Below are 518,015 nucleotides of genomic sequence, written 5' to 3' on the forward strand. Positions count from 1 at the left end.
AGGGTCTTCGAAGTCCCTCCACCCACATCTGCTTCCTCCCCCACTCCTTGTATTTATCCAGATGAAATCGAGTTCAAAGTCACACGGAACTGGAGAGGTTAAGAAAGGCCTGCACCTTGCAACCCAGGTGGGATGAAGCAGAGTCCCCGTTTCCCCGGGAAGGTGGAGGTGAGCTGGGCCGATGGCAGGTGATGGGAGCCACCGGCCTCGGGAGCCCCCCACCCCCCCAGCTGCTACGCCCATCGCCCGTCCTGGTTGGCCAGAGTGGAGGACAGGGGCCGCCCCCGGTTCAGGAGCAGCGGCTTCTTCGTGACAGCTTTGGCCTCGGACTGCCACCCTCCTGGACCTGTGGGCTTATTCAAACCCATGTGTTTTCAGGCTAGATCCTGTCAGGCCTGCGCTCACTCGGGTCACCATACTGGGTGGCCTCCCCCCTCTAGAATTTGTTCGGGAACCAGCCCCGCTGATGAGTGTATTGGTATTAACGACCTGACTTGGCCAAAGCTTCCGGCCCCGCACGCTGACAGTTAGCCAGTTATTCTGAGAACATTCTTTTCAAAACAGTTGACATGACAAACAGGCTGAGAGGTTCCTTTGTCCACAGCCACCTCTGGAACTGAGCCAATGCTCAAAGGGCCGAGCAGAACTCCAGGGAAGGGGTCGGCAGTGCAGGCGGCGGAAACGTTTGAGAACGGGGCTGGGGAAGGTGGTCAGTGACCGCTTGTTCTGCTGCGAACGTGGATCATTTGTGCTCTTAGCAAAGCGGAGCTTTTCATTCCTAAAATATAACTGCCCTGTGCAGGAGCTCGAAGAAAAGGCAGCCTCTCCAGCAGAACTTTGCTGCGAAGCGCCCTGCCGCGGAATGAAAGCTTTGGATCAGGGTAGGTCTGGCGACTTCCGACACCACCTTTCTTTTCATCTCCGGCTTCCTGTGGCTGCGGGCTGCCCGCTGGGGTAGGGGCTGAGGCTGCCCTTGGCCCCCTTGGGGCTGCGCTTGCCACTGGGTGGGAGAGCTTGCTTTATTCTGCAGACACCTTTCTGGATCATGGAAACCGACCGAATATTGGCACTCTGCTTCCTCTTTTGGCGATTCCCACTCTCTTTGTTATGGAAGAGCTGCTGGGTCTTTGCTGCTTTCCTCTCCGAGGCCGTTTCTCATGAAGAGGAAAGGGAAGGTCATTGGAGTCGGGTCACTGAAGCTTTCCGGTCCTGCTCTGCCACTGGCTGCTGTGTGGCCTTGGGCTAGTGGCCACACCTCTCTGGGCCCTGGTGAAATGGGGAAGGAAGCACCTGCCTCATCGTGGGGCTGTTGCACAGATTCAAGAAGCCCAGGCAAGGCACTGACAGGAGGCTTCCAAGAGCTAAGGTTTCCTCAGCACTTCGTGAGCGTCAGTCTCCATCCTGAATGCCTAACGCATACTAACGCACCTGATTTTCTCCAGAACTCCTTGAGATAGGTACTATGATTGGTCTCATCTAACCGAGGAGGTAATGAAGGCTCAGAGAAGTTGAGTCCTTCTCCCAGGGTTGTGCAGGAGGGAGCCTGATTCTGCACCTCGGCAGTCAGCTTCCAGAAGCCACACTTATAATTTTGACTTTACTAAGTAAGTGGTATCATTCTGTCCCCATAGGAACCTATGACTGTGGAGCTTCTGGGTGACAAAGACATTATTAAAATCGTTGCCGTCCTTTGCGAAAACCCTCTTCGAGATCTTGCTGTGGCCAGAGAGCTGGGCCGGTGGCACACAGTGGGGTAGGGAACAGCCCTGGGGCATGTCACTCAGTGCTCCTCCGGTACCACCTCCTTGTAGGGCTGCTGTCAGACTGGAAGGAGATGATCTCTGAGAAGTGTGGTCCCAGCTGACCCCAACCACACCCCTCACCCATCTCCTTCAAATCTGATGTCACTGCTAGATGCACATAACATGAACTGAGAAGTCACGTTTATTGTGCAGATAAACAAGGCAGCCGAGACTCTGGGGCCCTCTTGAAGCGGTCCGAAAAATCACTGGTGTCTTCCTGGGCGTGTCTGCCACAGTACCTGTTTCCCGGCACAAGGGCCGTGCCACTCTCAGGCCTCCTCCACCCACCCTGGCACAAGGCAGCACCAGGCAGAGTGAATTTGCAGATGCTTGCATCTGGCTCCATACTCGGCTGGATCTGATAACAGACCGTTTCCACATAAACAGAGGATGGATAATGAATTGACTTCCTAGAGGAGCTATTTCAAATGCTCTAGATCTTTTAAAAATTCAAGGAGAAGGCTTCTCTGGGCTGGTGCGGTATCTGTAGAGAGTGCTGTCGCCTGTGGGATGGCACTGCCAGGGGGCTGAATTGCCTGCCCTCAGCCTCCACCCAGAGACAGTTCTGCAGGGAATGGTCCTGTGCATCTCAGCTCCCTGACCTGCGTCCTTGCTGGGCTCCTCTGCGTGTCCAGCTTCAACAACCTCTGTCCCACAAGATGGGTTCATGATGGGATATGATTAACAGAAGCTCTAATTTACTGAGCAGTTAATATGCCAGGCACTTTATAACAAGAAAGATGTTGTCATCCCCATTTTATAGATCATAAAACTGAGGCTCCAAGAAACTTATTCAAGGTCAAAGCTAGTAGATAGAAGAGCTCGTGTTCCAGTCTAGAACTGGCTGTCTCCATGGAACATATTCTTCCCACAGTGCAATAGTTTTCAACACTGGATACCCTTGACAATGGCCTACCCTAGAAATGTACGCCCCACTCCCAGAGATTCTGACCACTCTGGACACACTCAGGGCATCAGTAATTTTTAAAGCTACCAAGGGATTCCTAATGTACAGCCTGGGAAAGAATCAGGGCACAGGGCCAGCATGGCTTTGGACCCAAGTTCTCCTGGAAAGTGTTTGATTCTCAGCTGAATTCATTGCTGGCACCTGCAGCCTGGCTCAGTCTCTGTGCTAACTAACAGGGAATGGCGGGAGGGTGTGTGTGTGGTGGTCCTGGCATCAGCTGGGCTGGCTATGCCCTCGGATCAGTGGGGAAGGCAGCTATTAATCGGGTGTGATCTGGGAGATTCTATGAGGCTCTCCCTCCGCCCTGGGGTGGGTCACGCTGTCTGGCCCTTTGTCTGCCTTTCCGTCCAGCAGGTGGGAAATGCTCCTTGGTGAGGACAAGGGGGCTGTGGCTCTACCTCCAGGCCACCTCCTGGGATGGGATAGCCTGGGGAGAGAGCCAGCCCCTCCCTTCCAGCACCCTGCGCCACAGGTAACGAGGGAGCCAGTTCCCACCCGCGTGGCTTACCTGGGAGAGTGGAGGAACTCTGGCATCAGATCAGAGGGCTTGAAGGATGAGAAGCAGGTGGGGTTGCTCTGAGGGTCCTGTGCCTGGGCTCCCACGGGGGCTCGGGGCTGTGGGACACCAAACGGCGGATGCACCCTGCCCTCTCGCGATGCCCGGACCCCATGCGCCAGGGCATCCCAGAGCTGGGTGCCCAGGCTGGGAGCTGCGGGGCTGCCCACCCTGGGCTCCTCTTCCCTCTGCCTCGGCCGATTCCCAGCAAGCTGCCCGCTGCACTTGCCAATGGAGCCAGATGCTGCTTTGGGGAAAATACCTTCTGGAGTTTGTTGTCTGAGCCCTCCCAGCTGACACCCACGGTGGAGAAGATGTGTCAGGATAAATGGAAAATCTCTTCATAAATATTTGGAAAAAAGCAAAAAGGAAGAGAAAAAAGGAACTAACCTTTTGGGATGCGTTTGGAAGCATCTTAGTGATGGCCTTAACAGATGGGGGAAGCAGGTCGTTAACATTCGTCACTTTGCAGGACGGTCCCTGCAAGAGCAGCCAGGGGCCGTGTCTGGCTCAGGCTGCCCGCACCGAGGGGCCCGTGGCTCGCCCGCGGCTCCGGGGGGAGGCCGGGCCTGCCTGGGTCACCAGCAGACGCCGAGCACACTCAGGTGCCGGCTGCCCTTTTTTCATAATGCACAACTGTGTCTCTAAACCCAGCTGCCTTGGGACTTTCTTACAAGTGCAGCACGGGCTGAAGAGGCTTTTAGGGGAGCCCCTGGAGAAGAGTAAAAAGGCCCTGGGGGCTGAGGCGCTAACAGGGTAGAGCTGGCACCCGTGCCAGGAGGAGAGAACCGCACACCTGAGCTGGGAGGCCCCTGAGCTGGGGCCTCCACCTCCCCGGGGACTCGGCTGAGGAGAGACAGGGCGTTTTAAGGCCGGTCAGTGTCGTCAGCAGTCCCAGGCCCTCCCAGGCCTGGAGACCACCTTCGCCTCACCCCTGCCACTCCCAGTTCCGGACACACCAGCCCGTGCGTCCCTAGAAAGAGAAGCCGCCGCTCCCAGCTCCACGAGGCCTTCAGGCTCCTAGCATGCTCTCCTGCCTGCCCTCCTGCAGGGTCACCTGCCCGACTCAGGGGCCCGATGCCCGTCCGTCCTGGGTCACAGGAGGCGGACCCATCATACCGGAGGAGAGGATGGTCCGCCGGGCAGCCACTGGGATGGGCAGGGTCTCCAGAAGACAAACCCTGGGGAGAACTTCCTTGGGAGGAGTGGGGTCCCTAAATCTAAGCGTCGGTGCCTGTGGTTAACTTGCGAAGGCAGACGTGCTCCGGGCACCTTTGCCCGGGGGGTGGGTGCACATACTGCCCTCCCAATCTGTAGTGACTGCCGTTCTTTAGTCTCCATGGTTGGCGCCATCGCACCGGGAGAGGGCCTTCCGCGCATCTGCAGTCGGGGCCGGGGGCTGGCGGAGGAGGCTGCGGAGGAGTGATGGGGCGTGAGGAGATGTCTGTCCCCCAGCATGGAGTGGAGGCCCCGGGGACCTTGACCGAGACATTCGGAGGAGCATTTCCTGTTACCAGTGTATCAGTCAGGGTCCTGCAGAGGAGCACATCAATAGAACACATACCTGTATGTGTGTAAGAGGAGATTTACTGTGGGAACTGACGCACAAATATAGAGTCTGAGAAGTCCCACGATAAGCCATCTGCAAGCTGGAGAACCAGGGAAGCTGGTGGTGAAAACCAGTCTGAGTCCCAAGGCACAAGAACCAGGAGCTGTGCTGTCTGAGGGCAGGAGAGGACTGATGTCCCAGCTCAGCAAGAGAAAGAGAATTCGCCCTTCCTCCACCTTTTTGTTCTATTCGGACCCTCACAGATTGGATGATGCCCAGCTGCGTTGATGGGGGTGGCTCTTCTTGGTCTCCTGACAAGTGCTTTGCTTTTTTTTTAGAATTTATCTATTTAATTTATTTTTGGCTGCGTTGGGTCTTTGTTGCTGTGCGCGGGCTTTCTCTAGTTGCAGCGAGCGGGGGCTACTCTTCGTTGCGGAGCGCGGGCTTCTCATTGCGGTGGCTTCCCTTGTTGTGGAGCAGGGGCTCTAGGCGCACAGGCTTCAGTAGTTGTGGCACGTGGGCTCTAGAGCACAGGTTCAGTAGTTGTGGCTCACGGGCTCAGTTGCTCCGCGGCATGTGGGATCTTCCCAGACCAGGGCTCGAACCCGTGTCCCCTGCATTGGCAGGCGGATTCTTAACCACTTTGCCACCAGGGGAGTCCCGACAAGTGCTTTTCTCTTCAGGAAACACCCTCACAGACACACCCAGAAACCATCATTAACCAGCTGACTGGGCATCCTTCAGCCCAGCTAAGATGATGCAGAGAATTAACCATCACAGCCTGTCTCTTCCTCAAAGTGCAGATGTTGGAACTATTAACTGCTTCCGGAAGGGTTTAGAACCTTCGAGCTGGCACTCGTTTCTCTGTCCGTCTCGGCAGGAAGAGGGCTTCAACCACAGGCTGGGTCTGTGTCCACCGGTGGGACGTGAAGTCTGCCTTTCTGCGTCAAGTTCTGTCCGTGTATTGACAGTGAGTCAGTTCTACCAGACAGAAATTCTGGGCTCCGGACACAATTCTAAAAGATGGACTTAGAGAAACTGATGATGTATTAAAAACACCCTGAAAATAGGGCTGGTTGAGAAGCAAAGGATTTGCTTTCTTTCTTTTTTTTCTTTGTAGTAATACATCATTTATATATATTTTTTATTGAAATATAGTTGATTTACAATGTTGTGTGAATTTCTGCTGTACAGCAAAGTGATTCAGTAATACATATATATATATATATACATTCTTTTTAAAAAGATATTCTTTTCCATTACGGTTTATCACAGGGTATTTGATACACAGTAGGACCTAGTTGTTTATCAGGATCAGCTCTCTGAGGGAGCACCTGACTTACACTTGGCTCTTCATTCAGCCGACCTCGTCCCACAGGTTCCTCCTGTTGTCTGGCCCTGGGCTGGTCGCATTCTCTCTGATGAGTGATTAAGCAGAGCGAATGTGATGTACTTATTTATTGACCCAGGTGACACATGTTGTGGGTTGCGTGGTGGCCCCCCCAAAAGATACGTCCGTGTCCTCACCCCCAGAACCTGTGAAGGTGACCTTATGAGGAAAAAGGATCTTTGTAGGTGTCGTCAAGGACCTTGAGACGAGACCATCCCAGATGAGGGGCAGGCCCTAGGTCCAGGGACAAGTGTCCCTACAAGAGAACGGGGGGAGACAGAGGGGCAGAGGACGGCAGGGGGCCACTGCGAATCCAGGACGGCCAAGGTTTCCAGCAGCTACAAAAGCTGGAGGAGAGGCATGGGACGGGCTCTCCCTCAGAGCGTCCAGAAGGAACCAGCCCCGCCAACACCCTGACTTTGGACTTCTAGCCCCCAGAATGCAAGAAAATACACATGCGACGTTTAAGCCACCCAGCTGGTGGCAACTTGCAGCCCAGGAAACTAACGCCGCGCACCTGTGAGGCCCAGAGGCAGGAGGCACTGGGCTGCCCAGTCGGAACCGCAGGGCCCAGCCCTCGCAGACCTTCTGCTCTGGAGCAGGGACAGACCTGCAGGGGACACTGTGCCCAGGGCGCTGGCACCACGGAGTCTGTCTTCTTCCAGAGCTGCTTCTTCACCTGAACGGCATTGCCCGCTCTGGCTGACTCACCTCCCCCGGACACCCTCGACCTGCGTCCTCTGCAGTCACTCACCCTCGGCAGCCAGAGGGCTCTGGACAAATGCTAGTGACTTCGCTCCTGCTGGACGCCAGGTCCCAGATCTCCCAGCCCGGAGAGTCAAACACTAAGGCCCGACCTGGCCCTCCCGCCCCTGCTGCCCTCTCCCTGCACGGCTGGCCGAAGCTCACCTTCCCTTCTCAGCCTGCAAGCTCTTTCCCAGCTCAAGGCCGTCACACACCTGGCTTGCTCTCTATCTAGCAAGTTCTCTCTTCTCCTTGCAGGTCTCAACTCTTGGTCTCAACTTCAGTGTCACCTTCTCAGAGAGGCCTTTCCAGACCGGCCGGCCGGGGTTGAGCACCTCTTTCTTCTTCCTCATGTACTTTTCTTCTCGGCTGTGATCGCCACCATCACTTAGTGATTGAGAGGGGAGACGTTTCATGCCTGTCTTTTCCACACACAGCAAACCCCAGGAGGGCAGCGGCCGTCTCTGTTTTATTCAGTTCTGATTCTCCACCACCGAACGTAGGACCTGGCAGAGAGAAATGCTCCATAAATATTTGCTGAGTGAAAAGGTAAATGAATAGCTTCCTTGAACCATATGGGGGAGGGGAGGAGAAAAAAGAGCCCCCACTTAGGTGGCAAACTTCTCCCGAGATCCTACAAGCTTATTGTCTCATGACAGCAGGCTTGGAAATGTAATTACTTTGTTTTTCTCTCTCCTCCAAAAGCCTTTTTTTTAAAGTTTGTTTTTTTCCCTGGGGAGTAAATATGTGCATTAACCCTTAAGGCAGCAGCAGGAGAAGGGTTTGCGGGTTTAGAGCCAGCTTGCGGAAGTCAGTCCCCCAGAAGGAGAAACTTCCCGTCCAACAGAACATTGGATGAAAGTTAAAATGCACTTGCAGAAATAAATTGGTTGCTATAGCAACTGGTCCTGGTTCTCCCTCACAAGGAAAACATAGAAAGACGAAAGGGGAAAAAAAAAAAAAAAAAAAAGAGTTACCTAACTTTGGTCTAGGCTTGAGAGAAGGAGCTGTCCAAATAGAATCAGCGACAACATTGTGAAATGTTTCACATCACCAGCATAAAATGACGTTTGCGTGCTTGCATCGGTCTGGCTGCTGGGCTGTCTTCCCCAGCCTGATCTGTCATTTCCATTGCTTCCCTGGCTCCTACGGGTGGCAGAATGTTTGATGCCCGCCTGACAAGGCTTCCCGACCCTCTCAAAGTGGTACAGTTTAATACAGCTCTTGTATTAAAACGCTCCTCTGTGCCAGGTCCTTTGGTAATGAGTAATCAACTTCCAGAAGACTCTCCTGGTAAATTCAGATTTTTATCGATATATGGTTTCCCAGGGTGGCATCCACCCACCTGCACTGGGAGAGTTCACCGAAAGTATCAGACGGGGGAGTGAAGTCTCAGAGGTGATTCTCAACGGTGCGTTTGGGATTCGTGGGGAACAGTGACCTGCTTACAGGGGGAGGGCAGCGATGGGAGGGTGCGGGCAGGCACCCTGACCCGGCCACGTTGTTGGTGAAATGCAGGGGTCCTCGTGAGGGGACAGCCCAGCCTCGGCTGGTTTTCTCCGAGCAGATTATCTGTAGAGCGTGTGGTTCTACAGAAGCACTTTTAAGTGACAAAGAGGCACAAAGAATGTTCGTGATGAAGGCAGTTGGGGGGGGTGGTCCGTGACGTTTGTAGGTTCATTTCACCCTTCGTCTTTGTTCAGTGTGCGTTTATCGAACCCCCTCTGTGGGAAGCAGAATCACGGCTCCACGAAGAAGCCCACGTCCTAATCTCTGGAACCTGTGAATATATGTATATGTTACGAGATAAGGGGGTCAAGGCTGCAGATGGAATTAAGGCTGCTAATCAGATGACCTGCCCGCAGGGGGTGATCCTGGATTAGCAGGGTGAGCCCAGTGTAATCACACGGGTCCTTGAAAGCAGAAGAGGGTCAGAGTGACGTGATGTTGAAAGAGCTGAACCCGCCGCTAACTCTTAAGATGAAGGAAGGGCTGAGCCACGGAAGGCAGGCGGCCCCTGGAAGCTGGAACGGACAGAAACAATGCTCCCCCAGAGCCTCCGGAAAGGAGCACGGCCCGGCCGACACCTTGACCTCAGCCCAGGGAGACCCGCACAGCTGTAGGATAATAAACCCGTGCTGTTCTCAGCCATGAAATGTGTGGTGATTTGTTACAGCAGCCCCAGGACACTCCGAGTGCCAGGGAGGCGTGCTACCCACATCCCCACCCCGGCGTTACAGTCCAGAGAAGGGGCAGCCGGGCCTCTTGGGGGCGGAAGGAAGGACTGGCCAGTGGGAGAGGGGCAGGGGGAGGACAGCCCGGACCAGGGAGCCGGCAGGGGTCGGGGGCTGGGAAGGCCGCAGAGACGCGTAGCCCTGAGCCTGCAGCAGGGCTGGTGAGCTCACCTAAGCGGCTTGAATTCCCTCTGAGAGCTGCAGGGGGACCTCGAAGGTTCTGAGCAGGAAACTGACATGTTTTGATGAACCCGACCAGAGGAATCAGGCAGACGCAAAGCAAGTCCAAAACAGAGCCAAGTGGATGGAAATCAAAGCTCGTCGGGGCCCTGGGCCGAGCCGGGGCGCCCTCCCCTCCGCTCGTCCCAGCTGAGTCTGGACACCTAGGGTTGCCTGACCTGCTGCAAATAAGTCCTACAGCTCCGGGGACCGGCCTGCACCCCAGCACACGCTTTCCTCTCCTCAAGGGGCCCCGAGGCAAAAAGGCAGTGGGCAAGGAGCCGTTGTCACAGGCCGAGCGCTGGGCCTGCCGGCCCTTCATAAATTAAACGTGAACTGTAAAAATTGAGTATTTAAGGCATAATTGCCATGATTTTCTAATATTAAAAAAGCAGGAAATGGATCACCAGCCAGAATGAAGACAGGCATTTAATGCATTTCTCGAGCCTGCTGACAAAGCAGTCCCCGGGGAGGGGGCGGCCTCGGGCCACTCGGGGCTGCAGCTGGCTCTCCCAGGCGGACGGACACCCCCAGGCCTGGGGGCTGCTCGGGCGGAGCCTGTCCTTGGCGGGCTGAGGCCTGGGTGGCCCGAGCCGGGGAAGGAGCAGCAGGTTGCTGCCCTGGTGAAGCTCGGGGCCCTGGGCTGGGCTCGGGCTCGGGCTTCGTGTCCGGGTTTGCGTGGCGGCCAGAAGGGCTCTGGGCAAGTGGGAGGTCGGTGGAGAACCGCAGTCTGGGCTCTGGAAGGTTGAGGTCAAGTGCAGACGCTCAGCTGAGCTTCTTGCCCTCAGCCGAAGCCACGGGGCCCACAGGTGGGCCTTGAGGAGGAGCCCGAATTCACTTCTCCTGTGACTGAGCTCAGGGACCCTCAGTCCTCCTGAGCAAGTTCCCACTGTCCTCTGCAGCTCTACTAGTTGGGTCCTGCCTTGTCACTCCTTCTCCAGTGTGTCCAGGTCCCTGGGTCACCGTGGTGACACCACCATGTGATTCAAACCCCACCACGACCCCCAGGTACTATGATAGCAAGTGCTCTGTACACACCCTCGAAGGGTTCGGCAGTTTTCCACGTACACGCTGTCAGGGGCACGGTGAGGATTCAGACCCAGGTCCCTGCCACCTCCTGAGCCAGCCTCTCCCCTCTGTCCCAGCCACCGTCCCAGCCTCCTCCCCACAGTCCCCAAGGGTCCTTCTTAGACCCGTCCTGGGGTGGGCTTGCTCTACCGAGAGGGGAGATTTCTGGGGTTTGGGGCGGCCACTTTCGGAAGCAGCCGCTTTCAGGAGCGGCGTTTTGCGGCCGCCTTCAGAGCTGGGTTGTCTCCCAGCCAGACCTGCTTCCCGAGTCATCGCGTGCTTGCCAGACTGAACAGCAAAATGCAGGTGAGAGGCCTGGCCTTGCTCCTGGTTTGGGGGGCCCTCTCTTTCCCTGTCTTCCTCTCCTGTTTCCATCTGGCTCACACCATCTCTCACCAGCACCCTCCAGCACCAGGCCCAGAAGACACACATTTTCCTTCGCCAGAAGCCCCATCCCTTCACAGACAGCGATTAAACTGAGCTACAGGTACCAGTCAAAGGCTGGAGTCTGCCTTCAGAAAGCTCCCAGCCAGGAGGGGAGGCAGACAGGTGACAACAAATTCTACATCCAGGGGCTTCCCTGGTGGTGCAGTGGTTGAGAGCCTGCCTGCCAATGCAGGGGACACGGGTTCGATCCCTGGTCTGGGAGGATCCCACATGCCGTGGAGTGGCCAGGCCCTTGAGCCACAACTACTGAGCCTGCGCGTCTGGAGCCTGTGCTCCGCAACCGGAGAGGCCGTGACAGTGAGAGGCCCGCGCACCGCGATGAAGAGTGGCCCCCGCTCGCCGCAACTGGAGAAAGCCCTCACACAGAAACGAAGACCCAACACAGCCAAGAATAAATAAATAAATTTATAAAAAAAAAAATTCTACATCCAAGTGCTGTGACGGGCAAGGCAGGGGCTGAGGGAGTCCAGCCCGGGCGGAGGTGTGGGGAGGGAGGGGACAGTTATGCAACCCCCCACGATGAGCGGAGCACAGGGGAGATTTCCAGGCCAGGCGCTCAGCACAGGTCTGCTCGAGGGAGGGAGGAGCGTTTGGGGAGTCGGGGGTGGTGGGGACAGGCTGGCAGGAGGGGAGAGGGCTGGGGCTGGCACGGACTCAAGAGTTGGGTCGCAAAGGATTTTGCATCTTTTCTTGAAAGGGTGGGATGTCATCGAAGGAACTTAGGAGCAAGAAACTGAGCGACATGGGCAAACCTTTTGGAGAGCTGAAACTAGCATCAGCGTGGAGCAGAGAGCAGAGGGTTCTAGAAGGAGACCCTGAGCTGGGAGGCTGTGGGCCTCTGGGCAGGAGAAGGTGCTGGCTTGGGCTGGGCAGGGGCAGCGGGATGGAGAGGGGGAGAGACTTGAGCTTGGACCGGGTGGGGGGCGGCACTGGGACTTTGTCTCGGACAGAGGTTTCCATAAAACCGAACCGAGAAGGAAACAGCAGAGGGACAGCAGCCACTTACATCCCAGACCGTTTCCCGATCCCTTCTGGTCCCGGGACACACACCGTGTTTATTTTCATGCCCAGCTCCAGCTCTCAGGACGCGTCACTCAGAATTGAGTGAACAACGCCACCCTGACACTGTGTGATTCATGGTCCCTGTGACGGGCGCTTGGGAAGCTGGCGTGGCCTCTGTGGCCACTGGCGTCTAATTGATTGAATACATCAGCTAAGGAACTGCCGTTTCCTCAATGAAACCTAAAATCGCATTGACACTGCAGCTGCAGCTGAGAAGGGCTTCAACCATCCAAATGCTTCAACAGAGGTGGGTTTGCTGGGACTGTCGCTGGAGTTTATCACCGCGCCCTTGAGCTGGTGTCGCCTGCACTTCCCCAAGGGGAGGAACAGACACAGGGGAAGCAGTGAGCTGTGTGGGAGACTCTTTAGAGGGTGACAATGGTCACTTTTCAGAAAACAGGCCCCCCGCCCCCAAAGCACACACGCACGTGCACACGCATGCACGCACACACACGTGCACACACACGCACACACACACACGTGTGTGGCGGGGCTAAGACAACGAATGTTCTATGAGCAGCTCTCATCTGAAGGGAACTAACTGATCCCACTTTTCGTTTTACCAGTCCATTAATTCTTTATTAAGCCTTCTTTTACGACTTGGGAGGCTTTGGGGCCGTGTGGTTGCATCACAGGAGAGCTGTGTAATCCACACGATAATCATTTATTCACCGGCAGGACAAAGGGCGCTTTGTATCGTTAAGAGTATCCCCAGCTCTCACCCCGTCACTCCTGTCTCACGGGAGACAGGTGTGCCAATCTCAGAGCTCCCTGAGTCATCTTCCCCTCTGAGAAGAAAGAAAGGGAACAGGATGCCTCAAAGGAATCTCAGAGATGGATCCCAACTCGCCATCACCTCCCCTCAAGCATTCCAAGACAAATGGTAACATTTCTGGGAAAATCGCGCTTCAAGATGGTTCCCTGATGGCAGGTGGCTTGAGACAGAATTTATTCCAGGAGAAGGGATTCAGCTCTGTCTGCACGTGGGCAGGGCGTTCTGCTCCCCGGAGCTGCTGGGCAAAAAGTTCCAGGAAGCCAGGTTGTTAAGCAGGTTTTCAGAGGCTGAGGTCACTGCCGTTCTCTCCTCTGCAAAAGCACAAGACGTCAGCTCCCCCCAGCAGCTGACTTCCTAGCTCCTGAACGCACGGCCCCGTTCATTCACTCACTCATTCACTCCCTACTCCACACAGTTTATCACGTCCCTGCAGTGTGTCAGGCACTGGGGTACAGAGATGGATAACGCACGCGGTCCGCTTGTCAAGGAACTGGCTTTCTGGTAAAGGAGGAAGGAAAAAGCAGGCCAGTAAAAGAGCGATAGAGCGTGGCGTGAACAGTGAAAGAAGCGGGTCCAGATCCCACCTGGATCTGGGCCGGCCTCTGCGCGGGGGCCGGGGGGGACAGAGTATGCCAAGGCTTGGGGTGCGTGGCCAGATGGCGACTTCAGGGAACCGTTAGCAGAAGTTCAAGGAGAGGAATGGCTGAGGTTCGCGAGCCAGGTCTTGAGGGCTGTGTCCGCTTTGCTAAGCAGTTTAGGTTTTATTCTGGAGGCAGTGGAGAGCCTGTACAAGTTTTGAAGCCAAAAAGGGACACTCCTCAATGTGCAATGTATGCATTTTAGAACGATCCCTCTGGCTGCAGTGGGGTGAGGCTTAGGAGAGGGAGACGGGCAGCATGAGAACCTGACCTTTGATGTGGGCAGTGAGCGTAGCCAGGAGAGAGGAGGTGAGATCTCCAGGTGACTTATGAGACATGGAGGGTGAGGAAGGAGGGGGTGGATTTTATTCCTGGGATCCCGGCTTGGGGAGCTGTATAGGTAAGATTGCCCCTATCTGTTTCAGGAACGCTTTTGGTAGCAAGACATAGAAACCTAACAGTGACTTAAGCAATAAAAGCATTTAATTATCCCATACACCGAGAAGTCTGGTGGTGAGCCATCTAGGGCTGGTTTAACATCTTGATAGTGTCATTAAAGATCTAGGGTCTTTCTTTCTGCTCCCGCATCCTCAATGTATTGGCTCTTTAACCTCATGGTTGCAAGATGGCTGCTGTAGCTCCAGACGTTTTCATGGCACTCAAGACCAGAAGAAGGGGAAAGAGGTGGTCACAGCCATGTCTGTTCCCTTTAATCAAGAAAAACAAAGTTTCCAGAAGATTCTGCCTATAGGTCAATGGCCATCCTTAGCTGCAAGAAGGCTGGGAAAGTGAGTTTTTAAATTTCCAGCACCAATAGTGAAGGCAAGTAAGGAAGAAAGGGATTGGGAATGGGTATTGAGTCAGCAGTGTCACCAACTAAGATGGAAAGGTTCAGAGGAAAAAGCGGCAGAGCCCCATGCCCTGGGGTGAGTGGGTTGCAGAGAAAGAGCAGCCTCTACCCAAGAAGGTTATGCGGACGTGGGTGCTGGATGGGGGGTGTGTTGATTTACGGCCTCAGTGTCTCCTACCCACGGCTTGCCCTTCCCCTGTCTCTGAGGCTGTGTTTCCTAACTCATTCCACCAACGGGACGCACCGGAGGGGCCTGGAGGGCAGGGGGAAGGGAGAAGTAGGGGTCTTCCCCTTCTTCTCTGTCTCCAGGGCCTGCATCTCCTTGCTCCGGTCCCAGGTTTCCCCACTTGACCCCAGGCCCTGTTCTCCGTCCCTTCTGCCCAGCGGTGAGGGCGGCTCCCTGCTCTGCTGGCCTCGGGCACCCTGACTATCACAGTTGACTTCCCAGTGACTCTACCTCCTATGGAACCAATTCCCTGGATTCAATTCTCTCTATTTAAACTATTCAGAATGGCTTACGTTTTCCAGGTTGGACCCCATCTGAGCCGCCTGTCTTTGAACAGGCAGGGGATCAGTGGTGGTGGGAGGAGGGTTGTGTGTAGGAGTTTCTTTCCTGAAATAATGGCCCCAGTAAATAGAGATAGAAAGAGAGCAGCGGATAGGGCTGGGTCAGGGGAAAGAGGAAGAGGGAAGATGTCCTGGGGGTGACAGGATGAGAGGCCTCTCGGGAGGGACCCACGGTTGGAGACATGGCTGGGCTGGGGGCAGGGGGTGGGTACCGGGTGCAGGTCCAGCCGCTTCCAGGCTGTGCTGGAATCTGCAGTCTTTCGACCCTCCTGGAGCCGGTGCTCATGGAGCTGCAGCCACTGTTTACACCCAGAGTGAATCCGAGACATGGCAGCCGTCCAGCCTGCTTGGATGGACAGAGCAAGGGAGCAAGGCAGGAGTTCTGCGTTGGCGTTCTCTGCCTAGGGACCTACTTTCTTAAGTTTCTGCTTCCTGTGGACCTGCTAAGACGCAGCTACAGAGAGGAGACCATGGGAGTCTCTGCAGTGCCCCAGCGGCGGGGGGGTGGGGGGCATTTATCCATCAGTGCAGCTCGGTCACACTGCCATCATAGGCAACCCTCAAGTCCCAGATTAAACCAGTGGTTTAATGCCACAGAAAACCTATGTCTCTCTCACGCTACCAGCCCACTTGAAAGGCCAGCAGGGAGGGCAGCTGAGAAGTCCCCACAGGGGCACTGCTCCTCTCTGTCACCAGGGGCCTGCCTGGTCACAGCATCCGTGAGACCCAGCACTGTGCACTGGTTCATAAAGCTTCCACCCAGGACCCCATCACTTCTTCTTTCTTTTTTAAAAACTTTTTAAAATATTTATTTATTTATTTATTTATGGCTACATTGGGTTTAATATTTACTTTTTTATTCATGTATGTATGTCTGTCTGTCCGTATTTATTAAGACCCCGTTACTTCTGCTCGTGTTGCTTTGGTCAAAGCAAGTCCTGTGTGCCCAGAAAAAGAGGTGGAATCTTTGTGAACAGTCGTGATGAATACATACCAACAGAGGTGCCCTGGAGCTGCCAGCCAACCGTGCTGAAAGTCACTCACACTTTAGTAAGAAGTAGAGCACCTACCTGGTGGTCATGGCTCTGTTTGTATCCACTAAAGTGTAAGCTGCATGAGCGCAGGTGTCTCTGTCTATTTTGATCACTGATGTATCTCAAGCACCCAGAACTGTGACCAACACATATGAGATGCTCAACAAATATTTGTGGAATGAACGATTAACTCATCAAACCTCACAACAGCCCTGATGAAGGAGGTGTTATCATCATTTCCATTTTCCAGGTGAAGAAGCTGAGGGTCAGAAAAGCGAGTCAATCACCAGAGCTGAACACCCGGGCTCAGAAATCAGCACAGAAATCATCAGGGAAGTGAGCCCCATCGGTCTGGAGACCCCATCACCCGTCCCTCACGGACGCTGCACTCCTCTGAGGCAGAATGCTGCTGCCCCCCTTTGTCAGTCTGGAAATTTCATCTGCGCGGGGATTGCTTGACCGTCTCCATCGGTTGGCTTCTATCAAGGACCTGTGTGTGCTGGACACTGTGCCAGAGCTGACCGCCAGGAATTCCCAGCGAGTGGGATCCTCCAAGACAGAGCTTTTTAGCGATGAGGGAAAACCCACGCACGGAAAGTGACCACGGGGAGACACAGCCTCTCAAAGCCTCAGCAGCAACCGGCCTAGTTTTCCCAGGTTGTTCATCATCTTGGGTAGAACCAGAAGTCAGAGCTTCCAGACCTCAGTCTCACCAGCCAGGGGGGTGGGTGTCTGCTTGTTCTGCCCCCAGGGCTCTCGTTCCCCTCTCTGTGGGCCACAGCACCCCACCTCCCCTGGAGGACCTGGTCTCCCCTGAGTGCAGCCTTGGGGTCCGGTTGATCTGGGTACCCTGCTCTCTGCTGGCCAAGGAGTGGGGCCTCCTGAGGGTGAGGCAAGGACCTGGACCCCCTGCTGGTGCTGGTTCCCTGGAGAGGGTGTCAGTGGGGTCCACCGCCCTGATTTCAGACCCTCTCTGGTTCTTGCCCCCCAGTTCTGTGAGCACCCCCTTCCCCCATCCCCTTCTGCAGAGCTCAGCCAGAGTTGCAAGTCTGCTGCATATAACCAGAAAAACCTAACTGATGTACGCAGGGTTACTGGAGGGCGACTCAGAGAGCATCTGATCCAACCGTTTTATCCTACAGCTGAACAAATTGATGGACGTAATGGCCAGCAGCCTGAGTGCTCTCTCTGAGTCAGCGCTTTTCCTAAGCATCCCGACAACCCAATAACCCAATACGGGGCGAGCCTTTGTATCCTAGGGACAGGAGCCATAGCACAAAGGTGTCAGCAACTCTCCCCACCGCTGTGAAGTGGCAGAGCCAGCGTCTGCCTCTGGGGTCTCTGCTGTCTTCCTGTCGTGGCTTCCCAGGGCTCCTGGGTCCTGCACAGGGTCCCATCACAGGTCTTCATCGAATCCATGGTCAACAGGCTGATGGCAGACTTGTCTGTTCCTTCCCTCCCGCCCTCCTTCCCTTCCTGCTCCTCTGGGTCCCGTGCGGTCCCCACTTTTCTGTTTTGAAGGCCGTTTCTTGAAAGCCTGCTGAGCAGTCAGGGAACGTGGGTGTCCACTGCCCTCCACGCGGGTCCCCTGCCACCACGGTGGAGAGATCATGCCCGTCCCCTGAGGGGCCAGGTCTCCCAGGCCCCAAAAGATGACCGGGGAGCAGCCGTGACCTTCCCTCGGGGGCCCCTGCATCATGCCCGACTCTGTAGAGTGTGCCACTGGGTAGGACGCACAGGGCAGTTCCCAGGAGGAGGCTCACTGACCACGTGGTCCCGACCACATCCCGCGAGAGGAGGGCTCACCCCACCACGGAGCCTTTCCGGGCTCTTGCTGAGCCCCCTCCTGTCTGCCCCAAGAAGCACGTGCCCCTCCCCAGCAGCTGTGCTCTTCCTCAGGGGCGGCTGGTGCCACCTTGCTCGGGGAGGGGCTGTCCCTCTGTTAGCAGGGCTTCGACGGTGCCCCTTGTGAAGGAAGCACGGACCCCAGGATTTTCTATCCGGGCACAGGGCACTGTATAGCTGTCTATCTACGTGGCTCTTTCAGTGCTTTCCAAGAGAGGGGAGCAGAGCTGAGGGGGGTCGTGCTCTGTTCTCTGGGGGGTGGGTGGCTTTCTGTTACCTCTGCCATCACCATCCACTTGTCGGGTCCTCAGGGAGAGAGGACGGGGTGTGTGACAGTCCACGAGGCAGGTCTCACCTCCGTCAGCACCGAGCAGGGCAGACAGGCAGAAAACACACAGTGACAGGTAGAGGCCATGAGCATCACGTGACACACCGCGGGCAGCTGGGCCGACCTAGCCGCTGGGAGGCCTCCCTGGGGAGGGCACATTTAAAGTGACATCTGGGGAGATGAGGGCAGTTTAGCAGGACCTGACAGGCGGGGTAGAGAGAGAACAGGCCAGGCAGAGAATGGGTCCCCTGATGAATAGTAAATTAACATACCCTTCTGCCCTTTGCTTTTTTTCACATAACACTAAATCCTAGAAATCCTTCTATTTCAACACACAGAGAGCTTCCTGGTTATTTTTAAACACGCATATCATTCCATGGTATGCGTGCACTATAACTGATTTAACTAGTCCCCTTTAGATGGACGTCTAGACTGTTTTGCTGTTTCAAACAGCACTGCAATGAATAGCCTTGTACAGATGCCATTTCTTACTTCTGCCTTCCCGGAATGGTAACAGCTATGTCCTTTGCTCTCTCATCTCATGATGGAGGAGTAACCGAGGGGCAGTACTTGGGAAGGCTGCCTGCTGCCCTCTGCAGCCCTCTGCCGCCCGATGTCACAGGCAGGATCTGAGACCCAGGGCCGTTTCAGAGGACATCCTGCATCTCTGTAAAGCTGGAGGGTAGCTCAGTGTGAGATCATGAGGATTGGACTAGGCAGACCTAGAGACGCACCCCAGCTCCCCGACAGTGTGACCTTGGGCAGGTCACTTCACCCCGAGAGCTTCGGGGTCTTTTACCGTGAGACAGAGGTCACACTACCCGGCACCCTGGGGCTTCCCGTGCATCGCCTCACTGAATCCTCACCACAGCCCTGAGAGACTGGCATCCTCAGCAACTCCATTTCGTAGAGGAGAACACTGAGGCTAAGAAAGCCCCCTGACTAGTAAATAGCAGATGCCGAAATCCAACCAGGCCTGTCTGACTCCAGAATGTGGGTTCCATCCCATCACAGTCTTTTCCACCAACTGAAGCTTTTATTCATCGTGAAGGCAGAGTCCGCTTGGCCAGCAGGTGGACGGTTGGCCAGAGGCTGGAGAGGAGTCCGGGGCCGGTGGGCTGGAGGGCCTGCCGTTTCTGACGGCGCCGCCTCCAAACAGCCCAAGCCCCTCGGCACCCTCGGGCAGCTGGCAGCGAGCTGGGGAGAGATACAGTCGGCAAGACACGCTACCATCTTCCTCTCTGCTAATCAGTTTTGTTAAAAATTATTTGTCTATTAATTTTCACCAGAGAGCAACTGGGGCTGCGGAAATGTGGTGACACGTTTTACATGAAAAGGAAAGGAAGATGCCACTCAGCCAGAGCTCGAAATCAACTCCCACGTGGGTAACAAGCAGGGGTCTGGGAGGCCCACGTGCAGGGGAGTGTCGAGGAAACGGAACCATCCCCAGGTGAGAATAAGGGGGGCGCCCACACCGCAGGGGCTGGAAAAACAGGCCCACAGCCCTGGACAATGTCTGCCCAAGCGTCACACGACAGGTGTGGAATTGAAGGCCGTCCCCCACCCGCTGTCCTGTGAGTGCTGTCCCCTCTGCCTGGACCACTTTTCCTCACCTGTCTGCCTGGAAAACGCCTCTCCATCTCCCAAGTGCCAGCTCAAGCAGCATCTCCTCCGGGGAAAGATTTCAGACCCTCAGGAGTAGAATACAGTCTTCCCTTCAGGTCCTTTTCTGAGTCCCTCTGGGCCGTCCTGGCACCTGGAAACACGTTAAGCATCTCAGTGGTTTCCGGGGTTGTCTCATGACGGAGCATGCGTGGTGCTCGGTAAATGCTGGTTGGAGAAGGGGCAACTGGGTTGAGGCCGTGCCTGCAGGCTGAGCGGGTGAAGGAGGGCTTCCCAGAGTAGGAGGCTGGGAGCTGGGCGTTCCGGGATCGAGGGACGAGGCCGGGTGGCCTGCACACGGCACCGGCTGGCTCACGAACCCAGGGGCCCTCCCCACGGCACGTCGGCTTCCTGAGGGCAGCAGCGAGGTTTGACCCTGGGCCCCGCCTCAGCACTGGCCTTGCTAGCGGAGCCGTGTGTCTGAGAGGCCCCACTACCGTGGGCGTTCACTCAGCACTTGCTGAACGAATGAACAGAGACACTGATGGAACCAGAAGACACTGCCCAGGAGTCAGCGCGGGGGAAGATGCTGGTCGCGACCTCTCACCCTCCGTGTGATGCTGGACCAGTCCTTTCCCCACTCTGGCTCTCAGGTTCCTCGCCTGCTGATGGAAGGCGTCAGGCTCCGTGCGGTCTCTAGGGTTCCGTTTGTCTTGGTGAGGACCGCCCTTCCCATGTTTGGAGAGCTTCCCGCACTATGAGTTCTCCTCCCCGCCCCGGGTAGAAAGCAGAACTCACTTTCCCAGCCTGCCTTGCAGCGCCAGTGCTGTCACGTGACCTGGACCCCGCGGTCTGACGCACCTGCGCGGCCCTTCCACTGGCGAGCAGCGTCAGGCAACGGAGAGGCGCTGCTTGCAGCTGCCGTTCGCCGGGGAGAGGTGGCGCTCTCGGGGCAGAGCAGAGGCGCAGGTCCTGGCGGGGGCGCCCACGCAGGGAGGGCGCGCTTGTGGTGTGAGCCAAGGTGCCTGTGTTGGCGGCAAGAGCATCTCTACCCGGAGCCTCTGAAGGAACGTGGCGCCTCCTCCAAGTCTGATTCCCTGGCCTCCTGCAGAATTTGTGATTTGCGTAATAGTCCGTAACAAATTCCTCTTCAGCTGAAAACAGCTAGACTGGGTCCTGGTGCTTGCACCTGAGAACTGTGGTGGATGCACCGACTGACTTGCAGATTCCATGCCTCCCAACAGGACCTGGCGGTCTAAGACGAGGTCTTGTAAGAGAGACACGGAGTAGCTGCTCCACGGTATTGATTTACAGCAGGCCTGCTATCCAGCTCTCATTACCCGTTAGCACAGACTTCCTGGTCATCGTCAAAAGTTTGGGTAGCTGTGTTTCTGAGAGACCACACCGCCACTTCAAATCAGCAATTTTGAGAAAATGTCTGAGGCCATGATTTTGACCTTTACATCTCACAGAGGGCCAAGTCCAGTGCCATGTAGTTTTCTGACAAATGCATTCAGTTTCACGCAAGACCAGAGAAGGACATGCATCCCCTCTCTTGGAAACCTCATTTCTTTACACATACAGGCGTCAAAGCTGTGGGTGCTGAGCAGTGAGCCTGAAACAAAAGCCTTTGGAATTTGACAGCCCTGAGTTCAAATCCCAGCTCGACCCTGGCCACGCAACTTAAACTCTCTGAACCTCAATTTCCCTATTTACAAATCAGAACAGTAATCCCTACATCAGTGGTTGTTATGAGGAGGCTGAGTGCTGCATGTATCCTTCAGAGCTAGTCTCTAAAAACAAGCAAATATATTTTTCTCTTCCTTTTTTTAAAGAAAAATAACAACACACTATAAACGATATTCTGTATCTTACTTTTAAAAACCTTATCAATATATCTTGTAAATGATCCGACTTCTGTATATAAGACCTTTCTTATTCCTTTTTACTGGCTGCATATTTTTCCATTATATAGCTGTATCCTCGTTTATTTAAGTCCCTATTGATTCGATGTTCCTAATCTTTAGCCAACACAAATAATGCCATAAAATCCTGTACTTATGTCGTTTCACACACGTGCAATTCTGTGGTGCTGATAGTGGGCAAGTGCATTTATAATCTTGATCAGTGTCGCCACGTTGATCTAGACAAGGTTGTACCGTTTTACGTCAACGTACAAGAGCGTCTCCAAAAGTGTAATCAAACTTTTACTTCTTTGCCCATCCTCTAGGTAAAACATGGTGTATCAGGATAAATTTCCTCGTATTATGAGAGCAGGTTCATAAGAACTTTCAGTGCCTTTTCCAGTGAACGCTCTGATCAAAGCCTTTGCCTAGTTGTCTACTGGCGTGTGGGCTATTTTCTTGTTGATAGGACAGAGTTATGCCTTCAGTGGGGAGCTTGCAGCCCTGCCTGTTGGTCCTCTCTGACTTCCTGGCACGGACTCTGGAATCACACAGTGCTTTGAGTCTCACTGCCAGTGTTGTCCTCCCTGATATTTATTTTCTTGGAACCTCTCAGTGTTGTGATGTGTGATCGGCGTTTATGTATGTAGACCACCACTAGACAGACCCCCCTTAAGGCGGGAGCAGGTGAGGGGCGTGGGGGAACGGGAACCCACACTTAGTCTCTATTTCCCTCGGTCTAACACGGAGCCTTGTGTGAAGTGGATACTCCACAAATGTTTCTGAAATAAATCAATGAGAGAACAGATAGACGGTGTTCTTGAGGCGTTTCACATTTGTACATCTCGCCCACTTTTGTGAGCAGAGATGGTGTCATCTAATTCTTCTGGGTCCCCGACAGCACCCCTGCAATGGACAGTAATAACTTCTTAAAATCTATGGGGACCGGAACTGAACCAACAAAACCTCCTTCACGGGGTGGTTACTGAGCGATCTGAATGAGTTGGAGAATAGTAAATGCTTGTAGCAGGAACTCAATAAATAGTTGACTGTTACAAATAGTGACAATAACAATAACAGTGCCACTTACTGATTTAGTTGTCTTGACTGTACAGAAGCTATTTATTTCATGTCTTATTCAGTGCTTTTATTTCACTGTCAATATTAATACATAATTTATACCAGTTAGCTTTGGCTGTGTAACAAACAACCCTGGAATTTAGTGGTTTAAAACAATAATGATTTATAGACTTCAAATGGGTACTTTACAGTATGTAATGTATATCTCAATAAAGGTTTAAAAATACCAATAAAGAGATCCTACTTTTTTGCTTAACAAATTAGGTTTTTTTCTTTCTTTAAAGATAATGTCCCATGGACTGCCCCACCCCCACCCCAGGGCTCCCAGGGCTGAGCTGTCATGGGGTGCAGCCCAATCCAGTACAAGGAAAGTGCTGCCTGCTCCACTTTAAGAGGAGAGAAAAAGGCGAAGATCTATTCATTTAGGAGAAAATCATTATTCTGGCTTGAGACACAGGCAGACAAGCATATGAAAAGAATACATTTCTTCGGTGTTGCCACTGGTACCAAGCCTAGACACCCCGGAAGACAGCCTTGCTAGGCTGAGTATCACAGACAAGCTTCAGAGGGGGGGAGGCTGGGGAACGTGTGTGTGAGAGAGAAGGAGAGAGGAGAGAAGTGGGAAGCTTCAAATCTTTTCACTTCTGAGAACAGCATACAGAATGCCTCTGAAGATGCTGGTTTACTTTGGGTTTTCTATTTTTAAAAACTGATGACTTCTTCTCCAGGGAGAAGGTGCTCGGCGCAGCTGCTCCTGAGTCTGCCGTCTGCGTCTACCTCTCTGCCTGCGCCTTCCGAGGCGGCCGCTTGTGGTGGCCGCAGTCTGTACCCCAGAAAGCAGACTCTCCCTCCCTCGGAACAGCCCACGGTGTCTCCTGGAATAGAGAGACGCTCAGCTATGACCCGTTCTGTCCTGGTCCTCTTGTAGCCCATGAATGCAGAACACGCCGCGTTTCTTGCAAGGCAGAGAGGAGGAGGCTGGTTGGGAGGAGTGGAGGGGTCTCAGGCTGACGAGGTACCCAGGCAGGACCGCGGGTCGTGGTCAAGAGTATGGACTTGGGACCCTGGCAGCTCTGCCCCTTACTGACTGGGTAAACTTCGGGCAAGTTACTGCACCTTGCCAGCCTCCGTTTCCTCACCCATCAAAGGAAGCAGTAATTGTACCTATTGAGCGTATAGTAATTGTCTACTAGCATATAATAATTATTAGACTGTTAGCACATACTAAGTGCTCAATAAACAGCCGTGCTATGGTCTGCATCTTTGTGTCCCCTCAAAATTCGTATGTTGAAGCCTTAACCCCCATTGGATGGTACGTGGAGGTAAGGCCTTTGGGAGGTGATTTGATTTGGGTGAGGGGTGCGGGTGAGCCGCTGTGGCGGGACTGATGCCCTTAAAAGGGCTTGCAGAGAACTGTGCCCTCTCTCTCCACCGCGCACGGAATCCAGGAAGAGAGCGACCCCAGGACCGACCAGGCTGGCGTCATGCACTCAGACTCCCCAGAGAGTGAAAAGTGAATGTTTGATGTCTGTCACCCAGTCTAAGGTGCTCCTGTTATAGCAGCTCAAACTGAGACAAGCAGTCCCAGTGCCATAGGACACAGCACGCGGTAGGGTGCAGGGAGGGACCCCAACATTCAGGTCTTTAAGACCCACCTTGGCTTTGGGTTCTGCACCCTAGACGTGCATCCTCCCCCCTTTTCCCCCATCCCCAGGGACTGGCGGGTTCCAACTCCAAGGGCAGAATGAGATTAGGAAACTTGGTACATGTGTTTATGTTACCTTTCAGCCATGCGGGGCTCTCCAGAGCACAAAGGTATTTCCCTGTGTGGTAGTGAGTCTCCCATCCCTGGGGATATTCAAACAGAAGCTGGGTGACCAGTCGGCAAGAGTGTGTAAGGGCGATTCGAGATGGTGGGTGGAGAGCCGCTGCCTTTCCCTCTCTAGATCCCTAACTAGGTGAGCAGTGCCCAGCGTTGAGCTAAATGTTTAATAACTGATTCACGTCCGTTTTACTGATTCATGAGTTTAACTCGTGCCCCCTGTGCTCCATGTGAGTCCCCGTGAGTTCCCCAAGCCTGTCCCTCCCACGTGAGCTGGCGATGAGGTCCTGGAGATGTCCGCGTTCGTGATGGGCTTGGAGAAGAAGCAACACCCCTTGTTTCTTTGTTTGCTTGGTTTTTAAATCACAATTTGCACTGTGTTTTCCTTTGTGGGAAATAATATGTTAAATTTAAGTTAGGATCTCGAGTCCTATTAGCTCCACGTCCAGACACACTGGAAGTTCACGCTGGTCTTGGGGGCTGGACACAGCCCACAATTTCAGGGAACCTAAGAATCTTGCACGGGGCCATTTCTACTGGAAAGTGTCTTCTAAGCTCTGAACCTGCCTCGGAGGCAAGAACTGTCTGTAGACAGAGGTAGGTATGGACTTCAGGTCAAGGTCATGGGTTCAGCACTTGAATCGCCCAGTTAACTTTTCTCTTCCCTCAAACCACAGGAAGCTCCTCCAACCTACACCAGCGTCTTCCTCTACTTGGACACTTGGTCCCAAAAGCACCAGGCGTATGAGTCCTGGTGGCTTATCCCACCTCGTGTGCACCATCCTGCCCCACGCCAGCCCAGCTCATCCAACCTCCCCTCATCCTTCTCCTGGAGAACTAATTTTGAGCACCTGCTCTCTTGAGAGACACCCAGTCCCACTGACGACCAGATATCACCTGGGCTCACGCTGCCCCTTAAAATTAAGACGAGACCTGCTTGAATCCCCGTCTCACTTCCCTGAGCCTTTTGCAGGTCTCATCCGGCTCCTGGTCTGCGCCTGTTGTCTGGCAGGATGGCCTCTAGCTCCATCCTGAGCTTGACCCCACCATGGAGAATCACCTTTTCACCTAGAGTCCTTCTCAAACTTCCACTGACGTAGACTTTTGCAGGGTATTGAGGGTGTGGCAAAAGGAAGGCACATCTCAGCACCACCAGAAAGATCACTGCAAGTTGACTTTGCTGTTTTAAATGGTCCCTTGGTTGTTTCCACTAACCTGGGCTACACTGTCCTGCCTCTGTCCTGCGTGCGGTCCTCCACACCCTGTTCTCCATGCATACCCACCACTAGACTTCTGCTCCTCTTTGGCTTTTGTTCTCTCTCTCTAATCCTCCCCCGGGCTTCCCCTCCCCCCTCAAAGTGGTCGATCCTGGTGTTTTCCTAATCAAAGGCTGCTCTTCCTTCCCTCAGAGCAGCTCTGGTGCAAACAAGTGGAAAACGTTCCTTCCCTCTCTACACTACCATCTTTACCTGTAAATAACAGTATTTATTAATCAGATATTTACTGGTTCCACTGTGGCTTCTGGGACAGTAAGTAAAATTGGATCTCTGCCCCAGACAGACTGGTCAAGTAGCCTTTGGAAACACGGCTCACATTCTGTGCCGGCGACCACCAAGAAACCAAAGGACGACCAGTAGTCCACGGGGCAGTTTCATCAGGCGGGCCAAGAACCAACACCCTGAATGAGGGATGAGAACAGAAAATCCATTCCCTTGGGGTCGTGGCTGCAATTTCCTAAGTCTTCATTCCAGACACACAAATACCCAATTAAGATGCCAGAGTAAAGGATGTGGGGACTGAACGGGTCACGTGATTTCCTTTCTTAGTACTCTAACAAGCTATTAGCTTCACCCCAATTAAGGAGCCCAAGTATGCAGGTCCCAGCTGACTCCCCAGTGATGGGCTGGGTTCTCTCTCCACTATATCACCTGTCAGGACCAAGGTTCCGTGGGTCACCCATGTGGCTTCCCTTTCTCCCCAATCACACCAGCACTCACCTTACATCTTCATTCCCCCTGACCAGCCCCCAGGCTCTGTGCCCAGCCATGCCATCTTCACCAATATCTCTTTTAAATGTCATAGCAGGGCATCAGGCAAGGAGGAGGAATTAAACTGGTTTTCTCCAAGCCAAGACCACGAGTGGTCAAGCAGTTTATTTCGTATCCTATGGGCAAAGGAGAGCCATTGGAAGTCATCAGATTTGCGTTGTGAAGGGGTCACACTGATGGAGACAGGAAGGAGGGACTGAGTGGGAACACAACTAGAGACAGAAAGGCCCAGAGGCACCCATGGATATACCATAGGATCAGATCTGGCTGCAAGGAACAAAGAAAAAAAGCCAAAATAATAGTTTAACAAGGTAGAATTATACTTCTCTTTCATAGTCAAGAAATCTGGAGGTATGGCTAGTGTGTTTTTCTTGGTGTCAGGGCCCCAGACTCCTTCTATCTTGTTGTTCCTCCATAAATGGTTTCCACTCACACAGTCATCTTGTGACCCAAGACGGCTGCTTGAGCGCCAGGCTTCACATCTACATTCCAGTTAGGAGGAAGAAGGGAAGGCGAAAAGGAAACAGGTGCCATCGCTGCAAAGAGAGGCTAGGAAATGTCATCTTTATTCATGGCAGCCACGTGTCCAGCCAAACATCAGGGGCTCTGTGACTAGGGAGGAAGGAAAGAGCAACAGACAGGCTTTAGCTGGGAGTGGCATCCGTTACCTTGACCACGTGAACGTATTCCCCTCCCTCCCTCTCCACACAAATCAGGCTGTGGAACCCATCTTACTCCTCGCACTGGTCATCTCAGGGGATGGAGAAAGGCAGAAGGCACTCCTGGTGTCTCATCTTGTTGTTCACAACTGTATGTCCTACGGACAGGGGTAGTCGGTGGGCAAGAGATGTTTTGTTTTTAAAGACTTTATTTTTTTTAGAGAGAGTTTTAAGTTCACAGTTGAAAGGAAGATACTTTGGGGGAGAAGACAACAAAAATCACTCTGGCCCACTTAATTGAAGAAAACCGGTTGGAAGGATACAAGGAACACAGGATATTTGGGTGAGGTCTGGGAACCGGGTTTCAGCACAAGCCGCCCCCCCCTGCCCCGGGGTTCCACCTGGGTCTCTGTCCTTCCTCTGCCCCCTGGATGTCTTAGCCTCTTTGCCTGCCTGGCCAAGGGGCTGCCCATTCTCTTCGGTCCAGCCCAAGCATCCACTCCTCTGTGACCCGCCCAGGTACCTCTGACAGCCCACTTGTGGGCGCCCATGGTGCCCAGTAACTGTGTTAGAGCCTCTACCCCCCGGGGCTGCTCCCCACCCCCACCCCCCCCATCCCCAGTGGACGCTGAGCCCTTGAGGGCAGGGCCTGCAGCTCCCTACTTCTGGCCGCCCTGGGTGCAGCACAGCGCCTGGCACACCACAAGTGCTGCCGCCTGCTAGCGGGACACCGATTCTCAAGCACTAGCAGAAATGATTCCGATTAATCCTAGAAGGCCACCCCTAACTGCTCCGGGACCATGTCCTGAAGGCTGGTCTTTGTTCTCCGTGTTGGGCCCGAGGGCCTTAGGAGTGGGCGTGGGCAGCGTGCAGGGCTTCTACCCCTGAGGAAGTCTCCTTGTGACCTGTGTCTCCAAGAGGTCAGAGCAAGTCGGGGGCGACAACTCCTAGAGAGGACGGGGAGAGGTGTGCGCGGGGCAGGTGCGTCTTTCTAGACAGGGAGGAGCCGCAGGGGTCTGCGGGGTGAAGGGGTTGGGAGAGACCCTTCCTGTTCTGTGCAGACACACATGTGTGTGCTGGTGGGGAAGGATCAAGGGCGTGAGACGCCAGGGTTTGTGCTCGTGCATTTACTTCTGTGCGGAGGGAGGAGGGGTGTGTGCCCTTTGTGTGTGCGAGGGAGAGGGGTGGGGACGGATGACTGTGGAGGGAGGGGGAGGGGAGAAGCAGCAGCACAGGAAGAGGGGGAGGGGATGAGGGGGAGGGGAAGGAGAGGGAGGGAGGAGGGGGAGGGGAGGAGGGGAGGGGAAGGATGAGGGGGAGGGGAAGGATGGGGGGAGGGGAAGGATGGGGGGGAGGGGAAGGATGAGGGGGAGAGGAAGGAGAGGGAGGGGAAGGAGAGGGAGGGGATGACTGTGGAGGGGGAGGGGAGGGAGGGAGGAAGGGGAGGGGAAGGAAGAGGGAGGGGAGGAGGGGGAGGAGAGGGAGGGGAGGAGGGGAGATGAGAAAGGAGCAGGGAGAACGCACGTGAGATGCAGAGCCTGTGAGATGCGCCGGCCGTGTAGGACCTCTATGACCTTTCTTAACGCGAGAACGAGAACCGCTGGGCTTTGCGGGTCATGTGTGGGTGGTGGGTGGGCGTCTCCTTATTTGGGAGGTGAATTCACCAGTCACCGGGGTCGCGCTGTTTGTGCACAAAGGGCACTTTTCCTGCCCTGTGTCCCGGCCGGGAAGCCGCGCGGTGACCTGGAGCAGGGCCCGACCATCCATCCCTCCCTCCGGCCGCCCTCCCCGCCCACGTCCCGCTCCTCCCGCCTCCCCCGGGCTTAGCGCTGGCGAGGGGCTCCCTCTCCTGGGCCCGCGAGGCTGCGAGGGGCTTCTGCTCCAGCCTCCCTCCCCTGCCCCCCTCCCCGGGGTCTCTCCCCAGGTCACGATGCCCCGGGGAACGCTCTTCCAGGCATGCTCTCTTCGACCCCTCCCCGTCCACCCCGGCCGGCGCTGAGAGGTGGTGAAATATCGGACCAGCCGCGCCTGGGGGCTTCCTAGGAGTGCGGAGACTGCCCTCCTCCCGGACCTCCTGAATCCCAGTCTCTGGGCTGGGGGCCAGCAGTCTGTCCAGCCGGCCCTCTGGGTGATTCTGACTCTTGCTAAGGTTTGTGAAGCACTGTTCTGGGCGGCCTACGGGAAGCACGGTGGGGCGAGGTCACCTGCCCCTGGTTCTACTCACTCATTCATTCACTGAGGATTTATGGAGCACCTGATACCTGCCCGGCACTGGGGATGCCTCAGTGAGCAGAGCAGACTGAAACCCCCAGCCTGTGGCTTATCTTCTAGTGAGGGAGACACTCAACATAGAAAGTTAGGAAGCAGAGTGTGTAGTTTGCTAGAAGACGGAGGGAATTCCACCAGGGAGGAGAGCATCGGGGCTGGAATGGACCAGAAGAGAAGCTGGCCGAGTTGGTGAGGAAAGACTTAAGGAGGTGAGAGGAGAGGGGTAAGCCTGGCAGACACTGGTGGGAAGTGTTTCCGGAGAGGAAGCAGCTGGAGCAAAGGCCCTGGGGCAGGAAGTCTGAGGGCCAGCGTGGCTGGGAGGACTCACAGGAGGAGGGAAGGGGAGGGCATGAGGTCAAGGAAATCACCGAGGCGCAGGTGCAGACTTAGGACTGGCTCCTCTCTCTGCCTCTGTGTCCATCCAGACCCTGGACTTGTGTGCTTGGGGACAGCCCGGGAACCAAGCCCGGATGTCATAAGACCACCAGGACCCAGAGTGAGATGGGAGGGCTGGCGTGACCCGGCTTCACCCAGATGCCCTGGCTGCTGGGTGGATTCGGGTCTGAAAGGAGGCCGGGTGCAGCAGGAGGCCCCGGCAACAATTCAGGCAAGAGATGTTGGTGGCTGGGACCAGGGTGGTAGCTGTGAAATGGGTAAGAAGTGCTCGGATTCTGGGTGTTGTTTTTTAAAATTTTAACTGTGGTAAAATACACGTAACATAAAATTTACCATCTCCACCGTTTCTAAGTATACAGTTCAGTAGGATTAAGTCCATCTGTTGGGCAGCTATCACCACCATCCATCCACAGGACTCTTTTCATCTTGCAAAACTGAAACTCTACCCACTAAACCCGAACTCCCCATTCCCCTCCCCCCACCCCCTACTTTCTGTCTCTATGGATATGACGGCTCTCGGGACCTTATATAAGTGGAATCAACGCAGTGTGATGTCCTCAAGTTTCGTCCACATGGTGGCATGTGTCACGTTTCCTTCTTTTTTTAAGTCTGAATAATATTCCAGTGCGTGGATAAACCACATCTTGTTCAGTGTCCGTCAGCTGGTGGACAGCTTCTGGATGTATTTTGAAGATAGAGCGAAGAAGACTGGATTGGGGGAGGCTGGGGGGAGAGAGAAGAGCTAAAAATGACTCCAAGGATGGTGCTGACATCACCAAGATGGGGAAGACCAGGAGGAGGAGCCTTGGGGGAGCCAGAAGCTCAGGTTGGGACAGTTACCTGAGTGCTGTCTACTCGCACTCCCAGTGGAAGTGTCACCAGGCACTCGGGGTTCAGAGCTCACGAGGGAGGTCCTGGGGGAGATACTCATTTGGCAGGTGCCAGTGCACGTATGTACATGGCATGGAAATCCATGAGACCGGATGGGGTCCCCAAGGAGCTAGTACAAAGAGCAAAGGTCTAAGAACTGAGCCCTGGGACACCCTTGGCATTTAGAGTTCTGGAGAGGAGAAGGAAGCAACAGAGGAGCTGGACACTGAGTGACCAGGAGAGGGCGGTGTCCTAGAGGCCACGTGAAGGACACGCTTTGAGGAGGGGCGCTCCTTAATCCCGTGAATCCAAAGCAGTTGCTGGGTCTGAAAATCTGGAACCACAAACCCTGAGTTTAAAAAAGAGACTATTCAGAAAGAGAAAGACAAATACCATATGATACCACTTGTATGTGGAATCTAAAATATGACACGAATGAACTTATCTATGAAACAGAAACGGACTCACAGGCGTAGAAAACAGACTTGTGGTTGCCAAGCGGGAGGGGGTGGGGGAGGGAAGGACTGGGAGGGTGAGATTAGCAGATGCAAACTATTATATACAGGATGGAGAAACAACAAGGACCTACTGTACAGCACAGGGAGCTATACTCAATACCCTGTGATAAACCAGAATGGAAAAGAACATGAAGAAGAATATATAGATGTATAACTGAGTCACTTTGCTGTACGGCAAAAATTAACACAACATTGTGAACCAACTATACTTCAATAAAATTTTAAAAAAGAGAGACTATCACACTAAAAAATAAACAAGTCCTGAAGGTAGGGTGGGGACCCCCTGTCCCCAGGCCCCCTTGGAATGTGGGTACTATTTTCATGAATGGTTGAAAGCAGAGGTTCCCAAATGAGGGGCCACAGACCCCGAAGGGACAGTGACTGATTGTCAGGGTCTCAAAGTCGACTTGGAGAAGCAGCTCTGCCCACAGACAGAGTAAATGTCGTGTCTCGCGTGCATAGGCAGAGCTCAGAGAGACTGCGGGTTCAGTTCCAGACCAGCGAGATAAAGCGAGTATCACAATAAAGCAAGTCACACAAAGTTTTTGGTTTCCCAATACATATAAAAGTTATGTTTACATTATACTGCAGTCTATTGAGTGTGCAATAGCTTTATGTCTAAAAAAAGATGTGCATAATTTGAAAATACTTAATACTTAATTTGAAAATACTTTATCGCTAAAAAATGCTACGCATCATCTGAGCCTTCAGTGAGCTGTAAGCTTTTTGCAGTGGTAACATCAAAGATCACCGATCACTGATCACCATGACAAGTATAGTAGTAATAACGAAAATTTTGAAATATGACGAGAACTACCAAAATGTGACACAGAGACGTGAAGTGAGCAAATGCTGGTGGGAAAAGGGTTGCCACAAACCTTCAGTTTGTAAAAAAAAATGCAATATCTGTGAAGCACAATAAAGTGAAGTGCAATAAAACAAGGTCTGTGTGGGTACAGATTACTGTTTTTTGAAATTGTGTAGATGCCGTTGTGATGAATCAACCACATGTATGTTCCAAAGCACTACGGAATTCGTAGTCACTTTCGGTGGACTCTGTACGTTCTCAGTCAGCGTGTACTAAGTGGCAACCACCAGGATGTGTGCTCTGAAAAAACAAGGCACCTTCCAAATCCGAGAGGCTTCTCATCCAAAAGCTGTAGAAATGTGAGGTCTTCACAGGCCTCTCCTGCCCTCTTCCTCCACCGGGAAATCAAGGCCGTTGTCCTTTTAGATTCTGTGTTTTCAGAGCAGAGTTGGGCAGACAGAGGAGCAGATAGAGCCAGGTGATGTGGAAATCTCATTTTCTGGCTGCCAGATCGCGGAGTTCTACTCTCTCCCTTGGAGAACACCCAGAGATGGGGGGAAAGAGCCAGTCTTGGTCTGGATGGCACCCCCTGCTCAGAAAAGTAACCCTGTGGCAGACGTACAACCTGATCTCCTTCAGTCTTCAGAATCTCATCTTTAGCTTCCTGACCTTGTAGGCTGGGTCGGCTTTTTCTGTTCTTATTCCCAATCAGATTTTTATAAGCAGATCCTTTGCTTCTGGAGATTTATTTATTTTATTTATTTATTCATTTATTCGTTTATTCATTCATTCATTCATTTATTGGCTTGTTTGTTTGTTTACTTACTTACTTGTTTCGGGGTTGAGAATACGCACCGTACGGTCTCTGAATTGCAGGGGGCTTATAAAGGGTTGGGTTTCTCTTGCGCGTGTGGATGTTAAATGCGCCAAGCCTGCAGGCGCCATCCATGCAGTTGCGGGATCCGGCCGCTAGATAGCGCGCTCCCCTTGTGTCCAAGCAGGTAGCCTAGACAACGGCTCCGCACTGAGTTATGCCACCATTTTCTGAACTTAATCCAAACCTTTACTTCTAACAGGTTCCACAAATGTCCCCTACCGTACAGGGCTCAACCCAAATGTCACCCCCTCAGAGAGGCCGCCCCCACTCTCTTAGCCCTGATCCTGTTTTATGGGCCTCATCGCACCAGCACCTACCTCAGGTGTGTGTTACCGGGTCCCATCCCCAGCCCCGCCCACTGGAAGGTCCGTTCCTGGGGCGCGGGGGCTCTCGCCGGAACGGCCTCTGGCGAGCAGTGGGCGCTCAACAGGTACCTTTCGATTAGGTTAAAGCTTAGTTGAGGGTGGCAGGCGATCCTGGGAGCGTGAGAGCAGGCAGGCTTCTCCACCTGCAGGCTGGGTGGTTTGGGGCAAGTTATTTGTTTTCTCCAAAACTCCAACTTCTCGTGAATGCAGTGGAAAAAAGAGTCACTATTCCATCGGGCCATTCTGAAGAGAAGGTTGGAGACCATAGACCTGAAGTGGCCCCTCCAGCACCTGGCAGGTGGCCGACACCTAACACGTGTGAGTGACTCTCCACCTTTTCCTGGGGCAATAATTCAGAATAAACACAAAATTTACACTAAAAACGTGACATCATTGTTCTCTGCTGAGTTCTCTTGCAGAGTGTTCAGAAATAGACAATTAACTCAGAACACCCGGTAGAGAAGTACTGAAACAGGCCCTTGTGAACTAGTGTGTCTGGTCTGGGCAGTTTCGACTTGACCATTTTTACGGAAAGTGGTTCTGTAAAGTGCTTTTTTTTTCCTCTCCAAAAAATACCAAGTAGTGTGTCCAATAGTTATAATCTGCACCCTTACCCTGTCCCTAACGCCATCTCTTAGCCCCTCCGCCCTCCTGCTCGCTGACCTGGGCTTCCTTCAAGTTCTCAAACACACCTCAGAGCCTTTGCACGGGCCGGTGCCAGCCTGGAAGCATCTGCCTGAGGCCTTTCCCCAGGAACTCTTACTTGTCGGGGCTGGGTTTCAAATGCCACTTCCTTGGGAAAGACTTCCCTCGGAAAGACTTCCCTCATCACGGGCCCCACTAGCTCAGCTGCCCCTTTAGGCTCAGTCCTTTAAATTTGTATTTACATCCTCCATGTCTAGCTCTCCCATCCCCTGTGGACCCTCACTTGCTAGTGGACAGTATCTGAAAGTTGAAGCGGTTGGTTCTCACCCACAGTCAGAGTGTCCACAGCACCAAGATGGCTGCATCAGAAGAGCAGGGCACTTATGTTCCATCCCAGAATACACCAGAACCTACATCTGTGCGCTGGGCGTTTCCATGGCAACCAGCTGGGCCCTGCTGCGGAGCATTTGTTTCTCTAAACGGACCCCCGAGTTAATTACAGATGTGCCTCTTTAAGGCAGGGAACTTCCTGGGAAGTCATGGTTTGTGAATTCATAGAGCTGGGTCTCTGCTGTTGAGAAGTTCATTCTCAAAGACAGAAAGACTGCAGGGGGGGACGGGTGCATGCCCGCATCTGAGGTTGTGAGCCCCAAATGGGAGAGGCTGCAGCACTGCCCCCCTCCGCCCCCAGCCTCCTCTCCTGCTGCCTCAGACACCGGCTCAGACCTGGTGCCCAGGGCCTGTCCTCTCCCCGCCTTTCCCTCCGCCCATCACTGGGTACGCTTTCGGAGGTAATTGCTAGATTCTCCACATTTTCCTCTTTCTAGCTAGAGATGATGGGATTTCAGAGCAATCTGCAATGTTCTCTGGCCAAAGAACTGTCTCCATACATATCTGCAGCTTAATTATGAGCCTCCTGATTGCACCGTTCTCCCAGCGGGACACACCTGCTCTGCCTTTGGAAGCTTGGCATGTGTGTGTGTGTGTGTGTGTGTGTGTGTGTGTGTGTGTGTGTGTGGCAGCTATCTTTTTTCTTCCTGCTATAAATGTTCTGTCTGTTCAGGTAAATGCGTTTGAACTATGGTGGGCTTTTGGTGCTTCTTTGAAAGAAATGAATTTAATCCTCTTTGGACTGCTGTCCCAAAGGAAAGCCCTTCCTCCTATAAGGAGCGTGTGCCAATGACTGCAACCAGGAAACGCTGGAGGCACGGCTTCCTTTCTGCCTAGCTTCCCCTCTGTGTCGGAGCGCACCAGCAGACTCCCTGGGAGCTGAGATCGCGCTGGGGCTGTTTTCTCCTCTCCCCAGGTTCCCGGGGTGGGTCCACCCTGAGCCTGAACCCCAGGCTTGAGTCCTGAGGACCCCGGGGATCAACGGGAAGGTCTTCTGTGCTCGGAGTGAATGAGAGACACATGACTCTGTCTCACGCTGTCCCTTCCTCCCCCGCTTCATGCCTGCCAGCCTCTCCCGACTCTGCCCACACCATCCGTCTGGTCTGCTACATCCTGGTCCACCCATGGCCTCTCCTTAGTCTCTGCCCCTCAGCCCACCTCCTCGAGTCAAAGCATCTGTTGACCACTCTGCTGGCTTCTGGATGCCAGCCTCCCTTCTGGAATCTTTCCGCCCCTTAGCTCCCCATCCTGCCCCTTCCCCGTCTCCGTCCAAGCTCCTGGAGCCCAGCCCAACATCCTATTTCTTAAGAATTTACTGATTAAACAAATTGTTGGTCCTTATATTGCCTCTGATGAAAGTGACCCCTTCATCAGGACACAGATCTTTCAAGAGGTGCGACATTAGCTAACATTTATTTTACTATTACTCTGTGCCAGGTGCTGGCTAAGAACCCTACACCAGTGTCTTCATTTAATCCCCATGACAACCCAGAGAGTGATTCTTTTGGTGGGTGAGGAAGGGAGAGCATGATGGAGCCTGGAAACAAACACAAGCCGTCTGACTTCAGAGCTTCCAGAATTAACAGTGGTGTTATGCATCCTGAGAGCTGACCTCTTCGCTGCTGCTTCGTCTAGGTTCTCAGATCTGCATTTGGACAGGTCTGCTTGGAGACCATCAAGTGCATGTGTGTGGCGCATCTCCTGCCGTGAGGTGAGCCGTGCAGTTCGTGAGATGAAGCAGAGGACTGGCCTCCATCCTCATGGGCCCGGGTGGGGCAAGACGTCACCAGGACACGGCTCTTTGAGGGGCCATCACCCCTCCATCCCCGTTGGGCCTCCAGTTGGCTCCACCTGGGCAGGTGAACAGCCTCCCACTTGTCTCATAGCCCAGCCTCTCTCCCTGTTCCTCCCCCAATCTGGGCTGTGGCCTGGGGGACCACTGTCAAAAATGTCATACAACTTATAGCAAAAAAAAAAAAAAAAAAAAAAATTAAAAAAAATAGGCAAAGGATCTGAATAGACATTTTTCCAAAGAAGACATACAGATGGCCAAGTACATGAAAAGATGCTCAACATCACTAATCATCAGAAAAAGGCAAATCAAAACCACAGTGAGATATCATCTCACGCCTGTCAGAATGGCTATTATCAAAAAAACAAAAAATAACAAGTGTTGGCAATGATGTGGAGAAAAGGGAACCCTAGTACACATTTGTGGGAATGTAAATTGGTGCAGCCACTATGGAACACAGTATGGAAGTTCCTCAAAAAATTAAAAATAGAACTACCATAAAATTCAGCAATTCAACTTTAGTTCTGGGTATTTATCAGAAGAAAATGAAAACACTAACTTGAAAAGATATATATATATATCCCCACGTTTATTGCAGCATTATTTACAATAGCCAAGACATTGAAACAACCTAGATGTCCATTGACGGATGAATGAATAAAGAAAATGTGGTATATATATATATATATACATACAATGGAATATTACTCAGCCATAGCAAACAATGAAATCTTGCCATTTGTGACAGTATGGATGGACCTTGAGGGCATTATGCTAAGTGAAATAAGTCAGACAGAAAAAGATAAACGCTGTATGATTTCACTTACATATGAAATCTAAAACAACAATAACAAAACAAAAACCAAAAAAAGACAACAAACAAACAAAAACCTGAGTTCATGGATATAGAGAACAGATTGGGGGTTGACTGAGGTGGATAAAATGAATACAGAGGGTCAAGAGGTACAAGTTTCCAGGTATAAAATGAATACGTCCTGGGGATGTAACGTGCAGCATGGCGACTCTAGTTAACAACACTGTACTGCACATTTGAACGTAGCTAGGAGAGTGGACCTTGAATGTTCTCAGTATAAGAAAAAGAAACGTATAACTGTGGGTGGTGCTGGATGTTAACTGGATTTACCGTGGCGATCATTTTGCAGTGTATACAAATATCGGATCGTTACAGTGCACACCTGAAGCTATTATAATGTTATGTCAATTACCCCTCAATGAAAAAAAAAATGAGTCCAGCCTGAAGCCTCTTTGGCTCCCCACTGCCTCCAAAAGGACATCCAAAATCCTTAGTCTGGAGTTCAAAGTTCTTTGGTTTCTGGCCCCAACCTATGTCTCTAGTCTCTGTGCCCCAGTGAACTCACAATTCCCAAATGCACAAAGCTCCCCACTCCACATGGTGTGGCTAGAAAGCCCCTCCTACTAGGACACTCCCACTCACCCTTCACCTAAACGAAGAGTCCCACTAGCCCTCCTTGTCACTCCTCCTTTAGTCCACTGTGGTCCTTTATCCTGCCCTCCATGGTGGCACTTGGACGGTAGTGATGTGTCACTGTGAACTCTCTACGGTGGTGATTGCACTGGGCTGTGTAGGGCAATGTCCACTTCTGTAGGAAATGCACAATAAGAGTTCAAGGGTGATGGGGCATCAAATCACCAATTTACTGCCCTGGGACCACAGTTCCCAAGCTGTGTACTGTGGTGCCCCAGAGCACTGCAGTGAACTCCCAGGGATGCCACAGGATATTTTAAAATCTAAGGGAAACACGGCAGCATCTATCAGACTACTGCTATTATGCCTCCCTGGAAATGGCCTGCCAGCTTTGCTCTGGGCCTCTCCAAAGCTGGCAAAGAAGTGACCATTCTTGAGCCATTTAGCCAGGGAAGGCTTCTTAGAGGAAGCTTGTGATATGTCTGTTTAATGTCCTTGGAGCTGAGGGAAAGCACAGGGACCAGAAAGCGTAACAACATTGATATTCGCTGCTCGGAGACAGGTCTTGAAACTGAAGGTAAGATCAAAGATAAGAAAATGAAAATAGGGGAGGCTTGGCAAAGTGTTACTAGGAGATGTTTTTGTTGGAATCAGCCCAAATGTTCACAGGTTCCTCTGCACTTCCGCAAGCCAACGTATGTTATTCGGAAGCAAATACACGTGAGGCAATGTCAAAGTCACAAAGGGAATAAGCTTGGTCCTTTCTATCCCAAGGCAATGTATTAAAGAGAAGAAAATCAATAAATTGGCCATAAGAGGGCAGAGTTGTTAGCTTTTTTTCCTTATAAAATTGGAGAAGCATTCGAAATTTGAAAAAAAAAAATGCTTCTTTGTAGGTGCAAGTTCTAGGTTGAATGGACAAGTGAATAATTTGATAAAGGCAGGCGGTAAATGTCAAGTACAGACTTTCAACTCCCAAAACCAATACTCCAGGTACAGGCTGCTAAAGATAGGCTTAAGGCCGGGAAATCACCTTAGGTTACAGGTTTATGTCATCTTCTTGACAAACCAAACAGACAAGTGCACAAGGCCCACGTGGAGGGCAATGACGGTCTCCAGCAATCGGTGCTGGAGTTTTGAATCAATTCTTTAAGAAGCCCTTTCCCTTGGTGTACCATAGGTGTAAAGCTTTTAAAAGTGAATGTCAATAAAATTTTCCACACTTTCACCTTCATCTATCAAAAATGCAGTTTAACCACTTGCACCTTTAAAGCCTATGGAATCCTCCCCTAAGAACACATGGTTTAGTGGTTCCCTTGTAGGGCCCTCAAGGAAGATCTTAGAGTAGGATGGTCTATAGCTACCTAGACAAACTTTGACTTGTAGATTTGGTTTAACCGGTATTCCTTATATTTATTTGACTGCGGGCCCCCTTCCCTTTTCCCTGTCATGTAATGCCTGTTAATACAGCACATTCTTCAAGGAAAAAAAGACATTGCAATCTTACAGGGTCTACAGAGGGCAGTTACCAGGATGATGAAATAGCCCAGAGTCACAGCGCCTACAGATTGGGAAGGGGACGGGGACATAGTTCACCCGGAGAAGAGGTGACCAGTCAATGGGGAGCGACGACTGTTCTCAGCGGCCGCGCTGCGAAGCAGGGCTTCTTTGGCGCGGTCCCCTAAGGGCGGAGCAGAGCCGGCGGACCGCAGAGACCCGAGGCTTAGAGCTGCGTGCAGCAACGGGCATCGGCTGCTCAAGAGGCGACTCCAGAGCCACCTCTGCGGGGGTCGGGGGCGTCATCATGACGCCGGGGGCATCCTGAGATGCCGGCCCAGGGAGGTGTCCGCCCGGCGCGGCAAATCGGTACAGGTTGCGCTGCCCTCCTGGGGGCGGCAGGGGGCGCCCCACCTTAGCCCGTCCGGTGTGAGGGACCATAATGGACCCAGCTTGGGCCCCTGACCCACTCCGAAGGCATGTTCCCGCCGCTGCCTGAGAATCCGGTCGGCCAGGCTCACCGGAAGGCACCGCCCGGGAGGTTTTAGCAGCAGTTGTGTAATTACAGCGATGCGCCCTGCAGGTGGGATTCCCGGGGAAGCACAGGGGTTCGGGGTGTATCCGTGGGCCCAGGGCTGGGCTTTGGGGCCCGACCGCCAGGGGGCGCTGGAGGCAGGCAGACACGCCCCCCCCGCCCCCCAACAAGGGAGCCTGAGCCGCCCCGCAGAGCCAAGCCTTTATATCCCCCCAAAATGAGCTGTCAGGGATGCGGGCTGCCCGGGAAGGGTGTGACAGCGGGTGAGGCAATTCCCAAAGGAGGGGGGGGGGCGTGGAGTGTCTGGTCACGGGCCTCCCAGTGGCAGGGAAGGTCCTTCATTGAAGGGGGCCCTGGCGCTGCTCACAGGGTCCACCACTTGGTAATAATAGCCGCCACGTGGTCTGCATCGTGGTCAAGCGCTCTGCACAGCTGTGAGCGTCTTGAGAACAAAGGGACCAGATCTGGGCTTCACCGCCGCTGTCCTCAGCCCCAGCTCCAGCCCAGAGCTTGCTCTTGGGACGGCCCTCAGTTGCTCTGCCCACCAGACCCATGACCACCTCATATACACACATCCTTGGCAGAATCCTTGTCACGTTTCTAACATGTAACCTAGAGGCGGGCGTCTGACCTCCATCTGATGGGTGAGGTGGAGGCTGAGAGAGGTGAAGGCACCTGCTGGTCAGAGGGAGGACAGTGCACCAGCTCCGGCCGTCACGGGCCACCGTCCCCAGACAGGCCAGCCTGGTGACCAGGCAGATCTGTGCTTGGGCCACCCCTTCCTGAGCCTCTGTCCCCCTGCCAGGACCTGGTGTCCTCTAGCCAACTTGCCAGGAGGCCAGCCTCTGCTGGAGCCCCCTCCTCCCTCCATCCCCCTGGTCTGTCTCCTTGGAGAGATCTTGGCCTTGGGGCTGAGCTGAAGCAGTGGACAGGCCATGAGCAGAGAGACACAGAGCCTGCTTGGGACAGAGCCAACTCTGAAAGCCATCGCCCTAGGCAGGTACCTTGATGTGAGGTGTCTGTAGAGAGGGGGAGGGGAGGCTGGGGAGATATTGTTCCAGGAACATTTGGAGCAGCAGAGCAAAGGGCAAAGGGCAAAGGGCATGGGTTTGGGGGTTGGTCAAAGCCAGGCTTTCATATCTACAAGTCCAGTGAGTGGAAGGCAAGTTCCATGACCTCTCCTAGACTCAGTTTGCTAATCTGTCCAATGGGAATAACAACGCTTCCTTCATTACAGTATTCTGAGGATTCAGTGGAGTTCCATGTGTAAAGGGCCTGGCACATAGTAGGTGCTGAACAAATCTTAGTTCCCATCCTTTTCTTCTTTCCCGAGGAAACAAAGAGGTTCTGGGAGCTTGCTTGGGGCCTCCTTCCGGAAGGACCAGAGGAGCAGGAGCAGAGACAGCCCTGTGTTTAGGACACAAAACGGTGCTGAAAGCTCCAGACTGAGCTACTGTCTGGGAGTAATGACGGCTGCTGTTTTTGCACATTTGTTTAATAACGTCAATTTGGCGGCAGCCTTATAACACCTTCTCCCACACAGAGGTGGCTTTAGCTCCCTATTCACCATAATCCATTTGCATGGTTCCTGGGCCTCAGGAGCTGACGACTCACAGCTAGAGGGGGCCCCCAGGAAAGGCCCCTTCTCCACGTGGGGGCAGGGGCAGCGGGCGCGCGGGCCCCTGGCAGCGTTGCCCTGTGACATGAACTTGACACCCGCCCCCGGTAATGATGTAGCCTTGCCCTGGGCATCTCCAAAAGCTGAGCCATGTAATCAGGGCAGGCTTCTTAGAGGAAGCTAGTAGTGATGTGGTTTAATGCCCTTGGAGCAGAGGGAAAGCACAGGGGCCAGAAAGAATACCAATGTTAATATTCACGGCTGGGAGATTTGTCTCCAAGATGAAGATAAGGTCAAAGGGCGGCTTCTGGGGGAGGGCTGGCAAAATATTGGTAGTGGATGTTATTGCTGGAAATAACCCAAATGTCCCCCCACTGGGGACTGGGCACATGTCTACAACAGGCACGTGCAGCTACAGGGCGATGACCGAGGGACCAAAACCACAGAGCAGAGGAGGGGAAGTTTCTCTGGGCCTCCGGCTTCCACCTCGTCCATGACGAAAGGGTGATACTAGAACATCAGCATTCTGCAGCCATCACAGTAAAATAATGGACTTGGGCCATGACGATCATTGGTCACTAACTTCCCAAAGGAAAAACAGCCGGGTTTTCAAGCCTCCTGAAGGAGTGTTATTGCCAGTGGATCAGACCTGCATCCAATCAAACCTCAGCATCCACCTACCGATTTACAGGAAGTGGAAGGAACAGAAGAAAACATCCACCGTTGTGTCTGTAGGGACCCACCGAGGGAGAAGGTGGAATGTCTTCCCAAGGGGGCAGGTTGGAAGGAAGCCCTCCACTGTGGGACAGTCCCAGGCCAGGGAGGAAATGGGCCAGGAAGAGCAACTGGTGGCTTCCAGGAGTCGTGCAGAGCAGACCCCTTGCGGCCCGGGGGGCGGGGAGCCGTGTCTCTGAGGACCGCGGACGCTGCCTCTCCCTCGCCTCCCCTGTGGGGCTGTGATTTCCAGCTACCTGGCAGCCTCTGCGTCCCCTCCCCGCTGGCTTTCTGAGCTGCCCTCGGGGACTTTGAATTTCTCACCAGCCAGCTGAGTCGGGGCTCAAAGTTAGATTTAATTTGATTTAGAAAAACAAGGTGGCACTTGTCGCGTTTAAGTGTGGGGAAGGGGAATTCATCTACACGCCACACTTTTTCTTCGCACCTCATGGACAAGAGCTCACACATACGGCGCTTCCAGAAATGTTGCGCTGAGCAAACGAAAATGTCCTCCCTCCTTCCCAGCCAGACAGCGGGGTCTCACTGCCCACGGCCATTGCCCCAGGTGTCCTGGGAGAATGAGGTCTGGGGGCCAGAGCCGGCCGTGAGCTCATCGCCAGGATCTGAGCCCGACACTTGGATCAGCTTGTGAGGATGCGACAGACGAGCCCTGGTCACGTGCTCGCTGGACAGTCCACACGTGGGCTGTGAGCCCTCCTCCACGTGCTAACAAGCAAAAAGAGTGCGGTGAGGGTCCACCCCTGACTGCACCACAGCCAAGAAAATCGGGACTTGTTCTGCGGCCACTTCCAACACTGGTTGTGTGACATAGCGGGAAATACATATACTGGTCTCCGCCCCCCGTTCCTGGCCCAGAACTCCTAAATCCCTTGTAATTTCCTGTCCTAAGGACACTAGGAGCATCCTGTGTACCTAATATTTGGTCTTTGACCCCAGTTCCTGGCACAGAGCTCCTAAAACCCTGGTAATTTCCTGGGTGACCGGAGTGTCTTTTGTTCTAATGAGGCGGCTCTGGGTGGGCTCCTGGGCAGCTCCAGGATGGGGGCTGGTCCCCTGAAAGACCAAGCCATGATCAGAAGCCGGGAACTTCCAGCCGCTCCACCCTCCACCCTCTGAGAAGGGGAGGGGGCTGGAGACTGACTTAATGATCCGTCGTGCCTAAGTGATGCAGCCTCTGTAAAAACCCGGAAGTACGGGCTGTGGAGGGCTTCCAGGTTGGTGAACATGCCCGCGTGCTGGGAGGGTGGCGCACGCCAGCTCCGCAGGCACAGCACTCCCTGTGCTCAGGACCCTTCCAGATCTCACCCCTTGTATCTCCTCATCTGCTGTTCATCTAAATCCTTTTTCATATCCGTTATTATGTAATAAACTGGTAAGTGTAAGTTAGTGTTTCCTTGAGTTCTAGCAAGTGATCAGATCCAAGGAAGAGAGTCATGGGAACTTCTAATCTGTAGCCAAGTCAGACAGAAGTTGTGGGTCACCTGGGGACCTATGTCTCGTGATTGGCGTCTGAAGTGGTGAGGGCAGTCTTGTGGGACTGAGCCCTCAGTCTGTGGGGTCTGTGCTGACTCTGGAGAGTGTCAGGAATGAGTTGAATTGTAGGACACTCAGCTGGTGTCACTGAGAGTTGTTTGGTGTCAGGAAAACCGCACAGAGTTGGTGTCAGAAGTATTGTGTATGGGTAAAGGAAGAAACAGTGAGCTTTTCCTACACAGGCTGGCATCATGAGTAGAGAGGGGAGACAAAGACTCAGGATTAATAAGCAGCTTTCAGGGGAACAAACCTCGCTTTTCTTTCCCACTTAATGAGAGCTTTCCTTCTCTGTCTATCTTTGGATGGAACCTGGACTCTTTCTCTGATTATGGAAGTCGGTGCTTTGGCCATGGTGGGCGCTTAGCACTGCAGACACCAACCATTTGAAACAGGACTTGCAGAGAACTGCAAATGTTATACTATCTGTGTGATCGTGAGCAAGTCCCTACCCCTCTCTAGGTCTCAGTGTCCTTCTATGTGCAGAATTGAGAGTGTTAAATGAGATAATGCTTGCGAAGTACCTACTATGTGCCTAGCACTCTAAAAAGGGCTTTACATGCCTGTTGATAAGGCCGACATCTGGTGATGCCCATTTGCTGGAGTTGAAGCTGAAGTCACAGTGTTTAAACTGACAAGAAGACGAAACTTTGCAAAAAAGCGTGCTGGATTCACGATGGCGAATCCATTTTCCCCAAACCTATGACTGACCTTGTAGGACAGCCGTCTATCCATCCTTAATCACTTAGGGCACCGAGAATTGCTTTGGATTTAATTTGTGGTACTCACCTGGAGCCTCTTGTGGGGTTTAGACTTTAATTTAGTCTTTGTACCATTTTGTTATAAAAATAACTTAATCCAAGGAGGACTTTACCATTTACATTAAAAAAAAATAGACTTCATAGCATTTTCATGCAGATTCTCTTGTATCTGAAATGGAGTAGGGGGCTGATGTGTGAATGTGAGTGCATTTAAGATAAAAAGTGACCCAAGTGCAATCTGCTGAGAAGACTGTGACACCTGGCCTCCTTGTTGCCTGACCAGAAACCTCCAAAGCCCTCAATCCTTGTTCTTACAAGTGCTGAGCATGGAATGAATTATTCAAAGATCAGTGGTGAAGATCAGTTTAAACTCTGCACTCTGAGCCCGGAGACTGCAAGGTCATTTCTGAGCCTCCATTAGATGTCCTCGGGGCCAGAGGCCCACCCTGGGCCCTGACAGGGGTGTGGAGAGCACATTGCTCCAGAATGCTGGGCGCTGCCGTCCTCCCTCTCAAGGGCAGGCTCCTGCTGCGGCCCGGCGGACACCAGCTCCTGAGGGAAGGGGCCCAGGAACGGAGACGCTGGGCCTGAGCCCATGGACTTAACATCTCGCCCGAAGCACAGCCTTGTGTAAGGAGGCGGAGCCTGGGGGGGCCGGGAGGGAGCAAGGAGAAAGCCTTGTACCATTTCCCCTTCCTTTCCTGCGTTTCGTTTGGGGAGCCACTACTCCCTGCCTAGACTCAGGAGAAAGGGCTTTACTCCCGCGTCCAAGGCAGATCTAAGCCAGTGGCTCTCAACACTGTTTCGTGTTATTACTACCTTGGGAGCTTTAAAAAGTTCAGCTCTCTGGAGCACAGCCCCTGGAGCCTGGAGCACTGCACAGCCTGACCTTTCCTGGAAGCTTGTCAGAGAAACAGATTCTCAGGTTGCACCTCAGAACAAAGTCAGAATCTCGGGGCCAGGAGAACAAAGCCAACCATGGTGTAGCAGATCCTGTTTTCCAAGGATGGCTACCATGACAGGTCCCATCTCTCCTTCTTTCCTCCCAGTGGGAATCCTCCTCACATTGTGAACCAGCAGGACCTACGTTCCCTCCCCTTAAGTCTGGGTGGTCTGGTGATTACGATGGAAATGACACCAGGTAGCTTCCCAGGTAAATTTAAAGAAAGGCAATACAGCTTCTGTCTGTCTCTTGGGAAGCTCCTTCTTAAGACCCAGCTGCCATGTTCTGAAGGAGCCCAGGCCTTCTGAAGAGACTGTGCATGGGTCTCTAGCCACTGACCGTAGCTGAGGTCCCAGTGGGGCCTTGCTCCGTGTCCAACTGCTGGACAAATGAGCAAGGAAGCCTTGGAGATGACGGTCACTGCCACGGCCTGAGATACCCTGAGTGAAAACCACCGTGCTGAGCCCAGCCAACCCCTAAAACCGTCAGAAATAACCCTGATGCAGTTGTGACTGTCTTGAGCGCCTGCATTTTGGGATAATGTGTTATGTGTCAGTAGGTAGCCAGGGCACACTCACCCTTCCCCTTGCCAGACAGTGGTTTGAAAATGGGCATGTGACCCAGTTTTGGTCAATGAGACATGAGGTAGAGCCTTATGGTTGGGTTGCTTCTGGGAAAGTTGCCTTTGCTTCTAGAAGGACGTAGAAGACGACACAGCCTGTCTCTTCCTCCTGATGCTGTGGCATCTTGATGTGACCTTGGAGTTGCTGCTGCCATCTTGCTGCCACCCTGAGGATACAGCCACCCCAAGGATAGCACAACCAAGGGATGGGAAGAACTTGGGTCTTTGACGGCATCCCTGAGCCACTGAGTCAGCCAGCCCTTAAATCCACACCGACTCCTGCCTTCCTCACGTGAAGGAAATCAATGCTTTTATTGTCTAACACAGTTTGAGTCAACTGCTACTCGCTGTTGAGATGTCCTATCTGCTGCAGTGCCTAAGCCAGAGGCCAGTCGCCACCAGCTTTGAAAAGGGCAGAGCTCAAGGTCAGGTTCAATGGGCAATGGGGTTTCAGATATCCTGCCCCAAACCACCCCTCCTGCAGGTGAGGAGAGAGGAGAGGGGTGGGGAGAAAGCCAGGATGAGGGCAGGTCTCAGGCAGCATGATGAGCCAGCGAAGCTTGGGTCACAGAGGTGGTGACTCCAGGCCAGCGCTCAGCCCGCACCAGCACATACCCTTTCTAGGCTGAACTTTTACAGGGAACCACCGATTCCCTCCCTTCACCCAGCTCCCACCTGGACGTTTTCAGCTCCTGACAGACACAGCCACGACCTGGGTACCTTCTCGCTGGGAAGCGTCTTTCTGCCCCTCCTGTAGCATGAAAGTGGTGCCGCTTGACCTTGAACCCGCCCCTGAGCCTCTGCAGTTGGCTGAACGAGGGCGGCACGCGCCATCACGCTGTCGGGGCAGCAGCCGCCGGGTGGAGAAGCCCCTCCCCCTTCCCCGTGGCTCAGAGGAAGGGATCGGGTGGCCGCTGCCCCCACGGCCTCCGTCCCGCCCGCTGCTCTGGGGCTGTCACGTGCACTCCATACCCATCTCGCTCTTCCTTGGGCTCCCCAAGGATCTGACCTTTTATGCAAATTCCACAGTCTTCCGGGTGTTGCCTGCTTGTTCCTGGCAGGAGGTGGGGTGGGGGTCCCTCGTTTGGGCTTGGCTGGGTTCTGCCTCTAACACCTGCAGTCTTTAGAGCTGGAGACGAAGCATGGGGGCAGAGCACGGGGACGATTTTATCCAATGCCTGCCTTCATCCTATGAATGAAAACACTGGCGTCCCCCGGCTGCTGGCAACACACAGAGGGTGGAACGGCGCCCTGAGGGTAACTCAGGCCCCTGACCACTGGGTCTATTGCTGCCCTGGAAGGAGCAGGGCAGAGGGCTCCTCGTGTGCAAATACCCCAGGGCAGGGTCACCCAGGCAGAAAATCTTCACTCCAGAACAGACGGGGAGCTCAGGCTTTACACAGACAAGAGAAAGCCTAGGTGGACCCTGGGAGGGTGTGACCTGTCCAAGGTCACAGAGCAGAGGTCTAGGATCCCAGTGCAGGGGTGTGTGGGAATCCAGGGACCTTAGTTCTGCCAGGAGGGGAGGGGCTCTGGCCAGCTACAGCTCACCACCCTCTACCCAGCAGGGAGTGCGGGGGCTGCAGGTGGTGGCCACTGGGCCCCCCCCACCATGGCTGAGCTCACGTTCCCTGGGCCCTGGCCTGCCTGCACCTGAGCGCAAGTACATTCAGCAGAATCCACTCATTCACCCACTTCTGCATCTGCTCTCGACATGGAGAGTTTGTCCCAAAGGCTAATTAACTTCCCAAGCATCATATTAGCATGTGAGGGTGCATTCGATGCATGTGGGATAAAAGCCAAGGCTGGGGGAACTGCAAACGGGTTCCACGCACGCATCAGGCAAATGGCCTCAGCTAGAGGGGCAGCCTGTGAAGGAGCAGTGCCCCCGGCGTGGCCGTGCCTGGCTGTGCGTGGCCGTGCTGACTCCCTCATGCACGCACCTGCCACCCACCCTGCAATTCTTAAGGCGGAAGGCTATTTCCCCTGCCCTTTATCCACTTGTGTGGGTTAATTACATGTGTCACTTTGGCTGGGCCATGCTGCCCAGATATTATTCCGGCTGTTTCTGTGAAGGTGTTTTTTAGACGTGATGAACATTTAAATCAGTGCACTCTGAGTAAAACAGATTGCCCTCCATAATGTGGTGGGCCTCATCCAATCAGTTGAAGGCCTAAATAGAACAAAGACTGACCTCCCACAAGCAAGAGGGAAATCTGCCAGTAGACAGCCTTCCCACTCAAACTGCAACTCTTCCCTGCGTCTCCAGCCTGCTGGCCTCCCCCATCAGATTTTGGACTTGCCGAGTCTCCACCATCATGGGAGCCAATTCTTTAAAATAAATCTATGTATGTATCTTCCTGGTTCTATTTCTCTGGAGAACCCCAATACACCACTTTTATTTAGGGAGGAAGGAGTTACCCAAACATTAAGGAGGGGGCTCCCTGACATGTGCTCCTTGGGTACATCACTGATAAGCTGGTGTGGACTTGCCCCCAGCTGCTCCCCTCAACTCCGTGCAGCCCTGAGGATGACCATTTCCTTGAAGGTCATCTCCGGGGGTGAGGCGACAGCACTGACCAACCCCTGGAGGAAGAAGGAGGCTGGCGAGTTCCAGGTGAGAGGGAACAAAAGTCAGAATTGTCCCCCACCCTTGGCTGGTAACCCCGAGTAGTTTTATTCCATAATGCATCAGACTTTGGTGTATTAGTCTCTCTAGCCCATATTTTGAGGATGAAAAAATAAAAACTCATGTTTTTTTTTTTTTTTAAGTGCCTGAGGAAACAAAAGGTCAGAAAGTGTATTGGGGAAGTGGACCCTAATTTATGGTTTATGAGTTGAGTTTATACACTTTAATGTTTGAGAAAAATCTTTTGATTGTGGAGAGGCTGCAAAGGTCCCAGTTCTGAGATGAATTTATAGACAGAAAAGAAACTATCACGGTTGCACAGTAATTCATACATTCACCCGTCACCCAGGAGGGGAGACACGGACCCAGAACCTGTCCCGAAGATAGGTGTAAATTGCACATTCCCAGGGTAAGAGCTGCCTGACTTAGCAGCCAAGCATCTAGGCCGATAAAGGCCCATCCTAATGATGTCACTCACAGTCAACCATCAGCTTGTGTTCAGGAGTGGATTCTATTTTTTCCATGTGCACGAAAACAAGCCTGGCACATGGACAGAGGGAGAGTACTTCAGGGAGAGAAAAGTGCATCCGAGGACCTAATTACATTGACAACGATTGGAGTAAAGCACATCTAAACAACTGTCCAGTTTGGAAATGCTACCTAACGGTCTCCAAGTACGCTAAACGAGTCCTTTGCTGCGGGGAGCACCGGTTTCCTTGTGAAGCTGTAAGCGGTTACCAAGGATACAAGTCACGGCAGGTGCCTGTGGAGTGGAAGGCGGGCTTTCCGGCTGCCATCAGTGTACAGGCGAGGGGTGAACAGCCACACAGGAAGGCTGTCTGGAGCTTTCTGCACGAGGCTGGATCATTAGAGTTGGGGGTGGGGGTGGGAGGAGGGCTTGGAAATAGTTTAGGAGCAGAAGAGGGTTTCCCCAGGACCCACGCGGGGACAGTGGCAGGACAGGGACCACAGTCGCCTTCCCTCGTTTCTCCTCTATTATCCGTGGAACAAGGGGACAATCCAGCTACGAGGCAATCTGCCTCTTATGGGCGGAACTGTCCCCCTCCCCCTCCCCAAAGCCCCATATCCGTATATTCAAGCCCTCCCCTCCACGACTTAGAATATGGCTGTATTTGGAGACAGGGCCTTTAACGAGGTGATTTAAGTTAAAATGAGGCTGTTAGGATGGGCTCTTATCCAGTCTGACACCAGGGGGCATGCAGGCGTGCAGGAAAAAGACCCTGTGAGGACACATGGAGAAGATGGTCATCTGCAAGCCAAGGAAAACAGCCTCGAGAGAATCCAAATCTGCTGACACCTGGATCTTGGACTTCTGGCCTCCAGAACTGTGAGAACATAATTGTCTGTTGTTTAAGCCACGCAGCCCGTGGCAGCCCCAGCAAACGAACGCGTTCCCCTTCTGAAGGCCACCCCGGCCACAAGTGTGGTTTTCTGTATTTCCTTCCGGAGCCCACGTGTTGCCCACGGTGGCTTTTTGCACCCAGAACTGAATGCTATCTTAAAAAAAGAGCAAGAGAAAGAGTGAACAGCTGGTGCGGCAAAAATACACAGCAGGGAGCCTGGCGTTGTTCTGCTACTCAAAACCTCAAATCTCAAAGTGGGCATGCGAGAAGACGCGTGGAGACCCGAGGGGGTCCCGTCCAGCACTGGGCCTTTCCCGTTTCCCTCTGTGAACTTCACGGAAGGGGCTTCAGGTTTCCTACCCGGAAAACGGGCATCACGCCACCTCATCTTCTGGAGGCATCTATCTGCCTACATACGCCCCATACCCAGGAAGCAGATGCTGCCCTGTATTATGACTAAATTGCCAACCCCCGATGTTGGCAGGCGTCCTCAGGAGAGCAGCACGATCATTCTGAGTCTGGCTTGTTTAGACTCAGGCGTCAGCAAATCCAGCTCCAAATCCCAGGCAGCCCCTTTGAAAGCTGCCTTCTTTCTACTTTGGTGGTATAGACGTCCGTCTACATGAGTAGATTTTAGGGACCTGGACCAGGGATATTGCCCATGTGAGCGGGGACGCTATCCCCCGGGCCTGAAACAGTGCTTGGCAGTATGAACCCGGACCAGCCACCTTCTGCAGTTCTCATTGTCAGAGCCACTGCTTTGGGTTAAGGCATTAAAGGCCCTTGTTAAATATGTTATTACGGGCCATGCATATGAAGACATCATCAGCCATTAACACCTCTTTGTGACTTCATCAGAGTGGCCTCAGACCCCTCTCAGCCCCTCGGGGACCAAAGCTGGGGCAGCTGAGTTCTGGCGGGAGAAGAGGAAGAAGACCCACAGGCCGTGGGGCAGGGGCGAGGTGGACAGGGCATGGGGGGGTGGTGACAACAAACGGTGGAGGACTTCACAAGGACAGCGCGGGACGACTCTGAACCAGCCAGAGCTCCGTATCAGAGCCACCTCTTGGCCCCATAGCCCAGATCACGACGCGAGGGCCAGGCCAGTTGGCAAGCACACAAGTCCACCTGGGTCTCTGGAAGGAACCTGGCATCGCAGAGCTGGCCTTGGCCTGGGTCCATGACGTAGCGTAGGGTGCGGGGGCGGGGGAGACAGAGCTGGAAGGCCCACCTCTCCCAGGGAAGGAGAGCGCCCAGTGATTGGCACTCAAGAGGTGGGGTGACCCCCCAGCTCTCAACCAGTCATCCCGCTCGCTGGCTCCAGACTCCTGACACCCACCCTGGGCTGCAGGAGCTCCTCTGGGCGAGCAGGGAGGGGGCACGGGTCAGGTGGAAACAGCTAAGCACGGGGACAGCCGGGGCCGCAGACCAGGGGCAGCGGGGGCAGGGAAGGCTGTCTGGGCAGGCGGTCCGGGCGGGGACTCAGCAGGGGGAGGAAGACAGCTGGCGGTAGTCGGGGCGCCTGAGCGGGGCGGGGTGGGTGCCGCTCATCTGCAGGGAGACGTCGCTGGAGATGTCGGAGGGGCTGCGGCCTCGCGCCCAGGCGTCCGGGTGCAGGAACTGGCCCGAGTGATCGGAGCAGTTGCTCAGACGCGGGCGGTAGAAGCCGGGGTGAGGCCGGTACACGTCCTCGGCGGTGCACCGCTTCATGAACAGGTGCAGGGCCATCACCCCCGCACTCTGCGGGCAGGGGGAGCTCGTGCTGGGGCCTGGCCTTGGACGCGGCCGCGGGAGCTCGAGCGCGAGGCGGGGACAAGGCGGGCGCGGGGCGGGGCCGGGGATGGAAGGGCGGGAGAGCGGCGGGTCCAGGGGGAGCGTGGCCTCCCCCCAACCCTCCCGGGGCAGCGCCCCGCCCCGCCCCGCCCGCGGGGAGGCGTTTACCTCCGTTAAGAGGAAGGAGATGGCAGCGAAGGCAAACGACCATCCGTACTTGTAGGTGAAGTAGGTCTCCGCATCCTTGGTCCTGTTGAGCATCTCATCGTTGACGCTGGAGATGTACAGCACCAGGCCCACCACCAGCGAGAGGCCTGCAGGGGGGCAAGGGCGCTCGGCAAGGAAGCCGGGGAGCCGCCGCTGGGGCACCGCCTCCCCTCGGGGTTCAGGGAGAAGGCCTCGGCCTTGGGTGACCATGACCCCACTCTGGAGTTCAAGGAGGGCAGGAGCCCTCCTCCTGAAGGCCCTGTTTAGACCATTACGTTCTAGAAAGCCGACGGCTGCAGGTAAGAAAGCTCCTGTCCAGCTACCTCCCGAGCCACGGTGAGCCCGAGGGTTCTCACCGCCCCCCCACCACCAGAACCACCTGTTAGATGTGCGTCCCATGAGCCCCATCCCCGGACCTTCTGAGTCACGTGGCCTGGACTGGCACCTGGCACCGTGTTGTCCTAAGTGCTCCCCAGGCAAGGCTCATGTGAACTCAGGGTGTGAACCACTGACTTAGCAAGTGGCTTCCGCTGAACTGAGGGATAATACAGGCTCCGCTGGCAGAGATAGCCAGGGCCTCCAGAGCCTGGACAGATGGTCATGTAACTGTGGATCTGTGCAGCCCACCTGCCCCTGGGCGCGGCCAGTTACTGAGGTCGTTAGGCAGCAGAGGCAAAGAGAGATCGTCCAGGCTCTGGCAAGCGTTACACCAGGAGGCCAGCGCTGCCCGAACTCCTCCCGCCATTGTGCAAACGACCGACTGATCATCGGTCAGTCAGTGACTGTAACTGAAACAGGACACAATTAATTACTCTGTTCTGAGCTGCTCAGGTTTAATTCCATTCACATGATTAAGCTGGGGCACCTTGAAGGACGAATGCTACGGGAAAACAAGCATGATTCAGGCCTTCCTTGGCACTTAACTCACACTGGAATGAAGCTGGCCCAAGGGAACCCTGTCTACTGCTGTCATTAAAACACTTCATGCAGCCAAGCTCAGTCTGAGATCTCTGGTCCTGCTGCCCGCCGCTGAGAAACCTCAGGTGCTTTGAAGCTGCTGTGTGGCCTTGACTGTTGTGAAGTTTATAGATAAAGAGCGAGCTTAACCTGGGTCTGTATCTCTTGGACTAGGTGCAAACATCATGGTGCAGAGGGTGGGCTGAGGACACTGCAGGTGCTCAATGAACATTTGTTAGATGGATGGATGGATGGATGGATGGATGGATGGATGGATGGATGGATGGATGGATGGATGGAAGAATTGATGGATGGATGGATGGATGGAAGGATGGATGGATGGATGGATGGATGGAAGGAGGGATGGATGGATGGAACGATGGAAGGAGGGATGGATGGATGGAAGGATGGATGGATGGATGGATGGATGGATGGATGGATGGATGGATGGAAAGATGGATGGATGAAGGGATTAATAGATGGAAGAATGGATGGCAGATAGGTGGGTGGATTGAAAAAAAGATGGACAGACGAATGGGAGAAAGGATGGATGGAAGGATGGATGGATGGAAGGATGGATGGAAGGAAGGAGAAAGAAAGAAAAGCTCTTGGGCATCTAGTGTTCTGACTGCCACCTGGCTCCCAAGCTATATTGACAAGACAATGTTGGGAAAAGGAACCTAAAGTGGCTTGGAAGTTGGGTGGCAACCAGAATGCCTGGTGCTGGCAGCTGTTTCTCTTTTCTTTCCATCTGTCCATCTGTCCATCCATCCATCCGTCCATTATTCAAGCCATCCACCTACCCATCTTCCATCTGTATCCCCTCTCTTATCAACAAATCCAGGGCTCCAGGGCATCTACAATCCATGCCCTAAGAGCCATGCGTTTGGCTCGATGCATTAAGAAAAGGTGCTCATGAAAACGCAGAGGACATCCTGAAGGGGAGAAACAGCCGACCTTCATTTACCACCTTTTCTTCCCAGCTCACTCTCCACACCCCCTGCAGTAATCTCCTCCACGTCTGATTCCCTCCCCTAGTCCCTAGGCCAACAGCTCCGTCTCCACCTTTGGTGTCTCTACTCCCAGGAGCCCCAAACCCTGACCCCTAGCAGCCTTCTGGGCACTGCTTCCAGCTGTCACATCGGCACCTCAAACTTTGCATTTCCCACTCTACGTTCATGATCTTGACTCCAAATCTGCTGCTTCTCCTGTGATCCCTGGATGAGGGATGCAGTGCACCGCCCACCCAGGGCCTGACTCCGTGCTAGCCCTTGGCTCCTCCCTTGAAGCCCAGCCCTCGTCCGACTGAGCTTACCTCCCAGGTGTCCATGAGCCTCTCCCTTCTCTCTTCCCCGCTGTCAGCCCCTCCCCATCCCCTCCCTCCTGCACAACTGAAGTAGCCTCTCGCCTGCTCTCCCTGCCCCGTGTCTTGCTTCCTTCCTCCCCTCACTCTCCAGAAGGATTATTCTAAAATCCAAATCTGGTAATGTCCTTCCTCGGCTTAAAATCCTCCCGAGGCTTCTCACAAAGTCCCCAACAAGGCGACCTCAGCTGCCACCCCCCACCTCTCGCCACATCCTCCTGACGTTCCCGCCACCACGAGTCACGATTGAGCTTAGTCTCCCCTGGCCTTCATCCTCTCTCTTCCCTCCAGGCTCCCTTCCGCCCACCCCAACCTCACACTCTTTACCTAATTCCTACCCACCCTCCATCTCGCCTGCTCCTGGTGGCCGTCCCTGACCAGCTCCCGGTCTGAGTTTCCGCCGCTGCCCTTGGCCCCCATAACAGTCCTTGCTGACGCTGTCAGAGCCCTTGTCAGGCAGGGTCCACATTTCCTGCCCACTTGTTTATGTCCCCTAATACACTGCCCTTTCTGTAGGTAGAGATCCCAGATCCCAGTGATAAGGCCTGGGAGATACATGAATGGATGAGTCAGCACATGAATAAACGAAAGAAAGAGTGAATGATCGAGTACAGTCTGGGGTCGGTCCAGGAGGACAGATCCACACTGAAGGGGCCTGGGTAGCCCAGGGTAGGGGGTAGGGGGTCTCTGGAGGATAGCTGAGGGATGGGAGATGAAGAGGCCATCATTCCAAAGGCAGATTGTATTTCTTTCATGTAAAAACACAAAGACATAGCCCTCAAGAAAACCAGGGATACTCATTAGCAGTGGGAACGAGAGGAAAGCGGCAGTGATGGTATGGCATGAGGAGGACCCTGGGTTCTCATCCCAGCTCTGCCCAGGGGGAGCTGTCAGGTCACTGCTCCTCCAGAGGTGATGGATGGGCCCGGGTCCTTGGAACCCTCCTCCAGCTCGGACTCAGTTGTGCTTGAGCCACTGATGCGGCGGGTCCTGTGCAGGGGCTGACCCGCAGCTGGGACCAGGGCTTCCCAGAGCAGAGTGGTTTAGGAATCAAATGTCAGAAGTGCAGAGTGCACGAGCGAAAACGGCACCACTTACCGGAGAGGATAAAGAAGATGCCGGAGACAAAGGCCAGGATTGTCCTGTGGGGACGGATGTGTCCAATGTTGCTCAGGATGAAGCCAATGAACATGAAGAAGAGGCTGACCAGGGGGAACGGCGTGGCCGAGCGAATCATTTCTGACCGAGGGGATGGAAGGATGCCGTCAGCCTCCAGCAGCCTCACTCAGTGCTCGCCCTCTCGAGTCAAGTGTTCCTGGCAGAGTCCACCAGCTGGTCCCCAAGCCCCCGCCCTGCACGAGCGGCCCAGGCTCCATCCCCTCCTCGGTGGGGCTTTTGTCCCTTGGCCCTTAGCCTGCAGGGCCTATGCTAACTCAGAACTGTACTGCAGGTTCACATGGGTCTGAACCAACTCTGGTGAGGCCAAGGCCATGACGTCAGTCTCGCTGGGGGCCGGAGAGCTTGGTTCAGTTCCCTGGGTACTATGGTGTGAACGTCTGTGTCCACCCCCCACCCCCCAACAAAATTCACTTGCTAAACCTAACGCCCAAGGTGATGGTATAGGAGGTGGGGCCTTTGGGAGGTGCTTAGGTCACGAGGGTGGGGCCCTCATGAAAGGGATTAGTGCCCTTATGAAAGAGACCCCCGCCCCAGAGCTCCCTCGCCCCTGCTACCGTGTGAGGACACAGTGAGAAGGCAGGAGGAGGGCCCTCCCCAGAACGTGACCATGCTGGCGCCTTGATCTTGGACTTCTAATCTCCAGAGCTGAGAGAAATAAATTTCTGTGGCTTCTAAGTTGCCTTGTCTGTGCTATTTTGTTAGAGCATCCCAAACAGAGGAAGTCACTGGGTATGGGTGCCCTCTCACTTGCCAGGGTCACAGCACTGGGAGACTCCAGCAACCTGTCACCACCCCGGATAAATAACTGGCAGAGCGAGCTCTGTGAGCTCGGCCAGCACAAGCATCTGAGTGTCAGGGCATCGGCTCTTGAGAAACAAGCAGTCACCCTGCCTCTTCCCTCTGCCCTGCTCTGCCCTGTCCAGCCCGTGGCCCAGGTTGGAAAGTCGGAGGCACCTACTTAGCACGTTGACCGTGGACTCGGAGGTGAGCTGGGGGCTCACAGGCATCACATACTCTATGGTGAAGCAGCGTCCCCGCTCCTCACCTAGGGAGACAAGAGCCACTTACACTCTGGGTCCTTCTGAACACGGATTTGAAGTTAACACATTCAAGTGGTATTCCCAGGTGCTTCTGGGATGTTTGACCCTCTGTGTATTTACACCTGGGCTGGATCCAAACCCTAGGGGGCCCCGTCCCCAGATGGTGGTCCACAGCGGAGGTGGACACCCGTCCTGACATCACATCTTTCCCAGAGAAGCACCGAGAGCTGCATGAAAAGCAATCACCGCAGACTCAAGGTAGAGTCAGATGTCTGGTGGCCGTCTTGTGGCTTTGGGACAGACTCCACCAAGGATGGCGTGTGGCTGGCTTAGGTGCCCCAGTGTGGGTGTCGTGGAGCAGAACCCCCAAAGCCTTGTCGACCACTTTGGCAACCAGACCCTGGTGACTTCAAACTCTGCTTCAGATTTAAGCAGAGCTGCCACACAGATGGATGCCACACAGTCTAGGCACTGGGAGGCGAGGTCAGTGTTGGATGCCATTCCCAAAGTAGACTCAACACGTCACCGGGAGGCCAGGCCTCCAGGGTCCTCCCTGCTAAATACGGGTGGGCGCCAACCACCAAAGCCCTACCATGAGGCTGGAAGGACCAAGTGTTCCCTGTGCCCCGTGCACACATGGGTTACAGAGCCCTTCAAGAAAGGCTCCGTGACCCCACTGTGGTGTTTCCGACCAGCCTCGCAGGGCACAGAGAGGCTCTTCTCGTGCAGCCTGGTTCCGGGTCATGATGAAGGGATAAAGGACAGAGCCCTTGGAGTAGCAACTCCAAGGGTTCCAGAGAAGCCCTAGCAAGTGGGCAGGAGGCCCTGATGGGCAGGATCAAAGCCTGCACCATCTTGCAGAGTTGCAAAGACCTGCACCTGCGTTTTCTCCCTGCCATTTCACGGACATAGGAACAGAGAAAGTGCTAAGAATTTCCCATCCTCGTGCTCAGGTCACAAGGGTGGAGCCCTCATGAACGGGATTAGTGCCCTTCTAAAAGACACCCCGCAGAGCTCCCTCTCCCCCTGCCGCCCTATGAGGACACAGGGAGGAGGCGGGAAGAGGGCCCTCACCAGAACGTGACTGTGCCGGCGCTTCACCTCCCTGCATCTTCCTGCCCTCACTTGTGAGGTGGACGTGATAACAGGGCCTGCCTTGCAGAGTCAAGGGGGAGGCACTGAGACGGAGGACTCAGGGAGCTGAGGCCGCCTCTCTCAGCCGGGGGTGGGTGGTGTGGCGACGGCGGGGCCACGGGCATCTTCCAGGTGGGAAGACCCAGGTCCCGGGGGTGAGAGAACTTGCCCAAGTGGACAGGGAGACTCAGGCCTTGAGTCTGGAGTGGGTCCTGGCCACTGGAGGGAGCGGGCCCAGAGCTCGTGAGCGTCGTCCACGGTGACCAGCCTCCTTCCAGCAGGCACATCGCTTCCCCGGGGGGGGTGAGGTGGCGGCTGCTCCTCTCTGGGGGCAGGGCTGTCCCCGGCCCTGGGCGCCCTTACCTGCGAGGAAGCAGACCCTCCACAGGCCTGAGTGCAGGGACATCTTGGTCTCGGTGCTCTGGTTCTGGGGCAGGACGACGCCCTCCTCCAGGTACAGCCAGTGGTCCGTGCTGACCGCGACGCCCAGCAGGCCCAGGCCGCACACGGCAAAGACGCTGCTCAGCAGGGTCAGGGCCTTTCTCCTGCAGGCGTCCATCTTCCCGGACAGCCCAGCGGGGCCTGCGGCCGCGACGCCACCAGCAGGGAGTGGACTCTGGCGGCAGGACAGCGGCTGAGCCGGCAGTAGTGGCCACGGCTCCGAGGAGGGGCCCTGGGCGGCAACTGACGTCAACCCAGCCGGGCCGAATGGATGAATGAAGACCAGCGGGCCGGCTCCCTGGAAGTCAGGCCATGGGTGACAGACACGCCACCTCCCTCTCCCCATCAGGAGCGCACAGCTTTCTTGACAGGCCACCGCGAGGGGCCCCCTTGTCCTCTCTGGGAGTCCCCCTTGCTGGATAACGCCATTCATTCATTCATTCATTCATTCAGCAACCCACTGTACCCAACGTGGAGACAAAAGGATGAATGTGACCCCATCCTTGCCCTTGAAGAGTTCCCTTCTGGAAGACAAAGCGCCCCCACCCCCAAAGCAATGAAAATGCAGCTTGATGGGTCTGTGGGAGAGACCTGCCCAAGGATGTGGGAGCAGGGAGGAGGGATGGAGGCCTGAAGTCTGCCTGGTGGGCTTCTCCAGGTCGAGAAGGACTCTGAGGCACAAGGACACCTGGCAGGTAGCAGCGGGACCCAGAGGGGACCCAGAGGGGACGCGGCAGGGGGCAGAGAGGCTTCCTGGGAAGGTGTCTTCCGCAAGGATTCCAATCAGCTGTAGATCTGGGTCCACCCCGGTAAAGAAGCCACGCCACAGTCCAAGCTCAACGGGCCTCCTGAGCCCACCTCATCAGAAGCCGTCTGACTCTTGTCTGCCCAGCACATGGTATTGGCCGGAGCTGGCTCTGAACCAGCCAGAGTGAGGCTAAGCGTCTACACAAGGTGAGCCATGAGCACACCTACCACACCTGCCCAGCCAGCTCCAGGCTCGGAGCCGGAGCTGGGAATAAGTGAGGGGTAAGATGCCGCCCCAAGGAGCCCACAGCCCGGCTCAGGGCTTCTGAACTCTGCCTGGAACCTAGAGCCACCCAGGGAGCATCTAAAAGTCCCGCGTGCCCAGGTGCCACGCTGAGAGATCTTGGGTGCAGCTGGGCTCCTATAGGGGCCGTGGTACCGCTGTGCTCCCTGCGAGGCTAATCGCGGCCCAAGTTGAGAACGACGGCTCTTTGCTACTCAAAGTGTCATCCGTGGACCAGCAGCCTTGGCATCACCTGGGAACTCGTTAGCAATGCAGAGTCTCAGGCCCCTCCAACTTTCTAAATCAGAATCTGCATTTTAACAAGATTCAAGTGAGCTGTATACCTGCTAAAGTCTGCCAAGCAAACAGGTGACTACAGTCCAACGTAGTAACGGCTGTGGCGGGGAAAGCCCAGGATGTGATGAGAGCCCAGAAGAGGGTCACCCAGTGGGGCTGCTGGAGGTGGGCAGAGCTATTTCTGGAAGAGGGTGGCATCAGGGGCAACTGAACTGTGTGTGTCTCATCTAAGCCAGTCATGTTTGCCACGTTGCCAGGCCGCCGGCATCTTTCACGGGCCCCTCGCGATGATGCAAAGTCAGAAATTTTGAAACAGGAGATTAATGTTCAGGGAAGAGTCAGCTGCCCCCCGAAGCTCAGGGCCCCCGTGGTGGCCTGGAAGGCTTCCCCAAGGCCTGGTGTCACATCTCAGCCGAGGCACTGGGGGATCCTGGCTCAGCTGCTGAAAGGGGACAGAAGCCACACTCAAGCCTGGAGGCTTGATTCCTCTGTGGAGTCTGAGCTTGCTGTAGGAGGGGAGGGGGGAAGGGGAGGAAAACGGGTGCTCTTTGCAAGAAGGAGGGACATCCTGGCCCGGATTCCACAGCAGGAACCCCGCTCTGACCCCGGGAGGGTTGACTGATCTGCAGACTGAGCCCTACGCTGGCTTCCTGGAGGCCTGGGAACACTTGGAGGCAAACGCTCCCATCCGCCAGGCTGGAGAGCACAGGGGCTTCCTGCACGCCAGTCCCTCCTGCACTGGCTTTGACGGAGAAGGAAAAAGTGAAACGCAGAACAGTCAGCCCTACCCCCACCCCCTCCCCGCAAACCCGGCCGTTCCCCAGGCAGTGGGCTGGGAGGTGGAGCGGGCAGCTCAGCCCCGATTTGGTTACAAGTATCTCCCAAAGCACCTCCCGCGTGTGGGCCCCCGTGCTCGCTGCCGCAGCAGAAGCCAAGGAATCAGAGGCTCTGTCGGAGTTCACAAGCCGGAAAAATAGGAAACGACAGCAAAACAACTGCGACACGAGGGTGGGCAGGGTCCTAACTGGTGGAACCCGGGGTCCCGAGGAGGACATGAGGGGTGGCAGGGCAGGCTGCCTGCAGGCACCTTGGGAACGCCTGCACGGGTTGGTGGATGCGTTGCAGTCACGAAGATTTTTACAGCAGTTTAATAAGTACTTTCACTTACACTTGAGGCTCATAAAACCCCAATATCTGCCAGAGGGGACGGAATTGGAACCCCAAGGATGGTGAGTGGGGGTAAGCGGAGGAGAGAGGAATGAGTGAGGAAGCCAGCCCTGTGTGACGCGAAGAGCCTTGGGCTGAGAGGCAGGAGCCTGGGCTTCACGCTCAGCCTGTCTCGGAGTAGCCGCGGAAAGTTGGGAAATTAACCTTCCTGAGGCCCCTTCCTCTCCCAGGGAACATAGAGGGAGAGGATAACAATAAAAGCTGAAGTATATTGAGTATTTATCATTGTTAGGCATTCTGCTGAGCACGTTATTTTAATCTTTACAACCATATTACCATCCCCATTTTATAGGTAAGCAACCTGAGAATCAGAGAGGTTAAGAAACTTGCCCAAGGTCACTCAGCTAGCGAGTGATGTGCCTACATTTGAATTTATCCTGCCTCATTCTCAAGACCTTTCTAAGTTGAGTTCCATGGAGCAAAACTTCCATGGAATATTCTAGCAAAAAACGCTCTGGTGAAGAAACACTTGGGAGTCCCTGCATCTAGGTCTTGAAGAGTCACACTGCACATTCACAGGTTAAAAGCCTGAAAAGTCCGCTTAGCTCCGCTCATCCCACTCTTTTCCAGACTGTTTTGGCCACACAATGGCGTTTTGTTCTGTGAAATCCACTTTGGGGACAGTGCTGTCCCCCACGTTTAGAATAACACGACAGAACTGCTGGGGGATTCAGCACCACGGCAGGTGTGACAGTGCTTCGAACAAGCTAATGCAGGATGCTGGTGTAAGGTGTTCTTATCAAGCACCAATGGGCAAAGCCCCTGCTTCTGCAGGGCAGACGATCAGGGCTTTCTAAATACAGCAGCTAGTGACCACTCGGAGCGTAACAGCCAATTTTAATGCTAAGCTTGGCAGACAGAAAAGATTCAGGTCCTGGAGATTTGGAAAGATGAAAATGGAGAGAAGACTGGATCTGAATCTATAAAAGCAAGAAATGAAAGAAGAGGCCCAAGGTGACCCAAACTGCCAATCTCTACAAGAGCAGAGCTTGAGGCCTGGGGCGAGCTTGGGAAAACAAGAAAGTCCCCTTTTCAGAGTAGGTAACACGTTTACCTATTCTGCACGGAGTGAAAAATAACAATCTCGTTCATTGCACAGTTGAACGGATGCTTCTATTGTGAAATCACCTTTATTTACCAATAAATGATCTCACTGACTTGAGAACTGAACAGCCCTTTATCATACAGTTTCTCATTAGGACCTCAAGACAAACCCATCAGTGGTACTGGCCCCATTTCATGGCCGGGGAAGCTGAGGGTTAGACATGCTAAGTAGCCCCCAGGACGTCACAGGCATGTGGCCGACTCTGGATTTAAGCCCAGGTCTCACTCCAAAGTCTCCACTGCAGCAATACTGCCTCCTACTGAAGAAATAAACAGGTTCAAGAAGTGCTGGGGGAGAGGGACATGCAAAGTAGCCACTAGGGAATCTGGAAATGGGTGGCACACAATTTTGGGCGACTGTCTTTGTACACAACCAAGGGCTACGTCAGGGCCGTCTCTTGATCCTATTGGGTTTACTACTGGGAGTCACCTGAGCGTATCTTTTCATGGAGATGCACTAACTCAGCATTTCGGAGTCTGAAAACCACCCTGTAGGGCCGGAAGACTAATATTTCCCTCAAAGCACAGATAAGGAAGTCAAGGTCCAGCGGGGAGAGTTACCTGAGGTCACCAGGCAGTGCCGTGGAGGGGCAAGGCTGTGAAGTGAAGATCTTTATGCGGAAGCACAGCGTCTTCCTCTGTGCTGCATGGGAAATTGTAAAGCAGACGATGAAAACCGCTGGTCCCCACTCTGAAAACAACACCATTACTAACACCTGAGTTCACTGCCTTCCAGCCTTCCTTCCTGTGTAACCGCGCACATGTGTGCACATGTTTTTCTACCCAATCTTCGGTTGGTGAGGGCGGGAACAGGAGTCCCCTTGAAGACACTCCGGCCTAGGATGAATTCCCAGCTCCCACCTAATCGGGCCCTGGGCCAAGTCTTTGCTTTCGCACTGTTTCTCCTTCTCCCATGGATCCCATCTGCCCTCTACAACATTCCTTTGATTTTTCTGCAGGAGGGTAGGGAGACCTTTTTTAATAAGTTGCCACCACAAGGGAAGAAAAAAAAGAAGAAAGTTGGATGTGAAAGCACGTGTTTAACATGAACCCAACTGTGAAAAGAAATTCATAGACTGGGAAGAAATAAACCAAAATGTTGACAGTGGATGTTTCCAAGTAATAAGGTTATGTATATTTGATTTTCTCTCTACTTTTCTGGGCTTGACAAAGCTTCTAAAAGAACATGTATTATTCCTACATCTAGAGAAGAAAACTAGGTTAAAGACCAGACTCGACAATTCTCCAATCACTGCCCTTGTAAAGAATATGCAGGGGCCCTCGAACTCCCAGGCGAGAGATGTTGAGATGCAGGTCGTCCTTCGGAGCCTGGGGCTTAGAAAGCACGGAAGCTTTGAGTCTTTTAAGATGATTACCCGGGGACCATTACCTTTAAGCATTAGCTTGTTAATTATCAGGAATTAACAGTCGCTAACTATCCTCCACGACCAGCAATTAGGGAGAAACGTCTCGTGCAGGTTAAAGCACTAACGGCACATTTCCCTGCCCAAGCCAGTGATAAAAGTACACGCAGGGCTTCCCTGGTGGCGCAGTGGTTGAGAATCTGCCTGCCAGTGCAAGGGACACGGGTTCCAGCCCTGGTCTGGGAAGATCCCACATGCCGTGGAGCAACTAGGCCCGTGAGCCACAACTACTGAGCCTGCACTCTAGAGCCCACGAGCCACAACTCCTGAGCCCACACACCACAACTACCGAAGCCCACGCGCCTAGAGCCCGTGTTCCGTAACAAGAGAAACCACCGCAATGAGAAGCCCACACACCGCAACGAAGAGCAGCCCTCGCTCGCTGCAACTAGAGAGAGCCCGCGCGCAGCAACGAAGACCCAACGCAGCCAAACATAAATAAAAGAAAAGTGACCCCAATTCTTTGGCGCTCCTTCCACTGAGAGATGGGGTCTACTCACGTCTCCTCCTCTGAGTCTAGGCAGGTTTGAGACTACTTCCACCAACACATATGCTATGTGTCTTCTGGGTCATAAAACGAGATGCAGTTGCCACTTAGTTCTCCTGGGAGCTCACTGAGGGGAAAGCCAGCCCCCACGTAAGTCGGACACCCCAGAGAACCCCCTGCTTTAGAGCAGGGTTTCTCAACCCCGGCCCTGTGGATATTTGGGTTGGACAATTCTTTGCTGCAGGGAGGCCTTTCAGCAGCTTCCCTGCCTCCGTCCACCAGATGCCAGTAGCACCGCAGCTGTCATCAACCATGTCCCCGGGAGGACAACTGTCCCTGGTTGAGAGAGCTGCTTTGGAGGCCATGCCCAGGTGGTTGGCTGATAGCCCAGCTGGGCTCCTAGCTGACAGCCAGCATCGGCTGCCAGCCACGGGACTGAGCCATCCATCCTGGACGTCCAGCCAGGTGAGCCTTGGGATGCCTGCGTCCCCAGACAACACCTGACGGCGTCTGCATGAGAAGCTCCAAGCGGGACCTGCCCAACTTCCTGACCCAAGTTATCATGAATGAAATAAGGTAGTTGTTGTTTTATACCATTATGTTTGAGGTGATCTGACAGGCAGCAGAAGTTATCAAAACAACTTCATTACTGATTTATTAGCGTCTTCTCACTGCTTAAGTACGACGTGAATCCCAGGTGTGACTGACCAGAATGTGACTTAGCAATGGGGCCCGAGCATCACAGCTGAATCCCCGGGATCTTTAGCCGTGTCAGGGAGCGAACGGCACGTGGCTTTGCGACCAGGCGGCTCTGAGTTGGATGCTGGTTCTCCCTTGTCCCGTCCTGGGCACGTCACACGGTCACACTGAACCTCAGTCTCCTCATCTGTAACGCAGGGGTGGCTTTGTAAGCGCTACTGCGAGGATTTATGAACGTGCAATCGAATAAGGCTGGACCCCCTCATGCTACCTGAGTACAGTCAGAAGGTGACACCGGTTGACACCCAAGGAGCGGCGAACAACAGGGCGGATTTAATAGGGTAAATCTGTCCCTGAAAAGGGGCGAAATGGTCCAGACTTTCTCATCTCCACCCAGCTCTCCAACCTCGCTCTCATCATGGCCTTTGGTCCCTGCAGAATTTTCCTCACTCCACCCCCCACCCCCCGCCAAATTTCAGCCCCTCCGTCTCCTTTCTTATCTCCATATCAACTAAGGCTTTGGGATTGGAGAGGTTGTAGTTTTCTCTCATTTGGAGAGCAACGCCGTTCTGCATAATGATGTAAAAGGGTGTCTTGGCGGTGGGCACAGTGCCATCTCTGTAGACACAGATAATAAATATAATATCAAACATGTACCAAGTGCTTATTAAGTGTCGCACACAACAGAGGCTCAGCATCAGAAGGGAGCGTGGCACCTGAAGCCTGGAGACCCCTAGGTGTCATTATGTCCCAATGTGGGGGACACCCCCCGCCTCCGCCGACCCTTCAGTTAGAGACACTGCCCTCCGCCAAGTGTGAGGGAGCTGCTGGCCGGAGCTGACGAGGGACCTGTTTTCCATGCTGGCCCCACTGAGCTCTCCCTGCCGCACTGCTGATGCCCTCTGGAGCACGTGAGCAGCGCCAGGCAAAGATTCATGGTCCTTTGACAAAGCAAGGCCCAAGGAGTCTTGCATTTCAAGCTCTGCCTGCCCCAAGACTAAGCTCAAAGCCACAGCAAACCCGTCTGCCGGGAGTCCAGGCTACACAGATGAGGGTGCAGACCTGGGTCCAAACCTCCTGGAGGGAAGGTCGGTGTGTAATCAAACTCCTCTCACCCTCGGTTTGGCAGGAGGTTACCGACAGACAGTTTCCATAGGGGACCCAGAGGCGTCATGACCACCCACCAAAGGTCACTGCTCTTGCAGAAAAAGAAGCTCAGCTGGAGAGACTGTGGCCAACACTTTATTGCGGGTCCAGCAAAATGCTCTCTACAGGATCCACAGTGTTTCCCCAACGGCGTGGCCGCAGACACCAAGTCAAGCGGGAACACACCTAACGACGGAGTGCTAATCAGGCAGTTATAATGGTATCTATATCTTTGATATTATGTTCTTTGCAGAACTTTTCTATGCAAATTAGAATTTGTCCATGCATTACAAATGTGACCATACTGCACACACCATAGTATAGCCTGATTTTATTTTACTTAAAAGTCGTCAGTATTTCCTACATTATTTTTAGTAGCTACAGAATATATATCCTCTGACTTGGATGTACCAAAACTGATTTAACCACTTCCCTACTGTAGAACAGCTAGGTTGTTTCCAAAATTTTCCCTGTTGTAAACAATGACGGATAAACATCCTTAGAGCTAAGTATCTGCGGACATCTGCAAGTATTTTCTCCGAATAAATTCCTACAAGTGGAATTTCTGGGTTTAAGGATATGGAATATTTTAGCATTCTGAGAAGTATTGTCAAGATTTGTTTGAAAGATTTCAAAGGCATTTTACCCCTGCTACCTAAGGTACAACGTAGGTTTGCCTGTATGGACACAGAGAACTCCAAACTGTTCCAGGTCGAAAGAGTCCCTCCCCATCTCTGCTGAGAATAAAGGAAGCTTTGGAACCTGGGCTCTGCTCAGCCCTGAGGGCTATGCTTGCTGCATCAACAGGGTTTTCAAGACAAAGGCTTCTATACTATGAATGATGGTTCAGGAAATGCAGGACCTCCTAAGTAAAGCAAAACATCTTACATCAGTGTCTTGAGACTTTTTGAGGTGACCCATCGTCATCACCTGTGAAAGACTATAGACACACGCATGCCCAGATCAAGATCAGCTGAAAAACCCGTTAGGGAAAACGCAAATGTTGAGATAAATGGCCGAACACAAAAATGACCTATAAAAAAATCAACAGCTATAATACAGTGGCCAGTTGGAAAATATACTGCTCAGGGGGAAAAAAATCTATGTAGCAACAAAACAGCAAACTCTTGGGGAATAAACTTAACAAATTATGTGCTAGTGCTATATAAAGAAAACCTTAAAACTACTGATGAACATAAAACAAGACTGATAAATAAAATAATACATCCTGTTTTTTGGATAGGAAGACAATGCCATAAAAATGTCAACTCTCCCTAAATTAACTGATGAATTCAATGCAATGAGTTCTCCCTAGAAGATGATTCTGGGGTCAGTTTACAGGAAGCAACATTTGAGGAGAGCGAGGAAAATTCCTTTAAAAATAAAGATGGATAAGTGGGAACTACCAAATATTTATGCATGTTACAGAGTGACAATGATTAAAACAGTTTGATGCAGATGAAAAAAATAAGCCAGTCCATGGAACTGAAAAGGGAGGGTGGACTTCTATTTCTGGCTACAATGCACAAGCTTGTGTGATTCCAACCCTCCTACTGAAAATAATTAGAACAGCTGAATAAAATGTAAAGTATCGGTTTGAAGACATTGCAGAGAAATCAAGGAAACCAAGGTTTCAGGGGTCAAGACCTGAAGACAAAGGAAGTGCATGGATATAAGCTTGACATTTTGTACAACTTTTCCATCTATATTCCAAAACTGTAAGCAGAGCCGCCGTAAGACCTGGAGTAATTAGGTGATGGGAGAGCTGGATTCACGACTCCTAAGGAGCTCACCGCGCTGATGGTGAAACCGTTCCGTGAGCAGAAGATCGGGAGAGATTTGTGAAGAGGAATGTGAGAAGGGGCTACTGAACGCCCCTAGTTGTCAAACACACCTTGTCCCACAGAAGGCGGGAAACCCCTCCCCTAAACCTCCAGTTTGGTGAGAGAGGGTCCAGTGCACGCTGGGAGCCCAGTGGCCTGGAGTGTGACTCTGGCCCGGAAAGTCTAAAAGAAGAGAGATGTTGGCTTCTTGCTCGGGTGATGGAGAGTTGGCAGCTCTTTGCCAACCTGAACTGCCCAAGTTTGCGGGGCTGGGATGTAGGAGCCCTGCCAGCGACCGGGGGCGGGCCGGAGGGTGCTGGCACGGAGGGACGTAGGTCCTTCAGGATACCTGCCGGGGTGGGGTGGGGGGTGAAGGAGGCTCGGCGGAGAGAAGCTGGGGGAGAACCGTCGGATCCCCATGAGTGTGAGAAAGGAACCACGGAAGAGCGCAAAACCCATCCGAAGGGAGCTACAAGTTAGAAGGCGTTAGGGGCGGAGGGGTCTATGAAGAGCCCAAGGAAAGGGCCATGGGAGAAAGACCAGCCTTGAAGACCCCCGAGCCCAGAAAGCCCAGGCCATCTCACGACCACCCCGGCCAAGCAGGGGCGCGTCTACCTCTCCCACCTCCCCCTCCTGCTCCCTCTCTCCAAAGCTGCAGCCTGAGGCGGGAGGGCAGCGGCGGACACCAGCCGCACCCCTTGGAGGCGCCGCCGGGCTTCCCGCCACAGCAGAGCTGAGCTAGCGGTGGGCAATTGCTGCCATCTTGCATCACGTCGGAAGGCTGGGCTGTCGTTTGGGACTGGACAGTCCAGTCACTGCCGGGGAGCTTGGTGTCACTGAGAGACCCGAAGAGCCACGGAGGCTGCCCAAGGGCCCGTCTCAGGCCAAGGGAAGGACCAGCCCCACTGACGCAGCACAGAGGGGACGGACGGCAGCTGCACGATCACATGCCGCAGGTATATGCGTTCAGGGGGCTTGAGGTTAAAAACCAGGAACTCCCATTTTCGGGCAATGCTTTGAGGAGGAAAGAATAAGGGATAAATGCCCCATTCTGCCCACTCCTTGAGAGCCTGTTTCTCCGTCCTGAGCCAGCACCTGCCGTGGCGGAGATGAGAACAAGATAAGGCCCTCCGTGTGCGGGGACTTTGCAGGCTGAGGTCCGGCCTTCCAAGCAGCGGGAAGAGAAGAGGACCTGGCTGGGTGGTCCGGAGGGAGCGTCGAGCCTGCGCTGGCGCGGGGACCAGCAGAGGTGGGGGCTTGGGGGCCGCTGTCCTCCTTGAAGGCCCGGCTATGGGTCAGGGCGTCTCCGGCCCCCGTGGCTCTTCCCCTTGGCCCATCCGCTGGATCCCACCCCCAACCCCAGGGCCTGGGGCGGGACCAGGGCTCCATTTCCTCTCTTCGTTTTTCCTAGCCACCCCCTCTCCCGCGGCTCCATGAATCAAACGATTTGAGATTCAACTCCCGGCTGGAGAGACACCCACTTTGGCGAGCTCTCTGAGGGTTTCATTAGATGATTCACCACGGAGTTCCCCGAGTGGTTCCCTCATCCGGAGAATGGGATCGCAGCAACGCTCCCTCATGGGCTGGCTCTGGGGACTAGGGAGCTGACACGGGTAAAGACTGGAGGCGCTGGATAAGGGAGCTGGGCCCGGCTTAGTGGCTGGCAGATGACGGGGACCATCATTTCTATCTCACGTGCCTGCCTGACGAACGCGTGCCGGGCACGAACAGGCGTGCGAAGCTCAGAGACCGTAAGCGTCAGAGCAGGACAAACGGCGACCACGACAGTCAGAACAGCTGCCGTCCACTGCGCACCCACACCTCCTCTGACACCTTCCTCGCCAAGTCGCGCTATTAGTCTCAGGCTGCAGCCGCGGTGATCGCCCAGCTCCTGAGTGACAGAGGCGAGATTCAAACCTAGGTGTGTCCAAGCGCAGACCCCGCTTCTCCCCCGTCAGCGACGGACACCAGCCTCTCGTCCATTTAAAAAGTTCTGCACCCTCCTTCAACCACGCGGAGGTGGGTTCCCAAGCAACCTTGTCTGAGCCTGGGAGCCTCTGTCCTTCTGGCCTGTGACTTCCTCACTCGCAGCCCCGCCACCAGCCACGAGCCACAGACACACCCTTCCCTCGGCCCCAAGTCACACACCGGCTGTGTGGCACGTCAGGGACCTTGGGAGCAGAGGAGACGCACCAGCCCACTAGCAGACGTCTGGCCAGCCCCAAGCCCCGACTTCCACCCCGACAGAAACAGATTTTTATCTCACAGCGTCTGTGGAAACCAAAATCGCCTTTAGAAAAGGCAGGGAGACTTGCATACTTCCTTCTTCCGTTAGATCCCGCTGAAACAGAGTGGCAACGGGGGTTGCAGACTACATAATTCAGTGGCACGATGTCTTCATTGATGGCAATCAGAAGCCCGCCCGCGTGGCCGTCTCTACCTGCTCACGCAGCTACCGGTGCCATAAAAGCCAGCGAGAAATGAAAAACAATTTTGTACCCTGTGTCTTAATATGTGTAGACAGGAAAAATGTTCAGACTTGATCTAATTCTGGTGACACTGGCCATCCATCAGATTCAGACGGAAAGAGCCTGCAGGGAGAGCTGACCCAGGGTTTTCTCCTTCCTCAGCGTCACCTAACGGACACTCTGCCTCCCCAGTTCCCGCAGGCTGATGGTTACTGGGCCAGGACTCTGTACCAGACACTGTTCATAGCAGCTACATGTAATTCACAACCACCCTCGTGCTGGGCACTGTTATTAAAACGGGGATGTTTAATACGAGTAACTTGTGCGTACGGTTATGAGGAGTCAATGAGGCAACACACGTGACCAGGTTAAAACGGGGACTCCGCCTGGCGCAGCGCGAGCGCACAGAGTTCACCCTAACCGGGGTCGTCATCCCCGCTTCACAGATGAGGGGGGTGGCGGCCAAGCCATTCGCCCAAGTTCACCCAGCTAGGGACGGAGGGAGCCGGGATCTGAGCCCCCAGCCTGGCCCCGTTCTCTGCCAGCCCAAACCACCCCTCCCTCGTCTCTCAGCCTGGTTCTCGTGAGCTGCAGAGGGGCGTCTCTAGACCGCTGAGCTCACCACCTGGGAAACTCTCTCTGCCGGGCAGTGCAGATTCCTCGCTGTCAACGTGCCTAGGCTCTTGCCTAAGATAAGAGGGCTGAGCGTTTCAGGTCCTTTTCTCCTTGGCCTTTGTATCACTCAGGTGGACGGACAAACCAGATATTTTCTGTATAAAACAGTGATTATGGAGGAGGGGAAGGAGGGGAAGGAGGCAGCTGAGTGTCCCTGCTGGACACTGCAGGTTATTCTTGGCTACACCCAGCCCCCTCCATGCTTAGAACCAGTGTCTAGCGAGACACTGCTTTTTCTGCTGATGCTTCCTTCTGGGAGAAGGGAGAAAGGAGGGGGTGGGCGGAGAGGGGGGAGGAAAAGCAGTCTGGCTTTGGAGAAGCTACCCGGCCGCACTCGGCGGCCAGCTCGGAGCCCCCCGGCAGGCACGCCTCTCCGGAGAGCAGTGCTGCGGCGGGAGGACCCTGGCGGGACAGTCGACGTGGTCCGGCTGGGCGACACAGCACCGGGGTGCGCCTCTGGCAACACCCCCTGCTGGTACGGCTTCCCTGTCCCCAGCACAATGTACGATACCTCAGGGCGCTAGTGAGGATGCCAGTGGTCCAAGCCGCCCCGCCCTCCTTCCCCCCGCGGCCCTGCCCTCCCCCCACGCAGCCCAGCCTGGCCGCCGTGAGCCCCGGGCACGGGGTCATGCAAAGAGCCGGACGGGTTGCTGCAGGTCCAGGAGGGGCCCCCACGAGCCCAGCGTCCCAGGCCCCCCAGTGTTAGCGCGGAAGGAAAGCGCAGCCACTTGGGGGCGAGCGCCTTGGACCAGACGGGCTAGGAGAGAAAAGCGCAGAAGAGGCTGACGTGTTTCTCTGAGGAGCTCGTTCTCAGCACGAGGCTTCCTGTTTCCCTCTCCACCCCCGTGACTTAAGGCGAAACACTGTCTGGGACGCCCCAAGGCCCCAGCGGCCTGCCCCGGAGCACCCCTCCCGTGAGCGGGAGGCCCAGGCACACACAGGCGGCCAGGGCCAAGGCCCGCTGGCTTTCTCGGTCCCGGAAGGTGGCCCGGTGGTCCCTGCAGGATCAGCGCTGAGCCCACAAGTCTGGGCTCCAGAGACACCTCGTGACTCTCTAGAGAGGAACTCGAGGTGCCGACTGTGCTTCTGAAGAGACTTAAGTATTTCCTGACTGCATGACGGAACCGAAGGCCTGGGGAGGGACCTCAGGGCCCCCAGGAGAGGGCTGGTGACACGGTGGAGAGGCGAGGTTTGCTGCTCTGCACGCTTCCCGGCCGGCAACCCCACCTCACGGGCCCCAGGGCCGCGGGGCCCGGAGGAGCCTGGAAAACGAGCACAAAGCAGGCCAAGCGCGCCCCGCGGCCTGATGCCTCATTTCGTCACCCACTGAGGCCGCCTGGACACCCAGCAGGGCCCTGGGCCGGGTGGTCTGGCTTCCGGCCCCTGGCCACTGGCTCAGCCCCTGAGAGTCCCACCGACGACGCAGGAAGGGGTTTCTTTCCCGAGTGGCTGTGAGGGCTCCATAACACAGAGTAGGTCACGGGCTCTTGGCAAACGCTCATCTCCATTCCTTGACCCAGAAAGGAGGCAAGACTGGCCCCCGAGGCGGCTGACCCCAGGGCGGGAGCACCAAGGGAGGGAGCTTGTGTGCATCTCACTTTAAAATCAGCCTCACAACTGAACAAGGCAGAGACCGGGGTGGGACTCTGCAGGGTCGGAAGCACAGAAACCTCCAGAACTGCTAAGAAAGGAAAGTGCCTGCTCTCCAAGAGGTCAGGGCAGGACCTGAGATGGCGATGGGGAAGGGGTCCCCAGGGCCTCTCCCAGATTCCCAGGGCACGTCAGGACCCGACGGGACACAGCCCCAGGCCTCCATGCCAGCAGGCCTACCCGTCAGTGTCACCCGGGGAGTTTTAGAGAAATCCCAATGATGCTGGTTTGCTTCCAAGACCAATGACTGCCAGCCCTCTGTTGGGGCTGAAGGAGTGGGGGGCAATGAAGCATCAGTATACTTTAAAAATCCCAAGTGATTCTAATGTGTAACCAAGGTTGAGAGCCACTCGCTAACTGGGGGACCCTCCCGAGCCTGGAGATGCACAGAGCCCACGCTCACGGTTTGATTCATTCACTCTGGACCAGGGCCGAGCCATCCAACGTGGCAGCCGCTAGCCACATGTGTGTCTCGGGCACCTGAAACGTGCGTGGCAGGTCCAAGTCGAGATGTTAGTACAAATACACACTGGATTCCTAAGACTTAGCATGAGGAAAGAACGCAAAATATCTCATTAATGATTTGTAAAAACACTGGTTCCATGGCGAAATGGTATATTGTGCTAAAAAATACATTAGTTTTACCTATGTCTTTATACTTTTTTAATGTTTCCTTAGAGAATTTTAAATTACATTATGTGGCTCACATTATATTTCTATTGGACAGTGCGTGTCTACAGACTACCTAATTCAAACTGTACTTTCTATAGTTCTGTTTGTAACTTTGTTACCTCTGCTTTTTTCATAATAATTTTCCTTAAACTGCACCTCGTGGTTCCATTTATATAACATTCTTGAAATGACAAAAATAAAGAAATGGAAAAGCAACACGCGGGAACCTTGCGGGGTGGAACGTCCTGCATCTCGACTGCATTCCTGTCAATACCCTGGCTGTGCTACAATTCTGCAACATGTTACTATCGGGGGAAACTGGGTGAAGGGTACATGGGCATTCTCTGTATGATCTCTTACAACTGCATGTGAATCTACAACTTATCTAAAAACTACAAGTTTAATTAGAAAAAAACAGTCTCACCTCTGAAACAGTATCTTTCATACTCTGCGCGAGAGTACTAACTGGTTTATCCTTCTGGAAAGCAATCTGGCAACATGCACTGAGCATTAAGCATTTCACTTCTCTTGGTCCCAACAAGTCTACTTCTGGGAACTGCCGCTAAGGAAACAGACAAAAATACACAAATATGTTGTCTGTACTAGCAAAATGCTAAAAACCACCAAAATGGTTTCCTGAAAGGAAGGCGTTATTTATATGAACTATGGTTTATCCACTCAATCTACCACTACGTAGTCATTGTTGTGAAATGTTAAATGAAAAAAAAGTGAGACACAAAATATCAGTGGTTTGCTGATTTGTTAAAAAAAAAAAAATCTGTTAACGTGGGATGATGAAAGCAAAAATATATGTAGTGGCTGTTTTGATCACAAGATTATGGGTGAATTTGTCTTTTAAAAAAATTTTATTTATTTTTATTTTTGGCTGCGTTGGGTCTTTGTTGCTGCGCACGGGCTTTCTCTCGTTGTGGCGAGCAGGGCTACTCTTCGTGGTGGTGGGTGGGCTTCTCATTGCGGTGGCTTCTCTTGTTGCAAAGCATGAGCTCTAGGCGCGCGGGCTTCAGTAGTTGTGGCACACGGGCTCAGTAGTTGTGGCTCGTGGGCTCTAGAGTGCAGGCTCAATAGTTGTGGCACACAGGCTTAGCTGCTCTGAGGCGTGTGGGACTTTCCCGGACCAGGGCTCGAACCCATGTCCCCTGCATTGGCAGGCGGATTCTTAACCACTGTGCCACCAGGGAAGCCCAAATTTGTCTTTCTACTTTATTGTCCCTTTTCCCTGATTTTGTTGAATAAATGGCACCACATTTTCCCTTAAATGACATAATGATCTTTTCCCTTTTTAAATTAGCTGTCTTCCTGCCACTAAGGGACAATGCCCCACCAGGGAAGGAGGCGCGCGGCTGACCTGCCCCCTGCTGGCTGACCGTGCGCTGCATCCTGCAGCACTGAGAAGTGGAAACACAGCTGGGACAGACGACCAATTATGGGCAGATTCAGGGCCCCACTCCTGCCTCAAAGCCTCTCAGAGAATCATGGCCTGTTAAGAGGATAGAAAGAAGAGTCTGAAACTTCATAGCTTCTGCGAACTCCGGCAAGATACTTAAGCTTTCTCAGCCTCGTTCAGTAAAGATATAAAATGGTGACAACAATATAATGCCTGTAAGTGGGGTGACTGAGAAATGAAATGGTGCAGGAGCACAGTGACCTAGGCGATGGGTTTTATTTGACTACCTAATGCCGAATTCTTTTCCAAAGCAGTTGTACCAAGTTACACTCCCACCTGCAGTGTGTAAGAGCTCTCATAGCTTCGTATTCTCAGCAACATTTGGTATTGTCAGATTTCTTAATTTTTATCAGTCCCAGTGGGAATAAAATGGTATCTCATTGTCAAATTAACTCACATTTCCATGATGACTAATGATATGCAGTATCTTTTCATGTCTAGTCACAGTCTTGTTCCCATTTCTATGAAATGTCTGTTCGTGTCTTTTTCCCATTTATTTTTCTATTGAGTTCTTCATCTTTTTCCTTATTAATTTACAGGAGCTCTTGAAAGAGTCTGGATATTGATCCTTTGTCATATTTATATGCTAAGACATTTTCTCACAGTCTGAAGCTTTTCTTTTCATTTTCTTTATGGTATCTTCTGAGAGGTCCTTAAATATATTCAAACATACTATTATTCATTTTTGTATGATGATCTTGCATTTAGCAGCTGTGCTGAACAAAAATTCTCCTGGATTTTCTATAAAATGAATGATCATATAGTTTGTGAATATTAACAGTTTTGTAGTTTTTCATTCCAATTCTTATAGTTCCCACTTCTTTTTCTTATCTTGGTGTACTGTCAAGTAACTCTAGGACATAGAAGGGATGGTAGAGACCTACTCAACTGATTTGAAAGAGAATGATTCTAACATTCTACCATCAAGTCAGATATTGTTGACAGTATAGCTTAGGATAAAGAAGTCCTCTTCTGTTGCTAGTTTTCTACAAGGTTGTTTTTTTTTTTTTTTTTACAATCATACTGACTTTTATTATCTTTTCTACATTTTTGACGTTTATTTTCCTCCTTTAATCTGTTGAGATAAATTACATGAATAGATTTCCTAATGTTAAACTATTCTTGCATTATTAGTATAAATCTTGCTTTTGTTGTGATATATATGTATGTATATATATACGTGTGTGTATAACACATTTATATATAATATAGTTTAACATTATATTTATAACATTTGTATGTATATTCATAAATGAAATTGACCTATACTTTTCCCCCAAAGTCCTGTTTAGTTTTGTCATCAAGGTTATATTAGAAACACAATGAGAAACCATTACACAGATGCTAGAATGGCTAAAATCAAAAAGAGAGACAATACTAAGTGTTGACAAAGATCTGGAGCAACTGGAGCTCTCATGCATTGCTGGTGGGAATGCAAAATGGCGCCATTACTTTAGAAGTTCTTATAAAGTTAAACATGTCTTTGCCACACAACCCGGCAATTCCACTCCTAGGTGGGACTACTAGAGAAATGAAAACTATGGTCATGTAAAGGCTTTCATTTGAATATTCATAGAAGACTTATTCATAATAGCCCCAAACTAGAACCAACCCACTGTCCATAACTGGTGAATGGATGAACAAACCATGGTATATCCATATAATAGCAATAAAAAGGAATAAATTACAGATACATATGACACGGATGAATCTCAAAATGCATTATAAGCTAAAGAGTCCCGACACTAAAAACTACGTATTGTATGATTCCCTTTACATGAAATTGTAGAAAAGGTAAAACTATAGGAACAAAAAGCAGATTGGTGATGGTAGCTCCTTGGTTATTTTAAACACATTGGACTTGCTTTACAGACTTTTTTGCATGGTTCTATGATCAAGCTCAGGTTCTACAGTTGACATGCTGATGTCTCCATTTGCTGTCTGTGCTAACTCGCCTCAAGGTAACCCACATCCTCGAGTGGTTTGTAGTTTCTATTGTGAGCTCATCTTCGGTGGGGCTTTTTTCCCTGTGGGAATCCTATGCACTCTGGGTCCTGGACAAGCCCTGGAAAGCAGTTTTGAATTTGATTCCGCTGGGTGAGTCAGGGGTTCTATCAGCCCAGGACCTATTTTTACATTAAATTTTAGTTCAGGATTTCTCCCCTTTGGGGGTGTTGTAAATTTAGACTTTGTACCTATGGGTAGCTCAGTCTTTGCCCTTAGGTTTCTTGAAGGAAACATTTCCCCCCACCTAGAGCATCTGAACAGAGTTAATGTCCTGGCAGCTTTCTTGCACTGGAGGTTAGCAGCCTGCCCATGGAGAGGTCCCAGGGACAACCTCTGGCCTTGTCAGCGCCCAATGTCACATCTCCCTGTCCCTGGGTGGGCGTTAAGATTCTAGACTTGAGTTCCTATGACCATATCTGGGTCCAATATCCCCAGTCCTCCTCGGTGTCAGTTTACATGCTCAAGACTCTGAGTGTGAGTTCCTTGAAGACTTCTTTCTTATGAGTCAACTATGTATTTAAAAATCTGCCTAAGTGCTGGTCATTGGATGGGTATATGTTAGCTGGGCTAGCTCTGTTGCCAAAACTGGAAGTCTCTAATTCGGTACCTGCTTTTCATCCCTCTCGCTCTCCTAGGGTTGGGGTGGGGGGGCGGTTACCAAAAGTTCTAACATGCCCACCCAGCATTATGGAGCCAGGGAGAGGAGGAAAGACTGTTTCTTTCTACTTTTCTGAATTTCCCAACGTGCTGTAACAAGCACAAATTATTTTTCCAATTGGAATGTGTATGTGTGCGTGTAAACTTTCATTGAAAAGTTAGCAAAGGATGACCTATATATAAAGAAAAAATACATTTTAAACCAGAGCAACTTCCTGGCAGAGGGGGGCTGGCAGTGACTCCCCACCCCCGTCCCCAAAGACAGCCTTCCCTGCTCCTTCCTGGGGCATAATCCAGCCTGCCTCAGGCTTTTGCAATGTTCTATTTTCGTTTTCATTATTTAACTGTGTCCCAAATACAGGCCTAAGTGGAGTGCTTGGTTCCATAGCTTAATGGTCAGCTGACCTCCATCTGCAAACGCCCAAGTCATACTGAGCGCAGCAGGCCATCAACGGGGCCCTCGGGCATCTTCCCGAGGTCAATTTCAGTCCAAGGCTGAAGACCATGGAGGGGCTGGGGCTGCCCAGGGGAGACCCAGGAGGGGGTGAAGCAGGTGGCACATGCCAGGAAGGGGACGGTGCTGGGGACAGAGCACGCAGACACGTGGGCAGTGTCCGCCTGCAGCTTGCCTTCGGGAGCTACGTGGCTTGTAGGGCTGGAGGCCGGCTGTCCATCACCTTGTTCTCGCACCCCTCCGGGCTTGCTTAGGATTCGCAGCTCAGCTCCTGGCCCGACTGGCCAGGAGCCGCACTGAGAACCACCTTTTGGAGGACTAAGGGGTTTGAATTCTTCTTCCTCATCTCCTTTCTTAATTATTTAATTGCTAGACCTTTCTGGTGATCTCAACGGTATCTTCCAACCGTCCAACCCCACAAAGGTTACACACTCGGGAGCCTGGAACACAACGGGGTGTGACGTTGACCCCCCAGCATTAAAGATGTTCACTAAATGCTTTCATACGAGGCTGGGACCTCATGAGCTCCCTCCGTCAAGCGGAGGAAGACGCCGTTACGGATGGCGTGATCCATTCTGCAAGTGAGAAAACAGGCTGCGAGAGGTGTCCTGCCCAGGGAGGCTGCGTCAGGACATGAACTTGCGTCTTCTGGGGCACAGGCCTCTGTCTGTGTTCACCCTGTTCTCCCCACAGAGACACAGGATGCTCTTCCCAGGCAGACCCAGAACAGAGCCCCAGACTCCCCAGTGCGAGCCCCAGGAGGCGGGGTCAGGGGGCACGCTGAGCTGATCCAGGCTGGGTCAGCCCCTCCCTGGGGTAGGCGTGGCCCTGAGGCTGCTCTCCCGCTCCCCCCCGCCCTGGACCGGCCTCAGCCCCCTCCGCGGCCCTGCCCGCATTTAGTGCGCTGCCCTGGGGCCCTCAGATGATGAGTGGTCCTCGCCCTCCCCACAACAGCACATTCATCAGGAGGCAGACAGACGTTCCAATCTGGAGGGGAGGGAGAGGAAGGGGAGGAAATCAATAACCAGGAATGATGTCTCTATATTGTGCCTCCCATGCTTTATTTCCCTCGGCAAAGGCAGGACGCGAAAAAAATGCTGGCGGCAGTTTGATACTAATTGATCTTGACGTCGGGTGAACCCAGGGGTGCTCCCTTAATGGCCAGCCATCGCCGGCTGGCACTTGGGTTGAAATGGGCTCTCAGTCAACACGCACGGGCCACCCGCATATCTGAGTTGGACATCCTGGCTTCTCTCTGCTCACAGCGCTGGGGCTGCTCAGCAGGGTCTGAACGCAAGTCGCCAGCTGGCTGGGCTCATCGGGAAAAGGGCCGAGAAAACAGAAGCAGGGTCTCCCAAACCCATCTTTCCTGCAGACATGAAAATGCCTGCCTTGGGCTCAAACACCTTCACAGCTGAGCTGAAATCCAAGTGGTACGAACAGCATTGTCAGCCAGTAACACTTTAGTCTGAATCGGTACAGCCTTGTCCTCAATGGGGACAGTCACAGGGTCTAAGGAGCGCAGGAGGTGATCCAGGCAGAGGGCCCAGCCCACACCTGGCCCTGTCGTGAGCTGCTCTTAAAGCCAAGCTCTGGCCTTGGCCCTCTGGCGCCCAACTTGTCTGGCAACAACTGTTTTGCCAACTGTGTGCTCTCACCTGGACCTTTCAGCTGACCCCGCAGGCCTTCCACCTTCTCATCTGGGGATCTGAGAGAATACTTCTTGGTACAGGTCCTAAGATGATGAAATACAGTAGTGTAGATAGGGCTGGGACGGCTCCTAGCACATGCCAGCTGCCCCCCTGAAGCCTCTGGAAGTTTCCTGTGGGGGGCTGGCTGAGGAGAGGGCATTGGAGTGCTTGGAGGTCCGGAGCAATGTGCCATAGGAAGGTTTCAGGGAGGCAGCTGAAGGTGCAGAAGGCAGAGTGGGTCCCATGTGCCTACGATGGCTCTCAGAGCGGGGGCTCAGAGGGGTGTGCCAGGCCCAGCCTCTACCCTCACCGAACCGAGTCCAGTGCTACTAAGTCCACAGCCTGGGGCCCTTTTCTTTGCATCCTCGGGGGCAATCACTGCCCCCAGAGCAAAGGAAGCAGGAGAGGTGGAAGGACCTTCCTGCTGCAAGTTCACAGCCCGGGCTTTGTCCCAAGAAGTTACAAAAGCCAAGCATTCCTCACTCACATTTGCTCTGGGTCCAAATCCTAGCTCTATCACTAACAGCGGTGTGACCTTGGGCAAGTCACTTCACCTCTCTGGACCTTAGTTTCTGCATCTCTAAAGGGAGGATAAAAATGGAACCCTCTTCACGGAGCCGTGTGAAGATTGCGGAAGGTGTAGTCACTCACCTAGCACTGTGCCCAGCACCCAGGAGCCCCTCCAGCTGGGTTTGCTCCCATTATAATTACATCCTGGTTCATTTTTTTTTTTTTTCATTTTTATTGGAGTATAGTTGATTTACAATGTTGTGTTCATTTCAAGTGTACAGAAAAGTGAATCAGTTACACATACACATATAGCCTCTCTTTTTTATATTCTTTTCCCATATCGGCCATTACAGAGTACTGAGTAGAGTTCCCTGTGCTGTACAACAGGTTCTTACTAGTTATTTATTTTATATACAGTAGTGTGTATATGTCAATCCCAATCTTCCAACTTATCCCTCCCCCGCTTACCCCCTGGTAACCGTAAGTTTGTTTTCTAGATCTGTAACTAATTCTGTTTTGTAGATAAGTTCATTTGTACCCTTTTTTTAGAGTCCACATATAAGCGATATCATAGGATATTTGTCTTTCTCTGTCTGATTTACTTCACTCAGTATGACAATCTCTAGCTCCATCCATGGATGGAGCTAGAGCAAGCGGCATGATTTTGTTCTTTTTTTATGACTGAGTAGTATTCCACTGTATATATGTATGTACCACATCTTCTTTATCCATTCCTCTGTTGATGGACATTCAGGTTGCTTCCACGTCTTGGCTATCGTAAACAGTGCTGCCATGAACATTGGGGTGCATGTATCTGTTCGAATTATGGTTTTCTCTGGATATATGCCCAGGAGTGAGATTGCTGGATTATACGGTAGCTCTATTTTTAGTTTTTTAAGGAACCTCCATTACATCGTGGTTCTACCAACACACACCTGTGTGGGGCTGGGGGGGATTGGGGGGGTGGCACAAGAATTCCTTCTGCAGATTTTTGCATCTGAAGGTGAGTAGGATTCCTGCCACAAATGCTCTAGACTGTTGAAGCCCAAAAAGGGGCTCCAGCCGCCCCCTTAACTCCTATGGCTGCAAGGGCTTCGCTTGAAACAAGGGCCCCAGATCTTGACCTGGGGTTAGACAACCAGCAGACCTGGCAGGTGAGGAAGGAAGGAGAGTGGGGTTGGGTGCCAGGATCCCTCCTGCCCCAAATCAGCAGGTCCCCTCGATCAGCCAGAACAGGTGACCAAGGCAAGGAGGGATGGCGGGAAAGAAGCTGGTGTTTGTGGATTTCTGCCTTGACCAGCAGTGTCCCAGGTGTTTCTCTACACAACAACCCTCGTCCCCCAGTGATTCTGTGAGCACCGCCCTGATGTCCCCCACTCACAGGTGTGGGAACCAAGGCTCAGAGAGGACACAGAGCTGGCCTGAGGTCACACAGACAGTGACCAGTGGGGGTGGCCTCTGGGCCCAGCTTCTGAGATCACAAAGCTGCTGGTGGCCCCAAATTACCACCCAGACAGGAGTCGTGTCCAGGGGGCTCAGGCCGTGGGGTCCAGGTTGCCAGGGTTAAGATCTAGGAGAGGGACTTCCCTGGTGGCCCAGTGGTTAAGACTCCGTGCTTCCACCGCAGGCATAGGTTCGATCCCCGGTCGGGGAACGAAGATCCTGCCAAAAAAAGATCTAGAAGAAAGGTCAAGATCACTGCTACAGGGCACTTCAAGGCCAGAGGTGGTCTCAGAGTGGAGCTGGAGTTCAAGGTGGGTGGGGAGAGCGATTAGGTTGTCCTGATGCAGAAGGTTAAAAAAAAAAAGACCTTGTCCATGCACAGAGCAATCCCACCCACCTTCTCCAGGAGACAACATCCCCTCCAGGAAATAGGTGGGGGCCCTCCTGACCACATCACTCACAGCCCATCCCCTGAGCTCCATCAAAAACACGCCTCGTGCCCTGGAAGGATGAAGCTGGCCTCGGTGCTGTGCATCCACCAGCCCCAGAGCACGTGCCACTCTCCTGCAGAGCAAGGTGAGGCTGGCCGAGGCATCTTGGGCCTCTGGGATGAAGAGGTGAAGTGAAGGTCACCCATCAGGGAGCAACCACCTATTTTGAGACCAAGTGAGATTTACACCAGAAGTCACCTGCCTCCCAGGGCAATGGCTGGGGGTGGGTGGGCGGGGGTGTCTGGATATATCACCCCCAGGGAAGGCACTGCCGGAAAGCATGCCAACACGTACTGCCCATGAGTACCAGGACGGTGCTCCCAGCACCATGCTCAGTGGGGCCTCTGTTTGGAAGGCAAGCCGTGCTGAGCCGGGTACAGAGTCAGGACCCAGAAACAGTGACGCTCCTGTGATCCTGAAGCCCCTGACCTTGGCTCCACACGAGCACTGGAAGAGAAGAGGCTGGCGGTCAGGAGTGCAGAGTCCCTGAGCTCAAGCTCTGGTTCTGTCACCAAGCAGCTGTGTGGCCTTGGGAAAGCTGCTTCGCTGTCTGAGCCCCTGTGTGATCATAAAATATGGGTAGCCAGAGTTCGAAAGGTTTTTGAGAAAATAAGTTTTGGAGAAAATGTGGGGAAATCGGAACCCTCATACATTGCCGGTGGGAATGTAAAATGGTGCAGCCGCTGTGGAAAACAGTTTGGTAATACCTCAATAAGTGAGACATAGAATTACCACATGTCCCAGCAATTCTATTCCTAGGGATACACCTCAAAGAATTGAAAACATATACTTGTACATGAATGTTCATAGCAGCATTATTCATAATAGCCAAAAGGTGGAAATGACACAAATGTCCATCAACTGATGAATGGATAAACAAAATGCAGTATATCCACACGATGGAATATTATTCAACCATAGAAAGGAAACAAGCCCTGATCCATGCTATGACATGGATAAACCTTAAAAATATAATGCTAAGTGAAAGAAGCCAGACACAAAAGGCTACATATTGTGGGAATCCATTTATATGAAATGTCCCAAATAGGTAAACACACAGAAACAGAAAGCAGGTAAGTGGTTGCCAGGGCCTTAGGGAGGAGAGAGTGGGAGTGACTTACTGGGTGGGTTTCCTTTTGGGGGGATGGAAACGTTCTGGAACTAGACAGTGGTGATGGTTGCTCAACATTTGAATGTACTAAACGCCACTGAATTCTGTATTTTAAGATGGTTAAAACGGTAGATTTTTTTGTTATGTGTATTTTACCACAATAAAATCCCCTACAGATTGCATCTATTTATATCAAAGACAATGATTCACCACAATGTAAGGAGCGTATACCAAAAGTGTGTGCATATGAGCAATTATGGGGGGGATGTTGCCGGGGGGGATTAGAGGAGACCCCAGGGACACAACTCCAGGACTTGCCTTTATGTCTGGTAACTGACCCCGAGAGGGGCCGTGATCAGCACCAGCAAAACAGGCTCCGTGGGGCAAGGCAGACCTGTGAAGGGCAGAGGAAACACTGGACACTGATTGCAGAGACCAGTGGGAGCGAATGCCGTTCAAAAGCAGGTAGGACGCACCCTGGGGAGCCCCTGGTTTACGGGGCAGGTGAAAAGCAGAAGATGCTGGCGGTGCCGGGGGCAAGTCAGCTGACGGAGGAGATGCTGCAGAAGCACAAACTTGGCCTGTAACTGGGGGACGTCTGGGGGGAGCGGACACCCGAGCTGAGCCCATTACATCACCTGGTTCCCGTCCAGAGAAGAGTTTTGGTTTTAAACGAAGGGAAGAAGGGAATTTTGGAAGAGTCAGACCCCGAGCCCAGCGACTTGTTTACATTTTCCCTGTACAAATTCCAAGGGTCTCAAAAAGCATGTCGGGTTCCTCGGGCTCAAACCCTGCTCCACCATTTATGCACTCTGTGACTTTGGGCAAGTTACCTGACCTCTCTGTGCCTCAGCTCTTCACCTATAAAATGTGGTTAACGACAATAACCTCACTGCGTTGCCTGGCAGATAAGGCGGGTGGCGCACGCAGCCCGGGAGACCCAGGCTCGGACACACCGTAAGAGCTACTGTCACGTATCCACTCCCTTTACGCTTGACCGTGGCTTTGGGGCCAGGGTCACCGACAAGGTCGCCTATAAGGTCCCACTGGCTTCCTTCTTTCCCAGCCCCAGACTTCAGCAGAATCTCTTTCAGGCGTCACCGAGAGGGTGGTGGGCTCCGAGTCCACAGGGCCAGGCAGACAAAGCAAGCGACCCCCACATGTGGAGCACCGTGGGCTGCTGCCCGACGTCGGCACGATGTCTGTCGTCTCCATTTAATTTTATCACCGCGCCACCTGATGTGGAACCGCTCTCCCCTTCGTGTTAGAATTAAGGAAGCTGGGCTCCAAGAAGTAAGATAACTGGCCCAAGGTTACACGGGGCGGTCGAGCTCCCAGCCCCCACTGCCCACTCTGGGGGATGAGGTGGTGAAGAGCCTAGAGTCGCAGCTCCCGCCGGCGCTGACCCGCCGAGCCCGACGCCCGGTCTGCAAAACAGACGTGACCGTAAGGTGCATCTCCTACGGATCAAGAGGCGCGAGGCTCATGCAAGACCTCGCGCTGATAAGCGCCCAGGCGACATCAATTCCATTGTTACCTGTACTACCATCGAGGGGGCGGCTCCTCGTAGCGGGAAGACGGCCCAGGGACCTGCGTCCCCCAGGGGCCTGTCCCCGCTGCCTGGCTCATCCTCTCAGGACCCCAGAGGGTGCGGGTGCCCCCTCCCAGGCCTCGGCTCTCTCACCGGGTCAGGATCTCCCCTCCCGCCCAGCGGGCCCCGCCCCCGCCAAGCTGCAGAGAGGAGAGCGCCTGCAGCTCTGCTGGAAACCCTGCTGGGTCCCGGCTTCCCCACTACTCAGGGCCAGGCTGGCTGCGGCCTCCTGTCCCGGCGAGAGCGGCCCCTCCCGGTGACCTCTGCCCCCGGGGCCTCGGTGTCCACCCTCGGGCACCCGTCGGGGCCCTGGCGCACTGTCTCCCTCCGAGAAGGGCTCACGGAAGCCCCGACTCTGGAGCAGGAAGGCCTTCTGCAGCATCCCGGCTGGGCTGGGGTCCAGGCAGCCTGGGCTTGGACTCTGGGGACATGGGGACGCCCCCAACATCAGGCGACAACTCCAACGGGGGCAAGTTTGCCCAAGACAACACCAGGGCTGCTCCTGCCAACTCAGATTCTGCCCCCTGAAATTACACACGATGGGTCTCATTTCCCAAATGTTCTGCCGTAAAAAGGAACTACTACAGTAGCGAGAAATTAAAACAATAAACAACGAGGGTCATCACAACCGAAGCGCCCCTCCTTCTAAATGCAGCTCTTGAAACGTCCTGTCCCCCCGCCCCTCCAAGCCTTTCCTCTCCCTGCTCAACGCCTGCCCGTGCTTGGGTGCTGGCTTGGGGGGGGGTTGTGGTAGCTGGCCCCCTCGGGCACTGGAGAGACCTAGCTTCCACCCCTGCTTTGCCACCATCAGCCACGTGGTTTTAGGCGAGTTACTTTACGTGTCCGAGCCTCTGTTTCCTCATCTGTAAAATGGGGATAATAAAGCCCATTGCCCAAGACTGCTGGAGGGGGGTGGATTTAATTAAATGGTGTGACAAGCAGCAGGTACAAATCAGATGCCACAGAAGTGGTGGAAACGACCGTTAGCCACTGTCTTCTGGAAATGTCCAACCTCGGCCTCTTTCCATTTGCCTGACATGTGGGTCTGAGAGAAACTTACCCTCCCTGCTCCTGGGCCCTGGCCTGGCTGCCCACAGCCGCTGCCCTCTCTCCCAGCCCCTCTCCCTCTGCCCCAGGAGTGGCCCAAGAGCCACACACAGCTGACTGGATGCGCTTGCTCTCTTTAAGGTCAAACCAGTGTCCTGGGTTTCCCGTGGCCCGGTGTGTGCAGCGGACACGCCCAGGGGGGACACGCCTGAGGATGGAAGGGCTATGAGAGCCCGGGTTCTCTGATGAGGAAATCAGAGGACAAGGCCCACTCGGGCTCCAGGACACGCCTGAGGCCTCCCTGATCAACTCCCGCTTCTGCGCGGGCTGCTTTAGCAGAAGGAGCTCCTAGGCTTTGGGCCCTGAGAGACCTGGGTTCAAATCTCTGTCTGCCACCTATTAACCGCGTGACCGTGGGTGGAGGCTCAGCCTCTCCGAGCCTCGGGCTTCTCAGCTGTTAAGTTTGTTTGCAACCAAAAAAAATTTAGAAAAAACCCCCACTCACCCCTAAAACGCTCCCAACAATGTTGTCATTATCACCCTCATCTCACCAGCGAGGAAACCTGAGAGACCAAGTCGCTTGGTCAAGGCTGCTGGGCAGCGAGCAGTGGAGGGCAGGTGGGAACCCGCCAAGGCCACACTCAGCCCCCTCACTCCCCGCCGGGCTCCGGGGGCAAGCCACCCCCCACCCCATCATTTTGATATTTTAAGGCTGCCCTCTGTAGACCACCCGCTAAACCCATGTGGATGCGGCAGGCGGCTGGGGGGTCGGGAGGGCCAGAGGAGTTGGGGCGCCCCTAAGGCTCACCAGGGAAGCGGCGCCCTCTTCTGGCCGTTGTTTCTCGTGCAACGAGGCGGCCTTCGCTTCCCCCCCCACACCTCCTTCCCCTCACCGGAGCCCTGGGTCCAGACTTCTTCTCGGACTCAAGGCCCCACTGAGCTCTAGAGCTGGGAGGCCTTCGGAGGTGGTGGCAGGAAGCTCTGCAAGGGAGGGGCTGTGATCTTCCCCCAAGCATCCCTGCCCCTCCGTACGCAGCAGGGGTTCCAGAACGTGCGTGGAGAAAGTGGCTCCTCCCTGCCACCTTTAGCAGATGAGAAAGAGTGACCCAGAGAGGAGCGGGGCCTTGCCTAAGGCCACCCAGTAAGAGGAAGTGGGCTCGACCCATCCCCAGGCCAGGGCAATCCTGCCACAGGCGCCCCGCCCAGAAGACTTGCGGTCGGGCAGCAGAGGCACAGCTGGGCAGGATGTGTCTCTGGGTGGAGGAAGAAAGGGCCATCCACCCACCGGGCACCTTCTCCAAGTGAACCAAAGATTCCATCAGTGAGCGCTGGGGCCTGCCTGGAAAGTCGGAGGGCCCAGGACATCCCATCCACCCCAGAAACCGCGGCCCGTGGGGACCACAGAGCCACCTCTGATGGCCACCTGCCCAGGAACCGACGGGGAAAACTCACAAAGACGCAGCACGCCCGACGGGGCACATACACTCACCTCCCGAGAGAGGCCTCACTCCCTCCCGAGCACACGCCGACACCCCCGTGTGCCCGACGGTCCAGAAACGTCCTTCCTGGGGCCTGCCATCACCGCAATCCCCCCCCCCAGGGAAGACACCCCTGCGCGTCGGCGGGCAAAGGGGACTGAGGGCGGCACTACCAGGGAGGTCGCCTGCCCATCCCATCAGGGCTCCTCTTTTCTCAACTCTCTGCGGTAAGTTTTTTTTTTTTTTTTAGAAATTCACGTTCTATTTATTTATTTATTTATTTATTTATTTATTTATTTATTTATTTATTTATTTATGACTGTGTTGAGTCTTCGTTTCCGTGCGAGGGCTTTCTCCAGTTGCGGCAAGCGGGGGGCCACTCTTCATCACGGTGCGCGGGCCTCTCACTGTCGCGGCCTCTCTTGTTGCAGAGCACAGGCTCCAGATGCGCAGGCTCAGTAGTTGTGGCTCACGGGCCCAGTTGCTCCGTGGCATGTGGGATCTTCCCAGACCAGGGCTCGAACCCGCGTCCCCTGCATTGGCAGGCAGACTCTCAACCACTGCGCCACCAGGGAAGCCCTCTGGGGTAAGTTTTAAACCCACCTTTCCAGGTAGCAACCTATTTCTGACATGAGTCACTTGAAAAGCGATTGATTGAGATTCTCTCATGTAGAGTTTTGGGGGCTTAGCGGTCATAGAGTCTCAGTGAACGCGGCCTGCGGGGACAGCCCCAGGCCCTGCCCCGCCAGAGGGTGGGTCTGGAGCTTCAGGCCCACTTAGCTCCCACGGAGAGCCAGGCCGGCATCCTTGCAGGAACACGGCAGAGCCTGGCCCCCCCAGGGAGGTGGTGACTCAGAGGGGTGGTCCCTCTCTCTCAGTTCTTGGGGAGGCGGAGGGAGTGGGAGCGTTTAGCTTCCCTCGACCTCCCTCCGGAGATTTGGGCTTTGACCTCACCAGATGGCATTGCTGCAGCTCAGTGAACGGATGCACGAATCCAGAACAAGAGCCTGTGGCTGGGAGAGATGGGAGGCTGCTGCCCGCCGCCTGGCTTCCTGGGGGCACGCGTGCTCGGACAGGGAGGGGGCACGCGTGCTCGGACAGGGAGGGGGCACGAGGGGACAAAGGATGACACACCCCTCCCGACAGCACCCCTCCCCTGAGAAACCGAGGCTCAGCGAGGTTCCGGGACTAGTCCAAGGCCACACACAGCTAGTAAGGGACTGAGCTGGGATTTGAACCCACTTCTGTGTGGCTCCAAAGTCCCCGTTTTAGTGTCAGACAGCAGAGCGCGGACCACTCAAGTTCATGTCCCCGGGCTAACCCCACACTGCCTAACCCTTCTGGGCTTTGAAACGTGAGGTACGGAAACAATGCTCACCTTAGAGGATGGCTGGGAAGACACGTGGAAAAATGCTTGGGCTGGTGTTTGCACCCAGCGGGCAGTGGGCAGTCTCTGGGGCTCCTGTACACCCAGAGACACAGCTGCCGGCCTTGCGGCAGCCTCGTGGCCCAGGGGGGCCTATCTGACTGTTCCCCACCTCTCCACACCACCTCCTGTCCCTGCGCTTTCTCTTCCTGCTGCTTCCACCCCTTCCAGCCTCTGCCCCGGGGCCCCCTCACCAGCGAGGCCCTGTCCGAGAGCACCCCTGGAAGATGGCACGGCCTGCCCACCCCCCCTTGCCTTTCTCTCTAGCGTCTGCACCACGCAGCCTGCTGGATGCGTTCCTTAGTTAGCACACACGGTGTTCATCTCCCTCTTCAGAACGTTTGCTTCCAAGGGAACAGGATGGGATTCCGTCCATTTTGTCTGTAGCTGTAGCCCCAGCGGTTGTCAGCAGCAAGTGATGCTGGCTCCCGGGGGACAGTTTTGGATGTCACCAAGGGAGAAGGGTGCCCGTGGTATTTAGTGGGTAGAGGCCGGGCATGCTTCCAAACACCCTGCGGTGCACAGGAACCCTCATCCCCCCAAAAGAATACTCTGGCCCCAGATGCCAATAGTGCCACAGTTGTATGCCCATTACTGACAACAGTGGCCAGCCCGTACACAGTAGGTGCTCAATGAATAACTGATGAAGAATGAAGAGGTACTATCACCCTTGTCGCCACCATTGTTATTATTTAAGAACAGAAACGGTTGAGAATAATCTTTAAGAATGGCCATCAGGGGACTTCCCTGGTGGCGCAGTGGTTAAGAATCCGCCTACCAATGCAGAGGACACGGGTTCGAGCCCTGGTCCGGGAAGATCCCACATGCCACAGAGCAGCTAAGCCCATGAGCCACAACTACTGAGCCTGTGCTCTAGAGCCCGTGAGCCACAACTACTGAAGCCCACGAGCCACAACTACTGAAGCCCGTGCGCCTAGAGCCCGTGCTCCGCAGCAGGAGAAGCCACCACAATGAGAAGCCCACGCACCGCAACAAAGAGCAGCCCCCGCTCGCCACAACTAGAGAAAGCCCGCACGCGGCAACGAAGACCCAACGCAGCCAAAAATAAATAAATAAAATAAATGTATAAATAAATTAATTAATAAAAAAGAATGGCCATCAGGTCGTCCTGGGGAGCCATAACTTCTTGGCTCTGGCTTGAGCTCTGCCCTCAGCAGCGCCTGGACGGGCTGCAGACTGGTCACTGCTGGGCCACCATCAGGCGGGACGAGTCCATGGCTCAGGCCCCGAGGGCCCACGCGATGCTGGCCTGCCCCTCCCACAGCGGGCCTGCTGGCGCCCCTCAAGCCCCCGCCCGCCAGCACTGGCCCCCACGCCGGGAGGCTCAGGGTCACGTGCCCAGCCGGGCCAGGGGCCTTTTAGGTGACCCCAGCCGAACCCTGCACCCCCAGGCCTTCTGAGTGAATTATGCTGTGTTGCTCTTTTCGAGAGAAGGCCATAGGAGGGTGTGGGGAATGTGTGAGGAGCCACAGGTGTTGGACCCTCCCCGGCCCAGCTCGGCCCAGCCTCTTGCCTACCTGACAAACTACCCCTGACAGATCTAAATGGCCAGCGCGGCTATCCCAGGCTCTCCCAAAGCAGAGAGCACCACCTGTGATACGGAACACATCACACACCACGTGGCCGTGCTCTCACGGGGAAGGGAGGGCAGCGTGAAAAGGAAGGCGCTGGCTCTGCCCCAGCCACAGGACTGGAGGCTTCTATCGGCTCCCTCAGCAGGCCACCCAGCCCACAGTCCCGCTGAGAATTCCCACTGAGGTCCACAACTTTCCTGCCTGCCGCCCGCCCCCGCCCCATCTCCCCAAGCCCTTCCTTCTCCTGAGGGGCCTCCTTGGGCTCCCCGCTGGGCCTTTCTCTGCAGAACCCAGAGGCTGGCACATCACCTTCCTCTCCCACTCTCCCCACCTTCTCTTTCCTCCCCCCTCTCTCTCCCCTCGCAGGTCCTGAAAGCTTTTAAACAAGTCACCGATGCTATGGTTTAGTAGCTGACTTAACTGGGTACAAGGCCATAGACAAAGGAATGAGTCTCTAATGGTGGAGCGTTAGGCAGCAGACTGCTAGGTTTGGGGGAACAGGATATTTGGTGAGCAGGGGTTTTCCTGGTGTTCCTGAGGTTACGTGTAGCTTGGCCCCAATTCCGCCAGGGAGGAAGGCTGACCCCAAACCCAGGATGGACTGAAGGAGCAGGTGTGTGCCCAGTGACCACCCGGAATGAGCCAGGACGCCGTGCAAGGCAGGCCCAGGGCACCAAGGGCTAGAAGGTAGGGCTTGGTGGAGACTGGATTCCAACTCTCCCAGCTGCCTTCTGGGCACCCGAGCGCAATCTGTGAGCTACCTGATCAAAGACTCCCACCCCTGCCCCAGCTCTAGGATGGCATGAGGCGTCTTGGCGGCACAGGGCCCTTTCAATGCAACATCCAAGAATCAGGCCGGGGGTGCACGAAGCAGAGACGACCGGCCCTGGTCATCTGCTACGAGCCCAACACTGACACCTGTGTCCTTGCATTGCGCACGCCCCTGGCCCCATTGTACAGAGGAGGAAGCTGAGCCTCCAGGACTCGGCCAAGGTGCAATAGTCAGAGAGCCGGCTGCGGCTGGAGCCGTGTTTTCCACCATGACGTAAGGTGGCCTCCTCAGGTCAAGTGTGAACAATTCAGGCAACCTCCCCCTGCATCCCCTCCCCCAACCCAAGTCATGGAACCCCAACTCACAGCCTGAGAATGGCCAAGGTCTCAAAGCCTGCTGCCAGCTGGGGGGTGGGTGCGTGCAGCCCACCAGGAGGCCAGGAATCTCATAGCCTGGACGCGTGTGCACAGGGCAGCCCTGGCTCCACCCCGCCCCCGGGGGCACCCGCCGAGTTCCACATGTAAGAGGGAGGCTGAAGTGTGTCGGGGGGTGTCTCAAGCACAGCTACAATTTCCACCCTTTCTAAGCACCCTGGGGACCTGGCCCTGTGACGAGATGTCCCCAGCTACCTCAAGTTGCCAAGTCAGCGGAGAAGTGAAGCAGAGCTAGTGCTTCTCAGGCGGGCGGGGGGCTCCGGAGGGAGCGCTGGCTATGGGGTCAGCAGAGGCTGCTGCCAACCCCGATGCCCATGGTCCTGGGGTGTCCTGGAGCCAGGACATCAGATCTGAGCCGAAGTCCTCCAGTGCCCACCTCCAGGGCAGTCCAGGCTGTTAATTCATCAGACCCTGGGGATGTGGAGATGAGGGAGTGGGCCTGAGCTGGCCGGGAGGCAGGTCCCATCTTGTGATCCCTGTGGAGCAGTGGCCAGCACTGGTGACAGCCGGAGTGTGACTTCTGTCAAACTAAGACAGGCCCCCACCTGGGGACCCTCTCCCGGGTCCTGCTCTCGTCCAGTCACTGATAATTCAGTGCAAAGTGGGTGAATCCTTCCCTTAACGATAAGTCCTCAACCATGAAAAGGGACACCCGTGTGCCTGGCAGGCCCCAGGGGCCAGACGAGAGCCTGTGGCCCCAGCCTGCTCACAGGCACCCCGGTCAGCGCTGGAGGGGCTCAGAGGCCCCCCCGCAAGCCAGGTCCCAGGGAATCACCTCTTCAGTCCTAAGAAGAGGCAGTCTGACTTCATTTAACAATTTGTAGCACACTGCATCTTCATCAACTGCCAAATTAGGATGAGGGCAGAGACAGGTCAAGTAATTAAAATGGGGAGGGGGGCTCTGGCGCGACTGGGGAAATATCCTGGTGTGTGCCTGGGGGCTGCCGTCTCACACTCTGCATCTGCCTGCAGGTTCCCCAGCGCCTCCCCGCGTCTCCCCCGCGTCTCCCCCGCGTCTCCCCCGCCGCCCCCGTGGCCTCCCGCAGGGACACTTCCTCCTAACCCCGCCGGACCGAGCATCCCCGCCAGTCCCACCACCCCGCGGCCAGGCGGACCCGTCCCGGGCAGGCGGACCCGCGGGGCTGTCTGACCACCGGGGGAGGGAGGCCACCCGGCAGGCTGCGGTAAGCGGGGCATTCGACCCGCGTAGACCGACAGCCCAGCTCGACAGGCGGCGGTGGGCTTCCCCGCCCGCACTAGCCGGATAATGGCCGCCGGCGCTCTTCGAGTTTGCTGTTGGGAGTCCGCCCTCAGCTTCGGGGTGGGCAGCGCTGCAGCGTCCGCACAGGCGGGCGTCATCACCGCCCCTCACATCCCCAGACAGACAGACAGACAGACGCGCACACGCACGCGCACACGCACACGCACGCCCCCCCACCCCGCCCCTTCCTCTCCGCGCCCGCCCGGGATGCGCGCACGCGGGCCCTGCGGCCCCCGCCCCGCGGTAACGGCGGCGGCTCGGGGGGAGCTTGTCCCCTGCGGGGCCCACGCGGCGACAGCCGGTCTCCCTCGGTCCTCCCGGCTCCTACCTCGCTGGAGCGGCAGCGCCCCCGGCCGTGGTCGAGCGTCCCTCGCAGGCTCCGCGCGGGGCAGGAGGTACCGCGCGAGACTCCGGGGCGCCCGCCCCGTCCGCCCGCCCGAACCGCCCGGCGCCAGTGGCCGCGGCCGCCGCTCGAGCCGCGCGGGGAGTGGGCGGGGCCGGGGCGGGGCCTCATCCCGCACTGCGAGCCGTCGGCGGGCTTGGGGACCCTGAGGACACTGGGTCCACCTGGGAGGTGCGCACATCTGGGGAAGCACCTTCGCGGTGTTTGCAGGTGGGGAGTCGCGGGCTGGGGTCTCGGGGAGAGGAGTTCGGGGGCCACGTAGAGCTTGGCCGAGCCCTCCTGGACTTGAGTCAGATTTACCTTCAGATTTCAGCTGCTGCTGCTGTTTAACCAGCATCATCACTGCCATCATCAAAACAACTCCACCACCAGCTAGTATGTATTGATCACTCCCTGTGCACTAGGCACGGTTCAAAGCGCTTTGCTCCCATGAAATCCTCCCTCCGAACAACCCCACTGTACGGATGAGAGAACTGAGGCCCGGAGTCCTGAAGCGATGTGCCTGAGGACACGCGGTGCAGCTCAGTCTGCCTGGCTCCCGGATCTGTGCTTTCTCTCTGTGTGGCCTTAAGCACACTGTTTGCCCTTCGGAAGTATAGAGTGGAAATACATGTATAGAGTGGAAATAATGATAGCAACCAATATTTTTTATTTCTTTTTTCTTCCGTTTATATGTCTCCTTTATTCTCTGGGCTCCGGACCCCCAGTAGGTGCTCAATAAATATTTGTTAATCAGTGACTTGTTCGAAAGCTGCAGCTGGAGCCTGGTTGGATGGTTCAACCCAACAGTTAACTCTTTCTGGCCTGAGTCCTTGCCCATCTTCGTTTCTCTGTGATGACGGCCTGACCGGCACCCTTGTCCAAGACGTTCGTGTGACTTGCTCACAGAACAGCAGCTTCTGCCCTCTGCTCTGAGAGGTAAGGGTCACCCTGCAAGGAGGAACCTCCAGGAGGTGAGTTTGGCCAGCCAGGCCATGGGAACCCTTCCACTGGAAGGTCTGTAAAGTCTCTACAGACCGTGACGTGGTCAAATACATGGGATGTGCATGTGTTTGAGGGCAGAAGTAGGCTTCCGAAGTTTGAGACACCATCAATGAACGTATTTGCTGAAAACTGTAAGGCAGCAGTGCAACAGGAGCCTGTATGCTTCTAAGATCTCCTGACCTGGGCGTCACAGGACATTGTCACCTGTGAACGGAGTCATGTGGAGTTGAAACCACTGAAGGTTTATGGGAAGGACACACCAGGTTTCTATTCACAGCATTTTAGGCCTGAAAAATTCCCAGCTTTCTCTCTCTTCTCCTGCCTTCCCCAGGAGTGTTCCTCTCCACGTCCCAGGATGCTCTGATGGAGAGGCCTCTCACCCCATTGAAGGTGTCCACATCTCTCAACTGGGACCGAGTCCCACATCTCTCAGGCTCCCAGACCCCACCACCCCCAAACTCTTCCAAATGTGTAGCTCCTTCTGCTTGGCTTGTCTTCTTTGCCACATGGAAAACTCCTATAGATCCTTCAAAAGGTTACTCAGTTTGCTCCCTCTGACCCAATACATAATTTCTTCATTCCCTCATCTGGGCCCAGGAGCCTCTTGAATAGCTCTTTCCCCTTTAGCAACGGTGAGTTTATTGTCAGTCTCCCCAGCTATGCTTGTGAGCTCCTTGAAGGCAGGGGTCTTGCACATAGCAGGTGCACAGTTAATGCACTGTTGAATGACTGAATCTAAGTAGGATGCATTTCCCCAAGACTGAGGTTTGTCAAGTCAAGGGGAAAGCCACCCACCAGAGGTACTGAACTGGATCAGTGATATGAAAAGATGAAAAATGGGCAGAGCAGCCAGGAGCTGTGCCTCTCTCAAGGGCTGCATTTAATGTTCCCAGCGAAGGCCGGAGATGCTGACCTGGGATCTGTGTCCTACAGGGTCAGCTCTGCTGGACAGCAGCAATGTCTTCAGGCAACAGAAGAGTGTGTATTAGGGTTGGGGGTGAGCAGGCTGCCTGAAGGTGGGTATGAAGGAAGGGGTAGCTGGGGCACGGGGTGTCCTCCTTTATGGGCCAATGGAGGGTTGCTAGAATGCCCACTTGCTCCCGAGACTGGGCCCCTCTTTCATCTGATAATGCTGTTCTCCAGGGTGAAGGAAGAGACCCACTGCCCACCGAAGGCATCCTTCAGAAGGACAGTCGGTCTCTGGGGGTGTTGACAGCCTCTCCCCTAGTCATTCTGCCTGAGGCAAGTGGGGAGGCCTCACAAGGTGGGTGGTTGAGAGGAAGGGGATTCGGATTAGATGGAAGGGGATCTTCAACCTGATTCTGCCCCTAACTAGCTGTGTGACTTGGACAAGTTACTTGACCTCTCTGAGTTTCGCTTTACCGCCCTATAACGAGGGCTGATTTCATGGCTATGTGACTTGTGCACTCACCCAGAACCTACTCTTAGGCTTGGTTGGTCTAATGATCTGCTTTGGCGGTCTTGAAATTTTTAATCATTTTGAACAAGGGACCGCATTTTCATTTTGCACCGGACCCCACAAGTTATGGAGCTGGGATAATGTTTGCACACACATCTAACACCCAGCTCGCAACAGAAGTTAGTTTCCCCTCCTCTGATCTGGGCTTGAAGAGGAAGAGGTCTCCAGGCGGACAGAGGGACAGGGAGGCAGTTTCAGGCAGAAAGACCGGCCTAGGCAGAGCTAGGAGAACACCAGTTGCGTTCAGGGAAAGGCAGGCGGTCTGGGGCAGGCGGGGTGGAGGGCTGCGGGAGACAAACCTCGGGACACGCGGTGGGGACAGAGTGAAAGGCCTTCTGGTTCCTTTAAGGAGGTCGGGCCTCGGGCCTGGGGGCCTGTGAGGGGCAGGGTGGGCCCTACACACCAGCATCCGAGCCGAAGGCTGCCCCCCGTTGGGTTGAGCTGATGAGACGGGCAGTGGAGGACGCGGGCGGGAGCCCTGCCTGGAGCTGCGCGCTCGCTGTCGACTTGATGGGGAAACGCTGTAGGTGTTTGTTAAGCCCAGCACTTGCGCTTGGGGACCTGGGGACTCTGGGCCTGATGAATAACGGAGCAGCCCTTCCTCTCTGGGCCTCTTTCTCGCCTTTCAGCAATTCCTGCATTCCCGTGGTTGAAGCGTTGCATAAAACCTCAGCTTTTCCTGAATCCTAGGCCAAGCGGGGCAAATCCGATGCCTGCATGCCTGCGGTCTTAACTAGAAACCTACGCACACGGGCGCGCACTCAGCCCACGCGCCTTGTGCTCCTGTCACGGCAAATGCCCCATTACCTCCCGAGGAGGCGTGAAGGCCGGGCCAGGCCCGCGGGGGTGGAGGGGAGGCTGGCTGCCCCGGCGGGTGCAGGGCTGGGAAGGTCCACGGGAAGTGCGCCCGCCCAGGGTAGGCGCCTGTATGCTGTGATGCTCGGCACCCTTCGAAGTCAGGCCTGCCCAGGCGACCTGCTCTGGCTGATGGACCATGAGGAGAAGCGACATGTGTCACCTCCAGGCGGAGGCTTCAGGGGCCACCGAGTACTTGGCCGTTCCGTTTTCCCTGCCTTTGGGATTGTGGAGATGCTAGTCAGGCTGGAGTGTCTGTCGCTCCGAATCTCCAGGTGGCTGTAAGCAGTAGAGCTTGCTGCCGACCTCTGACGGACACACAGCCTGAGCAAGGAAAACACTTTCTTGTGAGGCCGCTTGGGTGCAAGGGTAGCTCGCCGCGGCTGCGGAGCTTGGTCTCGCCTGATTCGGCCCCCCTGCCCGCCGCCCTTTCCTGCCCCTTCTAGCACCCACTGCTCGTTTGTTTAGCAGCGCGTGGGCTGCACTCTCCGTGCAGTGACCAGATGGGCTGGGGAAGCCCTCAGCCCCAGGTCTCCGTGGCTGCCGGCGCTCATGTGGGAGGACGGGCAACAGAGAGAGGAGGGCACCTTCGACGGTGTCGGGACGGAGATCAGAGTTTCCCAGCAGCTCCAGATCAAGTTTGAAATGGGCATGACCTCAGGGCCTGGGGGGCTTCTGTGTCTGTGTGTATATCAGAGGGAGGGAGGGGGGAGGCCCAGGGAAGAGAGAAGAGGGCCTCGAGGGGGTGGGTGTGTGTGTGGGCAGGACCGGGCAAGGCCGGGGCGAGGAGACCTGAGCTCAAGGGAGTGGTGCTTCTGTGGCGAGTTGGCCGATGATATAACATGAGCGTCTGCTGCCTGCCGCAGTCTGCCAAGTGCTTTCCACGCGTTGGCACTTTGGGTTCTCACAGCGACCCTGTGAGCGAGGACCTCAGTACCCTCTACTCCAGACGAGGAGGTGGAGGCTTGAAGAAGCAATTTGCCCCAGAAATGGCAAAATGATAGTGCTGGAGGGAGCACGGCACGTTCAGGCTCCATCCTCTCGGGCGTCACCCACGCCGTGAGTGGGTACAGCATGCTGCGTCCTCAGGCTGGCCGTCAGGGCCCGGGCACGCGGGATCTGGTCCCGGCAGGGAGCTCTTTGGGACCCACATGTTCGGGACAACTGGGCAGACAGGGAAGCCTAGGGCCACAGGGCCACTGGCCGCAAGAATATTCAGGGCCCAAGAGACACTGGGCTTCGGGAAGCAGGAGACCGATCCCCTGCTCTGCCTCAGGGAGGGTGCCGGGTCACTCAGATCTCCTGCTCTGCCTCGGGGAGGGTGCCGGCGCACTCAGCGATGCTCCCTGGTGGGCTGGTCGGCGGGACCCACAGGCGGCTGGGCTTGCGGATGTGCTAGCCCACCAGGTGGCGTTGCTGACTCACCCGCTTTCTCACCCGTGGGTTCAGGCCTGTGAGTTTCCCTGCTTTCCTCCTGGACTTGACGTTGCTGGTGGGGGAGGGGTTGACAGGGACCGCGGGTCCACCTCCCTGTCCCTCATTCCTCCAGACCTCACTCGCCCCTCCTCTGTGATCGCCCCTCTCCTTCAGTCTCTACTGTTTTCACGGCCCTCCCCCTCCTCCCCCGCAGCCCGCTAACTGGCTTGGCAGGTTTCCCAACGTGGCTGGCCAAGAACTGAGTCCTTTCCTTCAGCAGGATGTGCTCTCTCCTCCTCTGGACGCCGCAGGGCGTGGAACCTGGGAGCGCTCCCGCCGCCGGGCATGTCCTTGCCGGGTGACCCAGCAGCCACTGTGCTCCCCCCACGGGCCATTCTCCAAGCTGCCCTCCCCGTCCCCCAGGACCAACTGTTCAGCCTCTGCTCTCGTAATTTGTCCCCTTGGCAACTGGATGATTGCTTATAAAACAGTTCCAAGGGCAGGGGAGCCCATCAACCAAATGAAGACTCTTCTCCATTCCGACTGCTGAGAAGGTTGCTGGTGCTCAAGGAAACGGCACTGAATGAGGGCCCTGGACGTGGCTGAATACGGCAGGGCGGGAAGACAGGAGGGGGGAGGTCTTCGCAGGAAAGGTCTGAAGGTGGCCGGGAAGATGGCCTCGCGGGGACAGCTCCCTGCGGGGCTCAGGAAGCAGGTGGCTGGAGGAGGGTCTTTGCAAAAGGTGATTGCAGCCGGGTCATCTGAGACTTTTTCTTGTTCTCTGCTGACCCCGGGAAACTCTCTGCCTGGTGACTCACGCTCATGGGCCTCAGGGAGACACCAATGCTCTGTGAAAAGTTAATCCATGCCAACATCAGTGTGGACACACGTGGGCTAAGGTGTTAAATAGGCCGGGTGGCATAGGCCCAGGTCCTTGGAGACTGTCCAAACATTCCCTCCATAAGAAGAAGACCGACGACAGTGGTTATAAGCCCAGTGGGCTGGTTAGCACTCCAAGGGCAGGGGGGCAGCTCAGCTAAGTGGGAAGCTGCCGGGTGGGTGAGGGACCCCGTGACGAAGGGCAAGAACCCCGGAGGGTGGCAGGGGCGGCGGGGAGAAGGGGGCCAGGACAGGAGAGCGTGTCTGTGGACTTGAGACAGAGGTCAGGACCAGGCTCCTGTGAGGGCAGAAAGCGACGTTTTGTATCGCTGTTTCCCAGCTTTGAAGGTGATGGAAAACACTTTGAAAGGTAGGAGTGAGGGTGGTTTTCTAAGCAGGCAGCATCTGGGAAGGAAGCACAGAGGAGCCAGCCGGTGGGGGGCGGGTGCTGATGGCCCCCCCGACCCACTCCCCCTGCAGCCGTGAGTGTCCTGCAGCCCCGCGTCTGCCCCCGTCCCGGCCTGATGATCAGGCCCCTCCCTCCGGCAGTGATTAAAGCTCGACAAAGGGACCACTTTCGGCAGGGTGATCCGGCTGCAGAAATCAAAAGCATTGAAGTTGTTAGCAGCCTCTGACCTCGTAATCCCTCTTCTCTGACCCCAGTGATCAATATTCATCACAGCCTTATTTATGATGGACATGAATAGGAAACTCCCTCAACACCTACTGTTCAGGAATCCATTAGGAGGATCATGCGACGTATCCAAAGAACAGACTATTATATAGCCATTAAAAATCAAGTTTTTAGGGCTTCCCTGGTGGCGCAGTGGTTGAGAATCTGCCTGCCAATGCAGGGGACATGGGTTCGAGCCCTGGTCTGGGAAGATCCCACATGCCGCGGAGCAACTAGGCCCGTGAGCCACAACTACTGAGCCTGCGCATCTGGAGCCTGTGCTCCGCCACAAGAGAGGCCGCAATAGTGAGAGGTCTGTGCACTGCGATGAAGAGTGGCCCCCGCTTGCCGCAACTAGAGAAAGCCCTCGCACAGAAACGAAGACCCAACACGGCCAAGAATTAAAAATTAAAATAAAATAAAATAAAATAAAGTTCATGAGATTAGAATTAAAAAAAAAATCAAGTTTTTAATTTAAGGATACAGAAAATGCTCATAGTCTCTAAATATTATTTATTATATATACATATATATTTATTGGATAGCTAAGTAAAAATCAGGACACAAGAATATTTGTGTAATATGATCCACTTTGTGAAAAAATAAAATTATATGTGTATACAAGTGAAAAATAAAAAGGTCTACAAGGAAATATACCAAAGTGTGCACAGGTGTTAGGCCCTGGGGAAAGATCATGGGTGATCATTACATTCTTCATTCTTTTCTATATTGTTTAAAAATGTCTTACTATGAATATATGTATATTAATACTATAATCAGAAAAAAATAACATTCATTATTACTTTAAGTGAAGGTAAAATATACATAACATAAGATGTACCATTTTAACCATTTTTAAATGTATAGTTCATTGGCATTCAGTACATTTACGTTGCTGGGCAACCATCACCATCCAAAAAAATAACATTTTTAACTTGAAGGTTTCTGTACAGATTGAAGGAGGGGGCTGGGAGCTAGAATTTTCAAATTTCCACGTGAACGTCTCTCGGCAGTTTCCCGAAATGGACTCAAACATAAACTAGGGTCTGCTCCACAGAAACATTGAAACTGACTGCATCATCAGGACTGTTTTGGTTGCAAGTGACAGAAAACCAGGAAAGGGAATGAACTGACTTATGTAGCCGGCATCTGGGCTCAGAGAGGACGGTGGGGACAGGTCCTCAGAGGAAAAGCTGGGAACAGATCCCGGAAGAAGGTACGGACGTTTTTCACCAAATCATCAGGTGCTCACCGCACAGAGGTTAGGGAAACACCCTCTCATCATGCACCAGCCCGGCCCCCTGCCGAGGCTGGTGTAACTGTGGCACTGTTTCTCAACTGAGAAGTTTCTTTATGGAGATGAAATTCACGGGACATAAACCATTTTTAAAGTGAACGGTTCAGTGCCTGAAGGTAGTACGTTCACACTGTTGTAAAATCGCCACCTCTATCTAGTTTCAAAACACTTTCATTACCCGACAAGGAAACCCTGGGCCCACTAGGCAGTTAGTTCTCACTCCCCCGACCCCTGGCTTCCACCAACTGCTTTCTGTTTCTATAGAGTTACCTATTCTGGATATTTCATACAAATGGGATCTTACAATATATAGCCCTTTGTGTCTGGTTTCTTACACTTAGTGTAATGTTCTCAAGCCTCATCCACACTGTAGCATGTGTCAATACTTCATTCCTTTTTATGCAAACATTCTATCGTATCACAATTTGTTTATCCATTTACCCGCTGATGGATATTTGAGTTCTCCCACCTTTTGGCTACTGGGAATAGTGTGATTATAAACGTGCGTGTACGTGTATTTGTTTGGACACCTGTTTTCAATTCTATGGGGTACATACCTAGGAGTTGAATTGCTATATCATGGGATAATTCTATGTGTAACTTTTTGAGGAACCGACAGAATTTTCCACAGCGGCTAAACTGTTTTACATTCCCATCAGCAATGGACACAGGTTCCAATTTCTCCACATCCTTGCTAACACTTGCTATTTTCCTTTTTAAAATTATTATTATTATTCATTATTATTGTACCATAGCCCTCCTAGTGGGTGAGAAGCGTGGCACTGACTTCCAGGATGAGTCTGAGGATGTGGGCAGCGAAGGTGAGAATCAGAGTCTGGAATGGGCAGAGCTGGTCCCAGAAACCCTAGCCATGATGCTTGCCCAGCGGCTCTGGCTGTCCTTTCAGAGCAAGCGAAGGTCTGTAGGATTCACCTGGGCTTAGTTCTAGGAAGTGGGACTCCTTCTGGGCATGACAAATTTGCCTCTCAAAAAAAAAAAAAAGGACCTGCTTCAGGTTATCTGGAAGCCTCTAGCTTCTGGAAACCGTGATGGAGAATGACATATCCCTCAGTCATCACTTGTAAAGATCAAAGATTCTACTCACACCTGGGGGAGAAAAAAATCTCCTTCCGTCAGTCATTACCATCTGCTGGCAAATGTCTAAAATTTCCTGGCAGATCTGCTGTCCATTTGTGGGAGAAACTAGGTCAGGCTGTGTTTCCTGACCCTTTTCAAGACAGTGATAATGATGGATGGCCCGCTGGGGTGAAAGGTCAGGGCTGCTCAACCGGCTCGGGGGCTCTGGCCGCTCCAGCAAGCCGCACCTCCGCACACCTGTAACTCGGTGATCCCCAGCGGAGTGCACTCACGTGCTCTGGAGCGAGATGGGTCTGAGACTCAGTTCCACGTGTCGGCCATGAAGTGACTTTGGGCAAATTGCTTGATCCCTCTAAGCTCTGGTTTCATCATTTGAAAACCGCACAGATTGCCCAGAACACGCACCTTGAGGGTTTGTGGGGAGAATAAAGGAGACAATGTATTCCAAGGGTTCAGCACGGGGTCTGGCTAAAAAGAGCAAGTTTTATTGTTATTTATGACACGTTCAGCTATAGATTCCTATGGGGAGGGTGTGCTTCTAGACTGTTCATCTTCTAAAGCGCCAGGCGCATCCCTGAGAGCACGGGAGAGGCCGGCAGGGAGCGAGAGGGCGGCGAGTTCTCTGGGCACCTTGGGCGCACCTGGTACCAAGCAAGCGGGATGGGCCAGGAGCCCTCGCGGGCCCACCAGGTGGGCGCCAACGGCCAGCGCCCCAGGCTGGCTCTGCAGAGGCGTGGGGACAATGCCGGCGCCTGTGGGTCATAGCAGAGCTTCCTGGGCGACACTGGGCAGAAAGGTGCCCATTCCCCCCTCCTCCCTGGGGTGTCCTCCACGTGTCCCCCTGTGCCCACCCCCGTTCGAGGCCCCTGCCTTTCGGCCCCGAGATGACAAGCCTTGTTAACTGTCTAGAAAGCTTTAACCCCTAAGCAAACCGACTGCAGTCCTTCTCCCAGACAGTGAGAGGATGGGGCCAGATCCACGGTTCTCAGCCGGGGTGGCTTTGCCCCCGACCCCGTGGACATGGAGGCGTTTTCGGTGGTCATGACTGGGGAGAGGGGTGCTCGTGGGAGGCGGCCGGGGAGGCGGCTGAACATCCCGCGGCACGCGGGACAATCACCACCGCGAAGAATATGAACCCCCAAACGTCACGGTGGACACTCGTCAGGCGGAGAAACCCTCAAATAAATAAAATATCAGATTCACGGGCACCTCCCAACGGGCGGGGCGGGGCAGGCGGCAGCTCTCACCAGAGGTGGGCAGGTTGCTGGGCGACCCTCCAGCCCGGTCTGCTGCGGTGGTCCCGGCTTCCGTCCCGGCAGAACGGACAGGCCTCTGTTTTGCTTCATGCGTTACCTCGTTTGGACGATCAGTTATACAGTCTTCCTATCATTAGGGGCGAGGCAAAAGCCCCTGGACGAGGGGACGGGTTCTGCCCCTTCTGAGTCACGCCGAGCCTGGGGAGGGGGCGGAGCTTCACCGAGACCCCGAAATCCCTCAGGGCCTGTGGGACCAAAAGATCCTGCTACCTCCTCAAATGATGACTCTGTGTGTTTTCAGCCTAATAACATTTCCCAGCATCTCCTCTCTGGCCTTTAATCTGTCCTCCAAAGTCAGTTTATTGTTTTTGCGCTGCTTTGCTTTGCTATAAATCCTTCTGGCTGCAGCAGTGGGTTTCGCTACTGAGCCCTGGGTAAGGACTTCTGCGGCAAGCCCGGGCGGCAAGATGCTCTCGCAGACCTGCAAAACCCTCTTTGATGCCGAGCTCTTCTCTCCCGACAGCCCCTCCCGGCCCCTGCAGGCCTTGGAAGGTCATCTGAGGTGGCTCGCAGAAGAGTCCCCGGCCAGGACCCAGTGTGTCCTGGGCTCTCACTTAAACCGGCCAGTGGCAGGGAGACTGGAGTTCCTGGGATTGGCTCACACCACAAACACCCATCCCCTGGGGCTCTAGAGGACCCATGGTTACCCCAAATCAGCCCCAAATGGTGTTCTGTTAGCAAAGAGGGGCCCAGCACGGCGATCAGGTAGGCCACGGACATTCAGGGTTCCCCCAGTGAACTGCGAAGTAGCTGCACCAGGTCAAGCGCCTGCCCGGCCCGGGCCCCCTCAGAGGGGAACTTCCTTTGCTCCTGTCTTTGACGACAGGCTGGGCCGAGGTGGCCGAGCTTTGTGTCAGGTGGCTTCCCTCCTCGGCCATGGATGACTGGACCGCAGGTGGGAGCCTGACCCCCAGCAGCCAATCCACGGGCTTGCTGGTGACCAACGACACGGCCTGACCCAAAAGGGCCCCAGGCCAGTGTGGTTGGTTGGAATTCTGAGAAAACAGACAAGTAGAGGGGGCAGAGCACATCCAGAAGCTTACATCCTGGCGCTTCTGTTTGTATACCTCTCTCGAGAGGACAAAATTACAGCGGCGGGCAAAGATGTGCGGTTGCACGGGCGGTGGCCGGGAAGAGGTGAGTATAACGTAGCAAAAGGGAGTTTCTTTCTGGAAGGAACAGCTCTTGATCTTGAACATGGTGGTGGTTATGTGACTCTATACACGCGGTAGGGTTTCATGGTATCACAGGCACGCACAGACACACACACACACACACACACACACACATGCACGCGCACAGCATGTAAAACCTGGTGGGATCTGAATAAGGTCTGTCGTCAGATAATAGTATTTCACTGGCTCGATGTCCTGATTTTGATAATATGCTGCGGTTCTGTAAGACATCATCGTGGGGAGAGAGGGGTGACGGGTATGTGGGCCCTCTGTATTATTTTCGCAAAGTCTTTTGAGCCTTAAATGATTTCAAAATAAAAGGGTTTAGAAAGAAAAAGAGAAGCTGAGATGCCGATGTGAGGGACGGAAAGAATTCACCTCCCAGGACTGCCAGAGACCCCGAGATTTCCAGGCCCTGGTGGGCACACCTGTGTTGATTGCAAACCTAGGCGCCTGAGCAGAGCAAGCTCCTGGCACATAAGTCTTGATGTGCAGTTTTTATTATTTCCTTAGGAAACAAATCCCCACAGCAGAATTGCTGTGCGCAAGCGCATTTTTAAGACTCTCGTTACCTGGTGCCAAATCGCCTTCCAAGAGAACTGTACCGATTTATATGCCATCTGCAGTGTATGAGAGGGCTGGCTTCCCCAAGTCTTGCCAAAATTGGGTTTTAGTCTTTAAAGAAGGCTTAATCTTTGCCAAGTTGATAGATAAAACTTGGTATCTCATTGTTTGTTTGTTTTCCTCCAGGAATTCTAAATTCTTGAACCAGGTTGGACCACGTAATTGGATACTTACCTGGAGATTTGGGTTTATTTATCTTTTTATTTATTTATCAGTCACCTTCATGAAGTTGCATTTCAAGGTTAAGCCCCTAACTTGATAAAGGTCACTAAAGAAAGGCCATGTGAAATTTGCTACTGCATTTATTTTTTTAAAAATCCCAAAATATTGTAGAGGACATCATTTCTTATATTGTTCACTCTCTCTTCCATGTAATAAAATCACACCCAAGAATGAATGAAATACTGGTTAAGTGTGTAAAGATATAAAGATTAGAATATTCATCACAGTGTTGTTTATGATAGAAAAAGTTGAGAACCTCCTAAATGTTAGGACATGAGGCTGAAAGTAAGTGATGTGTTAGGAGGCATTATAATGCATATGTACAAAATGGAATATTATACAGCTCTTAAAAAACAATACAATTATGTGGAAAGATCTATATTTTGTAGTGGAATCTTTCTTAGTTGATGTCCCCTGAATGACATAACTGAATGACGGAATGGATTAACGGACTTTTTTTTTTCCTCTGCAAAACACTAAATAATGCCCATGACATGCTGAACATCTTCTTTTCTCTGTGGAATTGTGTTCTCACTGTGACTTAGCACAAATCACCCAGCTTATTCCCCAAACATTTGATGCTGCTATATTGTTTTTTAGTTAAATAGTTTAAGCAAATGCCTCAGAAACTGAAGATATACGAGTGCAAAGAACAGAATTGTTTCAATGAAGACACAATAGAATGTTTAAGAAGGATAATAAAGATGAGATTTTAAAAACGGCTCTAGAGCTAGTTGTGGGCAAGGCTACTATAAAAGACTAGAAAATATTGCAAACATGAAGAAGGACTTTGCATTCAGGTTGCTTTGTGAATATTTTGCTTTTCTTCAAATAACCTCAAATTGGCAATTTTCAGTCAAGCATTATGGGTATAGTTTATGCAAGAAGGAGGCACTGAGAGAGAAGACCTCATCCTTTCTGAATGTTGTGTGTTTACAGGCTCTAAGTTACATAAAATGTTTAAGGAACTTGCATGTCAATGTTTGCCATCCCCATTTTAGACGCCCGGCTTAGGGTCCCGGTAAGTTTGATAAGAGAACTTCACTGTCCCTGTTATGAAAATGTAACAAAATAATTAATAATAATTAAGTGAAATGAGCAAGTTACCAAGCATTTTTTTGTTTTTTTAAATTTTATTTATTTGTTTGTTAATTTATTTATTTTTGGCCACATTGGGTCTTCCTTGCTGCGCACAGGCTTTCTCTAGTTGCGGCGAGCGGGGGCTACTCTTTGTTGTGGTGCGTGGGCTTCTCATTGCGGTGGCTTCTCTTGCTGCGGAGCATGGGCTCTAGGGGTGTGGGCTTCAGTAGTTGTGGCATGCAGGCTCAGTAGTTGTGGCTCACGGGCTCTAGAGCTCAGGCTCAGCAGTTGTGGCGCACGGGCTTAGTGGCTCAGCGGCATGTGGGATCTTCCCGGACCAGGGCTCGAACCCACATCCCCTTCATTGGCAGGTGGATTCTTAACCACTGTGCCACCAGGGAAGACCCTATCAAGCATTTTAAGTATGACAGTGGTTATCTTGGGATGGGGAGGTTCTCTTTCTCCTATCTGTATTAGCTACAGGAATCAGGTGTTATTTTGGTAAATTTTCCACAAAGTACAAACACCCCCAGGGTATTCTGCTACCCCCGCCCCAAGTCCAACCTTTCCTCCCTGGGCTGCCCTTTGCCAAAGAAATCAGCTCTTCCCCGTTGACAAGGTCTCTGGCCACTAGCTGATGCTGACCCCGCCCGGCCAGCCTTGACTCTCCCTCCCACACGCCCTGCGGGTCACCTGCACTCACTACTTCCATTTGTTTTTGACCTCTGGGAGGTCTCAACACCAGGGCTGTCCTGTGGGGGGAGGGTGACCCCAGAGCCAGCCCCACCTGCCTGCCAGTTTGCTCCTTCCTCTGGGGCTTCTCCAGGTGACAGCCAGCCAGGTGGGGCGGCTGCAAAGGGACCTGCTGGGTTTTGAGAACCGCAGTGCTATTTTTCTCTCTCTACCCACACCCAGACAGCTCAAAAAAAAAAAAAAAAATCAGATGAAGGTGGGAGAGAGGCCTTCCAGAAACAGTTACAGAAGGGCCTCTGGTCTCATAGGCATCAGAGTCAGACGAGAAAAGGAAACATCCCTTGGTGATGGGGTGGGCTTTGCAGGAAGCCGTAAGGGGAGAAGGCCCCCGGGAAGGTCCGGCACACCCCAGCCAGGCTGCCTCTTTGGTGCCCTAAGTATTCAAGGTCAGAAAGGACAGAGAAACCTCGCTCTGATGCTTAGGAGTTATAGAACTGGAAACCAGTTAATTAACCTGGGTGTCAGTTTCCCCATCTGTGAGGTGTGAACAATGGCTTCTATTTTGCAGACGTGCCATGAGGATTAAACGAGATGATTACGTGGGAATTATGCAGCGAGCACGGGATACGAGTCAGTCCTTCCTCTCCCACCTGTTTACTGATTTCCGTGTGGTTTTGACCCCTCCCACCCATCCTTTCCTCCATCAGACCATAGCCCCCCGCCCCCTCCTCCAGGAAGGCCCCCCAGCGTGGCTCACATCTGTGCTCTTCCATTTGGCTGGGTTTGCCTGGTGTTGCTCACCCGGGAATTGTTCTTTAATCTCTCTGGACTTCGCTTTCCTCTTCTGTAAGATGGGCACAGTAGATAGGACCCACCTCAAGGAGTCATTGTGGGCTTTAAAAAATGCACTTAAGGTAACCAGAAGAGTGCCTGGCATGCTTTTGGTACTCACTCAGTGTGTGTGTGTGTGTGTGTGTGTGTGTGTGTGTCATCTGCATTGTACTTTTATTTTTTTGCCTTTTCCCTCCATCTGTTGAGTCCACCACTAGCTCTTTCTGTTCTTTAGAACCAAATTGTATTTACCCCTCTCCTGCCTAGAATAGGCCTCTCTACAATGTATTTATTGAATTGGCTTTTTAAAAAAAGCATCTCAGGAAGACATCCTGTTCTGCTTTCTTAGAGCCAAAGCACTGCTTGCACACTCCCCGCAGGCTCAGCTCTGCTCCCCGCCCATGATGTGGGCTGTCGCCTTTGCCCGTGTGTGCTAGCATTTCAGCTGAACCATGATTTCACCCCAGAGCACACACAACAGGCTGGAGAAGAGAAAGCTCAGGGCCGACAACAATCGCCCAAGTGTAACCGCAGCAGCCGGTGCCTCTAGGTGCCGGCTGATGGCACAGATTGACAGCTCGGGTTTCTTCGGCTCGTGAAGAGCATTGAGAGCTGACCCTGAATTAATTCTCGGGCACACGTCTTGCCTCCTTAATCAGCCTGCGTACACCTCGAGCGCACGGGCCATGACACGGTTATGCTTTGGGTCACAACTCGCCAGGCTCAGAGCAGTCTTGGCATCTATTCACTCATTTATTCATGCAACAAACATTTTTTGGAGCCCCTACTATGTGTGAAGTACTGTTCTAGGTGCTGGGATCCAGCAGCGAACGGGATGGACCAGCTCGGTTTTCTTGTAGAGCTTATATTCTGATGGGAAAGGGCACACACACACAGACACACACACACACCCAGGAGTGAATAATCAAGCCAGCACTTTTCTGAGCTCACCTCCCACCCATTGAATTCATGTGCCACGAGCCAGATTGTATGAGGCTGGTGGGTAGTGGGAAAGTTTGCGCTTATTCTAAGGGTCATGGGAAGCCACTGGAGGGCTTTAAGCAGGGAAGGGAACTGCTCAGACAAGGTCACGCTGGCTGATGCACAGAGGGCCATGGGGCGGGCGTCAAGGGCGGCCTCAGGGGCCGGGCGGGGAGACCGGCCGACATGGTGGAAGTGGACGGCCTGGGGGCCTGTTTCAGAGCGAGGTTCTCAGCAACAGCCCTGCTGCCATCTGGGGCTGGATCATCCTTTGCTGTGAGGGCTGCCCTGTGTGTTGTAGAACGTTTAGTACCGTCCCTGGCCTTTGCCTTTTACCTACTAGACGCCAGTAGCCCCTCTCTCCAGCTGTGGCAACCAGAAATGTCTCAAGACATCGCCAAACGTCTGCCCAGGGGGCAGAATTGCCCCCAGTAGCGAACCACGGCTTTAGGGTGGACCCAGCAGGTCTTGCTGGTGGACTGGATGTAAGTGGGCAGAGCTGGACACAGGCTGGTACTGGACGCAGGACAATCAGAGAAGCCCCGGCCACCGCAAGGGGCGCTGCCCACCGTTTCAGGGCAGGGACAGAGGGGCAGAGGGACGGGAGCCTCCGCAGCCAGAGCGACACAGGCTCGGGTTCCCCCGCGTGTTAGGCTTTCACTCTGTCTCTTTCAACAGCCCTTCGCTGCTCAGCGCCGGCGTGGGCACCCTCCCTCCCTCCCTCTCCAGCCTCCCGCGCAGAGCAGGACGGGGGGCGGCTGAGCCCGGGGTGCCTCAAGGCTGGTCAGTGCCCCTCAGTCTCCCCCCCTCGCGGCTCAGCCGCCCCTTCTCGCGAGGACCCGAGTCCTGTTTACAGAACATCCCTCTTGTTGGGCACACGCCCCCCTCAGCCCTGCTCCTTGAGGCCGAGGTTGGCTCAGTGATGACCTTCCCACCGCGGACCCCCGATCGGCTGGCACGCGGCCCCGTTTCTCAAAAAGGACGGAAGGAGAGAAGAAGCCGTGCTCTTGCTGCAGCCCCGGCCCGGCTTGGTCTTGGGGGCCTCGCGCCGGGGCTCCCGCTGGGTCGTGAGAGCTGGCGTCCATCGCAGGAGGCGCTCCACACGGACCCTCGGCCCGACGGGGCCGCACCGTCACAAGCAGCGCCTTTTGCACGCGAGGAAACTGAGGCCCCCGGAGACACAAACAACCCGGCCCCGATCGAGCAGCTACCACCGGGGGGAGGCCAGCAGGAGGGCTGCAGAGCTTCGCTCTCAACCGCCCCCTGGGCTGCCTCTCGGGGGGGGGTGGGAGACGCAGGGTGAAGCAGGGGAGAAGCTCACGGGAGTGCATGCACCGGAGGAGGTGGGCACGGGCGCCAGGCCCACGCGAGGATGCGTCACGAGAGGGATGGGGAGGAGGAGGAGCCACGGGGGGAGGGGAGGAGCCATGAGGGGGATGGGGAGGAGCCACGAGGGGAGGGGGAGGAGCCACGGGCACCAGGCCCACGCGAGGACGGGGCACGAGGGGGATGGGGAGGAGCCACGAGGGGGATGGGGAGGAGCCACGGGGAGGGGGAGGAGCCACGAGGGGGATGGGGAGAAGCCACGAGGGGAGGGGAGGAGCCACAGGGGACGGGGAGGAGCCATGAAGGGGAGGGGAGGAGCCATGGGGGAGGGGGAGGAGCCACGGGGGAGGGGGAGGAGCCACGGGGGAGGGGAGGAGCCATGAGGGGGATGGGGAGGAGCCACGAGGGGAGGGGGAGGAGCCACGGGCACCAGGCCCACGCGAGGACGGGGCACGAGGGGGATGGGGAGGAGCCACGGGGAGGGGGAGGAGCCACGGGGGAGGGGAGGAGCCATGAGGGGGATGGGGAGGAGCCACGAGGGGAGGGGGAGGAGCCACGGGCACCAGGCCCACGCGAGGACGGGGCACGAGGGGGATGGGGAGGAGCCACGAGGGGGATGGGGAGGAGCCACGAGGGGAGGGGAGGAGCCACGGGGGACGGGGAGGAGCCACGAAGGGGAGGGGAGGAGCCACGGGGGAGGGGGAGGAGCCACGGGGGCCACGTCAAGCTGAGCGACCCTCCGAGTTGGCTCAGCCGTGAGCTGCCAGCCCAGCCAGGGCCCCACCTGGGTGGTAGGTACCAGCTGTGTGTGTCTGGGGGGCCGGGGACAGGCTTCCCGGGCAGCCGGGAGCCGCAGTCTCGAGCTTAATGATGCATCAAGTCCTGACCTCCTGGTGTTCAGGCCGCCCCCTAGGCCCCCGTGGCGCCAGGAGGCCCTGCGCACCTGACCGTGCTGGGCCGTGGGGTCGCCCCGCGGGGTGAATCGCGGTGGGCCGAGCCAGGCCCTCGCTGTGGCCAGCTGCCGAGGGTGCTGCTCTGCTCCGTGCCGGACGCACGCGCTCCGTCCCGCATCGCAGTCAACGGGAAGGAGAGCACGGGGCTGAGCCTGACGCACGGAAAATAAAACAGCACCTGGTGGGAGGAGGGCAGGCTGAAGAGCCATTCTAAGCCGCCCCTCACGTGGCCTCTTTGCCAGGCAGCGGAGGAGTAGCCACGAGCCGCACGTGCCTGTGCGAGCAACCAGCCCCGAGTGAAGCTCAGGGCCAGCCCGGGAGCCGGCGACCACTCGCCGCTGCCAGGGCCCTAAACGTGCTCCTTGCTGTTCCGCATCTAAACCGGCAGCGGGAAGATCCTGACCTTTCGGGGAGATGCAGGGGGACCACAGCAGCTTGGGGACGGGACGTTAGCCCCGTGGACACTGGCACTTGGGTCATCTAGTGAACGGGCTGGGGCAAGACCTTGAGGAAGGGACCACAGGGCAGAGCAGGTCGGGAGGGGGCAGGCTCGGATGACCCCGAGAGCGTGCGTGGGGAGCAGCCCCCCAAAAGGAGGTGAGCGGGCAAGCCGAGACGGCCGTGGCTTTCAGAAGCAGTGTTTTGTTTCGTTTTGTTTTCTTGGTCTTTAATTCTTTTTGAGGCTAATCTCCTCAAGAGTGTTGAGTTCTAAGACACTGTGTGTTTTGGAAGGCTCCCTGGTTCACATGTGAAAATTTCCCCCCGTTCTTCACCCGTGAGTAAGTCCAGGGTGAAGGCTGCTGACCCTGAACGTGGGGAATCCTGAAGCTGAAGGCACCGTGCAGCCCACAGGATGCGTGGGAAATGTCTGCTCCTGGAGAAAAAGTCCCAAGATCTGAACTCCTTCTGCAGCCCTTCTTCCAGGGTGGGTCTCTGTCTTGCGACGACACCCTCACCAGCTGCTGCGTGTCCCGTGCAGTTCCGGGGTGCAGGGACCTGGCAGGCGGGGGCCACGCCAACCTTCCCGCCCGCGCTGTTCCCCAGCTGGCACAAACCCTGGCCTCCGTAAATGAAAGACTAAATGACCTGCCACTATTTTTATCCCCGTAACTGTTTGGGTTTCAATTCAAAGCAGGAAGTATTTTAGGAAATAAAGACAGTGACCCTAAATGGAGAGGCACACACGACACAGGTGAAAAGACAGTAGCGTCCACAGGGTGCACCCAGACTCAAATGCCACACCTGCCAGGTGAACACGATGAAAAATAACTGTGATGCCACAGAGGGATGCAAATGAGACCGAGGACACGAAGGAATGATCATTGTCTTTATTCATACACACTTGCTTCCAAACTACAGTTAATGTATCTAACAAAGCGTATCATGCAAACAAAGATTGGAGGTTATATGAATTAGAGCAATGCAGTAATTTGTACAACCATTTCACCTGCGATAAACCAAATGTGATCTGACAGCTGAATGGCCTCTACGCTTTGCCAGCAGGTGCTTGACAGAAGGGAAAACTGCAACCTCCATCTCTTCCTCTTCCTCCTCCATACAAATTTGGGGTCTGATATAGGATCCTTTTCAAGAATGCTTTAGACACGGCTTGTCCTTCAGCCCACCCTTCCCCCAAATTCATGTAGCAAAGCAGTGATTCCAAATGTTTCTGACCATCTACAAAAGACATTCGAAAAGACCCTAATAGAAGAGATATGAGGTGAATTTTTAGACTCAAAAGGATAACAGCCTTCATGGATGATTTTGAATAGTCCACTAATCCCCTCAAGAAAAGAATCACACTTTTCCAGGAAGAGTATCAACAAGAATCTACCAACAATCACAGGAATAAATACTCCTAAAGTGAAGCAGAGGGGACAAAGACAGAGCTGCTTAATCAGAAAATGCAAAGCCACCTTTTGTCTTATTTTAGAAAAAAAGGTTCTTATAAAGTAGCCTTGACAAGTAGGGTCCCGTCTACTCACGAGAGATGATGCCAATGGGCACATTTGCTGCTTCTTTCTTGGGGACGTCGGGGTAGTTCTGAGTCGCCCAGGGACCAAGTTCTCACAGGGCATCACTGAACTTTCACCATATACACGAGACCTGGGGGCCCGTGGGGACGGGAGACAGAGCTGAGGAGGCGCCTCCCACCCCCACGCCAAAAGGTGGTCGCAGAGCCTCACAGAGCAAGGAAACGGGCCCCAGGGTCGTAGAGCCTCGCAGGGCAAGAAACGGGAAAGCTATCCTAGAGCTGCATCTGGAAAGGCGACAATAAAGCCATCTCTCCCGTGGTCCAAAAGTTTCTAGACTTAAGACAGTCGTCCCCAGTGTCTCATTAAAAACACGGAGGGCATCATTCTGCTAACACGTTCCACCTGGACTCCCAGCCAGTCATTGTCATGAGGACCCCATACCCCACTGGCTGGGAAAATCCTGCAGGGGGGCTGCAGGATGGGGGCACTCTAGCCGACCCCAGCTGAGTCCTCCTACAGGCTCCATGTGATTGCAATCTTATGAAATTGTCAGTAGTTTTATTTTAAAAACTCATTTCTAAGGAAGAATTGAGTTAATCAAGTTCTCTATAAAAAAGTACAAATAGCCCAGTATATTCAGATGTTCTGTTGGAATTAACAGATTAATTTCTTCCATGAGGTTTCAGAAAAGTCTTGGAACCTGTGGGCCTTAGTGTGGGTCATTTGAAGGCTGTTTGATGACAGAGCTGGACCTACACAGCTATTAACTGGCAGCCGATCACACAAATCAGAGGCACTGGGGACCCAGTCATTCCACTCTGAACCCTCCCGACGGGCCCCTGACGTGACGGGATTAACAGAACTGCGGTCAACACCATTTCTACACGGCTGCCTCCACCCATGCGTAACTCAGGGAACCTTTCTCACAACAGAAATACACAGCATTCCCTAGATTTGCTGCATCAGCCCAGACGGGAAATGACAGAAATGTTGACAGTCAGTATACTTCATAAAATGTAACCCAAGTAACTCAAGGAAAAGGTTTTAGAAATATTTCCCAACACTCCCTGTCAAATTAGGGTGTGGTCACTAACAGCCAGAATGCCTTCTGCTTCCTGTGGCTGTCAGGCCTTCGCTGTTGCCGTGGCCCTGAGAGTCTCCGTCTCTGGGTCCCTGCCCCGCGTCAGGCTCACGATCATGACTGCTTAGCGCTGCCCCTGCTGGGCTTAAAGAAGCAGGAAATGGTACAGGAAATAGGCGACTTCCTAAGACCAAGGTGAGAGGAGGACTGTCAGATGGTGTTTCCTTTCTGAGGCTTTCAAAAACATAAGACCCTCACTTCGTTCTCCCCTTCGGTACTGAGAAAACAAACGCAGCAAAACACTCCAATTCCGCCTGCTCCGGGGAATCGGGGAGGTGGGGGGGGGGACCTGCAGTGTTAAGTTTTCTTGCTCTGTCCCCGCTCCCCCGCGCCGACCCCCAGCTACAGGAAGTCACAGGGGAAAAGTGGGTGCGAACCCACCTGCCGGATGCTTCGGCCCCGCCCAGAGAACCGGGAGCCCCGTCAAGGGGGCAGGAAGGCTGCTGCTGGCGCTTGGGAGGTGCTCGCGGAGGAGGACCAGCACCCGCATCCGACACCGCCCGACGGCTGGGCCTCCGGGAACTGCAGCTCCCGCCCCGGACGCCCTCGCCTCCCCTCCCTCCTGGCTTCCTCCTACTGCAAGCGTCCGCCAGCCCTTCCGCACTCAAACCCGCTCTTCCCTAAACTCCCTGCCGACCACGGCTAAGGACCACGGCTCAGAGGGGCTCGACAGTCGTTCGCCGAGTCGCATTAATCCGGGTCCTCACGCTCTCCCAGCTGACCATCTCAGACCAAGTTTCCGGAGATCTCTTAACCCTCTGGCTTCCTCCCCAAATCCTAGTAAGAAAGCCTAACCATCTCCGAAGACACGACAAGGCAGAGATTCTGCATGAACGTGAACAAAATAGGAGTAGACGTGATGAAGAGCCATCGCTCGGTTCCCGGGGTCTCCTATCGACCTTCTGAATCGTTCCAGCCTCCAGCGAACCCCCCATTAACCTCTGCGGGCTGCACACCCCGGATTCTTCCTTTGAACCAAGCCCCTCGTGGGTCTGAACGAGATGCCAAGAGGAGGGCCGCCCGCCCACTGGCCGCAGCCTCGGAGGGAAGTCCCGCCTCCCAGGGGAAGGTCACGGGACCAACCTGAACGGCCTTTGGCGTCACAGTGTCTGGCGGGGACCCAGCTCGCGCTGGATTCCCCTGCGGGCCTGGACCTCCACGGGCCCCGGCGACACAGGCCGTGCCCGGGGCTGGCCCTTCCCGGGTCCCTCAGTGACTTGGCCCTTCAGGGCCTCCTCGTTACCCCAGCCCCTTTGAAACGGCAGCCCCTTCCCTGCGGCTTTATTTTACGTGACCTCCACGAAGGGGGATAAAGCCACAGACCTTCATCGATCCGTTCTGCTAGCAGTTACCAGCATGCCGCGTGCTTTCAGCAGCACCGTCTCGGGTTGCTCAGACTTTTTAAAAGCATTAGCTTCTATCTCCATTCGGGACATGGCAACGTACCAACACGCCCCATCACGGTAACACTTCGCGGGCACCGGAGTTTTTCCTGTTTTCCCCCCAAATTTGTCCTCAAGCCTGCAGTCGCTCACGCAGCGTACAGGGCCCCCCAGACACGGTATTTCCTTTAGAACTTTGCCACACACTCAGAAAGGATAAAAACCAGCTGGGATGTTTCCTAGAGAAAGATGAGTAGTTTGGAAATGTGTCGGCTGTGTGAAGGGCAGCGTGACCTGCCCGGGGCTTAGCGCGAGCAGGCAGCGAGGGGCTCGGGAACATGTGGTTCAACCCCGTGGGCTCCCTTCTGGGACTTTGCTCACCTCCGGGGCTTCGCTGGGCACCTGTCGTCCTGCTGTTGCACCCTTCCGGGGCAGGGGACCGGCTCTTCTGCTTTTTAGCCTCTTTCTGTACTTGGGTCCCTTTTCTAGCAGACCAAACGAGGTGCACCTGGGGAAGGTGTGGCCCCCGCACGTGCACGGACCCATGGGGCCACAGCTCCGCAGCCAGGGCCCCCCTGGAGCCCTTCAGTCTACGGCCCATAAAAGGTGGCGGAAGAATTTGCTCTTTTCTGGTCTAACCTGTTCCCTACCCCATCTCTTCCTCCAGTCAAGGGTTCCCAGGATGGCCGAGGCCTCTCATCCCTAAGACCCCTCAGTGGTTGTGTGGCAGCTGAAAATCAGGCAAAGAGCCAGAGAGTAAAAATGAGAAGACGCTTCGCTGGGACACGCTTCTGGGGAACAAGGGGGAAGAGAGCAGCCCCCCGTAAGGACTGACAACCGTGTCCCTCGTAAACGTTCTCTCTGCTGTTGCTGACCGGCTCCCCCGAGGACCCCGCGCTGTGAAGCTGTGTCCCACGGAAGCGCTCCTTGCAGGACAGGGAAGGCCGCTTCTAGCAACATCTGGGAGAGCCTCTGCAGCCTCCCCAGAGCGTCTGCTGACAGCTCCAGGGCCTGGCTGTGCCTCACCACGTCCGCACGTGCGGGAGCGGACAGCGGGGCATGCCGGGGACGGTGAGATGGACAGCACACTTCCGGGGCATCCACACACCGTGTCAGGAAGGGTATCCTCCCGTCCCTCCTGCCCCGAGTCTCCAACAGCAACAAGGCTGAAGGGAAGAAGTAAGCGAACAAAGTGCAGCCCGGGGGCCGTGACGACACCACATCTGCAGGAACGTACTGGGGGCACGGGAGCTGAACATGTCCTGCTACCACAGGAGGAAGCGTGATGAAGGCGACAGGGCTCAGAGGCTAAGAGGGAGCCTCGCCTCGACAGTAACCCGCCCGACGAAACTTCTGTTTGCAGGTGGAAACAAATATTTTTATGTATATGTGTATGTAAGCCTAATTGATCATGCAAAGTAGACATTCACCTTCGAAATTAGATCTACTGCAATAAAAAATCAGTACGCCCCACACAGTGCCAATGCAGGGTACGCACCGAGTCGGGGTGGGGAAAAGGAAGCACAGCGGCACAGAAGAAAGCTAACACTTAATCATGAAAGCAGACTAGAAACCAGAGCCTTCACAAATACAGCACAGTTGTGTCTTATAAAATTATTATAATACTCTTTGTACTTGATACGATTATATCAATAACATAGATTCACTTGTTATTAAGGTTTATTCTAAACATGCAAAATTCATTGCATGATGCCTTTGCAAAACATTAAAATCCTTCTAGCAATAAAACCTCTTTGAGCTGATACGTATCCAGGTTTCCTGTTCTACAGCTTCAGGTGTGTCATTCAACATGAACCGGAAATGGGGGACCAAAACTGTATTGTTCATCCCAAGAGGATGTCGAGGGCTGGAGACGTGAGGGAAATCAATTCTAGGGGCTGAAGTTAGAGTCAACACTTGGATTAACTTACTGTACATCGTACTCTCATAAACACCGCAGCCTATTAAATAAATAAGTACAAAAGGGGTGGGAGGTGTACGCTTCGGCTTCTTAGGAAGTAGGCAGCGAAGTATCGGTGTGAGGGGGGTTGGCTAACAACACTTGTGAGTAGTGGCATGATCGCTGATGGCACCCTGGATCCAGAATAATCTCCCAGAGATTAAAATGAACGTCACACGCACACTGATCTACCCTTGATCTGAAATGATTTCACATGCTCATTTAGCGGAGTCCTTAGAAGATTTGGCCTCTTAAAAAGAAATGCAAGTATCAAGATAGTTATCAGCCAAGTAGGGTACAAGATGACAGATGCCCCCAACACTCATCTGAGGTTTTCTTCCTCTCTTTGTTTGAACTGGTAACTGCTGGACCGTTACTGTGAGTGGGTTACGAGTGTCAGCATCTGGGAACAGTGAGCTTGCAGACGGGACTAGATTCCTCCCGGCCTCTTGGGCTCTAGGGACCGTGTCCATCGAGGCAGAGAACACAAGCAGCGGGTTTTCTGAAGCCCCAATCCCACCTCCCCCAGGTCCCGCCTTGCTCACTCTCTGGGCTCCCCGTTCTTTTACTCCAAAGATGTCTTGGGTGGAGATGTTTCCGGCCCCCTGGACTGGGGCGGGTTCCTTTGAACATGTCTGGTTGGGGGATCCGGATGGTGAAAATCAACAGAGGGTTTGGAAAACATGTCAAATTGTACCAAAAAAAAAAAAAAGGGGGGGGGGGGCAGAGTCTGTTTGCCTTCCAGGAAGGGTTAACCTACCGCCAGATGTGACCTCTACACAATTAAACTGGATGCTGTACATGACATCGTCTGCCGCCAAGGTGACGCTCTTGGTCGTGAGAGACTCTGAACAGCTGATCACGTGTGGACTAATAACCCTACGGTTTTCAGGCCTCCACCTGGAAGCAAGGCGGTGGCCTTCAAACTTTAGGGCTGAGGATCATTTCCCAGGGCTGGGGGCAGGGGCGGGGCTGGGGAGGCGCCTGCCCTCGACGCTGAGTTTCATACTGTGCTCTGTATGGTGGGGTGCACGAACTGGGGGTTGACATACGAGAACCCTTCAAAATCAGACTGGTCGATGTTGGCGATGACCAGCTGGTCGGGCGGCGTTAAGACGGGCTGCCCTCGCGTGAAGAACTTGTCAAAGTTCTCTGCTCCTTTGCCGCACTGCGGAGAGAAAAGAGAAAGGAGGAGAGATCAGTAGCCATTACGGAGCCAGGCAGCAGCTCTCTGGGCCGCTGTGGGGAGGAGCGTGGCCGGGGGCGTCGGGGCTGCCTAGGCGGGAGGAGTTCCGGAGGATTTGCAGGCCAATGGGATTCGCAAGCCAGGCGGACCGAACAATCAGAGAGAGCCACTCAGCTGTAAACCATCTGGCAGCCTCGGAGCAGACACCCCAGGCGGGAGGGCCGTGCTGCCAGGAAGGCGACAGCGACGACGGCCTCTTTTCTCTCTCGTCCCGTCACAGAGCCATGAGCACGAGGCCGCAGGCACGGGGCCAGCGGGCACACGTCCACGCTGAACAGCTGGGACGTGGGTGGAAATGAGGGCAGGGACCCCTGAACTGAGAGGCTGGGATACTGTCCCACGTCTGGTTCTTTGCAAGCGTATCTGTAATACAGTAAAAGCTGTGTTATTCTTGTCTTCCAACTGGGAGGTTCTAGAATATCTCAGCCCCGAAATTAATCTTCAACCAGGAAGGGGTCGGCGTAGTGGCGGGGCCGGGCCGTTCTTTCCTGGGCTTGGCGGTCTAGGTACGTCTGGTCAACCAGCAGACAGGTCGCCGTGGCACGCGTCGCCGGTGGCTTCGGTCTGGACGAGGTTTGTGCTGGTACCCCGAGAAGGAAAAGTCTCCGTCCTGGACACTCATTCCTCCCCCCTGGGTCCACCAGGGCACCTCGTGAAGATGGGCTGTGGGCAGAGCTGCCCTGGCGGGGGGCGGTCTGGAAACCCGGCCGCTTAAGCAGCACTGCTTTGGGAGCCTGACCCCGAATACGAGGAAGGGCTGTCCCGTTCGCTTTCCCAGCCACCGGAAGGCTGTGGCATGTTGGGGTCCCAGGATCCCAGGTGACTCTGAGACAGAGTGCTGGGAGGTGTTCTGGTGACACAGTGACATATCTCCTCCTCCATCCCCGGCCGGTACTACGAGGCGGCGTGAAACGATCCTGAGCTAGCCGAAGGCGTCCTTGCACCTTTACCAGAGCACGGCTCTAGGTAGACTGCGAAGAGGGGTCCACCCCTTCTCCTCATCTGCAAAATGGGGAGGATAGCTGGGCCCCTCCTGGGCTGCCACGAAGGTTGAACGTACAGTGTTTCACACAGAGGCCAGCACGTGCGGGAGCGCACGACACCTACTGCTGCCATGTTTGTAATGGCAGCTGAGTCTCGGGCTGCGCTCTCTCACCTCCTCTGTCACATCCCTTCCCCATCTTCTAGAAGCTCTCCTCGAGAATCTAGCTTCGTTATACTTTCCCCACCCTCTTATCAAATAACCTGTCTCGGTGGAAAGCACACCATAAATTCAAGGTAAGGTCTTCCTAGCTGATGCCTTTCCTTTCTGGGGTGGGTTTTTTTTTTTTTTTTGATTAATTAATTAATTAATTTATTTTTGGCTGTGTTGGGTCTTCGTTTCTGTGCGTGGGCTTTCTCTAGTTGTGGCGAGCGGGGGCCACTCTTCATCGCGGTGCGCGGGCCTCTCACTGTCGCGGCCTCTCTTGTTGCGGAGCACAGGCTCCAGACGCGCAGACTCAGTAGTTTTGGCTCACGGGCCCAGTTGCTCCGCGGCATGTGGGATCTTCCCAGACCAGGGCTCGAACCCGTGTCCCCTGCATTGGCAGGCAGATTCTCAACCACTGCGCCATCAGGGAAGCCCTCTGGGGTGGTTTTTATTTTCGTAAGCGACCACCTGCTTTTTAACTGGAGGCGAGTTCAGAGCAGCGACTGCTGGGTGGGTACGAGGGGGAACGAGTGGGGGGATTGTCTGGGGCCCCTCCAGTCACTCTGCAGGGGTCACGCTGTCGGTCCCGCTCATCCCTCGGGTCCTGCCGCCTGCACGTGGGACGGTGGGGCTTTCCCTTCACACTCCGCCTTTCCAAGGAGCACAGAAGTCAGCAGAAGCAGGGCCTGCGGCCTGCACCCCCTACAGGCACAGGCCACTGTGAAGCAGTCAAGGGACTCTTCAGGGAAGAAGGGCACGATGTTTCTCCCCAGGAACTAAGCAAGGCTCTGCACTCGATACGTCAGTGAAACCAACCGACGTCCACAGAGCACCACACTCAGACCCCGCGGTGAAGATGACACCAGCGGAAGAAAGAGCCCTGCTTCGGAGACACCAGGGGCTCTCAACCAGGGAAGGTCTTGCCCCCGCCCCGTGGACATCTGGCAACGTCTGAGCTCCTTTTTGGTTGTCATGACTGGGATGGGTAACCACAAAGAGGCGGTGGCCCCGAGGTCCACAGGGCTGCGGCTGAGGAATCTGGAATATTCCGACTGCGAAGCAAGGCTCAGTGCGTTCCAAGGTCAGTGTGAGGGCAAAGGTGGAGGCCAAACGAGGAAACCAGGCAAAACAGCCAGATCTGAGAGCAGAGAACGGAGAAGCTGCAGAAGCTCAAGGCAGAAGTCCCGTACGCAAGTGTCACAGCCTCGGTGGACTTGGCTTTGAGTAGAACATCCTTCGGGACCCCGACTAATCAACACCCATTGCCTGGAAGGTTTCAAGCAAATCTACTGTGGGTGCTCCCAGCAGCTGGGACGTGTGCTTCCTCAAATAGAGGTTACTTCCTTCATTGATTCCTGATATTCACTAACTACGCAAAGATGAGCGAGAAGGAATTTCTGGGGAAAAAAATAAAAGCAGGTGAAGTCCCTAAGAGGAAGAGGAAGGCGAGCCATGGTGAAATCTCTCTCCGCTAGCTGGAGACCCATCCTTCCAGCTCCAGGTCGGTCCATCTGTCCTGTGAACAGATCACACAGCCTCTGTGCAACCACAAGGCTCAAAGGAAAGACTGACACTTTCCCCTGAGCCCCTTCTGCAGAGTACTCACAGATCACCTTCCAACGGGAATCTCTCAAAGCCAGGGCTTCACCGCCAAAGAAAAATAAAAAACAAAGTAAACAGAGAGATCCCAAGGTCTCGGAAGGGGGACCACGTGACCACCAACACGGAGGAGACTGGGGATGGGGATGACGCTTGAGGACGTTAAGTTCTAAAGCCGCGTCCAGAGGCGGCTCCTCCTAAAGGGCAGCGCAGCTTGCGAAGCCCGGGATGGCGACGCACGGACGGAAATCCTTGGCGTGTAAGCTGCGGGCCATGACCATGCTGCTGGCGGGGGCCAAGGGGGATGGCGGAGACCAGGTCAACCCAACCCCGAGCGGGCAGGCGGAGGCCAAGAGTGAAAGCTCTGTGACTATGAGTGGGTCTCGGCAAGCCGTGCGGGGAAGGGTCTGGAAGAGCTGAAGGCGGGGTCTGAGGATGAGCTGAGATCCAAGGCTCAGAAGGATACTTTACCCCGAGGGTGATCCCACCGGACAGAAGACACTCCCCCCAAGGGGCGGGGGGACCTCGGCTGGTTTTACCACCGGTTTGGCTTGATGAGAATTAGCACTTGCTTTAAAAATGAGCGCTCCACAACTCAGCGAAATCAGGCCAGAAATAGACAGCCTCCTTTAGGTCAAACTGGAGAAGATCTTGAACTACTTGTCTATCAAGACGTTTGTGCAAAAAATGGCAACTGTCCTCATACCACCAGCCACGCCACCACCACCCACTGAATGGGATAATGAAACTCAGGGCCCTTTGGATCCCTGGGGAAAAGACAAACAACGGCTTTAACCAGCTATCGTCTTTTACGGTAGAGAAGAGTCTTCCGGCCACCCGGGAGCCGGTCTCACCGGGGCCATCAGCTGGCGGGGAATGGGCCTCGGGCGCCACCTTGGATCTGAGAGGCAGCCAGAAGAGGCCCGGAGACTGAATGGGGGGCGCGGGGGACAACAGGCAGGCTGGGGTGTCCACGGCCTCAGGGCTCTCGGCCACCTGAGGACACAGCAGGTGAAGGCAGCACTCGCTAGCTGTGAGCAGAACCCCGCGGCTGGGTGTGCACTGCCCCAGCTCCGAAGGCCACCCACGCCTTTTGCCAACTGAAGCTGCCAGGACGCCTGCAGGACGTGAGGTCCCCACGACTGGCTGGGACAAAGATCAGGGGTGGGGAGGGCGGAGGAAGTGGCCCAAGCATGGCTGGGCCAGCACGTGCGCCCAGACCGGGCGACCTCCGTGTTCGCGGTGACGCACTTGACAGCAGGGGAAGACGGGGGTTACGGTGGGGCTGAAGCACCCGACCAGAGGCCGGGAGCCCAGGTCGGCTCGGGCAGCGCACGTGCCTCTCTGTACAGACAGGGACGCAAACACCCACCTCCCACGGCTGTTGTGAGGTCAGAGGGACGGCATGTGTGCGACCCTTTCTAGATGACCAGGCCTGGTACAGACCTACGACGCCACACGCAGCGCACGTGCCCGGCGTGGAGACGGCCACTGATTACAGGTGGAGGACGAATGGAACACTATTAACGGTTTATCTCCTGCCTCAGCTCTGGATTCAGGACTTCACTCCTCTGTTCTTTGGACGCTCCCACCCATTCGGTGAAATCATCGATGAGTAAAATGAATCCAGGAGAAATCGGGATGGCAGACGTGTGGCAAAGCCCCGGGCGGGATCTGGGATGCTCTGCTCCCCACCCAGAGCCCCGCGTGGCACACGGCCGGTCAGCTCACAGCCTCCGCATCTTTGCGGGGCGCCGTGGGGAAGGGACGGAGCCTGAGCCGGGCTGTGGGCCTCCGGCTGTGACGCTTACCTGGCAGAGGCCACCGAGAGTGCACCACACATGTGCTGGTCTCAAGCCCGTCCCGTACACCTTGCTGTCTCGGTGACGTAGAAATTAACCTCATGGTCACCGGCGCGGGACTTAGGGTGAGTGTGAGTAGCTCGAACACGCTGCCGTTAGAGCAGAACTCCAGACTGAACCCGGGGGAGCACGAAGGGTGCAGAACGAAGCCAGAGTAAAGGTGCGCAGCGCAACGAAGGAGAGAGGAAGCTTCTCAGGGTGGGGGCCGTCCCCGCGTCCCGAGCCCCGGGCTGGGGAGCTGAACTCGGCCCCGCGCCGTGGCCCCCGTGGAGGGTGGCGAGCACACGACCCGCGATGGGCTCGGCTCCCGGACCCTTCATGGCGTTAAACCCGCGGCAGAAAGGAGCAGGCGCCTCCTGGGAGGTCACGTCCACACCACGGAGCCGTCCAGCGAGCGGGCTGGGCCGCCGGGCGGCAGCCGGGGGTCTGCCCTTCCTAAAATCAGCATGCTGGGCGGGGGGCCTCCGTGCACGACCAACACAAGCAGGCGCACACGCCAAGGGTTAGGAAGAAGTGAGGTTAGTTTGCGCATTGCGTCACCCAGCGTTCTGGAGATGTGCTCACTGAAGGCCTGGACGCCCACTGAAGCCAGTGCATTTTGGTGCAGAAAGTCTGGAGAAGGAGAATGGGCAGAGGAGAGGATGTGGAAAACAGTCAGTGCCCGGCCTGGGGACAAAAGGAAAGGAGCGGCCCCCACGCAAAGGAGGCCACACGCCCACGTGAGCAACGCAGGGACAAAGTGTATAGATTCACGCACGCGTACAGCTTTCTGGAAGGTTACAGAAACGTCAGGTGAGCCGCGGGAGTGGTCCCTGGGGAGAGGGAGATCCCGCTTTTTCATTTTATATCCTTCTCTACTGCTTAACCGTCTCTTTCACCGCAAGGAGATTGTATTTTAACAATAACTTTTTAAAAAGGGACTGGGGCCTCTTTCACCTCCTGCCAGCGTCCCCTGGAGACAGGCCCTATTTTCTCAGACAAAATTAAACAGGGCTCCCCTCACCTGCCGCCTCAGCGCGCCTCTCAGGAAAGGCCACTTCTGGCCTGATGGCGGCTGTTAAGACACACACACTGAACGATTAGGTTCGTGCAGGTGAGAGCCCCGTGTGTCTGAGGGCAGAGGCTCTGGCCTGCCGTGGCCTGTATCCTCTGGAATGAGGACACACACACCGCCTGGTCTTTCTTCACACGCACGGGCAGCTCCAGGGCGTTCAAGGCCGCCTTTCCAAGAGAGGCTGTTGTCTTGCCCAGCATCACGGGGCCTTCACTCCGGACCATGGGTACCGGACTGGTCCCTTCCCTCGGCCTGAGGCCCGCAGGGGCTGCATTCCCCGTGACTCCCCGCCGGCAGCTCCCTGAGCCTTGCGAGAGCGCCACTTATTCATATTGATAATTACTTAAAAGTCTCATTTCTTCCCATTTCTCTCTCAAGCAGAAGAGCATCTGGGAGCATAATTACCAAGGAATAGGAAGACATCCTGCCTCTAATTAACCAAGGAGAAGGTGCTGTCTTAGGCGGGTTCCAAGGCTTAAATCCCACCTCAGCGCCTCACAAGATGGCAGGTTCTAGTCTCCCAGGGCTGGTCAGTGTCTGTATGTTGTCAGAGAAGCTCCCTGAGCCTTGAGAATCTTGATTTTAATTAGCATCACTGCTGCTGGTTCCACGGAAAGGTCCAGAGGATGAACCCCACCTGCCACCTGGGAGAACTGATTAGATGTGGCCCGAGGCTGCTGTCCACTCTGGGGTCTTCTTCTCCTGTTACCTGGAGAGCTGCTACCCCATATAAATAACTTCTCAGAGCAATTATCAAAAGAATACAGTGCCGTGGGAGGTCCTTAGTTGTAGGAAATACACATGGAATTATTTAGGTGTAAAGAGGCATTATTTAGGTGTACGTCTGCAACTTACTTTCAAATGGTTCAGAAAAGAAAATATGTACATGTGTGTCCTTGCCTACACGCCCTCACAGAGATGCAGAGGAAGAATGACACAGGGAACGTGCTGAAATGTTAGCACTGAGGGAATGTGGGTGAAGGGGATGCAGCAATTCTTTATACTGCCTTTGCAACTCTTCCGCAAGTCTGAAATGAATAATTATTTCAAGATAAATAAAAAATATTAAAAAGCATACTGCATTAACCTTGATAATCAAACCATCATCAAACTATCTAAACAAACTAATGACCCTGTGAGAAAAAGGACTTTGAGGCCATCAGGAAAATGAATCTGACTGTGCATCTCGCCGCAGACCCGAGGCAAGTCCTTCTCTTCCTTTCTCTGTCTCTTTTTGATAAAATAACGACAGCAGTTACCCAAGAAAGCCCACCTGAGATAGACAGGCCTATTTCTAAAGTGCTCTGCTCACCCACCAATCCTGGATACATTTCTCAGTGTTCACTTTGTAGATTAATCTCTAATAACCACTTCAGTACAGTGGACGCTTCTGGCCGGCCTGTGAACGAGCTCGTCTGCTCCTTGGTGCCAATGGATAGAATTCAAAAACAGAAGCACCAATTAACTCTCTGCTTCCGATATTTGTGTAGACTGTTATTTCTCGTGGGTAGGCTGAATGGAGATGTGAAGGCTGTTCCTGGGCATTTTATTCACAGGAATAATAAGTCAGGATAAACGCCTACAAAATTCAAAGTGACACTGGCTCAGGATCTCGGGCTCGCGTGTGCCTCTGAGGGCAGCCTGCAGGGACTAAGACGCAGGCCTTTTATGGTTTCAGGAAAAGCAAACAGAAAGAGCTTTCCTTCTTCAGGGAGTGCTCAGGAGGCTGGGCCATCGTCCTTCCGTGGTACCTCCTGCTTTACAGAGAGGCGAGTAAAGAGAAAGCTGGAAGCAGCTTGCTTTGTGCTTTTTCCCACAGGGAGGAAGGGAAGCTGCGTAGCTAACACTCTCCAGGAAAGCATCACCGCACAGCTGTCTGGTTTTGCTTTGGCTTCGGTTTTTCCAAAGAAACCAGCACGCGAGGACAGGCCCGCTTTCTAGCAAGTCATCTTCACCTTCACAATCGCACACGGGACACGGCTTCTCCCGCCGTGGGGGGCCGCAGGGCAGGCTCCCGACTCCCTCTTGGAGCTGGTGCACCCCTGAGCCTCCAGACTCGCCCCCCTTGGGGGGACGGCCACCGTCCCCCCCACCTGACACCGTCACCCCTCTCCCCGCCCTCCTTCCCGTGTGGCCTTGAACAGAACCTGGGCCGCCGCTGCACTGCAGACCCGCCCTTCATGTTGCCGTGGATGGAACGTTCTGCTGGAGCCTCTTCGAGGACCCAGTGCATCGCGCCACGCACTGGGACGGTGGAACCCCACGTTTTCCAGGCACTTTGGTGCAGCTTCAGGGAGACAGGAAGGTGAGCAAAGCCAGGGCACCGTGGGAGCCCCGACCCTCCAGGGAAGCGTTGGCTGCCCACTGATACGGTAGCTCGGCTCTCTGAGGGAAATCAGTGACTCTGAAACAAGCTTTCATCGGAGGGTCCAAAACGAAAGTAAAAACTAAAACAAACATGAGACTCCCAAGCTTACAGGGCAAGCCTGATCTCTGGATAACCGCGGGCACCTCCTGCTGGCATTTACAATAACCAAGGCCTTGATTTCACGGGAACCAGGGGCCGACAGTCCTTAATACGATATATCTCAGGGAAACTGATTCTCCAGCACGTGCTACAAACTCATCGAGCAGACCTCACCGAGCCAGACACGTTAGCCAGCCGGGGCTATAAACACTGCTCAGAGGAGAGCTGCTCTCAGAATCGCGTTCACTGCACACGTTGAGGAAGGGCCTCCGGCAGAAATATTTGCCTGACGGTTTTCTCAGCAGCGAAAGCCAGGCTGGTACCACTGCATCTCTCTCTAAATAACAACACTGCCCGTCAGAGAGTACGCAGCTCCGTGCTTTATCTAGAAACTCTTTTGACTTTGTAATTGGCTCTGGGTGAGGGAACTCCACTTTCCCCCGAGAAAGCCGGGAACCCCCCTCGCAGAGTAACTCAGAGGCTGTCGGGTCTCCTCTGCTGCCGCCGTGTCAAGCCCCGTGCGTCTGGCAGCCTCGACGGCAGCGTGCCTTACGCTGCTTCCTGCAGGTGGAAACGGCCACCGCTACTCCTGGCACGTGGTCTCCCCGCCCCAGCGCAGTGCCCGGGAGACCACTGAGGCGCCCCTTCCCCTGAGATAAAGGCCTCACGCTGCGGCCGTGCGGGGGGCTTGCTGTGGGGATGAGCCCTCCAGGGACCAGAGCCCCCCAACCTGTCCCCATGCCCTCGACGCTCTTCTGCTTCAGGACAAAGAGTCTGCTGCTTGTTCCTGTGGCCGCTCGCACCCACCGTGGCTTCCGCTTCCCGCCTCTCCCATCCCGTCCTTCTGCATTTTTTCCCAGCTTCTTCCTTTTCTGTGTCCAGACTCCCCGGCACAACGTGGGTTTCTGCCTGGGCCGTCTCACTGCGAGTAGATGAGCTCTCACCGGACAGGCCCTTCACACGAATCTGTCCGTTTTAGGGCCTCGGTCCATGACTTCCACGTCTGTGAGTTCGGGGGCTGTTTCTTCACAGCCAGAGGCAGTTTATTCTTTTTTTTAAATTTTAACCAGCACTCGGTTAAACAATGACCAGACAGCAGCAGCGTTCCAGGAATAAATAAATACACTCCTGGCCCCCGACCCGGCTCCCGGCTCAACTGCCTGCCACGGGCTGTGACCACGCGTCCAGTGAGTTCGGTGGCCCACGGGGAACAGTGCATTCTTGGCTGTCAGAGCCAAGGACCCTCTGGCTTCCCCCCGTCTGAGTTCAGGGCCACCGTAGCCATAGGTGGGAAGCTATGCGAAGACACAACTTCTTCTGCCAGTGAGGTGGGAATAAACAGAAAAGGAAGATGGATGTATCATGGCTGACTTCGCCGCATGGAGTCTCCTTCTGGAACGTGACTGGCAAGTAGCTGCGTTTTGCTCGACAGGCAGAGCAGGGTCAGCGTGCGTCTCTACGTTGTTCCTGTACAGAAACTAAGCTGTGTGTAGGCTGCTACTGTATACCGTTCATACTTAACTTAAGAAGCTAAAGAGATATGAGAGGGAAGAAAGTCCCTAACAATATTCCTCTGAGACCGCCGGCAGTGCCATTAATCACTGTCTTCATCTTCCTCCCTCTTAAAACCAGGTTTCGTAACCTGGAGGGCCGGCATCCTCTCCTAGGAGAGCCTCCTGACTCAGTGCCCAGAACTGGCTGCAGAGAAGACGGCGCAGCCGAGACATAAGGGCCCTCCTTGAAACGCCAACTCAGGAGGAAGTCAACTGACCCAATTAATTTTAGGTTTTCTTCAGTTTGTGCTAAAAGTATCTTGGAAAAATAAAATCCGTGGGCTCGCCACCAACAGTTTTATTCTTGGAGGAGAGGCCACATAAGCATATTGGATGAGAAAGTTGCTGCTCTAAGAATAAAGCCCTGAGCCGCCCAGCCGGCACCCTAGCGGCCCGGGAGGGTCCCCTTGGCCAGCTCACGGGGCACCTGTCAGACGAGACAAATTTGGGCCGAGTCACCACCGGGGATGCTTCTTAAGCCGACTGTGGTGCAAAGCTGCCACCCGGTGCTCCCGGGAGCCCAGCCCATCCTGGCCGAGACGCGGCGGAGCCGGAAGGCATGCATCCACCCGGCCCTCAGAAACGGGGTGCGGGGCAAAGCGGGACTTCCTGGGAGCCACGGCAGGGCCGCAGGTGGGGTGAGCGAGGGGGCAGACGTCTTACAGACTCTCGGTTGATCTCCAGAGGCATAAACGTGAAGACGAGCCACTGTGCAATGGGGAAAGGATCCCGGGCCACAACACCGAAGTCTGCACCCTGGTTCCACCACCCACCGGCTGTGTGTCCTCCAGCAAGTGACTCAGCCTCTCTGTGCCGCAGGGTTCTCAACTGTAAACTGGGGACAACTGTAGCCCCCTCACAGGGTCGCTGTGAGGGCTAAATGAACTTGTAAAGCACTGAGAGCAGGGAGGGCCTGGGGCGTAGTGTTTGCCAAATAAATGCAAAAAAAACCCACACCCAAACAAATGGGAGTCTCCAGGGAGTCAGGCAGGATGCGTCTGAACAAAGGCAGCAGTGCCAGCGATGACAGCGGGCACACAGCCCTCGCGGCAGGGCTGGCCGGTGTGGGAACCGCGCCCGGGCCGCCGGGGGCCAGCTGAGACCCGGTTAGGCTGCAGGGCTCCCGTCGGGCGAGGCCACGCCAGGAGAGCCGCAGAGGACGGGGGTCCTGCCGAGGACTCAGCGCAGGACGACAGCCACGCGGGGCGCACGAGGCCCGGGCCCCGAGGCCGACCTGCCCGGGTCCTCGCGTCGCCCCGGGGGACCCTGCTGCCTTCTGGGGGGCGCGGGTGACACAGGCTGCCCTGATGCTCAAGGTCAGCTCAGACCTCGCGAGCGAGGGCCAGGCTGGGGCGGCGGTCAGCAGCCCCCTCTCTGCCAACAAACCCCCCGGGATCCGTGGAAACAGGGCTCAGGGAGCGGCCGCGGCCCCAACTCACCACTTTGGGCTTGAAGGGCGGCTGGATCTCCCTGTTCTCCAGCTTCTCCCAGTCGATCCTCCGGAAGAAGGTGTGTTCCCGCACGTCCCGCTCTCCCTCGGGCCCGCAGCCCAGCCGCTTGCCGGGGTGTTTGGTCATCAGCTAGAAAGTGGGAGGGGAGAGAGCTCTCACGCGGAGCTCGGTAACCTGGCGCCCGTGGCTGACAGGCCTGGACCGTACAGCTGCGTCCGCTGACCGCAGACAGAGGCGCTCTCACCAAAAAAAAAAGGTGATGTGAGGTGAGGTGACGGAGGTATTAACTCAGCTGTGGGAGTCCTTTCACACTGTACACATACATCAAATCATCACAGTGTGTGCTTTAAATATGTTACCATTTTATTTGTCAATTACACCTCAATAAAGCTGAAAAAAAAGAGAAACAGAAAGACCCCCTCAAAAACCAGGGGAAAAAGGGAACGCCAGGCCCAGCGCCTGCCCTCTTGCTGCTCTGCCCCCAGCCCTGACGGCAGGGCTGCCCGGACCACGTCTCAGGATGCTCTGCGTGATGCCGACTTACGCAGTGGGGGCACGTGGGGACACGTGGGGGCACGTGGGGGCACGTGGGGGCCTTTCTGCAGTGATTTGTGTGATGAGGAAACGGGGAAGCAATCTGAACCCACAGCCAAACACAAGAAGAATTTAAATAGCCGTCTTTATACACTGTTTTAGGAGCTGCCATTCTGTATGTGCATTAAGAACACATACATAAAAAGGCACGCTATCACTAAAAACTGTGTGCCAGAAGTGTCACATAGGATGCTATATAACAAGCAGCACGTGTCTATTTACTGCCTGGACCAAGATACTCTCAAAGACTCATGGTTTGGAAAAACCAATGCCGTCACAAGAGAGGTGACGAGTTAACTGCACACCCAGTGGCGTGGGCATGTGGTCCCCGCACCGTGTCTCTTAGAAGCGTCTGGATGGCATCTCTCCGACGGACCCTCTCGGTACACGGCCATCAGAGGAACCAAGTCTACCTACCCCTTTGCAGATGGAAACGGCCTCCTTGGACAAGGACTTCGGGTACGAGACGTTGTGCTCCATGATGGACTGAAACAGTTCGTCCTCATCCTCGCCGTCAAACGGAGGCTGTTTCGGAAAAGAGGGAGATGGGGGTGTCTAGGCTGAGTAACTCCTCACCTCTCCATGGCGCCTGCACACCCAACTCGGCACTGGGAAACAGCACGGGCTTCTCCCGCATGCACGCGGCAGGCTGCAGACTTAGCTCGATTACCTCGCGGGCTGTCTTCAATTAGGTTGGCGGTCGGGCGTGCTTTTCACTTTCTCCTCTGTCCCTTGACTTGCTCTGGGCGACCCCAAACAATCTCCAGGGAAAATGTTTTTGAGTCGTGTTTTTAAGGATTTGCAAATAAGTTACAACTAACCCATTAATCTTGTAATTATGTGTTAAAAAATCTCACTACGATCAAGTGAGGTTACAGATAGCCTTGCGTTCAGAAGGTGCGGGAGGCTAGAGAAGGCGGATGCCTTTGGGTTCTGAACCTGGGGTGAAGGGGACGCAGAACACGGGCAAAGAGGGCTCTCCCCAGGCCCGGGAATCCACACCCGGGCCCTCCGCTCTGTCGGGGGCCTGCCGCCGGCACGGTGGCAGTGACGGGGGCTTAGCGTGCCCTGGGCACCTCTCTGTCCTGTTGAAGGCAGGTCAACGGTGGAGAGTTAGTCACATGCACCTTCCTCCCCAGCGGCTGAGCCTGGGGACCCAGGGGTGATGTGCGATGCAGTCCTCGAGTACAGGACCATTTTGGATGGCTTCCCTTCCCTCTTTCCCCCATCCTCGTGACCATTTTTAGATTTCTACAGATCTGGACTCACTGTTTCAAGCTAAGCTACCTGTTAACTAAAGACCTGGCTTGGTGTAAAAAATTTCTGAAAGAGAAGTGCTCTCCTTGGCGATATGTAATTTGTGGATTTTAAATAGGCAAGTGAGGGGTGATGGTTCACGCTTCCCAGAATGACTCTGGAATCACTTACTAGTCAGTGGTCATGGGGGCCCTGCCATGGTCATGTGCAGATCACTGATGTGGGGTAGGGGGGGAGTACCCAGGGACAATTCCAGCTGAAGTTCTGGGATAAAGGACTCATTACCGAGTCACCAGGAATGAAGACCAAGCATAAATGACCCTGGCGGGAAGGCACATAGAGAGGAGAGGGCTGGGCCCTTTATGATGAATGCCCGGGACGCTCTGAGAAGCAAGATGCTCATTAGAGGGCCGGGTAAACACTATTTATGCTCGAAAGTAATCATAGTTGTCAAGCAATCCAGGAACTGAAGAAAGACTCAGGCTGTTTTAGACTCAACGGTCCCCCTGCCTGCTGACAGTAAATAAACCAAATGAGAAGAAAATTGCAATAAACTATCTTCTTTTCCCTGCTCATCTTCAGCCCTCTGTGATTAAAGAGGATAAATTTAGACCTCAACCCCATCAACAAGTTGATAATTAATCTCCCTTTTCAATAATGACATCCATTCCCTGTAGCTTGGGGGGGTCATCTGAGCAGAGCCTTCATTATCCTCTCTGGGCTGAGTCATGGCCCAGGAATATGTTTAAATTTGCACTGAAGAGTCAGCAGGACTAAGAAGGGGGTTCTGAAATGAAAACCCCGTGTTTGTGGCAGGCACAGTGGAGAGTTAGAGGAACAGCAGCTGGACCCGACACTGCATCCGAATGTGGGCTGCTTTTCAAATGCCGTATTTAAAGAGTGTCACCGTTTCCAACAGATGATGAAAACTTTAAGGGCTCACATCAGGCAGGCTTGGTGACTCCGAGAAGCTGGCGGGGAAATAACGAAAATGTGCCCAATGTTTTGGAGCCACTGGGTGTGGGAATCTTCAAGTCCAAGGCCTCAGGGACAGTCTGCAAATGAGGCAGGAATTCAACATGCACCCCAAAGGGGACGTCCCTGCAGGAGAGCGGTGTTTCCCAAGCTCTCCCGGGGAAGGAAGTCCCCAGAGGCCTGGGGAGGGAGGATGGTGGGGCGGAGCTGGCTGCAGGCCCGTGTGCAGAAATCCTAGTCTCCCCGGGCCAATAAAGAGTCAGCCCCTCTTCTGTCCTGTGATGTGCACCGGATCTGGAAATGGATCCAGACCACTTCCACCCACCAACTGCCTGTGTGGGCCTACACAAATGTGACTCTGAATGAAAGCAGGGCTTGTTTCCTGGACTCCAGAGTCAGAACGTTTGAGTGGGGTCTCGAGGGGAACTCAGCTTTCTGCGCCTTTGCAAACAGATAGCTCCCACGGGGGCAAACAATTCAGTCAAATTTTACTGTCAAAATGCCAAGGAGGGGAAATTAACTTAAGGTGCAGGCGATCTCTGTTCTGCCAGCAGCTGTCTTGCTGACAACGGTTCTACGGAACTGGCTTTTCTGTGTTTGCACATGGAGGTATATAGCCTTAAGAAGAATGGTTCCTTGGGGGAAGAAACCTAAATAAATAATACACAAACCACTTTTTAAATATCAAGTCTCAACATCATTGAGAAATAAAGACCAAATATAGGTGGAACCTCTTATCTTTTAATACTTAAAAGACAACTTTAGTATCTATAGGATGTAAGACACAATGAAAGAGAGAAAGGAGAGACCATGGGGGTCTCCCAGCCCAGAGGGAAAGCCAGTGGTCTCGCGATGGTCTCCATGGCCCGGGGCCTGGTGCCCTCTCTTCCTCTCTGATCTCAGCCTCCTACTCCAGTCCAGCCACATGGGTGGCTTCCTCTCCGTTCCTTAAGTGTAAAGCTGCACACTCCCACCCAGGGCCTTTGCACTGGCTGTTTCCTCTGTCTGGAATGCTCCTCCCCCCAGATGTGCACGTGGACATCCTCTCACTTCCTTCTGGTCTTAACTTTATCTTCCGTGTGAGGCCCTCCCTGGGATCCGAGCTAAAATTTCAACCCTCCCCCAACACTCTGTGTTCTTCTGCTTTGTTACTTTTCTTCTTATCACTACTACAGTCCGCCAACTGCACATCAAAAATGAAATAAAAGTCCAAAACGTTTTAAAAAGCAAAACTTGGAAATTCCCTGGTGGTCCAGTGGTTAGGATTCCACGCTTTCACTGCCAAGGGCCCAGGATCGATCCCTGGTCGGGGAACTAAGATCCCACAAGCCGTGAGGTGTGGCCAAAAGTAAATATAAAATAAATAAATACAAAGCAAAACTTGAATTTGCCACATACCAACAAATACTTAGATAACATTTATATTTCAATTACAACTAGGTACATAGCATTTGTATTGTGTTAGGTATATTGAGTAACAGCAAGATGATGTCAAGTGTACGGGGGGATGTGCCTGGGTTATACGCAATTACCACACCATTTTACACAAGGGACTTGAGTCTCCAAGGACTCTGGTTGACCCCGTGGGAGTCCTGGAACCCGTTCCCAAGGATGCCGAGGAGGGGCCGCCCATCATTTCCTTATCTGCCTGTCCGCTGTCTTTCTCTGGACCGCGACCTTACTGAAGAGAAGGGTCTCTGTCTGTGCTGCTCACAGCCACCCCCACCCCCGCACATTCAGTAAGCACGCACTGAATGAATCATAAAGGAGTCAATGGACGCAACGTGTCAGAAAGGCTGACTTTTCCCCAGGAACAAAGATGCAAAGATTTCTTTGGGGGCAGCTCTGCTACTCGACGCGGGTGTTTCTTTCCGTTCTCTCTTACAAAGGCTCTTGGCTAGGGAGGGGCACACTTGAGGGCTGAGAGTTAATAAAAGCTGCCCACGACAGAATCATTAGTAGGTACAATGGCAGAGATCTGAAATGTGTGAAATGCACCGCTGTCATTCTTAATCCACTGAGATTTGGGGGTGGGAGCTGCTTGTCAACAGCAGCGAGTGTGACTTACCCTAGTAATACAGATACTAAGGCCACCACCTTAGAAAGTGCCACGTTAGGCAGCGATGCCCTTGGTTACCCGACACGTGTCACACAGCCAAGGGAAACCTAATCTGCCTTTTCTTAACTGGAAGTTCAGCCTCGCTGGGCTTTTGTGAAAATTACAATGAATTGCCCAGGGAGAGATAAGGGCAGAGGAGAGAAGCTATTAAAACACTCCCTCCAGTTTAACTAACTTCTTCCTTTACAATAATACCGGCTCTACACATGGGAGCGGCCGGGGTGATTTCTGCAGAGAAACGTGCAGTGAAGCCCAATCCCACCCCAGGGCTGAGACACCGAAAACAAAAGGCCACCACGGTCCTCAACGTGCAGGGACCTTTTGCGGGTGATGCAAAAGCTGTATTGTCTACACTCCAGGGTGTAGCTTTCAATTTGGGTCTTTAGGACTAGAAGATAATGTCTGTACAATTTCTCCCTCTTGCACCAGGATCAGGGGAGTCAGACCAGCATGAGCCATTGCACACGGCCAGGTCCTGCTCTCGCGGTCCCACGGCGCTGAAGCCTTCATGCTACGTGGCAACACACAAGCACGAGCACACGGGGACGTTACCTGCCCAGCCAGCATTTCAGCGCTGAAGCCTTCATGCTACGTGGCAACACACAAGCACGAGCACACGGGGACGTTACCTGCCCAGCCAGCATTTCAGCGCTGAAGCCTTCATGCTACGTGGCAACACACAAGCACGAGCACACGGGGGACGTTACCTGCCCGGCCAGCATTTCGTACAACAGGACGCCGTAGGCCCACCAGTCCACGGATCTCCCGTACGGCTGATACGCGATTATCTGTGTGAAAACAAACACGTCAATTACATTTAGCGGCCAATCAGGAAGCCTGTGCTGGAACAGGGAAGTCAAGCGTGTAGGCGTTTACACACTCCGTTCGTGCAAACGAGGTGATGGTAACATTTGTCGCTGGGTTTTGAAGGGGACCCTTTGAATCAGACACACAGAGAACTCTCGCCCCACGATTTTGGAATTCCTCTTCTGAATCCACCGGGAGATGCCATGGCACTGCTGGAAGGAAGATGTAATTATCTTCTTGGGTGAAAAAGGTTTGGGCACTGAGGTGGATTTCATTTGTGGAAAAAGCCAGAGGTCATTCAGAGCAAAGGTCTGATAAACAAGACGATCAAACTATGATACAGAATTTTGCTGAAGGATGAGGAGGAGGAGGAGGAAGGACTAAAGGAAAAATGCTGGTTTCCTTGGGCTGCACGACAGGCCCAAGGGCATCTGCTGAAGGACTGACGTTTTGAAATGTTTTTGAAAGAGACAAAAAATGCAGTAATCAAGTGTAAGATGTGGACCTTGTCTGAATCTTGATTCAAACCACCCAAACGTAGAAAGAAATTGGGAAAATTAAAATACGGTCTTGAATTAGATGACGTTGTGGGAATTGTTCCTAATATCATCACGTGGGATAAACGGTCGGATGATTAGTTACAAAGTGTCCTTTTCAGTTAGAGGGGAGTGTATGCACGGGTGACGTGCGTGAGAGATGAAGTATTTAGGGGTGAAACGGCATGATATCTTAGATTTGGTTTAGATACGTCAATAAAATCGGGGCGGGGGGAGGAATCGATGAAACGAGTGGTCTGCAGCTGGGGATGGGCCCAGAGACTCTCAGACGTGCTAGGGTGGCTCTACACCTTCCCCCCACCCCCCGCCCCCGTGGAAGGGGGTAATACTGACTCGGATATCTAAGAGAGGCATGACTTATCACAACACAGCGGCTGCGTCCCAGGTAGGCTGTGTGCCAAAGGCACACACTTTCCAGACCCGTGGATCTGCCCCGGGATTCGAGGCCAGGACGTAACTAACAGATACTCAGCACAACCACCTGCCATTCCGCAGAAAAACTGGACTTTGGGGTGTTCTAGGGTATCTTCCAAATGGCCCCTATGTCTCATTAAACGTCCTGGGACATCAGCTAACCTCCTGTGCGTCTGCCCACCCCCATTCCTTCAACATGTTCCCAGTATTTCTCCCCGTGGCACGAGCAATGCACGCTCCTCTGACTTACCCCGGTGTGGGCAGAAACAAGGGGGCGCACGTTTGAATCTGGCAGCTTTGTAGCTCGTTTCCTTGGCAAGAAAATGATAACCAAAGGAACCTACAAAGAGGCCTTAATTTCTTTTGAAGACTACATTTGCTCTTTTCTGAAAACATAAAAAGCACAAAAAACCCTACCAAAATGAGCCTCTAATTTATTCCCTAATGACATGAAATGGTGGCGGCCACGGCAGTCCCCAGACGGGAAATGACTGCATCAAAGCCGGACTTGAACAAGTAGAAGAAGAACAGAAATCCTCTTTGGGAGAGGAAAGACACACCCACCAAGCACCTACTATGTATCAGATAACTCTGCACACACCGTGCGTAACCCAATGAGCCAGAAATTCTTCTTCTTCTCATTTTTTAGGGGACAGAACTGAGATGCAAGAAGTTTATGGAACGCGCCCAAAGCCAATCAGGTAATAAGTGGTGCTCTGAACACTGACATGTATGTTTTAAAACTACAGTTTACGGCTTTCAGATACATGGACTCACTCGCACTGGGATTAATAAAATATGAATCAAAGGGCTTTGAGAATTAGCTTAATGAGATTAGAAATCATCACTTCAGTTGTCGTAACTATATTTCAAAAGCACTCGAGTAAAATTTGTTCTTGTAACTATATTAAAACCAGGCCCTGCAATCTGTTCTCATTAATCAGTGTGTTAGTGGGTTTTTAAAAAAATTTTTTATATTGGAGTATAGTGGATTTACAGTATTGTGTTAGTTTCAGGTGTACAGCAAAGTGATTCGGTTACACATATATACATGTATGTATCTATATTCTTTTTAAAAAATTCTTTTCCATTATAGCTTATTACAGGATATTGAATATAGGTCTCTGTGCTCTACAGTAAAACTCTGTTGTTCACCTATTTTAGTTTCCGCTTGTTCTGAACACAGGCTGAGATGAGGCCTCACACTGCTGTGCGAGTTACGAGGCTGAGGAACAGTGGGGGCTGGATGAGGGAGACCACGCTTTATTCCAGACTCTATTTCTACACATACTGCAGCAGTCTCACTGGCCAGACCCCTCTGCTCGGGTGCTGGAAGATGCCACCCACTTGGAGAACTGTCCGAAGTCAAGGGTGTGGAAACCCCGATTCTGGTCAGAATGATTCACAAACCCTGAAAGCCAGGCCCAGGGGAAGTTTTTGTTTGTTCGCTTGTTTTGACTCTTTGTCAGCTTTGGCCCAACTTGCTTCTCAGGGTCCATGAAGCTCTTCGGACTTGTGCTGATAACACCTGATGCTTCCTCCAAGGCTTCGGACAGCAGGAGGCTGAGTGCCAATGGCTTGTTTTCTGGGCGATGGCACTGGTCAGCCCCTGGAGCTGGCCAGCTCACCCTGCACTGAGCTTACAAGGTTTCGCCTTTAATTGTTAATAATAGGACGGGGGTTAGGACTTCACTGGAGCATTTTCTCCTGGAGACGTTCACAGTCTGTCACCCCTGGCTCACGCCCTGGATGAAATGAGACGGTTCACAGATCTAAGCTACAAGAGATGGGGCAACCCCACCGCTGCAAACGCATGTTCAGCACGAAGCGTACTTCCCCTCGACGATCAGCTGCTGTTAACAAATACCTCCAAATTACCCCAAACCTCACTGCAAAGGGGAAGCAGTGTTGAAGAGAGAGCCCCACTGAAGATCTGGACATTTAGAAGCACAGGATTTAGGGTGCTGGTGACACTGTCCCCTGTGAGCTGGGTAGACCTGCACCGTCCCATACGGGAGCCACTGAGCCACGCGCGGCTATAAGCCTCTGACACGCGGCCAGCGCAAACGGGCATGAAACGCTTTGGGTGTAAAATACACATCCGATTCTGAGGACTTAGTACCCCAAAATGCAGAGTATCTCATGGCTAGTGTTTCATTTTGGATATACCGGGTTAAATCAGATATTAAAATTAATTTCACCTGTTTCTTTTTTAAGTTTTTAAAAAACGTGGTTGCTTAAATGTAGTTTGGGCTTGCATTTTATTTCTACTGTTCAGGGCTGGTCTAGACTGAGTTCTACCGGCTCCTACTACCCGCTCCAGTTCCCCGGCTCCTGTTGGCCTAGGGGGTCAGCTTTGGGCTGAGGAAGCAGCTCAGGGACCACAGAACGGACGGGAGGCTGTCTCGGGTCTATCCCCGACGTACACGGGAGCAGGTATGTCTCTGGCACTTGGAAGCTGGCAGCCAACCCGGGCGATGCCTGTCCCCCTGCAGCCCCCCCGGCGAGGAGCTGCCCCAGTGACATGGTTCCCACCGCAGAGAAACTCACAAAAGGAGAGGCAGGCTCGGCTGGAGGGGCTGGGGCTGGCGACCTTCCCTGCGGCACCGGCACTGGGGAAGCCAGAGACAGAACCCCCGGGGGGCCACTGTCATCCAGTTTCACTGCTTCTTGTTCCTACGATCATCATGATTATAATTCCCTGAGCCAGGTGCCCGGGGGCTGTCAGGGTGCTACAAGTGGCTGCCTGTCTTGTACAGTGGGGTGTGAGTGGCCTCCTTGCAGCCTGGGTACAGGACCCGGGCAGAGGGTGGGGGGCAGCTGGAAGGACGTCGCTTCAGGGCCACCCACCCTTCCACCCTCTGCAGGGCTACACACTCCAAGGCCTCCCGAAGCGGACGGGGCTTCCGAAGCTTTTCTGGAGAACTCGGGGGGCAGCGTGGTGAGGCTTCAGATGCCACTGACGACAGCAACAAGGACCGGAGCCAGTGTCCCCACCCGGACTTCCACCAGGTGCCAGGGCCTTAGTTAGCTCGGGGGGCCCTCATGGGGCCCTGGCGGTAGGAGCGTCCGAGTTCAGAGACGAGGAAACGAGGCACAGGGACGTTAAGTAGCCTGCCCAGGGCTCCACAGCCAGAGGCGGCAAAGCTGGCATTTGAGCCCTGGACGTCTGGCCTTGGCCTCCACGATCTGGACCATTTTTCTGAACTGAAGGTTCATCCGCTCTTGAGTCAGCGTGGCTCCCTAGACACTAGGGCGGGAACTGGCCCAGCTGGGGGGACTCTTGCCAAAAAAGGGTTCAAATGCTTAACAGGGTCCAAATGGCTAAGGTGCCCACGTGGATCAGCAAGTCTGGCCCCGAAGGCTCGTCTCCCAGGGTCCCGGGGACTCGCGCGCCTGTCCTTGGCCGCATTTCCTGGTCTCTGCTTCTCACTCTCCCGCCGTGTGTCCTGGCCGACCCCCCAGTGCCCGTGCTGGAGTAAACGGCCTGACTGTCAACCGCCCTTGCCAGGCTGCAGCACAAAAGAACGCTGGCCTTTACCCATAAACACGCTCAAGTCCTCTGACTGTCTCAGGGAAACAAAGCCTATCATTTCTTCCTTTTATCAACGATAAAAATATTTTAATGGGAAACTTACGGTTGTTTCGAAAAACATCACAAATCCCCCAGGCTAGAACATGGGACGCTGGAGGCCTTCTTCACGGACCTGGTGGAAATGCTGACTTGTTGAAACAGTACCATCTGGGAAGAAAGATGACGTGCCTGGGGGTGCTTTCCGGGTGTTCTGTTCTCACAGCTGCAGGGCCCTGAGCTCAGTCAGCGTCTCCCCAGCTCCCTGCTCCGGGGCCCACAGCCCAGGGCCACACAGATCCCGAAGCCTCTGCCACGTGAGTTACACTGAGGCTGCTTATCTGCCCCCACTCGACCCAAGGCTCTCCCCACAGGGGCCGGGCCGCCCTCCCGAGCACCCTGCACGGCAGACTCTCCCTAAGGTCAGGCTGGAGAAGCCAGTGGACCTGGTGCAAGCCTGCTCCGCGGACACCACCGACCTCCTGAGCGCAAAATGCAAAATGCAAAATGCTCGTCAGACTGCTAGATTGCTAAGGCTGCATGCGCCTTCGAGACGGTTTGGAAAAGCATCCTCAGGGTTCTGAGAAGGAAGCCGAGAGGCTTGCTGGAAGGTCGCTGGGTGGGCAGCAAGGTCTCCCAGCTGTGTCCACCTCCTGCAGCGCCAGGCTTGGACCAGAGCGTGGTGAACAGGAAGCACATCGGGGGCGGGGTATGGACGAGGCATCCCCAACTCTCAGCCAAGATGCTCCCAGTCAAACCACTTTGGGGCAGTGCCTCCCAGCCCAGAGCACTGCAGGACGCAAAGTGCGGCAAGAAAGCTCCGAACCTGACTGCCGGAGCCCAGCTCGGCCACGCGGGAGCTGTGTGACCTTGGGCAAGGCGCTTGGCCTCTCTGAGCTTCCGTTTCATCTGTGATACTGGAACCCCAGCACCCCACGTACTGGCAAGTACGTGGTATGTATAGAAACGCATGTTTATTGCAGGTGAGTTGAATATGCGTAACTCCACAGGGTCTCACGTCAGGAGCAGGAAGGGCCCCGGGCACGGCGGGCAGGTGAAAGGGACTCAAGGCAATGAACTAACCCAGGCTCACAGGAAGACGAAGGAAGCGTTTTGGATGAGAGGCTGGATTAATAACATGTATTAAATACTCTGAAATGATTGTCAGCACCTGGGAATTCTGTCAACGATGAACCTTCTGTTCATTCTTCCAGCAAATATCATCTGCCTACGGGCCGGACGCTGTTCCAGGCATGGGGCACAGACGTGAATAAAACAGATTAAAAAATCCCCCTCTCATACAACTGCATTTATTCTGACCAGAGCAGCAAAACTTCCGGTTTCTCTTCTCTGTGGTATTAACACACCCTCCCCTGCCCCTTCCTTCACTGCCACTGTTTGGGCTAATCGTGCGTTTCTTGGGGCCAGGCACCCTGCGAGGCACAGGGATTACGACACGAAAATGGATAAATACACTAAAACGTGATACCTTACACGTCGAGGATCTCAGTACATCACATGAGAAACACCTGCAATATTTGGAAGCTCTGGACAAAATGCATAATGTAAGTATAAAGGAATTCTGGCACAAGATGAGAATGGAAAGTTTGGAGTCTGCACTACGTATTTCCCATTTAGATGAACACGGTGGCCAGGACTGGGGCGAACAGAAAACGACGTCTCTAAAGGCAACACAAGTGCTTTAAGGTCCAGTTACAGTAACCACCCCTCTGCCTCCCTGATACCCGAGGACCTGAAGGGGATCACGTGGCACAAAGAGGGTTTGCAACGACCGACCCTGGCTTTAAATAGCAATTAACACAGAAGAGGAAAAGGAAGGAAGCAAGGAAGGAAAAAGAGAGCGAGGGAGGAGGGGATGGCAAAAGCAGAGCTTTCAAAGCCTGGTGATTACAGGCCCCGTTCCCGGTTCTATCCTGGACCTTTGTTTGGAAGGGAAAGGCCACCCAGGCTGCATTTCTTCTTCTTCTTTTTTTGTATTCATAAACTGCTTTAAAGAGAAGTTTTAGGTTCAGAGCAAAATTGAGTGGAATCTGCGGAGTTCCCATATACCCCGCCCCCCGCCAAGTTCAACACACTGAGGCAGTATCTTAGTTACAATCGCTGGACCTGCATGGATACATCGTTATCACGCAAAGCCCAGGGTTTACATCAGGGTTCACTCCTGGTGCTGTACAGTCTATGGGTTTTTGAAAATGTATCATGACATGTACCCACCACTGTACTGTTATTGTACATAATAGTTCCACTGCCCTCAAAACGCTCTGCGCTCTGCCTACATGGCCCTCCCCCAGCCCCGGCAATTACCAATCTGTCTTATTGTCTTCCTAGTTTTGCCTCTTCCAGAATGTCAACAGTCGGGCTCTTACAGTGTGCAGTGTTTTCAGACTGGCTTCTTTCACTTAGTCATGCACACCGAGGTTTCCTCCATGGCTTGAGAGCTCATTTCTTTCTAGTGTTGAATAATATTCCATTGTCTAGACGTATCGCAGTTTATTTGTTCACTCACCTACTGAAGGGCATCTTGGTGGCTTCCAAGATTTGGCAATTATGACTAAAGCTGCTATAACACTTGTGCAGGTTTCTGTGTGGACATAAGTTTTCAATTCATTTGGGTAAATACTCAGGAGCATGACTGTTGGATCATTTGGTAAAGACCATGTTTAGCTTCGTGAGACATTGTCGAACTGTCTGCCACGGTAGCTGTGCTAATAATTCTGAAAGAGCCACGAGTAAAATTCGGAATCGCCTGCCAGACTTCTGACCAGGCAGAAAGATGCCCCCGCACCTGGTGTCTGTCTGACTCTGGGATGTGTGCTAGCAAGTGTCTGTGGTCCTCAGATGAGGCAACAACATGGAGTTACACAGGGAGAAAGCATTCCCATTTCAAGGCTTTGTGCAAAGCTCTCATCTCTTACTTGGGCTGATCTCCCTCTAGCTCCTCGGTACCATCTGCTTGTCAAGGAATAAGTCAGGAAGGTGACCATGAAACGACCAGGGCTGGGAGAACACCATCCCAGTTGACCTGGGTCACCCAACCTCTTCAGCCCAAGGCCGAACTAACTTCCATAATTTCTTGTTACATCAAAAAAAAACCCCCAAAAAACAAAAAAACTAAACACCTCTTTGGATTCTCTTCTGCCAACCTGATATTTTCAAGAACCTCCTTAATAGCGAGGTACACTAAGTATATGATACCCACAGTTAACAGGGGCCAAGTTTTAACCTCACCTAAGCCACACTGCACTGGGCACGGTGCCTGTCTCCCACGGGGGTGGCAGTGATACTGCGGGGGGGGGCAGAGCCAGGACTTGACCCTGTCACGGTGCCCACTCTATGTGAGCAGGACGGGAGTGGGGTGAGGACATCTGAGGAACTGCCCCGACCCCTGGGACCTTTACCCGCCCCTCCTTCCTGTTCTGCTTGGTGAGAGATGATGGTACTGATTGTGAGTAGGTAAAACGCATCCTGGTTTACAGCGTCATTTACCTGTGGCCGAGACCCAGATTCCGTACGGGCCTGGGGCGCTGGGGCCACAGGGACAGAGGCCACAGACCATCCGCCTAAATACACGCGCTACAAACTGAGCTCGCAGTATTAACTAGCTGTTCTCTCCTACTACCTTGCACGCGGACCCCCCTAGCGCTCTGCTCGGGCTGCTGTGACAGCTCGGCTTCAACAACAGACGCCTACTTCTCACGGTTCTGGAGAGTCGAGGTGCACAGCCAAGGTGCCGGCGGGGCTGCTTTCCCGCGAGGACAGCGGCTGCCTCGCTGAGCTCTCGCCATTCTGTCCTCTGTGAGCTGCCCTCCTGGAGTCTCTCACGAAAACCTCAGTGCTCTCCGAGGGGGCCCCACCCTAATGGCCTCATCTGGCTGTGATCACCTCCTGGAAAGCCCTGCCCCTGTAGACAGTCACACTGGCGTCATCTTCAACACACCAAATTCGGGGGAACATGATTCCACCTGTAATTCTTCCCAGCAACCGGAAGGCCAGGTTCGACTGGAGGATTCAGGGGCCCCTGAGACGGCCCCCCCGGACGCGGAGGCGTGGCCCGCTTGACTGCTCTTGCCGCCCCCCTCCACCGCGGCCACGACGAGCGTCCCGCACGTCCCAGCTCTGTCCCAGCTCTGTCCCACCTGCCCGTCGGACGCAGGCGTGTCTGCGCCAGCAGGGCGGCACCCCGCGGGCCGATGGCTGCGGGGAGAGGCTGCGCAGGCCCTGGGAGGGACTTCTCAGACCCCAGGTGGGCACGCCCCTTTGACCCTACAGACCCCAAGCCCGTGAGGAGGGCTCAGGCTGGGGAGGCCCGACGAGAGCCCTGTAACGTTGGGGGCACAAACTTCAGCCTGCAGCCCAAATCCAGTCCGACCCTGCCGGGTACAGCCTGGGAGCTAAGCATGGTTTTAAGTTTCCTGAATGCGAAACAAAACATGTGACAAAGACTATCAGTCTTTGGAGCCTTTAGGCAGGAACAGCTGCTCAAACTGGAGAAATCTAAAATTTAGATGAAGGCAAAGGCTGAAACACTCACTCTCTAGCCCTCAGCAGAAAAAGCTTGCTGATCCCGGCTCTGTAACCCAGGGCAGGGGCCCCTCTTGCCTGGGTCCTAGGCGCTTTTGAGACCTGCCCCTGCAGGGTGCTGTGCTGAGGATTCTCCGCTGGCCACACAGAGCTCAAAGCCAGCTGTGCAGGGGACTGTCCCCGAAGACGGCCACAGTGCCCCCCGCCCCCATCCTGTATGGCCCCTGCAGCGTGACAGCGCCACGCCTCCCACCAGGATTTAGTACTTACATCACCTCCCCTAGACGCCGGGCTGGCTGTGGACTTGCTCCGACCTGGAGAAGGTGGTGGGAATGACACAGTAATCACGTTCTAGGTGAAGCTTAAGGGGCCTCCACTTTTTGGGGGGCCTCAGTGTTGTACCCTCTTGGGAGTCACCGTGGCGAGATGCTCTGGATAAACTACTGCGTGAGGAGAAATCTCATGGAGGACAGAACACGGAGAGGAGGACCCGTGGGTCTTGGCCAAGAGCCAGAAGCCCGGGGCCCCCGTGGACCACCCTCCAGGGCCCAGCAGGGCCACGGAGGCCGGCACATGCTGGGCAGAATCCCAGCGATAACGTGGCTGTGGTTTTAAGCCGTTAAGTCTCGGGTGGCTACACAGCACCAGCAAGTTGAAACAACTGTCACATAATAGACGCGAATGTATGCAGCCCTTCCCTGGAGGCAGGCCAGGCTTCTTACGGGCAAGACTTCATCCTCAAAGTCGTATCCCCATTTCACAGACGTCACCCCAAGTTCTTAAAAGAGCAGAACTATAGCCAGAGCTGATTACACAACGATAAAGAAAAAGTCACCTGAAATCAAACAGGAAGTCTTTCCTTCTCAGAAACGTCACGTCTGCGTGGGGCTAAGGTAGAGTCGAGCTGAATTAATCCGGAATCGAATGCGCCACCATGAGCCTCTAGTCTCTCCTCGAGCGGTTCTCAAGCTCGGCCACTGTGGCCCTGGTCACTGGTCTAGGCTGCGGTGGCAGGCGGGGGCGAGCGGGGCCAGATTCACTGCTCCGCGCCCCCTTTGGAGCCCCCTTATCTCAGCCTCCTCTGCTGAGCAGGGAGCTCTTCAAGACTGTTCACTGTGAGTCTGAACAAAATAACCACTCGTGCAGTGAAGCAACGAACTGGGAGTCAGGAACACATTTTGTGCCTGTAAGTCCTTCATCGGCTGGAATAAAAAGATTTTCCAGAATTTCAGTCTGGTGGGTCTTCACAGATGCGTATGGAAGGGGACACTGAGGCATGAGGGCCACAGGCCTGCACTTTGGGGCAGGCAGCCCAGGGTCCCGGCCTTTCCACCTGCTGTCTATGAGCCCTGCACACGGCTCCTCTCCTCCCCACGACTCCTCTTCCTTGCCTGGAGAACAGGGACAACGCCACTCACCCAAGGACTGCTGTTAGAATGAAACGAGGTAACGGAGGCAAGTGCGTGGTCCACACCGGCAATGACAGCAGGTTGGTCATCTCCGTCCGGACACCCACCCCCTCCTCCCCACGGCAAGGTGAAAAGGAATTCAGTGATCTCTCACCCATTTTTACAAGATTTAAACAAATCCCCAACTGAAAGGCCAACTCATGCAGCCATGGAATTCCTGGAGTAAAGACTTATCAGGGCGTCACTGGTGCTTGGAGAACAAAGACGGGGACCTGGAAGGAGGGAGGCTCACTTGCACCCCTGGAGGGAGGTGGTCAGTCCCCGGGTAGCCCTCCTCCCCGGACCACAGCTGCTGCAGGGAGAAGCGTATCAGCCCCGGGTTCAGAGCCCAGGCCTGCCCTGCATCTGGGGCACGGGAAAAATGAACGAAATCTCTGCCCCTTGGGTTCATCATCTGGAAAACAGGGCCAATAACACCGACTTTGCAGACCCGACTGAAGGATTAAACAGACTCACGTCGATGAGATGCCCTTCCCTGGGTCTCACACGCAGCGGGCATCCATCAAGGGGCAGCTAAGTCACCAGGAGCTGGTCATCTGTGGAGGGAGGACTAGGAGGGGGAGGGGAGGAACAGACTGGGGTTGTCTCATGGACCACAATATCCCAGAAGGGGTCAAATGCTCCAGAGAACAGGCTGAACTCATTAAAGTCTGATGCCACGAAAATCATGAGACAGATAAAGAGCCGCAGGAAGACAATCAAATATATGAGATAATAAAACCAACATCATTCCTCGAAAAGATCTGAGAAGAGTTATATAATTTAAGGAAGAACTCCCCCCCAAAATGCCTGGCCTGGGCTCTTTAAACGTTTCTTGGGGGGAAAGCGGCTGCTTCATCTTCTCTGTGACGCTGGAGTCACTGGACCGTGACCCGACGCAGAGGGAAGTTGGCCTCTGATAGAAAGCAAGCGTCTTCTGGTTTATCGTTCTCTTTCTTTAATCAAGGGCTTTCTCCGCGGCTGCCCGCCTGGGTTGGGTTGGGGTCAGCGGCTCAGAGGCGCTGATCTCAGAGCCGCCGCTGCTGCACTCACTGGCTTCTTTCCATCTCGTTTCCCCATTTCTTCCCAGCTTGGCAGGGGCTAATTTACTGCCTGGCTGCCCGGCTGTGTGCACCAAATGAGGTCTTTTCTCATTTGACTTTTAGATCCTCTTTTATTCTCTGCCCCTCTCTACAGCCCTTTCCCCAGAGGCCAGGAGACGCTCCGGGGAGGTCGGTATTCTGGCCCCTCGGGTCCTGAGCTGACTTCCCTCCACCTTGGACCCTTGGGGATCCCCGGCAGTGGGTGAGGGGGGGCGCGGGGCCACACCCCTGCCCCCGCACGCTCTGTCACCTGCCATCAGCCTTGGGTTCCAGCCCCGGAGCTCCCGACCCCTCAGTGCCAGAGCCTCGGCCCTGTGCCCCGGCCCATCTGCCCCTCCACGGCCACGGCCAGACACACAGCTCGCTACGCCTGCCCCTCACCCCCCCACGCATCCCACATCCTTCCTGCCCCCGGGGTAGCGGCCCACCCGTGAACAAAAGCCAAGGGTCCTGCTGCCTGGAACTCAGTGGGAGACAAAGAAGTAAACACGTGAGCATGCGACGTGGTCTATCTGAGGGTGACGTGCACCGCGGAAGGGGACCAGGGACGCGGCTGGAGGTTTGCCCCCTGAACCAGGGTGGCCGGGAAAGGTGACCTCCCGGAGGTGACATTTGCGCTAAGGCTTCAAGGAGGAGAAGGAGGGAGCAGGCTGATCCCCGGGAAAGGAGGGTCCAGGTAGAAGGAAGGAGAGAAGAACTAGGCATATTTTACATAAAAATGCAGACTTCTGGCTGTCGTCACGGGCAATCCCGTGCCGGCCTTCTCGCAGGGCTGAAAGGAGAGGCCGGGACCCCCGGGACGGGTCTCCAGCTCTCCGAACGCATCCAGTCCAACACGGACGGAAGTGTGCGCGTCTGCCTGCGGGCAGCTGGTGGCGAGGGGACCCGCAGGCTTCTCCCCCTGGGGTTGTCCCGAGCTGGAGGGCTGTCTGTCGTCACCCGGGGACACGGTCTCGCTCATATCTCCAAGCTCCCCTGGGCTGCAGTGACCCGCTCCTAACTGCTTCCAGCCCCTGACCCTCCTGGCAGGGGGCGCTTGGTGGACCCTCGGTGAGCACCTGAGGGGGAGGGGCTTAGAGCTGCTGGCTCACCCCGGCTTCTGAGAGGTTTAGGGGGAGGGTGCTGGCTCACCCCGGCTTCTGAGAGGTCTGCCCAGGATGGGCAGCTGGACCACAATCCTGACTCGCTGCCCCAGAGACGGAAAGGTCTGGTCACGACTCAGACCCCTCGGACGTTAAAGAAGAAGTGGTCTATAACACGTCAGTGCTCGTTTCTCTCTGCTCTTTCACTCGGGGAGTCTTCTCATCTCCCTGGAGGTGCTGTGATATGTGCACAGGATACACGGGCTTTGGGGTCGGAATGCCTCGGCTGCAAATCCCACCTTTGCCTCCTACCAAGTGGCGCAGCCTCTGCTCGTGTATCAGGCGTGACCAAGCGGAAGCTGCGTTCCGAGGGCTCGGTCTGGAACAGGCACTGCCCACACTGTGGGTGACGCCCTCTGTGTGTGGGCTACACACCCCGGCACGACCAGGCCGAGAGCGAGGGTTCCACGTGGTGCACTTTCCAAGAGCTTCGCCCCTACCGCTGCCTCGCTCTCCCAGGAAAGGGCGGGCGATACTAGTGTCCAGGCTGCCGCTCGGCTGCGGCAGAACCTGCCTTGTGACTGCATCTCGCTCGCCCGGAACAGCTGACTTTCAGATGGGGGATGAAACCCAGGTGAAGCCTCAAGGACTCTCTCGCTGGCCTCGAAGGATCCTTTCTATGTCAAAGCGAAAGTCCCCCTCACGTCAGCTTCAGGGATTAGTTCCTGATCGGTGCCCCTTTCCCAGCGTCCATCTCGGAGCCAAACTTGCGTGTTAGTGACATTTTCTGCCTTTGCTCATCTTTACCGGTTAAGGAGATGCTACAGTATCAATCCATTTCAAGGCTTTTAACGAACAGCCATAAATATTCAAGCCTCCGCTTTGCCTATTTAGGAAAATGCCACCTAAGATAATTATTTTGCCTTTGCCTGACAGAAAGATTTACACAGAGGACAGGATTATTTTCACCTCTGAGCAAATTCAGAAACTTGGAACCTAGATGGTCTTTTCTCTACCCTGCAATGATTCCTTGGGTGAAATATGCCAAATTCCTGGACCCTTATGAAGAAAATGCTAGCAAAAGGCGAAACAACCAAAAGTTACTCCTGATGGAGCTCCCAAAGGAGCGCAGATTATTGTTCATTGAAAGTCAACCGGCATCTAGGTATAGATTTTGGTTCCTGTTTGCGTCACCTCCTCTAGACGGGAAGCACTTCCAGGGCAAGGCCCCGTGTGCTCTCTTTCTGTGTCCCCACGATGCCACGCTTGGTACAAAAAGCATGCAGGATGCTCTCTGGACACACAAACTGCCCCGGGTTTGAGTGGCTCAGAGTGGTAGGCAGTGCGAAGGTCTGCAGGCAGCCTGAGCCTGGGGAGGCAGCTGGATTCCAGCATTTTTAGCAAACGTGGCCCCAGGCTGTTACTGACTGCCTCGGACACTCATCTGAAAGACAGGCCTGCTGGCCTGTTCCTCTACAGGGTTTGTGATGAGAAGAAAGTACAGAAGGTGCCCAGCACACAGTGGACACTCAATAAATGGCAGGTGCGCCTTGACTGCTTGCACAGCGGGTGTAAGGAGAGGAATGAAGGCTAAAGGACCTGAGGGTATCCAGAGCCAGAACATGGGATCCAGTGTGTATTAAGAGGCTCAAAGCTGGTTTTCCATAAAGCCCTCTTTGACAGCCTGTTCCCAGCACCCTTCTCTCTGATGGTGTTCCCAGCATCCCTCTCCCTGACGGATGCTCCCAGCATCCCTCTCCCTGACGGGTGCTCCCAGCATCCCTCTCCCTGACGGGTGCTCCCAGCATCCCTCTCCCTGACGGGTGCTCCCAGCATCCCTCTCCCTGACGGGTGCTCCCAGCATCCCTCTCCCTGACGGGTGCTCCCAGCATCCCTCTCCCTGACGGATGCTCCCAGCATCCCTCTCCCTGACGGGTGCTCCCAGCATCCCTCTCCCTGACGGGTGCTCCCAGCATCCCTCTCCCTGACGGGTGCTCCCAGCATCCCTCTCCCTGACGGGTGCTCCCAGCATCCCTCTCCCTGACGGGTGTTCCCAGCATCCCTCTCCCTGACGGGTGTTCCCAGCATCCCTCTCCCTGACGGGTGTTCCCAGCATCCCTCTCCCTGACGGATGTTCCCAGCATCCCTCTCTCTGACGGGTGTTCCCAGCACCCTTCTCTCTGACGGGTGTTCCCAGCATCCCTCTCCCTGACGGGTGTTCCCAGCATCCCTCTCCCTGACGGATGTTCCCAGCATCCCTCTCTCTGATGGATGTTCCCAGCATCCCTCTCTCTGATACCACGTCCTCAGGTTCTTAGCATGACATGGCCAGCCCCATACAGGTGCGATCTCCTAAATGGCAAACAACTTCTCAGTTCAAAGGGTCTTTTCCAGGCCAACCTAGTTTCTGTTGGCCCAAAAAAGTGACCAGGGAGACAGCAATGGCCAGGGTCTTCTAGGACAGGCTTCTGGAAGACTGCAAGAGGCTCAGAATCCAATGTGGCAAGTGAGTCAAGTGAACGAAGGACCAACTTGCCTTGCGACCGACAAGGCATCTCCCCTTGAGATGGGGAGATGACCCTGGATTATCTGTGTGAGCCCCATGTAATCCCAAAGGTCCTTAGGAGAGGGAGAGAGATTACAAGATGCTACGCTTCCGGCACAGAAGATGGAGGAAGGCCCACGAGCCGAGGGCTGCAGACAAGCCCCAGAGGCTGGACAAGGCACAGATTCCCCCCAGAGCTGCTGGAGGGTGTGCAGCCCCGCCGGCAGCCTGGCGCTAGCCCAGTGAGACTGCTCTGGGCTTCTGACCTCCAGAACCGTAAGATAATAAATTTGCACTGTTTTAATCCACTAAGCTGGCGGTTGTTATAGCAGCCATACGAAATTAGCACCGTGAGGAACCTTGAAGAAAAAGGCAACAAACTTCAATTATTTGGACAATTTCATCTATGTGGAACGCTGTCACCCCTGGTGATGTCAGACGGCTGAGGTGTCACTGAACACAGGAAGCTATCTGTCTGATCAGCAGGGACCTGGTCTTGATGAAGTTCAAAGCCACCTTTACCCCTCAGACTGCTGCCATTCCCTGTCACCAAGCTCTGACAGCAACTGGTGGGTGTCACACAGAGTGGGCACAGCTAATAATCACAGCCTGCTTAATAAATGTCAGCCAGTAGAAGGCTTCAGAATAAATACTGCAGCAGGAGGTTGTAATTTTTTCTGTACCGTCTCTCTATCCTTCACGTTTGAAAAATATTTAAGCTCATTATATGCATGGAGATACTAAGGTGTGAGTTTGCAGGGAAAGAGGTTATGTAGGTTATGTATCAAGAGAACATCCCATCTTTGCCCACGTAATTCAGAGTTTAAGTTTCTAAGTCAATGTTCTAAGCCTATGTTCCTACACTGTCTAGGAATATAACAAGCAAAAAAAGCCTTAACAAAGGGATAAAGATTAGCTTCCCTTTTGGAATAACGGGTGTAACGAGGGTTGCCAGGTGCAAACACTGTACTAGCACCTTAGTCCTCAGAGCAACCCTACAGGGCGGACAGTATTATCCCTGACTTGCCACTGTAGAAACGAAACGAAGGCTCAGAGAGTTTGAGAAACTTGCCTGAGTTCCCACAGCCTGTAAATAATAAAGTCAGGAGTGCAGCTCACACTGGTCGGATTTCCAATCGCGTGTCTTTTTGACTATTGCTACTGCCTCGGAGATAAATGCATGAGGCGCTATGCTGAATAAATACCACAAAGCCACCGACGGTTAACACGAGAGCTCTACAAAGAGCTGAAGGTTGGCCTAACGTGGAATCCATCACCCCCTCCCTGCTGGAGCTCAGTGGGGAAGGGACGGTGCCGTCCACAGGGTGGGGCGTGGACAGAAAGGTGGCTACACAGTGACCCAGGGTTCTAACCCACCCCATCACGGGCATGTAGGAAGCTTCGTAAAATAGGAAGAAAGCTGCTCAATATGTGTTACGACAAAGACCATGCAGCATGGCCACTGCTGTCAACACACAGATCTTGGAGCCACTTTGCTTAGAACCACATGGGTATGCTCTTCCCGTGATCCACTGCAGCGTGCCGCTGAGAGCACGAATCACTGATTTTCTGACACAGGAACCAAACTTATGGTCACCAAAGGGGAAGGGGGGGATAAATTAGGAGATTGGGATTAACGTATACACACTACGGTATATAAAAGAGATAAACAACAAGGACCTACTGTATAGCACAGGGAACTATATTCAATATCTTGTAATAACACATAATGGAAAGGAAATCTGAGAACGAATCTGAATATATATATATATATATCGATATATACGCATTTATATAACTGAATCACTTTGTTGTACACCTGAAACTAACGCATTATAAATAAACTACACTTCAATAAAAAAATAAACCAACCATAACAAAACAAAAAATAAATCACTGATTTTGCTAAAGAGGCATCATCGGAACCACCTTTGACCCAGTGTTTCCATGCAGAGCCCTCTCACAAGCAAGATCCTCCCTTCTTTGCCCCACAGTGTTTCTTAAGCTGGTTTGCTGGTGAGCATGTAAGAAATACGTTTTACCATGCACGCATCTCACACGGACGTGTAACAAAAACAAAACTTCCGTGAACCAAGGCGTATCCTTCCTCTGTGCGGGGAGCTCTCGTGGTTTCTTCTTCTGTATTATTTATTCCCCACACATCGACTCGGTGACTCAGGGATGGCTCTACATCCCACGAGGGGGCTGTGTCTGTAGCTGGAAAGCCCTGGTCTAAAAAACCAGGCCAATCGGGGTCCTACCTCCGGGGCGATGTAATCCGGGGTCCCGCAGAAGGTCCTGGTCGTGACCCCGTCCATCATGTGCTCCTTACACATCCCGAAGTCCGCAATCTTGATATGTCCTTCCGAATCCAGCATGACGTTATCTAACTTCAGGTCTCTGCAAAGAAGTAATGTCACGTGCTTTGCTCTGCTGCTCGTGAGACAGAAGCGCCCGCGAGTGGCTGCGTCCCAAGGGCACATTAACTACAGTCGCGGGAGTGCTGGGACCGGGAATTATGACTTATTTATTTTTCCATCTCTAGAGCCCAGTGTAGTGCCTAGCATGCAGCAGGTACTTAAGAAATGCAGACTGAACAAATGACTAAATGACTGAGCTAGCGATTCCGGACCTTGGCTGTGCAGGTGAATCACCAGAGATCCCAAATAAGCAGCTCTGAGGACACCCCAGTCACCGGTTTATTAGTGTCCCACCCGGAGGGATCAGACACACAGCCAGGTGTGCAAATCACGGGCTCAGAACCACCTCGCTGGGTCACCCGCGTCCCTTCCATTCTGCCCCGTGCCGTATGGTCTTCTAATTACTCTCTACTTAATACTGGAGAACATTCTCCCTTCATTGTAACCAACAGCGGGAGGAACCGAATTCAACATTTGTCCCCTTCCCCTCCCAGCTCCCCGTGTTCCTCTGCTGAGCATGGCTAACAGACATGCAGCTTTCACTGGCCCCTCACCTCTGTGCCAAGTCAAAGGCAGAGGAAGGAGCTGGCAGGGAAAAGAAAAGCATGTTTTCTTGCGGAAGCAGAAATGAGATAAACGATCTTCTGAGGTCCAGAAACCAGAAGGTGGTTTGGATTTGCCCGGAGGCTGCGGAAAGAATGGTGGTCCCCGCAGGTCTCCGTGACCCAGGGCATGGTGGTGGTGGTGGGGGGGGTCCGCTCCATGTTCTAAGTCCCCATCACAGAACTCACACCCACAGAGCCCAGAGGTCCAGCAAAGCCTCCACAGTGCCGCGGCCAGCAGGGCTTCGATACACACCTATAAATGATCCCTCTTTTATGAAGAAAGAACAACCCGATGGAAATCTCTGCTGCATAGAACCTGCAAAAGAAAAAATCTGTCAGGTGTCTGGCTTGCTTTCTTTGGCCTCCTGGATACTTTTTACCCTCAAGACCGGGCATCGAAATGGCAAAAGAATGGAAGACCCTGGACCAGCAGAGATCAGCACTGCCCTACATGTGTTGTCAACCCTCTGCACCTGCTGCACCCTTTTATTTTTTCATTTTTACAACATTCTTACAATTTTTAAAAATTATTTATTTATTTATCGGCTGCAAGGCACGTGGGATCTTAGTTCCCCGACCAGGGATCGAACCTGTGCCCCCTTCGTTGGAAGTGCAGAGTCTTAACCACTGGACCGCCAGGGAAGCCCGCTGATGCACCCTTTTAAATAATTCATAATAAAAAGCAGTTACTGCCTTCGCTTCAAAATTGTTCATGGGTCAATATCTGAAACTCCGAATAAGTGCTGCAGGAGGTTTTAAAATCTGCACAGCGTTTAGGAGTTCTTGACGTCTAAGAAGACACAAGATGCTGCCTGTGTAAACATCATACCCGGGAGGCTTCAAATAAGCACACGTGTTTACATGAGCAGAGAAACAACACCAAACTCTCAACAGGGGGGCACCTCTGAGGGCTGGCAGGAGAGGGAGGGGGCGGAGGAAGGAGAAGAGACGGGGTCACAGGCGACTTTCATACGATTCTTTCATGCTTTTCTATATTTTTAAAGTGAAAAACTTTCCAGCAACACAAATACAAGGGAATGGTACTAAACGGGACGGCCTGTTAGCTCATGATGGAAGGCGGCTCTTCTGCTCTTTGCTCTGTACAGCTCTGTGTTGTCAGGCTTCCTTCTGTAACCTGTGCATTTTAATGCTTTGTAACTAACAACACGAGAGACAGGGCCACCCGCCCCTCCGGTTTTGAGCGTTCACCCAAGAATGCCCTGTTCTGTCTCCAGTGAGTCTTCCCCAGACCGGCTCACCCCACACGGGCCGGAAGTGCTCCAGGTTTATCTTTCAGACTGAACATCAGCCGGAACCCGATTAACGTCTGCCCACTCGATTCATCAGGGCACCTGCACACTGGGCATCCTCACTCCGGGGACAAAAGAGATGTGTGTTTAGTTTTGCTTCTGTGAGTTTCCCGTGACTTCCTGGCCCCTGGAAAATGGGGTGATTCTTCAGGTCTCAAAGCCTCGCCTCTAGATGGATGATTCTCTGTCTTTCCCTGGAGCACACCTCTCTCTCCGGGGCTGCCAATTCCTGCATCCCACCGAGACCTTCTATGTGATCCCCTGCAACCTCCTCCTCCTGGATGGCTGCCCCTCCCCAGTCTACAAAGGGGCATCACCTGGGGAGGCTTCTCTCTCCTCACCCCCAGGCACCCAGTTCTGGTTTTCTTCCTCCAGAAAGTCTCTCCACACACTGGCTAGTCTTAGGCTCCAGCCTCTGTCCTCCACACAGACTGTCACCTGCCCCGCCTCCGCCGGCCGTCCTTCCATCTCCTCTTGGCCAGGGCCCCGTGGAAACGTCACCTGATGCTGTCAAGCCCCCCCGAGGCCCCTTCCAGGCTCTCTTGTTCCCCAGCCAGGCCCTCTGCTCGGCCCATCACCCAGAGCCCCTGGATTTGTTCAATTAATGAGTGAATGGCTCAATCGACAAGGGTGGAACGGGGCGACAGGGCATCTATACACCTGCATCTCCAACTTGCCAGAAGTAGAAGAAACTGCTCTGGGGGAGACGTTCAGGTGGACCCTGTCAACCAACCTGCCCCTGGGAAGGTAGCAGTGCTTCAACCCAAACCGGGCAGAGCCCCGCTTCCAGATCCCCCAGCAGAGGTTCCCGGGTGGGAGGGCTGCGCGGTCTACGTTTGGGGACTTTACAAACTACTCACACTGCTTGCGGCTCCTTAAATTTTCCCACTTGCTGGATGTGGTACATGAGGTCCCCGCCATTGACGTATTCCATGACGAAGTACAGCCGATCCTGAGGACCAAGGTTGACAGGTGAGCAGGTTGACAGCAGCAGGGTGGCGGCCTCCACTCTCCCAACTGTGTTCTGCTGTCTCACTAGTAAAATGTGGGCCGCACTGGCGGGTTTGCCCAGTAAAGCCGGTCATGGTTTTCTCCCCCAAATAAAGAATAAGTAATAAGCCCTATTGCGTGAGGGCCTGGGGACGTATAGAGTCACGACGTAACCCTGAAACGACGGGTTATGTCAACCTGTCTGCTCCCTGGCTACGTGCTGTCACTCCCGATCATAGGCATGGCCTCAAACCTTCTTCCCTCTTCTCCTACACACAGAATACGCTTCTAAGTTAGGGACGGCTTGAAGAATTCATATGGGCCAATTATTTCATTTTAACCCGTGTTCTGGTTTGCGATGTCTAGGAGGCATGCCACAGTAATGTACAGTAATGTGTGTACCCAGATGCTCCGGAGAGCAAACCTCATGGGTGAGGCTGGGCTTGTAAATTACAGATGCCCAATGATGTTTACTGTGAGGGATGGGACTGTACGTGGAGAGCTTAATCCAATGTTCTCTTTATGCCCAAATGGTGTTTTTGATTTTCTCTGTCACTGACATGCTCAGTGTTGGCCCCATGAAGCGCATACATCATAGAACTAAGTAAATCTGCATATTCATGAGGACAATACGCTGGGATAGATGGGGAGACTGAGCGGGTGTAAGAGGAAGTAACAGCACAGCACAAGGTCAAAGCTGACCTCTGCTCTCTTCCAGAAAACACCACCATTTCACAGAGGTTATTACACATTAAAGTAACGCACAGGGAGAAAGAAAAATGATGGAGCTGCTGCTGACAGCCAGGGAAACGGCTCCGGGAGCTTCAATCTCTCGCTTTCCTGTTACAAACTTTAATTTCAATTTTATTTCTCTGCTTTGTAGCTTTCCAGAGCTTAAATCAGTGTAACCAGGGTTACGGGATCTGGGCTGGGTTTCTTTCTCCTCTTTGCATATTGCTAACTTCCCGCCGTGGCGCTACCTAGGAGCTGCTGCTGGGAGCAGGGGGCCGGCCGGCTGCCGGCAGTAGGCTGACCCGCGGTGGCTGGGGCCCGACCCTGCAGCCCCACTGTCCGCCCAAGGCTCCAGGGTGCTGCTCTGCTAGTAGCCACGACGGCTACTGAGCACTGAGCCACGTCTGCAGGAGGACAGCCGCGGAGGTGTGCAGGGCCCATCTTTGGGATGGCCTCACTGTGGTGCCATCTACATGTTTGTATTTCTTGTAGGTTACTCACAAGCACCACGCCAGGGCCCCATAATCGGCTGACTAGCGCTTTGGAAATTATTTTGTCCTCTCTTTAGTTAACCTATATGGCAGGGCTCAGCAAATGTTTTCTGTAAAGGGCCAGACAGTGAATATTTTAGGCTCTGTGTGTGTCTTGTAACTACTCAGCTCTGCCTTTGTAGCATGAAAGCGGTAGACGCTGGGTAAGTGAAGGGACAGGGCTGTGTCCCAAGAAGACTATTTATGGACCTTGAAATCAGAATTGCATCTAATGTTCGCACGTTACAAAACAGTACTTTGTTTAAACCTTTCTCAGAGCTCACAGGCCGTACAAAGCAGGCCAGGCTGCCACCCACTGCCGTGCGCGTTCAAGAACACACTCTGTCACGACAGTGGGTCTCCTGATGCTCTGACAGCTGGACTGGGGGTCTTAACAAGCCAGGACTGTGAGTTACTGTTTTGTGTCTCCAAGTCTCAACATATTGCCTGGTGTGTGTTAAGGAAACCTTTGCTCTAGGCATTCACGGAACTAAATGGAATTAACGCTAAGTCTCTAAGTAGGGCACATCACACGGGGGGGTGCCTCGAATCTACCAGTGGTACCCAGGCCGCTCGGCAGAGGAGGGTAGGGGGCTGAGAGGTCCCCACGTTTTGTCTCTTCCCAGGCGGAAGGCTGGCTCGGACTCCGAGGACCCCGTGTGGTTGGGGGCAGCCCGCGAGGGTCCGTACCACCGTCTGGAAGCAGGAGTGCAGCTGCGTCAGGAACGGGGGCTTGTCCATCAGGGCCAGCACCCGCTTCTCCACCATGGTGCACTCCACGTCGTCATCCTGGATCACCACGTCCTTCTTCAGGATCTTGATGGCGTACAGCTCCTCGGTCCCCTTCCTGTCTGCAAGCATCACCTGCGGGAAGACCGAGGGCGACCTCAACGCTCCAGGCCCACGGCCGGCACGGGGGCGGGGAGCCGGGTCGGGCGGCCGTTCAGGCCGTTCGTGCCCATTCGTCAATATTAATAAAGCTCCACCTCCTGTGCCGGGTTTGAAATACTGCGCATCGCCGCACATGGAATTCCTCAGGCTGCCCAGTTTCTAAGCTGCCAGGGTTTACGCTCCGTGTGGCCTGCTGCCACACGAGGGCGCCACTGCAGCCGCCGAAAGGGCTACTCAGCATTCTCTGCAGGAGTCTCGCATCAGGCACGTATTACAGAGGCATCCTCCGAGCAGAAACGTGACTGACCTTCGTACACTTCTCACAAGTCAGGAGCCCAGTCCAGAACAAAGGGGGCAGGATCAAACTCAGTTCCTGGATCTATCATGAGATGTGGGGCCAGAGAAGCAAACGTAGGCACACAGGCCGACCACTGAAGAAACCCAGTTCAGCATCTGTTAATGATCACGTTTGCTTACTGTAAGTCAACATTTAATTTTTAGTTGTGAAAACTACTCAGCCAACATTCTGGAGCACCCACTCCGTCACGCACCCAGAAACGGAGACACACAGGGAGGCTTGTGTGGCTTTTTGGATACAGTTGTTTTTAAAGAAATGGAAGTGGGAAACCACTGAGAAACGTGTGCAGAGCACAGGGAATCTAAAGGGCTGCTCTGGAATCCTCGGGGAGAACAGGACTGACCCCAACGTTCTCTGCCAAAGCCCGGCCCCGTAGTGGATCCGGTTCTCTTACCTTCCCGAAGCTGCCCTTGCCCAGCACCATGAGGAAGTTGAAGTCGGTGAGTTTCACTCTGTCGAGGTTGTTGGAAGGCTGTCTCCTGTCCTCAGAAGGACTAATGACTTTGTTGCCAGCAGGGCCGAGCTTGGCTTTCTAAACAACAAGCACACACGTGAAAACCGTCAGTCGTTCTCCCAGGGAAAAAAGTGATAGAAAACTCTTGTGACTGAGCTGGATACTGTGTGGGAGATGGGATGGGGTAAGAAAAGGAACCAGGGTGATGAAACACGTCTTCCTACCTCTGTGGCTATACTCCCCCTAAGGGCAACATTTTCAAAGGAGCAAAGAGTTGCCCATACTCTTTATGTCTTTAAAAAAAAAAAAAATTAATTAATTAATTAATTAATTTTGGGGGCAGTGTTGGGTCCTTGTTGCTGCACGCAGGCTTTCTCTAGCTGCGGTGAGCGGGGGCTACTTTTCTTTGCGGTGCGCAGGCTTCTCATTGCAGTGGCTTCTCTTGTTGCAGAGCACAGGCTCTAGGTGCGCGGGCTTCAGTAGTTGTGGCTCGTGGGCTCAGCAGTTGTGGCTCGTGGGCTCTAGAGCACAGGCTCAGTAGTTGTCTTGCACAGGCTTAGTTGCTCCGCAGCATGTGGGATCTTCCCAGTCCAGGGCTCGAACCCATGTCCCCTGCACTGGTAGGCAGATTCTTAAACCACTGCGCCACCAGGGAAGCCCGACTTTATGTCTTTAACCGAGAATCAAGTCACAGGACTCTGGCAAGGGAGGGTTAATTCTCATCCAGGGATGGAAAGGTTAACTTCTTGGGGAAAACGGGGCTTTGTGACAGTTAATGTAATAAAAGAAATAAACTGTGTACTGATGCTTTCCTTATTGGCGGATTTTCCAACTTAAGATTAATCTGCAGAAACCCATGCAAAAAGGGAGAGTGTGTCCCCTGGAGAAAAACCGCTTAAACGGCAGGCTGTGGGCATGATTTATTGCTACTTTAAAAGGCACAGTAAGAAGAACAGACGGTTGGTTTTTTGTTTTTGTTTTTGTTTTTTTTTTTTAAGGTAAAGAGTTGGACTCATGAAGAATGGTGACATGTAAGAGCATGTGGTTTCCCACGAAGCCCACAGTGCTCTCTGCCCCTGAAGAATCCTGGGTCGTGACCCGTGAGTTACCCAAAGGAGTTCTCACCCACTAGACTCATCCTGCATAAAGACCACCCCTCGTTGCTCTCACGGGGAGTTAGAGTCTCAGGTCAGAGGTGAAAGGTGCAGAGAAGGCAAGGCAAGGGGGTCACACGGGGACGTCTGGGTCGGTGGAGGAGCCCGTGGAGAACTGGCGCAGGTGCGGGCTTCCCCACAGGCTGAAATCCTCCTGCCAGGGAGGGGCCGGTTGCCGGCCAGCAGCTGGAAAGGCAGCCCGGAGCCAAACGGCAAAGGCTCTTGCTCTGGCCCTGTTCTTAATGAGGGGGTCCAGCAGATCTGAGGAAGGGCAGCTTTGGCTCCCAAGACGATGGCAGGAGGTGGAGAAGGCTCTCGAGAGCTTTCGTGTAGGACCAGAGCGGCCCCAGCCCTTGGGGGGAAACGCGGGATTACTTCTTTAGCAGCAGAGAAGGCTCTCGAGGAGTCATCCACACTCCCCATGCGCGGAAGCCCCTTCACCCACAGTTACTGAGTGAGCTGCTCGCGGCCGGCACTGCTGGGGAGGATCTGCATCTGCAGAGCGAGCCGTCAGCCGCCTCCGGAGCCCCAGGCCCAGCCCCGCGCTCGGCACGAGCTGTGCACTCAGCATTCCGGTCGAAGGAAGAAAGAAATGAGGCCCGATCGTGCCCATCACATGCTGGGCTGTTAGGTGACGCGTTTCTCTGATCAAAATAACCCATCTGTAGAGAGATCAAACCTTGGGGCTTGAGTGCCAGCTCCGATGAACTGAGTGAACCCGTCTAAGCAGAGGCGCTAAAACATGGGGGAAAGATGGCCCAACTCTTTTGCTTCAAGGCTGGAAGTATTTAAGGCCGTTGTGCTAGGGCCCTAGTGACAGCGCACGCGCGAGGTGGCGGGCAAGACGTGTGAACCTGGGGACCGCTGGAAACACGGATGCTCCACAGAGACAAAACCGGAAGGAGACCTCAGCGGGCCTGGCCGGGGACAAAGGGTGGAAGGGAGTTTCAGACACACTTGCGAGAAAGAGCCAGGACGTAACCACGGGGCTTACATTCACCCCCCTCAACGGCAGGACCAGCCCTGCCCTCCAAACGTCGGCCCAAGAATGATTCCAACCTGATAAGCCTTCTGGTTTGTGCCTAAATTTAGACAGGTGATCAGGAAGTTCAAGATGGGAATACCGACTGTGCCCCTCTGTTCCGTTCTTCCGATGGATACAAAGAAAAAAGGGATCAGAAAGAGGTACAGAGACTTCAGTTTCATCGGGAACTTCACGACGATGTCGGAAAAGGCCCAAATGCAGTGGCCTCGTGCTTCGAGGTGCTGGAACAGCTGAGGGGCAGCAGGAACATGCCTGCTGCCGCCGAGCGCAGCGGAGGCCCTGGGCAGGCGCCCCCGGTGGCCTTGCCCGACCGTCCCTGCTCCTCCCTCCTCTGACGCTTCAACCCCAGTGCAAGAGGGGACACGGGCTGATGCGGCGAGGCCTCCAACCTGACGCGGGGCTCACACGCCCACATCCGCCGCCTGTACCAGGGCCGTGGCCTTGGTCTCATTCCAGGGACAGGACACCCCGCAGTCAGGCGCTCGGGGACCTCTGAAGCCCGGATGCCGCTCTGAAATCAGCGTGTGGGGTCTGGGAGGGACGACTGGCCGCGAGCGACCCTGACGCCCAGACGGGCCATGAGCCCGCGGCCACGGTCAGCCCCCAGCGCAGGGAGGCCCCAGCCCCAGGCGGCCGGAGGAAGAAGTGGCCTGGGGCCCCCAGGCAGCGGCCCTGCCCCCGAGTGCAGTTCGCCCCACAGACCCCTCGGCCTCAGCCCGCCGCCCAGGCCCTGCGGCCATTGCAGCTCTGAGCTTTCAAAGCGGCTCTCCGCACGGCAGAAAAATCCCACGAGCTCATAATCTCATTATTCTGGGCGGGCCTGACCTGGGGCTGGAGGAGACCCCGGTGGGCCCCTTGGGCGCCGCGTCTCTGGGGGCGGCAGCGAGGCCTGGGGGCCGGAGGGCAGAGGACCCCAGGAGGGGCGTGGGCACTGCCCCGGCCCCCGCCTTCTCATCCTTCCCCCCAGGCTGTCTGCGTGCGGCTCCACCCCGGCCTCTGCCCCCTCCCCAGGGTCCAGCTCACCTGTCACGTCGTCCTGCTCTTCTCCCCCATGGAGCCCTGGTCTCCTCCTAACAGCTCCCAGGGCAACTGGTGAATGTTTTACTGTGTCTTTATGTGTTTAATGTCTCACTCGACAGCTAACCTGTCATGCCAAATCCGCCTTCAGATTCGTCCAGAATCCGCCCTCTCCTCAGGGCCTCCTTCTCGACCTCTCTGGCCAATCCGGTCACCATCCCCCCCTCGCCACTCGCTGGCCTCCCCGCTTCCACCCTACCGCCCGTCTGCTGCCTGCAGGGATCCTGTTCCAGGGGATCCTGTCCTGGTCCCCGACGTCCCGTCTGGCGGAGAGAAAGGCCGAGCCCTCCCAGTGGGTGAGGAGACCTGGCCGGGATACCTCGGACCTTAACCGCCACCCCTCTGGCTGTCTGTCCGGCCTCGGGTCTTTGGTTGTCCTTCCCACAGGGGCCTTGCTGTCTGGTTTGTCCCCAAATCCAGCTCAAGCAGCACGCCTGTGTCTTCCTGATGTCTCCATCTGGGGATCTCCAACCTGGGGCCGACACGGTCTGTGACCGGTCCACGTGCCCTGAGCCTCTGGCTCTGCACCCCTGTGCTTGCCTGGACTGCCCCACAGCTGCTGTCACGGATGTCACGTCATGTCACATTTCCCCAGCAGGGCTGAGCCCCGTTCCCAGTTGAAATTCTTGTTCTCAAAACCTTGTGGCACAGTCGGCTTTCGGGAGAACCTCAACACACACTTGTACCTTCTTCTTGGATTTGCTCATCTGTCTTCCTCACTAGACTGTGAGACCCTGGAAGACAGGGACCATCTTACTCTTCTCTGTATCTTCAGGCCCAGCCGTCGTGGGGCCCGTGAGTCCACACTCACTGAATATCTCATTCACTCACTCAGACACGTGAGTTCACGGGGAGCACTGAGACTGACAGAAGCGGACGAGGCCAAACCGTGAGCTGTACGGTCAGCCTGCAGCTGGGGCTCGTGGGGGAGATGACAAACGTCAACACAGAGAGGCAGCGGCTACCAGGTGGCCGCTTCCGAGAGCTGCCCCTGACGCTGTGCGTCTGGACGTCCACACATGGTCACAGTTCCTTCCCTCGAGCCGTCCCTGGTCCAGCTGGGGCAGCCACAGGGAGGGGCGCGAGGGCGTCCCCGCCTTCAGGGAGCATGACCACGTGGTGACCCTCCCCGGAGGCCACGCCAGCCCGCTCAGCCCGGCCAGCAGGCCCTTGCAAGAGCTTCTCTGCAGGGACACGCCTCCAGTGAGAGGACCCGCTGGGATCCTGGACTGAAGAACAGCAATGACCTTCTGAGCCCCACCGGCCTCCCAGCAGGACAGAGAGACCTGCCCTTCCCGGCCTGCATACTGTTGATAGAACTCCGGTTGTCAGGAACGTAATTCAGACGCCACCAGGAGTGCAAGCAAAATCAATATATGTCCAGCGAGAGAGGGCCTCACGGCAGAGCTGTGGGCAAACCCATGAGGCATCAGAATAATCGTGCTGACATCTCTCGCTCACAGCAACGTAAACACGACCCGGCCCAGTCTGATGCCCTGCGGGGTCCGTGAGCAGCTGGGAATTCAAATCACGGAGACCGGAAAGCCGGCTGCCTCCTGAAGGCTGAGATTCAGAGGAGAGAGACCACCACCAGGGCTGCTGATGCTTCCTGCTGAGAAAGCTCAGATCTTGAGCGAAGAAAGCTGACGGAGGGCCAGGCTCTGAGCCGCGCAGATGGCATGGAGCTGCAGTAAGGCGCTGTCCTCCACCCCCGCACGTGGGACGCCTCGCAGCCCTGACGTCCTGTGTTAACTTCTCTAGCGAGCAGCAGCCCAGAGTTCGCAGCCTGAGTCCCAGCTCAGCACACACAGCGTGTGGCCGGGGACAAGCCCCTGAGCCCCTCGGAGCCTCCGGTCCATCCTCTGTAAGACGGCATGATCCTGCTGGCCTTCCTCTCGCCGGGCTCTTGGGAGGAGCAGATGCCAGGACGTCTGGCACGGTAACTGGTACCCAGCAAGGGCTCGACGTGTGGCACCTCTCATATTTCTTCCTAGTCACCTCCATTTTCCCAAGAGGGCCTAGTGGAGCCCCAGCACAGAGTCTCTGCTAAGCACACGGTGGGTCTTCAGAACCCCCCGGTCCTCGTGTGTGACTTCAGAACACGGTAGCATGTATTCCACAAATATCTGTGTGTCCGTCATGCCTCAGACATGGGGGCTAGGTGCTGACGAAACCAGAGCAATAAGTAGCCTCTCCTCTGAAGAACTTGCAGTGCAAAGGTCCTGTGGTCCGTGGACCAGCCACATCAGCACCACCAGGCGGCTTGTCAGAAACACAGCCTCTCCACCCCACCCCAGATCTACCAGATCAGAATACACTTTTTCAACAAGAGCCTCCAGTGATTCCTGCACACATTTAAAGCTTGAGATGTGCTGATCTAAGACAATCGAAATGTTTCTCCCCCAGATTCAATGATCCCAAGACTGTTTTCACCTCTAAAAACCTTCAGTTATCATATAAATCAAGGGCAGCTCTGGAAAGAGCCCCTGACTTGGATTCTAAAGAGCTTGCATCAAATCTTGGCCTTATCCATATTCGCTGTGTGAGCCTGGGCAGATTACACGGCCTCTCTGGGGCTTGGGGGGCGAGAAGACCTCTACATCCCTGGGCGATGCTGCAGATGAAACGAGGAACCCGTTTCGAGAGCCACCACCGCAGCTCCGCACAGCACACCCTTCACCTTGGTCTCCTTTCCTTTGCCCCGGGAGGGAGACACTGTCGGTGCCTACCCCAGGCTCCTGGCACACACCTGCTCCCTGACGGCGGGTCGAAGGCCTCTGTGAGCAGCTGCAGGCCGCCTGGGTCAGGGTTCTGCCTGCCTAGTGCATGGACCGGAAACCCTGTGCCCCGTGGGTATGTGTCGGGGCTGCAGACAGACTCCCCAGGGGCTCGGGACCTGTGGGGAGGTCGAGGCACGTCCCCGGGGGCTCCGTGCCCTCCTGGTGGGCAGGACAGGAAACGGGTCTCAGCTCCAACTGCTCACCCCGATTTCTGGAGAATCCTATGCAGCCCCCGAAGAGGCTGGGCCAGGACTAGGTGCAGGAAAAGACCTCGACTTATTAAAACGGCATAGAAAGTTTTAAAAGAGGAAATAAAAATGGAAACTATGTATAGTGCTGCAGAACAGAATAGTGACTTTAAATGCTGAAGCTTTAGCGTGCCCTTTTTTTTTTTTCAATTAGACTGAAACACAGCATGGTTTACTGGCTACGATTAAACAACTGAGAACCCAGGATCCTCAGGCTCCTTGAAAGATGGCATATCAGCGTGAGGCCCAGCCTGGCGTCACGGTGCTAACTGGATTACCGGGACTCGAGACAAGGCAGCACTGTTTCCCCATCGGAAAACTTACTAATAGCCAACGTGTGTCTCATTTTATGTGACAGACGTACTCTTGTAAAGTCATAACCGTCTGCCATCATTGAAGGGGTTCACAATGTAAAGGACTCCTAGTGTGGCGTTTCTGTAAATCACACAGAGTAAGTCGGAATACTGTAGAGGCTCCCAGTGGGTCCATCCTGCGACCACACAGCCTTTGGGGAACCCTCTGAAGTTTGCTTTCACGTTTAACTTCACTCTAGTCGTTCCTATTTGGTAAACGTGTTTTCGATAACACACACAGTATTTGCTAGCATAGTAGAAAATATGGCTTTGATGAATATATTTATCATAGATGTTTACAAAGTGTAGAGAGAGGAACCTGACGACAGAAAGTTCTTCCTATTCTAAGATCCCGAAGGCAGACAGGCCAACAATGACCAGGTGTAGGGGCAGAAGAATAACTGTAAATTTCTTCTACAGTTTTTTTTTTCCGCTATAAAAATGTTCTGTGTCTGTATCTGTGCATCTGAACACCCTTGGCAACATAAGACTGATGGTGTTTTGGTGCTGTTCCATCAACCAGGGCGTGGGTAACAGAAAGAGCCAGGCCATGTATAACCACGGGCCCCGCACAGCGTCTTACCTCTAAGGTGACGTGTTCCCCTGCAACCAGAGCAACGTTAATTACCTATCACTTACGTGTGGAATCTAAAATACGACACAAATGAACTTATCTACGAAACAGAAACAGACTCACAGACACAGAGAACAGACTGGTGGTCGCCGAGGGGAACGGGGTGGGGGAGGGAGGGACTGGGAGTTTGCAGATGCAAACTATTATATAGAGGATGGATAAACAACAAGGTCCTACTGTAGAGCACAGGGAACTATATTCAATATCCTATGATAAACCATCATGGAAAAGAATATAAAAAAAATACATATGTATAACTGAATCACTTTGCTGTACAGCAGTAATTAACATAACATTGTAAATCAACTATACCTTAATAATTTTTTTTTTTTTTAAAAAGAGAAATCAAGTGGTTTCAGGAGAAGAAAACCACAAAGGAAAGCGTTTTCCATGACACTGTTAACGGAGTATGTCCTGTGTATTTCTCATAAGCCACAAGTCACATCTATTACCTCGACTCAGTAAGCGGGCAATGGGCTAAGATGATGTTACTTAATGGGCATTATAGCCTCCTGGGTAGCACAGTCAGAGTAAATAAAACGCCTGCTGTTCTCTGGCTAAATAATTTTTCATCTTCTGGAACATGCCAGGCATGCTTGCTCCCCGAGGGTCTCTGCACTTTCTCCTTCTCTGCCCACACGGGCAGGGCATTTCCCCATCTCTGCTCAGGTGACGCCTTAACCTCAAGGCTTCAACATGGCACCCTGTCGTCCCTCAAGCTCTTCTCACTGCCTGTTTATATATTTCTCTTCCTCCCTTTGTCAGAAGGAGGGCGGGAACCGCATCTGTTCTGTTCACTGATGTGTCTCCAGTGCCCAGGAGGGAGCCCAGGGCGGGGTGATCCTCAAATACTTCTAGACTGAATGCAAGGATTGGGGAAGGCAATTCCTTCTAATATAAAACTTTATAAAAAGCAGAGTTTTTGCTTTTAAATAATTTCTATAAGAATGCTGCTTCTTGTTATAAACGTAATATGTGTTCAGTTTAGAAAATTTAATAGGCATGGATAAGTTAAAAAAAAACAATTTAAAATATCCATTATTTTATCACAAGATAATCACTGTGAACATTTTGTGAGATATGCTTCTAATCCTCTCTCCTCGTGTTTTCTTATATGACCTGCACACAATTCTATTGTTTGTGACCTGTCTTTCCCCTGTGTATGATGTGACCTTTTTAAGCTACAGGCGCTCTTCTACCGTGTGGCTTTAGGGACTGTATGATGCCCCCTGCATCACCGTGTGGCTCTCTTGCACTTGATCTAACTAGTCCCCTACTGTTGGACACCTAGCTTGTTTCCAGTTTTCACTGTCATCAACGTGCAGATGAACAACTTTGTAATCCAAATCTCTGTGCACAACCCCAATCTCCCCAGGATAGGTTCCTGCTGTGGAATTGCCAGGTCAAGGGGTCCTGGTATTGCAAAGGCTGGTACACAAGGCCGGACATTCAAATCTGGCCAAGGAAAGTCAGAGAGAAAGGGGGGAAACCCAAAGCCTCAGGGAAGACTCATTCCTGAAGGCAGGATCTTGGTTTCTTTTAGGTCCCGTGTCTAATTCCGTGGTTGGAATCCCTAATAGCACTTCCTTTTCAGATTTGGCTTGGTCTATGTGCTTTATATCAGCCGCCAAGACAGAAGCACATCTTCACCTCCAGATAACATGGAGAGCAGTCTTGGGAGAGAAGTTAATTGGTTCAGAGAGTTTAACAGTAGTTCTTAGGTTAGCGAACCCCTCAAGTCACCCCACCTCCTCATCACGGCAGTACAATCCAAACTGCAACTGCAACCTCCCTGCAACCTGTGTCCTCCTACACACCTGTGTCGACACCTGCCCACTGGAGTTCTCTCCTGGATTTGGGAATCACAGGGAGACAGCAAATCACAGGTGTGTGCCATTCAGCTGCGGGCAGGGGCCTCAGAACCAGAGCCCGGCAGCCACGGAAGGTCCTTGAAAAGGTCAGACCTGCCTATGGTCCACTGGAAGATGCTCCCGCCCAGAAAGCCAACTCTGCTCCCTAGGGCCACGGAGCTGGGTCGTGACTGCACCGGGCGGGGGGAGAGAAGAATGCTACCCTCCTCTACATCAGTCCTTGAAACAGGGCCCTGGGTCATCCCGCAGAGGGTCATCCCCCGGCGCTAAGACTGAGGCAGCTTTTAGTATTTGAAAGGAAGTTGGAAATAAGCTCATCAAGGCCAACCGTGTTACAGCTGAGGAGGCTGAGGCCAGGGGGCCTGGTGGAAGTGTCTAAATCAATTTTCCTCCCTGGCTTCTGAATCCAGAACTCTGGTCTTTGAATTCAGTGTTCAATCCTCCTATATCTATCTAGGATAGGCAAACGTTTTCCACAAAGGAACGGAGAGTAAGTATTTTCTTTGCAAGCCAAATACTGTTTCCGTCGTAGCTACTCAGCTCTGCCGTTGCAGTGTGAGAGCTACGTGAATGAACGGGTGAACGAGCGTGGCTGTGCTCCAATAAAACCTTATTTACAGAAACAGGCAGCAGCCAGAATCTGGCCTGTGGGCCGTAGTCTGCCTACTCTTGCCCTCAATCTCGCAGGTCCCCAAATCGTTCATCCTCAGTTGCAGTTAGATTTAAACACAACGTCTCGCTCCTTGCTAAGCCAGCAGAACGGCAACAATTAAGGACCTCAAATGCACTTGAATCACATTACTACTCAGCCTCTTCCACGACCAGCACAGGAAAAAGCTGCTCTGCAGCCAAACAGCGTAGTGAGTGGAGTTACTTGTTCGGCAGAGCAAAAATTTCTGGGGAGACCACATTAAGTCATTTTCTGAATGAGAAGTATTTTAACGAACACATCCACTGAGGCTGTAGCTGCTGCCGGACTCACAGGCAGCCGGCAGGCCTCTGTTGTCACGGCAACTGAGCCACACTCTCGGGAGACACGCCGGACCGGTGACACAGCAGCACTTTGCCCAGCAAAACCGGTGACACATCAGCACTCTGCCCACCGTGGAAAATATAAAGTGTCTGGTTCATCTGGAACCGAGTGTTACACACCTCTCTCTAGTGTCCGGCTGTGTTGTTTTTCTGCGGGCAACCTAAATTCCCCCCCCGTCTCCCAGATTCGTCCGTCGATTGCCGACACACACCTCAGGCAGGCTCATCCACGACCATCAGGTTGTGATAGCACGACTGGTCTCACCTGCTACAAAGGTCCTGGAAAGGCTGCCGACCTTAGTTCTCCCCAGTGGCTGAGGATCCAGACTTACGTGAGGAGCTGGAACCAAAGACTTTATCCTTTCTAAGTTGTTCCGTCTGGAGACCGTCTTTCTCTGACCAGGGAGCTGAGGGCACACATCCGTCTAATGCCAACCTTAGAGGAAACCCTAACGGGAGTGCTCACAGCCACAGCATATTACTGGTAGAGGATTTGGGGCACTTAGTGATTTTGTGAAACCTGTATCCTTCTCTTGCTAAAAACGCACCCCCCTCTGGGATCAACAGGGCGCTGGCTTTGTAAGTCGGCTGGGGCAGGGTCAGAACCGAATGAACTCATGATGCCATCAAAGTAAATGATTTTCCAGACTGCCAGCAACATTGCTTAGAAGTGGGGGAGCCTTCTCTGTGCTAAGAAAGCAGAGTAGATATGAAGCGGGCTGGACTCGGCAAGAGGGGGCTGCAGGAACCACTGGGACCTCGAGGAACCCTGGGCCCCCTCCCCTTTGCAGGACCATGACAATTCCCTAAAATCAAGGAACAGCTGGGAGCCCCAAGAGGGAACCTCATCTTCACGCCCATCAAAAAATAAAGAGGTGCAGTAAAGCTCACTGCTATCTTCTGGGTGCAGGTTTTTGTGGACTCCTTTATTTGCAAATCTTTACTGCCCTCTTGTGGTATTTATTTTCTGGACCGATTGCATTTTGACTGGACCCTTAGCAGAAATACGCCCAAGTTGACTAGTCTGGCCCACAGAGGTAAAGTTCCCTTAAATGCTGCAAAATGGCACAAATAAGCTGCAAATTCTACCTTCCCAGCTCTACCTTTACAGAGGATGACTCAGACCTCTCATGTGAGAACAAGGCCTTTGCGCGATGCCTATGGAAACGTGTGCTGATGCCCGAGTACGTTTCAGAATCGCCACGTGCATGATTTCTAGAAAACAACAAAAACCAACCACTTTTAGACGTCTCTGTGTCCTGAATCTCTTGCCAAACCTCTGACTGGGCCCAGACTCTGCAAACCACAGATGCAAAACGTGGTGACAGGGAGGCTGTGAGGGTCGAGGGGGGTGGTGGGTGTGGTCCCCCGAGACCCGCTGTGTCTATCTTACAGGCAGAAGCACAGAATAACCTGGGAAATAAAGAAATGAGGAGAGTCACAGGAGGGCAGAATTCAGTGAAATGGCCACCCCTGGGGAAATTCAACTGGCGTTAAGCGATCACAGAATGTCAGCTCCCGAGAAACAAACAACAACAAAAACCCAAACCATAACTGGCGATAAAGCCCAGATCCCTGGGGAGAGTTCCAGACATTTCATCGCCGTTCAGCTGCTGCAGGCAAGGTGGGAAGGACCGGGCACCTAGCAAAAGAGGTTGGAAACTTGATCCCCATGGAGGGATCAAGAAAGAAAAGAATATGATCCTTTCCCTAAAACGCTGAATACGTTTGCTCAATTACTCAACTTAAATTTTTTCTAAGACGCCTCTAATTGACAGCAGCAAGCATTTTGAAAGCGGGACCGACTGCAATTAAATTTAGCACAGCATTTCCATAATCGTTGATTTCATCCTAGCTTCGCTGAGCGTTTTAAACTGCACCAGTCTTTGAAAAGGAGGGACCTAATTATAGCTCAATGGGACACCTGCTTCCAAGAGGGGCTGCAGCTGCGCTCTTCTGGGCTGTCCCCTCACGCCACCGCCCCACGTGGTAATCGGCTGACAGGGGACCTGGGGGGCGACCCGGATGGGAAGGATCAGCTCCGGCTCTGCTGACCTCTCCGGGGCCTCGGTTCCTTCATCTGTAAAACGGACTCCAATTCCCCACCTCCTCCTGTGTGGGGACCCCCGCCCCGCTTACTCAGGAGCTGCTGTACCAGGAGGAGGATTCCACCCCGAGGCCGTGGCACAGAGGACGCGAGGGGACAAGGAGGAGCCTCCCCAGGGACTGGGACCTCCCAGCCACCCTCAGGAGACGCGGCCGGCAGCCCAGGGCGTCTGCTCTGAGGGTCTCGCTTCCAGGCCCGGAGGAGGCCCTTGAGGACGAGCTTCGTGGGAGAGGGTGTCTCTGCCCCGGAAGCGGACGGGACTCTTGTGTCAACAGGCCGGGGGAGAGCCAGTAAATGTAAGTGAGTTCAGTTACTGTGACGCCAGGGGTCCCCACAGGCTGCCGGGACCCGGGGAAATGTAGCTCAAAAAAGGACCAGGCCCGGTGAGGACCGAGATCGCGGCTGGGTCGCCCCCCTACACCCGCCCCTCTCCGGGGCCGCTGGCTGCACGCTTCTCTCCAGACATCCACCGAGGGCACTGGTCCCGGGTGCCAGCCATGGACTGACTACCGACAGGGCTACTTTCAGAAAAAGCCACAAGGAAAAGATCGGCTCACAAGCCAGCGAGGGTGCTGCCATGAAAAGAGATGTGAATGAGTGACGGGACCCCACTGCCACCGCCGGGTCAGGGTGACCTCCCCACATCCAGGTGACATTTCCCTTCTCAGGTACAGTCATCTGGGTGTCTTGTCCTAAGACCCCATAACAAAAGGTGCAGGAAACATAAAACACACACCCAACGCAAAGCGAGCTGGCAAAGAGGCTTTGCGGCCGGCACCTCCTGCCCCTGTTTTTAGGTGACCTCCGGGCAGGAGGGTCTCCCTGCTCAGCTGCAGGCGGGGGCCGACACCGCTCCCCCGGGAAGGGCTCCGTGTGCCGGATGCACCTGGGGCCCCGACTCGGGCCCACGAGCCGCTGAGAAAGCCCAACAAAGGCAGGTTCCTTTAACTCCGTGACAGCTTCTCAGGGAACAGCGATGCACAGGGGCACGTCCGCTGGGGCTGGAGCCCTGAGCCCTGAGCCCTGGAGCCCTGAGCCCTGAGCCCTGGAGCCCTGAGCCCTGAGCCCTGAGCCCAGAGCCCTGAGCCCTGGAGCCCTGAGCCCGGAGCCCGGAGCCCGGAGCCCGGAGCCCGGAGCCCTGAGCCCTGAGCCCGGAGCCCTGGAGCCCTGAGCTCAGAGCCTGGAGCCCGGAGCCCTGAGCCCGGAGCCCGGATCCCGGATCCCGGATCCCTGGAGCCCTGAGCCCTGGAGCCCTGAGCCCTGAGCCCTGAGCCCTGAGCCCTGGAGCCCTGAGCCCTGAGCCCGGAGGCCGGAGCCCTGGAGCCCGGAGCCCTGGAGCCCGGAGCCCTGAGCCCGGAGCCCGGGGCGGGACGCAGGGAGGATGCCGAGAACGACGGCGGCGGCAGGCACATCTCGGTGCGCCTCGTTCTGAGCACTTGTTACACTTACCCGTCTAAGCCTCTGCCCGACCCTAGGAGGTGGTACTTGAATCGTCCCCATTTTAGACCTGGACGCACTGGGGGGAGTAGGATGGCCGTGTGGCTTGGGCTGGCGGGGCTGGGTTTGAACCCGGGCAGCCTGGCGCTTCGGAAGTTCGGGTGAGAGCAGTGCCGCCGGCCGGCGGGGGAGGACAGTCCTTCTGGAGGGGACGGCCCTCCCCGGAGCTGGAGGGGCCTCGGTCACCGGCCAGGAGGGGCCCAGGGAGGTGAAGCCCTCACTCTAGTCCTTTCTTCTCCTTTCTCTCTATTTCCCTTTCCAGCCACATCTGAGTTTCGCACCAGCTTTTCCTGTCCGTTGGGAAACGCAGCCCCGTAATCTGTGTATTATTTCTCCGTGGAATAACGAAGTTTCCATTATAGTAACAGAGACAGAACCACATTGTTCAGGCACGTCACAGCACTCAGAAGGCCTCTGGGTCACGATTAGGATCTGAGGACCAAGTGTGAGTCCAGCTCGTCAGAGGAGGGAGAGGGGCCCTCATTTGAAATGACGGATGTCAGACAGCAGGCGATCTGTCTGTCTGTCTGGGAGCAGGAGCTGACTCCGCCCCCGGGATGATCCAGGGGCGTCTGCCTACTCTGAGGACGCAGGGTGTTTTCACTCGGTGGGGGGGCGGTGACACCGCCCAGGGGCTCAGCATATTCAGGAGTGGCCGACTTCTGGAGATGTTCCTCGGAAGCGGACACGCCACGTCGTGTGACAAGGTTTTAAAACACACACAACAGGAGGGCAGCGACATGACAGCTACCACACTCTGCAAAGACCTGTGAAACCTCAAAGAATATTGTCTTCCTCCCCATTTCCAGTCACCTGGGTCACTAATCTCTTGCGGCCCCTTCAGGAGACATGCCTGTAGTGTCAGGTACAAGTTTTGGAGATGAGAAACTTCAAAAACATGATTTATCAGATGTTTTCTTTAGTACAGTGTTTTTGAAAGACTATTAATGTTGATTCTAGCTTCGGGTAGGGGTGGGATTTCTCCTTGCAAATTTTGTACCCAAGTGTTCGAGCGTTTAAATTTTCCACTCGCTTCCAATATGAATATGCTGTAACAATCTCAGGCTAATTTAAATTATTAACAAAAGCAATACACTGAGAACACAGCTGGTATGTGGCCCTAACCAGCTCCCCAAAAGACAGCGGTGTTGTCAGAAATGACAATAGAGCAGATTTTTAAAATAATTTACATGCAAGTTGCAAAATTCCATTGGATCCTTTGGGGACAGAATGGTTGATTAGGTTACAACAATTAAATGAGTTGGGAAGAAATGAGAAAAAAATGAAATAGAGGTAGGAGTATGAAGCCAGGCATGCAGAACATCAGAACAATTTGATGATTTCAGCCCATGACATATTTACACTGATCTTGCAGATCGGCACACACACGTAGTGCAAGTACGTCGCACTGACTGCATGCTAATGTAGGTGTATGCCTAGATCAGATTGGAAATGGGTCTTGATATGTGATTAGAAATATGTATTACCAGAAAGAAAGGAAAATGTGTTGTCAGTTTACAGATGCACTCTTTCCGTTCATGTGCTGCTTTCCAAATTGGCTTGAACTTCTCATGAATCACTCATAGGAGATTTCACTATTTCCCTGGCAAAACTTTAAAGGCACCTAATCTGAAGATGGGGGAGGACTGGAGTATCCTCTGGGTGGTCGACACACAAGCATTCTCCTTGCTGGGGCGCCGTGGCCGTTTGGACAGGACACAGTGGGCACGAGTTTCTAGCTATCAGGACACACAGTGCATCCTTCAGAGTGGGGAGCACGGCTGGGGGCTCAGGCAGGGGGGCCTCAGAAAGCGGGCAAACGTTTTCGTGGGAGGGAAGGCGGGAGAGGACAGGGTGACGGAAGCACTGCCTCTAAGAGGCGGATGTGACACCCAGGGAAAGGCAGGAGAGGGAGAAAGACCGCGGGGTTAGCAGGGCAAGTGCTGGCTACACAGGAGGACAGCAAAGTGAGTACCGCGCACCGCAGGCCCCACCGATGACGCAGACAAAGAGCAGGGGAGAGACGGCGGGAAGGCAGGTGCGTAGCGCTCGGCGCTTGCGGCTGCAGGTCTGCCGTGGCCCCTGCAGGGCCGGGAACTAACCCTTCCCCAGTGAACCGTGTCAAACCACAGGGGCCATGACCCTTCTCTCCTCTTCCTCGTGGCGCCTGTGTGGCCAGACGTGGCATCATGGCAACAGCTCCACAATGTTCATGTGTTTCCTTTGCTTTCGGCCAATCCGCGGGATGGAGTGATGGGACACAGGGGTGCTGGTTTGTCGAGTGTTTGCGGTGCTAACAGCCAGTTACCAGGTCGCTTTATACACAGATCGCTGTTACTCCATCAACGAGAATAAAACCAAACCCACTTGCCACTAAAACTATGTGTAACAACATGTACTTTTTCTTAGTGATTCAGAAGGCCCAAGGTTACTGGTGAAACATAAAAGCGTTGAGCAACTCGTTAGCCAAGTTCTGGTTGACCAAATGCCAGGTATCCACCAGGTTTGACTCTTCAGGCGGACATCCGTTCACCTTTCAACTTCTAAAATAACCCATCATGACTGGAAAACTTTACTTTTCTCAAGTACTACTGTGAGAAAAGCAAGCTGAGACCATCTTAACAGAGAATTCTACACAAGCAGTCATGGGATTCATTCTCCAAGTTCATACAGCGTGTGGGTCAGCTGCTGGGAGAAAATGTGAGGGAGGCTGATTTTCTGAACCCAAATTCCGCAGCCTGAAAGGGTCACGACAGCCCTGATCCTGAGCAGAGAGGAGACTAGAGACAAGTGGATGATATTTTGTGCTCGGAAGGCTTTGCCCACAAAGACAGGACACTGGGCAGCTTGTGAATTTCACACCTGTTTTCGACAGGTCTGGATCAATGATCTTCTATTACATCTTATAATTATGGCCCTTTAAATCTGTAATCACAAATCTATTTATAATTATTCTCAAAATAGGGCATTTTATTCCAATCCCCAAAGCTCTATTTTAGGCTAGAGATCTTAATCCACATCAAGATGAAAAGGAACTAACAAGAGAAACAAAACATTCTCACTGGAATCCTGGTGTTGGAAAGAGCTGCGGATGAAGTTTAAGCTTGCCTTTCTCTCCTGTAGCTTCTGATAGAGTTGCCCAATCTCTGCCTGAATACCTCGAGGTAGCGAGGTCTCCAGATTGGCTGAGATGCCTGGGGACGTCTGTGACACAGCTTTAGGGGGTCACACCTCCAACTTCCATCTGTGACAGCAGACAAAAATCCCCCAGCAGGGACACTTCTGTGCAAGTGCCGTGCAGCCTGCAGCCTTCCAGCCGCTACTGGGCAGTTATTCTTAGACTTAAATGGACCCAGAAAGAACTCTAAGCTGTTTCAAGCTTGGCTATAACAAACCAACCCAAATCTCCTTTAAAAGAAAAATAAAAGGAAAGGCTTATGCAGTCAATCAGCCAGAGAGTCTGCAGGAGCCCCGAGGGAGCCTTCCTGGACCGCACGCCTGGATGTCAGGGTGGGCGGGGAGGAAGCAAAGTGTCCCTGCTCAAAGTGGACAAGGTCAGTGTCGGCTGCAATTAGCCTAAATGTTAACCACCTGGTTTTCAATGAAGCGCTGAAGACACAGCAGTGCTGAATTTGCTCAGCTCCTGAGCGAGGACGCTGCGTGACCCCACCTGTCTGTTGGTTTCACGCCTGGGAAGAGGAACAACCAAGGCCAAGGTCTTGAAAGGCAAGGCGACCACATCCATGGAAACAAAATCATCAGCAAAACCAAAACAAAACTCCCGAGAGCACCCCGGTCACAGGCTCCTGGGCCTCATTTTGGGAGCCACCGTGGTGAGCCCTCTGAAGCCTCCGTGTCCCCAGGCCTCGTTCCTGCCACGTGACACCAAGCCAGTCACCATCTTTTCAGTGGTAGGCTGCATCAGCGTCTCGAGAGCCGGACAAAGAACTGACCTGTGGCCTGAGTCATCTAGGTTAGCTGCCGGGCGTGGGCTAAGGAGAGAGGGTCAGGACTGTTACCCACAGAGTGGAGACACGGTAGAAGCTTTCACATCCCGTTACAACTCAGCAACGTCCTTAGCAACAAGGTTCACGTCTTAGCTCTCTATCCCCGAGGAGAGGCAGGATTCACCAGCGGGAAATGCCCAGAATTACCCATTTCTGGAGCCCACCAGCGGGGTGGGAAAGGAGCTGGTCCATCTCCAAGGGTGACCATGTTCATCGCACGTGTGGCTTCGCCCCAGTGCTCGAGGGACCTGGGGTGTGAGCAGAGGGAGATGGTGGGCTGCAGCGCGGCCGAGGCCCCGGGCGGCTTCCCTCCTCTTCCCAGACACACACCTGAGCTCAGACGCCCTCCCTGCGATGTCGACAAAAGCCAGGGAAAGGTGGATTCCTCACGGGCCTGACGTTTAGATTTCAAAGCATTCAGAGCAGGACCCAAGGTTCTTACTCTGGACACCTGAAGGTGACACATCTCACAGGTGTGTCCAGCAACGGAACGGCCTTTAGTTTGCACAAGGAAACGTCGGGCCAGTTTAAAAGGCTGGAGGATTATATAAGGGCTGGGGTAGGATGTGATGAGCCGGAGACAGGGAAGTGGAGGAGGGAGGGTCTTTCCAAGGGAACATAGCAGGTTCTGAGATGCGTGAAAGAACACGGCGTACACCTGGGGGAGGGCGTCATGGGTGCGGGGGGAACAGGACCAGGACAGGGGAGCGAAGCCTTACGCTAGACGGGAGCTGGGTCCTGCTACTCACGAGCTCAACTAAATTCCTCTGTGCTTTGGTTTTCCCATCAACAAAGATGATTTTAACACCCCTCCCAGGTCTGATATTCCGTTATTCCATCTTTCCAGGGGCCAGTAAACTTTTTCTGGAAAAGGACCAGACAACATGTATTTTAGGCTTCGTGGGTCTTAGTCTCTGTCACATGACTCAGCTCTGCTGTCGTAGCCTGAAAGCAGCTACAGCCAGCAAGGGAATGAACGGACGTGGCTGTGTCGCTAACAGTCTGTGGACCCTGAAATTTTAATTTCACCTAGTTTTCAAGTATCACAAATATTACTCTTCTCTGATTTTTCCCCCACCATTTTTTTTTTTTTTTTAAGAAATTCACGTTCTTATTGATTGGTTGATTGATTGATTGATTGCTGTGTTGGGTCTTCGTTTCTGTGCGAGGGCTTTCTCTAGTTGTGGCAAGCGGGGACCACTCTTCATCGCGTTGCGCGGGCCTCTCACTATCGCGGCCTCTCTTGTTGCGGAGCACAGGCTCCAGACGCGCAGGCTCAGTAATTGTGGCTCACGGGCCCAGTTGCTCTGTGGCATGTGGGATCTTCCCAGACCAGGGCTCGAACCCGTGTCCCCTGCATTGGCAGGCAGATTCTCAACCACTGCGCCACCAGGGAAGCCCCTCCCCCACCATTTAAAAGTGGACAGGTTAGATACACAGAAAGGTCATATATATACTTATATATATGCATATATAACTGAATCACTTCGCTGTATAGCAGAAATTAACACATTGAAAATCAACTGTACTTCCATAAAATTGAAAAATAAAATAAAATAAAATGAGATATTAAAAACAAGAAGCGGACACGTGGTTGGCTGTGACCGTGCGCTGCTTGCTATGGATACTAGGGTGCTGGAGTCTGCCCTCACCGCAAACACCCTGGAATCTGAACGTGTTTACTTGTTAGTCAACAGGTCACGTCTTCTCCACCGGCGTGTCTCAAGCTGTGACGGGCACACGAAATCACCTGGGGACGTGGTTAAAATGCAGGTTCTGACCCAGTGCAAGTCCAGGACGGGGTCTGAGATTCTGCGGCTCCGAACCCGGACAGCCTGACCCAGAGCTGTGCTCTTCACCCCCAGCAGCCGCCTAGATCCCGCACGTGGACGTGTTTAACATTAAAGCCCCCACATGCTGCTGGTCCACAGAGCAGACGTGGAGCTGCCAGCGTCCAGAGCGCCAGGGTGTCACCTCTCCCTTCAGAGACCCTGGGATCATGTCTCTAGGGATCCACAATCCTAATTCCCTGTAGGCTATGCTCCTTGGGAAAGACAGCAAACACCGGCCAGTGTGCTGTTATCCTTATTCCAGCTTTTCTCTTCTAGGGGCCTTGCACTCCTCAGGTGCTCGAGACTGCATGATAAAGACATGCATCATGTCTACGTCATGTCGACGGACACTGGCTCTCTCTTCCCTCCTTCCCTTCCCTGTCAACAGGGGGAAGCATCCTGGTACCCGCGAATCCCCTGTGGGGACCAGGGCCTGGGGACACGTGATAACTGCTGCTAACACTTCCTAGTACTGGGTTTGCCCTGTTTCTTCAACCAGCAACACAAGGCCACAAGGCCACCTCCACGGTTACAAACACAAAGCTTTTCTGTCATTTCAGGAATTCATGAGGATGGAACAGATGACCGGGGTGTACTGTCTTCTTTTGGTATCCCAACAAAATCACTTCCATAAGATAAATTATACTGAAAACATGTTGCCATGCTGCAATATAAATGCATTCACCCTCCCCCACAGACTAATAAAAATTCTGTGCAGTTGCTTTCAGAGGCTTCCTTGGAGTTTGCTCTGCTGAGGGGCAGGGCTAACCCCATTACAATGATCTAACGGAGGGGTGAAAGCGGTTTCCAACGCTAAGCCTTGCCCCATTTTAGTTTAAGATTTTACTCCTAAGACAGAACCGAAGCTCAAAGATTAAAATAAAATCTCTTTTACCTGATGTACATTTTATAGATTTTTTTCCCCTCTTAACATCACACAGCTCAGAAAGTAATTATGTAAGCCACTTAGGTGGGAAAAAAGCAGAATCCGTATCAGGGCACTCAGATTTTCTGTTCTGTGTCCAAAAGGTCATCTGAAAGTACTCAGGTTTCCATAGTAACAGTGGCAGGCCAGATCAAATCAACAAACAGCTACAATTTATCTGAGGGTCTCCAATGAACTATTTTTTTCCCATCCGAAGAATATCCTGAATTAGCTAAAGTCTTCAAAGACAATGGAGGCTTTTGGAAAATCCAGTTTCAACAACAGTAAACAGAAGAATGCTTGCTTGCTCTTTCCACATATAACCTAGCAACTGAGTCTCATGTTTGGTGATTTAAATACCTTAACTCTAATCGTAATCGGATCACGTGTTGTTAATCAGTAACAAGGATAATCTCAAAACGTTTTCCCAGGATAAATAAGAACAGATACATATGTGATCTTGAGGCATCTGCAGAGTTTCCAGGGTGATCCTGGTTTCTGGAGCTCTAGCACAGATCCTGCAAAGCAGTTCATTCTCGTGCACCATGGGGATCAAGTTTATCTTGGCTTCTTTTTGGGTTTAGACCAAATGGTCACAAATACAAAAAGCTGTGAAGACACAACCTCATACATTATTTTGACAGAAGCCATTGCTAATCCAGCTTTAGATTCTGACCAGTGGACATTCTGTAGAATCTATTCAAACAAGTCTTCCAAATAAAATATTTCAGCCACAAAAAGCTAGTGTCACCTGTTTCCAAAATACCTGTTAAAATCAACATAGCTCCGGGATCCCAGTCTTCAGGTCACATGTTTACTACAATCTGAGACGTAAGACAACCTTGTGTTCAGAAGACAGGCCAGAGGTGCCCTGCCCCTTCACTTCCCTGGACGTCTGACCTCCGCTCACAACTTTCCAACTAACCAGAAAATCTCAATAGATTTCATTGCGACTTTTGAGATTATTACTAGAAATGTGTATTATTAAATTACTAGATAACTCAAATTTTATCACCCCAGCTTTGTTATATCCCTGTCTCTAATATAGTTACTTGGCCATGCAAAAAAATTAGACTTATCTGCACCCAATAATGGGCTCAGAATCTTGAGGGAATCTATTTTCTGAAATCCAAGTCTCTTGGAAACAACTGATTTCTTAAGCCCGGGAAAAATACTGTACATCAGAAAGTCATGGGTTTTGCATTTCAGTCCCCATCTTGCAAGGAACTGTTTTTCTTCATTGGGAGGAATGTCTTAGACTAGCCCTGTCCAGATGTGACTTACATACGTAATTTTACATTTTCTAGTAACCGCATTAAAAAGATAAACAGGTGAAATTCATTCCAATAATATTATATTTAATACTAACATATAAACGCATAGAACACAAAGTAGAATAGAGTTATTAAGTGTATATTTAACCCAATAGATCCAAAATATAATTTCAATATACAATCAACATAAAAATTATTATTAATGAGCTATTTTACGTTCTCTTCTTTTTACTGTGCCTTTGACATCCGGGGTGTGTTTCGTACTTACAGCGCACGCTTCTCAGCTCAGACGGACCTAATGAGCTATTTTACGTTCTCTTCTTTTTACTGCGCCTTTGACATCCGGGGTGCGTTTCGTACTTACAGCGCGCACGTCTCAGCTCAGACGGACCTAATGAGCTATTTTACGTTCTCTTCTTTTTACTGCGCCTTTGACATCCGGGGTGCGTTTCGTACTTACAGCGCGCGCTTCTCAGCTCAGACGGACCTAATGAGCTATTTTACGTTCTCTTCTTTTTACTGCGCCTTTGACATCCGGGGTGCGTTTTGTACTTACAGCGCGCACGTCTCAGCTCAGACGGACCTAATGAGCTATTTTACGTTCTCTTCTTTTTACTGCGCCTTTGACATCCGGGGTGCGTTTCGTACTTACAGCGCGCACTTCTCAGCTCAGACGGACCGCATTTTCAATGCTCCATGGACTCGTGTGGCCAGTGGCTGCTGAAATGGGCAGTGCAGTCCTAGAGGATTTTCAGGGTAAGGGAAAGTGCAGCTACGTGCCACGTGCCACAGGAAACAGCCTAAGAAGAGACGGCCTGCGAAGCCCGTCCTCTGAAAACACCATCAAGATGGGAGAACGAGAGTTCAGCCTCAGCCTCCGGAGAGCTCTGAACGCTGGCACAATCAATGCACTGGTCTCTTCTCAGGAGTGAGGCCTTGACAATGTTTCTAATACTCAAACAGGGGTCTGGAACGCTCTTGCCTTCTGGTAGCACCTCTTTTGCACACATAAATATAGTCTCGGAGTTCATACGTTTTTATAAACGTAAGTCAAAATTCAATTTGAATAGGTACTGTCTTTTTCATATAATCAGCTTTGATAAAAGCAAAAAGGAGTCCTAGCTAACGCTTACTGAGCACTCACTCTGTGTCAGGGACCAAGCTAAGCAACTTACACAAATGAACTGCTGTCATCCTCGGAGCAATTCAGTAAGTAGTACTACTATCATCCCCGTTTCATGAACAAGGAAACTATAAAGATCAGAGAGTTTAAGAATCTCACCCGACGTCACCAGAGCTAGTAAGTGGAAGAGCCAGGATGTGAAGCGCTGGAGAACGATTCCAAGTTGTATATTCTTCCTAGAATACCCTGCCCTGAGTAACCTGTCCAAGTTCAGACAAGTGGGATGGAGATGAGCGGATGTGAACCCCGGCAGGAGGGCTCCAGGGCTGGGCTCTTAACCACACGAGGCAATACCACTTCTCAGAGGAAAGCGGTACCCGTGCTCAACACAGAAAACGCCTGCAGCGTAGCCATTATCGCCTGCTCCCTGAAGGGACACGATGGGAGATGGTGGTCAAGACCACACCCCACGAGCAACTGCCCTGTTTCACACATGGTCATCAATTTCTCTCTTTTCTATAGCACTTTAAAACTATTTCCCTACAGGGAGCTCACACACAGCAATTTAAGTAAATTCATCTTGTTTTCCTGAATCCTTATACTCCACGGAGTTATTTATGAAATATCACCTGCCAGCTTTCTCCTGGGGCACTACTTTCCATTATTTTCTGGCAACAGAAATATTCTGACGCAGACAAAGCCCAAAGCGCGTGGCCTCTGAGCTGTCTTAATTCTGCTATGGGTGCGTCTGTTTTGCTTCTTAACTTTTTTTTTAATATTAGATTTTCACTTACGCCGGAGTGGAGCAAGGTGGGTAGCAAGTAGAGAAAGAGACGAAGGTGCTTTTAGCTTCTGATTATGTTGTTTTTTAAATTATCTAAAACAAATGATGAAAGTGATGAATCCACGACAATCAGGCAGAAGGGAAGGGTGAGGCCTCCTCTGAGGAAAGCTGCTTGACTTTTTTTTTAAACCTCAGACTCCCCAATAACTGTAACGACATGTGTGGGAGACAAGCAACCCCACAGGTAGAAATGAGTTCCTTTAAAGCCCATCGGTACCTGAGAGTCATCAAAATACAAATGAGAGGTAGTGGCAGTGATACTGGATGGAAACCTGATGAAGGTTCTCAGCTCTTCTGGCTCGGTTTCTCCCCGGGTAGCAGGGCTGGTCTTGGTGAGAATGCCCTGCCCAGGGGTGAGGGGCCAGGCCTTAGGAGAGGGCTCTGCATCAGACCCAAGGGAGGGAAGTGGTCCTCTTCCTCGCCTCCCCTTTCCTCCTCCCGTTTTCTTGATTCTGGGAGACACCCAACTCTGCAGGTAGACATGGCCCAGCTGGCTGCGGGGAAGAGTCAGCCGACTGACAAACACAAGGAACAACGCTCCAGCTCACTAATAACCGGGGAAACGGACAAATGCCATTAGGTCCTCGGAAAACGTTTCCAACGAGGAACAGGTGTGGTCAGAAGATACCCTTTCTTCCAACGGGTAAGGTGAATGTCGTGTAGAAGTCCCCAGGCATAGCTCAAGATGCGAAAGGTTCAGACCCCAGATTTTGTAAGAGATCAAAACAGCAGCACGGCACCCACAGAGATGCTGGGCTTTCGTGGGAGTGGATGACGTGCCCTTTCTGTTGTTGACCTAATGAGTCATTAGCTGCCACCCTCCTGGTGATTATCCTGCCTTCCTTCCCGGTGGTTTACGGCCAGCATCTTCCAGATGTGCTCACCTGGAGTGTTGAACCAGGACCCTCAACCGAGCCCCTGAAGAAGCGCCCACGCAGACTGACTCCTCGGCGTGAGAATTCCCCTCCCCTGAAAACTGCTGAAGCCCTGTTTTGTCCAGGGATTATCCGATCCATCGCCAGTTACACGAAGTTCCCAATTTACACACATTACGTTCCAGAAATCCATGTCAATGTAAAAGAGGACAGATCGCTCCATAAAAACAATGTTCTTAAATGGCGATAAAGTTCTTACCATTAGGCCTCTATTTCATCATACGGCTGGTCTACAGAACTTAGAACGTGCCCATTATTTACAGCATGATTGCAACATGAAAATTAATTTTTTTAAGGGAAGCTCCTAAAGTTAAAAAAAAAAAGTGCCCTCAATAACCTAGTTTTTGCAATGAAACATACAGAGGAGGAAGACGTTAGGAGCTAACACTGCATAAATACGCTTTTAGAACTTCCCGACTGACTAATCTTCGAAACAATCCTGTGAAGTAAATACAGCTATTATTCCCATTTACAGTGAAGGACACACACAGGAAGGTCACATGGTTAATAAATGGTAGAACCAGGTCTGATTCTAGGGTCCACGGGCTGAGCCAGGGGCTGGAAACCCACGGGCCGGAGCTGGCCCGGCACCTGTTCTTGTAAATAGCGTTTTGTTAGAACACAACCAAATCCATTTGTTGACATCTTGTCTGAGGCTGCTTTCATGCTACGAAGGCAGAGGTGAGTAGTTGTGCCAGAGACCCCGTGCTCTGCAAAGCCGGAAGTATTTATCATGGGACCCTTCACGGAAAGTTTGCTGAGCACGGCTATGCCGTCACTGGATCACCTCTGAGGGAAAGCAGACCCTCTTCCCGGCCTCTGACCACAAGCCTCACCACGGGGAGCGGGGCCCAGAAGCGGGAGGAAGGAACAGGAGACCTGGATGTCCTCAACAGCGACGGGAGGTCCAGGGGGTCACTGGTCAGCACAGGGGGTTATGTTGACTTCCCAATAGGCTTCCTGCATAGTTCCCAAAAATATCTGAAGCAAGGCTCACAGGTACAGAACCTAACCTCCACAGATGGGGGGACGGTTTGCTTTATTCATTGCTGGAAACCTTATTACTGAACAAATGAACAAATATATAATTTATGTTTGTGAATCGGGGTCCACGTGTACTTTATTTGAAGACAAACACGGAACAGGTTAAAGGGCCACGGATGCGCTGCCCGTGAATGTCACAGTCAATGTTCTGGCTTCGACTTTTAGGCAGACGAACTCCAGTGGGACAACACATTACAGAGTAAGGTCATTTCCATCAGTCCTGGGATTCTCCTGGGCTCCTAAGAGCTTCACTCACTGATCATTCTGTTTGCCAAGACTCTAGAATCAACAATAAACTTGAAATCTTTTCCCATATCGTGACCAGATAAATACTAGTGCAGTGGCTGAGTTGTAAACGCTCATTTGTTTTGATTTTTCTTTCATAAGACAATGACTTTTGATTTCCGGGGAAGGATTCGAAAACCAGAGTTGAGTTAACTCTTCCTAGAAAACAGAGTTGGACACGGAAAGAATAACCCTATAGACTAGAGGTTCTACAATCCCACTGAGGAAGGCTTGTTCCTAACAAGACTAACTGTCGTGTTGTGTCTCAGCCGATCCTGATTCACCATGGAACTTGAAATTTTAAAGAAAATTGTACTCAGCTGAATCAAACTGGGAAAGTATCTGTACAAGAGCGGGTGTGGGGGAGAGCAGTGGGATGGAAAGCAAGCCCGACGGCGCGTGTTATACGGAGGGAAGGGAACAGAGGGGATTCTGTAGACGCTGGGAGGTGGTCCCGCTGCGGCTGGGGGCTGAGAGGCACGAAACGGGGGCGCCTAGAGGCAGCATCCTAACTCACAGCCTGAGGCCACTGGGGCCCGTTCGGGCAGGCTGGCTGTCACCCAGGGCTGCCCCAACGTGGACCTGGCCTTCACAGCCTGGCTCACAGCAGTCTGGTGCCGGGGGAGCCCCGCAACTTCCCCATTTCCAGACCCCACCACTGGACGATCGAGGCCCTGCCTAGAATCCAACCTGCCCACTCTGAACGGCCGCACGAGAGGTGTCCCCAGACTCTCAGCATCTTGGTGATGCCGTCAAGCGGCTTCCCACGCAGCCTCTTGCAGAGCGTTTTACAAATGCCCTAAGTGAGCCGCGGTGACTGGCAAAGCCTGGGGACACAGCCGGAGGGCGCTGAGAGGAAAGGCTGGAGCGTGGTCCACTGGGCACCCCGGGCGCAGCGCGCACTGAGCTGGACGGGGGAGGCCCTTCAGCAAACCCCGCGACGCCACCGCCGGGTCTGTGACGATCACACCCCCGGGGCCGAGGACGGTGGGCAGCGCCAGGCTCAGGGCACGCGGCCCCTAACCCGCCCCCGGAGAGAAGCGCTGCCCTCCAGCCTCAAGCCCTCTGGCCCAGGTCGTTTTGTTTTTGTTTTGAGTTTGGAACGCTGACCTCTGTAAAAAGCTAAACTCACCGCCCAGAACAACAGGAAGGTCACTCACCAGGAAGCCACGGAAATGAAGCCTGAAACGTGCGTCAGTGTTTTTCCACCAGCAAAGAGAAGCCTCAGACGTTGCCACGAGCGACGCCACCGCGAGGCCCCAGCACCCTCCTCCCCCCAGGTGCGCCCCGCACCTCCCGCGGCCCCGAGCCCCACGGCCGGTGACCTGCACCTGCACGCCGCGCGGGACGCAGGCGGGGTCTCCTTAGCCCCTGGGTTCCCCTCCGTCCCGGCACTCTCTCTAGAAGGGTTCCCTTCTCAGGGGGCGGGGAGCACGGGGTCAGGGTCAGGGAAGCAGCCCTCCTGGCAGCGTCCCAGGCGCCTGTGCTCCTGTGGCGGGGAGCCGGGGGATGGATGGTGGTGGGAAGGAAGAAGCAGTCAGACAAGAGCCACGCCTCGCAGAGGCCCCCGAAGCGCCCCCAGACCCTAGCGGGCAGCCTTGCGCTTCAGTGCCTCTAGCTTCCCTAAGCCTCTTTGCAAAGAACTTCACCTCTGTTCCTTGAGAGCAGAGATTACGAGCTGGTTCTCACTGGCTGGATCGTCCCTGTGTCCAAGGCAAGAGACACATGTGTGACTCACACAAAGTTCAAGCTGTAATTGGCCGCTGACCCTAAACCAGATCAGAACGTGCCATGTGACAATCTGGCCTTGCGGCTTCCCTGGAAGAACCGGAAAACCCGGCAGCACGTGACCCGCTTCGAGCTCGGCCCGCCGTCGGCTGGGGCCCGGGGTGGGGGTGCCGCCTGTGCTGTCCCACCCGCCCGGAGGCCCGCCGTCACCGCCGTTTATTCACGTTCTCGGGGACCCATTTCACCCCTTTACGCTCTCAAGAGCACCCAGGCTCGCAGCCCCTGCCCTTAAGCGTTTGCCATCAACAGCCCTTTAACCAGGTATCGGTGACGAAGCGCTTTGAACGTTCTTGTGTTTTACGTCCTTTGGAGCTCAGTCTCTCTGGATACGACCTGTATGTGTCTCTGGGACGGAATTTTATTTGGAAGAAGAAAACCACAGCAAGAAGAGGAGGCACACGGGAGCATCAGCCCGTTAGCGCCAACGGCGCAGGTCTCTGTACACGCGTGTGGGCACGTGTGCATCTCTTCAGGGTGGGGGAACTGCAGGGCATCCTAATGAGCCCCAGGAAGGGAAAGCTTCCCAAGGGACGGGCCAGGTACAGAGGCTCCGTGGGCTGCCGGAGTGAATCCCTCAAGCAGCCAGCGCACGGGTGATCAGAGAAACAGGGAAAAATGAAAAGCTGTGACTTGGAACGTAAGGCAGGTGCTTGGAGGAAAGAACGCTCATGAAAGGCCAAGACGTCTGCTAAGTAGTGAGAAGCAGGGATCGACAGGAGGAGAAGGAGGGAAGTGGGGGATGGCAGGTGACAAAACCAGGACAGAAGGCAGACACACACCCAGGGGGAGGATGAGAAAGAGCTGCCTTTCCCAATGATCTGCAGCGAAAATTAAGCTTCTGGCCTGATGATGACACCTGAACAGCCTCCCAGGTTAAGGCCCAGGTGACTTTCTGCCCACCTGGAGGAGGCTAGATCGGGGCCGTCTCCCCGCTGATGCCAAACGGATTCCTTACACAGGAACCAACCACGCTCACTTCTGGGCTGTTTCCAAGCTCCTTTCTCTAAACAATAAAAGCCACAGAATGTCAACAGCTTGCAAAAGGAAGGTGATTACGCAACATTTACGCCTTTACATAAAGAACAAGATTAACATTTAAATGACCGTCTGCCTTCCAGACGTGTGATCACAAAAATCTGGCCCTTCCTGGAGTGAAGCTTTCTAAACAGAAAGGTGATTGAGTCATTGTGTTGTCTCCTCACCTCGAATTTCTGCCTGAGCTCCACGTTTCCTTCTTCATCACCTTCTGGGATGGGCACATTGTAGTACTCACCTTCCTCTTGGTTCAGCAACTTGTACCTTTCAGAGACAGGGGAAAGGAGGGGGTGAGCCCCACGCTGGCACCACCCAGGTTCACCCCGCACCCCAAGGCTCTAGTCCAGCTGTTTCTGAAATGCATCTGCCGGGGAGACGGTACCCAGGTAACTTCATAATCAACAGTCACTTTGGACTTAAACCGGCCCGTTTCCTGAACCTCTAGACGCGCTAATATTTTCAGACAATTAACTCTTGGCTCACACAGACACACTCGGGCTTCCTCACCATCCACTGGCCGGCATCTTCATCAGCTCCGAGACTCCGAAGGAAAGGGACCCCATGAAGTCGTTCCGTGTGGTTCGATCCCAGTCCCAGATCTCTACGGACAGTCGTCGGTCTTTATCTGAAGGTTTTAATTTGCTACGAAAGAACACACACACACACACACACACACACACACACACACACACACGGTTACCTTGATCACGATTTTGGGGGAGATATCGCATGCTCATGTTCTGAGCCTGAGATTCAAAAAAATAGTGTATTCAATTCTCTTCCTGTGGTTCTCCATCATCAACAAAGTACCAGCCCCTTGGCAAACGAGGCTCTAGACTAGGGGTTAGCAAACTATGAGGCAAGGGCCAAATCAGGCCCACTGCTTGCTTTTGTAAATAAAGTTTTATTGGAATACAGTCATGGCCGTTTGTTGAGACACATATTGTCTATGGCTGCTTTGAACCTAGAACAGCATAGCTGTGTACCTGCAACAGAGACTGTGTGACCCATAAGGTCTAAACTATTTACCATCCAGCCCTTCACAGAGCAAAGCTGGACAGCCTCCGATCTATATCCTAGACAGCTACCTTCCGGTTGTGCACAAATGCTTCCTGTGTTCTCCTCTACAAAGAGGACCTCTTGCTTGTGCTCAGCTGCACTCAGTGCTTTCTTGCTCCTGACTTGCTTATGCCACCCCCCCCTACCTTCTTTCCCTCCTCCCACCCCCTCCTCCCACCTTTCCCTCCTCCCATCTCTGCCTCTGAAATCCTCACATTCCTTTCACAACCACTTTAAATGGCACCTTCTCCAGGAAGTCTTCCGTGCTTAGACATAAGGATAATCTTCCCATTTCAGTGGCAACAGCAGCTTCTATGGTACTCACTTACTCCATGTTTCTAAAATTATTACTTAAACTCTTACCTACACTCTCTTCTAACCCTTAAAAAAAACCTAAGTCCATCAAGAGGTGGGACACACTATACATTTTTATATCATCTGTAATGCAAGAGAATTTTGTTGTACAGAAGTTACTGATGGTAATTTGGGGCCTGCATCATGTAAGTCTTGGTAGACCGAGTTTCTATCCATCAGACAGGGGTGACCACAGCTACCTCTCTAGCAGCCGTAGGAGAAGGGTTTAGGGATGAAGCAATGTTTAAAGACGTTTATGAAGCCCAGCTCATCACTGCTAACAATGTGAGGGAGGAAAGCCATCAGGAAGAGAGGATTCAACTTACAACGTAAAGGACTCATTCCACTGGGGGTTCAGTGTGGAACGGATGGTTTTGGTTTTTTGTTTGCTTTCGTTCTTGGGGTCAGGAATAAGCTTCAGCTTCACATAAGGATCTGAAAGCCCATTTGGATCCATAGGGATGAGATTTTTTGCATCTCGTACTGTGAAGAGAGAAGGAAGAAAGATCCAATGTTACAAAAAGAGAACAGACCCTCGTTGCCGGGTGTCCTGCGTCAGAACCCAGCTGATCGAGAGACGTCAAGATGGTGTCGAAGGGAGGGGAGGTCTGGATCAAAGCCTCTGACCCTCAACACGAGCGGAGCTGCCCACGGCCGCCCCTGCCGGGGGAACGGGCGCTGGGGAGGCCCCTGTGGTCAAGCCTTGAGACTCGGCATCAGCCTGGTCCGGCAGCACCTGGGACACCTGGGTCATACCCCAAACCTGGTGAAGCAGACTCTGCAGCGTAGTGAGAACCCCAGGGGCCACTGGCAGCCCCCCTCCGGGGGAACTGGCCCGCCTCCCCACCCAAGCGACCGGCAGACCAGTCCACGGCCCGGCGGCACTTGAACTCCTAGAAGAAGTCATCTCTTCCCTTTGTAAAGGCTGGTTGCTTCTAAGCTGGCTGTGCGTTAGAATCGCGCGGGAGGGGGTTTGGAAATTCCAACGCTCACAGCTAACTTAGACTCTCTAGTCGGCGGGGGGGGGGGGGGGCAAGTTTTTAGACGCTCCAGGTGAACCCTTGTGCAGCAGAGGCTAGAGCCACCGGTGCACAGGCAGTGACGCAGGAGGCGCCTCACAGGGGCTACAGCCTGACACCAAGGGCAGGCCCACCTTCCAGCAGCACCTGGGGCGGCACCTGGGCACCGAGGAGACACACAGACTCACGGCCCCCACTCCAGAATTTCAGACTCTGAAGCATCTCCTAAGACTCCAGGTGACCCCAACGTACATTCTAGATTGAGAAGCACTCATATGCAAATGCAAAATAACGAGGAGGAGGAAAGGCTGCTTCACCCGCAGAGGAAGGCAGGCTCAGAGACGCAGCTGGCGGAGGCTCGTGACAGTGGGAGGGCTGAAGCCCCTGCCTGTCAATCATCCATCACTCTGACAAGAAGGGACAGAGGCCGGAGCCCGCACACCGACGTCTTCCTCACCCTCTTCCCCAGCGTGGTTGAAATCTCCCATCATCCGGGCCCCTGACGAGCCAGCTGCCATGGGGACACATGCACCTGGGACCAGGATCTCCAGGCCAGCGACTTCCACAGTGCAGCTCCTAGACCAGCAGTGCCGGCATCACCGGCTGAGTCAGAACTTGGGCGGAGGGTGTGGTCGGGCGACCTGTGCCTACCAAGCCTCCGGGGGATTCTGAGGGAAAGCTGGCGGACCACTGCTCCAGCCCGTTGGCATAGACGGTCAGCTTAGTTTGATTGTTCAATGAGGGGTTCGGAAGAATTTCAGAAGAAGGTGCTAGCGTTGGCAGTGGGCAGGGATAGAGGGGGATGGAAGGGTGCTAAAGACACTGGGTCTCTGGGCAGAGCCCTAAGGGCAGAAGTCACAGACGAGCGTTGCCCGAACACCTGGGGACACGCTGAGAGCTGTCACCTTCCTTGCCTGGAAGCCTTGGCACAGGAAGGTGACAGCTGGGACCGTATTCTAATGGTCTGAGGGGCAGTGAGCTGGCTCAGGGCGACAAGCCACAGAGAAGCCGGCTGTGTGTTCCTCGTACACCACTTACACCCTCCAAGGATTTTTCCCCATGAGACAGTACCTAACCTCATCCAGCTGGCAGGGGACAGAACAGAAGCAAGTATGCGCCCTGGGATCTGTAGCTCAGCCGACCTGCTTCCAAATCCCACCTGCATCGTGTAACCCCAAGTACTGGAAACCTAAGCTCATGAGCCTCTGTTTCTTCATCTAGAAAAGTGAACAGGGGCATATTTCCAGTGGTACTGGATTGTTGGGAGAATGAAACAATGTACATAAAATGCCTTATACTGTTGGCAACTTGGAAAATGGTGGAGGAAGAAAAAGACTGCACGACGTGAGCGCATACGACGCCCCAGACGCAGTGTTTCGGCCTCATCCCTCTGCCCACAATTTCAAAATCTTCAGTGAGGTAGGAGGTCTCCAGGGGCCCTGGCCACCTGAGAATCCCCCCAAGCTCATGGAGGTTTTAACGCAACGCAGAATAAAACAGCAACCCGAGTATCACAAAAGATGAAAAACTTGAGCATAAAAATGAAGTTCTCCCACAGAGAATGGGAAGGGCCAAAAGGTTCCCTCCAATCGAGCACTGGAATGAGAATCAGATGCTTTTTAAAAGGCAGAACAAAGCTCCGGAACGTCTAACACGGAGGCGACATCCCAGATGAACTAACGAGGAACCGTCAAGGCTGCCAGGAGTCCTGCCAGCTGCAGAATGAGTGTGGCCCCCGGCTTTTCCATCCAGAAGTGAGAGTCCTGACGGCCGGCACACACACAGTCATCTACGGCCTGTGTCTTCTGAATGGCGATGAGTTAAAGTCTCGATGGGATTAAAGCTGTGGGCTTCCTACTGAAATACTGTCATTTAAGTTGAAAACAAACAGCGTCATCAATTCCAGCTGTCACCGAAGTAGACGGTGGGTCCAAATTTCAATTTCTTAGCGCAGCAGAGAACAGCCCACCTGCCGGGACGCCTGAATCGGGATTGGGAGCCACTAGCTCGGGGGCCCATCTGCTCGGAATGTGGGCTCGGGGACCAGGCCGCCTGTGTTTGGGTTCTGGCTCTGCTGCTTTGTGGTTGTGTAATAGATTTAACGCTGGCAATAGATTTAACCTTCCTGTGCCTCGGTGTCCTCATCTGGAAAAGTATGAGAATTATATACGTTCCTACATATAGGGTGCTTGGAACAGTGACAGGCACACAGTAAGAACCCAATAATGATTATTATCCTTGTTGTTGCTGATGAAAGTTTCTGGCAGAGAACACAACCCCGAACGCTTAGACGTTCAGAAACTGGCCTGAGAGCTTATGAACAGGCAGGCGAATGCTGTGAAGAACTGTGTGATGCCTCGGCATTCGCTGTTTCAGAATGCAAGTCTGTTGTCATTCTAGAACTTTAATAGAAATATAGAATATAATTATATGACCATCTTTTGGCTTGAGGTGTCTATTGTGAAAGGATTGGATGTCAAGCCCAGCCTTGAGAAAAAGCAACCTGGGGTTGAAAGATTACATACTTTCCTGATAATGTTAAGAGTTCACTTCTGGACCAAATCCATTCAAATAAGATGATGGAGACTGAGAAATACCTCCACGGCGCCCCAGAGATGCCTGATATAGGCGGCCAGGTGAGCCCAGGACATGTGAGTTTTGAATCAAGCGTCCAGGTGTATGGCGGGGGGGGGGTCTCGTCGTGAGCTCTGGACCGGACAGCCCTCGCCAGACTCGGGAGTCTACATCGGAGGTGTCCCAGTGTAGACGGAACAGCCAACACTTAGGAAGGGAGCCAGCACCTGCCTGACGGGAAAGCAGAGGTGAGGATGCAGGACAGCGGGCAGGAGGAGTGACCGCCAGGCTTTCTCAGAGAGAGGCAAGCCACGCCCACAAAGACCCGTAGCCAGGGATTGTCTAAGGCACATCTGAGGACGCACGGTGACGGTCAGGCTCACCGTGCTGGCGCAGAGGCCGCAGACGGTGGCTGACCGCTCAGGTGCAGGATAACTTGGCGGCCAGGAGCGGGGGCAGCTGGCTTCACACCCGTGCTCTAGGGCTGATTAGCTGTATGACTCGGGACAAGTTACCCCACTTCTCAGTTTGTCCATCTGCAAAACAGGAACAATAATAGTGTCTGTCTCACAGCGTTGCTGTGAAGATTAAGTGAGTTAATACGCGTAAAGTATAGAGAAGAGGACCCGGAGCGTGGGAGCTGTGGCCTAAGCACTGGCCATCACTGCTCGTGTTAAACGGTGTTTGCTACCTTTAACGTCATCGTCACCACCACCGTGCCACCTGGCCCTCCTGTCAGTCCAGGAAGCAGGGCTGTCTCCCCAGGGTAAAGAAACCAAGCTTCCTAAAAGGACAGTTCATAGAGCATGGAGTTTCCAGACCTCAGGGTCAGGCCAAAGTTCAATAGCCAGCTCTTAGTTGTTCCAAAATAGCTTGGGATTAAAAAAACAAAAAAAAACAAAAAACCCCAATTCAATGCAATCCTTGATCCATTCAGAGAATGGTCCAGATGGTCTCCTGATCCCAAGAATATATGCAGTGTAAATCATCAAGTGTGATAATACAATAGACACCCACGAGCTCATCACCTAACGTAAAAGCCAACACCCCTGAACCCACCTAGAGCCCCCCCATCCCACCTGCCTGCCTCCCTGGGGGTTTTTAACCTCACGCTGAGGTCACCTTAGGGCACTCTGGCCGGGCCCGGGGCAAGGGGAGGCTTTAAAGGCTTGTAAGGCGAAAGCTCTGTCGAGGACACAGCTGCATCCCCTGCGCCCGCGGACGGGACTGGTCTTCACTGACGCACAGTGACCTTGTCCATCACAGAGTTCACATCTGGGCAGGGACACTGGTGATGCACAAAGAGGTGCCTTCAGATTCAAGGACCACGCAGCCCTTCAAATGATCTGTTTTGCTTTAGAAAATAATTCTCTGACTTTAGCGCCTTCTTTCCTCCCTCTAAGAGCACGCCTGTTCATGGCATCTGTTTAAAAAGCCAACAAGCACAAAGGTTCAGAACAGGGACTTGCTGTGAACGTCAGGCTTGTTCAGTGTGTGCGGACCCTGTGACCCCCTCCCACCTCCAACCTCGCTCCACAGCAAAGGCAAGAGTAAAGGAAATTCTATAATACTACCCCATAGCACGTAAAAGCAAAAGTTATGTTTTCCGACACTACCAGAAACCCCCCACAAACTCTGCTTTGTTTAAAGTTACCAAGAGCAAAAGAGATGTGCATGCAAACATGCCAGGGGGACAGGCAAGGGCAGAAAACAGGCGAAGGGTCAGCGTCTGTGGACACATGAACCTGGCGTCACTTGCCATCAGGCAGCAGAGGGACGGAGGCCCCCAAATCCATGAACCACGTGCTCAAACAGAGAGCACTAACTTTGATAATTATTAGACAGCCATAGCGCCTTCTTCCAGAGAGCTCTAGACCTGTTAAGTTAATTTCTTATAAAAACATGATCGCACTTGAATGTAAGTTTAACGACAGAGAAATCTGATGGGTTATTTCATTCCTAAGAGATTCGCCTTCAGCGAGAAGGCGGATATGGGTCTGGGGGTGTGCGTGGTCTGTCATTTCTCCATTGAGAACGGCTGGCCTTGACCACATGGCATGCAGGGTGTAGCTGGTCCCTGACTCTCTGCTTCCCAGGAAGCTAGTGGACATGGCGGTGACGGGAAGGGACCGCCTCCCTGGGGAGACCACTGCGCGGCAGGCACTGGTGTGAGCCCTTCACGCTCCCGCAAGCCCATCTGTAGACGGGGACTCAGAGGCAGAGAGAGGTGTTACAACCTGCTTGCTACACAAAGCCAACAGGCGGCCAAGCCGGGGATGGCTCGCGATCGTGTAAAAGCCAGCTTTCCCTTGTTATTGGATAAAACTGACTCGGTCCAGACAGAGTCCCAGGGGAGAGGTAGTAACATTAGCCTCAGCTTCTCCCAGGAGGATGGGGAGGAAGCAAAGAGACCACAGAGGCCTCCACTGGAAGGAAGGAGGCGGCCGAACGTGGAGGGTTAAGTGAACACACTTAGGGTCGAGCTGTGGACATGGCCCATAGGGGCTGGTGGGAAGGAGAGTAAAGCTGTACGACTCCGTTTCTGCTTTGGTGCCTTGACCTTAGCTAAGGCGGCTGTGGCACCTGATTAAAAGATGTGAGTGCAGTGGTTTTCTAGGGTACAATTCTAAAATCACTTAGTACGCTAGGGTGTTCTGGTTACTAAGTGGTCTCTACAGCTGGGCCTCTGAGACAGGCTGACATCAGCCTAAGAACTGACAGGCCAGCACCTGGACCAAGTAAGACCACAATGTCCCCAAGACTTGGGGCCCGAAAGCATCCAGCGCTCATGACACTGAGGAGGCCACAGGGGAAACTCTGCCCACCCACACGCAGGAACGATGCTGTGTGCCAATAAAGCTTTATTTAAAAGAAACAGGCTGTGGGCCAGATCCGGCCCTCAAGCCACAGTTCGTGGATCCCTGACACAGAGCCAAGGCCACCATCCCCCCACCAACACAGCGAATGTCTGACGAGAGACTGACCCGGGAGAGGAGCCTCTGGTCCCTTCTGGCTCCTTCTGAGCCCTGTGAACTCTGACCTCGTCCTAAAGCTTGGGAGGGTCCCGGGCTGGGGCTGAGGAGAGACAGTGTGTCCCCTAACAGGAACCAGAGTTCACCTGTGTCCTCTGTTCGTCACGTCCTGTCCTAGAACCTTGGGAGCCGACATCTCTCATGTGTACACGTGCCTGCTTCCTCCCCGCCCAGGCTGCAGGAGGCTTTTAGGTCTGCAAAGGAGTCTCTGCTCTCCTAGACAAACCAGATTTGCAGCCTCCTTGGGGGCCCTGACCTGCTGCATCTTGCCAGCCCCGCCCCCCAGCCCGGTCACACCCCCGTGCAAACAGTGAGCGTGATAAGACATCAATGGGGCCATTGCGGAATCAGGCAACAGCTCCTCTGGAAGTGGGAATTTTAAAGGAATGTGTGCTCATGAGCCCTGGATGCAAACCAGCGGATCCAGTGGAGGAGCGACCAGCACGGACAGGCCCCTGGGCTTCCCACTCCAGCGGGCTGGGCTCGCAGAGCTAAGGGCTTGTCCTGCTGAGAACGTCTCCCTCCCGGCAGCCCAGGGGGCCTCGTTCAGGAGCGTCTCAAGCACCAATGGGCCGCATCAGATAGAAAAAGGGGAAAAGCCCTCCCACCAGGCCGAGCAGCTCCGAAGCCCAGCCCCACCAGAGAGCTCCTTCCCCGGTCACGGAACTAGGAAGGACACCCTGTTCCCAAGGCTTGTTTTTGCCTCTCCTTCGGGCCTCCACTGACGCTGCTGCAAGAGGAGAAGCCGTGTCTCAGTCTGTCAGTTCTGCACCAGAAGCCAGAACTCGCGGCAAATTCTGCTGGGGAGACTGGTGGGCGACAGATTGCTTCCGGAACAGGATGCACTGAACGTCCTTTGCACGAGACGTTTCGGGGGCGGCCAAGCTGTCTAGCAGCAGGCATGGTGCCAGGCCAGGATCTGAGCTTCTTGAGCCGTCAGGGGGATAAGCCCCGGCCAGTGTGGGCAGGTCCCAGGTGGAGCTCGGGGCCCCGGGAAGGGCCAGGACCCGCCAGGCCATAGGCCGTCGGGTGGCCCAGAAGGTCACCGCGGAGGTAGGGCGAGGGCAGGCTCGGCTGGCACGAGGGGCGGGCGCAGAGGGCGAAAGCGCCCGAGTCCTCCCTGGCGCACACGGGTGTCCACGGTGCTGGGTGACACGGCCACCTGACAGCACCCTGGACCAGAGTCTTCCTTCTCTTTAAGCCACAAGCTCCCTGAACACAGGATTACAGTCTTACGACAGTTTTCGGGCACCCATGGGCCCTGGGTTGGGGACCCTTGCTGGATGCCTTCAGAGCCAGTGTCCCAAGGACAGAGGGACCTTCCTTTCTCCACACCCCTCAGGACCTGTGTCTAAGGGAGAGGGAGTGTCCCTCTGGGGGGACTCCTACTTTGCCGGGGGCGGGCAGGGGTCCGGAGCAGCCCTCGCGATGGGCAGTGAGGACGGGCTGGGGCCGCTCCTGGACGGGAAGGAGGCCTTAGTGGGGAGGGCTGCCCACGGGCCGCGCGGGTCTCCATGAACTCACGGGTGCCCCTAGTGGCCGCGCTTGATCTGGCGGAAGAAGGCCATTTCCCCAGCAGTGAAGGGTGGAGACGTGGCGGATGGGAGCTGACGGGGACTCATGGGATTGGTCACTAGGGCGGCTTACGAGGACACACAGGAGTCACAGCATGCCCTCACGAACAGATCAGGACGGACAGATTTTCAATCACAGCTTGAGTGACACGGTTATTTTTGAGGCTCCCAACCCAGAAAAGAGGTCCACAGCCTCCATTCTCTGTTATTTACTTTAACATTTCTATCTCAGTTTTAGGGACACTCCACACCCGGTTCCACATTCACCTGGTGACGGGGACAAGACTGGAGCTGGCCCCGGTCCGGACGGGTGGATTGTTGAGTTTGTTAAACAGCTAACCACACCCAACCCATCACGCTTACCGCTAACCCCACCATGATACTCCCTCCACGCCGAGGAGGCCCATCGTTTTGCTCCTGATGATTTTGAAGCCCTGCTGCCTAGAGGAGCTCCATGACACACGCTCAGTAACTGTTTCCTAAATCGTCGAATCTCCACGCCACCCTTGCCCCGTGCTCCTGGGCCACCCGGGGTCCACGCTCCATCCATCCCTCCCAGGGCTACAGCCCTGACCCGGGCACCAGACCCATCTTCTCGGGCCTTCCCTCCCCCGCCCGCCCGGCCCGCCAGAGCTTCATCTCTACAGACTTCGCAGCAACTCGAGAGCAGGGGCTGCACCAAGCCCCACCTGGTGTCCCCCTCACCTGGTCAGCACAACCTGCGAGAGCCCCGGGGATCCTCGTCGGGCTGAGACGCTAAAGCAGACTGGAACGCTGGCAAACGCCGCGTCTCCGGGCTGCAGTTCATAACGCGTCCATCTGGAGGGACTCTCGGACAAGGAAAAACCTCACAGGTCTTTTCAATGGAGAATAAAGCCGGGCCAAAAGGAGGCAGGCACTTTTCAGAAAACGTTAACTGCTCTGAAGAAAGGGTCACTGAGCCACAAAGGCTAAAGGACATGACACGGCCCCAGGTTTCAGGGGAAACATACCGGAAAGGACCACTTACACTCAGGAAAGGGCCATTCTCATGCAGAACTTCTCTGGATTTCAGGAATAAAAGGCAAAGGTGTCATCAGCCACAACGAACCATTTTTGACTGGGTAACAGTCAAAACTGTGATTCTGTGAACAAACTGGGCTCCTGGTGCTGTTGGCTTTGCTCCATCTGATCTAATTACAACGCGTCAAGTCTGCTGACACCGTCTGTGTCAAAACCCGCGCAATTCCGGATCTGATCTCTTCCATGTTAAGAAAATGTGACCCATACGATTTGTCCTATTTGCTTCCATTATGGCCAAAGACAAAGGCGAGAAAAATGAGCTACACTAAAAATACAGCTGCTCAGCTCTCCCCCAATCTGTACATACATCTAGATTCTGGGACCCTCACTATCTCCCACTTCAGGACCCATTCACTGAATGTTCTGTTTCATTGGTGAGACTCAGTATTTGGTGATAAGAATGTAATTTCTGTCCCAGGAAATCCACTGGCATTCAATACCAGAAAACTCGAGTCAGCAACTCTTCAACCAAAATCCCATAAAACTTACGAAAGAGAACCTAGAGGAGTTTGGTGTGAGAAGAGAAAAAGCAACTTTTCGTCCTTGGAAAAGAATCATAAGTATTTCACTACTTTTCCTCTTCTGGTTAGTGGAAAATAATTGCTATTAAAGTTCTATAACCCCGATGTTCCCAAAGGAAATGGAATCTGGTTTCGAGAGAAATAATATTTTCTAGGTTATGAGAGCCCCCAAATGATTCTGTATAAACAATGTCAGAAGGTTTTAAGAAACACTTATTTTCCTTGTTATGAGAAGAATGGGTACACTCATCGTTCAAAAACTGAAATACATAAAAGTATAAAGAAGAAAATTAACATCACCTATACTTCCACTGTAAAAGAGCACTGCTGTTGGCATATTTACTGCCGGGCTCTTTGTTCTGCATATATCTATACTGAAATATTTATTTTTATAGAATTCCTATCTAGGAACACAGTTTTAGAAACTGCCTTTATAACATAACAAGGCCTGTTTTGAAAGCATTTTAAATGCCTGACACCCCATTTTCCAGCTATATCGTAATTTATTTGATCAATTCCCTGTTTCAGGCCATCTATATAGCTACAGTTCTTCTCCTTTGTATAAATAGCATGTCAACAGATCATCTTCATGCATAAATATCCATCTGAATTTGATTTCTTCCTCAGGCTACATTATTATTAGAAGTGGATCAAAGGGAATAAAATCATTCGAGACTCTGACACGTATTGCCCCATCACTCCCCCAAAGTCATACCAAGGTCTTACGAAGGGTGGGGGGGTAAAGATTAACAATAACCCTGTAATTGTGGCTTCTTTATTTTTGAAGTTTAACTCCCCCCCTCCCCGATACGGTTATTTGGCCATTAATATTTCTTTTTTTGTGGGGACAGAAGTTTAAAATAACATCATAATTTTGGCTTCCTTGGTTATTTTTGAGGTTTGACTTTTTTCCCTTGCTACGTTATTAGGCCATTAGTGTTTCTTTTTCTTTGACTTCCTCCTTGTTCAAGTTTCCTACAGGGTGTTAAAGAATTTTCCTACCAGGTCAGAAGAGTTCTTCAGACATGAAGGAATGGTAACAGCCCTTTGTCATGTTTGCTGCAAACTTCATTTAGATTTCATGCTTCTAGAAACACAGCAGCTTAAGTTTTTATACAGTTAAATCTGTCAAAAATTTCCTTTTTTATTTCTTCCATTTCTTTCACATTCAGAAAATCCTTGCCTTTTCTGAGGTTAGCCAAATATTAACTTACGTTTTCTTTTATTATTTTCTTTTTTTATATCCAACTTTTAAATCCATTGGAAATTTATTTTGGTGTACAGTGTGAGGCAAGATCTGATTTACTTTCTTCTTCCAAGCGTTTAGACAACTTTCCCAACAACATTCGTGAGATGAGCCATCTCTTTTCCACTGGATCAAGTGGCTTCTGCTTGTTGATATTAGGCCATCTCTTGTGTCATATTCAACTTTCTGGTAATTCCTGCAACAAGCCTGCACTTTAAATTGCTCAAGATTTCCAACACGTTTTGAAATACAGCCTTTTGCATCCAGGTGCCTCGTTGCCTGACTCGGGGCAATTCCACTTCAGCTGCCCTTTTTCTGTCTGCCTGATAAATTTCTGTCCATTCTTTATTCTTAGTGTTCATGGGTCATTTTGCTTTATGCTGATGGGGTTCAGGACACCCCACCCCCAAAAGAGGACACCTTGGCAGACTGCACCCTTCCAGCTGAAGGAATCTGAGAAACGGCAGGTGCAGGAAGGGGGTGCTGACCTTTCCCGTCTCCCCTGAAGCAGGTCTTCAGACCCTCACGTGAGAAGTGCCCTCCCCAAACCTGGAGGAGAGGGGCATCCTTACCTCCGGACGGTGGACCACTGGGAGGGATGTGGACGGACAGGCCTCACGAAGCACCCACCCCCACCCCCAGTTCACTGCTCTGAGATCATCTCCTCCGTCCTTTATTTTTCCACGACTTTCCACTTTTCATTAAACCTGGTACAAAAACACTGCGGTTTAACAGTTTCTTTGGGTCTTCATTGCCTTATGGAGGCCCCTGTGTCATGTAACATTTACATTAAAGAAATGGGTTTGTTTTTCTCTTGTTAATTTGTCTGTCGTTACAGAGCCCCAGCCGAGAACCCGGAAGGGTAGAAAGAGAAAGATTTTTCTCCTCTCCTACAAGGTGTCAATTTCATTAATAGAAATATGGATAGCTGAATTTTTGGGTTTTTTTTAATCTGAAAACTATGGGAAGTTTAAAACTGTATTTTAAGCACAAGTCTGTGCCTGACGAAACGTTCAGAACTTTGGACATATTAAAACCCCCATAATAACCCTACTTGGAATCCACAGTTTGTAGACGGGGAAGCTGAGACTGGGAGGGATTCAGGGGTACCTGGCATGGGTTACCAGCTAGTGGGGAGAGGGGGATTCCAGCACGTTCTTAACCTCGATTCTGAACGGCCTCTGCCCACTTTTGTTATCGATCACTCTTTTGCCTCACTTGTTGTTTTCAGTTCTCTGTTATACGGTGCTTCGTTTGCCTTAATCTTTTCCAGAAATTTTAGAAACTATAAATCTTGCTTTAATTCTACTGATGACCGTCTTAAAGATTCAGCCCCATTTAAAAAATTCTACATTTCTCTGTCCGTCAAAGAGTAAAACAGGATCTTCTGCCCACCTCCCTCCCGTGTTTGAAGACTTGTGCGTGCTACGTTCTACTACCTCATCCCTCACGTATCACCACCCATCCCATTTTCCATCTTTGTTACCATAAAATTACCTAGACTTTGGGATTCCTAATCATTGTTATGATTTTTATATGATTTATAGCTTTTCATATTTTTCACATCAAGATGTCCAACCGATTTTAATGCTACTGCTTATCCTTATGCATTGTGACCTTCCCATTCCGGAACTTTAAATTTTACTTCCCCCTCATCTTGCAGTCCCTCTTTAGCTGGGCTTTAAATAGCTCGTTTTCAAGAGAGGCGTGTGGGTGGTGTATCTTCTGCGCCCTCGCGTAGATGAGAATACGTGCTACGAACGGCAGTTTGGCTGGGTGAGAAATCTGGGGGGAAAACTTTGATTCTCCAAACTCTTTAAGTGATGCTTCTTTCTCATTGTCCTTCATCCCGGAAATCATTCCTAAATATGGGAGCGGGGGGTCACAGGACCCCATGGAGAAGATGACAGCTGTGGCCGCTCTCCCTCCCAGAAGGCAGATACAAAATTCTGCACATAGTTTTGGAGGCTCCCCTGACCCCCGAGAGCTGGGGTGGGGAAGGGCTGGGAGTGAGGCTGTAGGTGCGGCCACGGGTCTGAAGTCGAGCTCAACACTCCTCCTCTACTACTCGGAGGTACTTCATACAGATCATCTGGAAAGACAGAATCAGACTAGGGGAAGATAATTCTGCGAAGAATTAGGATAAAGGGACTTGTAGAATTTCGGAGCTAAAATGAAGTGGTTTCTTGTCCCTCAGAAACAAAGAGCTGAGGGAAGCACAAGTCATCTTTGGGAATCAACAAACTCCAGGCTCTTTCAATACTGGATCAGAAGAGAGCTTTGCAAAGTCCCCTGAGAAGACAGAAGGTTCCCAGACGTGTAAGACCAGCCGGTGTCCAGCATGAATACGTTCAAATAAGACAGAGAAAGCCGAGGTGCTGAGGCAAACACCAGGGATGCCTGCGGAAAGGCCCACAGAGAAGCGTCTAATTTAACCTCAAGGGCCTCTGGCCCCAGGAGCACAGCTGCCTCTGTCCCGAGATAAATGTTAAATCTCAGCCTGTTGCCATGAAACATTTACCCAGTTCCCTTGTTATAATTCCACGTTCACTTGGCAGTGTCCTGAGCCCCCTGACGTCTGTCTACTGGGAAAGAAGGCACCTCCCCAGGGGGTTTCTGCTGTTCACAGTCTATGGTACAGTGTTTCACACGGCAAATCAATAAAACGGGTTCATTACGAGTTGCCTTCTGGGTATCTTGACTACACTGGAGAGATTGCTCTGATCAAGTTGACAGACACATGGACAGTTTTCTTTCTCTGTAAATTAACTGGCATCCTGGTGTATTACTCAGTCAGGACTACCCTGGAATTGGTCTCCAGGGGCTGGGGCGGGGCCTCTGCGTGAGCCGTGGAGCCTTAGGAAGGAAGGCCAGAATCAGCAGCTACCCCCCTCCCAACACCCGCTCCTGCCTTTAGACCCTGCTGCGTTTCCACATGTGCGTCTGTTTTGGGGAACGGAGGGCTCTGATTCTAATAACTCCCTGCCCCCCAACCCCATCCCAAACATACAGACATCGCTTTTTGTTTTTTTGGTTTATTTACTTATTTTTTATTTTCCCCCTGTTATTTTATTTTCCTGATTTTGCAATACACCTCCCTGGGTCTGTGTATTTTGCCAACTGACTGTTTCAACCTCTTGTGTTGCTGACTGCACTAGAAATCAGAGAAAAGCCTTTCTCTGCCCTTGTCAAAACTTCAGCTGTTCAGTTTGACACAGAAATTTTTCTCTATTGAAAAGTAATAAAAATTAAAATGTCGCAGGATCTAGAAACAGAGCAGTTGGACAAATCAACTGACATTTTCTTAAATTGTGTTTTACCATCTCAACATTGGACTTAAAAAAATTTTTTTTATTGGAGTAGAGTTGTTTTACAATGTTGTGTTAGTTTCTACTGTACAGCGAAGTGGAGTTCCCGTGCTGTACGGCAGGTTCTTATTAGTTATCTATTTTACATATATTAGTGTATCTATGTCAATCCCGATCTCCCAATTCATCCCACCCCCAACCCCTGCTTTGTTATAAGAAAATGGAATCTACTCCGAGACTAGAAACACCCAGGGCCGCAGTTTTCCAGCGTTACTGTGCATGAGAATCACCCTGGAGAGCTCACTCACAAGCTGCGTGCAGGCTCCGCTCTTAGGGAACCGGATGCTGGCGTCTGGGGTGGGTGCGGCGGGCTGTGTACCGAGCAGCATCGGGCTTTGTGCACCTGGCGTGGAGGAGGGAGCTTCTGTCTAACACAGGGACTGAGACGAAACCCATCAAACTGGGAGAACCCTGGCATCCCGCCTCCCAAATTTCCAATCCCAGAGCATCAAAGTACCGCAAAGAGAAAGAGCTACAGCAACACATCGGTAAGCGCAGGTGGCTAGAAGGAGAGAGGGGACGGTGTCATTCCTCGGCTCCCTCCTGGCACTAGAGAGAACTGTCCCATGTGCGTTTCTGGCTGCAAAATTACCGTCTCCTCTGTGCCGCGCCTCTCCCGGGGCTGACAGAACATTTCTTTACTCAGAGGAACAAGGTGATGAGACCCAAGAGGAACTTGGTGGGAACCAGAACTTGGTCTGGGGACCCATCTCCACGAAGGGAGGCTTAAGCTTGAGTAGCTAGAGGGGGAACGTGAGTAACCGGGGGGAGTGGAAGGTACCTCCTCCTGCCCCCTCCTCGGCCGCCCCGCTCCACCTGATGACTTCCCCTCATCCGTGCTGAAAACAGACTGAGCTGAACTGAAAATAACCGAGGAGATTCAATTAAATTACATCAGGCCTGGCTCCCAGGCAGTTGCTAATAAAATCATAAGCATTCTAATCAGTGTGGCAGACAAAGACAAAAATGTTTACTGGTTCTCTTTTTTTTTTTTTCCCCACACTGAAGTAGCCAAACCTTCAAGAGACAAGGCCCAATGAAACCAGCCTTCCTTCTATCACCTTTACGTGAGGTTACGAGCAGGACGTGCTCTTGCTGACTCCGCTGAGGGAGCCCCATCTTCGGGGGGAGGCCTTTGCTGGGCTTCCCCACCAGGAATGCAATGGCTGAGCATCATGTGTGACACCCGCTTAGCCGGAGATGGCCCTGCACCTGTCGGTAGGAAAGGGTTCAACTGTCCCAGACCAACAACTCTCCCCTACACTCCTGGTCACCGGAGATGGGCTCAGAGCTGATTCTCTCAGGGGGCGGACTCGTCAGGGGCTACCGGAGGCCTCGGGCCAACAGGGGATTGGTATTAGTATTTGCTTCTGGAAGACGACAGTCCTCAGAGAGAAAGACAACATAACAACAAGCCATTTCCCCTCGGCCCTCTATCTACTGTTCTACCACAGTCTTGGAATCTGAGAATACAAAGCTGAAGATAAACATTAATTAAACTTCCCATGTCAGGGCTAAGAGATTTTCACCTGAAAAAGCCTCTTATCACCTCAACCACAGTTTTAAAAGAATCTGGATGTTCTCATTACCTTTGGGATCTTTCTCCGACTGAGCCCATCTGTCAACACTTTAGACCTTCCCAAGGCGACCGACCACGTGCATCGAACCTAATGTGAGACTAAATTAATTCCGAAAGAGGTAAGACTGGGGGCCAAGTATCTTGGATGTAAAACTTTTAATCTGGTGAAATAAGCAAGCTGTTCGTACACCACTGAGCCACCACTGACTCGACAAAACTGCCAGGTGGAGAGAGATTCAACGGGCAGATATACAGTGTGGCAGGACCCTCAGGCCAGAGCCCGTGCACGGGGTGAAGATTCCGTTCCCCGCGAGGTCTTAGGAGGTGGGCATTTGAGATCTAAGTGCTCTGGCAAGGATGCAATGGGGAGGGGACTTGCCATCCGCAGCTAAACCACCACAGTTTACAAGCAGGAGGAAGAAGCCATGTCACTCTGAGCTTGGAGAGCAGGGTGCTCTTGCCTTAAGGAAATGACACTGGCGACCCTTTGCCCCTCATCCTGGTCTTGCTGCTTCCCACAAGCACCCAGTGCACTCAGTATAGAAAGCTACGTTCAAATCACTGCACAGAGAGCCCTGCAGGAGGGACAATCCACGGGAAGACACACTGCTAGTTAGTACACATTTGACAGCTCTGCCACAGATAGGTCAGGATGAGGTACCACAGTCAGGATGTCAATAATGACACGTCCCTTGGAAAACGTGCAACCTCTTTCTTGGAGGATGTGTGTCTCTCTGAAGGATCCCAAGAGTCATGTGGCTTTATGAATTCGGCTAAAACAGGATCATTTCCATGTGATCCAGATACAGGGCTAAAATGGGAAGAGTTGCTTTGGATTTGGGAGGTAGCAGCACAGTATAAAGCTGGGTCTTTTTTACGCTGTGCTCGCTGGGTTCTTCTAACGTCATCATCATCTACTCAACACCCATCTCTTAGACACAGATTCAAGGCACTGGGTACAGGAGATAAGACGCCGTCTCGGACCTCAAAGGGCTAATGGTCTGGTAGCAAGAGATCAGCATGCAGATAAACACATAACCACATAATAAATGTTAGAAAGGGTGTGGGGAGAAAGTGGTCCATTGTAGGCGGGGCACAAAATGGTAGGAGGGGCTTTATGAAGGGAACTGGGGCTGAGGGTTAAACAAAACTCCTGATGGAGCAGGGTAAACAGCACAGGCAAAGGTGAGCAGGTGGGAACCAGCCTGCCCCCTGGGGAAACGGCACGTAGCTTTTCTTCACGATGCGAATGCGGAGTGTCAAGGTGCGGGGTGGGCGGAAGGGACCAGACTGCAGAGGCAGGCAACGTACCGGCTGCTGAAAGGGTCACACAGACGTACGGCACCTGATATTTAGGAATGGCCAACCAAGGAAGAAGACAGAGTAGATAAATCCATGGAAAACACACCAGTGGGGAGCTGGAAGCCCACGCATCTGAATGTGGCAGTGTGCCAGCACTCCTCTGGGACAAGCAGGCTGCTAGGTGTGTTTAGCTCCAAGGCAGTTCCTGTTCTCTTTTGCAAAGGCTGTGCCTGGATGTTAAGCCCCAGCCAAGCTAGAGATGGGTTCTTCCAAGACTGAGAATTCGAGAGCAAGGGCGAGGCTGCGACGGCGAGGCAGGCGGAGAAAGGACACAGCCGTCACGTCTGGCCCACTCCTGCGCGATCGGTCAGCACACATCTTGACGGGTATTCGTGTCCATCCTTCTTGCCCATTTCAGGTCTTCACTCTGAGGCAGGCAGGAGTTCGGCTGGGTTCCCTGCTGCCACTTTTATCGCTAGCCGTCATCTAAACCCTGGAAAATGGGGGCTCTGGGGGTCATGACGACAGTGCCAAGGGCCAGCTCGGGGTAGCCTCACCTGTTCACTGCAGGATGGAAACATGAAATGGCCAACACTGTAGCCACACGGTGTGGGCCTATCTGTAGTAAGGGGAGGGAGTTGTGACGGGCACACATCTCCCCTCAGCCAGAGCCAGGAGCCGGCAGGGTAAGGGGGTGGGAGGCATGGGCCGGGGCACCAGGGTCAGGACGGCCTCCATTCAGCAGCCAGTGACCTGGGCAGGTCACACAAGCTCTCACAGCCGGTGTCTGTGGGACAGAATGACGACGAGGATGAGAGCACTCTTCCGGAAGGGTCGTCGTGATAACAGATAGGAAAGCATCCAACCAGGGCTCGGGACATGGAAGGGGCTTAACAAGCGTTGGTTTCTCCTCTCATAGGACCCAGGCCCTCCGGCAACGCCCGCGGCTCTCGTGGTGTGCACTGCGTCCCCCTTTCCCACAGCTGCTCCCCGTGTTCTGACCAGCTGGCTGTTAGCAACCCCGTCAGGAGCTCGGAGGTTGGTTCATCTGGGGCTTCCTTCCAGCCCACAGGGATTTCTACAGAGAGCATTTAAGTGCTGTACCCACTAGAACAGAAAGCTCCAACCTAACAGAGCTCAACTTTTTGGAGGTTTGGTTGATTTGAAAATTTTCACTGATTAACATTCGCCGCACAGGCTTTGTGTGTGAGTGTGTATTTCACACGTGCTTCAGCGTTTTGTGTTTTGTTTTTGCTGAACCATTTGGAAGTAAGTTTCAGACTTCAGGGAAAATCACCCCTAAACTATTTCAGCATCTCCCCCATAGCCACATTGCCATGACCACCCAGAAGTGTCGTGTGGATCCAAAACCACTATCTAAAGGGTAGTCCAGATTCGGATTTCTGCCCTGCTCCCCAGACGTCCTTTAGAATTGTTATTTTCTTGGGCCACAGATTGCACTCGATTATCAGGTCTCTTTAGTTTCCTTTAGTCAAGAATAGTCCCCTTGACGGTTTTTGTTTTTCACAACACTAACATTTTTGAAAAGTCCCAGTCGGTTACCAAGCAGAATGTCCCAATATCTGGATTTGTTAGTTTTTTCCCTCATTAGATCCGGGCAATACAGTCTTGGCCCCAGTACTAGACAGGCGTATGACAGTGTGTACTGTACTGGACAGGCGTAAGACAGTGTGTACCGTACTGGACAGGCGTAAGACAGTGTGTGCCGTACTGGACAGGCGTAAGACAGTGTGTGCCGTACTGGACAGGCATAAGACAGTGTGTTCTGTACTGGACAGGCGTAAGACAGCGTGTTCTGTACTGGACAGGCGTATGACAGCGTGTGCTGTACTGGACAGGCGTATGGCAGCGTGTGCTGTACTGGACAGGCGTATGGCAGCGTGTGCTGTACTGGACAGGCGTATGGCAGCGTGTGCTGTACTGGACAGGCGTATGGCAGCGTGTGCTGTACTGGACAGGCGTATGGCAGCGTGTGCTGTACTGGACAGGCGTATGGCAGCGTGTGCTGTACTGGACAGGCGTATGGCAGCGTGTGCTGCACTGGACAGGCGTATGGCAGCGTGTGCTGCACTGGACAGGCGTATGGCAGCGTGTGCTGCACTGGACAGGCGTAAGACAGCGTGTGCTGCACTGGACAGGCGTAAGACAGCGTGTGCTGCACTGGACAGGCGTTAAGACAGCGTGTGCTGCACTGGACAGGCGTATGACAGCGTGTGCTGCACTGGACAGGCGTAAGACAGCGTGTGCTGCACTGGACAGGCGTAAGACAGCGTGTGCTGCACTGGACAGGCGTATGACAGCGTGTGCTGCACTGGACAGGCGTATGACAGCGTGTGCTGCACTGGACAGGCGTATGACAGCGTGTGCTGCACTGGACAGGCGTATGACAGCGTGTGCTGCACTGGACAGGCGTATGACAGCGTGTGCTGCACTGGACAGGCGTATGACAGCGTGTGCTGCACTGGACAGGCGTATGACAGCGTGTGCTGCACTGGACAGGCGTATGACAGCGTGTGCTGCACTGGACAGGCGTATGACAGCGTGTGCTGCACTGGACAGGCGTATGACAGCGTGTGCTGCACTGGACAGGCGTATGACAGCGTGTGCTGCACTGGACAGGCGTATGACAGCGTGTGCTGCACTGGACAGGCGTATGACAGCGTGTGCTGCACTGGACAGGCGTAAGACAGCGTGTGCTGCACTGGACAGGCGTATGACAGCGTGTGCTGCACTGGACAGGCGTATGACAGCGTGTGCTGCACTGGACAGGCGTAAGACAGCGTGTGCTGCACTGGACAGGCGTAAGACAGCGTGTGCTGCACTGGACAGGCGTATGACAGCGTGTGCTGCACTGGACAGGCGTTAAGACAGCGTGTGCTGCACTGGACAGGCGTATGACAGCGTGTGCTGCACTGGACAGGCGTAAGACAGCGTGTGCTGCACTGGACAGGCGTAAGACAGCGTGTGCTGCACTGGACAGGCGTATGACAGCGTGTGCTGCACTGGACAGGCGTATGACAGCGTGTGCTGCACTGGACAGGCGTATGACAGCGTGTGCTGCACTGGACAGGCGTATGACAGCGTGTGCTGCACTGGACAGGCGTATGACAGCGTGTGCTGCACTGGACAGGCGTATGACAGCGTGTGCTGCACTGGACAGGCGTATGACAGCGTGTGCTGCACTGGACAGGCGTAAGACAGCGTGTGCTGCACTGGACAGGCGTATGACAGCGTGTGCTGCACTGGACAGGCGTATGACAGCGTGTGCTGCACTGGACAGGCGTAAGACAGCGTGTGCTGCACTGGACAGGCGTATGACAGCGTGTGCTGCACTGGACAGGCGTAAGACAGCGTGTGCTGCACTGGACAGGCGTATGACAGCGTGTGCTGCACTGGACAGGCGTATGACAGCGTGTGCTGCACTGGACAGGCGTATGACAGCGTGTGCTGTACTGGACAGGCGTAAGACAGCGTGTGCTGTACTGGACAGGCGTATGACAGCGTGTGCTGTACTGGACAGGCGTAAGACAGCGTGTGCTGCACTGGACAGGCGTATGACAGCGTGTGCTGCACTGGACAGGCGTAAGACAGCGTGCGCTGCACTGGACAGGCGTATGACAGCGTGTGCTGCACTGGACAGGCGTATGACAGCGTGTGCTGCACTGGACAGGCGTATGACAGCGTGTTCTGCACTGGACAGGCGTAAGACAGCGTGTGCTGCACTGGGCAGGCGTATGACAGCGTGTGCTGCACTGGGCAGGCGTATGACAGCGTGTGCTGCACTGGACAGGCGTATGACAGCGTGTGCTGCACTGGACAGGCGTAAGACAGCGTGTGCTGCACTGGACAGGCGTAAGACAGCGTGTGCTGCACTGGACAGGCGTATGACAGCGTGTGCTTTGTATTACATCCCGTCAGGAGCACCACCCTTTCGGTCGGTCACATTACGGAGCAGGCTGAGGATGATCGGGAAGGTGCCACGTACCAAATGGGCGACATGGCTACATGGGAAAACATTTAGTCCAGGTAACAGCATTCTGACTACATACCCTCGACGGGGCATCACCTGAGGCTTTATTTAAAATGGCAATGAATTCTTGAGCTTTATGGAGTAGGCTTGTTCTTGGTACAGGTGTTGGTATACTGATTCCGAAACCGCTGCACGTAATGCGGGGCAGAACAAACAAATGGGCATGTTGACATCATCGGGGACCAGGGGTCTTACTGAGGGAGGATGGAGAATCAGCGAGGACTGGGAAAGGTGGAGAAGAACTCTGGTCCAGGATCAGAGCCAGAGGCAGCAGTGGGAGGTCATTAAAAAAAACCCTGCCTCTGTCTACTGGAAGAGCTTAGAGGCAGTAGCACCCCCGGAGCCCCAAGCACCCCCAGAACCCCGACTTTGGATTCTTATTATCATTCCCATTTTTAAAATCTCCAGTGTTCCTCAGAGAAAGGAAGCTCCAGAAAGAAAGAAAGTACTGGGCTTCCCTGGTGGCGCAGTGGTTGAGAATCTGCCTGCCAATGCGGGGGACACGGGTTTGAGCCCTGGTCTGGGAAGATCCCACATGCCGCAGAGCAACTAGGCCCGTGAGCCACAATTACTGAGCCTGCGCGTCTGGAGCCTGTGCTCCGCAACAAGAGAGGCCGCGATAGTGAGAGGCCCGCGCACTGCGATGAAGAGTGGCCCCCGCTTGCCGCAACTGGAGAAAGCCCTCGTACAGAAACGAAGACCCAACACAGCCATAAATTAATTAACTAATTAATTTAAAAAAAAAAAAAAAGAAAGGAAGTACTGAAAAAATGGATGGGTCATGTCAAGGGGACGCAGAGCCAGCATGAAGGGGCTCCCGCTGGCCATATTTTGAGCAATTTGAACATTTTAAAAAGACACTAGAAAAGAAATTGTGAGCTCAAATTGCTACTTAAAAAAATTGTAGGGGGACATAAAGGGAAAGCTTTTCTTTCAGATGAATGCCAGCTACTGAACGCTGAAGCAATTACAGAACTAGAAAATCACCATTTTGCAACCGTCAGTATAATAACTGATTAAGGCTCGTCCACGGCTGCCAAAACCATCGGACAAAAAGTCGCTGGTCTCCAAGTACAACACCCAGACCCCTCATTAATTATAAATTTAAAGAAGGTACCTTTGCAGTGGAGGGATCTGATGAAAATACCTTAACCAGGTGGTCAAAGGTAGCATCACTGATAATGGACAAGCTGGATATACTCGAGGGGAAGCAGCTGCCTGCTATCCCTCCCTATCCCCAAGCAAAGGACCAGCCACAGCAGCGGCGTCACCTTTTGTGCTGTTGAGCTGGATCTGATTCCCACAGCCAAGCTTTTATTTAATAGAAATGACCTCCAACTAATACCTTTTCTGTTCTGCAAGCGGCTTGGTCCAACTGCTCCTTGCTGGCAGCCCCAAACAGGTTACTATACTCCACAGGCCTTCCTGCCGGGGGGAAGAGCATCCGAACAAAGCTTTCAGGTGACCAGTGGGCTGCCTGCCACGCCTCCTTTCCCGGAATCGACAAAGAAAGTCGAGGGTCACAGTGAACCTCGGGGTCATGCCTGGGGTTCAGGGTGTGAGGGTGACGCTCTGTCCTTGCTGAAAACACAGCCACCCGGGACTGTAAATGCTCCTGCTTGAGAAAGAAGTATTTAACTGGGAGCTACTACCCCGTGACTCCTAAGTCCCGTGCAATCTGTAAACTGTGATGACTGTAGCCCTAACCCCTTGAAAATGGAGAGAAGTTTCCCCCCAGCTTTCCCCACGGCGCACTCAAAATCCCTGAAATCCTGGACTGGGTCGAGCTTCCTGAACACACCAAGCACTTCGGCGGCCCGGCATCTTTCCTTGAAGTGTCCTCTCCCCACCTGTGCTCCTGGCTCTACCGTCACTACCACCTGCAGCTTCCTCGGTGCAGACGGGGCACTGCCCCCAGGCGCCCTCCACGCTGACGCTGATGGGCACCGGGCGCTGTCATTCTTTTCCACATCCTAAGTCCCCCTGGAGACCACACATTCCATGAAAGGGACTATGTCTTCCTTATCTTAGCATCCCCAGGGCCTCGCAGAGAGCCTGACACACAGCTTATAAATGGATAACAAACAGTCGGATCAAAGAATGAATGATTATTATGCAAGGCTGAGTCTCACTGCCTTGACTCCATCCCAATGACGCTATTAAAAGGTGGAAGAACACACACAGGGACTAGTATTCTTTAAGCCAACAACAGCATGAGGGCAAAGTCCCGACACAGAGCTAGAAGAGAGACAGAGGACGCAATCTGTAGGCTGCCGGGACCTGCAGGAAGTGTCCCCCAACCCCGGAACTCGATTTAGAACTTCATCTCCATAACTTAACACCCCAAAGTATCGGAGAAAATCAGACTCTTCTGCAGAATAATCTATTTGGGGAAGAGATGTGTTCCTGAAACAGCTGTAAAGCATACAATATTTTTCCCATTTACTTACAACATTAAATTGAAAATTCGTTCCCACGAGGGATTATTTTTCTTTACCACTCCTCCAAACCAGATAAAAGGTACACAAGAATGTAGGAAACCTATTAAAATCGCATACTGAACGAAAAAATAAAAATGACACTGTTCAGATAACATCAGCACCACTGCCCAAAGGCAAAAAATAAAAATATACCACGAAAGCACAGGCCTTTCCCAGAAATACTGTACCAATCTCGAAAGGAAACTGATCTCTGATTTCAAAAGGGTGATTTCCATCCCAGGAGTCCGTTGGGAATTTCTATTTTACTTCGGGAATTATTTTCAATTTGAGTGATTCTGCACAGGTCAAATGGAAATGGAGCTAATCTAACAATTAACACAGGTACTTAGGGTTTAAGTGCATTTTCCAAGAAATCACTTGCATTGGTATCATAAGCTCTGCTCGTTATGGTCTATTGTTTACATCTGTGTTCCCGTTAAGGCCGGCTAATTCCGCTACCCCATCTCAGCCATCAGCTGCGGGTCTCTTCCCTCTGGCCTCTCAAACACCTACAGTCCTTCAGCCTCTTCCTCCGCGGGGTCTTTCCCTCCCCACCCCGTACGCCCCAGAACCTCCCCAGTCACAGTTATGTGACTGTCTGGCACCCACATAACTGAGCACTTAATTATACGTGGCCTTGGCTTGTTCTTTAATTCCTCCACACGTTACACTTTTCTCCCCTGGTCCTACGTCCCACGTTTAGACCTTCTGTCACCTCAAAGAAGCTGTGGGGTGCTGAGTGTGGGTTTAGAAACTATTTATGGGTTTGCTATTTATCCAGAGGAGACTCTTTAATTAGTAAGAGAGACCCGGGAGACTGACAGCATTTGGGTGCAGGGGTCAGACTTGGGCTCAGGCCGCCTCCCTTCACTTTCTGCCTCGTAACTCGGAGCAATTTCCTTCCCCCCTCTTTGCTCCTTTGCTCATCTTGAAAATGAGGGCAAGAACAGTACGCTGTGGTATAGTTTTTGAGGGGTCAGCGAAACAATGGCTATGAAAGCACTCAGCATGGGGAAAGGTCCAGTCCTGTGGACAGTAGTACGTACACGGGAAGGACTCGGTCAATGGCAGCTGTTGTTACGGAAACCGTCTGTCAACACACACACACACACACACACACACACACACACACACACACACACACACACACACACACACACACACACACACACACACACACACACACACACACACACACACACACACACACACACACACACACACACACACACACACACACACACACACTGCCAGATCCGCTGGGTGAGGAGTGGTACAGGCAGGTGATGCAGGAGGGGTGGCAGGTACCGCTAGGGAGGGGCTCTGGCTGGTGTTCCTTGCTGGCCTTTTCTACTGGAATAAGGAAGCCTGAGGTCTTCTCTCTGACTCTTTAAAACAATTTCTAGTGACTAACGTAGGTACCTATTGTTCACAAATTTATCGGGTACTATTTAAAAATGTGACTACATTGATGCCTAAAGTATGGTTATGTAAGGATGTGATTATCAGGGGCTGCTGGGTGAAAGGTGCAGGGAACTCTGTGTTACTTTTGTGACTTTTTTTGTACCATAAGCTCTACTCATTATGGTTTATTGTTTATATTTCTGTTCTCCTTGAAGCCAGGCTAATTCTGATTCTGCAAATCTAAAATTACTCTAAAAGTCTTAAGGAAATGATTACTAACAGGTTATTTCCTTTAGTTTGGATGTCTATATTTAGGACTGAATTTCCTGCACACAAATAACTACTGTATTTTTAAGTTAGATTTGCTGTGGACTGAATGTTTGTGCCCCCAAGTTTGTATGTGGAAGCCCTAACCCCCTACGGTGATGGTACAGGAGGTAGGGCCTTGGGAGGGGATGAGGTCATGAGGGTGAGGCCCTCAGGATGGGATCAGTGCCCTTAGGAGACACCACTGAGTTTGCTTCCTTCCTCCCTCTTCCCACTTCCAGCCTCTCTCTCTCTCTCTCTCTCTCTCTCTCAAGTGAAGACACAGCCAGAAGGCAGCCCCTGCAAGCCAGGAGGAGATTTCTCTCCAGAAACCAAACTGTTGGCACCTTGATCTTGAACTTCCCGGCCTCCAGAACCAAGAGAAATTCAGTCCGTGGTATTTATTATAGTAGCCTGAACTAAGATAAGATTCCAGTTCCTACTGGTACTGTCATTAAAATCTCTCTACTTCTATCAGTTGAATATGTAACCATTAAAGTGACCATCTGTGTGACTTTGGACAAGTTATTTAATTTCTTTGTGCCTTGGTTTCTTCATCTATACGGGTAATAAATTTCCGCACAGGTTTAAATAAGTTAATTATGTAAAGTGCTTCGAAGGTGGCCCTTTTGTGGGAAGTGCTCAGTCACTGTGAGCTGCTGTTGCTGCTGTTATGAAAGTATTGCTGAATTCACAGTCCTAGAGCAGAGCTACGTCTCTGCACAAATGTGTAGACTCGTTCTCAAGAGACATGACCTAGATTGCAGCCATAGGTTACACTGGTTGGCTTTCATGCATGAAAAGTCTCGAACTCAGGGAGGGTGTCTTCCCCTAAGACGATTCCACAGTTGTGAGTCAAGTCCAACTCTTGGCAATGCTGGAGTGATCAGCACAGGAGTCCCAGGAGGATACGCCTGGCTGTCCCCTGCAAGGTGGGTCTTTCTCGCGTACCGTGTGCCGCCCCAGCCAGTGCACCTGTGCCCCTCTGTGCAGTTCCACACCTGCAAGGTGGGTCTTTCTCGCGTACCGTGTGCCGCCCCAGCCAGCGCACCTGTGCCCCTCTGTGCAGTCCACACCTGCAAGGCTCCTGAGGCTCACAGAAGAGCCTGGCACACTCAGGCAGCGCCACACGCAGAAGGCACGGGCCGGGCTAGCACGCACAGTCTGTTTTGTACTCAGCAGCACAAGGAGTGCGGGCTGAACGCTGGAGTCCCTGCCAGGCAGTCCAGCCCTCAGGGAGCCGTGACCCTCCCGGCTGAGCTCTGACCCTCCCCTGTGTGTCCACATCGCCGTGGCCGTAGGCCGCCGTAAAGCCAGGGCGAAGCACTGCCCCGTTCAGCCAGCAGGCGTTCTGCTGCGACCCCTCACCACTTGCTCAGTCTCTGTTTTATGGCAGTTTTCTCTGAAACTGCACGCTCCCTGCCCCCAGGACGGGACTTTGACAATGAGGGAGCCTTGGTAAAAAAGAGAGAAATAAGCGCGGGGCTGCGACGGTGCAGACCCGCTTGTGGCCCCGCTGCAGCATCCGTCCAATCAAAGGGAACGCAGGTGAGAACCGCAGCCCCAAGCGCAAGGGGGCAGGCAGGACGGTTTTGAGAAAATCAAGGAACTTCTCTGAAACACAAAGGCGCCAGGGGTCCCGTGTCTGTGATGGGGGTTTTATGCACGATCCCATTCTGACCATTAGCCGTGTGTGGTTCGTTTCATCAGGTTAGCCAGCCGCAAAGCGTGTGGACCCTCTCCTCGCAACACCTCAAAACCCTGTTTGATGCTCCCTGAATGCCTACCTGACAGGACAGCACTGGGTAGAAAACTGGACTGTTTTCCAAAGAAAAAAAATGTGAGGGTGTTCCCAAAAGTGAGCTTTCTCTGGGCTCCCCCCCCCACCCCCGCTTTCTCCTTAAACAGTCCCTGCGAGTCTTTTTTTCCTATAATATCTTTTGTCATTTACAATAAAATTAAGTCAGTTTTTCCACGTTTAAATACAAATGGGAACACAGTACGTCTGCTGATCTGATGAGAATAAATGTTCTGGTCCGGGAGAAGGGAGCGTGCAGCGCGGGTGGTACCCGAGAGGCCTCCAGAGCAAGGACGCGACGCTGCCGCCTGAGACTTAAACCGTACTCAGCACACAGGGCGCCACCGTGAGGACCCTCGGCTGAATGTGGATTTGGTGGGAAACCAAAGGAAAAGCTGTGCTGTGACAGTGCGCGCCCCGACATGGCCCCGAGGAGGGGCGCCTGGCCTGGGGACATGGAATTCTGGTGCCTCAGCCGTCTTGTCTGTGAGGTGCAGGTGGTGTGATGGTTAGAAGCACAGGGTCTGGAGTCCTCACTTACTCTGTGACACCGCAGGGTTCCCATTTCTCTGTGCCTCGGTTTCCTCTTCTGGAAAATGAGGCTAATGATCTAGTAGTTGTGAGAAGCAGATAATCTGTGTGGATTTCTCAGCACCGCACCCAACTCAGAAGAGGCGTAAATACCCGAGGCAGCTGCTGTTACCATCACGGCAGGCCCGTCAGGTCATCACAGCCCGACGCCCTTAAACACCTGGATCATCCATCGCCTGCCCTCGCCCGGGTTCCACCTTCACCAGTGGCATCTTGCTTAGTGGCTTCTAGTGTGCCCATCACCAGGGGGACAATCCGCTGGCCCTGCTGGCAGAACACTTCATCCACACGGCCGTGGTGACCCTGACTGACGCAGAGCATTTGGGGATTCGGGAGGCATGTTCACGAGACCCCGTGGCTCTGCGTCCGAGCAGCCTGGGTCTCGGCCTGCCCTTGATCCAAAGCCCACAGAGCAGCACACGCCTCACACCCATCCGAGATCGCCTTACCTGTGACGTGGAGCTTTTCCTCGGTGACCTCGGCCTTCAGGTAGATCCGGCCCCTCTTCTCCGTGTGGTCCATCCCACAGAGGCTGGGGACGTTTATCACACACTGCTTGTGCACGTTCATATCACAGGCTGTGAGTCAAGAAAGCAAAGGGTGAGGCTGGGCGTGTGGCCTGGAAGCATCCCTCCCTCGGTGTTTTGGCTGCATGAACAGAAGTGAAAATGAGCCACCCTCTAACTCGATACTCTGCTATAATGCTTTTGGTGACATAAAGAACTGTTAGCAGATGTCCCTTACAGCACAGGCTTCATATGAGTGACAATATCCTTAAAATACTCGGTCCATATTTGTCCAGTCTTAACTGAAGCAAGACACCCCCCTGTCTTCTGTGAATGCTTCCAATATATAACAGCATACAAAATTCACATAGGTAAGTGTATGTATAGCGCAGACTAATTACTATTTTATGTACACAGAGGCAAATAACATGCACATTTTAAACAGAGGATTCTTTCTGCCAAAGAATTTCTTATGCCTTTCTGAGAATTTGCAGGGTTGAGTAAAGGAAATTCAGAAAATGTTCCTTTCCTCAGTAAACTCTGTATTTCCAAGGAGGCTTAAGTGCATTGCTTTTGTTTGCTGTTGTTGTTTTTAAAAGAACCTGTGCTTGATACTTTAGACCTGTCTTCAGATATTTAAGTATTATTCTGAGTAAAACAAATATACGCCTGGTATAAGCCATTTCTCAGCAGCTGACATTACGTGGGCGAGACAGGGGGAGGATTAAAGAAAGATCAGTCTTACTGTAATGGACTAAAGGGACCCTGAAGAGAGTCCAGGGCACTGAGCACAGACAGAAGACTCTGCGTAGGTGTTTCAGCTCCACCGGCCCTGTACCTTCAGGCTTCCAGAAGGAGGGGTGGCCCCTGGAACGCCTGTGAATCCTCCAGGGGATGCTACAAGGCTCTTCTGAGCCTTCGTGCCCCTTTCATTTTCAGTGGTTAATTTTAACGTGGTGAACTAAATAGCAAGAAGCATCATGAACAACGGATCTCAGCTACGATTATAAAACACCGAAAGCAGGAAAAGGGATACAACGAGGGAAGAACGATTAATGTGGATTCATTCCCAAAGGGAACCGTTCAAAATCATGTACCTTGATTCAGCCAATACAAAGCCTCTTGAAAAGCTGTGCTATGACCCGCATTGACCAAATCACGTGTTCAAGTACTTGGGCAGAACGTGCAACTTAAGGGAATAAATGCCAGAGCCTCTGGAAAGGACGTGGACCTCAGGGAGGGCGTGGGAGGTGAAAGGGCCCTGGGCTGTATCTTTGTCTCGGCGCTGCCGTCCGCGGCTTGTATCGTACATCCTGGGAGGCTCATTTGCTTTCCAACTCCCTTTCCTACTCCGCAAACTAAGAGGCCTGCACGAGTGGCTGCTGACGTTCTTTCCACCGAGCAGAAATGTCTACAGCATCATAACCTACTGTGTGTAGGGGCAGAGGAAGAGGCTTCTTCTCCGCACAAGTGGCTCTGGCTGGGGGGTGGTCTGGGTGCTGGCACCCATCTGCGTATTTTCCTACACCCCCAGGAAGAAGCACAGGCAGCAGCCCCACAAACCCTAGGACTCCAAGGCAAAGGGCTTAAAACAAAACACACTGGTTTAGGTCAGGGGTTTTCAAAACGTTTACTAACAGAACCCATTTTACAACCAAAATGTTAATAAGCAGGATCCTAATCTACAAACCAGATGAGTGTTATTTCATTAGCATACACTTGGTTAATAAATTCAAATCTGTACCATTTATTTACCATAAAGACATTCCTGGATAACCAAGAAAGGCCTCTGATGCAAACAAAACTTTGCACCCAGCCGTTAGGGATGCCGGGTGAAGACTCAGTTCAGCCTCAGCGATGCATTTATTTCTGTCTTGTGTTAAAGCTGGACAGCATCCCCAAATCCTGGTTCACCCAGAAGAGGACGGGCAGCTGGTGCCCTTCTTTAAGTGCACGCTTCACGACCCCGGCTGACTCTGCAGTGGATGTAGCAGGAGAAACGGGAGGGCCCCTTCTGCCTACTGAGTGAAGCTGGGGACATCAGTCTGCAAGGTCACCTTCAACTCGTCAAGGTTGAGTGCCTAACACAGCTGAGGATTCACTTTTGTTCCAAGTTTTAAAATAATTAAAAGTGTATTTACAAGTGCACTTAGAATCCACACTTGCAGAGCCTCTGAAAACGGTGTCTTTGGAATCCTAGCGTTTCCCGAAATGCAGGAAGCCACTGGCCTTGCCAATCACGAAGCTTCCATGAAGCTCTCATATTCTACAGCGTGGGAAGGTGAAGCAGCCCTGTGTTCTGAGAAGCCATCCGTCTACTCCATAAAGTTCATAGAGCTTGATGTTTATGTGCAGTTGGCCCTTGAGTGACATGGGTTTGAACTGCACAGGTCCACTCAGACACGATTTCTTTCCAACAACTCCACAGCTGCTCGCCCCAAACCACACCCCCGTATCCGCTGACTGCGGGCGCTGAGCGTCTGCGGAGGGTCCTGGAACCGACCCCCCTCGGATACCGAGGGAAGACGACATACTTATGTCTTTGCTCCGTGTCGGGACACACAGATGAGGCTCGGGCCCTAAGAGCCGTCACTAACGAATGACACATCTTATATTCCCATGACCCTTCCCCTTCTACTAGAAAAAACCGGCTCAGTAAGTACCTTTTCATGTCCTAAGAATAAAATTTTATTGAAACAAATAAATAGCCTGGGGAATCTCATTACATGACAGTAATCAAAGCAGAGAGTTTCCACAGAAAGAAAGAGATGTTTTTCTTTCCTCCTGGTGTTTGGTGGAGATACACACAGAGCAGAAAGCGGAAGGGGAGAGGACGGATGTCTTCCGGGATTTCATCTCTAACTGGCCTGGTAGGAATCTGATCTGTCCAGAAACACACAGGGCAAGTGAACTTCAAAAGTAAGATGCCCTCCCCGTTTTCATTTTCGCTGCGGTTTCAGCGCTATGGAGAGCCTACTGGAGTTTTCCACAGTCCACCCACTAATTAGAGACCCGGGAAGATAAGGAGTACGAATGCTCAGCTCATCTTGAAGCCGAACCAAACGTGGAATCTGGAGGTGGGGACACATGGCATTCGTTGTGGGGTTTGACGGGCCTGCGTGCGACAGCGATTGAAGATCTCTACCACGGAAGACCGGGGCAGCACCGACTCCATTAAATCGGGTGCTTTTGGGGTGAGGGTTGATAAGTAGGCAGTTAAGTAGTTTAATAAACCAGAACTTCGAGAGCGGAGAGATTCTCTACTTCTTCAGTAGAGTCCATATCTGAACGAATTCTACTGACGGGCTGAAAAGTCACTACATCTTGAAAGGCCCTGTCAACCCCGGACGCATCTGCAGAGCCTCACCATCTACTAGGAAAAGAAAACTTACTTACTGTCACACTTCATCCCTTGATGGATAAGTCCGTACAGCAGTGACCCGCAGTGATCGCAGAAGGTGGGGCTTCCGTAAGTGTGGATCTTGAACTTGTGCTTGCTCCTGGGGTCCTGAGGGGAGAGGCAGCACACTGCTCATCAGTCACGGGGAGACCTCGCCTGGGGGCTAGGCCCGGCTCAGGCCTGCCCCTCCCGTCCCCACAGCAAGGCTCCAGGCGCCAGACTGTGTGTGCGCACCGCTGTCTGAGGTCACACGATGGGCGGGGGCACCTTTGCCGCACCGTGTTTTAAGAGGCTGCCCGTTCCGGGCTGGGCACTGGATGCCCACGTTCCCTCTCTTTCCGGGGTGTAATCCGCACACAGCGGGGTTTCTCCCAAAGCTACCGCTTCTGGACCCAGAGCCGTCAAGGTGCCCGAGGGCACGCAGAGCGGTTCAGACACCGCGGTCTTGCCGCATCCCCAGGGCCCAGCGTGGGCTGTAGCAGGCACAAAATCAGGGTGTATCTGTGAAGCTGAGCTGAGTGACCCTGGAGCCGTTCAGCAGACTTTGGGCCATTTCCTTTTGGGCGAGGTTTCCAGGAATATACTCTAAGACCAGATATGCACCCAAACCCACAGGGACGTCTTCCTGCTTCTGCACCATTTCCAAAGCATCATATGCATTTGCAGAGGGAAACTTCAGTGTAATCAGATGAACACTGGAAATGCCTGGAAGCACCCCCCCCCAGCCCCCGTGGCAATTCATCTCCTCTAGCGCCACACAGATTACTGAAGGGACAACTAGGCAGCCTTTTTCCAAGTAGTGTTTTGTTCCTCAACCTACAGATAGATTATAGACAAGGAAGCAAAAATCACACCTAGCACACAGTAGTAATGACAGAGCAGGGGCTCTGGGGTCAGACTGCCTGTGCTCAAATCCTCGTTCCGTTCCTTCCCAGAGGCATGACCTTGGGCAAATTACTCATCCTTTCTGCCCCATCTACACACCGGGAAATTAACGGGACTTGTCTTACGCGGTTGATATGAAGACAAAACAAGTCAATCTCAGTGAGGTGCTGAGAAGGGAAAACCCACGTAAAGCAGTAGCCCCTCTGCTTCCTGCACCTCTGTTTATTAATACGTAAAGTCGAGCACTGAGCTGAAAGACCAACACATCCTATTTGAGCTACAAAACAATTTCATCCTCAACATGCCACATCAGAACCCTCCCTCATTCAATTCCTCCTCCCAAACCATTCTCTGTGGCCTGAGCAGGTGCCACTGTCTGAATGAAGGAAGATGCCAGGGGAGCAGGGTTACGGGGAGGAGAGACCACGAGCTCCACTACAGACAAGGGAAGCCTGGGGTGTCCTTTAGTCTGGGGCTTCTCCAATGCAAAGGTACTCAAAGAAAGATATTCTTGGCTTCTGACTTTCTAAGAGCCTGGGTGCTGGTGATGTGAGGGAATTCCAAAGGTGATCTTGACTTCATAAGATAACTGACCTTTTTTTTTTTTAAATTTTTATTTATTTATGGCTATGTTGGGTCCTCGTTTCCGTGCGAGGGCTCTCTCCAGTTGCGGCAAGCGGGGGCCACCCCCCATCGCGGTGCGCGGGCCCCTCACCACCGCGGCCCCCCTTGCTGTGGAGCACAGGCTCCAGACACGCAGGCTCAGCAATCGTGGCTCACGGGCCCAGTCGCTCCGCGGCATGTGGGACCCTCCCAGACCAGGGCCCGAACCCGTGTCCCCCGCACTGGCAGGCAGACTCCCAACCACTGCGCCACCAGGGAAGCCCGATAACTGACCTTTTGGTTGACATTGGAACCTAAAATCTAAGACACATACCGACCAATGAATTATTTTGACTACTTTTTAAAGATAGAAATTGAAAAATTCTGGAATATTTTAATCATGCAGATTAAAATAGTATAAAGAATAGTAAGCCAAACGCTCATGTAAACCTGATAAATGTTAGCATTTCCTCCGATCTGTCACTGTATTAATACAATGTATTAATCACTGTAATAATAATAATTATTATTATCACCCTCATTCTACAGAGATGCTAGTGCTCTTCGAAGTCCTGTGGCCGGTGAACATCAGAGATGGGATCTGACCAGCAGCTGAGACTCTAACACTGGTTCCCATCCGAGAGCTTTCAGAAATCCACCCAGAATGAGGCTCTGGCTCCTAACACCTTTTGAAAATCTTTTTATATTTGCAACACAATTTTTTTTTGGAAATGAGAACACCACCTGTTTCTTGTAAATAAAGTTTTACAGAACACAGCCGTGCTCATTCATTTATGTATTTCCTGTGGCTACAATGGCAGAATTGAGTGACAGAACCTGCATGGCCCACAAAGGCTAAAATACTAACTGGCCCTTACAGAAAAAGTCTGCCAATCTCTGCTCTAGGACCGTGGTTTCCAAAGTATCGTCCCTACACGGCACCAGCATCACCTGAAACTTGTTAGAAAGGAAATCCTTTAGCGCTTCCCCAGACCAACTGAATCAAACTCTGCGGAGGAGGCCTCAACACGCCCTGCAGGTGAGCCTGACGTTGGCAGGTGCACGCAGGTGGGGAACCACTGCTTTAGAAGGTTCCTCCACAAATATTTAGTAAGTGCTTATTGGGTGCCAGGTGCCTACATGTGTAAATGATCGACACAGGTCACTGGTTTACTTTGGAAATGTCTCTTGGGGTGAGAAAAATCCACACCTTCCTTGGGAGGTGACTTTTCCAGCCAGTAGCAGCTGTGAACGTGGTCTGAAGTGCGGGCTTAGCCTTCCACCAATTTCCCCAATATTCCAGGATGCTGGGCAAAATGTCAAGGGCCCAGGCTGGTGTCAGTACCAATTAAAAGTTCCCGATGCGGACAGTAAAGGTCGTGTCCTACCACGTGGAGGGCAAAGAGGAGGCCAGGGGGAAGGACTGCCTGTTCTCCCTGCAGAAGGACAGCATCAACCGTCAGCGGGAAATAAATCCAGCCTGGCAGCTCCCACACAGCCCCTGGAGCCTGGGTGCACCAGGCGGTCCCCGGGCAGCTGTCCTGCCAGTTGGCTGTCGCATCGATCTCTGTTGACGTGGCACACGGGGAACTTGCTTCACTTCTCAGGAGGATCTAAGGCTTTACTCATCCAAGCCCATGTGGCGTCTTCAGGCTCTCGCCTTCGGAGGTGCAGGAAGAGAGCTGCCCCTCCTGGATGTGGCTGGAGAAGGACCAGGTTCTTGGGGAGTCCTTACACCCTAAAACTGTGCCAAGGACGGTGCCTACGGTAACAATGACAATAACAACACAAACACACCACCTGCTTGTGGACCATCCCTGTGTGTGGGAGCTTTACGAAAACCAACATCTCTCCTATAGAAAGAGCCTTTACCAGGGTTCTGGAGACCTGTGTTCTGACTCCGCCTTGACACAAACTCAGCAGCCTTGGAAAAGTCATGCCATTTATTTACAAAGCATAAATAAACCCAGTCTGCCAATGTCCTAGCCGGGGGGTGAGGGTGAGGGAACATATGAGAAGGGGCTTTGCAACCTGAAAAATCCCTGGATGAAGGCAAGAGAAGATTACTTCCAACGATAACATAATCGTCATAAACTCCAAGGTGTCAAAGGTTTCCCAGCAATACTTCAGGGACCTGGGCTCGCAAGGGGAGGAAGGAGAAAGCTAACGGGCTCCGGTGCCCACAGGCGGCTGGAGGGGAGGCCAGGTTGGCAAGAAGGCACAGGACTCTGTCTGTGGCCCTGAGTCCTTCCCCTCCGCCCTGGACTCGCCCTCCAGGGCAGCGCCTGTGAGACAACCTGCCCGGGCATCACGGCGAGGGGCCGCGACCACCTCCTGCAGTGCAGAAGTGAACTCAGGAGCACGGATGCTCTTCCTGGTCTGATCTCACCTTGTCAGACAAGAGAAACCAGTGTTAGCTGAAGGGCTGTGACTTAATGGAGATTTGCAGAGAGCAACTGCTCTAAAAATCAAACTTCCCGGATCTCTGATTTTCCATCAATAGCCAGTAACTTCTTTGGGCCCCAACTTCCTCATCTGGACCCCGAGGGTGTTGGCTGGATCGGGACCTTTCCTGTGGGATTTTGGGGAGCCCGACAGACGTGGGATGAGGATGGGAGAGGGAGGCTGCTGCGAAAAGAAAAATTTGAAAACAACTGGACTAGATGATCTCTGATCCTGTCTTGCTTTCAAAAAGAAAACAACCAACTTTTCATCTTTTATTTTGAAATCATCGAAGACTCACAAGAATTTGCAAGCGAAGTACAGACCGTCCCCATGCAGCCCTCACCACCCTGCTTCCCCCACTGATAACATCTTACACGAGCGACCGCGGTACGTCAGCAAAGCCAGGACACGGACACTGCTGCAGAGACATGAATTAAACGACAGGCCTGAGAGTTTCACCAGGTCTTATGTGCATAATTCCAATGCATGTACTTTTACTGTACAACTTACGAATTAAATACTCTGTTTACTGAATAGGGAATACAGTAATATTTGCTGGGTAAATACCATTAAGTCAAGCAGGACACATTAAGTTAAAGGCGCATCTGTCGTTGGTTCATCAAATATGTAACCCACTGGATCTCAAGGGATGGGGTCCTGGGAGAATGAGTCTCAAGACTGATCTGAAAAGTAGAATCAGATTGCTTTGCTCTAAGCATAGGAAGCATGTGCTGTTTCTAAAACGTTCTGATCAGTTTTTCAAAACAAAAGCATTTCGAGGCACAGGCCGACTGAGGGATCCCCCGAAGTGCAGGACCAGCCACGGGGCCTGGGACAGTGAAAGGTGTGTCAGCCATGGCTTCCAGGTGATGCTGGTAACCCGGATGGAAAGATAGGATCCCCAGGCAGGAGCTGTGTCCCGCGGGCTCCAAGATGGGCTTCCTGACAGCTGCTGAGTGAATCACACAAACAGTGCCTGCCGTGGCGTCCCCAAGAGGCTCCGTGTGGCCAGGGAGGTGTGCGCAGAGGAGCTGAGCCTTAGGTGCCCGAGTGCCACTCGCCCTCGGGTAGTGAGAAGCAGCGTTTGACGGACGGGACCCGAGGGGTCTTTGTGACATCTATAAACCTCGACGTCCAACCCTTCCACTGGGGAAGCCCCAGGTAGCACCCCGGCCCCTCTCACCTTGTCTTGGGTGTTCCCTACTCCTGGTCTAACCATCTTCTGCCAACACCGCATCTGCCGAAACACCTAAAAAAGCAACAGCGAAGGCTGCTTCGTCCTGCCAGGAAGCCACTCCAGATGCCGGGACCAGGCACGCTTTCCTTCTTTCCTCTGGCCTTCCGGAGTGTTTTATTTCTTTTACCTGCCACTCATGCAGACAGTTACTCCTCTACCTTCCTCCCCCTCCATCCTCTCATCATTTATCACCAGCCCCCCAGCCCCCGCTGGAGGACAGACACTGAGAGGGCTTTAAAGAGATTTCCTAAAGCACACTGCTGAATTTGCAGCTGGACCAGAACCAAGGCTGGCAAGTAAGTTTTCACGTTATCTCTGGGCTTCCTGGAAACCAAAGCAAGGAGGGAAAAGAAACAAACATGATATTAGGTTCCTCTGGGACCGCAAAGCCACCTGGATGCAGAAACCTGCCTTAGCGTCGTCTAAAGGCATTTTGTCTCATACACGGTGAACCTCCATACACGTGTGTGAAAGGGACCTCCGAATCTTTAACAGGGCACACTTCCATCCCTGTTCACCTGGGGATTCACGATAGGTGTCCCACATATAAGTTAGGGTAAGTCCGGCTGCACCTGGTGCTGCAGTGACATGGCTGGCCTACATATCAAATCTGCACTACTCCCAAGTTGGTAACACTTTCTCATTTAGTGCAATACGTGCAAACCTTACCTTTTACTTCTCTAGGCATTGGCAACCTCTCATTAAGAGGAGTGTGAAACCTGCTGTCATACGTCACAAGCCTGACATGTTATAACGAAAGCGGGAAACACTCAGCTTAGACGTTTCTGTTGTCTACACGTTTGGGGGAGAAAAAAGTTTTTGACGAAACCAGTTTTCATAGGCACAAATGAAGTCTAACCCACAAATCTAAATCTAGGCTACTTAGGAGAAAAATAACAAGTGAACATTTCAAGTTCTACTGGAAGCATCTGCTAGCCTGCTTTTCCTCTCAGTTTTATAATACAGCAACTTAATTGGAAACAGATCTCAGCATTTCTACCAGGACTTTTCAAAGTCTTTCACCATCATCACCACCATCATTTTGTAATATGTTCAGAGTAGTAAACCCATGGGTCTGCAGTGTGCAATATTTTGATGCTGATGGGCCTTGCATTTCCTAGACATCTTCTTGTATTGTCTGTAAGCATCTAGAAGGCGTCTTCTAGATGAGGTTTAAATTGCAGGCTTCCATGATGGAGACGCATCCGGCAGCACGCAATGTGAAACCTCTAGAGGAGTTCAAACCCTCATACCCCAGGAGGCGGGTGATCAATGATGCTCTTTGACAAGGATGTTTGTATCTGAATAGACATCCCTTCAAATGCCCTTTTTTTTTTTTTTCCATGATTATTATGTTTTGATTCTGGGTGCCTGGTCTTTCTTTCTTCCTGGTCCCCATGCCTACTTTTAGAGTTTCCAAAGATTTCTTCTTTGTTTTAATAAATTTATTTATTTATTTATTTTTGGCTGTGTTAGGTCTTCGTTTCTGTGCAAGGGCTTTCTCCAGTTGCAGCAAATGGGGGCCACTCTTCATCGCGGTGCGCGGGCCTCTCACTATCGCGGCCTCTCTTGTTGCGGAGCACAGGCTCCAGACGCGCAGGCTCAGTAATTGTGACTCACGGGCCTAGCCGCTCCGCGGCATGTGGGATCTTCCCGGACCGGGGCACGAACCCGCGTCCCCTGCACTGGCAGGCGGATTCCTAACCACTGCGCCACCAGGGAAGCCCCAAATGCCCTTTTAATTGGATGAGTAAAAAAAACGGCAGGCTTCTGGCTAGAGGTCAGCCGGGCTTGAATTTTCCACCTGAACGTGAATGTCTCCGAAATGCCCTACACCTTTCCCATAGAGGGAGGACGGAAACAGCTGTCACTGAGGGCTGGGGTTCAGGCTTTAGGAGTTTCTGGAAAAGACTGCTTTTCACTGAAGCCCGGGGTGCGATTTCCTCAGCCGCCCTGAGCAGCGTGGCTCCTTCAAGCTGCTCCCTCCACGTACCAGGAAAGGTCCCTGTTTCACCATCTGATGTGTTCCCATGAAGCACACTCGTAAGCCAAGCTTGGGTCTAAATGTCACCCACGTGCTGACTACACAAGCAACACCGAAAACATTGCTCCGAGGGCGAATCTGGCATTATTTCTGTGATCTTAAATTTCTTGGGAACAAGTTTTGTTTTGTTTCTTTAAGGTCTATGATTTTAAAAATTCCTATTTAAAACTTTTTGTTAACATCAGAGTATGACCAAAACCAGATCATCTGATGAGGGTGACTTTATGTAACTTGGATACGATTCTAATCATTACATTGGACATCGCGTGTTGAGCAAGCAAGGCTCTGACAGCCCTCCTCAGGCTGAGGAATCAGCCCGCTCAAGTGTGCTTTGCCTTTGATAATACCGGTCTTGTTGAATGTGGCCTGCTCTAAAACAGAACTAAGGATCTTCCATTTCTGGTGACAGTTAATTTTTGATCTTAATGTAACCCCATTTTATTCTGATGAGTAACATTTACCTTTACAGTTGGACTACCTTGTCAAACCCGGCTTTGCTAGCAGAAAGACCCTTATGGGTTCTTTGCCCTGATACGTAAGATGCTGTAATCATTAAACGAGAAGCGACAGACTCTTTTTAAAAAATTCTATATAAATCACTACCAGCAAGGCTAAATAAACCATAATTTACTTAAATTCTGGAATACTCTGTAGCAGTTAAATCAAATGAGCTAGATCTTTCTGTAACTACATGGACAGATCTCCAAGATATATTGTCTAATGAAAACAGCAAGCTGGGCTTCCCTGGTGGTGCAGTGGTTGAGAGTCTGCCTGCCGATGCAGGGGACACGGGTTCGAGCCCTGGTCTGGGAGGATCCCACATGCCGTGGAGCAACTGGGCCCGTGAGCCACAACTACTGAGCCTGCGCGTCTGGAGCCTGTGCTCCGCAACGAGAGGCCGTGACAGTGAGAGGCCCGCGCACCGCGATGAAGAGTGGCCCCCACTCGCCGCAACTGGAGAAAAGCCCTCGCACAGAAATGAAGACCCAACAGAGCCAAAAATAAATAAATAAATAAATAAATAAATTTAAAACAAAAAGCAAAAAACAAAAAAAAAAAACCCAGCAAGCTACAGAGGGAAACATAAAATATAATGACATTTACATAAAAAACAGAATAAAAAATAACCCTCGGATAGAGAACGATAAAACAGCTTTTCTCTAGATAGATATATAAGTAAAATACCTTATAAGTATATATAAGTAAAATATACCTCTGACTAGTTTCAGAGGTTAACAGTGAGAGGAGGCCCTAAACACTATCGAAATGATTTAAGTCAAAAAAAATGAATTCATACATTATCTACGTAATCCAAATTACCAGGAATCCCAGCTGAATTTATTTGGTTCTATTTCACCCTGTTCATGAGACCATTTAGAGGGAGAGCCTACACATGGTGAAGGAATTCGGGGCACAACTGTTATATCTGGTGGTAAACGGCTTTGTCTGTAGCTTCCCCAGCAACCTGCTGAGAAGGTGTCTACATGAGACCACTGTGCAGATACCTGGTCCCACCAGCCATCAATAAAACTGAAATCTTAATTAAAAGCTATCATATAACCAGCATCTCCTTACTTTGTAATAAATTTTATATGTTAACATCTCGGGAAAACTTGACATATATAAACATCTTATCAATTACAGCTTTCAAATTCCAAAAGAATCTTTGATGATTTAGTATGAAATTCTGATATTAAAATAAGATGCTTGAAATATGCAAGTATTCAAACCACAAAGCCTAACTATTATTCATTAAAAAAAAAAAAAAGGTATTTCCAGGACTTCCCTGGTGGTCCAGTGGATAAGACTCCACGCTCCCAATGCAGGGGCCCGAGTTCGATCCTTGGTCAGGGAACTAGATCCCGCAGGCTGCAAACTAAGACCCGGCGCAGCCAAATAAATAAATATTTTTTTAAAAATGTGTAGAAGAGCTGAATAGACTTTTTTTTTTTTTTTAAAAAAAAGGTATTTCCTAGTTAGCTATCAATTTCTTCATTATACGTCAAAAATTGTCTATTGTACACCTAGTGTGTGCCAGGTGGTGCGTCCATAGCGGTGGAGGCTCCAGGTCTGGCTCAGGTCCTGCCTCATGTGGGAGAGGCTGCGTTTGCTGTGTTAACAAGTCCCTAACTTTCGGTGGCTCACCACCATAAACACTTATTTCTCACTCTTCACCCTGGGACCCAAGAGAGCAGCCCCTCCCTGGGATATTGCCAGTCTCATGGCAAAGGAAAAAGAGAAATGGCAGAACCACTCAATGGCTCTTAAATCTCCCACTTGAAAATGGTGCCATCATTTCTGCTCACACTTCACTGGCCAAAGCAAGACACACGGCCAAGCCAAAGTCAACAGGGCAAGGGTGTAAAATCCTCCCCAGGAAGGGGCAGTGAACTGAATAATAAAAGAATCTACAAAGACCCACGGAGAGCTCAAAGTCTTTTGCCATTTTATATTATTTGACGAAGAACAACAGAAGAGCTTCCAACTGTGAAATCCTGTAGGTTTAAGGTCAACTGAAGATAGTTTCAAGTTGGTGATGTCAAATAAACCATCTACCTTTTAGGTATCACATTAGCTTAGCAGCAAAGCTGTGATGAAAAAGACCCAAATCTCATTGGCTTTTCCACAACAAACCTTTGTTTCTCACTCACGTTCTACGTCAGGTGCTGCAGGCTAGCAGTGCTCATTCTGGGACCAAGGGATTAAGAGCCCACCACTCCTGGGGACACGCCAGTATCAGGGGAAGAAAAGCAAGAGGTAGGAACTGAACAACGAAATCTGTTCCTGCAAGAGGCATACTTCTCAGCCCCTGGCTACCAGTGGTCCGAGCACAGGGCAAGCCGACCCTGGGGGAGTTGGCTGTCCTCTGCGGGGAGCTGCCGGCCACGTGGTGATGGGTGGCGATGGGTGGCTCCATCATCCTCTCACAGGTGACAGAGCAAACGGTGGGGGAAATAACCCAATCTTCCACACCTGTTCCTTTACCTCTTTATCTATACTTTATACCCAGGAGTTCATGAAAGTTTGTGTCAAGGATATATCATCATTTTTCCTTTTCCTAAAGTCAACCTGACTCCTCTGAGGGAAAAAAATCATTCAAATATTATGTTTCTTTGTCCGTTCAATCAGGTGAGTTAATTACCTAGATTTATGATAAATCTTGCAAATGACAATCTTCTCAGGAAAATCTCACATTTAAAAGAACGTTACTTTTTTCCGTTTTAAGCTTTTGTTTTGAATTTCTTTTAGACTCACAAGCTATAAAACTGCAGAGAGTTCCCACGGAACCCTTCACTCAGCTTCCCTCCGAGGATGGTTTCTTACAAAACCGTAGTAACACAGTCAAAACCCAGGAATGGCCGTCGGTACCATGCTATATTATATGGATTTCACTGGTTTTTACATGCACTCGTTGTGTGTGTGTGTGCGTGCGCGCGTGTGTAGTTCCTATGAAACTGATCACATTCATGGTCATGACACAGAAGAACTCTAGCCCCACAAAGAAGCCCCCTGTACTATCCGCCCCTCTAGAGCCATGCCCTCCCCTCATCCACAACCGCTGGCAACCACCCATCTGCTTCTCTATTAGATAAACTTTTATAGCATTTTTGAAAGCACCAAATAATATTTGTGCTACTTAGAGATTTCGTTAGCTCCAATGCCCCAGTCTGAAGGGAAAACAAAACAGGAACCCAAGAAGCATCTTAATTATGTGAACCCTTGCCGGCCCTCAACAGTTATTTGTCTCCTAAAAAAAAAATTCATGGCCAAGTTTATATGACTCTCTGAGAACAAATCAGAGACAAATGGAGACATATTTATTCAAGCATCTCCAAGATTCCGTCATCTTTGTTTCACTGAGTAAAGACAGAATTGGGTTGTCGTTCGCATGAGGAACCCTGGCTGACACTCTGAGGTGGGATGGGACAGATCTGAAACCTAAGATTTGGTGGGTGGATAATATGCCAGGGATGCTGCCGTGATTTTTTCCACGGACTCGAAAAAGTATAACATTATTTGCAGGAAGGCTGACTTACATGCCTCCCTATCATGTTGGAATTCCCAAGCAGCTGGTATTTGTTCAACTGATTAAACAAAACAGGCTAGGCAGAGGCTGTGTTCCTGTCTCTTTCTTGACTGCACAGTCCAGAGTGGGCAGGATCCTTCCTCTCTCTAGATGCCTGATTCCTTCCCCAGATTGCTTATTACTCCCAATAAATATTTCCCAAGTGGCAATCCTCTCCCAGCTATGTCAGATATTTACTTCCTGACGCCCAGTGATCTTTTTGATTATAACCTTGTGGTAAACATTAATCACCCATTATTAATGCTCAGTTGTTTACTCACAGGCTCAGTTATGTAGGTGAGATCGTATTTGTCATAATAAGACTAGAAAACACAAGGTAGAGAGGAAAATCTTATATTTTGGGTATGCTTCATTCAAGAAAGATATGAGAGTGTGGAGGTGTGTGTTTTCTTAGGAATCATACTAAATAGGCTGGTTTGTGATTTTTTTACTTTTTTTAAACAGTTCATCTCAAACATCTTTCCATGTCATTAAATATATGCAGTACCTCATTATACTGTGTGATATTTTATCATAGGGCCAAACCATATTTGATTTAATCAGTCCCCAGTTCCTGGACATTGAGGTTACTTCCAATTTCACTATTACAAACAACACTACCGACAGGTGTCTGTGAGCACACACTGTGCAAGCATCTTATCAGCAACTCAGGAAAAAAGCCAGAAGTGGAAATCTTGGGCCAAAGGGATAGACATGAAATAGTAAAATGAAAAGCTACGCATCCATTATAAGCCAGGGGTCTGGGTTTTTTTAAATCTTTTTTAAAAATAAGTTTATCTATCTGTCTATCTATCTTTGACTGCGTTGGGTCTTCATTGCTGCACGCGGGCTTTCTGTAGCTGTGGAGGGCGGGGGCTACTCTTCATTGCGGTGTGCAGGCTTCTCATTGCGGTGGCTTCTCTTGTTGCGGAGCACAGGCTCTAGGCGCGTGGGCTCAGTAGCTGTGGCTCGTGGGCTCTGGGTGCACAGGCTCAGTAGTTGTGGCGCATGGGCTTAGTTGCTCCGCGGCATGTGGGATCTTCCCGGACCAGCGCTTGAACCCGTGTCCCCTGCACTGGCAGGCAGATTCTTAACCACTGTGCCACCAGCGAAGCCCCAGGGGTCTGTTTTTGATCAAGACATTCTGGCTGGGCTGGCCGCTTGCTGAGCCTCCTGGATAAGCTTGCAAGTCACCAGTTTCACATCTTGGTGAAAAAAAGAGTGATATGTAACTCCTGGCTTTTACTCGATTTCTGTTACGTGCAGGTATTTGTCCTTGAATTAGGATTTCCCCGTCTGCTCCCTGACGGCTGAGCCTCCACAAAACGCTGGCTGACATTTTCTTACCTCCAATTGCAGCTCATCTCCTCAAGGATTTACTGTTCTTTCTATTGATATGTTTTTGTTCCTTTCTAAAACTGGGAATTGAGAAACAGTGAAGGTTCAATCATTTGGGGGATAGTAAATCTCCAGCCATTTGTCAGTTAAGCATGGCTGGTCTAAAGCCATAAAGCAGGAGAACACCTTACAAATTAAAAAAAAAAAAAAAAAAAAAAATCTCTATTTCTAGCCTGCTACAAAGTCTCTGGCACTTAGCTTCACACTGACGCACTGGGTTCAGTTTTACAGATGTGACCGTGTGACCCTTCCACCTTGACCTTCGCCCTTGAGAAGCACTGTCACAGGCACCGCTGTGCGGTCCCGCAGCAGCAAAGCGCACAGTCCCTCCTCATTTCTGTCCAAGCATCTCTGCCTTTGGCCGCTGTGCACCGCTGGTTCTCGAGCACCAGCGTCAAGCAGATGTATCCCTTCCTTTCTGTTTTTTTTTTTTAAACAACAGGAGGCCACACTAATGCACTTTCCACCCCCTGTGACTTTAATGCATCCCAGGCAACTCCTCCCAGAGCTCAGCGGTCAGGGTAATGACAAAAATAGCACTCGTTCAGTTCTTCAATCCCACATCTTAAACCCCTGGCACATCTGAAGTTTGCCCTTAGTGTGGCAGAAACCTACTATGCACATTTGAATACCTTTTTTGTTGTTATTTAAGTGAAACATACCAAGCAAAAATATCACTGAGAACATGCTAATATTTCTACTCACAGCAAACAGTTGTGTTACAATTAAAGCAGAAATTCAGCATGGTTTGCCCTGATGAACATTTAGTCTTTTTTTTTTTTTTTTTTTTTTTTGGTTAAGACACTGGATGATTTTTTTAATAGAAATATAGTTGATTTACCATGTTGTGTTAATTTCTGCTATACAGCAAAGTGTTTCAGTTATACATATATATACATTCTTTTTTTTTTTAAATATTCTTTTCCATTATGGTTTATCATAGGATACTGACTATAACTCTTTTTTTTTTAATTTTTTTTTAAAATTTTATTTTATTTTTGGCTGCATTGGGTCTTCATTGCTGCACGTGAGCTTTCTCTAGTTGTGGCAAGCAGGGGCTACTCTTTGTTGCGGTGTGCGGGCTTCTCATTGCGGTGGCTTCTCTTTGTTGCGGAGCATGGGCTCTAGGCACATGGGCTGCAGTAGTTGTGGCACGTGGGCTCAGTAGTTGTGGCTCGCGGGTTCTAGAGCACAGGCTCAGTAGTTGTGGCGCAGAGGCTTAGTTCCACGGCATGTGGGATCTTCCCGGACCAGGGCTCGAACCCGTGTCCCCTGCATTGGCAGGCAGATTCTTAACCACTGTGCCACCAGGGAAGTCCCTGACTATAACTCTGTGCTACACAGTAGGACCTTGTTGTTTATCCCAACGTCTAATCTTCAGTGCTTCCTCTTTCCACCGCCCCAGCTGCCCACCCCCATCCAGGGAGGCTATGAGGTGGAGATGGAGCAAACAGAATGGGGGAGGGGTGCTATCTAAAGACACCTGTGCAAATGTCTCTAAGTGATGGTCTTTGTATTTGAGGATAAAGAAATACTGTGATTGCTAGTATTCTAAAAATGATTTTTCCCCCTGTTCACTGGCTTGACTTTAGAAAAAGTCAACATTTAAAAGAAAAGGGGAAATATAACCAAACCAGATGGCAGCCTGTGGTCCCCTGTAACCAATTTAAAGGCAGCCCCCGACCGACCCACCCCCTTGCTCTACCTGTACACACAGGGTTCAGAAACGTTATTTCCAGTGTACCTGTTTACCCATCCTTTCTAACAGGATACTGCCAGAAACAGTGGGGGGGAAGAGCTCAGATAAACACACAGAATCCAGCTTATTATTTCCTTTATCTTGTGAAACAGCCAGGAAGAGTCAAAGGAGGACAGTCAGAGATGAAGAAACTGAGGCTTGGGAAAGGTTTCAGCGAGATCCATGGCTAGGAAAAGTGGTAAAATTCAGGATTTCAACACAGGCCTTTGACTCAGGTGATGGGTCTGACTCTGGGCTGGATGCTGAACCAGCAGCAGACAGAGAAATAAACTGGGCAAGAAGGTTCCTTCCGGTATCAGGATAAATCTGATACACTGTACAGATGCCCAAACTTTTCCTTCCCCCAAGTAACTCAAATGGACCCAGGGCAGAAGGCTATTTTCCCACAAGAACAGGAAAAAAGATAAAATGTAAAGCAGCCGCCTATCGTAAAGCAGAAATAAATGACAATGGCACCTTCCATCTTTAATGTGTCTAGATTCCCAGATTATCAGATTACTATTATTCCCAGATATCTCTGGATTAACATCTCCTCTGCTATTGCAAATACGTCCAAGCTGGAGTAGAAAGACAGATACCCTTGGATTCCACTAGAGGGGACCAGCATGACATCGGGTATGGGAAGTCAGATGACTTTTAAGGATTGTCACCCTGAGAGCAGAGAGGAATCCTGCTGCCCTTGCAGTGCCGACGAACCCACGTTTCAGAACCTGTGTGCGGCCCTCGCCTTCACGACTGGCGACTCCAGAGAAGTTAAATCAGGCTGAAATTGTATTCAGCCTCTACGATACGTGCAATTTGAACATTCTGTTCGTTCCGGAACGCAATTTTTCTAATTCTTGATCAAGCCCACAGCATTTGACAGCCAAACCGATGTCACTTCACAAAGAATCTAATTGGTATCCGGAAGTACAAACAGAAATTTCTACAGGGAAGGTAGTTTGTGAGACGCACCCTTGGGAGACTTTCCCACGATGTGTAGGAAGACGGAGGGCTTGTTCATCAGACAAATCAATGGCCCGGCCCAGCGCTGCCCAGCAGACCCGCTGCAGCGTCCACTGCACTGACTGCCAGCTGCGTGCTGAGCACTTGAGACGTGGTGCCTTCTACTGAGGACCTGAATATTCACTTTTCCTTTACTTTTCATCCGTTTAGATTTAAAGAGCCACAGGTGGCCAGCAGCCCAAGATCATCCTCCCCAGGGACACCGTGTTCAAGTCAACGATCTTCTTCCTGTTCCTCCTCAAGAGCCCCTGACAGCAGAGACATGGGGAGGGGCTTTCGGGCTCTGCGGGGAGCCGGCCGAACTGGCCTGTGACTCGGGCTGCGCCTCACCCTTGGACCGGCCCTTCACGCTCCCCCAAGGCTGCCACCCGACGCCGGGTGGCATCATCTGCTCTCTGGGGGCTCCTCCCCATCCACCGTCCCCCCTCCCCCCACATTACTTGTCATCATCCACCGCCTGGCACACGTTCCTCGGCTCAGAGCGTCCCAGCGGTGCCCCTACCGGCCCCACCCCTCCCCGGGCCGCTGCTCGCCCTCATGCCTGCCTCCCCCCTCGGGGAGAAGCCCGGGGTCCGCAGGCGCCAGCTGCACCTCCACATGCGCCCACCCCACCGACACCCAGCCCACCCACCCTTTCCTGCGGGCTCTCAAAGGACCTTTGCTGCTCTGTCCCCATCTCAGGGCCTTTGCACTTGCCGTCCCTCTGCCCAGACCGGGCACTAGGGCTCCACGTGGATGCCCCTTCCTTAGGCTCAGCCCCCCTCCCATCTTCAGGAGTCCCCCAGAGACTCCGTGTTCTAGTAGCTTATTTCTTCTCATCACTTGATCAGAAATTATTTTCCTAATTTAGTTTTTACTTGTTTCTAAACTCTTCATTCTTTGTCTTTAAAATGCGAATTCCATGATTAGAGAAGACCTCACTGCTGCCTTCTTCATGGCTGAACCACTAGTACCCAAAACAGGGCCCGGCATAAAGCAGACTCTTTACCAACATCTGTCGAATGAAGGAATGAATCCTGTATCCCTCCCTATGGATGGAAAACTCTTAGAGATCAGAGACCGTATCCTCTACCCTCTGGGAGCTCAATACGTGTTTGCTGAAGGTCATGACAACAGTGACACTTAATCCCCGCTACAGCCTCCAACCAACTCCTCCACAGGTGACACGCCTTTAAATGAAGGTGCTTTGCAAATGAACCTCCCAGGGTCTCTAAACAGACACAGCACCTTTTGATATATTTCTTTCTCTCAAAAAGCCAACCTCAAGTTTAGGCAAAAAGACCCAGCTAAGGTCATACGTTTAAGGATGGAAAATTAAATACCAGTTACATTGTTACCCGTTTAGGAAAATTCTAGAATGTATAGCTGATTGTACTTGTGAGTTTATACCACTGAGAGTGAGGACGCAGGTTTCTTTGGTGGGAAGAGGGAGCATTTCAATTTCTTTTACCAAAGAAACGAGATGTGGCACCAGGACAAGACGGGAAAAAAACTGTTTCACCGTCTGTCCTTCAGGAAATGGGAAGAGAAGGCTGAACATGCAACAGGGCTCCTGGTCACGGTCTCGGCATTAAACCTCGCAAACCAACAGTTTCCTGGGAAAGGTCAGTGCCTTCCAGTTTATGGAGCTAATCACCTGACAAATGTTCCTCTGACATTTTATTTTCTAGGGATGTCGGTCTCGCACATTAAAATGAGAACCACAGTCCTAAGGAAAGACCATAAGTCAAGTCTCATTACAACTCACTTTAAAATTATTTGGTTATACTGTTATTTTGCCCTCGAGCACCGATTAAAAGAAGTGAGCCATCCTCTGGGCCACTGGATCTGCTCTGCTGGGCTAAAATTTTGGTTGTAAACATACCTGTTTGTAATCAGCTTTCCTCTGTTATTACTAATTTTGTTTCTCAGATTACAGATGGAGATGGGCATTGTTTGCATGCAAGTAACTATGAACAACTCATTATTCATACAGGCTGCCAATGTATTGTTATGATTGTTATTAAGTCTCTTTTTAGAGAACTTTTTCTTAATATGGACTCTGCATTTAGTTTCAAATCCCTGCCAAGTTTTAATGCAGCGAACACACGTGAGGATCAGAAGTTATTCTGACACATGAAACGTTGCTTTGAATGCGATTTTCCTGAACATATCTGGAACCTATGTGCAGCTAGAGGGGGTATTTGTTTGTACCCTTACTTGCCATTCTCTGAGGTTTCTGAGACATTTTCTAAGGAAACACATCAACACAAACACCAGATCAGCTACAAGTATCTGTCCTCCTGACAGGTGCTTCCTAGTCCATCAATAAAGCATAGATTTTTAATGTTTTCACTTAACTCTCACCCCAAGAACCACAGTCTTTGTAAAGAAATCTGTTTCTAATGCAGATGTGAAAAGACTTCAATTTCCGAAGTGGAACAAATGAACCTCCCAGCTGACTTCTACGTGGTCAAAACAGGTGGTATAATTTAGTTGATCGTACCAAGTTTTACGAGAGTAAATTTAGAGCGAAGTACGTCTTTAAGCACACAGGAGGAGAATAGGGTTTGTAGGTCCTTGGAGAAGAAATGATCACATTTTTAAATGCCTCGACGGATAGAGTCACGATTCTGATGAGTTTCTAACAGAAATATTTAAAGACACACCTGAACTGCGAAAACATTATCAAGAAAACGCCAGCTCGACGAAGTGAGAGAGTGGCATGGACATATATACACGACCAAATGTAAAATAGCTAGCTAGTGGGAAGCAGCTGCATAGCACAGGGAGATCAGCTCGGTGCTTTGTGTCCACCTAGAGGGGTGGGATAGTGAGGGTGGGAGGGAGACGCAAGAGGGAGCAGATATGGGGATGTATGTAGATGTACAGCTGATTCACTTTGTTATACAGCAGAAACTAACACACCATTGTAAAGCAACTGTACTCCAATAAAGTTGTTAAAAAAAGGAAACGCCAGCCCGTGGACCTCGAACACTCAGGCGTCTCCTGGGTCGGCTCTGGCGTGTCTCTGAAGCCTGCAGGCCCACAATTTCATTGGCTGGACAGCTCAGTCCACCCAGAAGTTTGGGAAAGAGGGGCCACCTTACTTGGACAGCAGATCAACCTGAGTTTTCCCTAGGGAGCTTCCAGTTCCTCTGCAGACAGGGGTTCATTAGGTTAACTAAGGGTTAGTATTTGTTAGCAGCAGATGCGTGAGCTAGAACGTAGTCACTGAAAGGGCCGAGCTAAACTCGTGCTGGTGACCAGATAGACTTCATCCCCCTCCACTGCCAGGGGACACCTTCGTCAAGGAACTACACAGCCGAGCTCCTTCCAGATGCTCCAGGATCAAATGGATTCCAAGCCTCAAGGCTATTTTGTTAGCTGCCAGATAGGTCTAGTTCCCGGTACAAAACAGGCACAGAATAATTAGGAGAGCAGTTGGGCCGAAGCCGTGGCTCTCGAGGTGTAGTAAATGCGGGTCTCTGGGTTTTGCTGGAATGACACCTTGGCGAGTAACAGAATACCCTTGCCGGCCTCTCTTGCAGCGACAGGGGCAGCGGTGGGACAGAGCCCCGGCCACTCGGACGGGAACACGAGTCCATCCGCTGCTCACTTCCAGGACGGCGGGATGTTGCTGCCTGGGCACCGCCTCTCCTTTGTTGTCTTCCTGCCTGGAGCTAGGACGCTTATTTTACAACCAGACGCAGTGCCCTCCCCTCTCTGAAGGTGGAGGCTTCTGGAGACGCTCTTGAAAGGGAGCTGGGTTTTTCATGGGCTCAGGAAGCCAGGCAGCAGCGAAGAGAGGCCGTCCATGGAGCGGCTGGGCAGCTCTGTGGCTTTTAGCCGTTTCATCAAGGTTTCGCCGAGCTGGGGAGAAGCAGAGCCGGTTGCTTCTGCGTCTTTCTCTCGCTGCCGGTCACGTGACAGGGTGACACGCCTGTCCTCGGAGGCTCGGAAAGCAGCACGGGCTGCTCTGGAAGACACATGTTTACGGGTCTGTGTTCTCAGCCACCGCTGTGGCCACTGAAGGGGACCCGTGACAGTCTGGCTGACTTGAAATTTTTTTTTAATTACCCAAAAATGCCTGTTTTCTTCGACGTTTTGGGCTGTCTCTAACAACTACCCGCATCTCAATCTAGCCCCCTCCCTTACTTTATAGCCTCCGAATGGGATTAAGAAAGCAAAGGAAGGGTTACAAAAAGCCCTCGGCTTCTGGACATTACACAGGCAGCTTCACCCCCGCTCTCTTTCTTTCCTTCCTTCCCTTTCAGAGGTTTAAAAGGGACCCTAATACACTTCTTAAGACGTCTGCTTAGTGAGGTTTCGCCTTGGGACGCCGAGTGGGGGAGGAGAAGGATGGGCTTCAACAGGGCTGAGCTTTGCCCAAACCTGCGGCTTGGAGGAACGGGCACAGAGCCACCATCTCCAGAAGGCTTCTATCTCGTGGATGAAGATAATGGTATTTGTTTGAGGGGTACGCCCTTGTGCTGCATATACAAACCAGACTGAATGGATATTTTAAAAAATTTCCCACAGGGAAAACAGGCCACGTGAAAGTGCCAGGGCATTCAACTGTCACTTCCTTCCAGGGAAAAAAGGAAAAAAAAAACCCAACAGTCCTGCTTAGATGGAGCCAGCCACGGCTCGCACTGTTAAAAGCGTTAACGCTTCTGCCTACACAGTTGGCTTCCTCGGACCCCCGGCCCTGGGAGGGTTGACACCTGCCAGAGTAGCAGGCCAGTTGGGAATAGTTTACCCAGACGGCAGGAAAGAGTCGGTGAAGGAGAGAGGCCCATGTGTTTCCTTTTACCGCCCATCCTGACTTCCATGATCCAGCCGTTCGTGAGAGACACTCAGCTGCAGCCACCTCGGTGAGAAACCACGGCTTTTGCCACTTTGCTACGTTATTCTCCCCTCGCTCGGTCCTCCAGCCGACTCAGAACACACGCCCTAGAAAACCGCCAGCTCTGGAAGACTGCGTAAGCCCACACAGCCTTCCTTTCTCAGCTCCCGGGGGACGGGGACGCGATGTTCCGGGCTAGCTGTGCTCGACGGGGTCGCCTTCACTCATACGGGTTCCCCTTCCTCACCCATTTCCTAGCGAGAATCGGAAGGTTCTAGAAACAAGAGGGGACTAAGATGGCGGAGGGGTGGAAGGAAGGGGAGCGGGGAAGAGGCGGGAGGAGTTTACACCTGCAGCAGTGGGGCCCGGGCTCTTCAGCTACGACTCCAGCTGTTCAGCAGAGGCTCTGTCCCCAGCCCAGCCCACGTCCCTGGGGAAGGCAGACACGCAGGACAGAATGCGAGCATTTCCCAGAATGTGAAATCGCTTGAGTCAAAGATTCCTCTATCTAAATTCATGAGTCAAGTCTCAGATATTGCAATCCCCCACTACATGACATCTGCGACTTATCTTTGGGAGCCATCAAGTTGCTCAATGCCCAGAACTTTCTCAAAATTGTACCTGGAATTAATCTAAGGGTTTCCCCCCCCCCCTTAATCATGATATTTTTAAAGTCACAGTCGGTCCAAATATAGTTAATCTTTTGTTTTATAAGTGAAATACTTGAAATAAGTTTAAAGGAGGCAATCTCAGCATCTCTAGGACAAGACTCCTTCAACGTCGTACCTTGACATTAAAATTAACGCAGGACTTCTTCTGATCCCCGGGGACCATGCTGGACCAGCTAAATGTTCATGACACAATATGTTTCTGGCACCAGAACGGCCTTGAGAAATTAGCCCGCTGCCTCTTAGCCTGATAAAATCTCAATAACGGTTCAAAACAGTGAGAGTTTCTCTCTCATTGCCATGTAAGAGCTTCCTGCTATACTAGAGGGTCATAAAGGTGCTCTTATTTCCAGAAGTCCTTAACGTTCTTCATGACGGACTGTGGAGTGCTGACCCAATTTCCATATGGTTTTTAAAAAATGAGGGTTAAGGACATGCCCATCTGCGGCCACGGTCGGGAAGCCGCCTGGAGATTTCTTCCCTATTTGGAGCCAGTTTTGGCAATTGGAGGGAGACGGCCTGTGCTGGCAGCTCCAGGCCAGTTCATGCATAATTCACCCAAATGGATGGAACAGGCCCATCGGGGACAAACCCTGGCCTACTTCCCCTGGTTTATCACCAAATTTGGTCTCTGTTTTGATCTCTGAGGCCCTGTAATCCTCCCCCTTTGATATCAGGGACACTGGTATAAGTCACATAATGACATGAGGTTTCTGGGGGCAGATGGACCAGGGCCCTTCTGAAGAACAAAGATGGGCCTCAAACCCAGCCAGTGAGCCAGGAGGGGAAAACACCCAAGAACCAGATTACAAACAGGAAGAAACACAGCCCAAACCCAGGCAGCTTGAAAGACATGAAAGGGACCAGACATTCCGCGTTACAAACCCAGCCCCTCATGCTGTCCCCATCAGGCCCGGAGATGAAACGGCTCCAGAACATCTGTGCCCTTTGATCTTGGGCTCCTCGCGTATTTCATCAGGAAGAGGCTGAGAACGACACGCTGTAATGCATTTTGTGTCACTTTTCCAGAGGCTGTAGTTTATAAATGTTCTGTGTTAATCAGAATCATAAATGAGGAGCTTAATTTTAAAAATTTGTTTTAATATCGTGAGCTGTTCAGGCCTGTGTCCCTGCCTTACTCAACATCCAGCCGTGCGGAAGCGAGAATTCCTGCTCCTGTCGAGAAGCCGACCGTGGCCCTACCGTTTAGAGCCCTCTGCTAGCTTCCCATGGCCCCTCGAGATTCTTCACGACCCCCAGGCCCCCTCTCTCCTGCCTAAACTTCCAGCCGCTCTGCTCTTTCTCTCCCAGATGGATCTCTCTGGAATATAAGCGCATGGCACCTACCACAGTTGTAACTAATTACTTAATTGTGTGACGACGGCTCAAAGCAAATCTCTCTCATTAAAGTGCAGACTCCACCCGGTGGTTCCCGTCTTCCTGGGAATGGGCTTTGGTGGCCGGGGACAGGTGCACACAGCTCCCGGCCCGGGCCGGGCATAAGTCACGGAGGGACCGGAACCGGCCACTGTGCCTTATTCACTCGTGCGCCCCCAGGGCCCACGCACAGCGGACGCTCAGAAGACATCTGGGCAGTGAACTGAGCACGTAAACGAGGTAATAAATCTCAGTGCTACAAGGCTCTGCATCACTGCATGCCACTCGCTGCGCGTCTGAGGAGGGACTTGATCCAGACGTTCAGCTGCCTGGTGCTGGCGCTGGTGCTGAGCTGGAGTCCAAGTCTGATGGTCGACTGTACAACGTTCTTTCTGTCATCATTACAGGGGTGCAGGTGTGGGACCAGCACCCACACGGCCACTTCCATGTGCTAAGTGAAGTCCACACACTAGGTGGATTTCTACTTATTTTTATTTCTCATTTCATTCTTTTTAAAACTAACATTCATGGACAATTAGCAAGTAATGGTTGGCCAGGGCCCAGCCAGATTTCCTGACTGGGCCCTCAGGAAACTGTGAATTATCAAAAGATAGGTATATTTTTCTTCCCATCTGAAACTTAGATTCAGAGCAGTGATGAATGTCTTATAGCCTAAAATCTCACTCAGCAAGATGGCTGAGCAAAGGCATTGGGCAATTTTTCTTAGTTCTGGATCTGTAAGTAAAACACTGAATGTTCAAGTCCAAGCAGTTTAAGGGAACCCTGGAGCTCCACTCCTGTCCCAAGTGCAGGGAGGTCAGAGTGACACACGGGAGGGGGCCTCACGTCAACCCCGGATAGGCCCAGGGTCATGACTCTGACGGTGCTCTTGTCATGCTCTGTGATGCTCTGGTTTTGATAGCTACAGTTTGTGGATTTCCTTTAAACTGGAGGCAGCTCTCACTAAGCTTTGCTTCCTGCTCCCAGAGCATATGCAGGCCTGGAAGGACCAACAGCTATAGCAGGAGATGAACAAGACAGAGATGTAAATTATTCATTGTCTCTCAGGCTTGGAGCACAGACAGTTCTCCGCTTATCAAAGGGTTGTTCGAAAAATCATTTGCAAGGCTGTTGTTCTAAAAGCAGGATGTTTTTACCCCAGAAATAGGGCTCCGTACATGGCTCACTTCCAGATCAGACCCTCAATCCCCAAGTGCTATCTTCAGAGCCCTGCAGACCATAATCCCACCACTACAAAAACCAGAGAATGCTGGTTACCTACCCCAACACCCACTTCCTCTCTCCTTGGTCACAAAATCCCCATTTTAGCTGGACACGCTGAGATCTACAGTGAAAGACAACATTTCCCTAGCACCTAAGCGTGGTCATGGGATAAATGAGATGCAAGTGAAGGGTTACGTGGACTTCCTGAAAAGCCGCTTAAAGGAGGTGCCCTTTCTGCCCTTTGGGTGGCAGGCAACACAAATATGAGGGCTGGAGTTTCAGCAGCCGTTCTGGGGCAGAGGGGACTGTGCATGGAAGCCATGGGCTCAGATGGTGTAGCAGAGAGATCTTGTTCCTGATGGTGGCGGAGCTGCCCCATAAGCCCTGCTTACTCCCTCTGCATTCTGTTCACATGGGAAAAAAACAAATGCTCTTATTTAATCTGCTATTATTTGAGGTGTTTCTAATGCCTACAGCTGCATGCAATTCTTAACCGGTACGCCCATGAATAACAATGTCTTTATGGGAAAATGGGATGTCTGCTACACATCTATCCTTAAACCCTCTGTGGCAGTAATGACAAAAGGAACATGCACATACCTCCAAAAAGCCAGAAAGAAAAGCATAATGGTGGGAACTGACATTGTGGGACACTTCATACTTGACAAACATAGTATTTGTTAGCCATCGCAATGTTGCACAAGGTACTGTGAATTACTGCCCCCCTTTTACAGATGAGGAAACTGAGGTTCAAGTAGCTTAAGAATCTGTCCCAAACCAGCTGTTAAATACCCAAGTAAGAGTTACATACTTGGCATGAGACAGACATAGATACGGTAACAGGTAGGAAATGGTAACGTTTTTAAGATCTTGCCAACTAATTTAGTAAATTGCAATTACGGGAGAAGCTAGAATAAAAAGAAGGTACCTTGATCTAATTAAATGAGATAATACACGTAAAGATGCCTACCATGCAGTAGATACTCCAAAAGTACCTGTTCCCATCTGGATTTTTAAAAAGCCCTTCCTGAAACACACAAACACATACCTGCCCCCCTCACTTCTAAGATATGTCTTATCAGATTATTTTGTGTGGGAGGTAACATACATGGAAACCTACAATCATTTAATTTAAAAAGTTGTACCTGAAAAATGAAGTGGCTAGGTTTGTGTTCTCGGTCGAATGGTGTTCCGTTCCCCCCTAAAATTCTACCCAGAACCTCATAATGAGATCTTATTTGGAAATAGGGTCTTTGCAGACGTCATTGGTTAAATTAAGAGGAGGTCATACTGGATTAGGGGTGGACCTAAATCCAGTGGCTGGTGTCCTTATCAGAAGGGGAGAGACACCCAGGCACACACAGAGAAGGTGGCCACGTGAAGACAGAGGCAGAGACGGGGGTGATGCAGCCACAGGCCACCAGCTACACGCCAAGAACTGCTGGCGCCGCCAGAAGCTGGAAGAAGCGAGCAAGAGCCTTCGGAGGGAGCACGGCCCTGCCAGTACCTTGATCTTGGACTTCTAGCCTCAGGACCATAAGAGGACACATTTCTGTTGCTTTAAGCTACCAGTCTGTGGTAATGTGTCACAGCATCCCTAGGAAATGAGCAGTCTGGGGACAGATTTAAAGCATCAAGGAGCATCGACTAATGAAAGGATAATGCTCTGAGGTCCGGTTCTGTCTATCTGAAAAATAGCACGCTCGCTCCCTCTCTCTCTCTGTCTCTCTCTCTCCTGTAGATTGCTATGCATCTGACCTCTAGTTTTCGACCCTGACCACCACTGCTGTGCTGTCCTGGACTCAACCCCTAGGAGCCTGCATAGGCTCCAGGACACTGGCTGAGAACTCCAGGAGCCAAGGCTGTATTCCACCTGTTACTGAGGTGAGAAAACTTGTATGTCAAATACACCAACAAACGGCCACTAATCAGATTTTGGAATAAGACTTGATTTTGCCCTGGAACTATAAGCAATCCTGGTACACAACTGCAACTTGTGTATATCTGCCTAATTCTAAACTTTATGTTCTATTCTTCTGAAATTAACATAATCAAGTTTAGTATACTTATGTTCAGAATCTCAAATGAATAAACATGACTTCATACATACTCCATAGTTTTACAAGCCTGTGATGAAGAAACCCAATTATGATAATTTAAAGACAGAAAACAATAATTTCCTGCAACTGTCTTTAAGAAAAAAAGGTTTGCTTCCCCTGGAAGAATTCACAGTACCACAAATAAGACACTTATCTCTTCAGCTTTCATACAACTTAGTTAAAAACAAAAAACCTCCAACAGAATCAGTGAAATAGGCTCAATTGCATGTGTGAGTCTCAAATTTATATAACAAATTTATGAAAAATTCACAAATATCAAAATGTTCTCAAAGTAAATCAGTTACCCCACTAACTCAGCATTCCCCTCAGTAGACTTAGCACCTACCCTAACAGGCTGTAAAAGGATTCAGGATTCTATATGTGCGCTATATTTAACATACTTATACAATCAATATCAGATTTCTCCAGCCACCAAAATGATTCCTAAAACTATGTTACGTGGAACAATATTTTAAGTCAAGCATACTGTTCTTATACGTCTTTGGTGTTTAAAATATTTACTCTTTTTCCATTCATTTTTCTACTCACATGGAGACATGCTTAAAATAAAACAAGTATTCTTGCAACTCCACAATGAAAAGATAACCCAAGCATAACACGGGTCAAGGATTTGAACAGACGTTTCTCCAAAAGAGTCATATCATGACCAATGAGCACATGAAAAGATGTTCAAAATCATCAACCATTAGGGACATGAAAATCAAAATCACAGTGAGATACCACTTTCACACCGACTAGGGTAATCAGAATCAAAAAGATTTGCAGTAATAAGCATTGGCAAAAACATGGAGAAACTGGCATCTTCATACACTGCTGCTGGGACCGTAAAATGGAGCAGGTGCTTCAAAAAAAACTCTCTGCCAGGACATCGAAAAGTGAACCACAGTTACCACGTGACTCAGCAATTCACTCCCAGGTATACACCCGAGAAAACCAAAAACACGCTATGTACACAAAACCTGGAATGTTCACAGCAGCATTATTCACAGAAAGTCCATCAGAGACAGAGAGAGACAAATGCCATATGATGTCGCTTCTATGTGGAATCGAAAAAAAAATGATTCAAATGAACTTACATACGAAACAGAAATAGACCCACAGACACAGAAAACAAATTTATGGTTACCAAAGGGGAAAGGGGGAGGATAAATTAGGAGTTTGGGATTAACGTATACAGACCACTATATATAAAATAGATAACCAACAAGGACCTACTGCATAGCACAGGGAACTATACTCAATATTATGTAATAACCTGTAAGGGAAAAGAATCTGAAAAAGAACATACACACACACACACACACACACACACACACACACACACACAATCACTTTGCTGTACACCTGAAACTAACTACATTGTAAATCAACTAGACTTCAATTAAAAAAAAAAAAAGATGCAATCCCTGAAGACTTCAAAACGAAGAAAAAAAGAAAAAGAAAAGCCCATGTTTATCTTGCAGCCCCACAGCACGACTGTAAATGCATCTTAAAGAAGAACTTGTGTGCAGAAACAAATCTTGCAAAATTCCCCCGTGCTTAAAAAAAAAATAGTTGAATCCTACCCGTCAGATTTCTTAATGCTTTTTTAAATTCCAAGAAGGTCAGCAAAACGATTAGTTGAGCAGACAATCTGGCATGAAGAGCTCAGGCCAATGAGGCAGAAACGTTGAGTTCTAGATGCCACCAACGAACCACGTGGCACCTTCACCTATAGATTCTCACCTGTTTAGAGAGGGGAGCAGATTGCACCTCCCAAGCCTGGCTGATTATCAGACCACCTGGGAAACTTTTAAGAAATCTTTTCACTGTGGAAAATTTCAAACACACGCAAAGAGTAGCGAGAACAATGAATCCTGAGTACCCATTACCAGCTTAAGCAATGATCTATTGGCCCATTTTGTTTCAGTGAGAAACTCTTCCCTCCTCCTTCCTACTCTACTGGACAGCTTTTCAAGGACAAATTCTGGGCCACACCCCATGAGATTCTGATTGATCAGGTCCATAATGGGACTGGGGAATGTTTTCTTCCCCCCTAAAGAGTCACTTCGGAAACAAATGGCCTGGAAGACCCTTAAATTTCTTTCCAGCAACAAAATTCTATCAGCATAGAATGTGTGAAGCAACAAATGCCAGAGGTCAAGTTTATGAAACTATAAAAAATATTTTATGTGCAGTATATAAACTTTACAGTACATTAAGCCATTGATGAAGAAGCTGATATTCTTTCAATTTAAGTATAGACCTGGACCCTTAAGAAAGAAAAATTCTGCTCAGTGCAGTGTTCTAGAATTTAGAACTGCAAAAATGCATATCATTCTTACTGCTTGCTTGGAACCAGAGTGAAGTCCACCACCAAAGGGAAATTTTGCACAGCATCCAAACTTCAAGATTAGACTGATGTGCTTCACAACACTCCACGAGCAGCTGACGGAAATCAGCACCCCCATGCGGATACAATCACGGGCACCACGGAAACTCTCATGTTTGTTAGCCAGGCAGAGGGTTCTGACTCGGTAAACACTTCTGTCTTCTTTTTTTTTTTTTAATTAATTTATTTTATTTTATTTATTTTTGGCTATGTTGGGTCTTTGTTGCTGAGCACAGGCTTTCTCTAGTTGGGTGAGCAGGGGCTACTCTTCATTGCGTTGCGCGGGCTTCTCATTGCAGTGGCTCCTCTTGTGGAGCATGGGCTCTAGAGTGCAGGCTCAGTAGTTGGGGCACACAGGCTTAGCTGCTCCGCGGCATGTGGGATCTTCACAGACAAGGGCTCGAACCTGTGTACCCTGCGTTGGCAAGCGGATTCTTAGCCACTGCGCCACTAGGGAAGTCCCAACACTTTTGTCTTTGACAATTTTATCTTTAAGATGATTCCCTATGACCATCTAAGCTTTCAAAGTAATCCAAACTTTGACAATTTTATCTTTAAGATGATTCCCTATGACCATCTTAGCTTTCAAACTAATCCAAACTTTCTGACAGCATTCTGTTCAGAAGAAACCATCCAGATTTTTATAGGTTGCTGCGTTCAAAAGCCGTTTTTTCAGCTTCCCAACTACAACACAGAGAGCCCTAGCGAGAAAGACTTCATGCTGCATTCTGGCTATGGGATCACAAAATCCTAAAAATGGAAGGAACATTAGGAACCACACAGCTGTCCAAATTGATGATGAATCTTTTCAGTTTAAAATATTGTTTTTAACTTCTGTACAATCAAAATGACAATGTCCACTAAATTAAATGTAAATCCATAAGTGAAACCTGGTTGATCCTACGGGCATCCCAAACAACCCCTGTGCATTAAGATCAGATGACAGTACCCAAGAAAACCCAAGCTGCCCGTGACCAGCTAACAGGAGGTGGGACCCAGAAACAGCAGCTAAGGCTCTGGCACATCCACACGGAACCACCCGAGTCGGCTAAGGGACCAGACGTGGCTACGAGGAGAACTAACTTTTACCGTTTGTGTTTACCAGCGCTGACACTGGACCATCAGGGCATGGTCTGGGTCTGATCAATACCATTAGAGCAAATTGGTGGTGAGATGGGGAAACACACAGCCCTCTGATTTCAGTATCTGCACCATGTTAATTCACATTTGTTATTTATCTGTCTCAGATATTTAGCTCAATGCCTGAAATATTTCCTTGTTCCTCTGGCCTTCACTTCTCTCCTTCCCTACTGGAGACTACAGCTTTGACGTTCCTTTGCTTGTTGACTCAATATCTGTTGAGTGCTTACGATGTGCCAGGAACGCTGATAAGTGCTGGGGAGACGAGCCCACCGAGAACCCTGGTCCTCAGCGAACTTTAACGCGGATGGCAACCCCTACCCCCACCTCCACCCCAATGCCCTTAAACGAGACAGTGTAACAGAGTGACCTGTAATGTGGAAAATCAAGGCGGTCCTGGAGACCGAGAGCAGCATCTAAGTGTCCCTGGACCACAGAGGGGGAGGCAGGATGGGATGCAGCGGCGGGAGCTTTTCTGACCACCTCCACTTCACAAGGACGTCTCCCTCACTCTGGGTCCCTGCCAAGGGCATCACAGCTCCTGCTGCATCCCTGTGCAGCTGTTTCATCCTCTGCTGCAGGTGTCCACACACGGGTACCATGACCTTAGCCTCTCTCCAGGACCCAGAGCGGCGCTAGGCATCTGTTACGTGAACGAGTTGGTCCCTGGAAGACGCTCAGGGAGTCTCTTCTTAAAAGGCAATTGGCTCAGATAGCTACAGCTCTGCGGGTCTCAGGACGTGAGCCCTGTTGGTTTTCAAAGTTAGGGCTTTTGGGGGCTCGTCTCTCAGGTGCAGGTCCTAAAAGAGCTGTGAATCTTTTTTCTTCCTGGACCAAACTAAAGTGAACTTCATTCCTGTCTGATATTTCTCCAGCCTCAAAATTGGAAGCTCCTGAAACTACTTTGTTCAAGCCGTGTGGACGAAAGGCTCTTGGTGCTCCAGCCAGGCATCAGGGCCGTGCCTCTGAGGTGGGAGAGCCAACTTCAGGACACTGGTCCACAAGAGACCTCCCAGCTCCACGTAATACCAAACGGCGAAAATCTCTCAGAGATCTCCATCTCAACATCAAGACCCAGCTTCACTCAACGACCAGCAAGCTACAGTGCTGGACACCCTATGCCAAACAACTAGCAAGACAGGAACACAGCCCCATCCATTAGCAGAGAGGCTGCCTAAAATCATAATAAGGCCACAGACACCCCAAAGTACACCACCAGACGTGGACGTGCCCACCAGAAAGACAAGATCCAGCCTCATCCACCAGAACTCAGGCACTAGTTCCCTCCACCAGGAAGCCTACACAACCCACTGAACCAAACTTAGCCACTGGGGACAGATACCAAAAACAACGGGAACTACGAACCTGCAGCCTGTGAAAAGGAGACCCCAAAAACAGTAAGATAAGCAAAATGAGACGACAGAAAAACACACAGCAGATGAAGGAGCAGGGTCAAAACACTCCAGATTTAACAAATGAAGAGGAAATAGGTAGTCTACCTGAAAAAGAATTCAGAATAATGATAGTAAGGATGATCCAAAATCTTGGAAATAGAATAGACAAAATGCAAGAAACATTTAACAAGGACGTAGAAGAACTAAAGAGGAACCAAGCAATGATGAAAAACACAATAAATGAAATTAAAAATACTCTAGATGGGATCAATAGCAGAATAACTGAGGCAGAAGAAAGGATAAGTGACCTGGAAGATAAAATGGTGGAAATAACTACTGCAGAGCAGGATAAAGAAAAAAGAATGAAAAGAACTGAGGACAGTCTCAGAGACCTCTGGGACAACATTAAACGCACCAACATTTGAATTATAGGGGTCCCAGAAGAAGAAGAGAAAAAGAAAGGGACTGAGAAAATATTTGAAGAGATTATAGTTGAAAACTTCCCTAATATGGGAAAGGAAATAGTTAACCAAGTCCTGGAAGCACAGAGAGTCCCATACAGGATAAACCCAAGGAGAAACACGCCAAGACACATATTAATCAAACTGTCAAAAATTAAATATAAGGAAAACATATTAAAGGCAGCAAGGGAAAAACAGCAAATAACACACAAGGGAATCCCCATAAGGTTAACATCTGATCTTTCAGCAGAAACTCTGCAAGCCAGAAGGGAGTGGCAGGATATACTTAAAGTGATGAAGGAGAAAAACCTACAACCAAGATTACTCTACCCAGCCAGGATCTCATTCAGATGTGATGGAGAAATTAAAACCTTTACAGACAAGCAAAAGCTGAGAGAGTTCAGCACCACCAAACCAGCTTTACAACAAATGCTAAGGGAACTTCTCTAGGCAAGAAACACAAGAGAAGGAAAACACCTACAATAACAAACCCAAAACATTTAAGAAAATGGGAATAGGAACATACATATCGATAATTACCTTGAATGTAAATGGATTAAATGCTCCCACCAAAAGACACAGGCTGGCTGAATGGATACAAAAACAAGACCCATATATATGCTGTCTACAAGAGACCCACTTCAGACCTAGAGACACATATAGACTGAAAGTGAGGGGATGGAAAAAGATACTCCATGCAAATGGAAATCAAGAGAAAGCTGGAGTAGCAATTCTCATATCAGACAAAATAGACTTTAAAACAAAGACTATTACAAGAGACAAAGAAGGACATTACATAATGATCAAGGGATCGATCCAAGAAGAAGATATGACAATTGTAAATATTTATGCACCCAACATAGGAGCACCTCAATACATAAGGCAAATACTAACAGCCATAAAAGGGGAAATCGACAGCAACACAATCATAGTAGGGGACTTTAACACCCCACTTTCACCAATGGACAGATCATCCAAAATGAAAATCAATAAGGAAACACAAGCTTTAAATGATACATTAAACAAGATGGACTTAATTGATATTTATAGGACATTCCACCCAAAAACAACAGAATACACATTTTTCTCAAGTGCTCATGGAACATTCTCCAGGATAGATCATATCTTGGGTCACAAATCAAGCCTTGGTAAATTTAAGAAAATTGAAATCGTATCAAGTATCTTTTCCGACCACAACGCTATGAGACTAGATATCAATTACAGGAAAAGATCTGTAAAAAATACAAACACATGGAGGCTACACAATACACTGCTTAATAACGAAGTGATCACTGAAGAAATCAAAGGAGAAATCAAAAAATACCTAGAAACAAATGACAATGGAGATACGACGACCCAAAACCTATGGGACGCAGCAAAAGCAGTGCTAAGAGGGAAGTTTATAGCAATACAAGCCTACCTCAAGAAACAGGAAACATCTCGAATAAACAACCTAACCTTGCACCTAAAGCAATTAGAGAAAGAAGAACAAAAAAACCCCAAAGCCAGCAGAAGGAAAGAAATTATAAAGATCAGGTCAGAAATAAATGAAAAAGAAATGAAGGAAACAATAGCAAAAATCAATGAAACTAAAAGCTGGTTCTTTGAGAAGATAAACAAAATTGATAAACCATTAGCCAGACTCATCAAGAGAAAAAGGGAGAAGACTCAAATCAATAGAATTAGAAATGAAAAAGGAGAAGTAACCACTGACACTGCAGAAATACAAAAGATCATGAGAGACTACTACAAGCAACTCTATGCCAATAAAATGGACAACCTGGAAGAAATGGACAGATTCTTAGAAATGCACAAACTGCCGAGACTGAACCAGGAAGAAATAGAAAATATGAACAGACCAATCACAAGCACTGAAATTGAAACTGTGATTAAAAACCTTCCAACAAACAAGAGCCCAGGACCAGATGGCTTCACAGGTGAATTCTATCAAACATTTAGAGAAGAGCTAACACCTATCCTTCTCAAACTCTTCCAAAATATTGCAGAGGGAGGAACACTCCCAAACTCATTCTACAAGGCCACCATCACCCTGATACCAAAACCAGACAAAGATGTCACAAAGAAAGAAAACTACAGGCCAATATCACTGATGAACATAGATGCAAAAATCCTCAACAAAATACTAGCAAACAGAATCCAACAGCACATTAAAAGGATCATACACCATGATCAAGTGGGGTTTATCCCAGGAATGCAAGGATTCTTCAATATACGCAAATCAATCAACGTGATACACCATATTAACAAACTGAAGGAGAAAAACCATATGATCATCTCAATAGATGCAGAGAAAGCTTTCGACAAAATTCAACACCCATTTATGATAAAAGCCCTGCGGAAAGTAGGCATAGAGGGAACTTTCCTCAACATAATAAAGGCCATATATGACAAACCCACAGCCAACATTGTCCTCAATGGTGAAAAACTGAAACCACTGCCACTAAGATCAGGAACAAGACAAGGTTGCCCACTCTCACCACTATTATTCAACATAGTTTTGGAAGTGTTAGCCACAGCAATCAGAGAAGACAAAGAAATAAAAGGAACCCAAATCGGAAAAGAAGAAGTAAAGCTGTCACTATTTGCAGATGACATGATATTATACATAGAGAATCCTAAAGATGCTACCAGAAAACTACTAAAGCCAATCAATGAATTTGGTAAAGTAGCAGGATGCAAAATTAATGCACAGAAATCTCTTGCATTCCTATACACTAATGACGAAAAATCTGAAAGAGAAATTAAGGGAACACTCCCATTTACCACTGCAACAAAAAGAATAAAATACCTAGGAATAAACCTACCTAAGGAGACAGAAGACCTGTATGCAGAAAATTATAAGACACTGATGAAAGAAATTAAAGATGATACAAACAGATGGAGAGATATACCATGTTCTTGGATTGGAAGAATCAACTCTGTGAAAATGACTCTACTACCCAAAGCAATCTACAGATTCAATGCAATCCCTATCAAACTACCAATGGAATTTTTCACAGAACTAGAACAAAAAATTTCACAATTTGTATGGAAACACAAAAGACCCCAAATAGCCAAAGCAATCTTCAAAAAGAAAAATGGAGCTGGGGGAATCAGGCTTCCTGACTTCAGACTATATTACAAAGCTACAGTAATCAAGACAGTATGGTACTGGCACAAAAACAGAAATATAGATCAATGGAACAGGATAGAAAGCCCAGAGATAAACCCACACACATATGGTCACCTTATCTTTGATAAAGGAGGCAAGAATATACAATGGAGAAAAGACAGTCTCTTCAATAAGTGGTGCTGGGAAAATTGGACAGGTACATGTAAAAGTATGAAATTAGAACACTCCCTGACACCATGCACAAAAATAAACTCAAAATGGATTAAAGACCTAAGTGTAAGGCCAGACACTATCAAACTCTTAGAGGAAAACATAGGCAGAACCCTCTATGACATACATCACAGCAAGATTCTTTTTGACACAGCTCCCAGAGAAATGGAAATAAGAACACAAATAAACAAATGGGACCTAATGAAACTTAAAAGCTTTTGCACAGCAAAGGAAACCATAAACAAGACCAAAAGACAACCCTCAGAATGGGAGAAAATATTTGCAAATGAAGCAACTGACAAAGGATTAATCTCCAAGATTTACAAGCAGCTCATGCAGCTCAATAACAAAAAAACGAACAACCCAATCCAAAAATGGGCAGAAGACCTAAATAGACATTTCTCCAAAGAAGATATACAGATGGCCTACAGACACATGAAAGAATGCTCAACATCATTAATCATTAGAGAAATGCAAATCAAAACTACAATGAGATATCATCTCACACCGGTCAGAATGGCCATCATCAAAAAATCTAGAAACAATAAATGCTGGAGAGGGTGTGGAGGAAAGTGAACACTCTTGCACTGTTGGTGGGAATGTAAATTGATACAGCCACTATGGAGAACAGTATGGAGGTTCCTTAAAAAACTACAAATAGAACTACCATACGACCCAGCAATCCCACTACTGGGCATATACCCTGAGAAAACCATAGGTCAAAAAGAGTCATGTACCAAAATGTTCATTGCAGCTCTATTTACAATAGCCAGGACATGGAAGCAACCTAAATGTCCATCGACAGATGAATGGATAAAGAAGATGTGGCACATATATACAATGGAATATTACTCAGCTATAAAAAGAAATGAAATGGAGGTATTTGTAATGAGGTGGATGGAGTTAGAGTCTGTCATACAGAGTGAAGTAAGTCAGAAAGAGAAAAACAAATACAGTATGCTAACACATATATACGGAATCTAAGGAAAAAAAAAAAAAAAAGGCCATGAAGAACCTAGTGGCAAGACGGGAATAAAGACACAGACCTACTAGAGAATGGACTTGAGGATATGGGGAGGGGGTGGGGTGAGATGTGACAGGGTAAGAGAGTGTCATGGACATATATACACTACCAAATGTAAAATAGATAACTAGTGGGAAGCAGCCGCATAGCACAGGGAGATCAGCTCGGTGCTTTGTGATCACCTAGAGGGGTGGGATGGGGAGGGTGGGAGGGAGGGAGATGCAAGAGGGAAGAGATATGGGAACATATTGTATATGTATAACTGATTCACTTTGTTATAAAGCAGAAGCTAACACACCATTGTAAGGCAATTATACTTCAATAAAGATGTTTTAAAAAAAAAAAAAAAAAAAAAAGGCAATCGAACTGCATTGCCAATACCCCGTCTACGAAAAACCCACATTTACTCGAATGGCCTCTGGGGACATGCTGGTCGGCTAAGAACCGTCTCAGTGGTGAGAAAGCCATTGATGGAAAACTCAGCGCACGTAGGAGTGACCAAGGGCTGGCGGTTGGGGGCTCTCGCACCTCAGCCATAAAGACAGCTATTCAACGGGGACGGAAAGGTGACCCAGAGACTCCTGGTGAAACTCTGCAACAGGGCATGGACTTTTAGGGGTTTGTGGGGTGGGGGGAGGAAAGCATCAGAAGCAAGGGCTCCATTTCCCCACTATGTCTGCTGAGAGCACACGACCATGGCTTGTGGCAGAGACTGAGTGTGAACAGGATGGTGGCAGCGGCTGGGCCACACGATGCATTGCTTCGAGCCCTTGCCCACCTGAAGCTTTAGAATCATGGGTCCATCTCCAGTCCGTGACTCCCTGCTTCCCAGAAAGGATCTCTTTAAAGGGCCCCCGAGAAAGGCCATCAGAGAGGAGTCTTCAGAGCCCTTGGGGACATGAAGATGGATGAAAAAGAAACACAGTCATTGTGAATGGCTTTGATAATTAGCATGGCTTCTGTGATGCCTCCTCACTGGCATTAACCACTCACGGATGAATGAACCCTGATGGGTCCCCGCAGTGAAGCAGGAGCACGAAGGCAGTGTTGTGAAAGCATGCCTCCGACCAGGCTTGTACAACGTCATGTCAGCTCGGTACTATAGTGAGGACTGGTGAGGGGGCAAGGTTGTTCATTAGTTCCTTTTTTTTTCTTTAAAATATGATATGATTCATATACCACACAATCCATTTAAAGTATACAATTCAATGGTTTTTAGTACAGAGTTGTGTAACCACGACCACAATCAATTTTAGAACATTTTCATCACCTCAAAAAGAATCCCAAACTCATAAAAAGTTCCTCCCCACTCCCCTGCAGCCACCCCCCTGCTCCCAGCCCGAGGCGTCCATAACCTACTTTCTGTCTCTATAGCTCCGCCTATTCTGGACATTACACGTAAATGGGATCATGAAACGTGAACTTCTGTGTCCGACTTCTTTTGCTTGGCATGATATCTTCAAGGTTCATCCACAGTGTAGCAAGAATCAGGATTTCACTTCTTTTTACTGCCCAATAATATTCATTGTATGAATATACCACATTTATTTATCCAATCATCAGTTGATGGACATTTGGGTGGTTTCCACGTTGGGGTGAGTATTTTAATACGAGAGAGCCAGCTCACTTTCTGCCACTTCTGATTTCCCAGCTGTGAAAAACAGGCCTACTGCATTTCCAAGGCTGTTAAGTCTGCACTCAGCCAACCAGGGGACCAGGTGGTAATAGATATAACCTCTTTTCATGCCTGTTTGCTATGATACTGTTGGGAGTTGAACTGTGTCGTCGTCCCCGCCCCCCCCCCAGAAAGATATGCCCAAGTCCTACCCCCAGTACCTGTGAATATGACCTTATTTGGAAATAGGGTCTTTGCAGATGTAATTAAGTTGAAGATCTCAAGAGCATCTAGAATCTGGGGGCAGGGGGCTAAATTCAAAACCAGCGACTGAACTCTTTATAAGAAAAAGGAGAGGGAGGTTTGAGATGCAGAGACATAGGGAAGAAAGCCTTATAAAGACAGAGGTAGGGCCTGGAGGGACGTCTCTACAAATCAGGAAACGCCAAGGACGGCCGGCCACCATCCGGAGAGAGTGACGGCATGAAGGGACCCAACTCTGCCAACACCTGGATTTTGGACGTTTGGCCTCGGGAGCTTTGAGAGAACACATCTCTACTGTTCTCAGCCACTGCACTGCGGTCATTTGTCACAGTAGCCCCAGGAAACTAATACAGATGTGAATTCCTGCGGTCAGGGTGCTTAGAAGGGTCTCCATCTTGGTCCTTCATCTTGGAAAGCAGGTGCCTGAGTCGCCAGCAATTCCAGGGCCCCGCTCAGGATGATGCGATTTTGAGGGGAGTGTAGGATGTCCGAGGTTCTCTGCAGAGGAGAGGGGCAGGGTTCCAATCTAATCTCTAATTTACTTATTTTCCCCTGGAACCAGGAGACTGTTCTTTTGGATTTGGGGGACTTCACTGTAAATGTGCCAAAGGAAAAAGAAAACACAAGTTATGAACAAACATCCTCTGCCTGTGATTTCCCTGAACGTGTTGGGCGGTAACACACTAAGTAACATCTCTTTCCTGGGGCGCCTGGGTCTGCCCTTCGCTCAAGGCACTCAGACCATCGGCGTGAAGAAATAGATTCCAGCAATTTCTTGCCAAACTAAAAATAAGGAAGCCATCTGGGAGAGAAATCTACAGCTTTGTCCATTCTGTCACACGTCATCAAGCAGGAGCTGAGTGCTGGTAAACACAGGTCTAAAGCCTGCAGTCCTCAGACCATCCCACCCTACTAGCACTTGCCAGGACGGGCGTCACCTTTAACACCGGGTGACATCATCAGGTTCGGGCACTTGGATCTCCCCGTGAAAATACTCTAATTAGGCGACTCGTGTTTGGGGAAAGGGGCAAAGATGTACAACCCTCCCTCACACCAGACCTCTGGGGGTACTAAGTGAGATGGGGCAGACCAGCTCTCACATCAACCACGCCTTCCTGGGCATCTGCCTTCCAACATACGGGAGTGTTGAGTAAGGTGGACTGAAAACGAAGGCGCTCGAGAGGCAGGAACTTTCTTTTTCTTGTTTTCATTTTTGGCTGCGTTGGGTCTTCGTTGCCGCGCGCGGGCTTTCTCGAGTTGCGGCGAGCAGGGGCTACTCTTCCTTGTAGTGCTCGGGCTTCTCATTGCGGTGGCTTCTCTTGTTGCGGAGCACGGGCTCTAGGCGTGCGGGCTTCAGTAGTTGCAGCACACGGGCTCAGTAGTTGCAGCACACGGGCTCAGTAGTTGTGGCTCGCGGGCCCTGGAGCATAGGCTTCAGTAGTTGTGGCGCACGGGCTTAGTTACTCTGCGGCACGTGGGATCTTCCCAGACCAGGGCTTGAACCCGTGTCCCCTGCCGTGGCAGGCGGATTCTTAACCACTGCACCATCAGGGAAGCCCCGGCAGGAACGTTCTTTCCCATTTTGTTAGAGAGAAAAAGGATAAGGACCAAAAACATCTTCACGTCTATAACCACGACTGCTCTTTGACCCCCCAGGACCCAACCTCCTCTTCTTCCAGTGATGGAAACCCCTCCCCACTTCACCCCCAAAGTTTTCACTGGCTGCTCAGCTGGGATGACCTCTGCCGGCCTCCCCTGCGGTCCGATGTAGCTGTGTGACTGGTTTAGGCCGGAGCCGACTCCTCTGGGTCTCGCCTTCAAGACATCACGCTGAAGTGCCCCATCCTCCCCTCCCCACTTCCATGTAAACCAGCTTCAACCACGCGAACGAGGAAAGCATCCCAGCCAACGGACAGAGCATCACGATGGCAGAAACTCAGGTGCCTGAGTGACCACAAGGAGAGAGCTGCCCACCAGCCTCAGGACTGCTGCATAACGGGAAAAACAGACTTTCCTCTCAGCTCAGCCACTGGGAGCTGGCATCTCTTCAATGCAGCTGCTTAGCGTTCGCCCAGACTCATCCTCAGGATCAGGCATTTAAGCACTGAATACACGCTTCTTTATTTACAGTGTTCTTTGGTTACGAACAATTTACAAAACAAATCACAATTCATGCGTCACATGAATATAAGGACCAGAGTCAGTTTACATAGCTCAGTGACCAGCAGCCCAGAAGGCTTGGAGGGAGCTTCAGAAGGACCGTGGTCCAGTCTTGCCCGAGAATGATTTGCTACTTGACCCTGAGCAAGCCATCTGATCTCCTTTCCTTTGTGTGGATGCAATCTCTTGATTCCTTGGATGCACAAGAGAAAAAATAACAAAAGAGGAAGTTTTTCATGAAACTAACTGATGCAAAATCTTTACATTCTCAGCGTAAGTCCTTTCTTTCTCCCCTCTTACCACCCCCCCCTTTTTTTCCTTTGTAGCCAGGTGGTGTTAAAAGAGCTTTCTTTGACAAAATGGTGGTGTAGCTGATAGTAACTTTTACTAATAGCCTTACTTAAAAAAAAAAACACTAAAAGTTGACCACTCTAATGCTCATCCCATCCATTAAAAAATTGTTTGCTAGACCACGAAACCCCCGAATCTAGGACCAGTCACCCTCAAACCACGACATTCTGTGATCTCTGGGTGCACAAAGATAAACTCAGAAAAGGCAACTGATGTTTCAGCGACAATTAAGAAAACAAAAACAAAAACAAAACACGTTTGTCAGAGATGACAGCTCTCTCACTGACATGCTCAGAGTTACAGAGAAAGACCCTGTTCCCTGAAGAACCAGCCATGGCCCAGCGCCAGCCAACCTGGAAGGGAGCCCTGGACACGGGCCCCTCAGGGCCCCCGTGAGGCTGCCAAAAGATGGAGCCTCTACTCATTTTCCTGTAGAGCAAACCAGATCTTTCTTCAAACCTTAGAGAAAGCAAGTCCTCATGGCCCATAATTAAATCCCCAAAGTGGGCACTTTTTACTAGGAAGGAGCTATTTACAAAGTTCCAGAATGATGAATGAAAACTGAATCTTAAAAGTAGAATTTGATTTTAGGCTGCTTTGAAACTGCTAGGGAATAAATTTTTTTTTTTTCTGTTCTAACAGTCTCCCTATAAGGATTGACAAGATGAAAAATAAAGAATAATAAAAGCCTATACAAATTGAGCCGCAGATCCTGGGTTAAGCACTTTATAGGCCTTATCCCCTGATTCTCACAAGGACTCTGGAAGCATCTAGATTTCACAGACGCAGGAACTCAGCACAGGGAGGTGGGGTCACTGGGCCGACGTCGCAGAGCTGGTCGTGGCCAGGCGGGGATTCGAACCTGGGCTGTGTGACGGCAGAGCTGTGCTCGCCCCGCTGTGCTCGGCGGAGGATGGACCTAAACCCCGGGGGGGTCTCATGGCTGCCCCCGCCCCTGCTCGTCGGGAGACTCTCGTTCCTGGACCACCATCCTCTGTAACGTCCTCTGGGGGCTGTGACTCATCGGACGCCCTTGTGCGCACCCGAGCACAGCATCAGTGATGCCGTTTATACAACATTTGTAACAGAACCTGACCGTCCGCAAACCACTTTTCCACCCACCCTGTGGCTTGAATCCCACGTCTGTGAGGCAGGTGAGGCTGGTATCTTATTATTCCGGATGGACAGGGGTCGCGTGTGCTTGACATGCGACTCACGTCAAGCACAGGTGGGGCTGCACCTTTCGTCACGGTCAGCGCTGTACGTGGTTTAGACAGAAGACCATGTGTGGTGAGGGGAGCTACACGGACCATCCCAAGGGAGCCTCTGTCCTGCCCACCTCCCTTAGCTGAAGACCGGCCTCCTGCCCCCGGGGGCAGCCCCCTTGTGTCTGGCGTTGGCTGCCTCTGCGCCCAGAGGATGACCCGAGACCCAGGACCTCAGCCACCTCCCTGTTCCCGATTCACAGGACGCGCCTGGCACAGGAACAATTTGGGGCTGTACTCCAAAGTCTGAGAAATGAGCAGGGCTTTGATCCAGTAATTCCAGGTTTGGATTTTTTTTTTTTTTCCCCACAAGGAAGTAGTTAAAGATATTCACAAATATCCATGTTCACGTCATGGCTGCTTAAAAAAAAAAAAAAAAGGAAAGCACCAATGTATCTAATAATAAGGAATCTTTCCAAATCTTCAAGATGCAAAGGAAACCTATGCGGCCATTAGAGCTGACACTGTAGGACTATATCCATTAGCCAGGGAAGAGATTTCCAAGATATTTATTAAGTGAAAAGGGAACAACCTAAAACAACATGTACTTTACAATCGCTTTTGCTGTTACATGGCACACAGCCGCACACGTGTGACTCTGCAGGACATATGCCACAGTACTTACAGTAGGTGCCCCCTGGTGGGTAGAACTATGCTTTTGGTGGGGTGTGTGATGAACACAGATTGCTTCTGTATTAGCGAGAACGTCTCTCCACTTTGGGAGAATGGCAGCTAATCACCGTACGCTGGTGGGTGTTAGCAGGCGAGTCTAACCCTTTCAGAGGTCACAGGACACTCTGACCTGCAAGTGGGAGGTGGTGATCTCCTGGGCAAGGGTGGTGGCAGCAGCAACTCATTACTGAAGCCTCAAACAACTGAGCCTGGAGACCCACCAGGAACAAATGCATGTTCCTAAAGGTGATGCTTTAAGGGGGCAAAACAGAGACTCAGAAAGAAAAAAGCATGTGTGAAAGCCCTGTCCTGACACCATCTCAACAAATAAGAACTGCCAAGATCCATTAGCTCATTAGCACATCACAAACCACAGCTGACCTTGGCCAACGCAGGGCGTTTGGGGCACCGAAAGTCCACGTGTAACTTACAGTCAGCCCTCATCCCCGGCTCTCCCGTATTCGAGGATTTAATAACCAGCCACGGGTCGTGCAGTACGTACTGTAGCATTTGCTGTTGAAAAATATTCGTGTTTAAGCGGACCCACACAGTTCAAACTTGTGTTGTTCAAGGATCAGTTGTAGTCTCAGAAGCAGAATAAACAGACCCTTTTACAGATGCTTCTCTTAAAGCTGTTATCGCTCTTGCCCATTTCTTCTTTTTCTTTCATAAAAATATTTTAGCTAAAAGGTCACAGACCAGGAGAAGACACTTGTGACTTGTAACAAGAAATGAGTATCTAAAATACGTAGCGTTTCTAACAATCAATGAGAAAAGAGCCACCTCTCTCCCACATCCCTAAGAGTCAGAGAAAAAAATACGCCAAGGATATTATACTTCATATAACAAATATATGAAAAAGTACTTAACCTTTCCAGCAATCACAGAGAGGCAAATGCCTGCCACTTCACACCTGTCAGGTTGAAACTGTTTGTTCAATCTGATAAAAGCACTCACTGGTAGGGACCTGAGGCAACAGAACCCTCCAGCACCTCTGGAGAAAGGCAAATCAGTTCAGGCATTTTGGAAAGCAAGTTGCCAAACCCAGTACAAGACAAGTCCACCTTTGGACCAGCAGTTCCCCTCTAAGTGTGCCCAGACCTGGGGAATTCTCACACGCGTGTGCAAGCTGAGCAGAAGAGTGCACACTGCAGCTCTGTTTAAAAGAGCAGGAAAGGGGACTTCCCTGGTGGCCCAGTGGTTAAGACCCCGCGCTCCCAATGCAGGGGGCCCGGGTTTGATCCCTGGTCCGGGAACTAGATCCCGCATGCTGCAACTAACACCCGGCACAGCCAAATTAATTAATGAAGTGAATAAAAAAATGAAAGAGCAAGAAGGCAGAAGCAACCCAGCTGAATCCCAGCAGGGCAACAGATAAATTGTTGCCGCTGTGTAACAAGGGAAGTGAAGGGACTAGATCTCCGTGAAACAATGGCGATGAACCTCAAATCTGTAACTTTGGAACAAAGAGAATACATGTTATAAAAGAACGGTGTATCCTGTAAAACAACAGATGCAACATTTAAAACACACAATGATGTTAGACAACTAGCTAGACAGACACTTATACACGTGTTGAAAATGTGACAATGACGCACATCCACCTCATAACAGTGATGACCTTGGGAGGAAGGAGGAAGGAGGAGGGAGAAGGGAGGAGGTGCAAGAACATAAAAGTTGACACAAGAGAATTCCCTGAGACAGACACTCCCACAGGACTGGGAACGTGGGGAGAGATGCGGCCACAGTGACACTAAGGAAATGTCCCGTCACGTTCAACTTCCGTGATTCCAGTCCAGCGTTTTGCTCCTTTCCTACCCCAGGAGGATGGAACCCCAACTGCCGAGAAGACCTGCAGAGACCATTCGCGATGACAACGTCTGAACAACGTGGCGGCGGTGAGGCTAAAAAGGCCCTTCGCTGTCACCTCTGCTGTGCCCACACCCTCAACCGCGACTGTGTGTCCACCTGGGGTTCCGATGGCTCCAGGCCCACGACTGCAGGCAGGGACGGGGTCTCCTTCACATGTCATTACGCTGCGGGTACTAACCATCAACGGATGAGCGTTAACTGTCACCAGGCACACACAGCTCCATGCGCATCAAAACACGGAGTCACTGGGGAGCGAGCCGCCAGAGGAACTTAGTAAAGATCCTTTCAAGCTGAAAGCCGTATCCTGACATCAGCATCACGCAGCAGCAACAATCTCCAGTAAGGGCACAACCTCAGGCCTCAAAGGTGGATGGGCTTCTTTTAAACTAAGTCCTAAAGGGACCAGTTACTGGTCCAGGGTTGAAAGGGCGGAGGAGCCCATTTTTCTGATACAAGGGACGATGAATTCCGCATGCCCTGTGTCCTCTGCAGGGAACGCTGCTGGGACTCCCCTCTCATCGCATCAGCTAAAGATGTGATGGGGGAGGTGATGCTAATCCCACTCATTACCTGAACACCTGGAGTGAAAAACCAAGAGCATTTTTTGAGGCCAAGTAGATACTGAGTCCTGGGCTAAAGGAGCCCCAAAACTAGGACAGGCCAGTGGGAGCCACTTGCACTGTGGACCCTGCGGTGGGTTCAGCGTTGATCTCCAGGGGCTCCTGGAAGCCTCCTCTGCCGATTCAGATCAACAGGGTCATGGTGCCACAGCAGCCAGCCACAAGTGCAGGGCCAGGTACCGGTGTAAACTCTTTGCATTAATTCACTGAATCTTAACAACCTGCGTCATCTAGAGAGATCAGCTCCCCTACTTGTCTGGTTTCACCCAACAGATTAGGTGTCAAACATAATCCGCTTGAGGACAAGAAAGCTCACGAGGTCAAGGAGAGTCCGAGTCCAGATTCCAGCACATTCACTGAGTTCCTGCCGTAAGTTTCGTGCTCTGCCCCCTGTTTTCACATGCTCCCATGTGCTGCTCGGGACCCAGCAGGGTAAATACCACCATCCCCATTTTCCACGAGAAAAGAGCCAAGGCTGGGAGATGTTAAGCCCTCAAGGCTGGTGAATGGGGAAACTGGCTCTCAAACTTTTTCAAAGGTCAGTCTGAATCCTCACCTTCAGCATCCAGGACCGTGACCTTCTTTGGAAATAAGGTCTTGGCAGACGTCATTAAGGATCTCTCAGTGGCCCTAAATCTGATGATGGGTGTTCTCAGAAAGAAGAGGAAGATCTGGCAGAGACACAGGAGAGAAGGTCTTGTGAGGACAGAGGCAGAGACCGGAGTGAGGCTTGACAAGCATCGAAACACCAAGAGTTACAAGGGGGAAGGAAGGGTGCCCCCTAGAGCCTCTGCAGGGAGCCTGGCCCTGCTGACACCTTGATTTTGGACTTCCGGCCTCCAGAACTGTAAGAGAATGAATTTCTGTTCTTTTTTAAGTTACCCAGTTTGCGGTAATTTGTTACAGCCATCCTAGGAAACCGATCACCAATTCACCTCGCAGATTTGCTTGACGCCAAGCCAGAATCAAGTGGGGACAGGAAAGCGCAGAGGGGAGGAGACGGGAGTTGAGGGACGCGGAACCTGTGCCCAAACGTGATGCTTTTTCCCTTTCTGCCCACCCAACAGACTTCGGCTTTGAACGCAAACCAAGATCAACCAGAGAAATTAACAGCGTGAAATGCCAGCACTCTTAGAATATGTACCACCAGCTTCTTAGAATATTCTTGAGGCTTTAGGCTGTGGGTCTATGACACACACCTCTGCAATCTTAGTGTTGCAATAAAGACAATTTATTTTGGAGAGAGACTATAATAGCTTTGGGCATTTTTCCCCTTCCCTTCCCAAAAGGCAAATCCATCTTTAAAAAAAAAAAAAGAAAAATACGCATCACCCATAATCTTACCACCTTAACAGAATTATTTCTCATTTTAAAAAAAAATCTCTCAATTAAAATAATTTTCCTCTGCTCCTAACCAGGGAAAGTGATTTTTTTTTTTTTTTTGGCTCATTTAACTAAACATTAACCCAGGAGCTGTTCGATTTCCATCAAGGATATGCAAGACCAGGGCTATAATTCTTGAAGAATGTTTCCCCAAAGGAAACTAACCATTAACTGTGACTTCCTTCAGGAAGCCACTTCAAGTCTCACAGGCGTACATTCATTTTGCCAGTGCTTAAAACTCGATCACCCATTCTTAGCCCTTGCATTTTGGTGTGTTTATGAGTCCCCAAACAGAAAAAGATCAGTTCAGGATTAGATGCCTGGAGCTATTAAAAATAAAACAATGTCACTCATATGTGGAATCTAATTTTTAAAAATCATATAAATGAACTCATTTAACAAAACAGAAACACACAGATTTCAAAAACAAACTTATGGTTACCAAAGGGGAAACGTGGCCGGGGGGGATAAATTAGGAGTTTGGGATTAACATACACACACTACTAGATATAAAATAACCAACAAGGCTCTACTCTATAGCACAGAGAACTCTACTCAGTACCCTGTAATAACCTATATGGGAAAAGAATCTGAAAAAGAATGAATAGGTATATACGTATATATATATGTATAAGTGATTCACTTTGCTGTACACCTGAAACTAACACAACATTGTAAATCAACTACACTCCAATAAAATTATAAATAAATAAACAATGAGATAGGATAGGAAATCATCAAATCATAAAGCAATGCTCATGAGATATTCCCCAATCCGTCACCTAATCTGTCATCTGATATGTAACTTATCCAGCAGTCATACATCTGGGAACCTCAGTTATCTTTACCAGGCATCAGAGCCCAGCAATAATGTATTCACTACTTGAAAACAAAAAATAATGATAGCAAACACACAGGGCTCCCTCTGTGCCTGGACTGTCTGAAATGTTCTAACACGTATTCACTCATTTAATCCTCAAAGCAGCGTTACGCGGTAGATTCTATTTTCCCCCATTTTACAGATGAGGAAACCAAGGAACAGAGAGGTGAGTGACACAGCCCGAGACACATGTCTTCTAGGTGGCAGAGCTGGGACTCCATCACGCTGCTTTGCCCCAAAGTCCATGCACTTAACCTGCACATTCCACAAAGCTCTCGTTCTTAAGGGACCAGCTTGGGGGTCTCAGGCAGGGATTCTCGCCTCTGACTCTAGTTTTAATAAGAGCAATGACTATCTACCAGGCAAAGGCTGGGGAAGGTACACAGAAGACCTCTGTAGGGTGCACCCAGCATCGAGGGCGACATCCAAAGTATTAACCGGCCCACCTGGGCGCTGGTTCTCCACGGTCAGTCGGCCTGGATTCTGCCCCTGAACACCTGGCACAGCCGGTGTGACCAGCTGGACGTCTCCCTGACTACTGTCCCCACGCCACAGAGGAGGAGACACACCAGAGAAGTAACTCATCCAGGGAGACACGGTGAGAGGACGGGCCTGGTTCCCGCACCACGTCACCCAAGCTGACCAAGAGGACGTCGTCAGCTTGCTCCGAGAAGGCGGATAAACGTTTCAAAGCTTCAGAGCGATCCCCTCTCAGATACGGTTAAGGAAAAGCAAAAGGTGGGATGATGTTTTGTGACAAGCGACCATCACGTGAACTTCACATTTCAGGGCCCATAAATCGCGCTGCTTGCACAAGGGCCACACGCGTGAGCCTCGTCTGTGGCCGCTTCTGCCTCAGCGGCGGCGGAGACCGTCTGACCCACAGAGCCGAGAATGTTTACGGTCTGGCCCTTTGCGGAGGAAGTGCCCCGGCCGCCGATCTAGACAGTCTATTTCAAAGAAGTACCCCTTCTCTGGTGATAGAATACACAAGGCAGTGAAGGACTAATAAACCAATCTGCCAGCAGCAGAGTCATATCATCACTAAGTTCTTGAGTTCTAGCGGGTGGCTTGTACCAAGCGTGTTCAACCCTCTAATAGACGGACTTTCCACTCCCTTCTATTGTTTCTAGGAACATGTGACAAACTGAGGATTAGAGAAAAAACTCCTTAAACCCCCCAATTTCATCCGAGCCATACGCCCTCCTACACACTGTATGAGCCCATTGGTATAAAGTGCAAACACAGGCAAAGCTAAACCAGGCTGTCAGGCAACGAGAGCTGTCACCTTCCTGGGGGGGCAGAGGGCGGAGGGAGGGGTGCCGGGTGCTGGGGTGTCCTGGGTGCAAGTTACACGGGCGGGTTCGGGGTGAAAACCCACCGAGCCGCACGCTGAAATTGCACTTTATACGAAATGCGTGGGCTTGAATATCATAAAGGCTTATATATATATAAGTGGGGGGCCTCTTCTACTTGGCTCTGCAGACGCTGATGTGCTTGTTCGTAGCCCTCTGAAGGGCCAAGAATGCAGGGAGCCCTGGGGCTCCGAGCCCGAACACTGCCCCGTGGTCTCCCGCCGGGCGGCGGGGGCGCGAAGGCCCACCGGGAGAGCCGGGAGGGTAAGCCTTTTCCCACCCCGTCTGGTCCCTCCCCGACCCGGGGCCGAACCCTGCCGGCTTCGGAGCGCAGCACGGCCCGGGGCTGGCGATCTGAGCGGGAACGCAGGGCGCCAGCAGGCCGGTGCAGACAGACTGCTCAAGAATCTGAGGCCGCAGGAGTCCTGCCCACTCGCCCATTAGGGGAACGGAAATTTTAGCTTTAAGAACAGACCCTGGGTACCCCACGAGGAACTGACTTTACTTCGGGTATAAGCTTAGAGTTACTCATGATGCTGCTGAAGTACTGGTACGGCTGGTACGGCAGACTATTCCCGGGGGCTGTTGAAGTAGGTGTGGGCGGGGGGGGGAGACCGGGCTCAACTCTGGACAACAAGGCAAAGGGGACCTTACAGCCGAGGAGCAGGTGGGGGTCAGTGGATGGAAAACGACCAGGAAGAAACATCAAGGATGAGGGGAGGGGATTCTGGCTAAACCAACCTAACAGGATTCTTGCTGAAGGTGGGCCAGGGGGACTAGATGTCACCAGGGGTGGTGGGGGATGATGGCCTCCATCAGCCCTTGAGGGGATCAGATTCCAGGGGGAGGGCTTCCATCAGCCCTTGAGGGGATCAGATTCCGGCGGGGAGGCGGGGGGCGCTTCCAGCTAAGTTGACTCAGCAGGATTCTTGCTAAGACCTGACAAGGCAGAGACGAAGCCAGGAGCCCACGAGTCAGGGCCTCGCCGAGGAGAGAGCTCAGAGGACGACCAAACTTTGGCCGAGGAGAGAACCTTCGTCAGAGCCACAGGAGGTTACAGCGCAAAAGTCACATCAGAGTTTCTAAGGTGAACTCAAGAAACCCAACTACACAGTAAGAGACCTGACTTCTTAGCTTTGTAAATGCATTTTCCCTCTATTCCTTTAACCTATTTACTGAGTGCCCACTGGGTGAGGGACCCTGAGAGATGCTGGTCTCCCCAGGGTGACCAAGGAACTCCAGCTTAGAGGACGGAGACCCACATAAAGAGAGTGACCTGCACTGGGCTGTGACGGGCAGGTATGAAGGGACTAGCCGAAGGGAGGAGGGAAACCCAACCCTCCTTTCTACCTAAACTAGGATCAGCAGCATGTGATTTCTCCTTGCTTCCCCTTCAGCCCTCTGCCTACCAAGCAAGTAAACTGGCCCCTTAAACATGCAGACTCTATCAGGTCACCCCCTGAACTGTTGGCATGACTCCCTGGGGACCGGGGGAGACTGGGCTCAGTTAGGAGACTCTCACAGATCTGGACGAGCACACGAGCCAACCCCCTCGGACGGAGAGGGGGGGCCGGATTTAAAATAAAAGATGTACAAGGCCTGGAACTTGGTGGCTCACAGACGGGGCCACTTCTGTAGAAGGAAATCAATTTCACGCATTCTCTTCCTCATAGTTATACACCACTCGGAGGAAGGGACAGTGTGCAAACCAGCCCAACCCCACGTGTGTGTGGCCTCACAGACGTTTTGTCCTGTTGACCCGGCGGCTGAACGGCGGCTGAGTCCACCTTACCCAGGAGCTGCGCTTCCTGGATCACCATCATGTTAAGATGATAAACAGACACAGACCCCTCCATGCTAAACTCCTCTTCCACTCTGTCCTCCTCCAAGGATCTGACACCCCACTGGACGTGGACCTGGCAGGTGGGAGCCCCAGCTGGTCCAGAGGGCTCCACCTGCCAGAGGTGGGGAGGCTTCCAGGAGTGCTGACCTGGGGGGCGGGGTACCCTGACTCTGGGGTAAGATGAACAGCAAATACCAAAGGGAGACAATGAATGTTGGACTGTTTTTTACTTTTTAAAAAATTCGGTCCCTTCCTCCCTCACAGATGCAAAGAAAAGCAGTTTTGGAGCCTGGCATTTCCCAGGTAACAAAGGGAAGTGGAGGGGAAAGGTTAAAGGAAGAGCTAGCCGGGCTGGGGGGCACAGGACACCAGTCCTGCATTCGGGGCTGGGCGACACCTCGGACCAGGGGTTGGAAGGAGCTGGCAGCTCGCGAGGGGCGGTGGGGCGGCAGGCTAAGAAGTGAGCTCTCAGGATCAAGAATGATGACTCACGCGGCACCAGGGGACCCGCCAGGAGCAGCTCCCACGCCCTGCCACCTGCATCTGCACCCACGACCCCCGCCTCCTTCAGCTCCGAATACATGGACACACACATGAAAAGAAATACAGGGGAAAAAAAGGTAATTTGAAAAGATACAGTCTACTCCCCTAGAAAATAAACATCTCTGTGGGTGAGAAACGGAGCAGAAACTCAAAGCTGTACGGGAGCTGGAGCTACAGGCCTGCCGGGCTCCGGTCCGAAGCAGACCCAGGATGGGCAGCCCCAGCTCCTGCAGACGGAGGCTGAGGGTGGGGTGAGCGAGGGGGGATGCTGGCATCTGGGTGCGATGAGGCCCCGCCCCCCTGCCGCCCAGAGAGCCCCCTGCCCAGGCCAGGTCCTGCTTTTACTCTCCTCTGGAAAAGGAGCTTCACTTCTGAGGCCACAACCAGGAGGGCAGCTCAGAAGCAGAAACAAAGGCCCCGAGGACTGCTCTGAGGGATGCAGAAGTAATCGCCGTCTCTGGGGCTCTGACGGCCAAGTGCTCCGGACCCAGGGGTCTGTTTACTTCACCATCTTTTAAACCCTCTGACCACAGACTGTTAAGATCAGAAGAGCACTGCCCTCCTACAGAGGAACGACTCCTGGGTTTGAGAAGGGAGAAACGAGAGCCCACGAAGCCTCCCTACACCCTTCATAAGGGGCTCCAGGCCCAGGAGCCAAGCGCTGCCCTCCTGCCTTCCCTCTTGAAGCCCTAATCTGCTCATTTATACACGCGAGTTCAGCAGTCAAATAAAATGAGATGTCAAGCCTGGTCAAGTTGTACATGGATATCACATTTCTCTTGTCCTGTGAACAGCAGAAATGAAATTTCAGCACGAAAAAAGTCCTCAAGCACCTTGCAAAAATCAACAGGAAGCAAATTACATGCCGAAGTAAAGAGCCATGGGCTTTGGCACTTCAAAAGGCATTTACTTCAAATTACAGACTGGTCCGGAATGATTCAAGCTCTTCCTTCATCATAATGATATCTATAAGTAGGGGGTTAAGTCTCTCTCATGCTTTAAATTAATTTCATAAGGCCAGAATCCAAGCTGCTTCATGCCTTGTCAATCACCATAGAAGCTGGTACTGTAACTGGGAAATGAATTCGAGTTCATCTTCTGATGCATATATCCTTTATTTAGGTACAACAACGGCGCACATAAAACTGGTATCCTGATGTTAACATGGGTTGTAACTGATTTTCTATGTTGTGAGAGTCTTGCAAGCCACCCTTTGGAACCACTCTAATTACTTTGCTTCTCCTCCAGTTATCGGATGATGAGGTGGGTCTAACTTTGTGGACGAATGGTAACACTAACCTTGACGCAGAGGGCTTGTTTACTCTAGCCAGATACTGTCCTCAAGCGTTACTTCATTTCACACTCACAACCATATATAAGGTGATAACAGTCCATGTTTACTGCGTGTTTTCTATGTGCCGGACAAGGTTCTAAGTGCTCTGCACATTAAAATTTCATTTTAATCCTCACAAAAACACTCAGAGGGAGAGACTATTGTCATTCCCATTTACAGACTTAGAGGCTCAGAGGTTCAGTAACCTGCCGAGGCACAGAGCAGGTGGACAGCCGTCTGCACGCAAGTCTAACTGATGTGCGGCCACCCTCTGTATGGTGTGACCGTCGTCCCCTGGTACCCACGGGGGCTGTGCCAGGACCCCCTGCAGACGCCAAAATCCACAGATGCTCAAGGCCCGGAGGGTCCCCGAGTTCCGTGCCCTCGGATACGGAGAGCCAATTGCACCATCGCTCAACTGGGAAGAGCATTTTATAAAACAGCTTTTAAAATATGGATTCCTTCTTCAGGTCAATCAACATAGAAGTCACTAGGTCAAGGTTATAAATAGTAAAGCTTATAGATACATCTTGCCAAATTCATTTCCAAAAAGACCCTATGAACTCACAGGCCACAGAAAAGATGAGATGTGTATTTCATCTCCCTTACCAACCCAGGGCACTATGATTTCATTAATAAGTAGGGTCTTGTTTCACATTGTTTTCTTACCCTCGAGTCCATTTTTCTAGATGTTTATTTACAGGCGGTATTTCATCTTCTGAGAAGGTGGAATACTTTTATGGGCTAGGTATATATTCTGGTGGGCGGATATGGTCCTCCGTAATGAAAAATACTACTTAGGAGGCTAGATATTACTCAGCAAAGCATAAAGTCAAAGAGGAGTGTTATGTTTTGTTACAAATGCTTGTACACATTTTTCTAACAATCCATCCCCTGAATTTGGAGTTACTTTTTATTTATTCTTCATATTTGACATTGTTAGAATTGTCTGTAATGAGCACAATTAAAAACAGACACTTTTCAAACAGGAAAAAAAGATGGCTGTATTTATTATAGATAATGCACTTCGCTTTCTGTTTGAATAGAGTAATGACCTAAGTATCCCTGATTTTAGCTGAATGAGAAGAGATCAGGAGTTCTTGGGGGTATAATATATACAGTCTGAAGTTTTAAGGTTGTTCTCTGTTTACTGGTTCAAAATTCCTTTACCTTTCATGTCTACAATGTAAGGGCATTTCAGAAGCGTGGGCTAAGCTGCGGACGGCAGGGTTCTTACATGAACCAACAACTGGTGAACTCACCTTGGAGGGAGACGTAATGCTTGCACGTGTGTGTGTTTTAACCATTTTCTCATTTCCCAGCTATGCTGTTGGTTCAAGCCATGAATGAGTGTTCCTATATAAAATGTCTTGAGAGATTCATGGAAAAGTTCCTCTGTAGACAGAACACAGTTTTTTTCCCAAACTCATAAAAACAAACGTGTACTTTTTAAAGCTCCCACGCCAGCAGTTCTCAAAAGCTTTTCCAACGTGGTGGAGAGATGTTACATTTCGGGTTAGAATTTCAAGAAAGCTGATTCATGCTGGATATTTTCCTGAAGTCGTTATTAATTTTTTTCAAAGCTGCTCAAAGCACAATATTTGTTCTGGAAACTGTATAAATTCAACTGGACGTTTAATCTATCAGCACCTAGCGGTATTAAGAGCTTAACCAATTTTGTCTAGGATCACAGGACGGCTGGACCACAGTCACTGAATTCCATCAGCTTTCACCTTCATCAGTGTACTGAACAGACAGCTCCCCGGTGACATGGATGACACGCCACAGCACACAGAAGGAATGTTCCTCACGTCCTAACACGGAGTAACAGTTTCCCCAGCTTTCTACTCGTCCCAACGGTCCTTCCAAATCTCAGTAAAATAGACCTATCCGCCCCACGTGCTCCTTCAAACACAGCGACCTCCCGTTCATCCGTCCTATATATTGAGGTTCAGTGGAAGGTTTTTATTTGCAAGAATATACATCTGCTGCTAAACAACAATTTTAAAACCACTGGTCTAGATCAATAGTCGATTTTCCGAGAACAACAATTTCCAAAGAACTCACTTAGGAAGGTTGTTCAATTAAAATGAAGTTGATTAACCCATGGGTTTTCTTCTCCTCAGTCAGATATATCTCTCCTGATCAATTTATTTGACTAGGGACTGCCCTGGCGGTCCAGTGATAAAGAATCCACCTTACAATGCAGGGGACGCGGGTTCAATCCCTGGTCAGGGAACTAAGATCCCACACGCCGCGGGGCAACTAAGCCCGTGCGCCACAACTACTGAGCTCACCCGCCTCAACTAGAGCCACTATGCCGCAAACTACAGAGCCCACGCGCTCTGGAGCCCACGCGCCACAACTAGAGAGAGAAAACCCGCACGCCACAACTAGAGAGAAGCCCGCGCACCACAACTAAGACCCGACGCAGCCAAAAATAAATAAATCTTTCTTAAAAAATTTGACTACAGGTTCCAAATTAGCTTTTTCTTCCATCAAGGAGAACATTCCAAGTATCGGTGATAAGAGTTAAAACGATTACATGGTGTGAAACTTTATTCCTAATGTGGCATAATGATTTGTTAACAGGCAAATAATTAAATTTGAACATATCTGTATATACCGACAAAAATTACTCCAGAAATACAGGTGAAAAACCCCCATCATTTCCTGAACCAGCTCGTCTCCTGTACATCCAGCCATCCACTGTGGTCCACTAATAACAGGAAAACATAGAAATAGGTGTGTGCAACTCTGCAATACGACAGGGATTAGCAACAAGAAAATTCTACACATGAAGATTTCTCCAAAATTCCTCCATCGTGCTGACTGTTTTTAACTGTGTTTTGGTTTTCACACCTCATGTGTCTACAGACTTTAATAAGGAAATTTAAGAAACATGCAGATGTGATCAGCAGCTCCCTGGATGTGTGAATTATACAAGCAGATTTATTACTCCACTGTCACAATTTGCAAATTGTGTACACAGATATTACCTCGCTTTATCTTCCTAGCAGCCTCAGAGATGGGGCATGATTTCTTCATGTGGCTTTACCGTCACTAACTTGGTGGGGTGGATACCTAGAGAGAATGGCCAGATGACCTGTCCCCAGAGTCTATCCCACTGGATTCTGCTGTCAATCTGCTCTGAAAATTTGACCCTTACCATTCGGGTTGAAGTGTCTAAACTAAGCACTCAGCTCCAGACAAGCGTGGCTATATCAAGACGTGACATGGAATTTTAATAGGAAAACTGCCCAAAGTAGTAAAGGATGGAGGGGGAGCCCAAAACAAGAGCTAAGCAGAGTCTCTCCAGCCATGAGGGACTTGGCAATGTTGCGATCTCGCTCTCAGCTCCTCCGCATCTTTCCTTCTCTTCCCTGTGCTTTGCGGGCACCGGACAGACACTGTTGCAAACCGCACGGTCCCCTGGGTGTGTGAGGGCATCTCTAAAACAAGCTTCCTTTTCATCACGTATAACAAAGTTTCCACGCGCACACGTTATAACGCACAGCCTGACGCATTATCCCATGAACCCCCTCCTGGTGTAGCCACAGCCCAATGGATAGTCCAGAACCCCAAGGGCCTCTTCCAGTCAGCCATCCTCCCCCGCAAGCAGTACTGATGAGTTTTGCCTCTTTTTCCACTTTGTATACACGGAGTCATAACCAACACCTAACTTGGGGCCTGGATTCTTTAGCCCAACATGATGTCTGAGAGAATCACATTTTTGTAGCACGTAACAGGTTTTCCATTCGACGTTACACGCTATTCCACTGTAGGGTTACACACACAATGAACTCCGTTCTACTTGCAAGGAGCATCTGGGTTGTTTCCAGGTTCAAGCCATTATGGACACCACTGCCATGACCACTTTGTACCTGACTTCCGGGATACGTATGTATGTACTTCTTCTGGGTAGACGCCTACGAGCAGAATTGCTGTGTCATAAGGGCGGCTACTGACCAGGTTTCCAAAGCAGCGGTACCGACCCAGTACTACCGGCCTTCTTATTTTGTTCTTTCTTATGAGAGGTGCAGGTACCTTGCTACGGTTTCAAATTGCATGCCCCTGGTGAGCGAGGTCGAGTACTTTTTCATAGGTTTGTTGTGCATTTGTACCTTCTTTTACAAAGTGTGCAGATTTACTGCCTAAACAGGCAGTAAGTGAATTGTCCCTCTTTTTGTTATTGATCTGCAGGAGTTTTTATTCTGGACACAAGCCCTTCAGTAGTTACAGGTGTAGCAACATCTTCCCCGATTCCCACCTTGCCTTTCATTCTCTCAATGTTGTTTTTTTTTTTAAAAAACAATTATTTCAATTGTTTTTTTTTTAAACTTATTTTATTTATTTATTTTTGGCTGCGTTGGGTCTTTGTTGCTGCGTGCGGGCTTTCTCTAGTTGTGGCAAGCGGGGGCTACTCTTTGTTGCGGTGCACAGGCTTCTCATTGCGATGGCTTCTCTTGTTGCAGAGCGCAGGCTCTAGGCGCGCGGGCTTCAGTAGTTGCAGCACGCAGGCTCAGCAGATGTGGCTCGCAGGCCCTAGAGTGTAGGCTCAGTAGTCATGGCGCACGGGCTTAGTTGCTCCGTGGCATGTGGGATCTTCCAGGACCAGGGCTCGAACCCGTGTCCCCTGCATTGGCAGGCGGATTCTTAACCACTGGCCACCAGGGAAGCCTTCTCAATGTTTTAATTAACAGAAACTCTTCATTTTACTGTGGTCCAATATGTTAATCGTTTCCTTTTTCTGGTTGGTGCTCTTTACTTTCCGCTTAAACACACATTCTCCTCTGTCATTTCATTTTCTAGAACCTTTACTGTTTTACAAGTACAGTTAGATCTACCATCTACCTGGAAGTGGGTTTTCTGGAGGGTGGGACCTGGTGGGGGGGTGGGAACAGAGGGTGAGATGTTTTTTAATAGGGATATCCTATTGGCCCAGCCTCATTTATTAAAAAGACCATCCCTTTCCCCCAGCTCAGCAGTTGAAGACATAGTTTTAACATGAAAATGTTGACCTTAAACGTACACAGAAAAAACTCCCAAAGACCCCAAGTTTTCACTTAAATATCCCTGCCCAATCCCTGTAGGAATTTAGAAGCAGAAGCCCAAAGATGAAAGAAAGCCTTTGTTCTCCATTCTGCCACTTTATACGAAGTTATTCTTTTTCCTGACTGGTAAGCTTTAGATAACAGAACACAAGGAAATGATTTTTAAATCATCTCAAAATGAAGAGATTATAATGTTGTTTTGTACCACAAGGAATTCCTTACGTATCTCAAAGCCTATTTCTTAAATTTCATTTGAAAAACATCCTTACGTCATCAACTCCCCAAAAGCTATTCCAAAGAGCCGTCCTGGGCAACCGCAGTTGGCTGCCTGAGTTGAAGATAATCAGACTAACGCAGCGCAAGCCTTCTTGGTCTCTGATACCCTCACGTAAACGGCATTTCTGAGTGAGAGCCAGATTCCCATTCCTTAAACCATGGGTTCCTTTCTCACCTGCAGCACCCAATGGCATCGCCTAGAATAAGCTCGAGAGCCCAGTGGGGAAAACGCTAACCTCTACAGAAAAAGGGGACTCTGGTTTTCTATTTCTTAATGCAGTCCAATATGTTAATCTTTTCCTTTACGTTTAGTGCTTTTTATGTTCTATCAATAACTTTTTCCAAGAAACACACAAACAAGAGTCCTCCGTGACGTCACCACTTGTCACCTTCCCTGTCCAGCGGCTCACTAAGACTCTGCTGATATCACCATCAAGGCAAGAACTCAAGTTTCTGGACTTCTTCCCATCTGACTGTCATTTCTAAGATATGAAGAGTTTCAAATATTTCTGAGATGAACATCACACTGAAGTTTTCCAAAACACGGCATACCTTGGCATCAATTTGTCAAGTGTCTAATTCCAGGGTGACATGGAATTCCAACCTTTATGTGCTGTTATGGAGGAACCACCTTTCATTTCCGTGAAACCCTGAGGTAACAGAGGGCAGGGCAGCGAGAGGAAGCAGTGAAGTCCTGGTTTGGGAAAGGGCAGGAATGATGGATGGTCGAAACCAAAAACCTATCAACCGCCAGGTCCATTTCCCTTCCCACGCGGAATTCCGGCAGCGGCATCGAGAGCTGGTGTAAGGCTTGGCCTTGGCCTCGGGGACAGACCTGCAGGTGGCCTGGTAGGATCTTTGACCCCTTAGGGACCAACACCCTGCTTCCTTCACATCCACAATCTGGTAGCCACTCACCAGCAGGGGTCAGGCTCACTCACCATCACAGCCAGGCGGCCTCTCAGGCCACAGTCACACTCTTGACCTTTCCGGAAGCTACCTGTGATGCTGTACCACGTCCAGCCCACCTTGTCTTTTCATTCCGTCACCTCAGCACCCCTTTTCCTATTTGCTCAATATTGAACTTTGATACTCAGAGAAATTAGTTGCTTACATTCATCCTGAATTTTTCATACTGAACTGAATGAATGACAAGTTCAGTGTTGCATACGCGGCCTCCTTTCCCCTTGACAGTTAGTTACCAGTGACAGCAGAAAGGCTTGCCTTTTCCACGTTTCACACACCAGGTACAGGATGGACCCCCCACTCACAATGGAAGACGTTTAAACATTATATAACGTGACGATTATGCTTTTTAATATTTCCATTTAGGCTTCAATTATCTATGTGGGAACTTTCTAAATTACAAAACATCTTTTCATTAAGCATCTTCCCCCAAACGTACCCCCTCCAAGTCCCTGGGAGGCTGGTGAGGCACGCAGCTGATACGCCACACGCCCGGGTTTCCCGGCCTTATTGTGAAGCAGGGCCCCAAATACTGAGCAGCAAGGGTGCCCGGACGGACGCCAGCAAAGAAAACCTGGTGTCAAACAAGAAGACTGAAGAAGCTATTTGTACTTCAATTTTGAGGGTGGTCAATTTTGAGGGTGGTTCTCAGTTAGGACATGTTGCTGAATTAACAAATAGTTTTAGTCAAATAAATGATCATAGTTCCTGTTGGTAAGACAGATTACCTTTCCCTCTAAACAGTTTACCCCCTTAACCTAAGGCCCATCAAATATAACATTCAGGGGGGAAGAAAGTTCTTGTTACCCAAGTGGGAAAGGCTGTCCCTAAAAACCAGCTCTTCTTGTCTTCACGATGCTTTCCTTCCAACAAGTGGTCTACTTTACTCAAATGATAAAGTTTCATCTGAAAGTATGTTCTCTGCTTCCTTCTCCCTAAAATACTAAACATTCCTAGGGACTTCCCCGGTGGTCCAGTGGTTAGGACTCTGCGCTTTCACTGCAGGGCACGCAGGTTCAATCCCTGGTCAGGGAACTGAGACCCCGCATGCCGTGTGGTGCAGCCAAAACGAAACAAAAAAAACAATAAACAATAAACAACAACAAAAGGTCCTGAAACAAACAGTGCCCACACCCCCTTCCGCACCTACCAAACCTCAACAGAGAACCAAGCGAGGGCACCTTGACACGAGCCACAGGCCCCATCTGCCCCTTTGCTGGGCCTGGGCTGGTCATTCTGTGAAGGAAGGACTCCAGGGGCCATCCATAGATCTAAGAGGAGCCACAAAGGAGAGGCGGTCAGGGGTGCATCTCAGCCCAAGGGCAGTGCCGATGAGCCAGGCAGAGGCAGGGTGGAAGCACTTCACCCCCCGGCTGCCCCTCCTCTGCCTCTCCCGCTGCAGTAATTCATCTCAGATTGAAATCTGACCATAGCGCTTCCCAGACATCGTCAGGGTGACACCACCGACAGCCGGTGGGCCCATGACCTTTCCTGGGGCTCCCTTTCCAGCCCCTGCATCTTATCACTCCCTCTAGTATGACCACATAACCTCTTTGATCATAAACCACCTGGGAACCAGGACTGGGGCTGCCAAATCTAAATTCCCGGAGTCCACGGTCTCCAAAAACGCCTTAAAATGCATACAGCTAGTGAGCAAATCGGTGGGTTACAGTCAAGGCCTTAGTCGGAAACAGTAAACAGGCTCCAGAAGTTTCTAGGTACTGCTATCTTGTCTCTCAAGGTACTGGGAAGACCACTGAGAGAAATACCACCCCCGGGGCAGAAAAAGGGACCTCCTGGTACAAAATGAGGCTGCAGATCATGAAACCACGACTCATTTGCAGCTCCAGCTTTCTGCTACAGCAACTGCATTGGCTTTCACTTTGTACAGAAAGTCCCGTGTTATAATTCTGCGACCACGATTCAGATTTGGCTTTAAGGCTTTCAGCGGGAGCTTGGGATTAAAACTCAGGAAGAGGCCAGGTGGGTGCCTCAGAAAACGAGCCTCCCCAGGGACTGCTGGCTGAGAAAGGGAAAGGTCAAGAAATGTAAACGGAGAAGACAGTGCTCCTGGAAGTTTAGAGCAACCCTCCCGCCCCCCGCCGCCGCCCCCCACCCCAGTGCCCTCGAGGCTGCAGAGCTGCCCGCAAGCTGGGCTGGGACCTCACAGCTGCCGAGCTCGCCCTGGGACCGAAGCTGAGGAAGGGCGACTTACTGAGTTCCCACTACCAGAGGGGAACGACTTACTCCCATTTTACAGACAGGAAGCTGAAGCCGAAAGGGAAAGAAACAGCTTTGACAGTGCTTGGCATACAGTAGGGGCCCAATAAACATCAGCTGAATGACTTTATGAAAGGGGCATGGTAGACCGAGGCCAAGCATTATTTTTCTAGCAGACCTGCTCAATAGAAACATAACGAAAAACATAATGTGAGCCACACAGATAATTTAGATTTTTCTAGTAGCCACACTTCAAAAATAAAAAGAAACTGGTACAATGTTAATGTACTTTAATCCAGTATATCTAAAATACTATCATTTCCATACATAATCAACGTTAACCTATTAATGATACTTCACATTCTTGTTTACGCTAAGTCTTTGGAATCTGATGAGTATCTTTCACAGACAGCACGCACATCTCCATGCGGACCAGCCACACCTCAAGTGTCGCCAGCCTCGTGGGTCTGCAGCTCCCAAAGGGGCCAACACAGCCCTAGAGTCTGGATTATTCAGACCCTAAGACAATAGGGCAAAAAGAATACTTTTCATGGCCCTTCTCATCTCAGGACTTCAAGGGTAAAATCTGTAGGAAGCCGAAAATTTTTAAAAGCCTACAGGACTTGGAAGCAACCAAAATGTCCTTCGGTAGGTGAACGGATAATCTGTGGCCCATCCAGACAATGGATTATTATTCAGGGATAAAAAGAAATGAGCTATCAAGCCATGAAAAGACAAGGAGGAACCTTAAAGGCATGTCACTGAGTGAAAGAAGCCAATCTGAAAAGGCTCCCGACTATGATACCAACTCTATGACTTTCCAGGAAAGGCAACATGATAGAAACAATAAAAGGATCAGCGGCTTCCAGGGGTTAAGGGGAGGGAGAGGTGAATAGGAGCACAGAGGAGTTTCAGGGCAGTGAAAATACTCAATGATGGATACATGTTACTGTACATCTGTCACAACCCACAGAACGATACAATACACAGTATGACCCCCTAATGCAAACTATGAACTTTAGTTCATAATAATGTATCAGTAACGTTTCAATTATAACAGATGTACCATACTATGCAAAATGTTAAGAATGGAGAAAACTGTGTGAGGGGGATGGTAATATGGAAACTACTTCCCACTCAATTTTTCTATAAACCTGAAAACGCTGCTCCTAAAATAGACTATTAATTTTTTAAAAAGCGTACAGTATGGGTACTTCCCTGGTTGCCCAGTGGTTAAGGATCCGCCTGCCAATGCAGGGGACACGGGTTCGAGCCCTGGTCTGGGAAGATCCCACATGCCGCGGAGCAACGAAGCCCGTGCGCCACAACTACTGAGCCTGCACTCTAGAGCCCGCGAGCCACAACTACTGAGCCCACGAGCCACAACTACTGAAGCCCACGCGCCTAGAGCCCGTGCTCTGCAACAAGAGAAGCCACTGCAATGAGAAGCCTGCGCACGGCAACGAAGAGTAGCCCCCGCTCGCCACAGCTAGAGAAAGCCCACAGCCAAAAATAAATAAAATTTTTTTTTAAATAGCGTACAGTATGAAATACATACTATAGTTGTTGGTGCTTTCACCAGAAATCATGGGGGAGAAATCATCATTCCATTCTGAACTAAAGAAAAGAAAATCATTCTGTACAAAAATTTCCCATGCTGATTCATGAGCACTCATTCTACCCACAGAGACCATATACACAAGAGGGACACACAGCACTCACCCACACTGATCCCAGGCGGCCGAATCCTGGTTAAATCCTGCCTCTGATGCTGTTACCAGCCAAGTGCCCTGGACAACTATTCTCTCTGTCCTCATTTCGGTCATCTCTAAAATGGGGATAATAATAAACCTTTTGAGGCTGTTCTATGTAACGCATTTCTCACAGGACTGGACATATAGTAAGTTTTATAAAAATATTTTCACATACACTGGAATATCTGAGAACACCAGCTAGTGGACACAAAGGACTCACGGGCCCTAGAAAAACGCCAGGTGCCTCGCTGGTGACGGATGCCACGGACCAGTCGCGGCTTTCCTTCCGTTTGTCTCCATCACGTTCTGGGTTCCTTCAAGGTCTCCCTCGCAGGCTGCCCTAAATGTATCTCAGTAACGGCTACTTCCCTTCCACAGCTTTGAGCAAGAAGAAAAAGCACTGTGGTTGCCAGGCTGGCAAAAATACTGAAGAGTTCACCAACATCTCCAGGGTAGAACCCTCCTGAACCAGGGTACAGAAGGCCTGCTGATACACCTATTTTTTTCACTGTTGTTCTCCTTGCAATTTTTTTTGTTGTGGTAAAACATATAACAAACTTTACCATTTTTAAGTGTTCAGTTCAGTGGCCTTAAGGGCACTGACAATGTTGTGCAACCGTCACCACCATCCACTTCCAGAACTTTGTCATCTTCCCAACTGAAACTCTGCTCTCAACCTCACACTAACCCCTCATAACCCCCAGCCCCCAGCAATCACCGTTCCACTTTGTGTCTATGAATCTGACTCCTCCAAGGACCTCCAGTAAGTGGAATCATATAGTACTTGTCCCTTTGTGACTGGCTTTTCACTTAGCATGCTGTCTTCAGCGTTTGTCCATGTTACGGCATGTGTCAGAATTTGCTTCCCTTTTTTTTCTTCTGGCCACGACGTGCGGCATGCGGGATCTGAGTTCCCTGACCAGGGATCAAACACGTGATCCCTGCAGTGGAAGCGTGGAGTCTGAACCACTGGACCGCCAGGGAATTTGCCCAGAATTTGCTTCCTTTTTAAGGCCAAATAATAGTCCATCCCAAGGATGGACCCCATTGTGTTTATCCTTCATCCGCTGATGGACACCTTGGGTTGCTTCCACCTTTCGCCTGCTGTGACTCATGCTGCTATGGACATGAGTGTGCAAACATCTTTTCGAGACTCTGGCTCTCTTCTTTTGGGTATAATAACCAGAAATGGAATTGCTGGGTCATACACCTTATTTTTGAGAGAGGAATCATCCCTGGGTGTGGAAATGACACACGCTGAATGACAATATCAAGTCAGGGATTCACTCTCTTCTGATTACAGAACATACATTCTCAGTGGCACGATCAAAGTGTGGGGTTAACCCTGCCTCAAGGTAAAATGTGACTTTCCTCCGCCTCTTGGCTTGTGATGTTTACAACTCAAAGCAGCACCGAGCTGTACTCTCTAGTTCAGCTGACACACTGACAAGGAAGCTGGGTTTCTTCATTAAAACAGGCTAATGAATTCTGTACTCAAAAATTTAAACTCCAGCTCCGTTGGTAAACACAAGATCTTTTATTAATCTTGACTGAATTAAAAAACATGTGAAAACGATCCTTTCTGCACATCTACCCTGCTACTGCTTTATAAGATTAATCTCACCAGTCTAATTTAACAGGCTTCAAAATCATTTAAAATGATAGGTTTTGAGAAAAATCATAGCTCTTGTTCTCCACAGGCCCACCTTCTCAGGCAGTTGTCTCATTAGCACTTCAAAACCCAGCAGGCTTTGGCTGAATAGACATTTGCATGAGAAAACTTCCAGGGAAGCCCTGAGAAGGGTGAAAGCAAGCAGAGGGGAAAGCAGAGTTGCTGTGAGGAGGAGACAGTTGACAATCTCCTCTGACCTATGACCGACCCCCTGGAGGCCAAGGCCAGGATGGGCCCTCAGACCCACCTCCTACCGGTCAGGTCTGAGGTTCTCAGCCAAGCCTGCCCAGCAGAACTACCTAAGCGCTTCGAAAACTTCCAAGGCCTGGCACCAACCCAGACCAAGTGGAAGAAAAACGCCGGAAGTGGGGCTGGTCATATTTTTAAGTTCTCCAAAGTGGTTTGAGTGTACAGCCTGAATTTTAAAAACAGAGCATGGGAGGAGATTCAGACTTCATCTCGATGGCATTACATAGCCTACAGATTCCTTTTCTGTACATTATCTCAGCGGATTCTCAACAATTCCATGCGGCTAGATGGACTCATGCCATTATTCCTATTTTACAGATGGGGAAACAGATTCTGAGAGGTCAGATGATGTGCTCAGGGTCCCACAGGGGACTCGGGGCTGCAGAGTCCCAGCCCAGCGTTCTCCTTCTCCCCACTACATCGTGCTGTTTCACAGCTTGGGAAAACTTCCCAAAAGAACCAAATCCCCCTCTAAAAAACACAGACAACCTTTTATATTTTCCTGAACCTGACTAGCAATACTCATGGAATGTTCCTTATTTTTCACAGAAATGGCATCAATCTCCGTTTGTACTTACATTTGAAACTGCCTTCTCATTTGCTCATTTTCTTGATTTCCTTTGGGCCCAGCCAAAGCCCTCCTGACCATTTCTTTATACCCTGGATTTAATCATTACACACCTTTGCTGGGCATTCAAAATGCCACTGCCTTCTGCAAATCTTTGGAGGAAGAATCAGCCTCTGCCACGCACACCCACCTTCTGAGCTCTACAACTTGTAAATGATTGATGCGCCGTGTATTTGGGAGAGCACATCCTCCTCTACGAAGACTAGCCGACACCCTAAATTAAACCTTCACCTCCAAATCTGACATCCCCACCACAATCCTTCAGAGCCCTCATCTTGATGTTCCAAGGCTCTGGGGGCCACCTTACAGCTCAGGGCTTATTAAAAGAAAAGGGGGAAAGTGACACTTAAAAACGCCACCAATAGTGAATTCCAAAATCTATCTGCCCCAGCGGCCAGGACTCACTAGATCTGAAGCTATTCGGCTTCTCACAGAGAGACCGGAGCCCAAATACTGCAATCCACACACACAGGAAATGAACCTGGTAAACAACAAGATTCTACTTTTAAGCTGTCTACTTGAAACAGTCCTGGGGTTCTGACTGGCTTAATCCTTAAATAAATTAATTGTGACAGGATTTTAAAAAATTAGACGTGAGAAATGTAAAATCGATAGCTAGTGGGAAGCAGCCGCATAGCACAGGGAGATCAGCTCGGTGCTCTGTGACCACCTAGAGGGGTGGGATAGGGAGGGTGGGAGGGAGGGAGGGAGATGCAAGAGGGAGGGGATATGGGGATACATGAATATGTATAGCTGATTCACTTTGCTATAAAGCAGAAACTAACACCATTGTAAAGCAATTAGACTCCAATAAAGATGTTAAAAAAAAAAATTAGACGTGAGAAGGATTTAACGAAGATCTCCAAAAGCACTGCCCAAAATTCTCGGTAAAAGAAGGAAGCGCTGCTTCTGACGGGTAGCTTCTCTGCAGCTCTGCCCCTAACTGGCCGCGTGTCTTTGGACGAATAACCCGCAAGCTCTCTGAGCCTCGGTTTCCTCCACTCTAAGGCAAGGCCGCTGAGCCTCGTCCCCCCGCCCCCGAACCGTCGGACTCACAGGCTCCTTTGCCCAAGCCTTCCGATGCAAGAGCCATAACGGGGCCAGATGTGAGGGTCCTGAGCTGGTCCCCCCGAGCCCAGAGGGACACCACGTGCTTGTTCAGCTGTCGAGTTAAGGGGGGAGAGAGCCCCTCCATCCAGCCCTGAGTCCGTCCTGGTGCTCACGGTTTCCCAGCGCCGCTCCCGCCCTGTCTGCACTGGACCCATCCACCTGCCTCTCGCAAGACGCTTCAGACATTAGCTGAAAAATCCAGCCATCCTGAGGCAGCCCATCACGACCCACAAGGTACCATCTGGCAGCTCTTCGACTCCTGCCACCTCTGCTGCCACCACCCGGGTGGGGCCTTTATCATCCTCCCCGGAGCCACCGCAGCCGCCCCGCTGCTCTTCTCTCTCTCTCCTTCCCCCATCTCCCTCTCTCTCTTTTTCCAGGCGGTAGTCAGGGCCATCTTTTTGATCATCTCGCTCCCGGCCTAGAGCTCTGCAGCTGCTTCCCTCTGCAGCTCGGCCAGAACCGAGTCCCTGACCACAGCCGAGGAGGCCGGCACTTTCTGCCTCCCCCACCCCTGCTTCAGCCTGCACCTCATCCCTCTCTGCCCGGCCAAGCTCCTCTCTCCCTGGAGTGCTCTCCGCTGCCCTGTCCTGGAGCCCGTCTACACCTTCCAGGAGGCTCAGCGTAAAGGCCCAACCCCAGCAAAGCCGTGCCCACCACCCAAAGGAAGAAAACCCTCCTCTTGTTTCCCACCAGTGCACCATGGCTTCTGTGCGCCTGTGGCACCCAGCACGACTTTAAATTATGTATTTGTTTGTGTACATGTTCACTGTCATCTTGTCACCTAGACCATCGGCCCCAGAAGGGGAAATGTCTGTTTATGCTCTTCAGTGTCTACCGGACACCTGACATGTAGTTGCTGTTAAATAAATATCTGGTGCATGAACGAGCCACCAATCAAACCAATAATCATTAGCCTGGGCTTTGAACCTAGCAGTTAGGGGGCCCTGCCGTGTCCCAGGAGAATTCCTGAATGCACAGCTGTTCCCGTGTTGGCTCGGGCCGTGAAGTCCTTAAATATTTCAGAGTCTGGCAGCTGTGGGCTTCATTCAGAGGCCCACATACTGACTGCAGGTGAAAAAGATGAAACACCTACAAAATGTAGGTGGGTGAACTCGTTAAGAACTGTGGAGTGAAATACATTCGTACAATTATCTGGCATATTATAGGCATATATACCAGCATCCAGACTGGCACCTTATGGCATCTGTTTTGCATATGAACTCAAACACGGTTCTCTGGCTAATCCCCCCATCACAGGCCTCAGAAAATCTACCGAGGTGGGTCTCTCACCGTTCATTAGGGAAAGTTGTGGGAAAACGCTGGAAAAGAATTCTCCACATTTTGAAAGTCTGGAGAGAAAAACCACTGTGTCTGCTGAAGCACTCTGTGGGTTCTGCCACAAAGCACCTAAAAAGAGACAACTGGCCCTTCACTAAAACGGTTCGGAAAAGCCCCACCCCCATAGAAAACATAAGCCATATTTCAGTACCTGTTACACGAGAGAGCTGGCACACCAACGATTATACTGAAAACATGCATTTGAAAATCCTAATGCATTCCCTCCAGTTTTTAAGACTTGAATACCCATTAGACCATACACATCTTTTTTTTTTTTTTTTTGCATCAGATTTTGTACCCATTCAAAGAGTAACTGTGGGACCATCAGTGAGCTAAGAAGTGTCAAGCAGGTAATCTGCTCTTGTAAGTAGAGTGCATGAATAAAATATGCTACTAACAATTTTAGAATCGTAATTTGTACCAAGTTGTCTGTCTTTGTGCAACTTGCTTCACAGAGAGGAGTCTATGAATAATTCATTACGTCCGCACCCAAGTCTCTCTAAAGAAAACCAAATCAGAGATACTGCAGATAATATGCTACCCCTTAAAGGAGTCCCACCCGTGGACAAATCTCCCTGCAGCAGAGGGGGAAGGAAGTCACCCAGTCTCTGAGTGTCTCTGGAGACCAGAGGTTTACAACCTTGTGAAGGACTGAGTCCAGCTTCCGGCCTGCTGGCAAGTCTGCTCCTGCAGTCACTCAGGCTGGCCTCCATGTTCCCAGCCCTGGTCCCACCTGGCCTGTCCCTAGGGGGCATCAGAAGAGCCCCACTGCCACCACACCCAAGGGCCTTTCAAATGTCTAAAGACAGCTTTGAGATCTTCACACCCTCTCCCTTTGCTTAAATATCCCCATTTCCGTAGCTCCAATCTTCTCTTCAATCTTCTCTTTAAATAATGTATTATGGACTAAAATGGAATTGGATAGCTTTTGCCACCCAATGCCCATGAAAACTATTGTCTGGACTTTAAAAAAAAAAAAAAAGGGTCCTCCTCAGACCTCGGAGCACAGGCATTGACTCATTGGTATATGGCTCCGGGTGCAGATGCATATTTAATAGATGTTTTCTGGTGATAAAAAGTAAACCTTGAATTTTTTAAAGGGCCTTTCAGCGTAAGACCCAAATGTGTTCAAAACGGAAAGCTTCCAGGCTGTAAACAGAAACTCGATGCCCGAAGGTGTCCTCAGAGCTGAAGATCAGCCCCAGAGCCGCCAGGCCTGGCCTCAGAGAGGCGGCGCTCTGGACCGCTCGCCCCTGCAGAGCTGGATGAGCACCTGCCTTTTCACTGAACATTTTCTCTCAAGAAAAAGTGATAGAGAACTGAAAATTCATTTGGCAAAACAAACGGGAAGGCTCTGTATTTAACGACGGGAACAAAAAATAATTAGCAGCGTTCACTGCCAAGGTCTGACAAACGAAACGCTTTATGAATTCTTCTTGGATTCCACGCATCTCTAATCTTAAATAGCATCTGGGGGGGAACCCTTCCCCTAAGGACAGCCTAAAATTACTACAGAACTAAGCTTGTCCACTGTGGTGGTTCATAAGTGCCAGTAATCATCATCACCATCATCACCATCATCACCATCATCATCACCATCATCACCATCATCATCACCATCACCACCATCATCACCATCACCACCACCATCATCATCACCACCACCATCATCATCTTCATCATCACCATCACCATCACCACCATCAACACCATATCATCATCACCATCATCATCATCACCATCACCACCATCAACACCACCATCATCATCACCATCATCATCATCACCATCACCATCATCACCATCAACACCATCATCATCATCACCATCATCATCATATCACCATCATCACCATCAACACCATCATCATCATCATCACCATCATCATCATCACCATCACCATCATCACCATCATCATCATCATCACCACCATCATCATCATCCTCCCGAGGCTTCTTGACCTCGTACTCGAATGAAGAGGCCTTTATAAGCCATTTGTGAAGAGTTTCTACCACATTCCGTGAGGAAGCAGCAATCTTGCCTCTCTGGTCAAAGATGCCCAGGTGACATAGGGGAGGGTGCGTCCCTCCACGAGATTCTGGAATACGGTAGAAAAGCACATCCTCGGTGGCGAGGGACCTGCCTGCCGGTGGCGATTTCCATAAAGGAGGCCGCGTGTGCGCTGCAGCTGAGAAGGGTGGTTGTGCAAAACAAAAAGCAATAATACTCGACCCAGCTCCCTCCACCCTCCGAAAGGCAGATGGCCCTTCCTGAGCACCTGTCATGCCGGCTGCTCAGCAAAACACAATCCCTCCCTTCAAAGAGCTGACCATCTACCAAGGAGACAACTGTGTGATCCGAAGTATGATGGGACAGAATCCACACAAAACTGTAAGTGTTCAGGAGCGACAGAGAGTCCCAGCTGGCTGGTCCCTCCCTGTAGCAAGGAGAGGCCTCCCCCTGGATAAAAATCCACAGCCTGGGACCCAGGAGGGAGGAGAAGGCTGATACCAGGGCAGCAGGTGTCACAACCAAACTACCTTCACATCCATGTACTTAACTTTTTTTGCTAGTGGCGAAAAAAAAAAAGTCCTTTAAAATATAAGATGGTTTTGCCTTTGGAGAAGGGGTAGGATGCTGAAAGGTAGAGGTGGGTCCGCTGGTATCAGAAAGGGGGCGTCCAGCGGGCAGGAAGGGCATGCGCAGTCACGGAAATGGTTTCTTCCAGCCCAAGGCTTGAAACATGGGCCCCAGCACGGCTGCTCATGGAAGCCCTGAGAATCTTCCGGGTCAAGGATGCCTTGTGCAGGCTTTCTTTCTTACAACCTGGGGCTCCAGGACCCCACACTCATGCTTGTTCCAAATCAGAACAAGTTCAAAGCTGCTTTTTGAGAAGCGTCTTGGCCCTGCCCTGGCGGGCGCTCTCCAAGCTCCCCTCAGAATGTGGTCAACATCCTCTTCCTCGGCCCCATCCCGACGCGGGTGTCTCTACTTACAGGCCTGCGGCCTCTCACCTTCGTAACTTCCATCGCCTCAGGCCATACCCCAGCCTGTGGACCCCTCCGGCTCTCCATCGGCCTGTCTAAGCTCCATCCCAGGCCCAAAGCTCATCACCCCTGTACGTGCAGTAAGCCGTTCCGGGTCACCGTCCCACACCTCAGCTTCCGAATCACAAGGCAGCACAAGCTCTCCTGCGTGCATTCTTCGACAAGTTCCGAAGCAACTTAAGAAGGACCGTATCCTTCACTTGTTGGTATCACCTCCAGCGCTGACACGGTACCTGATAAATGAAAGGATTCGCCTCCAGGCTGCCTCATGCCCATGGCTGTTGGCAGGAGGACTCAGCTTCTCACCAGGAGACCCCTGGAGGGCTGCCTGAGTGTCCCCACGGCGGGGCCCTTTGCCTCCCCAGAGCGAGAGATTCCAGAAGAACAAGGAGGAGGCTACAGCGCCTTTTACATCTAGTCTCAGAAGCCACACACTGTCACTGCCACCATCTTCCACTTATTAGAAGCAAATCACTGAGTTCAGTGTGCACTTCAGGGGATGGGCGTTAAGCTCCGCCTCTTGACGGGAGGGATATAAAAGAATTTATGAAAATATTTCAGAATCACAGTAGGGGAGCCCAGAAGACATGCAGGGGAAAAGGGGGAACCAGGAGGTGACAAATGACTCAACCAACCTGCCTTCATATCTGCGTGGTTATTTCATTCATTTTCTCGGGACAACAATTCTTTGACCTAACCGCATCTGAGAACAAAGCAGTCACGATTTAAAATCACTTATCAGGGACCTCCCAGGTGGTCCAGTGGGTAAGGCTCGGAGCTTCCAACGAAGGAGGCCGGGGTTCGATATCTGGTCGGGGAACTAGATCCCGCACGCCGCAACTAAGACCCGGCACAGCCAAAGTAAATAAATAAATAAATATTTTTTAAAAATAAAAATACAAACTAAAATCACTCATCAGATTTTTACGGAATTTAGGTTTTTTCCTGCAGCTCTCTACATTCAGATGTCCCACTGAAAAGACACACCTGGGATCAGAGAACTGAGGGGCACGTTTTATTCTGCACCGTGGTGGGCAGCTTGTGACAGGCTCCCAGTGAGGCCCCCTCCTGGTGTCCACGCCCTGCAGGGTCTCCCCTCCCCGAGGGTGACCCGGACCTAGCGACCGGCTTCTGACTGATGGAATAGGGCAACGTGTTGAGCTGTCATCTCTGTGACTGGGTTACAGAAGACTGACTGAAATCTTGCTGCCATTTCTTCCTCTTGCTGGCATTTCTCTCTCGATGCTGCACAATTTTAGGAGGCAAGCAAGAAACCCGTGAGGCGGGGAATTAAGGCCGTGAGAAACGACCCTGCCAACAGTCACGTAAGCCTGGAATCAGACCCTCTCCTAGCCAAGGCCTGAGACGAGGAGACCCCAGCCAAGTCCTGAATCACAGACTTTGAGAGACCCCGAGTCTAGGCACCCACCCAGCTACATTTTGCTTGGATTCCTGGCCCATGAAACCGTGAGACCATAAACACTCTTGCTTTAAGCCACTAAGCCTTGGGATGACTTGTTATGCAGCAAGAGATGATTAATACATTCAGCATTAATACAAATCCACAGTACTTGGCATTTAAAAAGCCTCACGGTCCAGGCTATTCAAAAATTTAAATCCTGTATATATTTCAGAACTCATCACACTTTACACTTAAGGTCTATGCATTCATAACATGGAAGATACACTTCAATAAAGGAAAGAAGGACAAAAATTCTCTTCTCATTTCTCTTCTCATGTATAAACGGGGGTTTTCATAGAACGGGCTTGTGTAAAGGGAAACTCACTCTCCTGCTCCCATAGGAAAGACAGCCTCCACGGCAGCCCCCACCCTCTGGTGTCCACATGTTCCTGGACTGTCTTCTCCGCGAGTGTGGACTGGACCCAGAGACTTACTACAAACGTAAAGAATGCAGCAAAAGTGATGGGATCGCTGCGGTCACTTCTGAGGTCAGGTTATAAACGGACTTTGGGTTTCAGCTTGCTTGCCCTCTCCTGCTCACTCTGACGGCAGCTGTGAGCTGTGCTCTGGAAGCCGAGAGGTCCGTGTGCCACGGAACTGGGCGGGGGGGGGCTCAGACAACAGCTTGCAAGGGACCGAACCCTAGTAACAGCCGGCCTGGAAGTGGACCCCCCAGGCCAGCCTCACCGTGACCGCAGCCTGCGTCCAATACTCAGCTTGGCTGGGTCCGGACCCCGACCCAAAGAAACTGTGAGACAATAAACATTCAGTGTTTTAAGCCACTTATGTTTTGGGGTAATGTGTTATACCCCAACATGTAATTAATATAACTGCCCACATAACTCATAATTTACATGTATTAAAATAGAAGGTGCCACTTAACAAGAGCTGTGCTTGGTAACAAAAGATATTTTCATGAAACACACACACACACACACGAAAAGAAAAAAACGGCCTGCTCTTTGTGAGAAGGGCTGATGGTCTGTCTCTCTTTGCCTGCACCGTGGAGGTGGCTGAGGTCGGCCGGAGGCCCCCGTGAGGGCTGAGGCGTCCCCCCCCCACCCGACCCACCCTGCACAAATCTCTCCCACTTCTGTTCCTAGAGCCTTCCTGAGGCCGCGAGGGAACTTTCAACTGTCAGGAGAATCGACGGTTTGTGCAGAAACTCAGCACATGTTCCCCAAGGACCCACAACCAGGGACATCAGGCTCCAAGAGAGAATCGTGATTCAGGACCAGATGATGGTCTCACACCATCAGTTTCAGTCCCATGGTCTCCTTCTCCCTCTTGGCTACTACTACACCCAAGAAGAAAGAAAGAAACCCAGCACAGGTCAGAAATGCGTGTCTGTTTATACACGAGACACTGAAAAATACACGGACTACAAGAGGCCAGGACAGTCTTTCAAGCTGTTCAAGTGGAGACGCAAGTACACAGAGATCTGAAGAGTCTCTCTAAAGAGAAACATGTAGGGAATTTCAGAGGAATTTAATTGGGGGAGGGGGTGCGGTGCGTGGGGAGAGGTGGCTTTTGCTGCCGTAAACTTCTTTCTGGATTTCATAAGCCCCTTTCACTTTTTGTTTGTGCTCAAAATGAATTCTCTCTGTACCATCACCATGAAGGAGCAGACCCCGCTCACCCCACTGCCAATAAAGGGAGGTGGGAGAAACGGCAACACAGTAGACAATTCAGGATTCCTTTCTTGTAATTAAAAAATAAAACTTCAGAATGGAAAATCAGCCTCTCTCTCTCACTGGCAAGTGGTTTGCATTCCTACCACATACTTGAAATAATTTGGGTCAGAATCACCACCAGAGGAGCCCATACAGATGCTACACACCAATTTGTATGAAATCTGTTGTTTCTGCTCCCTTTCTGGCGCTGACTAAAAGTGGATGAACAGGGACTTTCCTGGTGGTCCAGTGGTTAAGACTTTGCCTTCCAGTGCAGGGGGTGAGGGTTTGGTCCCTGGTCAGGGAGCTAAGATCCCACATGCCTCGCGGCCAAAAAAAACCAAATCATAAAACAGAAGCAGTGTTGTAACAAACTCAATAAAGACTTTAAAAATGGTCCACGTCAAAAAAAAAAAAAAAAAAAAAGTGGATGAACACAGTCAAATAACACTGGTGCCTGTGGCCTCCTGTGGTCTCCAGAGGGATCACTCTCTCCCGTCCAAGAACTCAGTCTCCTGAGAGGGGTCTGGACCTTGAGTGGGTCTTACTGCGAAGCAGAAGGGAATGGTCTGCAGCACCGTCTGAGACCCTGGCTGGGCCCCTCCCACCTGCTGGCATCGGCCACAGAAGCAGATGAGCATCCCTTCCGGACAAAGGGGTCTCCAGCCAGAGGAATGGGTGCAGATCCCAGCTGTACCTGGGCTCAACGTTCTGACTCACAGCAGTTGATCCAGCTCTGTAAGCCTCGGTTTCCACCTCCGTAAAATGAGGCAATAATGGCGCCTGCACGAATTTCCTACCACTGTTGTAACCAACTACCCCAAACCTGGTAGCTCTCAACAGCAGAAATGGACTCCCTTACAGTTCTGAAGACCAGAAGTCCGAAAGCAGCATCAAGGGGCCAAAACCAAGGTGTCAGCTAGGGCTGTGCCCCCTCTGGAGGCTCCGGAGAGGATCCGCTCCTGCCTCTGCTTGCTCGGGCCCACTATGACAGCTAGAATTGGTTTGGCTTCTCTAATTAGGAAAATGAAACCCTTTGAACATTCCAATGTTTCAAGAACGACTTGGGGTTTGTGCAGAGGCAAAGCCACACGTTTCACAAAGTTCCAAGTGGCCACGATACGTCATCAACATCTCTGAATGTTACCAGTCATGATCATCTTACAGATGTTTACAGAATCTTACGTGCTTTGATGCATGAGGATAAAGTTCCCTAAGATGGTTTTTCTGCTTGCAAAAAAATCACCTGCCAAGGCAAATATGCAAATCAAATCTGTGGTAGTAACGGTTCATTATTTCCGACAACGATGTGGAAAATCACCGTATTTTTTTAGGCGCCTGGAAGATATATATCCACGTGTTCTGTCACTGTTTGAGACGATGAAAATGACTCGACTCTCAAGTGACTTTCTATGAAGGAACAGTGAACGGACAAAGAGCTCAGCCCAGGCGGACAGAATTAATCGCAGCACCTACAATGGGAACATGTGGTCTGTAAATAAGTCTAAGCAGTAAGGATGGGTGAAGCCAGCATTCAATGATTCCTTCACAGTTTTACTCGGTGTATACTGATTGATCGGTGATGGTAAGTCTGGTGCTGTCTGAGATGTTCAGAGATGGATGTGACTCCTGGGTCCACGCCCTCCTGGGAGGGGGCACGACAGACTGTAGAGTGAAAAGAGGCAGGAGCTAGGAGTGGGGTGTGTGTCCCTCACAGCAGGTACACGAGGCGCAGCTGGCACCACTGGATGACACAGAAGAGGACGTGTTTGTGCAGGTTTTGAAAGGGAAGTAACGGCTTGACAGGTAGATGAGGTGGACAGCAGGGCATTGCTCATGGCTTCGCAGGAGCCAAAGTACAGACGTGACACATCCTTGCTTACTTTGAGGCGCAGAAATAGTACCTGCATGAAAAATGAAGGTAGAGAGGCAGGCGGGGGCAAGATCGCAGAGGACCTTGAATGCCACGGTCAATAATGCAAGTTGAGACTCCTGAAGACACAGGGCAGGAAATTAGGGGCTTGCCTTAGTCAGTAGAGAAGGGACAGATATGGGAGATGTTATAGGGGCCAAAGGCATAGCACCTGACAGAAATGAGGGGAAACGGAAGTAAACTATTGTAAGGGACCTATTCCATATGTGATGTGATATTATACTATTGGACAGCAGACTGTGATAACACCATAAACCCCAGAACAATCACTAACAAACAAACCCCAACGAGGTGCAGCTAAAGTTGGGGGTTGAACTGTGTCCCCCAGGACGATGTCTCCAACCCCAAGTACCTGTGAATGTGACCTTGAAGATGGAATCAAGTTAAGATGAGGTCATACTGAGTTAGCATGAGCCCTGAGTCCAAGGACGAGTGTCTTTCCACGGAGAGGGAGGTTTGGAGACAGGCCCACAGAGGAAGGATGGCCGTGTGATGACAGGCAGGAACTGGAGCAAAGCAGCTATGAGCCAAGAACACCAAGGACCATCAGCAACTAACAGAAGCTGGAAGAGGCGAGGAAGGACCCTAAAGTCTTCAGAGGGAGCACGACCCTGCCAGCACCTGAGTCTGGGGCTTTTAGGTCTCAGAACTATGAGAGAATGAATTTGCTTTAAGATACCCAGTTTGTGGTAATTAGTTTTGGCAGCCCTAGGAAACTAATAGAGTTAACAAGCCAATGATGAAGATAAAATAGATTAAAATACTCAATTATCCCCCCCCCAAAAAATACAGGAAAGAAGGAAAACAAACTGAATGCACTACCATAGAAAGATGGTAGTGATCATGAAATGTGAATACAATCCCATGTAAATTAATGATAATCCCATTACATGTAAATGGTGCAAAGACTCCAATTAAAAGGCAACGACTGTCACACTGGGTAAAAAGGTAACACCAAGCTGCATGTTGTCTACACGAAACCCACTTTAAAGACACTGAAGTGTTAAAAGTAAAAGGGCAGAAAACAATAAACCATGTTACCATTCATCAAAAGACAGCTAGAATGGCTATACTAACATCAAAATAGAGTTCAGAGCAAAACTAACACATCTGAATAAGGTATTATCACACAAAATCTACTTTACTTTTTTTTTTAGGTAAAGGTAAATGCAGTATATTATTATATTTTCTGATGACATTACACATTACTCATTTCATGCTTTCCACCAGCATTTGTTGACTTTTAGGATTTTTCAGGACACGTTCCATACTGAATGTGATTCCTAGAATGATCAGATTTTAAAATGTTCTCCTCTTCTGTTTGTCATTAAAAAGTTGTGCTTCACTTTCTTCCTTGAACAAAAAGTCAACTGCCACTGACAGAACCTGAGATGGTTAAACCATTTTTTCTCATTAATTTTCTTTATTTTAGCTCTGGCAGTCTAACTAGAGATGCAAAACACTAGTAGCTTGTACTAAGAAATGCACGACATGATGTAGGAGTTTAAAAAATAACACTCTTAATATAAGGAAATAAATTTTTTTTTCTTAAACTTAAAGACATATAGTGTGAAGATAAACTCCCTAACTCTTGGAGCAATGACAAGTAGAAGTAACATCTTTGAAAGCTCACAGAGGAAAATCTTCTAATGTTTGCTTAAGCCTAAACAAATGTCTGGCAATCCATAAATATTTGTTGATTGACTCAAATCATGTCATCCTGGGCAAGTGAATTACCATTTCCTTATCTGTAAAATGGAGAAAATAGTAATCCACCTAGGGCAGTTGTGAGAATTTACTTTTTAAAAATTATACTGGAATTTATCTTTGAATAAAGACCCAAAATACTATGACCAGGCTTCATGTAACCCTTGTTGTAAGAGCATGTCCACATTTCCTAGATAATTATATGGTTTCTTTTTATGTACCGAGTCTTGTTTTTAGTTTGTTTTTTTTTAAAGCCAGTGTGTGTATAAATATTTCTAAAATGTATTGTCCAGTACTCTGCTTTCTTAAACAGATATATATAATTGAACATCTTCCCAACGATGAGCCTAAATCAGTGTTTATACTACTCTGGTCCACTTCACGGGGTTCCCGAGCTCTATGGGGCTTCTGTTCCTACATTAAGTGGCCTTGACCACTTCTTCTGTATAATTACTGGACCTGCTGAAATTCAGTCCTGCTCTCAATGAGTCTACTATCTCCCTGTCCTCCCATTTTCTGCTTTTGACATTGGGCACAGGAAGCCAGAGAGCAGGCTTGTTTTGGGAAACGGACTTTGGGTGTGGCCATTTCTGCAGTGTGGGGTCCGGCTCCCAAGACTGCAAAGGGTCTCATCTTGCCCCAGACCTACTTCTACTTTGCACTCTGTTGCTTCGTATTAACCAGCAGACAAGCTGGAACGCATAGATTTCCTTCAGTCAGTTTCAAAAAAAAAAAAAAAAAATGAGAAGTTGATATCATCAAAAGCCTTATCTCACAGTCACTTATATGCTTTACTGTCTTACAGTTTCTCATTATATAAATAAGAAATGGAGTAGGGCTTTGGTGAGAAGAGAAGGAAGAGACGCATGGTATTTAAAGACTGCCAAGCAGACAAGAAACGTTGGCATTCTTCTGAAGATTCTATTAGTAAGGAAATGCCCCCCAAATTATATTTTACGTAAACATCTTCAGCTTCATTCACTTCAAAGACATCTGCCGTCACAGAAAGGAAACAAGCAGATGACCCGTTTATGAGGCCATTTGTAATAGTTCAGGTGCTAACTCAAGCACATAGTATTAAATATTTTACTGACTATACACAAGAGTAAGAATTACGGAAGTGTGTAGCTTTGGAAATTGTATGAAAATAACAGCCTAACTCAACTTTAATTGGATTCCTGGACATGAAACAATAATTGAAACAATAATTGACTCTTCAGCTGTGATTCCAAGGTATTTTATAATGATCACTTTTTCCAAGTACAGTATTTTATTTGGAAAGGCCTCAATGGCTCCTCAAATTCTACCTTTAAAACGCTACCCCCATCAGAGAAAAGTACATGCACACACTAGAATAAAATGGCCTGCCAGATATAATGTAATTCTAATTTGGTAAAACAAAAATATGCATTAATCTGTACTCTGTCATTTAATAGCATGATGATAATTTTTTCAAGGGAAGGAAACACAACACGTGACACACAATGGCAGGTGATGGTCAGGTCTCCCCAGTCTGCTCCCACTTATTTCTCCAGGCTTCATGTCCTACCATAGGCCTCTTCCGGGGAATCCTGCCCAGCTCTTAGTTTCTGAATAGCCTCTGAACTTTCTAATGCTGTGCTCTGCCCGCTGGGCACCCAAGTCTGATTGCAGCATCTTCCTAACTCCTTTGGGCATAAATAATCCCTCCCTGCTCTCCCCTCCAAGTGCTCAGTGCTTCTCATCCGGGACATCCATGCTCCAGCTTTATTTACCAGCCTGCCCGCGGTTTACCAGAGGCCTTAAGCTCTGGTAAACCACGGGCAGTTACCACGGGTAAACCGTGGATGCCCGTTTCTCATCCACACCCAAGGACCACCACTAGATGCCCAGAGAAACTGGCACAAAACTCCCGCACATAATGATGCTGAGAAACGTGACCTCAGTAAGTTAATTGCAAACTGTATTATGGAAACTGTAGGCAGAACAAAGAGAGAAGAAAAAGATCCTATTTTTAATGCTGATACAGAACAGTCTCATAACCTCTCTAATAATTTTAAGGTAAGGAAAAAATATTTGGCTTCGTCCACTCTGTATAAGATCTTTAAACATTAACTATTAAGTTTTAAAAGCATGAAATGACTTTTTCCCCCTGTGGTTTTATACAGGCCCAGAACAACTGCAGCCAGAGTTTAAGGCCTCTGTCAATGCCTGATACTCAGCTCCCACTACGGGATCCCACATGGTGGGCTATCAGCCTCACACAGAACAAACGTGGTCGAACTATCTGTAAAAATCTGCTGTGGGACCCAGCAATGTTTTAGGGGCTCATGCAAGCTTAGGACTTTGACATTTAATTGTTAACTGGGAAGCATACACAGATGGAAAATCTTAACAGACCCCCAAGACTTATAAGCCACGTAATTATACATTTCGACAGGGCACATGTTTTTCTGTAACCTCCCAAATAGTAAATGTGGTATAAAGAGGTGACACTGTTACTTAATTTTCAGCATCAGTGGTCCCCCTCCTTGTGCGGCTCTTGTGTGTAGCAGGCACTCGGCGTCCTCTGCATGGCCGAGGGGCCCTGAGCAGGGGCTGAAGGCAGCTCCACTTTGCATGTGTAATTCCTGCTCTCGAGACCACAGCTGTCATGCGCTGCCTCTGCAGTGGCCTCTGTCTGGAGAGTGGAATTAGTTCTCCTCCCACATCCAAGTCCAGGAGGGTAAACTCGCTTTGATTCCCAGGTAAATGCGCTTCACCTGTTGCAGAAATTAATTTAAGCCACAGAGGGAAGAATAACAACTTATGAGGGAGCTAAGCCTCCAAAATCTTTTGGTTTCCCTTGGCTCTGCAAAGGGTCATCAGTCAAGATTTTTTTTTTTTTTGGATGTGGACCATTTTTAAAGTCTTTATTGAATTTGTTACAATATTGCTTCTGTTTTATGTGCTGGCTTTTGGGCCGCGAGGCATGTGGGATCTTAACCCCCGGACCAGGGATCGCACCTGCACCCCCTGCACTGGACCGCCAGGGAGGCCTCCATCAGGACCTTTTAAGAACAGGAGAGACAGGAGCCCCGCTGGGGGGCGCTGGCAGAAGCACTTTCCACTAGACCGTCTCACTGAACGGTAATCTTCAGCTGACTCTTGCTTATCTCTGCAAATATAGCACACGACAGATTAAAATCTAGTTTAAAAAAAAAGAAAAAACCCTCACTTTCACATCTTTGTTCATCAAACTTTTTTATCAGAGCTATTGCAAAGAACAAGCCGAACTCCTCTGAGAGCCAGTTAAGGCCTTTGCCTTCCCACGTGGCAAGAAGAGTCACCAGCCAGCAGCCCGAGGACGTACACGCGAGGCTCAACGAGAAACAGCCACTTCCTACCTCTGTGGAGTGTTAGTAAATGCTCGCGCACACCCTGCCTTATCTGGTTATTCTCTGCAGGGGTGGCGGGAGGGGAGCACGGAGGGTCGGAGGGTCTGAGGCGAGATGCACAGGGATACACACCTGTGAGCATCCAACGATGCATGCACAGCTACCCTTGACCACGCGCTGGTCCCATGGCCTCGTCTTCCTTCTCCACGAGGGAGGCTCGCCACCCTCCTTCCCAGACGGACAGAAGATGCAGGCAAGCAAAGAAGTCAGAGTGACGGGGGCGGAACTGATGTGACAGCAGGTCTAACAGGCTCCCCGGCCAGAGCCCTCTCTGCGACTAGAAACCCTTGGCAGAAGTCCAGATGCTCTAGCCCAGCTGGCTTTCCACGCCCGCCCTGCGGCCCTAGCAACGTGCTGGAGCCCCCAGGGCTGCAGGAACCCCCCACTCTGGGGGCTGCATCCCCTCCGGACCCACCAACCGGGCTCTTCCTGAGCCAGGCCCCCCTCCAGGGGGGCTGCATCTTCACTCCATCGATTACTCACTCCTCTCCCCAGGAAGCCGACCCAGGACACACTGTCCTCCCAGCGGCCTCTCCCGGCTCCTCCCACCCCCTCACCCACGTCGGGGCTGCTGACTTGGGCTGAATGTCACCCTTTGTCTCAGAAGCCCGGGGCAGGCTCTGACGGCTGGAAAGCCCGAACAACAGTGATGAATCAGAGTATTTAGTTTTGAGATTTTCTCCAATCTGCCTCTTCATCAGCCCTTAAATAGCAGCATTCAAGCTGCCACAGACACTTCCAGAAGTTTGCTGGCCTGGGGCGCCCGGTGGGGAAAACTTGGCCTCCCCGGAATCAGAGGTAGCAGCTCTCCTGACACCCAGAGACGCCAGCTGCGCTTCTCCAAGACAAGGCCAGTGGCTGACACGTCTACACTGATTTTTAAAAATTATTGTCAAATCCCTCAGGTTACACAAGCAACGCTGGATTCCTATTTCTAAGTGTGGCGACCTTTTCTACAGCTGTTTTATGCCCTTCACTCTCCTCTAATTGGTGCCACCTAAGACTTCGGGTTACGTCTATTTGGTGCATCTGAGTGAGCCGGTGAATCCATGCTTTCAAATCTGAATTAAAAAACCCATCCACGGGCACAATGTGGTTTTCTGATGTAAAAGTCTCATGCAAAGTTAGCCATTCTTACTGAGATTGAAAGCTTAAATTCAATAACAGAATTGTCAGGTTTGAGAAGGGGACATGTAGGAATAATTTGCAAATCAAATATGCGTTCTTTCTTGCTGCACCGGTTAACTGTTGATCACATGACAGAAAGATACTCTCCACCTAAAGCACTTCCTTATATACACAGTACACCCTGCACCCACACCCAGCCTGATGCTTTGAAGAGTGCAAAGCAGCTTTTTCAAAGAAGGCAGAGACAGCCAAGGGGAAAAACCAAAAAAGCCAACAGTGAAAATCTGAGGATGCGACACAGAAATACTGTGACGGCAAAACACAAAACTGCCTCCAATAAAAATTATTTCACCACATTTACCTGTGCATAAACCAGCTGAGTGTTAAAGAGCTCAAGAGGGGGTGGACTCTTCAGGGCACTTGGATGATAAAAGGACAAAGTCTAATCACTGATGGGGCTGTGCCTGGAATGAGGCCTCGGACTCAGGGCCCAAGGAAGAGCACACCGCAGGCAGAAACGGCTGCACTGCTCTCCCTGGAACGGCCCTCCTGGGGTCCCTTGGGCACAGCACCCTGTCTGGTGATTTGCCAACTTGAATGCCTTCTGGCTAAATGGAGAATTGTTTTGCTGTGGTTTCCATTCCAGCCTATGGAAGGTCACACTCAAGTCCCAAACGCCACTGATGTCCATTCTTGGACCAGAACAGTATTGCCGACAACGGACGAGACTGAAAAGCAAAAATAACAGTGGCCACGTGCTATCTTGCTGGACACTCCACCAGATGCTTTGGGTCTATCTGTTGTTTAATCCTCACAAGACCACCCCAGGGTATGTATGATTTCTTCCATTTTGTAGAAATGGGAAACTAAAGCTCAGGAAGGTTAAGTAGCTCTCAAAGATGCACAGCTTTAAACGACAGAGCCAGGATTCCAAAGCCGTGCTCTTCACACATCTCCAGAAGGCATCAGCTCCGGGGCCTCGCTGCTCCCAAAGTAGTCTTCAGTAACATCAAGAACAGCGCTGTGGAGAGGCCTCTGGATAAGAAGGCAATCTCTTAATCAGCAGAAAGATAAACACTTGACGATGCCACAAATGGGGAAATAGAGAATACTGCAATTCTGTTCAGGGCAACTTTTCTACAGCAGAGATGAGATAAGAATATAAGTCTTACGCACACTGAAGAGAGTTCTATCAGAACCGTGCCTCGTGACTTTTCCAGTGTGACATGAAGACCAAAAGTCACTTAATCACAGGGAAAACCTGTCAGTACAAAATCTTCCCACGAACATTCATTTTTAAGTGGTGCCCCACATATGCAATACAAAACATCTCAACTACAGACCCCATCAAATGCACTTAGACTTTAAGGATTTAGTTGTGATTCTCACCACCACCTCCTAAAACTCGTCTTTGGAGCAACAGAGCCACGCAAGTTTAGGGTCTGTTTCAAAATTTCGTTTTATTTTCTCAATGACTCCTCCCTGCAAGACTATGATACCCGTGGCCCTCTAATAATTTTCGCCATAAGTTACAGTAATAATTTACTCTGGTTGAGGGAGCTTTGGTGAACTACTGTTCTCAAAAAGAAAAAGAAAATTGGAATATTGTAGCTTTCTGCCCCCTCTGATCTAGGGCCAGCCAGACTTTTCAACGCCTGGATGCGTGCTAAATTAGTATGCATAAAAAGAGTTTTAGGCACACGGTGGAGCCTCCCCGAGAGTAACACTCACAGGGAAGAGCTGGAGCCAGAGAATGAATTACTGAAGCCCTTACGACAGAGATGCTGATAACCTAGCGGGGTGACCCCTGCAGACAGAATGCCTCGGTTCATGCATTAGCTGTGGGGGAGGGATTCTAGAGCCAGGCTCCTGGAAGGCGGGTCCAAGTCGTTCACCTCTGTCTGTCCAGCACCCAGCCCAGGGCGCGGCCCCCAAGGTTCTCACTCAGTCCCATGGGTCCAGGAGGAGGGAGGCACCGACTGGGGACTGGCCAGCCACACGCTCTCCAGGAGCAGCTGGAGCCTGTCTTGTCAGCCCCTCCTGTTAACAAGGATTCTGATAGCGACAACCACTTAAAAGGATAAAGGGAGGCAGTGAGAGAAAGGAGAGCTAAGTCCACGGCCTCTTGTGAGTAAGCCCTGCGCAGGGCACACGCACACGTGTCTGCCCTTTTTAGCCCCACGACAAGCCTCTGAAGGCACCGGAGGTGCCCTCAGCAGTCCGAGGGTGCCCTTGCTGAGGGTGACGGTGTTTGCATCCGCCATCCCACAGCTCACAGGGGTTAAGCAGGTAGCCCGAGGCCACAGAACCAGGAAGTGGAGAAGCCACTGCAGCCCAGGTCTTCCTACTCTGAAGTCAACCATGTTAAACGCTGTCCTAATAGCATCCCAGATATTTTAATTTGCATTATTCTCCTTTTCCCAGACTGTATAATCTAATACACACTGTAACCTCATAAAGCTTCTCCTTAGGGCTTTTATTTTCCCATCTGTGTGTCTCTCCGTGACTCTTCTGTGCATGAGCCTTCCTTGACTCATGGAGGATCCATCCATATGCAGCGGAATTCAGAAGGACTGAATTAGCCAGAGCACGCCAAGGTCACAGCCATCAGAGGAACAGCCCGTGTCTCTCAGACGCCACTGTCCCATCAGGACGTCTCAACACCACGACACGGCACCGCCGCCCAGGCCTGTGACGGGCAGCCAGGCGGAGGGGACTGCCAGAAATAAACGCCAGGATTAGGAAAGTGGGGCACGTGCAAACATTTAAAAATAAGAATTTTAAAAAGAGATGTCCCTAAAAGGCAACGAGTCAAACCCAGGTAAGAGACGGAAATCATGAGTATATGGATACCAGAGGGCAGAAGCCAACAGCTGTCCAAGAACTGGGCAGATGAGCAACCACGGGGTAGGGGAAGGAAAGAAAACAAATGCCGACCACCCGACACGTGCTAGGCATGACGCTCTTCTGGGCCCTAGTCTTCACTTTGATTTCAAATGTAGGCATGTTAGTATAAAGGCGAGTCAGGAAACCGGAGATCTGGCCCGGGTGACATGACTACCTTGCTGCGTGACCCCCTCGTTAGAATGAGGGGAGAGGGCCAGAGGACCCTGTGGTCTCACAACACCCTGGGATCCCGGGACTCTGCTTGCTGCTGCTTCTGTTGAGAGAACGAGAAGCCGGTGACGGTGACGCAACAGCGCGGGGCGCACAGGGACGGAGGCAGGAGGGGCAGAGCAAGGTGGCGGGCAGCAGCCACAGAGGGACCTGCAGGAGCCCCTTAAGAGCCGCGCTGTCTGCCCTGGTCCGGGGCCAGCCCTGAGCAGCGAGGAACGTCCACCAACAGGGCAGCAGGGGCTCTGGGTCCACGATGGGGCAGGTTAAAGCAGCCAACCTGCCTGTGCATGTTTCGTTAGCTGTCCCTCAAGACGGCAGTCTATTTCTTTTTCCGCCATGCGTTGCCTGATGGGCACGGAGGTCAACAGATGCCTAATTATTCTCAAGAATCTTTTAAGTAGGCCTCATCCTTGGTGAGTTCTCTCCATCTGGCAAAATATGAGTGTTGTGTAAGAGGCCAGAGAGATGGGCAGTGAGGAGTGGTCACGTGTGAATTCGCAGATCAGGCCGCAGGTGTTCAGATCCCGGCTGTCACGTTTAGTAAACCCTGGATGAGCTACTGAACTTTTCTAAGCCACAGCTTCTTTTTGCTGAAAAGCCAAGAGGATGATAGTGTAACCTCAGAGTCTGGGGATGATTCGAGAAATGAATTCATGTAAAACACTGAGGATGGTACCTGGTACTTAATGTGTATGTAGTTGATGTTAACCACTGTTACTTATGATGCTGTTGGTACAAGTAAATAGTGACAGTAAAGCACTAGTTAGAGCCTGGTCTCACTCAAATTGAAACATATTCAAATCATAATCATTTGGATCAATAAAACCAGCATAGCTAGCCCAAGTCTGCCCCAAGGGATCCTCCTTCATTTCGTTGTCAGTAATCAATAATAGAGGTATGGGCCAAACTAGAAGTCTTGACATTCATTTGACCATTTCCCTCATGCTGGAAGTTTATTATTCAAATACATTTGGCCTGGAAGTTCAAAGAGATCAACTTGTGACTCTGAACGTTGAGAATACAAAACTCAAGAGGAAGCCGGACATCTAGGGAGAAAATGCAACTTTCATCAGACTTATGGGGAATCCACAGAAGACCACAGAATTTCCCTCATGCTCCGGAGACACCAACTGAGCCCCTGCACAGTTCCCATCCGAGGGGAACATGTGAATATGCATCTTTGGCTCTGACACAGAATCATGGTCAGCGCCACTCACACAGTAAAGGTTAACGCGATTAAAACTAATCATGTTCAGACTGGCTGGGGCTGGGGCGGGACCAGCAAAGGATCCTCACATCGCCTCAAATGACAGAGAAACAGACTGGAAGTTGAAAGCTCCAGCTCCCTCCCCACCGCCCAAAGGAAGTGCTCCGCAAATACTTCTGTGCTAAAAAGAAGGAAGGAAAGGGTTGACTTCTGCCCCACGGAGCCTGACAACCTTCAGACAACTTGTTCTAATGCCCGAGCAGCAGCCCCCGCAGTGGAGAAGATTCCTCTGAAGCGGCACAAATAAGCCCGAGCCATCAAACGCCGCTCTCCAAAGTCGACAGCGGCCTCTCTTTCAGGACGAACCTTGGAAGAGGAAACGATTCTCCCAGGCCAGGGTAGGAGGGCAGCGTGAAGAATCTTCCCTGGATCTTTCCTTGGCTGCTTCTGACCGACCCGCTAGGTATCCAATTAGAGCCTCAGATGGAAAAACCTGATGGGCGAGGCTGGTCTGTAATGCAAGAGGAAGAAGCAGAGGGCTGACCCTCAAAACAGCCCTCCTCTGCGTAGCCAAATTAACAATTCATCGTAAACCAAGCGGTTAACGTGCAAACTCCCAGCCTCGGACGCTTATGTGTTTCAAGACACATGGCCTGATAGCATGAGGCACACCAGTGGGGATCGGGACAGGTAAACTCTGAGCCCCGGAAAAGGAGGCAGGAAAACAAGGGACGTGGCCAAATGCTGCACTGCCTTCCAGAGGCTAGAGAGGCATGGCTTACCTGAGGGAAAGGCAAACAAAGGAGCAGAAGAAATGTTTTCTCTCTTAGGCAAACCAAAGGCACTTACACTGCTTATGAGAAGGTGCTGGGGGTAGAAAAACAGCTCATTTCCTAAAATGAAAAAAAGAGCTCTATCACTCTTCTGCACCTTTTTGGATGTCCCCCCTAAGCACCACCCGGTAAGGGGGGAGGAAGTGTAGGAAAGGGAAGGTTGTATCTAAGAGGCACGCCACAAAAAGCTCTAACGTTTGACGTCTCTTTTGCCTTCAAATTCATTTTCAAAGGGCTAGTGTTGCCAACCGCCTAAGGTTCAGGTATTTTCCAGCTGCGGATTTCCCTTCAGTGCAGGCAGGAAAGCAGACGTGTCTGTCTTGTGCTAAGAAAGCGCCGTGCCACTCACCCCCCACCCCCCGCAGGCTGTGTGCGCAAACCAGACCCACCACGCAGCAGGTCAGATGCTGGGGGTGAACGGTGCCTCACGCAGCCTCAAAGGAGAGCGTCCTCTAACCGACTGTCGGGCGAGGCAGTCGGGGGGCTTGTCCACAGCCACGTCACCCATGGGTGAGAACGTGGGTCCAAGCCAGCCCTTAGCGTACGGTCTTACCCCAATCAAGGAAGGGAGGGCAATGAGCGTGCCATTAAATTAAAAAGACAGAGACGCTTATGAAAAAATAAGCATCAATGATACAAAACAACAAACAAACAAACAAACACTTTCAAAGAACTGAGACCGTTTGGTGAAAACCAGCCATTAGAAAGAAGGAATTACCACGTAACTTCTTCAAAGCCCTCTGCTGGCTCTACTTCCTTCTGCACAGAGGTGGGCGAGACGTACTCGAGCCAGAGCCTGGTCTTCAGCAGGAGTGAGTCACTTGGGGGAGAAAACCCGTCCCCACGGGCGACGCCATCTGCAGTGTTCCCTCTGGGAAAGGCACCCTGATCTGCTTAGAAGCGGAACACGGCGCTCCAGGGCAGGAGGCAGTAAATGGCATGGGAGCAAAGCCAGGGAAGGCTCGGGGGATACAGGGCTGCATGTGCCGTGGGGAGGGGTGGGGGGACGACGCATGGATGCCTGGTCCCTGGAGCCGGAACGCAGCTCCCCTCTGGGGAAATCAAACTCCCCCGCTGGAAACGCGGGTTCCAGACCGTGAGCTAAGCATTCAGAAAATCAAGTTCAGAAGGAAGTCCGCTCTCTCTGTGTCCCGACCGCTAACTGGGACGCCCAGACATCCGTGATGTGTGGTACCCAGCGGGTCCATTTGCTGAGCTAAAGGTCGAGACCAGCTGATGAGGAAGTGGGTGTGAAAACAGGCGGTCAGGAGGGAAGTCTGAGCCTCGGCTCCTGCAGACGGGCAGAGGGCTCCCCCCGAGGGGAGACGGCAAGGGCGGGAGGCCACCGCAGGGCGACTTGCGAAAGCGTGGGCCAAGTCACCTCGCCTGGCACAGTCACGTCGCAAACACAGGGTAGACCCGGGGAACCCAGAGCCGTTACTTCTGTCTCCTGACAACAGGCACAGAGGGATCTACACTCCTAAGCCATCGGGCGAAGCAGAGCCTCTCAGCCCTGGCCCCCACGGGACCACGCGGGCAGCGCCGCCCGCACGCGGAGGCCACCCACTCCCGCCTTGGGCCTCGGACCTAACTGATCCGGAGGACGCCCAGGCCTCCTCGTGCTCCCCTGGAAAAGCTCCTCGGGCGGTTCTCAGGGGCAGCTCAAGCCACGCAGCACCGACCACAGAGCCCTGGGCGGGGACAGCCTCCGGCCTGCAGATCTGGACGCTGGCGCAGCCCCCCGCCTTCCGGCCGGCTGGCTGCCACTCCGCTGGGCACGGGCTCTGCCCTCGCGCCGCACGGTCCCCTGGCCTCCCCCATCGCAGGTTTTCCTGGAGCCCCGCACTTAGGTGTTTGCTGAGTATACAGCAGCCAGCCAGGCACCCGCTGGGACAACGGATGTTACCGAAAAGATCCTAATTATCAAAAATCCAGGTAATCAATTAAGCAATTGGAGGTGGTGTCAGAAGGACCTGAAAGGCCCAGGGGAGGGAGGGAGAAAGAGGCAGAGATGAGGGGCCTGGCCAGGGCGAGGAGGGGAACACAAGGATGATTTTTCTAAATCTCCACCGCTCGCCCCAACACAACTGTCCCTCGGTATTCATGGCTGAGTGGTTCCAGGAACCCCCTCGGATACCAAAATCCACAGATGCTCAAGTCCCTTACGTAAAACGGAGAAGTAGTTGGTTGAATCGCAGATACAGGGAACCACCTGTATTAACCCCTCAGAAAGGCAAAGAAGGAACATCGGTGTTTCAAGCCGTATGGCTGCATGGGAACGGCGGCAGAAACCTGCGTAAGGAATCCCTGGATACCTGTGCCCAGCTTAGAGAGAGTCTGTAAATAGGGCAGCGAGCCTGCCTCCCCGTGCTTCAGACACAGGAAGTCCAACAACAACAAAAATACAGAAGGTCTGGGAATCGACACCTCCCCGAACTTCTGTGGAACAGAGGAAAGACGACGCTCGGAAAACATCCATTTTATCCTTCGTGGAAACAGAGTCCAACTGAGGACGGTGAAACAGAGTCCAACTGAGGACGGTGAAACACAGTCCAACTGAGGACGTTGAAACACAGTCCAACTGAGGACGGTGAAACACAGTCCAACTGAGGACGGTGAAACACAGTCCAACTGAGGACGGTGAAACACAGTCCAACTGAGGACGGTGAAGCAGGTAACAAACGGCACAGGTCCAGTCCTGCTGTTTACATCCAGCCACCTCGACAGCTGAAAAGATGTGCTACTTGATGAGTCTTTCTACCCGAGTATTTCTCAGTTTCCCTGTTTGTGGGGGGACCCTTGGTGAAAGGGCGGGGAAGTTCACCCTGCCATGCACGTCTGCGTACGTCAGTAAGACCTCGTGTCATGCTCTTTGGCTTAATTAAATATTTTGATGTGTTTATCCCTCCTTCCATCTCTCCAATCAAAAGATGGTCTCATTTGGAATAAATGTACTCAGCTTACACCTCCACTCAAGAGTTCAGAATAGCTGATCCCCTTCGAGACAATAAGGCTCAGATACACTAGGGAGCTGCAGGTCAGAGCGAAGGGAACCCAGGGGACCAGGGGCCAAACTTCATATCATCTACTCTCGAAGAACTTTGAAAGGGCGCATTCGATGGACGGATCAAAGCCCAAAGCGCACGCTTCCTAACTCGGTTCACAGCGACTGGAGCTCCCTCTCCTCCCCGACGCCGCTGCCCTTGCTCCTCGCAGACCCGGGAGGACAGACAGGGAGCAGGGAGAGTGCGTGGAGTGAGTCGGCTGAGAGGTCCTGGCGATCTGCTCAGCCTGCACGCCACCGGGCAGTACCCTCAGCGGCTTGCTTTGAGGCCTAAGAAGAGCTGACCCTGGAGAATCCGCTAAGCCGTGGACCGCAACACTCAGGGACTTCACGTTGTAACAGGGAAGAACCTCTGTATGCTATTACAAGTGCATCACTAAAGGGATGTTGCCTAGAGAAGCTTAAATTCTACATAATGGCCCATCGCTGGGAACCCTGCCTCCCAGGTAATCAGCGTGAAGCTACAATACCTTTGTTCAGCTCACAGGAAACATCCTGCCCAGGCCCACCTGTGAATGGCTGCAGGAAGGCAGAAATGACCACAACCCGTCCAGAGTCTGACCGGAACCAGGAAATGCTTGACCTTACTCCCTCCCCTTTTAGTAGAAAAGAAGCCTGCATTCTAACTCAGGCAAGATGGTTCGCTGGGGCACGAGCCCACCATCTTCTTGGTCAGCTGGCTTTCTGGATGAAGTTGCTATTCCTTGGCCCCAACAACTCGTCTCTCGATTATTGGCCTGTCGTGCAGCGAGTAGTACGGGCTTGGACTCGGTAACAGCGTCACCGAGTCACCTAACCAAGTCACCGCCCAGGGGACCCCGTGAGGACATTTCCATAATGATCTTCATCTAGTGGCTCAAAACATGTAAAACCAGCCTTGGGACAAATAAAAAGAATTGAAAAATGTCCAAATCCTCGTTTTACCTGTGGAGAGAAATGCCAAGACTCTGAGGTTCTGGAATTTCCCCTGTGGGCCATGCCACCCCCCAGGAGGGGGAGACGGTCAAGCGCTGGTGGCTCCACCTGCAGGTGCACGGACCCTTATCAGGCTCCACCAGGCGTGGCAGGGGCTCCTGTCACCAGTGAAGAACCAGGCTCTGCAAGGTCACAGGACCGCGGGACAGAGCGGGCAGGACGAGGAAATGACTCACTGGATTCAAAGGCCCACAAGGTCAAGCTGCCAGGGAAACGAGCGGCCAGCCCTATCACGACAGCTTCTTAGGACAGAGCAGGGGTGGAGAGGAAGCTTGGTGCATCACACACATCTATGTCCCAGAAGGCTAGTGTCACCTTACAGAATACGATGAGAGTCTGTAAACATGTTTTTAGCTTAATGCTTGCACTTAACCTTGCGCAAAGATCTTAATTACAAGAATACCCAGTTATGAAAGGTAACATTTCAGCCCAAAGAAAGTCTGTTGAAAACCAGAAAGAGCCTTAAAAAAAAAAAAAAAGAGAGAGAGAGAGACTGGCTTCCCTTCTAAGGCTGGAGTCATCTGCCACCCTGACGTTACAAAACCCAAACCAGGTAACAGCTTCCTGGGTTTGCGTATCATTTGATTTGGAACTTCAGACTCAACCACTTTCCTTCTCCTCTAACATTTAAAAGTCACTGGCTGCCTCTTAGTGTTAACCACTCAACCGAAATGAACTCACCAAGGCTGGATCAAAATACACTAGCCAAGTAAAATACAACCTCTTCGTAACTTTTTGAAGCATCTTCCCTTCAGTTGTATGTGCTAGATTTGCTTTCTATTGCTGCTATAACAAAGCCCCACAGACTTGGTGGCAGAGAACAACACAAATCTGTTATCTTATAGGTCTGGAGGTCAGCGGTCCAGAGCGAGTCTTACAAGGCTATAATCAAGGTGGTGGCAGGGCTGTGTTCCTTCCGGGGGCATCTGTTTCCTTACGTTTTCCAGCCTTTAGAGGCCACCTAGGCTCCGTGGCTCATGGCCCCTTCCTCATCCTCAAAGCAAAACACTCTGCTTCCTTATCCTTTTCTGACTTTGACTCCCTTCACTCTCATAAGGACCCCTGTGACTACGCAGGGCCACCTAGATAACGGCAGGATAATCTCTCCATCCCAAGATCCATCACTTCTGCAGAGTACTTTTTGCCATGTAAGGCATCATTCACAGGTTCTGGGTATTAGGACGAGGGTATCTGTCTGCTACATATAGATACGTATTTATTACATGGTTCCAACAGTGTACCTGCAGCAATTTCATATCTTTTTTATGAAACACTGTATTACAAACATTTCCCATATTTCCGTACAGTCATCAAGATTGTTTTTAAACCATACAAAGTCCCATCCGGTTGAGAAAACCCATTATAAATATATACTAAGGGGGCGATAGGTATAATATAATGAATAGTTTTTTCCTTTTAAATTTTCTTTGTAGTATTTTGCCAAAAAAATAATTTTTTTAATTAAAAAAAAAAAAAAAGGAGTGAGGAAAATGAAAAGCAGCATGAAGACATGCTGACCAGAGGCTCGGAGCTTGCAGGGCAACAGAGAAGCCGACAGGAGGAGGTCAGAGCACACAGAGGTCTGCAGTATTTCTCCTGGGCGGAGGGTACTCGGGTCTGTACTTTATTCTACACAAAAGACAATCAGATTGTCTTTCAGCAGAACAGACACAATCACCCTATTGTCTAACCTCATGAATGACCAACAGAGTAGCCACGGCTCCCTCATTTGTAGGTGCTCTAGTCTAATTTGTCAGCTCGTAAATTTTGGTTGAAGGATTAGAGCTTGTGGATGTAAATTGTATTGGAATCCAGAGCCAGGATTACCTTATCTCCCTATTCTACGGAAACACACAAGAATCAGAATGCCACGCCAACCAGAAAAACCCTAAAAGGAGCTGCGGGGCCGGGGTGGTAGGGGGCCGAGGGAGATGGAGATTACAACTGAATTTGCTTCACAGGCACATAATATAAAACGGGGGTCAGCAAACTTTTTCTGTAACAGGCCAGAGAGTGACACCTTTCAGCTTCGCGGGCCAATCAGTCTGTCACAAGCACTCACTCGACTCTTGCTATAGGGCCAGGGCAGCCATACACAACTCACACATTAATGCACGGGCATGGCTGGGTTCCAGGGAAACATTTACAAAACAAGCCTCGCGTGGGATTTGACCCACCAGCTGTCGTTTACAACCCTTGGTATCGAAGGAGGACGGTTTGGGGATACTTTCAAAGACGAAAGTATCCCCAAACTGTTTCTTTACCACTGCTAATCTAATCTACCTTTTTGCTCATCTTTAGCAAGTCTTGGCTGTTTTTAAGAGTCAGATAAGGTGGTATATCTCCTTATTGGCCCCAACTCCTCTCTCCTCCCTATATCCATGCCCTTTTTCACGTGACTTTGGAATTCCTCCCATAAAGGTCAAATATACTTCCTTGCCTCCTGACTTTGGGCTCAGCCAAGTGGCTTGCTTGGTCCAGCAGAAAGAGGCACAAATGCCAATGTGCCAGTTCCAACCCTAAAGGAAGCAAACTTGGGGTTCGCTTATTACCCTCTTGGGCTTCTGCCAGCCCTGGGAGGACACACCCAGGTCAAAGGAGGATGAGAGGGGTGTAGTGCAGACTGGACCCCCAGACCCACCATGAGAAGGCGGGGTGCCCAGCTGAGCCCAAGTGACATCAGCCAGGCCTCCTGGGACCTGCAAATTACGTAAATGATAACACCAGGGTTGTTTTACAGCCACCGACTTCTGGGGCGGTTTGTTAGGTCACCCAGCAAATTGATAACGGATGGTACACCAGTCATAAGGCAAACTACCTCTTTATTTCAAACCCACCCAATTATATCCCCAGAAATCTTCTCTGTAGAAAACCTTGGAACAACAGGCTGATTGATATATAGTGACGTATACAGTTCAGCTATATATTTATATATCTCAGATATATGTTTACTTGAAAACTTGTTTGACTACATTATTAATAAATGTTCTCAGTATTTCCTTACAGTAGTGTATAGCTGCTTTTATCTACGGATCAGAACAGATACACAGTTAAGCAATTTCCAAAATTTCTCAGTCCCGGTGGTATATCATTTTCAGACCACTTCGTAAAACATACGGCTTGTCATCATCATTAAGGCAATGTGGAACCATGCTGACTTCGACTGTTTATATACAGGAAGTATGATTAGCAAGGGCATTAAATAAAATGGTATTCATAAAGCAATTATAAACAAAATATTCCCAGATGTCTTTCTGAACTGAACGAGAAAACAAAGCAAAAAATACAACTTTTGGAAAAGAGGGAAAAGCGTGTGGAGCGGCCCTGCCATGTTTCTGTTTAATGGATGGCGGCAGTTGCCCATTTTCCACTTTGGACTGATGTTACCAAGTCATCACTTTCATCAGCACTTCCAGCAAAGAGACAAGTCTCAGTTCGTTGAAATCGTATTTGTGCAAATTCCGGCCAGGGTCATCTCAGACCCCCGCCTGTCCATCTGCAGCCACGTGGAGCAGGTCACGCGCCCAGGAACCTTCTCCCATCCACGCCCGCAGCACCACACTCACAGGGCTCGTCTCTCTCCTCACAACACACACTCATCCAGTCACCACGTCTCAGGAGGTTCTGCTGAGAAAGCTCGTCTCTAAGTGGACGATTTCAAACATGAAAGCCACTGTCCAAAGCCAACCTTCCAAAGACTGTGTCATTCACAACAAATGGCAAATATATCAATATCTATATTAAAAAATACATAAATGTTTACAACTTCCCCTTATCGAAGACAAAAACAATTAGTACTGGTGCTGATGGTGAGCACCTGGGGGTTTTAAGCCGGGGGACACTCACGCAGCTGCGTCCATCCGGCAGCTGACCGGGTCTAGATGGTCTACGACGGCCTCAGTCACAGGCCTGGGGGGATGGGGCTTGGCCTGGGGTCCTCAGCCAGGAAGCCCCCTCTGCTCCACGTGGCCTCTCATCCTCAAGGAGGGGAATGAGGGCTCCTTCCTACGACAGACGTTCCAAAGAGCAAGCGGGAGTGGGAGCCGCGAAGCCTCAGTGCCTTGGTTCACAACGGCCCCCAATGCTGCTCGTGCCACATCTACTGGGCACAGGAAGTCATGGAGCCAGTCTGGACTCGTCAAAGTGGAGAAATGGACTCCGCCTGCTGACCGAAGGTCTGCACAACCGTGTTACGAGGAAGCTCGAGACACGCGTGGGAGGGTTCGTGGCCATTTTTCACAGTGTACCACGGATACCTGATGATCACATGGTCCACTGTTTCTACACGAAAGTGCATTGCCACTTCCATGACTCAGTCTCCCTGCACAGTCACGAGGGAGGTTCTGGAGAACTGGGAGGGAAGGAATCTTGGATGAAGGAAGAAGGATTTGGGTACCTGTCACAGGTCACCCCCCACCAGGGACAACAGGGCAGGTACACCTCCAGGCTCACGGCACTGGAACAGACACTCCACGAGCACAGGGATTTCTGTCTCTTTAGTTCACTGATGGATTCTCTGTGCACGGGGGGTGTCTGGTCCACAGCAGACAAACAGGAAGATCTGTGAAGGCAGAGGGAGTGCCTCCCAGGGGGCGTGAGTCGAACATCTCTGAGCAGGTCCGCAGTGGGGGATGAGAAGGACTAGACCCTGACACCCAGATGACACTGACTTATAAACACGGGTCAGCTGGAGTCAACCGCTTAGAAGTCAGGGACCACCAATAGTTAGAACTAGAGCAGAGAAATGACACGCTAGGATGCTCCCACAGCTGTCTTCCAAAATGACAGTCACAGGTTGTTGAGACTAGACACCAAACAAAAGCATGATGACGTACACTTTCTATATAATCCAAACTGAACAAAAATGCTTTTCTAAGAGGAAATGTCCATCTCTGCGGACACTAAAGGAATGTGGACCTCAACCAACAAATGAGCGAAACACGCAAGTCTTCCACCGAACAATGGTTGGTCCGTAGCACCAGGAACTGAAAAGCAAGGATGTGCAATAAATGCCTTGGAAGGGAAGTGCGGTAGATGTATTTGCTGAATGATGGCTCGTGCTGGAGCCCCAAGACCCCTGACAGCTGCCTGGTCCTCCTGTCTGTCCCCACAACGAGGAAGCCGAGGCCTCAGAAGCTAGTCAGGGGCAGGGAGGGGACAAGAATTCAGGAGTTTGGACTGAGCTTTAAGCTCCTTGCACTACACCCAGCTGACAGTTTTCAGAGGTATAAACAAGCTTTTGAATACAAGCAACTAAAAATAGCAATTAGTCAGAGTCTGGAATTAGATACAGTGCCACCGTCAGAAGGCACTTCTGTGGGTAACAGGCCCCTCTGACGCTCACTCTGAAACGTCTCCAGAGTCACTGCCTTCTCTGCTTCCACTGGCACCACCCCGGAGCCCCCACCCCCACCCCCAGGCCCAGACTCTCTCCTTCCAGCATCTTCCAGCAATCTGAACTTCATCACAGAGTACTCCCTTCTCCCAAAGCTCACCCAACATGCATGTGCGTTTGCTTGTCTCATCCACCTGCATCGAGTATTCGTCAGAGGACGCGGCGTGTTCTTCCCAATTCCCTTGCACATTCCCACAGCACCGAGCAGCGGATGCACATCCTGGTGAAGCACGGTAACAGCTAGTATCTCCTGAATCATGACTATGTGATGGGCCACGAGCTAATAAGCTTTTTACATGCATTGTCTCACTGAATTCATCCCAAACGTCTACAGATCAAGTACGATTACTTCCCTTCTGCACAGATAAAGGAACAGTGGTTTGGAGAGGTTCACTGACCTGCTCAAGGTCACACAACTAGTAAGGGTGTCTGGAGCTGAGGTTCAACATCAGGACTCTTTGCCTCTAAAATTTATATGCTTCCTGAGACCTGGTCCTTCCCAACTAAGACCTGCCTGAGTTTGGAGGGGGTCCAGGAAGTGCATTTTGGAAAGCACCCCAGGTGATCCAGATGTGCAGCCGGGCTTGGGGTCACCGCCCCACACTGACTGACTGAAACCAGCCCGGTGGTGAGCCTAGAACCCGAGCCAAACCCACGCGGCCACCTCTGCTCAGGCGACTCGGGCCGCCCACACCACAGGGAGTGCTGCCCTTTCTCCGGTACCCAATCCTGCCCGCTGGAACCCTCCACCACCACTTCTGGATACTGATGGGAACCGGAGGGCACCAGATCGCTCTTCCAGGAGCAGTGACGGAATTCATGGGGAAGCGGTGCCAAGGGTCCTGACATCACAGCCTGGGCCGGGAGCAGAGCTCAAGGCCCCACTAAGTTCACAGCGGGTCTGACGAATGAGAAATGTTCTCGGCCTTCTCTGGGGGCCTGACTTGTTTCTTCAGTGAGTCACCCACACGTGTCAGCCCATGACAGACCCACCTACTCAGGCTCACACCATTCCGCCCAAGTTCCGAAGAGAAGCTACGGTTTTCACGGCTACGCCCAGCGGACCGGGCATCATGAAACACCTGCAGCAGCCTTCTAGTTCACTTGGAGCAGCTGGTCCCCCCTCTCTCTACAAAGGGCCCCGTGGGGTTTAGCACAAACCACCCGTGAGGGACTAATCCAGCCCCTCTGTAATTAAAAAATATAATACCTAGCAAGGACTGAGCTTCTCCAGGAGGTCACGAGCACGCGCTCCCAGTCGGCCCCGAGCCTCATGCCGTTCGGGGCTGTCTCTCCTGCTTCAATTACTCCTGTTCTCCGCCTCCACCCCGTGCTGTTCTCTCCTTTGGGCTCCACCAATACCAGGAGCTCCTTTCTGCCTAGCAGAGTTGGGACAGACTCAGGGACATCACTCAACGGTACTAAAAGGAAATAAGCACGGAAATTGCAAGCAGCCAAGAAGAAGGAGGGGAGGGGGCTTATCAAGCGTAGGTGTTCTGTCCTGCCATGGCCAGCCTCACTGGCTCGGGCCCAGGGCGCCCGCTGTCCTGGGACATCCGTCATCTCCCCCAAAGCGTGCCGCCTGTGCTCCTCCTCGGGCTCCCAATCTGCCAACACCGGGAGGGTGCCCACCTCGGGACCCCGGCAGCTCCCTACTGGACACCTTGAGGGACCTTCTGGTCCAGACCAAGAGAGAGCCCCCGTGTCCCGGTCACACGTAATGGGAGCTGAGATACGGCCAAGGGAGGCATGAGAGACTGAATGCAGCTAAAGGGGCCATGAGTTGCAAGCAGGGTTCTTTCGGAGCTAAATCTGAGTTCCTCAATTCTTTCTTCACTTGAATATTTTATTTCAAAGAACATTCAGTATTTTGAGGACTGATCTAAAAGTAGAAACCAGGTCTCCCCGTTTCCTTTCTCGCCTTTCAGAGTAAAGGGATGAGACAATTCTTGACCCCGTTTCTTTTCTAACACACATAATATCAGTCCATAAAGTTGAGAGGAGTTGGCTCTTTACATGGAACCTAAATCTGTCTCAGACTGGCCTTCTTTCCAACACATCCCTGTAACTTAGGACTTCGTAAAGGATACAGATTGAGCCAGGCTAGATTCATCACTGCATAATTGCATGTTTACTTTTAGCTGTCCTGATTAACCAAAAAAAGGGAGGGGGGGGAATCACATTTCAATTTTCCAGAGGAAAAAAAGTTGAACCTCATCTTGTCAATTTATACCACATTTTGAGATCCTAGAGACAGTACTTATTAAGAAAAAGTAAGTGAAAGGCAATTGAGAAATCAGAGGAAAAATTCTGTGGTCACGCACTACTATTATCCTTATAGATGAGTTTATATCTGGAAGCTGAAAACATGTTTATAGACTAAAAAAATGAGAATTCTGACTTTGATAGCCATTATACTCTCTATACCCATCACTACAACGTACCATCAGGACTATATTTGTACTCCTACACAATATAAAAACATGAGTTAGCAATTGCCAAATTCTTTCAAGGTCTGTGAATACACTTGCTAGAGAAACTGCCAACTGCTGCAGAAATCCTGTAAATGTCAAACATTTTTAGGACTTTTCTTTTTAAGGGGGCAATTTCCAAATCAAAATTAGCTGAAGCTACAATCTGGCTTGTACCGAGGGGGCAGGTCCCCCAAGAGTCCCGACTCTGCTGCATGTCACACAGTATCTGAAGCATCTCATAAATTAAGGCCCCGGTCTCCTACCGCACCAGGGATGCCCTGGTGTGAGACTTTTAAATCACTGCAGTTTAAAAAAAATACTCCATAGCAGGTTTTTTTTAAAGCGGCAAAATTGGTCATGACAGACCCAGGAGAATTTCAGTGTGTCTAAAATAGCAGTTGCAAGTGGTACTGGAATCATTATACTTTTCCTGTTGAGTCTAGGGGCAAATCTCTTGGGAAATCAGCAGTCACTTAGCAATAAGAATGCAGGATGCTAGCGTTAGAGTGTGGTTAATTGTTTCTGTAGCCCAAGCAAAAAGTATATTTAAAAATAATAAATCTGGACACCTGAAGTTTAGAAGGAACTAAGCACAAGGGCCAAGGGCCTTTGTCATCAGCCCCCTAGTTCAACCTCAGTACATCTGATGGGCGCATGACCAATGGAAAGGTGATCGAGGAACCTGAGGCCCAGGGAGGTGATGGTATTTGCTGGAAGCGAGAAGGCAAGAGACAAACACCCAGGGCCATGGGAGTCCACCGCTCCTTCAACTGCTTCGCTCCCCTCGACCCCAATCAACACAACCACAAACATCGTAAACATACCCTCTCGGGACACCTGACTGGGCTACCTTACCACCTGGAGGCCTCCAAGCATTCAGACCATTGGGCGCAGCTGATTCTCATCTCAGGATCCAATTTCTACCTCTAAACGGTTGCCAGGAATTTCCAACAATCCTCTTAACTTCTGGCTTGCGCCTTTCCTGGACCACTCAAACCTCCCAAGCCTCTTTTCTCAACAAGCTAACCCTAACTGGACGTCTAGTAATGACCTGTCCTGACCACGGACATAACACATCACCTACAATAGAAATGACGTGTGCCTGTTGCTTGTACTTTTTCAAGGCTCCTGAGGCTTAGGACTCTGATGTTTGTTTTGTGTTTTATGGGTGTCAGAGTTAACGTCTTCTTTAGTGCAAGCTCCAAGGAACACAGAGCTCCATGTTTTATACAATATGCATTGTAGCACAACATTTAATAAAGGCTCTGTGTTGATATGACCTGCAGTAACTCTCCATATCAGGGAGTCCCTTACACTGTGTAACAAAGCAACTCCAAGATCTGTTTCCATGACAACAGCAGCATGGCACAGGGAAAGAAAAGGAAGAGAGTACAGAAGGCTCTTCAAAAATTGCTACCAAAATGCATACCCAGTTTAAGAGACTGAAAACAATGATCTGGGCATTCGATATGGGGTTAAAATCTTTTTTTCTTGAACATATTCTCTAATGACGTGACTATTTTTAAACGTCCAATAGGAACGGATTCAGAACACTATGAACACCATCCATCTGCCAAATTTCAGGAGGTCTAAAATTAGGTTACTAGGTTCATCAATTTCCCTTAGAAGATTCTAGTAGAAACAGACCAAACCTTTCAGGGGGTAATAACAGGGAAATGCTCATAATTCAAATGCTATGGTAAATAAATCACATTCATTTAAAAGCTAAAAACAAACTCCAAAAACCCATAATTTCCCCCAAATAAAATTCAAATGGGAAGTATCTTATGAAACAAGAGTTTTAGCAGGCCCTTCAGATAATTTACCAAGCCACACACCGAAAACAACTCACAGCGGTGTGTATTATAACTAAATCATATTATAAACAAATATGAGAGAAGAAAACATTACGCTGTCCTTTTCTATGGTGCTTGTGACCAGCCTCTGCTCATGTTTGCTTTTCTTTCATGGATGAGGTGGAAATAAAATAAAACAGCTTGAGTAGACTTCTCCCCACCTAATTTTTTTCTACCATGATTTTTTCTTCATTGATCAAAGAAGAAAGAGCCCTCTCATACTAAAAATATTCCAGAACAAGAGCCAGAATTGGGACCTATTTTTTTCTCAGCTACTGGGAGGTAAGGTTATTTCACCTACATGCGTACCAAGTTATTTTAAAAACTTGCCTTGTTCTTCTCTGTTTATTCTATTTCAACACACAAGAGGGGACCTGGCAGCCTCCTGTACTCACTCCCAGCATCCCAGCTGCTCCATGGTCCACCCCCTGACCATCAACAGAGATGCAGAACGGAACTCGCACCCGTAAGCCTGAATGCGCAAAGCACTTTGAGAACACAGCTTGTGGGCAATTTTCAACCTCACCACAAGCATGGAGGTCAGACGTCTAAGCGAGGCGGCACTTGCACAAAGAACCGTGCATCACTCACTGTCCTCAGTAACCATCCATGATGCTACCTGGCTCAACCACCACCTGCGAGAACAGCATCAGTGTCAATAAAGTCGAAACAGACACTCTCTGTAAGGTCAAGGCTAACTCAAGCACAATCTCACTAATCTCTACTCACTGACTTGCTAATTCAATAAGTGTTTGAGAGCCAGTGAAACCGCCAGATTCTGGGTAAGCACAGAAGACAGGAAGGTAAAAGATGGGTTTGCCCTCAAGGGACAGCCACCTATGGGTAGAGACAGAGACAGTGACAGCACAGGGTTGTGAATGTCTTCAGCGAGGGATGTGCAGGGGGAACTAAAGGAGCAGCTGAATGGGGCGGGGGAGCGCGGTTGGGGGGAGTCCATGGAGATAGAAGGGATGGTCGGGGAAAGCTTCTGAGAGAAGAGATGCCCAGTGCGGTCCTCACAGGAAGACTAAGGACTGGCCGGGTGCCATGGGGGAAGGCATTCCAGAAAGAAAACCCAGCATCCTTCCGAGTCTCATTGCAAACTCTACAGCGTGCGTGGGAGCCATCACTGCTCCTTCGGAAGAACACGACAAGCAGCCCTCGTTACCCTTCTTGGGGCTCCCCGCCCTGAGGGCCCTCTCCTATGGTTAGTAACGCCGACTCCTTGGAAGTTCTTCTTGGAGTTTACACTCCACTCTGCCTTAACGCCTAGTCATCGGGGTGGGTCTGTCCCTTGGAGTTCCAAAGATAAGCCCACCCTTCTTTCTAGGCTAGAAGCCAGTGCTCGTCAACGCCTACAACTTACCCCCCTTTCTTCACGCTGAACACTCCTGACTGGTTTTCGGGTCTCTGTCCTGTGGTTTCCTGACCATACCCGTTTCTCAACACCTTCCTTAATACCTGCTGTCCATCCTGCACTTCATACTCCAAGCGATGTCTGGTACCCATGGAGGACGCTGCTGCTGCTTTGAATGACCAAAGCTGCTTCAACAGACAGCGAGCGACTGGGATACCCGCTCTGCGCCAATCAACCCTTATTATTCACTGTCAGAAACCACTATGTAATAAGAATGTAATGACGGAATAAACACAGTGATGGAATCTCAAAATACTTCATTATGAAAACAAAAAATGCTCCTCACAAGATAACTTAGAAGTACTGTCACCAACAGAAAGAACAAGTTTTGTTTTGTTTTGTTTTGTTTTTCAGAAAAGTCTTGCTAAAAAAAAGAACTTATCGGGCTTCCCTGGTGGCGCAGTGGTTGAGGGTCTGCCTGCTAGTGCAGGGGGCACGGGTTCGGGCCCTGGTCTGGGAGGATCCCACATGCCGCGGAGCGACTGAGCCCGTGGGCCACAACTACTGAGCTTGCGCGTCTGGAGCCTGTGCTCTGCAACAAGAGAGCCCACGATAGTGAGAGGCCCGCGCACCGTGATGAAGAGTGGCCCCCACTTGCCGCAACTAGAGAAAGCCCTAGCACAGAAACGAAGACCCAACATAGCAATCAATCAATCAATCAATTAATCAATAAAATAAATCTTTAAAAAAAAAAAAAAAAAAAAGAACTTATCACAAGACTTCCTCATTCCTGTCTCCTTTTCCTATCATCAACAGATCAAGAAACTCAGTTAATTCGACTGTATCTGAAAACCCCTCATGACACCATGTCAGTAACAGAAGCCTTCCTGTACCACCGAGATGAAGTCATAGCAACAGTGGTACAGTGGCACATCGCACCCAGAGTGGTGAAGGCAGTTACATCTAGAAGGCAATGTACCCTCGGCAACTTCAACACAGAACTCACTGTTACCTGCCTATCTGGTATTCATTCTCCTCTTCTTTGTTACTGAACTACCTTGACCTTGCTCTGGGCAGAAATACAGCCAGCTTCAAACAAAACAAAATAAAACTCCCACATTTTCCAAGTAGGAGTGGCTGTGTGATACAGTTCTGGCCAATAGGATGTAAATGAGGTTGTCAGATTGGGTCTCGTGGGGGATCCTTTAAAAGGGAGTAGACTCAACAGGCATCTGTGCTTTGACCTTCACCCTTCTCTTTCCTCCTGCGTGGAACCTGGAAGGGATGGTGATGGAGCAGCCGTCTTACACCCAGGACAACAAAGATGAGGATGAAAGGACGAAAGCCACACGATAAGAAGGCTGAACTAAAAGCCTGGATCCTTATGGAATCCTGGAGATGCCACATGAGCCCCAGACTTCCCAGTCCAGACATTTTGTTACATGAGAACAAAACCCCTATTTAGTTCAAACCATCGCTTGGCCAGGTTTTCTATTACCCGTGTTGCAAACAGATACACTTAGCCCGTGGCAGCCTAGACGTCTGCAGCAAACAGCTCTGCCAGCACACTGCTGGGCAAAGAATTATTCTCGGGTGGGTGGGTCTGCTCCATTCAGATGACGTCCTGGGAGACCACAGCACTTGGTCACATTTCAAAAGAATTTGGTGGATGAGATTCAAGAGGGGGCAAATATGCCAATTAGAGCTTTTCAAAAATTGTACTATTCCAACAAGATCAAATCCAGAAAAATAATCTATGTCAACTCATCTTAAAAATCAAATTATCATGATTTCAGCTTCCTAGGGTCCTTTCTAGTCCCTGCCCCTCCGTACATAAATTCGGTCATAGTCCTAATCACAGTAATACCTTTACGTTAAGCTTTTGCATGGAGACATCATACAAGCATTTTCCGTGTCTTTACAGTCATCCTTCTTAATGGCTGCACCTATGCTATCGCACGGATGTATCACAATTGACTTAACGACTCCCTACCGCCCACAAGACTGTTAGTAAAAGAAACTGATGACTGCAGAGGGAAATCTAAGAGGACCCTGCACGCAAGCCAATATATAGCCATACCCTAATCTTCAATGTTAAGATCCTATTAGGTATAAATTATTCTCAAGGTTTCAAATTCAAGACTTATGGTAGTTATCTAGAATGGCTGACATTCAGAATCTGGTGGGTAGTTGGGTATTCTGCTTCAGTAAGACTCATCGTATACATTTTATTTTCTAATGAATTTTATAGACCATATAGTCCTAACGTTAAGATTATGAAGAACATGCTTTTTTGGTTGTCGGGGAGATACGTCCAATCACACAGTAGGCCTTAGGCTCAACTAGCATGGCCAGTTGACTATCATATGGTATGGCATTATAGTCATAGAAAAGGAAAAATCTCCACTGATGCTAGGACAGTTCCTTTTAGTTACATTATTGGAAGGAAACAAACAAAACCCTGTAAGATTTTTTCATCTCTCTTGTAAAGGTCACATACATTCATCTGGGCAACAAATATTAACTGAGCACTTAGTACGTGGCAGACACAGTTCTAAGTCAAATAGAAGAGTGAGTGAGACAACAGCCCTGGTCGCACGGTGCTTCACGCTGGTGGAAGAGACAGACAGCAATCGAGTGACAAATAAATAGCACGGTTTCCAGGGTGACAAGGACCATCAAAGGTACATAAGGAGGACACGCTAATGGACAATGAAGAGGGGAGGGTGGGAGCTGAAGAGGCCTCTCTGTGGAGTCACCTGAGCAGAGACCGGAATGGTATCAACGAGCATCGTGAAGATCCGGGCACCAGAATCCACCAGTGCTAAAGTCCTCAGGTGCAAATGAGCTTAGTAGCCTGTCCTGTCCGTGAGGTGGACGGGAACCAGATCCCAATCACCACCGGCCTTGTTGACCAGAGTAAGACGTTTGCATTTCACTGTAATGGCCAAGGAAGGCTACTGCAGGGTGTGGACAGAGCAATGCAATGATGTGATCTTCCCGATACATGCAAAACACCACTGGGGATGCTACCTAGGAGAGAACCTGGAGGGGACAGGAGCGGACAGGAGGGGACAGGAGGGGACAGGAGCGGACACAGCAAGATGCTCTTCGGCAAACTGCACGTTTTTCCAGAGGTTATTTCGTCGGACTCCCCCATCCTTGGGCTCCTGGATGACCAGGCGTTTAGTAAGTGAGAATATGACCAAACCAAAGCACGTAGCTCCCAGCAGACGGTGGGCATGTGGACTTGCAGGAAGGTCTGCTTCACACGTGCACCTGATTCCTTTTTAAATCTTCTACTTGTCACTTTTCTTCCTCACTTCCAGCTCTGTACCTTCAGTTACTCTAAATTACAGACTTGTAATGAAAAAAAAAAAAAAAAACAAACCTGAGTAACATGAATTACCTAAGCCTTGGTGCATCATTCAAACTTCGCAAATGCAAAAGAAAAGAGGCCTCCCTTTCTAATTCTAAGACCTGCTGTGTGCACTCTCCTTGTTCAAGCTTCCCTGGTCTTTTGTGATTAATTTTAGTAACGGGAGAACGACCTGCTTAGGAACAAATGAGTCATGATACAGCTTCATATCTTAGAAACCTAAAATCACCCTCCTGCACGGAAAATATCATTTTCAGGTATGAAATTTCTACCCCATGTTAACTCTCCAAAGCTTCCTGCCTTGAAAAAGAGGTGGGGAGGGACAGGCTAGGGACTTGAGGTTACAGACAGCAAGTGACGTGCACACTGCCTTCTGGAAGGTATTTGTCTTAGGGATGTTTACGACATGGAAAAAAAAAAAAAAAACAAACCCTCAACCATTGTTAAACAGTGTGTAGGCTGTGCATTTCAAAATATTCTTTCATACAGCAATCTCGTAACAATACAAACTTCTCATGAGCATGAATAACAACCTCTATGACTTCTGCATGGATTATTTATCCTGGCACAATGAGGCATGTCTTAGGCACGCACCTCTGATTTCAAACTGGAAAGAAATCAAGACTCCTGACTCCTCAGCTTTATCATTTCTCTTCCTCTTGAACTGTGATTTGTTATAAACCTCTCCAGATTAACTGTACAATTAGCAGTGACTTCAAGGAATATAAATCCAAAACATGCAGTTGACAAAACAAGCATTTCCTTTTAATAGGTTCCTTCCCCACCAACATTTAAGCTGAAAAACGTTCACCAAGTTACAAATCCTGGTCATACATTCAGCAAAGCACAGTGCAACGGGCATCCTGCAAAAGTTCCTCAAACATGGACGATTCTCTCGACACAGGAAGAAAAACAACTTTCTAAAGGAAATTCACTTCCTAAAGACTAATTTAAAATCAAGAAACGGCGGTATTGATCTGAGAGAATCTCATGAAACATTTTACAGATATTTATTTCATTTTGGGATCAGAGACTTCATTTTTTCTTCCATTCACTCTTGCAACACACGTTCACGATCACCTGTGAGTCAGAAATCCTACGAGGCACTGGGAATACAGAGATGGGTGAGGTTCAGGGGAAAGAAAACATCACAACACAACCACAGCAAGTCATCCTGTGGTAACCTGTTAAAGTAATGGCCCGAGCGACCCAGCCCTCCCAGGGCCCACACCTGTGCCCCGTCCCTCTGCGATGGCTAATGCTGTGAGTTAACTTCACTGGACCACGGGGTGCCCAGATATTTGGTCAAACATCATCCTGGGTGTTTCTGGGAGGGTGTTCTTGGATGAGATTAACATTTAAATGCCTGCCAGCCTCCACCGTCTCATGACCTAGTTCTGTATAAGAAATCTCTTTGTGGGAAACACACACACACCTGTGTGCGCACACCCACACCTGTACACACACACACACCTGTGCACACAAATACACACACACACACACACACACACACACACACAGCCTATCAGTTCTGTTTCTCTGGAGAACCCCGAACTAATCTACCTTCACAGGGCCCCTGAGCTTGGCCATGTGACTTGCTTTGGTCGTGAGACATCAGGACACATAACGTGCAAGTGCGCTAAGGCTCGCCCTCTTGGAAAACTGCCACCACTATGTAAGAAACCTGTGCTACCCTCCTCTGGAAAGGTCAAGGTGGAGGAGAACCAAGGCTTCCTGGCCAACAGCCACAGCAAACGGCCAGTGGAGTCATCGTGTGTGACCCTGTAGAAACCTGGGAAAATGTGAAGCAGGAGAGTGGCACAGTCGTGTCATGGCAGTGACATTCTTCTTAGAACCTGGCTTTCCACCCTTGGACTATCAGTCTCAAAATAAATGCGTTTTGGGAACAGGCTGGATTATAAAAATAAACAGAAATGTGGAATGAAACAAAATGATTAGAACAATCGACCTTCCCTCTGTCCATCTCACCTCCTGCCCATAACAGACTATGATTGAGGGCGTTTGCTCACAGCTTCTGGTGCAACACAGTATAAACAGCTGTCAGCAAAGCGACTCTCCCACTGGTTTCATCTCTCTCGGCCACTGTCGAAGGCCTAGACAGAATTCCTACTAAGTAGGTTCATTGACTGTTGTCATTGTTTTGGACCCTTGCTCTCACTATAAATAAAGAAATGTCACAGCAAAAACAGAGCCAAGGTGAGGAAGGTATTAGCTAATTGAATGGGACTCCTACTTCAGTTTATCAAAGAGTGACTCATTAAAATCCAGGAACAAGCTCTGGCATAAGCCAAAGAGCTCTCTGGGCTGGCTTTCAGCTTAGCGTGAACCCACTTGCAATGAATCTTTCCAGAAACCCAGGGTCCTGGGAAGCCCTACCTTCCCATTTTCTTGAGGAGAACCAGAATCAAGTCTCCAAATGGCTCCAGGCTCTCAGCTGGTCCCATCACATGCTGTAGTCTTCACTAGTGGGCACTGTCAGTCCTCCTGGTGAACGCTTTTACTGTTAACATCTTGGGATTTTATCATCTCAAGTTTCTTACTGTTTTGAGATTTCTCATAGACACACTGACCCCAGACTCCGACCCCCAAAATAGAGGCTTCGCCAACAGAAAGCCTGCCCCTGAAGTTGGCTTCTACTAACCAACCATGCGGCACCAAAGAAAGAACAAGGTTGGAAGCAGAGAGACCTGGGTCAAAGCTCACCACTTACTGCTGGACTCTGGCAGGTCGCTTAACCACCCCCAAGCCTCCATTTTCACATCTGTACAATGAAGATAATAACGTGTGCATTTATGTGGGTTATCCACGGAAGTAATCATCTGAATAAATAATCATGTTGATTCATATGTATGACTTCCCACTAAGGATAAGCTATTTGAAGACAAAGACCATGTTTTTTTTTTTTAACCTTTGCATCTCATAGCACCTGGCATGAAATAAACGCTCAAAAAACAGTTAACAATTACAAATAATAACAGAAAAAGCACCAGACATAGAGATGCTAAGTACACATCAGGTACCATCATAAAGATGTCATGACTTGTGACGCAGAACCTCTAGCTCTGAGCTCCCAATGATTTGAGCCACAAGTGGCCCCAGACTCCAGTTCTCAGGCACAGGTTAATTTGGTTGGTTGTACATCATGAACTGTCTGATATTACTAAGTCACTTGGTATGGGTCAGAAAAAATAAGGAAGCCTTCAATAAAGATGTTTTAAAAAAAAAATAATAAGGAAGCCTTCATGCCAATTTTTGACCCCAATCAGTCAAAAGCTATTGTCCAAATTCACCATTTTTTAAACTAAACTCCAAATAGCTGAGACCATGGTTTGAAATGACTACTGTAAAGAGAAGGAAAGCCCATCAGGTGTGGCTTCCACCCTGCGAGGTGACGTAATAATGCTGATGAAACATCCGTTCCCAAGTTCTGGGCAAGTTCAGTAACAATCTCACACGTAGCTAAAACTAGCCAAGTAATTCAAGATCATGTAACTACAACTGGTGATCAAATTAGGTTATCAGACCTTCATCCACTCATTCTCTGGTTCAACAACTATTCTTTGTGCACCCATTCTGTGCCAGGCTCTGCACCGGGCTGTTGGTTTCCAAAGGGAAACGACAGAGGACAGCCCCATGAAGAATTCACTGTGTAGGCATGACCGTCAAGGAAGACAACAATTTTCTAGAATGGGTATTAACTAAAAGTGTCCGTGAGAACCTACGCAACGATTCCTACGTGTTTTCCACGCTTCAGGAACAAAAGTCGCTTTCAAATCTGATGTCAGAGACAGTTTATAATTTTCCCAAGAAAATCACTGTCTACCTTATCATCTTACCCCCTTTTTGACCAAAAAATGGTACCACCCACCTTAATCACACCCCTTTTTCAGATCCGGCTCCACTGGGCTTTTGACTGCTTCCCCTAAACAATCACACCACACTCTCAAAGGCTGACAGGGGGCAAGAGGAGAGATTTTGAAAAGAATGAGTTGCTGGCCGTACGTGCCACTCTGAGCGAAGAGTTCCAAAGACATTCGCGCAGTGGCAACTTCAGCCATTGGATTAAGCTGAAAAGCCCCCGGGGTGACCCCCTCAAGAACAGGTCTCCTGGCCCCCTGGTTCCCGCACAGGGCACCTTCTCTATTTTCACACCACACACACCCCCTCTTCTCACTGGCGCATCAAGAGGACGGATGTCCCACCCTCTGCGGCCCCCTGTAGCGCATCAGAACTGCAGATGGGGATGCAAGTGTTGGAGGCTATTTTTAACTCTCAGCTAAATTAATTTGGTGCAAAAGTAGCAGGAGTCCCCTCCCTCGTAGGAAATACTTCTGTTACTGTGAATCTGGTACATAAAATAATCCACCCACTGAAGAACAGAATTAGCACGGGAGCTTTGGGTTGGGTTTGTTTCCCCGAAATAACTTCTTTTCCAGGTTTCCCGTGGCAGCATGGCACGTGAGGAGTGCAGAGCGGGGTTTCAGGACCGGCGAGGCCTCCACTCAGAGGTTCACCTGGGGGGATCTGCAGAACATGGCGGGTCTCTCTGGCCTGTGCTCTTTTAACGGGTCCTCTTGCAATGATGTGTCACCTGAGTTTACACACCACCGGGTAGCAGCATTTGGCGAGGGATGAACTCCCTTAAGCCAGCAGGAGAAACAGGAAAATACTGGTCTACTTGTTTTTAAAAGAACGTTTTGAAAAAAAAAAAAAAAAAATTGAAATAAATCTTAAAAATGTCACCACCTTCAGGAAGCCTTCCCTCATTCTTCCATGAGATGCACTCTCCCCTCCACTCAAACTCAACAACAGCTTATTTCTTCCCCCACTGACGGCAGCCGTCACATGCAACCTTAGAGTGTGAGGCTCTGCATCCTTTTCATCAGAGAGGAGGCACTGGGAGGGCAGGACCTGTCGTCGCCTTTTTATCTTCACAGCTTGAAGCCCTCGGTAAACATTTAGGTGACAAAATATTATTTAGGGCTGAAAATAACTGTAAAGATCACCAAGTTCAATCTCCCTATTGATGAATAAGAAAAGCACGATCTAGAAAGGTTTTCAGTGACTTGGCAGGGCAAGGCTCCCAGTTCCTGCTCTGAGACTCTTTTTACCTCATTCTGCTGAATTTTATTTATTTTTTTTTTTTGAAGGGGAGGGAAATCTTTCTCCTTATTTTCTTTTTCTTTTCTTTTCTTTTTTTTTAAAAATTTTTGGCCGTGTTTGGTCTCCGTTGCTGCACACGGGGCTTTCTCTAGTTGCGGCGAGTGGGGGTCACCCTTCATCGCAGTGGCTTCTCTTGTTGCGGAGCACGGGCCCTAGAGCACGCAGCCTTCAGTAGTTGTGGTGTGCGGGCTCAGTAGTTGTGGCTCACAGGCCCTAGAGCACACAGGCTCAGTAGTTGTGGCTCGTGGGCTCTAGAGCGCAGGCTCAGTAGTTGTGGCGCATGGGCTTAGTTGCTCCGCGGCATGTGGAATCTTCCTGGACCAGGGCTCGAACCCGTGTCCCCTGCATTGGCAGGCGGATTCTTAACCACTGCGCCACCCGGGAAGTACCTCTGCTGAATTTTAAATGCCACTTTTTAGCACCTGCACCTTTTACAAATCACACTTTGTTGGTTCAGGAATGCAAAAACTGTTTGGGGTATAACAGGGGTTTTCTCACACAATGGTCTTGTTTCCCTATTACATGTAAAAGCACACTTTGAGAAAACAGAAGATCCACTAATTAAATTTATTTCTAGATTTATTTTACATGTTTCAAGTTTTGTTATAAATGCAGCTTTGAAAGGTTGAAATTTAAACAACCTAGCAGTCTTTCTTCCTTTGCTCAGTTTCTAAGACACCGAGAAGAACCTGAGAACAAAAGAATTCGCAGGCTGTCAAAAGGCAAAGCAGGCAGCTCCGTTCTCTGGACACACGGCTGCCCGCGGGGTCCAGCTCCCTCCGGACACTGCTCCTGCTTTGCAGCAAGTTGTGCACTGGGTCCCGTTTTTGGCTGTGAGTCAGTCATTTACGGTCGATGCTCTCAGCTTCTTCAGATGGCTCGGTTTTACGGGCTTCACAGACTTGAAGGGGCACCCAGATCAGAAGCAAGCTTCCCCGCCTTGTAACAAGTTGGTTCATCTCCTCACTTGTGCTCCTGCAAACATGCAGGCGGCTGCAGTCACCTCCCGATGCCACCTGCATGGAGGGGGCTCCCCCCGACCCGGGAGGCTTCAGTAATCACCCCGGAGGTTATTTTTAAATCCCCTGAACTCGACTCAATTGGACGGCTCAGATATAAGAAGAGCAAAGCCCATCAGGAATCGTTTCTCCCCGGACAGGCCAGGGGCACCGGCCGGTGAGGATGCGTCAGGTGAATAAAGGCAGGGAGACTGCGCAAAATGCAGACCAAACCCCGGGAAGCCGATGACCTCCAGGGCTTGAAGCCTTTCAACAGGCCCCCCTCCACCTTCTCCACATACCCAGCACACAGGGCAAACCTCCCAAGGATTACGTTTAAAGAGTTGTTGAGCACTTGTGTCACCTTAAACACGTCACATAAGACTCTCCTCTCCCTACTCTTTTACAGATTGAAGGGGGTGCGTCCGGACATGATCCTTCACAGCAGGACTGAGGTTGGTGTGAGCCTCTCTCTAAAAGTGACGCTTCGTGGCTTTTCTCACTGAAGGCGCAGAGAAAACAAAGTATGGAAAACAAGGATTTAAAGCGCTAACATACACGCACACACGCGCACACACACAGAAGCACGCGTACACACCCTGGAAACCCAGGTACCTCGTGTTCCCTCTGGCGGGAGGGGAGTCACACGGAGACACAATTCTCGAGGGACAGAGGTTGTCCTAAGGACAGGGAGGAGCTCCAGACTGAAGGACAAAGAGGCTTCGAGATGGAAATTTTAAAAGCGCAGGGAAGGGGCCTGAGGAGGAGCCGGGCCTTCAAGCCCCCACCGGCCGGGCCCTGCAATCACAGTCTCTGGAAGCCAAGGACCAAAAGGCAAAAGTTCCCCTTGGAAAAGAGTGCACGGTCCTTTCTGATCAGACAGGCAGGACTGGCCGATTATTCTGTACCTTTTTAGTACCTCGCCCACTTCTTTCTCTCTCAGATTCGAAAAAGCTCATCTCGTAACTTAAATGTTGAGTATATTACAATGTGAGGCAAGTCAGCACACACACAGATGAGCGGGAGCAGATCACAGGTGTGCCCTTCGTTATGCTTCACGGCGAAAAGCTCTTTGCTAACACTCTGCACCTGGCCCCTGGCTGGGAGGAGGATGGCCACAGCCATCAGCCACAACAGGATAAAATTCTGAGCGGGAAAGGAGCTGCTGAAGATAATTAACAGCCGTAAACAAGCATCAACCAAGGCTTCCCTAGGTGAGCAAGTGCAAACCCGGGTGTGTGTTACCATCTACGTGGAATATTAGGAGCCAACAGAGGATTCAGAACAAGATCACAGATGTGATCAGCGTTGGCCGACAGGCCCGTTAGGGAATCGTGAACTTGGCCTCTCACCCTCCTGGCCTCCTCCTGGTCCCCTTCCCTGCCTTCCTCTCCCATCCGATCTGCAGGATGGAGCTCAGAGCTCTCTCCTGGCCTCTAACTTCTTTTCTTCTACCTCTGTAATCTCCCTCAAGGCAAGAAGATCCACTCGGAATGCCTTAAAAAAACAAAAACCAAAAAACCAAAAAAAACCAACCAGAACAATCAGAACAAGCACCAAAGGTAGGAATCATTTGGAGCAAATCATTTAAGTATTAGTGGCCAAAGAGGTCCAGCTCACGCCATCCAGAAATGCCGACTCTCCCGGGCCTACCCTGCAATTTTTTTTTTTTTTTCAGTTAAAAATATGACTTTCCATGTAACAGCTCAAGTTCCCCTCCACTGGATGTATTTTAGGCACTGGTGCTTCCCCCGCCCCCAAACTCCCACTCTGCTCTGCCGACCTCGCTTTTCAGCCAACAAGGGATGCAACGGAGAGACTCAGCAGAGACGGGCGGAGTTAGGACACAAATCAGAGAGAGATGAGGTATTCACGTGTGGGCAGTTTCAGAGATCATTTGTTCAGCGAAACAGACGCTGAATTATTCAAGTCAACAGGAGCACTTATAATACCTAATGAAAGGCAGCAAGGATCCCATGAAACAAACTAGGGACAGTTTGTTACCTCGGCCAAAAGCAGTGAGGGCCCTACTAGTTAGTCGACCGTTACAAATAAACTGAAGGGCGATTTATGTTCATTGTAAAATGTGTCAACATTTTCCAAAAAGAACTGCCTTGTGTTTGTGAAAGCTACGACTATAAATTTGGTAGATTTAGCCTACACCACCCAGAGCTGAAGAGTACAAACAAGATAACAGGAAATTCTCCTCTGAGCCTGGGATAGTCCTGCCAGGGTTCAAAAGGACTATAAATCTTTCATTAGTAAAAGCCAAAGTTATACAAAACGAACTGGTAAGTCTTCCCGTTAACAGTATGTGCCAGAACAACAGTAGTTCAGGCATTAAAAAAATTAAACTCGGAAACCCTCATCAACATAAAATAATAGTTTCCAGGCTACTTACATCAGTGTCAGGTCCTTTATCCGCACCCGGACAAGAAAAAGTAACGAATTCATGGCACCTCTTGTGAACCACAAAACAGCAAACTGGTGGAGAGAAAAGAAAACTAAAATTAGTAAAGTCTAGATTGAATACACAAAGCTTCGTTTTCCAAACAGGGCTACATGCTGTCAGAAGTCAGTTTAATTTCACTACGGAAAGACTCTCACAAACAGCAATCAGAAGGCATTTCACTCGAGACTCAGCCACGTGTGGTTTTTGGGGTTTTTTTTTAATAAATTTATTTATTTATTATTTATTTTTGGCTGCGTTGGGTCTTCGATGCTGCACGCGGGCTCTCTCTAGTTGCAGCGAGCAGGGGCTACTCTTCGTCATGGTGCGTGGGCTTCTCATGGTGGAGCATGGGCTCCAGGCGTGTGGGCTTCGGCAGTTGTGGCTCGCAGGCTCAGCAGTTGTGGTGTGCAGGCTTCAGTAGCTGTGGCTCACGGGCTTAGTTGCTCTGCAGCACGTGGGATCTTCCCGGGCTCGAACCCGTGTCCCCTGCATTGGCAGGCAGATTCTTCACCACTGCGCCACCAGGGAAGTCCCCACACTTGGTACTGATTGGACTCCTACATAACAGAACCACAAAATGCCAGCACGGACAGGGCCCCGGGAGACCTAAACCTTAGTTCCTCTTCTCTAAAGTTGAGGGGAAGGGCTAGGGATTGTAAGACAGTTCTCCCAAGGTATAAAAACCAGGAAGCAATATATAAAGTACTGTGCACTCTCCTCCACCAACACAGAGGTGTGTAAACGTTGACAAACACTAGACCCTATTAGTAAGAGAATAATTTATTATAAATAATACGTGTATATCCCCAACTGTGGGTGCAGAACTTCCTTAGAAGAATTCTGAACGTCAAGAACTCCTGAAGACACAAGCCCAACCTACAGAAAACAGCCCTCTGAAGTGAAGAAAAGCTAGGGTGCATCCTCACATCCCTCTTGTCTATGCCTGCTCGGCACTAGCTGGGAGGGGACCCGCAAATCTACCAAATCCACGACACAGAGCGTTTTCCAAACTCAGCACGGTTTGCTAAGTATTCCCGAAGATGAATCAGTAACTGAATCACTAGTTACAGAAATTAATAAGTAACCTAAGATTTTTATGAAAAGCATAACATGGAGGATACAAATAAATGACTGAGGTCAGCCTTCCTTAAAAGCTTCCGGTTCAGCTCCAAAGGGCATAACCCACTACTCTATTGTTCTTTGCTGAACAGCACGCTAAGAAACAATATTCCCTCAGAAATACGGGGTGAGTCCTTAGTCTTTACTGCAGAAGGCAGGCTAGAAATTCCCAGGTTCCTAGCTCTCGTCTCCTCCCACAAGCGATACTATCAGTACACCTTCCTGCACATGTGTCAGTAGATAAAGCCAACTGAAGAGGGTCAGGCCCAGGAGAGGGTGGGAGAGGCTGGCAGGTTTGCCCAGAGCCAAGACACTAAAACTAAGGGAGCATTTAGGGGCCAGCAAGACATTCAGGATATTTGTGGTCAGCATGAGCAGCCCCGAAAGGCGTGAACCAGAACAACACAGACAAGAGCAGTGCTTTTGAAGGGCCAGTGGTGGTGATGGGAAGAATGCACTGGAACAGGTCAGGCCGTAAGGGCCGGTGGAAGCCCACTGTAGAGTCTGGGAATGAAAGTGATCACCCATCACTATTCAGTCTGTAAGAGATGGAGGTAAGAGATGTCAGGGAAGTCGAAGAACTGATGGGACCTGCCAGCTGACCACAGACACCGCCTGTCGAGCCTCCTGCTCTGTGTCACTTGGATGGGTCACCTCACCTGCACGATCTCACTGAATCCTCACAACACTACTCAATATGCTCTGACGCCTACATTTTACGGAAGGGAAAACGCTGTACTGATCTCTGCCGTCTAGCATGTTACAAGGGCACAGCGTTTGCAGACAGAAGAGACGGTGGGAGAGGACAGACGGACGGAGAGACGGACGGGGCAGACAGAAAAGGGCCTTAGGTACAGTCACCCTCCTCCATGTAGCGGAGCGGCGACTCGACCTAAGGTCTGCTGGACCCTACAGCCCTTTCCCGCCACCACGCCACACTGGTGGGCAGGAGAGCAAAAGATGCTGAGGGTGATGCCGAGATTCCGCACGTGGGTGCCAGGAAAATGGCTACATGAAAACATAATCTTAAGTATACTTAATAAATATATACACGTACATATATGTTAAGTGTGTGTGTATCTATGCGGGCGTATACATATGAAACCTGGAGGATAAAGATGGGGGTAAACCACGTCAGGGAGGCAGGATAAAGGATGACTTTTCTTTTTAAACAATTTTATTTTAAGTATTTAAGTATTATGGTCGTAATACAAGGTCACTGTAAAAGTACATCATTTATAAAAAACTTCAGGCTCGGCATGAGCAGGCAGAATCGGACAAGTGAGGGGACCGTCCACGGGAAGGTGAGCGCTCAAGATCTCGTAAGCAGCATCCTTCCAGAAGCAGACAGAACCTGAGAGGGAGGGGCTCTCTCGGGCTGCTGCCCACGGGGCCCCACTGGGGCCGGAGGCGGGTACTGTAAGGGCGCAGAGGAAAGAGCCCCTGGCTGCCCGGGCAGGGCCCAGACGCTGCAAAAGGGCAGCACTTCACTCCTAACAGCCTTCGGAGCAGCGGGCTTTCCCGGTGTTGCTGCAGCGCCCCCATCACGACGCTCCCTAAGGATGGATAACGGGCTCAGATTAATCCCGTCAGCTCGCTCTCCCCAGACACAGTCAGCTTTCACTCGCTGGGATTAGGACGATAAGCCACTAAAGGGAGAGGGCCACGGGAGCCCTATTTCCTCATCACAGTTTACTATGGATGCGGTGTTTTGAAGGGAGAAGGAGCATTCTGATTCCCTACTTAATCATTCAAACAGTCGCGTCTCTCATCTCTTTTCTGTCCATCTCATTCAGGTGGACACTGAAGAAAATCCACATTTATCAGATCCCTTTGGCTAGTTCGGTGTTTGCACCTGTCCTTTCAATCCCCCTTTACCCGTCAGTGCAATTACATCCCTCCAGCTGGCCGTGTATCGATTGCACGCCTTAAATCGCACGTCCAATTTTATCCTGAAAAGAACCACACCCTCACTGCACAATATAATCCGAAAGGGCAGCAAAACGCCCGCCCACCCCAAAATCACTCCTCCCCAACCTGCCTCAGCGGCCCCTCTCGCCCCACCTTACATCTAAAGTGCCTGTACTCACTCCCCCAACGGGAGGGGCGGGGAGAAGGGTCCAGAGAGCTGCTCCCCCAGGAGAGTTAGGGGATAAAGACCCTGCAAGGCCTGTTCAAAGACTCAAGATTCAGACCTAATGAAGAAGAACATGCCAGCCCCCACGCCCGGGATGGGGGGCTGATTAAGGAGAGGAAGCACCAGAGACCCCCTCGGCCCACTCCCAGCCCCAGCCGCGGGGAGACTGGGCGGCCAGGAAGAGGAGCTGGGCCGGAGCTGACTCCAGCCGGAAGCAGCGCTGCCTGGGAAAGGCTGCCCAGGAAACTGAGCCAGGGCCACACGCTCCAAAAACCCGGACAGCTGGCCTTGACCTCTGGTTTCAGGTTCTAAACTAAGTTGGGTAATTCTTACTTCATAAGACAATAAAACACCAACATTTGAGAAGTCTTGCTAGTGCAGCTGAAGAATGAGGAAAGGACTGAATAAAACAAGAGAATGCCCTGGGTTCACCAGGTGAGCACAGACTTCCTTGGGCTAACAATTAGGTGCTACTGTTTCTATCCTTTATTATTCGGAATTCTGAAAGTCTGCATCTCACCACGTTCTGTGGGGCAAGGGAATCGGGAAGCGTGGAGGGTCAGAGAGACCACACAGGATGCTTTCCATACATATTTGCTTGACCTTGGCAGGCAAGGAGGAAGAAGTGGAGACACAGGGCCTGGCAGCTTCTTCCTGCCCCATGGTTTGTGTCCTGGAGCTGGGCCCCTGGCCCCTCAAGGAGCCTTTGCTGAAGCCAGCCCAGGCTGGCCTATACGACTCCGGATGGGGTTCCATTTTCAAAGACTTTGGGTCACCTCTGCTTACATAACCAAATGAGAGGTTTGAAAATACGACGCTATCCTGCAGCTTGAAGCCACAAAGTAAATCTTCATTCAATTATTTTCTGAGCACAAAATGGCTTTCCTCTAATCCTCTGTGATGCACTTCTGCTGCCTGGCAGTGACGGATGACACACGGCACTAAGCAAACGACACGGAGGACAAAAAATCATCAAGACCACAGGCCTGGACAGACAGCGATTCTTAATGTCACCTGGTTCTAAAATTGAGAATACTCACTCTCCTGATCCGTACTGCAGGCTGATCTTACTTATGGAAGTCAAATGGATGGAAATTAACGCGAGTTTTCGCCATCTGTCAAAAGTACGTTTCAGATACAGAACAAATAAGCCACCTATGTCTGGCTCAAGAATTCGTAAAAATCGCCCCCCCCCCCCCAAAAAATAGAGGTGTGTGTGGTGGCGCTGACCTGTTGATGTTCACAGCGGTTCTCAATCACGATTGCTAGTTTCAAGAGAACAAAAACCAGTAGAGGGTGGGCTGAAATCCACCCAGAGAAACAACACCCCGGTCTGACTCTGTTCCCCCACCCACGAATTTGATATGAGCGGGCTCAGCGGCAACGAGTCTTGGCCCATCACACACACCGGGTGGACCTGAGTGCTTGTCTCTGTGTCAAATGTCATCCTCACACAGATGGACAAATGGGAGCTCGTCATACTGGACAATGTTTCCTAGAGTGACCGTGGGCAAATGGGAAGCCCAGAAACATCTTCCATCCTCCATTCACGCCCAGAGCTTTACTTAAAAAGAAAAAAAGCATGGTGAACTGATGCCACATGACAAGGAATCAGCTGCAGTTAAGTGCTTCTCGCTCATCAGTGCAAATTCCTCCTTAAAAATGCCACCAACACGATCACACACAAAAAAGGTGATCAGTCACTACTTCATACCTACTAGGAAGGCTATTATTAAAAGAAAGAAGAAAACAAAGTACCAGGTGATGGTGAGGATGAGACGAAACTGGAACCCTTGTCCACTGCTGGTAAGAATGTTAAAATGGTACAGTCCCTGTGGACAACAGTACAGCTATTTCTCAAGAAATTAAACACAGAACTACCCTACCATCCAACAATTCCACTTTTGGGTATAAAACCAAAAGAACCGGAAGCGGATCTCAAGCAGAGGTTTGTGCCCTGGTGTTCATAACAGACTTAATTGCAGTAGTGAAATGTGGAAACAAGCTTGATGTCCATCAAGAGATGGATGGATCAACAAAATGTGCTCTATACATACAGTGTAACATCACTCAGCCTTAAAAAGGAAATTCTGACACCTGCTACAACATGGATGACCTGGAAAACATTACGCAGAGTGCAGCAGGCCAGTCGCAAAAGGACAAATACCGTATGATTCCACTCACATGAGATCCCTAGAATTCGCAGAGATGTAAAGTAGAACAGAGGTTATGCGGGGTGTGGGTGGGTACAGAGTTTGTTTGGAATGATAAAGGATTTTGGACATGGTAAGTGGTGATGACTGTACAACCGTGTGCATATACTAAATGCCACTGAACTGTACACGTAAGAATGGTTAAAATGGTAAATTTTATGTTATGTATAGTTTACCACGATATAATTTAAGTAATGCGTCAAACTAGAGTGACTGACATTTATGAAGTTATAAACAAGGGGCGCAGCTGTAGAGTCTTGCTTATGTGAATTTATGATTTTCTTGTGTTCACAGTGGAGTTACAGCTCCAAAACCAAGGAAGTATTTACTTCCATTTCATAAGATTCTACACAAAGTCCATGCCAGATCAGAGTGGGGACATGGGGAAAACTGAGTTTCAGAGCCAAGGACTCACACGATCGTGTAGGATTAGAGATGGGCTCCTCCGACTCTCACATCTCACATGCGAATAGTCGGCGTCAGTATCAGCGATGGAAACGAGGACCTTCACCCTGTGAGCCCGGCTTTCCTACCAAATCCTTGAGATACTTTGTCACTTCATTACACGCAAAATGGGATCATCCCTGTTCACGCTTCACAAAGATCGCCATGCTCATGGCGGGGGAAAAATACATACTTAGGTATCATTTTCCATCTCTTTTTAAACAATAATTCCCTTTCACCTTCAAGTCTTAAGACCATATCATTTCAAATTCAGTTCACAGTCACGTAACATGGAACATATGCATAAAAACCTTGTTGTCCACAATTAATGGGGTAAAAGCCATTATGTAACGAATCCCGAATTCAAAAAAGGAACCTACTAAATTTAATAGTTTGACTTCATTTAGAGCAGAAGATGGGTAGCTGAGCTTCTGTGAGTTCCTTTTTTTAAATACATAAATGGCTGTCATCATGTGAGATGGTTTTAATTAAATTTTGCTTAGCTGGAAGGGATTAATGGAAGGTAACGTCACGTCGGAACGCAGTGAAATGAAAATCTCTAAGGCGAGCGAGCTGCTTTCAGCTTTGTAGGGAAAGTAACGAAAAACTGAGCTTATATTATATTTGCATGTTAAAAGAAAATTATTGGTTTCAGATTTGTAACAATGCAAACAGTCTTCTCATGTGATACACATTAATAAAGTTGTATGAAAACAAATCAGATCAATGTGCTTTATCACATAGTATAAGGAATGCCATTCTTCAGCCGGCACACTGATTCTGCCCCTATGCCTTTGTGCACATTCTCCCAAATAGACCCTGTCAAACCCCCTAATATTCCTATTTCTGACCAGGCAGCCCCCTTCTCCCCCTCCCCAGAAGAATCACCTTTAACGTCCTCTCAACTTTCCCTCTAACGTCACCAAGTCCCACGGATGCTTCCTCGTTTGCGTTCCTCCCTGGCTGGAACTGAGATGTATCTTGAAGAAAGAGCTGAGGAACTGAACCCGAGGTGTGAAGGAAGGGGAGCCAGAGGATCTAGGCCAACAATGTTGCCATGCTACAGCCAAGAGGAGAGCCCTGAGGTGAACAGCGCAGAGAAGACCAAGGGGGAAGAGACAGACAGACAGACAGAGACCGGATCTCAGTGTCGGCGTGGCACTCGCCCTCCAGGTCCGTGGTCTGTCGAACACCCTCTAAATTTTTCATTTCCTTCATATACACCTGTACCTTCATACATCCCATCTAAGTTAATACACCTGAATACAGAAGCGCGTGTCATGCATGCTTTTTGTGGTTAACGCCAGCTGGACCCGAGCTGTCTGCATCTGCAGCTGAAGGACCTGAATGACACAGGGAGAGCCGGCAGGTGGTGGAAATGAACGGAGGAGACCAAGAGGCAAGAAAGAACCGACCTGGACGTGGGGACCCGCAGCCTGGGCCAGCCGTTCACGGGAATTACGCTAGCTGAAGGAGGAGAGACTTTTCCCTGTGCCTTCGTTTAAACAGGGGTCTCGGGTTTCGACAAGTTGCGCATGACGTCCTGGGGGGTCACCAAGATACAGCGTCAGGCAGCAAGAGAACTTCAGAGCTGGGGGTCAAAGGACAGCTGGCGACCGCAGACGACGGTCTGACAGGCATCACTTGGCTGACAGCTGAGGGCAAGGCGGTGAGTGAGGACTCCAGGAAGGGGGGGGGGGGGTCCTGCGGACACCCACCTGTGCAGGTGACGTGGAAAGGAGGTGGTGGTATGAGAGGAGAGAGTGCGGGGGGCCTGGAGGGGCTGAAGGAAGAAAGGATTTTATAGGAGTCTCCAGAATAGAAGCTCCCTCTGCAGCCACAGAATAAAGCTAAGCTTTGATGATTACTGGCCCATCACAGCCCCAGCGTCACGGAAGAATGTAGATGACAGCCCTGTACATGCCGACAGGTAGCTGATAGCCAGTCTTCCTTCTTTTACTTATCTCAACTTCTTCCCATATTCAACTCAGAGCTGAAATGGAATGGGCTTTTCTGATGCCAACTATCAATATACAGTAATAAAATCTGACTACCTTAACTGTAGTATAAAGGCTGATCTGCTTTATGGAACCAAAAGCCTCCCTTAAAGTAGAGGACAAATCATGCAACGGTGTTTGAAGGGAAACCCTAAGGTTTGATGGTTAAGCTCAAATCTGCAGTGCTTTTGTGCCGACTTCAACATCATCTAAAAATCCAACTTTCCTTGTAACTTCTTAAGGGCATAAAGCCTTCCTACCCTGGCAACAAGAGCCCCTATCTGAACGCCCATAACCCAGGACGCCCTTCAGATTTCCTTGTTTTGATGCTTAAACACTGCACACGTTCTACACAAGGGTTTATCAAGTCCGTGATACTAGACTTCTCTCTACAACACTTTTTAACAATTTACGAGCTTTAGGTTCATAGCATAATTGAGTGGAAGGAACAGGGCTTTCCCATGCAGACCCCCTGTCCCCAGACACATACGGCTGTCTCTGTTGCCAACGTCCTCCGCCAGAATGGGGCATTCGTTACAACGGACAACCCTACATTGACATATCACCACCCGAAGTCCATAGTTAACACTGGGGTTCACTCTCACTGCAGTATTTTTAAGTCTTTTATTTCTCAGTCTGGAATGACTTCACCTGGGGTTTGTGAGGGACCTGCAAGGAGGTAAGGTTGGACGGGGCTCTAGAACCACAGGCTTTGCCTTCTCTCTCCCCTTCCAGTCTAGAACCCCCTTGTTTTAGCAGAACAGGACTTGTCTCCTCTGCACCGGGGTAACTCACTTCCAAGAGCACGGGTCCGCCTGCTGTAAGGACACCCGAGACTGTACTCTTTCAGCAAAATGCATGCCACTTGTTTTAAGAGCACCCCGAATTTTCCAAGAATGGCGGGCAAAAGAAGCTGCAGCTCCAGAAGCCTGGGAGGATGGAAGGTGGTAAATACACTTAGGAATCATGCTTCAATTCTCAATGCAAATGAAGAATGATCTCCCACAGTGCAGACGAAACCTCTAGCTTCTAACTAATCCCATCTCGCCTGGGGCACGAGCGCACGCAGCAGGGAGAAACCTATCTCTGGCTAGGGCTGTGAAAATGCTGCACTGGGACTGAATGTCAGGGAAAGTAACTGGGGGATCGCTCCTTTTCTCTGGCTCTACAGCCAAATATGTGTTTTTCCTCAGTGGGTCTTGTGCAAGGCTTTGGGGGAACTTCACTCTTATTCAATTACTCAGCACATGTTTATCAAGCATCTACTGTCCAGCCCCACTCCCCGGGCATGAAGGTTCAAGGACGGTGTCTGCCCTTAAGGAGCACAGAGTCTAGTTAAGAAAAACAACTTGTAAAGGAAGAGGTGTCTCTCACATCTTCTCTGTCCGCTCCTCCCCGCTTTATCTCCCACTTTTTTTCTCCTTCAGTTATAATGCAGAAACCAGGGTATATTTTATATTATGGAGCAGTTTTACCTGTCTCTTTCTTAATTTTAATAGTCACAAACTGTGACCTCCTCCTTCATTTATCTTTAAAAAGTAGGATGTCTTCAGTCTCCTTTAACAGACCCCAGCAAGAAAAAAAAAAAAAAAAAAAAAAAAAGGATAAATGAAACAAGATTGGCAAAAGCCAACAATTACCGAAGCTGTGAGATGGGTATACGGTCTTCATTCCCTCTACTTTTGCAGATATTTGGAAACACACATAATAAAAGGCTAAAAAGTAAGTTAAACGTGGTCAAGGTCTTTTTCTCCCTCCATTGGTCAAAGGCCCTGAAGAAATTATATGTCACTATATTGACGAAGAGTTAATCAGAAAAACCTGAGCAGAGACGTGTAAAATACGTTTCTGTTATACCTAGTGTGTCAAGGATAATCACACAGTTTCATAGCATAGGATTTACGATCTTGCAACAGTTGTCTTTCAAGTCTCTGAAGCACACTCAGTGGAATTTATTGTCATTTCTACCCATCTCTCTTATCCAGAATTGCCAAATGACAATGTCTGTCATCTCAACATTTCAGGCATTAGCCATACTGTCATGGCTTGAACTGTGTCCTCCTATACCCCACAATTCATGCTGAAGCCCCAATCCCAAGTACTTTAGAACATGAAATTATTTGGAAATAGGGTTGTTGTAGATATAGTTAGTTAAGATCATAATGACGTAGGGTGAGCCCCAATCCGGTATGACTGGTGTCCTTACAGAAAGGGGAAATTCGGGCACCCAGGAAGGATGTCCTGGGAAGATGAAGGCAGAGATCAGGTGATGCTTCCACAAGCCAAGAAGTGCCTGACTGCCAGCAAACCCTCAGACCAGGGGAGGGTCATGGAATAGATTCTCCCTCTCAGCTGCAGAGGGAACCAACCCTGCTGACGCCTTGATTTTGGACTTCCAGCCTCCAGAACTTCTGTTTAAGCCACCCAGTTTGTGGTACTTTGTTATGGAAGCCCTAGAAAACTTATACATACACACATATAAACCAAGGCAGTATCTAGAAAGTAAATAATTCAATAAATGAAAACTGTACTCAGATGGGTGCGTGTGTGTTTAAGAAAATAGCAACACTGTGCTTCTCAAATGGAACCCAGGTTACTAAGAGAAGGTAAGTCTACAGTGTCCAGGTAAAGCTTCGTACAGAAATCAACTTCAGGGGCTTCCCTGGTGGCACAGTGGTTAAAGATCCACCTGCCAACGCACGGGACACATGTTCGATCCCTGGTCTGGGAAGATCCCACGTGCCGCGGAGCAACTAAGCCCATGCGCCACAACTACTGAGCCTGTGCTCTAGAGCCCGCGAGCCACAACTACTGAGCCCGCGAGCCACAACTACTGAAGCCCGCCTGCCTAGAGCCCGTGCTCCGCAACAAGAGAAGCCACCGCAGTGAGAAGCCCGCGCACTACAAGGAAGAGTAGCCCCCGCTCGCCACAACTGGAGAAAGCCCACGCACGGCAACGAAGACCCAACGCAGCCAAATATAATAAATAAATAAATAAATGTATGCCTTTATGTATTAAAAATAAATAAATAAACTTCAGGTTTCACCTAAGGGAGATGAACAAGAGCAGGCTGTAACAGCTCCGCGGGACGGCACATTTGTGTCTATAAAATATACCTGCATCACCGGTGAACACCGAGGACAGCTTTAAGTCCAAAGCAGCAGTGAGCAATTAACAAACTCGTGAGTTAGGGTTCTGTTCACACTTCCACAGGGAAAAATAAGGGCCCACAAAGATTATGGGTGACTGTCGGTTAAAAAAAAAAAAAGTTATTTCAAACCTAAATTCCTGGTGAAATGGAAATGGTGCAATTCAAAAATATTGGGGGCATTTGTTCAGACTCATTTGCTCATGAGTTTAATAAAGTCAGAACTCTTAAAGGGTTTAATACAGAAGTGTAATAGGAAGTCCCAAATTAAAATCATCGGCTTTTTTTCCCCCTATGTCCTGCTTTATACATTAGCTAGTATTTGCAATCAAAACTGTAACAACGATACCATTTGTAGAACACTTGCTGATTATGTAAAGTACTTTCTCAGTCTTTAGTGGTGATAGAACACACGTTCCCACACAAGTATTAAACCACCCAGAAAACAAACACTTGGCATCCTCAAGGGTCGAAGAGCCCAGGGAAGTAAACTTTAGCATTCACCTTCTTAAAAGGCAGTAAACATCACTGAGTATCTGAGAATAACAGAATCAGAGGAGAGTTCAGAAAGACTCTACTGCGGTAGTTTCCAAACTGTGTCCTCTGGAAGCTTTTTTTTTGGGCGGGGCGGGAGGTTGGGCAGGTGGGTAATGAGGTCATGACTCTCCCCACCTCGATTCTTCTCTTGTTTAATCCTAGGCTACAATTTCATCCTTAAGTGAAAGCTCTGATATCCTAGCAGCCTCACGAAGAGTCAACATCTTCAGCACATGTTTGTTCAGTAAACAAGCCACTTGGTTACGAGCTGAAGGTCGGGGTAAAGCCAAGAACCGTGTCTATCTCTCCGGTGTTCGTAAATTTCATAATCTATATCAATCTTTCAAAATAAAGCTGCATGTTTGTCCATTTGGCCACTCCTTCCACAAATACCCGTGAAGCGGCCAGTAAAAAGCCAGGAAGGCATGGAAGGACTTGGGGTTTAATCAAGTACAATGCTTTGCAGACATCTGCCTACAAGAGATGCTGGAAACCACCTGAGAAGAGATGGTGAAAATCTTGAAAGCCATTTCAAGAAAGATGGTGTGCTTGAGTGGCGAGAAGAAGAATCAGCGGAAGAGCAGAGACTGGCCTCGGAGAGAAGCAAACAGAGCCCGAAGCCCTGAAATCTGTAAGGTAGGAGCGTTTCAAAAAGGAAGTTTTCAACAGCGTCACTCATCACAAAGAATCAGGAAGAAGCTGATCGAGGCAAGTCTATCAGGTCAGGGACTGGAGGGTCATTGTCACACACAGGTCCTGGTTCGGGTGGCGGTAAAGAGAGATATCAAATACAGGGGTTAATATGATATCACTCATATGTGAAATCCAAAATACGACACAAATGAACTTATCTACGGAACAGAAACAGAGTCACATAGAGGACAGACTTGTGGTTGCCAAGGGCGGGGGGAGGAGGGGTGGATTGGGAGTTTGGGGTTAACAGATGCAAACTATTATATAGAGAATGGATAAACAACAAGGTCCTACTGTAGAGCACAGGGAACTACATTCAATATCCTGTGATAAGCCTTAATGAAAAATATGAAAAAGAGTATTTTATATGTATATATATATATATATATATATATATTTATATTTATATTTATAACTGAATCACTTTGCTATATACCAGAAACTAACACAACATTGTAAATGAACTATATACTTCAATAAAATTTTTTTAAAAATTAAAATTTAAAAATAAAATAAGAGTGGGTAGCAGGAAAGCAGGCAGTAAAGAAACAGAGGCAGCAGACAAGAAGCATTCAGTTCAGTTAAATTCTGGTCAACAAAGATTTACTGAGCAAAAGCTACATCCCACGTGGGGCGCCGGGCCCTGATGATGGGGAAGATCAATAAGGCTCAGGTCTCTCCAAGAGCTCTGAGTCTAGTTTGGAAAACAGAGTCACAAATAGGTGACTTCAAGATCAGGAAGCAGGTGAAGTCAAGCCTTCCCAGTGTGGGAAGCCTACAGAAAGGCTCTGATCCAGGCCTCCAGTGCACAGAAGACTCGTGGTAGAAATCATACTGTGGTGGAGGCTGAAAAAAGACAAAAGGTCAAGGGACATTTCCCCCCCCAGGTGAGTGACGGAGTCTACAGTTAAATCTACGTGAAATTATGAAAACAGGCTTCGGCCACTTCATGTACACTATGGGGCAGGTAGGGGGGCAGAGGAAAACTCTAGCACTGACGGAAAGGAACATGATTCATATCAACCAAGAAAGCACTACTTTTGGTCACGGTTCACAGAAGGACGTTATGAAGTTGCCCCAAATCCTTCAGTAAACACTCTCATTTCAGAATCCAGCGCTTTCTTTCGTCTGTTTGTTTTAGCCACGACGTGATTACAAAGCTCCTGCGGGTAAAGTTAGGGAAAAAGTGTTTCATATTTAATGTTCTGGTTTGGCTTTGATTTCAATCAATGTTGGAATGGGGGTGACAACTGTCTCCGAACGAAAGGAGGATAGTAAAGTTTAGTTAGAAACTGTAGGACACAACGGCAAACACGGTACAATGGTACTTCTGAAATCAGAGGGCGGCCCCAAGGCAGCGGCAGTTTTTAATTCTTAGAGATAAATACAGGCAGAAAGTTTCCCTAAATAAAACACTTTCACTTTCTTTAGATTACATGGAGCTTACATGACAAAAAAAAAAAAATCAGTCCACGTTATGATGTAAATTTTTACCCATCAAGTATTTCCCTCTGCTTATCTTGGACAACAGTTCACAAGAAGCCATAATACACTAATTACCTCTCTTTTATCAAGTATGTCAGGAACTAATAAAGCATCAGGGATGTGGAACACAACATAATTACAAAGCAATGAGGCCAGAAGTTTCCAAAAAGGAAATCTGAAGGTGTCCAAGGGATTCCGTATGCCCACCGGTAAATGGTGAGGGCTGGGGAAAGACTCGAGACAAAGGAACCGGGAACGTTTTCATACAAATAAGGACGCTGGGCAGAGAGCAGCACAGAAGCAAGGAAAATTAAAAAAAAAAAAAAAAAGTCAACCTTACAAAATGAGTATTACATTTCCAAATTGCATGCCAGGAAATGTAAGGCAAAATAAATTTAGAAATATGGTAAATTGGGAATTCCCTGGCAGTCAAGTGGTTAGGACACGGTGCTTTCACTGCCTTGGGCCCGGGTTCAATCCCTGGTCGGGAACTAAGACTGCATGAGCCGCCCAGCGCAGCCAAAAAAAAAAAAAAAAAAAAGGTAAATTGCTATCCAGAATTTTGACACCAGAGTGATTTTTAATCTACACTTAACACATAATACTTTAAAAAAAACTTACATTTGACAACAATCGTGATATAGACCTACTTACTGATTTTAAAAGATATACATGTTTGTGCACGGGGAAGAGTCTACAAAGATACAGACCAAACCGGTAAAGGGATGGTGTTTGGGAAGATTTTATTTCACTTTTCCCCCTTTTGTTCATCTACATTTATTTCAATTTTTCAACCATTAACTAAAAATATAACTTTAAAGATGATATTCATAGTAATAAGCTAAAAGATCCTGAAATGCTTTTTTTTTTAACATCTTTATTGGAGTATAATTGCTTTACAATGGTTAGTTTCTGCTGTATAACAAAGTGAATCAGCTATACATACATATATATATACACATATATATATATCTCCCCATATCCCCTCCCTCTTGCGTCTCCCTCCCACCCTCCCTATCCCACCCCTACTAGGTGGTCACAAAGCACCGAGGTGATCTCCCTGTGCTATGCGGCTGCTTCCCACTAGCTATCTATTTTACATAATGCTTTCTGAATCGTCGTAAGAGGAAATCAGTAAGCACATATTTAGAATTAAATTTGTCTTAATACATATGATATCGCTTATATGTGGAATCTTAAAAAATGGTACAAATGAACTTATTTACAAAACAGAAATGAGTCAGAGATGTAGAAAACAAACTTATGGTTGCCAAAGGGGGAAAGGGGGGGCGGAGAGATAAATTGGGAGATTGGAACTGATATACACACACTACAATATATAAAACAGATAACTCATAAGGACCTACTGTATAGCACAGGGAACTCTATTCAATATTCTGTAATGATCTATACGGGAAAAGAATCTAAAAGAGTGGATATATGATATGTATATCTGATTCACTTTGCTGTACACCTGAAACAACACTGTAAATCAACTATGCGCCAATAAAAAATTTTTTTAAAAAGAATTAAATTTGTCTTGCTATAGTGTGACCTATCAGGTATTTATTTAATACAATTCCATGACTCATGGTGCTGAGCGCTCGGCCGCAGGGGTCTACACAGAAATGAGAAAACACAACTCTGTAAAGCTTGAGGACAGTAACAGAGACAAGCACAAGAACCAAAAAACAAAACAAACAAAGAAACAAAAAAGAACAATCAGACCTGCGATAACATCTCCTTGTCATCTGCTTAAAAACTTTTGGTTTTTTATACCAGCAATTCCACACTTTGCAATTAATTTTTTTAAATGATCAGATATGCACAAAGATGTGTGGCACAGAGAGGTTTATAACAGCATTATCTGCAAGAGCTAAAAACTGGAAAACAGCTGAGAGTCTAACAACGGAGACGTAGGTTTCCAGGTGTCCACCTGATACAACACTCCGCAGCCACACAAACTTACTAAAGCGGGTAAATGCCTAAGACACAGCACGAAACAGAAGGAAAGTTGGCTACAAGAGAATGGTGTACGTGTGAAAATGCACGCACTGTCCACCTCGTTGATGAGGAGGGCACAGAGTCCGTAGGGCCGGCTCAAACAAGAACTGCAGTCCACCAAGAGAGGCACTGCTGCCTTAGCGAGGGGAGGGGGTCACCGCTAACAGGTTTCTTTTGGGGGGATGAAAACGTTCTAAAATAGATGGCGTTGGTGTTTGCACAACTCTGAAAATACTAGAAACCACTGCACTGTAGACTTCAAATGACATTTGAGCGATTGTATATCATGTGAATTCAAATGATTGTGTATTGGGAATTATATCTCAAAGCTTTTTTGTTTTCCTGTTTGTGTTCAAACTATTTTTCTTTCAATTTTATTGAGACAACTGATATACAACATCGTATAAGTTTAAGGTAGACTGACTAACATCGTGACATGATGACCACAATAAGGTTAACATCCATCACTTCATATAGATACAAAAAAAACTTTCCATGTGATGAGAACTTAGCTATTTTAAAAAAGCTAAAATCGAACAAAAACAAGTATAACACCCGAAATAAACAGTCCTTGGCTGGCCTCGTTCTCCAGAGCCTCTGAACAACACTGAAAGGCCACGCCTTTCCCATTATGCCTTATTTCCAAATTTAAAATAATTTGCTTAACATTAAAACGTTTTTATTCTTCTGAGATGTGTTTTCCCCTAGATTTTCTGGATTTTTTTTTTTCTGAATTTTCTCTGAAATGGCTCTCTTCGTGGATATCTGAAATATGTTCTCGGGTGGTTTCTGCCGAGCGTGCATCCAGAACAAAGGCTTCTTGACCCGGCAGGACAGGAGGGCAGAGAGGCACAGGGCCCCAGGGACAAGCTGACAGAGCTTCAGCCTGCCCCCCCCTTCTCAACCCCAAAGACCCCCAAAGTGTGACCGTGTTGGTCTCAAAACGGGTCAACTGCCACGGAGGGGGGTCAGAAACCACGGCCTCTCCAGTCCAGGGCTGCTGGAAAAGCCGATAAAATTAAACCCACCACGGGCAACTACATGCATTTCCTTTAAATTTTCATCAACAGCCATCAAAATCTCTTGTTCCACAATTATGTGTGATGGTGCTCAATTCCATGGACCTTAATCAATACCTATAATTAGCAAATACCTGTACCTGTACAGAGACCTTCTGACAAGCAGGAGAGGGGAAATGTATCCCCTGATGAGAGCTGTGAGGGAGACCAGCTCGTGAGAGGCAGAGAGAGACAAAGGGCTTTACCTTCTGGACCTTGGTGAACCCACATCAGGCAAGCTTCCCAGGTGGGAAAATGGGCAGAAAATGGGAAACTGGGAAAGACAGGACTTGTCCTGGCTGGCCAAACAAATCCCCCCCAAATCCAAAGCTAGACCAGTGTGGTTCACAAGCTGGACACTATCAAGATGCCATCAAGTAATAAGGGTAATTCAGACTCCCCCACCTGACCTCAAAACTACAGGAGTGCCGAGAAGGACCACAGATGAAAAAAAGAAGTTATTGAATTAGGACAACTACCAATGAGGTGGGGCCGTCCCAAGAGCTACTAGGAGGAGGGGCTGCGTTAACAGAGGCAGACGATCCAGGATGGAGGAGACGAGAGTGCCACACAAGTCCGTACTCCTGCCGAGGCCCTGCGTCCCTGCGTCCCTGCAGACACTCCCTGGCTTAGGCTGTCTCCAGGCGAGGAAGACGGTGAGACTCAGAACCCCACCCTCAGGGGGCCGGGCATCTGCCCGAAAGGGCAGGCTCAGCCTCCAGGGAGCTGTCTGCAAACATTTGAACGTCTGGTCTTTGCAAGAGGGATTAAGCTAGCTCTGTCTGTCCTGAGAGGTCGGAAACGCTACAGGACCAAAGCGTGGAAGACACAGGTATCAGACGTCAGCCACCTGCAGGAGAAGATGAGGTAAGGGCTGCTGGAGTGGAAGCGGCTGAGGGGAGAACCGAGTGGTCACCAGAGCGGGCTGTTCAGGCGGAGCCTGGAAAACCGGTGGGTGCAAATCCTGGGGAAGGCACCCCATACTCCACGTGACACAGATTCCACATCACCTGTAGAGTCTGCGTATCCACCTCGAAATCCTAAACCCACCGAATTCCACCAAAGCCATCCACTGCAATAATCCTGTTCAGGAAAAGTTTTAGTCACTCTTGACCACCTAAGTTGAAAGGAATAAACTTCTGGTACAATCAACACATCTGAAGAGGACTCTCCGGCAGGGCCGGGGGAGCTTTACTTTCGGGCACATTTTAAACCTAAAGGCGGAGCGTGAAGTCGGAAGCTGCAACCTGGGTCCTTCCCCGTGGGATTCGTTGCGGCTGCTAAGCGCACGCGGCGGCCCCAGCGGCATCAGCACCCACCGGCTCAGCTCCTCCACCGACCGCGGTGCTGACACGGAGCTCCCGGGGCGCCGGCAGGAGGGCCACGCGGCCAGCGGCCCAGGGTCCGCCTCAACCGCTGACAGCGCGCGCGCGCACACACACACGCGCGCGCGCGCACACACACACGCGCGCGCGCGCACACACGCACACACACGAGAGACGATGTCGTCGGAGGTTTTGATAACGTCACTCACGCGGCGGGCGCTATGCTTCCCTAACCTGGGGGTGTGGCTGCAGAAGGATCTCCCGGTCAGGCTGTACAGCGCTCACACTTGAACGGGATCGGTCACCTAAGAGAAGGGACAGTAACGGTCTCCAGATACTCTCGCTCTGTGACTTTATTACGGATGAGCACACAGCAGGGCAGAGAGAAGGAAGTCGCAGTCAGTCAATCCCTGGGAGGCTGCGTTCCAACCCCGCAGGTTGGTCTGAGGGCTGGAGCTTTACCAGGATACCAGCCTCGGGGCTGGTCATCTCCCCATGACAGCAGCTCCTGGGGTTCTCATTCTCGGCGCTGGTGTAGTCATTCTAATGCTCTGATTTTCCCGACCATCACGCTGGGATTTGAGTAGTAAGGCGGGCAAAGACTGGCTGCACAGAGGGACCCCGTGATTACCAAGGGCCTCTGTGAACGGCTGGGTGTGCCGGGGCCCAGGTGTGAAGACGGGCCCGAACCGGGCCGAGGAGCTCCAGCTGAGCAGCAGATGGGCAGCAGGGCTCCAGGTGAGCAAAGCGGGACAAGCCCTGCAATGCGCACAGGTGTGACGGAGCAGCAGGTCCGGGGGCAAAGGACGCTGAGGCTGGAGGCCGGGCGGAGTGGGAATCCCGGCCCCGGGCAGACGGAGCAGGTGCGGGCACCACAGCTCTGCTGCCCCCACGTCTAGGTCTAAGGACCGGGTTGCAGAGGGCGCGGCCCACCTGCGCAGTCAGGGACATCTGATGCTGGGGCAGAACGGAGGGCGGGGGACGAGACGCCGGCAGCTCTCCCAACTCTGGCCGACGGGCTCCCCCGGTAAGAAAGAGGAGAGAAAGTGTACTTTCCGGGCGCGGACCTCAGCCTGGTCGCGGACAGAGGGCGCCTCGTCCACCCCACTCATCGGGCAAGTCTGGACTCAGGGGCTTCAGATGGTGGCAGAAGCAGCTGCTGCCTCTTCAAAAGGAACCAGTTTCTCTGGAAATTGAAAAACGACCTCTAGTCATTGCAGGTGGAGGCTGCGGTTCTCCAGCGACTTTACATCTGGGCTCCAGAGGATCCCAAGGGAGCTGCACCTCTTTTCCCGAAACCCCCTTTGCACGAAGGAGCCTGGTAGGAGGTGGCGGCTGCAGGCGCCGACGGGACCTGGGATTTCGTTCGTCTGAAGACACTCCCTCCCAGCGCCTCGCCCTAAACTCTGTGACTCTTCCCTACTTTCTGGCAACTGAGCAGTAAACCCGGGAAGGAAATATGAAGTCAATTTTGTGGAAACACCTGATGATGAATTTCTGTTCCCTTGACAAACAAGAGCAAATTAGAGAAATACTAACAGGACTCCTGGGCCATTAAGTAATGACTTAGACTATCTCCACCCTGTCACCCGCAACGAGCAAACGCAAGGACGTCTGCCCGAGGCTGGCGGGAGGAGCTCAGGCTTCCGGAGGCTACCGCCCAGCTTGGGCTCCGAGGAGGCTGCCTCAGCGGCTGTAAACAAACTTTAAGCTTGCTTTCTTTTTTTTGAAGATTTAATTTTATTTTTGGCTGTGTTGGGTCTTCGTTGCAGAGCACAGGCTCTAGGCACATGGGCTTCAGTAGTTGTGGCACGTGAGCTCAGTACTTGTGGCTCGCGGGCTCTAGAGCACAGGCTCAGTAGTTGTGGTGCACGGGTTTCAGTAGTTGTGGCTCACGGGCTCTAGAGCGCAGGCTCAGTAGTTGTGGCGCACGGGCTTCAGTAGTTGTGGCTTGCAGGCTCAAGTGCAGGCTCAGTAGTTGTGGCGCACGGGCTTAGTTGCTCCGCGGCATGTGGGATCTTCCCGGACCAGGGCTCGAACCCGTGTCCCTTGCATTGGCAGGCGGATTCTCAACCACTGTGCCACCAGGGAAGCCCCCTGAGCTTTACTTATCCACCTGATTGAAGCAGTTCTGCTTCTTCTGACTCCTCCTCTTTCTTCTCTAAACCCCCCCGAGTCACTGAATCTGAGTTTGCCCCACCCACACCCACAAGCTGTTCGGTGACCCCTCAGGTAAGCCCTTTTCTCCCCAAAGGTCAAGCCGACTTTGCTAGACCTTTTCATGAAAGCACGTAGGGATGGGATGAGAGGAGAATGCAGCCAGACACAGCTCCCTCTGGGGATGTAAGAAATCCAATTTCCAGCTCTTCACCCCATTTAAAAAAATAACTTTCACTGTTTTGTGTTTCAGACGCATAAAGCTTATAAAACAGTCCATTCAATATTTCAAATTTATTTGGATTCACCAGTCTGAAAATGTGTTTTATGTTTGTTCTCACCTAAAATCATGGAGGGCTGAAAAGCCTAGTTCTGCTCTGTGATGACGGTATTTTCCTGTGAATGTCTTATCTGTGACACATCGCTGCAACACCAACTCCATTCAATATCCCATTGCTGGGTATTTATTATGTGCCAGACACGGGCCCTGGGTGGGATGAATAACCCAGGACACGCGAGCTCACCTACGCAGAGACCACACACAGTCAGCGATGACACACACTCTCAGAGACAGACAAGTGGCCCGAGAACAGAGTGCAAAACCTACTTGATGCAGCAGGGCATCCACTCCTTCTCTGAGGCATCGCTTCCGGATGCCGCCAACACAAAATAAACTCCGCTCTGATGAACGCTGCTCATGGGGCAAAAAGATCAGGGCAATGAAATAAATATTAGGTCAGCAACCGCAAAGCGAGACGGAAGTTGCAGAAATTAGAGGCTATGTCCAAAATAAGGTTATTTATTCAATATATCCTCATGGTCTAGGACTCAGGCAACACGTTACACAAACAAAAGAAACCAAAAAAACGGGTAACAAAATATAGGCCAAACCTAAGTGTTTAGAAAAGCTTGTGTTTCCTCTCTCACTGGAAACAAGAGTCGACAGGGCTAACTGAACGGACACTGAGAGGTGCGAGGGGCCTCCTCGGCCCAGGAGGGGACTGACGGTGGGGGGGGGGGGGGTGTTTTCCACGTCTGAATCTCCCTGTTTCCTCTCTCACTCAAGTCGTTCACGTTGGTCTCCGAGTCTCGCTCACCAACTGCCTTTGCTCGGCTCCCTAGTAACTCACTCCTCAAATGGCAAGTCCTTCAAGGCCATTTCCCAAAGGGCAATTCTTGGTACTGACGTGAGGGGCTCTCGGTCTGAACTGAGACACACACAGGGGATCCCTGTGCCTGCAGAGCTCGGGGCCCCAAAGCCAGCTGGCCCGGGAGCTCTGACCGCAGCTGGCTCTGCCCTGAACAAAGCTGGCAAAGTGGTTCCGCTCCTGACGCGTGTCGGGGGATTTCCTTCTGGGCAAGTGACCCCGAGGTTTCATTTCTCTGGCTTCTTCCTGGGATGTGCAGCCAAACTTTATTTTCTCGCCCTGCCCCTACCCCCCAAAGAGCCCATCCCCAAAACAGTGACCGTACGCGGCCTGCACCGACGGGCCGTGCTGTGGGCCCAGGAGCAGGACCTTTCCAAGTCGTCTTTGACCTTCCCGATAGAAAGCTGCAACCACACTTCCTTCACAGGTCCCTGAGTTCACAGAAACTAACAGATCCTGGGGCTGCTCTTCCCTCAAAGACTCCGGCAAGTTTCTCTCTTGCTTAGGAGTTGGGAGACCTAACCCAAGGGACGGTCACGCTGCTTCTCACCCTGTGACGGGGACATGACGGGGCGCCACACGGAAGTGAGGACCCGAGGGCCCCGGGAGCCAAGGGGACGGTGACCAGCCTGACCTACACGCCCCCAGTGCTCCAGGCCACGCGGGCAGCCCTGCTCAAGTTCCCAGGTTAAAACCGACTTTGTGGAAATAATGTCTCACAACTGCCAGTGACTCATTAAAAAATGAATATCTATACGTGTGTAGACACAGGTATACGTACGTGTATGAATGTATGTATGTGCAGTTCTCCCTTCACACCTACACTTTATTTTCTAGGTTGTACCAGCAATCAATCTATGCACTGCTTTTAGTAAGAAATTTTTCTTAAAAATGACATTTTATTCCCCCCTAAGCTATGAAACAATATTTTTACGGAAAGCAAAAACTGGAGGTGGTATGCAGGGGTGTTTGTGTTTTTGTAAACTGACTCTAAGAAGGCTGCCATCATTGGTAATGAAGACCTGTATCTTGGCTTAGAAAAGAATTTTCCTTAAAAGGACACAAAAACATACTCCAATAAAGATGTTTAAAAAAAAAAAACTGTTTAAATGCTTTAATAAATTAAGAGAGTTGATGTCTTATTCAGAGAAAGAGACTTGATATAATGTTTATAGATACTACAGGTTAAGACTAAAAAATAAGACACCTTGGTTTGTTGTATAACAAGATAATAAATCCCTCATCTACTTATAAAAACAGATTGCAAGTAACATCCATTTAATATTTTTAAAGAAAAACAAGATATTCAAATATTAGGCAGATGGGGTTTCTACACTGAGATGAGCCATCACCTGAAGGTGATCGCTGGCTATCGGATGGCCTTCTCTCTTCTCTCATCAAGCAGCATCGGGGGGCCCGCTGGCTGCTGCTTGGAATGAAGAACCTTACACTGCCTTCCAGCCTCCCATTTCCTCCTCTGTGTCCTTTTAGAGAGAAGCTGTTTCATAAGAAAACAAAAAACACTGACAAACCAGGCTTGGCTGAGTCGGGTGCTTGTCTCAGAGGCTGCAAAGCACCACTCAGCCTCCGTCGCGGGAAGCACCTGCCCGCCTACCCGAGTCCAGAGCGGAGAGACCTGAACGTGAGCGTCACAGAGCCTGTAACACACCCCTGGTCCACAACCAAGGGTTCATCTTTAAAAGTGATGAAGTCACATTTGAAAAAGAGAAACACCAAAACCTGTTCATGAACAACTGAAACGCCTCAATGAAATCCCGCAAAATACCCTCTGTCATCAGGGAATCCTCGTCACATGCCCCTTCTCTCCAGGTGCCTTTTTCTTTTTAATTTGAAGTTTAGTTGATTTACAATGCTCTGCCAATCTCTGCTTGTATAGCAAAGTGACTGTTTTATACGTATATACAATTTTTTTCGTACTTTTTTTCCATTATGGTTTATCCCAGGAGATTGGATATAGTTCCCTCTGCTAAACAGTAGGACCTTGTTGTTTATCCATCTGAAATGTAACAGTTTGCATCTACTAACCTCCCACTCCATCCCTCTCCCACCCTTGGCAACCACAAGTCTATTCTCCACGTCTGTCTGTTTTGTACATTAGTTCACTTGTGCCATATTTTAGATTCCACATATGATAGCATATGGTATTTGTCTTTGACTTACTTCACTTAGTATGATAATCTCTAGTTGCATCCATGTTGCTGCAAATGGCATTATTTCACTCTTTTTTATGGCTGAGTAGTATTCCATTGTATACATGTACCACATCTTCTTTATCCATTCATCTGTCAATGGATTTAGGTTGTTTCCATGTCTTGGCTATCGTGAATAGTTCTGCTATGAACACAGGGCTGCATATATCTTTGAATTATAGTTTTGTCCAAGTATATGCACACAAGTGGGATTGCTGGGTCATACGGTAGTTCTATTTTTAGTTTCTTAAGGAACCTCCATACATCTCTCCATAGTGGCTGCACCAACTTACATTCCCCCCACCGTGTAGGAGGGTTCCCTTTTCTCCACACCCTCTCCAGCATTTGTTATTTGTAGACTCTTTAATGGTGGCCACTCTGGCCAGCATGATGTGGTACTTCATTGTAGTTTTGATTTGCATTTCTCTAATAATTAATGATGTTGAGCATCTTTTCATGTGCCTGTTGGCCATCTGTATGTCTTCTTTAGAGAACTGTCTATTAAGGTCTTCTGCCCATTTTTCGATTGGGTTTTTTGGTTGCTGAGTTGGATTGAACTGTTTGGAGATTAAGCAGGTGTCAATCCTTAACACTCCGGCTGCCCATTAATTCAAGAGCTCCCACTATGCCCACAAAATGCCTCTACATCAAGCAAACAGGTTCTTGGGTCAATATGCTTTAGCACCTACTATCGTTAATATAACCCTAGGGGCTCAGTGCACACTGGTTAATCTTTGGATATATTTCCCCAGAAAATTTTACATCATTTCGGCCACTCACTAGCTGTCCAGCACATGAGCTCTCTGAACCTCAATTACTGCATGAGGAAATGGGCACAAAAAACCATTAGGGCAACTGCTGTACTGGAATATGAAGCCACTTTCTCATTTTGAGTATCAGAAAATGAAGGCTCTCTGAAACTGTTCATCACAGCTCATGCTATATACACTGGTGTTCCCCTGTTAGGACACTTTACTGTTACTATATGGTTATCTACTTATACTTCATGTGCAAGATTATAGAGGCCCGTTGAGATTGATCAAAACAAGTCTGGAGGAAATCTGGTTGGAAATATATTTTTTATATACAGATGAGATTTTCGCAGTTGAGTTTTTAATTGGGCACACAACCTTCAAAAGTATTTGGATGTGCTTTTCTAAAGAACAGACAGACATATCAAGGCAATCTCGGAGAAGGCTATATATCTGTATTTCTATTTCATAAACCTGTCACTGGGGTAAACCCCAGGGTAGGGCTGGGACATGTGACGCCTTCAGCTGCTGCTTTGATAACCTGCAGCATCTCCCCGACGTCAAATCCTGGGAACCTTGGAGGGCACAAAACCCCGCAATTACATCCGAAGGTGCAACTCAGCTGGGTCTCCAAAGCCTTAGCAGAATGGGTCATTGGGAGGACAACACAAAATTTCATTCCACTAAACCTCAAGAAGCACCATAGGCCAGATCTAGCATGATTTTAGTACTTCTCCCTTTCTGCGTGGCTAAAAGTTAGAAACAACAGAAATGCACAAAACACCCCCCAAAAAGTTGTTCAAGAGATGGGGGTAAGGGATCAAACAGGTGGGCTTGGAAAGGGCAGCATGCCTTAGCTAACCAACCCTGAATGTTAAATACATATATTTTCTCCTCTCAAACACAAACACTGCAACATACTTTGAATGTTTAAACTGGATAAAATCTCAAGGGAGCTAATTATTTAAAACCTACATAGCAGTAAGAACCAGGACCTCAACTATACGGAGCATGAATACAGACACACTCACCCAACCCACACGCCACGTTCAAGCCTGCTAGACATTTCCAAGTCCACAATCAACGATCTTCATGGATTTCATCTACAGAACTCATCACATCACATGATGATTCGGCTAGGAATGCCTATTCCTTTGAATTTACAGGAAAAAAAAAAAAAAAAGACAACACTGGAATTCATACAAAACAGTGGCAAACAGGCAGAAAGCAAAGGTTAAATTTCTTTTTTAATCAACTTTGCAAGAAAAGCTTACATCCAGTGAGCGGGATGGAAAACCGCTTTCATGAATGATTCATCCGTAGAGACTGCGGATGGATTACTCCAAGCCGGTGGACGTGAGCCCTCCTGCACAGGTGCCCGACCACACTGACAACTACCACCCGGCAGGCTGCGTGCTTTCACTCAGCAGCACCGCAAAAAAGAAAGTCAGGGAACGGGCAGAGAGCAATGCTTACACACTCAAATAAAAAAACAGCAGCAATGGCCCAAATACTGATTTGCTTAAAAGCACTCCCAAGAGAATGAGATCAATATGCACCATAAAAATGAGCAGAAACTCCCCCAGCCTATGACCATGCCTCTCTCCTAGCCTCTTAATGTCACCAAGGAAGAACCGGACACGTCAGAACCAAAATGAAACACAGCCAAACCCCATTCACCCAGCACCATTAGAAGACAAGGTGTTCCACCAGACGAGCTTTCCAGGTAACAGAAACACCCCGCAACTACCAAAACTTATAAAATAACTTGGAACCACCAACATTTCTGAAATGTTGTAGCATATACAGTTGGCGCTCCGTATGTGTGCTTGACAATCCGCAGACATGGACCCGCAGACACAGAGGGCTTAGTGTGCGGACGTGAGCAGCCGTGAACTTTGGTATCCGACGGGGGGGTCCTGGAACCCATCCCTGCAAATACGGAGGGGCTGTACTTTCTCGCCTTCTCAAACCGGAGGCATGGGACACAATTTGATCTTCCGGTGAGTATCCTATATGGTCTTAGGTTCTAGGTGCGAATGAGCTTTTTAGTGCACCCTCTGAAGTCAGGCTGCCTTTTGTCACCATGCAGGTGTCCACACCCAAGAGTGGGAAAGCTTTGCAGACAAGCAAACACAGGTTCGAATCCTAAACTCCACTACTTCATAGCCGGGTAAACTTCAACAAATTACCTTGCCTCTCTGACCCTCTACATGTCCCCATCTGCAAAATGGGGATAATGAAGCCCACGCCAGGTGCCTGGCACATAGCAGGCTTTTCATAAAGGTTCCTTCCCTCCTTCTCCCTTTGTTTTCTCTCATCTGATGTAAACTGGGAAAGTCAGTAGCCAAACCTGTAAGAAAAATTACAATGGATTTTCAGAAGATTCTGAAAGGGTCCTTAAAAGGGACCCGAGCAGCATGAGAATGTTCCATTAGGGGGTTTTCATGGTAGCTGTTTCTAGTACTCAGTTTAATTCCAGAGTCTAGGCTCTGTTCCAGAAAGTTGCAGCTTTCTTTGAGCCTTAAATCAATGTTTTAGATATCACTTTATGCCCGTGGCCTAAATGGAAAGGAGATTAATTCACACAAATATCCTAACAAAAGAAACATCACTGTGTGATTCTGCAAGGCAGGTTCTGTTTCGTGGTTCAAAAACATCTCCAATTTTGAAAATTGACGTCAGTAAACCCCCAGACACTAAGCAGCGTGGAGTACTCATCTCGTCTGCCTTCGTTTTGGGGATCACCGCCTTCAGGATGTGACTCTGTAAAGGCTGTAATATTCCTGTCAGGCCGCTTCTCCAAGCCAGCTTGACGGAGGAGAGATGACAGACTCCCATGTTCAGCAGGAACCCACGAAGGCACCAGGCCTCGGTGCTTCACTCTGTAGAGACTGAGGCCTAGAAGGGCCCAGCAGGTGACTCAGCTAGCTAGCGATGACCTTCCCTGAGCGCCCGGGGTGAGCCCGGTGCTGTGCTGGGGCTCAGCACGCACCACCAGCCCCTGGAGGTGGCACCATCATCGCCGCCGTTTACAGAAGGTCACGCCAAGACTCGAGTGAGCCATTTGGGTCGCCTAGACTTCCACAGGGGTGCTGTCACAATGCCCCCAACCAAGGAAACCCCCGACTCTGTCCCCCAAAACAAAGCTCCTACCCTCAGGAGAGGCACAAATGTGGACCGTTCTGATCCACACGGGCCCAAAATACATGGCTGAGAACTCGACTCTTCTCTTGGACAGGCACCTAAAACAGTGGCAAGGTTGTAAGTCAGGGAGAGTATTCCAAGGTAACTCAAATTCTTGGTGAAATACTAAGTTATTCTGCCCTTATCACTCCAGACAAAAACGTTTTCCATCTCAGTCCTCCAAACCCCTCCCCAGGCCACACTGGAATCACTAAGCCAGCCTGAAGCCCTGAACTCCCCCAGCTGCTATTACCCCCACCCCGTGCCCTCCTTCTAAGCACAAAAGGCTGCTCCTCCAAGGCTGGCCTCTGCCCCTCAGCAGAACAGCTACAGGGAGAGCCGGGGGGGGGGTCCAGTTCTGCCCAGGCTCAAGCTGCTTCCTGCCCTCATCGAGGAAGCCAGGGCTTGGGGGAGGAGGAGAGGGATTTCTTGGCTTGCCTTCTTCTCTGACAACTCTTCTCAAACAGCAGAGAAGGGAGCCTGAAGCAAGCACAGCAGTTGTGGCCAGAAGCTGGCTGAGCGGTCAACAAGAACTCTAGACGCCCAATATCCACCCCAATCCACTGCGGGAAAGACCAGGCATCACAGCCGGGCAGGGGCTCCGACCATCCCACACTCCGGGTTTGGGGCCAAAGGCCTCCTACAGAGCCTTGGACAGGAAGGGAAATGAACAGAGGCCATTAGCAGCTCCTAAATCAGGCAGGACAAGAGGAAAGCCAGTGTGAACAGCAGCCTACAGCCTGCGTGAGGTGGACAGAGAAGACACAGATGTACAGTGGCGGGTGGGCGAGTTTCCTGGGGCTGCGTTAACAAAACACCACCAGCCAGGTGGCCTAAAACGACAGGAGCTCAGTCTCAGGATCCTAGAGGCCCAAAGTCTGAAATCAGGGTGTTGGCAGAGCTGGTCCCCTCGGGAGGTTGCGGAAGCGTGCTCCAGGCCTGTCCCCTCGTGTCCCCAGCAACCCCTGGCGCTGCACGGATCCCCTCCACTCGCTGTCACGCGGCCTCGTAAGGACAACAGCCACCGGCTCCAGGGCCTGCTCCAACACAGCATGACCTCATCTTAAATCCCGTTTTGCGAAGACCCTATTTCCAAATAAGGTCACCTTGTGAGATTCCAAGTGGATATGAATTGTGAGGGGACACCATCCAAAGCCAGCACAGGGACGAAGAAGCAAAGGGGAGATTAGCGTGCGGCGGGGCCTGCAACAGAGGCGGCTTACGCAGACCCCCCCCCCTCCCCTACTCAGACATGCATGTACAGAGCAGGGAAGGAGCAGAGGGGAAGGCAGGCCCTTTTCCCTCTGCCCACCTCTGGCGTCATGGATCCAGGGGAGGAAAAGGCCATGCAGGTCACAGCCCAGTCAATCAAAGCACCGCAGCAGGGCTTCTCCTCACAGTGCACTGAGATGCCGCCTAGTACGTCTCGTACAGCCAGACTTCTGTCACTTTGAAAACCTGATGGGCGTTTACAGAACCTAGGAAGTTAGGATAACCTTCGGGAATTCGGGAACGATCAAGTCCAGGGCCTCACAGGTGCTTCGGCACTGTACGTTCTTCTGGCAGCTCTAATTCAAAATGCTCTGGGGGACTCTTTCCTCATGGCATCGACAAAACCTCTCTCGGAAAACTCATTGCTCCCGGCAATTTCATGGTGTCTGTGCGGCAATGAGAGGTACTTTACTTTTCCAAGCACATTTGTGCAATGTGTGGAGAGCCGCCTAAAAGTAATGAACTTCTCCTGCCAAAAAGAACGAGGCCCCAAAATTAGTCTTGTGTTGTCAAATAGACAGTGTGAATGAAGTCAGTTTGTGAAGAAGAAAATAAGAACATTCCAAAGCTGAACACAGGCGGCCCCTAAATTTTTCATGCTGATCTGAAGATATTCCTCATCTGAGAAAAATAAGTCCATGCCCGCAGATGAGTCCACCATAGACACGCCCCCTCCAACTACCACTCAGCATCCTCTGCCACCTGCCCCCCCAACTCCCTCCTCCCTCTGCAAACCCCACCGCTGCCCGGGCCCACCGTCGCCCCCCTTCTATCCCCGTCAGGCACCTCTCCTGGACCTGGCCAGCCCAGCATCAATGGCAGCACCACTGACAGTGACGACGGAGGGAAAGGAACGCACCCCACCCGCCACGAGGAGCTCCTCTGTGCCTCGGGGCTCGGCTACCTTGCAAGCCTTAAGCCTGCCCGGACCCCACGTCCCCCAACCCCAAACACCGGAAGCTGGTTTACTTTAAAAAGAGGGAGAAGAATGTCCAGTCACCCCAAAGTCCATGCACTCACCTCCTGGTCCTCACCATCACCTGGCGCTCGCCCGCCACTCAGGCACCGCACATCTGAGGCTGTCCCCCCCAGAGTGCTTTCCCTAGGGGGCCGGCACGCCGACTAGGAGTTAGCAGCTGCGGTAGCTGCCCCCGCCCCGGGTGGGGTGGGGGTGGGTGCAGTGGGCCTGGCTCGGCTAGCGCAAACCAATTTGAAGCTGAATGCAATTAATTGTATAATTTTGAGTCCTTTCAGATTAGTTCTGCTAAAAGCACATCATGATACTAGGGCCTGGGGAAGAATTATTTTCAGAAAGAAATCAAAGTCTCTAAGTACTGGGTTCATATCCAATACTGACGACTAAGCATAACTGGGGTTATTGATAAAAAATTTCTCTCAAATACATAGAGATCATGACCCACAATTTTTAAAAAACCCCATGCCCCTGCTATGGGATCTGGGGTAGTGGGGGAGATGGGGAGATGCTATTCTGACTCCACTGAAGCTAAATGGGTCATACTAAAAACCTCGAAAACATGCGTAGACCAGCGTTAGGTCTGAGCACAAGAAACCCACAAGTGTGGGAGGGAGCATAATCGGATTTTCTTCCCAGTGACGTCCTGCTTTCAATCCAATTCACCCCAAAACAGACGATGGCTGTGGGGAGGGAGGAGCTGCCCAAGTCCGCTGAACAGATCGTGAACAGAGAAAAGGGGAGATGGTGTAGAATCGTGATGCTAAGTGGGGATGGGCCCCCAGTCTCTTCCTGGGACCCCCGAAGTCCCCAGTCCCCACCAAGCCCAGAGCCCCTGCCCGAAGCCACGGGAGCCATCGGCCTTTCCCACTTGGGGCGTTTCCACTTCCCCCGCCCTCCAGCCAACAGGGAGCGAGAGGACGGAGAGTTTCCTGGTCCGTTTCCCGGGCCTCGATGGGAAAAGCGTCCTTGGCCCCCCGGGGTACCCCCCAACGCCGCACCCCACGCAAGCGTGGTTAAATGTGGTGAGGGGCACGACTCGGTACTTCAGGGGCAGCAGGGGGTGACACGGGCCCCGTGCTTCGGGAACCCAGCCATGACGAGTCCCAGCATTTCTGAGGGACACCTGTGTGCGGTTCAGTGACAGCAGAAGTCAAGTTCGGAGCCCACTAGGGGTTTCGGGGACATCCTTTCAGCCGGGGTGCCGGGCCCCATTCCTGAAGGTTTCGGCACCGCGGGAACGCACAGCGTGGGCCCACATGCGGCGAGGGAAGCGCTGAGGTTCCTGGAAGGCACCCCATCTCAGGAGGAGACAGACAGTTCAGGGGGCCCTTCCTCATCCTACCGTCCATCCACGGCGGTGCTCCCTCTTTGCCCGACGCCCACCATTCCCACCTCCCCGGGGACCCTCACAAGGACACAGCATCCTTTCCAGAGGCGCCCCAACGAGAGGCCCACCTCTGGAAACCCCTGCTGCGCCTGGACCGACGTCCCCACACCCGCCCGGGCCGCGGTCCGTCTCCTGGGCTATGAGGACGGGGTGACGCTCCCACCAGGTGCTGGGAGGTACCCACGCAAGAAGGCAGGCGGCGGAGACACTTCAAACGAACTGGACCCAGTCGTAGTATCTTCAGCAAATCGGACCATCCAGGCCCGGAGACTGGAAAGGTCGCCCGACGCCTCGGTTCCCTCAGTCAGTCTGGGGGAGTATCTCTCCCTCTCCAAGGGGCCGTAAAGGACTTCATACAAGCAAGGTGGGAAGCAAGCAAGGTACAAACGTAATCAGGCTTGCTTCCCGGCAACGTCCTGCTCTCCATCCAATTTCCTGGACAGTTAAATTGAGGCAGAATCAAAAAGGTATCTGCCAGGAGCCATGTAACAAAATTTCTGTCCCCTGGCTTCTGTCAGAGATCACCCTCGAGGTGGCAGACGGGTATAACAAGATTCAGGAACTGGGGCTGGAACTGGGGCTGGTGGGCTGTGCCCTGGTGGGGGGAACTGGCCTAACCTTCCCGGCCCCGCCCCACCCACCCTCCTCACCGTCCCCAGGCCAGCCCCGCCCAGGCTCCAATGGGAACAGAAACACAAATACGAATATAACCCAAGTACAACTCCTCCCAAATACCTGTTCGACCCTCTAATGCTGCTAGAACATGTCAGTTAAAATCATCTCCTGTGGACGCATTCTAATTAGGAAAAAAAGTACATTATGTTATTCTATGAAATCACAAAACTTAAAGTGTATATGGATCTGCATGTTAACACACAAGCCAAAACAAACAAAAGCATCTTTCACTGAAATTGCCCCAGGGAAAAAAAAGTATCTCTAATTCCGTACTTTAAAATTTTTTGAAATTAAAGATCACTCCTTGATATTAACTTCTATTATGTTCTATCATTAGACTCTCCATTGATAGACCAAATCTAGAAAAAACCAATATTCAGAGCTTAAACATTCAGATGTAATATGTAGCTTTACCAGCCTGGCACGTACACCTTTTATCTCCTCCTAAAGATGAATACCAATGTCTGATTTTCTAAAACTTCATCATTTTAAGTCAATATACCACTTGGTTAATGAACTGAAGAATTAAAGGCGACGACGACATTCACTTTGTGGTTTCTTCCGAATCAACTGAAACGTCTCCTCCTCCTTCCCCGTCACCGGACACGTTCTCTGTCTAAGGTGAGAGCCGTCGAGTGGACCACAGTCTACTTTCAGCAAAGTTCTAAGATCTTACTCGGCAGGAAACCTCCTCGTTGCAGTTCCAAACCGTACCATTTTCTTCAAAAGTTCAAACGGAAAAAATCAAAATGTTTTGCTAGTCGCATGAGTTTGCTAGTTGCTAGTAGGTTTTCACAAATAGTGCAGCACAATTTATTGAAGACACGCACACTACAGGGCAGAAGCCCACGGCTGGGCAACCCGGATGCCGGCCCCACACCCGCCTGGCCCCCCATCACTGTGTGTGTGAAAGCAGATGCCTTCCCCGCCACCCCCGCCCCGAGAACCTGCAGGGCAGGGAGGGCGTGGCTGAAGGTTATCTTGGTAATAACTAGGACACCGGAGAAAACGCCACCTTGCCTGGGACCTTTCTCGAATGCCAAGCTCTGTTCCCTTCAGTGCCTCCACTTCCTGGGATCTGTCTGTTCCTCTCCATCCTGGAACCTTCCTGTAGACTCAGCACCCTCCCCCCCCCTTCCAGCCCCCATGGGACCCTGGCCCTCCCCGGGGCCAGTGGGCAGGAAGCAGCACTCATGTAGCAGACTGGGCAGCAGGCATCTTTGCCCGTCTTTTTTTTTTTTTTTTAAGGCAGGAAATCATCTGGTTTTATTTAGAGGCCGCTGGTCATATGATGGAAAGGCACATATGGTACAAAATTACAGAGGTTTATAAGTGTCCATCAACAGATGAATGGATAAGGAAGATGCTGGCACATATATCCAATGGAATATTACTCAGCCATAAAAAGAAACGAAATTGAGTTATTTGTAGTGAGGTGGATGGACCTAGAGTCTGTCACACAGAGTGAAGTCAGAAAGAGAAAAATACCATATGCTCACACATATATATGGAATCTTAAAAAAAAAAAATGGTTCTGAAGAACCTAGGGGCAGGACAGGAATAAAGACGCAGACGTAGAGAACGGACTTGAGGACAGGGGAGGGGGAAGGGTAAGCTGGGACGAAGTGAGAGAGTGGCATGGACGTATACACACTACCAAACGTAAAATGGATAGCTAGTGGGAAGCAGCCGCGTAGCACAGGGAGATCAGCTCGGTGCTTTGTGACCACCTAGAGGGGTGGGATAGGGAGGGTGGGAGGGAGACGCAAGAGGGAGGGGATATGGGGAGATATGTATATGTATAGCTGATTCACTCTGTTATAAAGCAGAAACTAACACACCACTGTAAAGCAATTATACTCCAATAAAGATGTTAAAAAAAAAAAAAGAGGTTTAGTTCATTATACACAATACAAATCATTAAAGCTTTATAGTTCATTACAGAGTCTTCGGATTTCGTTTTTTTCTTTTTAACTCCCATTTCGTGTGTAGCAAATCAATAGTCCCCCAATCAAAATCACTTCTTTACGTGAACCCATCACAGTTACAGATGCTCCAAGACTCTCCCAACACAACTAGTCCGCAACATGCAGAGGGCACAAAGGACTCCTCGGAGAGAAGGGGGCACATGGGGACGATGAGTTGGGCGTCTCAGGCTTCACGACCCGTCCCAGAGGTGAGGCAGGACAGGCAGACGGGGCGGCCGACCCTGGGAGCGGGCAGCTCACCTGACTTACTCTATTCAGTGCTCGGGACTAACCCGATGAGGCACTGTAATACCCGCTTCAGAGGAAACTGAGACCAAGAGGAGGGTGTCCTCTTCTTCCAAAAGCCAGAGTGGGTGGGACATCTTGCCCTAAAAGTCAGTCCTGTGAGCTTCCCTTAACTGTCCCCCCCACTGTCCCTCTGCAACACGAGGTCTCTGAGGGCACAGCGTGGTACCCAGCACATAACACAAGCACCCCACTCAGTACAAGAATTAACTCTTGTCAAAGGTCACCAGTATATAAGGGACAAAAACGCAATTCCAAAGTCTCTAGTCTTCCCAGGCTTTCAGTGAAATCCCATCGAGGCTGTAAATGATGCTTTTAAGGAAAAAAAAAAAATTCTCTCCAAAGGACACCCTTCCTTGAAAACAAAACAAAACAACAGTGAGGAATCACTTCTTAAAAGTCATCAATACACAAGTACAACACATGCTTCCAAAGTGAAGCTCCTGGGCAATGAAAGCGCACTCACGGCCCGCATCCGAGGATGACCAGGGAGCGTCACGGTGTGGGGGGGACTTTCCCTCCTCTGCCACCACCTCCACCGACACAGCGGGCTGTAGGAACACGCCCTAACCAGTAAAAGCAGCCACCCCAAACCCACAAGCCCCCGTCCTGGCCTATTTCTATTCCGAGCCTCTCACGTGGCACCTGACATCCTGCTTACAAAGGTCACAGCTTTGTGTCCGCATGCCTTTTCTCTGGACCAAACTGAATCTGAACAATGGACAAACTTCAGCCCAGTGTTAGGGACCCAGAGGGTGAGTTCTGGGGGAGAAAAAGGGTTGGGGCCTATTGGATTTAGAGGCCGTAAACAAGGTCAGGGCTGGGTCTGTTTGCTACTTTACATATATGTTATTTTTCAAAGGTAATAATACCTCAGTTTCTCCATCTATCCATCCTCTAAAGCTCATACACAACAGTTTTGGTTTTTGTTTGTTTATGTGTGGTGTTTCCCAAAAGCTGGGCTAACCCCTCTTTCAAAACACTATAAACAATGCAGAAAGAAAATACGCAAAATCGACAGATCCCATAAATTTAAAACACGACTGGATCTGGTTTGTTGGCCAGAATCTCTCTCCTACCTGCCCACAGAGGTATCAGAGGACGTTACATCCACTTCACTTTTCAGAAGCACACTTTGGGGGTACGGTTGTAAGAGGATTTTCACTGACTGCTTAAGGGGATTTGTGATGGGGGAAGGGCGTTACTTGGTTTCATTTTAGCAAATCAAAGGACCAGGGAAGCCCACAGTGAGTTCTCCAAGCACAGATTTTATTACAGCCTGAATTACCCACTCCTAATATATTTGATCACGAAATTTAGATTGCTGTGCAACTAGTTTTCAAAATAAAGGGTCGGTACAGATACACGGTGTTTCTAAAGACAAAAGCATCTATGAGGACAGGAGCTCCTTCCCAGCTTGCCACCCTCATTACACAGAGCAGTTTAATGGCCCTGAGCCTAACAGGCCTCAAAGAACATAATGCAGCTGAAACAGCATGCTGATTTTCAAAATCAACTTTCGGCTTTCATGGAGCTCCAAAGCGGCAAAATTTACCATCCCCTTTAACCAGCTCCTGCTTTTGCAATACCACATTTATTAGGACAAATTGCAATATTCCAAAAACGACTAATGATCCACGTATCCTAAAGTTAAGAGGTACTAGGTATGCACCCTGGTACCAACAAAACAAAGCAGCAGCATGACCTCAACTTATTTTTTAAAAAAGGCACAAAATGCAACAGAACACAAAGGCCATCTTCCACCAAGATTTCATTCTGAAGAACCTAAATTTTATAGTGTTAATTCAAGGGTTTAATTACATTTGATCCATTAACTTTTATTGAGCATCTTCTCCGAGCCGTATATACAGCAAAACTACAGACACAAGAGTGACTAAGACAGCCTCACCTTTTAGATGCTCACCGCCCAGCAGAGGCAGAAAAATAACCAGATACCCACACAATGTGAGGCGCTTAGACACAGTGCTTTGGAAAGTAGGCAGAGAAGTGATCACTTCTGCTGAGGCCTTCAGACAACGTCAGCTGCCTAAGGGAACTGAGCAAAGGGCTGAAAATCTCCTACTCAGAACTCACCTGGCCACGCCCAGACAGCTAGCCAAAGCTGCATTCAGGAGGCTGAGGGCAGAACTGATGGGGGAAAGTGTATGGGACTTGAAAAGGATACACATTAATGGCTCCCTTTTTCCAAAACTCACTCTAGTTATCCCTGTCACCTCTGTCTCAGCTCTGTCACCTCTGTCACCATTCCACATACATCTTGAGAGTATGGCACTTCCCTTACCCTTTACACATTACTAACATCTTCAGGTTCCTGCCAGAACTTTCTCAGGGAGCTAGTCCTACCAAATACAGCACTTACCCTCTTAATAATTTATTAGCCTGTCTTTTGATGGCTTGATATTGAAGCAATTCTGGAACTTAAGTCTATGGTAAACTACTGGAACATAAGACTATGTAAACTTTTAAATTGAAAGGGAGTCGTTTGTTAAGTGAAGTACGTCGACAGAGAAATAAGTACCATATGCTCTCTTATGGAGTAAGTACCATATTCTCTGTGGAATCCATATGAAAAATCAAGTTCATAGATACAAAGAACAGATTGGTGGTTGCCAGAGTGGAAGGTGGTGGGTGGGAGAAATGGGTGAATTTTTTGTTTGTTTAAATAGGTTGAATAAATAAAAGAGCAGTCTTTTCAACAAATGTTGTTGGACATCTGGATATCCACATGCAAAAGGAATGTAGTTGGACCCCCTATCTCACACCATATATAAAAATACTCTCGGGCTTCCCTGGTGGTGCAGTGGTTGAGAATCTGCCTGCCAATGCAGGGGACACAGGTTCGAGCCCTGGGCTGGGAAGATCCCACATGCCGCGGGAGCAACTAGGCCCGTGAGCCACAGCTGCTGAGCCTGCGCGTCTGGAGCCCGTGCTCCGCAACAAGAGAGGCCGCGACACTGAAAGGCCCGCGCACCGCAATGAAGAGTGGCCCCCACTTGCCACAACTAGAGAAAGCCCTCGCACAGAAACGAAGACCCAACACAGCTAAAAATAAAAAAAAAAAAAAATACTCTCAAAATGGATTACCTGCCTGGCTGAATGCCAGAGGTAAAACTATAAAACTCTTAGAAGAAAGCATTAAACCTTCATGGCCTCAGGTTAGACAAGGTTTTCTTAGATAGAACACCAAAAGTGACAAAAGAAAAAAAAATGAATCAAACCATCAAAAGTTAAAAAGTTTTATCCTTCGGGCTTCCCTGGTGGCGCAGTGGTTGAGAATCTGCCTGCCAATGCAGGGGACACGGGTTCGAGCCCTGGTCTGGGAAGATCCCACATGCCGCAGAGCAACTAGGCCCGTGAGCCACGACGACTGAGCCTGCGCGTCTGGAGCCTGTGCTCCGCAACAAGAGAGGCCGCGATAGTGAGAGGCCCGTGCACCGCGATGAAGAGTGGCCCCCGCTTGCCGCAACTGGAGAAAGCCCTCGCACAGAAACGAGGACCCAACACAGCCATAAATAAATAAATAAATAAATAAATAAATAAATAAATAAATAAATAAATAAATAAATAAATAAATAAATAAATAAATAAATAAATAAAAAAAAAGAAAGAAAGAAAGAAAGAATTTGGTCAACAACCTTTAAAAAAAAAAAGTTTTATCCTTCAAAGAACATCAATAAAGTGAAAAGACAACTCACAAAATGAAAAATAAAAACTTGCAAATAAAAGGGACTTATAGTCAGAATATATTAAAAAGACTTACAACTCAATAAAAAATAACCCAATTTAAAAATAGGTAAAGGGGACTTCCCTGGTGGTCCAGTGGTTAAGACCCCAGCTCCCAATGCAGGGGGCCTGGGTTCGATCCCTGGTCAGGGGACTAGATCCCACATGCCGCAACAAGGATCCTACACGTGGCAACAAAGATCCCACGTGCCACAACTAAGACCCGGCACAGCCAAATAAATATATATTTTTTAAATGGGTAAAGGATTTGAATAGACATTTTCTCCAAAGAAAACATACAAATGGCCGATACATTTATGAAAAGATGCTCAGTATCATTAGTCATTAGGGAAATGCAAATTCAACCACAGTGAGATAGCACTTCACAGCCAGGAGGATGGCGATGATCAAAACGACCCAGCAAGTGTTGGCAAGGATGGGAAGGGGCTGGGACTCCCACCGTGTGGACTGTCGAGCTGCGTGTGGTGCTTTGGAAAACCACTTCCAGAAGTTCCACAGTTTAAAAAGAGCCACCGGGGCTTCCCTGGTGGCGCAGTGGTTGAGGGTCTGCCTGCCAATGCAGAGGACGCGGGTTCGAGCCCTGGTCTGGGAGGATCCCACGTGCCGCGGAGCAGCTGGGCCCGTGAGCCACGATTACTGAGCCTGCGCGTCTGGAGCCTGTGCCCCGCAACAGGAGAGGCCGTGACAGTGAGAGGCCCGCACACCGCGATGAAGAGTGGCCGCCACTTGCCACAACTAGAGAAAGCCCTTGCACAGAAACGAAGACCCAACACAGCCAAAATAAATAAATAAATTTTAAAAAAAGTCATCAATCCTATTTAAAAAAAAAAAAAAAAAAAGAGCCACCATGTGATGCGGCAATTCCACTCCTAGGTACCAACTCAAGAGCCTAGAGAACCCATGTCTACCCATATGTCTTCCATTGCCCACAGGGACAGCCTTGCCACCTCTGTAACTTGCTCCAGCCAAAGCCTGCTTGGTTCTTTCTGGAAAGAGCACGGGGCTAGGTGTCAACTTAATGAAAAAACTGATTAAGAATTTCACACATGGATCATATATATTATTAAAAGCCTGTTTCACTAAGAAATAAATAAAAGGGAGCCAAGAGGGAATTTCTTCAATGGTTAAAAAGGGTTTGTGTGCCTTCAGAAATAGCTGTGTGATAAAGCAAAACAAGCCAGAAGTTCCTCTCCCCCGAGTTCAGTGCAGGAGGACGCTCTCCCTGACACACACGAACACACACCCTGACCCAGTCCTCGCTCGACTAAGCGGCCTCTGTTCTGCGGATCTGGGGCATCGGCAGAACCCCGAGACGCTCCTTCCCCGCGGCCCCAGGAGAGCCCCCGAGACGCTCCTTCCCCGCGGCCCCAGGAGAGCCCCCGAGACGCTCCTTCCCCGTGGCCCCAGGAGAGCCCCCGACATGCTCCTTCCCCGCGGCCCCAGGAGAGCCCCTCAGTCCTCAAGGGTCCCAGTTCTGGGCTTCCGGGGATGATTCACAGGAGGCTGAACCCAGTGCCGCTGCCTCTGGGGGTCTTGTGTGCGGCCCCTACACTCCTGGCTTCCACGCAACACCAAAACTGCAGCCGCGAGTCACGGTGGCCGCAAACCCCAGGGCCCGGGGGGAGTCAGCTCTCCATACCAGCCCTTTGCCAGAATCCAGATGAGGGTCTGTCGGAACACAGTCGCATCAAAAACACAGCTGCTTGGGAAAACCAAAGCCCAATCTGTATTTTTGTAAAGCAGAATTAAGACTGTGTCCCTATCAGGGCCCAGTCAAGAGATGCTGGAAACGTCTGGCATCATTGTCTTGAGTCAGAGTGGCAAGCATGGAAACCATTTCCACCTTGGAGAAGGGGCACCAGGAGGGGGACCAGTGAGGGGGCTGGGTCCCCACACCCACCCCCCGGGCTAATGAAGGGGCTGGGGTCACTGCTGGGGGGAGGAACACAACCAGGAAGCAGTACCTTCGTCAGAGCCAAGATTGCTGGAGTCATAGGAAACCCAAGGGCCCCAAAGTCCACCCTGGGGGCTCCCCTAGTGGCACAGGGGCTAAGAATCCACCTGCCAATGCAGGGGACACAGGTTCCAGCCCTGGTCCGGGAAGACCTCACATGCCGCGGAGCAACTAAGCCCATGCACCACAACTACAGAGCCTGTGCTCTAGAGCCTGTGAGCCACAACTACCAAAGCCCACACGTCACAACTACTGAGCCTCTGCTCTAGAGCCCAAGAGCCACAACTACTGAAGCCCACACACAACTACTGAGCCTGCACTCTAGAGTCCAAGAGCCACAACTACTGAGCCCACGAGCCACAACTACTGAAGCCCACGTGCCTAGAGCCCGTGCTCCACAACGAGAGAAGCCACCGCAATGAGAAGCCCCCTCGCCCCAACTAGAGAAAGCCCGCACATAGCAATGAAGACCCAACGTGGCCAAAAATAAATAAATAAATTTATTAAAAAAAAAAAAAAAAGTCCACCCTAACTCCTCGGGGACAGGTGAGCCCAGCCTTGATGGCGTCAGTTAAAATCACCACCTCGCACGCCAGAAGGCCAGCCCCTCAGCATCCCCTACCGCAGGCACGGGGAGCACAGGGCCAGGCTGGGCGCTCGGCACGGGGGCAGCAGATGTGCCAGCGCACCGTCTCAGGCCCCCAGCCACGCGCAGGGCCGCAAAGTGAGTATTTCTACGTAGGACCGAGCACGTCCCCTGAGGCGTCGCACCACATTAGCGACTCTCCGCCAGGATGGTTCCAACCAGGCCTGCGCCGTGGGGTGGGGGCGCAGGGGCCGCCCTCCTCCTCGGGCCACCAGACGCCTTCCCCTCCGTGGTCACTGTTCCGCGTGGCCTCTGGCGTCCAACACTCGGGCTCCGGAGCCGCTGCCCCCGGGCTGGAGGCATCCGTGTCGGACGCGCTTCTGCGGGAACAGGGCTCCGTGTTCCCTCCGCCTCTTCGTGCCCCGACCCCCGGGCTGCGGCCTGGGAGCACCCGGACGGGTGGGGACTCGCCACACGGAAGCGCCCTCTGAAGGCAACCAGAGGACGCAGGGCTTTGTTCAGAGCCCCCGCCCACCCCGGCCAGCGTCCCAGTCCAGGCGGCAGATTCAGGGGCAGCTCGGCGTCACCGGAACCTCAGTGCCCGTTAAGGCCCCGTCGGGCCGGGCAAGGTGTGCCGTGTGCACCGCGCACGCCAAGCGGCGGGGAAGGTGCTCAAGGACGCCAGAAACTGAGTGGGATTTTCCAAAATGCTAAGGAAAGAAACAAGTAGGGAAGGAAATTACGTTTTGCTCTCAAAAGCTTTATTCTCTCCACCAGGTGCAAACAAAGGCTTCAGAGGTGGGAGTACCTTTCAACAAGTAATGTGCAACCTCAAGTGCTAAAATTAAACACCTACACAGGCAACAAGGGGGAAATCCTCCCCGAAACGCACTGCCAACAGCCTCCAGACGAGTCCACAGAACCCCTGGCCTCAAGGCAAGCCTCTCCTCTCCACCACCACCCCCCTCCCGCCCCCAACCAGGGACTCGCTGAACCGGCAAGTTCAACAGCACACGAATCCTTTTACCTTCCAGAAAAAAAGGGTGTTCCCTGCAGGCCACAGGAGGAGGGCTCTGAGCCCCAGGTCTCACCCGCCAGGAAGCCGGCTTCTAAGGATCCCTCCAGAGAAGAGAATCAGATCACTGCTGCCACCCGTCCTAAGATGGGCCTCTAAGAAGGAAGGGAACAGCCCACCCCTAATCACACCCCGACAGGCCATCGACGGTAAGGTGGCTCCAGGACTGGAAGGGGAGAGCACGTGTCTTCGACCCGAGGGGAGAGATCGGCACCAGACAGGCCCAGCTCCCCTCAGAAGCTCCAGGATCGCAAGAACCAAGCCTGCAGGGCCGCCCCAGCGCCCAGGAAGCCCCAGGACGCCCTTACGACCCTGCACCTCGGCCCCACTCCCCAGCGGATCCGCCAAGCTCTGTGCTGGGACCGGCAGGAGGAGCTTCGTGCACATGCGGCCCTGGAGTCCCAGCTACCCGATGAGGCATAACGGTCGTCGGTCCCCTTCACGGAGAGGGAAACAGACTCGAAGGCTAAACCCCTGCTCGAGGCCGGCGAGCCGCAGGGCACAAGCCCCCGCCCGGGGCTGTCTGGGCTCCAAACCCGCCGCACCGTGCCCCCTTCCCGCCGCGTCCTGGACAAGCCCGTCTCCGGTGGAGCAGGGACCTCTCGCACGCTGGTCCCCTACTCGGTGGCCCTCCAGCCCCGTCCAGGGCTGCCGGCAACCAGGAAGCCGTCTCCTGCATCCGGCTGTGGGTGGTCGGGAACCAGCTCACCTCTCCCCTGCCCTTCCTTCCACACACCTTCACTCCACTCCTCTTGTTAAATGGGCACTACGTCACAGCAGGACCCCCATCAGCAGTGAGCCATTGCCGAGGACCAGTCCCTGCCTCCTCGGGGGTGGGGAGAGGCGGGGGGAAGGATGCACGCAGGCTTAGTGCCGGCCGAGCTTCCCGGATCCCCACACGCCCCGACTTATCACTCCTCAGGTTGAAGACGTCAGCCGAGGGAAAGGGTGTAACCCGTTTACCGAGTTATATAGACTCAACCTCCTCCTCCTGCACCGCGTGGGGATTCCCTGCCGCCAGAGCAAACGAGCACGTTTCCTACACCACGACATCTAAGATGTCCGACTCTTTCAGTCTCCAAAACCAAGGCTAGACCTTCCTTGCAGGACCAGCAGAAGCCCACCACCCCACCACAGCTGTCCCCAAGTTACTTCTCATCCATGATTTTCGAGCCTCAAGCCTGAGGGCAGCTGGCGAGGGACCGACCTGAGCATCATTATGACATCCGGCAGACCCGCACGGACACAGTTCACACAGGGCGGCCCCAGCATCCGGCTGGGAGCAGGAAATCTCAGTGCCACACCTTCATCCACCACCTGCAACCAAGGGGTGAGCTAGTGACCTCAGATTCAGCTCTTGGTGTGACAAAATAAAAGTTGCTAACAACCAATGGGCCTTCCATGAGCTCTAAGGAGACACCGTGTGGAACGGCCCTGGGAAAGCGGCACACGGATAAGCGGTGACCACCCGCCAGAGATGGGGGCGGGGCCGCTGGCATGGATGTCCTCCTGCTCACGTCAGCGACTCCAGTGCCCTCTTTCCCCACGTGTGAGGACAGTTACTGCTCGTAGACGGACAGGGATCCAGGACCTGCTCGTTAACTACCCAGTTCCGGAAGAGTTACCCCAAAAGAGAGAAAAGCAAGCATGTGTCTATGTGAGAAAAAGTCAAGTCATATATTAAAGGGAGTATTACTGAGTGGCTACGTGCTAAATGTTGGGGTTCAGGGGTACATAAAAGGATGGCCTCTGGCCTCACCAAGCTTACAGACAGGACAAATACGAGTAATTATAATCCTAAATACATCATACCTAGGATGAACACTATGAAGAAAGTGTGGGGATGTGAGAGCAAATCAGGGGAACCTGAGACGGTCTGGGGTCCAAGGAAAAGCCTTACAGAGAACAACAACGTCTCGGCTGGAAGCCGTGAGAAGAGGAGCCATAACCAGGTGAGCAGTGGGGAAGAGTACTGGAGGCCCGTGGACCAGCCCGGGAGGAGGCCTGGGACAGGAGGAGGGGCGGGAAGCACTTCCGCAGCCCGGCGCTGCTTCACGTCACTCACCGCCGTCAGGGTTCCCCAAGTACTGGGGGTTTAACGGTTGAAGCCCCAGCTCCCTGCCAGCCTCTACCTTCTGTGGGGCAGAGGCCCTCCTCCGTTTTCCACATCCACCAGGGGCTTAAGAGAACCGAGTCTGATAAGCATTTGTTGGCTTCTTAAGCAGCCAAATTAGTCAAAAGTAACCAAGTTGACCACCTTTAAAAATTAAAAAATGAAAACTAAGTATAACCATAGACACTCGGGAGTCTTTTCCATCCTGCAGCTTCGGGGGAAGAAACTTAACAACTGTGGGTCCTGGACTTACTTTTAGCTCCTGTTTTTATTCTCCTCTTCAGAAGCTTGAGCCCATCCACTCAATGGAGCCAATCACCATCACTTTAGAAGCCAACGACCTGATATTTTAGGAATCAGTGTTCCCGGTATTTGATAGGAAAAGTACATTTTGTGAGGTGAGGGGGGAACCAAGACCCTTTATTTAAAAGGCAGGCACGTGTCGTCGCCTGAGGTCTTTCTGGGAGCGGTTTAGGAAATCCATCAGCAGCAGAAGGCTCCTGCACTAATTACGGGACTTCCAGGGTGCGTGGGAGGGATGACAAAGAAAAAAATATCTTACAGCTTGTTTTAAAGCATGGAGAAACTGATTCCCTTTTTTCTGCCTATGCCAATCAGGGGTCCTTCAGGTCAAATGCAGGAAAGGTCTCGAGTGATGAAAAATGGTGCTTCTTGCCGAAAAAGAGCATCAGCCAACGATCGTGTGCCCCTAGGCTTCTCACAGCCTTGGGCAAAGATGCAGAGAGGCAGAGACCCCTTGTGCTCTGTTCCCAACTTCTGGCGTCCACCAGCCTCAGACACGAAGGATCTCAAACCACTGGGTACAAATACAGGGACAACAAAAGACCCTGTGAGAACTATTTAGCTACCTAAGGGAATGCGCTCCGGAACGGGACAGCACAGGCCAGCAGGGCCATATGTCCAGAGGGCGGGAGCAAGTTTCCTCACCCATGAAGCGTGGGTACAGTAGCATCTAGTTTATTACACGTTGTTGGGAGGACTGAATGGAAATCCGATGAGACACAATCTGTAAGTGCTTATGAGCATAATTCTTCGTGCACTGAGGTCTTCCCTAAGGAGGACTTATTACTGGCACTTACTGCTGCCAATAATGGCAACTATTATCACCAGTATCAAGAGGGGATGTTTGGTTCTCCGTAATCGCCTTAAATCCTCTCTTCCTGGTCTGGTTTTAATTAAGCAACTGGTTCTAACAGAATGACTTCCCACAGATGATCGAAGTTGGCCTGACAAAGTTCTCCAGACAGCCTGTTTCCTCTCTAAAATGCTCCCTTCGGGGGCTTCCCTGGTGGCACAGTGGTTGGGAGTCCGCCAGCCAATGCAGGGGACACGGGTTCGTGCCCCATTCCAGGAAGATCCCACATGCCGCGGAGCGGCTAGGCCCGTGAGCCACAACTACTGAGCCTGCGCGTCTGGAGCCTGTGCTCTGCAACAAGGGAGGCCGCGACAGTGAGAGGCCCGCGCACCGCGATGAAGAGTGGACCCCGCTCGCCGCAACTGGAGAAAGCCCTTGCACAGAAACGAAGACCCAACACAGCCAAAAATAAATAAATAAATAAAATGCTCCCTTTTTTGAACTTTTTGTGGCCAGAAAAGAGCCCAGTTGGACAAGTGGCAGACGTGGGCTCCTGATCTCACATGGACCAGCGTCCAGGCAACGGCCAGAGGCACTGAAACGCCTGGATTCGCCCTCTGTCCGTAGAACTGGCTTTGCTGATGGAGAGACGGAGAAATGGAAGAGCATCAGGATCCCGGCCTCGGGAGACCAGGAGCCGGAGGCCACCCGATCCTCCAAACCCGGGGCTCTTCTCAACCCGCAGAGGAGGGGACCCTTGGCTCCCTGCTGTCTTTGAAAGTTTGGGAATTTGTTTTCCATGCCCCTCACCTCCAAGCCCATCTGAATAGCACCTAGGCATCCCAACCAGAAGCCCGCTGTACAGTTGTAAAATCACTGATTTATTTATTCATGGTGTCTAAATGGGAAGAGAGCCTGTTAAAAGATATTTATAGACGCTGAGTCAGTTCTTAGAAAGAACCAACAGATGAAGGATTTTCAGAAAACGAAGGAAGATCAGGGTGGGAGACCAACCAGGTCGCCTACGTGGGTTTGGACCCGCTAAGGAAACATCCTGCTCTTGGCTAAGCCGTTACAAGTTAACAGAAGGAAAACTTAGAGAACTGTCCACCTACTTCTCGGATTCACAGCATCCTGACCCAAGCTGCCCTGGGGTCTCCTCCTCCCGAATCCCACCTGCTCGGGGGCTGCAGGTAAACGGCGCTGCTCCAGACACAGACTCGGCGTCTCCGATGGGAACGAGCAAATCCCTCCGTGAACTGTCCCTAAACTCATGTTTTCTAGGGGAAATGACAGCTTGAAAATAAGAGCTTTTAAAGCTCTCTGAGCTGCTGCTTTCCCAATGCTTCGAAGCCTGATGAATAAGAAACCTATCGTTTGCAAAAAGGGGGAAACTGCAGTTCAAGGTTTGAGAAGCACCAACACGCACACAGTTCAAAAGCAGGTTTTTCCTCCCACGGAGAACACCCGTTCCCGAGGCCTGTGCTTCGGCCCCAGCCCTCTACCTGCACCGCCTCAACCTGGGCAGGAAACCCCTCCCCTGCTCACCCCTTTCCTTTCCTCCTCCGTACCCCGGATGCAGCCAACCCCTCTCTGCATCCCACAGAAATTTCTACTGTCTTGCCCTCTATTGGTTGTTTTTCGTACGTCTTTTAAGACACTCAAGTCTCCCCTGGGGAAGGAGGGGTTTCATTCGCTCTGCAGCCTCATCCTCTTCATCCACAGCTCCCGTATCCCTGATCTCGGCTTCTACAATAAATTATCCCACGACAGAACTGCTCTAGCATCTTTAATAACCAGGCCTAATCAGCGTTTTATTTTTCTCCTCAATTTTCAGCCAACTCTCAAAGGACTCTGACTTGCATGACATTTTTTTTTTTTTTTACATTAAAAAAAACCTACTCTCCGTCCTTGGTTTCCATGACAACAGTCTCTTGATTTGCCTCCTAATTCCCCACTTATTCACTGTGTGTCTCTTGGATTCCTCGTCATCTGCTCACTGATCCAGGGGTGTCCCCGCAGCACCGCGTCCGGCCCCACGTGACGATCCCCCATTTAGCAACCTCCGCCTGCAAGAGCCTTTATTCTCAGTGTCACCCCATCTGCATCCCCCAAATCTAGACTGCTCATCCTCATCCTGGTAGCTGATGCCCTACACACGTCTGATTTTCAGCATGATGAACAGTTAACAGTGAAACGGCACCAACGTTCACTGAGCGCTTACTACACAACAGACACTGTTCTGAGCCTTTTACGTATGTTATCTCGTTTAGTCCTCAGAACCGTCTGATGAGGCAGGTATATCAGCCCCATCTTATAAATGCGGAAACTAAGACAGAGGTAGAGTCAGCCAAAACTGCACGGCGGACCACAGGTGGAACTGGGGTTTGAACCCAGGGACATAGAGCTCCCTCTCCTCTTTCGAAAAGAGCTGAGGAGTTCCTAAGGGATCAGTTTCTGGCTTGCACATGATCTTCATCCAACACCAGTGCCATCCATCCTCCAAGCCCTCAAGCTTTGCAGACCTGGAGTTATTTTTCTTCCCTCTTCTTCTTCACAATTTTTGAGCAAATCCTGGTGACTTCCCCCCACACTGCCTGGAAATGTGACCTCGCCTTTCCCTGCTGGCATCCCGGACTGGCCATCAGTCTCCTCCTGCATCACCGGGTGCTTCTCGCTGCTTCCCGCCTGATGGGACGTCTGCTGCACGTGATGCCTCCGTTCCCACCACAGAGCCGGGATCGCTGCCCCTGACCCATGATGACGAACCTACATCCCTTATCTCAACTCAGCAGCTCCAATTCTAACTTCCCACTGGGTTCAGCACAGGACGGGGCCTCAGCGTAGTCGTGTCAAACATGCACCTTCTTCGTTCTCACCTCCGTACAGCGTATTGATGGTAACACTAGCCATTCTGCCTCAAAAGCCCTCTTCACTCTTTCTTTAGGATCCAGCTCAGAATCACCGACTCCTAGTCTTCCACGTTAGCTCGTTAGAACCATTCCCTGGGCTTTGCACTTAATGCATCTTGTTTTGTTTTGTTTTGTTTTGTTTTTTAATAATAGCTAATGTATATTGAGCACTTTATTTTTTAATTTAATTTTATTTTTTTAAAGTGAGTTTTTTTGTTTTATTTATTTATGGCTGTGTTGGGTCTTTGTTTCTGTGCGAGGGCTTTCTCTAGTTGCGGTGAGCGGGGGCCACTCTTCATCGCAGTGCGCGGGCCTCTCATTGTCGCGGCCTCTCTTGTTGCAGAGCACAGGCTCCAGACGCGCAGGCTCAGTAGTTGTGGCTCACGGGCCCAGTTGCTCCGCGGCATGTGGGATCTTCCCAGACCAGGGCTCGAACCCGTGTCCCCTGCATTGGCAGGCAGATTCTCAACCACTGCGCCACCAGGGAAGCCCCGCATCTTGTTTTAAATACATCTTTTTCACGTCTTTTTTCTCTGACTTTTTACTTCCCCTATTTCAGAGGGTGCCGACTGCTCTCTGGTACACCTCCATCTCCCCTCTCTAGGACCCTCATCCAGTGCTAACGGTCTAGGTGATTTAATGGCACAGTTTCCCCTCGCAGGTGGGGCCTGTGACCCTCCGCCCGTGCACACACCTACGATGCCCATGAGAATGCAGCACACGTGCACCCTTGTGCCCACCTGACACACTGCCAGCTGTAAAGAGCACCGAGCCCTATTATGGCAACATGTGGGGCTTTCCTTTGACAACATAAGCCGCACTTTATAAAGAACTCAGAGGAAGAAAGGGAGAGTCTCAGTTTATGTCACAGGAAGTCCATCCAGCAGGTACGGTGCCAGGCCCCTGAGCGGGTCTGGGAAGGAAGGGCCAGCACAGAGAAGGTCTAGCAACGGTCCTGAGGCGGAAAAGCGGTCAGGACACAGCACTCGGGCTGCAGCACCGGCCCGGCTTCGCCCCGGTGTTCGGCAAAGTCTTCCTTCTCGCTCCGGCTTCAGGCACACCAGACTCCATGGCCGAAGCCTGGCACCTGAATGTAAATATCTTTTGCTTCCCTTCACACTTGATCAAAGGTCACCCCACAAGGATACAAGCAGCAAAGTACAAATCAATTTGAAAATCAGCATTAGGAAAAGTATGGATCTAACCAAAAAGTCAAGTTTGGGAGACAAGTAACAGAGCTATTGAAGCTAGGATTTCTTGGTGGCAGCGGCTGCTAACATTAATTGAACATGCACTGTGTTCTAGGGAGGCCCTAAGGGCCAGGAGGCTCCAATTACTGTACTTTAATAAACTTCACAACCACCCCAGAGGTAGACAGCATTCCTGAAACTGAGGGACTGTTTTATGACGAGCAGGTGCCATAAACTTAACCAAGGCAACCTGTCCAAGGCCACACAAAGCCAAAGTCTGAAACGGACAATCTGACTCCAAAGCCATGGGCGGGGGGCTCCCTATGAACAAAGGGGCAACCACACACCTGGTTGTGCACTTCCCAATCAGCAAGGCAAAGGGGGAACCATCGAATGCCAGAGCAGCCCACAGGAGGGGGTCTCCAGCAACAGTGGCTGGACGGGCCCCGCAAGACCAGCTCAGGGCCTCCTCTGCCTTCTGAAAGTCATCATTTCAAGCCATCGATTTCCTTTTATTCGGGTCCCCTCGCACCGTGAGGCCTGTGATGTCTTCACAAGGCCCGCACAGACTGCGGTCAGTAAGCCCATCGCCAAGCCTCGTACAAGGGGGCTGGTTCCCACTCCCCGCCCACCCCTTAACGGGCTCAAGGGATGAGAAGGGACAACACAGCCACCGTCCACGGGGAAAGCAAAGCCATCGTACAGATCAGCCTCCTGCCTCGTCTCCCAAACCGCAAGGCTCAAGCACAAATAGGACCCAGCTCCGCAGGCTGCTAACGACAGCCCCAGAAGAGTCTGGTGAGGGGAGAAAGAGCGGCACCCAGGGGTCCCCGAAGCCAGGCTCCAACCCGGCCCCACCTCGCGCGCCCTGCCTGCTCCACCCACAAATCCAGGGAGCCCGACCAGAACAGAGCCTGTTCGCGAGGGGTGCTAGGTCCCCAGGAAAGCTCTACAAGGACAACCCAGGGCCCAGGCCTCGCTGCAGGAGGGTCTGAGTCCCTGGGCGTCTTGGATGTGAACCCTAGGGGGAATCTCTGGCCCAGGGAACCCAAGCCCGTGCCTCTCCTCCAGCTCCTGTGCTCTGAATAAGCAAGTCACGCAGTGTTTCAGAGAACAGACCAGAAAAAGAAGAGGGAGAGGCTGGAACTCACTCAGCAGGGAGAGAGGCTGCCCTCGACTGTGTTTACAGGAAACTCCCACGGAGGTAATTACACCTCAAGATGTCCCGGGGGTCCAGGCGAGGCTGAGGGCAGCTCTGGGCACCAGGGTTTCCTCCAGGGCACGTGCTTCTGGGAACAGCCTCCCAAAAACATCCGTTATTGGAACAGTTTACCTCCAGCGTCCTCTGCTTCAAAGAAAAGGGGGCAGTGACGATGTATCCAAATTAGGAGGAATTCTTTATTAATTCTGGTCGGCCCCCCCCCCCGCGGTTTCCGGGGCTCATCACACACATCCGAGCCTCAGCATCTCACAACCGCCCGGGCTGTCAGGCCGCCCCCGCACCTACTGAAGGCGCATCCTACGCTGACTGCAAAGGTGGAGGGCGGAAGGCTGCATCCACAGTGGCTGGTCCCCGGCTTTCGGAGAGGAAACCTGACCTACTCAGCAGCACCGGCTGCCTCATGTTATTCCATCAACATCTACTGCACACCTACTATGTGAGAAGGACTGCACAGACCCACAGAAGGCAGGCACAGTAGCTAGCAGCAAGATGCTTCAGATCCAGAGAACCGAGAAGGCCTAGGTCCTCACAAGGACAATCGTGGGAACCTGGACAAGCTACATGACCTCCTGAAGCCTGAGTTTCCTCAAGTATTTAGTGCTATGAAAACCCCACCCCTGCAAATGAAGCCTCATCAGGAAGGAGAACGACTAACGCGGTAGGAAAGGCTCTCCCTGGGGGTGGGGCTCTCCTGCAGCTTCGTCTCAGGAAGCACCTGAGGGGGAGCTGATCTGTAGTCATGGTAACAAGAAACCATCCGTTGAACTGATGGATGACAGCACAGCATCAGGACACACGTACGTGTCTGCCGCCCCCAGCAGGCTCCCCCGTGTGACCTTGACAGTGACCGTCCGCTCAGCCCCACCTCCTCCTGAAGCCTGCCCAGCCCTGCACCCCAAAGCCTCCAGAGGATCGGCTCCCAGCACGGCTCCGAGAAAAGCTCCGCCCCTTCCACCTGTGAGGGGGGATAGATCCCCCTGGTCCTCCGACACTGTGGGTGGTCTCTCCCTGGACCATGAACCACAGGGAGGCTCCCACCTACCTTCCAGGCTACATCTGCGTCTAAGGAGGAAACGAGAGATGGACTTGAGTGCCCGGGAAATGCTGAACTGCCCCACAACAAACGGAGAGAGGAGGAGAGTGCAGGGGAAGCTGTTCCCGGTTTCCACAGCACGGGTCCCCGGGTCCTCCCAGGGCCGACGTGGCCTCGGCTGGGCTTGAATTCTAATACGCTTAACTACTGGCTTCTGAGGCTCACTGAAGATTCACAACTGCCAAGGACGTGGGGCAGCGAGCTGGGGCAGCCGGCCACCAGGGAACAGAGCTGCAGCCCCGCCAGTCCCGCTCAGGACCCCTCCCCCCCATTTAGTCCCCACTGCTCAGTGTCGGGAGGGATTTCAGTGTAATACAGGAGGGAGGGGCAGGGGGTCCATGAAGGAAGACACCACGGTGTGGGTGCTCTGAGGGGTAAACCTCAGCGACCCAGAGCAAAGCTTTCTCCGTGGGCCTCCCGGAGGCTGAGATGAAACTTAGGCAAAATATTTCTGGTGTCATCAATTTTGCTTCTGACCGGCTTGCGTCAAGGACCCCAGGAAGCAATGAAAGCCAGTTTCCCCGCAGGCAAAGGAAAACACGAGGGCACGTTTCCTGAAGAACGTGGTCTGTTCCAGCAAGAAAAATATGAAGAGATCTGAAGTATCAAAGGAAAAGGGGGGGAAAAAGGCAGAAGAATTCATTTTCGTGACTACTGTCCAGCACAGCTGCATGTAACTCATTTACATTTGCTATTAGACGGCCCCAATTAGTATGAATATCGCACCACATAAAGCACGTTAAAGGTCCCTGTTTGAAGTATCTGAAAGTACAGAAAACAATAAACCCAGTTGCTCAAGGAGCAGTGTTGACTTCAGATCCACTGTTATTTTTCCCTCCCATCAGAAAGACACAATAAATTAGGGACCATTACAAGAAAGCCCAGCCTTCTGGAAGCTGGTTGTTAGTGGTACACAAACGGGAATACATTTTGCAGCCTGAACACTCACGGCCGCTGTGACTGTATTACAGCCCCGAGGCCCAGACACCGCTCCACAAAGCAGCTTCACCCTGGGAAGCAAATTAAAACCCCACTTCTCCCCAGGTCCTGCGATTTTCCCTGAAAAGCCCTGTGCTAGGCGGCAAACTGGACGTTTCCTCTCTGCACGGCGGGTGAAGGATCCGTGGAAAAGCACCCAAGCCATCATCAGTCATCTAAAACAGCCACCTTCGACTCTGCGCCCGAGCACTTGGCCACCTCCTTGTGGCCCCAGGTCTCCTGAGCCCAGCTCACCTCTCACTGTGCGGACCAAGGTAGAAGAGCAACGGTGGAGGCGTGGGAGGTGACTGAGCCCCTGCAAGCTCTCTACCCCATGAATGAAAACCCAGCTCTGCTGGAGGCGGATCAGGAAGCGGCTCCCACCCGGAGCGCCTCTCAGGGCGCCCCAACGCCTCAGACCCGCTCCGCCCCAGATGCAGGCTGCACCCCTCCGACAGAAGCCGTTTCCTGAAGGACCAAGGAGGGACGCGGCAGCTGCCTCGGTCAGCTCACAAGCCCAGCTTCTGACCACACCCGGAAGATGCTGGCTTTTCTGCAGCCAAAGCCCCGGGACCTGAGGCACAGCGCGGGGGCCTTTGCAGCCTGCTGGCAGGCTGAGGCCGTTGTACACTTGTGCTGCCCCAAAGCCTAGAAGGTCAAGGCGCTTGTCGTGAAGGCAGGCAGGAGGTTTCTCTCTGCACGAACTTCACCCCAAAGCTTCCAACCATGACAGCAGGAGGAGGGTGAGGGCTGGCTTGCTGCCATAGAGCAGCGTTCATCAGGGACCCTGCTGGGGGACAAAAGGGAACGGCCCAAAACACAGATACAGGTGTCTATATCTTTATATAAAATAAAGGGCTTCCCTGGTGGCGCAGTGGTTAAGAATCCTCCTGCCGATGCAGGGGACACGGGTTAGAGCCTTGGTCTGGGAAGATCCCACATGCCGCGGAGACACTAAGCCCGTGCGCCACAACTACTGAGCCTGCGCTCTAGAGCCCGCGAGCCACAGGCACTGAGCCTGCATGCCACAACTACTGAAGCCCGTGTGCCTAGAGCCCGTGCTCTGCAACAAGAGAAGCCACCGCAGTAAGAAGCCCGCGCACTGCAGCGAAGAGTAGCCCCCGCTCACCGCAACCAGAGAAAGCCCGCGCGCAGCAACGGAGACCCAATGCAGCCAAAAATAAATTTTTTAAATTAAAAAATAAAGACGGGACTTCCCTGGCGCTGCAGTGGTTAAGGCTCTGCACTTCCACTGCAGGGGGCGCAGGTTCGATCCCTGATTGGGGAACTAAGATCCCGCATGCCATGCGGCACGGCCAAAAAATAAATTGTTTTAAATAAATAAAATAAAGAGTGTGTAGCTCGGGGGTCCTTGAAGGATGCAGAGAAAAGCAGTACGTATTCTGTCCTACAGAACAAAGACATGCTGCCCACAAACATAAGTATATAATTATATCCACAGCCCCCCAATCGGCCCAGAATAAAAGTTTCACTTCAGAAAAAGATCTTAAAGGACAAAACCACATAGAACCCACCCCCCAACATGTCTATAATAGTTCTTCCCCATCCACGACGCGTTCACTCTGATCTCTAATGTATATTCTTATGAAATTCTGCAGGGAGGGACGGGCAGGGGCAAGGAGACAGGTACTCCGTTCCAGTGAGGAGAGCAGGGCCCAGACTCGGGGGAGCCTCCTGCCCTAAAGATCATCAGGAGTTGGACCTGGGTACGGAAGGTAACACTGGTTTCCTCCTCTGGAAAATAAACGGAACGAGGCAACCATCGGCAAGACCCCTTCCCAGTCCTGACAGCCTAGCAACACACATGCCACCTCTAACTGGTTCTTAGATGATAATCACGAATCAAACCACAGTAAAGTAGAAAATCCTTATTCCCTAGAGCCATAATGATATAAACTGGGGTTCTGTTCCTGGAAACCCATTTCATACATTAAATATATCAAAACTGGTCAAGAAATGAAGACAGTACAGCCCAATATATACATTTACACACGTTTATTAGGTTCATGAAACCAACAGCAACAAAACGAGGCTATCCATTTTCATTTTGGAGGATGTTACTACCACACAGAGCTAGACTGACTGGGCATCTCAAAATACAAGTCCTGTAAAATCAGGAGTAAGACACATTTAATTCTATACATATTTATGGAGCACCTACTGTATACCAAGAGCTATGCCAGATGTTAGCTGACCAATATCACGGTCCCTGCTCTCAAGGAGTTTGGACCTGGTAGAAAAGCCAGAAAAGCCATCACACAAATTAATCCCCAATAACAAAAAGATATTCTTTATCACCCTCAACAGACTTTCAAACTACATTTTAAAATAAGACAGTTTCTCTCCATGTGCATGAATGCTGATTCAACATGCATGCGTACGGATGGCTCACAAAGTCTTCAGGTGGTCCAAGCTTTAGCAGAAGTCTAATTTTACTATCATTTCAAGAATCCCTTATTCCCTCTGTTTCATCAAAATTAAATACCTGTTGGGACTTCCCTGGCCGCCAGTGGTTAAGACCCAGTGCGGAAGGCGCGGGTTCGATCCCTGGTCAGGGAACTAAGATCCCGCATGCTGTGCGGCCAAAACAAAACAAAAAAACCTCTAAAAATTAAATACCTGTTGTGAGGAGTAGGCTTCCTCTTCAAAGTTTTCAGCTTAACTTTTCTGGAATACCCTTCAAGCTTTTCTGAAATGTCTTGTGCGGTTTCCCCTATATGCTGGCTGGTGTGACACCAGCCATTTTTCCCCCAGAATTGTTCAAATAAATCATCCTTGGCCCAGGCTGTCCTCCTTTGACACCTCATCTCACCTGTTCATTAGTATTTTGAAGACAGCTCTACGCCTTTGCTACAATCTTTGCTTCATGGCAAGGCCCACAGGTTCACCTTCCGATCATACATCCTCCCCATCAAATCCATCTTACCAGCTTCCTTAATCCCTGTTCACTCAGGGCATCAGAACCACAGGCTCCAAGCACCGTCCGCCAGACAGCGGGACTGAAGCCAAGAACACGAGTTTGGCCGTTACCGTGGAGAGAAGAGATGGTCTTATTTACCAAAGCAAAGGGTCATCAGTCAGTCGTAAGCTGAGGGTCTCAGGTATCCCTTCACTCTGTGCCCAGTGCCACAGGAGCAGGTATCACAGAAGCTATAAAATAATTTTACTCAACCTTCTCCTTGTCTGGGACCATCAGATTAAACATGAATCTTCATACCTGAGACCATCAAGATGCATCTCACGTTCACAGCTGCAAAGTCTGGGTCTTTTAATTTGAGACCATAAACTAGTCTCCCCGCCTCGGCTCGCTCTTCCTATTCATTTCCTCTTTCTAAGCAGCTGCCATCGGGTTCCTGCTCTTCTTCTTCTCAACTACCATTTTGAGACTGCAACCCACCTGAACTTGACATGACTGGCTGCCCAATTCTTGGAAACTTCCCTGCTCGGTTTCCGTGCTCCTGACCCCCAAAAGCATATCTTCAGTCTAGACTCCATGTTTGACCTACAAAGCCCTTTTCTACGCAATGATCTCCAGCCAACAGGTATAAAACAAGGTCGGTGTCTTCACAGCAGAAGCACAGATAAATAGATAATCTAACTCAAAATGACTTAAACCAGGAGTCGGCAAGCTTTTCCTCTGAAGGGCCAGAGAGTAAATATTTTAGAACACGTGGCTCAGAAAGCCTCTTTCAGCTACTCGGCTCAGCTGTTACAAGGCAAAAGCAGCCACAGACAATAGGGGAACGATAACGGCATTGCCGTGTTCCTATAAAAACTTTAGGGAGAACAGGTGGTGTGGCCCGTGAGCCACAGTTTGCCTACCCCTGCCTTAAACAATAAAGCATATTTATCTAACAAAACAAGGAAAGCCTGAGGCAGGAAAATCCCAGGGTTGATTGGCTTAGCCACCCAACCCATGTACTAAGGTCCTATTTCCCTCTACCCTCTGCCATCTGACAAGGTGAGCTGTCCTCATGGTCACAAAACAGCTGCCACAACTCCCCACAAGGCAACATCCAGCAGAAGCAGAGATGGCTTCTTCCTTGCGTCCCTTTTTAGGGTAGGAAACCTTTACCAGAAGCCCCCTGTCCCACCGACGGGGCTCACATTCTCCCCGCCCCCCCCATGGAATTCCCATAACTGTCTTAGATTAATCAAGACTTAATACAAAGCCACACAAGTAAGGCCCTCGCTCCCCACACCCCAGCCCCGCGGGAACTGGGCTCTGCCAGGACAGAGGAGCACGGCACACGGTGCCTACAGTAAGCTTCCTCCCCAAACCAGCCCCTCTCGGTCCACCTCGCCCTTGTAACCGCCCGGACCTCCCACTTTCCATTCACTTCTGTTTGCTCTGCCACCTCCCACGTCTGGCCCTTCACTGCACGCCTGGCCCGTGGACGCCACCTGACATGGGGCTCCTGACCTGTTCACTTGGCATCACGCGTCTGGACTGACCTTTATGACAGAAGGCCGCTCGAAGCCGGCCTAGTGTCCCTCCCCAGAGCCCACCAAGGCCTTCAGTGGCCGTGGAAGCCACTTCCTCCCCTGCGCTCGGGCCTGACCTCCCCCCAGCGGGACTCAGCTGCACCTCCTGGCTCTGGACACCCCCCCTCCCCTCCACACCTTCGTCCTTGCCGCTTTCCTCACCTGGCTGCCCTCTTGTGCACACGGGCAAAGCCGGCAGACGCAGGCGGGGCGGTCGGGGTCGGACGCCCACCCGCTCAGCCCCCGCTGCTGCGGCGGTGACTTGGCCACACTGAGACGCCTCAGCAACGATGGGCACTTCAGACGCACCGGGAGGACGAACTCTGCGTCGGTGACGCCAGGCCTGGCACCGACAGCCCCCTCCTGAATCACACCACCTCTCAGAGTCCTTCTAGGGCCATTCCCGCCGCCCCTACAAATTAACGTTGTTTGCACGGGGGTTAACCTTAGGGCTTTCAAAACACATGCGACATGCAAACAAATGCATAATATGCTACTCGGAATCACTGGGTTTGCAAAGTACAAAACCCTTTTTTCTGAGCTCCAGTCAATCACTTTCCATGCAATAGTGTTTCAGGATCAGGCAGCCGGAACGTACTGCAAGCATACCCTTCAAGTGATTCTGCAGTGCGACCACCACGGTACCATCACTGACACCTTTGACAATGAAAACAAAAGTCCTCAAGTAACAGGCTGATAGGGAACCAACAAAATTCCTTCACACAATAAGCAGCAAATGGCAAGTCCCCTGTCCCAGCACCGTGGGAAGTGCTGGCCTGGGTGGGCAGGACAGAGAAAGCAAAACCACACTCAGAAGAAAGTGAGCAGCACGGCCAGCCTGAATGGCACAGTAACATCAGTGAGAGGGCTTAGCGGTCACGGCTTTGATGCAGGAAGAAGCGTCTCAGAGAAGCCACTTCTCTGACAGTCAGGGAAGGAAAGAAAGACCCAGCAGGACTCAGCGATCAGCAAGCCGTGACTGACATCAACTCAAAAACCACGCGAGTTACATCGTTTTTCGAACAAGGGGACCTACAGTCATCACTTGGATGTTCATATATGAACGGCATTTTACTAGACTCTCACGTAGAAATAGCAAAGAAACATATGGCTAAAACCTTGGCAGGAAGAATGAGACAAATGCAGACATTATAGATCTTCCATAAATTGATTTTCTGAGAAGACTCCTTTCCTCTGTCACCAACTCTTATTCCAAATAATATATTAGAAACCAATGAATTTCTAGAAGAGTGAGAGTTTCTATTACATAAGCACAAAATCATGGCCAATATTCAGGATATCTGCTCTTCCTTCTTACCCAAGAGATGCTGAAAGCGTGCAGGGCAAGCGGGGAGACAGCCCCGGGCTAAGCAACGGTGTTGCTCCTCCCAAAAACACGCAGCGCAGCGGGGAGAAGCATCCTCCCGGGCCTCCCCACAGGAGGTCCCCGCCCTCCTTTATTCCTGCGTTATCATAATGCCACAAAATGCCGAAGAGAACTGTTTTCATAAACAGGGTTTTTATGCTCTTAAAAAACTTGAACACGAGCACCTGATTCGCTTTAACGCAAGTGCACTGCAGCTCGAGGAGGATTCACAGAGGAAGAGAAGAGCGTGCTGTGTTTGAAAAACTGACATCACCAGCACTTAGAAGACTGAATTCTTAAACACATTCCGCTCCAGAGCAGTGCTCCCGGCCTGATTAGAGCTATCTATGCTAAGATTCTGGAACTCTAAGTGTTTCTTTCACTGCATAATATGATTGTGTCGCTCAACTGGGGGCAGGCCATTCAATCGAACCGTAATTATTACTGCCGATTACCTGGGAAGGAAACCAGGATGCATTAAAGTCCTCCCGAACAGCCTACTTGAGAGTACACGGGGTGAGACCAGGACAGGCAGGCAGGCAGTGGTCCTTAGGGGACCATCTTGAGTTGGGTTAGCAATTATGGAATGTAAATGATGCTTCTAAAGATACCTGGAAGAAATCCAAGTCCTCCTTAACCATCATTCCATATTCTTAATCTGATCAGTAAATCTCTTGTTTATAGATAATTCACAGGAATTAGACTAAAAGTAATCAAAATTTCAAACCCGTAAATGTCAAGTAATCAAAGATTTCCAAATGTGGAATCCCAATCATGTCAGGCACAGCTATTTACCATGGTGCGTAAAAGGCTGCATCAAGCAGGAATCTGGGGGAAAAAAAAAAAAAAATACTAGCTTGATAACTACAAGACCAACATCCTTGCAGCTCTCTGAGCGGGCACCATTATCTCGTGATGGGTAAGAGGGAATTCCACGATAAATCCCCAACACCATTGCTAACAGGGTCCAGAGTTCTAACATTGCCTCTTTCTCTGCAATATCACTTCAATCCAGTGAGGTCAGAGCACTATCTTACCTGTGTTTGGTGAATTTTAAGATGGTTATAAATAATCCAGCCACTGCTTTAAGAATATAGTATCACAGTACACAGAAGTGACTTGACACTAAATCTCCTATATGTCCTGTACTTCATGATGATACTGTAAAGTTAAGACTGGCTGGGAGAAATCTGTCTGCTGTCTCTCTACTTAAGGATTAAATCATCACTACCTTTCAGTCATTTTTTATGAACTTGAAACTAACATGCCTTTGTGGCACACCTGTAACTTTCTGACATGTTTGACGTGCACGTGTCCAGCAACCTTCAGCGTCTGAGGGTTTACTCCATGCTCTCAGGGACGGGGACATCCATGTATGAATAAAACAGACAAAACCCCTGCCTCATGCTGTGTACATTCTAATTCACAACACATCAAATCACCATAAACTGAACCTTCAGAAACAGAGTCCAACATCAGGAATCCAGAACTACAGATTCACGATGCAAAAAGTGAGAAGAGTAAAAAGCGGAAGAGGGAAGAAAAAGGAATTTTAGTAATACCCATCCCTCTAAGGCTGAAAAACACTCAACAGATCTACCAAAAATTTGCCCAGGCTGAATTCTGACACATGTATACGAACTGACAATAGAGGTAAGTGCTCAGAGAAAAGAGACTGTTCCTTTTAGAGGGATGAAAGCTGACACTGGCCCCCAAAGTGCTTCATTAGAAAAGCCTGTGAACTGGTGTGACAAATTCCCCCAGATGCCAAAGTTCCATTTTATTTTCTTTCCCTCTCTACATTGCTCAACCAGATCCTTTTGGTTTCGCTTCTCTTCTGACTAAATGCAGAAGGTGGTTTGCCTGTGGACTGAGGGCAGAAAGAGAGAGTGTAACAAGCTCTTTTGGATCCTGTGGCAGAATTCATTGCGTTATGTTTTGACCAAGACTATCAGATGTTCATCTAGCTCAGAACCCAAGAATATTTCCATTTTGGTACAAAATCAACGTGTTATCAGTAAGCCAGTAGCCATTCCGATCCATCCTTCTTTCAGGGCTAATTTCTCCTGTAAAAAAAAAAAAGATCCTGAAACTCCAGGAAAGGGAGGAAGGTGGGGCACGACGACAGCACTGAATTCCAGAACTTTGAGCCAAGAGAGACCACCTGCCTATCTTCCTGGTCAAAAGCTGGTCTCAAATTTTAAAGACTTTGTCAAAACGGCCTGTCAAGAATCCTCCAAATGCCTCCTCTTCCCTATTGTAACTAGTTCTCACTCTCCCCAAGGTTTAGACAAAGCAGATAGATGCTTCACAGTCTTCAGGAACAGGGTCCCTGGACACGGGCAGTTTTACACATTCAACAAATACTGTAGACACAGTACATTTACTACAAGCCTCTCTAGGTCAGTAAGTGCTGGGAACAAGGAGTGGATGGGTGGGTATGCGCCTTGAAGACTTTCCCACCATCTCCCACGACGATTAAACTAGGCTCATTTGCAAGTAGGAAGTTCTCAGAGCTTTTAGAACTTAACCCACAGAAACCTGCCGGCCATCCCCCATCTTCTCCAACCAGCCACGTCCTTCCTTCACTCCGGCTCTTCCTTCCAAATGGAGGGCTGTTGCTTCCATAGAAGACAGTAAAACTCAATCTTACTGAAACCCCCAGACATGTGCTGTGCTGTCTGCACCACCTGTGAAGGGGGCCACCCACAAACGCGGCTGATTTGGGGAACAGCAAGTGTGTGCAGTGTCTGCAGGTCAATGTGGTTTGTGTTCTAGCCTATAAATTACAATGGAAAGAGTTAAGTTGGTTGTTTAAAAAAAAAAAATCCCAGCCACTTACAATCTGGGGCCTAAGACAACGAACAGCCCAGGCTTCAACCCACATTTTTTTTTTTGCCACAAAGAGAGCAATTTTTTTTTTTTAATGGGAATTCAATAGAGGAATATATATTTCTATCAGGACAAGTCATGTTTTGCACCTTCTTCTACCCAAGAGGCAGCCAAGCAAAAGACCAAACGCACGCCTGCACACTGAGGACACAGGTGCTGTCATTCTGCAGCAGCACTAGAGCAGGGGGACCCTCCTCCCCTGGGCTGGCGTGCAGTCAGGAAGAGAGCCGGGGCTGCTCTCTGCAAGCCGGCTGCTTGAGTGCTCATTAGACTTCAAACCTGAGCTCGGAGCAATGAGACACACCTCCAAGACTCCACAAGTGACGGTGGCCGGAAGCAATCTCGCAGCTGACGAGAGGATGCATCACAAAGGCAGTCCCTGGGCAACGCAGGACAGGAGCCACCAAAGGCAACGACACACCCTCTGCGCCAGGTAGGGAACTCCGGGGAGGCTTAGCCAGACTGCTTTGTGGCACAGGTGGCAGCTGTGAGTCTATAGTTACGCTTACATATAATGATGCTATAAATTCCAATGTGGATTTAACCATTCTCAAATAATCTTTACTTTCCTTGTTTAAAAAAAAAAAAAGGGCCAGTGTTCAGGTGCTGTGACATGGGGACAAAGGTGATCCCAAGCGAACAAACCACAGCAAAGATTCCAGCACCCGAAGCGGCAGTACAGGGGAGCCGGGGACCCTGCACAGTAGAAGGAAGGTCAAGCGGACTTCAGAGACTCAGACAGCCGGGGATCAAGGCCCGGCACCTTCCGTTCCCAGTAGTAACGCGGCTTGTCTAACTGTGTTGTCACCTGCTTCCTCATCTGTGCAACGAGTGTGACAACGGTGCCTGCTCAGAACTGTCAGGTGGACTGAACAGATTAATCTCTGTACAACGCCTGGCACGTGATAAGCACTCATGAGCTGCTGTTATAATCATGGTCAGTCCGTAAAAAGGCTCAAAGGCCACACTGGACAGCGTGACAGACCGGCACACCTGGCTCTGCACATCCGCCCACGGCTGGCGGCCACAGCCCCCGGCTCCGTCCACCCCCCGGCTGCCTCTGCCAGCCTGAACTCCCCACCACGCGCCCCGTTCCTCCTGCCCTTGCCCCGTGCCAGCCCAGCAGGAACGCACATGGGGTTGCTGCGACACCGCTCTGCCCCACTTCCTGCACAGCCCACCTCCCTCCCCTTTCTTTGGCGTCCACTCCCAGCTGGTCTGGACACTGGCTGCCACCCTGCAGGGGCTGAGGATGACGCCGCCCAAGCGGCAGTCACCTGCGGCCTCCAGCCTCAGTCCTCCACCTCCGTCAGGGCAAGTACCAAGGGTGCAGGCGCTGTCATGAAGCAGACGTCGCGAATATGCACAGATGATCAAGAAAAAGCCACAACCAGGGAGCAGTCTCGTCAGCCATTCACTCACTCAACATTCAGGGAAGGCCCGCCGTGTACCAGGTCCCAAGGAGTCCCCCAGGACGGGGCAGCACTCGCAACCTGACAGCGCTGGTGGCTGGTCATTTACAGCAACCAAAGTCCCTGTCACCCCATCTACACAGAAGCCGCCTGACCCTTGGGGCAGGTGGAGGCGGGGCCAGGGAGCTTTTTTTTTTCCCCCCTTTGAAGATAAATTAGTGCTGCAGGAAGTCTTTCTGGCTGCGTTGGATCTTCGTGGCTGCGCGCGGGCTTTCTCTAGTTGCGGAGAGCGGGGGCTACTCTTCGTTGCCGTGTGCGGGCTTCTCATTGCAGTGGCTTCTCATGTTGTGGAGCACGGGCTCTAGGAGTGCGGGCTTCAGTAGTTGTGGCACGCGGGCTCAGCTGCTCCACGGCATGTGGGATCTTCCCAGACCAGGGCTCGAACCTGTGTCCCCGGCATTGGCAGGCGGATTCTTAACCACTGCGCCACCAGGGAAGTGCTGCAGAAAGTTTAAGAAAATGTTTGACCTTTATGGAAAGCAAAGAGAACGCTTTAAGAGTACTCTTAGAAATCTGGTAGGGGACTCACCCGGCGGTCCAGTGGTTACGACTCTGCACTTCCAATGCAAGGGGCACGGGTTCGATCCCTGATCAGGGAACTAAGATCCCACATGCCTTGCGGCTTGGCAAAAACAAAAAAAAATTTTTAATTTAAAAAAGGAAGAAAAAGAAATCCAGGGCTTCCCTGGTGGTGCAGTGGTTGAGAATCCGCCTGCCAATGCAGGGGACACGGGTTCGAGCCCTGGTCTGGGAAGATCCCACATGCCGCGGAGCAACTAAGCCCGTGAGCCACAACTACTGAGCCTCCGCGTCTGGAGCCTGTGCTCCACCACAAGAGAGGCTGCCATAGTGAGAGGCCCGTGCACCGCAATGAAGAGTGGCCCCCGCTCGCCGCAGCTAGAGAAAGCCCTCACACAGAAACGAAGACCCAACACAGCCAAAAGTAAATAAATAAATAAATTTATTAAAAAAAAAAAAAAAAAAAAAAGAAATCCAGTGGTGTGGTTTTAAAACCTCTGACAAAGGTATTCCTGAATGAATAACTTAGGACTCTCAGGGATACCTTTGGGCCAAAAGTTAATAATTTACAGCTGAGCAAGTGCAGGTAAACCCCGCCGCTTTACAGCAAGCCTGTAATCTCTAACGGGCCACAGAAAATTACAGCGGGCGCCCCCACTTCACACATGAGCCAACCCAGAATCAGCCTTGCGCTAATCTGACACACCGCTCTTTGAGGAGGAAAATCCATAGGAGGTGCTTTTCCACCTTGCTCTTTTCTAAATGAAAATCACACCAAAATTTAAGTGACAGCATCCTTTCTCAGTCATGGTTAAATACAAATATTGCTGAATTTAAAGTCAGCAGAAATTATATGGACTTCACTACAATATACAGACAAGCTGGTCTTTAAAAAAGTTTATTTACACTGCTGATTATAAAAGTAATCCAATCTCACTTTAGAGAATTTGGAAAATGTGTAAGGCCAGCACCCAGAGATAAGTGTTATCACATTGGTATGTTTCCTCCTCCCAGTCTTTTTCCTGGGTATACGTAAATATACTTCCTTTGTGGTCTATTTATATAGACATTTGTACCCTGCCATTTTCTTATTAACTATGTCACTAACTCGTCTTTAAAAACAATTTTCAGTGGCTTCATACTATGTCATAATGTATTAAATCAGCTCCTTATGTGCTCTACTTGTTAGTACAATGCCTGGTGTCCATGAACTGTAACATCTGCTTGAATCACACTGTCACCCATCAACAGAAAAAACAGAATTGGTAGCAAAGGCTCTGGAAGACTAGAATCACTGCCAAGCTGGTCACATTACTCAGTAAATACACACAAACTTCCCTGGTTACGTACATGTGTAGCCAGGGAAAGGTAGGGGTGTGGCATTTTCATAAATTAACCCAAACACAAAACCATCCATCTTGCCACTAAAATAAGGTGTGCTCAGCCAGTTCACATAGTAAGGGCACCAGGAAGCAGAGAGCACGTGGCTCAGACCGGGGCACCCGCAGCAGCTCAGGGAGCCGTCGAGTTCCTGGTGGGGATCCCCAGCCCTCCTTGAGCAGCAGTTCTCAAACTTCCTGGGCTCAGGGTAAATCCGATCAGTTACTCCTTGAAGTGACAGTCTAACTTCATTTTACGGAAAACAAGTGACAAACGCCCAAGTGTGAATAACTGATCTGTCACTTTTAAGTCCAGGGTGATGTCCCATGAGAAAAGCTGTTAGTTAAGCTGATAACACCAAACTGCACGTTTTTTCTTAAAGCCACCACCCGTCAGCATGCAGCAGAGGTGCTTTCCATGCACTGCCCATTTTGTCACAGTATCGAAAAACAGTAAGAAAAAGAGCTGAAGTTTAATAAAGTTAATCATGTCTACTGCTTCACTGAGGACATTCCTGAGCGGAGCTGTTTTTTTGTAATCCCCACAAGCACATGGAGGTGGATTTCACTCCAGTGCTGGCCCAGGGCAGTCTCACACCAAAGCACCAGCAGTCTTGCCACCGCTGCTTGTGCACCATCAGGACAAATACCAATGCCACTAAACAGCAAAAAAAACAAACAAACAAACAAACAAAACCTTAGTTTTACCAAGAAAATAAGCTTGACCTTGAAGACCATCGGAAAAATTCTTATAGACCCCCAGGGATCCACAGACCAGGCTTTGAGCACCACCAGCACAGGGGGCAAGAAAACTAAATGAACTTCAAGACAGTTTTTCACTTTCTATTTTTACAGTAAGGACATAAATCATCTTTAAATGTCTAATTGTATCTAAAAAGAAAAAGCTTGCTCATTTTTAAGGATTTCAGGATTCTTGAACGACCAACAATAATCAAACACAGAAAATACTAACACTATACATAGACCAGCTCACTCAGCCTCAGTAAGAGGTAGAAGCATTTCTAAGCCAAGAAAAACAGAAAACCCCGAGTCCAGAGGAGAACGCATCTGAGGAAGTCATTTTCTGCTCAAGTTCAAGAGTTCAGCTACTCAAGAATGTTGATGAATTGGAACGAAATTTATACAACTGCTCTCAGAAACCAAGAATAGCAACATATCAACTTTTTTAAAAGGTCAAGATACTGTGTCCTTGTACTAGGGTACTTCAGTCTTAGCAATTGTAAACTGTCCTTCAAACCAGGAAAATGAAAAACTTCGTACAGTTTTCAGTGACAAAGTTACAGACTAGCCACTTCTGAGTCTCCATTTGTGAATTTACTTAGAAGTTGTTAAATTATACTGGGAGGTCTTTTGGCAATGCTGACCACATACATAATATAAAGATAATCCTGATATAAAGAAAAATCCTCCGATAATGGATAGATATGATTCAGTGATTTTTAAAGAATTCCTTCTTGATATCTCCTGCAAAACTAAGAGACTCCCAAAGCAGAAACGCACTCACACCTACACTGGGAACCTTTGTGGAGGGGACGTGGGATGCTGAGCAGCCCTCACACCCCGCAGGCTGAGGGCACCGCGGAGGGCACCGCGGAAGGCACCGGATGGTACCCGTGAGTTGAAGGGAGGAATGAAAACAACAAAGGAAGGAACACAGAGGATGGGAGACTGACTGGTAGATCTGCCAGCTGAATCCAATTTCCATCCGGAAACCTCAGGAGACTAAGGACTTCGGATTTCATCTCGTTAGGGTTAGGGTTCTTCTGTTCAATATTCTGCAATAACCTAAACGGAAAAGGAATCTGAAAAAGAACAGATACATGTATATGTATAACTGAACCACCTGGCTGTACACCTGAAACTAGAAGAACATTGTTATTCAACTATACTCCAATATAAAAATTTTAAAGAAAAAGGAAAAAAAATTGTAGAGAAAACATCTAAATACAAACTTACTCTCAAATATTTAACTTTCTGAGATGCAAATAATTTCTAATAGTCCCAAATATACCTGAGAAAAAGAGAATACACTGTCTAGGGCTATTGGATATACTAAGCAGGCATGAGACATTTCCTAAGTTTTCCCTTCCCTACAAAGAGGAATAACCTTTATTAAAAATTTTTATTCATCAATAGAACAATATCAGTAGGATATCAAGATGAAGGTGTTACCTGCCTGAATGCAACAGAGAAAGCAGAAGACCAGCATGGTACCCCAAGATCTAGAGAAGCATCCTAGATTTTCGACCAATGAAGCAGAGAACGGGGAAAGAAAAAACCCTTGAGCCTTTCTTACCCCATCTCCCCCCCCCAATATTTCTTGAGTGTTCATATTTCACAAGTGGACCTCAAAATGCTTTCTAAACTTGCTCCAGCCATAACCTAAGTGGTAAGTCAAAAACTTGCCAAAAATCAAGGTTTTCTGATAACTGTCATATACTATACCTCAATGAAAAGTGCTAGACTTCCCCCACAACAAACCAACAAGAAGCAAATGAACTGATTTGTATCTGACCTTCTCTTTCTCCAGCCCTAATCACTGATGAAGGTAAAATGAATGTTTTCACTAAAAATGAATGTAGTAAGTCTAAAACCAATTTTTTAAAAACCAGATAAACCAAAAAACGCATAATCAGGTAACAAGCTATGGGTCAGGATGTTCTCATTTGGATGGGCACATTCAGACACATATCTAGTATGAAACATCCAAGCTGCATTTTTTTTTTTTTTTTACATTTATTTATTTGGCTGCATCGGGTCTTAGTTGCAGCACGCAGGTTTCTCTCTAGTTGTGGTGCATGGGCTCTAGAGCGCACGGGCTTAGTTGCCCCGCGGCATGTGGGATCTTAGTTCCCCGACCAGGGATAGATCCCACGTCCCCTGCATTGGAAGGCAGATTCTTAACCGCTCGACCACCAGGGAAGTCCCCCACAAGCTGCATTTTAAATCGTTGATCCAAATGATGAGCTGGCAGGGAATACGTGTGGTTTCTCGTTTTTACAAGCTAGTTTTCAAAGCTCAACTTATACTGAAACGTTTGACAACCATCAGCATAAAATGCTGCCTTAAAGATTTGAATAAATCATACCATTATAAAGGTACTAATTAACAAACAATCAATGGAATGTAGTCAACACAATCTCATAGCTAGGTCTTTTAAACACTGAATAATCAGGCTGAAATTCTTTTCCTTCCCAATATTTTTTTTCTTGCATAATTTCAAGTTTACCTGCAAATAACATGTCATCAACCTATGGTTGCCTTTGACAGTCTATTTTGATTACAGCATGTTTCCCAGTAAATCTTTCTTATTCTGTATATTATCCATCTACCACAAAAGAGGTACAGAAAGTGAATTAATGTCAATGCCAATTTTCATAATACATAATTGAGCGTAACCTTCTTGGTGTCATGGGTGGTTCTAACAGCAAATGAGATAAATGCTTAAACCCTTATCCAGCCCACTTCAAAATGAATTTAAGCTTTTAAAACAACGATTTTGAGCTGCTTACCCATTGCCCATTCCTAAGAAGCACACGCAAGTGTACACCTGTGTTCAAGACAGACTTCAAACGCTGCTTGCAACATTCAAGAAGGAACACCATAATCCTTGGCATATTAATAGTAAAGTTCTGTTAACGTATCGTAAAATGCAACACTTTTGCTAACATGTTCATTTAACTGTAAGGAAGAACTTTATTTTTTTAAACAAGAAATGCAAAATATTCTCAGTAGCAGAATCATACCACCTTCAAATGTGTATATGCAAACTGCATTGATTCGAAGTCTAACCATTCCTGGGACATGTTTGGGTCCAAAGGTGGGGGGATAAAACAAATGAACAGAGACAACGTAAGGCCACAAGTCACACATTCAACTCAAGACTTCAACAGGATGCCCCCTGGACACGTACAAGATGAGTGTCACTGAGTCTACACAGCGGTGTAAATATTAACATCCAGGCTTTTACTTTCAAAGCCAGGAAGACTATCTAGAGGTCACCTGGGAAAGGCTTTCAGTCTTGAAATTAGATTTCCTGGAAATAAAGTGTCTACCACAGATGAAGCTGCCAAGAATTCACAGAAGCAGACACAGGATGGAAACCCTCATTGAGCTCTGCCCCCTCTCATTTGGCGGACGACACAGGGGATGCGAAACGAGGGGACCAGAGCGAAGGCGGAGGATCTTTACTTTGACCCCTTTGGTATCAGGTTCCAACCAAGGACAAAAATCCGTCCAAAGGATCAAACGTGTTTTTCAAATTTGACATTTTAACTGCCAGATTCATGCCCAACTTCAGCACAACAGATTCGGATCCACCAACATCTTTTCTATGACATTGAAAAACCCAGAAAAGCTCTACAAAGTTTCAGCGTCCTCAGCCTCGCCAGGGACTCCTGGCAAGAGAACCTGCATATCTTCCAAGCGTGATCGAGAAAGTGGTAATTAGCCACCTGGGAGCCAGCTGTACTTGGGATTCCAGCCATACCCTGAGGTGACCCAGACAAGAGTCTTTTGTTCAGAGTGTTATCCCCATTGTACAGATGCTGCCATTTTAACTGATACAAAGTATCAAAGTAACGAGTTGTTTTGAGCAAGTCATACTAGTTAAGAGACTACATCCCATAAAGAAATCATTTTTAATTCAATGTTGCTTTTCTTTCTTAATGGGAGATCTGTAGTCAAAACGAACAACAACAAAAAAAAAATCAGTGTACTGAAACCCAGAGGCAAATTTCTGTTATCCCAGTTTTCTTAGACATCTGCAGCGAGGGTTTTTTGGGTGTGTTTGGTGATTGGTAATCACTAACGGGGCTTCTGCCAGCTCTCACTCACCCACTAACTCAGCGTCTGACAGAGCAAACTAGGGCTGGCATTCAAATCTGACAGCTGGCTGGAGAGAAGGGAAGGAAGCCACATTTTTTTTTTTTTTTTTGGTAAAGAGGTGAGAATAATATATGCCAGTCTTTCTGTGCCAACCGTAATACTGTCCACAGGAAGCCCTGAAACCCAGTAATGGGAACACGGCCACAGAAGACCTGGCAACAGCCCAGCAATGCATATTTTCTCCCACCAAAATACTCAACTTTTTCAAGTAAAAAATAAAATGCTAATGAAGAGCCATCAGCCAAGAATGTTCAACCTTCTCCCATTCAGGCGTTAGTACCTATTGGGAAAGATTAATTTTACATTCAAAGGAGCAGGGGTTGAATTACTGGATTACTAATCCTTAGAGAAATATGCTTTGCCTACCAGGAACTACTAAATTTACATTTTAAAGCTAACTAAATCTTTAAATGTCTACTCTAACTGTGAAATTCAAATAGCAATTACAGAGGATTGTGTGTTCTCCCCGCTATTATAAATGAATATGCAGTAACAGAACACTGATGCTGGAAGATCCAGTGGTGACACTAAATATAGGCAGATGTTTCCCATGTGAAACGACAGCTGGACCTGATCCAGAAAGCATCACAGCAGAGGACAGTCCACGTGTAAAATCCAAGGACAACAGTACCAATGCTCATCACCAGGTCTATGGGCCATTGCAGGAAAACCTGAAGTGCGCAGCAAGACCAGGGACCTCAGTAATGACACCTCAGGGACCCTGGGGTTGCCAGCTGTGAAACCCTCCGTGTCTCTTCATCCTCACACCTGCCTCATACAAATCTCTGAAAAGTGTGCATCAAATTCCTCTTCACAAAGTAACCAAAGACCAACGTAGGAATGATTGCTGTTCTCCACCTTCCCTCCTGCCTGATGGGAGAGAAATGGATGAGCTGAAATTCCAGGAAGATGGGTTTCAACTGCATGAAGGAGGCCTGCCAGCTCCTGTGATAATAGGGGGGCAGTGATAACAAGGTGAACAGGTCTCGGCAATTCTCCAGCATTACTGCTGTGGAGGACAAAACTGCAGCTAACCTCCAGCAGCCTGGGAACTGTGGCCTGCCAAAAACACATAAGTAAAAGACGAACAAGAACTGGGAGACACAGACAGACACTAAGACGATTACACAATTGCCCCTGGCACCGTCGGCAGTGTAGTGCTGCAACCCATCAAAGGAAGTTTTTATTTTTTTTTTTATAAATTTATTTTATTTCTTTTTGGCTGCATTGGGTTTTCATTGCCACGTGCGGGCTTTTCTCTAGTTGCGGCGAGAGGGGGCTACTCTTCATTGCCGTGCGCGGGCTTCTCATTGCGGTGGCTTTTCTTGTTGCGGAGCACAGGCTCTAGGTGCGTGGGCTTCAGTAGTTGCAGCACCCGGGCTCAGTAGTTGTGGCTTGCGGGCTCTAGAGCGCAGGCTCAGTAGTTGTGGCGCACGGCTTAGTCGCTCCACAGCATGTGGGATCTTCCCTGACCAGGGCTTAAACCCGTGTCCCCTGCACTGGCAGGTGGATTCTCAACCACTGCGCCACCAGGGAAGCCCCAAGAAGTTCTTTTAGATTTGTGTCTTTTCTGGAGAAGTCGAGAGTAGGAAGCAGCTACCTTGCCGGGATTACTTGAAAGATAACGTTGTACAGGCCAGAGGATTTTCTGCAGAGGCTTTTCTAGCAGGACAAAGTGAAAACCACCACCAAACAGTTCCTGGGCATCTCGGTACAAAGTCCTATGCAGGGCATTGTAACTAAGTTAATACCCATCGCTCTCCCTCCAGGCCTCCAGCACGTGAGTGCACGGAGCAGACGGGGGCTAAGAGTCAGAATTCAGGGTGAACAGCAAGTGTGGTGCTTGCCTGCAGCCTTGCTTCTTAAAAGACAAGCACAGCCAGCTGACTTTTACAATTCCTCCTGCACTGTGCATGCAGCCTCGGAAAAGCCACAGCAATCCTTAAACCACACAGCATAAGCAAAGGACTTTTCTCTGGACGACGCCTCATTTTCTGTTTGAGTAACCGAAATTCAACAACTTGCACAATAAATAAGGGAATCTTCTGAGTCCACTGAAAATTAGTACTTATTCGAATTTACACAGCCCCATTTCTCCCTGCATTCCATTTAAACCTAATTTTTTTTTAAGTAACATCATTATGGGAAACTAGCATTATGCTGCCAAGTTCTATTATTTGAATGGTTCATAAATGGATTTACGGCTGCTGCTGAGTTCTTATTGTATGCATTCGCTCACCAAGAGCATTCATAAAGATATTCTGACATCTGCATTTGCCCTCCTGCAGAGAGCTGAGCTGGGTATTCATACCTGGAAAACTTTCACTTAAATTGCTTTAATGGGTTCTAAGTAAAACACTACTCACAGTGATTCATTTTTCCATTTGATTGGCCAAGGATGTGAATTATAGCTCACAGGGTAAACTCATAAATAAATAGTACTAGTATCTTACCTGGGAGCTTTCATGCAATATGGAATTGAGATTTCTATTTGCCCATTACGGAGACGCTCCTACAGCAAGCACCCCATGGTCCAGTTGGGCAGGTGTGTGGGGCATAGTAAGTCATAAACAGGCATCACCTTCTCTTCCCCACCAAATCAGGGTCAGGAATAACACCTCTGCAGGCTCGACTGGAATGCAGATGTGTCTCAGAGGGTACAAGTCTTAGTATTTAAAATGTGTAATATTAAACCATGTCACAATGATTTCAATGTACTCCCAACATAAGATTTCTCAGCAAGTGTCACTAGACTCCAGAAAACCCCAGTAGGTTCTTCTTGATACAACCATTTAAAATAAGTGCCACACTTTGCTATACACCTGAAACTAACACAACATTGTTAATCAACTATACTCCAATGTAAAATAAAAAGTTAAAAACAACAGTGCCACATCCTCAATGGCAGATCAAATCCTGAGTAAAGAAGCCAATCAATACATAAATATGAATCAAAGGACCACTACGTACAGCAGGAGAAATCAAAACCACTGTTCCTACAGAGGACAGGACCATGATAGGCAGAAAGTAGGTTTCAAGTCGATGCAGGGGCCAGGGACATCGCTGATGATGAAAAGGTAAGTCATGCATGAAACTCATCACAAAAATTATCCTTCAAGCATCCTCCTTTAGCACCAAGTCCATCTATATTTAGGAGCTCTCCTCTAACTGATTTTGTACATTTTCCCTAAATGTCTTTCCCACATGATTAAACTGTTCATCTTTCATTTCTCTCTTCAAAAAGAAAAAAATACCAATTCCACAAAGATGGCAGCCCACCCTCTCCAGGGTCTTCTATATCCCAGCTCTATTATTAATTACTCCTTCTTTGCCCTACATCTTCAACTTCTCCCTCAAAATCAGGAGGCATTCTTAGTGCTGTGGTCAAGAGTGAGATGTACACAGATAAGATGGGGCTTTCTTACTGCCTTTGCCACCTGGAGCCACTTAATCTTGTGCCTCAGTTTTCTCATCTGTAAACTGGGAATAATAACTGTCTCTCCATCTCCTAAGGTCGTAGCAGGGACTGGGCAAGTTCATTCACGTACAGCTACAGAACGTGTCTGACACAGAGCAAGCCCTCTATCATCTGAACTATTTTAATGATAATTGACCTCTTCCCTTCCACTAAAATACGCTCAAGTCTCTCCATCCTTTTAAAAAAGCTTCCCCTGACCTCCTTTATCCCACCTTTCCCGCTTCTCTTTCCATCTGAGCTTCTTCAAAGAATACTTTACATTCCTTCCTCACTAACCATTTAACTGAAGTGACTTTCTACAACCAGCAGCCATGAAAACCGAATCCAGATGACTCAGCTGCATTTTGAAGCCTCTTTCGCTGCATCTGAAGTAACTGACCGCTCCTCCTGGGAGATGCCTACCTCCTTTCTTCACCCCTGTGACCCTATACTCTCTTGGTCTCCCCTCACTCTGAGGGTTCACCCTCCAGCTCCTTCAACAGTGTGGCCCAAGGCCCACTGTTCTGCCTTATATCCCGTTGGGAGACGACCTCACCCACGTTCAGTTTTCAGCACCGTCTGCATCTAATGAGCCCTCGGAGCGCATCTCCACCCCTGGCCTCTGCTAAGTGAGCCTCGGGCATCACCACGTGTTTGTCCTATAGACACACCGACCTCGACACATCCAAGACAGAATCGGTGGTGTCTGCCCCCAGCTCCACTCCCACAGTCCTGATTTCAGACCATAGCCCAATGGCCAGAAACCTGGGAGCAGTCTTCAAGTTTCTTCCTCAGCAGCTACACACAAATCGGCAAACGGCTGCTGACCGTGCAAAGGACTCTGTAAGCCCCCTCGTTTTTCCGCATCCCTACGACCACTGCCCTAGCCCAGCCCTTGTCTCACCTGAAACTTCACAAACACCAGTGACCTCATCTCCTCACGGCCGGCAGAGGGATCCGCTCACCTGACCACGAAGCCTCGCCGGCTCCCACCTCTGATCAGGTCAAAGCCGAGCTCCAGACACACATCAGGCCAGCCTCCCCTCCCCTCCCACTGACCGCCCTGCACCAGGCGGGAGCTGCTCTCCGCTCACGTGGGCCTGGCTGCATGGACCCCACTCACACCCCCACTAGGCAAGGGAACCACTTACTTTCCAAAGTTCGGCTCCGGCTTTATCTGCAAGGAGCCCTCTTTATCCTCCCGTCGCAAACGGCCCTAGTTAGTGTCTCCTTCCCCTCCTCACCTGGCCTCCTCCCTCTGTCACTCTGTTCATCCTTCCCACACCATCAGGCCCTTGAGGGTCTGCGTCCTGCTCATCTTCGTGTTCTCAACTGGTACTCAGCAGAGCTCAGTATTTACAGGACTATCTGCACCAAATGATAAGTAAAAACGTAGGGCTCCATTTAGTTATAATACCTAAAGGGGAGCAATGTCTGGAACATCCTTGGGCAACCAGTACTCAGACACACAGATGTCTTAAACATTCTCCTTCCGAGTAGTATAGCAGCAAATGTAGATAGATCTCAAACGATACTTGAAGATTTGTTCATAACTATGAGGAAAAGTTTGGTGTAATAGATAAGAAACCATAGATTGACCTCGCAGCCATTAGGATGGTTATCAAAAAAACACAACAAAACAAAAACAAAAAATAACACAACCACAACTAGAAGTGTTAGGATATAGAGAAATTGCAACCCTTGTGCAACTAGTGGTGGGATTGTAAAACGGTGCAACTGCTATGGAAAGCAGTATAAAGGTTACTCAAAAAGTTGAAAATAGAACTACCATAATAATCCAGCAGTCCCACTACTGGGTATATATCCAAAAGAATTGAAAGCAGAGTCTCAAAGAAATATTTGCACACCTATGTTCACAGTAACAGTATTCACAATAGCCAAGGTATGAAAGTAACCCAGCTGTCCATCCACAGATGGATGGATAAACAAAATGTGGTATATACATGCAAAGGAATAGCATTCAACCTTAAAAAAAAGTTGTGATACAACATCTAACATGGATAAACCTTGAGGACATTATTCTAAATGAAATACACCAGTTAGAGAAAGAAAACACTCTATGATTACACTTGTGAGTATCTACAGCAGTCATATTCATAGAAACAATGTAGAATGGGGGTTTCCTGGGGCTGGGGTGGATGTGAACGTGAATATACTTAGCACTACTGAATGGTATACTTAACATAAAATTTACCATCTTAGCCATTTTTATGTTATCATAAAGAAGAAACTACAGATTGAAAATTTGACAAATTCAAAGGGAACACCCAAAAATCTCATTCACAGCTTTAAAGAAATGATAGGGGGTTTTTTTGATTTGTGATAAAAACTATCATTTTCTTTCAAAAGCCATAAGAAAATTCCACTTGACCGTATGAAAACGCTGCCCGACCAGAAGCTCATGCCCACAGCATCGGTCCTCTGTGCTTTCCACAGCCAAGCCGCCTGTGTATTTCATTTCTAAATTGGATCTGAATCTACATGAGAAAATGCAGAACCAGTACACACAAAAATTGAGCAAATAAAATTAAGTCTTTGGAAAAAGCACAAGTTTGATTTTTAAAGTAGACATAACAACTGTCTGCCTCGTGCACTGAAATCTCTGGATGCTTTTAACAGCAGCAAGACATAAGCCTGTTTTAAACGAGCGGGTGAAATTATGCTATAGTTTTACAGGTTAAAAAAACATACGAGCAGCGTAAAGCCACCCACCTCCACATCATCCATCTGCCTTTCCTGTTCATTAATTACAGACACTTGCGATTCTTCCTTTCTGGTTTCCCCGAACACTCACACGCATCCTCCAAATGGCAGAACATTCCGTCTTGCATCCTAATTGCAAGATTAAACACTTCTAACGCTCTAGTCACCGACGGTTCCTGCAGTTCCTCATGGCACTTTCCCTCCCCATCTGAGGTCTCTCCACACCCAAGTGCCTTCCTCACTCCATCCAGCTCTTACTTCTTACCCACTTATTTTCATTTCATCTTCCAAATTAGCCCAACATCAACCCTGATACTTCTCCCAAGACATCTCAAAGGCACCCCGAGCCCGTTTACCTGACAAATACAACTGGGTCACAACACTGCTGTGGGACCAGCCACCGTGGGTCCTCAGTGGGTATACACTGCCTGCGGGTGGCAGTTAAGAGATCGTCTGAGCTGGTGTCTCAGTGGCTTTGAGTGTCACCCTGGTTTTCCCTCTGCTTCATTCCCTCCCAGTTTAAGGATACTGGGCCTGGACTCTGCAACTTGGGCTTTGGGGTCAATTCAATCCCCATTCATAGCTGTGTGAGTCCAATGGAGTCACCTGACCACTTCGAGCTTCCACTGTGTTATCGATAAGCTGAAGAAAACAGTACTTGCCATGTATGCTGTTGTAAGGCTGAATCACAGAAATAAAGTGCTGAGGTTCACGGCCTGGTACAGAGTAACTGAAAAAGATGCGATAGGGACCAGATCCTCTGGGGAAGGAAATACACTGGCTATAATCCTTTGGGAGTTTAGACAATGTCACAGCATTTTTCTGAGCTCCTACATTCTGCAGAGACCATGGGAAATGTCACAAAACTCAGGAGCTGGACCACAGTGGTGTCTTCAGGATGCAGCCGTCAACTTCGCATCAGGAACGATCCCCCCCCCAAGGGGGGGTCCCAGTATCACCCTATGACGTATTACCAATGACACGTGTTAACATTACCACAAAGCTCTGGAGCACCTTGACGCATCAAGTCCTCGGTATAAGGGTTTATCGCAAAGCTGCTCGTGCTGAGCAGACCTTGAGGACAACCATCTGTGACCCACAAGCCAGCACCCCTCAGCTACGCCTCGGAAAGACATCTGCCCCTCATCGGTCAAGGACAAGGGCTCCAAAGAGAGACTAAGGAAAAAATAGAAAAAGTGTCTTTAAATGTATTCTTTTCTTTCTTTCTTTAAAAATTTGCGTCAAAATGGCACGCCTACCGTCAACTTAATAAACTCCTTGAAAAGTATAAATCCCAGCATGGGTTGGATTGTGGAGGGAAAGGCACACACACTGTAGGTAAGAATGTGAACTTGTGCCGTGTTTCTGGAAGGTAACCTGGCAGCCCTAAAAGGCACTAAAAATGCCTATATTGTTTCACCTAATAGTTTCACTTTTAGCAACTTACGCTGTCATATTTAGATATTCATATAAATATGTAGAGAGATGTTCATCCCAGCACTACTTATAACGAAAAATGGCACATCGGTCAACTGAAGTTAAATTGATGACAGAAGAGCTGTAAGGTAGATTACAGACAATCATTATACACTCTTGACAAATATTTCAGAATAACAAAATACACACTAAATATAAAAAAGAACTACATAAAACAACACAGCAGAATAGACGACGAGAGGTAGAGAGAGAAGATAGGGGATTACAAATTATTCTTTTGTCTTTTTTCAAATTAGCTCCAAAGATTATTTTTATACACAAAGGCGGGGAGGTGACTTGCAAAGACTGTTTGCCTTGCATTTGCGAGCAGGTCCTACCACTCTCTCCATCCCTCCACCAAGTTCTCACAGCTCTTCCCACTGTCTTCCAAGACCTCCCTCATAGACCAACTCTAAACCGATGCCTTGATTCGCAGCTGAACCAGAAAAAACTCAGATGGAAATTATTTTAATTCCATTCAACAAGTAGGATTTCATCCAGCCAAAAGGCTGAGTAGGTGGCACGAAAACTATACTTAGAAATCATGTCCTTAAGTTTGAAATTAATAGCTGCAATATTCAATAAAGTAACAGTTTAAACCTGTACCGAAACGATGCTAAAAACAGTCACGCTGCCAGCACCAGTGACTTGTCCCAGTGGGAGACTTTTCAGGTTAGACGTGAACGTTGGTGGAATTCCTTCTCATCATTAAGGAAAGCAGCGGAAAACACAGGACCTACAAGCTTTCTCACGAGGAACACCGTCTCCTCCTAGAACATACAGGGATCTCTTACTGCCCGTCCTCAGGGCATCCCAGTGCCCAGGACAGGACCGCCTGAATAAACTAAGCTGTCTGAACCATCAGAAGCGAGATAAACAATCTACCACGATGTGTGGGTTATATCCGCAGCAAACAAAACAGATCCATTGTAGGAACCATTCTTCACCCTCAGCGGATGGGATGCTGTTTAAAAGGGGCCCACCCAACCTCAAGTGGGCCCATGCCACCGCCCCCAGCATGCCGCACCTGCCCCACCCACGCCGCGAACCCAGGTGCTGAATGAATACTTGACATTCGCCCCAGTCCAGAGATGTGCTCCAAGTGTGACATACATACCAGACCTAAGACGATTGCAAAGCCTCTGTTTATATTGATCATATGTCATAACAACAACATAGATATACTGGATTGAACACTGAAATCAGTGTCACTTATTTCCCCTCCCTCTTTCTTTTTTCCAGTTTCTTTCATTGAAGTATAGTGGATTTACAATGCTGTTCCCATCTCTGCTGTACAGCAAGGTGACTCGTCCCTCTCTCCGCGTGGCCACCAGGAAGCTGAGATCTGCGTCGTATCCGTTCAGAAGCACTGCTCTCGCCACCAAGTTGCTTACTTCCCTCAGAGCACAGGATCACCACCGACCTGACCCTGCTCGCTGACGGGACCTGCTCATTTGTCACGGGCCCCCGTAAGACAGAAGCCCCGCGAGCACACGGCTCCCTAGCTGTCTGCTAACTCCTCAGCACCCAGAACGCAGTGGGTGAGCCCCACACCACAACCACGAACGAATCATGAAAGAACGCGAGCCGGGAACCAAGACCGGGGCTCGTCAGGCTCACCCACGGCAGGCCTGCCCCTCTCCTAGTACTCCGGGCTCAAGTCCTTCCTTGAAAACTCACTCACTTTCCCCCACCCACCCCACCCCCGGGTCCAAGGATGGGCCAGGGCTGGGTGTGGGCCGAGGGCTCAGCTCCAATCCTGACCCAGGATTTCTGAGCTTAGTCGTGTCATGGCTTCCGTAGACCTCAGCTTCCAGGGGGGGAAAAACCCGCTTTTGTTCACAGTAAAATGTTCAACCAAGATCCGCCGTCTCCCACGGTGCTCAACAGCCTCGTGCTCCGGGGCCGCACGCCCGGCACCGCAAGGTCCTGCTCACACATCTTCCTGGGCTGCCCGGTCCTAAAAAACCGGTGACATACAAAATCAGGCCCAACTCCCCCCTCCAGCGAGGGCCCCCCTCGAACCTGGACACACCCCTGCGCCTGGAGGGGTCCCCGGGGCACCTTCACCAGCTGACCTTGGAGGGCTGCACACCTGCCCCAGATCACCCGCCCAGGGCCGTGGAGGACAGCAGGCCAGCAGCTCCGACCCACCCTCCCCCCACGCCCTGCATGAGCCCAGGCCCCGGGGCCTCCAGCTCAAGCCGGGGTCAGGAGACGGTGGCCCCTTCCTGCCCATCAGAGCTCCTCTCGTGTAAGTGGGGTGGAGGGGGGATTCACTTTTTTTTGATCCTCTACTGAGTTGAGAGGATCACGAATTGGATTTGGATGATAATGGAGACTGTGTCTGGGAGAAACACATCAGTGAAGCACTGATGGTGCCTGAGACCCAGAGGGGGCCGGACACCCTGAAGGAATGAGAGAACCAGAAGCAAGGGTTGTGCTAAGACGCCCTCTGCCATCAGCCCACATTTTCCCAGGTCTTCAGACCTGCTACGTATCTTCTCCCAGTGAAGAACCACCCGTGAGGATGCTGGACAAAACCAAACAGAAGTTCACCTTACTTTACGGAGAAGCGGCTTAAGACCCCAGCTGGCCGAGGGTGACCACTGCTTCCCACGCTGCCCGTGTCCTGGAAGCCCACTGCTCTGTGCCTGCAGTTCTCCACTCCACACAAGCTGTCGCTGCTTCTACTCCAAACCAGTACTGAGCATTTACCTTCCATAACTTCCTTCTATGTAGCCAACAAGACGCCTGAGAGGACTGAAGATCCTTTCTCTCGCTGGTCCGGGGTTGAGCTACTTGCCCACATCACATGCACCTCTAGGTCTTACAAAGGGTCACATCCCCCCAAAATGCTTCAGAGGCAGCCTTTCAGCTTCAAGGACACATTCAGATTTAGTGAAACCCTCTATTACAAGGTAGAAATAGCTGAAGTTCCGACTTCTGGGAATGGCCTACATCTCCTTTTTACAGATGTATAGAACTGTTAAGCATAATTGCAACATTAAGCCATGGCTCTTATGAGAATGTTCATTGCTCGAAGTCACCAAGCTCTGAGAAGCATCTCGCACAGCAAGGAGGTCCCAGCAGACCAGACGCCTCGCGGGTCGACACGACCCCCTCTGCAAGCTGACACACCTACTAGGAAAGGCAATCGAAATTCAAGGCACTTCTTCAATGACAGCCCCTGAGAGGCTAAGGAAATAAGTGTGGTTATTACAGAACCTCGGAGGAATCGCAAAAGCTCCAAATACGGTAAAGTTGAAGTTTTTCAAGATAGTAAGCTTTCTGATAGATTGAACTTTTTCCGTTATAATTTTAGACAGGTACCTGAACTTGTATCTCTGCAGGCAGCTCAGATCAGGTGTTACCTTTCCAACGAAACCAAATCGAATTGTTCCAGTTTAACAGTCATTTCCCTGCTCTGTGCTCCCAAAGCGCAGTGTTCCTCTTGGTAAGGTCCTTTCTAACAGCCTCTGATTCCTTTCCTAAGACTGCAATGTGTAGGGCTGGCTCAGGTGCCTCTGGGTCTGCAGGCTGGTTGTAGGTGCTACAGCAAAAGTGTGTGTGTGTGTGTGTGTGTGTGTGTGTGTGTGTGTGTGTGTGTGTGTGTGTTACAGCAAGCACAGCAAGTCAGTAGACCCCGATTAACAAAAATGTTCACTGTTCTCTCAAGTTCTAAGAGTTTTCAAAATAAAATTAAAAATTTAAAGTGAAGTAACAATAGCTCAGTCATTGCTGAATAAAGAACTGTGGTGTTTTTTAATGCCTAAATGACCACTTAGTAATCGAGCCAAGAGGACTCTGGGAATTTTTCATCCAGTAAGCACCGAAGCTCGCGCCAGCAGGCACCACGGCAGATGCAGGGGACTGAACCACGAAGCAGCCTGTCCCCGACCCCAGGACCACCGGGGAGGAAGAGGAAGCCGGGGGCACTGAAGGGTACGTCACAACCCATCAGTATGTATGGAACAAACCAGGGAACGGATCACAAAGCTGCAGGAAGTGGAACCGTGTCTTGAAGCACCCAGCAGAACTTGTCCACGTGTGGGGATGGGTGAGCCATTCTGACAGTGAGGCCACGGCAAAGCCAAACGGACAGAGGACACTCCTCCCACCGGCTGCCCCGAAAGCCCCGTCCCGGGACCCTACCACTCAGGAGACCGATGCAGCGCCAGGGGCAGCCCGGGTTACTGGCCCCATGGGGCGGAGACGCTGGGACGCTCCTGAAGGCCCCCGCCAGCACTTTTCATTCCCTGCTGAACGGCTGGCGGGAGATGGGCCCATCTGATCTGCCAAAGGGGAAATACCCCTCTCCCCCCGGGCACAGATTCCACCAGAGGGCCTCAGGAGGGTCTGATTCTCTCTCTGAAGCACCCAGACATTGCAGAGTGCCCCCTCTGCCGTGCAGATCTGGTTCTCTGGTTCCGAGTGCTAACGGTCCCGGAATTGGTTCCTGGCTACGTGACTGATCCTCGGGACAGAGGTGAGACCACCCTCCCTTCTGCTTGGAGACTCGGGGCTGCGCTCATCCAAGAAAACAAGCTCCTGAAGACTTTGCAAGTCATGCCGACAGTTTCTAACACCGGGGAAGCCCACGGGAAACTCGTTTTGGGGACCCCTACATGGGTCATCTGAACAAGCAGCAGCTAAGGTATAACCTCTACGGGACCAAAGGTGGGCTCAATCACCTACGGTGTCGATATGACCCCACGGAAACTCTGGAATCAAACTTCACAGCATTTCCCTTCCACAAAATCTCTGCAGGCACAGTTGACAAACTCAGAGAAACATCTGTGGAAACGGTTTAGCCTTTTTCTCTCTTTTGAAGATAAAAAGCAGTGTTCCTTAAACAAAAAGCTGAGTGGGACTCACTGCACGTCCTCCCTTTTCCTCCTATTTGCTCTCTGTTGGGTCAGGGCTCTTTCTTTTGAAAATTATTTCATAACCTGATTTCCGCTGCTGTAGCCCAAGGAGTCCAGGAATGCACAACTATGAACGGGACCATTTGTCACGATTATAAGCATCCTAGAAGACGGGAAATATCTCTCGCAAAATGGTCCACCCTCATGACTTGGTACCGTTCCAAGCAACTCACTGTCACTTGGATTATTTACAAATGGATCAGGCATGGTTCGTGTGCGTTTCACAGGAGTCAAATCCTTACATCTCCGACTTCAAGACTGCATATAGAAATGAAATTTTGGGGTCGACTAGTGTCAAATAGAGGGCCATCTTCCGGCGAATCAGCCTGATCACAGAAGGTCGGGGTGCTGTACCACCTTTGCTCCTGGGCCAGGATCTACAAAAGTGGTCATGTTTCAAACAGGACCAGAGCATTGCAAAGCCCACGGGGGTGCCAGACACACTCAGTTAACCATCCCTGCTCAGGATGACAATGACATCAGCAGTGGTGACGATAAAACATGATGCCGGCCACCTTTCTCCTGAGGACCCACTAGGACCCAGACACTACACCCTGGTTTCTTCACATACACTCTTCTCCAGTCCTTACAAAAACCCTACGAAGGTGCCCTCCTGCAGGGGGGGAGACAGAGGTAGAGGCCACGCACACAGAGCTGGCGATGTGCCTGCAGGTGATTACAAAGTAAGGAGCAGCAAAGCCAGCGTGGGTCCAGCCTGTGATCTCTGCTGTTCTCTGCTAGAAGCCACTTTCCCAATGACCCCACCACCCCCTCAGCCCTGCAGGAAGGTCAAAGTGAAGGGCCCTTTTGCTTGGACCATTGGGAGCCGCTTAAAAAAAAAAAAAAAAAAGAAGAGGGGGTGAGGGGGTATCACTCACTCGAGGAGATAGGAGCCGGGTGCTTCCTAGGCTTTGCCAAGAGCCCCTCGCTGCGCCTTCTCTCCCCCTGCAGCGGGGATGGCCAGCTACCAGCCCTGCCCTGCCCCGTGACAGCTAACGAGGCTCCCGCCCAGGTACTGCACGCAGAAACCTCCATTTCTCTTATCCGTCAACACCTCTAACTGCAGCCCGGCATCTCACTTGCATGTGCCCTGTAACCTGCCCAGCGAGAAGGAAAATTGATCCAGGGCTGTTTTCCTCTCTCACCACGAGTGGATGTCCATCATCCAGGCGGGTCTCCACGCTGTGCATCAAGCAGGACGGACCCACTCACACGCAAATGTCAGGGAACACTAAACACGCAGGAAGGAACCTTCACTCTCCCGGGCAAGCACGCTGTACCGAAACGAGCGAGAAAATTTTAACCCCAAGTCCAAAGACCACTGAGATTCTTCACATCATCATCAACTCTTCCACGGGAGAGCTGCACAATGCACTTATTATCACACCAGCATTTCATAAGACGCGTCATTATGTAACCAAAACGAGAGAAGGTGAATCACTAGCAGGTGGAAGAGAAACTTGGTGCCACATTTGTTCACACAACCGGGGACACCCCTCAAAATCTGAGCTGCACGTTTCTGTAACTAGCAGTCCGGCAAGTCTGCTTTGAGGAATCCACTGCACTGACACTCTCGTCTGTACAGACACACACAGCCCCAGCCGGAGCAACGGCTACTCAGGGGCACCCGCCAGGCCCCAGGCGCTGTGCTAAGGGCCTCCCACGCAACAGCTATTTCACTCTGCACCCTCTTCTCACGAGGCAGTGCTGTTACCACCCCCGTTCTACAGAGGGGAGCCCCAAGGACAAAGAGGCAAAGCAACGTGTTCAAAGTCAAAGAGCCAGCAACCGGTGGGGCAGGATGCAAAGACAGACAGTCTAAGGAGGTCGCTGAAGCTCTGTTTAAAAAGGCAACACACAGTGTATAACTTACAAGCTCATTCATAGGAAACTAAGTAAATTACGGCACAGCCACGGAGCAGAACACTACACAACTATTACAGAAGTTAGTTCTGTCTACGTGCTGATGTGGCAAGAGGTCCAGGATCTACACTGTTGGTGAAAAAAGCAAACTGTAGGACAGTTATGGAACAGTGTGGGTTAAACAAAAAGGGGAGAGTAAGATACGGACGTCAAAAGTGAAGTTCTGAAAGGACAAACCAGAGAACTCAACGGTGGTTCCATCTGTGAAACAGGCCTGGGTCATGGGAAAGGGAATTTTAACACTGTGCCCTTCCATCTGTTTTGTGGGGGTTTTTGTTTTTGTTTTTTAAATCAAGAGTACGAATGCATTTTAATTTTTAGAAGTGTTTTTACCAAAAGAATTGGAAATTTATCAATGACCAGGGAGGGAAGAACAGAACTTTGGGCTTCATGTTACAACTATTTTGAGCAGAGGAAAAAGGCAAAGCCTCATAAAATATCACGACCAAATCCCACGTGTATGTGCGTCTGATACAGAACCAGCTAACCCCAGGTTCAAGATGAAGCTGTGCACCTGATTCCCACAAAAACGGCATAAATACTGCCTTCAAATGTCTCCTATGGCGAATATGAAATGAATCAGAGCAATTTAAATCCCTGCAATATTAAACTCTAGGTTGATGGGCTGAGGACAGAGCAGCCGAACAGCCAGAGAACAGCACAGAAGAACAGAAGGGAATGACCCACAGTCGCTGGGGACAGTGCTGGTCCACACCTGTGTCCCACCTGGACATCACCACACAGCTTTCACCCTAGGTGAGCCCACATAGTCCCGAATGAAGCAAAACCGCTATGTAATTCAGAAAGATACTGGACAAGAAAGAAGTTGTAAAAGTCAAAGAGGAAGGCAGTTCTCAAAACCCCAGGTCAGGCATTTACACATACTAGCCTTAAAATAATTTAAGATGTTGGAAGAACTGAAGAGAAAAAGTCATTTCCAACTATTTGAAATACTTTTAAAATCTGGAATGGTTCCCCCTAAAGAACCACCAAAGCTTAGGACACATTATATGAAAGTATGACAGATGTTTTATTCAAGAAAGGAATAAAACAGAAACCAGATTTTTTTGTACAGCTGTTAGAAAACAGACAAGAACATCCTTGCTTTTGACAGGGAGTTTCTGAACCTCTGTTCTAAAACAAGTTACTATGTCATACGACAGGTTTACTACTGGAAAAGTAATTCAATTGGGGGTTTTATTCCTAATTAATATTTTAAAATCAAGTACTGTAAATCAAAACTAAGACCAACAGCCCATCAAAAGGTAACACTCGGCTATAACCCTCTGTAATCATTACAGTAGAAAATTATACTCCAAGCCCTATAGTGTGGGCATAAATTTATTCGCTCGTGTTTAATTCATATTTGACTCTTCTATGTGCCAAGCAAATATACTCCATGAAATGCTAAAGAGTGCTAAGTGTCCCAGAAAGCACACAAAACTCAAAAATAGGGAAGTAATAGAACGCTACTTATATCTAAATAGTTTAACTATAACCGTTTCATCAAAAATAATTTTTCTTTCTTAGAATTCAACAGGATTTGCCATGATGCTTCAAATGATTCTGGTTCTTTTAAAAGTCTTCCAAGAAAGCTGGAACTCCTGCAATGTATCTTCTTAGTAAATTTCCTTGTAGTCAGCACGGGCATCGTTCTACTGATCTAACATTATTTTCACAATAATCGTGTTGAGTAGACATCGATGGTCGTGTAACAACTTCTAACGCGGGTGATGACAATTCTAAGGGCGTGTGTCTTCCACAAGGTTTGGGAGAAACAGTTTCTCCCCCAGAACAGCACACTGTGAAGGACTACTCAAAGAAATACCACTTCTTGGTCTACAGAATTCGGAAAAAATAAAGTTTTTTTCCATAACGTTAATGCTTCATGCTGGCAAGAGCCCAGGCCAACAGGAAGCCATTTATTGCTGATGGCGCTGAAATTAGTACCATGCCTTTGAAAAGCAATTTGGAAATGTTTGCCAACAACCATTAAAAAATCCCCCCCTAGAAAAAATAATATTAACACTTGTAAATCCTACCCTTAAGACATGATTAGATCAGAAAAAGGCAAAGGCACAAAGCTGTTCATTATAGGTCATTCACAAGAGCAGTAAAATTAGAATATTTACAGTATAGACAGAAACCCGGGATGCAAAATTCGGAAGACTAAGGTGACCGTTCTAATCAGGATACAATGCTTGAAGACCATACCAAAAACTAGGTACAGTTGACCCTTGGCGGGGGGAAGGGGGGAGAAGAAGCAACCCCCTCTGAAGTCAAAAATCCACGTATGACTTAGCCCTCCACACATGAGGTTCCTTCGTATCCAAGGATTTAACCAGTCGCATATTGTGCAGACTGTAGTATTTACTACTGAAAAAGTCCACGTATGAGTGGACCCACAAAGTTCAAACCCGATTTGTTCAAGCATCAACTGCACACAATTAGGTATAATGTGCACATAAAGCAATGAAAGGAAATATACCAAGATGACACAATTAGAGGTGGATTATTGTGTATGAGCAGGATTAGTACAGAATTTCTTAACCTCAGCGCCACTGGCATTTGGGGCTGAATCATCCTTTCCGGTGCCTGTAGGATACTGGGCAGCACCCCTGGCTTCTCCCCCACTAGACACCAGTAGCGGCCCCACCCCTAGTTATGACAATCAGAACTGTCTCGGGACTTTGCCAAATATCCCCTGGGGGGGCAAAATCACCCCTGATAGAGAACCATTGTGTTTAAGCTACTTCCTTCTCTACTTTCTAATTTTTCTATTATATATATTAATTGATCTTTTAAAGTAGGAACGGTAATAGTAGAAAGCAGTATTTAGTGACTCATTCCAGCTTTTTCTCCAGAAAAGCTCTCCCAGCACAGCCTTTCTTGCTTTGCACATGTCTCGTTACAAAAAAAAACCCACATCCACAAGTTCTCTGTAATGGAGATTAATGCCCCATCTCTCTCTCAACATTCAATGTTTTGCATCCACGCTCTTGGAGAACCTTATTCTGTACTGAGAAAACACAAAACGCATAATCACATCCCCAGCCTGCATTTCAAAAGGAGCTTCAAATTCTTCCTAATGACCACAGAGCTCGACCAAAGAGAAGGAAATAGTATTGGGTTTGGGTAAAGACAAATAAACTTTTTGGCCAACCCAGTATTTTTGGCCACAAGCTGTTGCTTTCAAGTCAACAGGTCAGAAAGAAATCAGACTTCCTTAAAAATGAGGGCAAAACAGGTTAAACCATCTCAGAATCCAGCAAGCCAAGCAGTAAAATTTCAAAACTGGAAGACAGTGGAGACAGTCTATGGCATTTTCTTTTCACTTCATATATTAGCAAATCCGTATCTATGTTGCTGATCCGCACTAATTACATCTAATGGTGAACCCCCTTTGATGGCCTGTACGACAAAGTCCAAACTGGCCTCAGGTTACTTTCGCCAAGTCATTCCCCATCCTCTCCAGCACCCCATACCCTCCCACCCCCAATGTAAACTTCGTGACCCTCCTCCCTCCTCAGGCAGCTTCCCGGGGGGTGGTTCCCTCCTGGCGAGAAGAGGCCGGCTCTTCACCTACAAGCCTCCACCAGAAGAACTCACTCCCTCCACGGGGCGCCCACCCAAACCCACCTGCCTGCTCCTACTAGAGCAGGGACTCCTTGAGGACAGAGATGGAGCCCAAGCTGCACGTGTTGCCCTATAACGGCCTAAAGCCATCTCCAGAAGCCCTGCAGTTCCTCTAAAGAAGTCCCAACTTCTCATGTCTGGGCTGGGAGAAAGAGAACACGTCGGTAGAGAATTCTTTCCTGAGTGTTTTATTTAAATTACGGAACAAACATAAACTCCACCTCAGAGACGTTGTTGCCTGTTTGGTTCTGGGGTTTGTTTGTTTGTTTGTTTTTTTTTACCATCTACGGGGGCGGCTTCATGAGCACTGAGTAGCCTAGCATCCCTTACGCTGATATAAGGACAGGGACTTCACGTCAATCAATCCTGCCACCTGGTTCTACAACTGCTGTTCTGCATCTAGGTTATTATAACTAAGTGAAAAATAGGTTGTAAAACAATGGAAACATTAGGACTCCTCATTAAGTTATTCATAAGCACTATTTATTATTCCTCTACTCTGGGCAAGAATAATTAACATATAGTTACACAACAATTCAAAGATGTTATAGTATTTAACATTCAAGTGAGAAGTACAGATTATATTGGTGACCCAACTATACTGAAAATATTAAAAATAAATGGAATATTTAAGAAGCACTTAATGAGCCTTTACTAACCATCAGGCTCTGTTCTAAGCCTTTTAATATACCAACTCGCCTAATCCTCACAACCACCCCATGAGGTATGTACTATTAATTTCCTCATTTAAAAATAGGCAATCATGAGGAACCTGAGTTGATGTGTTACCTCCTCCCTGATTAAAACTATAGTCCGTTTACATGCCTAAATGTACTTAACTATGGGCAAACCACCAGGTCACATGCTTTCAAGTTTTTCCCCATAAAGCACAATTCTCTTCAATTCCCTAGAAGCAGCCCACATGAGTGTTTATAATCTCATTTTTGTTGTATGCGCTTCTTGAATTGCTCACTGGGATCAATGTCAAAACACTTCCTAAAACGGACCGACCTTGTCCTAGCAGTCAGCTCAATTTTAGAAAAAACTGATTTGAGACTGAGGCATTTATTTATTCCTTCAAAACACTAAACCTATAATTTTGGTTTTCTGTGACTTGTAATTTCAACAACAGACAGCTGAGCATCAATCCTTTTTAGAAAAAAAGCTTTTTTTAATCTATTGTAAGATCTCAGTAACCCTAACCAAAGATTACTTTTAATAACAAAAATTAGAAAAGCCTCAAAACTTAACTCAAATGGAGCCTAAGGCCTAAGTATAGCTAATACTATAAAATCCTTAGAAGAAAACATAGGCATAAATCTTCCTGACCTTAAATTTGGCAATGGTTGCTTAGATATAACACTGAAAAGCATAAGCGTCGAGGGAAAAATGCATAAACTAGACTCCAAAAATTATAAATGTTTGTGCTTCAAAGGACACCACTAAGAAAGTGAAAAGACAACCCATAAATATCTGATAAAGGACTTTTATCTACATTATTTGAGAACTCTTACAAGTCAAAGGACACATAACCTAAGAATCTGAAGAGACATTTCTCCAAAGATACAGCCAATAAACACATAAAGACGCTCAGCATCGTTAGTCATTAGGAAAGTTAAAGTCAGAGCCATAAGGAGACACTACTTCACAGCTACCAGGATGACTAAAGACAAACAACAACAAGTGTTTGCAAGGACGTGGAGCCCTTCTGCCTTGCTGGTAGGATTGTAAAATGGGGCAGCTACTTTGGAAGCTACTTTGGCAGTTTCATGAAACGGTAACCATAGAATTAACATCCCTCAGTAAACTCAGCCACAGGCAAATCCCCAGGAGAAATGAAAAACACAGCTACAGACTTGTACACAAACGCTCTGAGCAGCATCACGCCACAGTTAAAGTGGAAACCATCAGAAGTCCACCAGCTGATGAATGGTGAACAAAATGCGGTATACTCCACACAGTGGAATATTACTGAGCCGTGAAAAGGAATGAAGGGCTGATACATGTCACCAATAAGAGGATGGACGTTGAAAACATTACGCTCAGTGAAAGAGGCCAGACACAAAAGGTCACATATTACATAATTCCGTTTATATCAAGTGTCCAGAATAGGCAGATCCAAAGAGAAAGCTGATTCCTGGTTACCAGGAAGGGAGGGAGTGGGGTGGGAAGCAACTGGTAAGGGCTGTGGAGTTTCCTTCTGGAAGGATGAAAATGTTCTAAGATTACGTGTGGATAGGTGCACACTTCTGTGAGTATACTAAGAACCACTAAACTGTGTACTTTAAAGGGATGAATTCTATGGCATACAAATTATATCCCAATAAATCTGTTATTTAACAACGCCATGTGTGGCAGAGCAGAAAAAAATCAGAACTTCTACATTCAAATATGTTGGGTAAAACTCAGTGAGTCCATCAATGATTCTTAACTTTCCCTTTTACCCATTCACACTGAACAGTGACGATCAGTAATAACAGAAATAAGAACCTGTGTCCCTGGGTTCCACATCCCACGCCAGCTCACACACTGTGGACCTGGGACAATGCCTGTGCCTCAGTCTCAGTTTCCTGAGAGTACAAGACAGCAAGAGGATTGACAGAGCTGACACCAGGGCTGTGGGACAGCAGAAGTCAAGAAAGACCTTTTACAGGATTCATCATAGTTGCCCAAACCTGGAAGCAACCAAGATGCCCTACAGGAGGTGAATGGATAAACTGTAGTACGTCCAGAGGATAGAAATTATCTAGAACTTAAAATGAGCCACCAAGCCATGAAAACACAGAGGAGCCTTAAACTCAGATTACAAAGGAAGAGAAGCCAGTCTGAAAAGACTGCCTACTGTATGATTTCAATTCTATGACCTTCTGGAAACGGCAAAGCTATGGAGACAGTAAGGAGGTTCAGTGGTTTTTGGTGGGTGGAGAGGGTAGGGATGAAAGGGCAAAGAGGATTTTTAGGGCAGAGAAAATACTGTTATAATCATGGACACACATCATGACACATTTGTCCAAACCCATAGACTACACAACACCAAGAGTGAACCATAATGTAAACTACAGACTTTGGGGGATTGTATGTCAATGTAGGTTCAATTTCAAGAAATGGACCACTCGGGTGGGGCATGTTGACGATGGGGGAGGTGGGCAGGGGGATACGGGAAATCTGTTCCTTCCTCTCGATTCTTGTGTGAGCCTAAAACTGCTCTTAAAAAATTAAGTGTTTAGGGAAAAACAACAGCCCTTTACAGGAGGTTGAACTCAAGTGCTGAACTGGCTTGGTGCGTTTCCAGCATCTTCTGTCTCAGTCATGGAAGGCTTCTTTGCCTCCTGTGCCCTTCCCCCCGCCCCACAGCGAGGAGCTTGTAGGAGTTACACCGGGATGAGACTCTACAAGAGGCCTCCTCCCACCACACCCAGGGCCACTCAGACTCGTGTGTCTTAGGGCTGGAGCCTCGAGTCCAGAGACCCACCCGCTCCTCTACCTCCAACCTCTGCCGGCTTTGCCCCCGAGGTTCAGCTCCTCATTTGTCTGTTTCCCTCCTAACTGTACCAGGGCTTTAAACGTGACTGTGTATGTCATCAGGAGGCTTTGCTAAAAACAGATTCCTGGGCCCCAGCCTGGAGATTCTGATTCAGCAAGTTCCAGTGGGGCCTGGGAACTGGCATTTCCATCAAGCTGAGGCTGCTTGTCCTGGGACTGTGCCCTGAGAGCTGGTATACTGCCCTGTGCCCAGCATATAGGAATTCGATGAATACATAGATGACCTAAGCAGATAGTCCGTTGTCTATATCATGTTTAACTATCCCCCCACTTCATCATCCATGACCTCAGCTGACCTTCACAACACATGAGCAAGGCAGGTACCAGTATCCCACCCTTCAAAGCTGTCTGAGCAACCCAGGCTTAGCAGGATTAAGCAACGCACCAGGTCCATATGGTTCTGACGGGCAGGACTAGCCTGAAAAGCCAGGGACGGGGAGGTTTCCACAAGAGCTACCCTGAGCCTCCGCATCGTTATGCATCTCTTCACTGCATCTGGTTTTCCCCGATTTAGCATTTCCCTGGTAGCTGACCTGAAGGGTAAAATAAGCCCAGAGGAAACCAATCTATTTTAAATAGGATAGAAAAGACACCCAACCTCAGGAACTGACCGCCCCCCACCGCAGGCTTTAATAGCACACAACGTGCTAAAGAAACATGTATGGCTTACACAGAAGCTTTAAAATACTGTACGCATGAGATGCTTTTCCCAAAGACTCAAACCAGCTTCGCCAAGGAGTCATCAGCTCACAGCACAAAATACAGTAAGGAGACCAGCGCAGAAGTGCCACTGGCTCCGTTTCTGAAGAGGCGAACGGGGCAGGGCGGCGGGGGCACAAACCACCCATGTCTGCACGGCCTCTGAATCATTAGCCCTCTTCAGCCAGCCAGGCTAGTGGAAACGCAGCCCTCTGTGCACAGCCAGTGCCCTGCAGGTCTGAGGACTCGGATGCCTCCAGGTGACAGGTAACACTCATTAGCCAGACTTAGGTCCTTTCTTCTCCTCATACGCTTATTACCTACAACGAATTCCAATTCAACTCTGCTCCATCTCCTTCCCTCCACGCCCAATCCTCCCGGGACCGCAGCCCAGAGACACCACCCCCCCCCCCCCCGCCGGCAGAGCACACAGGGGAGATGATCAACCCCTACCATCCGATGGTGAACGCTCCCCTACGAAGCCATTACCCACCTGGGGGGCCATACCCATGCAAGGAAGGAAGGTTCAACACAGAAAGAATACAACTCATGGGTGCTGGGCACTTAAACACTCAGTGAAACGGCAGCTGTCATGACGTCATTACAGGAATCCCCACAGGCCCTGGAGTCCAGCTCTGACAAGGCCAACCAAGACTCGTTTGTTTGCCGGATTAATTCGGGGGGCGGAGGCGCAGAGGGGGCTGGAGGATGAGGAGGAAATCAGATAAGTGGGGGACCCTCCAGGCTGCACTGGTACCATGGAAACAGTGGAGGAGATGCGGCCACGTCCGCATGACCTTGAGAACAAACCCGGAGAGAAGCGGGCCTTCAGTCTTAGGAGGACGAACCCTTCAGAGCTCCTCCAGACAGGATGCTGAGGCCACACGTCGCACTCTGTCACTCAGCACAGAACAGGCGACCAGGCAGACCCGCTGGACGAGGAAGCTGGGTCCAGCGGTGAGAGCTGGAGGGGCTGGCGGGTGGGAAAGCCCCCGGACAAAGCAGAGCATGCAGGGATGCTCCCACCTGCCCATACCCTAACCCCAGAGACAGACCTGGCAGCACTGGCCAGGACAGCACCGTCCCCGTGGCGATCCAGGGCACTCACCCAGTGCAGAAGGGGGAAGCAGGAGAAAGGCTGGCCCCCCACTGCAGGAGCCCGGCTCCCACGCTTCAGCTCTGGAAGTAAAGCCGCTAACCAGTGACACACTGCTCTCCTTGACTGAGGGCTGCTCAAGGCCTAGGGTTTACTGATCAGATGCTAAACACCTGAGGACGGTTTAATCTGGCTTCTTACCTACATCCAAGCCTTGAGTACTTGATGCTACGAACCAAGAGATAATCCACCCCCATCGCAGGATGGAAACCAATCGTGAATACAGGAGGAAAGATTTCGATGGCACCTTCTCTGCAGCAACTGGTTTAGCTTCTGTGATGGTCGCCAGGTAAATCCCGGAATGGGAAATGCAATACCAATCACCAACTTTACACATTTAGAAAGCCATTAGGATTTTGTCGGTTTAACTTCAGTATTGTTATTAAACTAGTGGCTGGGGGGAAAAAACGAGAGAATTAAGAAAAGCAGAAAAGGAATTCCCTGGCAGTCCAGTGGTTAGGACTCTGTACTTCCACTGCCGAGGGCAAGGGTTTGATCCCTGGTCGGGGAACTAAAATCCCACAAGCCTCGAAGCACAGCCAAAAAAATGAAAAAAGATAAAAAGCAGAAAAAGTAAAATCACCATATTCTTACCACTCAAATAGGTATCGTGGACATTGCGGTGTATATCCTCATAGGCCTTTATATCGATGTAGGGTCAGAATCGCATGCCAGTTAAAGCACAAGAGCTGAGGTGGCCGCTTAGAGGCTGTGTGACCTTGGTAAGTCAAGTTCCCTCTCTGGGCCACATGTCCTTCATCAGCAAATAGGGATAACGCCGCAAACTCATAGGTTTAGTGGAAGGGTGTAAGGAAACAATCCATTTTAAGTGTCTGCCACGCAGTAAGTACTCAGTAAATATTAGCTGGATTGTATTTACACTAATGTTCCTTCAGCTGCCTTCTTTACCCATAGATTATCTTCCCATGACAGCAAACAGACTTCTACCGTTTCAGAGTTAATAGCTTTGCATATCTACTCGACGTGGGGGCCAGAACTGATCCATCTCCCTTCGCTGCCCTTCTCGATGGTTGCTAGCTTGTCCCTGACAAATGACAGGAGCATCCTTACTGCTCACCCACCCAATTCATTTCTTAGGGAAACTCTCCAAATAATTGCTGAAAAAGAATATATTTACATAGTTATGTGGGCTTTGGCTTTTTTTAGAGCAAAATTTAATGATTTCAGAATATTTTGTTAGGTATATTTATTATTTAGGCAAAGTCGAAGATTCAGCTAAGAGTAAAAGTTTCTTTAATTCTGTGTAACTGAAATTACCACCTCTCGACAAGGGGTTTATAAATTTATCATCACTGCTGATGTTTTAGAAAATTCATCAGTGCCACTCAAACACCTATGAATGTGGCTCCAAAATGTTCCCTCAATCAGCAGACTCGGAGGGCCTCTCCATGTGTATGTGCACCGCATGCATATCTTTCAGGTGGTTTTTCGTTTTCTATTTTGCAGTTGCCAAAGGTCTATAAGGGTACATGTACATAGGTGGACTTAAAACAGCATTTTTCCATGTCTGGTCCACAGAAATAGATTCCCAAGTCCCATCCAGACCTGCCGAGTCAGAATCTCAGGCTGGGGATGCATTTTTAAATGAGGTTCCAGGAGATTCTTATACACAGTAAAGCACAGCGGGTGCTACCTTCAAATGATGCATAAGCAATTCCGGATACCCATCCCCCAGCCTCTATCCACATTCTCATCTTTCCATCTTCAGCCTCTGAGGTACCACTTCTTTCTCTCCTACATTTGTTTAGACACCAGGCATTTTAAAATTCAGTTGAATTTAACATGAAGTATTAGATGCCTATTATGTGCCAGGCCTTGGGCAGGCACTTTCAAGAGACTGCCTTGTGCCCCATGAAGCACTTTTAAGGAGAAAATCCGTCATCTGGTTTCTAGGCAATATTGCCCCATGTCCCAAAGACACGGCCACTAGATGGTAACTTTGTTCTACTGTATTACCTGCGGCCTTTTAAAAGGCAACAGATAAATTATAGATAAAACATTTAGACTGTTGCTCTATTGCCAGGCCCTATTCTAAGAACTTCATATACTGATTTAATTCCCTTGACAATCCCAATGTGGTTTGTGGTATTACCTGCACCTTACAAAGAAACAAAGGAAGAGGAAGGTACGTGCTTTACCTGAGATCAAAGTTAGAAGTGGAAGAGCTCGAACTTGAACCAAGGCAGTCTGGGTTCCAGGCTGCACCCTTCACCACCAGGCTAGTCTGTTTCTCTAAGGTTCGAAGCCCACCACCAGTCTCCACAGAGGAAGACTGCTTTCAAAAATGATCTCACGTGGATCTGAACTTTAGGAGAGTCAATCCCTCTTCATTCTCAACTCCTAACCTCATTAGTGATGGCAGGGCAGGCAGTTTGATCAGTAGATGAGAATTCCCTTGGCATCAACAATGAAGCCAGATCAAATCTTCATGGGTTTAAAATGTGATTATTTTCACCAAAGATGGGGGAACTTGGAGAGAATAAAAATAAATGCATAATCATACTTTTTGTTTGTTGCTTGTATTCTGTAACCCTATAATCAAATTTGTACTCCTTTGTCGGAGATAAACAAAATCTTTGAGACTCTGCGATTAACGGAAATGTTTAACATATTACGATCTGCACTCTTTTATGCTATTATTCTCCCCCTGCATCTGTATTAACTGTGTAACAGTGGCTGTGAGCTTCAACTCTGGGTTTGAACCCCACCCTTACTGCTTTCAGGCAAATACTTAACTTCTCTATGCAGCCATACACTCCCGTACAGAACAGAAAAGGGTACCCAGAATTACCACGAGGATTAAATGAGCCTCTGAAGCGCCGACCTCACAGCTGACACCTGGGAAGTGCCCAGTAACTGTTACCCACCCTAGTTACCACCCCTGCCCCACATGCATCCCACTGTTTCAGAAACGGATTACACCTGTGTAGCTTCAGAGGCTGAGGTAGAGACGTCCTTACCATCCCGGTGGCTTTGATCAAGCACAGGTGACAAGCAGGGCGACCGCGTGTCCTGGTCTGTCTGGACAGTCCCGGTTCACGCCTGTTGTGCTAGCTTAATTATTAATGGTGCTTCCCCTTCACTGTCACAAGTGTCTTGGTTTGGATGATAAATTACAACGTGCACACTAGCGATAAGACTAGAACAAAGCAAAACAGAAAACCTGGCAGTGCTTGATAGGTCCCACAGCAGCGAGGCCACCAAGCTGCGTGGGCTCTTGGGGGGTGGGCAGCAGGAAGGGCGCCGGGCGGCTCAGCGGGGCCTCCAGGTGAGACAGAGGATGCTCAGGGCAGGGGGACGGCCAGCTCAGCGGGACGGTGAGGACGCCCCTCCCTCCTGGTCTCCCGGAAGAGTGGACTGCACCACGTCCGCTAAAAAAGTGCAGGTGATTGTTTACCGCTGAATGAGTCCATTAAATTTTACTGGACTATCTGGGGGGAGGTGGAAAATACTCGGAGATTGAGCACTTCCAGGCCCCCAAATTAAAAATATCCCAGCGTATTAATCGTTCGTCTCAGCGTACGTGGCTGTCACCTGATCACCACCCAGCTGCCGTCAGCCTCGGGGACGTTTACTAAGGAGGAGCCACCTGCACGGTTCCAATTCCCCTCCCGTGTCCCCCCACCCCCCGCATACACTTCTGTTTCATGAGGGAATCCTGGGACCTGAGGACGATCCTCACACGGACTTCCTCCGTAAAGTACAAGGATATCCTGGACCTCGTTCAGACGGGTCTAGTCGCAGAAGCTCCTTAAGAGGCAAAATCTTAGCGTCTCCGCGACAGCAAGTCTGGGGTGAAACCCCAGCACTTCACGTGTTTGCCTCAGCCTTCACTTAGGCCGAGTTTCTGATCAATGAAAGCTGAGTTAAACTGTATTCTGAATTAAGCTAAAATACAGCTCTGACCCAACGCCTGCCCGCCACCTTTCCACAGCCTCTCAGGGAGAAGGTGCCAGTCAGTGATCAATGGGAGGGACCAGAATGGGATGTTTGAGAACAAAGGGCCCAGAGTCAAGCTGCCACAAACCCCCGCAACTGACAGATGAGGCAACTAAAACGTAGAGACAGCGAGACTTTCCCTGGGTTAGATGGTTTGGGCCGGGCCAGGCAGCAGGACCCAGCCCCCCACCAGCCCCCCCCCCGCCCCCTTTACTCTAAACCCAACTAAAGCGCCCAGAAGCTCAATACAATCACAGTGTTGTGTGTTTGTATGGAACCTGCTATTTTAAAGAGTTGTCTTCACATGTCTCCCCCTTAAAGAAGCACCCTTTCCCTCCTTTTATTATGAATAAGAAACATGAAACATGCCAAGGGATTTGCTCCAGGCCAAAAGTCCCTGGAACAGTCAAAAACTGAACCTAGATTTTCAAAGTGCCCCATCACCGACAATAATTTAAATCAAGTCATGGAATTCAGTACAAGGTAAGAATCCCCAAAACGAGCTTCACTACCTTAAACACACACTGGCAGAAACACCACGGAATGGACAGTTCGGACATCGTGGCTGGAGGTCAGAGTTCACAATGACCAGTCAGGACAACTCGCCAAGCATGTCAGTGCAGCACCCTAAATTCCAGGTTTCCCCCCAAGATGGGGAACCTCCCAGTAGGCCCTTCTATCAACAGGGACTCGTGTGAGCGTAGCTCTTAGGCGCTCCTGCAGGGTGAGCAGACAGTGAAGTTTTACGCGCCTGTTCTGCACAAGGACCTTTCCCACCTCATTTCAACTCATCGTCTCGTGACTGAGTGACAATCATGTTACAAATCGGCATCACCTCCATTTGGTAAATGAGGCAACAGGACGAGGCTCAGCCCTGAAAACCTGCCGAGCACCATGAGACCAGCAGGGACGCAGCTCAGGTCCCAGTCTGGTCTGAAGGAACCAAGACCTAGTCATTCTGACCACTCCGACTGCTTTCACTTAACCCAAATAAGTCACTTAACCGGGAGAGAGAAACAGACCTCACGAGACCACTTTACCCTAAAACTCCCTATCAAGATTTTCAGAACGACAACAGCTTATCAGCTTCTGAAGGACGGAGAGCAGAAAGGTATCAGAATAGCAAAGCCCCAAGTTCTAAGCCCTCAAACGTTACATTCATTTTTCACTACTGTTTTAGGTATGGACACCTTCGAGACCCTTATTTCTATTTAACGGCCTCTGGCTTCCAGACTCATTTTCCACCTGTGCTCCAGGCCTTCATGAAGTCTTTTATCCGCCAGTGTGACCAGCAGCTTTTTCTTGGCTCCCGTTCCAGGCTGAGGAATTCCTGGCCAAGGGCCCAGGCACCTATGAACAGCGGGTTTCTTTCTTTCTGCTCCCCTAACATCGACTTCCACAAAGAACACTGGGACCCTTTTTGTTTCCTTTAAAGAAATCAGATGCCATGAACTCAGTATGGTCCTGTAAAAAATGTAAAACTTCCTAATTGTCTGCAAATTGAGTCCCGTTATAACACACTAACTTTTGGTACCCCTGAAAGCAAGGTTTTCAAAAGATTTTAGTTTTGCCCTGAAAAAATAATTCTGAAGACGGGAGGGGCAGAGGTCAACCTGAACAGATCACTTTGACATGACAATTAACCATTCTACAAAGGCCAACAAGGAATAAAAATCCCAAATGTGCCTCCTTCAATCATTGAATAATTTAGATAAAGGTTTAATTAAAATGTTTGCTATGAAGTGCTTTTTCAAGACTGACTTTTGTTATTTTGTAGGTGTCTTTGGCTTTGCTCTTCAATCATCAAGTCAACAGCAATTTCTTGAATCTACAAGAGATGCACACGAGATTTACTGGAGTAAAGAGGGTCCCCCCCCCCCTCCTTTCAAGGAAATGGGCCAGCGGAGCCGGCCAGCGCCGTGAGTGCGTTTTCTCATTCATCATTCTTCCTTTCTCTTCTGGTCCTGCTATTTCACACCTCTTCAAATTCATGGCTGTTATTTAACTCTGACAAACTCCCTACAACTAATTCATATTCTCAACGCAGTTATAACGGGTCAACTAGTGTCTCTTCCATAGTCACTATTGGTATTATCCCCGGAGAAAAGAAAACTGCCCAATCAGCTTCTAACCTTAGTCCCAGGCCCTGAAAATGAGAACACAAAGGCAATTTATTTTTAATTAGCTAGTCAGGCGCATGTCACTATGGAAAGCCTAGCTAGGAAGGTTACTCAGGAGGTAGAGTCATTAAGTTTTGCTTTAAAGTACATTTTCTACCAATAGCAATCCACATTTCAGGTATTGAAGACCATATAAAACTTTTGGCTTCAGAAGGACTGTCTGTTTAAAGTACTCCAGTTGCATCAAGAACAAAAAAGATCCTCTGGGTTAACATCTAAAAGGTGATCTTTACAATCGTTGCCTTTAATACTCTACCATCAAGAAATGCAGAAACAGAGCTCTTTGTAGGTGGGCAGATTATGACAATCTGTGGAGGTCGTTTCAGTGGCAAATGAATAGCTAACCACATCTTAACTTATATAAAGCCAGCTTAGAAAGCACAAAGTATCCCAGTCATGACATGGACACCTGTCACAAATGTCTCCATATTTCTCTGACCACTCAGGAAAGATAAATTACCTGTTTCAAATGCGTTCTGCATATAAACAGAAGCGACATGGAGGCTGCGTTACTGTCAGTGCTCAGTTCACAAAGAAAAGCCATGGCTCAGATAACGTTAAACAGTGCATCATCTATCGTTCATGTGAGCCTTTGGCACGAGCTTTATACTTCTGCCTAAATAGGTGTAAGATAATCGGGGCGTATTAACCATTCATAACTGTTCTGTGGACATACACTGAGTAAAACCGATTTTCTGTCAAGGAGAATCGTCTTCATTTTAGAATTAATTGGGCATCTAGGATTACACGAGACTTACTCTGGGTACCATGAAGTATACAAAGAGCTAATCCATTGGGGAAAGTAAGAAGCAGTAACCATAAGGGCAGTGTAGTCAGTAAATGGAAGCGTTTTCTGTGGTTAAGAGCATAAACTCTCAAGTCAAATACATCCACACAGTTTCTCTGCTGAAACAGGATTAAATGAGATCACGTATGTAAAGCGCTTAGTCCAGGGCCGGGTCACCTACACCCACCTGTTCCCGTTAGGCTTTAAGAAGCCGGCAAGGCTCGTAAGCCCTCCTCCCCCTTCTCCCCTGTCGGGGCTATTTAATGCCACGACCTATAAGCCCGGCTGTCTCGCTCAGATACCTCAAATCCAACAGAATGCTGCATGTGGGGTCTTTCCAGAAAGTCTGCCCTAACTCCCTAACAAAGCCTCAAGAAAACTGCTCTATGAAAGCAAGAACCTATTCTGGGAACATCCAGATGCGAAGATAAACACTGCTTTTATATAAAACGCTGAGCCCCCTCTTGGCCTAGCGTTGGGATGTATTTGTTTCTGACACAAGCTTCACAGACAGACCTTCAGAGTCATGAACACACACACAATGGAAACTACTGCTTTTAAAACACGTGCTGCGATTAGATTTTCTATTCCTCAGTTCTGAAATAATCTGCAAGCGAAACATTTAAAGGGTTCACTGACAAAGTGAGAGAGTGGCATGGACGTATATACACTACCAAATGTAAAACAGCTAGTGGGAAGCAGCCGCATAGCACAAGGAGATCAGCTCGGTGCTTTGTGACCACCTAGAGGAGTGGGATAGGGAGGGTGGGAGGGAGGGAGACGCAAGAGGGAAGAGATATGGGAACGTGTGTGTGTGTGTGTGTGTGTGTGTGTGTGTGTGTGTGTGTGTGTGTGTGTGTGTGTGTGATTCACTTTGTTATAAAGCAGAAACTAACACACCACTGTAAAGCAATTATACTCCAACAAAGATGTTAAAAAATAAAAATAAAAAATAAAAAAAATAAAGGGTTCACTGAGCCACCCATGCAGGAGAAAAAGTCACACCGACTGGTCTAAAATAAGACGAGGTCTGCAGAAGACCACAATGGATAGGAAAGTGGAAATAAGAGAACACAGCAAGCACTGGCTGAGTACGCTGACGTGTGCGTGGAGGGACCAGCAGTGAAGGAGAAGCAGAAACTCCTCGAATCAGGGAGAAACCACCCGTGCCCCCATCACACGCCACAACACCCCTCTCCCTCACAGCCCCGCTTGTTCAAGCGCTTCCGTGCTTTAAGACCAAATGCAGACACCACCTCCTCAGCTCCTGTCCTTCGGCGCCAAGCCCATTTGGTGTCAGCTCTCCACTGGCATTTATCAAGCCTCCCCCGTTTGGCTGTAGGCCGTTCCCTTGCCTGCCCCCCTCCCAGGAAACTCATCTTTTTAAAGCCCATCCCTGGCCTGGCCACAGCAGTGTCACTCCCTGTGCCTGGCACGGTACAGAGCACATGGAAGATGCCCCTTGATTGTTTATGAAACTGAATCGGCTTTATTCGAACAGTGCTCCTTCTTAATGAATTTACTTGTAACAAACACTACGAATTCACTAAATTATAGACAGTTTGCCTCATTAAGTCATGAGTTATTACTTATGGAATGTAGGGAGATGTTTTTCACATTCAGACAACTAGTTTTTTTTTTTTTTTTTTCTTTAAACCAAGTATAAAGGGCAAGCCGGCGCTTCCCTGGTGGAGCAGTGGTTAAGAATCCACCTGCCAACGCAGGGGACACGGGTTTGAGCCCTGGGCCGGGAAGATCCCACATGCTGCAGAGCAACTAAGCCCGTGCGCCACAACTACAGAGCCTGTACTCTAGAGCCCGCGAGCCACAACTACCGAGCCCGTGTGCCACAACTACTAAAGCCCGCACGCCTAGAGCCCGTGAGCCACAAGAGAAGCCACTGCAATGAGAAGCCCGCACACCGCCGCTCGCCACAACTAGAGAAAGTCCATGCACAGCAACAAAGACCCAACACAAAAATAAAACTTTTTTTAAAAAGGGCAAGCTGTTGCTTCATTTTTCTGTTTTCACACCATTATCATTCACCGTTTCTTCTAAGATTTGTTCCATGCAACTGTAATAGGAAAAGACGGTCCTATGTAATGAAAATTGATAAAATACCAGGGTTGAGCAAAAATAAAACACATGACAGTAGTCATGCAATGTTTACCTCGCACCTTGGGCTGGCTGGTGCTCAATTTTGCCATGTCTTTTCATCTAAATGTACCTATCTGCAGAAGCAAAACAAGGTGAGTCTTAGTGTGACAAAGAACGCAAAATTGCTGGGCACATCTAGACTGTCTCCAGAGATCGGGGTTGTAAGGATGCTATCATTACAAAACAAGACAACCTGCTTGAGGACCCTACAAACCTGTAAGGCACCACGCTAGTTGCTGGGGCTAGAAAAATATATTTCCCCATCAGCCTGGCAACAGACTTTACCAGGCTCACGAGACACAAAGACTTACTCTCTGCCCTAAGGAGCGCGCAAGGATCCAGTGAAGGCAAACACGGGACAATTGTAACACAGAGGCACAGCTGAAACACTGAAGGTCACGGGCCAACTAGGCAGAAGAAGAAAACACTCAACCTGAGACCCAAGAGGTGTCAGCCAGGCTCCAGGGGGAGACGGGACCCCATGCAGAAGCAGCAGAAGGCAAGGAGGCGAGAGCACCTGACTCCTAGAACGCGCCAGGGGCCAGCAGGGCAGGAGGTGGAGGCCGCCAGGAGGTGAAGCTTCTACAGCAAGACCGTGGGGACACGTCCCACGCCGTTCTGTGAACCAGATTCCACAGGCTGTGGCGAGGACTTAGCGTCTGACGCAGAGAATCGCCGCCCACCCCGCTACCCGGATCACCGTGTTCACCCAGGGACAGCTGATTTACTCCATTTCTTAAGGGCAAACGAAGGTCAGTCTACACGGCTAAATACTGAAGAAGCAGGGACCACCTTTAATAAAATACAACTATTTAAAAAGCAGAACAAAGAAGACTAGGTAGATTTCATGCTGGTAGCCAAAAAAGGAAGAAAATCAACGTGCATACCTCTAGAAAGAACTACAAGAGAAAGGTAGAGATTATGTTCTGGCCTCTGAAGCCTCAAGATCCAAAACGGATGCTTCATGCTAAATGTTGCTTGCTGGGCCCCGAAATGAAGTCACCAACATACACAAGGACAAGTTCACTCAGACTAGGCCCCCTCTGGGAAGATTCTCCTGGCCCACTGCCCTGGGCCCAGCTGAGCCGCCGTTCACGGCCTCGGAGTCTTGTAAATAATCCTCGATGAAAACAACACAGTCACAGGTCATTGATAGCTTATTGTAACCTAACTTTGTCTTCTTCCCTATTTTTAATCACCTACCCAAAACAAAAAGGAATGCAAACCAAAACATACAGACTATACCCTAAATTACTTTAACCAGAAAAGGAAAATACTCCAAACTCAGTCCCTCATCTCCTTCAGCACTTCACCGAGACTCTCGCAGGTGCCACCCTGGAACTGACCATCCGCCAGCTCAGCTGTCCGAGCCCTGGACTCAACTCAGCACAGAGAGTCAAGAAACCGCATCAGCCAGTTCAGATGACGGACTGTGGCTTTGAGACTTCCCATGAGGCAGCGCACAGGGAAGACGCTGCGAAACAAGCCCCACTGACCCCACGGTCTGACCTGCCCGTGGGCTCCCGCACCGCCTGTATCAGCGCCGGTCCTCCATCCCCTCCCGCGCTCCCTGCCGCCACAGGCCAATGTTTAACTGCTCCTCACCCACCTTCAGGTTTCTTCCAATCCGTGTCCCACCTCCCAGCTTCCGAGCAGAGCTGAGGAAGAGGACCCAGACCGGACCATGCCTGCCAGAAACACACACAGAATATTCTGGCAAGGCTTGCAAGGAACCAGCGGGCATTTCTCTTGTTAGCAACTGCAACCCAGAAGGAGGGATGATGCTTTCCAGTCTCTGCATCCCAAGTACCGAAAGAGGCTCCCACTCAACCTAAGGGGGCCTCACTGGATCCACCCCACTCCTAAGACTCACCTTCAGCCCATGTGACAGGCTCTCAAAGTCTGAGAAACTAAAAAGCTTTTTCCCTCCAACCTCAAATACAATCGAGAAGCAAAATACATTTAGGGTCTTGGTAACCATGCCCAGCCAAGTTTTGGGGGTTTTTTTGGCAACATGTGGGATCTTAGTTCCCCAATCAGGAATCGAATCCGCTCCCCGCCCCACCCCTGCATTGCAAGCACAGAGTCTTAACCACTGGACCACCAGGGAAGTCCCTGGAAAAGTTATTTTGAAAGAAGGGCTTTGGGGCTATTCTGACCGCTGCCAGGGTGATGATGAAATAGTCTCAATTCTACAAAGAAATATGAATTGTCCTCTCAAAATCGAATTGTCTCCAGAGACATCCGGGCCGTGACTGCTAGAATTTTGGTCTAGGGAACATTAAATTTAAGGGGTGAAGAAACAGAGTTGAGACATTTAGACAATGTGCATGGTTTACTAGGAGTTAAAAAGTCAGAGGCTACAAGAAATAATTACTTATTCCAGTTTCTCTAAAAGAATAATTGCAACATGCTTGCTTAAAGTACTTTATGTGCAAGTTTATGCCTACTATAAATATTTCTATAATCCTATTCTGTTCCCAACTCGCTGAGAGAAGCCTAAAAAATCTGAAATATTTTTGGTGTTGGCCTAGAATGAATTGTTATTAGTATTTGGGACACAATTTACTGAGTCGTCCGTCAGCACCCTTCAGCTCATCCCTTGCACACTCTGCGCCCACACCCACACACCCCCCCCCCCCAGGTGTTGTGCTAAATAAAACCAAGTCTTCATTAGATGACAATGAGCCCAAGAATAGAAGCCCTCCAGACTTTCAGACCCACAGGGCCAGGCATGGCTTCTTCTGTAAATGAGAGGCGGCCTTAATCCTGTCACTGCTACAGCTACTGAGAGGTTTATGTCATTACATGGTGTGACAGATTCCAAAGGAGGCCAGTTTTCTGTGTATCAAATCCAGTTCCATAAGTAAGAAACCATAATTTTTTGAGAGACCTGTGGGGCAGGTTCAAAAAATCACTTACAAACTTATCGTTTCTGATGAGTGCAGGTTTTCAAAGAATTAAAGTGAGGCATGTCCGTGGGCTGTTAGTGATGAGTGTTGGGGCCACTCAATCTGGGAAGTTCTCTTTATCAGGGGGGCCACGCTAAGTTTCATAACATCTAAATTCACGTTTTGAAATGTGCTTGGCTCTTCCCAGATGCATTTTGGGAATGGCAAATTTTGAAGAAATTTTTATACTAAATTTCCAAACAACTTTCAGTTTTAAGGTGAGCTCAGCTGGGACAAAAGGCAATCAACCAACGAAATATGAGGACAGGCTGTGCTGAAAGCCAGTAACGCATGGCCTGTTTTAGGCTCATTTCATTATTCAAGGTGAAACATTTCCTTAGCAGAATTTTTGAGATACTCTCATCCCAATCCCCTGTTCAATTTCTTTGCAACTCCCCAGACTAATGTAACATACGCAACTATGGAAATCAAGCAGAAGAACACGACTGCTGGTATGAAAACAGGCGGCTTTTCTCTGTGTGAGTGGGGTCGTTTAGACTACATTCACCAGGTGAGCCGGCCAGGAGACACTGACTTTGAGCAGAGCAAATGTGCCATCCCTGCGAGACGGAAAAAAGAGTTTAAGAAGAACAAGAAGGTGCTGGTGCAGGTTTTGTTTGCCAGTGGGTGAAGAGCATTACTCATTCCCACAAATTATTAAATCTGTCACATTGGGAAGAGCAAAGTAGTTATGTTTCTTTTATCATCAGGGTAGCTTTAGGCTCTGACTCTTTAAGGAATTGGGCAGATGAGTCATCTACCATCTAACTCATTACTATATGCAAAGAACATTCTACGTATTAGAAGGGTGAAGGTGAACAACTCTGGTCTCTCGCTCCAAGAAGCTTACACATTCTGCAGCCACTGACACAAAGCAACCATTAAGTCCCGCGAGCACCCAGGATGACATGGATTGTCCAATGACAGTTAAACATTATTCCCAGGGAGGCAGAGGAACTCTTAAGTTCAGTCCTTAAATATAAGAACTCCACTGACACAAACAAGTACATTTTACCAAATTTCTTCTTTTCAAAATGCTCAAGAGATCAGATTGTAAAATATGAAATGGAGAGCAAAACAAGGTAATTAGGTTCTAATTGTCAAATTAATTCAAAATAATATCATTACACTCTAATCTGTTACCCTTTTCTCCGCTTCAAGCTCAGCAGAAAAACAACTTCTCCACCAAAGGAACTTACCTGCAATCATGCTACTGGCTCACTTGCGCTTCCAAGGAACCATTTAGAACTCAGGCCGAGTTTCTACTCCAAGCTAGTGTAACAGACTATTCTCCGCAACCCAGCATCCCCGGCGGGTTTTTAAACACCACCACCTACACTTCATTAGTTCATGATAATCACCTACCAACTACACACCATGAACTCACTACAGTGAGCTTGCGAGTACATTCTCTCTCATTTAATATGCACAAAATCCTATGAGAAAGGTCTTGTTTCCATTTTAGAGATGAGAAAACGGACAAGCAAGACCAGTGTTCAGTCTTACTCTGGTTCCAAAGCCCTGTAGCCATTCCACCTTCCTTAATCAAATATTAATAAGGAATACACATTTTCTAGGAAGGCCATAATGCATTCTAAGTCTTTATTATTACTTATTGGGATTTGTTTTTGCCTCTGCTGCCTTTACTATCAGGACAGACCTTACTATTCTAATCAAGGCTGACTGCATCCACAGCTCACAGCATTAAAAAATACTGTAGTAATAAAAACAAAGCTAAATGCAAGAGCACTTGTCCAAGACTGTGATTGAGACCACAGGTGCCTTTGGTGCCCTCCTACCTGTTTGAACACCCTCCCCCCTCCCCTTCTTTCCACCAATTCCTTTACTCAGGAGCTATGACACAACTGGGGCCGTTAACCAGGATCTCTTTCACCTCCTGGCGGCCCTGCCCCCAAACATACAGAAGAGACTTCTGCACCCAAGAGGATTCCTTTTAAGAGTTACTTTTATTACCAAAGCATCCATTTCTAGCTATGTCTTGTTCACTTTAAAGTATCTACATGGTGTTTCTTTATACAAATGTGGTTCCTTTTAAAGAACTAAAAATACAGAAAAAAAAACAAAAAGATGAAAAGTCAACTATCATCTGATCAGCTATCACAATTCAGGTTTTACCTGGAGATTTGTTTAATCACCAATCATTCTGTGAATATAATTTAATTTCTTGTAAGTGGCAGGGTCTATTTCCGTGAGCATTTTTCCTATTCATCCGAAACAGCAATTTGAAAGAAATTTAGTCCTCTTGAATGTACGTACAGTACTGATCATCACTAAATCATCTCCCTTAAAACTGGGGATAGGGACTTCCCTGGTGGCACAGTGGTTGAGAATCTGCCTGCTAATGCAGGGGATATGGGTTCAAGCCCTGGTCTGGGAAGGTCCCACATGCCGCGCAGCAACTAGGCCCGTGAGCCACAACTACTGAGCCTGCGCGTCTGGAGCCTGTGCTCCGCAACAAGAGAGGCCGCGATAGTGAGAGGCCCGTGCACCGCGATGAAGAGTGGCCCCCGCTTGCCACAACTAGAGAAAGCCCTTGCACAGAAACGAAGACCCAACACAGCCAAAAATAAATAAATAAACTTAAAACAAAATAAAAATTAAAAAAATAAAAGAATCCACCTGCCAATGCAGGGGACACGGGTTTGAGCCCTGGTCCAGGAAGATCCCACATGCCACGGAGCAACTAAGCCCGTGCGCCACAACTACTGAGCCTGCGCTCTAGAGCAGGCGAGCCACAACTAGTGAGCCCGCGTGCCACAACTACTGAAGCCCACGCGCCTAGAAGCCCGTGCTCCGCAACAAGAGAAGCCACCCAATGAGAAGCTCGGCACCACAACCAAGAATAGCCCCCGCTCGCCGCAACTAGAGAAAACCCGTGTGCAGCAACGAAGACCCAATGCAGCCAAAAATAAATAAATTTTTTAAAAACTGGACATAAAGGATGCTTCCAATTTTTTGCTGTTTTAAGTAAACCAGCAATGGGCAAGCTTTCTGTGCAAAAATCGTCCATATTTAAGATTACTTCCTAAGGAATGATCCTCAGAAGCTGAACCAGAGGATAGAATGACTCAAAATGAAGATGGCCGTGATAATGGTGATAAGATATTCTAGACATTAGAAAAAAGTTCAGAGAATGATATAACATCTATGCACCCATCAGACTGAAGCTTAGTTGTAGGAATTCAAGACCCAGAGGCAAAAGCAGTAATGTATCAGGAACTCCCATCACCACTGGACCAGCAGTTAAAATACTTCACTCCAAAATCCTAGAAATTTACTGGTTAAAACTAGAGGCAACAAGAGGCATCTCACCACCTCCCTTTCCACTGGCACTTTTCTTGGTTTTCATTAGCACATTCACAGCAGGGGTTTTTAAGAATCTGGGTTGGCTGCCTGCTTAAGACTGAATTAGGATGGTCTCAGTTTTAATGAAGCTTTCTCTGCATATATGAACTGGGGGAAAAAAAACGTATTCAAGGAGAAAATTTGACCTGTAGGAACTGAGAATATTGTTAGCAAATACCATAAAATGTGCTTATTTCAAATTAATCTTTCAGAAAATTCCACATGCCAAGGATCGTTTCAATTTTCAGTGTCTTCTCCCCACCGCCCCCGGCAACTGGAGTTCATAATGGGTTGGTGAAGTGCAAGCACGTAGGACCAAGAAAGCACCCTGTTAAGATGCTGAAAATTACATAATCAGCAAAGACAATAAAAATTATGTTTCTCCCCTGACTACACTAGAAGATAAACATCACAAAAAAGGCAAATGCATAAATGAAAATTAAATTTCTGCTTAATCATCCTTTTGCAGAGAAAAAAATAAGTACTTTACGTACAAGGCAATATCATCTCTTAATAGCCATGGGACACATTGCTATTACCCTGCTGCTTCTCGGCTGGAAAAATAGGATTAGTGGCCTAAGAGGGACAGCGTAAACTGATTAGTCAAGTAGGCAGTCCTAAGACAAGCAAGCAGGAAAAAGAAACAGCCCAGTCTTCTGTGGCTAAACGGCCTGCAGAGTAAGAAACCAGAGTGATCCAAGGTTGGTCCGGGACTTTAGATTTACAATTAACCTAAGCGGGGTTTTAAATCCTCCATTTTCAAAACAGACCCTGAGTGACAGGTCGGACTCCGGCTGCCTCAACACACAATTTTATCTTACAGGAGTTTCAGAACGGTCACCACGCATCTATTCATTTCTTTTATTTGACAGTATTTATTATGCAACTACCATTTTAGGCACTGTGTTATGGAGTGACTCAGGACCCAGAGCCTGCATTGCAGGGAGCAGAGTTAATGCAACTCATTCTACCTATTAAGAACCCTAAATGACAAAATTGAGTTTCTCAAACTTGGATCCTGATGCGTTGGGCTGGAAGTTATCTTACAGATGACTGTGGACTCTTTCATTCCGCAAAAACCCTCCAGAGTCCAGAGATATATATTAACAATCTAGAAAGAGGCCATGTTCATGTCTGTAATCCCAGCCACAAGCTCTTTCCACAAAGCAGACAACACATCTTACAGAACCTGATGCCCAAAACCCAGAAGTTTTCCAGATGGACTGCGTGCTTCATTCGATGGTAAAATACAGCCTGGCAAAGAAAGAAGGGGCCTCTCTCTGCTGGGCATCGTAACTCAGGACAAAGACAAGCCAAGTCCTGTTGATAAAACAGTTCCCAGCGACGGAGGGGAGATCCTAGCGTTTGCTTTGAGGTTCTGGAAACAGTCCACCAGGGCCACAACAACTCGGCCAGCCACACAACCTGACACACCACTTTAATTTCTTCATTTCCGAATATTTTCCACACTGTTTCTACTGGGGAATTCCTCAGTGCTTTCATAACAGAAGTCAGAAGGGAAAGCAAACTCCCTTTCTGAATCAAATGAGCCGATTATATCCAACGTGTAAAGGAAGGGACACCAGTCATAAAATTCAGCCGGCAGCCCAGAGGGGTGGTTGCCAAGAGCAATTATAAAAATTAAAACAGAGATTAGGATCAAAGTGAGCCACCAAAAATGGTTAAGCTTCACCTAAATGCGAAGATCTGCTTGTACTATGCTTAATGGAAAGGATTTCAGATGTTAGATCTAGGACATACCCTTTTAACCAGGGGACTTTATCAGTTTAATGCAATCACAGGCACCCAGCTGTGAACTAGGTCTCTGGAGAGCACAGCACAAAGAAAACGAAACTGTCTTCAGCGCAGCCAGGTAAAGCTGGTTGACAGCAAACCATAATCTCTGACGGAGTAAAACGTCTAACCTGGTATTAAAACCAGATTACTGAAGGGCCCTGGCTAAGCAATGTTTCTGGAATATGACGTGGATGGATAAAACGATTTCCTCTAAGAAAACAGAAGAGCAACCCTCACAGATCATCTCCACTACCACCTCCATCCTCCCTCACAGCCGACAGCAGTGCAACTCAGAGACCCAACTCAAAATGTTCTTTTTCCTTTCGTGTGCTCTAGAGCTGCCCACAGACACTCTACTACTTGGACCAAATTACTATTTCAACAAGCCCGTAGCAGACACCGTCTGGGCTGTCTACATAACCCGTGCCCTGCTCTGAAAATCCCATCTCATGCACAAGGATGGGTCTCCAGGCCTCAGGAAGACATGAGGGGTCCGTCCCCCCCACCACAGGAAGGGGTGGAAAACAATTTGCAGATGAGGAACAAAGGTGGTATCAGACCCGATGGCTTCCTCTGGGTTTTGCAGCTCCCAGATGCTGGGCCCTCAGGTCAGCCCCCTAAGCTATTCATTCCCCAGACTCCTTCCCCGGGGTGGAATTCCCTGCATCAGGGTGGGCACAGACCAGGCTGGGCGCTGACCAGGCTGGGCCCACCAAGTCCTCTCTGCTGGGAATTTAAGCTGAGACTGTCTACTAGCATTTGAACTTGGGGGCTGGCACACTCCGGACCTGATGGGGCCGTTTTAGAACCTGTAAGCGTGGAAGTGCAGAAAACCCGATTGCTACTACAGAGAAGAATGAGCCAATTCCGGGAGGGGAGGGGACGTGAGCCCCCAGGGACCTCAGGCTTGGCTCCTGGTGCAACCAGATCCTGGTTCCAAGATCCCTCACAGCCTGGCCACATTTCCTATCCTTGCCCCCATAAAGTGCCCTTATATAAAAATTCTACCTTTATGGCTTCAACTACCTTTATGGTTTGAGTAGGCATTATGCTTCTTGGAATTAATATGATGTAGTCATATGTTTAATCATTTAAAAGCTAGCATCTAATGACTTATAACCCCAGAAGAGCTGAGAAGACTCTTTGGCAGCATGTACTAGGATACACTTGTTTCCAATTTCAAAAACATTTTGTAGTTCCCCACAGTCCTTTCTAAAACGCGGCCGCACGCACAGGAGGAAGTTTAAATTAGTATCAAGAGAGTCACTGCCCCTGCCCTAAGTGATAAAGCTGTGAAAACCTAAAAGCCTTGGGTGAAAGGCTTTACTTTCAAGTCTTCCGGAAGAGTCTCACAGGCTTAAAGCACAGAGCAAGGAGCGGAGACGGCGGCGAGAAAGCTCATCCCGGCTCAGGGCGGGAGTCATGTAGTCCTCACCGCCCCTGCCCCAGTGAGCTGGCCACGCCTACGCCACTCCAGACAATGCGGTGACCAGCCCCACCTCCTCCCAGGCTGGGTACCGCGTGGTGGGGAGAACAGGGGCCATTAGCACAGACACCGCCCACGCGGTTTCTTCCATCAAACATTTACACTTTAGTGAGAGAGCTGATCCACAATTACAAGGTACTGCAGTATACGATGAGGTAAGAGAAGCAGGGTCTACTGTAGGACTGCAGAGAGCGAGCTGTCAGCACACCGGGGACAGAGGGAGGGGACCAGGAAACACCGGCCTCAGGACTCTCTGAACTTACCTGCGATGCTCACAGCACTGCAGTGACCACCCAGCCCCGATAAGAACGCCTGGCCTTCAAAGGTGGAACACAAGTTTAACCATCTTCACCTCGGTTCATTTTTCTATTTATTTCAGGAAGAGGAAGAAACCGTCTCCCTTGTAACCACCCTCCCTGTCTCTTAAGAAGGTCCCCTGACACTCACCTGAGCAGGAGCCCAGCTCCCTGTCCGGGGTGCCCTGGGCTGGCTGGACCCCCATCTCCAGCACCCACGCCACCCTCTCCCGAGCCCTCCCTCTCAAATCAGACGCGTACGTCGCCTACAGGGCGCACACGTTTTCCCCCGGACCACGTCAACGTGTGACAAGCCAGTTCCCCCCAGAGAGAGAAGTCCCGTTATCACCAAGTGTCCCCCCCACCCCCCCGACTTGTGACCGGGCTGAGCTCTAAGCAGACTCCTGCCAGCACCTGAGAGGCCACGGCTCCCAGGACGCTGGCCCGAGCTTTAGTGACAGTATCTCTTTTCACTGCCCATCAGGCGCTGCTCCTCTCCTTCCCCCACACACCCACCCGCCGGCTCCCAGGGTGGATTTTTTTTGTAACCTCTGTAACTGAAGAACCCGACAGGGCCGTGTGACAAGAGAAGAGTGGCCTAAAAACCCTGAGTTTCCAATTCTAGCGGCTGTGGCTCACCTTTCATGTTTCACACACAGAAGACGTTAACCAAGGCCCTAAAAAGAAGAGGGCTGGAGGCCGCCAAAGGGACACCCAACACCAATCAAAGCTGCGAGTGAGGCAGGTTTTGGGAGCCAGGCCAAGCGTTCTCCTCCCGGGGGAGCGAGCTGAGTACCTGTGCACGGCCAGCAGCCTGGAGAAGGCGCAGGACACAGCAGCTGGACGACCACGAGGCCCGGGGAACCCTCCCTGGGCCGCCAGAGTCCACCACGCGGGCAGACGCTCCACAGCCCAGCCGTGAGCGGAGGACGACTCATTCCTCCCAGCCGCCAGGCCAGCGGAAAAGGAAAAGCAGGAGCGAGGGAACAAAGGACGTGACAACGTATCTGCAAACCTCTGCGGGGCCCTGCACTCACTAGGACAGGCCCACGCGGCGGGGATTCGCACCAGCTCCTGGTTTCCCAGCCCTTTCCTGGGGAGCCCATAACCCTGCCAGACACAGAGGGGTAAAGTCAACCCCGAGGGAGAGCAGCAGAAACCCAGCAGCTGCGGGAATGTTAACTTCTCTCCTTTCTAAAATAAAGGTCTCGTGAGAAAAACTATCGTCAAACTTTAAATGGGAGGCACCAGTAAAATACCTGCTCCACACGTGCTGCCACAGGTATGAAGTCGTTTAGTAGACCATCCACGAGGAGTTAAAAGGGCCTCTGGAATCACACACAGGAGGAGGAGAAACTGTCCTCCCCTTGAAGGATGCTTAGAGAGAAGCAACCTCAGCCCTTCAAGTTCTTCAAGTGCCTGGTGCACGTCCAGCACTTCCAGAGACATTACTGATGCTCTTAACGACCCTACATTCCAAAACACCAAGAATCTGTGAAAATTCTCAACCCAACCCCACATACATTCTCAGCTAAATGCTACATTAAAAGTTTGCACAAGGTATCTATTTTAGAGACCTGTAATTTTTAAACTCTGTAGTTTGGCTTTTCAACTAAGCCGCTGACTAAAGCGGAGAGTCATTTTACAACCCCATTATCCACAGTGGGTGAGTCACTCCTCAGATTATCCTAAATTCAGGCCGCCCACCCCCTCTGCTGTCCGATCTGCTCCGATAAGCTGTCAGCCGTCTGCTGTTTATAGGCTCACGTACACAGACCAGGGTTAATAACACGCCAGAAACAGAGTGAGGTGCTGATCTGTAGGCCCTGCGTGCATTTCCGAGAGAAATAAGAATCCTCAGTTACGGATCGTCTTGGACCACTGGTACAACGTCTATTAAAGTAGCAATTTGAATGTGGCTTTCCAAACCCTTAAAGTTGGCTTCAAAGTGTGAGCCACAGACATCCAAGGGTCCACATGAACCAAACTATTTTCCCGATACCAATGAAGTCATTATGTGCCTTCTTTCCTGTGTTGACATCTGCCCCAAAGGTGTGAGAGCATTTGTGGTAATAAGACTGCCGGAGCCTTAGGATGAATCACCGTGCCAACAGGCATGACACTCGTCCCGCCAACTCCCAGTGTCTTCTCTAACACCAGTTTCATATTTAAGAATGTCTTGAGGACGCACTAAAAATTCCATGTTCATATTCTACGTGATGCATAAAGCGCTTCGGTTGCACTCAGCATATGAGATGGTTGTCACACCCACTCTTCCCACGGAACGCCACGTTTACCTGAAAGAGCTACCAAACTATGGTTATTCGGACTTGGAGATCTGGCAGATACTTTCTTGAAAATGAATGACGTGAGCCTGTCACTTCACGGAAAATAACTGACAATATTTATCACCAGTGGTAAGTCACGCTTTCAAGTGAAAGAATTTTCAGACTTGCATCTGCCACGAGCTCAACAGCTTCCTAAGACCTAAAGGGTTTTTTTTGATGAGATGGATGGTGATGTTAACAACTATAATTGGTTTTTTTATAATGAAATGTATCACTTAAAAGACCCACAGGACTAAGTGAAGTAGTGTTTTCCAAACCAGAAGAGGTCACGAGAACTTAAAGGAGCCATTCCAACACCTGAGACCAATGGATGCAGATATGGTTTCATATTCTATACGGCAACCAACCTGAGAAACTCACCTGCCAGCTATCACAATCAAGAACTCCAATTCTCTGAGAAGGCTAATACTCTTCCTTTTTACAATTACATGTATGTTCGACATATACTTCCAACACGACGTAACAGATTAAAGGCAAAAGGAGCTGAGAGTCCAAATGTGTTTCATTAAGTCAGACAGATTTCCAGTAGGTAACACTCTTCTAAATTGTTTTGAAAAATATCTTTTCATAAAATTATGTAATTTATGTTAGCATGTAAAGGGTTTATTTTCTCAAATTAAAAGTTTCTCATTTTTAATTTCTAATAAAGGTGAATATTGGTAGATAAAATCCACATAAACAAAAGCCCTCGAGTCCCCAATAATTTTTTAGTACAAAGGGGTTCTGAGACCTAAGAGTGTAAGAACTATGACCGTAATATAATTTATATTTAATCTCAAAATGTTAGCTCTTATTTAATATTTCCAAATAAAAATGGGTTTCTGGTATCATAAGATATAAGTGATATTTCTTGAAAGTTTGACTTTGTAATATATACTTTGCTCTTATCGCTTAGGGTCTGTAGTTGTTGTATTAAAACCAATCCAACAACTTATCTTTTACTAGCATTCATTTAGGTATTCGTTCCCAATGTATTGATAGTTATTGAGTCCCTTCTAGATGATGCTAGAAATATAGCAACTCTGCCCCAAAGGAGCTTCCATTCTGGTGGCATTCATCCACCTGTCTCCTTACGCACTCATTCAATAAAATTAAACATCTGTTATATGCCAAGCACTATACTTGGCCTTCTCAAAATCACAATATTGACATACTCAATTGCATTTTTTTTTTTTTTGGGCCACAACATGCAGCATGCAGGATCTTAGTTCCCCAACCAGGGATCGAACCCATGACCCCTGCAGTGGGAGCACAGAGTCTTAACCACTGGACCACCAAGGAAGTCCCTCAGTTGCATTCTTTATGAGGGCTATGAATTCTTTTCTAATGTTCAATTTTTGCTCATTTCCAAATTTGGAGTTGAGATTTCTTCATCTTAAATCTGAAGGCTATTGTTATATTCATTTTTCCTGTCCACAATTTCATGATAAAAATGTCGTAAGTGGAAGAGATCTGTTGACTATCAGAAGGACCACGGTACACTCAGACACCCCTCTGACACTTTCTCTTTTCCATGGTAGAGGAGTGGTCCCCCCACCCCCCAAGAGCTCTGGGAAAGCCCGCCTCTAGTATTAGAAGGGGGACGTAGAAACCACCCGACTGTGCTAAGGGAAGCAGAGGCTCCCCTGTCGGCAGATGATCCGAGACTGCATGGGTTTCCTCCTAAAGCTAATCAGGCAAGTGATGGCATAAACAAATACTACTCTCAAAATCAGTAAAGATTCCAGAGGAAACTGAAAGATAACTGTCCATCAGTCACACCAGCTGAACACAAATGACCACTTCAAAAAGTCAACATCCTAACAAGGTTTAATTCCATCACAACCTAAAAAAACCAACAGTACCACCACCACAAACCTAAGAACTGGCTAGAAAAACAGATGTGGGAGATGAGGATGGTCATGCAAATAGCAAATCTGATGTGGGCACAATAATTCTGTGAATCTGAGTATTCTGCCGTTTTCAAAGCAAGACAAGGTATGAGAGTTCCTAACCAAGTCCAGCTGTAGAGAATAAAAGGCATTTAGTTTACAGAAAAGACAAAAAAACAAATTAGAAAAATAAAAGGGGTAATCTTACTCTGGGCCTTTGCAGGGGCATTACATAAAAGAGACCCGATCAGACTGCAGTATGCTTATGGCTTCTTTCGGTAAAGACCTGAGGACAAAGCACTAAGATACAAAGAACAGGTGTCACTTCTGTCAACCAACAGGAAATACAGTGGAAAGCAGCGACTGGAGTCGGACAATTCAAACCCCAGTTCTGCCACTTACTATCTACTGTTAATTTACATTTTCTAAACCTCAGTTTCCCCATCTGTAAAATGGAAGCACTAATACCAATCTCACAGGGGGTGATTACCTAAGTTACCTAGCACAGGGAAATGCTAATGATTACTAGGTGAGACTATTAAAGACTAAGCAGTGTGCTTAAAAAAAAAAAACTTTTTTTAGACACAGGTCAGAGAAGATGTCCCGAAACAATGGCTCTTAGGAGCAGTTCAAATTCCCTGCTCCAAAGCTGAGCAGGAAATTTCCATTCATTGATATGATTCTTGTGCTTCATGAGTCCGTGACACGTACCTATTGAATGGTCATCATGATGAAACACACTTAGTCAGTGGTTCCTAACCTTTCTGAGTCATGGCCCTCCCCTGAGTCTAAGATACGCAAGGAACCCTCTCCCCAGAAAATGCTGACAATTTTTTAAGTTCGGGAGAGACGAGCCCCCCGCAAAGTGCATTCACAGGCCCAAGCTGGACATACAATGCCAGACATTCTGAGGCTACTGATTTTGAAATGAAGCCCGAGGTCACCTGGGCCAGCCTCAGGAATCAGATGTACATACAGTCCAGCCGCTCTCCCAACATGCCTTGTCTCAGGGAAGGGCACCACCAGCATCCTCTGTGCAAGCTCAGAACCTGGCAGGCACCCTGGACATTCCCTGCCCCCTCTCTCCCTATCTAATCCTCCACTAAGTCTCGTCCATTTTTCAAGTGTGGCCTCTTATTTCCACCCCTACCGCCACCTCCTCTACCCAAGTCACCATCATCCTTTGGCAGGAGTACCTCAGGAGCCTTGTAACTGGTTTCCCTCCAGTCTCACCTCCGCACAGCGGGCTGAGTAAACGCCTAAAACTGACCTTAGCACCATCTTCCCCATCACACACCCACTTCTCTCGCTTCAATAGCTTTCCATGAAAACAAGCAAACAAAGAGGGAAAGCTTCTTCACAGAAAGGAAGCTACAGCACTCTGATAACAAAGAGTTGTATGGCCCCAGAATGGCTAGGGGGAAAAAGAAAGTCATGTGGAAAAAACGTAAATCATGGCAGGGAAGAGATGGATTAAGTACCGACAATATCAACAGCCCCAATGTACGTTTTCAGTTACTTAGGAAACTTGTCCGTGTGTATAACGTGACATACAACCAATGCTCAGTATGGCAGACAGTATTACCTCCCTACCCACCCCAATTTCGGAAATTAAAACTACAAAAAAGTATTCATATCCCTAACATCCAAAACTATCTACTTTTAAATATTTTATTTAAAAAAATGCCAAAATGCTAATGTATGCAATGCAGAAATAGACAAATGCAAAAATAAATCAAACACCACAGATATATCATTAACATTAGGCAAAAAAACATTCTAGGTATCTTCCTGTGTACATGGACAGAGACAAATTTTATGAAAATGAGGTATTTGATATGCTAATTCATTCTTATTAAACTTAAATTTGCTTGCCTATAGCAAAACAAAATTGTGATTTTGAATTGGTGAAGCCTGTTTAAAAAAAAAAAAAAAATTCAGTTTAAGGATGTGCTTCAGTTTGGGGCAGAATTGTCCTACTCTACTTTGAAGGATGTGGATGCCAGCATGCTAATACTTCCTTCTCATTTTTATCTGCACCTCCAGATTTTCATTTACTTACATTATTTTTATAGTATCTAGGTTTGTAACTTTTACAGTCTGTCCTGTTCTCATAATTCTCTTAATTGCTTGACACTAGTTCTACCTACACGTAAACGGGCTCAGATGCTCAAGCACCTCCCCTAGTATCTCCATCTCTGAATTTGTTTTCATTCAGTTTTTAATTGGATGGATTTCAGCACTTCCTGAAAAGTAGGGCCACATCTGGGAATTCCCTGGTGGTCCCAGTGATTAGAACTCCGAGTTTCCACTGCAGGGGGCCGGGGTTCGATCCTTGGTCGGGGAACTAAGATGCTGAAAGCCATGTGGTGCAGCCAAAAATAAATAAAAGTAGCTGGGACTTCCCTGGTGGTGCAGTGGTTAAGAATCCACCTGCCAATGCAAGGGACACGGGTTCAAGCCCTGGTCCGGGAAGATCCCACATTCCACGGAGCAACTAAGCCCGAGTGCCACAGCTACCGAGCCTGTGCCGCAACTAGAGAAAGCCCGTGCGCAGCAACAAAGACCCAACTCAGCCAAAAATAAATAATTTTTTAAAAATAAAAAAAAATAAAAGTAGGGCCACATCTATTTTAGTCGTGCTTCACGCATAGGATCCTGCATATAACAAGTGGTCCAGAAAACATTCATTGGATGGAATTTATGACTGCAAAACAGTGACAGTAGCTTACAGCCTATTAAACCACATATATTGTATCTGTGGCCCATATAAGATAATCCAAGATCTTGAATTCCTTGTACAAGAGTCGTAAAAAAGCAATTCACTAGAAATCTATCGCAGTTTTACAAGCTGCCTTCCTGTTTGAGACATTTCTTTAATAAACTGCAGTAACATGCAAGGTGGCTTTTTAAAGCTATATAAATGTCTAGGGCAACATGCAAAAAAAGGTGTTCATTCACACAAACTAATACTCAGAAGAGAACCAGGTCAAGTTCAATTTCAAATTCCAAGCTACTATCAACACTGTGCTAGGATCATACTGGCACGGTCAAGTATCTAGTTAATTATTTATGACTGATTACCGTTGTTAACTCGTCTCACCTAAACAGTTCCTTCCTTCTGAGTACTTTTCAAAAATCCATAACTTTAAATCGTTTAATTTTTATCCTTCAGCAAACTTCTCTCAAGGAGAGAGATTCAGAATTAAGCACTCACAACACAAAGCACACCTCTCCACCTTGCAAGAATCACAAAGCACATATTTCAAAATATGCCTCACTCAATTTTGCACCTCTAAAAGGATAATTCACATGAAACAGATGTTAAGTTCTTAAAAGATGCTTAATACCCATCAGATTTGCACCTTCGACAGTAAAATGCAGAAGAAAATGTGACGGATCCGATAAACTGAAACCGAATTTGAAGAGCTTGCTTAATTAACATCTACTGTCTTGCTGCCCTCGAGCAGCAGTACCGTGAAGAAACCGAGAGGCCCGCCAGATCCCAAAACTTCTTTTGTCAAAGAGCAGGAAGCGAGTAGCCTTCTGGACAGAGATCTGGGACCACTGGCAAAAAAATAAAAAATAAAATGCAGCAAGGTGCTGTGAGGTTCGTAGTTTTTGTCTCTCCAAAGAAGAAAGAAAAAGAAAAAAAGAACTACAACAATCCATGCCAGTGCTTTTTCAGATCAATCATGTATCCACCCTTCCTGCAGGCTGACTTCCCTGCCCTCCCCTCCTCGGACTCTCACAGAACTGGCCTTGGGCTTCCCTGACTCTGGGCGCTGGACCTTGTAACAGGAACTGTCAAGCTCCTCCTGCACCCTCCTCAGGACAAGGACTGGCTCCCATACCTTAATTGCCAGATAATTTTACCATAATTATGGCTTCTGGCCTAACAGCACACAGTGGCTTTCTCAGTGATGAATACTAATGACTTCTAAATAAAGGATTTCTGAGGTACCCAAATTCAGATAGGCTTTGCCTGCTGTGAATAGACCAACTGTGACATTTTTTCTTTGCCCTCCACTGAACATTTTAAATAGTCTGATATTAATATTTATGCTCTCATTTTTCTCCCCCTGAAGGTAGTTTATGTGCTCCCATCCTAAAGAAACTAAGAAGCTGGTTATACTTAGGCCAAATTCATCTTTCGGACAAACTGTTTGTGCAGCAGAGGCAGCAAGTCTCTGCTGACCCATCTGCTACAAGAGCTTCTGGAACGTTCACAACCTAACAACCTAAACCAAACTGGGGCCTCATTCTGACAAACTATCTGCCACTGCTGAGACCAGGACTCCCCCAGCCAAAGGCCAAATCACCCACCCAACTCTAGTTCCCTGAGGCCCTGGTGATTGTTTTCCATTACTGAGATTATCTTTAAGCAAAAGTCCACGGCTTTTGCCTGATACAAACATATTATGGTGCACAGCTTGTTTGTAAGGCTTAAATGTCCTTTTTCCATTCCCCCAAAGAGTTTAATGCAATTCATAAACAAGAGGAAAGTATGTATGTTTAGCACAGAACTAATCCACACCATTTTTACCCAAAAACAGTCCTTTCCTGTTAAGCCTAGAATTAAAATGAAGTGCACATCAAATGTTAAGGCTTACACTTTTAGCTTGTACAGTGAAGTTATAAATTCAGACCTCTCACTTTCACCTCTATTATACAATTTTATAAAAGCATTTGAAAATCTAAGCATGCATTCATAGAGCAATGGGCAGGTTTCAAGATGGACTCTTAACTTGGGGTTATTTTGTTCCTTTGGGGGAATTTTCTAAGTTTGAGGACCTAAGCTAACATCAGGCTATTTCCATAAGGTATTTTTGTCCTTTTTGGTAGCCTTCAAAGGCAAGCTGCCACTCCTTAGTCGGCAACCAGAAGAAATCAGATAGATAGGGTTTGGTGTTTTAAGGCAGCAAAAGGAAACAGCTTCTATTTAAAGGTCTTTGGGGGAAGAGAAAGGAGTCAAGGAAAAACAAGATTCTGGAGTACAGTTCTTTAAATGTACTCCAAGCAGCTGTTATATTTCTTTCTGCGCTCCCCTCAAGTAATAATGACAAAACAATATTAGGTTTTTGAACCAACAGAATAGAAACTAAACTTCCTTTTACAGGGATGTTTTTCCAATAACTCTAGGAAAACACGTAAGAAAAAAAATTTAAGCCTAAGCTAGAGTTTAAGTTCGCTTCAAAGTGGTTTGCAAAGAGAAAAAAATCCTTGAATTAATGAAAGGGATCTTAGTCCAAGTGGGAACTTAAGAAATTTGGGCTTTTCAAAAGAATCCATTTTCCTTTTCAGCCACTGTTTTCAGAAGGCCCAATTTTAAAAGATGTATTAAATACTAGGGCAAATAAACAGCAGGACCACAGTGCTAGCTCACTGAGGCAGTGGTGTAGGAAAGTCAGCATGGAGACTTTGTAACACTCTGGAAGGTTAGGACTGCCAGTACAAGTGTTGCAAAATCAGCTTCCAAAACTGCAGCCATCCCCTCTCTCAGCCGATACTATAACCGTTTGAAGTTCTGTACCTATTCCATTCCTTTTAGCAGAAGAGTTATCAGAACCAATATGATCATCTACCCGCCCCCCCTGAAACTACTTTCTTTCCAACACACGGGCAGAAACTCTTCAATAAATGTCTAAGGAATACCAGAAAGAGAGATTCAAGCACTGATCTAGCACTGCAGCAATTAACATTTCAGAAAGTGAAGACTAAAACTTGGCTAGACAAGTGGGCTTCGGATGGTGGCCGCAAGTATGTCCTTTTCATTTCCTTCTATTACCTTGAGATCAGGAAACACACATTTCCAAATGCAGTGACACAATGGCCTGGTGCATTCTGCTACTATCTACAACTACTACTTCCCATAAATAGTTGTGTCTGAGAAACAGCTATATGAAACCTCTGCCAGGAAGAGCCGATTAAAATTACAAGAACAGGGCTTCCCTGGTTGCGCAGTGGTTAAGAATCCACCTGCAATGCAGGGGACATGGGTTCAAGCCCTGGTCCGGGAAGATCCCACATGCCGTGGAGCAGCTAAGCCCGTGCGCCACAACTACTGAGCCTGCGCTCTAGAGCCCGCGAGCCACAACTTCTGAAGCCCGCGCGCCTAGAGCCTGTGCTCCGCGACAAGAGAAGCCACCGCAATGAAGAGTAGCCCCCGCTCCCCGCAACTGGAGAAAGCCCGCGCGCAGCAACGAAGACCCAACGCAGCCACATAAATTAAATAATTAATTTTTAAAAATTACAAGAACACCTTATTTGTTGATTACAGTCCATTCTCCTAAATGTTTTTCCCTTCTTTCCACTACAACATCCTCAGAACCCTGTCAAAGCCCAGACGCAATTTAAAAATTCCTGTTCATGTATATTTTAAATTTAGTCTAGAGGACAGCCCTGCACAACTCCAAACCCCATCTGGTTAAAATGAGTGTGGGGGGGGGGGCGGGGAGTGGCAGATCCTTAAGCACAAGTTTGTTTACTGAAGAGCTGCATCATGAGACTCATCCTAGAAGTCGGGAAACCAATACAAGGAAAATACACAGCCTGGCCGGTGCTCCCAGGGCCTCCGCTCGTCCTCTCTGGAGGGTAACCACCTAGTGACGCGACGTCAGGCGCTTATGCCGACGCGCAGAGCATGGTTCACAGCCAAAGTGGGGTTTTGCACAGCACGTCGAGAAGTCTCCAGTTCAGAGGCAGGCAGAACTGAAGAGTGATCAGTTTGGTCAGTAACCAAGGAAAGCCAGTGTTTCTGGTGATTGCAACCAAGACCTGGCAGCCCAGGCGTGGTACCAAGTCCAAAACACTCCCTGAACAGGAGATGCAGCATGAGGCCAGGCTAAAAACGGTACCCCAGAGCATCTTCCAAGTGTCTTAGGGAGTCATTCTGGAGGAATTCACAGGGTTAGAACTGCCTCCCCAAGAACAAACCACCTGTCACAGTTGGGACTTTAAGGGAAAAAAAGACTTCCGGGTTAGAAAAATACCACCAACAAGTATCTATGGTATTTACACACTGCAGCAGTAAGAGTTTAAACAACCAGGTAAAAACACCTTTGGTTCACCATGCACAGTTGCTCTTTGAGCTTGGACAAGCTACTTACCTCTTCAAGAGGTGGCTTCCTAGTTTGTAAAGTGGGCAAATCTTAAGACTGAGGTTTGAGGTTACAGGAGAGGGTGCTTGGTCTTCGGGGACAGCAATCGTTTATATTCCTTTCTCCACCCCTTCCCTCACATCCTTTCCGAGCCCTCAAATATCTTGGGGTCCCCCTTATAGCCTCCTGTCCCCAAGTCTGCTTCCCTTCCTCCCTGGATTTGTGAGTTTGACTCTGCAGAGGAAGTGAAAATTATGATCCATTCTAATTTAACAGATGCTTACAGACAATAAAGGAGGGACTTCCCTGGCGAGCCAATGGTTGGACTCAGCGCTTCCACCACAGGGCGGCCCGGGTTCATTCCCTGGTCGGGGAACTGGGATCCTGCAAGCCAAGCAGTGCGGCCACCAAAAAAAAAAAAAAAAAAAAAAGAACAAAGGAGACCTACCCATCAGAATCAAACTTAGGAAGAAGGGCAATAAATGCCCAGATCTCCGGCTCCATAGAAGGATCCAACTGGGATCCAAGGGATCTCGCACTTTCCCGGGATAAGGACATAGTAAGCATGGGTCAGAGCCTGAGGAACAGGGGCAGCAGAGAAAGACATCAGAGCTGAGCGGCCAGGCTCCAGCACGCAGGAATGGACTGCATGATGGCCCAAGTACAGATGCAGGCTTGTACGCTGACTCCATCCTACACTGCAGGGGGAAGGGGATATTAAGAGCTTTAGAAACCTGAACCTGAACACAAAGTTGAGGTTTTAGTTAAGAGCGTCATCCTACAGGGTTTCTGAAGTCAGCCTCCAGGAGGACGAAAGACAACCTACTTCTACTTGTCCCCTCAGGGTGTGGAACAGATGCCCTCAAGGGGCCATGCATCCTCTGGGGGATACTGACCACAGAAATGCCTGCAGTGGCCAGGCCTTAATCCCCTTCACTCCCTCCATTTCCAGAGTCCAGACTCCTTCCTCTCAGCCCACAAACAAGTACAGGGCACTGGGGAATAAGAAATGTCCCCTCTCCTCACAGACCTTAAAAACTAGTTCAGGCAAGGTGAACCTAACTGACAAGAGAGTATCATTATATAAAAGACAACTGATCACCTCTTTGTGCCCCAAATCATGTTAGCATAGATGCTCTATCCAGTCCCACTATTCAGCCTAGACCATCTCATCCTTGAACATTCATCAGAAAACAGCTTGACAACCCAGTAAAGACTGGGTGCTTTGAGGAATACAAAACTTTCAGCATTTAGGGGAATCCATCTCCATTTTAAAATCTCTCATTTCTCATAGTTTGTTAGATTCGCTATTAGGCAAACCTAGTACATTTAGTTATTTGTAATGCCGACCTCCTTCCTCCACACTGGTTTCTCTTGGAGAGCTACTTCCATGCAGGGCACATGGGACAGAGGTACTGGTCGAGTACGTCTGGAGGAGGAAAACGTAGTTTGTCTTTTACCTAAACTAAGATGGAAGTCTCCTTAAAAGGACCAGACTCTTAAATCAGAAAGAGATCTTTTAAAAAATGCCAGGAACCTATTTTAGACCTCGTAGAAAATGGAAGAGATCCAGCCTGGGTGTCACTGTTCGATGCTAATGTCGCCCTTCCCCTAATTGCCCCACATCCCCCGCCAAACCCTACAGCAGAGGCTATGAAACTATTCAGATGCCCTGGGTATCACCAGAATCCTGATGGTCTACTCCAAGATAGATCAGATTTATACATCCTCCCGTAAATGGAGCAAAAGTTCCCTTGTTCTAGTAATACTCTGAATAAAAGTTAACTGGTTTGCTACATTGGATTCAAAAGGAAAATACTGCTCAAATAAAAGGAAACATCTATAAAAATAAGTCCTTTAACAAACCTGTGTGTTCCTCCTATTGCCTTTAAGACAGCTTCCATGAAGGACAGGCTATAAGCAACGTATCTCCCACCTGAGAGGTTCTATTCAAACAGTTTTTATTTCTGTGAAGGAAATCTGACAATACAGACGTGGCAGAAACACCCGAACATTCCCATTCTTCCCTGTGTGTGGCCATCTCCCCATCCCCACTGGAAGGTCACATGACTTGCTCTGGCCAATGAGCAATGGGCAAGAGTCCCTTCCGAGCTGACGCACTGAAAGGTCAGTCCCTGTGTGATGCTGTCTCTTCCTCGCAAAGGAGGTGGCCTTGGGTTCTCGATGGCAAGATCCTACGAGACCGTGGGGAGGAGCCCCTCCATCGAGGTGCGGTGAGGAGATGCAAACCTCCACCAAGCCACAGGTATGAGGACGAACGTGTTGCTGTGGCAGAAAACCTTGCCTATCCCGACTGATACGATGATGGAGTACGGGATGTGGCACCACCCACGTGGGAGAGCAAAATAAACGTACGTGGGAGTCTCCAGGGGTGACAGAGGGGAGACGCAAAGGGGTCCAAGTGAAACTGAAAGCGCAGAAGAGTGAATCAAGGCCAAGGGAAAGGCTAGGAGGGCAGGAAGCACGGGACACAGTCAGCCAAAGCCACGGAGACTCGGTTGTCACGATACAGCTGAGAGTCGCACACCCAGACTCTCTTCCCTGGTGACCCAAGTCCACGGAGCAGCGCGCTCCGACTGCACACTGCTCTGACATCTCTGCCTATCAACCCAAAGCACTCCGTCACAACTTATCTTCAGGGCCATCTGCGTCCGCAGCACCGCAGGCATGCCCCCTCGGTAATTTATGGACTGCTGCTCCAGGGATACAAAATAGGAAGCAGTTACTAACACAGATGTCTTAGGAAGAGAAGCGCAATCAACGGTCCAAGAGCAGAGAGAGCGAAGCACAAGCAGGGTGTGCGTCCTTCATTCTGACCAGGAGCACCGCCCCCCCCAGGCCGGAAGCCCTTAATCCCCATTCGACTCTCACCCACACGCACAGATGAGCCCAAAATCATTTTTCCTGTTGCCGTTTTAAAGTCCGTCTTAAAGTGTTTATGAAATTCCGTAATCTAGTCAATGCCAGGGCACGTGACCCTCCAAATACCCTTTTTCCTGCCATCACGCTAATACCCATTTAGCCAAATACATGGAAATGGAGTTCAGTCTCTAATAGAATATTCTAGCTTAATAAAAATCTCTCTCAAACACCAAATGCTCGCTTGCCTACTGATCCGTTTTATCTCTTTGATAGGATGAGTAGATATTATATAGCCGTATGACTAAAAAAAAAACACAAAACCTTTTACTGATAAATACGAACATCCTGAGTAAATAAAGGCAGAGGGGTGGCAGCTGGGGTGCACGCCTCCCCAAGTCACGCACGAGCTGGTCAGCATCTCTGAAAACGCTCACCCTCCCAGACGCTCCCTTCTGCAGAAACACCCGTGAGGCGGAGAGAAGGGGTCGGATGAGACCCAGCTCAGTGAAGACTGGGTGTTGCATGAGTACAAATTTAAGAGTTAAAAAACCCAATTTCACCCTTGTCTTTCTAAAGACTGAAAGCAGGGTCACTACATCATTTTTTTTTTTTTTTTTTTTTTTTTTTTTAAAACCCTGATTGGTTGAAACAAACATTTCTAGGGAGCCATAACCTCAGAGACAATGCACGGAAAGACCAACGGGAAGCGTTTCACTGAATGACCCTCAGGAACTGTCCAGGGGTCACTGCTCAGACAGCTGTAGTCTCCCTCTCCTCTATTCTCTGCCCCAGGACAATAAAAGCTCCAGCCCCAGCAGCCCATCAACCCAGCCCCCACCTGTAAGCCTCACCCTAACCCCCTAAGTTCCTGCCCCCTTCCCCCCTCCCCCCCCGCAGGGCTGCTCTCACCTGCACAGCCCATGAGGAGCAGAGCTCCCCTCTGCTGGCCGCTCGCCCTCCTCCTGCCGTTCGTCCAATCCCACCTGTGAGTAGGTGACACGCAGCCGCTCCCAGCTCTGGCTGACCCTCAGTCCCAGTGCCGGGATCCAGCTGCCACCCTTCCCTGTCTCCCCTTTGAAAACCTTGAAGGGACTTCATATTCCACAGGTTCAAAGCCACGTGCTATTCCCTGAAGCCTGGTCTCCTGGCTTGTCACCCAACAGCAAGTGTCACCACTGCCCTTGTCCACACCTGCCCCTCCCTCCTACAGCCAATTCATCACCACCTCCTCAACAGACCCTGGGCTTGCAAACATCTCTCCACCACCTCTCTCCAGCTGCAGGAACCCGATCGCTCACCGGGGTGAGGAGGGGCCTCCCCACGGGCTGCCCCATCCAGTCTTGCCCACTTCGAATTAGTTCTCCAGGGAACAGCAGGCATGATCCTTTCCCAAGGCAATTCTGACCAGGCCACCTCCTTCCTGAGAGCCCTGTGATGGATTCCCACCATGGCTCTTAGGCTCAAGGACCGAAGTCTTTAACTTGGTCCGAGACCGGCAAGGTGGCCCCACCTCCCTCTCCAGCCTTCTCTCACTCCGTGTTCAAACACTCCAGTAACCAAGGGCTGCTTCTGGTTCCTAGAGCACACAGGGCTCCCCCCCTTTAGGGCCTCTGTACACGCCGGCTACTTCACCCACAAGGCTTTCCCTTTTTTCTTCACCTAGATAGCTCTTCACACCCATTAGAGTGCAAATGTTTCCTCACGGGAGATTTTCCTGACCCCCAGACTCAGTCCCCACCCTTTGTCATCCACTGCCAGAGTCCCATGGCCTTTCCATAAGCGTCTGCATGACTACTGGGCCCAATACTAGAGGGCTTCGAGCAGAGTCTCAGTCTGGCTTGTTTATATCTCCAGCGTTAGAGACAGTTCCTGGCAGATGTATCTGTGGAGTAAACGGTCACCTAAATTTTTGTACCTCATTTTAAGAGAATTCTCCCCAAAACTTGTCATACTAATATTCAAATAACTATCTGATGACTTCAAATTTTAAGAACACGAAGCGAGAGAAGGCAGAGCAGAGAGGAACTAACAGAGATTAAGACACATGGGTGGAGGACACACAAGTTTACAGAGCTGATCTCAAGTATTTGGAAGTTAAGGAGATGACACACTACTACAGGAGTATTCTCCAACAAACTGATTATCAACAGTAAAACAAAGGTACCATCTGATATCACTTTCAGCGAATCTCCCCTTCAAACTTTATCAAGAATCCACAAATACTGAAATTAGAGGCCCACCGAAATAGAAACCCAAAATTCGAGTCTGGTGAACAGATACAAGGACACACCGCCAACTCTAAGAGAAGCCGAGTTGGTGCTGGGCAGACACCGCCCGACTCTGGGGAAGTTCAACAGAATTGATCCAGCAGCTCAGAAGGATGGACAGACAGGCAGAACAGCAAACGACAATGACAAACTGGTCTCCCAACCTCAGGTTAGGACAGAGAAAAGGACGCTCCTAGAAAGTAAAATGACTGGATTACTATTTTAAATATAAATCTATTCCATGTATCTTTAAAACTTCCTCAGTTGAATGTTTGCTAGGTTTGACTGCATTTGTTTTATAGCATCATCACGTACCACCAGGAATATAAGGCAGGAAATTAGAGAGCATGTTCTTGGGCTTCCCTGGTGGCACAGTGGTTGAGAATCTGCCTGCCAATGCAGGGGACATGGGTTCGAGCCCTGGTCTGGGAAGATCCCACATGCCGCGGAGCGACTAGGCCCGTGAGCCACGATTACTGAGCCTGCGTGTCTGGAGCCTGTGCTCTGCAACAAGAGAGGCCGCGACAGTGAGACGTCCGCGCACCGCGATGAAGAGTGGCCCCCGCTCGCCGCAACTAGAGAAAGCTCTCTCACAGAAACGAAGACCCAACACAGACAGAAATAAACTACATTCCTTTAAAAAAAAAAAAAAAGTATATGGAGACTTTAATTCCCTATAAGCCCTTTCCAAAGAGTAAATACAATTCATCATTCGTAAAGAGATGATGAAAATTTAAAAAAAAAAAAAAAAGCATGTTTTTACAGATTTTTCTACGTTTTATTATGAAGGATTGGGGTGGGAGGGAAAACAACATCTGGATCCAAGTTGTAAAAATGGGGAATTTGTTTTTTTTAAATATACAAAATCCATGAAGAATTTAACTTTCAAAAACTTTCTGGATGAAATATCAGAAAAATCCATCTGAGAGAAGAAAAAAGTGAATCACTGATCAAGATCTATATTCAAATACAAACCTAACCCCAGTTACTTAGTTGGAAGATTCAGGCAATACTTAACCTGATAAAAACCACCTGCCCTCAGCGGTTATGAAGGTTAAATAGTAAAAGTTACGTATAAAGTGCTTAGCACTGGGCCACACAAAGGCCATGTTCAATAAATGTTAGGTACTATGATTCCCAGCAATAGCTCAGTGCCTGGTAGAGAATACGCACTGACTACATGATTAGATGAGTAGGTGGATGGTAGCCAGCCATAGATGTAGGTCTCAGAGCCTTATCAGCCATAAAACCTAAAACTTCAAAGGTCAGCTTTTTTAAGGGGATGGGGGGACAGAATGGGGACAGTAATGGAAACTTTAAAAGGTCAAATTTGCACAAATAGGATTTGTGCATGCAAAAGCATGCAGTCCTATAAACTCAACAGTAATCCTAGGGCTCTATCTAGCTCAAAGGATTGTAAGCAAGCTTTCCCAAAATAAAATCACAGTTACCCACCCTTTAGGGCTTTTCTCCTCTCCCTTAACTGTTCTCAAACAGTTTTAGGAACACTGCATCCTGATTTGCGTCCACCATGATTTCCTCTCCTATGCATGTCTGAATCCCACTATCATCACGCATCACTGGGGTCAGGGTACCATTACTTCAGCCTTATGGTTCCTACAAGGTAACACACAAAGTTCTACTCCCAGCGTTTGTTATTTCCTCTCCAGATTAGAAAGGGGCTCCAGAGTGATTATTTGGGTCACAGAGCTCTGTAAAAGGCCACAAATACCAGATTTCAACCGTAAGGAGTTCACATAAGTTAGACAGTAAAAAAAAAACATTGGCTTGGACCCAACAGAAGTCAGAAAATTTTCACATTTTACTTGCTGCCAATAAAGAAAAACATCAAGGGAGGATCAGGGGATTTTTTTTCATCCAAAACCGACTCAATTCCTGGCTGAAGGCCAATTCCCAGCAATCAGGGGTTTGTTTTACATGAAATTTTCAGCATTTCAATGATAATATTTTTAGAAAAAAAATTCAGTACCATAGATTATTTTTCTGAGGTATTGTGCTTCAATGGAATAATTAAGAGAAGGGGGATATACAAACACCCAGTAGCAAGGTGAGGTAGTGCTTCCTATCTCTAGCCTCAGAAGATCAACAGCTGACAGGATGCTTGGAAAGCAGGCAGCCCAGGAATGAGGTTTGGTCTCCCACGTCAATGCCCATCAACTGCTAGGTAACAGCTACTTGGAGCCCCGACTTGAGGATGCTGAAGTTGAGAGGACCATGAAAGAGACCAATGTTACCTGCCACAGCAGCTGGCCAAAGAATGTTACATACTTGCTACCGAGAATAGAACCCAACTCCCCCACTGAAACGAGGGAAGAGGCCTAAACTGGATTTAAACCAAGATTACCTATCTTCCAGTCTAGTGCTCGTTTATCACTGGAAGGTCTCTTAACTTTTACACTTTAACTTATACATGTTGACTTTGTTTTAAGTACTCTTTAGTGCTCTATGTGTCTAAGTCATCCTTACCCAGTTATATTTTAAACTCCCTAATAAGACTCAGAGTCTGTTCACTCTTATGAAAACCCTCTTCCATATCAATAGCTAGTACATGGTTCTGTCCACAGCAGATCCAGGAGGTGACAATCTTCTTCCCCAAAGAGGACGACACCGAATTCGCCTCACACGCTTCTCCTCTTTGCGCCCACATGTTCCAGTGTAGAAAAATAACTATAAAACCCAATTTTGATCTTAGGTTGGACGTCAAGACCAGGAACAAGAAGACCTAATAGACAGTCATGTGGGTGAGGTTTAGACAAGCAAATGGCTATGTAACAGTTCAATTAAGTAATTATTTCCACCACCCACAGAGACACATCCACACACACACTTCTTGCCCACAGAAACACTGGGTAAAAGTAAAATTTGCATAGAGGTGTAATGAACACTGCACACTTAGAAAAACCTCTGACAACCAAGTTTTCCCACAAGTAGCATGCAGTAGATGTTCCCAGGTTGCATACCATACTCTGTAAAACTTAACTAGTTCAATTGGTTTATGTTCACTTCTCAGTTTTGGATACTTTGATAGAAAAACCCTATTCATGGTCTTTCCACATTAATATACATGTAACTAACATGCATGTGACCTTATAAAGGCATCTTAAACTATATAACCGAAATTAAACTCGAATCCAATCAAACCTCTGGATCCAGCTGCCAATTTGCAGAAAATACAGGGGAAAATGATGTACTATGAGCATCCAGTTACCAAGATTCTGACTGTGGGAAACTCTACAGGTCCAAAAACCCAGGGACCCCTCCAGGTAAGCTATAACGAAATGGGGAGTTGTAAAGAGACTTAAGGACGTTTCCAATTATTTCTAAATGTGCAAGATTAAACTACAGTATCTGGGGATAACCACATGATAAAACTAAACGAAACACACAGAAGTGATGGATCTAAAAGTCACGGAAGTAGTTACTTTGGGGGAAGGAAACGAAGCAAATGAGGACCAGCCAAGCTCTACTACTTGACCTGGGTAGCAGTTACAAGCAATGCTGGCTTTATGGTAATTCATTACACCATACATTTTCTGTGTGGTCCTATATGCATTTGCATTTTATTTTACAATGAAAGGTTTAAAAGGTATGATCCAATTTTCCTCCCTAAGGATGCTCTAAAGGTGAACTCTCCAATACCATATAGCCACCCGCTGCATGTAGCTATTTAACTTTAAAAATAAACGCAACAAAAGATTCGGTTCTACATGTCAAGGGCTTAATAGCCAGACGGCACCAGTGGCTACCCTACAAGACAGTGCAGATTATGGAGCATTCCCGGCATCACACAAAATTCTGTTGGACAACAAGAGTCTAGAGCACAAGCTGGCTTTCCGGATCGAGCTCTGAACTTCTAGTTCATCTCTCCAGAAAAAACCTGGCAGGTGCATGAGATCCTTAACCTTCAGTGGCTTCCATTCCTATTATTCTGCTTGTAAATAAGATTCCTGGCAGTGACAAGCAATAAAAACTCATTGACAACCACCCAGCAACCACGGTGACCACAGGCAGACCCCACCCAGACTGGCATTACTCCAGTGCAACTAACAGTAATAAAAAAACAGGAGTGGTCTGATTTTTTTTTTTTTTTTAATCAAGGAAGACATCTGCTTGCACCAATGATTAGATATACCATCCCGATACAATAAAAAATGATTTACCTCCAAGACTAAAAAATTAGATGCACTCTGGGATCCCACATACAGGACCCCGCAACAGAAGGAGGACATTAGTGGAAAAACTGGTGCAAATTCAAATGAGATCTATAGTTTAGTTAATACTGTACAAATGTTAATTTCCTGTTCTTCCTAATTATACTACAGTTATGAGAGATATTAACATTGGGGGAAGCTGGGTGAGAGAGACAGAAATTCCTTGTATCATTTTTCAACTTTCCAGTGAACCAGAATTAGTTCAAAATAAAAGGGTGAAGGAAAACTTTCTTCCAAAGATTTAAGGAGCTGGATGAGAAAAACTCCAGTTAGAGCCAAGGATGGTTCAATCACTTGAGGATGAAATGAGGTTGGTGTAAGTTCCAGTTCATAGAAATGAAAGTCCCCACTCACTGCCTCACCCAAGAATCAAAGATTTTCCCAGGAAAGTGAGCTGACTTTGAAAAGGAAGGCTATTATTCAAAGCAAGTAATGACTTCCATATAGCAGCAGGTGCAAAGGAGCAAAAAAAAAAAAAAAAAAAAAAAAAAGGGGGGGCCTAGAAACTTCCCACTCCTTGGTGGTTACACAGGAGACCCTGGTGTAAAATTTATCAACCTATACACTTATGATCAATGCAGGTTTCTGTATATATATTGTAATTATAACACAATATACAGTTGTATTACAATTCAATTTAAAAGTTTTTAAGAAGAAAAAACTTCCTACTCTTAACACAAGTCCTATAAAATCTTCAAAATTATTCATATATATCAAGTCAGCAGTAATAATTTACCTTGAGTTTCCTAACTTTGAATCTGGTTCAAAGACTCTTGGAGCAATAAAGATGTCCAAGCGTATGGGAGGGAAACTCACCAAGGAAAAAAATAGGAACCATCACTTTTGGCTCATTTTTTAAAGCAACTTAGAAATCTAGGACAGGAAAGAAAATTCTACAAGACTTATGTTGTGTTTAGATTTAAATAGAAAATGCTGAGAAAGGTATGCATAAGTGTCCAGGTTTAACTTCAGTTCCGTCATTTTGTATATTTTCTATATTTATGTATTTCTAAGATCAGAACCTCAAGTCAACATTGAAACTAAGGTTTGACGTCTATATTTGGCTGTACCACTGTTCAGAAATAATTTCAATTCTAAGAACAGGTCACTGTACTACAGAAGGCAAAGCCACATAAACTTTATGGTTATATTTAGTCAACCCTTCAAATCTTGCTTGGGGGCCTCCAAAAATATGTACATTAATACTAGTGGGTTTGTACATACGTATTTTAGTTAACATATAAAATGCAAAATCAGCTCTGTTGTAATATCTCAGTGTAAGATTAATAGTAGACTAAGTAGCTCAGGGATGTAGCTTGCTCCCAAAGAATCATGAGCTAAAATTAGAAAGACAAAAGTCAAAGAATATGTAACTTCAAGCAGAGCCATCTTCCTTGCCTGTGAATTCCCATCCAAATTCAAAGTCTTACACATTTTTAATATTTTAAACAAGATCTTTATGTTATTACCAGACTGGTAACCCACATTATGAAAGATGAACATACAATCCTTACTCAGTAAACCTCCTAGGCTTTAGAGCAAGATGCACATTTGTCTCTAAAAGGCACTGCCATTTTTCAAAGGCAATAAAAGGAATTCAGTGCCTGTTCTGTTTGCATGTTTCCTCAGGCTTTAATACAGAGATTATGGGATGAGCACCTAGACTCACTGGCAATAGAACTTAAGATTTAAGACTACAGAGTACATGTAAGTACAAAGGTTTATGAGCTACCAGGAAGCAGGAAGAGGCAGTGGGCACAGTATCACTTTACAGGAGTTGGGGCATGAAGATCATCACAGTTTTGCGGTTGGGTTTACAGCACATCACGGAACCCTCGTGGCCAGTTCCAAGGCTGTAAACTCAGGACCTCAGTTATACAGCCTCCACAGTCCCTTCCTGCTTTAAATTCCAAGACCATGGCTCTTCTTGATCCTGTGACTACAGACTTCACCAAGGAGGTCAAGGTCAGTACTTAAATGGACATGAATTCAGATGATTAACCTACATTTATAAATAGAAGCATGTTTTTAATTACCTACAGATATATTAAATCTAATGGTTAAGAGAGCTATCCAGCTTCTTAGTGACTAAAATCTCGCCCATCTGACGTGAATATATTCTACTAGTTCAATTTTTTTTTTTTAATCCTAAGTCTCCACATAGTTTCAGGCTGCTCGGACAAAATATACAGATCAACTAAAACTTGACATAAAAGGGACACACAGGAAATGCAAACAAGAGCCAGAAGTTGACGATACACTTTCAGAACTTTGGGATAAAACTTCATTAATTCTCCACCAACAGGCAAGTTAGCCAAGCACCTTGTTCACGAACGAGCCTATCAACGTTAACAGCATGAATGCTGTATTCTCCCCCAAGTTTATGCTTTAATCATGAAAAGCATTAGTATTACACCTCTCACCGTCATATTAACTGAAGAATAAGCCCAGAGCCTCGCCCAATGAGTTATCTTATCTCCAATACCTTTACCGTTTATGTTAATTATTCTACGGCAGTTCGTTCGTTTTAGACCACCACGGCACATCTCAAGCATAAACTGTTCCAGCTCCCACCCAACAACTAATCTTTAATAAATTGTGATTTTGCAAGTTAATTTGCATCACATGACCAGACTCAACTCAACCAGCAGGTGCTGTGGTGCTTGATGGTACTGATTAAGAAAGGGAAAGTAAGACAATGCATCTCAACCCTTAACCCAAACTTGACTTTGAACCTAAAGAATAAATAAGAATCAGTCCTGCGTGCTTCTCAACTGTTAGAAACTGAAATTTAAACAGAAGAATGATCAAGTTTTCCATGTTAATGAGTCACTCAGATCGAAGAAACTAATGTAAAACTAAAGTGATAAAAATCACTTTAGTGATCAAACTCACCATGTGAAAACATCAGATTCACTCAAGATTTCAAAATTAGGCATATGATTCACAACAGGATCATTTTGTCATCCACCTGTTAATGTCAACTTACAACTTTTCATGATTACAACTGCATCAAGCACCTTTTGGAAGAAAAAAGTATGATTTAAACTACTCCCTACACTGTAAAACAGTTAAGAATCAAGTTGCAATTTCCAAAGTTTTAAAAGTGAGCCATCTCCCATTTTCACATTTTAAGATAGTTATGTATAGTTGTATGCAGTAATTCAAAAGGAGGAAAATAATTTAAGCTCATTTACTGCCACCGAACTTCAAAACAAATCCGAATGGAAACTAACGCAAACCTTTACAAGCATGAGCGTAGCTTTCTTGAACCAATGAGTTTTATTCCAATTACAAACAGCACCACAAATCATCCTTTATTAGAAAACCTGACAGAAGGAAAAACAAGTGAAAAGGTGAGTAAAAGGGACTGGCTACTTATCACCATAGCTTCAGATACCAACAAGGAACTACCGCGATGAAACAGACACCCCATCACCCTGGTCTCAAAGCTGCAGGACAGGGGGCGAGCTCTTAGCCTCTGCCCCAGCGTCCACCCCTGCAGAGCGGGGACGGGAACGCCAGCTCCCCGGGGAGAGGGGGGCATATGCCAAGCACATGCCAGCGCAGCAGCAGTCTTCCGTGAGTTCCGATTTCGCAAAGCTGAAATCCAGATGAAAGCCCATCTTATGTTCCCACCTGAGGTGCTCTGCAGCACCCCTTTTTACCTTCCAAGGATTCTGATTAGGGTTATAACACTTTCCCAGAGTTTAGCCCCGTGGAGAAGAAATAACTATTGATAATGAACCAGAAATTCTGGCAGAATAAACCAGTGTGCAGTTTTTAAAGAACAATGTGCTGCCAGTTTTAAATACGTGAATGTTTTCTTTCTTATTATTTCCCTTATTGATGTGTATAAACCTATTGGAACTCAGCATTCGTTATCACCTCCAGTCCTAATCTCCAGGCTGGAAAACACCCTGCACTTCCAGCTGCCACCAACAGTACCAGCTTCAGAACAAAGACCCTCGGAATAGTGTCAGAGCAGCACCCTTACTAAAACACATTTTCCAAAATATTAATACATCATATCTGACATGGGTATAATACTGTTATCTCCTGTAACTGCAACATCTTTCTGAAAAGTCAGCATGACAGTTAAAAACTACAAGAGGAAGTCAGGGATTAGCGCAGAAGAGCCCACGCACGTGTGGGGACAGGCAGGGGGGTAGACCCTCGTACATTTCTCCATCTGCCCTGTCTGGGGGTCGGGGCTGGCAACACCGCCAGCACCACAGCCTCCCCGGACCCCCAAAGTCGTTTTCAGGCTCTTTTGCTCCATTATTTCCTCACAGTAGAGCATTTCCCCCCAGCTCCCCAACTGAAGAAAATCCCACGCATCCTACAAAGCCCAAATCGAAAGCCACCTCCTAAGGAGCCCAAAAACCATCTTCGTCGTCATGTCAGTCGACTCCTACTTGGTTCAGACTTACTACGGTGAGCTCTCTCCATCTGCACTGCCAGGCTTTCTGCCCTGCAGCGTCCAGCACAATCTCCCACTACCGGCAGCAAGCACAGAAGCGTTCCCGAGTTGAACCACTTCATCCCTGCATACCTCCACCACCCGGTGAGGGGACTAAAGTCTAACAAAGCAAGAGGAACTGTGTAGCGGGGCACCTGGGGCAACAGCACGGAGTTTGGACCCTCACTGCCTGGCGCGAGCCCCAGGCTCCACCATTTCCCAACTATGTGACATTGGGCGAGTTGCCAAACTTCTGTGCCTCAGTTTCCCTAGCTGTAAAATGGGGATAACACTGCGGACCTTTTCAGGAGTGTCATGAGGATCAAAATGAGGAATAAAAAGTGCTCAGAACAGGATTTAAGAGTAAGCACGACATGGGGCGCTTGTTATCGTGTCTCAAATGCAGGAAAACCTCTCCACCGTAGACTACAGCGCATGAGGTACTAGCCTCATCACTCCAAGCATCATGGTTTCACCAACAGGATCACCGACACTTAGGAGTTAGATCATCTCTAAAATAGAATTTTGCTCAGAATTCAGCTGTTGATTGGATCATGCTCTTATCCCATTTCTCATACAAGTCTGTCCAAGTTGGATCTAAGTTTGTTTATAGTACACACCGTCAGGTCCTGGGCTTACACTTTTATTTCTTACCTATTGAAGTCACCCCAGTTAATAAATGACCTTGTATTTCCCAAAATGCCCAAACTAGAGGTGTATAGATATTCGGGGGAAAACAGCAAATGAAGGCATCAAAGATTAACTGCTCTCATGCTAATCTTACTTTGTGAACTCACTCTTAAAATAATTCTTATCTTGTGCTGACAATCAAATCATTCCCCCCCCCTCTATTCCGTTCTTGATAGAAATCTATTTCCAGAAGCCATTTTTCCCCTTTGTATTATTTAACAGAGGGTTTCTTTTAATGTAGCTGTAAGAAATTTCAACTAGATTTGACTGCTAAAACCATGCCAATCCTGAAATGTTCGTATGCCTCAGGTTAAAGTCTAACATGAGTTTTCAGTTTGATGGGAGAGACCTGACAAAGGGTTTGTTGTGGGAATTCTGACAGACAGATGAGGACAGGGAGGCCTTCATTCTATGTCACCAAGACATGTTTCAGTGTTTCCCTCAATGGCATCATTCTTTCCTCCCTTAATATAAATTCAGGCTCTGTTAAGTACCAAAAAAGTTTCCATTTGGCTCTGAAAAGTGCTTTCTGCAGAACGATGAGAATCTGAACCCGAGCTCCACCCCACAAGCTCCACCCCACCAGCCTGGCAGATTCTTCAGCACTCATTTCTTTAAAAATGACCATATCCTGTGCTTAATGGGGGCGTTTTTGCAAAGAAGTATACAAAATGAGGAAAGCTCCTGGATGTCTGGCATGAGGCAGCATTTAACACGAGTTTCTTTCAATTGACTGAAGCCTGTTCAAGGGATTGCGACTGGGTGACAACCGTTCCACCCCTGCGCCCCCAATGCTGTCCCCTCCACTCCTCACGTGAAGGTGCAGAAACCTTTCAGGAACAAGAAGTTTAAAAACACCAGAATGAAGTCGAGCTACTACTCCCTCTGGAGGCATTACCATCTGGTTTCAGCCATTAGCAATCTCCAAGCAAAGGACCATTTAAATGACTGTACCAAACACATCCTGGCACTGGTTTTTAACTTTTCACCCCTGTACACCCAAGGCATCGCCCCCTCCTGCTGTGGCCCATACCATGCTCTTGTTTTATCTGTGGCAGAAAGATTCATTCTGATGTCCAGATACTTCTCTAAAGTTAGAAGGCAGGCACACCAAGTGGTTTATTCCTATCATACTAATTCATTAAGCTCAACATGACATAGAACTTACTACAGACACAAATTAGAACTTTCTGTTCTATATTTTGGACTAAGTATGCTTAGCTTCAGAAATCACTTTCTCTTATGCCATCTCAAGATCTACCCCCTCGCTGACATAACTTTGGATTATAAACTAGACTTTAAAATAGGCAGGGGCTTCCCTGGTGGCGCAGTGGTTAAGAATCCACCTGCCAATGCAGGGGACACGGGTTCGTGTCCTGGGCTGGGAAGATCCCAATGTGCCACGGAGCAGCTAGAGTCCGTGCGCCACAACTACCGAGCCTGCGCTCTAGAACCGACGAACCACAACTACTGAAGCCCGTGCGCCTAGAGCCTGTGCTCCACGAGAAGCCACCGCAATGAGAAGCCCGCGCACCGCAACGAAGAGTAGCCCCTGCTCGCTGCAACTAGAGAGAGCCCGCGTGCAGCAACGAAGACTCAACACAGCCAAAAATAAATATATATTAAAAAAAAAAAAAAAAAAAAAAAAAAACAGTAGGCAGGCAGAAGTCACTGTGATCCTTCCAGCTAGGAACATTCATACCATACCTCTAATATTTATACAATCTCACACCCAGCAAATATTTACGTAGTATCAACCAAGCACCAGGCACTGCATTAAACATGGAAGACAGAGAAATAAGCCTCAGTCCTTGCTCCCGAGGCTGGGAGAGGAAACAGACAGGAAATACTGCGGGGGGTGGGTCCTATGAGAGGGAGAGCGTCCAGAATGGCAGGGAGGACGGAAAAGGTCCAGGCTAAACTTCAGGCTAAGACTCAAAGTGTACTATCTGGGCAAAAAAAGGTTGGAGAAAGAATGGAGAGAACACACTTTCTGGAAAAGTACAGCTTACTTCAAGTGACAGGAGGATGGGAGGAAGGAGAGCAGCCTTAAGATGAGTCAGAAAAAGCAAGGCGGCGGGATTGAAGAGACTCAATGTCCTGGCAAGGAGCCGGACTCCATCCATACAGGGAAGCTCTGCAGGCAGTTAATGGCACTTTGAAAATCACTCTGAAGGAAAAAAATTAGCACGTTAAGGGTCAATGTGACTGAAAACTTAAATCTGAATTATCATCCTGGAGAGTGACACTCAGGACACTAAGACACATGGTAAAATTAAAGGAAATCTGCATGTCAGACTCATCTGCAAAAATAAATATTTGAGATTTCTACTGCCTAAGTAGGAGGAATAACCACTCCACACACCTCAGCATCAACTTCGGGGGGTGGGGGGTATGCGTGTGAATAAAAGCACTTTCACTTAATGTACCGAGTGAAAGAGCAGCAATTCAGAAAGCCATTAATCAGAAATCATTTCGTAACAGTTTGCACCAAATGGGAATCCCCTATACTAAGTTTTCTTCATGCGTCTCTACTTCTGAGAGGAAAAGAAAGTTCCAACTGCCCATCTCAATCACACTTCCCTGCATTTTAGAGATTACGGACAATTTCATCTTTGAAGTTGAAATAACCCTTTAGTCTGACCTCAGTGCAAAACCTCCAGTTTCGAATTACACTCACTCTTACTTGGACCTGCCTCTTTGGAACTTACAGATAACCAGACGCTCATCTATAGTCCACATGGCTTCTAATCTGGGGGGAGGGGAACCAAGTGAGAAGCAGGGTCCTGACACGCTGACCTGTTCTGAAGATGGAAAATCCTGGCATCAACTTCGGAAATCGATGGGCCACCCCGGAGTCTAGGGGTGGCCAATCTAGTACACGGAAAGGACGGGTACTTTGTCAAAGGCGGCCAGCCTCACCACGCAGCCCCGCCCGGGTCCCCGCCCCCAACCCTCTCCTGGCACTCGCTGTCCACACTGCTTGGCTCTCAGAACCCTGAGGCTTGTGATGAGAAACTAGGCATCCTTTTCTGAAAAGCTGCCAACTCAATCCCCTTTCTGTTAAAGGTCACCCTCCCTTAGGATGGGCCCAGTTTTCTGGAATTCCTCAGCTCCTACAGCCAAAGGGGGGAAACCATTCTTTTTTCTTCAAACATCAACTTTCGTTCTCAGAGAAGGAATATTAAGCACTGTCCTACTTTGGTAAGCCGAAATATCGACCCTGAAACGGGCCTTCAAGATGGAATGTCATCAGGAAAGGGGTAGAGAAAGACGATTTTTTCACCCTCAACGATGGAAAAATACAGAGCTTCAGTCAGCCTCACAGGTTCCGTACAGTATTTGATGTGTACTCAGCAGGGAAATGGCTCAAGAGTCAAACCTGGCTCAGCAGCGCTGTGCAAGCACATGAACGTGAATTCCCTGCGGACGGTTTAAACGTGCCAGGCAGACCAGCCAGGACAAAGAGCCACAACAGTAGGTCCTGGTCATCCGTGGGAATTCATACTGATGCTGTCTCCAGCGTGTATTCAGAGAGCCTGGGTGACAGTATATTTTCACTTGTGACGTTTCACCACGAAGGAAGGAATAGAAAAAGCAGGGAAAACAGAAGAAGCAGGTTAGCCAGGTGTAACAGACTATTTGGCCCGTCAAGTAAGCAGGTCACTTTTTGAGAGGCTGTTTTTCTATCGCTGTTAAGTAGAGAAGGGCATGGGTCTTGCTGAGGCGTAAAAAAAAAAAAAAGTTGGCTCATTCCCTTTCCCAGTAGAGAAAGTAGGAGATAAGGCTGTTTTTGGGTTCCACGGCCCCCGATGGAGAGCATCTGAGAAGCCCGGCACTCTCGGACAGCTGCTGGTGGAAGCAGCCTGAGCAGGACAGAGACCCCCAACTGGACAGACCTTCCGGGCTTGAATCTCAACTTCCTCAATGACCAGGGCCAGACAAGCTTGTTTGTATTCTTTCTTAAGAAATAGGCAAGGGCCAAGCTCTCCAGCAGCCTCACGGAGATGAAATGAGCACGGAACAGATCAAGCCAACCCACAGAACAATAAGCCAAACAAAAGTAAAGCAAATTCGAGTCCTGTCATTTCGGATCTACAAAGGGACACGCTTGTCTTCATCTCTAAGAACCTGAAGAAGGTTCCACGGCTTCAAGATCTACCCCCGTCCTCCTCCTCCTCCCCAACGTTTAAGGTCCTTGGTTCCAACCATGTCAGGCAGCAAATTCTCACCGCAGGTTCATCCTGTGTTACTTGCCCTGGTAACACATTTTCAGGGTTGTACCCCTGTACCACGTGTGCTGTTAAGGACGGAATAGAGTCCATCAGGTAAAAGTGGGAATGACCCAACAGATCTCTTCAGAAAAGCTTCCTGCTTCCATATTTATGCTATATCTTGGGGGAAGGGAAGAAGTGGGAAATCACCTTACATATTTCTTTTAGAAACACCCTTATAAAATATGCTTTCTAGATGGTACAGATTACAAACCCGGTTTTAAGGACTAAAACTCGCTTATTCTTTAGTCTTCCAATTCTGACTTAACACTAAGTAAAATGATGGTGAATATTTTAGGTTTAAAAGCTAAACGAGTCCATGTATATGTGACTCGTTTGGAGCAACACGCTACATACTAAGAGCTGGAACACTACCCCCTCCATCAGGTGACAAGTACGGGTATTAAAAGCAGCCTCAGCCTCCAGCTGTCATCCCTAGAGGGTGGGCTGCCAAGGGCACACGAGGACGAGTCATTCTTCTAAGAATGAGCCTATCAAACCAAACCAACAGGAAAAGTTGAGTTAGAGAACATCAAGAGAAAACTTAACATCTGACCATTTAAGAATATATTTAAGACTGAGACAAGTACCAAAATAGGAAACACTGGGTAAGCATTGTGTGATTAAGAGCATTGCCCTGAGCTAACATTATCTAAGTTACAACCAACAATAAGATAATGGGTTAGCATAGGCCTGCTCGGAAGTCAACTACAGATGACACGTAACTACACAACTGTAACAAGCAGCTCCCCACAAATAGGCTTATACTTGACATGGTTTCTGTGAATTAAACATCTGTAAATGCAATAAGGGAACTCATTCAAGGGATCAGGTTTAATTCTTCAAAGCAAAGAATACTGCATAGAGCACACGTTCACTGCTATAGTTTGGTTTGTAAACGCTGAATTTCAAATATAAGGAAATTCACAGGACAGATACAAGGGGCTAAAACATGTTGGAAGAAGTGCTCAACCTTACACAGGAGATAGAATTCGAAAGAGGCCCTTTTTCACCTACCAGAGCAAAAATGAAGATTTATATTATCCAATACAGGTAAGAGTGAAGAGAAAGGGGTACTCTCATATTGATACTGAAAATACAAACTGGAACCTTTCTGGAGAGCAACTTAAAGCTGTGCTCATTGCAGTTTAAAAGGTATCCACACACTTCTATGTATCTATTGCAGAAATACCTAGAGTCCAAGGATATTGACAGCTATACTTGTACTACAACAGTAGAGAACTTAGCAAATTGATTCACCTGTCTGAGACATTTTAAATGTTTCTATTTCCACACATGCAAATAAGGAAGAACTGATGTTTTAATATGGAAGGATACCTACCACCTACTGCTAAAAAAAAAAAAGGTGCAGAATGACTGAAAATTTTGATCTCTTTTTTAAAACGTATGTGTAAATAAGTGAATGAATGGATGTCTTAAATAGAAGTTATTCCTGAGGGTGGGAAAGGAAACAAGATTTCACTTTTATAGTGTTGGGGCAATTTATGAGTAGCACTTTTATAATTAAGGTAAAAGGGAGTGATCGACGTGAGATTAACCTGTTCATCCACTGAAAGGTCAATAGATGCTGAGAAAACCATTCAGGTGCTGCTGTAGCCCAGGATGGCCACTCTCCGATTTCACCAACAAAACCTGCAGGTCTCAAAGGGACAAACCTTATCCTAGGTTCTGTGTATTTAAAAAACTCATTTTCTATATAACTACCTCCTTTCTCTTGTGCGTTATCTAGAACATTTAGTAAATATTTTTCTTATGAGTTTCCCTAGGTCTCCACCCAAACACATTACCAAAAATGACAGGAGACAGGTATCACATTAGCCCAGAATCACAAGGTTACGCCTTTAAATTTCCTAAAATCATGTTCACAGACTTCAAACGTTGCCTATGAAGTTCAGGTCCACAACTCTGAGAAGTGGAAAGAGTCACATCTTCCTTTCATCTCTTAAAGAGACTGGAAACACGCCTTTCATTCTTTTTCAAAGGACTCAACTTGATTTCTCAATGTGACTCTCCAAATAAATTTATTCAATCCGGGTGTTAAGCACAATGTGAAGGAAAGTAGAATACTGATAGATTATACATAAAATACCTGCATCTAAAAGTGTTTAGAAAAGGCATATAACAAGTTCACAAGCATGCAGGTTTTAAATGGTAACCAACTTACGAGCACAATTTTAAAGTTACAGGAAGTACACCCCGTGTGTCTCTAACGCACTTAATATTAAACAGTGTTAGGATAATATTTTCCAGGCTAGAATGTACTTTCCACTTGCCCTAATAAACCGAAGCCCAGATAGCAAATTGTAACCAGAACTAAGTAAACATAATATAGACAGTGAGGAGAGCCAGAAGGTGGGCTAATGAACCTGGGATGCCTTCACAAGCAATAAGGCATTCTAAAAAAATGTTTCAACAGAAGAATATGAAAAGTTAGATATCCGGAGTGTGTAAAATGCAACTACAGATCAGAGGAGGAAAGGGATTTCTTTGTGGATGCAATGGAGAGTATCAGATGAAATAACGTGCCTCATGCTGCAGCCGCCTTAAAACGTGCCAACTTTGTTCCGGATGACAATCAGCCATCAAAAACCAGAAACAACTTACTGGTGTGCTGTACGGCCCAAAATTAGGAGTCCAACCCAATGCCTAGGTAAAAGATGAACAAAAACAGGAAGAAAGAAAAGCCACACACAGAGCGATTTCATTTTTTTCTGAACACCCACACAAAGACAGCAGTTTCTGACAAGAATGTTCTTGGCAAAAAAAATAAGTTACAGGAAGGTTTCTCCCTTGAAGGAAAAGGCAGCTCTATATGCAGATTACCAGGCAATACCAAACAATTTTTTTAAGGCCCAAATTTACAGCCCTCATATTTTGAGAACATCTAAACAACGTTTTTTGGTGGGGGGGGGGGGGGGGGCGGATCAAAGAAAAGATGACTGGAAACACCGTTCCTGTCTGGAATGCCTATTTCATGCTGTACTCGAAAATAAAATCCAACATGGCAGCTTACCTTGGCACTGGAAGCCTTGTTTCCCAAACCCCCTGAAAAACAAACAAGAAGAAGATTTCTTAACATATTTTGTGTTGGATACCATATCTTAAGCCAGTTATGTAACAAAGCTTTCTAGAGTTAAAGGTTTGTACATGAAACCCAATGATGTGACAGGAAAACATGCCTAAATAGCTCAGAGCACAGGGTCAATGCAACTTTGAAAAGATCTGGCCTCCAAAGTCTCACTAAACTGTTTCAACGTATTCAAGGGTTTTTTGTTTGTTTGTTTGTTTGTTTAAACGCTTTATTACCAATACTTAAATTTCAAGACAAGAACAGGACTATAAAGTTGTTGGCTACAATATTCAGGTAACAAGAAGGGCCTGACCTTATGGTTTAAAAAAAAAAAAAAAAAAAAAAAAAAAGGCTGAATTTGGTCCCTAGAGACCAACTGAAAATTGTTTCTCCCTGAAGACAACTAAAAAGCAGCTTCATTATTTGTTGTGAATTTAAGCATTATCTGTCTAGAGATTACCAAGCAGCACCACTCTTAACATTAAACTTTGGCTTAAGGGAGCCACATTTTACAAAGTATCATCCCTATTTTTTGCATGTGAGATTATGATCTAATTTTACTGAGAACCAATAGCGTCCAAAGCACATTCTGGAGCTATTTTGTTCTTGTAAATTACTTTAGAGAACTTACTTTCTAAGCAGAAAACCCTGACATGGACGTTAAATTACAAACACCATTCCAACTAGGATGAACTACATTAAAATTCTAAGGTTATGAGTCATAATCTCTTGCTTTGCATAGCATTTTAAGTTTACAAAGCACTTCGCATATCTTTATAATTAACTTAGTCATCCCCACCCAGAAAATACTTAAACGCACTTAGTTTTAAAATATCAGTGCTTTATTATTTAAATGACTTGTAAATCAAGGACCCAAAGAAGAAAACTGAAAAATTAAAACCACTGCTAGACAATGCTGGGGAATATTTTCCTGGAACTTCCAAGGGGTTGCTTTACAGCTAAGCAGAGAACTGTTATCAGGGATTACTCCAGGAGAAAGAGGACGGAGAGATCTTCATTTTCCACTCACGTTACACCTGGCGACCTGACATGCCACATCAGTTCACCAGGGGCTAGCAATTAATAGTGCAAAGTCTTCAGCTAGCCTGGATATATATGTTGCAAGTCCCTTTTCTACCTTACCTACTTCCTGCAAAAGTAATCAGTAGTCTAGCTGTTCTCTTTTAATGGAATTTCACAGCTGATACATGAGGCTGAAGACCTCCCCTTAACTAAACGCAGTCTCCTCTCTGCCCTGATGCTCCAAGAACTTAAATAGTCTTATCTACAATTACCTATGCGCTCCTTGGAGCACAATTGCTTCATACGCTGACTACACATTGGAAACCATTGATGGAGGTAGCTGTGCTTTTCATCAGTATACTTTTGAGCTGAATTCTAAAAGAAAATTAAGCACCGTATTAGCACCACATTGGTGGGGCTCTCCCTTGGAGACGACTTTCCCAGGTGTGATGGATTCAGATAAAGCCACACAAAGGAAAAATTAAACACCTATTAATTAGCACATTTGTGGGACTTGCCCTTAAAGATGATTTTCCCAGGTGTGATAGATTCAGATAAAGCCACGCATAAAGGAAAAGTTAAACACCTATTAATTAGCACGTTTGTGGGACTTGCCCTTAGAGATGATTTTCCCAGGTGTGATGGATTCAGATAAAGCCATGCATTAAGGAAAAGTTAAACACCTATTAATTAGCACGTTTGTGGGACTTGCCCTGATGATTTTCCCAGGTGTGATGGATTCAGATAAAGCCGTGCATAAAGGAAAAGTTAAACACCTATTAGCACCATGTTTGTGGGACTTGCCCTTAGAGATGATTTCCCCCAGATGTGATGCATCCAGGTAGCGTTCTCCAGAGGGCCCCAGCAAGATCCATATGCCAGCTGGCTAGTGGCAGGGCGCACTCTGTGTTGTCACCCTGGTGCCATTCCCCAGCCTGGGGGTGGGGGGGGGTAGGAGTTAAGGAACCCTAGACATATCTGATTTGGGGAGGGCGTCCTACATCCTGGAAGAAGTAGAAGAGGCAAGGTGGCTAGCAACCTAAACGAAAAGAAACTACTGCTCCTCCAACTGCAGCATTTAGACTGCCTTTAGTTTCAGCTTTCTTAAAAAAAAAAAAATTGAGGGGGGGCACTGACCTTTGTGAAAAAGCCAGTTAATAAAAGCTAATTCTCTCATCAGAAGAAAGCACATACACGATTTCCTCTAAGTTTCACAGGATTCAGAGACCCCCCTCTGAAGCCCACCACTTACCCAGTCCCCGTAAACCCCCGGGGACTCCCGAGTTACTGTCTCCGTTCATTAAAAGTTACCAGAACTCTGGCACCTTCAGGCCTACCAGCATTTTTCTTAAATAAGGGCTCTGTCCTCACACGCTAAGTTTTACCAGCGTGACCCCATGTTGACGGGGTTTATTTTAAAGGACTCCCTCTGCCCTTCTACCCTTTACCGGCTCCCTTTCGCTCCTCCTCCCCCGCACGCTCTCAACAGTTGGTCGCCTGTCCGCTCTCCCCGGGCTCACGCAGGGAAGCCGGAGCCACTCCATGCCCAACAGGTACGGGCTGCAACGGGCAGGACCCAAGGCTGCAGCGGAGCCGAAGCCCGAGCCCGAGGGGAAAGGCCGCGTCCACACCCGCGAGGCGCCCGGCCCGGCTCGCCTCGCCCCCCGCCCGGGCCGCGCCGCACCGCCGCCGCCTGCCGCCTCCCAGGCTCTTCCCCGGGGACCCGCCCTCCGACTCTCCACGGCGCTCGGCCCTGCCCCGCGGAGGCTCCCGGGCTGTTCCGGGGGCGCCGGGGAGGGGTGCGGGACCTCCGTGTCGCCCCTGCCGCGGCGGGGGGCGGCCAGCCGGGCGGCGACTCCCGGGAGTCCTGCCCGCGTGCGTCCTGCCCGGCGCGCGTGGCGTCCCGGGCGAGTTGGGACTCCCAGCGGCTGCCCAAGTTCCCCGGGAGAGGCGGCCAAGACTGGGGAGGACCGGCCCCGCGCCCTCCCGCGCGCACCTACCAGATGAAGTCGGTGCAGTGGCTGCAGAAGGTGGGCTGCTTGAAGAAGCGGGCGATGAAGCGGTGGTCCTTCACCTCGTGCACGTTCTTCTGTCTCAGCGCCCCTTTGCGGGCGAAGCGGTTGGCCACGTCCTGAGGCGCCGCCGAGTCGTTGGCCGGGAAGACGTCAGCCATGGTCCCCCCACCGCCTGCTGCCTCCGCCGGGAGCGGGGGGCGCGGGCGGCGGCCGAGGCGCGGCGGGAGTCGGGCCGGAGCTGAGCCGCGGGCGCGCTGCTGGCTCCTCGCGCACTGACAGCAGCGCCGGCGCTCGCGCTTCCGACTCGGGCGGCGGAGGCGGCCCGCCCACCGCGCATGCTCCGAGCGCGGCCCGGGCGGGCGGGGGCGGAGGCGCGCCGGGCGGGGGCGCGCCGGCGCTGGAGGAGTCGGCGCCCCCGCGTTTTCCGCGCCGCCGGGGAAGCAGAGGGGCCGCCCGGGCCTGGGAACTGGAGGACGCCGCGGAGGTGGGCCCGTTCTCCGCCGCCGCCACCGCCGCCTCCTCCTTCGCCCAGCCTTCCTCCCCTGGGCCGCCCGCTCCGCTCCTCTCCGTCCACCGCTCACTCCGCCCAGCTTGTCGTCCTCCTCCTCCTCAGCGCAGCCCCGCGTCCCGGGACGCGGCTTCTCGCAGTCTCCGCTCGCCGCGCCCGCACGCTCACTTACCTCTCCAGCTTCCAAGACCCACCGTGTTACTGGGACAAGAGCCCGGCTTTTATAAGCTTGCATCAATTTGAGGTTCCACCTGGCTCCAATATGCAAGCCCCGCCCCTCCCGGGCCACCACGCTCTTTATTATACACGGCAGGAGAAAAGGAGCTACTTTCAATCAGGGAACACGGGCCCTTTCACATGCCTCCAATTGAATTGTGCTTCACCTGCGTCTTGTGTAGACGTCTTATTTGGATGTTAGGAGGGTTAAAGGACTCGTCCTGGTTGTTTATCCCGTTACTCACTGGCTACCACAGTTAAATAGTGGGTGCTCTGGCTTTCTTGATTTTACAAGCCCAGAACCTTAATTTAGAAATCGTTTTGCATCCTAGGCTAACAACTGCAATACCGGCAGGTGCAGAGCGCAGCCAGTACGTTTGTAAATTACCAAGTAAAACTGCTTGTGAAAGGGTGGCTGGCATGGGTCTTTGGGGACGCACGTGGGGTTGTACCAACTGATCACTTGCTGAATATTCATTAGCTCTGCCTGGAGGATGCTAAAATACATGAGGGAAACGTTTCATTACTGTTTTATTTCATCGTCAGATTCACTAAATTCACAAAACAACTTCATCTACTGAAGACAGCGAGAAAGGGAACATGTTTAATCCTTCGAGGGGTTTAAAAAAGCAAGAAAGCTTTCCTAAAATCTATACTATCTTAGAGCATATCACATAGACCAAATAGGGCTACCATTTTTTAAGATTGCCCAGTTGAACGCGTGATGATAGGAATGTCTTTTATGTTTTGACACGTGTTAGATATTGACCCGCCCTTAATGGGGCATGCACTTTGCTGGCTCACTTGCAATCTCTCCCCACAATGTACTTGGAGCTTAAAGAGATTGCACCTGCTTGCTATTCTGGTCAGAAATTTTGCCAGTCATGGTGGCCCCCTCTAGTCCAAGGGGGCAAAAGAAAGGAATGAAAAGCAGGGGATGTCGGGAATATTGAGCAAATTCTCCACAAAACACCATAAGCGTCTCACACCATGGTTGTTGATGGCTTAATACTTGTAAATCACGTGGAACACGGTAGAAAGAAACACAGATTCTTGCCTCACAGCCGTCTCTGCATCTAAGACCAAGGTCCTCACACCTTTTATGAAGACAAGCTTCCTTCTGTTTCCCTGAAACCTTGATATAAGGACAGAAGAAAAATATGGGAGAGCTGGAGGGAGGAGTTGCAGATGGGGTGATCTCTGAGCACAGTGACAGGCAAGATGAGCTAAGAACCAAGTGGACCTTGGCAGCAGCCTGGCCATCACCTGTGTGCGAGTGGAGCCACTGATCTCAGCAGTGGGGAGACCAGAGAGAGACAATATCTCTTTTCTTTCTGGTTGTGGCTTTGCTCTCTTGCCTCAGTGCTTACTGTCGTTCCTTATGGGCAGGGCGAGAACTCACTGGAAGTTTGTTGACTGATGGCTGGGCTGAGCTTGAGTGCTCTATTGCCTACAGATGAGCTCACTTGTGGCGCAGGGTGTGGGGATACACCTGGGGCGGGGAATCCTCGGGCAGTGGAACACCACCCCCGGCAAGGACAGATGAGAGTGTGGGCCACAAGTGGCCCTGAAACCGAGCCAGACCCTGGGCACTCCTGGGCACAAAAGGCTTTCTGTGTCCCCCACTTCTCAATTACAGGAAATAGGCTTCGTTCAGCCTCCAGGACCTTCCCTGAGGTTCCAACAGGCAGGTTCAAACAGTTGCTAATCAGGGAAGGGAGGGGATGCAGAGACAAGGGAGGGGCAGTCAAGAAACAATAGTGCAGCCTTGGCGCAGGTTGTCGGTCCCCCCTCAAAGGATACACACGTAATATCTTTGAGCTGTTTTGCAGATACTGAAACCCCCTCCAGGTGGGAGAAGTTAACTGCATGCTGCCCACAAGCACGTAGACCTCAGACCCGGTGGACCCAGAAGGCTGATGATGCCGACTGCTGATTACCTCCCCACCAACCAATCAGAAGAACGTCCACGAGCTGACCAGGGCTCTTTGAACTATTACTAGAAAACTCCTCACTACCCGCTCCAGGTCGGGATACACAGTTTTGAGGGCATGAGCCCACTGTGTCCCCCTTTGCCTGGCAAAATAAAACTATCCTTTTCTACTTCACCCAAAACCCTGTCTCCGAGATTTAATTTGGCATCCGAGTACAGAGGCCAGATTCAGCTTCAGCCCCGGCAGCCCACCTGAGAAGGATCTCCATGGTGGCACTAAAATGGAGGGGATTCCAGAAAGGGGTACCCCTGGGGAGGTGGAGTGGTCAGTCAGACATGGACGTTAGCAATGATTTTATTAGAGTCTGCTGTTTCCTGGGGGAAGTGCAGGAGAGCAGATATGGTAGACTGAACACACAGTTTATGAGAGCCCTCCTCTGTGACCCCTGACTTTGAGGAGGAAGCCCAGTACTCTTTGCAGAGGTGCTGCCTGGACCAGACTTTTGGAAAACCTCAAAGCAAAATATCATCGATCCCTAATTAGATATACTGTATTATAAGAAGCCTATAATTCCCTGGAAAGGGAAAGCAGGATGTAAAACGATATTCAGAGATGCCATTTTTTAAAATGTATGTACACCCACATCTATATGATATAAATATGCTTGTGCATGTATACACAGGTGTATACAAAGGTATACATGGCAAAATGTTCATTTAAGTGACCCTCTCTGGATGGTGGGAATATAAACGCTTTTCTGTGCAGGAAGAGAAGCCTTTGGCCTAGGGCTCACATTTTGAAAGTGCATTGGAAACCATAATTTTTAATGTTGTCACCAAAAGGAGGTATTTGTTATTTTTAACACAAAAGGTTTTATTGCCAGAAATTCACTGTTGTTGCATGGAGTAGAGATGGTACTAATTTGCATGTGAAATGCTCGGGAAGTGTTTTCAGCTGCTGACCCTCACCTCCTCCTTAGCCCCAATCCACAACTAGAAGTTAAATTCCTGAGTGGACTGCCCAAGGAAGCTTCTAGGGGTCCAAGGTTTCTGCTTCTTCCACAAAGTGTTTTTCCTCCAATTTCTCCCAGGTTTTCTCCAGTAGCCATGGCACAAACCAGATGGAGGACCCAGAAAACCTGGGTTCGAGTCCAAGCTTCAGCACTGATTTGTGTAATTTGGATAAATTAACTTCTCAAGTCTCTCTCTCTCCATCTAAAAATGGAGATATTGATAACTATCCTAGGATTTTCTTAAGCATTTAACCCTATGATACATATATATAAATGTATATAAATATAAATAAAACCAGATGGTGGGTAGTAAATCCTAAAGTCTCCTACAAATGCAAGGTAGGATGGTGGGTCTCAGCTTTACCAAGCATGTGTTTCAGAGAAAGTGAATGGTGAGACCCCTCTCTTCGGGGCCCGTTATTCCTCCAGAAGTGACACATGCCGTTCCCTCCACTCCCGGTGGCTGTGACTTAGGAAGCAAGAGATGACCTGCGGAAGGAGTACCAAAAATGTAAGCTGGCGTTCATGTTTTAAACCTACTGCATTTCCCGCCACCCTCACCCTTAAAGTGCTTTTTATGAAAGGCCTGGATTCTTTGAAAAAACTAGTCGCAAGAGGACCCAAGCAACTCTCATAGTCTTCCATTCACCTAGAATTTAATGGGAATGGGAGCAGGTACTTAGTTGCTTCCCTGAACCTGCCTGGGGGACGTATCAGCCCATGGAAGTGACAAAACTACGAATCCCATGTACCTGTCCCCCAGTTCCAACAGTTATCAATTCATGACAAATCCTGTTTCATCTGTCCCCTACCTTATCTCTCGATCTCTAGATAATATCCATTAAACCTTAAAACAAGGCAAAACATGCCAAAATATCAACTCCAGGAGGAGACTTTGGGGGGGGGGGTGGTTATGTTCATTATTTGTTGGTTTCACAGATATTCACATATCAAAACTCACCCAACTGTAGACTTTAAATATGCATACAGGGACTTCCCTGGCGGTCCAGTGGTTAGGACTCTACGCTTCCACTGCAGGGGGCGCAGGTTCGTTCCCTGGTCGGGGAACTAAGATCCCGCAAGCCATGTGGCGCTCAGTCAAAAAATAAAATAAATAAATATGCGTACGGCTAACTTAAATCAATCCTATACTCAACAAAACTGTGAACATGTTTAAAGCTAAATAGCTAAGTCCACTAGTCCAAATAAACAGGTGAACTCGAAGATGAGGGGAGGAGCCCGTGGGCCCTCCCGCAGGGCTTGCATCCGCCTTTGCCCGGAGGCTAAGACAAGCATGCTCTGTCCAGTAGGTGTGAGAGTCAGGTTTAGTTCCAGCCCCACAGCACTCAGGGGCTCCATGTGTGTGGTGGGTGCTTCCGACCAGACTGTTCAAGCCCTCCTTTTTCTTCTTTCCCCCCCAACCCTCCACATTCACTCGGAACCCTCCACGTTCTCAGTAGTCTCTCAGAAGCCACCCGCCCCCAAAGATATCCCCTCCTCTGCCCCCAGCTAGAGGGACTTTTACTCCTCCTCTCCTTTACTATTTTTTTTGTACTCTTTATTATATATCACTTTCAACAAAACCTCCCTCTACCTTTCCCTTCAGGGTAAGGCCTTCCGTCCTCCTTCTATGATTTTGCATCAGAGAAAGTCTAGGAACCAACGGTTTTAAAAAGGGTAGTTTGGGGTAGAAGTGAGCATCAGGGTGGTTGAGCAGAGGGAGAGTGCAGGCAATCACTGGGTTCAACGCCTTTGTTTAACAGTGAATGCTGGGCCCTGGAATGTTCATATCTTGTGTTTACTATATATATATATATATATATATATATATATATATATATATATAATCTCTGCCTTTGTGTAATTTACATTCTCTTTGGTGATTTGAGTGGGAGAGGGAAGTTTGTGGACACTTCCACCCAGGAAAATTTAACTCATCCACACTCTCACTTCTATTTTGATGATAGCTCTTATTTAACGCACAGGCATGACTACCTTCAAAACTTTGATCTTGTTTTAGTTTGGATGTTTCCTGCTGTACGCAGTCATGGAGTAAAAATAGCACATCTCCCACCAATCGGCATAGGGCAAAGATTCCAGGAAAACCTGGAGAAGCTGCTCAGAAGGTTTGTCCCACGAAGTTTATCTAGGTAAATCAGTAAGTGACGCGGCATACCAACTTCCCCTTGGGAGGGGCTGTTTCACAAGAGTCAGTGCAGCGATGACAGCCTGCTTCTTTTGAATGCACACTTAACTTTTCTGGCAAACTGACAATCTGCAATTGTTTCTGTAGTTGGCGTGGCCTTAGAACTAGAATGGTGATACCTCCCAAAGCCTTGGAATCCTTTCAAATGTCATTCAAATTTCCATACAAGATATAACTCTACCAAGAAAGAAGACTAGAAAAAGCATTCAGAAACACTATTGAATAAATATGCGTTGAGCACTTATGCTCAGGCACTGTTATAGGATATTGGGGATAAACAGTGAACAGAACGACAGTTTCAGTGGAGAGGTGGGAGTGTGTCAAAGCTTGCTTGGAGGCCCTTTAAAGAGGGGAGGGGACTTCCCTGGCGATCCAGTGGTTAAGACTCTGTGCTTAATTGGTTAAGACACTGCAGGGGGTGCGGGTTCAATCCCTGGTGGGGGAACTAAGATCCCGCCAAAAAAAAAAAGTGGGGGGCGGGGGAAGAAACTGAAGTCAGAGATTAAGGGGTACTGTTGCAAGCAAAAGTTTTTAAAAAGTGGAGGGTGGTAACTAAAATCTAAATACATTTTTTATAGGAAGATAACCTCATGTTTTTATGATCATGGGAATGACCCTGGAGAGGGAACAGTAAACAGGTATGTCAAATAATTATGTTGACTAAATGCGGTTGATAGGTATTGGGGAAAAAAACCTTTTTCTCTACTCTCTTAGGTTGAGTGACAGGGGCATGTGAATTAAACTGACAAAAGAAATTAAGAGGAGAAAAGGCCAATTTTTTTCCCATGTACACAGAAGCAAAGAGAAAAATGTTACTCAAAGGGGTGGTTAGAACTTGAGGCTCATATTCCGTCTTAATAGGAGAAGAGAAGGGGACCAAAGGGCACTTATGTAAAGTCAAAGATAAATGGGCCCTTAGGAAAATAGATGGGAAATATGGTATTTTTGTGACAAGGTCTGTTTAGGTGATCTCTTACCCCATTGATTCCATCTCCAGTGATAAAAGTTGTGAAACTCCCAGGGAAGGGATTTATGATAGTTGAGTCCTTTTGCAAGGATCTGCTTTTAGATAGATAAGGAAGTTCAGAGAAAAAGCCTCTTCCTGCATCTGTGACTCTCAAATGACTTCAGCTCAAAATAATTTTAATGCCACAGTGGTGTGGTCCATATTTTGGAGTCTGTGGCAGTGCATCTATTAAAAACAGCCGAACTCCACAGGCATTCAGGAGAAAAGTCATTCTTGGTGTCATAGTTCCAGATTTCTTCTCTTTTGGAATGTCTGGGGATGACCTTGGCTAACTGAAATGGTCACCTCAAATTGTAGGTCAGTTTCAATGTCTTCTCTTCAGTGGGTAAATGTCCTTCACTTCAGAGAGATCTAGAATTAGCTCTATCAATGGTAAATTAAACCTGCAGTATTTGTATTTTTGAGTTAAGTTTAGAAACTGTGTATACTCGTTTTCAAGAAAATTTGGCATATTAGAGGATTTAACAGATTCTAATTTAAAATGTGTAACTGAATAAGGGATGTGGGCTGCGATTTTAAGTTGAAATCTCACAGACTCTGTAAGCAGCATGAAAACACTTAAGAGAATTTTAAGATTCACCAGGTTTTTTCCTTTCCAGTTTTACTGAGATGTAATCGACACACAACACTGTATGAGTGTAAGGCGTGCAGCACGATGATCTGACTTACACACATCGTGAAACGACGACCACAGGAAGTTTAGGCAGCATCCAGCATCTCATTTAGCACCATTTTTATAATTTGAATTCCCTAGATTTATAAGACTTAACTTAAGTTTTAAGTCTTAATAAGGGGACCTTTGTTTGCCAGAGAATTGGCAAATTCTGTTTATTATTGTTTATTATCCTTTTCCTCAAAGCGTCTCTAAAGTGATTTGTAGGGACTTCCCTGGTGGCGCAGTGGATAAAACTCCACGCTCCCCATGCAGGGGGCCTGGGTTCGATCCCCAGTCAGGGAACTAGAGCCCACATGCCTGCCCCAACTAAGGAGTTTGCATGCCCCAACTAAGGAGCCCTCATGCTGCAACTAAGAAGCCCACATGCTGCAGCTCAGGAGCCCTAGAGCCTCAACTAAGGAGCCCACGAGCCACACTTAAGGAGCCCACCTGCTGCAACTAAGACCCGGTGCAACCAAATAAATAAATAAATTTTTTTTAAAAGAAGTGATTAGTAATAAAAGAGTACCATTTGTAAACTTAAAAGTTTAAGGAAGAACTATATTTTTAAATCTAACTTCAGTTAATTAAATATGAATGTTAAAAATATATCCTTCTGAATGTTTTTCTGGACAAAAGAATGATAAAAGTGACCCTCAGTGTCATAAAAACTCACATTAACAGCTTTCTGTGTTAATTTTATCTTTTCTGTATAATTTTATCTTATACCCACATTTATATATAGGGATTTTTTTCCGTCCTTTTAACAAAGGTCTCGGAACCAGCAGGAAGCCCAAGTTTCATAGTTGGGGTACTGTGTGCACATACATTTCTAAGAATGCTTGAGTTGCTTTCTTAAAAGTATCAAACACATGTTCAGAGTGAATTGGACTAAAGTTGTCAAATCTTGATTTATTACCTTTGAAATTGGGCGCTTCTCTTATGGTCTGGGTGTCAGTGATTGAAAAATGGTTTGAGCTAAATATATATATATTTAATATCAATATATATTATTTAAATATATTAACTATATCAATATATTATTAATATAAACAATATAATATATTTAATATAAATATATTACTTAAATATCTATTAAATATATTGTAAATATAAATATATTAATATAAATATATATATTTAGCTCAAACCATTCATATATACATAGAGAGAGAGAGAGAAATGAAGGTTCAATATTGATAAAACTGGCTTACCAATTGCTCCATAGCCTTAGAAAAAAATTTTTTAGTGGAATTTCGAAGACGTGAATGCAGAAAGCACACTGTTTGACGAGAGCTGGTCTGTCCCAGAGACAGCTCCCGAGGAGGTCTGCTGAGGTAAAGTCAGATGATGGTATCTCCTGGCTCATTTGGACCAATGAAATATAGATTTGAAATTTATAAACATTGTCTCTAATAAATACCTCTCATTGACAGTAAGATAATTTAGCTCTCTATAGCTGACCTAAAATGATTTAATAACTTATAATGTTTAACAAGAGAGAAACAACAATAAAAAAGCATTTAACATTTACCAAGGGCCTGACTATGTCCCAGGAATTATTTTAAGCTCTTTACAGGCAAGTGTCAACTCCTTCAATGCCCACATCCTTTGAGGGGTATTATCCCCATTCAACCTACGAGGGACAAAGGGGTGCTGAGCCGAGAGGAGGTGAAGTTATGTATCTACTATTGCTCAGGTAGCAACCAGCAGAGTTGAGATGTGAACCCTGGTTGACCGACCAGCAGCCCATACCCTACACCCACCCACTGAATGGCCTGCGGTCCATGGCCAGTGCCATCATCATTTTTCATGTCAACTCTTATGGCTACACAAGAAGAATTCTCCCAGGTCGGTCCTCTCAACTGTAGAGTGGGATTTTTTTTTTCCCCCCCCAGTTTAGGAGATCTTCTGGGTGAGGAACGAACGCTGCTGCTGACAATGTAAATATTGAAAGAGTCAGAGAGAAGCCAGTCTTCCATCTAGTGGTGCAGGAATGGCTTTTGGTGGCTCAACATGGAGCTTCCGCATGCAGCTCAGAGAAGGAAGAAACAAGCAAAACAAATGTTTCAAGGCAGCTGAGTCACCAGCTATTTGCTACATTGTTTTTTCTTTGATAGAGTGTATAATTTAGCTCAGAGCACTTGTTCTACAGGAAGATGGTGTAAACGAACACAAACTCCCACGCTTGATACTTTGTAATTCCACAGCGGTATCAATTTTAACCAAGGATCATCATTTCTTCTGTGCAAGTTAAGAACGGAGACATGCATAAGCTTTTGTGACTGGGAACTATCCTGTGTTCCGTCATTTTCTGTGCTGTCTAACATGGACCCGGGAGGGTGCTTCTCTTATTAGCAATAATTTAACTTATGGACAGAACATGGTAAAGAAAGGTGATCTTACGGACTCTGACAAAGTTAGCAACAAGTGGCAAGTTTGTTTTACGGTTTTTAATTGCTTTTCCTCTGCCATTTCTTAAACCCAGACTAGCAAATTCACTAGAACGGATAAGTCTTAAACTCAACGGTTAGAATCTCAAGAACTATTCATGAGACTGTAGAAAGACTTGAGCCAGATACACCTAGTTTTCTACCACAGATGTAACGTGTTGCAAATGAAAGTTGTTGTTATTCCTTCTAAGGAGTTAGATGTCTGACCATTAAGACAAAAATTCGTCTGCAACAGTTTCTGTCGGGCTTTGTCTCGATAAAGATAACCAGGCAGGCCTTGGGCAGACCACTGGGACGGCTGAGTGTGTCTCCATCTTCCTCGTTTCCACATCAGTAGTGGCCGACTCCCCCCTTAGGTATCAAGCACTTTCGTTGTCCTGATCCCTAACTTTTCCTTTTTGCTTCCATACACTCTGGGGATTCACCTTTTCATATTTAGTCTCACCAACCGCGAGCTTCGTAAAATCCTTTCTTGGAAACTTCCTGCTTTGTAGCATAGCACCTAGCACATTGCAGCTTTGTTCATTCCTCAGCCAATAAATACCCCTGGAGGTCCCACCATGCACAGCACTGGGGATACAGCGGTTACAAAATAAAGTCCCTTCTCTTACGGGGCTTCCATTCGAGTGGGCTGGGCTGAACTCAACCATCAGTACCCAAAACAGAATCTGTTACCAGCCTTCCAGACTTTGACCCAAACCTTTCATATCTTGTTAACTTCCTCACTTGATCTTATTTGCATTAAAGAATTTTTTTTTGGTCCATCTATGGATTGTCTTTCTGGCTTTTTAGAGAAACCTGCCTGAGCAGGAAAGGGGGAGAAGATTCGGGAGGACAGGAGGCCGCTTGCCCCTGGCATCATTTCAGTTTTGATGAGGGCCACGGAAGTAAGTCCCACTTTTGGGGCCTGTGAAATGGGAGATTGTCGCGGTGGCGGGGGGGGGGGGGGCGGTCAGTCAGCCTCTCTCCTCTTCCCCCCACTTCTTTGTTCCTGCCTCTTCCGGGAGGCTGGTTCTCAGGGAGCGCTGGTTTCTGAGGGAGGCTGTCCAGCCTCTCCCTTTCCGTGCTCAAGGTCGCAGACTCTAGAACCTGCTCTGCCCGTCCCCCATTCTGCTGCCTCCCTGCCCCCATGTCCCTGAGACCCCAAATGTGCCCCAATAGCCCCCAGGGAAGGCACCTTTGTGCCCCATCGTCTCAAGCATCATGGTTGGAGTCCGCGGCTCAGGGTCCTGATTCTATTTGGACATCTGGCCAGGTCTTTGGAATCAGAGATGGAAGCCAAGGTTCGCGTCTTCAAGGAGCTCAGGGTTGACTTATTTTTGTCCAATGACTCATGATCTTTCGAAGATGCTCTAACTTCACTTCTGACTGATTCCCCATAAATGGTCTTCCACACTTGAGTTTTAAGTTCTTAGGATTCCCAATTCAACCAATTAATCATCTTTAAACAAATGCTAAGGTGAACTTGAAGAGCCGTTACCTGAAGAAATTCTTTATGGAATTAAGAAAAGGATTTAGTAAAAACCATTCACAACATTTTTAATGTTTCTAATTTATCCTTTTATGAAATTGAATTTTCAGATATAGGGTCTCTTTAAAAAGTATAACTCGGGAATTCCCTGATGGTGCAGTGGTTAGGATGCGGCCTTCATCGCCAGTCCCCGGGTTTGATCCCTGGTTGGATCCCACAAGCTGCACGGTGCGGCCAAAAAAAATAAAATAAAATAAAATAAAAAAAGTATAACTATATCCATTTCTACCTACTCCAGTATCTAGAAAACACTGGATTATTGGGCTAAACTATCAAACACCAACCACTTTTTTTTAAAGAGCCCTTTGGTGACAGAAAATAGCTTAATAATCACCAGTTTGCCTCGCGTCACTTCATATGAGAAATAAGTAAATATATGTACAGTTGACCCTTGAACAATACAGGCTTGAGCTGCACAGGTCCACTTACACATAGATTTTTTTTTCTTTTTTTAATGATATTATTTATTTATTTATTTATTTTTGGCTGCGTTGGGTCTTCCCTGCTGCACGGGGGCTTTCTCTAGTTGCGGCGAGAGGGGGCTACTCTTTGTTGCGGTGCGTGGGCTTCTCATTGCTGTGGCTTCTGTTGTTGCAGAGCACGGGACCTAGGCACGCGGACTTCAGTAGTTGTGGCATGTGGGCTCAGTAGTTGTGGCTCACGGGTTCTAGAGCGCAGGCTCAGTAGTTGTGGCTCACGGGCTTGGTTGCTCCGTGGCATGTGGGATCTTCCCGGACCAGGGCTCAAACCCGTGTCCCCTGCATTGGCAGGCGGATTCTTAACCACTGCGCCACCAAGGAAGCCCTTACACATAGATTTTTAAAAATCTTTTTATTGAAGAATAGTTGATTTACAGTGCTGTATTAGTTTCAGGTGTACAGCAAAGTGATTCATATATATATGTATTATACATATATATGTGTGTGTGTGTATATATATATATTCTTTCTCAGATTCTTTTCCAATAAATATAGTACATATATATACATACTTTACAGATCTTTAAATGAACTAAGTGTGGGGAAAATCTGTGTTCGATTAGGGATCCCAGGATGCGTAATCAAAAGAACTAGGGTTTGAGTCCTGACTCTATCCAAAGCGTTCCAGCTTCCTGCCCCTGGTGAGTCATCGACCGGTTCCTTTGCTCTTGAGGCAGAGATAGCGGTCTGCAGACTTTTGACTGTGTGGGAGGTGGGTTCCACACGGCCCACATTGTCCAAGCATCAACTGTATTTTCAGGAAGGGCGTGCAGGAGATGGAGAGAGCATCTCTTGTTATTCTCTCTTCTCGCTGCAGCCAGATTGCCTGGAGGGACATGCAAAGCGGATTCATAGTTATCAGGACAGATTCCACGTGGGCTCCAGCTGCAGCCTCCAAGGTACTGGGGCGCTTACCCATCCATGCAGAAGCAGGCAGGGGCTCCGAATGAACCAGTCTCTGAGCTGGAAAATCTCCACTGACAGGTAGGGATGCTGGGGCCAGAGGTTCTCAAACAACACAAAGTAGAGTCAGTATGATTTCTCCTGGGGCACCCAGCTAATCACAACCAAAATTGTTTCCCCTCAAATTTACAGGACCAATGCCTCACCTTTCCCCTGCACGCTTGCTGGGTACCTGTGACATCCAGAACCAAACAGAGCAACTCAGAAGTTAGGACCCACCCCCGAAACCCTGCCATCCGCATTTCCACTTGGTGCTCTTGATGACAAAGGTTGTTGGGCATTTACAATAGGTACATCAGCTTGAGGGAAACGGCGACGATATGTTTCTGGTGAATCTGGGCCAAGGGGGTGAGTTTTTCAAAAACACTCTCTGCTCGTGCCCCCTCTTTTGCAGGGGCTGTTTTTGCTTTTATTGAACTAGTTTCTGTTTTTTAAAAGAAGGCTCGGTTAGATACGTGGTCAAAGACAAATAGTAGAGAAGTGTTTTCTCCCCACTGCCCCCTCCTTTCCTGTTCCCCACGGGTAACCTCTGTATGTACTTGCCTTTTAAAGAAAAATATTCGTGTTGCACAGCCCAGTATCTGGATCCAGGTTTTTAAAAAGTGAAGGACAAATGCTTCCAAGGAGCTGCCACCACTGCTATACCTCAGGCTCTTCTCTTTTTGAAAATATCAGCCATTGGTTCCACCAGACATTTGGAATGAAAAGATTAACCAGTATCGCAGCTCAGGATACCTTTTTCTAACTACATCAGATCATGTCTTTTCACATTCACTCAGCCTCGGAAGAGATCAATATGTGTTTGTTGATCAAAGAGGTTATTTTTGGTTCACTAAAGAGCCATTTAATGAGAAAATAATAAATAAGCATATAGCCATCACTCTTGCCTTCTTTTACCACATAAAATATGTTCTGGGGTAGGTTTCCACAAATGAAAGAATCTCACTGCATGATCAGAAATGTAAGTGGCCCAGAGAGAGCGAGAGAGAGGAAGAGAGAGACAGAGAAGCTGAGACTTGTTCTTGGAAAGGCCGCCAGTGGATTCATTCCAGAATTTATTACTGTTTCTTTACTGCTAATAATCCAAGTAAGGGCCAAAACCCTCTTTTACTTCTTATGAAAAAGATTGGGGCAATAGCAGCGGAAAATGCTTTTGTCTATTAAAAACTCCACCAATGTCAAGTTGCTATGAAAGTTGCTACTCTTTTATCGGTTGTCTGAGAGATTCTATAAACGGAGCATGTGGCTGCTGGTCCCCGTCACCGTGCCTGCAGGCTGAGCGCCCCTGGCTGGTGGGGGGCAGGCTGAGCGCCCCTGGCTGGTGGGGGGCTGGCTGAGCGCCCCTGGCTGGTGGGGGGCTGGCTGAGTGCCCCTGGCTGGTGGGGGGCAGGCTGAGAGCCCCTGGCTGGTGGGGGGCTGGCTGAGCGCCCCTGGCTGGTGGGGGGCTGGCTGAGCGCCCCTGGCTGGTGGGGGGCTGGCTGAGCGCCCCTGGCTGGTGGGGGGCTGGCTGAGTGCCCCTGGCTGGTGGGGGGCTGCCTGAGCCCCTGGAAAACCGAGACAGACAGCAAAGCACTGGGTTCCTCAAGCTCTTCCTTGTGAGGATTTCTACTAGCAGATCAGTGGTACTTGATAGAAAGACAGATCTGGACTTTATAAAAAGCAAACAGGAATTCCATGTCTCTTTTGTGACCTTGGACTCAAGTGAGTAATTGATGTTTCTTTAGCCCCTTGACAGCACTTCACAAACCCTCCAGAAAATAATAGAGAGAAAAAGTGCTTTGGAATCCAACAAATCTAGTTGTAATTCCCAGCGGCAGTTCACTTAGCTGTGTGACCTTGACAGATTATTTAAACTCTGTGAGCCTCAATTTCCTCTTCTGTAAAATGAGTGTAATAATGTACATCCCTACAAAGGCTGCTGGGAGAACTGAGATAATGTAGTTGAGACCCCAAGTCCAGTACCTGGCACATAAGTAGCTGGTCAAGAAATATAAGTTCCCTACTTAAGACACATATATTGGGAATGGAAGAAAGAAAGGATCATAAAGGAAGAATAAAAAGAAGACAGGAAGGAGAAAGCAAGGACCATCAGGAGAAAGAGTAAGAACTTAACAGCTTTTTGTCATGGAGAAAATCCCCAGCGCTCAGCTGGTACGTATTTCTCGGGACCTGCTTATCCCTCCTGAGGTTCAGCCTTTGGCCATTCCATTCCTCATTAGCACTTTCCCCAGGAAGAAGAAGAGAGAGAGACCGAAGCTCAGATCCGTCAATTTTACAGTTATTAAGTCTTGTCAAGGCTGAGCCAGGAGAAGAAAAGACGCAGTCAAAATGAAGGCTGGGAGCTGTGTGTATATGTCCTCTCTCTCTCTCTCTCTCTCATTTCTCTTTACTCAGAGGGCTCTGTAGGGAAGTCTGGGTCCTACATCTCCACCTCCCCACTGTCCACTCATTGTTTAACCCTTGTCACCTGTCTTCAATCACGCTCCACTCTCAATCCAGTGCGCTGCTGAGCTTGCCCCTTCAGAGCTCATTAGTAACCTCCTGGTTGCGAAATCATACAGCATTTTCTTAGTCCATGAGTGGTACCAGCATGGCTATTCCTGCAACTAACTACACTCCTAAGTTTCTGAGGATGCCGTAGTCCACCCAACTCCATTTGCCTCTTCTTCCTTGCCATCCTATTCTGGAGGCGATGCGCCCAGCTGAGAGAGCACATCGCAGCGTCCTCCGCAGCTAAAAGCGTCCAGTGAGATGTAAGCAAGATTATGCACAGGGAAGGGCAGCCTGGAAGGTCATCAGCCAAGTCTTCTGGTAGCTTGAACCCTGACTGTAGCCTCCTTTTCCACCCAAACCTGGGGGACCTGAGATCATTAAGGAAACATTTTCCTAGGACTTACATGAATTCAGCCCTGATGAAATTCTCCCTCGTCCCTAGCCCAGGTGTGGAGCGAGTATCCTGAGTGGGTGGGTGAGGGTGTAGCTCCACTCTGGGGGCACCTGACGAGGGAAATGGAAAATCCATTTGGGAAAAGAGGGTTTCTGGGTGAAGCCTTGGGAATGACCCTTGGTGCCCTTCCTGGTGGTGGGTGACACATCCAGAGCTGCCAGGAGCAGGGGAGGGGGAACCAGACGTAGAAGAACCCCACCCTCAGAAGCAGCAGAGGTCTGGCTGGAAGGGGGGACCTCTCAGCTAAGACAGGATGGACATGCCCAGGCTCCTGCCCTTACCTGGAGAGTCTGAGGAAGGCTGGGAGGGTGGGGAGGCCAGCCAGCCTGAAAGCTCCGCCAGGGCCAGGATGCTGGCTCCATCAGCAGGGCTGGACCGGGTGGGAGGGGGCTTGGGGATGAGTGTACCGCGTGTACAAGAGCCAAGTAGGAAAGACTCAGTAAGATGTGCAAAGGTCACTGGGGAGCTCTCATCCTCAGAGCAGGCCACCCGGGCTTCCATGAGTCACTGTGGCATTGTGCACAGCCCTTGCTGGCTGGGTTTTCTCAGTGACACAGCTTCCTGGTATGTTGTGGTCACTCCACTGGCTGACCTGGAAGTTTGCACCAGCTGTTTAATCATCCACAGGAAAGACTGTCTCAACACCTCTACCAGATAATCCGCAGCAGAGCAGGGGAGTATGCAGGGGCCGGGTGAATGCCTGTGAACTGGGGCAAATTCTGTTTCTCTTGAGCCTCAGTTTCCTCAGCTCTAAAGTGGGAATAATAAAGCAGCTTTGTTGTAACGACTAACTGAGGTCATGTATGTAAAGTAGCAGATCTCAAACTTCATCCCTCTGAAGGGCGTTCATCTTGTTAAATTTTTATTAAATTAAAAAAATGTTTTAAATTATAAATAATCTTTAAATATTGTTAAAATACAGATGACAGGGCCCTACCTCCAGAGTTTCTCATTGAATCGGGCCAGGTGGGGCCTGAGAATTTGCGTTTTGAACAAATTCCCAGGTGATGCTTCTACTGCTGTTTGGGGGTCGCACTTCGAGGACCCCCCGCTGGAAAACTTGTGGGCTCTTCTGGAGATTTATACACGTGGTTTTCACGAGTGCCTTTTCTTCCTCCTGTTCGTGCAATGGGAGTCTGTAACACAAGGCTTAGACTGATGAATCGGGTTCTGGCGCACATGCTATTAATAATTGCTCCATCCTTCTGAGATCATCCTGGTTTGCAAGAAAGTAGCTATATATAGTATGGTCTTTCTAGGGGTAATAGTACCAAAGCTAATATTTGTGCAAAACTTTCGCGAGTATACTTTTACTTGATCTTCACCAAAACCTCGTTGTTTTTTTTGTTTTTTTTTTTAAATATTAAGTTAAATTAATCTCTTAAATTCAACATCATTGATGGTTCCAACATGTACTTTTTTTTTTTTTAAGTATTGTTTATTTATTTATTTATGGCTGTGTTGGGTCTTCGTTTCTGTGCGAGGGCTTTCTCTAGTTGCGGCAAGTGGGGGCCACTCTTCATCGCGGTGCGCGGGCCTCTCACTATCGCGGCCTCTCTTGTTGCGGAGCACAAGTTCCAGACGCGCAGGCTCAATAATTGTGGCTCACGGGCCCAGTCGCTCCGCGGCATGTGGGATCTTCCCAGACCAGGGCTCGAACCCGTGTCCCCTGCATTGGCAGGCGGATTCTTAACCACTGCGCCACCAGGGAAGCCCCCAAAACTTCGTTTTGCAGATGAAGACACTGAGGTTGAGAGAACTTCAGTAACTCGGTCAGACTCACACCGCTGGCCAGTGGCAGAGCCTGGACTCAAACGCGTGTCTTCTGACCCCAAAGCTGGCGTTCTTTCCACCAAATACGGCTGACCTCATTTTTTGTTGTTATTATAACCTAATAGGAAGGCAGGTTTTCCCCTGTTGCCATACATCTTTAATGAGGTGACTGATTCACTGCCAAGTCCCTAAGTTGAAAGGCTTTATCACTTCCACCCCAGGGAACAGCCAGAAACTGCAGGTGTGGCTGGTTTTTTAGTGTTTGTCTCCGAGGCACGCTCAGTTTTAACCAAGGAATAAGCTAAAGCAGCTCCTTACATGAGAAAGGCTGTCCTATCGCGGACTTTCCTCTTTAACAAGGATGCCCCCTGTCCTGTAGGACCGTGTTGGAGCTGATGTGTCAAGGATGAAAAAGCTTGGAACCACGTTCAATCAATAAAACTGCTGAAAAGCACGTGGAAATTACATTCTATCCAGGGAAAAGGAGAGCCAGCCACTTCCCAGGGCTGGGAAGTCCATAGGGCTGGAAGACAAGCAGCTGGCTTCATCTGCAGGAGGCTTGGAGCCAAAAAGACACTCTCACTTCAGTGCAATTAGGGGATCAGAGCTTGGCCAGGAGAGCAGGGAGGAACGGCTGGGGGAGGGGAAGAGGCCAGCCTCCGGGACGGACAAACCCGGCTGCCTGCCTGGGCTCCTCCACCTGCTGGGCAGCCCCGGGCACATGCCCAGCCTCTCTGACTGCGCTCACCTCTGGGGGCTGTGGTGGGAATTAACTAGGAAAGGGCGCGCAGGGCCCATTAGTGCTCCATGTGCCGACCATGCTGGAATCACCTTGCTGTGGGCGTTTGGGTTTGTCTTATTTTGCTGGTGCTGTTATTTGGGTTTTTTCTATCTTACATCAGAACATTGTTCGTATCTGGAAGTCATACCTCTCCATATAGAAATATTGAGGTGGAGGGAGGGGGGGGGTCTTCAAGGTGGCCGTGCGCCACCCTCAGGGGCAGAGGGGCTGGTCTGTGGTCTCGCCGCAAATGCCACGGCTGGGCTTCCTGCTGCCTCCCCTACTGGGCCTCTGTCTCCAGTCTTCCTAAAGAATCCACGGCTCCCTGGTATCCTTCCAGTACATTCCTGGATGCTCCCATCTGCCAGAGTCACTTGCTGTTACTTGCAGCCTGACTGATACACATCTGGACTAGAATCGGCAGAGCAGCTGCTTCAGGGTAGTCTAGACTACAGCCGTGTATTAACACGAATCCTAGGGCCAGACTTCCTAGCATGGATGTGACTTTTTAGGCAAGGTTGGGACTTTCTTAACAGCAAAATTAAACAGGTCCAGTTGGTGATTCAAGAAAAGTGTGCTCTGAGCGAAGCCTGTTCTTGGTGGAGGTGGGAGCGGGGGCGGGGGCCACCTCCTCTCCCTTTGCGTGTAGATAACGCAGTTGCTCTGACTGCAGGGCTGCCTCACTGGCTGGCAAATCCGTCTGTGTCCCAAAGATGCTGAAAGTAATGAAAAGAGAAGAGAGCCATCCTGGCCTTCACAGCAGGATCGGGGAGAGTTACTAGGAAAAACATAGGTCTTTAACTAGGGTTATTCTCGCCACTCCTCACTTGTTCCCATCCCTGGGAAGGGAAGGCCAGCATGGCACGTCCAGAAGCTCTTTGCTGGGGCAGCTGGAGAAATAACCAAATGGGAGCAGCTGGGAGGGAGTATGGAAGGCAGAAATGGCCAAAGGGGAGCACTGTCCCCTCGGAGCACGCATTTGGGTGCCTGGCCTGCAGCACCTTCTGGCCAGTGAGGGCTGCTCCGTGCAGGGTGCTGCTGAGACGCCCCACCCTGGCCCAGAGCAGTGTTGCCTGGGAGTCAAGGACCATCTCTTGGCAGTGACCAGGGCTTATCGGCAGCATCTTGACGCCCAAAGAACAACTTGAAAGATGGGGGCCATCCTGAACGCAGGCTGCAGCCCTAGCCCCTGCCCAGTTTTCTAACGCCACAGAAGTTGGGGGACTTTATAACCAAGAAGGGGAAGAATGGACCCTCCAGAATCTCTTGAGACTGAATTTTCTGCCAGTCACTAGGAAAGGGTCCAAAGCAATTTAAACTTGATTTTGAGACATAAAGTAATAGGACCTCTGGTGCAGAATCCACACTTGACACGTAACTTTTTCACTTCACTTTCCGGCCTTCACCGTAGTCAGTCATTGTACAGCCAAGTCAAGTGTGCACGATGATTTTCGTCGCAGAAGCCATCTCTGTACGCAGACTCTACAGCAGAGCTGTGTGACGTGTTTTTGAGCAAACGGAGCTCCATCTAAGCTCGACGCAGGTCTGTAGCCCTGGATTCCCTCTTCCGCTCAATCTTTGCTGTCATCTCTTTCTGGCTGCTTGAGACCCCTTCCTTGGTGCTTCAACCGACATCACTCCCAGGTGAGGGTGGTCCTCTCTTTTTGGCTCCCTGGGGGCCTTCTGGGAACTCAGGACTGTGTCCCAGCCCTCAGATCAAAACTTGATCTACTTGGGCATCCGAAGAAGCTACAGGTCCCCAGCCCAGCGATCCACACTCCTGTAATGCATCGCAATCACTTGGAGGAACGTAAAAATCCATCCAGGTCCTGAACGGTTGCCCTCCTGACTCAGAGGCTCAGGCGGAGGGCCAGGCATCTGTGTGTTTAACAATCTTCCCAGGCAGTTCTGAAGTACAGCCAGGTTCAGGGACCATTGTCTTGGCCAGAGATTTTCAAGCTGCCCACTTCCTAACCACAGAAGAGAAGAGAACCAGCCAGGAGCCTCTGGGAAGAGTCTGGGTCCATAGTTCAACTGTCCAGCCAGGAGCCTCTGGGAAGAGTCTGGGTCCATAGTTCAACTGTCCACAAAGCTGAAATGCCTTTGAAGCCTGGTGTTTTGTCTTAAAACTCATTTGTATTCGGATTTCTTTATTTTATTAATTTTTATTTATTTATTTATTTATTTATTTATTTATTTATTTATGGCTGTGTTGGGTCTTCGTTTCTGTGCGAGAGCTTTCTCTAGTTGCGGCAAGTGGGGGCCACTCTTCATCGCGGTGCGCGGGCCTCTCACTGTCGCGGCCTCTCTTGTTGTGGAGCACAGGCTCCAGACGCACAGGCTCAGTAGTTGTGGCTCACGGGCCCAGTTGCTCCGCGGCATGTGGGATCTTCCCAGACCAGGGCTCGAACCCGTGTCCCCTGCATTGGCAGGCAGATTCTCAACCACTGCGCCACCAGGGAAGCCCCCTGTATTCTGATTTCTTAGAGTTCACTTCTGCCCTCTGACTGCTCAGGATTTTGGTTGGAAGTGGGGTGGGATTGGAATAGAAGTAACTATTTTCAATTGCTACTCCTGAGATTATTCTATAATCACCTGAAAAGCTCTTTTTTAAAAATTAAATATAGGTGATTTACAATGTTGTGTTAGTTTCAGGTGTACAGCTTCAGATTCTTTTCCTTTATAGGTTATTACAGGATATTGAATATAGGTCCCTATGCTATACAGTAAATCCTTGTTGTTTATTTTATGTATAGTAGGGTATATCTATTAATCCCATACTCCTGATTTATCCCTCCCCGACCCATTTCCTCCTTGGTAACCATAAGTTTGTTTTCTATGTCTGTGAGTCTGTTTCTGTTTTGTAGATAAGTTAATTTGTATTACTTTTTAGATTCCACGTATATATGATATCATATAATACTTGTCTTTCTCTGCCTGACTTAATTCCCTTAGTATGATAATCTCTAGGTCCATCCATGTAGCTGCAAATGGCATTATTTCATTCTTTTGTATGGCTGAGTAATATCCCATTGTATATATGTACCACATCTTCTTTATCCATTCATCTGTCGTTGGACATTTAGGCTGTTTCCACGTCTTGGCTATCGTAAACAGTGCTGCAGTGAACACTGGGGTGCGTGTATCTTTTCGAATTAGAGTTTTCGTCTTGAAAAGCTTTTGTAGAAAGGATTCCTGGACCTCCCTGCAGAGATTCCGATTTGCTGAATCTGGAGAGGACTCAGGGGGTAGGTCTCGGAAGAGCCTTTGGAGACCTGGGATGTACACCAGGGTTAAGAACCCCTGGACTGACGGAGTGCCCATGTTAAAAGTCTCTGAGACACAGAGCTCAGTGGCGGGCGGTGGCATCTTGACAGTGACTCAAGCACTGAAGAGAAACGTTAGAATGGTGCACGCTGCAACCCCTCAACCTCAGGAAATATTGCCAGGCTTGGGAAGTGGTCATAATCCCGTTTCTGTGTCTACGGAAGTCATGGGACCCAGTTCAGCCCCCCTTTGGACCCTATGGTGCGCTGGCCCCATCCCCATGGCCCCCTCCAGCACTGTCCAGCCCCTAGCCTGTCCTCAGGGTCCTGGAGAGAAGTGCGGGCAGAGACACAGCAGTGGGAAGCCAGCGCCAGGCTCCCTCTCTGCAGTTAATAAACCCACGCGTCACCTGGGGATCTTGTTAAAATGCAGATTCTCAGCCGGTGTCGGGCGTGGCAGAGGGACAGAGATTCTGCACCCTGACACCTCCCAGGTGACGACCGGCGCCCACCGCTGCTGCCACATCCCTGCGCGGGGGGCCGCACGTTGAGGAGCAAGGGTTAGGGGGTTCAGAGGGAGGTTCTGCAGTCTGAACGCCTGGGTCTGAATCCCAGCTCTAGGTCATAACAGCTGCAAGATGCTTAACCTCTGAGAGCCTCAGTTTCTGCATCTGAGAAAGGGGGAAATAATCGTATATGTCATAGAATTGCGAGGATTACATAAGGTGTGGAAAGCACAGTGTCTGGCACGTGGTGGGGACTGAGCACCCGTATTAATAAGCGGATTGAAGAAAGGCAGTTGTGAGCGGAGCGAGAGCTGGGAGGAGGCGGGGTACGTTCCGGACTGGAGCTGAGCTGGGCTCTGGGTGCCGCTGTCTCTTCTGAGGTCTTTCCTCCCCACCCCACGTGTTACCCCATTTCTCAGAGACTCCACCACTTGTGAGAGCTTGTGGAAACTGCTGCTGCTTTATCACCTGCACTTTCTATGAGGCTTGTTCAGATGGTGCTGATTGAGACCCACGTTGCTGGTAGAAGCCACTTACGGGGTTCCCTTGAATTCGGTGCCATTGCATCTGCCCAGCTGCCACGCCTTGATGTGCTTCAGATCAGCCATCCCTAAACTGCTATCCTGTTGCTTTAGTCCAACTACAGAGAAGCCAGTAATGAGTCCAGACTGATGAGGGATTCAGGTAGAAGTATTCTTTTCTTTCCCCCAGTGAGATTTCATTGACTACCCAGGCAAGACCCACTGGGAGCTGTGAATTATCCTGATCTTGTTAGCAGCTCTGGCTTACCATTGGCTGGCCCCTGGCAGTGAGTACCAAAGGATGCTCAGGGGGCAGAACCCTCAGCTATACACCTCTTTGTCCAGTTTCTCCTGGACATTCAAGACTCTGATAGGTGGGCTGCTAGCTCATCTTTCTTTCTTTGTAACTATCAAAGCTTCGTGTAACTCAGTGAGCAAAATATCCAGGCTAGGAATGTTGCAACAAAAAACTAAAATCTCTGCTGTGACTTCCCTGGTGGCCCAGTGGTTAGGACTCAGAGCTTCCACTGCATGGGGCACAGGTTCAGTCCCTGGTCAGGGAACTAAGATCCCACATGCTATGTGGAACAGCCAAAAAATAAAATAAAATAAAAATCTCTCCTAGGTGACCAATCCCACACGCTCAACCATGGCTTAGAAGGTGTTTGAGACAACCTGCAAGAAATGGACAAATTCTTAGAAAGGTACAACCTTCCAAGCCTGAACCAGGAAGATAGAGAAAATATGAACAGACCAATCACAGTAATGAAATTGAAACTGTGATTAAAAATCTTCCAACAAACAAAAGTCCAAGACCAGATGGCTTCACAGGTGAATTCTATCAAACATTTAGAGAAGAGCTAATTAATGTGTTAATTAATTAGCTAATTAGAGGTAATTAATTAGTGTTCTAATGAAATTAGAACACTCCCTAACACCATACACAAAAATAAACTCAAAATGGATTAAAGACCTATATGTAAGACCAGACACTGTAAAACTCTTAGAGGAAAACATAGGAAGAACACCCTTTGACATAAATCACGGCAAGATCTTTTTTGATCCACCTCCTAGAGTAATGGAAATAAAAACAAAAATAAACAAATGGGACCTAATGAAACTTCAAAGCTTTTGCACAGCAAAGGAAACCATAAACAAGACGAAAAGACAACCCTCAGAATGGGAGAATATATTTGCAGAAGAATCAACAGACAAAGGATTAATCTCCAAAATATATAAATAGCTCATGCAGCTCAATATTAAAAAAACAAACAACCCAATCCAAAAATGGGCAGAAGACCTAAACAGACATCTCTCCAAAGAAGACATACAGATGGACAAGAAGCACATGAAAACCTGCTCAACATTACTAATTATTAGAGAAATACAAATCAAAACTACAATGAGGTATCACCTCACACCAGTTAGAATGGGCATCATTAGAAAATCTACAAACAACAAATGCTGGAGAGGGTGTGGAGAAAAGGCAACCCTCTTGCACCGTTGGTGGGAATGTAAATTGATACAGCCACTATGGAGAACAGTATGGAGGTTCCTTGAAAAACTAAAAATAGAATTACCATACGACCCAGCAATCCCACTACTGGACATATGCCCAGGGAAAACCATAATTCAAAAAGACACATGCACCCCAATGTTCATTGCAGCACTGTTAACAATAGCCAGGACATGGAAGCAACCTAAATGCCCATAGACAGATGAATGGATAAAGAAGATGTGGTACATATATACAATGGAATATTACTCAGCCATAAAAAGGAACGAAATTGAGTCATTTGTAGAGATGTTGTTGGACCGAGAGACTGTCATACAGAGTGAAGTAAGTCAGAAAGAGAAAACCAAATATTGTATATTAATGCATATATGTGGAATCTAGAAAAATGGTACTGATGAACCTATTTGCAAAGCAGAAATAGAGACACAGATGTAGAGAACAAACGTATGGACTCCAAGGGGGGAGAGCAGGGAGGGGGGTGGGGGGTGGGATGAATTGGGGGATTGGGACTGACATGTGTACATGGCTGTGTATGGAATAGATAACTAATAAGAACCTGCTGTATAAGAAATAAGTAAAATTCAAAACAAATTGAAAATGATAGGAAAAGTATAATATTCAATGTGTATCATTTATATTATATAAATTATATGTATTATATGTAATATATATACACATGACTATGCATATAATTATGATATTTAAACTTATGTATTTGGGTTTCCTAGCTAGAACTGAATGTGCTTCCATAGAATAATTATCATTTAAAAATCATCTGGATTGAATGTAGAGAGACACTGAAAATGAAGTTTTATGCTATAGTAGTAAATGCTAAAATTCACCCCCCCCCAAAAAAAGAACCTGCTGTATAAAAAAATAAAATAAAATAAAATTCAAAAAAAGAAAAAAAAAAGGTCTTTGGAGTGTCTTCAGTCTCATGGGGCCTTTCTTCCTGTGTGAGAAGGATGAAGGGATGCGTCAGCTCCTCCAGGATTCTTACCTGTTATTTCAGAGACTTAAGAACTTACATCTGAGCTTTAGGTCTCCTCCATGTGACTGGATTCGCGGCAGGGCCTCCGTCTCTCCGGGTGGAAGTCTACGGCTGGGTGCAGCAAGGGCTCCTTTATCAATAAAAATGAGCCAACAGGAAAGGCAGGTGCAGGAGTCCAAGGCCAGCTTGGTTTGTGGCAATGGTGGACTTGATGATGGCAAGATTCCATATGGAAGAATTGCACGGGTACCTGGTGCCTCAAGAGCCAAAGCATTTCTCACTTGAACTGTTTCTTACGCAGATTTGTCAGAAATGCACTTCACACATCGCTGTGTGGAAAACCTAACCTTACTTTTTTTTTTTTTAATAGATTTATTTATTTATTTATTTTTGGCTGCGTCGGGTCTTCGTTGCTGCGCGCATTTCCTCTAGTTGCAGCAAGTGGGGACTACTCTTTGTTACGGTGCGTGGGCCTCTCATTGCGGTGGCTTCTCATTGCGGAGCACGGGCTCTAGGTGCGTGGGCTCAGCTGTTGTGGCTCGCGGGTTCTAGAGCACAGGCTCAGTAGTTGTGGTGCACGGGTTCTAGAGTGCAGGCTCAGTAGTTGTGGTGCATGGGCTTAGTGGCTCCGCGGCATGTGGGATCTTCCCGGACCAGGGCTCAAACCCGTGTCCCCTGCATTGGCAGGCGGATTCTTAACCCCTGCGCCACCAGGGAAGCCCCCCTAACCTACTTTCAACGGCAAACCCACCATTACGATATTGACTATGATAGTGAGACGTTCAAGGCGTTTGGAAGTGTTGACCCTTATACAAAAGAGCCCCAAACCTTCAACTTTTTATAAATAACTTGTATTGCTCTCACTGATTATGAAGTGATAGAGTTAAAAAACATTTTTTTTAAGTTACTCACTTTTTAATAGTTTTACTGTCTCCTTCCAGACTATTCATCTGTCCATTTGTTTCTCTTGGTTCCTTTTAATCTGCTTGTAGCAACATCCCTCTTATTTGTTATCTTTGATCTAGAGTTAGGCTGAGAAACCACACAATCAAGCTTATTACAATTGTGTGTGAAGAGTAGCCTCAGGATAGATAAACACTTAGCCGATCAATACTGCTATTAGGATAGAATTTTCTAGTGGATAATAGAAGAATCTTTAGGCTGTGGAATCAGATAGACCCTCGTATAAATTGCCTCTCTGACTCTTACTGGTATTGGGAGCTTCAACAAATGACCTTATCATACTCAGCTTCAGTTTCCTCAATGTAAAATAAAAATAATAACACCTAACTTCCGTGGCTGTCGTGAGGATTAAAAGAAATAAGATGCCACGTACCTGTCAGGGTGTTTGGCTCACGATGGTGCCTTGATGAGCACTGGTTCCCCTCTTCCAGGCATCACTCCCAGGCAACACGATGCTGTGGAAGGAGAATGCCTCTAGGACCGAGGTTCTCAAACTTGAACTTGCACCAGAATCCCCTAGAGGGCTTATGGAAATACCGGTTGCTGGGCCCCACCCCCAGAGTTTCTGATTCCGTCAGGATAGGTTGGGGCTCAAGAACTTGCATTCTGAAGAAATTTCTAGTTATGCTGGTGATGCTGAGGCCGCTGGTCTGGGGCGGGGAGGGCACAGTGGGCACACACTGAGAACCTAGGACTGGTCCAGGAGATCAGCAGACTTTGGTCCAAGTTCTGTTTGGCCACTCGGTAGTTATGTGCATTTGAACAAGTCATTTTTCTTCTCTGGACCATGACTTCCTAGCCCTTCATAGGTTTGAGATAGATACCTAGCATGTAATAGGTCTTCACAATCTTAACTTTTCCTTCTTTGAGGCAGGATCCCTTCCTGTTTGGCTTAAGGACTTTAGTGTCCCGAGGAACAACCACAACTAGACGATTTTGTCCCTAAAATTATGTACATCTCATCTTAGACACTTTACAAATAAGACCTCTGTCATTCTCTCAGGAGGAGCAAAAATCGACTCTGTAATAAGTAGTAAATATGGGTCCTGTCGAGGTAGCTCAGGAGATCAGCTTTCCACCTGCTGACCTTTTAGGGGAATGATGGATTGATTACAAAATATTTCCCCCTACAGACTAGAAAATGTTTTGCAGGTGGGTACACACACATCAATGAGTACTTTTTCCGTTGGATATATGCGTGCGGTGGGCTGTAGGTTGGGGACAGTTATCTAAACTCCCATCTTAAAGTGTACTCAACAGTGGCCAAGCAGGTACAACTCTAACTGGATTTATTCTGTTCAAATGACACACTCTCCAGGAAAACATTTCTGCTGTGAAATTGGTTTGCTGGTGTCCTGCCAAATGGAAGCCTTATCGTAGTAAATACATCAAATTTAATTATTCATTTCTATTTGCTTGAAGAAATGTTCTTATGTGACATACATATGTTCCTACACTCCCTTGTTGCAGCAACATGAACTAAATAAGTCACTTTCACACATCAATACAACTCCAAGAGTTATGATCGCTAACTTGTGTTCTCTGTACCATTCACACATTTTCCATTCGGCTGGAGAAAAGGTAGTGTCTGGGTAATGGGGAAGAATTATGGAGCAAAAGATGAGGATCTTTTCAGGGTGCCTTCAAGTAAAGGGAAAAAAAGCACAGGCTCCCATCTGCTATTACAGATGAACTGAAACATCTCTATCGACAGAGATTCAATAATGTACAACTGGTTCTCCAAATTCACCTACTGAATCTACAGAACCAAAATGAGACTTCAAGTCTTTGCAGCTGATCTGCAAGTCACCTGTGGCAGACACATCAGAGTCTGTTCCGCCATCTGGTGTTCATGCAAGGAAACGTTCAGCGAACGAAGTTAAACTGCCAGCGTTTCATACATTATTGGTGGCTGTGAAATTGTTACAATCTCAGTGAAAGCCAATTCCATCCTCTCTGCCAAGTTCTGGTAGAAGGCTGTTTGAGAACATCTATTAAAATTTAAAATGCACACACCCTCAGTCTAGTGATTCCACTTTTAGGAATTCATCTTATGAATATGTTTATACATGTGCACAAGGAAATTGGTATAAAGGTGTCTCAGCAGCACTGAATATAATAGCAGGAAACAGGAAACAAGCTAAATGTCCATCCCTAGGGTACTGGTTAAATAAATAATGATATACCCACACAATAGGTCTAGCATGTAGCTGTTTGAAAAATAAGGCTAGCCCTCCTACACTGTTGGTGGAAATGTAAATTGGTTCAGTCACTCTGGAAAACAGTATGGAGGTTCCTTAGATAACTAAAAGTAGAGCTACCATGTGATACAGCAATCTCACTCCTGGACATATATCTGGAGAAAAAAACATAATTTGAAAATATACATGCACCCCTATGTGCAATAGCAGCATTATTCACAGTAGCCAAGACATGGAAACAACCTAAATGTCCATCCACAGATGAATGGATAAAGAGGATGTGGCACATGCATACAATGGAATATTAGCCATAAAAAAGAATGAAATAATGCCATTTGCAGCAACATGGTTGGACCTAGAGATGATCATACTAAGTGAAGTAAGTCAGACAAAGACAAATATCATATGATATCACTTATATGTGGAATCTAAAAAAAATGATACAAATGAACTCATACAAAACAGAAATAGACCCACAGACATAGAAAACAAACTTATGGTTACCGAAGGGGAAAGAGGGGGGGTATAAGTTAGAAGTTTGGGATTAACATATACACACTACTATATATAAAATAGATAACCAACAAGGACCTACTGTATAGCTCAGGGAACTATACTCAATATTTTATAATAACCTCTAAGGGAAGAGAATCTGAAAAAAAGATATATATGTATATGTATTGTATTCATATGTATATGAATTGCTTTGCTGTACACCTGAAATTAGCACAACATTGTAAATCAACTATATCTCAATTAAAAAAAAAAACTTTGAAAAAATAAAATAAAATGGAAAAAAAATAAGGCAAATCTATATTAACATAAGGCAAATTTATAAGCACTTGAAATTTCCAAAGAGATTTATTAGCAGAAGTGAACCTCAAGCTGGTGAGTGTTGCCAGGGAAATGGCTTTGAGCTGTCCTGTTACTTTACTCCTCTCTTCTCCCATCCCTCAGCCCCCAGCCATGTATGGAGCACGGACTGTGTGTCAGGCACTGTCCTAGGTGCTGAGGGTGCGACAGGTAAAGACAGAGTCAGTCCTGGCACGGTCTGCATTCTAGGTGGGAAGAGAGACAATGATAAACAGATTATCAAAGGTAATTTCAAGTGTCCATTAAAGTGGCAGAGGAGATAAAGCAGGGCCGTGTGGTGCCGAGTGAATGGGGGACAGAGTGGTCTTTTAGCCGGGCTTGTAGAAGGCACAAACCCCAGGTGATGAGAGGGAAGACAGCACAGACATTCAGGAGAAGGGTCTCCAAGCACGGAGAACAAATGCAAAGACTCTGGTGAGTTTCAGAGAAAGAAACAAGACTGTATATACTCCCAGATTCATCTCTCCAGCCTGCATGTGTCTCTTCAACTCCAGATTCTTCTACCCAACTTGGCTCTTGTAGGTACCCAAGTTTATCAGGTAAAAACCAACCTCGAAGTCAACCCTTTTCAGGTCTCCCCATCTCAATAAATGGCATCTTAATTTCTTCAATTGCTGAAGCCTAAAATTGGGGTCATTCTTGACTCTTTCTGGAATCTCACATCACATCCATCAACAAACAACAATGACTGTTTCTTTCAAATGGAACTGAATCTGATCACCACATACCACTTCCATTACTACCACCTTGGTGCAAAGATGCATTATTGCAATCGCCTCAGCAGTTGTTAGGGTGTTGGCTGAGGCACTGTAACAAAAATATCATCCTGGCTAAGATGCTGAACTAAAAAGATGGTCCTTCCAATAAGATAGCAGTCTTTTTCTCTCCAGCCAAGAGGTAGAAGTCTCTATGTTGTGAGATCATCAGAGAACCAGATTCTTTCAATCGTGTGTCTCTGGTATTCCTTTAAGTATTGTTCTTTTCTTCATGGTTGAAGCAGGCTTACTACCACTCCTATTCCAGTCCACAGACAAGGAGGGAAAGAAGTGAGAGAGAGACTGAGTGTGTAGGGAAAGGGCCGCTTCCTTTGTAAGGAAGCAGCCTTGAAGTTGACTGTATCCCTCCACTCACATCCCATTGGTCAGAACGCGGTCACATGGTCAAGCCTAGCTGCAAGGGAGTCTGAGAAACGTAGCATCCAGCGGGACAGCCAAGGGCTCTGATTAAACTTGGGGGTGTTCTTAGACTAAAATGAATAGGGGAGAAACTCTAGCAGTCTCTGCATCCACAGAGATGCACCCCCAAAACTCTCCGTCAGAGAAGGACTTGTTGCCCACCTGACGGGAGGGTGGCCAGCACAGGGTCTCTGCCGTCAGCTCCTCTGGGGCTGCCTCACTGCATACTGCCTGACCTGAGGTCACACCCTGTCTGGGCAGCCTGCATCCCGTGATGGGCAAGAAGGGGACACACAGGCCCAGCCGTTTTAGGGCCGGCGATGCCTGCTCCAGAGCCCTCGCTGGGTTGCCCAAGGCTCGCTGGGCTTGAATTTCAGTTCTACTTCTTTCTCTGTGGAAGCATCTGGATTTTCTTCAAGCTGGAACGGCTCTTTCCCCTACTTAATCAACCTACAAGCTGAGATTTACAGAGATCTTGTGAAATTTATCCTGCGTTTTCTGGCCGATGTGTTGAGCTCTTTTTGAGATCAACTGTCCACATTTTCTCCTCTGTGCAACAACTAACAATTTATGAAATTTTAAAAGTCTTCATCCAATTTGTTGAAAGTATTGAATAGAATAGGACTGGGGACAAAATTCTATAGTTTTCTTCTGGAAAGTTTCTCTAAATTACCAGCTGTTCATAAAATGACCTGAGAGGATAGAAGAGTGTATTGTTATGTGTGTAGTGCAAGGACCCTTGGCTCTAAGGTTTTGGTAAATAAATGAAAGATTTTGGAGCAGTGCAAATATAAGAATGGGCTCATTCTATGCTGAAGAAACTAACATGAGCACACGTAGAAACAAAGGGAAATCACAAATACTGTTGACAGGTTAATTAACCAGTTGGATTTATTTTTACCTAGGAGACCAGGGAAATCATCCCTAAAGGTGCTTGATGTATTTGTATATATTCATATAATGAGATGCTTAAAGAATGTTTCTTAAAAATCCATGATCTTCTTAAGCGGTCCATCTAAATCAACATTGTTGAGTGTCCACACTCTAAGTTTGAAGATTTAAATTTAAAATAAACAGCAAGGGGCTTCCCTGGTGGTGCAGTGGTTAAGAATCCACCTGCCAACGCAGGGGACACGGGTTCGAGCCCTCGTCTGGGAAGATCCCACATGCCGCGGAGCAACAAAGCCCGTGCGCCACAACTACTGAGGCTGCGAGCCACAACTACTGAAGCCTGTGCACCTAGAGCCCGTGCTCTGCAACAAGAGAAGCCACCGCAATGAGCAGCCCGCGCACCGCAACGAAGAGTAGCCCCCTGTCGCCGCAACTAGAGAAAGCCCGCGCGCAGCAACAGACCCAATGCAGCCAAAAATAAAATACATAAATTAAAAATAAATATATAAAATAAACTAAACAGCAATAGGTCATATTGCTGGGGAACATTTATGCTTCTTATTCTCTTAAAAATTGTAAACCATTCCCCAAGCTTTCTTTTACTTTCATTTTATTTATTTATTTGTTTGTTTATTTATTTATGGCCGTGCCACATGGCATGTGGGATCTTAGTTCCCAGACCAGGGATTGAAACCCGTGCCCCCTGCAGTGGAAGTGAGGAGTCTTAACCACTTGGCCGCTAGGGAAGTCCCTACTTTCATATAATTTAGACCTATCAGAGCTAATCAAACCTCCTGGGGTTTGGTTTTTTTCATATTATAGCTATTGAGCAGAGCTTTCCACATATAGTTTGTATAAGCAGCTGCTAAGCCAACTAATAATACTGTATCCCGATTCACATTTCAGCATCTCACTCCCAAGGGTACCATCAAGAGATAAGTCTTCAAATGCTTTGCTAAAATGGAGACACGTTATTGCTAAAGCATTTCCCCTTATTTACTAACCTAAAACGAAGTCAGAACTAGAATTAGGCTTAATTTGTTGCCACCTGTTGGAAGAGATCACACATTGTTTTTTAGCGATCATTTCCCATTCATCGAAGTGCACATGAACCATCTTGGTTAACAATTCTTACCACCAGGCTGTGGATTTATGTCAAACTTACTGAAGCTTGGTCTTCACAGTCTGTTGGTTTTCCTCCTGTGTCTTCAGGCATCTCTCTTGTTTATCGTTTTAAAAAATTCCTTTTTCTTCCACCATGAAGTGATACAAACACACTACATAAAATTTGTAGATAGAGAAAATAAGAAAAAAATCTGTTCCTAACTGAATTACTCTTTATATTTTGGTGCATTGACTTCCAGCATTTTTCTATATATTTTCTTTTCACAGATCACAATGTTGTACATATATGTTTTAAAATAAAATGTCCGTGGTACTAGATGGTCTTCCTTGACGTCCTATAATGTAAAGATTGATGACAGTGACACTGAGGTCACAATTACAAGTTCATGCAACCTGGGATATATTTTCCTGGGTTTATAGCCCCGAAATGCATTTGGGACGGCTGGTTACTTATATTACTTTCTAGCAAAGCTTCAATTCCTTCTTCATGGTGTCCATTTTACTTTTTTCGGTGTGAGTATAATTTTCTTTGCTGGATAAGCCAGAAGAAAACCAAAAATTAAATAATTCAGTTCCCTCTTTGTCAGTTAACATTACACTGTGTTTAGAACCTTCAGACATTGTCAAGTTGGAACATAAATTGGGCTAACCCTTCTGGAAGGCAGTCAAGCCATATATGTATCAAGATCCTTAAAAATGTTTTGCCCTTTGTCCAAGTAATTCCACCTCTAGAAATAAGATCCTAAGGAAATAACTGATTCAAAGATTTTGCAAAAGGACTTAACTGTGGTGTTATTCATAATGGTGAAAGATGCCACCTAAATGTCCAAAAGCAAGGAGATGGTTAAAGTATAGATGATGGAAGATTATGTAGTTACTTTAAAAAAAGCATGTCTTTAAAGCATAAGATAATGATCTAGGAAAGCACTTATGATATGAAAATGAAACACAAAATTGTATTCTGAATATGATACTGATTTTGACTTGGTTGTCTTTGCGGCGTTGACAAACTTATCTCATCCTGCACTTAAGTCAGCTGAGGTCCTGACATTTTGCAGACTTGGTTTATGCTGCACGTGGATTCATTCTGAGCAATATTTCCCTTCTTCCATCCTTTTTTATTTTTATTTTTTAACATGGTCTTTTTATATCTGAGCTCATCAGAGAACTTCTTGGAAGTCATATTAGTTTTTGGGGCTGCCTTTTCATTTTCTTCTACGTCAGTTCATCAGCGAATGCATTTTCAGCATTTTATTCTCAGGCCCTCATCTGCTAACCCTCATTCCCTTCTAGAATCTCTAGTGATGAGATCATACTGATCTTGTCTTTGGATTTCTTACAATATGTTTTTCTACATAGTGTATGACACTTGTGTGTAGCGTCCCAGGGTTCTCTTCTTTGTGTTCCAAAGTGTAATGGCCTTTTGTCCTAACTTGGGACTTTGAGTGAAGCAGGAATAGGGAGGGAGCTGGGAGCTTTCCCTCAACCCACACGTCAGGGCTGGACGGAGGGCTGAGGAGACTGAGTTCTGCAGGGCCTGGCCAGGGTTTGTAATGACCACTAGACATTACCTGGGTGAAAATTTGACTCTACTGAATCTCGGGGGAAACATCTGTAGTGTTTTCTATACAAATATGAGTTCCTGAAACAGGGGAGTCTGATGATTTGGTAAATAGCTCCCAGGAATGCTCATTTAACATATTGGAATTACATCCCTACTTTTGTGTTTGTGGATTTTCATACAGACGTATCTTATTATTTTTTTATTTTTTATTTTTTTTGCCGTACTGCGCGGCTTGTGGGATCTCAGTTCCCTGACCAGGGATTGAACCCGGGCCTGGCAGTGAAAGCGCTGAGTCCTAACCACTGGACCACCAGGGAATTCCTGATACAGACATATCTTATTTTTTCCCCAAATGTGGAAATAGATTTTCTGTCTTATCTATTGATAAGATTTTAAAAATCAGTGAAAACAAAATAAAACAAAAATCTGACATATTAAAAAAATGGAAGAAAGTAAATGCCCGTATTCCACTGCCTAGAGATAACTGCTACCCACACTTTGCAGTAGGGTACGGAATGTAGCTCTTTCTTTTTGTCTTTTGTTCTTTATGGTTTCTAGTAATGAGTACCAATTCACGGAGTCTCATTGAAATCTATTAGTTTTTCGGTGCCTTTGTGCACAAAAAATTATGCTTTTGTGCAGGAATTTCCAGGACTTTGGTGTAAGACATCTGAGGCATTGATATTAATGCTAAGAAGAATGTTAATGACAGATAAATTTCATCAAGCACTCAGTTTAAGCCAGGCACTTTGTAAGTACTCTGCATGCATTCTAATTTAATCCTGACCACAAGCATGTGAAGTAGGTTTTATTTTCACCCCCATGTTAGAGATGAGAACTTGACCGTAGAATGTGACTTGCCCAAGAGGCCACAGCTAGTAAGAGGCGGAGTCATGACTCAAACTCGAGTGTTCCCTGATTAAAGCCTCTGGCCCCAACCAGGACACCACACTTCCTCCAAGGTGGTGGGCTTGTCCTCTTTCCCTGATGGAGTCATCCTAGGAAGAACCAAATAATGTGCTCCTTTTCTCTGTTTGTTTCCCATTCTCCTCCACAGACTCTGTATCCCAACTAGAGGCACTTTTCATATCCAGCTTAAAACCTGAACATGTGGTTGATGAATCCTCCCAGCAAAATTCCCTCCAGTTTCTGAGTAATATCCTCAGTCCTTGGCTAGAATTGCACTCTTCTGGCATCGCAGGCCATGATTTGGGAAATAAAAGCCTCCTCTCCAAAGCGTGCTCCAGGAGAGCAGCACATCTCCCGTGTCATCACGGCCAGGTGTACACGTGGGCAATTGCATAAAAATGTCCCTCGCTCACTAACATGCAACGTTGTGCAAGGTTGGTTTGGAAAGTGAGAATGGAAGATAGGATCAGTGTGAGACGTACCAAGGGTTTTCTTTTTTCAGTCCCTTTCTCTCCCACTCTGCCCACTTACCCCAATCTGTCGTATATGCTGCTGTTAATATTCTTTCTGAAATACACACTTGACTTTGGTCCTCCCTTTCACTGCAAACTCTTAAACATGGCATATAAAGAGCTTTCGTCATCCAGGTCCTACCCCCTCCCAGCCTCACTTCCCACTATTCCTCACCTGAAATGTTCTGCTCCAGCAACATTCGGCTGTATTGCTGCTGTTGGGGACACATCCTGCTGTCTTATGCCTTCTTGCTTTGACAGCTGCCTGAACACCTACATCCTTACCATCTCACCCCACTCCACCTCATGCCCTCTGAACCGCTAAACTCAAGGTTCTTTAAGACATAATCCGAGTGGTATATCCTCTGTGAAATGTCGGCAGATGCTTCTAAGGAAATTAAGAACCTTGGACTTTCATTTTTTCAT

The 518,015-nt window shown here is 49.6% G+C and overlaps 2 protein-coding genes across 2 annotated transcripts; both read right to left on the minus strand.

The window, feature by feature from the left end:
* Positions 1 to 51,279: 51,279 nt before the first annotated feature.
* Positions 51,280 to 58,012, minus strand: CACNG5 (calcium voltage-gated channel auxiliary subunit gamma 5). Its single transcript, XM_068531167.1, has 5 exons — positions 57,817 to 58,012; positions 56,238 to 56,324; positions 55,199 to 55,339; positions 51,742 to 51,887; positions 51,280 to 51,540 (listed from the first exon to the last, which is right to left on the minus strand). Exons 1-5 carry the CDS (start codon positions 58,010 to 58,012, stop codon positions 51,283 to 51,285), a joined length of 828 nt encoding a protein of 275 aa, XP_068387268.1. The 3' UTR covers positions 51,280 to 51,282.
* Positions 58,013 to 111,629: 53,617 nt separating this feature from the next.
* On the minus strand, positions 111,630 to 482,371 carry PRKCA (protein kinase C alpha). The gene is made up of 17 exons (XM_068529666.1): positions 482,077 to 482,371; positions 478,997 to 479,028; positions 334,040 to 334,122; positions 220,612 to 220,723; positions 217,159 to 217,287; positions 189,129 to 189,285; positions 187,897 to 188,031; positions 187,557 to 187,653; positions 158,440 to 158,577; positions 157,487 to 157,660; positions 155,405 to 155,496; positions 153,488 to 153,550; positions 152,471 to 152,609; positions 134,848 to 134,928; positions 130,207 to 130,314; positions 129,184 to 129,324; positions 111,630 to 117,942 (listed from the first exon to the last, which is right to left on the minus strand). The coding sequence occupies exons 1-17, from the start codon at positions 482,247 to 482,249 to the stop codon at positions 117,778 to 117,780; spliced, it is 2,019 nt and encodes a 672-aa protein (XP_068385767.1). The 5' UTR covers positions 482,250 to 482,371; the 3' UTR covers positions 111,630 to 117,777.
* Positions 482,372 to 518,015: the final 35,644 nt, after the last annotated feature.

Source organism: Eschrichtius robustus, chromosome 20, assembly GCF_028021215.1.
Source record: "Eschrichtius robustus isolate mEscRob2 chromosome 20, mEscRob2.pri, whole genome shotgun sequence".
NCBI lineage: Eukaryota > Metazoa > Chordata > Mammalia > Artiodactyla > Eschrichtiidae > Eschrichtius > Eschrichtius robustus.

What these genes read in the sequence shown, in the direction of transcription:
- PRKCA (XM_068529666.1), bottom strand. Translation starts at nt 482,249, where the DNA reads ATGGCTGACGTCTTCCCGGCCAACGACTCGGCGGCGCCTCAGGACGTG. An exon ending in TCAAGGGATGAAGTGTGACA is followed by an intron (nt 217,288 to 220,611) that starts GTAAGTAAGTTT and finishes CTTGACTCACAG; the next exon opens with CCTGTGATATGAACGTGCAC. An exon ending in GCAAGGGCAGCTTCGGGAAG is followed by an intron (nt 157,661 to 158,439) that starts GTAAGAGAACCG and finishes GTCTTCCCGCAG; the next exon opens with GTGATGCTTGCAGACAGGAA.
- CACNG5 (XM_068531167.1), bottom strand. Translation starts at nt 58,012, where the DNA reads ATGGACGCCTGCAGGAGAAAGGCCCTGACCCTGCTGAGCAGCGTCTTT. An exon ending in CATCTTCTTTATCCTCTCCG is followed by an intron (nt 51,888 to 55,198) that starts GTAAGTGGTGCC and finishes GCCCCCCTGCAG; the next exon opens with GCCTCTCGCTGGTGGTGGGC. An exon ending in TCTCCTTCCTCTTAACGGAG is followed by an intron (nt 51,541 to 51,741) that starts GTAAACGCCTCC and finishes CCCTGCCCGCAG; the next exon opens with AGTGCGGGGGTGATGGCCCT.